At 39.0% G+C, this 484,307-nt stretch overlaps 2 protein-coding genes across 38 annotated transcripts; both read right to left on the bottom strand.

Annotated features, from left to right (window-relative positions):
• Positions 1-7,571: 7,571 nt before the first annotated feature.
• Positions 7,572-262,622, bottom strand: CNTN1 (contactin 1). The gene is made up of 24 exons (XM_064447942.1): positions 262,491-262,622; positions 187,007-187,052; positions 105,143-105,272; positions 89,820-89,949; positions 85,758-85,930; positions 81,821-81,916; positions 80,797-81,003; positions 80,024-80,120; positions 79,688-79,869; positions 78,383-78,507; positions 76,302-76,419; positions 74,538-74,688; positions 73,916-74,043; positions 71,124-71,299; positions 58,902-59,022; positions 54,117-54,275; positions 50,662-50,811; positions 47,031-47,101; positions 41,984-42,218; positions 38,289-38,392; positions 31,813-31,999; positions 30,323-30,435; positions 29,039-29,195; positions 7,572-10,258 (listed from the first exon to the last, which is right to left on the bottom strand). Exons 3-24 carry the CDS (start codon positions 105,252-105,254, stop codon positions 10,179-10,181), a joined length of 3,072 nt encoding a protein of 1,023 aa, XP_064304012.1. The 5' UTR covers positions 105,255-105,272; positions 187,007-187,052; positions 262,491-262,622; the 3' UTR covers positions 7,572-10,178.
• A 37,516-nt stretch (positions 262,623-300,138) lies between these two features.
• Positions 300,139-466,871, bottom strand: NRCAM (neuronal cell adhesion molecule). Of its 37 annotated transcripts, none has more exons than XM_064447819.1 (34): positions 416,086-416,292; positions 411,752-411,845; positions 375,462-375,650; positions 373,093-373,110; positions 371,023-371,128; positions 368,007-368,203; positions 367,028-367,150; positions 366,498-366,668; positions 365,991-366,047; positions 363,821-363,932; positions 361,939-362,123; positions 360,350-360,481; positions 349,706-349,849; positions 348,627-348,738; positions 348,130-348,296; positions 347,899-348,046; positions 347,245-347,369; positions 346,337-346,366; positions 341,420-341,521; positions 338,257-338,454; positions 338,073-338,143; positions 336,955-337,180; positions 336,537-336,652; positions 332,500-332,704; positions 332,182-332,304; positions 330,978-331,154; positions 329,845-329,880; positions 321,668-321,733; positions 321,033-321,158; positions 319,789-319,941; positions 315,375-315,506; positions 312,305-312,383; positions 303,114-303,171; positions 302,454-302,533 (listed from the first exon to the last, which is right to left on the bottom strand). In XM_064447819.1, exons 3-33 carry the CDS (start codon positions 375,550-375,552, stop codon positions 303,138-303,140), a joined length of 3,762 nt encoding a protein of 1,253 aa, XP_064303889.1. In that variant the 5' UTR covers positions 375,553-375,650; positions 411,752-411,845; positions 416,086-416,292; the 3' UTR covers positions 302,454-302,533; positions 303,114-303,137. The 37 variants fall into 37 exon arrangements, with proteins under 37 accessions (XP_064303857.1, XP_009509738.1, XP_064303981.1 ...); XM_064447646.1 differs by lacking the exons at positions 303,114-303,171; positions 416,086-416,292 and adding exons at positions 306,519-310,499; positions 466,769-466,871 and having other exon boundaries at positions 302,457-302,533; XM_064447638.1 differs by lacking the exon at positions 303,114-303,171 and adding an exon at positions 306,519-310,499 and having other exon boundaries at positions 302,457-302,533.
• Positions 466,872-484,307: the final 17,436 nt, after the last annotated feature.

Here is a 484,307-nt window from a genome sequence, read left to right as displayed (position 1 = left end):
TTCCAGCATTTTGACATCTTGCTGCAGAAAACCATATGTTGGCCACCGTTCTTAGGCCGCTAGCCTCCCCCAGCTTCCCTTTATACTTGCAGAAGGTAAGCAGCTATCCAGACAGATCCTACCTAGCTTCAGCAACGAGCACAGCTGTCCTAGGTGAGCTCTGCTCGTGATGAGCAGATGTGAGGGCGATCAGCCTGTCTCAGGGCTGAATGGCTCATTGAAGAGTGCCTGGCTGGCTTCCCATATGTGGTGTTGGTAATGGAGGTACCCAATATGGGGTGGAGTGAAGTTCACTATGGCAAATAAATCCTTCATTGATGAAAATACTCTGCCATCCAACATAAAACCAAATTTATGTATTTTTCCCCCGTTGTGCTATGCTGTACGTTGATAAAAATTCTGGCATCCAACAATCTAACAGTTACATTATGAAATTAGATGAGAAATTGTGTGTTAGTCACCAGGTAATGCAGAACACGTACATTTTTGCTTAACTTTCAGAGCACATGGCTGCAAATCCGTTAAGACATCCATGACTCTCATGCCAAGTAATTTTAAATCACTGGAATATATCCTTGATCCTCCAAATCTGATTCAGAGCTTTTGGAAGAAGCCTATGCAAGGCTTGACAAGAGAAAAAGTCATGCCCGGTTTTACCTCTGTCTTGTATCAGAAATGTGTGGGAAATCGAGTGCTTACAAAATCTCTTGAATACGCTAGTCCTTAAGGGACTTTGCTTTGCTTCAGAGGTTGTCCAGGGATGATATTCTTTGCTGATGGCTTTATATTACCAATGTCCAGGTTCCTAGTTCTGTTTTTGTTTTGAGAAAAGAAAGAGAAGAAGAGAGAAAGAGAAGCAAGAAAGAGAGAAAGGGGAGAAAGAGAGAAAGGGGAGAAAGAGAGAAAGGGGAGAAAGAGAGAAAGGGAAGGAAGGAAGGAAGGAAGGAAGGAAGGAAGGAAGGAAGGAAGGAAGGAAGGAAGGAAGGAAGGAAGGAAGGAAGGAAGGAAGGAAGGAAGGAAGGAAGGAAGGAAGGAAGGAAGGAAGGAAGGAAGGAAGGAAGGAAGGAAGGAAGGAAGGAAGGAAGGAAGGAAGGAAGGGAAAGAAAGAAAGAAAGAAAGAAAGAAAGAAAGAAAGAAAGAAAGAAAGAAAGAAAGAAAGAAAGAAAGAAAGAAAGAAAGAAAGAAAGAAAGAAAGAAAGAAAGAAAGAAAGAAAGAAAGAAAGAAAGAAAGAAAGAAGAAAGAAAGAAAGAAAGAAAGAAAGAAAGAAAGAAAGAAAGAAAGAAAGAAAGAAAGAAAGAAAGAAAGAAAGAAAGAAGAAAAAGAAAGAAAGAAAAGAAAGAAAGAAAGAAAGAAAGAAAGAAAGAAAGAAAGAAAGAAAGAAAGAAAGAAAGAAAGAAAGAAAGAAAGAAAGAAAGAAAGAAAGAAAGAAAGAAAGAAAGAAAAGAAAGAAAGAAAGAAAGAAAGAAAGAAAGAAAGAAAGAAAGAAAGAAAGAAGGAAAGAAAGAAGGAAAGAAAGAAGGAAAGAAAGAAGGAAAGAAAGAAGGAAAGAAAGAAAGAAAGAAAGAAAGAAAGAAAGAAAGAAAGAAAGAAAGAAAGAAAGAAAGAAAGAAAGAAAGAAAGAAAAGAAAGAAAGAAAGAAAGAAAGAAAGAAAGAAAGAAAGAAAGAAAGAAAGAAAGAAAGAAAGAAAGAAAGAAAGAAAGAAAGAAAAAGAGAAAGAAAGAAAGAAAGAAAGAAAGAAAGAAAGAAAGAAAGAAAGAAAGAAAGAAAGAAAGAAGAAAGAAAGAAAGAAAGAAAGAAAGAAAGAAGAAAGAAAGAAAGAAAAAGAGAAAAAGAGAGAAAGTGTGTTGATAACACACTGATGTTCTAGTTGTTGCTGAGCAGTGCTTACACTAAATCAAGGACTTTTCAGCTTCTCACCCTGCCTGCCAGCGAGGATGCTGGAGATGCCCAAGAAGCTGGGAGAGGGACACAGCCAGGGCAGCTGACCCCAACTGGCCAAAGGGGTTTTCCATACCGTACGATGTCATGCTGAACAAAAAAACCGGGGCGAGTTGGCCGGGGGGGGCATGGCCCATGGCCCCTGCTTGGGAACTGGCTGGGTGTCAGTTTCACCTGCTGGTGGTGAGCAATTGCATTGTGCATCACTTGTTTTGTTTATTCTTTTATCATTATTATTATTATCCCTTCCTTTTCTGTCCTATTAAACTGTTTTTATCTCAGCCCATGAGTTTTACCTTTTTTTCTGCTTCTTTCCCCCTTCCCACTGAGGACGAGTGAGGGAATGGCTGTGTGGTGTTTATTGCCTGCCGGGTTAAACCACCACACTATTTTAGTTTATGTTTGCTTGAGGGCTGAGTGCAGGGAGAGCACTAGCCAGAAGCCACCAGGTTATCACATCCCAGCAAAGATATTCTGGAAGAAGCAACACAGCGAAATCAACTGTGTTAACTAAGTTCATGCTCTCTGTGACCCCATGTTCCTGACAGAGAGAAGGCTTCTAGCTTGCTCAGTACTGATTAAAGAAAAAGACCAAGTCAGCAATTATGCTGTTTCTATATAAAAGAATCCTGTTTTCCTACATCGTGGAATCAGTAAACCCAAAGGAGCAGGTTATTGTGGTGTATAGCAACATGCAGTTACTATCAGTGAAAATTAATGCTGTTTTCTAGGTCATTTGTATTAGCATGTTTGGCTCAGTCTTGAGCATTTGAATTATTGATTCCTGCCTTGTTTAAACAGAATTATTTTTCCTCTTTTCTCCTGTACCACTGTCTAAATCCTCACATCCATAATATAACAGAAAGTCAGTGCTGTAGGTTAATGATAGAAAACTCTGCTGAGCAGAACCCAGTGGAATCGTTCTGCGTGCTCTTTCTTGGCTCTGGGAGCACAAAGTTTAAACTGTCTATATAAAAGCTGCCACAAAATCTGCAGAGCTCATCTGTTTCTGGGATTTTTTTTGCTTATGGTATTTTTTGTCAGATTCTGTTACAATCTCTATGCATGATACTTGTACAAGGCCCACTTATATAAACACACCCACCCCTTATAGACCCTTTTGTATTGCTCCATCACCTACTTTCTATTTGAGCTCAAATCAGGGACTGAAGATGGCTGAAGGGTCTTGGGATTTGATGCCAGAGTAGACATCATCTTGGCCTTGGCACGTGTGTCAGAGGCCTGCAGTGATACTGCGGGTCTCTGACAGGGCAAGCACAGAAAGGCTTTGTGGAAACCTGGCTGAGTTTTGATGGCTCTTTGAGCTACAGGTCGATCCATAGGAAGCCTGCTATGCATTGGAGTTAAATTAAGCTTAGTAATTAACTGCTTCAGAATGCTGCCATAGAGAAGCTCTGACTGATGTATGTGTGTCAGCATTTATAGCTAAAAACCTCCTGGGCTTGTCAAAAGAACAGAGAAAACGATACACAATTTTATGAATATTATTGGCTAAACAAGGACTCGCAAGACAAATGGCAGTGGTTTAATGATGAGGTATAAGAGGTGGATGAGCAAAGGCCTTGTCACACACAGCCTTGCCCTAAAGCCCTGTGCACGTCCCCGTCCCACTTTGAATTGTAGATACGGGTAAGTAAGTAGTAGGAACTGAGCAGAACCTACAGTAATCCTGAAGATTTTGAACAGAAACCTAAAAAACCTGTGCAGCTGGTAGTGCCAGCCCTGGGACACAGAAACCTCTGCTGCCAAGTGGCTGCAAGGGGCCCTGGCATGGCTTGGGGCTGCACTGTCCAAAAACCAGTCCTGGGAGAGGCGCCGGCTGGGGACAGTGCCTGATGGGCGGTTTGTATACAACAGCCCAGCTGTGGATTGTACGAGGTTTTAGCAGCATGGAAACCCCATTTGGCTTTACCAGTACGGATCCGCCGCTGCGCCCCATGAGTGCTAGCGTGCTGCAGGCACTGCAGAGCGGCTGCTCACAGGGAGCTGTCTGGACAGGATAAATCCCTTGAGCTGAGTGCCTCTGGGAACTTTGTGCTTTTATACCTTTCTCCCTGTGAGAATCAGAAATGAACGTCACCGCACAGCTAATCCGGTTACTGGCACGGGGGTCTGAGCTGCTGGCACTGCGTGCTCCCAAGGCCTGCTCGCTTCAGGGCTTGCCAGCGAGGGGAGAGCTGCCTCCTCAGCTCAGCTGCTGGGCACTGAAATCCTCCCTGTTCTCATGATGCGGACCTTAATCCAGGAAAATATTTGCTTCTCTCCTGTTGGGGTAGGAGGAGAATTCAGTGTCTTGTGCTGAATGCACCATTTCTGAGGCCAGAGCACCCTCCCCATGGCTGGCCAGCGGTTTGGTGCTCTGAGGACAACCACCCCGCTCACCTGTGTGTCCTCCACAGCCCTGGGGTATTTCCCCAAGCCTTAAACACCCACCTGCAGCCGGGTAATGACCCCGTGGTGCCGTCCACCCCTGCTGACTGCAGCACGTGCCGACCTGGATCCGCGTGCCCACTGGACCACCAGCGAGGATCTGAATTTGCCTGGAGCTGAGCAGACAGCGGAGAACAGGAGGGCTGGTGCTGGACTATCTCAATGCCACAGAACCACTTCACTGTGCGCTGCTCTCGGCAGGTGTCCAATAACCGAAGGATGGAGGTGATGCCATGACAGCCATTTGGAGGGGATGATGCCCAACAATATCTTTGTATTCTCTGTTTAGATGTGCCTTTTTACCAGCATCCGATCTTGCACGTTGTCATAACACAGCTGGGGTGGGACTTACCTTCTCCAGCATCAGATAGCTATCATTTAGAGCTATGCCTCTTTCATAGCCAGTGGGCAGGTACATTTACAGTAGTGATTTGTCTGTCCTATTTACTCATCTAATACAGGATGAGATTAAGTCTGCTATAAATGCTGCTGTTTCATGTGGCTGTAGAGAAGAGTTCCCTCTGAAAACCATTACCAGCGCTGTATGTGGAATAGGATGGGGAAGAGGGAGAAGTCAAGCAGGTCTTTAATTTTCTCCTTTCCGCACTCATCCATTAGTGATGTCCAGGGCAGGGTATACTCCAGGGCACGGGGATGGCTGCAGTTGGGGATGTGCACCTGTACCGTCCCTCCCAACGCTCTTGGGCTGTGCCTCCTGATGGGAACCAGCCTTCAGCACAGTGCCTCTGCTGCCAGGCTGTCGAACGCCTCCTCCTGGCAGATGCAGAGCCCGTGTGACAAGACATTTTTTGCCAGGGTAATTAGGCCACTTTCCCACGTAACACTAGCTAACCCTATGCCAGCATAACTGCATTTATGCCAGACGCTTTGCTGACCCAGCATTTTGGGCCAGGCAGTGTCTGATTCTTTTCTCTCCGAGATGACGCATGCCTCTGGCACAACTCCCTAGTGCTGACCAAGCTTAATATGATCATACAGAAGGGCTGTATTGCTATGCTGTGATCTGCTATGAGTGGGGGGCAGCAAGTAGGTTCAAAACCTTGGAAACAGATCACTCCAGGAATCAGAAGGCACTGTGCCTTTTCTGCTGCCTCCTTTGGGGGAGAAATAAACAATTTCATACCTTTTTGTGAAGCATAGTTAGTGGCTGTGACAACGCACTGAAGACCAAAGGCATCAGGTTTTAAAGAAACTATTAGAGTCTTTAAATACAGTCCAGTAAAATCCACCCATCAGTGATCACTGGGGGGTTGCCTGTGGAAGTTACCTGCTAAATCATGAGTTTTCTAAGTGTTTTGGGGAACTAAAATTGGCAATATTTCCAGTGTCATCCATATTAATCAAGTGGATAGACCACAGTCAAGATCAACTAAGGTGAAGGGAACACTTTTCATGTGTCTTTTCAAGACATCCTTTAGAGCAGACTTGGCTAATTGGCATCCAGGTAAAAGAAAAACATGTTATCCTGTCAAAAGAAAAGACAGCGCTACTTCTGTCTGAGATGTAAACATTGTTTGTTTCCCATTCAGGTGGACTTCCATGCTTTCTGTCCTTCTCTTTTTGGAAATAAGAAGGATGCTAAAATGACAAAACAAAAGGAACTAGTGGTAGAAAAGTGGATCATCTCTGGAAGAAATGGAGAGGGGCCATCTTCCTCTGCAAGACCTCGCTCCTCGGTGCAGAAGGTGGGTGGTTCCCTCATAGTGCCAATACCCTAACACTGTGAAAAGATTCTGCTGAATAACATGCAAGGATGGAGCATACACAAGTGCTAGAAGCTACAAAAATTTATTCTGCTGCCAAAGGAATATCCTTAGCCCATACTGTACTGTTGTAACCTGAAAGGCAGACATTTCCGTGATGTATTTAAATAAACAAAATCTCCAAATGATAGCATTTGGATCTATTTCAAGATCTGTACTGGAATGTATTTGGGTATTACCTGATGTCTGTTATTTTAATTTTAATTCCAATAGGAAATGTAGCTTAATGCAGTGCTGAGGCAGATCAAGACTGGAAGATCTGGTCTTCAGCCAAATATCTAATATTTAAAGCCGTATTTTTTATCATCTCTGTAGCTAGAGGCTCTGAAGCCTGGAAACAAAGAAACCTCACAAACAAAACCAAGTTGTTCTTTGAAGGGTGGAAATAATGAACCTTTTCTCCCATGGGTTTATGTTCTGTGCCCCATTCCTCCCCTCCTCGCTGTGTCACTGCAATGATGTCAGCTTCTGTCTCCTGCGATGCCACGTGCTCACGCCTCCCCCAGCTGATACTCATCCCATGCTGTCCAGCCCCTGGGTAAGGCAGGAACAAGGCGAGCCGTACCTGGCTTTGAGGTGTTTGCTGGTCGGGCACCCGCCACGGCAAACAGAACAGGTAAGACCAGTGACCATGCTGCAGCCGCCTTCGATGCAAATTCCTGATTTAAATCTCTACCTTCTACTCAGGCTATGATTTTCTTCAGTAAGACAGCTGCCGGATTTGTCTGCCACTGCCCAATAGTCTGAAATCATTAGCGGAGAACTGGCAGGCAGTGACTCTTATTTCTCTTCGAGACCAAGATAAAAATACAAAACGTAACGTACCTAACCAAAGTAGTGATCATCTCCTCCTTTCCGTGTCTGAGGCCTGCTCCGATTGACTAGACAGTCCTTCAGGTGCAGGGCACAAGGAACATATTCTTTCATTGACTCTTCACACTTGCTGTCTCTGAAGATAAACGAAACCAAGTTCTGCAATATGACCATCAGCTTCACCAACCTCTTATATGCCATATTTTGTGCGGTTTAGGGCCTGAATGTGACCCCTCAGAGGCAGGCAGTATCTCAGTCAGGTGTACTTGATGTCTCCTCTTGATATCATTGTGATCATGGAAAGCATTTAATCAGTACAAAGTTTTGCCATTTCAGCCACCTTTCTTTGTAATATATCTACTGGAGCAGGAAACATTACCTGAAAAAAATACTCTGCTTGGTTAACTCTTGCTTCCAAAAAATGGTGAAGAAGTCTCAGGAGACTCTCTGTCACTGACGTCAGGAAAATCTTTCTATCTGTATCACCTATAATCAAAGCAAAACAGCCACCCTTATCCCACAAAAGCTCTTTAACGCCAGCAGAACTCACAAGAAGGCAGGGCAGGGACACACAGGACCTCATTCCATCCATACCTTTACTGTCACAGATGACCACACCACTGTTATGAAATTAGAAAGCTCCAATTCAAAAGACAGTTATTATATTTTGATTAACATTAATACATTTATTTAATTGTAATTTACTTTTCATTCATAAAAAGGACAAAGCACGGTCCTGCTCTACTCATTTGAAAAAAAAAAGATAAAAAGTAACTAAAAAAACAGTTCAATATTCATCAGTATCAAATCATAGTAATATCAAGTTTCCTGAAATATAAAGAAACAACAAATATGTCTATCTATATAAACTTTAATTAAGAACCTTGCGTTTTAAAACAGATGATACATTAGTTTTTATTGACAACAATTTGAAACTGAAGGTCCCAGCCAAATTTACCCAATTATGTGAAACAGAAAAATCTCCCAACTATCTGATCAGTATTTGAGACCTACCTCATCTGTGTTGCTGATTTAAAAAAAGAAGTGGCTTTCCTTCCCAGGTCATTTCCATGCAAAAACTGAACAGATTTGCTTTTTACAGCATGTATTAGAAAAGTAAAAGGCAATCATGCATTTGGCAAAAGATTTAGCTGTGGTTGTAGATTATATAAAAATGAGTCGTACTGCAAAAGAATCAAACCAAATGAAACACAATAGAACACAATTTTTTTGTACAGAAGGCTTACAGCATATTAGTTACTTATGTATGAAGACAGCTCATTTCTCTTTCAAATAATTATACAATTTATGAAACTCAGTAGTGTTTGACACTTCGACATTCCTCTATAGGGAAGTTATCACTTTCACCTATTTAAAAAATTTTCATCTTGTAACAAATAGTTAAAATTAAACTAAAACAGTATTATTGATATCTCTTAATGAAGACTCTACACTTTTACATGTAAATATATAGTACAAAATTATACAAATAAAAGAAGGGGGTGTAAATTATTAATAGACCTATTCTTGCTTCATGTAAATATTATTATTACGGACCTCTACAGTATCACTTCTAAAAAGATAAAATCTATTTCTAAGTAGCTAGCAAGGTTGTGCTAATAAAATATGATTCAAAGCTTATAATTCTTGAAGCATCAGACATTGCACTATTACTTGAGCCAGCTGATTCAATATCACTGTGTTTCTTCAACATTCACACTCAGACTAATTCCCAGCACACCATGGAAAATGAAAGGAATGTGCATTTCTTTAACAACTTAAAAAAACCCAAACAAACCAACAAAAAACCCAACACTGAAACACTCTAGACACAGTCAGAACAAAAACATTCTCTATCTCTATTAGAGTGCCCATTTTGCAAAGGCCATAGTAAACACTGAGATTCGACTAATGGTTGGGATCTGACTTTCTTGCGACCTCGCTTTCATGTATGAACACGCAGTTGGATCACTCAGTACTCTGTCAAATAGGGAGACGGTCTCAGAACTCTAAACCTCTTATTTACAACACTACAAACATTAGAATAATATCAAGTTCTTGAAAAAGCATATAATTCTCCCAAATGTACCCCTTCACTACTGGAAGGTAACACCTGGCATCTGCAGCATAAAAATGTAAATATAATAAATTTTTTTACTGTGTTACTCTGTTTTTGCCATTTACTGTATATCTTTTTCTTTTTTTATATTTTAAATCTTTTAACTTTAAAAAATAACATACGTTTCCTACCATTTCATGGTCCACTTGGCTGATCTTAACATGGACTACATCTCCAAAATCTTAAATGTTATATTGCTACCTTAATAATAATAATATTAATATTAATAGTAATAATGCTAAATCAAAACCAATACATTACGCTGCTTCCCTGAAAGCTGACATTTCACTCCTAAAATCAGCAACAACGACCATAATAGGATTTTTCAACAGAATTGTTTTAAGAAAAGGATATGGTAAATCTTGTGTCAGTGAAATACAGGCAAATTCCTTTAAGCTGAGCATGCTATGCATGTTTCGGGTGTTCTGAACGTCTTTAAAATAAAAACTTCCTTGTCACTGACTTTTATTTCGAGTCCTTCAAATACTATCCAATAGCCTCAAGAAATATAGCTCTACAAAAATGAAATGTTTTTGCTTTGACTGTCTCTCTAAAACCCAGTAATCCCAATAAATGATGATGGGGCCATTCAAAAATATGCAGTACACAAAACATATAGGATAGTACAGACAGACGTAGTACTCTTACATTTACCACATACAATCAACATTTCAATCTCTATTATATTTCACAATTTGTTATTCAAGTTAAAGCACCTACGTATGGTGATTTTACTTTCACTGTACAGCCTATGTTATTGGGTTTTAACACTGTAACTTGCCCCATTGGACCGAGTCATGCAACTGTCACAGATCAGCATAAGTGTTTTATAAGGCATATTGGAACAAGTTAAAAATATTTCTTAGCCTTTCAAAAGTTGATTTACTTCATGAAGGAGTTCCTGGATGCCTCAGTCCTCTTAAAGTTCATAGGAAATCGGTAGGGTAATTTATTTTAAAGTGTAATTTATTTGGCTTAGGATGGTGCCACAGGAATCAAAAAGAGTCGTGGTCCTCATCTTCGAAGGGAATCCTTTGTGTTAGGTGGAGGACAAGGTAAATCCAGCTACATTCAGAATCCCGAGCAGGCGAGGACACCCAGGGTAGGCACCACCAAGACCAGGAGCAGAGTCGGTACTCCAGCAGTGGCACCTGCGCATCGAATAGATAACAACACGGTGTTGGTCTTACTTCAGTATTACTCGTGGCGGGGGGGAACAACCCTGGATGAGAGCGAGGACGAGGGGTACGAAGGCTGGAAAACCAGCTGGTGTATCTCAGCACAACCCCTACCTGTATGGATAATCTGAAACGGACAAAGAGACTTGCTACAGTACAGCGGAGGACTCGCTCTTTTGTTCTGCAAGAGCTGTTTATGCGGCGTGTTTATACAAGCAGCAAGGCCATTCAGAACGCATCAGTGTATTGTGATCTGGCGGGTCCGACAAGGCAAGAGGTTATACCAGGAGGTAAAAGGTCAAAATAAATATTTAAACACGTGAAAACAAAATTAATGGAGTCTTTGAAATGTGATGAAGGAAAGAGACACCTTTGGAAATGTTAATGTTCATATGATCAGCAATAATCTGAGAGATGTCAAAGAGCCGGGTCCGTTTGTTTACCTGCCAGATTACAAAGTCCAGATGGCTGACTTCTAGCAGTGTGGCATTTACACATTTACGTCTCTTAAAGTCACAAGGGTTTTTCTTAAACAAATAATATAAACAAATAAAGACAAAAAATATTAATTGACAGCTTACAAACTTCACATGACTTGCTCTGGTGAACAGGCATAAGAATTACTGTTACGTTAAATGGCTTGTGTTGCCACTGTGCTGCCCATTAAGAAGCATCAATGTGAGAAAATGACCCAGTCAAACTGACAGTGACTGTCAGCCTGGCTGTCAGCCTTGGAGATGGGCCAAAGGAGCTGGGGAACGGGCTGTTCTTTCATGGTATTGGGCTTGCCTAGGTCAGGTTGGTAGCGTATAGGTGGGCAGTGCGGGACCCAGCTTACTGCTCGCCTTGCTGTTGGATACAAACTAAGGCCAGAAGTGCTTGCAGCTGGTGGTGACAGTCCTGAGGAGCTGCTGGAACTGACCCACTGGACAGGTCTCCAGCAAATGTTCTTCTGAATGAGGAAAAACCAGACTGAAAAGGTAACACATGAACCAAACGGCACCGTTTTCAGCAGGGAGCACTGTTTTAGCTAATGACAGGCAAAGTATGACAAATTTCACTTATTCTTTCATAGAATTTAAGGTCCCAAAAGAGAATTCACATTCTCTCATCAGATGTCTTGCAAGGACAAGTCACATCATCTGGTCCAGCGCCATGCAGGCTCCTAGAAAGACAGATCTGTAGGTTTTACACGTCTGCCACAGAAGTTTATGCATCTTTCAGGATAAATAAATAACTTAATTCTTCATTTTGTGTCTGTCTCAAACCTCCTATTAATAAGGTGCTGTATTATTTATAAAGTAGCAAAACAAGATCCTGAGTGCCAAAAAAATGCTGGTTTGAAGGAAGAATTTGGCCAAATACATATTTGAAAGTTACCTTCAAGCATTTATTGCTTACAGTATTTCCTACCCACAATAATAAGGACAAAGTAAGGAAACTAGATGGAGATGAAAATGACTAATAATAAAAAATTTTTTTATAAAATTTGTGGATTAAGTCCAAATCAGAAAACTCCAGAGTTCACCAGCTCATCAGTTAGATCTGGATATATGGAAGTGATAGTATTTAGTCATTTGTGGTTCCTACATACATAATTGCGGAGATTTTTTCTGATGGGGTTTTCACAATATGTCTCAATACACTGTGGGCTTGACTTCCTTCTGATCAGCATCTTCTCTGATGTACCCTACACGTACTATTTATAATTCCGAGATGAAAGCTTTGTCCCCCAAACAAATTGTGCCTAAGGACGCTTCTCCTCTTTGCAGTCATTTAACTGAGCCTTCATCTGCAGTTGCCCATGTTCATAGCACTATCTCCTCTCCTCATTTGGCTTTAAAGAGCCCCACCCCAAACAACTGCAGTTTTCAGGCAGTTGTTCGGAAAGCCAGTTGGGAGCCTATCTCAAACTGGAGTGCTCAGTCTTCTTTCCTTGTAACTGGCTTATTACAATACTTCCCAACTAAATCCTGCGCATTGGTACGGTGGGAAAAATCACGTTCCACCAGATCTATAGTACATGTGTATCACTGGGGAGAGCTGGGTGTAAGACACCTTTCACCCAAGGTGTCTCTCCAGGGAAGGTGTTAGAGGAGCGTGTGCCTTCCCCATCCCAGAACAGGAATATGCTTATGAGGTGACCAAATACCACACAACGAGATGTGCCTACAGCTGTTCATATGCATGTATGTACAGCTTGTCACCTACCAAATCATTTAACAAAAAGCGGACCATAAGCCACTAGCAAATGGAAGGCCTGACTTGTTTACAGTTGGCCTTTAGTAGTGAATTTCAGTGCTACTAGAAACGCAGCTCTGAAAGGCAGTCTCCCCTGACCCATGGATGAAGCTCTCTCTACGCAGACCCCATCCGGGTTATATTCGGAAGACAGTCTCCAAGATGGAGACAACTATTTCCTCTCCTGTTTCTACCACGGAAAGTGGAATCAAGTATTTTTACATGATCCTGGTTTCTCCATTGTCCCACCAGGGAGAAATGCACAGCATCTGCCATGAAGCCAGAATGTTAGGGCTTTCCCCACAGAATTTATTTTAAATTTCAGCTGTATTCCTCTTGCTGTCCCCCTTCGTTCTAGGTCTACCACCCCACTCCTCCTGACTCTGGTCCTCACTCACATCAAGTCTTTCTGCTGCTCCACCCTCTTCCCTGTCCCTCATACTAAACTCTGCCCGTTTTCTCTTGCTTCTGACACCTCAAAACTCTTCTCTGCTCCCGTTCCCATCCTTTCGCCTGCTGCTGTCTGAAGTCAAGACTTCTTCCTAAGTCCTTTCTGATACCCAAGCACTTGGAAAATCAAGAGAAGAGACCTTCCAATCCTTCTTCATCAGCTCAATTCAGCTGTAAAAAGTACATGTCTATGAATAGTACATTTTTCCATACGAAGCAGTATATCCACCTCAGTGAAAGATAAAATGGAGGAAAATACTGGAAGATTGCTTTTTTAAGTATCCATAAACAGAGGAATTTTATGCTTAAGATGAACATGAATGTATGTTCATATATATTCTCAAACATAACAACTGCACATTTTGGCAACAGTGAAAGTAAAGGGGTGTATTTATCCGTACTTTTTAGTGATTTATGAGACACATTAATCTTTTCTGTAGTCTTTATGCCTAAATATTGAAGTAGTGGTTCTTAATGAATGAATAACAGCCATAGAAAAAAAATAATCCAGATTTCATATTTAAGAATATCCACAGAACACGTATTCTGCCTTTGTCAGACCAGAATAATGCAGTTGGAAAGACACAACTAAGCTCCTACTTTGAATGCTTCTAATGAAGTTAAATGATGAACAAGCATGAGGAAATTTTTATTTGCATGTAACTATTCTACAGGCAGAAAGGAATAATAAATCTTCCACTGAGATGTGCTTGCTGGCTCCGGAATTAATAGTTAGCTATTCACCCCATTACAGCAGTTTCTTACAAGGTTTAGGAACGGTTGCAGAGATATGTATAACAGCTCTTTGCAATGAAGCAAATCCTACCCTTAGACAGCACATTAACAGAACATTAGGAGGACAAATGCACATTAAACAGATCATCTCTTCCTTTTTCTCGTTAGATTACTGACCCATATGTCAGGAACTATATTTTACTTCAAACTCCAGTCACCAGTGCATGACAGCCAGTACACTCCTGCAGCTCATGAATGGAAATTAATATAAGTTTCTGCCTAAGTACATAATACAAGATTTAATTCTGTGCAGTAATGCAATGTGATCTGTCAGTTTTAACAATCTTTAAAAACTAGAGAAACACCAGATAAGGACTTAAATGAATGTGTACAAATAAACACGTGGATGTAAATTAAAACAGAAGGATTATTAAGCTCCTTCTGAAGTCTGGCCAGGTATGAGCTGGATATATTTAGCACCTAAAGATTCATTTTCTCCTCAGTATTAAAATGTGTGACCTCTCCTCTCAACCTGCATCTTGCGTATCCAGTGTGCGTGCAGCTGCAAACTACAGTCATCAAAGTCAAGGCCAAACCCAAGTCACTATCACATGACCTAACTACCACTGTAATACACCATGTGTGGACTTCATATCAAAAGTCCTCATTTCTTTCAAATAAACAATGAAACACACACCTTCAATTTGCCTTTTTTTCCCCCAACAGCCCCAAGCAAAAGAAGTTGTGAAATCTTGCCATATTCCCGTAGAGACCTTGCTACTGTCTGCTATAGAATTCCTGTAGTTGATATTTTTAAGCCTAGGACTAAAGCATCTACAGGAACATCTACTCAGAATGTAGCTTAAAATTGAATCCAATTTGCATGAGACGCATGCAGTTAACCTAACCTTTTTTCCTGCCTGCTGTTCTCAGCAGCCTTTCTCACAAGAGGTTGTTTATCTGAGTAAGTGAAGAGAACAACTGCTGGACCAGTTTTTCTTCAGCAAGATCGTTACATATTACAGGAACCCCTGGTAACAACCCACTAATCCACAGCTTTCCTTTCATATTTTAAATTCTGTGTTGCCATCTCAATCTCATGAAGTCTAGGATGAAATATTTTACACTTCTGAATAGAGATCCCCAATTTTACTGACACCATGAAGAGAATGCAACATTCTTCCAATTATATTCAGAAGTAATGAAATAAATTTAATGCCTAAAGGAAACAGGCATTAAAACAATTCAGACTTCGATATATTTCCCAAGCCTTTGTAACAATTTGTTATTAAAAATACGTCATTATTTTCTTTAAATGTTACTTATCTTTAAGATACGACATTTTTGGCGCTTTTCCCAACATCAGTATCTTTTTATACTGGATTGTAAAAAAAAAATCTAGAGGCCTGTTTAGAAATTTTACTTTCATCAGATCTGTGAACCAGGAAATTAGTTACTGGTCATCTGTGAAGCTGTCATACGTGAGTAACTTCTCTTTCTCAGTGGGAAAGTGTTTGCCCTGCCAACATACACAAACTTCAAGCTATTCCTTGGCTAATCATGGGCTGATCCTGTTGTGGCAAAACTCTTTCTCCGCTTTTGTTGTGAGGAAAGATTGTTCAAGAATTAATTTGTATTAAATGACATCAGTTTGCTTAGTTTCCAGGTACTGAACGTCGAGGGGTATGTCTACATGACTGTTCTAGTTTAAGGTGTGTGTTTTTAAATGAGTAACTCAGCTGCCTCCTTTATTTGGGTTTATTCTACACTGTGGAGCTGTTTTGGATACCCTGTGCAGGACCAGATTAGAGGTAGTCCAAAGTAAAACCTGACATGAGCATACGGTGTAGAGCTGTATCCTCAATGCCAGTTTCTCTCTAGAGATCCACTCCTCTTGTGCTGCACAAGTCGTTCAGGCTGCCTTTGTGTCTGTTTTGCAAAATAGATTTCTGTTTTCTGAAAGAACGGCCAAATTCCCATTTTCCTGAAAATAATATTCTCCTTTTGGTCCAGGACCCAAGCCTCATCTTCCATTAGGACTATCTGTTTTTATAGCTCTCCTTTTTATTTTAAGAAAGGTAAATGCAAAGTGTTCTCATATTCTGTTTCTCCCTGCTTCCAACTAAGCTCACTCGCTTCTCTGGGAAAAAATTGAGCCACCTGAAAAAATAGGTATTTTTGCCTGCCATGTCTTTTAGTTTCTTTAGCGTATACTAGGCTTCATTAATATCTCTTTCTTGAGTGTTTCCATATTTACCAGGTAGAAAAGAAAAGTAGGAAGGGAGAAAATATAAATTCTTCAGGTTAAACTAAACTGCATAAAATAAGTGGGTGGGTTTGTAGTTCTGTCAGCTGGCTTTTGAAAAGAAATTCCACTTATCCCAGCTGGAAATACTGTTTTCATGAAAAGCTATTGCAAAAGAAATGGGCTGTATCAGCTGACATGATTGAAATTCTGTTATCCCTATTCATGGTAAATGGAAAATAACTGAACTAATTAGAATATGCTTATCTTGCACCACTGGCATCATTGCTAAGTCATGGGTCCAACTTTCCCTTGTCTAGGAATACCTTTGCTTGGGCACGAGGAAATTTGCCTTTTGCCTGTGCCATAAATCTTTAAAGAAAGGTGCTATGGAGTAATTCATAACCCCCTGAATTACTGTTTTGCAGCAGAGTAGACGTATAGGATGGCAATAATGCTGTCTGTGCATCTGCCCATGCTTTGTGGCTTGGTAAGGTTTGCTGTGCACCAGCGGAACAGCTTTAAACCTATGGTACGAAAAAGAGACTGAACTTTAAATACGTATTTGAAGGGCTGCTGATGGTCTGGGCAGTTTGTCCACCCCATGATGTTAAGTCTGCCTTCTCCTACTTTAAAATCCATATGCCAGAGACAAGGAAATGCTTTGCTTTGTTCTGGCGATGGCATCTGGTGTGTTGGCAGGCAGGTGCAGGGGCTTCTTTGCCATTGACTCTGGCCCTGCTACAGACATGGGCTGCCAAAATGAAAAAATGCCTTGGACTCTGAGGAAAATGAGATAATTTTCAGTTGGTGGGCTACTATTTAACTACCAATAAAAGTTAATTATTTCTCAGCTACCTCTTCCCCATCACATATATTACTGTTCATTACATATTCTTTTGCACGGAGATTTAAGTAGAAGGCCACAGGTAATATTTTTTAAATGTACTCTTTTAAAGCAGGTATCATATATATCACAAATAATAGCAAAAACAATCTATGGGGGTCCTTCTGTGGTCCAGGCAACAGTTGTAGTTATATTTCACAGGTATTTTGTGAGTTTCAGGATTGCTTATATGACCTAAAGATCGTCATACCTCTCAGCATCTGCCCTGTCTCTCCAGTTGTGAGCTGCCACTCCAGACAAACTGGCTCACCAGCAGCACCAGGAGTACTGCCAGGCCAAGTAAGGCTGAATCACGCGCTCAGCTAGGACAAGGTGTTCACTGCTGGAAACTGCCTGCTGAAGCAGCAGGAGGAACTTGGAGTGAGTTTTGGTAGCTTGCCCCTGTAGAAAAGCTTATCTGTAATTACACTGATTGACTGTCTGGTGTGGCAAAACACATGGCTGTCAATGTTCCCACATAAATGTATTCTGCATTGCCTCAGAAATTATGGTTGACAGTCATTCAGAGGAATTTGATCATCCTCTGAGAGAGTCACTGACAGGTTTTTCACAAAAAAGGGATAATTTTTCAGGGAAAACACGGGAGGCCAAAAGAAAAAGTTTCATTGTAACCCTGAAAAGAAGAAAAAGGACAGTTCTTTGGCCACCTGGCGTGTCTGAGTGAGGCCAGCTGGGTTTCTGAGTGAGGAACTTGTTCCTCCTTGTTCAAGAAAATAGGGATTTGTGAATGTTTTTTACAAATAAATTCACCCCAAGCATACACCAGATACATCACTCCTTTTCACTGGCAAATAGTCCACATTTAAACAACCACATGGTACAATGGATGAACAGTAGAAACTCTTCAGGTGCAAAATGGTGGTGAATTAATGTGAAAAATATTGTAGTTTTGGAATTTCTCTGTTCTTGGGAACAAATGTGGCATGTATAAATACTGAGGTATGCTAAAAGCCTGTCTTCAAAATCTTCATCTTTCAGCCTGGAATCAGAAGATGAAGAAGGATGCCTTCAGCTTCTACAAGAGCAGAAGGGCCCAGTCTTAACAGGCTGGATAACAGTGCTTGCTTCATGGCAGGGAAAGGCCACCATCCCTCCATAGCACATGACAAGACTTGCACAGTGTGTGCAGTACAGCATGGGTCTCATGCTCATGAAACTGGCCATGTGCTACACAGACTTCACGTACAGGCAAGTCCCATCACCACGCAGCCCTTGAGGAAGAGGGAAGTGAAGGGCAGCCTCCCTCCCTCTGCTCCCTGAGCACAGCAAGCAGGGAGAGGAATAGGACTCACCCACGGTTGGGGAGCAACACGGCAAACTTGCAGTAGAATCAACTAGTGGACTGAGAAGGAGCAAAGAAAATAAGTTAGTCCAACAGGTCAGCTCAGCTTAAATTTGGCCTTGCTATTCAGCAAGGCAGAAAAAAATCTTAAATCAGGCATGGAAGTTAGTGCAGAAAGGAAGAGAAAGCAAACAGCTGGCCTAGCATGTGCCTCCCCAGAGTAAAATAATGTAATTTTTACTGATAAGGATATACTTTGAACAATTGGGTACCGTTAAACCAGAGAGGTCAATACAATTTTCCAAAGTAGCTGGGTAGCAGGATCTCTGGTAAAGAAGACAGATAGGAATAGGCAGGATAAATCATCTTAGAGGGCTGCATGGGCTGCATAAACCAGAGAAAAGGTACACTGGTTAATCGGAACCTTTACTGGGAATGCTCCAATTTGCCCAGTTCCAAAAAAAGCTACAATAACAGGAGGAACAGATGAAGGTAAAAACTAGCAAGAACAGACAAAAAACCAAGAGCAGGGAGTTAGTGTAGAAATTGTCCCTAGTTTGATACATTTGTTGGGAACTCCATCTGGCTTTCTAACAAAGTTATTTTCAGATTGTGGGGACTTTGCAGGTACGTGCATAAAAGGCTGTGACTAGTACCACATTCCCCTCCAGCTGAGCACATCATTTTACATTTTAGTGTCCTGATACAGAAGTACAAACAGCCATTGTAACTGAGTGCAAACACTTCCTTTAAAGCCAGATAAAGGTTTTTACTTCCATACTCTGTAATGTCAGAAAAAGATCTGAAACAACCATCACTGTGTTCTATTTTTATAGAAAATAATAACTTAGAAATTTATGAATTACTTATTTTAGGGAGAGAGAGACAAAATCTTCTCATGTGCAGGTAAATGAGGGAAACATTTTTTTACAGATAATATCTAAGTGAGCCAGCAGTGCCTAAACCTGGCTTTATTCAGCTGCTCATCTGTTCAGATGAGTGACTTATGCTGCCACATTAAATTCTACATTTCACTTATTTCTGCTCTGCAGTATTAGAAATTACAGAATTTAAGCACAGAAAGGATAGTTATGTTTTTTAATATATATCCTATATAATCTAAATATTGCCTCATATACGATACAATTGAGGTAGCCTTTTACTTAGTTTCTCCTGTACTGAGCCCAGGCAGATGGATTTTTCTACAACACACCTTCTAAAATGGCTCACAGCCTTGATTTAAAAACATCAGGAGTTGAAAAGCAAAAAATCAAGCAGGTTTTCCTGCTTCTGGAACAGAAAATGTCAAATTGTTCTTCTGTTAGAATTTCTCTCCTTAGGTAGTTTTTACTTCAGCCGCTCTAGTTCGAGCCGCAGCACCAAATTTGATACTCTGATACATTCATATGAACTTAGATAAAGGATCCTTCTGACATTTTCTACTTTGACAGAAGTAATATTCCTGCTTCGCTTCCTACTGGCTTAATATAATTGTGTTGAACAGACACAGAAGACAGACCACGTAGCACTCTTCCAATGCCTACTTCTAAGAGCTCTGTTGTCAAGTGTCCACCTATTGCTTCTATGAGCATGCTTTAGAAATATTGTAAAAGTAAAATATATGGTATTAATCTTTAAAGGCAAGAAAATTTTGACATTGACGTCCTTCAAGTATTCTGACAGAGGCACAGAGAATTTCAGTACGCACTATTTAACATATCTATATAAAGAAGGCAAAAATACACACAAGTATTTCTTATATGGTCACCGGCACTTAAAAGAGATGTTCAGTAGATCTGAAGCTCAGAAGTGATACAGTTCGCAGGAGCATTAAACACCTGGGTGTACCTCTGACCTCCCACTCATATCAGGACTGTCGCCAACACTAGATGTTGTCAGCTGCAATTTTGCCTGGCTGAGTCACAGAAATCTCCAAAGATGAAAGCTGTACAGCCTCTCTGGATAACCTGCTCCAGTGCTGCACTGCCCTCTGCGTGAAATTTTTCCTAATGTCCAGCCTGAACCTCCCAAATTGCAATTTCTGGCCACTGCCCTGTATTATGTCATCTGCCATTATCAAAACTTTGGATTCATCACCTTTGTAACTGCTTTTTATACAGTGCTGTACTTCTGTTAAATCACTCCTCTCCACCACACTAAACCCTGGTGTTTATTAAAGGAACTAGACTCTGTGATGCTTTCTTAATAGTAAACTAAAGATCGGTGCACCTTCCTTACTACCAAAGAGTGCTTCTCAAGTCTCTTGTACTTTGCCACTGAAGTACCAAGGGGATCAAGTGCACCCTCAGTAAGTTTGCAGATGACACCAAGTTGGGTGGGAGTGTTGATCTGCTTGAGGGTAGGAAGGCTCTGCAGGGGGATCTGGGCAGGAAGAATCAATGGGCCAAGGTCAATTGTACGAGGTTCAACAAGGCCAAGTGCCGGGTCTTGCACTTGGGTCACAACAACCCCACGCAACGCTACAGGCTTGGGCATGAGTGGCTAGAAAGCTGCCCGGCAGAGAAGGACCTGGGGGTGCTGGTTGACAGCTGGCTGAACATGAGCCAGCAGTGTGCCCGGGTGGCCAAGAAGGTCAACAGCATCCTGGCTGGTATCAGGAATAGTGTGGCCAGCAGGAGTAAGGAAATGATCATGCCCCTGTACTCGGCACTGGTGAGGCTGCACCTCAAATTCTGTGTTCGGTTTTGGGCCACTCACTACAAGAAAGACATTGAGTTGCTGGAGTGTGTCCAGAGAAGGGCAACGAAGTTGGTGAAGGGTCTGGAGAGCAGGCCTTATAAGGAGAGGCTGAGGGAACTGGGGTTGTTTAGTCTGGAGAAGAGGAGGCTGAGGGGAGACCTTATCACTCTCCACAACTACCTGAAAGGAGGCTGTAGTGAGGTGGGTGTTGGTCCCTTCTCCCAGGTTACAAGCGATAGAGTGAGAGGAAATGGCCTCAAGCTGTGTCAGGGGAGGTTTAGATTGGATATTAGGAAAAATTTCTTTACTGCAGGCACTGGAACAGGCTGCCCAGAGAGGTGGTGGTGTCACCATCCCTGGGGTTGCTCAAAAAACATGTAGATGTGGCACTTCAGAGCACGGTTTAGGAGACATGGTAGTGTTGGGTTGACAGTTGGACTTGATGATCCTAGAGGTCTTTTCCAACCTTAATAATTCTATGATTCTATGATTCTATAAGTAACTGGAAAACTAACACTGCTGCCTTCGTCAGAGAATCACTGGCTTGTGTTCTAAGAGAGATGTTTCATCAAAAGGTGTGTTAAAGCAGACGTCTAACCTAGGACTTCTGAATCACTCTCCTAGCTAAGACAAAAAGGAGTCTGGCTAGGTTAGGTGCACCCAAGGCACCCATAAAAAGTAAGATAGATTGTAACCGCTGAACTGAAAAATACCACAAGGATTTGAATAATGTAGTTCCACGGCTTGCTACTGAAAATGAGAACACCTAAGAATTGTCATGACTAGAAAGTATTCCCTTCTTCATTCCTTCACCCCTGTGATCACGTCTGCAATCCTGTCTAGATTATTAAGGGGAAAAAATTAATGAGATGAGTCTTCCAAAGATTACTTTAAATCACTCTAAACTCTACTTGGCTGCCTTTGATTTCTCAAAGCAATTAAAAACACTGTATAAATATAGTTCAATAGTTAAGTCCTACCAAGAGGTGAGAGCAGAATATGCATTTGTATTAAATTAAATCATTATGCATCAAAGGGATTACGCTATTAAAGCAAAATACTAACCTTGGCATTTACTCTATGAGCTATGTGATTTTTTTCTGTGATATTCTTTTTTGCTATGTTGCTACATAGCATAAGAGAGTTAAATAATTATCTTTTGGATTTTTTCCATCTTCTTCTAATAGTAGACTACAATGAATATAAAATAACAAGCACTTTGTTCCATAAAAATGAAGGAGTATAGTGTTCCTGTATTGGTGCAATAAAAACTGAAAGTACCTGTATGATATGCCTCAACAACTGGATAAATTAATGGAGAAGAATAGTTCAGCCAAACTGAATTTGAATGTCAGACCTTTAGTTCCTTGATGAATTGATGGTCCTACTGAAACAGTGGCAATCAAAACCTTGCTTAAAAAACATATTCCTAACTGCACAGTAAACTGAAAATTGTTTTTCTTCTTCTCCTTAAACATTTTAAAAGTTAGTCACTGTTTGGTGGGTAATATCCAAACTGTTGACGACAGTGAAGTATTTAAGGGTTTCAGAAGAACTAATCTTTTGTCCATCAACTAAATATTATTCAGGCATTTCATAGTACACTTTCCTGAAGCTGGGAGTATAAGGGCAGCTTTAGTGAGTGAGACCAAAGGCCTACCTAGCTCAGGATCCACTCCAACTCAGGATCCACCAATGGTCTGTAACAGATGCACTGAGAAGGTAAAAAAAAACCTCATGGCTTGCAGAATATGACTTTCCTCTTATATTGTTTCCTGCTTGTGTTGAAGTAGCTCCTGAACTACTTTGTAGCTTCTGTTCAGGAGCTCCTGAGTTAAAGCCTGACTATAGGACATAGTTTTAAATAAGGGCTGATAGATCAAGCCTCTGTAAGTAATCTTCCTACACTTAGCTCTTCCTGTTGTTCATGACTACCTTACTAGCCATCTTACTCTAGCTGAAGGCTCCTTGCCTCTCTCACACACCTCATCCATCGCTGCAGTACCCTCACTGATTTTCTCTATACTTCTACGGTATCTTTCTTTTATATCTTTCAATATCTTCAGTATCTTTACTTTCTGAGATCCAACAAGAATATATGTTTTCTGTGACAGTCACACCTTCCTATAGCATTCTTGCAAGCTTGGGGATAGCCAGTGAAATTTCCAATATGTAACAAGTTAAAACATGTAACAAGGTATATGAAGTTGCCATAAATTTCTTTTTTTGCTAATGTTTAAAGGCAGTGCAGAGTTCTCATGCCTTCATGTGACCAAGCAACAGCCCTCAGTGGGGATTTTGCAGGCAATTCCCAAGCTCACACAGACAGGCATGCAGCAACTCAGACTGAAGATGAAAGAAGGAGGAAGTTACATGGTCCTTTTCAAGACAGTGGCCACTTTTCCTGTTTTGTGATGTGCAGCAACTATGGGTTCCTGTCTTGTCAGTATTCTCTGATAATGAGTAACCTACTCATTATCATTGGGTGATATTGTTCTCTTAAACCTCTGTTGTTCTAAATCCATGTACACACACATCCAATTTCTAGCTATAAAGCCTGTCAACCACCACTGCACAGCTTAGTCACGAGCCTCATGGCTAAAAATGAAATCCTCTTCTATTCACACTTTGTGTGTATCCAGGTTTTCTCATATAAATAAACATAAATGACAAAATAAACAGCATTGAGATTATCATAGGATAATGCAGACTAAGAAAACATAACTAGATATGAAAACATTTCTGCAGTCAGACTTACTGTTGTGTTCAAATACAAGAAAAAGAGAAGAAATTGAAATTAAGGAGAATATGACTTTTCAAGAAAATGCTTGTTCTAGCACTGAATGCATTGTCACACATGGAATTGCCAAACCTTAGTTGTCAAAGTAAGGCTTGAAAGCAGGCAGTACCAATAAATTAGAACTCTGATGAAATGAAATGTGATGATGGAGGAAAATCAAGAGAAATACCAGAGAACCAAGTATGTTTTTTCAGCCAGATTTATGTACCAGGTTAGAGGGTATTCTGAGTGTTTTCTTCTTAATTTTTGAGCCATGAGACAAGAGCCAAATGCATTTTGAAAATTACATTTCTTGTAGAGGAGAGCTCTTTTGGAAATTTATTTTTAGTTTAGTAGAAGCTTTTTGTTACATTCTTGTCACAGATGCATAATAAGTTCCAAGATCAGTAATGGAGGACTGTCATGCCTGTTAGAGGACTGTTTTCATCAGCATTCCTTTTGATTTTTACCTGCGTTCTCCTCTTTTCTTATTACTACAACCATCTTTGCAACAGATGGACATTTTCGCATTATGATCAGAAGATTTTGATTACACCACAAGAAAAGTGAATGATCGCCTGGTTTACTTGGTACTAATATGTGCAATAAATATTAATGTCCCCTTTAAATAATAATAATAAAAGAAATTAAAATCTAAACCAAAATGTTTGTATGAGTTACAACGGGCAAAAAATTTGCATTTTCCTTTGAAAAAGCTATGCTTCAAAGTAAATACTTTTTCAGGATCCTAAAACATGCCTCTGGCAAATAGAATTCATATGTCTATGTATGTGTGTGGCGAATAGAGAAGCTGTAATTTTGTTCTCTTGCTATAAGCATATACAATGCAAAAATTGTTCTTTGTCCATGACACTATTTAAACTGAGACATTAACTCGATTTCATACTTGAAGGTGAAGGTATCTTCATTTTTTCACAATATTTTCCCAAATCAGAAGCTACCCTCCCCTGTCCCCCACCCTGGACGAAATTTTAAAATTTGAGAGCTTGATTCTATTTTTCCTTACTCTGGCATAAATTAATTGCACTGAGGCCAGAGAACTTATACAAGTGAAGTGAGAAAAGAAACAAGCACCATATGGTTTTAGTTCCTACTGATTGCACGCTTGCTTTGATTACATTAATATTAGCATTATGACAAAGCACTGCAATCCAAAAAGCATGCAAGAGACAAAAAAAAATCTTGGCATTTAATATATTTCAGAGAAAACAGATTATCCGGTTATTAGCCACTGGAACGAACTCCTTTGGTTAAACAAGTAGTTCCAACCTTCAACTGGTTTTTGTATCTCAAGAATGACTTTTAAATTGTGTAGCTCACTAATTTACTAAAATGGGGTTGAAAAATATCCCCAAACCCCTAACTGTGTAACAGGCACTGGCCAATAAAACACAACAGTTCATGACTGTATTTTACACTGATTATAGCTGTATGCTGAAATGCAGCTCAGCATATATACAGTGAGTGATTTTATGATAAGAACTTGCATTTCAAGGTGTTCACTAACAAGAAATGCACGTGAGATGGTTGTGTTTGGTAAACTTCCTTTATATCATTCTCAACTAAAGCACTGCATCCTGGAGGAAGCTGACTGGTTATATGAGTGCAAAGTTGCTGCAGCACGTTTGCCTCCTTCTGCAGCATGTCTGGGCTTTCTGTGAGAAGGAAAAGGAGGAGGAAAACATGAAAGAGAGTTTCTCCCTTAGACAAGGGGTTGAGCTAGAAATAACATCTATTCCTAGTTTCTTTTACATTTGACTTTCAAATGTAACTTTTGTTAGTTAAAATGTGCTGTATTTTTAATACCTAAGTTAAGATCGCAGGGCCAGTTAGGGTTCCTGAACTAGAGTTCTTGTACTTAAACCTAATTCAGACCTAATTCAGCAAGTGCTAAGAATTGGTCAGAGCACATCTCCTACAAGCTGACAACACAGTAGCCTATCACAGCAGCAGCAGACTCATAAATCAGGGAAATGGTTTTGGTTTGTACAAGGGTGTAACTCATATACCTCAAATATAGGCCAAAAGATGTCTTCTGGTGTCCTGTCTGCCCTTCAGTTGCTAATCCAGAAGACCTTAGGTCTCCTGTAGAACATGTCATGCTTGCCAGCATTGTGTGGATGTCCCTGGTAATGTGGGGCATCTCAAATGCTGCAGGCTTTGTTTAAGCTTCTGAATTACACCCTAGATGACAACTGATTATAATGGGAGCTTAGACACCTAACTCAGGTGAATTATGTAGATTACTTTGGATTTGATACACAATGAACAACAGGAAAATATCAATGTGGAAGACACGTAGGTTTTCTAGACATCCTTTCTCTTTGGTGCAGCCTTCCAGTTTGCTTAAGATTTGGTCATTCCTGGTCAGCATCCGGGCTATCTTGAACCCCTGCCCTAGTTGCTTAATTCTCCCCATTTGCTTATACAGGAAATTAATTTGGTTTGGAAATTCTAGAATCAGATGCCTAAAGGTCAAGTAAGGCAATGTCCCTCTCTGAATTTGATAAGATGCCTTGTATTTTGACTTAGCTATTGTTTACATCTCTCTGTAAATACCTTAGTTCCATTTTGGCCAGCCAATCACCAGAACACAGACTCCTGTCAAACTAGATCTCTTCTTTGCAACTCTCTGAGAAAAATCATCTTTACTTAGAGACTTCTCACCATTCTGTCACCCTTTCTGGGCAATTATTCTAAACCCCATCGTACCACTGGAAAATTTCCTTAAGAATAAAAATTAGCAGACATAATTTGCCATGCGTAGGTGTTAAAACTACACTTCATTCTGCTCTTTGGAAAAAGCATGGTTTAAGTCCAGAAATAGCCTGAAATGCTTGCCCAATCTCTATATACTGTGTATTCCAAGAAAATTACCCTGCCTTTTGTCTCCTTTTTGATGTCCTTTCCTAAACTGAGTCTAGGGAATGCTGCCTTTAACTAGGCCACCAGAGGCACAGTCCCTCTCTGTCTAGCTGGGGTATGGTAGCATTTGTGGCTGAAAATTTGGCTGCAGTTTGGAAAACGGAGCAATACAAATTTCTACAACTAGCACTTGTAGAGTGCAAACTCTCCTAGAGGTGCTAACTCTGTACGGGCACGCTTGGGGCAGGCCTCACCGGCAAGACTGATCAGCTTGCACTGACATGATGGTTCTGCTTCCTGTCTGGGAAATGATCTGCCTGCTGCTACCTAAAGGGTCTTTGCACCACACTGGTGACAGATGATAATATATGTATGATAGATACAAAGATGACCTAGGACATGTCCTAAAGATAGCAGTTGCTTCAACTTTTCTGCAACTCATAAAATATGTTAAAAGTGATTCACCCAGAGGGTGATGATATAATGCAATGTATTACAACTTTTGTAAAGCGGTTGACTTAGTACCCCAAGACATTCTCGTAGAAAATGATACACGCAGTTAACAGAGTGTATACTAAATGATTAAGTATTCGGTCACTGGCAGATTTCAAAACACAATTCTTGAAAAATGGTCATTGCATTTCTAGTGTAATTCCACAGTGAACAGTAACAGACTGAATGAAATCCAATAATTTTCATCAAAACCAGAAGTAAACAGCTAAGGATCTGTGTGCTTGAACCAAAATGGCAAAGCAGGAGAGAGTGATGATAACACATTCATACAGAAATCCAGACAGCATGGGAACTTCAGCCATTCAAACCAATGGTGCTTCGTCATGGCCACGTGCAAAATTATACGCTAAGGAAAAAAGAGACATGCCACACAGATCAGGATGAGGCATTGTATCTTGGGAAGCAAGGATTCCAGGAAGGAGTAAGAGCTGGTGTTGGACAAACAAGATGAACACCATTTTATAGCCCAGTGCAAAGAAATAAATGGCTAATGAAAGCCTTTCATAAATAGTGCTGGGAACAGTAAATGTAGGACGGCGAGACTACCTCTGCAGGCAGCAGACTTGAAACTGTGCATGTAGTTGTAGTGTCTACAGTCATAAAGGAATTCTCAGAAGTTGGAGAGGTGAAAAGAAGAGCTGTCGAAGTTATTTAAGACCTGAAGAAAATGTTATCACAGAGAAATTAAAAGAAATTCAATGTTCTCAGTCTGTCTAGCATTTGATCAGTCACTTGACTAATATGTATACATTTATTAATGGGGAGAACATACTGGGCACAAAAAGACTTTTTAATCTAGACAAAGGCTATAAAAGAAAACCATGGCCAGACCCCAAAACCAGATAAATACAGGCTAAAAATTAGGCAAAAAAAATCTTAACAGTCCAGGTGATTAATCATGAGAACAAAGTATTTGGCAAATGATGGATCCTCTACCTTTAGATAACATTTGATCAAGACTGTAACAGATGCTTCATACAAACAAAAATGGTGATACCCATGAGTTAACACTAGGTGATACAAACTGCACATATTATTGAAAACCAGCAGATCAGAGGTCCACCCCTTTAGGAATGCACAGCTTATCTCGGTGCACAGATAGTATAATATAGGCTTCTTTTAAAAGACACAATAAAGGTTGCACTGACTGTGACAAAATACTGTTGATGTTTAATCCTTACTATTCCCCAGGTTCATTTTTTAATCAAAAAGACAAGAATACAATGAAACTGTTTAAATAATAACCTTTCAAAGACACTATCCAAATCCTTGATGTTTGTTCGTATGTTCTACTTCATACACTGTGTGCTAAGACACTACTTAAATTAGAAAACTAACAAGAAAGAGATGTGCATACCATGTCTGAGCTTGTAGACAGAATTAACACTGAGCTGGAATTGAATCGGCCTAACGCATGCAAGCTCCCTTCCTCTCTTTACCAATCATCTGGACAACTCTAATGCTGAGACTGTTGCATTTCTCATTGCTTATTCACTGTATGTGTCACAGCTTCCCTTGTCTTCTGAAAAGTGGAGCTCCCTTAGCAATTGGTCTGTGGACCACTGTGGACCACCTACTTTTCTCAGTTACTTTCTCTCCTCTTAGTGGCAGGTGACAAAGGAATGAGATGCAGAGGCAACAGGTACTAGAAACTATAGGATTATTGCAAGCTGATGTCCTGAGCCTGAGGCCTGCACCATGTAGTTATGCTTGTAGGACATTACTAAAAGTTGTAGCCTAACTGGGAGCACCAGTAGAAACAGTGTGATTTTTGCAAGATTGGCAGTGCTTCTGGGATTGAGCTGGACTGCTGCTGAAGTGTCCTGCGTGCGTTACAAGTCTTCAGAAAGACTCTAAGATAAACCCTAATTCTCAATAGAGTCACTGCTGAAGAGCCACCACTCCAGTTTCAGATGGGAATGGTGTGCCCATCTCTGGGTAGTGTGCAAGAGGAAAATATTCAGTCCAAGCTTTCCGAGGAGTGTGGGAAAGAATTAAAAAAGTTATCTCCTCACCTGAAATTTTTATTTGAGCTACTTCTCCATCCCCTCCTTCACTGTGTGCTCGGACCTCAACAACATATTCACCATCACTGGGGACTGGGACTTCTATTGTGTGCTTTCCAGTTGAAAACAACTTGCCTTCATGTTGTCCATCTGGTCTATACAGTACCTAGAAAAGCCATAGTAAGATAGTTATTGAAACGCTACATTTCCATGAAAACACAGCTATTTATTATAGTGTGTAAATTAAAAAGTATTAGGTTTTCATTTATAGATGAAGCCTATATATACCAAAACTTAGCGGCAGATAATACTTTTTCCATTTTTACATAGGGTGAACCTAACCAGGTTGTTTCCTCATTGCTTTTCTGTTATAAATTTATACCACCTTTTGAAAAATAATTTCAGCCCCTACATTCAGAATAAGTAATGGAGGGTAATAATGCAGGGTGGCAATGAGCATAAAATAAAAATCTCAGAACTCAGCTGGGTCTTCCGACATAAGATTTATTACCATTTTCATAAATGAAACAACTATTAATTTTATTATTAACTCTCAGTGCTATTAAACTCTTGCAAATTCAATGGTATATGTCTTGTGCAACCTTTAGAAAAGATCTCCACGCTTTCTGGAATCACCTCTGTGAAACATTTGCAGCAATTCCCAGGAAGCAGTTCAACTCCTCAAGCAAAATTTGTACATGCAGAACACGACATTAATTTTCTTACTGACATGCAAACAGCAAAGTTAAACAGGAATTAATTTTTGAAGCTTTCTATAGGCCTGTAGTTAGTATATAAACATGCTCTAGTTATACAGTAATTCCATCTAATGAGGTTAAGTGTCGCTTCCCTTCCTCTAACTTCCCAGACTTTAAAGAACTTGTATTCCAGGAACTGTATCTCCCATGGAGATGGGAAAGGAAAGCTGGAACAATGCATACTGGTATAAGGAAAAACTATTAAAGTGTACATTTTTAAGCATTATTTTTAGCCAATAGACAGTAAGTGTAATCATATGGGAAATGAAGTTACTGCAGTCACTGATCTAAAGTTTCCCATAAAATGAATTTTATAGGAACCTCCCAAAACAATTTCAGTGCTCCAGTTTTCTCATCGACCAAGCCCCCTGGCTTTGCCCTAAGCCCACTGGATGCCTGTGATCTCTGAGCGTGATAACCTCATCTTTAGCATGCAACTATGTGTAAGTCTGAGTAGGTACCAAATTTCAACACTGTCTATAAAATATACCTCATGCAGCATACACAAAGATAAAAATATTTTCATAGATCATACTTTGTATCCTTCAACTGCAGACTCATTTGACATTGCCTTCACATGATCCCAGGTGATGATGTACCTTGAACCAGACCTTACAGAACTGATAATTCTTGGACGTTGGCTTGGAGCTGAAAAGCAACATATGTATAATGTGCGCATAAATGAGGTTTCATAAACATTCAATGTAATTTTTCTTAAGACACGTAAAAATGTAAAAAGGGAAATGATGGCTGATCTTTATAGGATTAAAGGATAGTCTCCTTCCTAGAATGAACTTTTACAGCTCCAGCCAGGCAATTTTGTACGGCTTGTCCAGTGGCTGCTTTGTGGGTTTGCCCTTCTGTGTTGCCAGAACAGAAGTGGCTGACACTACCCTTCACTATGCTGCTGACCATTTTGCACGCTGTGCTGGCATGCAGCTATAACTATCTTCAGAACCTCCCAGAAATGTGGCTTAAGTAATATTTATTCACTGAGATTAAATATTTAATTAACCATTTAAAGGCATTTCTACAGCATTTAAATTAGTAGAAATCAGTGTACCCCCTGCAGAAACTATTAATTATGTTTCACATAGTAAGCTTATAAAGATGGAGCCTTCTTAGTCAACTCAGATGAACCCTGCAGGTCCAAGTGTACAATAAATTATTTACTGTCAGAAATCCTCAGATTAGTTGTACATATTTATAGCCTATATAAGCATGTTTTAAATACATGTGTTTCTTAACTGAACATTTCTATGCATATGTTAGTGCTAGGTATCATCATTAAGTCAGGAGCTATATTCAGAAATGTATTTTGGAATGTAAATTCAAGGGGGTGATTTAGATCACCCACTTCTCAGGGCTGGCTGATCCTGGATGCCTCTACTGTTAATGAAAAAGGCAACTGGTGATGTTTTAATAGTCAGAATATAATAATTCTTGCTATTGATTAAACAGAAAGCCAGGGTATAGCTGCCTAAGTAATAGCTGGTCTGAATTGTTCATCACTCAGAATATCATGTCCAGCTCTGGGCCCGCCAGTACAAGAAAGACACGAGTCATCTGGAGTGAGTTCAGCAGAAGGACACCAACATGGTGGGGAGTTGAAGCACTTGCCCTGTGAAGGGAGGGTGAGAGAGCTGGGCTTGTTCACCCTGGAGAAGGGACTGCTTTGGAAGGGGACCAAGAACCAAAACCCTGAGCAACCTGGTCTGAGCTTGTAGCTGACCCTGCTTTGAGCAGAAGGTTGGACCTTCTGAGTCCTTTCCAGCCTGAATTATCCTATGAGCCTATAATCTGTGTCTCCTTACCATCTTTTGTAAGATATCCACATTGTACATGGCAACAGAAGTGAGCAAGGAGTGCCTTGGTAGAACTTTTCAGACTAAGAACCAATACAACATAAAGGGACAACATGGGCTATATGAATGAGAAGCCAAGTTTGAAGACATAATAGACAGGATGCAATATGCGATAATGAAGTACATGACATTTTCCATAACCTAATGCTCATTTACTTACGTGCTTTCCTGGTAATAATATCGATGGTTCTACTGGGAGGTCCATAGCCTGCACTGTTGAAGGCAGAAACATCTACATGGTAGCGAGTATTAGGCTTCAGGTTTTCCAGTTTGGTTGAATATTCTTGATTGCTCACTTGAACCCGTTGTGCAGCTGCTTCTTTATCATGAGCAGCCCAGTAACGAATCTGTAAGCAATCAAATTGGATTATTAAATTTAGCATATTTAGTCAAAAAGAAACTTTACTGAAAATTATGTATGCTGGGTATTTCTATACTACATATTCTGGGTAATAGCCGAGCTCAAAGAAATCTAACAGCAATAGCATGGAGTTTCTTCTACAGGCTGTGATTTCAACCAAGTTGTATACAGACATAAAGAAATAGAAACAAATTCAGGTTTTATCATGAAACGTTTTCTCACACTGGTTTAACTTGTTCTTAGCTAAGTCGTCAGAAGTCTGGGAGATGGATAATGCCTTCAGAGAACAAGACTGTTTTATTCTTCTTGCTGTTTTGTTTGAGCATTTTACACTGAATTTTAATATTGTTTTCCTACACTACAGTGAGACTAAACTCTGCTAATGTTTTCACAATATTTTGTTCAAAATGTCTTACAAATTTAATCGTTTTGTACTTCTATCTAGGGAATGAGAAGTATTCAGTCAAGTTACCCGTATGTGCAGGTCTAGGTACGTGTACCTGACCATTTTCTAAAGTTCTTTGACTAAATTAAATCGGATTTCATAGCTTCATGATGTTTGTCAAAGTAGATGAGAAAGAACCTGAAAAAGCTTGAACTATGGGAAAAGCATTAATGTAAGCTTGTAACATCATAAAATCCAAAGTCCAATTCACTGTACATAGAAATTCTGTGAGGGTTTTTTTCCCAAGAAATTGCTCCATTCTACTTTAATTCATTACACATTACAAAGCAGCACTTTAAAAGAGAGTAATTCCTATGGAGTGATGCCATTCGGTAGGTGTGTCACATACACAGGGTCCTATTCTGCATAGCCCTGTGAGATGCAAATGAAAGTAAAACACTGTCAGTCTCTGGGTTTTGTCTGGTTTATGACCATTTGCATAAGACCATATTACTGCACTAACCTGAAAGAGTGGAAAGCCATGCCTATTACATTTTGGTTTTGAGTGTTTTTACTCTCGGCGTTTCTGCTCAGCTTCTGCCTGTCTTCATAATGATTTCTGGGTATGCTACATGAGGATCTTTTAAAATCTTTTTAGGAAGAGGTTAATGTTGTCGGTAATGTCAAACTCTAGGAAAAATCTTGCTTTGTAAGATTTGACTGGTGACATCAGATATCCCGTTATCTCTTAAATAGCAACTGCTTTAATCTTCTGTTCTGCTGACATCAGTTTTCCTTGGGAACTTCATTTAAGGACTAGGTTAGAAAAGCAGATAGTTTGTCAAGGTGTTAATATCACAGTTCTCTTCACAAATTATGGGCACAAGCCTTGCCTCGCAAGGCCTTATTTTCTCCTGTTCAACTTTATACTAAAATGCTTAATAAAAACATTTGTTTTACCTCAGACCGTGTACTGTGTCTGAATGAGGAGAGATGCAGCAGAAGATTTCTCTTCACCTACTTCAAATGCCGAACAGTCCTCGCTACACAGAGGTTACCCTGATTTAAATACTAAAGTCTCTGTCAGAGTCCGTTGCCTCAGTCTTGCCCATCAGTGTTAGAGGTTACTTATAGTCTGGTTATTATAAATGTGACAATATCATAATGGCTTTTCTCATTCTTTCCTGGTGAAGAGAAAATCATATTGTATCTGCAGGCGAAATTGGCTCCCATTTTTAAATGCAGCATGCCTACCCGCCTTCCAGCAGGCATGAATAGGTAAATTTTAGTTATATAAATACATGTCCTGCACAGCGTTTTGGACTTTAATCCACTAGCATCCTAAACATCAGTTTACTGTAATTTAGGCACTCACACTCATGAAATTCCCACTTATCAAGGTGCCTATTTTACCGAGTCACCAGCCTTTGCTCCAAAATGAGTGAGGAACGTTCACCCAATCCATCCTGCAGGCTTCTCCAGCAAGGTGGTAACCTCTACTTGAATGGTTTCAAACTGCAGTGGATCTGAAACCGTCACAGTCATTTCAGCTGAAGGTCTGATTATGATCTTTAAGTCATATTATTTTTTATATGATTATAATTAACAAACTGTTGTAGACAAGCTGCTGTTGTTGGATGCAACTGGCTGTTTACCATAAGCTGCTAACTATGGGCGGCTGACTCAAGTCTGAGAGGGTGTGTACATTTGGAGCTGAAGGACGTCACGTCTATCTCTGTCCTGAAGTTCAAAGAAGTTTCTAGACTGCAGCAAAGTGACGTCTGTGAAGTTCTAGGTGGCCAAAAGTTTCTTACCTACAACAGGACCAATGGTAGCTTTGTTGTTGATATTAACTGGCCATTGAAGACTAATTAATTCATTTTTAGTATGTTCTATTATGTTAATTAAGTACCTGCTTTACCTAGAGATGGCAAACACACTTTACGGGAAGCTTTTGTTAATCATGGGGCATGTGCTGGAAGCCTTTGAATACCTCTGACTTGCAAAACTTTCTACAGTCCTACTAGTTCATTTGCACTACAGTAGTGCTAAGGGTGTAATATAACAAATAATATACAGCATCAGGCAAGACAACTGAGAACAATGAATGAAAATGTAAATTACTTCATTGAGAGCATACTACATTTCAGACAGATGTGACATAATTTAAAAAGCAAATTAAATTGAAATCCCAAATACTACTGTTCTTGGCAGCGATGTTGTGGACTTAACTAATCCTATAGCGTGTGAGGTGTGTGTCACACACTCAGAATGTTCTTCTTTATCTCTTCCTTTAATATGCAGTCACATCTACATGTTTGGATCATTGTAAATACTCTTGGAAAATAAAAAATTTGAAATAAGATGACTCCCTTGAGAGCTAAGAAAAAATACTGTCTTCTTTATGCTATTCCTACATTTCTCCTCTCACTTATTATTTAAGTCCTTTAAAAGTCTCTTGAAATAACTTGGAAAATTCTTTCACACTCTTGCCTCTGTGGAAGTGATACTAGAATTAATTGCTTCATTGCTTCAAGACGCCACATTTTCCCACTTTGCTCAGTAGCCCCTCTCTATTAAAGAGCTTGGATAATAATCCTGGACAGTCTGCTTCTTCCTGGCGCTCTGCATTCACCTTGTTAGGCATAACCCATAGGTAATGAATCCCCAGGGGACACAGGAGGGTATTTCACCCCAGCTCTAGAGTCTGTTGCAGGAGAAGAGCCAGCAGTGATCAGTGGGAAGGGAATGCCTTAGCCATCATGAATTAGTGCAGCCCTCCATGCTGAAATAAGGGAAAAACATTCTCTTTTGTGGCCCTCTCCTCTATTTAAATTTTAATATATAACAAAATACATCAGAAGTTGTTTCTTTAAGTATCATGGAACAACAGCTCTCATACTGATGAAAGTTTTGCATGTGAGAGACATAAAAGAGATACTTTACTCATATTAAGAAAGAATGCTAATAGCATATTTCAGTAAAGAAGGGACAATGGTGGTGAGTAGTGATAAATTTGTTTAATAAAATAAACATCTGTTGCATAGAAGCAGCAGGAAATACAGATAGTGTCTTTGGCATTGCATGCACTGAAGAGCTGTGGCTTTTAGCAGGCTATCGAAAGAACTCATAAATCTTAAATTCTCTACATGGATGGAGATAGTTTTCATACTTTTCTTTAAGTGTCAGTTGAGGATACTCCTCTGTAATGGCAAAATGTGTCAGCTCACACTCATCACCCTGAGGGCAGTCATCCTGACAGTATGCATTAGTGTCAAGAAAATCTGACTCCTCCTGGTGTGAAAAGTGTTTTGTCACAGGTGAAATACCTTCAGGTACTTTGCTCAGGGTACTCCCACCTCTTAAACTCCAGCATTTAAAAGGTCAATTATGCAATTTTCGGGTAATAATAAAAGACCAACATGAAACTCAGAAGGTGTTCTGGTGAATAAGCAATTTTGGTAACCTGTGTTACAGATGAGTAGTAATTAAAAAATAATTATTGGACTATTGCTTGATGCCTATGGAGATAGAGCCTTCCAGACATATTCATTGGAATTTTATAGTTTGAGTGTTTCCTCCCCCACAACTTGCATTGTAACTTCACAAAAGCTATCTACAGCCTTGACCTTCCAGAAGAGTCCTCTCTATTTTTGCCCTGTCCCATGGCTCCTTCAGGACTGATGGGAAATGTGATCTTCAGGTGCACAAGACTCTCTTTTTGCCCCCAGTGTAGAATCACAGCTTTGCCGTTTGCTGCTTTCCCTGCTACTAGTATGAGGCTGGTGATTGCTCTGGAGAAAAGGATCTCAGAATTAACACCTTACTGAGCTCCACTGGGCAGTAATTCATGCCTATCAGTCTGTTTATTGTATAGTCAGATGGGAACTCTTTTCTGCAGTCCTGATAAGTAGCTTACTTCAGAAAAAAAGAGAAAAAAAGAGAAGAAATTAATTCTAATGCCACTGCCTAATTTACATATTCAAGCCACCCAGTTCACACTGGATTTGTGGAAGTATAGTACCTCTCTAGGAATGAGTGCACGAAGTTACACTCCAGATATCAAAATAAGGCCACAACCCACACCTCTATATTTTGTGTAACACAGCTCTCCACCCATTCCCAGGGTATCCCACATTTCTTCAGAACAGCAGTTATTTATTAACTTTCCAGCCCAAAGGTCCTCCGTGCTTCTTTCCTTTTTTCTATTGACTGTTCCGTGCATCATGTTTTTTCCTGCTGAATCCTCTCCTTTCCCTTCCTTCCCTGATGTCCCCTGACAGCAAGTCATATGGCTTTATGTAAAATAAAGTAAAATTACAGAAATAGCCAAAAGTGGGCTGCCTATGGGAATGTTCTCTCACCATGTTCTTTCCCTATTCATCCTCACCCCTCTAGCCTTCCTACTCCCTTCCCTGTTACAACTCTCAGCATCCATTACCATGCTTTATTGCCACTGCAATCCCCACCTCTCCAGTACTCTCCTTGTTGCTGCTCTCTCCACACCCGCACAAGTCCCTGTGTGTGCCTGATGAGTGTCTGTTCTGGTTATTCAGGGTGAGTAGGCTTCGTGCCTAGTTTCTGTGCAGACTGTCCAGCCAAGGAGTGCAACACTGCTACATGGCTGGCTGGCTTGAGCTCACAGATCTGGGCACCCAGCTCTCAGTTATGACCATGAATTTGTCTGTCCTACCTAGCTGTACAATCCCTATGAAACACCAAACCAAACCAGTAGGCTGCTTTAGTAAATTAGGAGTTACTATTGATGTCGGTGTCTTAATTTCAAACCCCAGCGTCCTCTCCTTGTAATTGTAAAACTTTATGTGTGTATTGTGTAGAAACAATCTTTATACTGGATACTATGCTAGTTCTTATTGAGATCTTCACTATGGTCTCATTACAGCATCCCAAAAGTATTACATAAATCTCATGGAGACAGAAACAGAGATCAGGAAGTATGGAAACAAATACTACTAATTAAAAGAACATTTATTCATAGATTTCAGCCATAAAAATACATTCTGTGAGGTTACTCCACATTTGTATGTGCTCATTTTGGAACACAGAGGCTACCATCAGGCAGCCGACAACTTAAATCACAAAGCAAGTCACTAACAAACTAAGGCCCAAATCCCTATTTTGGAGTGCAGCCAAAGTAAGCCGGCTGTCCACTGCAGAGGCCGTAGGCATCCACTGTGCGTGGATGATGTTAAGACTTCCCTGCTGGAGTACTACGTGGCCGTTTCTGGTTGCACCCATCCTGTGGCTGTTGTCATGTTTGTACAAGGACAAGAACAATTTTTACCGGTAGCACCACTTAGTCTTGGACCAGATGAACATACCTTGAACATCTTTTTCATGTTTCATGAACATACCTTGAACCTCTTTTTCATGTGGAGGATGGAAACCATTGTTGTCTTGTACAACAGCACTGACTCTGTTATACCGGATTCTGGGCATTTGCAACCTGGTCCCACTTACTGTAGCATTTGTGGGTGAATTATATGAATAACTGCTGAGAATTTAAATGGGCTATGAGTTACTTAAAATTTCACGCCCGTGTTGACAATTACACCCAAAACTTAATATGTTTTGAGAAGGTAGAGATAGGCATTCAATTATGTAACATATAGAGACAAGATTCTTTTCTGAAATAATGATGCCTTTTTTTCAGTTGAATAGTGAGCACATACATTTGTTAATGTGTTTTAGTAATAATGTACATGGCACCAAAAATAATCTGTTTCTCAGGATGTGAAATCTGTACAGCAAATGACAACTAAAGAGAAGTGAACTTTAAGAGACAGAATGCTAGAGTAGGAATATTCCTTGCATTTAACTACTGAAATGAAATGAATGAGAAGATATGTAGTGTCACCTCTAAACTCACCTGATATCCTTCCACAGATTTATCAGAAACATGGTGCCAAGAAACAGACATTTCAGACGATGACAAAACTTTTACGCTCACATCTGTAGGTATTTCAGTTGGAGCTGGAAGACGAAACACATGTTAAACATCCAATCCCATCTACTGATATTGTTATACTTGCTTGTATTTCGTGTTATTTTCTTGGTATCAGGGGGCCAAGTGTGTTAGTCTTTAATCTGTTTTCACTTGAGCAAACTTTAAATTCAGCGATGATCTGTATGGGAAATGACTCTGTAAAAATGAAGCAATGATTCTATTACTTGACTCAGACTATGTATTTTTATGCTTTAACAGATTCCATGCTGAAACTGGTGTAAATTAAAAACAGGCTTTGATAAATAGAATGAAGCATCCAGTGATCTTTTACTAAATTGGACAGCAGCTCACAGATTATGTATATCAGATTTTTTAAACTAGCTACACATAAATATTCATGTATATGTCACTTAGTCATGATGATACAAAGTTTTTATGAGACCAGATATTAGATATAGAGCTGGCCAGTGGCACATATAAACTTGAACACAGGTAGGAAATAATCCAAGAGCACTCTTCTGTTAGGTATACATCACAAAGTTGCTTTTGTTTGTGTTCTTAGTACTGGACACCAGCCAATGCAGAATACAGACCATTATACTGTGGTATGCTTTTATTCAGGGCTTAGAATATTAAGGTCTAGTTTAATTATGAGAAGGTGTTAATTTCACTTCTATTTGCATTTTAAGTGAGGTAAGGAATTTAAAAAGGCATAAACTTAGCAATGTCTATGAAAGATAAAGTTTTCCAAGCTAAGAACAGTTCTCTGTCATGAATCTTTTGAAACAAGTTGCAACAGACAGGCATGGCAGCCTGAGCTGAGGAAAGCTTTCATATACTTAATCTTCCAACTGGGCATCCAGTCAACTATGCATCAAAACAGCCACTGTTAAGAAAAAAATCAGTTACATCTGTCATGAAAAGTATCCTAGGTAACAAAATAATCTTATATGCAAAGTTACCTTTTGTAATTGTCTTTCAATGACTGTTAATAATGCAAATGTATAATTAAAAAATGATACATTATTGCAACATTGTTTTCACAATGACAGGAATTTAGATAAGCAAGCAGCCTGTGCACTCATTACTAGCAATCATTACTCACTACTAGCAATGGCAGGTATGACTAGTAGTTGTCAGATATGGAACTTGGCTTAAAACATGTGGGAACATAGAAATTCAGTCACTAAAGTGAATAAAGATGCCCACAATTATAACTAGACACACATAGTTATATTACAAAATACACAACGTAGTGGAAATGCTGCCATTGTATTTATGTACGTATGGAATATTGTATGACCACATTGCTTTAAAGTCTCACTAATACCTTTGAGAAGTTGTGTTGTCTCATGGTAGTAATATCACTTGCTGATTCAGAGGTACAAAAGTACAGGTGGAATTGACGTGATCATCTAATCTATTCCCAAATCACTGTCAGACTCTTCTCCATTGCATCAATTACAGAATTTGCCAAAATGTTTAATATTGAAAAGTTCCAACTGCCAGGGGTTTTGCTGATACAATACTCTAAACAATATTTCATCTGCTTATGCTTGTTTATGAGCTCCAAATAACGTATATCTCTATTTGGCATTTATGTTCTATAAATATTTTGCAGTCTCTCTTGAGCCAGAAAATGACATCAGCTGCTTTTATCCAGACTTCTAATTCGGTAATTCTACCAATAAAAGAAGCAATCATGTGGGCCTTACAGTATGTTCTCTTCGCTCAAAACGTAGTGGTCATCGCCCAACTGTCTTCTAAGCGTAACTATACAAAGTTAAGGCTGGGAGCCAGTAAGCAGGCTACAAGGTACCAAGGTGACTTTGTGCAAGCCCAGATGCCAGCAGAAAACTCTGCGGAATGTTCTTTGGAAAAATTTTCATTACACCTATTCTAACCTGGCCTGAAGTTCCTGGATTTGATATAGTCAGTATTCAGGGTCACAGCTCTGCACAGGAGCTGTGAGCACTGCTGGTCAGGTTTGGAGCACCATGAATCTGACTGTTTTGGTGACTCTTGTGCTTGAAATCAAAGAAAAGAAGTGGTTCACTGAATTTCTATTCCTTTTGCTGCCTGGATCTGGCATCATTTAACCACAAGTGTTTCTATCAAGTGTCCCGACTTTGCTAAAGTCTGTGTTAGAACATCAGGAGCCACTGAAGTGACTTCTTATCTGGAAGCTGGCACTACTGCACATTTGCTTTTCTTCTGTCTTTTGGAGCTCTTAGGCTCTGCCATGTCTCTGAACTATTCAAGCACGCTCCCATCCTGACATGGTTAGTATAATCCTAACATAAACACATGGGAGCTTATCAGTCAGCTGTCGATAATGTCTCTGAGGAAGGATGGATACTGAAATGTTATTTCACAGATATGGCTTTTATTACACCATAGCTATTTACTAACTCATTTATACAGTTGCAAAAACTAGTTTTGTTGCTGTAGCGGCTGTTGAAGATTATATCCTAAGGTATGCTTTTCTGAGAAAAAGGAATAGTATTAACCTCTTCAGAGAGCTAAGTGTTGCTAGCTTAAATCCTGAATTATTGTAAGAAAGGATTATTTTATCTTTTCTCTGTGTGTGGCCGATTTGTGTGCAAAGTTCCCATTAGTGCCCATGGGAATCACAAACATAAATCTCCCTTAAAGTACACAGGGTGAAGAACAGAGCCAGAAGTGTGAGAATGTGGCCTTGTTATCATATCCCTCCTCTTGGCTCTTTGGTCTGGATCTGTTGACTTTGTGAAGGAGATTCTGCTGTATGGAAAGAAAAATACGAGCAATTCTTCTTTGGGTTTCTGGCAGAAATTAATAAACCTTTTTTTTTTTAAACAGACTTGAGTGATTATGTTGCAATTAGGATGTTGTATATATTTCTTCTGATTTAAGGTAAACTTTCTTCTAGTGCTTTCTCTCTCCTGCTAAGTTTGGAAATGTCATTTAAACTTGAACCCTAAAGAACACAGCATCTGAAATAATTCCATCAAGAACTAAGAAAAAGATTTTAGTGAAATGTCAAAGAGGTTTTTATTAAATTATTCACTTATTCACTTGATAGCTCTAACATTTAAACTAGAATAAAGGATGTGGCAGTGATAATTTATATTAGACTCTGAACATGCGTGAAATATAACTAGATACAACTAAACTATTGTTCCTTCACAAGTTTTGGGCTAAATTCTGATACTGATCTACTCAAATAATAGGCTTTAGTGTGGTCTGTCAAGAAGAAAAAACCCATACATACATCAAATCCATATATTAACATCACAGAGACATTGCTGGATAACGATGCAAATGTTTAGGTAACAAATATGAATTTCTTTTCTTTTTTAATTCTTAAATCTTTTAACAAGCTGTGAGAAAAATCATAAATACTTCTGGGTATTTCTCATTCAGACATCAAGCACAGCCAAGTGCTCTGCATCGCATCAGAAATAGAATTGTTTATTCAGAACAACTCCAAGTGTTTTGTGTGAGCAATATACACCCTCCTCCCTGGAGGTGTATGTTGCTATATTGATCAGTGTCAAGAACCAGGTTCTCTCTACTGGTGTTGGTAGCGCTGATCTGGGTTCTCAGTGTAAAAATTATCTGGAACCTTTACTCACCATCTTGTGCTGAATAAATGACAGCAGTGAGACTGAATGGTCCATCCCCTTTGTTGTTAAAAGCTTTCACTTTTACTTGATACTGGGTAGAAGGTGGCATTGATTCATCCTTGTGGACATACCGGCCAATTTCAGGATTAGTAACTGTAACTCTTCTCCATTCTTTCTCACCAAATGGCTTGAAAGCCACTATATAACCAAAGTTATTGCCATAGTGGTATTCTCTTGATAAAGGCTAAAGAGGCAAAAGATAAAACATTAATTTTTGTAGCCAACTAAATAAATGGATCTCTAAGGAAATACAAATAATACAGAAAACATTGATATGCTCATTGTAAAAACACTGAACTGAAGTTCCATTTACTCCTGTTTTGCTTCTACAGTTTGCTCTCCTCCCCCCAAAAAACTACACCATCTTCATAATGCAGATCTGCAGTAGCAGCACGTCTCCTACCAAAACGTTTTAAAATCTTGTTCCTCATCCAAACTCAGTGCAAGACACATCATGTTATCTCCTACAGAAAGAAAACAAGAATGGTTGTGTACTAAAACTGTTGTCAGCTGTTAAGGAGTAAGTGATAGTGGATATGTAACACAGACACACTATGCATACACTTACGAGTCCATTTGCACGTGTGGAGATAGATACTCTTGTGAAACAGAGAGAGAAGAGAAAATTTATGTGGCTTGCCTAAATTATAATCATTTACCTAAAGTTGATCACCTAGGCAACTTGCTCAGCTGATGATGAGAGATGGACACATTCAAAGAATGATTCGTCCTACCACTTTTCATTGATGACGAAGGGAGTCCAGTTGCTGGTTTAAACTACCTACCTAACTTCTAACCACGAAAAGTTTAAGTGAAATGACTGCCACTTTCAGCATGAGCATTAAAGCTACATACCCAAAATATTTCTTAAAGCTATAGTTGATTTCCTGCACCTAGGAATACTGGAAAATACAAAATTACAGAAGACCATCTGTTATAATGAATTTTGCTTAATTTATCAAAACTCTGCATTCAGTGATCCCTCCTCAGTCCACGAAGCCTTTACCACAGCTATTAGACGGCGCACCCAGTGGGTCAAAATCATGTCATTCATCAGTGCATCTGAAGGCTGACCAGAAGCATTCTTTGAAAATAAACTTCCTGCATCACCTTTTCCCATACTGTAAACCTCACAGAGATGAAATAGCTTATCTTGAGGCACAGGTCCCGGAGCAGTACAACAGAGAGTAATTATTCTTCTTAGGTGTTTGCCCATTACTCTAGCACTACAGCCAACATGTGTGGAGATATCCTGAGCAAAGGATTTATGAAATTTAGATGTTAATAGTGGAACAAGCAAAAAAACCCACTAGCTTACAAATTTTGGTGTTCACATTTGTTTGAAGCTAGAATGAAACTCCAAAGATTCTCTGAGAAAAAAAAATTCTGGCGAAAACACACTGAATTTTTAGAACAATAGAAACATTTAAATTTTGACTTCAGAAACATAACATATGAATTAGAACACTAGTATGCATAATTCAACAAGAAAAAATTAAGGCAAACACAGATGTCAGAACTCAAAATTTGAAAAATGTCTGATAAGGACACATGAGCAATGATGGAACTTCTTTTCGTCACGACAAAGCTTCCAAGAGAAATGTACAGAATCAGACCAAAGGCTGGGACTTCTGACTTCATTCAGCTAAGGCTAACTGACCCCTGTCATGGGTGTGCCAGCTATCAGATCCCACTGCATCCTGTTGTCTCTGTTGCTGCTGGAAAGATAGCCATCTACCTACAACATGACTTTTGAGAACACATGAATGACTTAAGTATAACTGGTAATTAATATGACTGCCAACAGATAAAATTCAAGAAACCCCTCATGCCAAAAAGGAGCTGGATGTTGGTTTCTAGTTGTGATACTAACCACAAGCCAGCAGGCGAAGAGTTTAAGTACAAATCAGCTATGAAAAAATCCCCAACTAAATAATCTATTTTATGTGCTTAATTTTTTGCGTGTCAGGCATATTCTGAGTGTATGTATTTGATGAGGTATAACTCATATCTTAGCTTGTTTTCTACCTCAGTACGGACTGGAGATCAGGTGAGAACTGCATACCTAATTTCCCAGAACAGCTAACGTACCTTCATGTACCTAAGTTTAGATTCATAGGCAACCTTGCAATTCAAAAAGTAGAAGATTTCATGGACTGGGACACCTTCGTTAGTTCATCTTCTGAATCTATCATTGTACATAGCTCCTTAAAATAAAGCAGAATCGTATCTCTCATGCCGATGTAAGCAGCCTGGATGTGGCCCTAGTCTCTAAATGATTTTCAGCCAGAGCAAAATTTAGAAAGCCAGACTGGTGATTAAAAACTATTTTCTGGGAAGTCTTAAATAAAATGTTGAAAGCAGCTTGAACTCCAATAGCTGCACAAAATAATTGGGTAAAAGTAGCTGAATAGTATGTAGTGTCCACTAAAAGTTTTGAAAAACAAAACAAAAAGGTGAAGACAAATGAGGAAAAATGAGGAAGAATAGGCATGCCACTCCTAGCTCTCCTTCTCAGTTCTTCTTTCAAAACAAAACTCAGAAGAGCTTTGATTGCATCTCTGGCTGTCTCATTCAACCTGGGCTTATGAATCATAGCAAAAGCTGAAAGGGGGTTGGCAGCAACATGTGAACCTGCCATACATTTTGTTCTTCTCTTCTTAATTAAGGACTATTTTGAGTAGCATATGCAAATGTCAGCACATTGGGTGAATCAATATACACCTTTAACTTAGCCTTACAGATAGATATATTGTTGTCTGTCAGACAGGCTACGTAAATCTAATGCCTCTATTCAAAAACACTTTCTAGACGTAGTATGGAAGATTCTTGGGAAGTAAATATTTGAAGCCATGCTTAATTTGTCTGACTAAATGAGCTACTCATTACAGAACAGATGTAAAAATCATAACATTAGGTAAGAGAAATAATTGGAATAGAAATCTATTTGAGTGTATAGGAAAGATTGAAATTCTCTTGTACTTCAGACCTTGCATTAGTCACTATTCTCCTGGTTATAATTTTCTTTTTTTAGTTTGGTCACAGCCAAGTTTTCACTGTATTGAAAATGCCACAAGTATGGGTCTTTGCACGCAATGCAAGAAGTAACTCTGTAGTTTGTAAAAGTCTTTATAAGACAGCACTTGTGAAGAAATAATAAAATAATGTAAGTCTTGTGCAACTGTCCATTGCATGTGTTCTTATTTGACTTTCACTCTTCAAAAATAAATAAAGATCAGAATCAAACCACTTACAATACATGTACTTCCTAACCTACTGTTAGTGGTCAATATATTTTAATGAAAGTGTGGATCTTCCTTTTTCAGAAACTTAGAAATTTTTTCTTTAGGTAAATTCATTGCTAAAATACTTAGGGAGGCTGAATAAATATTTTGAATTGAACTAAAAAATACAAAAGCAAACAAAACAGGAAAGCCCAAATCTGTTAGCCCAAACATATGGGTGGCTATTTCTGTGTCATACTTGAGAACTTTTCCAAAGAGGTACAATCAACTTTATGTATAAAAAGAAGGAAATATGCACATGGATTAAAATTTGTACATTCATAAGGATGAATGACAAAGCTGCTGTTGGAATTATGTCATCTTTATATTACTTCCCACAAGAAAAAGCACTCTTCATAGAGGTAAATCAGCTGCTCCATCTGAAACAAACTATTCCCCAAAAGACACAAATGGCATAATGTGCCTTAAGTGCCTCATAGCTGTATGAAGGTGAACAGAGAGGTCAATAGCAAGATATACTTGGTAATATTTTCAAGCATAGCTTTTAATCATCTTTCATTGCCAGAGGTAATGCTTCTGTAACTCTGTTTTTGCTGGGTACTGATAGGCTCTGACATGAATAAGACAGGGTTTTTTTTGCTTTATTCCTCCTCCCTAGCTTTCCCAAATACCCTTCAGAAGACTTCAGCTCTCTCTTCTACGCAACTTTTGCCTACACAAAACCTTTCTTATAAATCCTTATCCTCTCTTGTTCTGGGTTTTGCTTTCTTCCTATCTTCTTGTCTCTTTTCCCTTCATCCCTGTTTTCAGAAGCATTTTTTTCCCCCACATTATAGGTAAATTTAAAAAACCATTGCTTCAACACCAGAACGAAGACAGCATTTATATGTATAGCTATATACACAGGACTTTTAAAAGACAAAATATCATGGACTGAATACCTATGGTACATGAGAGAGATTAAATTTTCAAAAGACTTTGCTTACTAAAAAGATTTTTTGGCAACACTGTAATTTTTTTTAACTTTTCATTCCATTATTTTTGTGATTAACGTTTTATCTCTGTCCCTTTCCCCTTTTGAAATTTTGCTTAATACATATTCATTAAAGAAAAATTAATGGCTTGGAGGAAAAGAACATCATCAGTACGTGGATATCAATGAATGGCTAAATTGTGGTATGAGGCAACATTGTTCTGTGTTACCAGTCACATTAGCATAAAATAAAATTTATAAAAAGTCAATACAAGAATTTCCTTAAAACTCCAGTTAATAATTATGACAGGCTAGTTTACAGAATGGCAACGTATTTACTTTTTTTTTTTAATCAAACCTGTAAATCTGTGCACAGCATATTAAAGTCATAATTAAGACATACTTTTAGTTGTAGTAAGCAAATCTGCATGCTATTCAGATTGTAGCTTAAAAAATGCCTTGAAGAAGACACAACATGCAGAATTTTCAAATGCAGTTACACCAATGCCTTATCATAATCCATGTGTTTCAATCTCTTTGAAACATACTCAAGGAATGTTTTAGATCATATTTTAGAACTGTCAAATACATAAACACCTAAAATATAATCTTCCTCATTCCTTTTTAGGTATTTTTATGAGAAAAGACTGAAAACCTATATATTGTGTACAAATCCTGCTCTCACAGGAGCCAGTGACAAACCATCCATGGGTTTCAGGAGGAGCAAGAGCAGACACAAGGGAGTATAGGTTTTGTGCCATCTCTGTGCAATACCTACCATCCATGTTATTGTCAGCTCTCGATTGCTTCCACCCCCTCCTCCAACATCAGAAGGAGCCACATTAGGAGCTAGAGAAATAGAAGAGACAAGGAAAATGACTACAAAGTATGCAGTCAGTAAAAATATCACTATTTACTTTTTACCAGTAGGGCCAATGAGCACACGTGGCACACACAATTAAAATAATGATAGTCTGTAATAGCTGTGAGAGTCTGTGGTCTTGCCAAGACTAATGTATAGCTACTGCTGTGGGAAACATGCCAGTTCTAACCACAGCTAGCAATCAATCATTCTTCTTTTTAACCATATTCTCTACAAATATTTAATTGAATATTTAGAAACGGAACACTCCTCATAGGTCTTAAGAGAAGCACTGTGTATTGTTCTTGTGCTTCCTCAGATGCCGGTATGCCAAGGGCTCAAGCACCCAGGATGTGCACATGTATTTGCCTTTACAGACTGTGATCAGTTCCATCTACTTCAACGAATTTACTCACAATGTATAAAGTTAAACTCATGGATATATCTTTGAAGCATTGGCATACTAATCCTATTCTAGATTAGTGGCAGTCTTCTTGAATGGCATGTTCAGAATGGGTAGATGTTCAGAAGCAAAGCTGGCAGAGCACTTAGTAATTGACTAATTGCATTTTACACTGATATTCTGTGTAATGAAATAAAATCTGTTGATCTATCATTAGTGCACAGCTGAGTGGTAAAGCAGGATACTCTCAAGGACTCCATTACAAATCATTCCTGCATTCTCATTTCTGCAAGACTCTGCACTAAGTGTGATGACTCCATTGCTATCCTCTGTGTATCCTCTGCTAATAGGTTGTGTATTTATTTGCTGTCACTGAACACTGAGGACACACAAAGTACCACTGAAAACTCAGGAAATTATGGCCTATCTACAGGGCATTACATTTGCCCCAGGTGATCACGTGCTACATGCCCTATCTACATGAACATGTTCCTTGTGTTAAAAATTCTTATATGATCAGGCATGTTCTCCACTAATCAGTGAATGTCACAAGATAGTAAGGGGATAGTTCCTAAGTGCCCTCCCACTATTTAAGTAAAATATTTCCTGAGGCCTTCTCTGAGGGTCAGCTGAGGAGAAACACAGAACAGAAAGGATATCCTTTTCAGAAAGGATAAAAACGTGTAACAATAAATTTGAAAGAGAAATCAGCATTCAGTGCATGGTTTGCATTATTTATTTCTGGCCTTCCAGAAAACAAATTAGTGGAGAATGAGACTAAACATACATATCATGACAATTCAAGAGGAAGCTTGAACTTACTACTCAACCTTGTTATTGAAATACACAGTAGTGACACTACTATAAGCATGTAACATTAGTGCTAAGTTAAAAGCAGAGGTTTGCCAGAATGCTTAAGTAGTCAAAAAAGATACATGGGCTGCCAGAGAAGACAAAAAAAAATACTGTCTAATGCCTTACAAATCCCCCTTTTCAAAAGAATCTACCTCATTCTCTCAACCATTAAACCCAGGTTTCTCTCTCCATTAAGACAAGGTTACTAATTCAGACAGCCATACTTAGACAATTACCCTAAGGCATCCAGAAGCTAAAATACATAAAAGCAGTCTTTGATCCACTGAATTTCAAGAAATCACTATGAAATGTAAGTGTTATTGATGAAGCAAGCAGATTTCATTAAAAAGAAAAACCAGAGCACACATTCTTAGCATGCTAACAAAAATGTTAATGAAATTACAGTTATCTACAAGGAGACTTCAAAACTGAAAAAGAGACTGATAACATTTGAGCTTAACAGACATTATTTGTCACTCATACAGTACAACAAAGATGCAGCACTGCTTGTTGTTGTTTAACACAGAACAAATGTTAAAAATAACTACAATGCGTGGATATGGGTTGTTTGTGCAATAGAAGTATTTACCTTCTTCAGATTTACATGAAAATGCACCTGCAGTACTGGTTCTGTAGTACCCTGGAAGTTGACAGTGCAACCCAAATCCTACTGCTGGTGCTTATAGCAAATTCCAGCTCATGGCATAAAATGCACTTGGGCACAGAAGTTCACCTGCAAATTGTTACTGGTTTATACCCTCTTTTGACATGGCAGAAGTGCTGACTGATGCCTAGAAAGACTACATTCACATGTTGCTTTGTTTCATCAAAAATATCTCACAGTCTGCCAGAGATGACAATGGTGCTGTGCAAGGGGAATCATACAACAGACTAAACAGACTACCTCTTGCAAAAGCATTGCACCCTGTTACAAAACTGGAGGATATGCCATTTTTTGGGAGGTTACAACAAATACCATGCACGTGGCACACTGCAAACTGCAGGACACTACCACTATTCCACCTGCAAGCGTTATTTCCTCTCCCTTTCTGTCTCTTTTCTGACATTTCAAAAATGTCTATTGTGCACCAGGCACTCCAAGAAGGACACATAGATTTCTCATTTAGATTCCTGGGCCTTCAAATACAGCTGTTGAGTCATAAAACAGAAGATGCTAATAGTCAGTTTTATGGGCAGTAATTTCCTTTTACTTTGGTATTGAAGTTCTGTGGCTTTTCCTTCCCTGTCTAGATTAATTTAACCAATCTGTATTTCCTTTCTCCCTAAGTAACAAAATATTTGATGAACCAAATGTGTGCCTTTTTTAATGAATGTTTTGAAATTTGCAATGAAAATACATTTTGAAAATACTATCTAACGAAAGCAATGACCTAGCAGGAGTAACTGTGAAAATTAATTTTTACACTTTGGTTTTGCATTTTTAGTTTTAAATCTCAACCTATGGAACAATGCTTGTAAATATATCTAGGTTGCACATGGGTGCTCATATGTGTTAAGGAGGATATACTGGTATACAGGCTTTGTTGGATACAGCCTTTCTGCAGTGATACCTTACCTCCTAGAGCACTGCTGTTATCTCCTTTGTACAGTCAAACCAGAATGTATTATCTTGAATAATAACATCTAATTCCTCATTCTGAAGAATTTATTTTAAAAAGGATGTGCCTAAGCCTAAAGGATATCCTTAAATATGCTCTGAGATTTTAACACTGAGCAATTAGACTGATAAGGGCATATGTTGCATTGGATAATGTCACATCTTTGAGGTGGAATAAGACACAAGACCACACCTTCAATCACAGAAAAATGACATTATCCAGCATAGCACACATCCTGTTATGTATTCTTTAGTTAGGATACAAACCAAAGAGCAAATGGACATTTTCCTTGTTAAACACATGCATGTTTTTTCCTAAGTCCTGTACCCTAGTCCCAAGCATGTACATGTGTTCATACACACACAACCTGACTGAAAGATACAGCAGGGGATCTCTGAAATATACGGTATGAGCCTCTTTCAGCAATGGAGGCAAATTTGCCATTTGTATCACGACATTTCTTTCCTGTCTGCTTTGATGCTATCACATCTGGACAGTCTGGTATTTGTTTACTAAAATCTATAGTAGTGGGTGGCTGAAAAATATATTCTTTAGACTTGCATCTTATGAAGTGCTTTTTTCAAATAGAAACTGAAATAACAAAACTGATTAATAAAAATGTGAAAATTAAGAAGCACATTAAAAAGCTTGACATTTTGTGTTTACGTACGAGCGCCTTCAGTTCTAATTCTCTGTGATGGCATACTAGGTTCTCCTGTCCCCAAAGTGTTTGTTGCTATTATCCGGAACTCATACTCCATCCATGGAATTAAATCAATCACTGTAGCAGATTCCATATTTCCTTCAATATCTGATGGTTCTAAAAAAATAAGAAATTGTTTTAGAAAACAGCATTTTTACAATAAGGTCAGCCAACAATGTGGTTGTTCCAGCAAAACTACCTCTATTCTGCAACCACACGTAGCCAGCTGAAGGAAACTTGATGTTGTACATTAGGAATACCACATTTTACAAGGAGTACTCAACTCACAGCAGTGGCTGGGAATTTGGAAACCATGACACTATCTTGCATAAACCCTTATAGACTTGTAAGTTTTAACTGGGTGTGAACTAGCAAAAGAAGTACATGTGGTTATGAGGTATCCTACTAATTACATATTGTAGTTGTAGAATTTCATTTTACCTACAGACAAATGCAATGAGAAACAGTAAAATAAAACAGTAAAATAAAAATTTGTGATATAGGCAAGGGCTAGACAGGTGCAAATGTAGGGTTCGATCAATTGATAAAGAGTGGTTTATAAAATGTGGTCATAGTTTGGTGCACCTTATTAGTGAGCATGTTACAACTGGCTATCTAGTTCTGATCTAACAAAGGTAAGTGTTCTTGTAATTCCTGTGAAAAGACTTCTTATTGTCATGAGGATGAGCTTCTTTACTGTAAATAAAATGCGTAACTCATGACTCTCTGTCTACAGTTCACAGACAATAGGGGTTGTTTCTATAGCTGTCTGCAGTTATAGAAACACAGAGGATTTTCATCCATTGTGTGGGCCAAGAATGGTTTGTCAAATTAGAGTCTTGGGTTCAGAGGGAGCTGAGAAATGAGATATTCTGCACTGGGAAGGCAGATGGTTTGGAATTAAAATATGAATGCAATAGCTGCAAAAAACCCAAGTATGGAAGCGTAAGTGCTGAATGGTGACACAGCTTCCCTCTACCTAATGATCATCAAAGTTTCATCCCAAAGTGAGGCCTTGAAGGAGAAAGAAAACCACTTTCCATTCTTTCCACCTGCCCACCACCCTCCCTCATTCTTAGTCAAAAAATGTTTCTGTCCAGTCAGTAGAGCCATTGCAAACCTCCTAAGGCATCCAAGCCATGATATATAAATTTCTCATTTCTTTTCCTGAGCTACTTGCACTATCTTCATTTAATCTTACTGTGCCACACATTCCGAGAATAATTATGAATACTCAACACGATGAGAATCTGATGCCCTTAACTGGAAAGAGCAATACAAATGTAAACAACTTATTACATAACCCATTCATACATATTTCCATACTGCGAAGTAGAATGCACTTCTTTCATAAAACACACCGGATATTATGCAACCTGAGATGAATGATTTGGTTTAGGAATAATGGTAGTAGCAATAATAACAACAATATTTCCAAAGTGCAATGCCAAATAACATTTTTTTCCACACATTGAAAATTAGAAGCATTAAGTGATAACCTGAACACTGATGAGAGATCAATTTGGACTGTTCACCATGCTTCTTTCACATGAAAGAGAACACCAAGACAAACCGGGAGGAGCCCAGAAATTAAGTAAAAGCTTGCAGTGGTGCCAATGATGATTATTATGTTCTTTTTACCTATTTTTTGAGGAAATCATATATCAATCAAAATTACTCAGTGGGGTTCAAATGAAAAAGCAATGATTTTGAGAACACCAGAATAGGCCATTTCAGCATTTCAGAAATGAATAATTTATATCTTTCTTGCTAGCTCCATAAAAGAGGAATTTAACGATCTAGACGCCCCCACCCCCCGTCCCACTGAAGATGTGAATCCTACTCAGTGTGCTACAGTATAAGACTCAAAGTCTGACCGCATGTCTCATTAATTCTGTGAAGCAGAACTTCAGAGATGCAGAGAAGTGCATCCCATCATGCGTGTAACATTGCAAATAGGGAATCTTCCTGAGAAGTGAGAGAGATGGGTTCAGGTGTCTGCTCTGAACCAGACAGAATCTGAACCTGAATCCAACACTTGTATCTCCTACAAACATGCTTCCAGTTCCAGTAACACACAGCACAAAATAAAGCAGTATCAGAGCTGCTACCCCGTTATAAATTCTTCCTGTATCTTCCTATAACCTCCTTTCTTCCCAGTTCCTTTTTTTTTTAATTAAAAATTAAAAAGTGAATAGGAAATAAAATATAATTTCAATGATTTAAAATTAAAAAAGCAAAGGCTGGTCTAAAAGGATCCTACCTCCTGCGCATATTGTCACTAAAGCAAATCATCAGTTATTTGAACACCTCTAATTTCTACATTAATTATTTTTTTTAAGTGCAAAGAAATCTATTCTACAGAAACTATTAAACAAGATATAAGAGATAGGAAGGGACTGGGGATCCTTCTAGTTTCATCTTCCAAGCTACTTTAGCATAAGTCATATAATAGTGCTAGCTGTTGGAGGCAATTATATACAATAGCGCTACATATACTACTTATTCTAGAAAAGAAATATGATTTAAGGCAGTAGCCTAGTATTTTTAACTTTTTACTATAAAAATGTAATAGATTTTTCAGGTCAGTATGTTAAAGTCTATTTATTAGGCATCTCTCTGTAGTTTCAAAGAACAACTTAAATGAAAGACAATAGCTGAAACTATTAATATTCTTAGTACCTAGAAATGCTGAGTATGTGATGCCCTAATTCCACAGAAAAACACTTAAGTTATAATCTATTACAGTGGCATAATGAATCATATTAATAGGACAATTCTGTATAGCTTGTGGCAATCCTATCCTTCATAAAGCATTCAAAGATACTAGTAGTTTAAAAGTATTTTCGTAATTTATGCATTTATATTAAACCTTGCAAAGAAATATACATTAGCATGTCCTTTGTTCAGGTAGGTGTGTCCTCAACTGCAATTATGTGGCACAATGATGACATCCAGTGGTTAGAAGGATAATCTTAGCTATGTTTTCACTAGGGGTGCCAGTTTTAACACAACTGGAGTGTAGTCTGCTCCCAGGAAAAAGCAGAAAAATTTTAACCAACTTTCTTCATAACAAATACAGAAATGAAGACACCTGTTTGTCATCCAAACTAACCTGTAAAAAAATTTTTATGATTTAAGCAGCTGATGTGAGTGTTTCAATCAACAAGGAAAGACACAAACACCAGGTAAAAACTCTGGCCTGTTCTTTTCCATATTTCTTGATATTGAGTTCATGCCTTCCAAGTGCTGGGAACAAATGTGTTGACGGCACATGGACAGGACAGTACCTACTCCCAAACCCTGTAGCAGACTTTAATAGCAACCCTGGTTTCCCTTTACTGTGACTGCTTTCTGATTCGCCACACTTTCTAACAAACACTTTAAAACCTATTGACTTTATTACTTCTGGCATTAGTTACCTGTTTTGGCATCTTTCCACTCTTCAGACAGAAAGGTTTTTGACTGGATAGTGTATTTAGAAATAGGGCTATGATTGTCTGTTCCACGACTCCAGGTAAGTGCTACAGCAGTGTCTCTAATTTCTTCTACTCTTATACCTCCGGGAGGGCCTGGAGGACCTGAGGGAAAAAAAAAAGGTAATTCAATTAACAAATTAAATATTCTGAAGATGAAATTTCACTAACTTTCCTACTTGTATTTATCAGATACAAGGCTTTTGAGTCTCACTTTCTATTTAAGAACAGATTGAAAATGTATATATACATTTAATACTCCAAAGAGTGATTCAGAGGGTAAGTGCTCTTGCATCTAACAGCTACCAAGTGAAATTCCAGGGCTCCTGCTTAAGCAGTAATATTAAGATTTTCTTAAGTGAAAAAAATGATACTTTGAAGCTGTTGCTGCTCATTTTTCAAACAATGGTGAACTCAGAGTTGGAAAAAATACACAAAATCTTCCTTCCTAAATTCCACCTAATGAATACCTGATTGGTGGCCCACCTTTAACCTACACTTCTGCTTGTGCCATATTGGCTTTGCCTGTAATTTATATGGAAGATCTTGTAGCTAATATTGGATAAAAATCATACCTTAAAAGACATCTCTGTAGACCTCTTCACATTCCTTTTGGCCTTCACATTACCCCAATGTGGTAAACCCACCATCAGATTCAAACTTCCTACAGGCTAATATAACTTGAGTGAAAGCAGAAGTAGGCAATGTTTCTCTATGGTTCCACAAAAGCCTTCCCACAAGAATTGCAAAAATCCATGCCAAAATGTGCAAGCCACTATGCTCACTGAACTAAAAGCAGTCTTGAGAACTGCATGGGTGAAATCGAACAAACTCTGTGCACCAGAAAAACCCCACAAAGACCATCAACAAGGAACAGAAGCACTAAGCTGTCAAAGGGAAAACATTTTTCACAAAACAGCCATTCCACATTTGCCCTTTCAGTCTCGATCAAAAAGCACCTAAAAAATCATTCCTAAGAGTATTTTCTTTTTCTCCAAAAGGCAGATACTTGCAAAGATTAATTCCCAAATTCATAGGGCTAGTAAATACAAAAAGTAATGAACTAAACACAGATGTTGGCTTGCAGGCATGTTACTATGCTCCCAACACCCAGCTAAATCTTTACAGGTAGAAGTTGCGTGCCTTAAACTAGTTCATAGTCTCATCTCTATGCTTTTCAAGTATTAAATAGTATTTCTGCTCAATCCTCATTTGGATTTAAGTTTGTTAGTTGTACTTCAGACCTGAAGAGATAGGCCTCTGTTCCTAAAACCTGCTTGATTTTTCCAGGAGTATCACTAAAACTAATAAATGGTATTACATCTCTTCACCAAACCTCGTCTAGTTTATTTCTGAACAATAATAACAGACAATAACTGCTGAAGTGAATGCTTGCATTTTTCTAAATGCATTTTTTAAATTTAAATTTTTTTCTTCTAATTACTGCTACTCCCACACCTCTGCTTTGTGTGGGTAACTTTTTTATTGTTGCTGTGCTGTGCCTTGGTCCCAGAAGAGAGGCTAAAATGTGCAGATCAACAAGCACAGACTAAAAAGGTAAGAAAGAGTGACGCAGGTGCACACACATACGCAAGTATAGGAATCTTCATCTGTAAGACACCACAGTGTTCAGTAAGCTGTGCTAAAAGCCCTCAAACTTACAGTAATTCTGTAACCCAAAGCTTAGTACCTACTTAGAAACTTGGCCAAGAGATATTTTCAGATCATTCTTTTCACATTGGCTGTTCCATTTTTGCATTATGCTTCTGTTTTATATGATACACAGTTATGTGATATATAGTAACTATTGTGTAAGAACAGAGACAATGCTTAGAACTATTGAGAAGTATTTTCTGATTCCATATCAGAGATAATAACACGGCAGCATGATTCAGGTAATTATCCAACAATCTGATTGAACAAGTCCCAGAGCATATAAAAACCCAACAAGAAATAACAGGATATATTTCTCTGCTGTATTTACAGAGAAACCACAGAAAACCAAACCAAAACCAACTTAACAAAAAGAATGGAACGAGATTTCTACATCAGATCTAAACACTCCATGTGCCAAATGTACCATCAGCTCTTGACCTCCTTACGTTCTCCAAAAATCTGAGCAAAAGGAATTAAATGAATCAAACAAATATACTACCATATATTGTTCCTCAGTTTCAATTAATTTATCCTTCTAACGAGCAAGCAATTCCATTCCTGACTCCAAAAGTATTCAAATTTAGACTGGTTCCTCAAAGAATATATATGCCATTGCTTAAAAAGAAATAAGCGTGACCACTCTATGCAATCCATTGGGCTATGGCCTATGACTTTGACAATCAAATTCCTGCTTGTTTCTTCTCCTAAGATCCAAGAACGGTTCCCATTTAGTAACTTTGGGAAAATGTACATCACTTAACTACTGGATTGCTCATAACCAACTTCTATTAAAATTCAAATCTTCTCATTGAAAACTAATCTACTAATTACCTGTCCTCAGACCTCCCTTTCAAGGTAAGGACTAAATACATCACTACATGTGGAAACAGCTTCTTACTTTTCAGAGAGGATGCATGAAGTGGAAGCTGTTGCTAAGAGCTGATTTTTAAGATGAGGGTTGTTAGTCAACTCTCCACCCTGGTAACATGCATATTTGCTAGCCCAGGTCTAAGGACTAGGGTAAATAAGGTCTGAGAGAACCTTTCTCCTGCAAGACTGTTCACTTCAGAAGCCTTCAGGCTGGAAGGTATGGAAAGGTTCATCAGTTTCTGAAAGTTTCTGAAAATGGCATGTATCAGGAAACACCAAGGGCCAGCTGCTCCCTCAGGAAAGCTGAGCCAGGACCCATGAGTAACCCCGGGGTTGGCAGTTCCTTCAATAATGGGGCACAGTCCTGCAGGGTCTGAATATAGTGGGCGGAGCCAGGTGCTGATATGGCAGTCCTAGGTACTGCAAACAATGAATCAGGCGCATCCAGGTGACAAACTACTGCATATACCCAAGCGGTCCATCCAGGAGACAAGCGACCTACAGCATAGGTCTGAAGCCCATCCAGGAGGCAGTGCCAGAGACAGAGCTGGAAGCAGGCATGTCTGTAACATAGCTCCAGTCAGGGCTGAAGGTCCAGGGCTGAGCTTAACGGGGCTCCTGGACCTCTGGCCAGTTGCATGGGTGGGTGTCCTGGGTGAGGCTGGTCAGGAGCATTAAGGCCTGTTGGTGTGCTCAGGGGCCTGACAGTCTTCAGTGTCCTAATATCACTTGCAATTCTCCTGAACACAATGGCAATTTTAATACTCTAAGATCACACAGGACACTCCATATGAAATGTTAAATTGTTTTAGGGACAGACAAAGTATCTCCATGTGCCTGCATGAACAGTGGCTATCCTTTACTGCTTCATGGATGAGACACTCTGGAACCTAGCTCTGTGTTTTCATACTTTGCTGCTGCTGCCTCTTCCTACCAATGCAGTGAAACTATAATGCCATCTTTGTCATATCTCATCAGATATTTAACCTTGCTCCTGTAAGATGCTGAGTCTTCCACTGACAAAAATGGTAGTGAGAATTCCTCAGCACTAAGCAGAACTGTGTTCATCGTATTAAAACCTGAATGTTGAGCCTAAAATGAATGCTAATTTCTTCCACAACTTAACCTCAGAGCAATGATTCTAATTGTAATTGCTGGGTTGGAAGGAGAATCAGAAGCTTGATAAGGCACCTTGTCTCTCTTTTTATTTTTAAGAGGAATTGCTTACATAAGACTAAGGCATATGAACAAACCCTTCTCTTTTTCTTTGTGGATGTATTCTACAGTTTTACCACTTACATCGTATTTGCTTTGACATTTCATCCAAAACTAATGACATTTCACTGGCTGTTAATACCCAGCGAAAATTAAATCAGAAAGATTCAAGTCCACAACTTCCTCAGATGACAAAAATTCACAATCAAGGCACAAGCTATACTTCAGCTGCTATACAGCTCTATAGTATAACTGAAACGTGGGGCAAAACATGACAGCACTGCAGTTCCAAGTACAAGTTATGTCTGCTTTGAATTGTCAGCATGACAGAGTGCTAGCACTTCAGAATATGTTATACCTGGAGGCACAGAACAGGGTAAAATGCCCAAAGGACATGAATTAACTCACATTACTGAAACCACGCACTGTAACAGATCTTGTAGGATATGTACCATGTGGGCAAGCACAGAGTTTTGGTACTGCAGTGACACTTAATAGACATGAATTAGTTAACACTGGAGTGACAACCTTAGCTCCAAATATCCTGGTTTCTGCAATTTGAAAACTAAGAATCCTTTTAATGTAGGTCTAGTATTATACACAATAATTTAAACCATTAAACTTTATAAGAGAACAAAACTGGCTTCTTAAAACTGTTATACAGTAGATACATTGAAATGATATCTAAAATCTATTTTTAACAATGAACACAGAATTAAACTATCTAAAAATTACTTCAATATAACAAAAATGCCCATAATAAAAAAATCTTTATTGCTTTTCAGGAAGACACATGCTCAGTTAGATATCTAAATGTCTGGAATAGAATTAGTACCCTGAGCAAACTTAAAGGACTTTACATGCTTATGCACTTCTCATTTTAATTTCTGTCATTTCTTGATGAGAAACAAAGTAGTCTAAAGAACCAGAAACACTCTGCCTATCTAGGTGTAAACCAGCAGTGTTTCAGTTTTACCCGGAGACACTTACCTCTTACCACAAGGTCAGCTGAAGCCGAGGAGTTGTCCACGATCGTCTGAGCGGTGCATGTGTACCTTCCAGCGTGCCGCAGCTGAACGTTTTTAATGAGCAGCTCACCATTGGATTTAATCTGTCACAAAAATAGTACTTAGTGAAGCTGGTAAACATCCCTGTACAGCTATGTGATACCTGTCTACACATCCCTCCCAAATGATATACAGTGGTTGCTATTTCTGAAAAAAACCAAGTGCTTACTTTGAACATGGATCGTCTCAAAGATACATCTAATTTATATGACAGCTGTTGAAAGTGTCCTGTGTTTCCTGAGGAGCTGCTGCTCTTTACCAGACATGAAAAACCCAGATGTCTTAGTAAATGTTTGTTTTTTTTTTTTACAAGCCAACACCTCTCCTTTACTTTTTGAAGACCATATCTGAACATGACATTTACTCAAGAATTTTCTTCATAAATGTGCTTTTTTATGCATGTCTGTATGATAACTTATCATGCAGCCCTTCTAACAGAGCAGGATACTGTTTGGCTCTTCCTTTGCAAGCCTAAAGCAGTACAAATGTTTTTACTGCAGAGAGGCTACAATCACAGCCTAAATAAAGATGCACTAAAATGAAGTGCCTGTGAAGAAACAATAACATTCAACACGTACCACAGCTCCTTAAAGGAAAGGCCAGCCCCATTCTGCGCAATGGTGCTGGCGGCGGACAGGATGATGGCAGTGACCGTAACCCCTGTGGGGGAAGGTGGGCTGCTGGGGCTCCAGGATGGCTCTGAGGCAGCACAGCCCAGGGCAGCCCCTTCCTTCGGCAACCCGGGATGGGTGCACGCAGACAGCACTGCAGGGAGGCCCCAGCCAGCGCCGACCCCTGCCCCTGCTGCGGGAGCTGCTGCTGAGCTGGAACGCTGCCTTCCTGGCCCCGCCAGAGCTATAACTCCCATCAGGGCCCAGCCCAGCCTGGCCGCAGGCCCTGACGATCCTGACCTGCCGAGCCACCAGCTCACTTCCCAGCCCGACCGCGACCCGGCCTCCTCATGGTGGCCATGCCCGGCCACCCCTGGGCTGTGCCTGGTCCTGGCTGCAACCAGCAGACCTGCCCTGCTCCCTGCCCTCAGGTGCTGCCGGCCATGCTACCCCCCAGCTCAGCCCTCGCTGCTCCCTGGCAAGTGGCAGCAGGACCTCCAGGGAAGCAATCTACCGTTCAACGAGGCTCACACACTCATCATCACAGACCTAACCCTTGCTCAACACTCTTCACCACTGCAAGACTACTGGGAAAATATACAGCTATGCTTTCAGATGGCTATAAGGCCACTATCTACTGCTACCTGTGGTTGTACAGACCGGCAAACTGAATAGTGTTTTGTCCCACAACACTTCTGTGAACCCACTGAGTACCTAGATGTGCACCTGTAAAACAAGGAGTAGAACAGAGACCGCTATATACACAGCTATTCTTAATGAAAAACACATTTTATGTTAAGACATTTATGTAAATGTTTAAAAATAACACACTTGGAATATTTTGCTTATCTATCCTGCATTTTAATTGCAGGAAGATTACTAAGTTAAATCACAGGGTTATACATGTGTTAGTCCTAAAGGTATTTCAGCAAAAACCCAAATGTTCTGTCCAAAATATATCTGATTGCTTTCATGGAAGTAAAAATGTTACAAAAGATTAAGAGATGGATCTATACCACACTATACCAAAATGGGAAACATTCAGACTTCCTAATTCACTGCAGATTGTTCAGCAATACTATTAAAAGAAACCTAAACAAAGCAAACACTGAGGTAACTCACTGCAATCCTGAAACCTTCACATGCAGGAACAAAAAGAACTCAGATGCAAAATGGTATATAAAAAAGAAATTGCTAAATATTTCAGTGTAAGAACTAGTGCTATCTTCATGGAAGGTTCTAGGGAACAACAAAGACCTTCAATACAATCTCAGATATTATGGGCGGCCATTAGTGTCTCTGCATTTAGACATTCTGAAGAAATGAAATAAAGCTATGTCATCCAGTTTATGTATCCCGATTAAAAAGGAGGGGAAAAAAAAGTAAGGTTAAATCTTTTCCAAATGTTCTGAAACTAGAATGCCAGTTAGAGTCTATATTTAGGGGAGATTAAAATAGCCAGATAAAACTATCCTTTTCCTTTCCAAACTCCAGTGAGGATTTTGGATGCCAGCTTCAAATTCTTCTGGCATAAAATTTCAGCACAAACTGAAATCTGTTAACACCAATTTTTTTTTCGGTCCAACATAAGAATTCACATCTCTAAGAAATTACTGATGTAAACTGGTGATTGGATAAAAGGAGAATCAAGCACACATGAAAGAAGCTGCTTAATTCTGGCTAGCAATACTTCAGCTGATTGCCTCACAGGGTCAGAGAGAAATGCAGGTTACACTGTACTTTTTAATTTTTGGAGTGACACAAGTGCTGTTAGCAATGATCAAACAGATCAGTTGGATCAGTGAACAATCCAACATTCTTCCTATATTTCTGACCATTTCTCTTTTAATTTTTATTAAACTATGTCCATGTATATATATATATAAATACATATATTTTCACACTTTCCAATGAAGACTAATATGACAGGGCTTTTAATTTAATTTGCCAAAGTGGATGCAGGATACAGAGATGAGGTGAGTTGCGGACAGTGGCATCACTGTGCAGGTGCCCCCACCCAGTTTATTCATGAGAACTCCAGAGGAACAGCCTTCAAGGACAGCATCCTTTGAAAATCTGTGGGGATTACTGCAGAAGTGAATGCTGGCTGGCTGCCTGACTAGCCACATGTAAGCCTTTTTTTGTCTACATTGGGCTAAGCAATGCTGTCAACGGCTTTCAGGAAGAAAAATCAGTGGGAGTGTCAGTAATTCTATGGGAGCAGAGAGGGCAGCTACCTGCTCCTCTGCCCTCCAAAAAATTACAACAAAGAAGCTGAAGAAGTTCAAACTCCTTGAGGTTTCAGTTACTGTTTGGTTTTTTTTTTCTCCATTTTGTTCTTATTGGGTTTGGTTTTAATAAAAGAGACAAACAGTCCTCTATTTGAGTGCTGTGTATAAACCTTCAGTTTATTAACACCAAATGCCATCCTAGAAAGAAACACTGCCTGTGAATCTCTGATCATTGCTTGCACTTTGATCTGCAAATAAACATAAGCAAGGCTGGGCAAAGCAATAAGATTTAGAAAAACTGCATAAATTAGAATTCTCATAACTTCAATAACAAATGATTACAAATTCTTAATAGCCTTAGTACTCATTAATTCCTATGTTAGCACTTTAATAAAAATACTTTATTATACTTATTAACAATGTCCCCATATACTTACTCTAACATTAATTTCCCATATGGGAACTTGGTCTTAAAATCTAGATGACGAAAAACAGATGGGAAAATGTAACATAATTTTAAAATTAACAACCCATAGATATGGTAATGTGTCTTGTTGGTTAAGAAGCTCTCCTGGAGAAAGGTTTTATGGAGTTGGTGATGAAGCTTTCCATACCTCAGAAGAAGCCTAAGTTCTTGGTGGTAAAAGAAGAGCTTACACAGAAAAGCTTACAAAGCAAATAAAGAGCATGGGCATCAGCAAATTCTGTCCACAAATTAGATATGAATGCACTGCATGTTTTCATTCAAAAACCTCAGCTTGGCTAAGTTTAAAAATGCCTTCCTTAACTCAGAGAAAACTGAATCACAGACTGGAAACAGTGATAGCAGTACTCAGGGATGTTCCAAGGGTATCTGTGGTTCACCACTCAGTTATTTACCAAGTCTGAAGCAAAGACTTTCATCATATGAGCCCTATACTTATGCTTTAATAGTGATGTCAAAAATAGCATTGTATGACCTATTTCTGAGATTCACTATTCTTTTTTGACTATCACCTTTGTCAGTGCACTAAATTACTGAAAGCCATCAGAATGTGCCCCTGTGTGATCAAAAATCATTTACAGGGATCTAGTCTTTTGACTGAAAGCAGTATCCTCCTCTGTTGGGACCTCAGAATCAATAAAGGAACTTACGTTAGTATAAAGCTAATGAGCCGTTTGTAATTATAAAATGAACTTGGCAGAAATAGAAGAACCTAGTAAGCAGAGACAGAGGGTTTTTTTGTTTTGTGTTTTTGTTTTTTTTTTTTTTTTAATTCAGGTTTGAAAACTAGACATCTGAGCTTCGGAAGTGTTTAATACACAGCAGAGGTAAGATGATAAAAGAATCGATAAGAAGTAATGTGGAGGAGATGGGATTCTTAGTGATGAAATCAGCTTTTCCAAAGTTAGCAATAATTTAAAACATTTTTTTCTACTACCTGTACCTAAAATCATTAACTCTGAGTTCACGTGAATTCTTTTGTTCCTGTAGAGGATCTCCTATGTGGTAGATACAAGTAGAACACACAATCCAACAGGTGTTGACGAATGTTAATGTAAATATGATTATAGCTGCTTTCCTGATATTGAGTTCAGAGATGACACGGGGACAACACCTCCAGTGCAGCTCTATCGTCTCAGTCCTATTCACAGGAGAGCTTATCTCCCTTTCCTTTATAAGTAATGGCTGGCATGAAAGTTTTGGATAGATAAAAACCCAGCAGGAAAATGATGACAGAGTCATTCCCACTGGAGAACCTCTTCCTTCAGCGAACTGTATTTATATGTAAAGGAAGTACAGTGCTAATTCTACCCCTGAAATGTGGACTGGGAAATACTTCCAACAAATATATTATTCTTCCCCATTCCGCATACCACTGAGAATGCTTGAGGACACTGTGCTTTGTACCAGCATCCCTGTGGTAATATGCCCTGTTATTTCATTTCCAACAGCAGAAACAGCCTAGGTGCTTGTTCAGTTATACTCAAGGCTCACAACTTTACAGCTGATGATGAAAATTCACAATACACTGCAACTATATTTCTCTGAGTAGTGCTCACACCTGGCCTTCTCAGCTCCTGCTGCCTAGCTAGGAATGGTACATGGATTTTTGGTAGTTTGTGAAGTCTCACAAGCACATAAAATTACAGTCAGCTGATTTTGCAATGTATTTTTTTAATTCTAGCACAGAAGTTGGCATCTCTTGATCCTTTAAACAGACTACATTTCTTTGTGCTGGAAATAGCACTGTGGATTAATAATAGGTTTCCTCAAAGGCTTCTGTCAGAGCTAACTGCTCGTTGGCCTCACCCTCGCACTATGTCTTCTGCTTTCCTTTCCCTCCTTGCTCTTAACCACTGACTCCATCCATCTAATTCCATGCTCACTACATTACTATTAGGCCCTAGCCTCTAAATTTTACCCCAAACCTAGCCAAAATATTAGACTTCCAACTCACTCATGCCTCAAGCCTCCCCCTGATATATTAAGGCACTGAAAGCAATGTACTGAGACAGTGCCTTTGGAGAGTCCTGCAACTCTTTTTCAGAAAAAGCAGTAGCTCAACTGATTTGGTGAACAATCACCTCCCCCCTCTGTGTATTCAACAAATTGTACTGAAAGAGCTCACTATAATGCTGTCTGTAAGGTTTCGTTCCAACCCATACACAGCCTCTTCTTCCTTGTCAGTGGGCAACCGAGTTTTCCTATCTAAACATACTTCTCTGGTTCTGTTCTCCTCCTGAAGTGTCTGTTGATTTCCTGTCATACAGCTGTGGCTAGACTCCATACTCTGCAAGGAGGATTACCAGGGGAAGCAGTGAAGAAAAATTAAAATTAAAATTAAAATCTTTGTCTCTTTTCTGCTGTAGAAAACCGGAATGGGCAAGGTGAGATTGATACAATAAAACTATCAACTCAGTACTATGTTGAAGCAGGAGCGTGCAGTAAAATACCTTTTTCTACCATGTCCAGAGAAGGAATTACAAATTATCATAATTTACAAAAACCAAGCAGATATTAAGCTATATCCCTCTAATAGGATTTTTATAGTCCAACTTATTCTCCATGGTTTACAAAAACAGCTGTTTTGGGGAACTTTCCTTTTTGGAAAACGTTGCCTTCAATCTAGAATTCATTTCACCTAGTTTAGACATCTACAGAGTGGATTTTGGTAGCTGAACTAACCACCTTTTACATTCAGAGCAAAGAAATAGGTCCTTCCATGTGTGATTTACTGTAATGTAAAGTAACCGTCTGGCCATGCATCTCCAGACTATTATGTGGTCCTAGAACTGCAAAGCTTTCTGTACTTTGGGAAAGGATAAAGTAAGATGAATAATATTTGCATAAGGAAAAAAAAGCTTTTGAGAATACAGTGAAGTCCACACTATTCAAAGTTAACTGTATGATGGTTGCAGGGACACCAGAACAAGTTATACACAGACAGTTTGGATTCGGAAGCAACTTCAAAGCTGAATACAGCCTGAGCTACGAGACCTGCAAGTTCTGTGCTGAACATGTTTGGTTACATCTGTGCTGCGTCCCTGAAGCTATGAACACTGGAAAGCACACTGTGGATTCAGCAGGCTTTAATTCCTGCTCAGTAGCAGTCATGACACTGAGGTGTGTCAGCACCATCTTGAACAACACTCCTCATTCTGTGAGAGATTTTTAGTTGGGTGCAACGCTGTGCAATGTCCAGCGTCAGTAAGGATACCTTTATTGTCCTGTGAACTCCCCGGGAAAGATTCCCTACCAATTCTGTAAAAAAAATCCATTATTAAAGCAGCTGGTGAAGTAAATAATTCCCAAATGTTCAAATGAAATGATTTGCCAGTTCTCAGAATGTTAAAATTCCTGTTTTCAAGGAAATTGGAGAGAACAAAGAATAAAGTTTCATGACACACTTTCCAAAATGACCTAATTCTTGATAGTACCATGCTTTGGTCCAATACCTTAACTCCATATTTGAAACACTGGAGCTTCTGCTTGTGGTGAAATGTGCTGATATCCCATTAGACAAATAACTGTGCACGAGCATATGAATGTATTGGCTGAGCAAAATACTGCTGCCAATACTGCTTACACACTTCATTCGCCTATATTTTTTTACATTCTATTAAACCAGAATCACACAATAGCTGAAGTCAGAAGGGATCTCTGGATGCATCTTGTCCAACCTCCCTGATCAAAGCAGGGTTGACTGGAACGGGTTGCTCAGGGCCTTCTTCAGTCCAAATATTTTGAATAAGTTGATGGATGGAGACTCCATAGCCTCTCCAGGCAACCTGTTCCAATGTCTGACCACCTTCACAATGAAAATGTTTTCCTTATGTTTAATCGGAATTTCCTGTGTCTCAGTCGCTGCCCATCACCTCTTGCCCACTCACTGGGTGCTAATGAGAGGAGTCTGACTCCATCTTCCTTAGTTCCCTCTCACCAGGTATTTATACACATTGACAAGATCCTCCTGAGCTTTCTCTTCTGGAGGCTAAATAATTCCAGCTCCCTTGGGTTCTCCTCACATGTCAGATGCTTCAAACAATTAATCATCTTAATCCTATCACTGAGAAGTTCAGCAGAGGGTTTGAGGGCATGCATCTTTGATTCTTCTCCTTTTACAATAGGAACAGAATGATTGCTTTCTACTTTTTGATATTTTTTAAATGCAAGAGGTAAACTTCATAAGAAAACTCAAGTGCCAAACAATAGAAACCAAGCATCTCTGACATGCAAAAAAATTCTAACAGAATTCCAAAATTCTCACAATTTTTTTAAAAATATTTTTTATCTAAAAAAAATAAAGCAACAAGCCACAAGTTCTCTTATAAATAGTCTTGGCTGCTCCAATTTTGCACCTACCATTTTGGAATTCTGTTTTTTGCTGGCTTTATTTTGTTTTTGCAGAGAAGAGGGAAACTCAACATCTTGTGTGGGGCTCCATCAAACGCTTTTTTTGATAAATTAGGATCACAAAGGAAACTGAAGCCTTGAAGCTATCTTATGTAAAAATAAGGATAGTACCTTCTGTGGGATGCAAAATCCACACTAGGTGTCAAGAACAGAGCTTAGAAACCACTTCAGTAAGGTACTTCGAATGATCCAGACATTCCATGATAGGCCTGCATTTTGGTAGGTGTGAAAGGGTCTCAGGTACCTGAATACAGTTTTTCCTTACGTTCTTTTGATAATCTCACTGCTAATAGGAGAAAACATGAGCAAACAACAAGTAAATTGTCTCTAGGACAAAACTTATTCTCCACTCTTTCTGTATTTTTCCATCACCAGTTCCTCTTTCTTTTAATTCTTACAAAAGTAAGTTATTTGCAAGTAGGCCAAGCTCCTGAACACTTGTATGGCAATTTAATTTAAGTTATTAAAGATAAAATACTGAGAAAAAGATCACAGTTTCAGGTTCACTGAATTGTTTAAGACAACTAAAAACGTTGCAGCAAACACAGAAATATTGATGGTACGGAAAGTATTTTAAAATGTATGCATGCCTATATCTGACTAACACTCTACTAACTGACTAACACCTGACTAACAGCCTACATTTGGATTCTTCCTAAGTGTATGTACAAGTTTCTGACTTGAATCAGTTAAACTATGGAGTTCCTCTTTCTGACTCTCTGTACAAATGGACTAGTGTGGCTCCAAAAGTATTAAAAAAAATTGTTACACACCTTCACATACTGTAGATTTTTTTTTGTAACAAACTTAAAAGAATATACTTATTTTGATAGTGTATATTTTAAAATATATATTAAAAGTAAGCTTTTCAATCTTTAAATATACATGACAAAAAGCAGATCCATAAATAACAGATGACTGAATGTTACAGTTTTCCAGATGACTTGGAAAGCTATATCTCTGCAGGACTTGAAAAGGATGTGTTAATGTTTAGTTCCTCAATCAAATAACCAGAGGAACAACCATACATAAAATCAAGAGCAATCAATTTAATAGTGAGGTTTCAAAGACTCCATTTGACTCCCTGAATGCTAACCAATTAATATATATATTTTTCATTTAAAACATCACTGTCATAGGAAATCAAAAGAGCACTGACAAATGTTCTTTTGATAAATAAGTTTTAGCACTAATGTAATGCAAATTAGTTTTGACTTCAGCAAATGATGGAGATACCAAAGCTTCCAATTAAAGAAGGAAGACTTATGCAGGTATTTACTTGAATTTTATTAGCATCCCGTTATGTGTATGTGACAACAATATTAGTATTATTTTGAGAACTAAAATACTGTGGCTGTATCAATTTTCAGCATGTTGATCTGCATTGTCACATAAATTAATAGTGATACTATCAGGAAGACAGATGAGGATCCTTCATCAACAGGAAATTATAGCACAGAAAGCATGCATCACATATCCAGTAATTTTAATATTCATGATGGAATATTTTTTTTCTTTTATGTTTGTGAAGGGTTGGGTGGCAGCATGTGGCTCCACTGCTTAAAGCCCAGCAGTTAGGGCTGCTGCTGTCAAATGCGCAACAGCTCACCCCTTTGCATCTAGAAAGCCTGAGCAAACCTGCCACCCAGTGACTCGAGCTGAGAACTGCCAGAGATGGATGCAGTAGGCAGGAGAAAAAAAAACCAAACCTTAATGTAAGAATAAATTAATACATGACTGAAACAGAAATACTGGAAGTGCCTATTCCTCTTGTTCATGCCCTGTATAAACCTTTTTATTGGATTAGTTGAATTTGTTAAAAATTCTGCATTTGTTATTACTTAAGTGCTGAATCACTGAATAACTATAAATTGCAGACTTCAAATGCAATGCTACTGTCCCCCCTGTCCTGAGTGATGAAGACTGAGCTGCCCGTGGAAGAGCAACAAAGATTACCTGCATTTCCTTTGCATTTGAAAGCCTAGAAATAAGGTTTAGGAATGCATAACAAGAAGCTGCACCTGCTAAAATAATTCTACCAGTACTGATCAAGTGCAAAAGGAACACAACAAATGAAATAATACCCTTCAGGAAGATGGAGTTACACACTGACAAATAAATCAATTGATGTTTGGATCTAACCTACTTAACTTTAACTGTCTAAGTGAATTAAGAGTTAGTTACTTTCAGCTACTTCTGCACTGGATGGAGTATCCATCTCTATAATCTCTTGAAAAGGAACTCTTCCAGCACAAGATGCGACACCCACATGAAGCAAACCACCTGTTTCTCTCTCTCTCTTTGCAGACCATAGAAGGTCTGTACAGACCAAGCTAAATTGTTTTGAAAACAAAACACTTCAATAAAGTGTCTAAAATATTGTGGCGTTCATGAAAATTTGGGATAGGGAGATCCAGGACCACTGGCTATCTGGAAGATGAAACAGGTGGCTAGGAACCTAAATATTATGACAATCTTTACATAGAATTACACCTTACACACTTGCTGAGGCCCTTATTTGTCCCCAGATTTGTTCACTTGAAGTGCTTTGCTCGAAAATGCCCTAAAATTGGGATTACATTTCAGAATTAATTTCCTCTAAAAGAAACAAAATGTAATTTCCTTCTATTTTTATTAAGAGGAAAACCCAAAAGTGTATGTCAATGATATAAAAAATTTTGTTCAACATATGACCAACGGATGGAGAACAGGTTCCTTTCTCTTTCATTACACAGTCTTGCATTACGAAGTCATCTGGTAAAGGCATTTTTACCTTCCTTCTACACCAAAATCACTGATTCATCAACACTTTCAGCTGATTTTTTGCTCCATGGAACACAATTTCTTTTTGTGACTTCTGTCAGGTAGCTAAAAGCAAACAACTTAATGAGATTTGACAAAAACAGAATGGTTTTATTTGCTCTTTGACAAGGAATACATTTAATGGGGCTTTACTCTTCAAGCTCTTATTTTCACTGACACTCAGACTGATTCCAGCCTTTATCTAAGGACAAACTAATGCCATTAGCAGGTGATTCAAGCTTTTTCAAGGTACTCCTATGCACTGATTAGTACCGAAGTGTAAATATAAATCTAGCAAAAGAGTGGCTTAATAGCCACATCCAGGAAATGTTTTGAATGATGCCAGTGTACTAGTGTTGATCTACATATTTTTAAATTCCTGACGCAACATAAAAAACACAGCAAACTGCTTAGTACCCTGCTACTAAGTGTGGACATAGACTTTTGGGAGGTTTATGGCAGAAGGGGCTTGCTTTATGTCTTTGGGTTTCAAGGCTTTTGAGTTGATTTTAGCATACTTCTGGTTGGTTGGACAAGGACTTGTTCTGTCACTGAAAAAAGGCTGTGTGACTTCTTAGGGGCGTTTACAACTCAGCAGATGAGCAGGCTGAGTCAACTCTGACTCCTCAAAGGACTGCTTTGTTCCAAATCAGACTAGAATAGTTATGTTTGAAACAGACATTGGAAAAGAAAGAGAGGAAAAGAATCTCTTGGTCCATGGAAAATCAAAAAATATTGCCAGCTTAGGAGAAAGACTCTGCAGGAGGAACTGTTTTATGGTACATCATTTTGAACATGGAGCTGAAACTGAACATGGCCCCTGGTGTTCCCGGACACCATTAGCAGCCTTTTCTCGCCATATCCAAGTTCCTCTTGGGAGCACAAAACCCAAGTATTTACATTTGAGGATTTCTGTATCATTTAAACCCAGAACAACAGAATAAATATATAGACATGTGGGCAACCACTCTGAGGTTGTTGTTGAGTATTAAGTAAATTAGCACGTGATTAGACATAACCAGAAGGGATTTCTGCTTGAGGTATTAGTTTTGAATAAGCCACATAGAAGACTGTAAAAAGATAACCATAGATGCAAACACGAAAGATCTATGATTCCTCTTTCTATGTGCCAAAATGAGTGCCTTTGTATTAACTTGTTTAGCTTTCACACAAACTCTTCTTGCTCGGTGTTTACAGACTGTTTGACTCCTACCCACCATCTGGCCCAGTCTTGTGGCAAATCCCAATGTTGATTAGAAAAACATGGGTAAGTAAAAGGGAATGCATATGCACACCTTTTCAAGACAATTTGCACCCTGTTTATGATCAGGCTACCCACTTACCAGCTATATTCACTATTAATCAGAGTGGGATTTAACTGAGGTACCAAAATACTTACGTCAGTTTAGATATCTGATTTCAGGTATCTACTTGCAAGTGTCTACATGTCTGTAAGGTGTCTAAATTGTAATTTTATGTTATGTTCTTAGCATACTGCATTTTTCTAGACCTGAACCAACACAATAGAAAAACAGAAAACACAGCTTTTCACAATGAAGAAAACTAGGCTTTCACGTATTAAACAAGGATCTATAATATCTTACCATAACATTCCTTTCATAATGTTCATGCTCCTTCTCAAAATCTATTACAAAGCCATTTAGAGACCAAATAAATGTCAGGTCTAACGTGGGATCATGGGATGCAATACATTGCATGGTAGCATTCTCTCCAACGGTGACATCAACATTCAACGGAGCTAAAGTAATCCTTGTAGCTTCTGTGAAGTTAACAGCAAACATGGAAAATCCCAATAAATAAATGTTGATCCAAATGTAAGCTCAGCTCTGTAACTGTTTGAATATACATTAAACTGCTCCCTCAAGCTCTGGTTTACATGTTATTCATGCAGCTACATTTCAAAGGACCAAACTAAAGAGAACAAAGGAAACCTTCTACAACTGAAATGTCTAACTTCTATTTAGCTGTCCTTTGAACATGGCTATGTTTCAGTCTCTGAATCACATTACTGACTATGTAAAGCTATTTTTATTCACTGGCTATATCTCAGGTAGAAAGAAGACAGATGATGAATTGTAGGTGACTTGTGTTGCGTTTCTTGTTTTAATTGTAATATTTCTTATGCTTTAAAACCTGTCTCTTTACTGAATGGAAAGCTCTACTCAGTTGTCAGGCTGAGTCAGATTTCCATTAGAGCATTGCAGGGACTGAGATATTAATTTATCTACTGAGAAACAATGTAATGGATGGATAACAAACTATGCAAATAGCTACATGTGGAAAGGAAGCGAAAATAATACAACAAAAGGAAGAAAGCTATATAATCCTCAGTAATGCCTCTTATTATTACAAAATAAAAAAAGAAGGCAGAGATCTCATGATACTTGCTAAAGATCTTGGTACATGCATCAAACTTGTGGCAAATTTGCAACACTTCTGGAAGGGACTCACTGGATCACTGAGACCTGTTCCTTTTCTTTCAAATATTATCATAAAACAAAAAGCCATAGGGTGTCTTCCTCATGCCATGACAAATAATATCTTTCCCAACTATATGAGAGTGGGAGTACGTACCACAACCTGGAAGACAATAGCCATAAGAGCTATTGCTCCTAGTTAAGACCTAGGTTTGAGCATGCTCCAAGGAACACACTACACCCCACAATACACAGAACAGCAAAAAGTCCTCGACAGAGCCAACTTTTCTTGTCCATCTGCCTTGGAGAGAAACTTTCTCCCTACTCTAGTAATCTAAAACCTGCTTAATACTGAGACTATGAGAAGGCACAACTACTGGCTTTTGCAGAATGGAGTATCTCAGAGTGCACTGGAGCAACCCGTTAACATCTGATCTCTAAAGCCCTCGCTACAGCCACCCACTTAGGATACCTGCTCCATTCTAGCATTATGCCTGTATGTTCAGCATTTGGTTCTACCATCAGTGATTTTCTAAATGGCTACATAAAGTACTCTACCAGCTAAGAATTGCTGAAAGAGTGGTCCAGCGGCAGTGAACAAACAGTGTGTGGGAAAAACCATCAGACTTTGTAGAGCCTGGCAGCTTCAGATTTAACTGTTTTATTTCCTGTAGTCACGTGCAACGTCTGAGAAGTTTTGTGGGCCACACGGTGTGCTTGGGAATACCATTTTGAAAGTATTCTTTGCCAACCCTCATTATTGTCCACACTGTGAAAATGATTTTGAAATATGTCATCTGACCGTTCTGTTTCTGCTGTGGTGCAAGGGATATGTCTCCGTCTTCTGGTTTTCTGTTTCAGATGAATGAGAGCAGAATTCTCTAAAATTTTAAAACTCTTTACACCTAGTTGATAAGGTTTATAAACATATGGTTTAAGTGTTTCACTGTGTGAATTTAGTATGCAAATGTTCTTGCTGATTTTAGAAGGTATGATAGAACTATTAAGGGACTGGTTATTTACGTACATAACCTCTCAAAATAATGAAATGCCTAAGGGCAATATTAAGACATATAAAACTGCAGAAGGTGATAAAAAGTAACTTGCAAACATTAAACAAATCTGATTAACCAAAATAAAGTCTTACAATTCATTTGGTACAATAAATTTTATATAGATCAGCCAGAAAACTGCTTTCACATGATCTGATGATACAGATTAATTCCTACATTAGTACATCAATACTGTGGCATTGAGCTGTCACATCCAGCATAATTTCTGGAACAAACATTAAAAAATATATTTTATATATGACTCTTCTACTATCAGTGACACTTGACAGACACAGCTGTTCATGAATGTCATCTTTTCTGTCTGTATTCTACAGCTATTTATTTATTTGACATCAGATTTAAAATATACAATTAAAGATACAGTACTCTGTCAGTAAATACTAATACCCATAAAGGAAGGAAATCTAGTAGTGTAATCATATGGCCATATGCCCCTATCTCACAAATTTAATGCACATTTCTTTACCTGCAATGGTCTCTCAAACTTTCTTCCTCCACCAAAAAAAAAAAGAAAAGAAAACCTAAGGAAGGTCCCATTTCTCTGAGTCATGGCCCCAGAATCACACCTTAGATTGAGCAGTAAGCTACCAATTGAATGAATGCATTAAAATGTGTCAATTTAATAGTTCAGATTTAGTAATCTTTTATGGAAAAATCAACACTGAAAATTGAGATACAGTTTCAGAAGTGGTGCAAACATACCTGGTTTCTACTGAGCAATATACTTTAAAAGCATCTATTCATTGCTTAATGAGCAACTAAATGCTCATTTAATGAGAAAGATATAAAATGGCTTGCCAAAGTAGTGCAATCCTGGAACAAAAATTAGTGATTTTGAATTAAGGACTTCTACCTGAAACAAACTAATGTAATTTAAAGGTTTACCTGTCATTTCTAGAACACCAGTGCTATTGGCTTTTCCTCGGTTATTTTCTGCAAAACAGGTGTAGCGACCTTCATCCAGCTTTGTAATATTGATAATTTCCAGGCTCCCGTCATCCCAGATACGTATGCTATTGAAAGTGCAAAATATAAACCAAGAGAAATTAGGGTTTTATATTAGAAAGCAATAATTTCAGTAGAATTGTAGTAAGTGAAAGGACAAACCACAAACACCTCTTGGAAGCTTACATCTAACTACTGCATTTATAAACACTCCTATTGTAAAAAATATTTAAATAGACCGTGGCATGATTAGGCGCCTTACATTGCTGGAGCAAGCAAGTGTACTTTAATTTTCTTATAGTAATTCAAATATTTTCCTTACAGGTTTGTGATCCAATTCAATTCTGAAATACAACAGCACCAAACAGACTGGTTAAAGCTGGATACCCTGCTACCTATTTGGAGCCATGCTGCTAGTAACATTTTGGCATATAATTTTCCTGAAATTACACATTCTCCTGCCCCTGAAATCTGCAAAAGTGAGAACTAGCCTACAGGAGAGATAGAAACATTAAGGCAGAATTTTTAAGATTCACAGTGTCCGCTAACAGTCAATACTAACCGGCTCCCATTTACAAGCAATTCTGTTCCTTTGCTCCATGAGAATTTTGGCTTAGGAGCAGCTTTAGGCTTGCATTCAATGATGACACGGCCCCCTTTAGCTGCTAGGATTTTCTTCTTCATAGGGTTCAGTTCAAAAGTAGGAGGTGAAGCTGGAGCAAAAATTAACACAAGTGCTGCCATTAGTGATTGTTCTGCAGAACACAATTTGTTAGCAACATGAAGATAAATGCCAGAACTATTGAGTTGCATACAAGTGTCCTTTATTCAGACCAGTGAGGAAAATATTAACGATACAGGTGTATGGTGAGAAGTAGATGCTGACCTAAAAGAAACATAAAAAATCATTATGTAGTTCTATGTTGTGTTACTCCAGAGACTTCTGAACTTCCATCCAAGTTTAATCTAACAAGATCAAAGTGCCCAGAAATCAATAGAAAGTTCCTCCCTTTCGAAGGCCTTTTGAGGAGTCCTAATAAAATTTAGATTCCTAGAGCCCAACTTCTGTAAAAAGTGGCTCACTTGATCATACTTTCAAATAATAGTTGGGTTTACTTTTCAGTAGTTTTAACTCCCCTCTAGCAACTTTAAGGTTGTGCCCTTCCTCCTCTTTGTAGTTTTCTGTTTGGCCAACTGCCCTTAGGTGCAGATGTACAAGAGTAATGAGACATGACTGTAGCAAGCACCACACTTATGTGTCTGAGGTCAGACCTTTGCTTACTAATTTTCTCTTTATTTGTAACCAAACAAAAGAAAAAATGCTTTTAATTATTTTGCATTTCAGGGTACCATCGTTGCTAATCATGCCAGCAAGTATGTGCACAGCTTGAGGAAATAGGGTTATTACAGCAGTACAGAGAAAAACTCTGATAAACATCAACATCTTACCAACAATGAATTTTGAAAAAGTAAATGCAAAAAGTGCTTGTTTCTGGGCAGTCCAGGCTGGTAGTGAGTACATAGTAATGGAAGAACAGTGAAGGACGAAGTATTGTCATGCAATGGGTTGGGGATGTCAAGAAGAGTTTAGCTCTTGGGAAAGTCTGAAGGCAAGTGTGAGATGGAAAGAACCCAGGGTAGCTACTGCAGGGAAATCTCCTAGGAAAGCCATGTCATACAGCCAGTATTCCTGCTTCCATGACATCAGTAAAAATGTCAGAAATTGTTTTAAGCTTGAGCACTCTGGATCTGAAAGGCAAACTTTCAACAGGTGCTCCTCAGAAAAACACAAAGGATTAATATCTATATCCAGCTATCAAATGGAACAGCTACATTGCAGACAAACATTGCAGCTGGTCTGAATGGGTTGTAGAAGGCAAAAGCGAGGGGAGAGTGAAGAGGAAGAGCTTCAAAGGCCTGGTGACTGACAACATGGTTTCTAAATAAGCAGGGTTTGCCTCACAGGGGAGTGAGCATAGGTGATCAAAAAGACTAGACTTCTCAACCAGTTCTGAAAGCTTGAGAGGGTAGTCGGCAACTCTATACACTTCACATAATTTCTGCACTGGCAGTTCCTGTGGGGGGTAACAGCAGCAAGCAAACATCAGAAATAATACAGCAAACATTCCCCATAAATTAGTAACTTGATTCCTCAAGTTGTGGCCAAAACCCACCTAGGGAACTCAAATAAACCCCACCTCACCTAGACTCAGTGAGGGTTCTTAGCTTTATCCTCACAGGACTCTGTTACCAAACAATGCTTGCAAATACGACTGCTACCTTACTCAAACCTGGAATAGTAAATAGAGCAAATAATCCCACTGACCCACAATCTTCAGTTCAGCATTTGCATAAATAATTCCATGCGCGTTTTCTGCTATACATTGGTACATGCCGGCATCGTCAAAGCTCAGACTTTGCATTCTTAGTTCACCTTTCCGGAACTAAAACACAGAATCAATAAAACAACAAGATATTCATATAGACTACATATGCTGAAGAACTCACACCCGTCTACGTTTCTTGTTTGTTTTTTTTTTAGTGACAGTGTTCAGAAGACAGTCCCTCATACAACATTCAGACACTGACGAGATTTTATTTTATCCATATTACATTTCAGTCCTTGTGACAATGTGTTCACCCTTTTTTAAAAGAAAGATTTGTTGTCGATTGATATTTTTCTGGAAAATTCATAGCTGAGTGGCACTAGACACATCTACTCTTCAGTCCATTGTTACCACACCAATGCAAACACTACCGATTTAGAAATAAGAAACAAGAAATTAAGTTCATTTTATGCACATCAGCTTTGCTTCACCATGCACAGTTTTCAGTACGTGATATTATACGCACATTGTTTTACAACAGCAAAAGGTCAAAGCAAGTCCTAATGAGGTAGTTTTTCAGAAGATTCTTCTAGGAGGTAGCATAAACTATTTTCTATTACTTTGTTTTAATATCAAAAGAAAATTTGGTAAATCAAAATTAAGTACTCGATCTATTTCTAAAACACTGTGTATAAAAATGCAAAATGGTGTGAGATTTTGTAAATTACAAATAGATGTTGATCGGTTTTTGAAAGATCATGTTAATAAATTGTTTTTCAGGGAAAATGAATTTGAAAAGCTTTGAACTTTGAACATGAGACAACTGGAGTGCACAGAGTATTGGAAGATTAGAAGAATACTATTTATCTGAAAAAGGATAGATTAAATGAATCATATTCCCTGTACTGTTCTACTGAAAAACTTTGAACCGGATTTTCTACAAGGAATCTTCGTTTTGTGCTAAGTGAAATACCTTATACAAAATTATCTGATTTAGAAAGAAGCTATATTCTCAAGGCCATTTAAATGTTTTTGCTGTTTTCCATTTGGAAGTCATGTCATAATATTAACACACAGCTTAACCTTCTGGTGTACTACTGGAGACTTACGCACCGCTTTCTGCAATCCAGCGTGCAGATTTTGTCAGTGAAAGCCCAGTTCAGTGGGGACCATCAAGCAATTCACTTGCTAAATTACTTGTTTGTAGTAACTACAGAAGCTGGAAAACAGCATTGGTTTTTTCTGGTTTAAGCCATCTCCGTATGGCAGATGGTGATATTCCTGTTCTCTCTCCAAACTCCCACATTTTTCTTAAGATACGCAGCCAAAACAACGCTGCCTGATTGTCTTTTTTTGTTTGCATGCCAAGACCAGTGTCACCACAGCTCAACAGATGCAGCGTTACATTGTGCCCTCTTCTAGTCTCTTTGTTCTTTAACGGCTTAACGCACAGTATAAGCAATGGATGTTAACTACGTTGTTGAAATGCCTGGACAGAAAATCTACTCCGTTTAAACAAAATATCCAATGCAATAAACTTAAATTATCTAAACTTGATATCACTTAAAATAATGGAATTTTGCAATATCATGTGGCTAGAAAAAAAAGTGAAAAAGTACATGATATAGGAACACCATTGATAATTTAAAAATTTTCCTTTCTCTTGTCTCTACTGACTCAATTTTTTCTTACATTTTTAGACATACTCATGTTTAATGTGGTAAAAAGGATTATTTTTAGAGAGAAGCTGATAGATATTTTTTATCCAGGGAGAAGAACATACCATTTACTTACAAAGGCCTGGAGAAAAATGGATATCCACCTCCCAAACGTGGTAAAAAAGCAAGTTCATAACTCAGAGCTGAATAGTAAATAGCCTGAACAAATGCATTTCAAAACTGAAGAGAAGACTGAGATAAAACTTAAAAAAATATATTTTAATCTCTAATGCAAGTGAAATCAGCAAATATTTCTATCATTACAATTAATTTTCTTTTAACATTTTAATAACGCATGCTTCAAAAAATCACCTCCATCAGGTAAACAATCAATCCTGCGTTAATTATGGCAATATACTCACCGAGACACCATTCTTCAACCATCTAATTGTTGGAATAGGCTTGCCTGTAGCTACGCAAGGCCAGTACAGGTCACTGCCTATATCCTTCTCTGTGTCATTGATATGTTCTACCCACTCAGGAGAGGCTGAAGAATAAAAAATGTGATGCCTTGTAAATACAGCAGATAACATATTTAATTAGCATTAAAATATATTAATTCCACTGTTTTTCCCATGATACTTCAGAGGCCACACAAAGCAACAATGATAACCCAGGAACACACCAGCACAAGAAAGAATGAAGATATTTTTGTCTTACCCCATAGACGCAAAATAACTTCAAACTATTTTTTATGAGAAGAAAATATGGAATTGAAATAATGCTTCATGAATGTCCAAAGATATAAGATGCTACTACTTATACTGACCTGTGGAAATTATTCAGTAACACCATAAAAATGACAGTTAAATGACATGAAATTGTACAAAATCATCTATGTACTGAAAGCCTCCAAGGAAAATATTCTCTTGGTCCAGGGAAGATATTTAAGAAATTAATACTGAAAATGTCCCACCTTTTACTAAGCAAACAAATCTATTTATTAGCTTTACCTACAGCAACCTGTAACAACCTTCCCACACCAGTCTGGAATATATCCTGCTGAAGTTCAAGCACTTAACTGAGGGTCTGAACTCAGGAAACGTTCTGTACAGTCAATGGAAAGAGACAGAAACCTTCTGAACGTAATTCAGATGTTACGAATGATGTTTTCATGTCAGTTTTGTGGCATAAATCTCAGTCAAGGAGTCAGGTTACTTGGGATGATTCCGCTATGAGCAATAAGGTACAATTTTTTGGTTCCCTCATTTAACTACATGCATAAGGAGAAGGGACACAGGCTGAAGGAATAAAGAATTGACTGTAGCTAACAAAAGAGCTAAGCCAGTTAGAAAAGTCAAATGAAATGAGGAAACAAGACAGCGTAACAAATCTAATGGTCTCTTTTTCTTCCTGGATGTTTTTTTCACTTTAAATACTCTAAATGTATTTAATTTCCATTATGCATAATTATATTAATACTAACAGACGTTGCTGTTAAGGTGTATATACAGCTATCATAACCAGACAAATTGAGTAGTTGTCAATTAATATACAAATGTTATGCCTGGCATCCAGTGCACGAGCTTTCATTTTGCTGTTATCTTGAACAGCAGTGTGTCAGGATGATGCAATAAGTCAGTACTGACATCAGGTGTGAGAACACAGATACTTCCAGCATAAGTAAAAGCAACATAGATCATGAAGAATAAAACTGTTCTACCTACCTTGTACATAAATTCTTGCTTGATGTTTATCTTTTCCTTTATAGTTTTCAGCTTCACACTCATAAAGTCCTTCATCCTCATACTGAATATTGAAGATCTTAAGAACTGCACCAGACATGCTTATCTCAGCAGTGGCTGGCATGGGTTCAAGGTATTTACTCCATCTGAGTTCAGGAACCGGACTTGAAAAGGTACAGTAAAGAACAAATCAGCATGTTCAAGAACTGGCTGTTAAATTGCAGACTACAAAAAAGTGTTTGATGATGAAACATGTATTTTCATTCCCTGGAATATGAAAGCAAACAGTGCTCTACAATAACTTTAAAACATACTTACTTCCCAAGAGCAAAACACTCCAGTGTCACATTTTGCCCCAGGAGGGCATACGTGTCCTTGAACTTCACCTTGATATCAGCAGGATATACTTTTGCACCTAACATGAAAAAAGAGATTCTCAGAAAAGGCATGACAGGAGCAAATACAGCTATTAAAACTTCCACAGTTCAAGAAAACTGTTCTTAAAATTCCTGACGAAATTCTTTACGGTGAAGAAATAGCCTGGCCATTCACGAAGTCTGATTTTACTCAGCAACTAGTTATCTTTCTCTGGATGGTAACGGTTAACATTTTTTACCACACAATGCCTTAACATAAACTCATTTACTTGCATTTGAAGTGTGATGAGGTACTGTGCGTGTGGGTAGCCAAAAGCCTGAGTGTCCACGAATTCTTTTACTGGATGGAATATTTTGAATTATTCTGAATTTAAGCTCAATATTATCTTAGTAAGGGTATGAAGAGCTAGAGCCAGCAAATCTACAGCTTAATGAGGGCACAGGGATGCAAATGTCATCAAATCTACCTACTGGTGATCCCTGTGGGACTCCTGTTGCAATTCTTCTGGACGAAGATTTCAGTGTGAGCATTGGTGATGAAAAATTTGGACAAAGATCACTGATTTGTAATTACCCAAATTCAATAACACTGAGCAGTAGCCATTATAACTTGCCACATAATTCTCCTCACAGAGCTGAAAGTAGTTATGAATAAGCAAAATTAAAATACAAACAGAACACTGCATGTGCATAGTATTTCCAATAAGTACTTACGATCGGACTGTGGAATAAGCGGAATAAATTTACTGAATACACTCTTTGTTATTGATGGGCTGGACACAAAACACGAATAATTGCCCTTATCTGATGCTTCTACATTTGCAATGTAGAGGTTGCCGTTTGTCTGTGACACAAATCGTCGTTTGTCCAAAGAAATGAACACCGGGAACTCATTTAGAAGCCAGCGATAACTGAGATCATCTGGAGGAAAATATTTTCTAGTCAATATTAAAGGCCAATACTATCAGCTACTTCAGCCATGGAATACTGTCTGCAGATAAATCACTTCACTCTGATTCTTGGCTTATAGATCTTTTCTTCAGGAGGGGCAGCTATGCAAGAGAGAACATACGTCTCAGTAGCCAGCTAATACCTGTCTGAACTGAACATCAGGGTACTGCTGCCATGAGTGCAGATTACTGGGGCCCCAGCTACGGTGCGCACGGCTCCCCTTGGGCACAGCCTTCCCACAGGAACCGGAGTGGGGTGGGAGGAGATGGGCAGCTGGGTCTTGACCTCATGCAACTGAGAAGCTGGAAAGCCCTCACCAGTCTTGTGATTTAGACAAAACCTTGGAATATTTTAACTAGAAATATGTGTCAGTTCCTTGCAATACTTAAAGTATGAAAACTAAAATGTTATCCCATTTTCCAAGGTAGAAGAGATGCTAAGAGCCAAATTCACCCCTCACGATGTCCAAGGCCAGCAGAAAGTCTGAGATGACACAGTGACACGTACTCAGGTCTTTTGAATGGTAGGCCAAGTCTCCCCTCTATGAGCCAGATTCATCTGAGTAATTTTATTTGTAGTGTCAAAACCTCTTTGCAAATTTAACAATAACCTTTACAGATGGTCAACTACAAGCATATATTCAAAATAGAAACCTAACCTAAACGGTGATTCTCAAGCTGCATAAAAGTTACAGTTTAAGTAAACTTAAAGGAAACTTTTAGAAATAAATATTAATTTGTCACCTACTCTTAAGCAGTTGAAAATGAAGCACTTTGAACTTAATTACCTGGGTAGTGGTAAGGGGGCTCACAAAGAAGCACTGCTCCAACACCTTCTCGCACTTTAACCTCATAGCGTTCCTCAGGTGGAAAGGGATCCAGATCTAGTTTAAAGAAAGGTGGGGGACACACACTGGCGTTTTTCATTACATTTTAAAAATTATTTTCAGCCCTGTAGAGATTAATATAGAAATAGAACAATATATGGCAGATAGATAGATACCTGTGGACCTGTAATGCCAGTTTTGCTCATTTTAACTTTGCCATTACCAAGTGCAATGAATTTTTTTAGAATCTTTTAGGATCCAGTCTGAAATTAAACTGTAAGCATCTTGAGGCAGGGAATGTCTCCTGTGAAGCTTCTTCATGTCATCAAGCGCAGCGAGATTCTAGAGATCCTGACTGGAGTTCTGCTCTAAATGCCACTGAGGTGTAAACAGCACGTCAGTAATAGCCAAGTGCACAGCCTCTGAATGCAATATTCTACCAGAGAAACCACCTAAGCTAACCTCATTCAGATTACTTCAGCTTTCTTCAATGGGAGGCAGCTACCCAGTTCTACTAAATTTCCAAGGCTGGCTCTGAGATCTACCTAAAACTTAAGTTCAAGAGCAGACAGCAGAAACAATAAAAGAAAAATCAGGACAGAGATACACACCAAAAGAAATTAAGTAGAAAACAAAGACTATTCATTACTGTAAAATGCACTGTACAAGTTAGACAGATCCAGTAGACACTCTGCATTATCTAAAAAATAATTAATTCCTTAACTTTGTAAAAACTGCTATGTTTACTAAACATGGTACAGGTAAAGGATTCCTCCAAGTCCAACCACAGCTGTCAGACCTGAATGACTAGAAGAATCTAGGAAGAAAATGCCATTACACTTTGTCAAATGCTTGGGAAAAAACCTCTAGGAGGGTTACATCAGTGTCTAGGGAAAGACACGTCTCCCAGCTTCTGAAATACTCATCTTTTTTGCAGATTAGAATATAGATCTTTCCAGTGACCGACCGGATCTTTTCATTAGATGGTACATGGTAATCATTGCAATAGGCCATTCTTAGGACTTCTGATTATTATTTAATATAATTTTAGCCTGTGCCTTAGTACAATGAATGTATTCAGTTCTTCACAACTAGCTCCCAATTAATTTTGGATATTATTCTTTGATAAAAAAGAAATCAAGTATACCAGACTGACTTAGTAAGAATTAGCTATTTGACCAGACAGGTTTTGTAATCGAAGCCAAGGAAGATCTTCACACAGATTGGAATACCTCTATTCATGTAATCTCATTCTCTAATTCATAAAAAGTAGTTTGAGGATATTCCCATTCCATTTGTCAGCAGGGACCTAACTACACAACTACTTTCTATCTTCAAAATACTGACTGATCTATCCTGAAAACATCTGATTCCCTTGTTGCAGCCCTTTTGATCATTGTTTAAACTTGCCACGATTATTCACTTCTGCCTTCATTGGAACAGATTAGTGTTTAAAATCTGTTACAGAAATACAAAAGAATAAAAAATTAAAATCATTGGAACAAATCTGTTGTTAACTCGATACTGCTTTGCATATGGGCAGTTTGGGCTTGGTAAAAAGAAAACCTACCATTGGTTTTATGTTATTTTAGCTATTTCCAGTTTATCTCTTAAGTCTAGACATTTTGTTTATAGTGTTCTTGAATAATCTTTGAAACTCTAGTTCAGTCACCACAAATTTAAAGACATGGGATAGGACAGGCAATTTCTATACGTAAAAGATTATGCAAGTACTGAAATAGAATAGTCTGTGCCAGGTGCAGGGAAGTCACACAGTTATTGAGATGTAGTTGTATACCTTCTTCCCACTTAAGAAATGTTCTGTACTCTGATTGGGTCTTGATGTTTTCTTTGCGTAAGCACTACTTGGTTATTACTCAATAATTATAATAAGAATGATTCCATGAGTTCTTAATTGGAAGACATTCATTTTTAGCTAGAATGAAAGAATGAGCATAAACACTGCACTCCTATAAGCATACAGTTAACACTAGTGAGTCTTGAAATTTCTCTTCCTTGTCGTTCTTGCAGCCTCTCTGCTATGAAATTGCTGTGCTTTACTCTTCCGACACTGTTTCCCAACAAATAGAAAAAAATATCAGCTTCTGATTTTGCTCAGCGCACACCAAAAAGCCACTAAATATTCCCACAGGATAAAATTCCTTCCCTCAGGAGTATGCGTGTAACAGGTAAAAAAGATTTTAATGTGTTTTAAAGCACTGGATCTCAAAAGATTGAGCTGTACTTAAGACAGCGTTCTCAGACGGAATAACTGACATGAAGTTTATGAGACAGTGGTGACTTTTGTTCCATAATTTCAGCAAATTTTACAGTAAGAAAAAAAAAAAAAGTCTTGCTCATGTATAGCTGGTCAAGACTTTTTGAACTCTTCTAATGGTTTCTATATTAATTTTTTAGAAACAGATTGTGGAAGGCAATGTTTTTTATAGGTGATTATAAAAAGCAGAGGGGAGCAAACACAAGAGTGTAAAGAACAATGTCAATACAATTTTTTTAACAAGTATTTATCAGTTTCCAGATATCTTTTAACTTCTATTCCTTGTTCTTTACCCTATTTTCATTTAAATAGTTCAATATGACATATTAGGGTTCTGATCATTGTAACTGTCCAGTATACTAATTATCAACATTCAGCTCAAGCAATCTGTGAGCTGGTAGGCAGAAAACATGCCTTAGACTGTTTTGAGTCTACTTTTTTCATCTATTATGTGTATTGATTTCATTTTAAGTAGCTACAGCTACTGTCTCATAGCTTTTCTCCTATTGGTTGTTCAGGACTGGCACCACCGATGTCTGCTTTAGGTATAAATTAAGTATCCTGTAAACTGAATTTTGATGCCATCTCCATTAGAAGGAAATAACAACCTGGCCTTCTATTCATTCTAGAAAATACACCAGGTAAAATACAGACTAAGACTAGATCAACTATTACGCAATTCATCAGCTCCTTACAGCCGAGTAAAGATAACTCATTTCTTGAGATATGTGGTCCCACAATATTATAATCACCAGCAGAAACCCAAACTTTTCACTTAATCTCTGATCTTATACAGTGAGGGGTAAATTCTGCTCAGAGAGGCTGCTGAAAGACAAGAGGGGTACTGAGCACTTAATGTCAGAATTAAAGGGCACACAGGGCTTTGTGAATGGTCACCAGATAAGAGTGGATTCCCTTTTTTGTGGATTCCTTTTTTTGTCCTCTGATGAAAAAATATATCCAGGGCAAAAAGCATCTTAAGGCAAAACAAAATAAAAACCCCAAACTCTATCTTCAGCTGGTAAAAATTCTACATTACGCTTCATGTAGAATGTAAGTTCTTTACAACGCATGTATTTGTCGACACTGCAAGTCTGTGCATATGCACACGTTCACAAGACTAGTTCATGATTGTCAGAAGCTGACAGAAATGTCCTCCAGCAGGATCTTCACCGTAGCCTAGGAGTCAGGCGGCATGCTTTACTAGCGAGTGCCATGCCTTCCTCCTAAAGGCATCCCAGTTGTCTTTGCATGACAGCAGCACCTCATCACCATATGCCCCCACTTGCGTCTTTCTTCCGTGACTGTTTCCCCTTAGGTCCTACCACAATTTAAAAAGAGTCTGCACAACATTATCTCAAGATCTGGCTCCATGAGTCTCTTCAATTAATAATTTAATCATAATTCACTGAGCAGGTTGAAATATCAGCTGAACACTAAGAATGTATAATGCTTACAAATCTTATTTTTTGTTGATCTCAGCAGACTAAAGCACTTAAGATTGTTTTCACAGAGTAACAGAGCTATAGCATGTGTTAGCAGAAGACACTGCAGTGTAAAACACTGGGCATTCCATGCTAACCGTAACGTTTCTACGTTTTGACATAAACATCGGCTTACATCCAAAGCTCAGAGTGGCTTCACTGCTTCTGACTGTTCCAAAGATATTTGACACTACACAGACATATTTTCCAGCATCCCTTGATTTCTCTGGATTATTGATAACAAGTCTGCCTCCCACCATACTGTAGCGATCCTTTGTTAAATCAATATCCCAGTTGTTGAGTTTCCACCTATTAAAAAAGAAAAGCCAGATGTAAGATTTCATGCAAAAAAACAAACCTGGTAAGAAATATGATTTGAAAAATAACTCATAACAACTATACGGAAAGTTTTTAACATACTTATACTTAATATATATCTTTAAAGTTTTTCTTCAGCAAGAGCCACGGATTTGAACTCCACAGGTCTTTTAAACATGACAGCCTCAGTCTGCTTCAGCCTTCTCAGAGATGTGACATATATGTTAAAACCTGATTGCTGGCCATGCAGTAAAGAATGCTTGAGCTGGCCATGAGTGAGCTAGCTAGTGATTAAGCACTGGGATTATAAATAATAGCCTCAAATAGTTATCTAAGGCCAAACTGGCTAAGAAAATGCTCCCTCTGCACCTTTAAAGTATGGACTAAGGAAATTTTTAAGAGCTTTTTGCGAACTTGTTGTAGGGGATCAAAATGTTTCATAAAGCCTAATGTGCCAGTGAAGTCTGTGCAAAACCAGTGGCACACCTGAATTAAGGTCTACCTGCTACATTAAAAAAAATTGGTGGACTCTCCCACCTAATTACTGTAAAACCCTGCAGCCAGTTCACTGAGTCACAGTAGCCTTCACTTCAGGAACTACAAGAGGAGCCCAGTAGACCAGGTCTGGCCCTTACTAACTTCTACTGATTTCAACAGTTACAGAACAAGGAGTGGGAACCAATATTCATGATACATATCTGTATTTCTACCTAATCCTGTGCCCACAAGGGGGAGCCCAGAACCTTCTTTGAAAGGAACTGCACGTTTCCTGAGCACAAATAGGAAAGATGCAACTTAAATGCGTTTAAAGATTATACAATCCTTTCAGTGTAAATAATTTTTTGCCACAAGACAAAGATAGGCATTAGTGTTTGAAAATGAGAGCTCATACTCTATGTGCTCCTTCCTTACTGAAGACCTACCGAAATATACAGAATACTCATTTGGAAGCTGAAATTGCAACTGTCATAGAAAGAAACAATAACAAAAGTGGCATTAGCAAAAAATAAATTAAAAATAAATAATGAAATGGTAGGATTTTCAAGATGCCGTAAACAGCATTTAGGTTTTACAGGATTTTAGAGGTATCACTTCAGTCCTGTGAGATATACTACATGTCTGTATTACAAACAATAAATCCCCTGTTCAGAAATACCTAGGAATAACTGTCATGAGAACAGCTTATGCTGCAATGAAAGAGATAAGGAAAACATTGCACAAAATGTGTAACTGAGGAGCAAGAATTAAAAAAAACCCTGCCATTAAAACTGTTTTCTTCTGAATGTATTAATTAAAAAATCAAAACACAATCACATTTCTATGATACATCATTTTTTTTCTCTGACTACAGTATTATTTATACTCATTTGTAAAACAGAGTTACTCTGCAGTATAAAAAATTAACCTTAATGAAGATATTCAAGTGAGTGCACATCAGGCAGTCATGCGATCTGCCTGCCCAAACCTTGCCTCTTAAATGGCAGCTCCTCCGTTCCACAAAAGCTGTGTTTGTGAGCAACTTCATTCACATGGGCAGCTCTCATCAGGTTCACCTGGACTTCTCATATGTATGGTGTTTCTCATACATGAAAATGCAGAGTAAGATGCCTCATGACACCCAATCAGACGCACCAAATGTAAAAGAAGTTGTCTCTTCAGAGATGGGAACAAATCTTTGTATTTTTTTTTCCTACAAACTGCCTAGCAGATTGGGAAGGTGTATTAGTAAAATGTGTAGTTATCTATCTCTCTTCTCTTTTTCCAAGGCTGCTCTGAGTGTCTTCCAGCTGAGATGTAAAACTTCAGGAATATGCATATAAAGATATCTACAGATGAGTGAGGAACAATCCAAGAGGTTATATCTGAAGGGAGCCTACAGAAAGAGAAGGTGTTTGAAGAAAGCGTAGTAGAACCACCAAGAGACCTATGAAATCCCTGAAGGTGGCTGGAAGGCTAGAGAAAAAGATCACTGGTAATCACCAGTGTGTATTTGCATAAGAGGTCATTTTGGGAGAAACGACGCAGTAATCAGAGGTCCATGATTTGCAGACAGGACTGCAGACTAAAGGACTCATATCTTGACCCCGTGAAAACATGTTGCTCTTCATAGCAGTGTTGAAGGCTCCAGCAATGACTAGGAAAAAAATAGATTCCCAGACACTCAAATGAGTATTTGAATTCTAGCAAGGGTGAAGGACCATGAAATACAGAAGGGAGAGTGGACGAATACTTAACAAACAATGAAAATAAAGAACTTGTAAAAGAAGACTAAGAAGGTGAATGGTCAGAAAGAACAAAGTGGCAGGAAGGACTTCTCTGCCTCTGAAACAGGATAGTTTTGGTTCATGAACTGTTGGAGGGCTAAGAAATGAAGACAACAGATTGAGGTAGACTAAATAACGATGCCAGGACATAAGGAAAGTGGCCTTATCCTGTATCGCCATTATCATCACATCAGCTATCGGCAATAACTGTCAGATCTGTTCCTAGACAGAAGAGCTCTGGAGGTGCGAGGCAATTCTTCCACAGTGACTCTACTAGTTCAGATTTTTCAGAGCCCATGACAGGTGAAGAAGAATGCTAAAATTTATGTAGAGCCTTTAATCATTCTATTGATGTTATGTTTACACAGTCTTGCAGACAGGGTGGGGGACTCTCTGGACACACTGGAAGTGATGGGTAAGTATATCAGAAAGGTACCAAATCTAAGTGTATCTGATCTCTCCACACTTCCAGCCCTTTCCAAGCATGAGGAAAGCAAACAAGTGCAACAGCAAAATGCCACATAGAAAAACTTGTAAAGATACTAGAGGCAGGGATCATATTCAGAAGGGGTGTTCTAGTTTCCTCTCAAATCCTTTAATCACAGGTGGTTCTGTGTATGTAGACAACCTGTAAGCATATTTTTTAAAAAAAGGCAATGAAGTCTAGGGAAGCTGTTTTGGTGGAAGAATACCACAGTTGACCACAATATTGCAACAGATTTAAAAGAATGGCCAGCAGACTTAACTGCTTTTACTGTCTTAGAAGCCAAAGTTTAGGAAGATGCATAAGTGAATATCAGGGCAGATCATAGGATCATAGGATAATTTAATTAAATGGATCTCTTTTGCTGGCAAGAAATTTTGTCTGCCCTTAGTACGATGACAGTACTTTTCTGTCCATGACTGGGTTGTAAATTAGTCATGGTCTTAATAATGACAACCTTAAGTACATTCCTCTGTACACAATGAGTAAATAATAGCCAATAAACTCATATGGATGCCTCAAGTTCCCATGATGAAACAGAATTTCTCTGCTAATAACAGCACAATTATTGTGAAAGAGGTCACATGTGTGACTCTCTACTAAAACTAGTTGAAACATTTTCCCAGAAGAAAGTTTTTCATGTCTTCAGTAGCATAGCTGGTACATTCATGAGCATCTCTCTGTAATAGGTGGACACAAAAGCAACATAGGATGCAGAATATCCAGGTTAAACAGCCAGACCTTCTTCTTTCAGAGTAAAATAGGATAAAAAAGCTCTTCTCAATCAAGAAGAACAAGGAGCAGAACCTCAGTCATCCTAAACTAAGCAGAAAGTTAGTCTTTTAATAATCTTTTGAAGGTCACTTTTCTTGTTGTTGTTGTTTTGCATCTGGATCAGTATTCCTTTCAAAAGCTGAAAACTTTTAACACAACAGGAATGTACTATTTTCAACACTGTCTAGACATTTTGGCAGATTGAATCAACTCAAAAATTGCAAATCTCCCCATTTTTTCCTGCCCTGAAGACAGTGTATCAACCTGTTAAGACAGTCAATCATTTAATACTACAACAACCTGAAACACTCACTAAGTAAAAGACATAATACCTGAAAATCAAAGCAAGAGAGGTTACCTGTAAGTAGGAAAAGGAATTGCTCGAGCCCTGCAGTTCATTGAAACTTGTCCATCTGAAGATTCTTCTGGGTAGATGGTATCAATGGGTTGCTCCTCAAAAACGGGTCCATAACCTTTGTTTCCTTCCTCTGAAAAACATAGTTTGAAATCCATCACTTTTTAATTAGTAGGCAAACTGAAGATGAAATCTACATCGCACCTTCTGCATTCAAAAAGCGAAGGCTAGAAAGTGAGCCTTGCAAACTGAAGTTTTATATGAATCAACAAAACCAGAGCAGTATGGGAAATACAAGTGCTGGCCTTCCTTCACTGACTCCTGCTTCCTTCCTGCCCTGAGAACAAAAGTAATTTAAACTATGTTCCTGTAAAATTACCTTCTCTGCCTTCTCTGCTGACATCATCAATAATTTGATGAAGATAATTATGAATTGAAGATATGCCATTTAGGAATGCAGTGAAACCAACTTATTTCACAGAGACCAACAAATTCTCATCAAACAGGTCCAGATGCAAAACAACTATCTGAACATAAAGTGTTTCTTATCTCATAACCTAATCAGCTGCAACTGTTTTATGTATTTGGAAAGAATCTTGCATCAGACAAAGAAAAACTAATGTTGGAGATCACAGCTGAGAATTACATTGTTTCCAGAACCCATTTCTGTCCTTCCTTTCACACTTAGGTATATGTGTATGTTAACTCTCTCTCCTCTAAAATAAAATCTTAGAAAAGCCCCATATCAAAAATAATTTAAGTTTGTACAGGCAGGCACTTAAAGGTGAATAAATGTCAAGCAGGTTTCACAACAGACTATTTTTTATAATCTTTAGCCTCCATTTGCTGATGCTGTTGTAAAGGTTGCAGATTCCGCCTGCCCTGGCTGCATTTCCTTCTCCTTTATCTCCTCCAAGTGTACTGGACTGCTCTTTGGGGTTTGTAAAAGACTAGGAGCAAAGGTGGAACACTATGGGAAAATTCTGCTCAGCAAATCCAGGATGCAACTGGTTTTCTTCTGTGAAAATGGCAAATATGAACCCTAGGTACAGAATGGCACTGTCAGAAGATGGTGCATGCTCAGTGTAGCTAAAATTTTTAGTCATCAGAGCTGTCTAGTTCTCACAGGTCTCTACTGAGATGGAACTGACAGCATGGACACTTGTAAGTGAACTCAAGGCATAAGCAAAGTAGTACATGACTGCTATCAGGTTCACTTTCCAATCAATATTTTTAGCTTAAAGATTTCCAAAAGCAATGGTTAAGGATGGAAAAACCCTAACATTTTGCAACAGTATCTGTACTGCCCATAAAAGATCTGCTACGTGCCTTGTAATGCTACATTTAAAAAAATCTTCACAGATCGAGACATAAACTGGCAATGTAACAGATTAATGTCCCTAATCAAGCTACGCTTTTGTACTGATACCCTTAAAATTCTTGCCTTTGGTTTTAAAACGTTCTAGGCATGTTTTATAAAACCTAAGAGAACAGGAAGAAACTATCTATATAACTAAAGAATGTAAGTTACGTCAGCATTAAAATATCGTACCTATATATAAAACAATCCTACACAGATATCTTTTTTATTGTTCCTAAATCCATATTCATCGATAGACACTGGATTACAGCACTGGCAGAAAACTGGTTACAGATAAAAAATAAGCTCCTTTCCTAGTTCAAGTTTAGGAAGAAAATAAATCACTGTTTCCCTTATAGACAGGAGCAGGTCCAGAAGGCACTGTTACACTGCAACAAGTATGGTCAGGCAACTTCATTTTTAAAAACTAATTCACATAACGAGTAGAGAAGCCCTTCAAAGAAGCAAAGAGCAACTAGAAAGAAAGGCAAAACAGGTCTGCTTTCTTTGATATTTTACAGCACACCACTATGTAAAAATCTACATATTGCTAGATCAAAAGATGAAGTAATTTCAGACTGAAAAAGCAAGAATCATGTCTTTGCTCAGAGCCTGGAATGACTGAGCCACAAACCTGACGGCAGTTTCTGTGCAGTTCTTAAATATGAATTCAGAATAATAATGGCCTCTAGCAGTGAACAGCCATACCATATGCAGCTGACTCTTTCACCTTAGGACCCAAATGATGTTACGGACCACTTAGGCATTTCATGGCATGCATTTTTAATGCTGCCAGCACTATTCATTATAGTGGGTAAACGCCTGTTTCTCACACCTACTGAGTACGCTGTATAATGCCACTTCTGCTGCAATCTATTATGAATCTGGTTTCAGATGTCTGGCTGAGCAGAAAAAGATGAGCAGACTGCATGTCAGGGGTGGCAACCAATAAACCTTTCATTCTCAGTCGTAAGCTGAGTGTGGACCAGTGACAGGCAAACAGCATGGCGGAGAAAAGAGAAGAGAAAGGGTTTGTGAAAAGACTGACAAGAAACATTTACACTTTAAGTGAAGTACCATGCCTGTTTGACTAAGTTTGCAGAGTGAGGAAGGGCAGACTAAGAGTATAAGGAAAAAGATCAGTTGACTGAAGTTGTACCTACAAGAAAAAGGGAAGAAGAAAAAGTAGGGAAAGGAAGAACGAAATTGGATGCTTTAGATAAACTGGGTATGAGAAGAAAAGCACATTTCATCTGTTCTGGTCCTGCTTTAGACTAGAGGATGGACTTCGTGACTTCTCAAACAACCCTACTGCCCTGTTTTCTGGTACATTTCTTGTGATTTATATTTTTAATTGGAGCAAAAGCTATCATCTAATTCTGATTATTTAAGGCATTCTTCAGTGAATTCTGCAAGTGAGATTTGGACTTTTCAACAGTGCTAAAATGTATTAGGAAGTGTTTGCAAAGGTCAAGAGTATCTCTACACAGCTGATGAGATCGTGGCTTCTGTATAAGAACTGATGCTGCTGGAAGGTGGCCCTGTCACCCCTTCTCCAAGTGATTCTCTCCAACTGGGCAGTGTCATTCTCCCTCTAGGCATTTCTGCAACACCTCTCATGCTTGTCTGACTTCTTAGGTAGCTGCTAAAGCTAAAGAGAGTGGAAATCTATTCACCTCCAGCTTTCTTGGTTATACTGCTGCTGGTTTAGTGAGGTGAATTTGTTCACTGATGACAACCTGTGCCAGTGCAAAGGGTGGAATGGTAGCTGGGCTATAAGCTTCTGTCTTTTGGGTAGAAAAACATGTCTTATTAACTGAACCATGTGAAAGATAGACACTGACTAAGACAGATATATCTGAAAGCCTTGCCACTACTTGCAGATGAACTACAAAATTATATATATTTTTGGACCTTCATGTCCCTGCACAAGCCTGTGAGAGATCATAATATAAAATATCCAACACACTCAGCGAAAAGATACCAAAGGATGTCTGAAAATAACAATCAGAAACCACCTGAGGCAGTCATTTTCAAGTCATCTCAAGAAATGTCATCAGAAGAGGCAAATGAAAGGCACAATAAAAAGCTTTATTCAGTGCATCCTAACTCTCTATATATTTAATTCAGGAAATGTCCAACTTTTCCATATAATTTTTTTTTAACGAACTAGCTTAATTTTGCATGGTAAACACTATGGTAAGAAGGTAGAGACATCAGGTTTTCCAGCCTATACACACTCCTGTTAGGAGTTACTTAGGTCATAAAAAGGAAAATTAAAAACAAATCAGTAGCTGATCATCCTCCTATCAATCCTGCATGGATCTCCCTTCACTTCACATCTTTTCATGTCCTAACTACTTGCCCACTTAAATGGTCTTGCAGCCTCTATGCGCCCTCGTTCTGCCTCACATGTCCATCTCCTATTTGATAAAGAAATTCTGCTTATCTATAAATATAAAGGCAATGCAAAACTCTTCATTATAGTCACCATATAGGCCCACTTCTTGTGTCTTATTTCCAGAAGTCTAATAACTGCCTGTTATTATTAGACAGCACGTTTCATTACTTCAGTATTTATTTTCATAATATAATTCTATATAAATCTATTGATCCTATATATTATTGTAACTACCCCAACATTAATATATTCATGTCGGGTAAATTTGGAATAAATTTAACAACACAGAAGACAATTCTGACTTGATTTTTGAAAGATGAATGACTTTAGCAAGCCTGCCCTGGATGTAAGGCACCATAACATTGGTAGGAAGAAGGGAAGAGACTGATTTATGAAAGCCAAATGTAGTTATTGTACATTAAAAATACCCTAAATTAACTAAGTAATTTTCCAGCTTAGCTTACAGGTTTTTGTTCAGAAACATATTTAGGGAAACACTGTTCAAGACACTAGAAGGTTTTTTTAAATGTCTTTTACATGTGCTTGCTGCAGGTAGGAAAAAAGTTGAGTACGGTTGGAGAGAGTATGGTCGGAGAGAGTATGGTCACTTGGTCAGTGCGGGATCTGAGGATCAGGACTCTGAGACATGGAGAAGATACATGGTAAGATCACCCCAGGGATGAAGTCTGGGACACTGTGAAAAAGGGAGGATGCAGGTGTCACGCTATTTTGTGGGAATGGCAAAGTGATCTTGGGCTGCTTGGACATAATGATGAAAAGAACTAGATCTGTCTAGGGAAAGCTGATGGCATAATTAGAAAACTGCTTGGGATAAAACTGGTAAGGGAATCAGAGGAACTGAAACAGAGAAAAAGGAAACTTGATGTGGTATAAATGAAGTGGCAAGAAAATACTCTCCAGCGTAGACATCATAATACATAACCTTTTGGCAGAAATGTGGACAGGGTCAGAGGGAAAGTGAAGGAAATTCTCACCATCTAGGAAAGGCTGAGCAGCGTTTAGCTGCACATGAACATACATGCACAGAGCTCATCTTCTCTCCTCCCAACTTCTTTCCCATCCAGTCCTGCTAAACAATATTTGAAAAACCCTACTGTGAACAAATACGCTGTGTTTTAATATCTGAATGATTGTACTTGTTGTTCAGAAAATTCCTTATTAGCTGCATTTTCTTGCTTTGGTGTTATCCCTATTGTGACAACATGCTTTTGTGAAATTTCTAATTATCTAGACTTTTCATGTCCCAGTCCCAGCCTGTCCAAGACTTGATGCAACATGTACATACTCCTAATATTCAGGGCAACATGTCTTCCATTTTTTTGCTTTGGTTTTCCTGAATACATGAATTTTAATCCTTTTAAATACATGAAATTACCTGCTTTTTTTTTAATGTAAAAATCACTAAAAAAGGGTGACTGATTAGCTGATATTTCTCCCTACCTGATATTGGTAGATCTTACCAAATCATCTCAAAAGGTGTCTTTTTGACTGATTCTAAAAATCCTCCAATAAGAATTGCCCCTCTTCTCTGTTCTGGTGAGACCCCACCTGGAGGGCTGTGTCCAGCTCTGAAGCCCTCAGACAGGAAAGACATGGGCCTGTTGGAGCAGGTCCAGAGGAGGCCACAAAAACGATCCGAGGGATGGAGCACCTCTTCTACGAGGACAGGCTGAGAGAGTTGGGGTTGTTCAGCCTGGAGAAGAGAAGGCTCTGAGGAGGACTAATTACGGCCTTTCAGTACTTAAAGGGGGCTTTATCTTAAAGACAGGGACAGACTTTTTAGTAGGGCCTGTTGTGACAGGACAAGGGGTAATGGTTTTAAACTAAAGGAGGGTAGATTCAGACTAGATATAAGGCAGAAATTTTTTATGATGAGGGTGGTGAACCACTGGACCAGGTTGCCCAGAGAGGTGGTAGATGCCCCATCCCTAGAAAAATTCAAGGTCAGGTTGGACGGGGCTCTGAGCAACCTGATCTAGTTGAAGATGTCCCTGCTCACTGCAGTGGGGTTGGAACTAGATGACCTTTAAAGGTCCCTTCCAACCCAAACCATTCTATGGTTTTATGATTCTAAGACCTCATAATTTATTTTAGCAAATCTTTCCTAGTGTTTAACAATGCCTACAATTAAAAGAGTTTTATTTTTGACCTCTAAATTTTAATACCTAAAGATCTTAATCTTTTGGACCTTTTTGTTGAACTTTCTAATTTTGCTAAAAGTTCTCATATCAGATCTGAGCTTCATCTTGTGGTATTTTACCTGCCTCTTGGGTCTTTCCTCTTGTTAGTAAGAAATAATGAAGAAAAAATTGCACCAAGAGTATTTGCACACAACCACTCATCTTGCTCTTCATGTGCAATGGAAGTCTTTAAACATAAATAAAATATTTACATTCTACATAGTATTAAGCAACTGTGCCAACTTGTTACTACCATAGACAATATAAAATCTTGAATTCAAAACATCAATTTCAGAGGGTTAGAGTGCTGAGCAAATAATTCCTCTGTTGAGAGAAAGAAGGGTTAGTTTGCTTGTTTCAACACCAGTCATCCAAATCACTTTCAGACAAGTCAATTTATTTTATTATCAGCTAATTCAGTCCTTACATGCATCTAATTTATTTTGAAAATTGATTTTACTCACAGATTAAAAATAATGACATGAAGTAAAGCTGCTTATAATTATGGGAACTACTGTGTGTGTGAGCATAACCAGAAAGGGTATTCAAAAATACGTTGTTTATTAAAGACTCTGTGAATTTTTTTAGTTCATAGGAGAAAACAGTAGTTCTTATGCTTATTTTTTTCCAATATGGAAAATTAAACAAAACCTAATTGTTTATTTTTGTCTTACTCATTCTCAGCTGCAGACCGCACATATTGCAGATATTTTTAGGGGTTGTCTTATAGTATGTGTGGCAAATCATGGAACATAAAATGCTTTAAAAGGCTTTTCTTGTAGATAACATGGGCTTGCAGCACTCCAGTATCTCAAACCTTAACGAGATGACACAGAGGAGATGAAGTTCAATAAATGAAGTGATAGAAAGAATAGTAATTCCTTCTTTTTTCTTTCTTTTTACTAAGCCTACTCTCTTCGGTACTGTAAATTCGAAGTGAGACTCTTGATATTGTGTGCGATTTATCTCATGTGATTTTAAGTTAGGGATTTTGTCCAAACTAGTCATATGGGCTTTCTTTAGAGGGGTCAGACAAGCATTTCCAGCAGGTAATTTGGATATCCTATTTTCTCTTCATCAGCTACAGAGAAAGCTGAAACCTGTATTACATACTTAACCCTTAGGTGGTTATAATAAAGTGCACTGAATCTTCCTGTAAGAGAGTCTGGATTTACCTGACCATAGCTGTGCAACATGACCTGGAGTCTCTCAGCTGAACCCACTGGCCAAAGCCTACTCCTGGCACTGAACCCAGAACACAAGCCTCTTCCTGGAGCTGAACTTTCTCATGTAGCTGTAGCACCATCATGAGCAACGACAGGAACACTAATGGCAATCTATCTCCCACTTCTTCAAGTGCTAAGATTCAGGAGGGAGAGTAACATGATGACCCAGCCCACTCCCACAGCTGATGAGGGACCTGTTATTACACACTTGGTTTTATTCGTTTTGCAGCAGCGTCTAGAAAGCTCTGTGGAAGGTCAGGGAGCACATAGTCAGGCAGTACTAAGAAAACAATCCTTGTCCTAAAGGAGATACTATTTCAATCCAGTGCAGCACCAGAACTGCAACTACATTTTCTGCTTCTTACTTGTTCTGCAGGGCTCAGACACCCAAAGAACACGGAGAAGGTCAAGCATGAAGAGATACTGTTGTCCTTACACCCTCACATATCCAAAGATAACATTGTACCTCTTCCTTCTTAGCCAAAATTGAACATCCTCTAGTGGATGTCATAGAAATAGACATTTTTTTCCATGGACCTTATGCAGAAATGTATTGAAATAGTGATTTTATAGATATATATATAGGAACATAATTTCCATTATACCAGATATCTCATCAGGTCCTTTTCCAAACTTCCTAAATTTTTTTTTTGATGCAATAGCTCTACATATCATTTACTGTCAGATACTGCATTTGGATCTATAAATAATAAATCTCAAAGTGTGGGTTTAATCTATGAATTTCCTGGGAATAAAACTACTGTCTCTTTGGTTATCTCCCTTCATGGAACTGTAAAGTCCGGAGAGCTTTCCTAAACCCATTTATGAAGCAGAATTTAGCGCTCAGATTAAATGTGTCATTAGATATGACAAATGGGTATGTGTGAAGCTGAAGGCACCTCATGAGTTCTGCAATTTTCTGTTTTATAATAGAGCCAAGAAAATGGTAACCCAGGCAGCTGGCACATCATGGCTGAAGTAAGGCATCTTACGCATGCCGTAGTACTTTGTTTAAGAGAGTCACACTCATCACCATCACCACCAATTTTTAATGACTCTTTCTAGGTTCACTCACGATCTTCTCTTTTTTCTATCAGTTCTACACTGGGATAGCTTCAGAGAGGTAGGAATTTACTGTTTAGGTACAAACAAGGCGAGAATTGGCTGCCTAGAATTGGCTGCTGATGCATTGTTTTCCACGACACCAGGCTGAAGGAGCAAGTTGCAGCACAGCAAATGCAGAAGCTAATAATAATTACACATTACTTCACAGTTATTATTTAACAACTACCCTGAGCCAAATATATCTGTTGTCTTCTGCTCATGGACAGTTGCCGCACGTACACAGGGAGTTACTTTATACCTGATCTTAGATGTTAATATGTGGGGAACCTGAAATGGATCATTCCTGCAATTTATTTAAATTATTTGTACAGACCGCCACCTGTCTTTTCAATACACTCATTCTCAGTTTGCATAATCAATTCTCTATCTAATCTGAATACAGACAATTAGAAGAAAACAGAAAATTCCCAAAGGGAACAGTATACTGGAATTTTACTGTTAGTCTCCCATAACGATGTCTCTAGAAGACAGGTCACTGAACCATGTTAGGACACTTGTCCATCATTCTTTCTTCATATGGCTATAATATGCCATATGCCAAATAAGCAAAAGTTCTATAAATCAACATTTATTCTTAGTTTCTAATTTGATATACCAATTTCAAGCACGTCTTCATCTTCTACAGTCTTTACAAGATAGACTTTTTCATGTTGGCTTATAGGGTAGTTATAATCTATATTTCATGCAGGAGCTGTGGAATATTCCTCACTTAGGAGTAAAAATAATCTTTTAACTTATTTCTTATTTACAAAGTTAATGCTTTATTAATTTTTTAAAAAGCTATGTATTTCAAGTGATTCCTCAGAAGTGGTGGGTATACAGTTATGTAGCAATTCACTGGGAAAGTGGATTTAATGGGAAGTCAAATGTAAGATCAAGTCACTTCATTCAAAAGATTCACATACTGTGAATCATGTGCAAGCGATTTTTAATGGATGTCCATTTGTGTATTTGCCTTATTTGTTCTAAAGTGTCCTTAATCTCACTAAATCCTTAAATTAAAACACAAAAATATAGAGAAGTAGTTGAATGTTAATAGGGGAAACAGCTGATTAAACCAAATGGAGCACACATTCCCTTAACTGATACTTAGGGCACTCAAGCTTCTCGAAGGGCTCCCAGATCCAGCACCATTTAAAAGGTGCTTTGGTCAGGAGGAACAACTTGCACATGTCAAACAGAAAAACATTAGTGTGTAAGGCACCATATACAAAAGAAACTAGCAGAGGAGATGATGATGGATGTTACCAAAATGCAGTGAAGGGCTGGCAGTAAAACATGTGGGTCTATATATGCCTACAAATCCATATGTTCAGAAACTACAGTGGACGTAACCTAAGGCCCTAATCCTGCAAACCCTTCTGTACATGCATTCAATTCCACAGTAAAAAAATCCCAAACTCCAAGACCAGAAGACCAAACCTCCATATATGACAAGGCAGTGCTAAAAAATAAAGGGAGAAAAATCTGAATGCTCTTGAAGTCCCACAGATTGCCTATATTAACAAATTACCATTTTGCATTAAAAAAGAAAAGGCAAAACAGTAAGAATTTTCCTTTCAGAATGTCTGTGCATAAATCAATTCATTTTGAAGATAATTTTAAGAAGGTTAGCAGTAGTTTTTTGATGGATAAACGTCTAAATTCCACTGTAATGAAAATATATTTTCAACAAAAGATGGTAACAGTTTTACTGAGGGATGGATAAAAGAATATCTCCTGGAAATATAAAGATCTTTTAACTTCATATTTAAGAAGGGTAGAATGGTAATACTGTTCACTTAAAGGAAATAATGAGACAGCATGGATTTAAGTTCATTAAAGGCTTCTCATATTCTTTCAGGAACTCAATCCATCACAAAATTCAATCACGTAAGTTGAGCCAAATCAACAAGCTTACTTATGAATGCAATGTTAAGTATGTGTTCAAGTCCTCTGCTGACTAAAAATCAACTGGATTCTAAAACCACCACAAACTGTGATGTGAATATCAATAGCAAATCACAGTTAAGTTTTCCAAAGGTCAGTGTCACCTTCAAGACAGAAGCTAAAAAGATGGAAAACCTGAAGATCCCATCACTCCCACTGCACACCGATATATTATTTTAATTAGCATCTTTATTTTTCTAACAACCCATCTCCTTCTGTTTCTGTCCCTGCTTCCTGTACACCTCTCTGTTTCCCTGACATTTAACATTGCCAAAGGTAGCTTCTCAAGACAATCCTTTGGTATCACTCTCATCAGTATTGATCTGACATTGTTGTATCCTGTTACATATTTTCACAAGAGACGGGCAAAGATCTGTTGACATGGCACATGGCTAGATCAACCTTGAATGCTAATGGTAGTGAACAGAAGAGCCATGGACTCGTTCCTTATCATAACTATGACTAAGCTGTCAGGCTCCATATCAGCATTGCAAGCCTAGAAACCATTTGATATTTAGATCTTGTGCTGTTTTCAATATGTTGCAGAAATGAAGACCTACTAGTATCATGCTCAGAAGCAAAATGGTCTGGGAATGCGCCAAAATATCTCTACCGGGCTCACAGGAAGGTAAACAAGGCAATTCCAGGTTTCTGAGCATTATGTTCACAAAACACATTATGATTATTTATTTACAAATATCAGACACTCTGTAGCAGTGTGAAATGGTCTTCTAAGACCCAAGCAGAGACGTAGCAGACAAGGTAAACAAGTATTAAGTATATCCATCCACTTAATATCCGCTTAATATTTTAGAAGAAAATGCATATCTCTCTTCAGCAATCGTGAATAATGCCATATCATAGAATCATAGAATCATCGAATGGTTTGGGCTGGAAGGGACCTTAAAGATCATCTAGTTCCAACCCCATGCCATGGGCAGGGACACCTTCCACTAGACCAGGTTGCTCAAAGCCTCAGCCAACCTGGTCTTGAACAATTCCAGGCATGGGGCACCCACAGCTTCTCTGGGCAACCTGTTCCAGTGCCTCACCATCCTCATAGTGAAGAATGTCTTCCTTATACCTAATCTAAATCTACCCTCTTTCAGTTTAAAGCCATGACCCCTTGTCCTATCACCACATGCCCTTGTAAAAAGTCCCTCTGCAACTTTCTTTTAGGTCCCCTTGAAGTACTGCCAGGCTGCTATAAGGTCTCCCCAGATCCTTCTCTTCTCCAGGCTGAACAACCCTAACTATCTCAGCCTGTCATCATAGCAGAGGTGCTCCAGCCCTCTGATAATCTTTGTGGCCCTCCTCTGGACCTGTTCCAACAGGCCCATGTCTTTCTTGTGCCTCTGAGGGGGCCCCAGAGCTGGACGCAGCACTCCAGGTGGGGTCTCACAAGAGCAGAGTAGAAGGGGAAGATCACCTCCTTTGAGCCGCTGGTCACACTTCTTTTGTAAAAAGCTTTAAATAATGTAGATTCTGGCTGTCAGTTCATAACATTTATATTTGAACCTACTGTTCCAGAGAAAATCCAATCTATATATAATTTAAGGTTTGAGGGATGACTTTTTGTTTTTTTTTTTACTTCTCTCATACACAAGTGGGAAAAGTTGCACTTGGCATTCAGGGGAAGCTGTGCTGAAGCGGTAATGTGTTCATGTCCATAAAACTCATGATGCAGCATTTCTTGGTCTGTAAGGAAGATTCTGCCATCCTGATGGAGAAGAGGTACCCGTGTAAGTCAGCAGGACACTAAAGGGACATCAGTTTCCAAGAACCAGTCAGCACTCAAACAGAAAAAGTAACCACTCAAGCATTCCCACTTTGTATTACATGAAAGGGTTCGATTGTCTTTGGGAAGCCTGCCTCTTCTTTTCTGGACCAAAAAGAGGAGGAGAATTACTCCTATCTCACATGTGTCAGTGAAGCCCTTGAAGAGCTGCAAAGTTAACTATATTGTTTATCTTTTACAGCAAGCTTCAAACATGAAAAGCTCCAACCCTTGGCAGAGCAAGTTTCTCCACTTATGCCTAACAATGACAGGGTACAGTTAGCTTGTCTTCTCTGCCAAGAGGAATGACAACAAATACCTATTATAGTCCTTTTAAACATACCCACATCTCCCTATCAGATACTTAAATCACTTAAGTGAATCCTTCTTAAAAACACAAGTGTTACTTCAAAAGTGACTTAAGAGCCTAACATCTTGATTGTGTAGAAACGCCAGTGCTCCGCAATTAGGAGTGAAGGTCAAGTGCAGAAGCTACGCTGCACTGTCTCCCCACACAAGCCTTCCAAGCATATGAACTACCAGTAACATACTCAGAAATTCAGCATGCTGTTTAATCACATCCTCGTGTACACATCAAAATAATGTGCTGAGAAGCCCTCTGTATTACTGGCTTTCTGGCTTTACTAGCTTTCACTGGAGCTTGGGGTCCTAGTGATTTTTGAAATAAGGCATTAGGTTCCCTAAACAGCAGGAGTGCTTTTGACATTTTTAATCAAAAATGGACTATCAGATCATTTTGCACAAACCAGAACAGTCGCTAGAGTGACAAGCTGCCTTTTGAGGCCTGGCGTGACCCAAACTCAGGTACTGCCTGGCTCTGCGCTATGAAATCCCAAGGTAAAAAGTAGCACCATTTAATTAGAAATAAAATTTTGGAGGAACACGGTATTTTTTCTATTGATTCCTCTTATAGCCAAACGTAATCAAGTATTCATTAAGCACAATAAAATACAGGGCCTTTGCAGCTTTTAATTAGTCTTTTGGATGAAGAAACAAAACAAGCCTGCTGCTGAAACAGACTCTTAATTCTTTTGGTGCAAGATTATTCCAAGTGAAGATACAGTTTGGTTCACTGATTTATATGGGATGTGCTAGATGAAAGAAAAGTCTAAAATTTAGACTTAGCAATAGGTATGAATTTAACAGGAAGTCAAAGGCAACTTACAAGTATTTTGGCAAGAGCCCACATGTCAGGGGAAAGAGGAGATGAATCAAATATTACCAGTAATAGGCATGAAATAACTTTTTTGGCAGTGGACTGACAATCATCACAATGTTCCCTGAGGAGTGATTTGCTGCTCTCATTTGCCTTCAACTGTTCAAAGTGCACTCTGAGAAGCAACCCTTATTATAACTGTCTATTCTATCAGTAAGAGAAAGACCAAATTACTTATGGCTTTTTCATCAATTTGTATCTCCAAGACTAAATTTCAAGCACTAATCTACCGGGAAAATAAATATTGTTCCTGTCTCATTACAGAAGATGATCCCTGCATAAGCTTCCAATGCACTGATTCCTGTAATGTTTGCTTCCCTTGAGTCAAGTAAGTGCACATTCCTCACTGATGGGAAATGGCCAGTCACTGTACCAATTCTCAGCTTCTGCCTTTGATTACCACAAAACATAACTGGCTAAAAGTCAGAGGGTTTATTCCAAGGCAAACTCCAAATTTCTAAAAAATATGTATGCCAGTTTGAGAAAAAAAATATCTTTTTTATTTCCTGCAGCAGGAAAAAGATCTATGTGAAAAGAGGTAAAAATCCTTAGCTTACACAGTGTCACAATAACTGTCACCTTTTCAGGCCAAATTCTGAACATTTCAAGTCAGCGCAGCTTGCAGGTTGTCAGCTTCCTAGCTCCTTGTTTCCCAAACACTTCTAAGCAGGTAATTCTGGAAGCTCTCAAAGCTTAACCAAGAGCATGAATTCTCAATACCTTTAGGCTTCTTGGCTGATATCTTTGACCTTGGGACAGACCATATGGTGAGACATCTCAAAGGACATTGACCCTGGAACCTATCAGTTTCCTGGCTCCAGAGCAGTAAATATAGTAGGTCTGTTTAGGAGCCATGGATTGCAAAAACCTTGACTGGTGGCTCCAGAGTCACGAACTGATTTGCCCAAAGGCAACTTACATGATAGAACCACCTAGAACTGTGGGTCCAGCACCACAGAAGGCAAGGTGAGCCAAATATACTTCCAAAGAAACCCTATGTTTTGTTAAAAAGTGCTAAAGCAACTTTTAAATATTCTCCTTTCCACATCTGCTCCCAGCTAACTTGTCTCTTCACTCTGGTCCTTGGCCTGTCTTGTTACTGAAATGAGAACTCACGATCTTTACTCAAAAACTGTCCCAATTCCCACATTCTCCATTTCTGTTGACATTGCCAGCATTCCCCTTGATAGTATCATGTGTGCAAGAACACCTCCTAAAACTTGACGTGATCACTCTAATTGTGCTCCTTTTTCCCCACAGTATCTACCACTTTTTAACCATATTGTGAACGGTTCATGCAGTCTGTATATAAGCAAAATGTTTTCTTTCTTGAGAAGAGCTCACTTACGCTGGCAATCTAATTCTTGATGGCAGCCAAAAAACAGTATTCATTTAAACTGTCATGGAAGTCTGAAACAGACTTTAAAATCTCAAAGTTGTTCAGAACAGTTGGAACAGTAACTAGATTTTAATTCTGATTTTTTACTTTCCAGAGCTCCTTCCTTCACTTAGAACTGAAATAAAATTTCAGTTACAAACATCTCTTTAATTTCACGTATTAGAAATATGACTCCTGGAAGTTTTAATGTTCATGCTCCCATCTCTATTTATGAGAAGTTTTTCCAGTTGTAATTTTAAATTAAAGTCAGTATATGCAGTATTGCCTCCCTGTATTATGAAAAGTACCACTACATTGTGCTGGTAGGTTGTTTATTTTATGAATCTTAGATGGTGTCTATATAACATAATTTTGTGTTTAGTGCCTCTTCATGTGGGCATATTTTTGTTCTTCTCATCATGCTGATCATCTGTGCACAAATAGCTGGTTTATATTTTTATAATCTAGAGAAATAACTAGAATAGACAAAGCGAAGTTCAGAGTCTAGATCTGCATTTAAATTATGGCGTCCATTGTAGTAAGGATGTTTCCTTATAGCTTCGTTATTCACATTTAGTAATTCATTGTATCTGCACAAATAAATTAAAGCCTTACAAACAGCATAGTTGACCTTGAAATCCATAAAATTGACAACAGTTAGTTAAATGAATTAACACGGGAGCTCATCTTACCTGCCAGGCAGAAGACCAAACATGGTGTAATAAGATGATAGATGAAGAGCCACATGGTTATCTTCTGTTCAGCGATTATCTTAAAAGGAATTGTGCCTTGCAATGCCAGCATTCAGAGATCTAAAAATACCTGATTAGAGAGAAAGAAAAGGAGTGAATAATTCTGACATAAGGCTTTATCTCGTATCACATTTCACTTGCCATATTATCTGTCTAAACTGAATACTTAAGAGTTAATATAGGACAGAGGCTTTTGAATATTAAATGCATTATCAAATTTGCTGGATCAAATGCATGATCTCTTTTAGACAGAGAGCACACTGTTTTAAGAGCACACAGATCTTCCGGTGACAGTGAGTAATATGGTAAATGTTAATACTGAACATCCTCTTTTAGACTCGTCTTCCTAAACCAAAACTTCTTAAGCCAGATCCTCTCTCTGTGAACACTTACATTATTAAAAAAATTAATATATTACATATTTTGCAATAAAATAAGGAAAGACCAGATTCTATCCTCCTTCATCTCAGTAAATACTACATCAAATTAATTACTTCAATATCTGTAAAAAGAAAACTACAGTGAAACCCATGTACATACATCTCTTTCAAGATTCATTTGTTTTGTCTAGCATATCATTCCTTTTAAACTTTTAACATACAATTAATGATCCTCTGGAAAGGCAGTATTAATTTTTATGAGTTTCCTTTTAAATGTTGAATATCATCATTATTGCAATGTCGTATTTGAAGTTTCCTCTCTTCCCTATGGGAGAAGCTCTGCCTGTATATATACTAAAACCAAGCTAAAGTAACATGCAGCTTCTTTTGAATATTTTAAAATTTTAGATATAATTTTCCACAATACTTTAATTCTATAATATTTTATACTTCTTTCAATCAGAATACTTTGCTAGTTTTTCTTTCTGGCTGGTGGCTGCTATTTCTTTAGGGCAATGCATCATCATCATGCTTGCAGTGTGCAATTTCCCATTTTGTTTAATGGATTTCTTGCTATGAATGTGGAAATGCATCCTTTACATCCATCACATATTTTTCATACTTCTCGATTGGTTTCGCTGTAGCACTGGCTTAGTTAGACTTTCACACAAAGCAAGGCTTCCAGCTTATCACTGACAGAACACTGTTGTATCTCAGGCACATGCCGATATCATCCTTTCCTCTCAGTATATTCATTTTGTTAGTATTTCATCATAAAATATGCTTATACGTACTTGTATACCCTTCACTAACATGCACCATAGGACATGTTGCATGCTAATATGGCATTGTCACTTTTTGCAAGATATAATCTTGATGCTACTCTTTTCTAGCTTCCCATGCCAAGTACTGATGTCTCTGATAGCGGCTTCTACATTTTACTGAGAGTTTTGCTCTTTCCCAGTCAAAATTTTTACTAATTTTTTCTCTTTTTCCAACATCCAAATGTTTTAGATCTTGTTTTGAAACTGCTCTGCTTCCCACCTCCAACACCAAGAAACGGGAAGTTTTCCATTTCAAAGCGCATGTACAAACATACCTGTCTCCCTAAGTATGCTTGGGGTAAATCCTGCTCTGGTTTGAGTTGCTGCCAGACAGGCCTGCCTCGGTGTGCATGCCTCATGTCTCTCCTTGAGGTGGCTAGGAGCGTATCTTGGGCCCCCACTGGGCCTTACACTTGTCCCCTCCTCCTTAGAATAATGATATGAAGATGTTTATCTGAACATGACTCAGACAGTGAGCTTTCCTTAAAAGAGTTTCATGGGGTGTTTTACTAAACTCATAGTGTAGGGAAATGGCAACAAATATCACAAGAGAATCTTTGTGGCTCAGAAATTACAGGAGCTGTTGCACTTTACATCTACCTTTCTTTTATCAGATGAAATCTTCAACAAACAGGTCAAAACTGTATCAGTTGCCACAACGCTAAAATCATGGCTGTTACGTGAGAACAGCGCTCAGCAAAACACATGCAAGAGCCTAACAGTGATCTGCAGAACTGAGATTCATTTAGAAATATTCGCTGGAAAAATGTTCTTATGTGGGCAGCAAATGCATATGCTTACTGTAGCTGGATCCAAGGGGAAGAATTTACTAAACATCTTTACCCTCCTGCTTCTGTTGGCACGGAAGTTTCTTCAGCCTCTGTCACACAAAGGATATTCACAACTATTTCAGGCATCTACTTTAAATGACCAAGGCATGAACTATTGTGTCTATATGAGTCCTCCAAAAGACGTGGTAGGCTACATCAACAAATGACTTTGTACACTTTTCCAGGAACCATATCCTGGCTATGAAGTTTCTTGTGTTATGACACTTCCTTGCCTGGAACATTTATTTCCAAGTGATGTGAGTTAAATTGCATAGTTACGCTAAAATAATGCACATAATTAAACAGCAATGAAACATGAACTCTGTTGGGAACAACGGTAATTACACAGTAAGTCATGGTGATAATAACTGTGTTCAAATGTATTGATAGATGAAACTGTTAGGAGTAAACCTGTGTTCTCTCTCTGGCACCACAGGCACCACTGCAGACGGAAGATCCCTCCTCTCTTTCTTTTGCAGAATCCAGGTCTGATTTTGGAAAGTTACCTTGTCCTCTAGCTTTCCAAAAATTCCTTTCTGTTGGCTCAGGAAAAAATGGTTTGAACACAGGTTCAAAGTACAGTAAATAAAAGTTGTGTCAGTAAAATCTATAAATACCTCATTTTATTCAGTTACAAAAATATCCACCCTGCCAGGATTAAAAACCTTTCCTTGCTCTCACTTCTGTCGGCTGAGTGGGTTCTGTATATAGAGCACATCCATCCCTCCTGATTTATCTCAGCTGGTGGATGAGAAGTGAGGCTGTTTCACATTGCTCTGCTGAATTTTGGCAGAACTGCCTGCTATGAGATGAGACAGCACGCGGGTTATCATCTGCATGTCTGAAGTAGTATGGCTGTACATGATGTTACCACCCAGCTGCCCAAGGATGAGTCCAGGCTTATGTGAGGCAGCAGCACTCAGGCTGGAGGCAGCCCTGTGGGCTGCAATGCTCACGTGGCATTACCTACTGCCTCTTTTGCTTTACACCTCTCAACCTTTTCTCTTTGCAGAGTGAGAAGGATATTGCGGCCTAAGTAAAAAACATTCCCAAACAAAAGAACAGTCATTAGTACAACTCACTTTTCTCCCCTGTAAAAGCAGAGAGTGATTACATGCCTGGACATACTCCTTTTAGTCTGCACAGTACACTGTTCTCCTTTTCTCACAACAAAGCATCGTAATTTTAGCAAACGAGTAAGACATTTTTAAAATATGTAATAAAATATGTAGGCACTTAACTGCAACTGTGTCAAGTTTAATTACTATCTAATGCTCATTAACACATTTAGGTCCCTTTTGACCATTCGGTTTCCCAAAAGGGCCAGGCACCACTACAAGGCATTTCCTTGCTAGATTCAAGACAACTCCAGGTGAGCTGTCTGGAGTGCAATCCTCCCAAAGGAGGTGGGCAAAAACTGGAACAGTGGCTGCTGAATAGGAAGCACATTCAATTTTGAACACAGAGACCTCCCAGAACGCTTATGGAGGCTTGCACTGTCTCATGATGCTTCATTAGGATGAGAGGTGTTCCCAGGACACAAGGGAACACCCGCCTCTCCGTAGTACCATATCTTAAGGATTTTTTAATGTCTCAAAATGCACTTTAGGAAAATGTCTGTATTTTCTTCCATATGCTGTGTGGCTTTCCTCAGGTCTTCACCACACACTTTGGCCTTCATTAAGGAGAAAAAGGCTCTTGTTTTACAGCTATGAAAATAGCCAGTGTTTTACATCACTTCTCTACTTAATACAAGCACGCAGATGGCATCATCACTTTGCAAGAACATAAAACATTCATAATGCAGACACAGAAAGAAATTACAAACAGCAGGTAATGGCAGTCAGTGGAATAAAGATCATAAGATAAAAAGCAGTGCAAATAGGCTGCATAATCTACTAGATTTGAAATCAAGGAGTGGGAATAGACATGGGAAAACAGAGCAACAGTGGGGGATGTTAAAGGGGTGAAGAGGAAGCAAAGAAGCAGAACTCACAATTACAGAGGGGAAGGATGTCATGTGGGATATGTAAGTGATGTGTGGGAGGATGGAAGCAATAAACCAACCCAAAAGGGCAGTCAAAAAGAGAGGGAAAGTGATGGAGATGGAGGTGATGAAGGTGCTTGAGGATTAGTAGTCGCCCCTGCCTGTAAATATCAATGTTTACCATGGCAAGATCTTCCCTGAACCTCCCTTGCTGACGCTTTCAGCATGGGAGCAGCGTGATCACTGCATCCCCCCTGACATCTGCCCAGTGCTCCCATCATGAACACCAGGTACTGAACAGGCAGAGAGAGTGCAAAGGAAATCGTTTAAGAGCTCTGCCTTGGTATACTTAGCTAGGAGAGGTAAATCAAGATGCTTGTTATGATTCTCATTTCCTAGTATATTATGATAATTATACATATTCAAGTTTTAAAATTGGTAGAGATTCCATCCAGATTAGACTATAAATAGATACAACAATCTAGAAGAAATCTGTGGTTCCCCACCCTTTTTCAAACATGAATATATATAATTGCAATAATTCACTAGTAATTCACTAGTGGCAAGTTATAATCAAAGCCTTTTAGGAGCCACACAATACTTCAGCCTAATCGGTGTTTTGTATTTGTTTTTACTCCAGGCTTTTTTAGTAAACATCTAATTGCTTGTTATCTTGATTTTCTTAAAAGAGCTGGCATTTTTTGCTCTGATAACTAACTCCTCATAAATCTTATTAGTTGCTCTGTATTTAGAATTACAAGAAACATTTGAATTTAACAAAAATAATGGTGTACATTGCATATTTTTTTATTGTATCACCCTTTGTCCTTCTCTACTATTTTGGTCTTTACAATTTAATTTTATGGTCAATAAGTTTTGGCATTCTAGATTAGACTGTGCAATTAGAAGGGGCACTACATCTTACTTAAAAGTCTAGCTTCTCAACCATCACCCACAACCCCTTGATTTACTTCTGAAACCAATACCTTAGCCACTAGTGTTTACTAGTCCTCTCTATTACCAGAAAGGTAATGACAGACAAGTTCCATACCACTGCACAGATTTCTCTCATTACAGTGGTCTGGGATTACTGCAAGTAAACTTCCAAGCCAGCCCTGCTCTTATAGCACTGCTGCTTCTACGGAAGATTTTTGATGCTAGCTGGCCAGCACTTAGAGTCCAAAAGTGGCTTTAGTTCCCTTCACAAAGGCTTGTAGAAAGGCTTAATTTCCTTTTGACCATCTTTGATTTCTATAATTATACTCTTTGTTTTTGCCAGATTTGTTCAAGTGGAAACACAAGTTCAAATCCACTGCTCCCAGTACCACCCACTGGCCCAAACAGTCCATCACCAACAGTCATGCTTCTAGTATTTTCCACATCCTCCTATTTAAAGAATATAGCTGCTCTCTCCATTTCACATGAATGAAAGCCAGCTAAGAAGCCCATCAACTTGATGGCCCATAAAAAACACACTCTTCTTAAACATAATTTACACTTTCAAGGACAACATGCAATAACATAACAAACAACCACTAAGTTGGAGGAGAGAGCAATCTAATTCCTCCCCCAATTGCTCAAAACTTTTTTTCTACGGCTTAGAAGTGCTAAATAAATAAATAGCACCACACACACTCCCGGGTCAGTTCATTATTATATTTAGACAGACTAAACAAATAAGTGATTCTATCACTAGTGGACAATTCAACCAGCTCTGTTTTTTGATTAATAAACATTAACTTAGAAACACGAAGAACTCGGAGGCGATAAGGATTGCAGGGTTGTTACAGGGCTTGGCCCAAGTTTCAATGGGAAACCTTAACTTTAAAGTGCAATGCAAAACTTCAATCCTGTTACAAATATTTATAAATTTCCTCTTCTTGCCTTCTTTTCCTCTTAAATGGTCATGTCAGTAGGCTTAAATCAACTAATATCCTGGCACACTGATGATCCACAATATACTCTGGCTCAGAGTTACCCTTTTTCTCCCCTTCCTGCCCTGCTTCTTCAGAAGCTGTGACTTCTCTCCAAGAAGCGAGTACCAAAGAGATAATAAATTCCTTCTCTAGATGTGTTTTGAGCCATACCTTTTGCACTTGAAAGCAATAGCACCTATTCTACAAAGCAAGAAAACATAGTGCCTATAACAAGAAACTAAAACATCAAATATATTTGCAGAAGATTGTTATAAGATACAGAAGGTACCAGGCATCTGAATGGCAACCTTACTGTTACAAGATGTCTCTTTTTCCGTGGCAATCTTCTAACGCACGATTTTTCCAAGTAGGACAATGTGCTGGTAGTTAATCACACTGTGAATTTAACTCTCCTGCTTCCTTTATATTTACACATCAAAGAATTCAGACCTCGAGAATCAGTAACTTCTTCAGCCAGTTGCTCAGTGGGCACTTCTGCTTTTTTGTTAGGCAATTAAGAAGCCCTATGGGACTTTTCTTTGCTTGCCTGCTACATCATCCTTCCCATTTTCATTTTTTTCACTCTTTGTTTAGGTTTTCTGTTATTTTGCCCTCTCAGATAGTTCATGCAACTAATGAGATGTCTTATTTTTCTTATTTGCATCCACAGATTCATTATGAATCAACATTAATTCTTATCCCTACAAGGGTTTTACAGCGGTCACACCTCTCTTTCACCTTGCAGTTAATCAATGACTGTAATGAAGGGTCATTTAATATTGCTATTTTTAAAATATTTTTTTAGGAAGGTTAGCCATCTTCTAATCTGTAGTAAGATAACTCAGCTTTACTATTAATTATGAATACAGGTTGATTACTTTTCTTGAGTCATTGAGCTGCAAAAAGGTTTTGTTTTGAAATGCCTTCAGATAATGAAGTGTTGCTTAGCGGTACTTAAAGACTCTCTTTAATCACCATGTCAGCATCAAAGGGTCAGGCAGCCAGTCCTCCAAGTCCCTATTCACACCGTGTGCTCTATCAGCAACTGCCTGTTCTTTCTTCTAAGGCAATAAATAAGAAAAAGATCACTTACTGCTGCCGTAACTCACAAGCATTACTCACACTTTTCTGAAAGCATGCTGTAAGGGCTTTGCTGCCTAAAGATTGCCTGGTAAAAAAAAAGTGAGCAAACAAAAAATCAATAAATCTCCTGCCAAGCACCAAGCATCGTGCAGAACAACACGCTACTCTGCTCGTATACTTACAAGTAGCTTCTGTTTGTGTCTTAAAGCCTAATTAGTTTAACTTTGACCCCAAGATAACCAAACACACCCAAGGCTCTAAAACCAGCATGAAAAAAATCAGCCATGAATACAAATAAATACCCATTATTAAAACTGGGCATTATTTCATATGATAAAGAGGATTTTTTGGTTACTTTGGCCAAGAACTTTCAAGGGACAAGCCTATTAACTTCTCCAGTAGAATTAAGGGTATAATTGTTATCTTTGGGAGTTTCAGTTTTGTTAAAGTTTATAAAAGAAAAAAACAGACTACTCAGAACATCATCTTGAAATTAAATCTTTAACAGGTCCATTTCTAAGAAAAAATTCATTTGATGTTTCATAAAGATAAAACAAGGTTATATGAAAATCTTTACCACATTCTTGGCACTTTCCATCTGATTTTCACATTTTCTTGAACTTAGTAATACCTTGTTATTCATCAGTAAATGAAGATATGTGAATGATTCATGTGTATTCAATAAGTTCATAGCAGATGTATTTATACACATAAAAATTTAACAGTTTATCCATATAATCTGTAACTCAGGATACCCTATAACATACTTCTATTGTACAGCCAAATACAAGCTCAGTGGGAGATTTCATCTTCAAACTGCAGGTTTCCTAGCAACTCTCTTTAAATCAGAGTAGCTTTTTTTAAATTTACATCAATCACTTGGAACTGTTGAGAATGCTTAAAAACATCTCTTTCATCCTGTGAATAAACAGTTCGAATCAGACTAGCAGCTGCAAAAAGGAGAAAAAAGGAAAATCAATTAGATGTTTACTAGAATTTGCTGGTGGATTTTGGAATAATACGTTATTTGTGCCTTTTGGTTTTAAGCTTACATGTTTCAGAATAGCTATTGGTGAGATCCATGGGCATTTTTTACAGGTTTGAGCTGCCATCCACCATTTCAAAGATCCTCTGTGTTTTAGACTGCTTTTCTAGGATATTTACTCATGAGGTAGCCTTAGCTGTGTTCTGAAGATCTTAAAACACAAATTGTTATTACTGTTGGTTTCATTAACTACAACTAAAGCATTGTTTCTGTAGTCTTCAGATTTAAAAAAAAAAAAAAAAAGTTTTTTTGAAAGCTTAGTTTATTGCCTGCTAATCAATCGATACTTTTCATGCACGTATTCTCCATCAACCCCAGTATAGCCTCAGAGGTACACAGCATCTACAGAAAACTCTCTTAATGCTTAGTCAGCAAGGGGGGACACACGGACATGTACCGTCAGAAACAGCCTTCGGATGAATCCCTGTGTCAAAACTGATACACCTGAGAGACACGAGAAATCGCATCTTCCCATGCTGATCATAAAGAATATTCATGTCATGACTGTACTTAGATTAAATCAATGTGGATTGGGGAGGAACAAAGGTGGGAAAATGGACAGTTAAGGGGATAACAGGGCCCTGTTGCATATCGGCATTGGGTGCTCAGTACACTTGTCTTGCCTGATCACCAAAACATGTCCTGTTTTCTCAATAAATTCCATCTCTGACTAATTTCCTGGGCGAAAGGCTCCCTATTCTGTGTGCAGGTTTGTGTACGGAGGCGTAAGTGCCACCACTGGAGTGCGAACATGAACCCAAGGGACCCAGGTGTCCATGGTGGCAGCAACTGGAGAGACCTGAGTGTGTGAGGGGTCTGAGTGCGGGCAACTGGACAAGGGGCCACAGGTCGCCGGGGACCATGTATCCAGGGTGCCAGCCACTGCGGAAACTGGAGTAGATAAGTATGGTGTGGGTGCGTATACCAGCAATTAGGGTAAGAGGCTCGGGAGCAGGTACTGGAGCCGCTGCTGCCGGCAGCTGGGGACACCTGGGGATCCAGGGCCAGGATCCAGCCTGAGTGCCTAAGGCCAGCTACGGGACGGGTCCGCATTTATGTACAGACACATGCTCTGCACGAACAGGCGTTCATCCTGACCAGCCAGACAAGATGAGGCTGTTGGGGCTGCTCCTGTTTGCGGCTGCTGTTGCTCTCTGTTGATCTACGCAGCCGGCCACGGACAGATGTATGTATGCACTGTGCGAGCTGCTGAGCACTGCTGCTGGTCCCGGGCGCGGGGATTTGGCAACCCCCAACAAAAACAACCAAAAAGTTTGGTGAGATGCATCTCACCCTGAATTTCTACAATGACATGCGGGATTGGCTCCACAAGCATGTGAGTTTTTACCCTTGCAATGCAATACATCTGAAAATGCCAGTATTTTATCTTCGTAATACAATAATGTTTAGTCGTATAAAAAGTAGTATGAAGTATGAGAATTGCATTATAAAATGTATGACTAATCAGCTTAATGACTGAATCCAGAGAACCATTTAAGATCACGTCTAAGCAACTAATAAAGCCAAAAGAGAGAAACACTTGATTTTATACATCCAAATCTTCTGCTTTTCTTTTTATTCTTAAATATCAAGGACGAAAAAGTTAAATAAAAAAACCAAACAGGTACATGAGAGCCAAAGGCCTGATCTACTGAAGTGTCTGCAAATATTTAAGTATAGGATGAACACATACAGCAAAATCACAGGAAGCACTCATCAGTTTGCAGGACTGAAGCCTAGAAAACTGCATTTTAGAAATCTTGTTCCAAGTTTCATAGTGTTGTGACAAAAAATACATTTTGATATGTAGATAAATACAGCTTAGGCAAGTCATCCGCAAAAAAAGACATTCCTCTTTAGTTGTCAAAGTTGCATTAGTAATTCCATTTCAATAGACTAATTTCAAATAATTACATATGTTTTTGTTGATAACTATTCTGTTGAACGTAACATACGAATGTGTTCTTTCACAGATGCTATTTCAGTATGGTGATAAGCCAAGAAATCAAAGTAACCTTCTCATTTAGACGATGTTGATTGCAAAGTAATGCCATAACATCTTGCAGCGACTCCATGTTCTTCCAAGCAATAAAACAGAGTCCCTACAGACTGCGTTAAACAACTGCCTACAGGTCCTGCGCAGCTATTCTGTATTTACAGCTTTTGTGATACGGACCTGGAAGTGGTCACACCCAGGAACACATGGTCTCCAGCACAGGGGCTTTCCCTGTGCAGAGCTCCTGACAAAACAGGTATAATGAAAACTGCAGTAAAGTGTATCTGAAAGAAAGAATCCCCTCAAAACATCCATCCTCCCTGTTTTGATTAAATCTCTAATTTGAAAGTATGAGATGTAGTATGTAGCAGTGTTGGGGTGCGTGTGCTTACTACTCCTGTTACTCAGCACTAAAGAGAGTTCAAACATTACAATGTCCATTGTCTTTGCTTACTAAAACTTGAACAGACTTTGTGAAAATGTACCGAAATTTAGTATTTTCCCCTATTGTGTCCTAAAGTTTTCGTACTTTGGCCACAGAGTAATACTTCCTAATTCTTGATGCCCAACTTTTGGGTAAAAGAATACCATTATTATAATATTTTAATTTTTCAATTAATTTAGGTTTATTTGGGCGTTATGTATCACCAAGAGTACTCAACAAACAAGGTTGGTCATTTAAATTGTACTATTAAGTACACACACAATATTAACTGTTCTGATTTTTCACTGCCTGGCCCCACAATTGAAGGGTAACATACTCATCACATGAGGAAAGGGAAAGCACATCACCACCTGCAGCCATTATTCTACACAGTAAAAGCCAAGCAGTCAGAATATATTGTGATATGTTAGGTGACAGTGCATCTACAAGTTAGGAACATCCACACATTAACGTCTTTAAAGAAAATCAATTATAGATGCTTTAATCTATTAACTTCTACACTACTTTCTACAGTGCTTGCCTTCATCCTTCTTCCCTGACCTCTTCCCCAAAGTACTCAACTTTTCTTAATTGCCTCAAATATTCAATTGATTTAATTTAACTGGAGAGGCATGTAAGGTACCTTTCACATTCAATTTATCTGGAAAAAAAATTGGTAAAATTACCCCCCTGATGTACAGCTGAAATGACAAGAGAAGAAAAGACAGAATGTTACTCATAGTAACCAATATCAGAAATTGAAATAGCATAATTCAATTTCATGCCAATCTTCGCTGGGATCTCTGTGCTTTTATACTTACGGAGATACAATGGGAAAATAGTCCAGCATGCATTATTATTACATTTAAAAAGGCAATGTGAAAGATGCTGTTATTTATAACTACCAAAAACTGCTGCGTACCACATTCTGTGGTCTGCCAGTGCATCCCTCAAATGAATCACTACGGCAACACAAATCTGATCATTTGGCCTTTCTATACTACTAATATTTCTCAAAATATTAAAATTAATAGTTTTTAGAATGCACAACACTTGTACTGTAATATTAATTATGTTCTGATACATTCTGAGAACTTTGCGGGTCTCCTTTTGATAATAAAATTTTCTAATTCTCATTACAGTACCAACAATACGAAAAAATCTTCTAATGGGGGCAGTACCTGCAAAATATTTGATATACATAATTAAACTCACCAGGCATTTCGCAATGGAGTTTATATATCACCTTTTTCTTCTCATTAACACCGAGTAGCTCCAGGTCACAGCACAGACAGCTTCTGTACTGATGGTATAACTGAAAATTCCTTTTGTAAAATATTGAAATTTGACCACATCAGTATTATCTTAATGGAGAGATGGCATCTTACACTACTGCGTGATTTGGTAGTTTATTTTAAAGGTGCAACTGGGTTTTCTTTTATGGTAATCACAGAAATCCATGGGCATTTTGAAGAGCTAAAATTTCAGTCTTTGTAAGCTGTCACAGGATCCAAAGTCCAAACTTTTGCAGATCATTCTTTGGACTCTTAGGCAGCAACAAGATGACAGAGACAGACAGGAGCATACAGTCCTTTGTCAGTATGGGGGACTGAAGGATTTAAATACAAGCACAGTGGGACAAAGGTAATAATATGATGGTTTAGGACCTCAGGACCAAGAAATCAGGAATAATTTTTGTGTAAACATTTTGGTACGTGCATTTCAATGCTGTTACTTTTCAAACTTAACTCTGGCTTTATACTTTCTTATATTCAAAACATAATTAAGATCAGATACCAGGACATAAAAAATGTAGAAAGCTAAATATTTGAGAGGTGTGTTAGGTTTTCTATGGGAATAAAGTGTTATGTGATTTTCATGAAAAGATGAGCTTCAGAAGACATGCAGCAACCTTCACTCCAGGAGGCAACAGCTCTCCTAATAGGGCACATGCCAAAGACAGCTTTAAGACCTACCCTAACACTGAAGCTTCCTTCTTGCTTTTTTTTTCCTGTATTATAGTACTGCAGTGCATATTGGCTTGGTATGAGCAGACTACTCAACTGTTTATAAGCTGAACTCTATGGACATTTATCATGGACGGAAAAGAGCAAATGACAGTCCAAGCATCAGCAATAAAGTGATAAATAACATACACTAATTTACCTCTTTGATGTACATGAAAATTGAATAAACACTAAATTTCTCATTTGACATGGGCAAAACCCCCTTTGCCTGTAACTACTGTAACATGGTCAAGCATGGATTTATTAATATAGACAAAAAGGAAAACTCTCTTCATCTATGCTATCATATTTGACACTTGAGATTACAGTTGAGGAGATTATTCAAGGCACACTGCTATACTCTTCCAGTAGATTATGTGGAGAATCCACTTTGTACTTGCCAATATGTCCTATCAGAAGAAAAGCTATTAGACTGAGGAGAAAAAACAGAGTAAGCAGATTTTCCTTCCTTTGTTTACCATTGATCTTTCTCTGATCTTGATGTGTGTTTTCCAGTACACAGTTTGATGAAACCAGTTACTAATGTACAAGATTACTATTCATAAAATTATATAGTGCTATGTCTACAACATATAATGTGTTAGATTATTTCATTAATCGCTCATACTTTTTTTTACCACCACTCTTTTATGCTTCATGGCACATCTAAAGATTATTTGTTCTAACACATCATTAGTGTTTTTAATAAAAAGGCTTGCACTTAGCAATTTGTATTTATCTTGGAAAGAGTGTGAAGCTACGATGAAAACCAAATGCATTTGAATCATATACAGAGAGAAATGGTCAGGTGATAGTCCTAAGTGTCCAATACCAAAGCAGTCTGGATCTCTATTATGTTCCAAAAGAAATGTGATTCATCCTATGTCTCATAAATTTGATTTACAACATTTAGCTAAAATAAAATGCAAAAACCATAATAATCTACAGTTATTAATACTAAACTAAGAGCAAAGCAATATATATGCAAATCAAAGCTACATAAACAAGCTAGTGTCAAAATTAGACTTAAAATATCAAATCTGTTAAGTCTTCACATTGGCATCACATTATCAAGCAATCAATTCTTTATATCTAGAAGTGACTATCTGCTGTTGTAAAACAATTCAATTAGACTAAAATCTGTATCTATTTTGAAGATCTTTTTAATAACTTTGTATTCAAAATTGAATCTATATCTTGAAGATTGGTTCTACAAGGTTATTTGGTGTTTAAACCACAAACTTGTTACTGATTTTGCAGATTTCATTTTTCATTTTCTGTGTGGTACATAACCCACTACTCTTTCTAATTCCCAACAGACACCGGGTAGATCTTAAAAAAACACTCAGGTGGAAGTCTGACAGCTTTTGTTAGCCTCTTACAGCAGGCGGCATAAAAATTTCCTTCGATTCAAGACGACACTTTAAAGAGTATCTTTTTGAGACTATATTTGAGGGTCATTGTGATGCAGGAAACTTTCTTTCTGATGTCTTGCCTTTCAGAACTGTATTGATGTTTGTGCTACCAGGCAGACACACAACTGCATGCTACAACCAAAGCTCTGAAGTCTCCAGTATTTCCCATCTAGTAACGTCAAAAGGAGGGACATGGAAAAGGAAATTACATTTCACAGGAGGTTTTTGACTTGTTCAGCTTGACAATATTTGTTATTTGGAAGTAAATGTAAAATCACTCCTGCTATACGTGCAAATAAAAGAAGTCTGGTTAAAAAAACCCAAACAAACCACAATTAACAAGAAGAACAAAGCGGCCACAGTGTTCTTCAGTGCTTAGAAAACCACAGCATTCATTGCAGAAAGGAATAAATTACAGAGGTCATAAACCAGAATGGGTGCACTCTGGACAGCAGCAACTCTGAAAAGCATCTACGGGATACAGTGGACAAGCGATTTAACTGGGGTTTCCAGGACAATGCCATGGCTAAAAGAACTGCGTGACCCTTTGCGATTAAATGATTAAGAAGTACAGTTATCATGTGAATTTGCTTATTAGAAATAAGCAAATTTGCTTGGAACGAGCATGACTCAGTGGAACGGTATAAATAATTATGATGCTGGATCATATTTATTAAAAAAGACTGAGAAAATAAAAGAATGTGGAGAGGTGTAAATATATATACAAAAGGAGTAGAGAAAATGCCTTATGGCAAGAACTTTCCCTGTTCAACCTGTCTGGCATACCAAGGAGATAACTGAGGAATATCCTGGCTACAGGACATCAGTATGGGTTGAAAATACTGGAGACGAAAGGGTCCTTTAATCTATCAGAGGAAGGCAAAATAAAAACAGAAAGCTGGAAATGGATTCCAGAGTGATTTACACCAAATGCATGGTGAAATTTTAGCAAAGAATACAGTGACGTTCCCAGTTCTTGAGGTCTTCAGTAACTACTAAATATGTTCTTGCAAAGCATGAAGTACTGGACTAAGCACCGAGCCAGCTGGTTGAAACTTACTGACCTACCTCTGAAATCTCACAGTCTTTTAAGAATTTGAGCTGCAGAAAGAAGGCAGATTATGATGTTCTGGCACAATGTTTCCTCAGAGTGGGATCCTGTTTTCAGACCGGCAAGCCTTATTACCTGTTCCCAAAGCCAGAACCTTCAGTTCTACGCCATTTTATAGCACCTCCTTTTAGTGCTTTCAGGAAAGGCCACTGTGAGACCACAAATTAAATTGCTATGCTCCAGCGAGGTTCAAAGTAGATAATTTTTTAGTGAGCAGCAATTTTTATTGCTCCTAACAAGCAAAAAACCTCCAACCTACTTCATGTTCGAATACTACAAACAGCTGTGGAAACTGCAAAGCTGTGACCAAGAAATCAAAAATACAGAAAGAACTGATTGTAAAAAATCTTCTTGATAATGGCTACATCAATAACAAAAGGTCTTGAGATGATACTCGGTTATGAACTATCTTGAAAGACATTCCATTCCCATAGAAATAAACTACCTGCATGAAAAAGATCTTTATAACCAGCAGCCACTCAGCATTCCAGCAGCAGCAAGACTAAAAATAGATCTCGATGTATTATGGCTAGATGTCACTGATTCTCCCTTAAAAAACAAGCTTCATGGTACATTTTAAGTTTATGCAACAGACCATACATCAAAGAGTTTATTTTGAAAAATGTTCACCTTGATACTTCAAATGTTAAAGGTGAAGATTTTCAAGATTGGCTTTTAGATCTATTATAAAAATTTCCATTTTCAACTTTTATTTTGGACACGTCCTCCTTCCCTTTTTTGTATTTTACCAATTCCCACCAATGTATTTAGCACTGAGATTTTGAACCCCACTGCACTAGATGAAACGCTGCTCATTTTTACCTCTATTCAAGATGAGCACTCATTCCATTTCTTGCCTGAGTCTGTCTAGCACCAGGAACCAGTAGCATCAAGAACCAGTCTTGTTATACCTTTATTTACTAAACAGAAGCTTCCTCTTATAGCACTTTACCATTGCTTGTAAGTATTAGCTGAACCTTTGTAAGTTAAGTACTCCATGGAATGCACCCCTTACCATAAGGCATGATTTCTGATACTTTCATTATTCTCATGATATTTCTGTGAAGCCACTCAGATATTTTAAAATCTGCCTGCAAGCCATCTGCAGTGTTTTCCTCAATCTTATTTAGTGTTTCCTAGTTTATTATAATTGAACACCAGAGAAGGCATATTTACACATAGCACTAAGATACTGATTCTCTCTGAGACTCCCCATATCTTTTTTAAAGCCATTCATCTCACAGAGAAGATAAACTAATCCACAGCAATTACTGAATTGTACAGATATCTACCTGGGGGGGGGAAAGAACTGAAAAACCCAGGAACTGCAAGTCTGAATATCTTTCCATTCTGCTCTGCATTCTACCTATTCAGTATTAAGGAAGAAACTGTTCATTCCTTAAACCTGCTTCTAAAAATCCTGTGGCATGATTTTGGTTCTGTGAAATGCAGTTAATGAACTGTGCACAATGATTTTCTGTTAGATCTTGGCCTTCCCTATTATTTAATTGGCAATTAGTTCAACATACTGCATTGCATGCACTGCTGATGTTACCAGGTTACCAGGACACAAAGTACTTTTTCTGAAAGGAGTAAAAGCAAAGGAAAAGGATATATGAAATTCCATCACTGGAAAGTGTCTTTTAAAACTCATCACTACCAGCACTTGGCCAAGACTAAAGAAGGCTAAAGGATCGCAAAAACAGTCTCAATAGGGAGTATCCTGCCAAAGGTCAGTATGATGCTGTATAAAAAGAAGAGAATAAAAAAGCTTAAAAATGGCCACAGCATTCTTCAGATTTCTTGGCGATCAACTTAAGAATCTTACAGCTTTTATTTTCATTAGTTCTCCCTCCTTTTAATTAAAACTGAAACACAATGCAACCATTTATATTTGCAATGTTTCTGGCTGCAATATAACAAGTGGAGGACGAGGAAAGAGATGACCAATATGTTGGCTGCTGCTGCTTTTTCTGCATCAATATGACCATTATGGCTTCAAACTATAACCTGAATTCTTAGCCAAGTCAGCCTAAGTCAATCTCAGATTTTGAAAGTGTCTCGAGAAGCCGTCTAATTTACCACTGTGTTACTACACCTTCTGGGTAAGGTTATAGAACTTAAAAATTGAAGCAATGCAGCACTGAACTAGGACTATGTCTTAGCTGTACAATTTTCTGTTTGTTTTAAAATAATTTTTCAAGAAGGTTTTGCGGGATAATGTCATTTCAGGAGTTAAAAAAGACAGCAGCTGATGTTAAGCACTATGTGGACTCTTTTTTTTCCAGGTAGAGAATTAAAGGCAACAATCTGGCCTAATGTCTTGAAGCAGATAAAGAGTAAGTGATGTATATAACTATTGTGCATCCCTGCCGTGATGCAGCTGCTGCTTTTGTGTTACTAATGGATTCCTCTGTTGGCAGAAAAGGAATCTCCAGTCCTCTTTCAACAGGTGACAGGCAAAAATAAATTGCAAATCCTTCAGTTGGCCTGACAGGGAGCCAATTACCATTTCAGCTGACCAGCATCACTTGAAAAGAAAAGCAAGGAAGAAGAAACATTGACAGAAGATGACCCAAAACTGGAAGAAAAGGAAAAGTTATTTCAATGCTGAAAATGAGAAGCTTCAAAATAAAGTAGGATAGCCTCCTAGTAGCTGTGCTGTTTTCCTTTCTTTTCTTTTGTATTTGATGGGACTAAATGCAAAGACCAGGCCTCTGTGGACTTGGTCTACGGATCTTTTCTGGTATCTTAACAAAACACACTTTGCCTCTGGCAAGTTATCCCAGTTCATTATTTCAGTGATTTGGGTTTTAATGGAGTGCTGCATCTTATTCGGCAGTAAGTATTGGCATGAACTTGGAAGGCAGCACGAGTGGAAGAGGGGAGGGGATAGAGGAAAGGTTTACTGATCCCTCCAATTATAAAACCCTTCACCGCTTGCCCAGAGGAGGGAAGAGTACTGGCCTCAGGGACAAGGGTGCAAAGAAAAAAGGGATAAACATGGTGATTTGCCTTAATAATATGCTGCCTACTATATCCAACTGGATTAGATACAGTTCATTTCCTGCAAAGGTTTCCCAAGCTTTGCTTTACACTGTCCTGTGCCAAACGAGGGTGTTGCTTCCTGCTATCCCATAAACGTAGGTTTAGTAGAAGGATACAGCTTTAGTACAAAGCTGACTATCGCACTGTCCCAACTGTGGGCCTCAGTACGTGGCACCTCCTGCTCTGGAGCTTGCTTATAAACTGCCCCCAGTACCTCAGCTGGGTGAGAAATGACGGGCAGATGACAAAGATCTCTCCCACAGATGCAATTTCACCACATGTAACAGCTTAGAACAAACCAACTTACTGACTACATAGTGAGAGGCAGTCCTAACAAAATACCTACACGTTTCTTTCTTTCAGAGTTTGCAGAAAACATCCCAGTATCTGTGGTGTTGCTGGTTTTGTAATTCACAGCATAAGGTGTTTGATTTGATTTAATCTATATGTAAAAATGCAGTGGAGAGAAACATCACTGAAAATCACCGATTTTCTGTCAGCTGCTTATTTTCTGGTTGGGTATAAAATCTGAGTCCCTTGGGAAAGGAAACAAGTGGTGCCACTGGAGGCTAGCCTGGGCAAGGGTCGGATGATAGGCAGCTGAGATAACATATTCATCAGCTTTTCTGGATCCTGTTCTTCCTCCTGCACCACAACGAGTTTCCTGCCTTTACAGATGACAGTAAATAACAGCAGATTTGGGGGTTCATAATACAAATACCTTCTATCTTATATTACCCAGATTACACAGAAGCAGATCCTCAGGCAAACGGAAATGTTTGCAGCTCCCAAGATGTTTGGTACACTGCTTTCTACCACACAGAAACCTGCTGGCTTTTTTCAAAATATTACATTAGAAATAAAATACACTGTGCTCTACCAGATCTCAAAACACTTTTTAAAAGCTTCCCCTAAAACTCAATTTCAGGTAAAAAAAACCCCAAAGGTTATATCAGTATTCTTATTCTTTAGCACAGGAAACACAGGGCTGGCATTCACAAATTGTCACAAAATGGGGGGAAACAATAATACCCGAAGGTGTGCATCTGTCTGCCCTCCAGAACTGTTATACAGAAGGTTATTAGAGGTAAACATGAGCTTTTTCTGAACAAGCTCACCAAAAATATAAGTAATGAAAGCAAGCGGACCCCAATTCCAAGAGCTCATGAGACCTCCTGCCAGGAGAACAAGCCAAAAAAAAAAAAAAGAAAAGGGAGGAGAGAGAAAAGATTAGCTTGCTAACAGACTTCTGCCTGCCGGGCACCATGAAAATGCTTCCCATATGTATGCTTTCCATGAGGTCTCGGTACTTCCTCCTCACCATGCCACGTACAGTTAACGTAAAGCCCCAATCTCCTGTGCACGACAGACATCCTGAAGTGCTTGGTCAAGTTTCTTCCCTTTTTTGCTCTATGTTTCACATCTGTTCTCAGCCCACAGCAAATGCTGACCTGTTACACCAGCCTCTGGCTAGCACATCTGTCAAAAGCGAATGAATTGTTGCAGAAATACCTTCTTTTTAGACCAGCCTCCTACAGAAAGGAGCTGTGTGTTTGTCTGTCTGAGAGTGTCTTCCTCCTGAGTAACTCATATCTTCACTGAATGTGTTTCAACCAAATTTGTATTTCAACCAAAGCTGACAGAAGTCTGCTGAACATAAATAAGTTAATTTCCTAAAAGTGTCATGAAAATGTCTACCTGGGTGCAGGAGATGGGCCTGGTAAGCAGCACCCCTAAGGGAACGGCAGGGACGGCGTACAGCCATGGTTACAAAGCACCTGCACAACACGGTGGTCACGCCGGGGGGTCTCAGCCATGGGAGAAGCTTGTTGCAGGCTGGGATTTCACTCACCATGGATCAGATAATGCAAACGCAGTGTGCAGAGGCACAGCAAACCACGTTTCATAAATTCTGCTGCTCTCACAACTCTCTGTGTTCCAATCTCCATTTTACTTCAACAGATAATGACCTTGACAGTGAAATACTGCCCATGCTACTGGACTGGACTGCAAAACCACACAAGCAGCTATCTGGGAAAAATTTCATAGCTGAGAACTACCAGGCACAAGAGGTATCTCCGAAATTAAGACTACAGATGTTTTCTGCTCAGTCTAATGAGACAATTAGGAGAAGAACTCTAATTCCAGGACATTTAGGTGGAAGTATAAGAAATTATTTTTAATTTATCCCCAATATTAATTACATATGTACAATTTTTTCTCTACATTAATAGATTAACTTTTATTTAAATCCTAATTAATGATGTATACGTAGAACAACATTGGCCACATGGGTTTTCAGCAGAAAACTCTCTCTGCAAAGAATTTAGTTATTGCCTAATCAAAATTATATTTCTCACACCATTTTATATACTTAATGTGAACCTGTACAACAGGTTACCACATTAACAGATAACAGAAGGAATAATAAAGATTTTAAACATGTTATTTTCATATTTTGTTTATATGTTGAAGAAGAAACAATTATACTGCATGAAAGCCTATGAGGAACTAAGCCTACTATAAATCAACAATAACAAATTATCTAATAAATAAATAATATACTATCAAATCTGAAAATGGTCTTAAAAACATTAATTATGTTCTTATCATACGGCTGCAGGTTACTTGGAAAGAAGTCAACCACATATTAGTTTTATAAATGTGGTCTCTACAGGATATTCAGTACTCTAAAATTCGCCTGATTTCAGCAACAATATTAAGATGCAGATTTTGTTTTATCAATGTATCTCAAAGTTTAAAAGATTGTATTAATATTAATATCAAAGAAAACTAGAAATATACCCACTCTTAAACCTCAAAATTGATTTGACTGATAAAGTTTTACATTTATAAAATATTTACTGGGGCGTTGAGGACTCAATTGACTTCAGGAAATGTAGGTTTTGGTATATGACTACTGTGCCAAGTTCACCATTAAGAAGCTTAGGGAGAACTGCTCAGAGACACACAGAGTTAGTCTGATTCCTGCCACACTAAAAATCAATGCTTACTGCAATAGCGGGAATGCCCCTCATAAAAGTAACTTTTGCTGTTCTTAACCTGTATCTCTGTATTTTGCGCACATATTTGAACAGGGTTCATAGAGTTCATAACCCAGTTATGAGAAAGGGCTGTGAGAAGCCTTCCCTGGTGCCTCGACTCATGCATGCGCTGCTCCTTGGCTTGGCAGCTGTGCTGAGCTCAGGCCTTGCCTATGCAATGCTGCGGCACCTGTGCCCAGCCCTGACCCTACCTTGCAGACTTGACCATGGACTTGACTCATCACTGCAAACCTGTCTAGCAATCCGGACTCTTGCCTGACTCCCAGTTTCCATCACTGGACCTCCTCTGCTCTTCTTCTTCAGTTATAGACAGGGAGGTATATGTCTATGTACACATACATCTGAGCACGAGTATGGTTTAAGCGATAAGAAACAAATGGATTCGTATGTTTGCGTGTATGAAAGGTGAGTGGGGAAGGTTGTCATGGCAGGCTGTGTGTAAACAGGGACTGCAACGAGTTGATGCATGTGTGTCCAAGCTGGGGAAGTGGTCAGAACAAAGAGGGCTGGTGGTCTCGTTGAGGACACTGCTCCTACCTTGGGTCCTGGTGTACCTCCCCTGTGGAGCAGCCCGCTTTTGCAGGCCCTGAGGGACTGCATGATCTCCTTCTGAAGGCAAAGAGCTGAGCTTATACACAAGGGGGGAAAGCCTCAGAACAGGTAATTTTTATAGACCAAAACAATCTGCATCAGATATGATGAGGTCATGAAGAGCCATTCTGAACTTACTGATTCCAACAGTTTAGTACATTTAAGTTAAGATAGTGTTTTCTGAAGACAACTAGCTAATTTTCACATCAAGGAAACACTTCCATTCTGTGCATGTCTTCAGGAAACAAAATGAAATTAAGAGTCTAAAACTTTGCTGTGCTCTGTGTTAGTGTTCATCAAGAGGATTATTACTTTTTGTTGCCAGCCAAACTTCAAGTTATGTTTGCAGAGCCAGAGAAGAACTCCAGGACGATCACTGAGGCATTATCCATGCTTTTGTAGTCTAGTGGCAAGTTTCCTACGTCATGAAAGCAGCTGGGGACTGCTCAGTTCCAAATGCCCCAGTGCCAAGCCTGTTTGTCCCAGTTTCAGAAAGTTACAGCAAAATAAAGCTAACGCACACACTTTATTTCCTAGCTTTCTGCAGTGGGTTAATCTTCAATTGCCTGTGCTGACTCCCAACAATTTACAAGTGAAGATGAGTTTCATCATAAAGGTGGCTGTTCAAAAGTTGATTTCAGAGATATCCATTACTTAACCTTGCCTACTGCTAGTATATAAGCCATTCTACAATACCTCTAGTGTTGAACTGTCTGTAAAAGTATATATATAATGAGACAAAAGTATATATATATAATAAAAGACAGGAAAAATATGTTTTGCTTATTTAATGCCAATCTTGCTTGTAAATATTTCATTGTTGTATTTGACAAAGGAAGTGTTAAAAACATTCTATCTTTACTCATACAAACACGCAAATTTATTCTTGTTTTACAAGTTAAAAAAACTTAAGGGAAAACGATGGTGAGAAAAGTCTAGCCTATAAATACTCGTGGTACTTAGTTCAAGAAAAAATATGCATCCACAGTGACATTCATTCAGGTGCAGATGATTCATTTAGTGGTCCTGCCTCTTCTTGCTTCCAAAGCTAATGCCTTCTGTGTGGCTTAGGCTGGCTGAAAATCTACATACAGCTCTGTGCTGTATTTTGCTCCAAAATGTTATGTCACTTTAAAAATCCTGCTACAGTTTGTGTCCATTCAGGGATAACTAACAATTTAGCAGCCATGGTTTGTATCTCAAAGTTCTTTGTATTATTATCCTATGTATCACCATCAACATTATGTCCCTTTGGCATCATATCAGACCAGTTAAGCCTGAAGACCTGGCCAACTACTTTACCAGGAAAGTAACAACATTAACATGAACCTTTATTTAGTGGTAAGGTAATAAAAAGAAAACTATTTCTATATCGATAACTGTTACAAGGCCTTTTAGTTCCCTCTCGAGCCTCTAATTTTCCTTTGTCATTCAGTCTGTAGTGAAAGATTTCCCACGCGTGCTTCCTTTCAAATGTCTCAGAAAAGCAACTGCTTATTTTGCAAAAGCACAACAAAAAGGTCCATCTCTACAATTTAAAGTAAAATGCCATCACAAGATCAAATCAGAACTCTATCCATTTCATTAAGTGCACAAGGTCACATAACTCCCCAAAGATAAATTGCCTTAGGATATATATACTTTTCTTAAATGCAAGGAAAGATTCACACAAACCCACAGACTGTCTCACAAAAACAAGCTGTAATTTTTGCAGGGATAAATTAATATTCTGTTCATGATGATCATCTGCATTACAAATGCCAAAACAAACCCAAAACAAATAAGACAAAAAAAGACACTAGTGATGGAAGCTACATCCTACAGTCTGTTTTGTTCTGATCTCTGGCAATAACAGAGGAGAAATATTTCCTCAGCCCACCACCAGAAAAAGCTCCAGGGTGAAGTAACCAGACTTACCCTGTCATTGCTGCCAAGCCCTGACTGGCCTGTGCCTGCCTCAAATACTTAACGTCCAGGAGACCAGTTCTCACTGTTCTGCCAGGAATTGATTGCAGCAGTCCTGAGCCAAGGTAGGATGTTGTCATGAAAGAGAATTTTCTATAGGAAGAAAGCCCAGGAGGCTGGCCATCCGAGAGGGGACAAAAAATGCCTTATACACCTTTTGCTGTATAACCTACCTCTTCCCAAGGGGGAGATAGTTGTGATGCCTTTGCAGCCCACTTCTTTGATGTCACAGTACATCAGACGTGATGGTGATGGTCTTTTTGCAGGAACTTAAGGGTAAGATAATCAGGCAGTCCAGAAAAGTTCACACTTCTCCACACTGCTCTGTTGAGTTGTTCAGTGATGACAAAAGTCTGCCCATGTCCACCTACTGGGGTTTGGTGGACCTGCAGGCCACATTAGCAATGCTAATTGCAAGCAGATTTTGCTTTTAAACACACTGCAAGCACGAAGAGGAAACTTATGAAATGTAATAGACAGCACTAGAAACCAAGTCCTGAGTGAGTTAAAAACAGTAGAGGGAAAATACTGATGGCAATTCTGCCCTAATCCCCTCTTAATGTCTCCTGAAGAAAAGACCATTGGCAAAGTGGGCCATCTACTGTGGTCAACAACATCAGATAATTGCAATGGTGTTTTCTAGGATGGGACTACTTTCCATTTACATGATGTAGACTAATGTACTACTGTAAATGGTATTGAACTTCACTATGTAACTAACTGAAAGCCCTTCCAAACTTTCCATGCCTCAGCTTTATTCCCTTGAATTATTTATAGCTATTCACATTTGGACTTCTATTTTATTATCATTGGCACAGTTACACAAAATTGGCACCTTACAGTGATCCTTATGCATAATCATTTAGACTGACTTTGAACGCTGAGTCATAGCTAAATTGATCTGAACAGAGCTTTGTTCATTTAAGCTGGAGGATGAACAGTTCCAGGTGTGGAGCCTGGAGTCCATTTCTTTGATTACTTTAATTTTCAGTAACTGTATTAGCGCCATTTTTCAGCAGCATCCAATAACTCATTCGTCTATTCTTGTAAATAATTTTGATGCAAACAGTACTTTCAGCAGAGTGTAACTGTTGGGCAATTACCTCTTTTATGGAGAAGCATTTGCAAATATTTGAGACAGATGAGACTGAAGATTAGCAAAAGGTATTTTGATAACTATTATAAAATAGACATTTCCTTAAAGGTTTGTGTGGAAAAAATATGACACTATATGACCTATAGTGTACTGAACATTACTTAAGTGCCACAGGTTGCCTGTTAAATGTGTGTTACTTCTTGCTGAAGAAGCTTAAAGGTAAAGAGGAACAAACTGCAAATCACACGGCTTCTTCCTAAAGCTCTGGGAGAATGTGCACTCCTTACTCATGAAGACAGCAATATAGAATACAACCTTTCCTGACATTGCCTTAATCCAGAGTGGTGCTGGACTCCTGCTATTCCTACCAAACAGCAGCTTCCAGGGATGCTCATAATCTTGTGTTTCATTCCAACAGGTGTGAGAAGTAGTTACAGATGTTCGGCATGCTTTAAAATTAAGTCCTTTGTCACTGTAAATTTTTGATTGTTTTAATTTTAATGTGTCTGTCCATAACATGAGCTTTGGATGAATGAATGAAAATACAGAGTAAATGTTGTAATAAATGATACTTGTAAGGGATACATTTAATGACCTACGAGGTGGAAGGAAAGACAATTTCAAAGAGATTATCTTTGCTGGTGAGTCTGGTGCTTTAACTTTTCCTTAGAACTAAAATTTCTGTATGCAAATTTTGTTTTTAAATTTTACATCCCTTTTTTGAGAAAAAAAGTCTACCAGATTTCCAGAATGCATGAATAAATTCTTAATCTCTATCACATGCCCAGCAGCTCAGCATCTTTCTTCCCCTACTATATTCAAACACCATAGCTCTTATCGTGGCAACTCAGACAAAACCTATTTATTGCTAATAAAGTTAAGCCAGCTTGTCTTTGCGCTGCAGAGGAGCTGCCTGCATGTAAGGTTTGAATGTTTAGTAATTTTGAAACGGACAGAAGAACGTGGGACTGAAAAGAAGACCCACAGAATTAGAAATTCCTACAGTAAACATGTAGATTTTGTGCCCTTGCTGTGGAGAATGACTGTCTTCTCTCATTTAGATATTAGAGTACTAGTGCTTGCGATGCATTAACTTGTTAGGATTTGGAATATGTTTTAAGCAGAGGAAAACTTGGTAAGATTTCCTAACAAAACTTGCTTTTGGGTGGTTTTTTTCAATTTCATGTATTTCACCTTACATATGTTTCATATGTAATGAAACACTGTAAAATTTCATGTAACTGAGATAGATATACAAACTAAGTTACATTAAATCAAAGGAATATTGGTTCTCAGGTTTGCAGTGCAGTGATACATATAATATAAATAGCTAATAAATGTAAATTAGCACATCTGAAGATAAAGACATTTTAAAAATTGTTCGTTGGGACTTTTCCCCCAGGTGATGTTATGGTTAGTGCTGGTTAGTGCTCTTCTGCCGTGTTGGAACCGGGAACAGGAGAGAACTCGAGTGTTGTTATAAATGACTTATATTTCATCAGCAAAGACATTTAGCTTATTTTTGCTTTCATTTTTTTCCTGTGCCAACAGATTTCTCCACTAAATTGTTACTGTTAAGACAATTGCATCTAACAGAACTAACAGTGATAACAACACTAACAGTTTGACAAATAATTTAGACACCTACCTACATTGCTACAGGGTCCTAATTTGTGGGGTTTAAACCTAAAGTTCTCTTAGTCAGGGAGTGTTTGTTCTGCTTCATTAGAAAATATATAGGACACTGGTTATCACTATAATTGTGCTATAAACAATCAGCACAAACCCCAAGATTTGCTATAGAAGCTGTAATACCCTGTAGTTTATAGTAGCTATTTACATGCTTTATGGACTCAGCAGAAAAGAAAAACAAATGCTGCACTGTCTTGAAGTATCTATTCAAAAAAAGCATTCGTGGTTTGAAAATGTAATTAAAAAGAGCTAATGGTTTTAACCATGCTTTTCTTTTTTTTACAAACCAATCAAGCTAATGCTTGGGAAATCACATTTTAATGGGTGATTTTTCAAAAACATTTTTTTAAATGGTTGTATAATCTAGAAGCAAAGACCAATACTCTGAAGCACATCCTCGAGCCCTGATATGACAAACGTAAGAGCAGAGTCATTCAAGACACTGTCTGTAGTTGGAGGACAGAGATCTGCCCATCTAGAGAACATGTTGCCCTACTTATGATCTAAACCTCTTAGTAGGTACTGATCGTCTTCTCTCACTCGCCCCCTCCTAGAGGGGCAGAGCAGACTATACACCCAGCTCATGAACCTCACTTAGATGCATAAAGTTAGATGCGATGAGCCTGGTCACTAGATCTTAACGTTTTGCCATACTAAATCTGATAGGATCTGTATCTTCTATTCCTTTTAGGAGCAAATGTGCAAGGAGTAAGACAAAGAGCTTATAAAAAGCATAGTTCTTTTTCTGATTTAGTGACAGTGTTTGGTTTTCAGTTTCATCTTCTGTGATGTTTGGCACCTCTCTACATAGTCTCAGTTATGGTCCTCATCAGAAAAGAAGATGGCATTCAACAAAACAATGATGCTGAAAAATGGGAATAAAACACGACTTCTCACTTTGCAGGACTGGCCTCTTCATGAATATCTCAGAAAGACTGTGTCTTAGGGAAAAAGGCAAATAAAACCCCGTAAATTCTGTTTGAGCTGCTACTTTCAGGTTTTTTGATATGAAAAGCTCTACTAAAACCCAATATTCTCAGTTCTGCTGAAAGTACATGGACCCAACAACACTAAATTACTGAGAAAACAATCTAGCATTTAACTGAAATATTCTGCTCTCATTTACTTCTCCAACAGGAAAGAGCAACCTCACAAACTGCTAAAATTATTTTTGAAAACGTGTGCATTTAGTCAGTCCTTCTAATTCATATAATACATCTAGAAGGCAGTTGAATGCCAGACACATTATTGCCATGAAATTATCTTCTAGTAAGTGTAACAATTAAAATCCTAACTGCATTTGTCTTGTGCTAACGCTGAGTACCAAGATACAAAATTGAGCAAACCCGTTACAAACCTGAAGAAAAATTTAATACAGGAATAACAGTTTGTAACCAGCTGGGATTTAAGATTTCTATTACATATTATTTCCTACAAATCTCAGCTATTTTAACTTCCCAATAAAGTATTAAAAATGAAATAAAGTAGAAGGATACGTGGTTTCAGCTTCTATTGTCAACACTACAAATAAACATGAATTCATCCCTAATAAGCACTGCAGGAAGTCAACTATGCAAACTTAATGATCCTGCAGTCTTTTGCCAAAGTATATAGTTCATAATCTCAAGCAGATTCCAGAATACTCTGTCAATTAGGGTATCACGCAGAGCAACAAAAAAGGCAACACCAGCTAGAGGCATTCATTGAACCTCATTGTCAATGCAGCAATAAAAGAAATCCTGTTCTACCAAAATGAAAACAATAAAACAAAGATAAGATTAATTAGGTCAGGAAGTAAAACAGTCCTGAGTTGCCAACTTCAAATGGTTGAGTATTAAAGACCTTTGGACAATCTATGAGTTGACAGATTGGGGGGCTGTCTAACTGGATGGCACCACTGGATGTCACTGCGCTTCAGAGAAAAGCCACTGCACATGCATTTATCAGGCTGCACATCTTAGAAATGGTGGTACTGGGAGTTAGAAATACTCCCATGCTAAACCTTTTTTTTAGCTTGCTTTTCACTTCTATCATCTCTCCAACTTACTTTAGAAGTTGAAATTGTTCAGTAAGCCTCAATAACACCTAAAGAAGTGAAGGAAGAACATAATTTTTACAGCTAGTAACCATACCGCTACGATGATCCTACACCTAACATCATGCTGTGTTTTGGTTTAAAGTAGGTACACCACGCCTCCTGGAATATCATCTGTGGTATTTACTCTTGTGTCTACTCAACACAGACTTGAAAATTTCCTTATTGTACGCTAGCATCTTCATATGTTACCATACCATGGATTTTACTGGCCAGGTGAAATGGGATACACACCACAAATCTAAATAGCAAGTTTTTGCAATAGATGTGTCCCAGCAGCTAGGGGATCATCAAGCAGTTGGACTTGATGATCCTACAGGTCTTTTCCAACCATAATGATTCTGTGATTCTACGATTCTAAAGCTGGAAACCATCAAAATTCATGCATCTAATCTTGGTTCAGAATTCAGCCATGATACAGCCTTACTTTCATCTACATGGATATAGCTATAATGAAAATGGTATTTTTACACTCTTCAGATTCTTTGTTTTAGCCCAGTGGCAAACGTAGAAAGATAGGAAAAAAACAGCCTAGTCATATAAGCACTGTATGGAAGCACCCTTCTCTACTGACTCCGGCTCTGTGAAGAAACCAAACCTAGAAATTAGCAAAGCAACAGATACAGCCTGCATGCAGCCTCTACCCACAGCTCACAGGGCAGTTCCCTGGCAAATATTGTCTCCTCCCAGAATCTCTTTTTGTATATTAATAAGCATTAAAAGAAGAGAAACAAAGTGTAGGCATAATGAATTGGTTTTGACAATGGAACGAGGCTACCGAAGGGATCCCTCGGATATTTTGCTGTTCAACAGATCCATAAAGGAGAGGGAAAGGGGCAGAACACAGAGATGATGAAGACTGCTGAAGAAGACAACACTTTTCAAGGCAGTAAGATCTAAGCTATCTGTGAAGAATTACAGGAGATTATGATAACAAGTATCTGAAAGTAAATGGTAAAATAGCAGATGAAATTCAGTTCTGATAATAGAAAGTGAGGAACACTGGGAAAAATAACTGCACATACAGAAAAATAGAGTCTAAATCAGTCAGTACCACTCAAAACCCCTCACATTTCAGCATGAATAAGGTCTCTGAAAGTATCAGTCAAGTTCTCAGCAGTGGTCAAAAAGGGAACTAGATTTGGGAATATTACTGGCCATGTTGTAGCCGTAATGACTTCTAGATAAAGGCAATGGCAGCTTTGTAACCAGTGCTGTCTCATATGGGTGGAAAAACTAAAAAGCACTTAGACTTCCCGACACTTCTTCAGCTCTTAGCAGTAGCAGCAGCCTTCAAAAGCTTACTACAAGCTGAGAACAATAATTTTGAGTTCAACCTAACAGTGTCATGCGGTTACACCATGGTGAGCAGATAGAGGGTGTTAAGTATACTAACTTTAATGGGCAGCTATAAATGAGCTTTCCAAATCCTGTGTGTGAACTTGCTTTGATGGAGAAAGAAGCCTGACACTGTCATATATCCACAGATGCCACATCCAGCGTTCCCAGGGAAGCTATACAGAAAAATCATTTAAGAATGATAACCCACATGGAGAAATGATCTTACCTCATGTACTTTTTTTTCCAGAACATCTGCTCCTACTGCTCCAGCAATCCCTCAGCTTTGTTAAGCTCCTTGTTGGAAGCAGACTCTCCTCACACAAACATGCGCTGCCACTGGAACCAGCTCGTGCCAGGGCAGCAAACGCTTGGTGACCATCTCCACAACCAGCAAACAAAAGTGCCACTCCTAAAAGAACCATACGAACTCCTGTATCTGCACGGCCAGTGATACTTTTGATGCAACGTACCACATGCCCTTATTGCATGCGCCTATGTAGCTAACACTGAACAACCATTTTGCACCAGAACAAACTCCACCCTTGATAAAGGACAGAAACACCCCATCATCAGTGGGAAAACACATCTTACAAAGCAACAGCGTCTCCTCTGACATGTCAGTGTTGATGACCTGAGGAGATCTACCCAACGCCTTTAAAGATAAGCCTCAGAATAAAAGCCTACATACTAAATATCTTGGGCTCTGTAGGATTATTAGTTTTTTGAGCAATATCAAATTCACAGCTAGCTTCCAGCAAATGCTTCCACTTTCTTGAGGCAATAAATTGCTTCTCTTTCTCGTAACAACTAGTGATCTCATTCCTTTTCTGTAAGTACTCCCACCTTGCACCACAGGTTACAAACTTTTGCTGTCACAGCTAGTCTAACTGATTTAAACACTGAACTTGAACTCAAAACAACTGTTCTCAGCTTGCATTTAGCCTCTAAGATTGATGTTTCTAATATAGGAGAATAGAAAAAAATTATTATACTGCTCTGTAAGTCTGTGCTGTGCTCACCTTTTTTATCCAGCTGCCATTGTGGTCACTCATACTCAAAAGGAAAAAAGCAGAATTTGAGAAATTTCAGAGACTGGGAAGAAAGAGAACTAGGGGTATGGAACATCTTCCACAAAAGAGCTGCATAAACCTATATTCCTTGTTTCATAGAAGTGGTGACCAGTAACATTAGGAGGTCTATAATCTTGTCAATGAGGTAGAGAAAAGGAAGACAGTGGTTATTCACTATATCTTGAAATATAAACAGTGATATCATCAGTCACCAGATTTTAAAGGAACAGATAATTAAGGAACTTCTTGTCACTGAATACTGAGGAAGCCAAAAGTATAAATTGACTTTTAGACTTTTGGTGGTTATGGAAAGTGATGGTGCAGATGCAACCCCCAGCTCACAATGTCTTAAAACTGCTGCTTGCAGAAAGACGCCCAGGGAGGATCCATGCTGGGTATGCACCCCATTTCTGGCTGTCTGTCCTAACTTCCCTTCTCAAACCAGTGGAACTAAACAAGGCTCCATGTTCTTGATGGTCTGCAATTTGAAAAGGAGATTTTAAAGAGGACATATACTACCGTCTTGCTATTCCCAGAAACTCGAAAGAATGTGCCATATAAGATATGCAGGCAACCTCTCCCTACATCTAGTTCATACTCTTCTGGGTTTCCCTCTTTCAGAGTGACAACTGGCTACAAACAAAGACAAACACAGGGTGCACAGATATTGAGACTCTAGTGGCATTAGCTTCTGCTTCCTAATTTAGAAAACAGTCACTCCCATTCCTGTGAGCTCCACATTCTTTTGGATTTATGTTTTCTACTCCCCCAAGAAAGGAACAGCTAACTTTCATTGCAGCCACGGCAAGGTCACTTGCTGAGGACTAGGAAGGTAAAACTGGCTGCAATTACTGGATGTAAGCACAAGCACTCATTCTCCTCACATGAGAAACTGAGCTGTTGCTATCAATTACATGTATTTAGCTTTTCCCTGGCAAGCATAAATGCTTGCATACAGTAATTACAGCTGCTCCGATGTCCCCAGAAGGAAGAAGGGGAAGAAAAATAAATGATAATAATTTGGTTTTATTGCTTTTCACTTAAGTTTTATGTTTTTAATTACAATAATGTTACAATTAATAATTTAAAAGATTTTTATTTTTTAAAATTAGTTTTCTCTAGTATTTTGTAAACTTAGGCCATAAAACACTGTAGTTTTATAAAAGTTCCTCAAAATCTATTGCATTGCTTTTGGGCTTAAAATAAATAACTTGAGACTCACAATTAAGAATACTAATTGATTTGATACACCATAGTTCATTTATATGCATTCTGTCTAATAAATTTACCATAAAAAATGAATACAAATGCATTAAAATATATTCTTTTATACCGTAATATGTTTAGTAGACAAGGCACAGCTGAGACTTAGTAAGAGATACTTCTCTTTAACATTTCTTTGTGCACACTAAAAACTGCAGCATCTTTATACTCCTTATGTATTCTATATTCTTTTGCAGTCATTTATGCTACATGCTTAGTAACAGTAAATTAATTATTAGGAATTGAACACAGTATGCAGTAGTGCCATTTTTTGTTAAAGTTATTAAAGAAATTAAGGTATTTATGTATGTTATGAGAAAAAGCAGTAATTATTCTTTTAAAAATGAAATCTTCTATGGAATAGTAACTCAGAACTGTATATATATTGTTGTAATTTGTTAAGTGTGATATATCAATGAAGATTAGTTGGGCTTTATTAGCAGGAAAACACGCTTCCCAACTCTGCTGGAATTCTTTGAGGGAGTCAACAAGAAAGTCAACTCATTGCTCATTAGCAGTGAAAAAAAATTTGCTAAGTGTTACTAGTAAAGAAACACGAAACACACCAGAAAAATGTCACGATGCCATTCTATAGATGCCTGATGTCTCCAGCTTAGGTACTGCAAATAGTTCTGCTCTTTTCATTCTCCTCCTCTCCAGAACGCTGTAGGTGGAAAGGTACTGGTGACGGATAATGCGTCAACACCAGAGCCGTGAGGAGGAACTAGCACAGAGGACCTAGTACCCACACAATGAGCACTTTCAGTGTTTCACCTCTGCCTGCCTCTAGCGTGGGGCCAGGCCTGAACCCTTATTGCTGGCAGTTCCCCGCCCATGGACACAGCTGTCTCTGGGGCAAGACCCAGCTTAGCAGAGCCCAGCTGTGTGACTTTCACTCAGGTCTATTCATGAAAAGTGTTAGGAAAGTGTGAAATACTTTGTGACCTAAAATTTTGTGAGATAAGAGAAGGAAAAGCACAGGCAGCAGTGTAATTTCTGAGGAGGTAAAAGAGCAGCTCAGCGGTTCAAGAGGAAAAGTAAAGGCTTAGAATCATTAGGGTTTAAAGATTTAAAACCCCAAGAAAAAAAAAAACAAGAATCGGGAGATGGCAACTCAGCAACATCAAAGCTGATGCAAGGCACATCGGAGGCTCATTGTTTCCCCATGTGACTGATGCCCACTGTGGAACAGCAGGACATACAGAACACCTTTTTGAGAGTGGTAGCTGGTAGCTTTTTAGTCCTGTCTATTGCATATATTAAGCAATAAATTATGCTTCGTATACCAAAGCTGTGTACATCCTGCTTACAGAGTCTCCTGAGGAACAGGTTGATCATGCAAGGTGTCCCAGAGAGAGTCTTCATTTAAAATAAAGATGCATGTGGAGCATAAGTTCTACTTTAGTTTCATCAGAAGAAATTCAGTTTGTGTGCTCCCTGCAGCTTTACAGTGAAAGAGGAAAATTTGGCGATTGACATCAAAAGCTCACTCCATGGTAGCAACATGTGTCCTGTGGATCTCACCGCTAATTATGTAAGGATGTCAAAATTTTTTGAATTAATTCAAAAGCAATTACACAACCATGCAATACAGAAATCTCCAAAATAGGATTAAACCCAAAGATAGCAGCTGTGATTTGGGAATTCCCAAGTAACAAATTGCTGGGGACAGACAGAATATTGTAGGAGTATATTATGCAGTCTTTTCCCTCTTTTTATACTCTTTCCTCACTATATGTTATTTGAAACTCCTGGACAGAAAATACTAGGCCAGATGGAACACTTTTAGAATTTTATGCAGTTTCTGTTTGCATGCAGAATCTTGCTTACGTATATTCTCGCTACTCACAAACCAATAAATCTTATATGCATGTCCCTTTTGCATACAAAAGAAATAAGCAGGAGGTTTTTGTTACCATCTCCTTTCATCTTCCTGTTACAGAATATGAGCCTTTCTGGAGGCAGCTTCTTTGATTCTACTTTGTCATGTCGCACTGCCACGTTAATTAGCCAAACGGATTACTTTGCTCAAATACTTCATAAAAGTTAGGTACTATTATATATAGCTATTAAAAAAACCTGTTTATATACAGTAAAACACTCAAATGTCAGTGTCAGGCAAGGTCAGGATAACCAGGCCTCTTGATTTAGCCATAATCACACTAGAATATGTTTCTCCTCCCTGACAGCTCAAAGACTGTCTTCCAGAGACAATTTCAACATGACAAAAACAGCTGAACTCAGTCCACACTTGTATATTCACGATACGCTTAAACTTCTAGCACCATGACCAAATGTCGGCTGTGCAGCACACTGTCAGCTCTTGAGAGCTCAGTCCTGTTAAAATACCTGTGATTACATGGGCTCTCTGCAAAGGGAGAATCAAGCCAGGAAAAACAGGGCCACCGCCCCACCAGGGAACTCCGAGCACTTCTGCATTAACATAGGAATAAGGATGGCTGCATACAGTGTCTCAAATATTGCAACGCACTTTAAAGCAACTGTAATTATTCTTTGGCAGCATGAGGTTTATTTGAAGGTGTACCTATGCCCTTAATGAGGGGCATGCCTTTGGTACACAATTTACAGCCTGCAGTGCCCTAACAAGAGAGCTCATATGTGATCCGGTCTCAGGTATAACTTGTAGCTCATGTTTTTGTAAACCTGGGTTCTTAAAGGTAAGTTTAAAATTCACATATGGTCTTTTAAATAAAAATTACTTGCATTCAAACCTGTCATGTATCTACATATCCATCTGGAGTTGACTGGAATTAGCTCGTCAGCATTTTTGAAAGCTTGATCACATTTATTTCACTTACAGAGTTCAGAGGATAACTTTAGAGGCCCAGGAAAGTTTCTTGCTTCTTTTAGTTGCAAATGATACAAACTCAAGTACACTGTTCCAACCTCTAAAGGTCTAAAGGTGACACAGCAAATCCATTGACATTTACCTTGGAGATACCCATCACTGCAAGGCTTCCATTTTGCATTTAACACTTCCAGTTCTGTCAATTTGCTAATTACTAGTTTCATATTTTACTGTGCTTTTTTTGCCATTGTTGTTAGATTTGTGTGTAATACAGAAAATTAATATTTAATGTAATTGTAAAGTAGGGATAATTTTAAGTTATAAGTTATTGAAGTTCTCTAACATTTTTTTAATCCCCCAAAGCTTTAGTATGAAGAATCTATATAGATCAGTCTTATGAGCACTTTATAACTCATTCAAGCTGCAATCTTGGGAATAATATACTGATGCACTATGTAACTTGAGATCAGATGGGAAAACATCCTCATCTGAACATCCATTTGCATACGATCATCTGAGGCTCTGCAGTTTTAGGACGCAGCACCTCTGGACTCGAGCCTACACAGGCCTACACAGGGAACCTACACAGGCCGCAGCGAGGAAGAGCAGCGAGCGCCCTGCAGCGCGCTGTCCACACCAAGACAGGCACAAAGTCTGTCCACACCATATTGCCAGCTTACTTGGGTATACTGCTGTGTCATTTTGTGATATGTGGTATAGACATGCCCTAAATACTTTATGTCTGAGCACCAACTAATATTCGTAGAAAACAGATGGGTTGGAGGAGGTTCCAAATGCCTGAAGCTCATTTCTGGTCTGATCCTGCTCCTGCGCAGAGTACCTGGCAGCTGCACTCTAATGTTTTCACTTGTTTTGAATTAAACTTCTCTTTGCTCCTGCCCTACCCATTTCTTTCTTCATATTCTACTTGTGGCTCTGCACGTGTATACATCAATGAGTCCTCACCAAAAACTCTGCTTGAGTGATGCCAGCTAGATTTGGCCTATCTCAATATTTATCAGAGTGGTGCAGGGCAATTTTTTAAGCAGCACTTTCAAGTATAGGTTAATCTCTATTGCCTTGTTCTATACTAGGGTTTGCTGCAGAAATCCTCTTAAAGGTCTTCAAATTTTTTTTACCCATGATTTAAAATATTACAAAAGGTTTGGCGTTTTTTGTTTTTTGGCCTCTGAGTTTAGCTGATGTAGTTAAAAACACTTCTGTAAATTGCTCTGATTTGTCTAACATAAAATAATTCAACCCCTAATTATTTTATTCCTACATCTCAAGAGAATTTTATAGCTCTAGGAACTTCTTTAAAACAGTATAATTCATGAGTCTACTTCATTAAAAAGTAAGATACAAAATGAAGGCAAAGTCTCTAAACTCATGTGTGCGTGTGTGTATACATATATATATGTATACACCACACACTTCAGTATCACAAATCTAGAAGAGTAATATAAAATGTAAAAAGTGTTTCACCTGTTCTCTGATTCTGATTCATCATTTATTTATTATTTCAAGCCTGATCAGTATATTAGTTTGCTTCACTATCGTAAATGAGAACAACTAAAAAAGTTTAATTAGGCATAAACGTTACCACAGAAAAGCCTTTCTGACCACTGCAATTTAGGGTTGCTAGAACTAGCAACAAAAAGGAAATGTTTTAAAGATAAATGCATGCAATAAAAAGTATCTAAGTTAATTTTCAAGATTTTTCCCTTTTTTAAAAAAATGAAACGCAGAATAAGTTCCATCTATATGCTGTGGTTTACTCCCCAATGTCTTCCCTTACAACCTCTTCCAGTCCTCCCAGTTCAGATACTTCTTTCTCTGAATCATGAAAAACTGAAGTTGAACCACCTCCTGTCATATTCCTAATCTCTTATTCTAAGTAAACGCTAGTAAGAACTAATTTAAAGCTGAAAAGGAAATCCATTTCTTTCTCATTAGCTTTTTACAGCCTTCATCTGCTTGTACTAAAATACGAGGGTTGCTGCTGCAGCCACAACACGGTGCATTACTGCTGTGCTTGGCTACACCAGAAGTCCTGATAATCTGAGAAATCTTACTGAAGGGCCATGCCGATCTCATTGCCACGGGGCTCGGATGAAGAGCAGATTCTGCATCCTGCAGAAAAACAATCAAGAGGTTTCCTGCTGTCAGGTTTCCCCAACCCACTCTCATTTTACGCCTGCCCAGCTAAGGAGTTCGCTAGACCTGAGTTAACGCTATATAAATCTGGAACTGTTTTTTCTGAAGAAGGCAGTGCAGCAAAATCTAAATTTTTATAAGAAACTGGCTAGCCTCACTCAATAAGCAGTTCAACCAAAGGAGGGGATCCTTGATTTTCACACAGAACCGGGGTGGTGTTTGAATAAGGCAGGCACCAGGAAAGGACACCATTGTACTCACATTGGAGAGAAATCTTCAGAAGGCTGAAGGGAGCAAACTGAAAGTGGAAGTAAGACCCAGTACTGTGTCATTTCAGACTTTGGTAGAAACAAGATGGACACACTTGCTCAGTTCTGAAGGAATAAAACAAGAGTGACTTTATGACTGTCCTAGACTTTGAGCCTCCAGAGGCATCTGTAGCCCATGGGATTTTAAATCCCCTCTTAAGAAAGAGACTTAAAGAAACTCTCAGTCATCAAACTTGCCACCCAATCACCCGTAAGAGCACATCCAAACTGTGTGGATACTGCACGTGCGTATGGCAAAGCCACAGAAGAGCCTGAGGACAATGACACTATGTCTGAGAGACAGGGCAGAAGGAGAGACCTGGTTTGATGCCTAGGCATGCTGCCTTTTCATGTCTCTGATTTAATGTATAGTGGTAGTAAAAAAATCGAAGAGCAGCAAAATTTCCACTCTTGAGCATATGCTAAAAGGCAATGAAATGTGCACGAGCACTTGATGAGTACAGGGCTGGTTGCTAGAAGCCAGACTTCACAGATAACTTTTCTGAAAAGTATTTGATTCAGGGGTTAGTTTTATTAAAATAAATTGGCTTTGCCTGGAATGAAATTTATGCCATCAAGGGAGGAGGATTCCAGAACAACCTTCCAAAGAAGGATCAGGAGCCAACAACTGTTCTTAAAAATCGAGATCTTTATGAAAGGGGTTAAAGAACAATGCTTTCTGACAGCAGAAGGCCTTTCCTTGTTCTACAATCCTCTATTTTTAAATACATCTATTACTAATAAAGCATTAGAAAATAGCATGTTCAAAAAAATGAATTCAAAAGTAAACAGGTAATAATTTGAATACAGCAGTGTTTTATGTTTCTGGGCTTTGATTACCTTAAGCCCTTACACAGGTACCTGCAGTTTTCCAGATCACTGCATCAAACTCCATCCTTACCTGCTATTTGAGTAATTACATGGGGGTGTTCAACTTTAGATTAAGATCAGCTTGTCATGCATCAAAGGTTTGAGAGGCTTAAGGAAATTATTCATGTAATAATGAAATGTAATGCCATCATTCTTCAAATAATCATAATGAAAGATTAGCCATGAGAATCTGTCTGTGCCTTACCGCAGTAAAACTGGCAAATGGGAAACAGAGGACAAAGAAAAGTCTGCAAGGATCACCTCTGTGTCTTTTCATAGAGAATCTCGGTGCGGGGGGATCAGCTCAGGAAGCAGAAATCCTGGCTGCACAGCCCACACACAGCCACAGGACAAACTTTTGGCGTATGTTAATAAGGTGCAGCCATAAAGAAATATTATCTCAGAAAAATTCCCATGAGATTTAGCATAATCAAGATAACCAGTTTATAAAAATAATAGAGTGGTATAAACATCCTTACTTTCAGCTGAATATTTTGGGTTTCTGTCTCAATATACTGGTACAATATAAAGAACATGGACACAGCCAGTCTGTTGGAACATCTACTAAGGAATTAATTTATCTTAATTACATCAAGCAAATGGGACAACCCAACATACCGTCAGAAAATTTATCTATGTGACATACTAGGCCACTGCAAAGTAGTTAAATGATGGTGCATGAGGAGGATTTGCTAATTAATTGATCTAGAGCTATTCCTCTTCCAAAAAGTACATTTAAGAACTGAGAAAAAAACAATATTCATAGTTAACTGTTTCTCAGATAAAACAAGAAAAATAATTTTTCAGACTAAACCACATTTTTTTCTTGACTCTTAGACAAAACATTTAATTTTAATTTCAATATCTTAAATTTTTATTAAAAAGAGCTGAATTTATAATATAAATATCATTTCAAAATGAAGTGCTGGAGAGAGGATGTCTAAATGAAGCACTGTGCATAAATCCCATCCTTCACCCTTCTTCTGAAAAGAAGGAAGATAATTGCTTGCTGAATACAAAATCAGCCCAAGTTTTATTAACTATACATCAAAAGAAATTAACAGAGCACAAATTGTGATTCTCATGGTATAAGGCGTTAAAGATGTTCAGCATTTCATTCTCAGCCTCTTCATAAATAACTTATATAAATCAACAGACTATATTATTTTTACGTAGACTGACCAACATTGTATGGATGTTGCATATAGTAAGAATACCCTCTACAGAAATTAGCAGGAAAAACCTTAAAGCTACTCTTAAAGTTTTAAACTGAACTTACACCAAACTATCAAAGTGTTCATAATTTTAGAATTAACCCATTATCATCTAATTTGAACCATTTCTGAATTTTTACAGAAAAACCATTCATACATTTCTATTTTTCAGTCTGTTTTTACCTGTTATGAACACATATGAACGAACAAGAAAATCTGACTGGAACATAGGGGAAGGTCTTAGCTGAACCAGTTTGCCGCACACTTTCCTACAGAATTTGCCTATAAGCCATTTACTTTTAGAAATGACAGGGTCTCTACACCACACCACTCTCTACTCTGCTATCGAGAATTCCTAGAAGCATTTTCAAGGGAACATAAATCAAACAAACACAACTTGAACGTGAATTGTATTTTTCTTCACTCAAAAGTCACACCCAAGCATGTTATATGGTTTGATAATGAAGAGGATGTTAATGCCATTGCCTTTCAGATCCTCTGGCCATTCTGGACCCTGGTGGCATTCCCAGAGTCCCTCGCTCCAGCGATGGAGGGCACCACGGGCTACAGCTGTCTGCCTGCTGTGACCACATGGGACACCCAACTGAACTGGCAACAAGGAGAAGTGGCCCTATGGCTACTGGATGAAAATGAAGTGGCTCAGTACATTTTTTTTTCAAATCTAACTATTAACTATTTGTTCAGAACAGAAATTGAATCAATCAGCACAAATGTTCACACCCTGAAATTTAACCTTCACTTTCAAGCGTTCAGTACAGCCTAGAAATCCCTCGTCTCAGTCTATTGCCCCAAAGATATCGTCTCTTTCCGTCTTATTTTACTTACTAGTTATTTATAAGTGCTTATAAATAAGTAAATAAGTTATTTACTTATTCCTTGTTCTTTTGGCTTCCATGAACAACTTCACCTTAGACTGTGGTTTATAAACTCCATCAGGTACATGCCAGCACAGACATTACTGCAGAAATCTCTCTGAATAATTAGGCACAGTTATATCCAGCTGTTGCCAGCTGAGCTCCCTGCAGGCAGCAATACTAACAAAGATATACAGAATGCTCACAGAAAGACTTCTGACGTCTTCCAGTGCTGGAGAAAATCATTAAAATCAAGGACACTGTTATAATCTGTGCTACAGGAAAGTCTTAAGATTCCCAACCAAGGCTCAAAAGCTGCTGTTCTGTGCACAACAGAAATATAATCGAGTTCCCCATGAATTTTTGTTCCAAATAAACATGACAATAAACATGCGAAGAAGGAAACATTGCTATTCTCACATTAAACATGACGAACTTGGGTAAAACAAAATGCTTAGCCTTTTTGATTTGTCCTTCATTGCAATCTAATTGCAGAGCTAATTCCTTGTATTTACTCCAAACAACAAAGCCTCGCTCAGGAAGGAGCCATCGCGCTGCACAGCCACATGGCACCTACATCAAATGACTCAACTCACAGCATCAAGCCATTGGGCAGGCAATGGCTCTAGTTTCACAACTGATCACCTCGTGCAACCTTTCCTGTTGCAGTCTCATTTTGCCATTAGTTTGAGCACCACTGCTGTTAATTACTCAAGGTACCTGCTCCATCAGAAGTTATGACTGAAAATTCATTTAATCTAAGTGAAAGGTTTTGGATGTGCACAGGCTAAGGATAAAAGGGAAGTACAAATGGAAACCACTACATTTCCTTTTTCCTTTCACACCTGAAAAAAACAATTTCTACTATTTTTTTCTAAGCCGTCTTATCTTCCATAGTCTAACAGAATTTAATAAATGAATAATTAGTGCAAAATAGTAACAGTTATACAGGCCTCGACTGAGCATACTTCTATCAGGCTAAGAAAGAAATTAAACATGGCAAGTATAGAAATGAACAACACACATTTATTTCTCTTTTTCTTTTTCTCTGGACTCTGTTTTAAATAGCTGGTAGTACAAGGAAGTCTATAATTCATGACAAGATGCACACCAGAACCAAGAAAACAAAGTCACCTGCGAGGCCTCTGCAGGCACAGCAGAGATACAATAAAAAAACTCTTAAAAGAGTCACCTTGAAGAGTACTGAGACACAGCATTCATCTTCACCATGGGGAACAAAGAGGAAGCACATTACAGCATCCAAGACACGCTGTGGTAGTTAAGAGAATGAAGTTTCTCTGTGAAAGCACATATTTCTGTTTTTAAATTCTTTTATCCTCATAGTTTCCCTGTTTGAGAAAGTTTTGACACGATTGTCTAAACTCCCATCGGGCTGAAAACGAGAAGATATTACAAGCACAGAGAGTAGTGTCATGAAAACACTTTTGTGAGCGTTTGAAGAGATAAACTAGTTCCAAAAGAGATTAAACAAATCCCTGGTGGACGGGTTAATCAGCGGCTATTAAACACCCACCAGCTGGCTCCGGATCAGGGATTCTCTGAGCAGGTGAAGGCTGGAAGCTGGGGAGGTGGAGCAGGGGAAGTGTTTGCTGCTAGTGACCACTCAAGGCAGGATGCTGGACTAGGTCTGGTCCAGTGTGGCCTCCCTTATGGCCTTGCATTATGTCACCCAATGACTCTGCACTGTATCTGCTTTCACCCAAATTAGCACACGCAGTGGGCCGGTCCTGGGGCTCTCATAAAGGTACAGATGCACTGTAGGAAGCATGACAGCAAACTAACCCAATGTTATCAGTCCTCTGAATACCACTAAATGCTTGGACCCAGTCCTTGGAGAAGGTTCTTTACCAGCCTCTGCAAAATTATGGTTTTGTTTTTCCCAACAAAATCCCTTTAAAAAAATTCACTGTGGTCTGGATGGTTACCAGGCCACCAATAGAATTCTGGTTGCTGTAGCCCAGGCAGATCTTTCTAACACAAATAACAGGTAAAAGGGTTTTATACTTTATGCCAGATGGTACTCAACTGTCTGGCATCTCCTCTTTACTGTGTTAGCTCATTCTTGATTGCATTTCAGGTGAACATTAATGTAGGCTGTTTCATTTTTAAGTGTGTCCCAAATGGAGATTCACAGGAGCAAAGGTTGGGAGAGAGGGGAGAAGGGTGTTTCCATCTTCTTAGTATGCGATGCTAGATACAGCTTCACTATAGCTCCTATAATATATCTAAGTATTATACTTCCATGCACAAATGTGTGTGTGTCTGTTCCAGTCGGTACTGATTTATTTTAGCTGACTCAATGTATGAACACATGTCCATCTATTTTACAGAACATAAAAAGTCTAAAAGGATTCTTCATTACTAATTCTACAGCATTAGAGCAAACACAGCATTAAAAAAAAAAATCCCCAAAAGGCAAACCCCAAAACAATGAAGGTGAACCTGCATTGTAGTTCTACTAATAAGTGACAGAAGGTACAAATCCTCTGAAGAAACTATTACCAATGCCACGGATAGTAACCTCCTGATTCTGGGCTGCAGTCTTGGCTCATGGCATAACCCAGAAAGTCCTGAGGGGTCTGGCTGCATCCCAGCAGCCTGCAATCACCTGCATATGGACAGCTATACTGCCCAGAGCCTCCACAGCACCGCACATGGCAGCTTGTTTGGCTGCCAGCCACACCGCTGCCACAACACCTACCTAAAAATCTGAGATCAACCATGCAGGTTAAAAACATGGGGCATCTGACCTGGCAGTCCTGCCCCTGACACAGCCCCAGAGAATCCGGCCAGGATGCTCTAACTCTGCTACTTCCCAGAACACCCTCTGCTTCCAGAACTTTGGGATTTGGGGACTTCCCGAATCGGAGGTAGCACCTTTCTGCCTAAGAGCACTTGCTGGATTGCTCTTTGCCAATTTGTCTCATTGCTCAGGCGATGTGAGAAAATTTTGTGCCTATACACCCTGTAGCAATAACACCAACAGTTTAACCATTCCTTACATGAAAAAGACATTCTTTTGTTTATTCTGAACCTTTCCTCATTGCAGAATATGGGATATTTGAAACAAATCATTACAAGAAACAGTGACAGTGATTCCTATTCACCTGCTGCACACCCTTTGTAATGTTACAGAGCTCTCCTCACTCTACTCAGACATCTCTTTCCAAGGCTAAAGACTCTTACTTTCCATCTATGCTATTTCATGTTTTGAAGAGTCTGGATATTCCACTTCACAACAAATTTATTTCTGTTTCTTATTTCTTGTAATGTCACATCAGGCTGTCTCTTCTCAGCAATACCAAAGAACTAATCAGACTAGATATGAACAATTGGAATACAGAAAATTATACAGGATGAATCAAGCACACATTTCTTTTTGGTGCTTGCTGTAAGTAAGCAGATGGACACTGAAATAGTCTAAAAGTAAAATGAGAATGATTTGCTCTATACGGGTAAAATTCAGGAGGAAAGTGCTACAGTGCCCAAGAGCCAGAAACTTAGTACCCAGACAATGGACCTACTCAAGTACACCAGAAGTCCACTGAACTCATCTGGAGGACTTAAAGTACAACTGGAAAAGGCTGAATTCAGTGCATTGCATTCAGCAGTGAGTTGCTATTTCTGAGGCAGATCCTGCCCCCACCTCTGCAGGTATAGCTGACACCCTGCTCACAGAACTAGGTAAGTCCTGGGCATGGAAGGAAAAGTATCCTTCTCTTGGCAGTGAGAAATGTCTAGTCATGGAGTATTCCCAGGGCAGAAAAGTGCTGTATTTTCTTGCTTTTCTAGGATCATCAGAGGACTTGTGAACCTCCACAGAAAAACTTCCTTTACATGGATTTCCTCATAAATTAACTGGTCTCCATTTTGAAGCTGTGTTATGAGTTGCAGCCACTTATGCCACTGCCATCAGGCTGAAGGCACGAGCATTTTGGAAGAGTTTGCTTTGAAGTACTGCAGTACTGCATTTAGTGGCAATGATATGCAACAATATCCCTTCCAGCTCCTTTCCCATCAGGATGAGAACCTGTTCTCTTCTCCTGTATTTAGTGAAATAACCAATAAACTACAGTTTCGTATAGTACATGTGAAACTCTTGGGAGGCCAAAAATAGAATGAATGATAAATTTATCTTTCTGGATTTTTCCATGCTTCTTACCACTAAAATCATGAAGAGAAAATACACAGGAGAGCATCATACATCATTGGTGTCAAATTATTAATTAGCTAAATGTAACTTTTCCAATGGGAAGGCTACTAGTAGGTTTCAAAGTAGCTCTACAGGCTAGGAGGAAGGGAGGAGAGGAGGGGGTAACACACTTACCCAGTGTGTTGAAGCTGCCATATAAGAGGATGAAGTACTCAAGCTCAAGGGTTGAAATTTCTCGGCGAAAGTGGGGATGAAGTGCCACGGCCCAAGCCCTGATGTTTGGGGTGCTTTGGGGGCTGAGGTTAGTTATCACTACATGACCCCTGGAACAGGGGAGCAGAGGAGACAGAGCAGGAAGAGCAAGTTAACTCTAGGACTAGGACTTCAGAGAGGAAGAGGAAGGAAGAAAGAGAGAGAAACTCAGCAGGAACTGACGCGCGGCTTTTTCTTGGTGACGGAGCTCTGCTGGAGCATGTTTCCATGCCCACAGCAGGCTGTCCCAGCAGGTGAAATGGGATCAACCCATGCATGCCCCGCTGGAAAGCACCAAGGGCTTAGCTAGTAAAGGTGATGTAAAATGAGGGGGGGAAAACCAGGAGTTCACGCACCTCTTACATAAACACCTTGTTCCAAGGTGCTCTGGGAATGCAAATATTTAGCCACAAAGATAAGTAGTAACTCACAAGCATTTCTCTAACATTAGCAGCACACATGTCCTCTTTTCCTTCTTCAGACATTTCTCAACTGCAGGCCTCAAATCAGGTATGGGAACAGCAAGGAAAGAATAAAAAGAACAAGTTTGGAGCTCTAAAAGGTAGATAGTAGAGCATTCTTACTTCCATTGCAACACATGTTTCTGGTAAAAAACAAAGCATTTGAACCCAATCAGCAAAACTATTATTTTCTTTGGGAACAGTAGTGAAACTACATAACTGCTTCAAGCCGAGTATGAAACCAGCAATGAAACAAAGTACAGGAGTAATTCTACAAATGCAGCTCTGATTAATACAGTGCACTAATTACCATCACATATTTAGTAATGGGAATTCCCGAGCTCTTGTATTGTAAAAAACATATTCAAGAACCTGAAACACAAATTTGGAACTACTTGCATGTGGACACAACTCTGTGACACTGCAAACAGATGCAGAAATGGCAAAAAGATAAAAACTTAAGCATACTTGTTATGAATATAATAATGACTCGTAAGTTCAGAACATTTGTCCTTCTCCCTTTTTTTTTGCCATGAAGTGATTCAGAAGAGAAAAAAAGATGTCTTAAAAAGACAATTGGGGATTTCTTTGGGTCCTAAGATATAAAAAGCATTTATTTAGGCAAGGTAACATCAGAAATTATCTTTCTTTCCATGAAAAAACCTGCATAACTCCCAAAATATGGTATTACTGCAGGCAAAAAAAGAAATGAGCAGCTATAGCATTGGCAGTAGTAGCCAACGTGAAGATCCTGAGCTGTATGTAACTCATTAGCAATTCAGGTACATCTCCTATGCATGGCTTATGGCCTCTGCAGGCACTGTGGTTGCTGGGTTATCTGAAACCTTAGCTGTGGAAGGGAACAACCAGTATGTTGTGCTGAGGCTGCCATTGCCAGTTCATACTCAAACCCATGAATCCTGGTGCAGGGAAGCAGAGTTGTTTACATTTCTGTGCTCTGATATCTATTCATATTGAACTTCATTTTGAAGTGTCTAATTCATGTGAGATGTAATAAACATATAAGATATGATTGCTTGGGTTGCCTGGTGCAATCACAATTTGTATAACTGTGATTCTGCATAACCAAATATCTGATCAGCAGCATCAAATCCCAATCAATACTATCGGTAAACTCCTGTACTCCTAATTTGTGGTCTTAAAACACTACGAAAAGTTGGCAATGCTGTGACTAAATGGGTCTCACTATAACTAGGTAATGCATGACAAAAAGGCTCCTTACGAGAGCTTCAAACCCTATGTCAACCTAAATAATCCTGCAGACACTCCAAACAGACCACCCTTGGTTAGACAGGAGGGAGTCTGAAGCAGCTCTCGCTTTTCTTCTCAAGGGTTCCTCTTCTCCATCCCAAACCTTCTTCCTCCTGTAGCCCACTGAACGTCACTGCAGAAACAATGTCAGTGGAAGTTTCTGCTAGTTTCATTGCATTAAACTATGTGTGAATGTAGTAGAAAGGACTCAAGTCACTCTAAGAAACAGGTTTCCTAAAAGAAGTAAAAAAAGTAAAAATACTACTGATACTTCTGTCCCATTTGGCAGGAGAGAGCAGTCTGCCAGTTCCCAGCTCAAAGCCCTTGGCTGTTTCCAGGCTGAGACTTCTCCCCAGGGCTGTCTCTGAAGTTTTCTCATCAAAGAGCGCGAGAGAACAGCATGCTCTGCCCCAGGAGGAGGACAAAGAATGGCCAAATTTCTGACTGCTCTGTGGTTGTTCCCTGCAGCTATGAAATCCTGCTCATCCCCCACTAAGAACATTTTCAAAGGGGCCCAGTCTTCCAGACCTAGGAACTTAAATAAAGAGCATGTTTACGAAAAGTCTGGTTCTGGCCCTGTCACGAAAATCTATATACTTTGGTCCCTAAAAACAGTTGAACCTTCCTCACAGAGCATAAGCTAGAATTTGGCACAGGCTGGATACAAGTTACTGAAATTTGTAAAGTACTTTGTGGTGATGGTCTCTAACACGTACGCTCATTATTTTGCTGGTCTGATGAGTTAAAAGATTCAATTTATTCAGTTGACAGTGTTTTCCTATAAGGAAATATGACCTATGCTTTCCCAAAGTGAATGCTGGGATATTAAAGTGATCATCATTACCATAGCCAGATATGTACACTTATTAATACAGTTATTCATTTCTATCGGTTAATCCAATCAAATTTTGTATTTGATTTCTAGCACTATTTTCTAGTCAGTAACAACCAGTATGAAGCCTTGCGACACAAAAATGTCCAACTGCTGGCATTCATCTGATGTCAAAAGCACTAGTGAGACTTTTGGAGTCTGCTGGGCTTCTCCACACAGAAACAAACAGCCAGTCTGAGGATAACTTCATCCCGTAACAGAGCGTAATGGAAACAGCCTTTTATCTAATGGATAGAATCATCGTTCCCATCCCCTTTGAAGAAGGATTCAGGACAGGAGATCGGTTGCTGGATTTCAAGTGTTCATCACTGTGGTCAGGTTGGATTCCAGCATCTGGAGGAAAAGCCTGCATTTGAACACCCCATCCTGAAAGATGTGCAGATTTCTATGCCATTATCTTAAGGTAGTCTATTTGCTTCAAATGCTAAACCTTGAGGAACAAATTTTGCTGTCTACCACTGTTTTATTTTCTGCCACACTGTTCCACCAGTTAACATGCCCCTTGTGAATTGCTGCTGTAGGAGGAAGGAATACCTGTACCACCAGTTTCACGCTTTAAGACAGTAAACCCATTTTTAAAATAAGGCATGAGATGTAGTTCGAAAAGCTCAGCTGAAAAACTCTAAATAGTTTCACTGACCTACATTAATCAATGAATTTATAGCTTCCAGCTCAAAAGGCAAGTGAATAATTATTTTTGTAAAGTAATCTTTAGTGTGTCAGCCCTTTTTTTAGTAAAAATGCTACCAGTAGAAATCCTAAGACACTGGCACTTCTTACCAGTTTCTCCTAAGAGATTAAAGACCTTGTTTCCAACATACTGCAGTATTTCTGTACTGTGAATAATGTCTTCAGCAAACAGGATAAAGGAGTTTCAGTTCTCTTGCTGCTTAGCTAAGTCAAATGAGTTTTTGGTGCTATCAACGAGTGATGTTTAACAGAACTCACCTCCGTCATCCCTTCAGTGTTATTTACAGGGAAATGCTAACAGAAGGAAAACATGGCTATTCTTAGTTACTGCTGAAAAACTAGAGCTCGGGGAGCAGATCTGTTGAGTAAGCAGGTATTACATACAGACACACACATACTGACATATTTTTCTGTTAATAAGCACTGATGAAGTATTCATAGGTTACTTGCTTAAAATGATTCTATGCAATTACCAATTTTTAACTCTCTGAATATGTATTCAGTCAGCCATAAGCAATATCATTATTCTCAGTGATCTCTTCTGCACCGCAGTAGGATATGCAAAAATAAATAAATGACTAGTAACAGTGTATAACACAGTGAGTTACAGGAAAAAACACTTTTTACCATGTAATTAATGACTTAGAAGCATGCCCCTTTTAGTAAAGATATATGCCAGAGTATTTCTTTATTGCAAATCTACTATTTTGCCACTTTTGGAACAATTCCAACTGCATGATCATTTAATATGCATTAATTCCTGTTATTTATTCCGCTTTTTAATATGCATTAATTCTGCTTTCTCTTCCCAGTAACAAATGAAAACCAATATAGACCAGAAAAAAACCCCTTTCATTTATTTTAGAGGCATAACTCAAAAGTATGACAATGCCACTTTACTGCAACAGGGAGTGAGGACAGGTTTGTATTCATTCAAGTTCACATGACGCCCAAGCATCAGCTCTTGACGCTTCTGATTTTCCTACACAGTCACCCCTTCAGTTATTAACTGTACTGAATGGGTCTGCTCTGCAGCCCAGAGCAAGAGCAAAATCAATAAGATCTGGTAGCAGGCATCAATTCTCTGACTGCAAATGTATTTATTACAAGACAATTTTCCAGAATTAAGTCCAAGCTGGTTAAAATTCGCAAAGTCGTGATTTGAGAAAACCAAGTACTGTAATTAAATATTTGTCATTATAATGAGAATGAGAAAGAAAATATTCCAACAGGTTATTAATGGAGACTTCTGTCCACATTAAGCTGCTTTTTTTTCTAATGATATAACTTACTAATAAGATGCTTGCAGGACATTCCCTTCTTAACCCTTTTCTCTGTATAGTACCCTGGATTATTTCTTGGTATTTTAAATTATATAATTACCCAGTTATGTGAGGAGACTGGGAAGAAGAACAACAAACCCTGCTCTTCCTCTAATTACCTATATTAACAGCAAATAGTTGCTGGGCTGCCTTTGTCTTCCTTGCTTTTTATTCAAGCTGTTTTCTCTATAGTGTGTAAAATATTTATATATGCTCCTCTGAAAATCTCATCTGAAGAGACTAAAGATCAGTCTCTAGTGAATTTCAGTGGACCCTGGACATATCTCTCAAATGCCTTGGAAAATCCTAGCCATTATTTCTTACAGAAAATTAGTATTTCCACTTCTTTACCATTTAATAGTACATCTGTTTCCTCACAAAGCACAGGTAATTTAAGGACCTCAGTTTCAACGAGGGAAAAAATGAGGATGTTGTTATAAGATTAACATCTGTCCGTGTCACTGTGAGTGTAGCTATGATGCTCTTTATTTATGACAGTCAAAGAACCTAAGTGATGTTCGTGCACTGATACATCTGGAAATAGCAACAAAGCACTGAAAAACATGAGCCATATTTCAGTAAACCCCACATGGTCTGAATTTAGTATTCGAATGTGCAACCCTTAACCATATACACGTGTCATTCTCTCTCACACAAACAGGTTTCCATTATTTTACTTAGTTCCTGTGATACACAAAGTTAGGTATTCCCTGATTAATCAAATGAGAGGAGGTCATGAAATTCTGTTATCCTGTTAGTTGTTCTCTTTTTATGTCTGTTTTCATGGTTGAAAGCCTGCTCAATCTGCAAATTACGCATTTCAGGTGATATTTCATGGCAAAGGCGAGAAAATACAATCAATCCTCCACAGCAAATGAAGAATGATTAGCACATTTGCAAGCGGCCAGCTAACATATAAGTCTTTCTTGTTACTACTGTGTGAGCTCTTCACTGATGTCATTGCATCCCCCCGGGGTTCCCAGCCTGGAGTTCGCACGCCCAGAAGTGTGTTTGCACTCACCACACATGAGATGCAGTGTTTGCCAAGGAGGATTTTTAACCTCTCCCTCGCTTTTCCCCCTCTGGATGCTCCTCTTCCCTATACGTGCATTTTCCTTCCCCAGGCTTCATCTCCCTGCAAGAGCTGATGTGGCTACAGCCAGGGGGCCAGTGAGCACCTCCCAGACCTGCTCTGTGACTCAGCATCCAGCAGGCCTTCAGGATCCCAGAAACCGGCACCGCCTCTCCCCGCTGCTGGAAGATATTCCTCATCCCCGAGACACAGCCAGCTTCCCCCAGCGCGGGAAGGCAGGGTGATGAAAGGACGTACCCCTGGCAAGAGCAGGCGGGATGCGGCTTGCCAAGGCGGCAGGGCACCGGCTAACCTGCGGGGCTGTACAGCGAGGCGTGCGCTCCCACGCAGAACAGTGGGCTCAGAAACGCCACTTCAGCCCGATGATTGCTTGACATGTTCTTAGTCGAGCAATATTAACAATGCCTCATCTCCAGTACAGGATTTTTCCAGCTGATTATGAGGTAATTAACAACGAAACACACACTGTTCACTGAGGCAGGGGTCCATGTGTGTTTCTGTGGCACAAGGACTCAGGGATCCTAACAGGACCATCAGGTGTTATTAAATGTAAATGTAATGACGTAAACTCAAATGAAAGGCATTTACCCAAGGAATGGTAGCAGAAGGAACTGCTGTTGTGACTGCCTGTGGTGCTTACTGGCAATACCTTGCTCCTTCAGATCACACAGCAAACAGCTTTCAGGTCTACTAAACTAGCTGTTACTAAATACTCTGTGACAGTATGTCTCTTTAAAAATATGGGTACGTCTTCAAGTTACTGATCACAGAAACTAAAGTATTTGTACTGTATTTCCCAAAATACAGTGTTTCCCAAAATATGAAAATTTACAAATGCACAAAATAATTATGACATACATGTTTTTTAGCATTTATTGTGTTAAATCATGTAATAAGCAAGAATAATGTTATTTAACTTCTCTTCTTTTAAAAAGTGGTATCTTTGCTGTATATCTACATGATATATAGTAAACTTGAATACATCCTTGAATTGAATAACTTGAATATATCCTAAGTTGTCAAACGTTCAAATTAAAAGAATACAGAAAATCCCTAAAAATATCTTTTTTTTATTTCCAGCAAATTACAGAATTAGAAATAGCTGTCTTTGTATGTAAAATCTCCAACAGTACATAGTTTTTTGAAGGACAATAAGGACAGGCTTCTCTCTTCACTGAATGACAGCTCAGACTTTTATCCTAAATGTAACAGCTTGGTCATCTTAGTTATTTACAGGACAGTTAAGCGATAGATTCTGGGACTTGTTTGCCTGACACACATTTTACTATAGCTTGCAAATGTTACAGAAAATGTATAGAGAGAGGAAAACAAAGTCCATGAAATTTCATTGTCATTATTCAGTTAGGACCTCTAATGAAATAGATCACGTTATTATATTGATTATCTCAGTGAGTGTCCTGCCCCTCCCCACAATGCAGTCATCTATAGCAGATAAAAATGGATCAGGAAAGCACACTCTTGAACAAACTGCAGGATTCAAAAAGTATAACAGTATTTATTCTCAGTAGTATTTAAACAACCCTTTCAAAACAATCAGACTAGTAGGATCTGTGCAGCCGTACCCACCCAAGAATCCTGACTCTGCATGCCAGCGCAGATATCTGAGTCGATGTAACCACACTGCATCATCATAGTCCTGCCTCAGCATATTCCTCTTCTGCAATCACATCCACAAATAAAAAATACCCTTTTTTTACCTTAGATGGTGAATTCCTTCTTGTCCTTTTGTTCATAATAACTACTCCAAGTTTGTGTCTTTGAAAAATACAAGGATGGTTGCACCAATAAACTTCACAGATCCTCTCCTGCGGCAGAAAGCAAATTTAAAAAAAAAAAAAAAAAAAAGACTTCAAGCTGTGACCTCAGAGCAAAGCACAGCCGTTAGCATCGCTCAGCCAACCTTTGGTAGAAAGCAGGTTAGACAGCAGGAAAACCGGCTCTGTACATGGCTGCAATGCTTTCAAATCAAGCATTCTGCGCTGTAAGCTCGGGGATTTCTATCTTCTTAAATAGGCCGTCCCACTCAACGCTGCTTGTGTGCATGAAAATATGAAGCATTTCACTGCAGTCACTTTCTGCAAGAAACTACCCCAGTCATCTTTACAATCTCTGTCACTCTGCTCTGAGGCTAAAGAATGAGCACAGCATGTATAATTCATGCATTAAAATCTTCTGTGCACTTCCTGCAGCAACTGTTATATCCAGTAATGGGATATCGATCAGCTCATCACTAAAACAATCGGGGCTGGGCAATTGTTTTGCTGCAACAAACAATATTCCATCCAAAATGGGATGCAGGGACAGGCTTCCCCCCTGCAGCACTCAAGCGTAAGTCCAACATACATGGCGTGGCATTTACATATTGCAGAGTGTTTAATCTGGACTCCGCATTTCTTTGACCTTCGAAAAATGCTGCATTATCCAAGCCTTTTATTTGAAGACTGTATTCCCTGCAGTCTGCTTCTCCTTTTAACTCTACACAGCATGAGAAGCAAGTGTGCTTTCCTAACCCATGCTCAAAGCACAGTGAACCCCCAAAAGCAAAGAGCAGCTGTAAGAGCTTTCTACCCCATGACGCATTCTTTGCCCCATATACACCTGCCCCTTCTTTTTACCAGGGGATTAAACCACTTGCACTTGAATCCTTTTATGATGATGCATATATTATACTCAATCTGAATAGAGATGTGCATAGGTATCATTTTTGTCTAGCACAAGTCACATAATTTCTATCTGCCAGATCAATTAAAACAAGTCCCAAAGTTTCTACTTCTTCCCACAGATCTGAACATCTTCCAGCCTTTCCAGCACACTCCCTTTTCTCGCACCCCCATCATTTCAACAAGCCTCCTCAACAGTTTACCAGCCCCATCTTCAGCCCCTGCCTCCAGCAGCCTCTGGGCAACCCCACCTTTTGACTGCCACGTGTTTTTCCCTCCATCCACAGGGAAACCACAACTCCCACTGTTTCAGAAGAAAAAGATGAGAGAGGGAAGACAGACAAAAGGAAATTACTAGAGCCATGACTGAAGTGAAACTCCAAAGCAATATTAAAAAAAAAAAAAAACCAAAACCAAAACAAAACAATAATCTTTGGTTACCCTGGCGTTCACTAACAGCATGGTCACTGGAGTGTGAATCACACAGACCCGTAGTTTCCTGAAATCCATGGAGTTATTCCTTACTCTTGATGGGGTTTGGGTCTGAGTCTTACCTTTTATCACTAAAATACATTGTCATCACTAAAATAAAGAACTGTTATTGAGGTTTATTTGAAAATAAATTCAAGAGGCTAGTAAGACCTACAACAATTATTTCTTCCAGGGATTGAAGAAGGTACAACTGGCTGAAACAAAAAATCTTGATGGGACTGGAGCATGAATAGTGACACTCCACTTGTTGATGAAGACCTGAATCTGGGCTAAACTATCAACTCTCCTGCAATCGTATGCATTCAGAGCTCTCCCAAGCAAGTTAACGGAAACTTGTCTGGAGTAAGCAGGATTTGGCATACAGTCTGGAAACCAGAATGAACAGAGGCTTTCTCAGAGGAAAATCAGGAAGAAGTTTTGCTTGGTTTGTCTCTCACTAAAACAGTCACCTGTTAGTACAGCCAGTATCTACTGTTTTCCCTTATGCTAAGGCATGCCCATACATTTCAGTGAGGTGGCAAAGGTGTTGCCAAGGAATTACCATATGCCTTTCTGGTATGTCCTTTCTCAACAGCTACAACGGCTGTAATATAACAGCAGTTAACCTCTATTTTGTGATACATCAAAAACAGCAGTTTAGGTTGCCAAGTTCTTCACCCATTACTATACTCTGAGTGCTGGGTCATGATCACCTCCGACAAGCATTAAGCTAGAAGTTAGAAGCTGTATCAGAAAACGTGATGTTGTGAATCTGACTGCTTAATTAATCAGATTAGAATGGGAAGAAACCTCCCAGAGATGAGATTCATGCCCCAGGTCATACAATCCCCATGAGCTTGCTCTGATCTTACTCTAATCAGTTTTAAGTGGGAAGTTTACTGGGGTAAAAAAAAGCTCGTGTAGGCATTGCAGACTAGCTCATCCTACGCTTACCATTACAGTGGACATCTGCCACTTCTTGCTATGTTGGGATTGTGCTCCAGTTAAAGATGTCTAAATTTGGATAGCTAGCAGTGCATGCCTACACAGGAGGAAGATTCTTAGAAGCTGTTTGGCTGTCCACCTCCTGTGGTCTATTTAAGGGTGCTTTGAATCACTCCAGTCTCCATTGACTGATAAGACTAGGTTTCTGCCAATTATGATCAGGCTGCAGGCATGCAGGTCACATGTAGATACCAACACACAGACTGCTCAATTTAGACATCTCAATCTGGCACTTTATCCACCCTGCATGTGGTTTAACAGAATATTTCCCTGCCACAGGGCAGGAGACATGGTAATTTGGGGCACTTAGGTATACTTTGATATCTCCTACTCTGCCTGTTCAGGCTATGTCTGGGATTCTATAGGGCTTTTCAGCAATTACTTAAAACTGATTTCATATGTAAATGCCATAACACAAGTGCCATTTTGGATGGTTCTGTCCAGAATATGAATTTTGATCACTGATTCAGAATGAAACTAGATTTCTACATTTTATTAAGAGCTAAAGGTAAATTACACATCGGATTCAGAGTTGATATCCCCATTTGAAATCCCAAATGGAAAACATCTCCATGTGGAAGTCATTGGCATGGTAATAAATCAGTCTTGGATATTTTATGTAGGGAAAAAAGTTCTTAGAATTTCTGCAATCTTTGCATGGTATTTTGGAATTTCTATGTAACCTGATGGGTTCCTCAAAGCAAGACTAGAAGCTTTGGGGAATAAAGTAAGTCTTCCCTCCATCAGCAAACGTCCATAAGAAGCACAGACAATAAAAAGAGAAACTGGTGCCACTTTCTTTGGGAGGTCACAAAGATGAGAAGGGTTTCACCATTCAGATGGATAAGGTCTGACAACTGGACAAGGTAGTGCTTTGTTGAACTCACTGGTGTTAGCAAATACAAACACAAGTCTTTCTTATAGGTGCATTTTATTACACTGAAGTACTGCCTACGAATTCACTCTGTTCAGCAGGTATCCCAAAGAAATCTGACAAGCCACTAGCCTTCTCTGCATATTTATTTGTATTTTTTAGCATTTCCTGATTTACCAGTAATGAAAAACATGTAATGAAAATGCCCTCCTCTCCTTGCTTTATTACTCCAGTTCCACACTTCTAATATAAATTACAGTGTCAGGCATTCACATTCTTACTATGTCTAGGTAGAAATCAGAACCTTACAGGCATAAACACAAAGATTTATCCTTCCTCATGAGGACCAGTTTCCGCACACTACACGCAGCCTCACAGCCCTCCCAGCACATTACCCTTTCAAAGTATAAACTCCAGACTTGGGAATCTCCTACCCAGTTTGAAATGGGAAAGTGTTCATGGGTCTGGGAGGTTTTTAAATGTACTCTCAATCACAGGATCCCGTTTCTAGCAAGGTATATTCTAAGAGCACAAAGCCATTTCTTGCAGATCTCTTACAAATCTTCATTTTATTTCAGTAACTAGCTGTTCAAATCCCACTGTTTCATGCACCTCTTTATATTATTCTTTTGCTATTCTCCCTTACTGTAGTCTAACCCCTGCCTTGATTCATCATCAACACCTTCCTCTTCTGCTCCTCTTCTTACACTGACCAAAAGCTCTGTTCTTCCACAACAAATGAGTTCTGTTCTCCTTCACATCTTCTAGGTAGACAACTCTTATTCTACTGTTTATCACATCCACAATGACTGTCACCTCCTTGGCTCCAGTTCTCAAATCCTCCTGTCTCTACTTCTCTTTCCACATGACTATTTCTCCAGCAAAAATGTGACAAAACAGCAACATGATTTTTTCTTCCTTTGCTTTCCCTTTCTTTCCCTACCTCATTCTTGAAGCAAAGAAAATGGTTGTGCTGAGTCCTGCTATATATTCCGCCCTTAGAGCCACAGCCACCTCACATAGGTTCGTGATTTCCTTCAGAAATTCTCATTTCCCCATCTCTGCCTGCTTTCATCCTCCTCTCATTCTCACTGTTTTTTCCTTTCACAAAGAAAAAAACTCCCTAGTGTTTCCTGTAGCCTCATTTGCTTCTGCAGCCACCATTACATCTTCCTCCTTTCTTCCAGCTCTACACAGTTTTAAAACTACAACATAAAGTCCCTGTCTTCCTTTCCTGCTGAGTTTTACCTTCTCCATTCAAATGCAGCAACTCTTGAGATCTCTAACATCTGTAGTTATCCAGACCTCAGGAACTGCGCTCACTCTTCTTCAGATGTCAACTCACGTCAGACAGATGTCAGACAGTAAATGATGTATTTCATGGTTAGGAGACCTAAGGTTTTACTTTTGAAGGTTTGGTTTCCTTGACAAAGTCTTATCCTGATCTTTCTAACTGTTGCTCTGAATGTCATTCAAAGGAACAACTTCAGAGCATAGAAGAAAGCATGTGGAGAATTATTTGGTCTTTTTCCCTCTTAAAACTTCTCTGGTGCAATCTCATCTGCGACCACAGTGCCAACTACCATCTCCTCTTTGGATGCTGCCCCTCTACTTCAACATTACTACACCCTTTTCCAATGGGTATCTTGGCCAATATTTCTGATACTGTAAATTCAGGCATCAGCTTAAGTTCAACATAGCCAAATTAGGGTTTTTATTACCCATCCCCACAAATTTATCCTGCCAGATCCTTCCTGAATCACTGCGTACAGTAGCACCATCTAGCCCACTGTTTAAGTCAGCTCTATGAACATTATCTCCAACCCAGATCATCCTCAGCCTGTCAAATCCAGACCAAGTCTTCCAGAATCTTTCTGCATATTATTGCTCATGTAATCTTTTAATATGCACTTAATTAATATCCTTGTCCAGATCCTCATCATCTCAGGACTAGATTAGTACAAAATCTTTCCTCTGGCCTGGACAAACACAGCACCTAATCAGAGTGCTGCCGCAAAGACTATTCTTCTGGTGCATCACTCTGACTGTGTGACATCTTTCCTTGCATCCCTTCACACCTTTCTTTGGTATCTCAAATACAAGCAACTTCATCTTCCTTTCTATGGACCGCTCTCATTATTATTCTCACTCAGTACTGAACAGCCAACTTACAATTAGTCTGTAAGTTATTTTTCATTAGCCCCTCGTTAAATTTTCAGTCAAGCATTTCTGTGCTTCCTCCCATTATACTTCATGCTTTGGAAGAACTCTCTGCAACACCTGCAAAGTCACTGCATTGCCCTCCTTCAAATCCTTTCTTAAATCTTGTTTGCTATGATAATTACAAAAAAACCTGACAGCATGTAGGCTGCTCAGGAAAGCTGAGACCACTATCTATCCTCATGGCTGATTTTCTTTACTGTTTCTTTGCAATTCCCCATCTGTCTTTGCCTTTTATGTTATACTTCCACTCATAATTACTTATGAGTAATTCCCACTGGAGAGAAACAGACTTTTTATTTTGCTTGTTCAAAGGGGTCTCTGGTTGATGACTGTGGCTTTTCAGTACTACAGTAATCAACAGGACCAGAGGGCATAGGAGACTGGGAATCTAATGGGCTTATCTAACAGAGCTCAGGAAGTCAGGAGCAGAATTCATCCGGCCCACAGTTCCTACGGAGAAGTCATACCAGGCTGAACGAAATCAAGGATGCCAGTTCAGTCATTTAAGCTGAAGACATGATTTTGTTCCCCTGTGGACCGCTTTGCTACCAATACTTAAACATGTTCCCCAAAAAAACAATGGCTTGTTCTGCTTTACTGTTTAAGCCAGTGTTCTGAGATATCAAAGATACTAAATAATTATATGAAAATGCTTTCTTTAATCATTGTTCTGAAACAATCAAAATATTTAATTACATAAATTGGAAGTCAGTATAATTGTCCCTACTACATGTATTATACTGTATACTATTATATAGCACAGGTTTAAAATATTGTACTACATATAATATCGTTATAATATAAAATAAAATAATAACTAGTTATTACAATAGACCAAAGACTACTATATATATAATCTGCTGTATTTCAGGTGTAAAAGAGATTCCTTATACTGAGAAAAATACCACTCTCTATCACATGTTCTATATGAAGTATAAGCCTTTCTTCTCCTTCTGTGGAGGTCCCCAATATGAGGCAGTTGTTACTCAAAACGTTATTTGACTTTCAAGAGCCAGCCACACATACTGAGCTGGAGAGAGGACTGCTTTCATGTTCTCCTAGGCCTTTGGTTTCAAACAGCTACAAAGCCTGTATGCAAGATAACACACAAACCGTCCCTTCAAACGCTTTCCCACAGTTACAGAGGAATTTACTTCAAATCTCTGCTGCTCCAAAGCTAGCATGAAGTGCAGCATGACTTGTTGCAGTTTATCCCTCTAGAGACTATCCATAACATTGATGAGAAAATTCTGTTCTTCAGGTCTTCTCTTCACCCGTTTTTCTGGTCACACCATTCTCCTTGGGCCGATTAGCCTAAGCCCACTACAGCACTGAACCTCTGCATACATTCTGAGCACTTGTGCTTAGCAAAAAATCTGATATGATCTTTCCCTATATCCTCATTACTGATGGTTTTGCACTCCACTGTGCATGCTTCCTCTATGAAGTTTCTGACCTCTGAATTGATTTTTCTATCCATCATCAGTTGAGAACTCTCTTCGTTCAGTTTATCGGTTCTCATTCATCACGCTAACAACTTACATCACTGGTTAAACAAAGCAAGCTCTTATACTTGACGCAGCACCAATTCCCTGTTGGGTTCCCTGACTTTAAAATCAGACCCTTCCGATATCCTTATCAAAAGACCCACAAAAAATCAGGGAACACCACAGGAGTCAACTGAATTATGTATTTTGGTGAAAAGTGGAAAGAGCCAACTATCCATTACCATGAGCAGAAATTCAAGGCCACTGGCTGTGCAGAGCACAGCAACAAGTTCACAGCTGCCAGCTCTTTAAGCGTGCAGTTCAAGCCAGTGAATGTTTCCAGTTGACTGAAATGCTTTAACTACAAGCTGTTTACCATACAAACAAGAGAAACTACTGCATCTGAAGATCTGTTTGGGGTTGCTCTGAAAAGGGTTGTGCGGGAGGGGGTTGCTGGCTGAGGGCAGGGGCACGGGCAGCCCCTCACGCCAGGGGCACAAACCCATGGCTTTTGAACAAGCAGCATGGGGCTGGTCTGACTGCAACTGGAGCAGCCATGGGTCAGGATCACCAGACAAGGCCATTGCAATGTGGCAGGTCTGAGGTCCTGCCAAGATGGGGCAGGGGCAGCAAGGTGCTTGGCAGACATAAGCGCAGCTGAAACACCGCTCAGGCCAAGGTCCCAGACAAGGCCAGCCCTAAAAGCAGCTCCTAGAGGAAAGCAGAAGACTTCTCACAGCTTTCCTACAAATCTGATCCCAGGCAACACAGCTCCACCATTTCAGAGTTGGGTTGAACACTGGGAGCTAACTGCTTGGAGGTGGAAGGAGCTGCAGAGCCTGTTGGTGCACTTGGGATCCTGACATCTGCTACGAGCAGGAATGAAAAATGATAAGGTTTTCCATGAAGACTGTGAGAAGGGAAGGCAATAAAAAGAAATATGCAAAAGAGATGTAAGGTTTGGTCTAAAGCTATGGGAACAGAAGCTATGGAAACGGTGTGAAATTGAAAAGCCAACCAAAACATCAACATCATCAGCAAAATGGTGAGAGGAAGCCACTGTACAGGCAAAGACAAGCTGGGCAGCGCAAACACTGGGAGGAAGGTGTGATAAAACTGGGTGGAGGTGAACAACGGGGGAGACTCAATGGCAGCCTGAAGGTAGCTCAATGGACAGAGAGCCAACAGGGTGGTCAAGGCTAAAAGCAAGGAGCAAGAAAGGATTCAACCGTCTCACAGTTTATTTTCTTTGCCTCTTGTTTTCAGGCGATCAGGGTGGTGATTTTTGATACCCTTAAAATGCTCTTGACATTCCCAGACCATAGCACGTACCAGAAGGGAGAGACTGAAATCATGAGCGGTGCCGGCATGCCCACGCTGCCCCTCTGCAGCCAGCAGCTCTGCAGAGGTGTGGCCCCTGTGCCCAGCCAACTCCAGAAATCTGGGGAATAGCCTCATCCCCATCCAGCAATATCTTATGGCCACAGGTACTAACCCTGTGCCCTGAAATAGTGTTTCAGATGCCAAACCACGAAAATACCAACTTACATTGCCTACAGCAAATTAATATTTATAACAAAGTACACAATAGTCAGAAAAGTGTTTCTCCTGCTAGCTTTGTAATCTGCACGTTTGGATTTTTATCAGTTTTCTACTCAGTCTGCAGACTGCTCAGAGAGGGCATATTGCATAGCTACTGTTCAGAGTGGACCACCGTCCTTCCCATCACACCAAGAGAGGAAAAGAGGGCACCTTCTCCCACAGTGACCCACTGAACGCTAGAAGAAATACATTATTTGCTTGCTTGATTTTACTCCATTCCCTGCTAGCTCTGCGTATCACAGTACACTTCTGAATGAAGAAAATGTCAGTGTGTTCCCTGATACGCAGCATGGGATTGCATTTGGCTGCATGCAAATCACAGGAAAAGTGAGGTGGGAGGCCAGCAGTTAATTTTCATCCTCATGTCAAACATACTTGCCAGTCAGTACCACCCAGTGTTTTCAAACGCAGGTCAACTTAGATAAGTAGCTTGCCAGTAAAGAAGCAGAAGTGACATAAAATAAACAGAAAGCTTCCTATATTGCTGCCACCAACAGCCTGCGCTGTCAGTGACGATCATCCTCTGCTACTCACCACCGGCACACAGCCCTCTCTCCTCTTTGCCAAAGCATGGCTTTCGACTCTGTCATCGCCATTTGCTCACAGTTCTCTGAATCAACAGATGTTCCACCATGCAACACACACTGTTAGTCCTACCTGACCAGACAATAAACTTACAAATACAAACAGCAAAAGCAGGTTTTTTAGCTTGTGAACAACTGCATTCCTCCAAATAAAAAACCGAATCAGACATTTAGGTTCTTCCAGGAAGGATCTTCCCCTGCAGCAATATTCACTCTCAAGTCCAAGAGCAATCATATTTTTAATCTTCCACTCTCTTCTTAGAAATTACTAACCGCAAACACACAGATAATACAAGATGAGCAGTGTTAAATATGCATCATAGCTTGCAGGGGGAAGAGCCTAGCCATTAATGGAAGAAGAAAACTCTGAGTTGTCAGTGAGACGTTAGTGGGAAATCAACTAAACCTGTAAATTTCTCCACTTTGGGGGAAAACCCCAAACTAAGCCAAACCAGGATTATCAGTTCCTTAAAATTTAAAATTAGAAGCTCCCTTTCTTCTAACTCTTATTTTCTAACCTATACCAATGTAATCAGCTTACAGGGCTTTAAGGATTACCCCCTCCTCCCCAAACTGTAACCTGCATAAACTTTTTGGTTTTTAATGGGATCTTTTTTCCAGCAAAAGGCAGATTTCACCAACATATAGAGAAAAGGATATTTCCATTGAGTGATGCTGGAACCTGAATGAACAGAATAACGTCTAAAACTTTCTCTGAACTCGTATGTTGAGAAACTCAACATATGAACTACAAAACATGAAGAGCTGCAAACATTACACAGGCTATACAAGCTGTTTTGCTTGTTTTAAAAGAAATAAAAACAATGTTACTGAAACCAAATTCCTAACTGGGACAAAAAATAGTTGTCTTTGAGGAAGTAGAAGCTCAATTTCAAGTCCCAAAGTGAAATGTTGTCACGTAAGGGATATACTGTGGGACTATGGTCTTGGAATGAGTAAACATTAAATATGTGAATAACTAATGAAGGAAACCTTTGAATGGGTGTCATCTATTTCTGAAAGAAACATACTTTTTGGTCAAATGACTAACACTGCACAGTTTATTTGATTTAAAAAAAAACAAACAAAAGAATAAATCTGAATGATAGTATCATACATACATCTTATGTACAGAGATATAAATGTTCACCAACTGTTTTTAATACACAAAAAATAAGCTAAAAAATTCACAGATATAGATACATATATAAAATAAAAAACCCTAAGCAATTTAATGTAAATTAAGTATTTCAAGTAATTGGCTAATTCTTTTTTCTGCCATAGTTCCAAGACCAAACTGTTTTTTAGGCAGGTGATGGGATGGCCTAAGGACTGCAATGTTCTCCCACTGCTTGCACAGACACTCATATAGCTTCACTGCAAGGGGATGGTGCTATGAAGAGTAATTGAAGAAAACTCCCAGAAAGCTCTTCTTTGAATTACTGAGATCTGCAAAAACTAACAGTAGCTCCTTGACAAATATGGGAAATATGTTCCATATAAACTATAAGACTAAATACTGTGCCTTATGGGATGCATCAGCTGAAAGACAGCAAAAAGCAGCAGCTTCAGTACTGCCTTTTGATAGCTCTCCATCTAACTAGTCAGGTAAATAATTGAAAATCAACTGTTTGGGCCTTTGAGTTTATAGAAGTTAACCTTTATTTATTGATTTTACCATTGAAGTATTAACAGGCAGCAGAGACTAGTTCTTTGACAGAAAAACACAAAACGTGTTTCAAAGGAAAGGAAGGTGCAGAGTCTGTCAAAAACAAACCCTCCCATAACTCTCTGATGACTGAGGTTTCACTGTCTCCTCTATCTCCACCTCTAGTTCGTCAGTGATATATGTGTACCTTGAAGGACAGATAGTACAACGTTTTAATTTGTATGTTTTCAGTGAAAATAATGTGCATGGTATATTTTGTACAGGAGGGCAGGTGGTAGTCAGGTCAGCTGCCTGTGCTGTGCTGGCACGTGGAGTCTGGGACTGAAAACCTTCAGAGGGAGGGAAAGAGTGTGACTTCTCCGCAGGCTTTGCTCCCCAAGCTGGGCAAGCTCACACAGTGTCCTCTGCCTTGCCAGGGGAGTCTCTCACCCAAGATGCCACCCACACAGAAGTGGCCTGCCATGCAGTGGGGGGTTAGTTGCTGGGGGGGCACAGCAAGCTGGGACCCTTTAGACCAACACAAGCAGGAAATCCCTGAGGATCAGGGACCTCCCTGCAGTAAGGAGCGGATCTGCAGCCAACCCTCAGTGGTTACAAAAACAGGAGCAACAGGAGGGGGACTGCATACTGTTTGCTCCACCTTACTGGAGGAAAAAGCCAGCTCTGCAAGGACGCAGAGGGAGTGACTGGTTTTCAAAGCCTTTTATTTTTATGTGTTTTACCTGCAGTTTTTCCTATTTAATGAGGTACTTGTTCCACTTTATTAATTTGTGTCCTAATGAAACCTATATTATAAATCCCATTTGGTGTATTGGAGTAGGTTGTCAGATAGGAAAAACACAAACCTCTGTTACCTCTGTTCTCCAAACACAAGCTCATCACATACATGGATTACAAAAAAGGCCTCTGACTTCTCAGTTCATCTTTTTGTTACCAGGGAACGCTTCTCAAGACGTAAGTACACTTGATGGCTCGTTTAGTTCAATATATAGTCTCATCCAAGAAAAGAAGCATGAAACTGGTATTAGAGGAAACCAATAAACAGTATCAAGTGTGCTGCAGTGTTGGACAACATGAGGAAGACCAGGGACCAAAAGTACCAAAGACGAACTGGAGAAAATACATGACTTCTATGACCCTCTTTGTAGTGCTACAAGGTATCTGGAAAGTACCTACGCTAATAATTTTAAAAGAATACTTTAAAAATCTGTCTGGATATACAGCTGTAAAAATAGTTGGAACATTGCTCTGTGGTGGACTTTGCCCTTCAACCAAACCAGGTCATTTTCCTGGGTTTTCCTTTAAGAATTCAGAATCCTGCCATTCTTATCCAAAGAAAGGAAATAAATCTCTGACTTCTGTGGTTCCCTATTTGCCAGCCAATTCAGTCTATGCATAGAGCTACAACACATGCCATTTACTTCACATGTGACTCCAGTCACGTTTTCCATGCCCTTCCTGGCTTCCCTTCAGCCATGGCCTCAAGCTTCTCCTCTGGGACACCAATCAGCCCTGCACTGGGAGCAGTGCTGGCACAGGAAGCTAAGGGGTAGGGTTTGTGATGAGGCTGGTGGAAAGCACAGACACAGCAGGCACTCAAGCCTTGGGCCTTATCAGAAGCTGCTGCTAGGAGAAAGGGCTTCAGCTTCGTGTCACCCAACTGGATGAGGAAAAGGGATGAGTTGTCCTGGGTCCCAACATGCATAAGTTTCACTGCAATTCTCCTAATACTGAGTTTATTAAAATAAATTTTTTAAAAAAACAACAAACTACCAAATAGCATTTCATTACATATATATATATATATGCAGCTGTACACAAGCAGAACAAGAACTGGACTCCTTCAGCATTCAAAATCACCACTGACAGCAATGGACACCTGCAGTACCTCCGCTGAGGATTCTCCCCAGCACGTTCATCACAATGGAGATGCAAGAATCAACAATGCGTAAGTCAACTTTCACCTGTAAGAGCTGTAAAAGTACTTGCAGAAAAGGTAGAAAAGCTTGGCAAAATGGCCAGGCCTTGGTTTTGTCACTTAATAAAGTAATTCCTATTCTCAAATTCTCATTTTTACCAAAACAAAGACCTAGATCTGTGGTCCTTAGTTAGGCCCCTAAGTTCTCAGTCTCTGCTGCTTTTCCTTCTAGATATGAAAAGGAAGAGATTTTACCTTCTCAAAGGGTAATTTTAAAAAATCAACTCAGACACTCTTGTTTTCCTCAACAGGGACAGTTTTGAAGATATATTATCTAATCCCATGTGATCAAAAAAGTCCACCTCCAAATCACAAAGGATGTCATGTTACCAGAAATAGTAATAAATGTATTATCAGTAGGCAAGAAAGTAAGTAAATTGCATTAAGATTGCTAAGGCACATTTATGAAATACTGGAACTGAGGCTCTAATTCCTGTATGCAGCTAGATTCACAGGGGAATTTACAAAGTAATACTATTCATTAATAATTATTGTTATAATTCCATTATTATGATGATCAAGGAAGCTTTAAAACACTCATTTGAAAGATGTAACAATCATCTGGGCCCTGATCCAGCTAAGCACTTAGAAATGTTAGTTTTCAGCATGAAAATAACCAACTGGATTTGAACAGGACTGACACACTTAGGTTAAGATAATCTTGGCTTTGTTAAGCCAATAATGGGAAAATCAAGTAGAAGCATTATAAAAGTAAGCCATGAAATCCTGCCAGAACTTTGCCTCAGTATTACACCATTATCATATATTCTCCAAGGAGCTACTTTCTTCCAGGACACTTACCAAGTAAAATGAAGAACTTTTATAGGAAGTAGTTTGGGGTAGAAAAAAATCCACTGAGGACCCACGCACGCTTGAACCAATACATAACAAATAGATGGTCACAAAATCTGTATCTGATATGTAAGGACATGATTCACGTGTCTGACCTAAATCCAACACGTTTTGAAACATGTTTTCTTCTTTACTCACATTCTTCGATAAGTAGTTGCACAAGCTCCTTCTGAGACAAAGACTTGGACTAGGTATCTGGATGTTGAGTTGCAATTTGTAGAAGAAAAGGAAGAAACGCAGGAAAGCATTTTATTACACATCTTGGTGACGTTTGCCTTTGGAGAGGGTAGGAGCTGATCACAGTAGTTATGGACAAACAAACCAAACAAACTGCCAAGCCTCCATAATCCTTCTGGAAGGGATCCTGCCTGCATCCGGCTCCAGTCCCTTTTATCTTAAGCAATGCAGAGAGGCCGCCTCCAAGGCTGGGAGCTCGTCACAGTTTGTCAAGACTCCTGAAAGCTATCTACCCATCTGCTTAAAAGAAGCAGTGAGCCTCTTCAGAGTCCCCTATGGAAATTTGTTCTCTTTTGACCAAAGACTTTCTTCAGCACACTGAAAATTGAAAAAAACAATCATGGTATTCAGCCTGAAATGTAGACAAGGCTTTGGAAGCATGTATCCCCCTTTTTTTTTTCCCCACCAACCATGAAAACAGTAGTGGTCAAGGAAGAGTGTCTTTTAATTTCTGTAATATAATTTAAACTGGATTTAGCTGCAGCAGAATGAATTCCGAAGAACCCAAATAAATTTATCTTCAGCAGCTTTTGAGAACAACATGAATCATTTACTGACTTTTTATTCTACATCATCTGAACATGCTTTCCTTTTACTTCTTTATTTTTGATCTTATTTCAGACCAATACATTTAAAGTATTTCATTTATGCATAGAGTCCAATAAAATCATCACCATTATCTGATAATAAAACCTCTGCCTACACCTCTTGGCTGCCACTTGCCCTATGCTAGACAGACATTTCGCCTTCTAAACTAATTCAGCCCAATGATGATAAGATGAGGAGTTTCACATAAAATCACATTTCAAATCCTCTGTCCACATTCCAGACACTTCTGTAATGTAACCTACCAAATTCTCAGTGTGGGTTCCTATTCCTCCTCTCCCTGAGCAGCCAGTGGAGACTAGGTTCTACAGCAGTGCACAGAGCATTCAGAGAACCCCATTTCCCATCTCTCCATCCACTGCTTGTTCATATAAACACACATTTTTAACTAGCCTTCACAACTACCTTTATGCTTAGATTATTAGTGTTCCTGAAGCAATGTCTATGGGTTTCAACATTACATACTTACAACCTTTAATCTCAAATCATACCACCTCCCTCTGCCTACATGAAGCATGCAAAACAACCACAACAAAAGGGCATCATATTCAGGAGTCAGAAACTAGGAAAATATGTAAAGTCCATTTTATCATTTTCACATTGCATGATGTTTCAACTCTATAAAATATAGCTCATCACCAGAAAATATGATTGCATATATCATTAACTGTATTAAAACTAATCATATCTGAGTTACTGAAAAGACAGTGCGCTGCTGGTGGAACGTAAATGAATTGCCTCACTCAATCAAGCTGAATGTTAATCCTAGAGGTTTCAGAAATCAAATGGAATAAGAAGCAAAAAATCCCCACACCACCACTGAAGAACTTTTCATTAATTATAGACCCTTCTACATAGCTCCCAAACTTGAGGCAAATGTTTTACAAAGAAAAAGAGGGTGATGGTCTAGATTATAAAATGTATCTCTATGCCATGCGGTGCAGGATTGTGTGGAGATATTCAGCTAACCTGGAAGCAGCAGTAGAGCTGTGCCAGTCTGCTGGGAAAGCAGTACCTGATATGTATAATTGTGGTGCAGGAATCACAACAGCCCTTCCCACATCTGCGCTGGTGGCACAAACATATCAGACATCTCTAACATGCCGTGGCACTGTATAGGCTGGCTCATACAATACAAGTTATAAATTAACCGAGTAGGATAGCAAGAACTGAGGACAGAATGGATGTTATGAAAGACAAGCATCGCAACAGTTAGATCACACATAGGTTTTTCCATATTTCATTACCATGCGGCCATTATCTGCCACACTCCAGCTATGTCCTGATTTGAGATGAGACCTGTGGGATAACTCCTCCTTTTCTTCTCCCCCTCTCCTCTCGAGATGCACCAGTCTCCTTTCAAATGAAGGCTGGAAAGAAGCTGTGTTGTATTTAAGGAGATCCGCTAACATAAAAGGCTAGCAGATGAGGGCTGTTGGAGTGTGCATGCATCCCAAGGATTTTAGATTTTAGGATCCCAGGATTTTAGGGTGTAGCACTGATGGCACACATACTGCAGGCATCCAGAGCTTCGCTTCATCTACTCCAATACCCTATTCAAGAGCAGCAAGTAGGAAACTAAGGAGAAAAATGTTTGCATTTCCTTAATGAACACCTTTGTCCTCAACCTTTTCTAAGCTTTGCCCTTAAACACAAAGAAATGTATCCCTCTTACCCTCTCTCAGGGAATAATCATCGACCGTTCTTTGCGATTTTATTAACGTCTTTAGATATAATATACTGTGGTAATGACTTCAATAAATGATTAAGTAAAATATGTTTCCTTTTGTTTATTTTAAATTACTTTTTTATAATTCTGTTACTATGACACTTCTTTTTTAGTATTATTTGAAATAGTAAGTGGAACTTTATACACATATGGTCAACTACTGTTTTCCATATTATAGTTCTCCTTGTTACTTTTTTTTTGTGGGTTTTTTTATTATTATGATATGCTATACTTGTTGTATAACAAGGAAAGTTATACCTACCTTGGAAGTATTTCACCTGCAAAATGAACTGTCCTAATCAACTAATTACTCTGTAAAATAATTATCCTATGTGTCAGAAAATTTCTCTAAATTGTCTACCTGTTCATATTTTTGAAGAACTAAACATATTCAAGCAAGAAGGTATTGTCTAACCAGTTCCATTCTTTGACTCAAATGTTTATTTTTTATTATATATTGAACAAATATTTTTCCTGAGTTGTCTAACATGATCTCCAGCTCTCTGCAATGATTGCTGCCGAAAGAATTCACACTAGTATTCAAATTAATCTTCCCATTGTATCCTTCCACTTCACAATGCTGAAATTTAACTGCCTTCATGCTGCCAAATCATTTGCCTTTGCTTTTGCTCCTAGGTTGTCTTCTTTGCTCTAGTTCTTTAATAAAACTAGTACCAGTTCAGGTGCAATACCAGTTGCTCTGTGCCCCACACCTTACCAAAAGCCGTCTGCTGAGCTGTCTGGCACACCAGTGACTGAAGGAGGACAAGAGCAGGCCAGTGGTAGTCATGTCTCCCCACGTTGGGAACCTGTATCTCTGACTGCCTGTCAGAAGTCAAACTTAACAAATCGTACAGCACTCTGAAAGGCTCTTTCATAGAATCAAAGAACTGCTTAGGTTGGAAAAGACTCTTTTATATAATCAAAGAACTGTTTAGGTTGGAAAAGACCTTTAAGGTCATCAAGTCCAACCATTAATCTAGCACTGCCAAGTCTACCACCCCAAGCACCACATCTACATGTCTTTTAAATACCTCCAGGGATCATGACACCTCTCTGGGCAGCCTGTTCCAATGCCTGACCACTCCTTCAGTAAAGAAATTTTTCCTAATATCCAATCTAAATCTCCCCTGGCACAACTTGAGGCCTTTTCCTTTTGTCCTATTACTTGTTAACTTGGGAGAAGAGACTGACACCCACCTCTCTACAGCCTCCTTTCAGGTAGTTGTGGAGAGCAATAAGGTCTCCCCTCAGCTTCCTCTTCTCCAGACTAAACTCCAGTTCCCTCAGTGGCTCCTCATAAGACACCAGCTTTGTTGCCCTTCTCTGGACACACTCCAGCAACTCTTGTACTGAGGGGCCCAAAACTGAACACAGTACTCAAGGTGCAGCCTCACCAGTGCCGAGTACAGGGGCATGATCACCTCCCTGCCCCTGCTGGCCACACTATTCCTGATACAAGCCAGGATGCTGTAGGCCTTCTTGGCCACCTGAGCACGCTGATGGCTCATATTCAGCCGGCTGTCAACCAACACCTGCAGGTCCTTCTCCTTCAGGCAGCTTTCCAGCCACTCTTCCTCAAGCCTGTAGCGTTGCATGGGGTTGTTGTGACCCAAGTGCAGGACCCAGCACTTGGCCTTGTTAAACCTCATACAATTGATCTCGGCCCATCGATCCATCATGTCCAGATCCCTCTGTAGAGCTTTCCTACCCTCGAGCAGATCAACACTCCGCCTAGCTTGGTGTCATCTGCAAACTTACTGAGGCTGCACTTGATCCCCTCGTCCAGATCATTGATAAAGATATTAAACAAAACTGGCCCCAATACTGAGCCCTGGGGAACACCGCTTGTGACCGGATGCCAACTGGATTTAATTCCATTCACCACAACTCTCTGGGCCTGGCCATCCAGCCAGTTTTTTGCCCAGCAAAGACTCCGCCCATCCAAGCCATGAGCCTCCAGCTTCTCTAGGAGGATGCTGTGGGAGACAGTGTCAAAGGCTTTACTAAAGTCTAGGTAGGCAACACGCACGGCCTTTCCCTCATCCACTAAGTGGGTCACCTTGTCATAGAAGGAGATCAGGTTGGTCAGGCAGGACCTGTTTTTCATAAACCCATACTGGCTAGGCCTGATCACCTGGTTGTCCTGTATGTGCTGTGTGATGGCACTCAAGATGAGTGGCTCCATAATCTTCCCTGGCACCAAGGTCAGACTGACAGACCTGTAATTTCCCGGATCGTCCGTCCAGTCCTTCTTGTAGATGGGCATCACATTTGCTTGCTTTCAGTCAACTGGGACCTCCCCAGTTAGCTGATCCATGATTGAAAGTGTCTTGGAAGCACTTCCATCAGCTCCCTCAAGTATCCTTGGGTGAATCCCATTGGCCCATAGATTTGTGTGTGTCTAAGTGGTGTAGCAGGTTGCTAACTATTTCCCCTCAGATTTTGGGGGCTTCATTCTGCTCCCCATCCCTGTCTTCCAGCTCAGGGGCCTGGCTACCCAGAGAACAGCTGGTCTTACTATTAAAGGCTGAGGCAAGGAAGGCATTAAGAACCTCAGCCTTTTCCTCATCCTCATTTTGTTCACTCAGCCTGCAGAAGGCACATGATTTGATTTTTGTTTTCCACTTTTCTTCGTTCTGGTTAGTTTGATGCCCAAGGACACTTAAGGCTTTATAAAAGCAAGACTTCTGATCTAACTTTACGCTTTGTTTTTAGAAATTATTTATAGTACTCAAATCCTTTTGTCAATACAATACAGTAAGTAAAGATACTGATATTAATGAAAGTAAAAACCATAAATTACTAGCTCTCAAAGGAATACAAATTAACTAAGTATTCAAATTCACTATGACTCCATGCTGAAATCTGATTTTTTTTTAAATGGTCTTCTAGAGTTACATGCTTATCATATTTTAGTGCGCACTAATGCAAATCTCTTCAAAGACCAGCAAAAAAGATTTCTGAAGCTGCAAGTCAGACTAGTGTCAGAGAACAAAACCAAAAAATGGCTCATAGCTAATAATTCTAAAGATAAAGTATGAAGCAAAATAGCTTTAGCTGCGTTAAGCATAATGTGCAAAGACTCTCAATTTCCCATTTATTCTCATCTCAGAGGCATCTTATCTCTAAAACTGCCTATTTGGTGAAGTCAGTAATTACATTACTTGAAAACTGAAATATGAATGGTGACACGAAAAAAAATATGTAATGAGTTTTTCTGTGACCAACAGATGTAGTGAAACACAATTTCCTACAGACTTGAGTCCTACTTCTCTCACACCCCTTAACCAAAATAATTTCAGCTCCTCCCCCACCACACGTACCTTCTGACATCTCTTCTGGGCAGGAGACAGCACCTGCTGTGCTTAGCCTGTAGGTATGTATATGTTGATTGCTGCCAAGGAGAATATATAACAGCTTTTCACTCAGTAGGGTACTGATTTGAGTTTTTCCTCTTTACTGAGCCATGGCCATCATGAAACTTGTAAGAACTTAATTATCTTAAAGGCTCGCAGAAGACTTCCTTCCCATGTTGCAGGAGCTAGATCAGCAGTTCAAAACCTGACGCAGAGGACTGACAGACAGAAAGTGATTGCACTATCTTTGTTTCCTCAGGAAACAGTAAAATGTTACACCACATTAAAGTTCCATTAGTGGTGCTGGCAACACAAGCTCTATGAAAATTTCAGCAGCTTATTAAATTTACTGAGGTATGTAACATATACATTAAAAGTATATTTTTAAATGTATATTTGAATTTCTTATATACCCTACACACTATGGTTTTTACATATAATGTGTATATGTGTATATAACTAGATATAAAGTATAAAATAAAATCCAAAAAATATTTGAATTGTAGTGATTTTTAGGTTTTTTAACTGTAGGCCCTCATCAAAATAGAAACCAGTCTAAATGGGTGATGAGATACTTCTGATCCTTGCACACCTCTGAGGCTGGGCAGTTTGAGTACGAACTGACAGCAGTCTCTACCACAGCTACATCTGAACACAGCCCCAGGACTCTGCCTAAACAAGACAGAGCAAAGAGCTGGAGTGGCTGACAAGCCAGCTGCAAGAGCTGTGCTAATGCCACTTGGTAATGAGTCTCTTCACGGGTTTTACTTCTTTCTTAAATTTTATCACAAATATAAACAAGCTTTAGTTTTACTCTGTATTGAAAGAAAAGGCCAAACAGGATTCTTGCCTCACCCACCCTGTTGCTGTCTCTTTCATGCCCTCCCCAACGGTCAGCTGAATCCGAAGCCCTGAAATCCCACTCTTTAAGACCCAGAGGTGCTTACATGTTTTCTTCCTAAAACTCACATGACTGTTTATTCCTTTCTAATTAGTCCAGGCTTTGGTTTGAGCACTTTGGACAGACAACTCTTCTTGTTTGCTTTACTTGGCTTCCAGTCACAGAAAACCTCTGAAAAACCCTCTGACACCCTTCTAGTCCCTGCTCTCCTCGTGGGGAATTTCCACGTTCCCCGTCCCAGCCCCGCTCCTTCAGAGTAGAGCAGTATTGCTGGCAACCAGCTGCTTGTTTTACCTGTAAAGCCATCCACAGTGTGATTGCTCCTGTCACAATTTCCTAGCTGCAGTTTGGCTATTACATGCAAATGTCTCTTATGAAATGAATATACAAAGCTAAATGAAAGCCCCCTGTCAAAACAGAGGTTGTGATAAAGATGCTTCTCACAGAACCGACACCGAATTCACACAGACATATTCCCATCCTGCACAAACATCACTCGCTTTGAAAAGTCTGGTTTTTCCATTGTTCTTTAAAACAATGGGAATAGAGCTCAGAAATACACAGGTGGCTTCCCACACCTTAAATATAATCCTCAAAACAATGTCTGTGAGAGTTGGTTATCAGGAGGGAAGTAACTGACAGCAAGCTAACGCAGCTCAGTAACATACTCTTTAATAACTCACACGTGGTCTAATAAACCACCTATGTCGATGTGTTACTTTAATACTTGAATTTTTTTTAACAATAGGCCTGAAATCTCAATACCATACATACTATTCTTCAAGGACTTTTCCATATGAGAATGCGATCAGTTGGTACAATACTGCTCAGCCAAATTTCACTACAAAAACTGATAAAAGGGATTTTGTAAAGTAGTGCTGCAGGCACAAAAGAGCATACACACACACACATACCCAGAATGTACATAAGACACGCACACAGCCACAAAAGGGAGCAGAGTTCAATAGCTCAAGCAAGATGTAGAATTCAAATGTAAGCCACAGCTTTCCCCTGAGTTTGAACTTCAAAATATATTTGAAGACAAGTAAAGCTGAATCTCCTTAACCACCATAAAATGAAACATACACCATTGTTGCGGTTTTCTATTACTTTTTAATAAAGATTAAATTCTTTATTAACTCCAACACATGTTGTGGCTATAGAAGTATATTTTCATTTAGAAGAATATTTTCATCTTCAAGCTCTGTCATGAAAATATTCCTTTTTCTGTTTCAAGATGCAATCTGGTCTGTGGCCATAAAGCAATGTGCTGGCATCTGCTGCCATTTTCTTTTTTTCCCCTGTGCTGACCTGGTGGAGAGATGAGGTAGCTGGTGGGCTTGTCACCATCGGTGCTTCGTGCCCATCATTTTTTTACACAGGAAAATTACTCACTGCTTTTAGAGTCATAGAGTCATAGAATGGTTTAGGTTGGAAGGGACCTTTAGAGGACATCTAGGCCAACCCCCCTGCAATGAGCAGGGACATCTTCAACTAGATCAAGTTGCTCAGAGCCCCGTCCAACCTGACCTTGAATGTTTCCAGGGATGGGGCATCCACAGCCTCTCTGGGCAACCTGGCCCAGTAGGCTGCCTGCATGAGGCAGTTTTTTGTTACGGTTATGAACAGGCTGGTAGGAGCCCATAAGAACTGTAAGGGGCAGATGTGGTGAAAGAGCTCACACCTGCAGTCGTCTTTGCTTTCTTTAGGCAAGCCTAAGGGAACAACTGCTGGCAGGAAGGACAAGAAAGATCCTGCCTAAAATCCTGTTTCTAACATCAGGTTAATGAGCACTGGATTTCAGTAGAAGAAATTACTCCAGAAGGAAGGAAACAGTGAGAGAGAAAGAAAAACAAGCTAAGAAAAATGGGGTATTATGGAAAGGAGGAGAATGAAACAAAATATCCCAACAGAAAAATAGAGATAGGAAACACTTGCACCATCTAGATCAGTTTGTATCTCATTGCAATATATATATATCATCTTGCACAATTTCATACTTCAAATATCTATTTTTGACAGAGGTCTGGAAATAAATTTACATTTCAAAATGAAGTTATCTCTAGTGAAAACAAACAGTTCCTGCAGGCCACTACCCTTCATGCTTCTGCAGAGAAAAGACCACTTCTAACAACACTTCTCTAGCCAAGCAGATTTCCTTTACCACTATTCAGATAAAAAATGTGCCCAGCTCTCCAGAAATGCTCTGCAGTTAGTCTCTGATGACAGCAGACTCAAGTCTATCAAGAACATCAGATGATTCAGATAACACAAGTCTCACCTACAGCTGTGGCAGCCACCTTTCTGATCCATTAAGTACCCCATAGCTGATCTCCTGGAAATCAGGCTGCTGCCAAAACAGACTCACTTTCCAAGAGCTAATGCTTTCCCATCAGCTGCCAACACAGTTCTTCTCACCAGGAGAACAGTGCACAGTAGACAGCAGATGGCCTCTCTCCTGTCCATACCTGATGGGGATCCAGAAGCTGAACTCATAACACCATTATTCAAACTAATATTAGATTTTTCTATGTTACTTCCGCAGCAGCACAGTGATTCCTAATCTAATTTGCAGAAGTCATCACTGAAATCTTAATGTTGTTTTGGCATTTGCAATGCTCTGCAGCTGAAGGGACATGCTGATAAGTTTTTGAGAAACTTTCAAAGGTAGAACAGTAGCCAACATACACTGCACGTTAGGCAGATACTTTACAGGAGATTACTGAGAATCTCTGAAGTTTATTTTGGACAGAAGAAAATAAAATCATCAAACTTATTGTATCCACTAGAGTAAATAAAACGGGTATCACTCAGAAGAGACCAATATAATTAAAATGTACCTTCCTCATGTATATGCATGAATATATGTATGTGTAGACATGTAGATGTATGCGGATGACAGAAGAAAAGAGAAAAGGAACAGTTAGGAACACTGCTGTTTAAGTTACTGTGATTCTGGATTAGCAGAGTACATGTAACTCAGCAACTTGTTACACCATGTGTAAAATCATGTAGGCACTAGTGAATCACTTATAATTCATATTGGATCAAATTTTTATCCAGCTCTCAGTTACGAAGAAATATGTTTCTGACGTCCTTTTTTCAATTTTAGAATGGTATTATTTGAAAGAATTAGCATGAAATTTATAAATGGAGAGCTGTATCCCAAAAAGCTCTGAAGCAAACTCAGCAAGGGCCAGGAAACCAGCTGAACATGCACTTCTGTTGTGAAGTTTTAGCTATTCCTGAAGATATAAGCAGGACAATTATATACTGATACATAATAATCCTTAGAATTAATACATAAATTATGCTTTTGTATTTGGTATAATTAGGACCAGTACATGTTAGCAAAGTCATTACTAAATTGTGCATTTAGCCCTTGAATCAACACCTCAAAAAGATGTTTAAGACTAAAGAAAAATTTCTAGAGAAGTTATATAGTCACATTCATGAAACTTGCTTCAGGCAAGACCTGAAGAACTTCAGGCTATATGGTTTATCCAAAAGCTAAGATGAAATAGCACATTCCACAAATGCTGGCAGACAATAACTGATTTTATACTATCTATAATGTTTTCATGTTTAATTAATTTTATTTTTAAAGATATTTTAATTTAGGATGGGATTCATCAAGCTTATAGTTTAAAAAGTCTGTTGTGTAAACATTAATCTCTGATCTCTTCATCTAGAGTCCCTTTAGAGTTCGTGAGCATTTTTAATAGTGCAAGCATCAACAACTGAAGCATCTTACTGAGATGTCTTTAAAAAAAAAAACCCATGCGGTTCAAATTAATGTCTGCACTGGGGAAAGGTTCTGGAGTTTGCATTGTCTAGGGATTGCTTTTATGTCTTAAAATCTATGAATAACTACAGCTTTGCATAATTCTTGGAAGTACCAGTAAGCAATTTTTTGCAGAGTTAGTCTCTTTTTAATGAAAAACATAGCCTGCTCTTGATGCAAGCTGAAAAGTCACATATCCAAGATGTCAGAGTCCTGCAAGACCATTTGGTACATTCTGTTTTCAGCCTTATGAATCTCTTCTTATTTACTTGTGAAAGCCAGCAGTATATAATAAGGGCCTTAGTATCTTGCCGTGATTCAAATAGCTTTCAGCACACCTGCAATGTAAGTGCCTGACACAGACCCTTCCTTCCTCAAAAGAGGCGATATCCATGACTGACCCCAGCATCGATACCAGCAGTTGGCTGAACAAACATCTGGATAACCTTCCTCCTGCTGGCCCTGCCTAGAGAGTGCAGAGTGCTGACAGGTGGCCAAGGGAAACGTTCTGAGCACCTGCAGGGATCCCGCTCCTAATCTGCCATAAATTATGTTGTTCACGCAACAAATAGTTCTTCTGAGCAAAATACCAGCTTCATTTCCCTTCTCAAATGAAGGGCTATGGGTTATTTTGGGGACTTGTACACACAGTCTCTGACACTCCAGTTACTGTGTTTCCTCCAAGGCTGCCGGCTTTCGTGACCCAGTCTAGCAAAGACCCCCAATTAGGAAATGTTTGTGTTTGACCCTCAGTATTTGCTGCTGATTTGATAATGATCCTGCTCAATGCTTCGCAATAGCTACGTATATACTTCAATATTGTTCCTACCAAAATCAAAGTGTTTTATCGCCAGTGCCAGCAGCACTCCGGTGGTGCCTTTCAGTAGCATGCCAGTCACATTTTAACCCCAAGGGGGCTATAACAGTACAGAGGCATGTTAAGGAACTGCAGTGGTAACAACATTAAAACATGTACATAGCTGCAAACACAAACTTTAAAAGGAAAGATTAATTGTTGAAGGCACACAGTGCTACCTACTTCACAGTATAATGAGTTGAAGACACAAATACGCTTGAACCAGGTCTCCTTAGCTGGACATACCTTGTCTTTTCAGAGGCCCTGTTGTGTCAACCACCAGAGGAAGTTACAACCTTGAACAAAATTTTCTGAACAGAAAAATGGCAAGATAAATTACCTGGGCTGTCACAATGTATTAATATCAATCAATAACGCAGTGTCTGCAAACTTGCAACAGTTTTAATAGATACTGCTGTGCTTAGTGCAATTGTTTGAAAAAAATCTGTTGGTTTTCTTTAAAAAAAAAAATCTCAAAAGCACAATTAACTGCACTGTTTGGAAAGCTGGTGCATATCCAAAACAGCTCACAGGTGAAGACCTTTTATAAGGACAATGCTATACATTTATATTTTTGCCAGTTACACTGGCTGCTCCGTGAAGAGGAGCAGACCACTCCAACAATACAGCTCAAGGATAAGAATGTGGAGCAGCAGGAGCCAAGGCAGATGAGTAATTCATCTCTCTTGAGAGGAATAAGATATGATTGCACTCTCTGTACTGGCTGGCACAAACTCTTCAACAACAATCTACTATGTGGAAAACAGACTGGCCTTTGTACTTTGTTTATGCCTTTACCAAGAGCATCACTCTTAAAATACTTCAGTAATTCAAAAATAATGCCTCCGATATAAAAGGCAGCTGCATAGTTATAGAAATTAATGTATAATAAGCATGAATGCCTTTCCAGGGAAATGTTGATTTGAACTGCTTCTGCTCATTCAAACATATTCAAATTGAATTCTGCAAGATTGCTGAGAAGTATTTAGTCTGAAGCAATACTTATATCCAAACACAGATCTAACTCTTTCATGCTTTGGGTCACTGCAATGCTTAATTTTAATGGGAAGAGACTGCATTGCATCGTAGAAATACAACAATATATGCAAAGCATTACTTTTGAATGTCTGGATATTTAATTAGCTTATAGCATACTTCAAAGAGCTTTGTTAGATGAGGTGATACAACTTACCCAATAATTAACACAGCACAACACCATTACTCCTGCTGAATATCTACTGGATACCATACTTGCTTCTCAACTTTCTCTCCTAATAGATGACAGCTGTCATGCCTGGTCATATCACAGAATCATGTGTTTGAATCAGACCGTGGGAGAGGCACACAACGGGCACCTTGTGCCACTTGCCTGCAGCCAAAGGGTGTCCTCCTACGTGCTAAGTCCTACCAGAGAGCACTCCTCTGCTGCAGCTCAGCACGGCTCAGCATCTCTCCCAGACCTGAACCAGACACGAATGACTGGCAGATCCTACACGAGGCTGTCTAATCCCATAAGGTCAGAGAGAAAAGGGAGGCTGCAATGTTGCATTACAGCTGAGCTCCCCTCCTCCCAGCCTGTCGTTCTACATGACAAGCATCGTCAAAAGATGGTGATCAGAGCTATATGCTTAGCATGTGGCCTGCTCCCTCTCCACGTCCTAGGAGCTCAGGAGAGAGCCATGCAGGAGACAGGTGGCTTACTCCCAGCTGCTTGCTTCCCCGGGGAAAAGTACTGCATGGGGAATTGCACATTAGACATTACACCTGACCTGCGGGCTTGCTGCAGCTGCACAGACCCACAGTACTACCTGATGGACTCGCAGGCAGGTGCCCTCTCCCAGCAGCAGAATAAGCAATGCTCTCTGCCACTGCAGGGAAGTGCAGACTCCTGCACTTCCACCTCCCACTCTTCCATAAAGACCTTCGTCCTTCATTTTGCCTTTTTTTTCAGCCAAAGAATAGAAGTAATATTCATCTTTACTGATGGCAGTTATAAATTAGAAACAGCAGGAGTCTGTGGCCATTCTGAATGAAGACAAAAATTCAGGCATATCCAGCTGCTCCTGGGATCACAAGCTCATTCGTACATAACAATAAGCAGGGGAACGGTCGTTCTCTAATAGGAGAGTAACAGCATGTGCCATGCCGATTATGGAATTATTGGTAAGGAAAGTATGATGAAGTGTACACAGAAAATTGAGTGTGAGGAACAGTGTAACAGAGGTGGATAAAATCTTTCTCAACTAGAAAAGGTGCATGAGAGCAATTTGATGGACTTCATCTCAGATACAAAACAGGTTTCAGTTCCGTCTCATGAACATCTGTCCCAACAAGAAAAGATATAAGATGTATTTATAAGCACAGAGGACAGATCCACTACGAAAGTCTGCTTGCAGCAGTGTGCATTGCTACAGGTTTGAGAAGCACACTCTCTTCCCGCATCGCCACACAAGGCCAGCTACTAGCTCTGGCAGATCTGGCTGATAAGAAGCTTCACTTACACCTGTAAATCAAAATAAGAGCCTACGCCCAGTTTCTGTAAGGACCAGAACTATTACCGTCTGGTGTGACACTAAGCACAGTGCAACAGTATCCCATACTCACTCAGGTGTAAGTGAGCTTCACCCCGCACACTCGTCATCCAAATGGAAAGACACCCACTGACTTCTAGGAACTCTGATCAGGCAACTGGAATCATAAATAACTATTAATAAACTGCACTTATGCCTTTGTTAGTGTAGAAATCAGCTTTCTAGAACATAAATAAAAACAGCGGAACAGAAGAGTTAGCTCTCTCCAGAGATGAAATAATAAATCAAGGTCCAAAGACATTATGTGAAAGACAGTATTTCTAAGGGTAGAAAATATTTGAACTGAAATCATTCCCACAACATATGCCATTTCACTATCACTGAACAATACAGTATATAAAAAGTCATGTCACTATTATCTGGAAACAAACAAAACAGCCAAACAAATATTTGACTCTGTAAGAATGCATTAAACAGTAAAAACGAGATTTTGGGCTATTTTTCAGACAGGTTAACTAACAATGACTACAAAATTAAGTCTGATCTACATTAATTTGTTCATTAAATTAAAATTAACTGAGGCAGTATGTACAATAGAAATGCAAGGAGGTATTTTACACAAAAATAAAGCACCACCACAACGCACAAGAAGAATTACTGTTATTTGCTTATGTTGCACAGATCCCTTGGGTTCAGTACTACATAAATATTTAGCAAAACAGTTTATCAGTGAACAACACTAAGGTTGAGACTCCTGGCAGGATTTGGGCTCAAGGTAGAGACCTACAGGATTCACAATAGCGCTACTCTGAGCTGGTACCTTCCTTGTCCAGCAGCAGCAAATTATTGAAGTTATAGAAGGTAAATGACACAGAAGTTAAACCTGTCAGTGCCATATAACTTTAAGGCAAGGAACCATGTTTTGCCATTAGAAGCCATGACTTCCTCTGGTCCTGTTCTACAACAGAATAGTGGATTTCATTTCAAGTATTTCACACCATATACTGAAAACTGTTTCCAAAATTGTATTGAAACATCTCTTTGTTTATGTTCTTACTTGAATTATAGTCTTAGAAATATACATTAACTTAATGCAATCTTTAAGTGATCAGTCTTTAAGTGATACAGTCACCACTGAGCTATGGGCTTCCGATTGCCCAGCAACATGTATATACAGAGCCAGGCCAGGAAGGGCGTTAGCCTGCTCTAACCTGATCACCAGGTACCACCTTACATGTTTCAAAGATACATACACATTGTAGAACCCAGTAGGTCATTTCTGAAGAGTCAAGGAAAATACAGATCAGGTCCTATGCTTCTGTATTACATACACAAAAGGCTGATTTGGCATGGCTTTCATGGCAGATGCCGTCTCAGAAGTACAGACTACTCCAACCTTCAGATCGGAACTGATCAATACACATTCCAAAATATCAGTTCAAACCAGAGAAATATTTGAATCAAAAAACCTTGCCAGTACACCTAATGCTAAAATGTTATATTTCAATATAGCTAACACTTAAAAACTAACTACACTCAGGAGATCAAAAGCACAAGATTGCTTCTGTGCATTAGCTCAGCATAAACTTCTGAATTAACGATGTTTTTACCACTTTTTCCACTGCACTGGGACTAATCATTTGCTAATAAGAAACTCATATCTTTCACTTCATTACTTAAACATGGCAATCAATAATTATTTTAAAACTGGATGTAAGAACTGGAAAAAGAAAAGTCACCAACCTCTAATACTGTGGAGTCCTTTTCAGTGCCGATCCAGAGGCAGTATCTAGAATTGAATAAAGACAGGATTCAGTTGTTTGCTCAACTCTATTTTTCAATTACCAGTTCTGCTAGAATTTGTCACGCATACTTTCATAACTGTCTCTTATAATCAGCTTTTCCCAGATGTTTCCTGCAATTCATAAACATGTGGGCTTCCAGTTAGTCACTTTTTAATAAAAACCTACCAAAATTAAAACTTAAAAGCAGAGTCAGCTTGTGTGGTTTTAATTTTCCTGATTACTTGATATACAAGCTATTACAGACTTCCTTTAAAAATAAGCTTGGGTGCACATTTAGCTATTTTTTAAGTCATTAATACCTTATCACAAAGGCTTGATCCTAGAGCTCCATCCTACAGTAAATTACACTGAGATGCCCGCTCAGATACATGCTGATATACCATCACCAAACTCCTGCTTTCTCTAACACATTTCATTCTTTCCTTTATAGTATCTCTTCTGATCTCTCCCTATATTTGCCTACATCCAGCAAATTTTGGCACATCCTTCCAGATGCAAATCCTTCCAGATTCAAAATTCTTTACTCAAATTCTGCTTTGATTTCTTCTTCCCAAACCTTCTCTGATTATCAGCTGTAGATACTGTCAAACTACTTCCAAATCTTCATTTCCTCTCTTAGCAGTTTGTGTGTAATATCCACGTCTGGATCAGTGGATCCAAGGTAGGAACTACACTGTTAGCACTACTTGCAATTTTTCAAATGCTACCAAGATCTAGTGCAACCCAAACATCATATAATACAGAGTACTCACTTCAGATGTTGGCTACACAAACCAACAGATTTCCAGCTGACTCCTATGCCTGTATTTTCTTTTGTAACTGCAGTTCATCCCTATTATACCAAAGATTTTTAAGTTGTCTTGATAGCCAAATGGACAATGATTTAAGTATGTGAATGTGAGGTAAAGAATTTTTTAGAAATATAAGGTCCAATGCTAATTCCATAGGTGACATAGAAGACCCAAGCACTCAGGCTCCAACGTTTTGTAGGCAGCTTAGTCAATGTGTGCTTACTACTCTGTTTCTCTTGTGCTCCGATTTACTACAATGTAAAATCAGGTCTGCCTTCAGTGATTTGATGACCATTTGCAAGATCAGAAATGTAATGATTTCTCATAAGGCTTCATTAAGTTGTATAATTCTACTTCCTTCCACATGCTGCACATCTATGTAAAGAGACACAACTTTATTGTGGCACCTTCTCTCTAGAATTTTAATGTCACAATCATTTCACTGTGCTGAGAGAAGAAAGATGACGACTGTACTTACAGGCTTATCCTTTCTCCCTCTTACAAACTAAGTAAGTGTACATGCTAAGACACTGGGGTTTAATCCTTCTGCTGCTGCTGCTGACCTGGACAGAATATCCCCATCTATAAATAATATTTCTATTACGTTTAGATGGTCATAAGTCTTAGTGACTCTGAGAACTGGTTGTCAAGCAACACATTCATCTCCAGTAGGAAGTTCTTGATGTAACAAGTTATTGAGTACATCATCAGGATAATGAAATATATTCTATCATTCTTCCAACACTTAATATGAAGGTTTATACATTTGCCCCATAATTTAATAGCCGGGATGGAAAATAAACTAGAACACAGAAAAAACAATCTCAAGGTTCTGAACAGTTTTCTGAAATGACAAGCATTTAAAGAATGCCAATTTCTCATGAAAGTTCCCTCAGGTAACAATATATTTTTCTAAAGTAAAGGTTTGAGAACTATTCCGTACCTTATTCAGAAACACCCTAACAGTAATGGCCAATAGTCTTTCTGTAACTTTTTATATATCATTTTCCAAGATCCACTTGTGTTACACCAAACTCTGCGCTTCTTGTTAACAGCTTTACATTCACTTTTTTCAACTGAACCTTACAATTGTTGTGCAATATAAGAAATAAAGAAATGTTAAAGAAATCAACAGACATTAATTTCCTCCTTAACACCTTCCTTCCCTTTCATGAGTAGCTCTGGATATTGTTATGCCATCATTTGTGAGTTATCTCACTTCTGGAAATTTGAACTTTACCTTTAGTTATTGTGACGGATACACTCCTCTCTGAACTAACTGAACTTTGGTCCAGACAGAAGCTCAGCAAGTAGGCCTAACCAAAGTTAATCCTGTTGTGTGAGGCTACCCATGAGAACTGAGCAACAAACACCCCCCACCCAAAAAAAAAACCAAACCAGTTCAGCTGGAGACTGGGCTGATAAGTGGCCAAAACTGTATTAACACAGGAGAAAACCTGACTACAAATCAACCACTTCATGCTATAAATATCTACAGCCACCAGGGTCCGTTAAGCACCTGGCTGCGTGGCGGTGACCTCCCCTTGAGCAGGGACACCTCTCACAGTTACCCCTTGAGGCTGAGAGATCCCTTACCTGACACCAGACATCGATGGCTTGGTAAGTGACATCCTCTGCATGCATCTAATGTTTAAGATACGTATAACATGCTTAAGCAATTATCTTTGTATCCCATACTAACCTGAAGTGTATTGACCGCCAATCCATCTGTACTTATTAAATATTTTACATACCTAAATTTACTGATTAAAACTCAATAAATTACCTACCAGATCAGATCTGTCTGAGCGATATCTGACTCTTCTCCTGCAACACTAATCTGTGTTTTATGGAAAAGCCTGTCAAACCGAGGCAGCTGCTAAAATAAAAAGACAGACTATGGATATTAAGGAACTCAAAATGCATTTTCCAGGTGTGAAATGCAAAGGGGCCACAGAAAAACTACGGGACACAGAACGAGTCATTTTGATTTAAAACAAAACATGGAGTATCTAGAATGGTGCTGTTACTGGGGGAAAAGATGAAATATCCAGGAATAGTCTGGGAAACTGCAAATTAAAAATGTTTATCCTTGCAAGTTTAGAACAGAATATAAATCTTTCTTGTTTATACAGTTAGCGTAGGACCATCATAATTTTTAAACTAATCTGCTGAAGAATAGCATACACACAGACACAGGGTGAGAGGAAGGGTCCTTCTAGCTCTGTGTATTGACGGACAGAACATAGGAAACAGGATGAAGGATTCTTGCTCTGCTGTGCTCTACATGACTTAAGAGAGAAAAAAACACCACCAGTAAAACCAAATGCAGATTCAGAGAGGTCTAAAAGTGAGAGAGTTTTGTAGGCTGCAGCCCACAACAAGAAGGGAGATAGGCCTATGAACTTGAGTATTTTTCTGCCTTTTATCCTCCAGAAAGCGAATTTGTTGACACCTATTAGAAACCCCTTTCAACAAACCAGGCAAGTACTGGCAGTGTGAACGTGCCCAGGCACTACCCAGGCCTGGAGCTCAGTGGCGTCCTGGGGGATGTCCCGCCTGGCTCCTGGGTGGCATGTCATGCTGCTCGGGTGACTCAGCACCTCCCTGCTTGTCACAGGCACAGCGATGGAGAGATATGCTCCAGCGGGATTCAATCCTGGTGACATAATAAGCCACCTTCCACAGACAACTCTGGGAATCTTCACAGTATACTCCTCCCTCATATTTAAGCAATGACACTGGAGATATCATTTGTATCTGTCGGTAACTGAACTGAGTCACCGAGTCAGCTGGGAAAGTGGTGGCAATTCCACCTGATTTTTTCATTTTACGAGGACAGACAGAGAACATTGCATCAAGTGTTATGAAAACGTGATCTAATTATTGCAGCTCATAACATAATGAAGACAGGCAGAAAATTTTTTCTCAATTTTATCCCACTTTTCCTATTCACAGTGGGCTGTAAAAGATAATGAAGTAATTTGCTTGAATCTCCATACATGAAAATTTATACAAAACCACACAGAATTTTAGATCATGTTTGCAGATCTAAATTCACTTCTTCAGCCTCAATGACAGTGCAAGGCAAGAGAAAGCTGTGATGGAGGAAGATTACTGCTGAACGCAGTAGTACCTAAGCCACCATGAGTAGCTATTGAAAAAGCCACTTTCAGTCTTTGCTCATCAGAAGGACCCATCAGTTCAGCATCAGGCATTGGACGTGCACAGCAATGGCAAAAAAGGGTCATAAATTAACCTCCACTCAGAGAAAAGCTTTTTTGAAATACTTATTATATATTAATTCATTGCAGAGAACACTACAGGAGTATGTTGTATAAAACATCACCCATGGAAAAGAAAGATGGGGAAAACAAGAACTTTATCAAACTGAAAGATGATTAATTTGTTTATATCAGAAAGATACTTATATATCTATTATCTACTCAGGCATCCTGGTTTTGGCTGGGATAGAGTTAATTTTCTTTGTAGTAGCTAGTATGGGGCTATGTTTTGGGTTTGTGCTAAAACCAGTGCTGATAACGTGGAGGTGTTTTAGTTGTTGCTGGGTAGTGCTTACATTAGTCAAGAACTTTTTCAGCTCCCCATGCTCTGCTGGATGCACAAGAAGCTGGGAGGGGACACAGCCGGGAAAGCTGACCCGAAGTGACCAACGGGATATTCCATACCAGATGACACTATGCTCAGCATAAAAGCTGGGGGAAGAAGAAGGAAGGGGGGATGTTCAGAGTGATTTGTCTTCCCAAGTAACCGTTATGTGCAATGGAGCCCTGCTTTCCTGGAGGTGGTTGAACACCTGCCTGCCAATGGGAAGGAGTGAATTAATTCCTTGTTTTGCTTTGCTTGCACGCACAGTTTTTGCTTTACCTATTAAACTGTCCTTATCTCAACGCATGAGTTTTCTCACTCTTACTCAGAATTCTAATTCTCTCCCCCATCCCACCATGGGTGAGCGGGCGAGTGGCTGTGTGGGGCTTAGTTGCTGGCTGGGGTTAAACCACAACATCAGGAAAGGCTTCTAGATGAGACTACAGTATTCAGAGTTCTGTATAAATACAAAATGCAGTGCTTTTTGTGCATGTCAAGGAGCATAGATTTTCCAAGCTCCAAAGAGATACAAAGCTCTTATCTATCTCGAGATACAAAGGTTCAATTGAAAATCAATATGCTAGTTTGTCACACTAAAAAAAAAAGACCTTAGTACAAACCATAAGATGGAGCATTTCTAAAGGCATAAATTGCACTCAGATTTAAGTTGACTCAGAACAGTAAGGAATTCTAACATTTTTCAGTAGCTTTTGTCAAAGCTGTTAGTGATAATTTGCTTCCTTTCCATAAAGCCTTCCTCTACATTTTCATCTAATCCTTTTAAGTATCTGTTTTCATGTTCCTACACATACGGCCTTTCCCACAAGTCCTTCACAAAAAAAACCCCGCTTGAAAACTGCAAAAAAGATTATGTAGCTTAGCTCTTTTTGTAGCCTGTTATCATAATAGCTAGAAAGTTCAACTTGCTCTTACCACTTATGACAGAAAATTAAGCTAACAAAAAGCTCAAAAATTACAGTGAATAAGAAGCTGCATTCAAAAATGTATAAAGGTTCTTCCATATCTTTCAAACAAAAGGTAAAGGAAATTCCTGCCCTGTCTAGGCATTATTAAAGAACAGAATCCAGAATGAGTATTCCTTGACCTACCAATGAGCAAGAACATCATTTCATAGTGTCACCAAGAATATAGCTCCAGTACAATACAGAGGGTACGACCACCACAAAAATGGTACAAAACACTAGATGAGAGATGCAGCTTTGTGGCTTGAGAAGAGAAACAGAGCAGTATTTAAGAAATCTTCCAGTTTTGTCCTCCAAGTTACAGTTTGGGTAGTAATGTATACCTGAAAATTCATAGATGCCACACGAAAAAGACACCAGTCAAAAGCACATATAAATTCATCTCACACTGTTGGAAAATTATAAATTAAATGGTTCGTTTAGACACTAATTGAATTTTACATCAGCTGTCTAACTTTAGTTCCCACACTTTAAGCAATTTGTAATGCATGCTCAGAGCTTATTCCTTTCTTATTCTTTCTTTTCCTACTCTTTTTTTTTTTTTAGATTTGAATGTTAGGAAGCTGCTTTAGCAAATGCTTTCCTCATATAAAAGAAAAAAGATTACAAAATATAGAACACACAGATTCCTACTGTCTATGATCTTTCCAGGAATGCTACAGAGGTAGCACTGGAAAACCCAAAGTAGGTTTCCCCATCAGACTGCGAGCCTGCGAGCCCATCAGTGCGCTCTCCCAGTCCAACACCAGCTCCAGAAGCAGGACAGACAGGCAGCAGTCCGGAAGCACTGGGGCCGAGGACACAACAACCCAATGAGGCCCACCTTGCCTAAACCATCACCCAAAGCACTGGGCCACCTCCCCTCTCCTCCATCCCCAGCTTCTTTGACTTTCCAGGGGAAGGAGGCACAGCTCCTGCAGAGGAGCAGAGCCCCAGCTCGAGAACATTTCTGTCTACTCACTCTCACTGCACGGGCAACCACAATGAAAGCTTTCTAATTCCTAAGTGCCTTGCTTTGCTGCCTAAATTACCTTCTTCTAACATAGTATTTTGCATGTAATTTATGACGTTAATTTTTTCTACCTGAATTTAGGTTTTTTAGTGAATTTATAACTGTAATACACCCACCTGTCATAAAACATCAAAGCAAACTTTTGTGTCTTAAAGAGCCGTTTTAGAATTTGCAGAACAACAGGAACATGAAAAGAGTCTCTTGGCCCTGGCAAAGGAAATCAGCTTGCAAATTATTTCACTGATGGCACGATTTCTGGTATGGAGTTTGTGTTTGTAACAGGCAAGCAGTGATTCTCCCAGAAAAACAGGCAAGTTGGAGAGGTCAGCAAAGATGGAAATTTAACCAAAGGCCTCACTCAGCTTTTCCAGGAAGTTCTAGAAACGTCTGTTTCTTAGACAATCCTCTCTTCAACCTTTAAATACCCACATGATCACCTAAAATTTCTGAAATAGCATTTTGATAACCTATTTAATATGCACACAAGTCTGACTTATGCAATCCCTTGTACTGAATCCCCCATTTACAGTAAACGTGTGCTTGTAAACTGACTATTGCCATCAGCTAAAAAAAAAAAAGACAGAAAAAGACTTCATTAATTCAGACGATTTTTCCTGAAAGTTTCAAAAATCAGTTCCTCAAACTTAACAGTTGCTTAAGAGGTTATGGCATAATTTGCTAATGTGCTTGATTAAAGGTTGTATTATTTCAAATCAGAAATTCTGAAGCTGCTAGAAGTCATTCCCTTACATACAGATTTTTGCTAATGTAGCCACAGTGCTATCAGGGTTTCTTTACTCTGAAAAGGGACAGAAGGTCCAAGAGATGCAAAATTTTTATCAAGAAAAAGAAACCAGTTGGTCAAGTGGTATATACAATTCTGAGAATATGGAAATTATTTCCATTTCACCAATCGTCATTTCAAATAACAGTATTTCTTTAAGAAACTTTAAGTAGAGCTATAAATATTGTTTGGTGAAGTATGCTGACCCAACCTTCTTTTACTGGGTGCAATTTTAAATTTTTGTGCAATTACTACTAAAGAGAAGCTTTAAGAATCAGCATCCAGAATGTAAAAATAGAAAGAAAAGAAAAAATGGAAAACCACAAAATACTGCAAGGATGAGATTACCAAATCTAGAAATATGACCTGACATACAAAACTTGATTTATTAAATCTGTTGCTCATGTAAATCATCACAGAGCTTATTTTACAAAGACAATTTTAGAAGGGTGATCACTGAAGTTTTAATGTATACTTTTTTATATGACTGGGGAAAACTTGCATAAGCAAAGGAATAGACTGCTCGCCTCAGTAAGCACTTTCCAGCTACCATCCGTATAGTTTCCATCTCTAACAAGCAAGGGTATTTTGACTAAAATGATCAGCAAAAAATGTGCACAACTGTGACATTTAAGCTGTCATCTTTCAATTCTGGAAACCAGGTGGTCACTTTTACTCTTTACTCTGGAAAGAGCTTTTCATCAGTGTCACAAACCAACAAGAAAAACCAATATATAAGTTCAATTTCTTCCACCCAAGGTTTGTGATGCCGACACAGAGGCGAGGGCACTCCCCTCGCCTTCCCCCAGGCAACCTGTGCTCCTCTCAGAGCACCCATTTGATTTGAATATATTTACCACGGACGTGCCCTGGTTTGGATGGATCGTTAAGATGACAGAGAAGACTGGGTATTGGCTCCCTGTCAGCTAATGTAAAACACAGGCCATCACCAGGAGAGACTCCTGAAACTCGTGTGGTGCCTTCACCTTTCCTGGCTCTGCAGTCTGTGACAGCTGCATGGAGCAGAAGGTAGTTGGTTCAAAATCCTCTTAGAAAAATTATTTTAGTAAGCCTGCTGGGCAGAAGACCTCACCATCAAGTCTCCTTCAGGCTGGAGCTATTGTAAAAGTCACACCAGCTTTCCTTAAGCTGTGATGTTATCCTAACTAAGCTCAGGTGCTGGAAGCCAGGCTTAGATTAATTTTAAAAAAAGGTGCATTCACAGGAAAGTCTGCATAAAGTCTAGTAATAAAAAATTTCAGTTAATCAGATGCAAGCTCAATATTCCGAAAGCTCTTTCATTCCAAATTTCTTTCCCAATTCCAAGGGTTATAGAAAAAAACCCTGAACTTTTGTGTAAACTATTAACTGTAGGATCATGGAAAAATCACAAAACTATCTACAACCCTAGAATAAAACCAAAGTGTAGTACAGCACAGGCACAGGAAAATACCAGAGGCATCAGTCTGCAAATACAAATCAGAGTGTAAAGGAGTGAGTCAGGTAGAACCAGTTTTAGTGGTAGCAAACAGAAAAACAAGTATAATGTGGAACTGGAAATCAATGAAGAAAGTGCATGTAAGCCAACTGTGCTAGAAAACTTGCACAAATACCTCCAAGTGGATTTCTGAGGAGGCAGTAAGGGACTCCCCCACTGCTAGCATGAAACTCGTCCTAGCACCAGCGTGCTCATGAGTCATCATAACCTCACTCCACTGCCCCTCCAGTTCTCCTTGAGAAGTATCGACGCCACCAGCCTGCAGACCCAGAGGATGCTGAAAGGGTGAGCATAACACCAGAGATGGGCACAGGTACTCAAAAGTCCGTGTCCTCACTGTATTATTAACCATAACAAGGGAGCTGGAGTAACAGAACAGCTGTATTTTGATTAGAACATTAAGACTAAAAATAGGCTAAAAATAAGCTCTTAGCCCCCCGTATCACTCACTCCCTCCCTCTAAGAGCAGCACAACACCTGCAGCCCTGGGCTGAGCACCAGAGCCCTGCACTGATCAGAGCTAGTGCCACAGAGGGAAAAAACTACACTTCCAGCTGCCATCGCTGAGTTATGAGGTTAAGCAATTTTTAAAATTGCTTTGGTTGATCACGTCAACACCTCATCATTTTCTACCAGCTACATACTGTTTCATTAGATATTGAGGTCTGCAAGCAAGGGGAATTAGATCTGCGAGCAGTGGAGATCCAAGCTCTTACCTTTCTACATGGGAGTCCATTGCAAACCTAGGCTGTAAACAAGGCAACTTCACAGCACAAGAGACAACACTATCAACATGCTCCCCATTTATTCTGAATTTGGCTCATGGAAAAACTCCTACCGGTCAGAGCTGGAGTCACTGCTTTTGCAAGGGATTAAAATTGAGTGTTATTAGTTATGCATTCATACCGGAGGTAAATCACAAAGCAGAAAGAAAGATACGACTCCTGCCCTAGAAATTACAAAGGCTCTTATGCTGAAAAGATCTACACATAAGGAACTCTATTCACAGAAATAATCCTGCAGGACTGGGATTTTATTTAGTCTTTCTTCAGAAACTGAGCCTATACGAGCAGCACATAGATAATGCCTCCACTTCCAATAGCAAGTCAATCATTTTATATCAATGTTCTACCACTCATTTAGCTCAGCATTGCTAAGAGGATTTCCAATATATTAAAATATTATCATTATTAAAATAATATACACAATTTGCATTTGAACAGCATATTGTCTAGTTCAAAAGACACAGCAGGAGATACTCTCCATGTATTAGGAAATCTCTAACATACCTCTGTGAGGCAATGGTGTTACTCAGCGGATAGTGTGAAATTCTATTCAAAATCTCCTTCTACAACTGAAACCATTCCTGATGTGAGAGGTAAATCGATTCTGGCAAGGCCAAAAAGATCTGCCTGTGGCAAGCGAAGTATACATGTCAATTTCTGTTGCTATAAATGTAAAAAAAAAAAAAAAAGGTTAAAAAAAGGAAAAACAAAGATGCTTGCTATTCTACAAACACATATAGAAATAGTTTCTTCTTTTTGGTTAAACCACCTTTTGTCCTACAGAATCTTCAAGTTGGTTTTGCTAGTGTTGTTCTGGAAACCATGAGATAAAAGAAATTATAGCCATGCAAGTCATCATCCTAACACTAAGTATAGCACTAGAAAACGTAAAAAGTCTCTTAACAGCCTTTGTGTGCGAGATGATGTATTCCAGCAAATGTCTTAACAGGCAATGGGTTAGCAGCACTCTGAACTGCAACGCCCTCATTTCTACATTACTTTAATGCTGACCAAACATCAGAACACTACGAAAATCACCTATTTCAGAGCTACTGCCACCACCCACACACCATTAATTGCAAGTTGGGCAATTAAATAAGCTTCTCTAAAAAGATGGGGATATTTAAGTGGTAACCAATATTTGAAGGAATTAGAAAATTTTATTCCACACTCAACATCAAGAAGTTCCCTGTATGGCATTTATTACTAAAGTGATTTTTTCAAGCTCTGACTTCACTGATAATGTGCATCTTTAAACTGTTCACTGAAGGACAAAACTAGATCATCAGTTACTGGATTTCAGTGATCCAGGGAACATGTCTGGACTGCACACAGATTTCACCTACACACTATACTTCAAGCGTTAAATGTAGCTGATTGTGTGGGGTGTCCCTGTCCTAGCTGCAGCTGGGTTTGGTCCCTATGCCAAATGACACAGACTTGTGTGAAAATGTGGATTTCACTACCATTAGCAGTAACAGCCAGACAAGTGAGAACAACTTTTTTACTAGGTTATTATAAGTGTACATCAACAAAGAATTAGGTGGTAGTTCAGTGAAGTATCCGTATTGCAGCTCAGGGTGATACTTAGACTATTCATGACAAAGGATGCTCTTCACCATTAACCAGAGCAATTGCTAGCTCATATCAAAGGCTAGATATGAAAGTGCTTTCCTATTTCAGACAAAACATGTCAGGAAGTGGAAAAATCTAATGTTTACTGACTCCCTCATTCTCATGTATTATAGCACTACTATATTTGCTCAGAAAGATAATTTGACAGCTTGAAAAAAATGGTTACAATAGAAGCATTTGCTGAAACAAAAAGCATCAAATCAAAAAGGTCTGCCAGATTGGACCAAGCTCAAACAATTTATCAAGGGCCTCCAAGTTTAGGTTTGTCAAAGACCTGTAAAATATTTTGGTTAGTAGAAGAAAAAAATAATCTTTTGCCCTCGAGAATAATGTTAGCAAAGCGTATTCAACCAGCTCAGGCAGAGTTATGAGAAAACCCCGTTCACCTCTGGACATGGAGACCTTCAATCCATCACTGCAGAATTTGATAAAAATGTTCCGAGAACTGCCAACAGGTTCAGATTTAATTATCAGTGGAATCAATAGAAAGAAAGATTGCAGAAAATTACAAGTTCTACATCATTTAAGTTGTCTGATTGCTGACTTCTGGGCTTCAGAGGCAGCCTGTATTACCTTCTAAACTCTAATTCATCTGGTCTAGAAAGAGCAATTCATTTCTCCTCCAGAGAACATAAAACTGTCACCACTTCAAAGTATGTTCCACAGGCCTGGATTTACTGGGAAGAGCAAGGAGCTGCATCTGCCCTTGTTTCTATCATGCAGAACACCAATTAAATGAATTATGTATTTCTTCATTACAAGAAATGAATCGGTGCATGCTCAAGAACTAAAGAGAGAACCAGATTTAGCTCTACTTATGAAACAAGAAAGCACACTACATCTGCTCCTTGGGAGCAACCAAACAATTTTTAGTCATGCCTTGGATATAAATGGAATGGGATTGCCTTAAACTCTCTGCCAGGTAGCAGGAAGATAAATAACTTGGTCTGAGAACTCAAACTGGGAGATGAAAAGTAAAATCACTAATAATTCTGTAATCCTCAAGGTGCTAATTCGTTTCTCTGACAAAATCAGATGTGATATTCAAAATACCACTACAACAAGTATCAGGCCCCAAGAGTAAACGTAGTACTCTCTAAATGGTATGCAATAAAATAACTTTAAAAAAAAAAAAAGTATTTGGATATTAGCCTTTATTCATTGTGCATAGAAGAGAACAGAACCTCTAAAAGCATGATACATTAACGGCACTTCATTCTTACTTGTGAAATACTGCTAAGACATCTACCATCTTTATTAAGAAAAAGTACCTGTAAAAAAAGGACAAGAAAAATGGATACTTACGCCTGTACTAGCAAGTAAATACCCTTTTTTACATCTGACTTGTGTTTTCATATCGTGTAACAATTCAACTGTGCATAATAAAACAGAAAATACTTGGCAAATTTTAATTTGTGTTTCTTTATGTGCCTGCAGAGCAACGTAAGTTGCTGCACGAGTAGATGACTGAAGAAGCCTTACATCCTTGTGTTCTAGAACTTCATCTGCCCACACTGCCTCAGTAGGAAGTCCAGCTCCTTCCCCTGCCCTACAGGATCATACACCATCCCACGGCACCGACAACTGATCTGTAAGTTGCCCTCCACCTGGACTGACCCCATAACCTGCCATGTATCTTGCTTAAGATCTCGACAAGGTGTAGCCAGGTCTGCAGCTGTGTGTGCTCCTGGCAGAACAGGTAACCACTGAGGTAACCCTCCTCCTTAGGGGGGCCAGTTGCAGTCCTTCTGGAAAATTCCAGCCCTTCAAGTTTGAATTAGAAATTGCACAATAGGTTCAAAAGTTACCAGAGATACACCAGTAAGCACACAATACAATGGCCTAAGTCTTGTTTCCTTAGAAACAGGCTAAACAATATGCAGGATTATTTTCTTCATTAAATACTTGTCTGGAAAACCAGACACTGATGAAACTCTTAGCATGTCATGGGCTTTCTTTGCTATGCTAATGTAAATATCACATTTATATATAACCTGGGTAAATCAGTTTCCCTTGGGTTAATAAGGCCAATTTACCACATTTTTTTCAGTTCTCTGAAATGAATCAAAAAGTGAAAATATTATTTTACATAAAATTAGTCCATTGAGAACCGAATTAATCAGCAATTCCTGTTACATGAACTACCATCTCTAAATGTCAAATATTCATCCTGGTAAGATACTGATCACTTGGGTTGGATTCAATATGATGTAAAATTAAAACCATTTTTGTCCCATTATACGCTCCCTGATCAAATTGCCCTTCCACAGAGGCAAGTTTTGATGTTAAAAAGAAGCACGGAACAAAGAATGTTTCCTTTAAGCCTAAAATGTCATAAATAATAAACACATTTTCTTTCCTTACTGCCCAATTTCTGAGATACCAGCTCACATTACACATTGAATGTTTTAATTATTTTATGTTAGTGCTTAGTGAACCAAAGTCTCCGCTGTAAAACCAGTATGGATCACTTCGCTGGTTTGGCAGAATCGGCATTTGAGACTCAGCATGCTAACTCTGTTTACCACAGCATCCCTAACAGTCCATTTCCTCATTCTTCTATTAAGCCTCCCTCCTGGTCTTAAAACCTGAAAGTTATAAGAAAGCTACCCCTATATTAGGCATGCAGCCAGATCAGACCTACGCAGCCCTCTGACTTCTTGGATCCATTAGAGGGTGTGTTATACTACCAGGGAGGCATCTCCCTTCTAAAGCAATACGGTAAAAGCACCAAAGTATGTATCTTAACGTTATGGTACGTAGATGTGGACTTACAATTAGCTTCATAATAAAAACGTAAGATCCTGAATAATTCTCTGCTGAAGACACTGACCTGTGCCCCAGGATAAACTCGATAGCACTAACTACACACCTTTAGACCTGCCTACCTCAAAGGCAGGCAACGCTTTAGTGGGCATAGATGGAAATGGAAACTCCAAGGTGATAGAAGACACCTTTTCTTTTTCTGCAGACCTCACAGCCACTGTCAAAATTTCCTCAAACTGGAGGGGAAGGAGAAGGATGGCAATGTAAGTATTAATAACTTAACTATAGGACTGTAAATGTGGGAGGCTAACTGTGCTGAAGTTCTGATCATCTGTTTCGCATTTCTGTGACTCATAATAAATGGTTTCTCCATTGGCAAAAATAAATAAAGCACTGAATTTTAGTGTTTTGGATTACCTCAATTGTCAGGGAAGAAAAGCAAAATAATCTTTCAGGGATATAAATGGGCCCATGTCATGGAAAATGAGATTAGGATTGTTAGGAAAACACTACGAGAACCTCCTGATTAACATGTACACTGTTTCAGATCACAGAGAGCCCAATGAGACCGGGGCTCCATTGAGCTCTCTGCCAGTGCATGACAGGAGGTGAGGTGCCTCCTCCTGTCCAGACTTGGGCTAATACAGCTCCACCGCTGCAGCTACCACCAAGTCACGAAAGTTGGATCCGGCACAGCCTGAGCCATTTCAAAGTGCAGAGCTCAGTTGCCTCAGATTTCATAGTCTGATGAAACCAAGACAGGCAAATGATAGGTAGGAAGGAATGAAGGTGCAGAGTAGCACGGGAGCTTGTTTGTGTGCATACAACATATAAAGTGCCTGTTATTCTGATAACAATAAAATTGATATTTTCTAGCCTGTGAATCACAAAATATTAAGAAAATTCTTACAAAGCAAATGAGAGAATAGCTGGCTTCTAGCTCGCTCTCATCCCTCACAAGGGAGGTATCTTCTGACTGTTTTCAGAATCAAGTTTATGAATTATACCAATTAACCACAATTAATTACCAATCTGTTTTTGTCCTCTGTCTCATCTGTTTTACTTTGTTGACAGCCGTTCACAGCCATTACTTTGTTGACACCACCATGGGCACCTGCATGAGGGAAGAAAGCCATTTTAAACCCCAGAGAACTCCCTGACCATCTACCAGGTTAAGAAACAGTATTCACATTTGCTTTGTTTTCCATCCTTTCTCCTCTTAGTAAGGAGTAAGGGTAAGAGAATACAAAATGAGAAGGAGCAAGCAATAAATCACTATGGAATATTAATTTTATTTTCTGATTTAAAAAAACCAAAACAGCACATTTACACCAGAAGAAAGGAGGGAAGACAGGCAAGTCTACAGCAGATTGCAGCCCCCCATTTAAGAGAGGACACGTTTGCTGCTGTGGAGCATCCTCAGAGCCATCCTAGTCACTACTGCTGTCGACTGCATGGGTTCTGCAGTACCTGCCCAGACAGAGTGCTGTATTTTGGTCTGGCTGGCTCAGACTCCTCCTGGGCCAAGGACCCTCCTTCACCTCCACCTTAGCAGAACACCAGACTCAGTAAATGCACCTTGTCTTCTGCAGAGAAGATTGTTGAGGCAGTCCCTTTTACTGCACCAATTCCCTCCTACCTCTGAGGATGTCAGATCTTACTTATTCTCCTTGACAGGGAGAAAGCAAAATTCCTGGCCCCTCTTCCAGTCTTTGCATTCAAGTGCCTTTCTATGCCTCTAACAAGTCTCAAAGAGTCTTCTGGTGCTTAAATCTCAACAAAAATAAGAATTAGGGAAAATAAATGTTGGTTTCATTATGTGATGCTATTTGTAAGTTACAAGGTTCTCTCTTACTTGCCTAGTTATTTCTAGGAAGTTATGCCAATAAAAAGATAATTTCTTCCATCTGGGCTCTGATCAAAGCATGCAAAATAATAGCCATATTCTGCTCTGACTGGTCACTATTAAAATCTCCACCGAACAAACTGGAAACAGCATCCTGTACTAACTGTACTGCTGACCTCTGACTTCAACAGCGACCACGTTCTCCTAGGTTTCCCCTTATTTTATGAACCTGGAGAAGGTCACTCATCTTTCTGTACCACAAAAGTACTATGAGAACCAACGCACTATGCTTTGGAAAATCTTGCTCTCTCAAGCGTGGTGCTGTGAACCTTGCTCTCCCCAGCATGGTCCCTTGAAAGCAGAGAGCGTATGTCTGTTTTGTGTTGCAAAGCTGATGGATTATATGATGTGCAGCATCTCAGTTTGATTTATCGTTTGGTGGACACCATTTTTTGCATTTGTCCTCTCAGGAGCACAAATACATCAGCCATATGGTTACATATTAAGGCTAAGCTTCAAAATCAGAGGTTATATAAGATACAGCGACTTTAAAGGAAAGGTATCATTTCACTTTCAACACCACTAAAAGACAACATATCTCTATTTACACCACTGTCAAATTCCAATTCTGTTTGTGTCAAGGCTGACTTATGCCTCACAGCTGGCTGAACCATGCCTGATAAACTTTCCCGCCTCCAGTTTGGGCCTGGCCTAACTGGAAAGCTTATGAAATCCTGCAACACTGCCCAAGGTACTAAAGTAAAAGCCAAAAACAGCCTTAGGAAAGAAAATTATAAATGGTCCATATTCTAGAGATTGATGGACTTTGATACATGCTTATACTTCCCCAAAATTAAGTGAATTGCTTCAGTGTTTAAAGTGTTACTAAACACCACTCACACTGAAGCCTCTTTGCACAACTGATACGCTGGAAGAAGTCTTCTCCACAGCCAGGATATAATTTTTACTGCAAATAAGAACTGGTTCCTCCATTCTATTTCAGATCCCTCATTGCTAGGCTAGAAATTAATTTCTCACATTTTTTGTTTACATGGTAATTCTTCAAAATAAATCAGGTGATGAAAAAAACAAATGGCACAAATTTTGCAATGTTTTGTTTCATTGCCCTTATCAAGTCAGCACTTGCCTATGAGTTACAATGAAATTTAGCACCAAACACACTGCAAAAATATAAATTTTCCACTTGGAGAATGAGTTTCAAGATGTAAAAACTTTTTAACAGTCAGTAAATTAAAGCTTTATGAAGGGCATTTTCCCTGTATGCTACACATTCACTGTATCAACTACTCCACAGAGTACCCTAAACAAGTAATTTCCGGTAATAAAAATGTAACCATCTGCAGCAGGGGAATAAACCACTAATGAAGATGATGAGGATTTTATGCGGATGAGATTTTCTAGAAGACCAAAATGGTTTACAAAATATTAAGGAAGTGCCTGCTAAAGGACTGACACAGCAAGATTTGTACAGGCTCTTAACGTGCCTTTGCTTACTTATTTTTACAGTTGCTTAAGATTATTTTTTTGTTTTCTTTCCTGGTCTACTTCCTGTGAAGATGTATTTTTGATGAAAAAAAAGAGGTTGAGTATACTTTTTAAGGGTTTATATTTCAATTCATTAACAAAGATTACAGAGAAGTCTGGTCTAGTCCCCAAAAAGGCTGGTTTCTGTTTGCTTGAGTCATCCAATCTGCTTGTTCTTTCATTTTTTATTTATCTTTTTATTAAGTAAACCTCAACAATCAAACCCAGCAGGCCATGTTTTTCTCAAATCTAATTTCTGCTGTGCTTTTTGTTTTTTAAAGCTTGGAAAATTAAGGAGGGAAATAACTCCCCAACTCCCATGACTATCCAGTATGGTTTTAAGAGAATCCTGACCAGAAACTCATTTTGCTAGACCACAGTGTTCCCTAGCAAGCAAACTACGGTTCTGTAATTCACATAGATAATCGCCAAGAAAGCTATGCTTAGCAGAAAACAAACAGGAGAAAAAACTTGCTGTGATTCAGATGGACATGGTGACAGATCCACTGCTAAAAGTAGGGCATATTGAAACTGGGAATGCTTTTAATACATTTTTTTCTCAGTTAAGTCTATTCAAATAAGTGAGACTCTGAGACAGCTGGGAACCAGCAAAAATACAGCAAGAGACTAAATGCTACATTCAGTTTTAATTGACACATCCCAAAATCTGGAGCTGAGTTCTGTATATGCAATGTCATCCAAGAAAAATATTAGTATTTCATGAATTCTCACTCTTTTAAGGTTAGAATCTTATTGTGATTGGCTCTGCTGCTTCTGCATCCTTACGATGGAAATCCCAAACTTTTGACCTTCTTTGTCATACTGTATTTAACATTATTGCTGCTTTGGGTCTGAAGTTTAATCTTTCAAAACCAAAGCTATTTTAAAATTATGATGTTACTTTGAGATTAGGAAATCCACTAAGCAGTCTGTTACCTGGATAGGGAACTGATATTCAAAAGTTGGATATTTTATCTCTCTCTGATGCTTTACATGAGCTCAAGTAGCATACAAGGTCCAATATTCCAGGCAATCTACTGCCTAAAGCTGTAAAACAGAGCTGCAAAAGCACAGCTGCTTTTGCATAGTCCTAGGAAAAGGAAAGACGAATATCAGGAAATTAAACAGGCCAAGTACATGCTGATTTCCTAAGTCAAGGCATGCATCTCACCAACAAATCAGGATGTGCCTCCTCTGAACTGTACAGAGACATCCAAGTGGTTATGCCAGTTAGCCTTATTAGTCTAGCAGGGCCAGTGGTGACTCAAAGCTAATTAGTCCTGATACACCACAGCTGCCTTTGATAGTTACATTCCAGCCTGCCCATCCACTTAAAAATAATTAGGGGTCTCCATTACATGGATCATTTCCTTTTCTGCTCCCCTAGAAAACAATCAGTTGCCTACAAAGTTGTTTTACTCTCAAGAAATCTTCTTCACTTACTTTTTCCTCACCTCAAACACTGCTTATACCAAAGTCTGTCTTGAAAATTCCCCTTGAGAGGTCATAGCTGGAGCTGGGAGCTGAACTGTACTGCGTTCTTGTCAGATCTAGCTAAACATCTGAAAGCATCCCTTAACACTGAGAAACACTATAAAGCTTTGCAGCAGTGTCTTCTTGGATGCTCTAACCACAGAGTGTTTAGCTTAGCTGCCAATTTGAACCTTCAAAGAATTGTATATAAAGTCTATAAATTTCTATAAAATACAGGAGACATTGCTCTTACGGAGTTTCCCAATACATGCTAAATTTTTTCTCACACCTTTTAATTGTGATCTCTTGGCCATACAAGAGATGCATAATAGTCTGCATTTTAACTCCTCCCCAAGTTTAAATACATACAAATAGAACTGTTTCAGCTCCAAGAATTTGAATTAAATAAAAAATAAAATCTACTTTTCTTCAGTGAAAAGAGAATCAGAAGATAAAGCAGATGAGTCTTGGTTAAAAATATTTCAGTATTTATTTTCTTTTTTCATCCTGAAAAAAAAAAATAATGAAAAAACGTCCCTTTCAGTGATTTGGTTTGGTTTGATTTTGCTACTACTTACTTTGCAAGAAAAATCTTCTACTATGTGTCTTCCAGCTGAAGGACAGGAAACTATTATGCCATTTTTGTCGGTTACTAACCATGGGACTTTCCCTGAATATTTTCCAGAGATGCTAAGAGAAGCTATTTCTTTTCTGAGTAGAAGAAGAGACAATACCAACATAAAGTCAATACAAATTACTTGTAACTGTAACTTCTACTTACTCTATGGATCCTCATGTGCTTTCACATCATTTTGTGATACGTTTGGCTGTATGCTTTGCTTGTGTTTGTGCAGGCCTTTGAAATAAACTGGTTTATGCAGCACCACTGAATGCCATGAATCTAGGAGGAAGCTCACCAGTACTTTTCAACATCATTTTTATTAAAGGAGCAGCAATGTCTCCCATCACCTTGTAATGTCTCTTAATGCAAAGGAAAAAACAGATGCTTATTTGTCACTAGAGACCAAGAATGTAATTTGCCCTCAGTATTTTCTACAGGAATGATTGTTCTACATCTTTGCTCCATCAGTTTGTAGATTACTGAAGAAAAGCCTCCTACTTTAGACCACACGTTACCTTGCAAAAAAAATCCCATGAATGCTGGGAATAAATAGTAATGAGAACACAGCCAGCATAGCACCACAGTAATTGTTAAAAAGAACTGTTGATATTCTAAATGAGAATGCACCAGCCATCTCCGAATTTTGACAGACAAGAGTTGAAAATTGTGTATTTCTGATGTAGAAAAAAATGCTAAAGTTTAATTTAGTTTCTTGTTCAACAGCTGCTTTTCCAAACCCTCCCCAGTTGAAGCACTCCCAGGGCTCTGGCATAAATCACAGAGCCCAGCTTGCAGCAGATGCTGACAGCATAATATCTCCCCTCACATAAAGACTTTTATTTACATAGAAGCTCAATAATTCAATAACAACTTGTGCGTTCAGTAAATGAACTAATAGGAATGAACTTACGACACGGCAAGAATGGCTTATAAACATGCCGGAGCAGCCATCACATTTCTAAACCCTTTCTAGTACATGGGAAGGAAGAAGGGCCCACGATACCAGGAGGCACAGCAGAAGCTGTACGTGACACTGCACACTGGAGAAAGGCAGCACAGGTACCTCCCCAGAGGGAGGATTACACTGACTTTTGCAGGCTCTGGCAGCCAGCCAGCCCTACTAACGGAGCGACATACACACCCACAACACCTGAGTCCCAAATCATGCTAAACAAAGGATGCAGTGATGTTGAATCACACTTGAGGGATAAAGGTCCTTCCACCGCTTCCCTTTCATCTCAAAGTAGGGCCAAACTCTTTGGCATTTGAACTATTTTTGATTGCTCTCTAGAGTAAGCAAGTGCTACTCCAGCACTCCTACAGTTATCTTGTGCTTCTCCAACAACAGGGTTTTTTATAGCACAACATTTGATAGCATTGCCCAAACTACCCCTGACAAAACATACATTATGCACGCCGACAGGCTGAATCGCAGGCTGGTTCTGGCAGTTGCACGACAGTTTTATTACAGTACAACTGCACCAGAGCCTACAGGAATGAAAATGTGAGCAAGAGAAGATTTACTTTTCCTCCATTGATGTTAAATACTTCAAAATTACATGATGAAAATGATGCTGTCACTGCAGATGAATGCACACATAAAAATGAAATCCACTGGACCACCCTGTCATTTTTTCAAAGCACAACAAGTTCAGGAGAAGCAAGGAGGAAAGAAAGAATCATTGGCTTATTGTGCTTCACCCCATCAGTTCCTCACCTCTAATGACCTGTACAACCTGCTGGAATCCACAGGCTGCCCGTGGCTCTAGGATTTACCTTCATATGCTCTTTAACAGCAAAAATAATTTAAGCAACTGTCCTGTGTACACACTCTCATCTTGAGATGGAGGAAAATATATTTCCACTATTTTTGTTTTTATTCTCCTCTACTAGAGGAAAGGTAGAGGAAGCCTACATAGCTTTAAAAAGCTAAGCTATGTTTTAATATCTGTCTCTGTTTCCATATCTTTTCATTCAAATCTGCAATGTACAATTTATCTGAAGACACACTTTCCTGTAATGAGGTTCTATACAATAATGTGACGGTTATCAGCCACCTCTGCCAAAAATACCCTAGGCCGAGGGGGACGGCGTTGGGGGGAGAACACATCAGACCTGCATCACTCTTGTTATTTATTAATATGCTTTTACTTCTGATTGTTCATCAAAGTAAATACTAAGCATTCTGACAACGTAATCTGAAAATACTACCTGTCAGTTTGGTTATAAAAGGACTTTTTTAAAGGAAAAACAAAGACAGTGAACTGAATGTATGTGAAGACTAACTGAAGGGAAGTCTGCCAAGAAGAAACTTCATTTTTTGTTAAGCTCCTTACTAAAGCAGAATCTTTAATTAATGCAAGCTCTAAGAAATATCTGTTATAACCATCTATTTTCCTACAAGGCTCCAGTATCTTGTGTCACTGTGTCTAGAGAAGAGCATCCTACTCGTAAGAGCTAGACAGCTGAGGCAATGTAGTAGCTCCCACTCAAACCAAGATGCCTCCAAGAATGCCCCTGTTGCACATTACCTGCACTAGTTATGCACAACTATACACCGCTGGTGGAGTCTACTAAGGCCAGAGCACTGACAGGGGCACAGTGCATATGAGATACTCTAAGTATCATCAGCACCAAAGAGTGAGCAGCCGCTGCCAACTGAATTTGTGGATTCTGAAAAACCACAGCAAAATGCTGGTTTGCCCATTTTTACAAAAACTATTTTGTTTTCAGGCCTGCCCAGCATTGAAGTTCACCTGCCAGGACTGTGAAGACGGGATGGAAATCATAGCTCGTGCTTCTCATCTTCACCATGGCCAGAACAAGGTGCAGCATGATTGCAGGGTAAGATCGGTTATGTGATTTAATTCCAGACAAAGATCACTGTGGACCGCTGCATATGGTAAAAAATATTTGTTTACACAAGAACACATATATTTCTAATGTATTGTGCCTAATAAACTCACAGTCATTTTTAGGCTGCAAGTTTCTGACAGAGTTGTCAGCATTCTGACTCATGGAAAATACTTATACCTTATTGACTTGGCAGTGTAGAAATGGTCTTTTTTAAAAGATTGCTGAGCTATTTGACATTACTACAGGTACATAATGCAGATGAAAACGTCTGCTTTATTTTATATCTTCTAGACAGACTTTTGAAATATATCCATCTCCTACCTACTAACAGACTTACTCAGATTTTTGTACTCATCTCCTACATTATCAGCTGCATTTATTAAAAATGTATCTCAAGGAATGAGTGATCCCGGCCCTCATCAGGTGCAGTAGTGAGTGCATATTGATATGAGTACACCCTTTTAAAAATCTGTATTTTCTTTAAATTCATTCTGTAGACTGCAAACTTGAAGGACAAGTAAAATGTTGATCCATATGTGATTAATTTTGTATTGTATTGAACAAAAATGAAGTAGCAAAAAAAGAGACAGGCAGCATAAATCAAGACTGTTTTTACAACTATTCCTTCTCTGCTACAAGCACCATCTTCTCTAGATTCCTTGGTCTTCCACTGTTCAGTTAAATTCCCTTCCCTACAGATTTATTTCCCCTCCCTTTCTTTTTATACCTTTAAGGTGCACTTACATCGTCTCCTTTGGACACGTAGCCTACAGGAAGATCTGGCATCACATTTGCCAGCTCACACCCTGCCCCTTCCACCTCCATTGCTACCACCCTGTTGCACCGTAAAACCAGCAGGGCAGGGATCATTTTCATGTCTCCTGCCATGTAGAGTCTACTACAAGGCATAGTTCAGATGACTGACAGATCACTTAGACAGCACAGTATCCAAGCTCCTTTATCATATTGCAACAAAGAAGAGTGGTTGTGCCATCCAGATTAGGTATGTACGCTAAGTGGACTGCCTAACACAGGGAGCCTAACTCAACCATTTCTTCACATATGAACGAGGATCCAACAATGCCTCAAGAGTAAATGAAAATGTCAGGATGCAGCACATTGTGCTAGTCCTGCTGCTCTCCACAGGCTACTACAGCTCTGTGACACTTCTGTCAACAGTGACTAGCGATGCCCTAATGTACATCAGTTGTATTACAAGATTGATATTAAAATGGTCTTCATGTTGCTTTTATTAAAAGAAATTTAAAAAAGAAGAAAACTATATAAAACAGCAGAAAAAACATGTAATCTCTCTTAGTGAGAAAGGCTATTGGTATGATGTTAAACCTTTCAGGATTGTAGCTGCTTCTACTTTTCCTACCTTCTCATATGACACTGCTGCAAAGCTTTTATTATTTAGTATTATCTATCATTTATATTTTAGTCTTGCTTTGGTTTTGGTAGTTTCTATTGCATTTTAGGAAAAAAAAAAAGAAGCTCATTTAAAATACCATCTATGTAACAGTTTTCAGAATACCATTTATTCTACTTATGCCTTTAAATGGGCAATTTCTCTCTCACTGCATGACAGGCTATATTTTCCATATAGAGAGTTTGGCCTATATTTGATATTTCATTCTTCTTCCTGAGTGCACTGAAGAAAGGGGTGGGAACCACGAAAAACCAAAGAATAAGCACAAAAACATGTTGGTGGGCATTTCTGCAAACCATGCTCTTCCTTGAAAAGCAACTAGATGTCAGGTCCTTGAACAAGGCTACCACACGCATGCTGAAAAATTCAAAATAGGAAAGAAATACTTGGACAATGCAGCCTGCAAATATAAATGACAACCATGCTATCTCACATGGCTTTAACGTGTCAGACTGAAATGAAAAGAGAAATATGACAAGAAAAAAAAAAAAAAAATCAGTCAAATTATACATAGCAGCCCAGCACTGTTCAGCTGTGTGAATCTTGCGATTGTAGTGCTGCACTATTTGAATTATACGCAGCATTCGCATATTTCTGTAGCCCGCGTAACACACCGAAGGCTATGTTTCCAAAGGAAAGAAACCCCCTACGAACTGTATGATGATCAGTCATCACTAAGCATGCTGAACATGAAAGTACATATATACACACAGATCATCGTTTAAAATCAAAGCCATTTCTGTGTTTCAAATGTATTTCTCCTATTCATACAAGGCTTTACAAGTGATATTTGGTTATTGCCTGCCAAAAGAAAATCCAGTGAACCTTAGCTGAAGCATTCCTTAAGCTCTTTGAGAATTCATGTCTCAGACCTTCTTTTCAGTCCTGTTTCAATCTCCTCTATGTGGTGGGAGTATTTGATTATTTACTAGTCTTAGCATTCACAAAAGCCACAGTCTGGAACATGACTTGCAGCCAAACATACTCTTTGACAACACCTGTAAGCATAAAGCCCAATGACTTAGTTGGCTCGACAGAAAAATAAAGATCCTCTTACTTTTTAATATGTTCCAACAGGTCCTTTCAATAACCTCTTTATTATTTAGGTCTCCTCTGGAGACCTAAAGGAAGTGTAAATGATAATTTGTGATTAAAAGATACATTTTTTCTTTCTTTTTCTAGATAGCCAAGGCCTTTCATTCAGTAGGTTTTCCTTTATAACTGCTGGTGCAGTCATTTCTTTGTTGATAAAGAACTGAATGGTATTCAGCCAATGCCAGAATTACCAGGTTTTACTTTGTAGACAGTTGAACACGGGCACTGATTGCAGGCCCTGGAGCATGCTTCCCCCACCGCCAGAGCTGGTGCTTCTCGCCTGAGAAACGACTTGGGGAAGCCAGTAGGCTTTAGAATGGACTGTTAAAGCCTCTCGTATTTTATGAGCAGCATATTTAAAACATTTGATCAGACATAGTTTATTATTGAAAATTACGAATTCTTCAGAGATTTGTACACAGGAGACAGATTATTTCCTTAGATGGCATAGATAAGGCAAGCAAATACTTAGACCTAAGCACACATAAAGCCTTACCAAGGACAGCAGAGCATGCTTGAGTTTCACTCCAGAGCAACATCAGAACGGCAGATTCTAAGATATCTAAGGCAGATTTTTTTTTTTTTTTTTTAATAAAAGCCGATTATCTCTGTCTGTGTTGTTTCTCTTATGAGGAAGGAAAGGACACGGGGTCTTGTGAAGTTTTCCATGGCAGCTCTCAGTCCCCAGTTCCAGTGCTGCCCTCACAGCTGGGGCAGAGCTAGCTGGGGGCAAAGCCCAAGTGTTGCGAAACAGGTGTACTTTCAGCCTCAAACACTGAATCTTAGACTTTTGGGGCATCTGTTTTCTTATGATCCCAAAACAAAAACTGGCTAAATAAAAGGTAGAAATAGTAAACCATGCAGCTGACTCCTAAGAACAAAATAATAACGACAGTGAGCTTTTCCCCTTGGTCTTGAAGAGGCTGAGCAAAACCTATCGTGAATCTGAAACTGATCTGTATTTTTACTGTGCAAAGAGAATTGACCAGCAACATAAAAATAGGACAGCAAAACAGTAATTTCTTCTCCATTATGGGAATTTTATCACCCAAAATAAACAACTTCTTCATATCCACCAGCTGCATGTAAGAATTATTTCCAAGGCTGACAACTGCCTGCACTATTCATGTAATTTAGAAGTCTGAAGTATTTATGCTATTAAAATCCAGCATATGGTAGAGATCTGGTTTTATCTGAACAGGTCCAAGACATAGGCTAGACCAAGATGATTTTTTTTTTTTCCCCCTACTGTCAAGGGAGAAACATTAGTTTATGGGATTTCTAGCAAGTAATTGTTTTACCGAAAATAATTCCAGAAGCAAGAGAAGTCTTTCAAAATAAATTTAAACACTGTAAATTTCTTACTTTATCTGACCTTATTTAGTCACCTGTCATTCTTATGCTTCTGTGTACCTTTTTATGCATGTACTGCATTTATTTTCAACCCAAAACACGCCAATAAAATTAATGAAATGTCATATTCTAACTGAATTTAACTGTAGATTATCTAAATAAGGATATTATCAGTTTCATATTCAGAGGCACACATTTTTGCAACCTCCTCCATAGCTTAGTTATTTTTTATTTAAAAAAATACACCAAAAAAAACCCCCAAAACCCAACCAAACAGAATTGCAGTATTGCTATTTTATATATTCTATATAAAACACAAGAGTGATATAGTATTTTGCAATGAAAGTTTAAACTACTGTTGTGCCAGAAAATACTACATCTTTATTATTTACTTTTCTGTATGATCCTATCAAACTTTCTGCCAACCCTCCCTTTTTCCAAATCTAACCATGTCTCTAGCAACTTTGCAGGAATGGAGAACATCAAGAGAGGTGATAAATCTTCTCATTTCCTCATCTAGTTTGCTGTCTAATCTCACTGTCTATAGAGAACTTATCCTTATTTTCTACAGTTCACAAAAAGGGGGTAAACTGTCAATCTGTAAATCCAACACAAAACATCTGTGGTTTTGCCTAGCATCCAAAGTGAATTTTAATTTTTAACTAGAGTTTTGCCCTCTGGCTTCAAGAAGTTAGGTTACAAGATGCATCTCCAAAGCTGGGGTGGAGATACGTGCAGATAGATATATATATAGATATATGCACATATACACATAATACACAACTAAACTCTCAAATCATTTAGAGATTCTGATACAGTGTTTGGGACCAGCAGTTTCATTATTTCCATGGGAAACACCTCTTAAGACACTCCTTCGAAACCGAAGAAACTTTGATAGGCTTGGAAGACACAGGGAAAAATTAGCTACGGCATACAATTTACAAAATAACAAGGAACATCTCCATTGGTAGGTACCAATCATTACCTCAAAATCATTAACTCAACCACCTGTATTTTGATTCTATGTGTTTAGAAATAAAGCTTAAATTCAGTCCAGTGACCAGTCTTATTTCAAACTAGTGAGCCACACACTGTCCTCATTTAAACATAAGAAAGCTCAACATGTCTGAAATGGTTTCATGTATGGACATGCAAATTATTAAAACGTGTATAAGATTAAATGTCAATGGTTCCATGGTTAATTGACACACATTATCTAAAATTTATTTCTATAATTTCATTTCCCTCTAGTCTCCACTCATTTTGCATTCTGAAGGAGAGAAGGGCAGTTTTTCAGCTGACCTAATGAAAACACTGCCACGACAAATGAGAAACCAACCTGTGTGCAGTGGAGTCCAGCTGGAGAGAATGCTAATTCTCTGCCTCAGTACTGCCTTCAAAGAGATTATTCAAGCCTCTCTCTGACATGGAACACAGTGATCAGCCAGCAAATGCTAGAGATGAAAATAACCTTTATCTGTTTTAACAAAAAGGTGAACTAAAATAAGCAGTCAGTCATGCCCTGAATGTTTACTATTAGCAATGAACAAAGTGACTTTATTTAGTGCTCATTCAATAACTTTCATTGATAGGTTTGTTACTGTAGATTCTGGAGTTATTAAATCAGTATAATTTATCTATATGAGGTAAAAGGAGGGATAAAATAAGCAATAGGAACCTGACTTTTAAGGAAGAAAAAAAAAACTGTTACTGAGATCTACCAAATGCCTAAGAAATCTGGAAAAAGATTTTAGCTACAATTTTGCATATAAAAACTACACACACTAAAGCTCTGAACTTCCTGTCCTTGTAAAGTGGGAGGAGTGGTTTACAGAAATCAAGTATCAAATAACCCCAAAACATGAGGACAACTCAGTCAAAAAAAAAAAAAAAAAGGTGGCACAGCACCAATCTATTAAAGACACATGAATGAACCGATGTCAGTAAATTAATCAAAAGACTAAACATAATTAAAACCTTGTTAAGGTGACAAAATATACCAGTGGAGAAATGACCTAAGAATCCTGACTTTTCACCTGCAGAAAAAGAAAGTATCGAAGTAATGCACAATAAGTAGCCCACGCTACCATGAATGCACCTAACTCATTAACAAACACTAACTTTTGCTCATGAACAGTACTGTATTTTAAACTTACAGTAATTAATGACACAGAGAAGTCAATGTATTGTGTCTTAGTCTAATTAAATTTAAAAATATCTTAATAAAAGCAGGCTGGTATCATCTGCTATAGAAATATTTACAAATAAAATCATGACTACAGCGTCCACTGAGTGAAGCCGAATATCACCCAGTAATAATCAAACCTGGCAGTACCTTCCATGATGTATGAGTACATAGTGATATGAATATCAAGCTTCCATATAGTGCTTTCCATCAGCAATATCAAAGCACTTTAGAAAAAGAGAAGCATCAGTATTTCCATTTTACATATTGGGAAGTCAGACACAAAAATGATCTGACAGAGTTAACATCAAGAAAAGATGAATGCCACCTCTATGTGCTGAAGATTTTCTGTAGAAACAGGAAATTATTTATCAGATTTTATAAGAATTTGATCACTCGTTAGAAAACAAAAAGACAAGACTAATTCAAAAAACAAAATCCGAACCATTTAACAGCGTGGACAATCTTATCAGCAAATTTAAACCTGCATCAGCATCTGAAAGCAAGATTTTTTTTAAATTATACTTGCCTTTCTTTGGTTTCTTCCAACTTTTAGTTTTTCCTGAGATTCTCACCAGGAGCTTCCCCAAAATGTCACAAGTCCTAGTTTAAATATTTGAACAGTGTCAAGTGCTTACCCTTTTCTGAAAAATATAAACTGACTGTCAGAAACAAAATCTTGCATAAACAAAGACACGGATCTAATTTTTTCTGCTTGTCCACTACTGCAAGAATCTCCTTCAAATTCAAGGTTTTTACCTTAAGAGACGCTTCTAGAAGACATTTTCTTACTAATCTGTTAAAAAGAACTAGAATTTCCAAGGCGGCTGCTCTTATTTCACTCCATAAGGTACACTCTGCACAGAGATCTTTAAGGCAAGCCAGTGCTGCTTTGCCATAATGACATTAATATTTATAATCAAAGTTGAACATACCCAAGTATTTATATTCCTGTAACCAAATTTCAAAGTTAGTATTCAGAATATCTGGACAATGATTAATAAAATGTCTATGTGACCAGTTGTATCAGTGGCAACTTGTGTGCCACTGGCCATATGCCGCATATCATGTGGCATAACATTTACAGTGCTGGTTGGCTCTGACACAGTCCTTGAGTTGTTAAGCAGTAACCATCACCCCATTGGAAGGGGCTTGGAGAACTTCTGGAGGGCTTTAACAGTGCATTCCACTCTGTAAATATTGTTGCAGTCAGCACTGGGGAAAGCAGAAGTGCACACGATGCAACTAAGAAGTTAGATCAACTCAAATCACTTCTTAGGGAAATCATACTATTTTTCAATACAGTATGCTGGAAATATTATTTTTTATATACACAAATATATACGTATTTCCTGAACAGGTGCACTGTAGTGTCCTTAAGAAGGAAAAAAAATAAGTCTCAAAGACACTTAGCCTGGAAAGGAGATAGGGGAAGAAAGAAAACCAAATACAGAGCTTCACTAATTTGTGACTTGTAAATTAAAAAAAGTCAAACCTTTCCAAACCTTTCTATCAATAAGCAATTACTAAAATTTCATTTTGATTAACAGAAAAGATTCACATGCAGCAAATTCTAAAAAAGAAAACCTATTTATAGAAAGAAGCACCAAGCAATGGTAGAGCAGAATAGAAAGCAACTGGAGAGCTGGGCAGTCACCAACCATATGAAGTTTAACAAGGGCAAGTTCCGAATTTTACACCTGGGGCACGGCAGCGCTGGATGTACATACAGACTGGGGAACGAGAGGCTGGAGAGCAGCCCCATGGAGAGGGACCTGGGGGTTCTGGTCGATGGCAAGTTGAACATGAACCAACAGGGTGCCCTGGCAGCCAAGAGGGCCAACTGTGTCCTGGGGTGCATCAAGCCCTGCATTGCAGCCGCTCGAGGGAGGTGATTGTCCCGCTCTGCTCTGTGCTGGTGTGGCCTCACCTTGAGTACTGTGGGCAGTTTGGGGCACCACAGTATATTAAGGATACAAAGCTACTAGCGAGTGTCCTGAGAAGGGTCACGAAGTTTGTGAAGGGTTCAGAGGGGAAACTGTATGAGGAGCGGCTAAAGTCACTTGGTTTGTTCAGTCTGGAGGAGAATAGGTCACTGAGTAGAGACCTCATCGAGGTCTACAGCTTCCTCACAAGGGGAGCAGGAGGGGCAGGCGCTGATCTCTTCTCTCTGGACACCAATGACAGGACCCGATGGAATGGCAGGAAGATGTGCCAGGGGAGGTTTAGGTTGGATATTAGGAAAAGGTTCTTCCCCCAGAGGGTGGTGGAGCACTGGAACAGGCTCCCCAGGGAGGCAGTCACGGCACCAAGCCTGACGATATTCAAGAAGCACTTGGACAACGCCCTCAGAGACATGGTCTGAATTTGGCGTTGTCCTGTGCAGGGACAGGAGTTGGACTTGATGATCCTTGCAAGTTCCTTCCAACTCAGGACATTCTATGACTCTATAATTCTGCATCATCTTCCTTCAGTATCATTACCCAAACAAGACGAATCTGGAAAGGTCTCCTGAAAGTCATCATACTAACTGCTGGTGAAAAATGGAGACTGCAGCGTTTGGAGACATGCACACAGGGGTTTCCAATGTGTAGTAAATGCTGGAAGTTTTCTCCCACAGGTAATTTGTTCTATTTAAACAGCTTACATCTTTTGGTCCTTGGTCTGTATTTGAGAAATTTCCTGTGTGATTTTTAGTTCACTATAACGAAGCAGGAAGACCACCTAGCTGTACTCTTCTCTGTACACTACAGCGAGCAGGTTTGCTAAATCATTTTTCATCAAACAAGCATTACAAATACGTTGTTGGAGCTGCAAATTTAAGCCAGTGTCTGCCCCTTCTGAGAACTTAATCTTAAAGCAGGACACTCCTGTGACAATCCTACTAGAAAGAATAGATTTTTAAATGTCTAAAATTGCTGAAGTCATCTAAGTATCTGACAGGAAAAGACCACATTGCCAGCTTTGCACAGGACACGTTTCAAGGGCAGAACTGAAAACAACATTTCTGGATTGTGCAGATACAGCAGTCCCAAAAAAAATGTTGATGAAGTCTTACTACCTATAGCAAAGGACCTGGAAAACCTGCATAGCCCACCTTATTCTTAAATGTATTATATTACACTCCAGAAACTACATGATTTTTCTTACAGTCTCGGAAACAAGGTGTATCAAATGGTTTAGGAGATTGCGAACCTCTCTCATCAGCCAGATACAGATGGTGAACTCCATAACTCAGTTGTATTTAATGTCCTTTCCTCAGGGCACACAATTCTTGATGCTGCTATAGGTATTAGAAAAACACTGAAACAATTCATCCAGCATCCACTGTTAACTGTCCCCTAAAATGCTCCTCTGACAGAGAGAGAGAGGACATAATGCTTCACCTGTGGTTCCTCAGGATAGACTCCCTACCTCGAGGCATCCTGCCATGTCATATGGTATGTGTCTGCTTCTGTACATTTCTGGAGTTTATTTCTCCAGACCATTCCTATGCTCTGTCATCCTAAAAATGATTACCATATGTGATGGGGCTGTGGTCCAAGCTGACTGATTTCACATTCTGTATTACAATGAGCAGTAGACAAAGCCTTTAAAATCCCTTAAGTGGGCAACTGTTTACTGATGCATTCCCAGGAATTATTTTCCAATCCAAGACCATTATTAGCTAACCAATGCCAGAGTTCTTCAATAATTCCATCCTCCGTATCTTCAGCCTGACAGTCATAAATGTCAGACAGCATTACTAGTCATTATTTATCACTCATTATTTTTTCCCTCAGTGGTATTTGTGTCACTTAGTTCTGCCAGTTTATTGTGCACCCGTTTCAAAGGTGATAATTTTTAATCAAGATTTTTAGTTTGATGATTTGTAGTTTCCTACAACTATTCTTTCTAGTACAGTTATGAGAAGCAAGAGGTAAAAGCACTACTGTTTCTATTGCTATTTGTTATATTTATAGCTTTACATCAGCATTATATGATCTCTGTCTTGCCTAAATAGTCTGAAGAGGTATTGAACCAAGCGCTCTGATATCTACTAAATGCTCTTTTTACATTATTTATGGGTAATTGTCAAAGCATCAATAGAGAGCTAGTAAACCTTCCTGCACCTATACAAAAAACTGAAAGCTACAAGACACAGCACAGTGGGATGGTGAAAAGTGTTTTCTAGGTAGAACATTTACATTTTGGATGCGCCGACCTGGATGTACAGCATGTTCCTACGATGATGTGGAATGCTGCCCCCGGAGTCCTGCTGGCTTGCTCCCCCCACAGCAGTTTTGGTGTTAGCCATGACAGACATAGCACTGAAGAGTCATCTGAACCATCCCATGAGCTGCATGTGGTTGAAAAGCTATCGGTTGGCCAATTTTACAGTAACAGAAAGAGCGGATGCAGTGGAGTGGGGAGGCCTGTTTTCGGTTACAGGTAAAGCAACACAAAGGCATCTTGGTAGGAAAATGTCATTTTCATGTCAACAAAACCCAAAAAAAGATCCTAAAATGTCATCCCAGTTCATTCACAAAACACACTGGAACACAGGTTATACAAAAAAATCCCTCCTCTTCCAACCATCTATACCTTGCAGAAACAACCAACAAAGGTAATTAGCCTACAAAGGCCCATCCCACCCTGCTTCCCCCTCATTTACCTTCTCAGCTCTTTACAACCAGAAATTGCTCATCGCTTCTGTCTTAGGCCACAGTAAAATTGACAGTAACACCTCCTTACTCATGTATTTTATACAAGGAAACACTGCAGCAACACTATGTCACGGACAGGTCCCTTCCTCTCTTGATACTTTCAGTGACTGGAAAACTCACCTGTTTTCATAAACAACTTGGCTCTGCTGTGAACAATCACCTTCAAACACATGAAAGGATAGCACTGCCAACCCTGTGCTCCGGAGCAGACATTTTTTCTGCAGGAGGCAGCAAGGAAATTTAGTATGGGGTACAGCACCAGACCAAAATGACTTGGCCCTAGGTTTAAGAAGCAGACTGTAAGACTGATCACAGAAAGCAGAGGTGGGGCAAAAGCATTAGTTTTACTTTCTAATAAGACACTTGGTCAATCAGGCAGGAGAGGAGACAGAAAACCAACCAGCATATTTTGAGAAGGGAGGTAATTTTCACTTGATGGAAGGGAAGAAGTGTAGGAGGTGGCACGAAAACACCCACTAAGTCCAAAGTTGCTTTGGGCAGGGCTGGCCTGGATCCCCCCAAAGGGATCACAGGGGAGCGCTCAGTCTCACTAGAAACACTCAAAAGCAGCGATGTACTAAAATCTTGTTTTCCTTATTATTGCCTGTATTATTTGCAGTATCTGACTGAAGAGCAGTCACAACAGTTACCACACCCACAATCTCAGTGTCTGCTAATTATGCATGTGGATCTTTCCCATGGTGTACATCAGCCTTCACCAGTAATTTAGCACATTATCTGTTTTCCTCCCAACACTTAAATATGAATGAGGCCATAGAGATGAATCATTCACATGATTTCTTAGGATCTACATTATCCAACTGATGACATTTAAACATTTGAGCTAAATGTCTAAATTTAGACATGTAAGTGTCTTTGTCAGGCTACAATTTCCATTTGGGCTGTAGTAGGTGAAACAGCTCCACCACACCAAACTGCGACACAGAAAATCAGTGATCCAGCTCTGTCTGCATGGCTTTCCATCTGACGTTCTGCTGTAGAGTACGCTTGTAATTCACAACGTGCACAAATTTGATTCTACAGAAAACAAGAGTTAAGGGCATCAAAAGTGCTCAGAGCGTTGCCAGCAAGCCTGTGAAGATTACAGCAACTCCATAGAAATTTACCATTTCTTTCTGTGTAATACAGTGTTTGTACTATTCTGAAAGCCTGTCACAAAGCATGAATTACTAACTGACTTCTTGACTCCTGGCTGAGAGCAAGGGCTATTTCTCTTAAATCACATTGTGATTGTAAGAAAGAGGTAAGAAATAAAACCAGGATTAAATGTTCAAAAGCCAGTCACCCTGTCATCTCTATAATTTAGGTTACAGATCTGAACCTACTCTCAAGACAGAATTCACTTGCTTAACAGCCAGACTCCTCACACTTCTTACTCCATCCTGTTTAAGTGTGAAATTTGCTATGGGAACTTAACGGTATTACCTAGAAATTCATTTGCATTGCCACACTGCAGCGCTACATATTCTCATATAAGAAATGCATAAAGTCATCATTTGAGAAGACAGCAAGGCCTCACATACTCTCTTAAAAGGGCTATTTTTGACACAATGCCATGCCTTCAAAACTGGGAGTCACACACACACTCCCACAATTTAGCTTACACCATAGCAGGTAGGGAAGTCCTCTGAGAGGCAGAAAAAAATCAATTCCGTTGGGCTTAAAGTCAGGTCTTCCAGTTCTTGGGTGAGTGCTCTACAGAAAAAGGCAGGTACCCCATCCTCTGTATCTTAAAAAGAAAAAACAGCCAAGACCATTTTGCCACAGGTCTGCTCTTAGACTGATGGATGAGATGTTTGTTTTCTAAACACATGCAGGAGACTAAACTCTGCAGAGGATTTAGGTGAAGCAATACTTAAACCAAGATTCATCCCATCTAATTACAGAATTTCACGGAGTTCCAAGTTACAAGGACAACCACTCCGTGCAGGCTCATTACGTGAAGAGTGGAGAGAGACAGGCACCTTCAGGCTGTGATTCACATGTTAAGTATGTATCTGGCTGCTAAGAATGGGAATGTTTGAAGATGGAACAAAATCAGTGTAGGAACCTGGGGAATGAGTACTCAAACAGAGAAAATGCCCACTGTACTAGGAACCTGCAATAAAAATGGTCAATGCCAGCAGTTCTCTGAGGGTTTGGACTTGGGTACCTAAGGTTAGCCCAAATCCTATTTTAGGCAAAGCTCTCATTTGGGTCTGTTCTTTTGCTGCCTTCTTAAGGCAATTTAAAAGAATAAGAAATAAAATAACATTAAAATCAACCAGTTTATTACCTGGATTTGCAGCTAAGCATGTAGTAAGTACCCAGTGCTTGAGCTCTCTATTAATTCCTACCACTGTGCTAAGCCTTTGAAGTTTTAAGGACAAATATTAAAATTGAAACATCTTATTCTGCCTGTTATATGTTATTTCTTTACTGCTAAATTAATATTTATTTTTCCACAAAGACAGCTGCAAAATGCAACCACCTATTTTAAATTTTTCTTTAGGAGTTATGGATAATGACAGGTACAAAATACACTAATAACTTATGGTCAAAAGCCATTAAGGTGGAATCACAGTATTTAAGAGAATAATTGTAAGATATAGTAAAACTTTAACAACGTATCAGTTAGGATTTCAAATTATAAAATAACTGTTTTCTGGATACCTGTATCTTCCTCAAATCTTCCTGCACCAACTTTCTTTCAACAAGCTATTATGTATTTAAATAAATCTTGGCAAAATATGCTCTTATGCAACTATAAAATAGTAACTTCCTCTGCACTGAACAATATATGCACCACTGAGAAATGATGACTGTCTCAAAGATTCCAGAGCAGGAATCCATGAAGAGCTCCTATGCATGAATTATTAATCCTTTTTTTTTCCAGTTCATAAATCACACTGATGCATACTTGTGGACTGAAATAGCAGAATGCATACTCTGCAGTAGTTCCTTATTTTTTTCTCAAAATCTGATATATAAGTACCTAGTACTGACATCTAGGTAGTCACTAATCAAAATAGTAATTCTAATTAGCTCAGTTAGGATGCAGTTTTATTCAGGCAAGAAAACCACACTGTTTTTACAAAATTATCTCTAGAAGAGAATGATATCTCAATAAGCAGAACTTATCTTCTCCTCTAAACTGTTTCTCTGAGAGGTTGTTAACAAATTTCCTTTTCCTGTCACTTGCTGATCAGTTGAATGAGTTATAGATTTATAAAGTCAAAATTAGAATTACTCAAAAAATAAAGTATTAAAACTATGCAAAGATCAGGACGGAAAGGGTGAGACACAACACGGCTCTCATCTAAATGCTGCTGCCTGAAAGCGCTACATGTCAGGTTAGTCATCCAAGTTAGTCATCTGCACTGTTGAACATTTGGAGGAATGTCTCCTCTTTGGGGGAGCCTCCTTCTCACTGCTGACTACAGAGAAAGCACAGATCACTAGTTTAACTGGATACACACCTTTAGGTGACTAAGATTACCTTGAACGTCTAGATGAGTCACTGCCACCAGTGTTTTGGGCTTTTTCTGATCCATTTTTTCTAACTTCACCAGTTCAATGATCCAGACCATTGTGAGGGCTTCCAAACACTGATAGCAACATGAGCCAGAGGACAAGAAGACCCAGCTCAGGATAAAGATGCCAGACCTTCTCTTCTGATGGCTGGGCAGATTTAGAGCAGAATAAAGAAAATTGTCTCTCTCAGTACAAAGGATGCCATTATTCTCTCAGTGTGTTTTTGGAGCAGAAATCCTTTTTGCCTGTTCAAGTAGAGAGTTCACCAAGTAATGTTTCCACTTAGAAGTATAAAATTATTATTATTCTTAGAGTGATTGCTAGTTGTTAACTTTTTTGATGTTTACGTTAGCTAATTAACTAACAGTACAGAACAGTATTTCATGCCAAAATTATACCCAGCCAACGCCCATGATTTTCCTTGATTGTGACCAGTGATCTATAAATACTTACATTCTCTACAGTATTACTATTCTCAAGGCAAAAAGAAGTTCTCAACTATACAGTTCTAGAAAACAAACTTTATTACAGTTCCAGAAATTACCACTATCAGATACAGGAATCACCATTATCGGAGGGTGGAACATCTTTCTTGGAGCTTTAAGCAGGCAAATCTACTAAAACAACACTGAAGAACATACGGGAGCTTGGGACACTGAAGAAATAGCCCCAATGAATACACAACCTTATACAGTTACAGTCGATCAACTAGAACAGGTACAATGAAATTCTACAAGGTTGTTTCTCTGTAATTTCAGAAATAAAAGCCAATATATGATTTGAAATATTTAATGATATGCTGAAGAAATTATGAAATCTGAAATGCTTGTGAATAGTAACACTATACCTAGTGGTCCAAACAACAACTGGCACAGGACTAATAGTAACACAATGGAGGCGAAAGCTGACAACAGTAAGACCACTCACAAACTGCAGCTGAACAGGAACTGGCAACATCCCAGCCTGAAGTGCAGTCCCTGTCCCTGCTTTGAGGAGGGGCTTCTACCAGCATCCCAGATGTTGACTGCTCATGGGCCACAGGGAAAGGAGAGGTGGTAGGGGAAGCTGGCAACAGGTCAAGCAGTGCTATGAGGCTTGAAAAGCAAGCTGTGCAACTGCTACAACAAGCTTAACTGATAAATACTACGTAGTTGGCTAGTAAACAGGGTGTCTTAAAGGCAGTCAAAGACTAAAAATTTTATAACAGACTGTCCAAATGTGCCACTGACAGACAGACATCCTCAGCTGAAAATACTGTTGCTTACACCTATATACTTATTTTATGGGAAAAGTTGAAAAAGTTGAAAAAGCACAGTACTCAAGACACCAACTGGAAGGTGGAGCACGACGCAGAACGTGAAGAACAGATCCAAACGTAGCTAAAGGAGAAATGTAATTCAGACATAGGCTGCCAGACAGCTAGGCCCCACCGAGCAGCTCTTCTGCTGTGGGGACATAACGTTACACGATCAACTTGTCCTAGATAAAGAAGCTTTTCTGACAAATCCCATGACAAACCTGGTTACATTTCTGGCCAAAGCTGAACAAGCTTAGTCCCAGGATGATAGGGGACCGCTGACTGCAGCTAGTAAAGTGCAGCACGCCGGAGCACCAGCAGCAGAGCACGGCCCCAGCACGGCCCGTAGCAGCCAGCAGGACCAGTTGGAATGACAGCCTCTGGAAGGCACAGCTGGGACAACAGTGCTCTAGACTCTGCAAACAAGCTCAGCTCCACCAACAGCCAGTGCCAAAACTAGATGCTAAACTGCAGATGGGAGATACAGCTGACTCCTGAACCCCTCAGTTTGGGCAGACTCTGTTGTTAGTCTTTACAAACTGGGGAAACGTAGCTCCCTCCAAAGTCCACATACTCCAAGCAGTAAAATGAGGATAAAGACTTTGCTGGATCTGCACAGTGAACATTCTTCTTTCTTTGAGAAGCAGAAAAACAGAGAAAAAGGATGACAAAGACAGCAATGGAATCAACCTCCCCCGAAAGGTTGCTAAGGAAGCTTTGCAGATTTAGTTTCAGATGCTTAGCAAGCATGATGGCATCAGTTACACCTAGTTCACATGTTAAAATACTGAGAGCCTACAGAACAAGTAGCTTTGTGGGAATGGCATTCTACGTAATACACTGCACAGCAAGGCAATTTCTTCAAGAAATTGATCTCTCTCCAAAGACAATCCAAAACAAGACACTCCAGCCTCAGTATCCTGACCCTTCAGCAACAAGTAGCAAGCAATAAACACAGGGTAGTTTCCTCAGCCTAATAAGATAGCTGAATAAAACATGTACAGGTGCTGCCACTGGCATAAACCTCCGGTTTCTCAATTACTGCACTTAATTCTCTATCTCTTCTGGTCTCCATTTGATTCAAAAGCTTCCCAGGCGAGAACGCCAAGGAAAGCATCACCCCCTCTTCCCAGGAATGCAGCCTCCCCTCCACAGCCCTCAGTTCCTTTCATATAGAAATACAACTACCGACCTCATCCTCAGTGACCAAAAAAAGTCACGTGTCAGCCCTGCCCCTATAAACCCCACACCACCTTCCATTGTTAGAACCTGGGTTTATCTATTCAGCTCAATAAAATGATTTATTGCCTTCCTGCATCAACAAATTAAAGAGTATATTCACCCTATTGCAAAGTGCCAAAGGGCAACCAAGAGTGCCCAGGGAGCCAAGAGACATCACACCCTGTCTTAGCAAGCGACGATACATCAGGGGTGATGATCCTGCAGAGATGCTACTTTTCATCCACACTAGGGCATTTAACTTTCTCAGTTTCACTTCTGAGGCTTCCCTTAATTAATGCTTTTCTTAAATTCACAGACTGTGCTATTTTTCATATAAGTGGGAAAATGTAGGGTAGCAAAGAACCTGGTTCCACATAATCTATTTCCTGAGGAGAAAGGTCATTACACAAAGCCCTTATACCACTAAAAAAAGCATACTCCATTTGCACCATTTGGTAACACTGCAAATGCATTCAATTAATAATATATGAAAAAGCACTGACTAATTTTCACAACAATTAATTCTAAAAATGTCTACAGTGATTGAGTATACAATCTCTGCAGCATCTGCTGTACTTAAACAATAGCAATGGAGTATGTTCCCCTCACCATCAGCTGAGCGGTGCTGAGCTGGAAGTTTAATTAGTTAAATAGTAAGTTACCTATTTTAGCATTTACTTCAGAGCAGATAAGATACATATGAATGATTTTTCCAGTCCTGTGCATGCTACCAAAATAAAAGTAAATGCAATTTGGGAAGTCTGTATCCTTTTCGTATCCTTTAACGAGCACCGAGGCATGTACCACAAATAAACAGGGTTAAAAAATTATTTTGTTTTAATTCATTATGACCTCATATTTAGTGAAGTCAATATACTAGGCTGGTTTTAGACAGTCATTGGTTCTAAATAAAACCTAACAGCCTTACTGAACATAAAGTAATGATATTATCTCTTCAGATCACAAATTGAATTGTGAAGATTAGCACAGCTACCTAATAATTTCTTTGAGCAAGCACATCTGAGAAAGCATGTTATTCTACCATTAACTTTTTTATTACATGAGCAAAAATAGATGATAGCAGCTCATATTAAATAAAAGAACAAAAAATAGATGCTGTATTTATCTCAGTGCTGTGTTTTAGCTTGTTAGTAAACAAAAATGCACACACACTTGCACAGGTTTTTCATGTGTTTATGCTGTACATAATATTTGATCTGAGGCATCTGACATTTACCTCAGTTAGGTGGGTGCCTTTTGTCCATTCAACACAAGAAACTGACGAGGACAACAAATGTATTATTCTGTTATAAGCAACTTCTTACAGCATTGTCCATCTACTATTTAAAAAATTCCTACTCTTGAACAGCTTTACCAGGTAGCACACAGACTTAGTTACATTCTTAAACAAATCAACCCTCAATCATTGCTATTTGACCTAATTTATTTCAGATTTCAAATGGAAAATTCCAAAAAGCACAGTAAGAAAAAATTCTAGAAGAGGTAAGACTACTGCTAAAATAACGTTCTAACTTTAAGCTTTTCACAGCAAAATTCTATATAATTAAAAATTCAAATCAAATCTCAAAGAACTTTAATTAAATTTTCTGAATTATCTGAATTTCTTGAAGAAGTGGTTCTTCAGTTGCCTGAAACTTTGGATCATCAATGCACTAAGATGAACAACTAGAATTTAAATGCTAATAACATCACATAAAAGGATAAACAGCAGATTTAAAAAAAAAAAGATAAAAAGCAAACAGTTTAAGGGTTCTGAAAAGACTGTTTAATACCTAATTCTTCCTAATTTTTCCTTTAAAATGTCAATTAATTACTGACAAAGTATTTCTAATAAAACATATTTTTACACATACTGAATTTCTTGTAATATCTAAGTATGTTTATCTACTTACACATTGTAGCACTACATCACTGCATTTTCAACATGCAATTTATTTCCAGGAACTCCAGAGAAATAACTAGTTAAAAGCTCTTGCACGAAAACTAGCAAAGTTTTGCCATGTGAAGAAATGACTAGAAGAATTTTACCATGTAGATCTCTCTTCACCTTATACTTAAAAAAAAAGAAGTATGAAGTGCATCCAAAACGGTACCTTAAATGCAAGCACCAGCAGCCTCATCTACACACAGAAAAGTGATGAGGAAATGTTTTAACAGGTCACACAGAAAAAAATTCTGATCGTCTCTTTTTGTCAAATCACATTTCAAACCTCAATAACCACACAACGTAAAGAAAGCTAATGAGCAAAGATCATGGCAAAGTGGGAGTATTTCTTACTGCTAACACCACTAGTCATATGTCATTTGGCATTAACTGGAATCTTCAGTCAAAAAAACAGGAGGAAAGCCAGCGAGAAGGGCAGCAATGAAGCTGCGGATTGCAGTGAACAGTAAAAGAATGTGCAATGTCACAATGCCAGATCTCCCAAACCAGGGAACACTCCTGAAATAGCAAGGCAAGGCGATTGGAAACACTACACAAAGCAGTACAAAAATAAAACATTTAGCATGCTCAGGCTTAAAGATCAGAAGTTGCATTTTTCTGAGCTCTCTGCAAAGTGAGTCAAAGGCAGCTCCCGTCCATGAGCAGAAGTCTCTCCTTTATACCGTGCTGCTCTGAAACAGCAGAGTAAATTCAGGACAAGCTACACAGCACGAAAGCATGGACTAATCAACCTAAAACAAAGCCAGAGCTGGCACCAGCAGCTCATCATTTACAAACATGTGACTAAAATGAACATAGTAATATCTTTGTTCTCATTTTGAAGCAGTTATCAAAGAAGATTCAATACAGAAAACTGACATAAAAGCACGTGCAAGTAGAAAACTTCATGGGGTTTAGCTGAACAGAGACTTCAAAGATGGGAGTTTCTCATTAGGGACTTTGTAGCAGTATCAAAAAGAATAAAGTTCAAACTGCTACACTGCTCTGAATCCCTGGAACAGCACTGAACTTGCTTTGAAAGGCATGAAATAGAAATACACATTCATTTGACTTTATAATAATATCAATTTAGGAAATAGGAAAAGTGTGAATGCACGCTTACACTGTTATGATGTTAACCATTTCAGGAAGACAATTTAAGATTGGCTTTTATTTGGGAAATAAGTTTAAACTCTGAAACGAAAAAAATCAGCAGAAGCTGACTGTGACATCACAGTATCAAAACATCACATCACTCCCCTGCTTTGCTAATCTCTAAGGCTCACTTAGAAAGAAAGCATCACCCACCTGTAACTCAGCTCATTATTTCAGAAGGAAGACTACTTCAGTGGTCTAGTGAAAGCTGTTCTTCACACATCCATAAGAAGAGAGCAGCCCAATGAACTGCACTCTGCCACCAGACCCCAGGAATATGGAACCGTGGACAGTTACACACCTCATTACACAAACAGCTCTACAGCTGACTTGCTACAGTTGTCAATGATGGCCATGATGAAAACAGGACCCAGGTTTGCCTCCCACCTGCTGAACTTGTTTAATAGTGTTAGAGTTCATCAGATGTTGGTATCAGGCTATTCAAGTTGGCATATATTCTGGAATGCTTACCAAATAAGTACACTGCCCTAAAAAAGGATCAATAATAATAATAATAATAATAGAAAATTGAGTGGGAGGTACAATCTATGCAGAGATCTTTTTCCCTCCCTTACACTCTCAGGAATTTTAAAAAATATTTCTGCCAACATATTGTTTTGTGTCAAATACAAACTGAGGATATCGTCTTTGGTGTTTATGCCTCATGGTTATAAAATTAGCCTCAGATTCACTATTCTGAATAGAAAAAGATTTACATTTTTAAACCTAAAGTGAAAAGCGTGCATCTAATGCTTGGAGCTGTGTTTTACCTGTGAAACATTTTGCATCCTGTTTGTGCCCTAGGAATTGAATTTTATTATTTTCAACAGAATTAACATAATTTGAAAGAGGGGGGGAGAAGATAGCCTATATTAAATTTTAATGCTGAAATAGATCTGGTAAGCAATATCAGTATGTAAGAATCTATACTCTATTTGCACTTATTTTCAGCATACCATTCCAGAAACACTTTTACAAACGTCACACTATTGAAGTTTGTTTTTCATTTAATACATCCATATTGAATGATTCCTGGATGTTTAAAGTAAACAAGTAAACTAAACATATTTATTTTTCTGTACTTACAATTGTGATTTTCATTGTGCTGCAGCAGGCATTCAAAAAAAAATATGGATTTTTTTTTTTTTTTAATGGGCCGGGGGTGGAATTTAGGAACAAATACAGCATTACTTTTGCAAGTGAAAATCTAATGCACTCCCCTACAGAGTTAAGAGCACAACCAAATCTGTCTAAAGGTTCCTCCCAGACAGGCACAATCTTGGAATGATCTTGCAAATACGTACAACAGCCACGTATCAAGCAACACGTATTTTCAGCTTTCCAAGCGTACCCTCTCTGCTGCATGCCGCACTTCGCACTGCACAACTGTCACTCCAAAGGGCTTTCTGCATGCTTTCAGCCTAACAAAAAGTCTGAATAAACTGAACAGATTAAGTAATACATTGGAATATTTAAGCACATTTATCACCTACTATCACCAACTTCTTTCTTTAAGCACCTCTCTTTTGGAGAAAGGCTGTTTCCAGTTCAGTTTCTTGTTCTAAATGACACTCTGGCCTAGTCCCTGTCTCCCTTTTGACAACAGCGGGGAGTGAAGAGTATCACCCTGGTAACTTTGATGGCAAACCTGGGCTAAACTGAGGAAATGTTAATACTGTTATCACACGTCTCCACTTTGTGTAGTTTGAGAGAGATTATATCAAAATGTAAGGTTAAAAAACAGGTTTGAATTCCCCATACCTAATCTTTGATGTTTATTTTTTAAATACCTGGGTCGGACTCAGGCACCTAGACTCCCTTCACATTCAGATAGAACTAGGTTAAACGAATTTTTATGTAAATATGTCTACTTCTCCTCCTGAGTGATTAACTTGGACAAAAAGATCTACCTTTCAGATGCCTAAATTGGGTTAGATGAATGTCACCAAAACATTCAAGGAAGCATTCTGAGGGATCATTAAAACGTCCCAGACTTCCCCGCACCTCCCAAGGCCTGAGCGTGGAACTGCAGGGGAACGGGGCTGCCACGAGCAAGAGAAAGCTAGCAGTAATGGCTCCGTACCACAGGCAACATCCAGATTTTCTCAGCTCCTACCAAAAAGAAAATCCTTTGCATTTGAGATTCAGCTGATATAACTCTTTTGTCTGTCAGAGGAAAATGAAATCAGCTAAGTGAACTAATAATGGAAAGGAATTGCTATGTAATTATTGAAGCAACCTTTTCTCACTTTCCCAGTTAGACACAGTAAAAATACTTTACAACATTTCCAAGGAATTAACACAACTTGTTTCCAAACCGTTTACAGAATATTATTCTCGAGATTACATTTAATGAGCAAGGCTATGTCTAAAAGGAAAGGGAATACAGATAAAAGGAAAACAAGCAAGCTCTTCTACATGTTCTGAAGGTACTTGACAGTGCAGCTCTCCAGCAATCAAGCATATGAAAAGATTTAATAGGCATGGAAAGCTGGAGGTCAGCGAACACTGGAGAAGGCATTTTTATTCAGTCAAGTGAAATCATAACAGTGCAACATAAGAGTAACTTGATTGGGATTCATGTAGCTTATTTAATAATTATTACAGCACAAACGCTTTTCCTTGCTCATTAGATAACTGAATTAGGTACTTCAACTCTAAAGGAGTCTAATGTTCCTCTAAGAACTCAAGTGAAACTTATGAATTCACCTGATTCTATTTTGAAAACTTCTCAAGAGCTGCTACAACTAGTTGTTAAATGCAACTTCATGCCATGAACACCACTTAAAAGAACATGGGTTAGAGACTTCATGAAACAATCTACTTTTATTCTGGTATTTGCTGGGTCATACTAATTGTACTATCCTGAGGATGTTGCATACTGTCACTGTTTGTTTAACTACTGGAAAGTTGCCAATAGAAAGAAAAATGGGAAATTGTTTTAATGAAGTAGCTTTCTGAACAATCTTGGAGGAAAAAATCTCTTTCCATATGACTCTTGAGCAGCACCTCTATCTAACACTTCATCTGTACACTTCTGTAGTCTCTTACATCTAAGGATCTCAGAGCTTTTTGCCAATATTTGTTACACTTCATGGCAATCTTGTAAGGAAAGAAAACAACCATATCACCCTGTGATAAACAAACAATGGAAATCTTGAAAACGAAGACAACATTATAATGGATTTAAAAATACGCCAGTTAAAAAATCAAAATCTAGGTTCTTTGGTGTTAGGGTTTTTTCCCATATAGTAGGGATTACATTAATTCTTTTATATATAGTTTTATGCTTTTGAGAAATTAAAAGTTTTCCAAACCTGATTTTCTATTTGGACTAACACTACCACCATTCTAAGTTTAGTTCTTTTGTCTGTATTTCTCATCTACTAGGCAACAGGCTACTACTTTCATTTTCTCTGCTAATATACTCCTATAACACATTATGGGAAGCCACATATGCCAGGGCCAGAGAGACAGATTTTTGGTGATACAGAATGCTGTTAACTCTTAAGGACACTAAACCACAAATTATACTTTTAGCTTCCTGCAACAGCAAAACAAAGCAATGGCAGTACCTCTAGGACATGCACTTGAAAAACATTCTGTGACCAAAAAGGCCATAGTAATAGTTTAGCCTGATCTGCTGTATAATACATGTCACAAACCATCATCAGCAATTCATGCATCAGGTCCAGTAACTTGTGATAACACTAAAACACAGCTTTTATAAAATAGTCTATCTTGGTTAAGGTTAATCTAAAAGTAAATAATCCTCATCTTTAAAACAAGTTTTTTACTGTATTTTTACTGCACTTTTTTGCATTTGCAAATTCTGGCTTAATGGTCCTGCTGTATCTTTGTTAAAGGGCTCTCTAGCAGTAGTTATCTCTTCCCAGTGCAGGTACTCACAATCTTTGATCAAGTCACCTCTGAACTCCTCTTCATAAACTAATAAATTGAGCTCCTTAAGTCTGTCACAGCAAGGTATATTTGCTAGACCATGAGGCATTCTTATAATGAGCTCTGTGCCTTAAGTTCTTTCACAGTTGTGAAAAAAGGGAAGAAACTGCAAACCATTGGTCTTTCCAAACTCTATTTCCTTTGCTTTTGAATATATGTGAAAGAACTAAAACAAAATACCCACATAATTTTCTAATAAAATTAACATTTATTATTTCATATGATAGATAAATTAAATCAGAGACTTCTCATACGGATATATGTTACAGAAGTATCACATCAGTCAATACATACAATTCATGTTACCACAGAAAAATCCGATTCTTGTAGACAAAAACATTACTCCAAAACAAATTTCCCAGCTGTCATGCTTATTTAAGGGCTAGGAAAACCACAGTGCAATTATATCTATCTCCTTCCAGTAGCCATTACATTCTCTCATTTCTGAATGAACTTCCTGATTCTTTATGTTTAATTTCTGAAATTATTCAGGAGCCAGATACAGACAGAAGATGTATTTCAAAATTCCCCGTTACGTTTTAAAGCAAAGACCAAGAGACTACCAAAAAACGTAAGCAAAACTTACAGTACTTACAACACCCATGATGTAGAAAGTAAAGCATTAACTAAGACACAATCAGTAAATACCTGACAAGCTGTAACTTCAAGTGCCTATGTGAGAAATGAATTAGAGGCAAAATATTCAATCAAAATAAAAGGGTCACCTGCCAGCTGATCAAAGGACATTTATATGCAAAAAGATTTAAGATTTTGATCTTAGTAAATATTTACTCAGAATATACAGGGAGATCATTTTAAAATAAATTTTTTTAAAAAATGAAAATCCAAAAGACACAGTAAGCAAAACTCGGGACTTGTATTCGCAATTTTTTACCCCAAGAAAACATTATTTTATATTAGAATAAACTTCCTGAGGGTTGCAGGATTTTAGCAATAATTATGGCTATTACTTCTGCTGGCAATTTTTTTAAACATATACTAAAATGAATCACTGCTTAGAAGCAAATACCAATATTCTTCATCTTCTGCTTCTTGGTAATTTCTGCCATTACTGTTGCTGACAACAACCCAAACAACTTTTGACTCTGAGGAAAAAAAAAGAAAACCGCTAAGATGCAAAACACATCTCTGACCTGGGTGAGACAGGATTATTCAGTTACTAGCAGCAGTAATCAATCCCAGCAACAAGAAAAAAAATTACTCGGATGTGCATCATGGTGGGGTTTTCTTCACCCATCTGGGTGGCACTGACATCAAAATTAGCATGTTTGTTTTAGAGGCTAATTCCTATATAACTAAACTAGACAGAGAGCAATGGAAATGAATGGAGAGTATTTCCAATGCAGAATGTCTCACTGCTTCTACTGAGCTGCAAATCTCATGTTAATAACAGTCTGCTACCAGCTCATTAAACAACCACGTGGAAATCCAGCCATCTCGATTACATGGAGCTACGTGATTCTTGTCAAAGGGGCAGGATATGCATGGAATAGCCATTCATGAAACGCCCAGCTTCAATGGGAATATTTTCACTTAAGCTGTCTTCCCCCTATTCTCTGTTCTAGCATTGAACAAACTTCACCTCCACTGCATAACAAATAATTTTAGGACAGTTTTAAATACTGTTAAAACTTCCAAAGGAATGGTCAGCACACTTTAATTGAACTTGAAAAAGAATACTGATGGAATACCTTTTCGAATTACCGATCAAAGGAGCTCAAACAGTAGCATAAGCCTCTAAATTATACTTACCCAATGAGAGCATACAAACTCCACGCATCTATCTGCTTAACCAGACCATAAAAACTTGTTAAGGTGAAATAATTGACTAGTAAGCATGTAACTGGCTAAATCCCATCAGTATTATAGGCAACCTAATGATTTCAAAAAGGAACCACCAACCTGTGAAAATTCTTCTCTGCTTTTGGCAATTATTAAGTGCCTCAGCAAACTTCCATCTTTTTTCCCCTGTTTGTAAAACATACTGTGAATTATTTATTCAAGTTCTGATCAAAAGAGAATAGAACCCAGGTGAAAGGAGAATATCAGGGGATTGTTCACAGCCTCCATCAGGAGCTTGTATACACAGAATCGAAGGAGGAAAATCTAGAATCATAGAATCCTAGAATCATTTAAGTTGGAAAAGACCCTTAAGATGAAGTCCAACCATAAACCTAACACTGCCAACTCCACCACTAAACCATGTCCCTTCCTGCCATATCTACACACCTTTTAAATACCTCCAGGGATGGGGACTCAACTACTTCCCTGGACAGCCTGCTCCAATGCCTGACAACCTTCTCAGTGAAGAAATTTTTCCTAGTATCCAATCCTAACCTCCCCTGGTTCAACTTGAGGCTGTTTCCTCTCATCCTATTGCTTGTTACTTGGGAGAAGAGACCAACACCCACCTTGGTGCAACCTCCTTTCAGGTAGCTGTAGAGAGCGGTAAAGTCTCCCTCCTTTCCAACTTGAAGCCTTACAGGTTACTCTGCTTTCATGTCTAAATATTTTGTAAAAAAAACAATTTGGCTTCAAGTTACACTAAATGAATCATTTTACACACACACAGAAAATCTGTATTTTAAAATCAAATTATTTTATTACTTTTGACAAACAAAAAAAATCACATTGTCCGTCTGATTTTCTGGGGCTTAACCTTCAACACCAAGTACTTACACTTAATTCAAAAAATGTCAAACCCTGTGACATTTCAATCAACATCACCTGAATATACTCCCACAGACGCACACACACTCCTCCTGTTTAACAGTGCCCATACAATGATTTAACTTTCATAATAACTTTAGGATTGCTGCTATTTAAGTAATAATTAATTACATTTCAACACACAACATATCGTATTTCTTCTCTGTCAAGGAAATCCTAAGGCTCTTTCATTTAACAGATTTATGGAGTATTAAATGCCATTAATGGAGCTCTCTTTAGTTGAGGAAAAAGAATCACATTTCCACAGGATTAGCAAACTTTAAATTGTATTAAATCAACAAAAGCATTAGTCATGTTCATTTACCTATATCTTATTCTTTTCTAATGTCGTTTGTCATGTGATGGAATTCCTTATTCACCATTCATTTCCAAAAGAAACATGAATTACACTTTTGTGGGCACAGTAAGTCATCATAATATTTACTTTATAAACATTGCTTTACTAATAAGCACTTAGCTGTATGCTTGTACGGAGCCAAAATTAAATCATTTTTGCAGCTGTCAATGTGCCACACAATTCTACAGCACCAGATAAATTCATAATCGCTTTGCTAATTGTCAGCAAACCTACAATGGACAGTATTATCACTGCTGGCAAACAAACGTCACAGAGTCCTCCGAGAGTCATGCTGTGCCATGACTGTTGCATGCAACACACTGGCAAACCATATTTCTAGAAGGGTTAACTACTACTCCCATGCCTGTCATTCTATAAAGTATCCTACTAAAGACTGAAGGCCACATTAAAAAATGAGATAATTGGCAATTAAAGTGTTGGGAGATTGTAAGTGGTTCAGTCATTACTGGGCTTTATCCAAGTCTGAAAGAAATCACTGAAAGACTCCCCCTGATGATGCAGGCTGTAAATAAAGCTCTTAAAATAAATCCCCTTCAAGTATAGGCCTGAAGTTGTGTTCTGTATTTTACACATTTATAACTACGAAGAACAGTGAATTGCAACCACTTATCAGTCTTATTTTTAGCACATATTCCTCTGAAATAATTAGGTAATCTAATGTTCCACTTTACTATGACATTTAGCTCTGCAGAGACATCAATAAATGGTACACAAATTAAATGCATAGCAAGACTCAAGTATTTTATGACACTTCTGGATTCAGAAGACACAATAAACATCAACCAGTTCACAAAATACTGAAATATTGACACACCAACAATAAAGCAGTGCATCTAATAAAACTAGTGATGAAATTAACGGGAAATAATACACAAAAAAAGTCCATCATTGCTGCCTGTGTGTTTTCTTATCCTCTTTGTCTTTCCCATCCTTTTCTTTCTACTTCCAATACCTGTTGAGAACAAACGTGTTATCTTAGGGGTCAGGAGGGATTCTCCATGAGCATACCTGATGTTTTACCTGTTTTAAACTCCAGTGCTTTCACTTAGAGTAACTGCTACATTCTGGAACAGTTTACCCAGGACCAGACAGGATTTTTTTTTTTCATTAGTACCAGTTACATTAGGCTTTCCCAAATAGTCTTTGTTCAAACACATGCTTCAAGGTCATTGCTTTAGAGAATCTTTTTACCGTAAGAAAGTGGAGAAGTTATGTGACCTACTTTACAATACTTGTATGCTGACACTGCTTTCAAATGAACTTCTAATTCATAAGATTAATGACACAGCTGAACAGTTTAATGGGATATGGGAATTATTTACCCTGAACTGAATGGGGGAAAAAACCCAAACCACCCCACGCCCCACAGATACACGAAGGAGACGTGTGTTACTGGGTAAGGGAGGTGAGGTATACATGAAGTAATGACAAAGCCTGGGACCCTGTTATTCCAAAATATTCATTTGTAGCTTCCCTGTAATTTTTTTGCGGCATAATTCTGCAGACTAACGGGATTTACTTCCTCCTTAGTATTAGTGTATGCCACAAGATCCCTGTGTGGCCGTAAGGTTACTACACTTCTTATCCTGAACTGAAGATAAAGACAAAACAAAACCATTAGTTTACAGCAAAACCAACACCAATCTGCTTTGGCTGAAAGACATCCTTTCGTAACAAACCAACCCTTCAGTCTTATGGTACCACTTCTAAAACTACTTATGTGATTTATGTAAAATTATAATTGCAGCACATTTACACTAGCTGGGTCCTGTGTTGGCAGTAACATCAGTGAGGCAGCATGCGAGAAACTGTTGGTTAATTGCTCAAGAATTTGCCCAGAAGCCCAGGCACACTTTGCAGCTATTGTTGAGCACCATTCTCCTGGACCGCCTCCTCAGCAATTAACCCAATTATGTGAGTTTAAAGTTAGCTCATGCATGTTTACAAGTGCTATTAATAACATTTCTGATGGGGGAATAGGCACTTGCTCTTATGCACCTATATTGCCCTAAGTTTCAGTGGAATTTAGTTTGTTTTAAAATTTTTCCCCAAAAATTAGGATGACAACGTCCTAAATCAAGAGGATCGCCACCTGTAGCTCTCTAGGAGCTATACATTTCCAGGATAGTAAGCCCTAGGGAATGAATGACTGACTTTGAAATAAATTACTGAATTAGGGAACCAGGTGGGGAGGAAAAAAAAAAAAAGAACAAGAAACTGAAGTGGAATTAAATGACCAAGTGCAACCCTATTTTATCCACAAATATATGCATAAATCTTACAACCAGCATGTAGGCAATGAGCTACGCTCCATTTCAGTTGGAGAACATTACAGATGCTTGATGCAGTCTACGGCTGTGCTGAGAAAAGCAATATGGTCTGTACAGATCAGAAGTCGGTCATTCCTTTTTCCTAAAAGCTTGGGATGTGCCATTTTGCCTTCATTACAAAGTGTATGCTTGGCCATCAATCTCACTGAATCTAAACACCAAAAGTAATATGATCAGTATAGTTATATCTACCCATATGTACGCTCCCCTGTTTGTCCTTGAATACAGCCTCTTAAATCAACTATCACACCTTTTTCTTATAAAGGACTGCTCTTGACGTCTTCCCTTGTTGTACGCACTGCAGTTCCCAGGTATTGTAACTCTACCGCTCATCTCAATTTGTCAACATGACCGTTTGTGTGACCTGGATTTTGAGTTTGCTGCACGCTTTGATACCACACTTCATTATGTGGCATGACTCCGTAAATCAGTTTGGCAGTGCCACTAAGGAATTAAAAATGTGGTTAGGAGTTACTACAGGTAAAACTCAAAAACCTTCTTCCTCAAAACCCTTCTTCCTCCTGAATCAGAAACAGAGTTCCGCTATTCACAGGAGGATCTGCCTTGGGAATGGTGAAGCACTGGCATAGAGTCAATCCATAGTCAGTCACTACAACTTTCTTCAGCTTCAGGACAAAGTCCCACACAGAAACATGATTAGCAGGTTTCCACACTTACCTGGGCTCAGGCATTTTGTCTGGAATCAGAGCAAGTAATGCTCTGCCTCAGCCCGTAACTTGGAGAACCCCAGGTGGCTAACAAAGCAAAATTAATGCCTTTCGTAGAATAATATAGGAGGTGGTTACTGATAAAATTTTTCCAGAGTCTAAGACAAGAAACACTAAAATAACATATTGTCAGAGGGGAGGGAGAGGAACATCGATAAAGTAAGATTTTTTCCAGACCTTCAAATACGTGTATCACTTTACCTAGATCAACAAAATATTCAGCAGTTTTTAACCTTGATGTGTCTTTCCCATTACTCTACATTATTGTAGCTATGTCTACACTAGGAAATTAAAGATGTCCTGAACCATATTACCTGACATAGAGTTCAACTGCTGTTGAATAGCCCATATCCACACTACTGCAATCCTTTATACGGCAGAGCCGAGCAGCCACAAACTCTCTCCCGGGAAGTGGTTTGGGACCATATTAACCCCTGAACTATGCTCGTGATTGTTTCTTTGTGTCCCAGCAAGAAACGCTTCTAACAAGTTAGCAGAATAGGCAACTGAGTTCCCATGCACAAGAATATTCCCTGTCACTCTTTGACCAGCATAGTACAGACACAATGCAAGTGGTCCATAAGATCAGCTCCAATAGGTATGAAGATTGAATATTATTCCTACACACTTACATGATGGGCAGAACAGCTATTTCAAAAATCATGCAATTAGTAGCTTCTGATTCTAACTGAGCATTGATAGTACCTAGAGTTTAAATATCTAGGCGCTACTTGTGAATAATGTATTTTTTTACCATTTAAAAACACACCTTTGGTTACTCAGATCTTTGTCTAATCTCATTTGTAATACTGAAATACTCATCTTGCTGTGCTCATCAGAGGAACGGCACACACAATTTCAGATTCACAGCAAGTGTAACAACAGAATTCAAGATGTTCCTCTTGACCTATAAAGCCCATTATAATTTTGAACATTATCTCGCCGATGTGATCTCAGCGTATAGATGCTGAGTTTGTGCGATATCCACCTTGCCTCAGTACAGTCAGTACACTTGAAAAGGAAGATGTTCTTGCTGACAGTGCTGAGATTGCCTTAAAACTATACAGCATCTGGAAAGAATATAAACATCTAAGTTTCATACAACAAGCACACAATGGCAATATGAATTCTTAGCTCTTATGAAAAAGAAGCTAACAATTGAAATATTAACTGCAATGGCTTTATAAATAAAGATATTATCAACTAAGAATACATCTGGACCCCACACCAAAGTCACTATGCTCTGTGTTCACTCCATTTTTGTATGTATTGTTCTCAAGGTACAACCAGAAAAGTCATTCTCTGGTTCCAGACTACCTTCTCTATTGACATTAACTTCCATCCACAGTCACATCTTTCCAAGAGAATACATTTTTAATTACGAATGTCACTTCAAACAGAACAGCCCTTTTGGCCCCTCTGAGGCAAAAAAACAAAAATGGTATGAGTGTTAGAAAGGAGGATCACTTAGAAGTGTACTAGGACTCAAGCTACGCTTTCAGTTACCAGAAAAGCAAAATAAACTAATGTTTTGAGATAATTCTCGAAGTACTCTCCTTCAACTTTAACCTGACTTATGCACCCAACCATGAAGACTAACTCACTACACTCTTGCTGGAGAAGGGTGCATAGGCTAATAAGAGCTGGCACGTCCAATACAAACACTGCAATCTTCAAGGTAAATCCAGACAGCACTTAAATAAATCCAAATATAAAACAAAACTTAGATATGACAAATAAGAATAGAGTAAGTTTGGTTTTTGCTGTGATTTTTTTCTTTTAGTGTATGAGTGCATTTACACTGCTGTTGAACAAAGTGGAAAGCCCTGCATCAGAATGAATTAAAAATACAGCGTTAGAACCTTGTTTTACATAGAAATTAATCGAACTAGAAGTATCTTTAGAAGGTAACATTTCATGTTAGTTACCCCGCAGAAATGGGGAACGACATTCAAAAGATCTGTATTATGCTGTCAGTGTCATGAAGTTACACCACATTACAAAAATATTATTAAATTTAGTACAATACTTGCTTTTAACAAAATAAACCAGTTGACAGTAAGTCAAGTTTAACATTGTTTTTTCTCCCCCAAAAAAGTTTAATTCTCTCTTGGATGGAGGAATATGACTTTCCAACACTGCACCGTGACTCATCTACCTGACCAGAATGCACCAGAATGATTTGCCTCCACATGTAACAAGCAGCATATTGAGGCAATTATGATCAATTCAGCTGTATCTCCTGTCTTACAGCTCTTCTGGAATGTCCTCCTTGAGTAGTCTTTCTTACTAGAAATGTCACAGGGGCAATGCAACGGGAAAAAAAAAGCAGTAATATTCCCTGGATAGCGGTCCAGTATTTGAAGCACTGATTACATGAAATTAGACTACAAAATGCGCCTTATGCAACAACAACAGAAAAACAACCTTGCCCGCTTAAACCTTCAACAGCCAGCTGAACTCTATGAAACGAAACCACTTATTTAAATAGATAGCTTTTTTCCTACATTAAAGGTTTGGCCCAAATCTTAGATATAATGGAACTGAAAGCACTAATGGCCCAGTGGTTACAGCATCAATGTTTCTCCTAAATGATACGGCAGAAAAGGTTGCAGAACATTTACATGTAACATTTACATATTAATCTCTATAATCACTCAGTTCTCCATTTCCATGGCAACCATTAGAGAATAATTTTCACCCTGAAGGAATTTTTCTTTCACAGTATTACTCGAAATCTGCCATTGGAACAGTGCTGGTTATTTGTTGCCTGGAGCACAGGAAATTCAAGGACAGGTATAACAACAACACTCTAGCCTCAAGAGAGGTCAAGTCCACCGAGGCCAGAGGGGTAAGTTAGGCAGATCCACATAGCCTGGAGCATCTAACCCCACATCCCCTTTCACTTCCCCTCTCCCCAAAACTCCCACAGGTGGAAACAGGTCCACACAGCTTAGATTCATTTCACATGAATGAGACTATCATAATGAAGAGGAAACAAATTTGAAAAAAACCAGAAGTGATTCCATATGAGAAACACATGGTATCATCTAACAGGAGACTACAGCCCCTCACTCAGAGCGAGCCAGAGGAGACCCCTGAGACGAGAGCGCTGCTGCGGGCGGGCTGCAGCTGCCCAGCCCCACGGGGGGTTCCTGAGCATCGCACCAGCCCTCGGGCTGCTCAGGGAACCCAGGTGCTGTGCAACTTGAGGTCCGGCCAGCCAGCCTGAGGACTGAATAGCCTGAATACTATATTTATGATACTACAAAATACAGTAGGCCATCATTTCTTGTTTGGGGTAGTTTGGGGTTATTTTTAGTAATCACTGTACGCAGAAGCTGACAAAAATAAGACAGCTTATGAAACAGAAAATTTACAAGGCATAAAGTTTACTTGGCACTACTTGGGAATTACCTAAACAGCATACTATGCACCCATAGGGTATTTAAAAAAATAAACAACTGTTTTTGTAAATACATACTTTTGGTGCATTTGAAGGAGTCGAGACTTACACAAATATTAAAGATCTGTACTTCCAGGAAGAAAAACTGTCATTTAATATAAGATTATTTTAAAGTAGACAAGCTGTTCCTAGGAAGTTTCCAAGGAATATGCCCTATGCTCTACTATAGCAAAATGTAGATCCGACAGGTGTCTTCCTTAAGGACAACCCCATCCCATCACCCCTTCTCCTAAAACACCTCCCAGATTCCATTCAATCTCTTGGAAGCTTCCCCATGGTCTCCCATAGCCTGAAGTACCAGCGGGGCAAGATGTAGGTCCATGCTACTGACTGATTCCTGCCAGCAGATCAAACAGAACATGTAACTATTTTCTTTTCTTGATCTCAGGTTAAACATTTCCCAAAGAAAACATGAAAAAAAAGGCTCACCAGAAACTCTACAAGAAATGCCATCAGACAGGGCTACTTATTAAAGCCAACTGTGATATTTGCATATGGCAGAGCAGGAGTCCGCATTGTTCCACTTCTTGAGGCAGATCAGCAGCTTTCATTATGAAACAGAAAGCATAACTACAAATCATAACTATTCTCAGACTGAAGAGGAAACGAACATGTCAGTAACATGAGCTGTTAACCTGTAATCCTATTATTCTATCAGAAAAGGAAAGTAAGCTATATTATTAAGGTATCGTTTTCCACAACTATCCAGAACAGCAGGACAGCTCCAAGCAAGGTACACTATCATTCTGACATGCTCAGAGTTTCATGAGGAAGCAGGTGTATTTTAATTCCTTGCCATTTATGTGTGATAAAAAATACCAAATTTCAGTCCATTAGTGTGCTGTAACCAGTACACTACTACTACAATGGGATTTTTAGTAATTGATACAACTTCTAGCTTAACAATATGACAAAATAATTTTAAAACAAGCATTAAGTGATAACTCAGATACACACTTACATTTAAACATGGTTATTGGCAATCAATAAATACTAGCACTACTTATTATAGGTACTTAATAATGTAATCATAAAAATCTCTTGTTATGCAGTTCACCTGGTTGTGACGGTCAGCATCTCTGGCAGTTGCATCCACAGCAGTAAAAAAAAAAAATCCAAACAAAACCAAAAAAGTGTAAACCAACTGCAAGAATACAAAACAACATTGCTTCCCCATTGCCTTAGATTGGTTTAGAACAGGCAAATTAAGCTACCTGTGCTTGTTTGCTCTCCACGCCAGAATACAGGATTAGCAGTAGGCAGAAGTAATCTTTTTTTAAAAAAAAAAATGCAAAAAATCCTTTTTTTTTTTCCCCTACTTGAACAAGCTTCTGTTATTGTCTTTTTGATTCTAAGATCACTTTGGATGATCAGATAGAAAATCAGCTGATATCACTGTGTGTTTAGTAAATTCTTTTGTTGGTAGGTGACAATATACTTTGGTGAAAATACATGTGTGTGTTTGATGTGACTGCTACCTGCAACAGCAGATGGAGAATGTCAAATCAAAATACTTATTCCAGTTTTTATAATTGAGAACTACTGACTAAAAATTTAAAATCTTCAATAACATATATTCACATTTATCTCAGACAAGCAGGTATACGATTAGTATCTTTTGTTCACCTACAAATTAAGTACGTGTATGACAAAGATGGGAATAATTCATTATTTTTTCAGTCAACTAATTTTTATGGCTGTTTTATTTTATAATTTTATGGTACTTCTTGCTAAATCCCACAGGAAGCCACAAACAATGTCTGTAAACAGAATTTCTCAGCACTCAGTAGGACAGAAATCTATTTCTGAGGAGCTGAAATAATGTCACGCCTATTACCTTCCCTTTTATTAAAAAACACAGGTTGAATAAATTTCAAAATCTTCCACGCAAATACTTAATAGAAATGTAAAATTTGAAGTAAAATATTTTAATAACACTATTATGCATCCATTTTGATTCACTGGGACATGTTTTGTGCCTCAGGACTTGTAGACTCTTGGTTTTTCAGATGGCTCAGTCAAACTAATTTGTATCAACAAAAATAATTTAAGCACTCCAGGAGGGGGTTACTGTTTGTTGTAAGAGATACCTAACTGAGAAGTAAAAGGATATTTTTGATTAAAAGACATAGTAAGTTTTAAAGTGATTTCTAATGCGTTCTTGCTAGAATTTACCAAGTCATTAAAAAAGTGATCTCTTTTAAAAAGTAAATTTTTCAGAGACAAATAAAATAATTCCACATCTACACAGAAAAAAAGTCAAGGGCAAACCCCACTTCTGTTTGACTAGAATCATACACAAGTTGAAGCTGAAACATCATTATCACCTCTTTTCTCATGAAATCCAATCATGCAAATATTTAATCAGTGACCTGTCAAACTCCACCTCATGACAGTATCAACACCAGCAAATGATGCCCTGAGGTTTCAATATGTACTTTTCTATTACTCCATTTAGGGATAAACTCAAAAACAGAACATAAAACATGACCTACTTCCTCCATCTTACATTTTTCATTTACTGCCTCTAGTGATAACCAGACTATTCTCCAGGGGCCACAACAGCGTCAGAATCAGGGAGGGAAAATGAACATAATCCCCAACTCTCAACAGCCAAAGCTGAAATTCAGTCCCTAAGAAAAGGACACCCTTGCACATATTGTACAGGACAACCATCTGTCCGAATGTGTCGATAGAGAATGCTCGTTTGAACAGTTACCAAAATCCCGTAACAGAGCATAAAACTTATGCAAAAAATAAACATAATGACTACTCTAAAACTACCAAGCTATTGCATTATGCAAAAAAAAACCACCCTCCCCAAAACAAAAAGCCCAGCATTACTTTTTAATTAAAACTGAAATAGGTCTTCCCATTGTCAAGCAATGAAATTCCACAGAGTTCTTCCTCCTTTGCATCTATGATAATTATTAAAACTTTGTTCTATTTTTTGACTGAGCTTACACCTTTCAATAGCTTTAAGTACTGGAAAAAAAAGAAAAACTTAGGACCTAAAATACAGTACATCAACAAAAATAGCAGGCTCACAATCCTCCATCCAAACATATAGGGTGTTACTTGGTATAATCACTCACACGCGGACCAGAAAGCCATATCAAATGGGTTCACAGGAGATAAAACACTGTGCCCAGAAAGATAACAAATACAATCACTGTCTTTTGGGGATTATCTGGTGAGACGCTGTGCGTGCTGTGAGCTAAACTAAGCTACAGGAGCCGCTGAAAGGAGATAAATGACACTGGCAAATAGTTTAAGGGAACTTGCTTTTAAAGGACCATTGAGATTTGCACTGTTCAGACAGTAATTGTGGGGTCAGTGTGTCCTTCCCGATTCTCCTGAAAGTGTTTTCTTTATTCCAGCCAAGGACTCAAGAGTTTTTTCCAAATTAAAATGTGCAATCAGGCACTTCCATTAACATATGGGAAAAAAAAAACAAACCCTGAACTGCAAAGAGGTTGGCATTTTGAGAAAAAGGGGTAGGCATGGTCAAGTCTTTTTAAATTAAAAAATTTTAAAATTAGGCATTCAAAAGCAGGGAAAAAATAGCGCCTTTCAGGGTGACACTTAAAAGCTATTTTTTGTCACCTTTCTCTTCTGCTGCTCCTTATATGAAGTATTACATTGAATAACTGATCACTACAGGAGTTTTAGAAATCCTGTCCTAACCCACCACTATTCAATAAAACCAAGATATAGTAAGGTGATTATTTGACATTTTAAGTGGGAGACAACAAATTTTAAGTTTTTCAGGAGCTTATCCACTAAAAATGCATATAATTACTCTGCTTTTTCTCAAAATAAATATATTGCCTCTGTGGCAAGCAACAGGTGACATCGCCTGGGATATCATTAACTTCCTGCATCTATTAATGTATTTCAGTATTCAAACTAACTCAGAGTCATGAAATAGGTATTCAAACTGGTGTTGAAAATACTTTTTCCACCCCAAACCCTACTTATTTATAAACAACATATTCAATTCTATTCCAAATTAACAAATAATTGAAGTATGCAATTTGAAAATAAGGCACTATATCTCTTCATAAATTCAATTTCTGTATCTTTATGATAGCAAAAACCAGAACAAAAATCTTTACGATTAATAACGGTACTGATATGAAAAGAGTCAGAAGACAACAGAATGACCACTCTAAAATTAAGAACTACATTCAGTGGTTAGTGAAGCTCAAATATACGGCAAAACTATCCAAAAATTAAATGCTGTCTTCTCTCCCCACTCGCAAATATTCAGCACTATGTTTACGCATCAGTCAACAAAGTTTAGGGGAACACAGGTACTGTATGGTATCTGACAGCCACTACTTTTTTCCTTAAGTGTCATTAAGCAATAACAATTTAAAAATGGTTTAAATACTTTAAATCTTGGTCGTTAGTCACTCTGTTTTAAATCAGTGTTAATTTTAACTGTTTGGGGAGCCAAGAACTGTTACATACAAAGTAGCTGTCACAAAACAACAATAGCCCTTTTTTTCCCTTTAATGTCACAGTAGCCTTCGTTAACATTGTTTACATGGCCTTTTGGTAGGCTATAAAATCATAAACTAATTTTTTACTTACTACAAACTGCAGTATTAAAATATTTACAAACTGAAGTATTCAAATATTTATACACAACATGTCAGTATTACCAGCGGTGAAAAATTCAAATTGTTTAGTTAAATTACCATAATCATTCAGAACAAAAATGCATACAAAAGAAAACAGACATAGATATTAATTACCTTTGAGAAAACAGGGTTTAGTTAATTTTAATTAAAACTAATTGTCTAATTTACTTGCAGGTTCTTAGAAAATTATCTCAAGTTCTAAATATGCTATTTAAAAATACAGTTTAGTGGTTCCTAAAGAACCTGAAATATCTTTTTTCTAAGAATGAGTGGAATTCAGAATTGACTGTAGAGTTACAAAGTATGGAATGCCTCCATAATTACTGAGCTATTCGTCACATAAAATTGACAACCCCATAGAGGGAAACCATCAAGTGAACCCTCTGCAGCCAATATGCTCGAAGGTACGTATCAGAGCCAAATGAAATGTTCAGGTAATTAAGAGTCTCAAAACGCAATTAAAACATTGCTCTATGTTGCAATCTATATCTAAAATATATATGAAATGCTAAGCACCCACAGACACCAAAAAAGCAGACAAATAAACTACCCTACTTATAGAATGGTAAATCCAACTAGTTTGGTCTAATGCCAACACTCAAAAGAGATTCCATTTTTTTCAGAGGTGAAAAGCACAACCTAAATTTATTCACATGCTGAAGCATTCAAGCTGCCTTTAGCAAGCATCAAAACTGAAATGTATTAGATCAGAAGCAGCATTTTAAATGTCTTCTTCAAACATATTGTTATTGCATTTGCAGCTAAGTCAATATACAAAACAGAACTAGTGAAATTACTTTTGTGAAGCAGTAGTTAAACTTAATTTGCATCCTTGTTCTAAGTGTCTATCCATGGAAAGCAATATGGTCTTACATGATAAAATTCAGAGATCATCTAATGGGATATGGCCATTACAAGTTCTTTATAACACAATGCCAACATGGCCTGAGAATCTACACAGGTACCTAGGGTGACCTTCAAGCAGCCAAGATAATAGGATGTAAGGGGATCCTCTTAGGAGAGGGTTCAGATATTGTTCAGGCACATAGAAATTTAATATATGAAAAGAATTTTATGTATTAGAAATGGCTGATAGAACAGTATTGAATAGTCTTGACAGAACAGTAATTGTGCTCTTAGGTTTCGAGGCCTGATCTATTACTTGCAATGAACAAACAGCACTTTGAGAGCTGTCCAATTAATAGCAGCTAAAAAGCTGAATTAATCTACTCTTTTGTGGACAAAATAAGATGTTATGTAAATTACTTCTCAACTTCAAAGTTGTCTGCAGATAAGGCTCATTAAAATCAGTTTTATGTCAGTGCCACTCCCTTGACGTCAGCTAAATTATTCCCAATGCATATTTCCACATGTGTGATTAATGTCAAACCTAATAATCAGCTAATCACAGTGGAAATCCATAATGCCTTCTCCTATTTCCTTCTGGGAATTACAAGACCTGCAGAGGGTGCAGTGTACCTTAAAGTTTTGGCAAACCACTAGATTTACCTTTTTTCCATTACAGCATCAGCTGGGAAGTTTCACAGTAACACAAGCTTCAAGAGCAGAAATGTTAATTATAAAATCTTTGGTAAAATCAAACAAAATCGATTAATATTTGTGATTTGAGAAAGGGGAAGGACAATCTTGAAATAAAGATGACTACTTCTATAGAAATAGTTCACAAAGTTATAATAAATATATTTGCTATTGCCATTAAAACTGCATGAACAGATTTAGAGAAAATTGTCATGAAACTCATTTGATATAACAAGTTCTTCATTACTATTTTTATAAGAATTGGAAAATGGGATTGATCCTGGCCCCAATGGGACAAATAATGAAATCCCTCTAGAAGGACATCAGAAAATAAAAAGGAAATTTAAAATTCAAACTGATTACAGTTCAAGTCCAAAAGCAAAATTAAGATTGAAAGAAGGCTGATAAAAATGTTTAACAGGTCAGTGACTTCCCATTGCACTTTCACGCTGAAGTACCAGTTGTCCAAGAGTTGCGCTGTCATAAAAACCCTGTCACTGGGAGCTTCTGTAGATGGATGCTACGGGCATGGGTAAGTAACCAGAGAACAGCACGCTGGGAGTAGCAAACGTACATGCTGAGAAGAAGGGTGTAAAAGTCTACCACACAGGAACAATCTCTGGAGATTTGTCATCCTGTTGCATCTTCAAGAAGTGAAAGAAGACCCCGAGTCTGCCGAGCACGTAAAAGGCCACCAGGCCACGCTGGCACTAACGAAGGGCTGTGGAACTCGGACCACGTCCGAGGCGGCAGTGGCAGCTGGGCTGCTCAGAGGCACCAGGGCTGCCTGGGCCGCTCAGGAAACAAGGCACCCCATGAGGGACCCTCTGCACACCTGCATGGAAGCCACTGTCACGCCACCGCAGATCTCTCCTGTGATTAAACAGCTGGGCTGGCCCCCACCCGGGTGACTGTGAGTGACTGCGTGTGCGGCGGTGTCTGTGTGACAGTGTGCTCCTGCGGGTGTGAGAACAGTGGGAGGGAATAAGCAAATGTACCCTGTGAGTAACAACCTGCTTTTAATAACAGCCTGATTCTATTCATAAGAAAAGTTTTATTAATAAAAGTTGTTCTAATAAATTTTAATCAGATCTGCCTCTCCCTGACTTGCTCCCCTATGAGGGTAAGAATTTACAAGCGTTTTTGGAAGCTCTAAATCAGATCAGGACCCAATCTCCTATGCACCCTGACATGCATTACAATACCTGCAGAATAACGTAATTTTTTCAACATGTCATTTTGTCCTTCATACAATTTAAGTTGTGTCTGAAAATATGCTCAAAGAAATGTTTTATTAAGACTTAGAAGAAAAGGTGCTACAGACTCCAAGACATTATCAGCTCAGATCTTGTATCTGATACATGAAGGGATTCCTCTAGGCTCATGGAATGCCGGATTTCATGAATTCTGTAATTCTGCCTTGAACTGCACTGCAATTTGTACCCATACACACAGCCAAAATCTTCAATAACTGTTAGAAGTGAAATACACTTTTAAATGTCTTTCAGCAGTAATATCCTGCGAAACAATACACCATTTACTGAACTGTTGCTCCATTTAAAAAAAAAACAAAATGAAAGAAAAACCCAAGTGTAACTCATATTACATAAGCCTCTGTGCTAAATCATCTGTGAAGTCTGAACTGGCAATACTCCTAAAAAAAAGTATTGTATTGACAAATACAATTCTTATGTAATTAACAAGCTTCAAGTGATATTAAAATACAACTGCACTATACAAGTATATTTACATAGCTAGTTATATAACACATAGAAAAATAAGTTGTGTAATTGCTGTATCAATGTTTTATTACTAAGGGGGTGGGGGGCATTCTTCTTCCAGATAAGTAAGACTATGATTCTGTGACCCAGAGTAGCAACAGTAATGTAAGCTTAAGAAGAGGTAATAAAGTACTGACACCGAAGGTGTATAAAGTTAGAACACAAGACTCAAGAGAGCGTGACAAAGAGAATAGCATTTGTTGAAACCACTGTCAAGACAAATCCTTTACAGTCAGCAACATGCGTAACTACATTGTTTAAAACAAAACAAAAAAAAAAACCATAAAGAGAGAAGTTGTATTTCATTAGAAATTCCTAAATGGTTTCAAATATAAGTATGATACAAAAAAGAGTTATTAATCTGTCCTAAGAATCTTGTATTTCTTGAAAGAAAATTCCTGGTGACCATGAATTTAAAGGAGGAGCTGAAGTGTTCAGTGAAGAAGAAACCAAGATATTCCTATGCTTTCCACACATTCCTTAATGTTTTCAACTGTACCATTCTCACTTTCTAGTCTTTCATCAGGTTTCTATACCTACGTAATGGACCTTATTATTGCTATTCATACAAAGTATGTACAGCAGCCTGATTCGGAGTGACACACAGAAGTAACTGCTGCTTCAATGAAAATCACTTTATAAGCATATTCCTAAAGAACTATCTTAATGATAGAAATAACTTGCAATAGAATCTCAGAATATTTTCTCCTCTAATTTGGAGAAAGAGAACTTTTCTTCCTCACTTTCCAGTAAGTGGTAAGAAAAAAGGAGCAAAGAATCATATTTTCAGATGCACGGTATAGAACTTTTATTTTTAATGGAGGGGAAAAGGGAGCCATTATTTGTATAACTGCAAACTGACAGCTTTATTTTCCCTTGTACAGAGTTATCTTTTGCCACTCACTTTACACAGGTACCCCTAAAGTTTTTCCCAACTGGCACCCACTTTAACTTTCAAACATTTTTAGACTAGTTTTCAAAAATCTTGGCAAGACCGAGCTGTCAACTCTCAGCTGGTTCAGCAAAACACAAGACATTCTGAGGACAACTGCTTCTTCCTCATGCTGCCTACATGTATGCACTCTTTCTTTGAAAAAACTGAATAATCGCTGATTTTCTCTGGAAAAGGAAAAGAAAAAGAACTTGTCTTAAAAAGACTATATTGTGGCATAAGAGAAGGAGGCAATTTCCTTACCCAACTTCTATGCCAATTACCAAGCTGTGCAGCTTACAACTCTCGCTTATTGGAAGCTAGCACCTGCCAACTGTCACTAGACCAACAGAGAAAAAAGAGAAGCAGTAATGTTTATGAACATTTCTGCAGTCAGAATTAACTGAAAAACCCCAATATTTGCAACTGCCTGTAAATCCATAAGAGAATATTTCTAAAAGCCTGAAACAAATATTTCTGCTTTTATATCACATTGAACTGAGAAAACATTTAAACCCAGAGCTCTGGATGAGCAATTTAAGAAACTGATTTATAAAGGATTCCTTCATTGCTTTCAGCTGCCTTCTAAGGCAGACTTCTAGCTTTGACCAACTGAAAAACAAGAATACAGATGTTTCTACTTATCTGCATGCAATAATGCAAAACTTTGCAACTAAAAGCTCATCCTTTTAAGTGTCCCTATCTCCCTACAAACTAGCTGAAATATAAATTGGCAGCCTACAATTCCTCTCTCAGAAGCGGTCCAATTATATACAATAAGTCACAAATGCATGCAAAATGTGTGCAGCATGCCAAACAGCAAAGATTATCTTTATTTGGAAACATTTATAATGCAGAAGTATAGGAAGAGCAATACAATTACTTAAAATATAACAGCAACAACTGAACTACTAAGAAAACAAGGTGTTCTGTGCATGCAAAAGCAAAAGGTTTTAGCAAAAAACAGTCCAGAGTTCCAGTATATTCAATCATCAAGCAGTTTCTTGAATTGCTTGGCTTGAATTCAAGGTTCAGATTTTTTTCTATTAAATCTTCACATCATGATTAAAATGAATAATCCTGCTATACTAATTTGCATCTTTGATTTGATTATATGCTCCTGTACTTAATACAGGAAAATCTGTCCTTATCTGGTATTACAGTCCTCTTCATCTTTATTTTTTTAGGTATTTTGAGAGATGGCAGGCTCACAGTTCAAATTATGAATTAGGTATCAGGTTTCCATATTACATCCTGGGATCAGTTGAAGCCCATAATCTTGGCCTGCCAAGCCTTCTAAGATGCTGCTGTTCTGGCACTACCATTCAACTAACAGCAAACACGTTCACAGACCAAGTCAGGACCTTCAGTTCCTGAGTGCCTCTCATGAGAACAAAGTCTGAAAGACAACTACCTCTAAGCTGACTGATAACTTCACAGGTAATTATGCTCCAAATTGGAAGAATCTTGAAGGGCCTGACATGACAACTGCAGGAACATAAGAACTGGCTTCCCTCCTACTAGTTGAAATCTGTCTCAGATGACTCATTTTTTGAGACAATAAACTTATGAGAGGTCCTAACCCAGACTAGGGCAAAGTAATAACACAACAGTAAATTCTTACCTGTTCTTGTTGGTTTACGCAGTATATTAGAATGTTTTTGACAGTGGCCAAAAAGGCACTTTCTGTATTTTTCTTTCTTTTCTTGTCACACCAGTACCAGTAAACATTAGTATAGATGTGGAAAAAGTGTGTTTGGTGTTTAAAACAAACAAAAAACCAAACCCACACACATGGGAAACCTTGGCGACTCTTTGCAGGCTTTATCTAATCACTGTCAGTTTAAATACTGTCAGCAACATTGCCAAGCATAAGATCAACTAAAAAATATTCAGTAGGCCACAAAAGCTTCCTACATGAATGTAAATAAAACTGAGGTAATACATAAGTATATGGTAATACACTAAAGTATGGTTCTTTCAGAGTTGTCCTAGTTTAAAAAAAAAACAAAAACAAACAAACAAAAAACCATCTTAAACCTCTGTGCTTCCTTCCATTATATGCATATGCAAGGCCTGAAGCTGCTGTAACTTCACATACAAACGTCACACTGGAGCAGAGTTAATCACTCTGAAGAAAAAAAGTCTTTGTATCTTTTGAACACTTCAAAAAAGATCTCATAGAAATGAGACAAAACAGGTTTTATGGTTCAGCCACATTTAAGACTGGGTCAGCTGGTCTGTACAGAACCCACAGAACGTATTACAATGAAAGAATGTGAGCGGAAATGGGAACAGCTGTGCTTTATTACAAACCTGGCGCTGTTTTAACGACAAAACTTTCTTTATGCCTTTAGGTTTTTGTAGGATCCTCTTCCATTCTGAGCAGCAGATTCAAAACTCCCATTTCCACAACAACATAATACTTGGTTTAGTGAGATTTGTCTTTTTCTGTATCTTACCTATATAGTTAAGTGCAAATTAAACTTTCTTCTCAGACATACCGCTTTCCTCCATGCCCCAAAATCACATTTCGTAACCGTGCAGCCTAATAATAAATGAACCGGCAAATTGTCCGTAATGGAAGTGCAATCAAGTATTTTTCATTCAAAAACCTTAGCTAATAAAACACAAATCACCATCCCATTAAAAACAAAAAGCTATTTAAGATTTTTAAAACAATTATCCACTCCAATATCCCAGGGGGAGAGTTTATACTGGTTTTGCTCCTGATTCATGTTCAGTATGATTTTTCCAAGAAGAAACAGGGAGAAACACTTCAGGTCAAGAAAATCCCTCAAGTAATGACTCATTTATTGCAGATATTGGCAGAAGGTCCCCAGAAGAATAAAAAGTGTCCATTACCAAGTAAAAGTACACTTCATTTTTCCTGTTAATTTCATTAATACGATGCAAGTACCTCAAATTACTGTTTACACTGACATTTTAATAATGCAGTTAGTAACTTCTGAACTAATTTCTTAAAAATCATCCTACTTGAGATTATCTGCTTCTTTTTCCTTCTGTTATTTTTGGGGTATTTTTTAAGATAACCTTCTTCAGCCCACTATCTTCAGACAACTAGAAGTGCATTGGGGAAAACAAAAAAAAAGACCATGCATATAGATATGTTTGTGTATGTATACAAATATATGTTAATGTGACGGTGACTGGATGAGGCCAGATCAATGTGTCAGACAAGACAGTTATGTATTTTTTCCATTATGCAATTTTTAATAATTTTAATTAGGTTTTGTCAATGCTTTCCAGGTTCTTATTTTGTAAATACTGGCTTCTTAAAAGGAAATTCATTCTTCATCTAAACTGCTAATACTATGCTTACACTGATAAACTGTTTATAAAAAGACAAGAATTTTGATATAAATTGGTTGTAATAGGAATTATTCACGATATACTGTTTTAATATAATTTAATTGTTAATGCATCAGTAAATTTTGCAAAAATCTACTTTTCAATGGGGCAGACCAACATCAAGAAATGAAAGAGGCAGTGAACTATGATGATAAGCCAAAGAACCGAGAAACAAACCGAAAACCCTCCAAAACCGAAGTATCCATCTGACAAGGCCTAATGCAAAATTGAAAGGGGAGATGTTTAAACAACAAAGTGTAACTGAGCCATCACCCCAGTTGTTTAGAATAGAAGGCAGCATTGGCACTATTCCACTAGTCATGCTTTAGTGGTTTGGGTTTTGGTTTTTTTGCAATAGCTGGCACAGTTATTATGTGTTATATAAAGTCAAGAAGGAAATGAAAGCAATCAAAAAGAAATTCATACATAATTTTTTAAGCTCAGATAATGCTGAACTTTCACATTTATCAGTCTTTAGTTTGTGACTTTCAAAAACAACCTACTGCAGTCAAGCTGTAGACTAATTTTGCCACTGTGATGGCCTCATTATGCCTTTTCCAGGGATTTCATTGCTATGCCTAGTGTAAGTGGCAGAACTGGATACTTTTTCAAAACACTAATATGTTAAAATTTTCAAAAAATTACAGGGCCAGGAAAAGTCAGAGGAGAAAAGGTATCATAAAAATCAAGAGCAAAGAGAGTTCAGGAAGTGACAAGAAAAAAGGGGAAAAGGAACATTTCAGAATGCCTGGCTTCCCAAGATCTATTTCAACAGCAGCTGGTGTCCCTTGGAGCTCCTTTATAATGAAAATCTGAAGTGGAAACTGTTCAATATTCCAAAGTTCATTTTTATAAAAGAACTAAACTGTAGACAGCTGATGAAAGGAGAGCTGGGCTTCTGGCAGTAGTACAAAACAGTGATGGCCTTATTCTTCACAAGAAGGAATACAGAAAACAAAAATTGTGTATTTCTAGCTGCTCTTTCTCATTTTGCTTAATCCTTATTATTTTCATTTCGCTTTGCTCAAAAACGTGCATAGTGAAAAAATCCAACACTTCAACTAAAAATACTACTAGCAACAGCAGCAACTCCTCTAACTTCTAGAAACAGCAAGCTTTGTCAACAGGTAAGTTATCCTACCACACACCTTTAGAAGTTCACTAACAATGGTTGGTGAAGGAAGATACAGGTTTGATCTTCAACGTATCAAGACACTTAATTTCTTTTCAACTTTATTTTAGGTCTTACCAGCAAGTAGTTGGCAAAACAACTCACCGCCTTTATCAAAACAAAGTCAGCTTTATTTCAAGTTTCAAAGAAAGCATACTAGTTGGAAATCCCGTTATCCAGAAGAAGTCTTCATTAAGAAATCTTCAGGATATAAGGCTGCTTCTCTTCTCACGCAAGTAACAAAATTAATTTTATTTCTCCTAAACTGTGATTAGTCTTCAACATGAAAATCCTGAACAGACATAGTGAAAAACAAAGCTACATGTGAAAGTTAAATTTATTATATTCATAAAATCAAAACAGTTTTCAAAAAAATGATGTATCACTGCATCACATATTACTTGAACTATAAGCAGGCACTCCAAAAAATCACTGGGTTTACAGAACACAGAAATTTAAAATGACATGGACTTCTTTCCCAATTGTGGTAAATCCAAAAATCCCTTTCTCGCTGCAGCTGATGTGCTACAACCAGTCACTCGTCTGTTGTCCCATCCCTCTGCTTGAGGCACCTAGTCATCTCCCTCATTCAGCAAGCACTCATCATTTCCAAAAAGATTATAACCTTAACTAGGCACAACACTGAGACAACATTAACAGCCTGTTCCACTTACCAACATCCAGTGTTTGTTTTAAATATTTACATTCAGATTAAGTGTGTGATATTTTGTTTGAAAAATATGTTTCATAATGTAAAACAGCTGTATTAATAAAAGGGATCCTTTCTTCCGGTGAAACTGAAGAAGTACCATTAAGCACTACAACTCATTACAACATAACAGTGTTCACTGACCAAGCTACTGTATCCTATTATTATCTCTCATAAAACAGACCTATAACGTCAAGCCTACCCAATGAACACAGCAAATCTAGCAGTGCATTTAAATACAATTACCAATGAAAACTAAACAGGGAACAGAGTCTGTAACATTAAATATTTCATTCAGACATTAAATATTTTGCCTGTTGGCACGGCTATCCTTCCCCTTTCAGAAAGCACTGTTCAGACTGTATATTGATGTTCCCCCCTTATAAAGAATGACAGTATGATGTCATAGGATAATTCATGTTGTAAGGGAGGTCAGGAGGTTTCTAGCCCAACCTCCTGCTCAAAGCAGGGTCAGCTACGACATTAAATCAGGTTGCTGGGAGCTTTACGCACTGAGTCTTGAAAACTTCCAAGGAGGGAAACTGCACAACTTCTGCAAGTATCTGATCCAATGCTTGGCTGAATATATCAACACCTTTCCTTGACTTTTACAAAACAAAAAAAAAAATTCAGCAGTTGTTAAGCTGATGTGCTTTATTCATATTTTATGATTAAGAAAAACAATTTCATGTAGAAACTAATACAGCAGTAAATTCAAGTACATGCCTAACGTCCCTGAGTACTGGCTTGACCAGGAATCAGTAACTTCCAGTTACACCTTTGTTCAACTCTTTCGCTAAACTGGAGAAAACTGAATTATCTATGGTAAAGCAGGATGTTTCCAATAAACCTATAAAAAGAACACCCACCTCATGATTAAATCATGATCTCTATGCTACCAGCTAACTCCTCTGCATGGGAACAACACATAATCAAGCTGCTGTGGGTCAATTATAAAAGCATTATGTAAATACAAGCAAAGAACTTGTCAAATATGTATATTTATATTTCTTCATTTCAACACTGCACTGCTCTTAAAAGGTCTTAAGAAGATTCCACGGGTATGAAAATGTTTTAAAATATTGTCTTATATTAGTTATAACATTCAGTCTGGGTGCAAACCATAAATCACCCACGCCCCCATCTCAGACACAAGAGCTACTAAGTTATTGCAAATAGTATTTTTATCACATCAAAAGGACTACCTTATGTAAACAAAACACTATAGTGCCGTGGTAACTCCACCAGTCAGTTTTATTCAGATCTCAATTCAGTGAGAAGCTTACATCTTATTTTTGTAAATATTTCTCTCAAGTAGCTGTAACAAAAGCTTAACATAAACGGGGGGGGGAAGCATAAACCCAAACCAAACCCAAATCATCAGTTATTTAATTTGTCAGGCCAGAAACCCCCAAAACTTAGTAGAGTTAAGCAAAAATATAGTATGTGCTCCAGACAGAATTGCTGATGTCTGTTTATAATTAGGACTATTTAAGTTGCTCAGCATTTCTAATGTTTACTGCTACTTACAACTTGGCAAAGTAAGTGTCCTGTCTGTCCTTGCTTTCTGCCAATGCATATATGGAAACACATACTGCAGGCCTCGTTGAAAAATTTGTTCAAGAGTTCAAGTTTTAAAAGGAACAATGGAGGAAAACACACCACGTTTTTCCTTATTTCAGCAAAAGCATCTTGCACTTCAAAAAAATATTAACGACTATGGTTTGAAGCCATCAACATAGGCAAGCTTTGAGTTACTGCTACGTTCTTTCCTGTACCTTTAAAAATGTACGAAAACCTAACCAATTTCAAGAAGAAAGTGCTGTGTTGTTTCAGTGCAAAAGAACGAAACTCACTTTATGGTCTACAAAGAGGAGTAAAAATTGACACCAATGTCAGGTAAAAGCACAGAAAAAGTGACTGGAGACTGAGGAGACTAGACTGGACCGACATAGCAAATCAAGAAGAGGAAGCTCTGAGGAATAAAGAGAAGTAAACAGAAGGAATGCTGATAGGGAAAAAGCAGGGAGAGACAGGACTGGCTGAAACAATAAACTGAAGGCAAATTTGGAATGGTCAAGACCGGTAACACCTAAAATATGAAGACTGAGACTGGATACAGGAGGATAAGACTGTCATTAGGACACGTATAAAGGATGAAGTGAAAAGGACTGTGCTTGCAGAAGACTGGCACAAGAGCCCTCAGCCACCATGACACATTCTAAAGCCTAGAACAGAAAGGACTCCAGTCTTTCACCGCTTTTCCACTACTAGAAGTACCTGTGCAAATGCACTCTAAATGATGCCATTCTGCTTTATCACTGGTGTATATAAAAGGGACCGCACTCTCATAATGCTATCAGTCAAAACACTAGAACTTCAAGAGCTTTTGCAAAAGATGCAGCTTTTCCAATCCTGTTGATAACCACTGTGGGTCCAATACAGTAACACAAGATAACATTTACTTCGAGAGGTGAAAATTTTCTGCATTTCCTTGGTTTGTTTGTTAGGTTTTGTTCTTTTTTTTTTAAAAAAAAAAAAAAAAATTGGATTTTAATTTTCTAGGTTTTAAGAAAGCATATGGGACATGCATGAATGTTTCACCCCACAAACAACACAAAAAAAATACTATTAAAGTTACTAAATCAACATCTCAAATGTTATAAAATGACAAACATTGTTGGCTGTGCAACCATAATTCACTTCCCTTGAGCGTGTAGATTTTAATACAGTATTTAAATAAACATGTACTGCTTCTTCAAAGTCACCTTGCCTCATTCAGTGCACTGCACGAACATGCACAGAAGACGACACAGAACCCAATGCAGGTAGGGCTCTTGTCTTACCTACTGAATAGGAATATGCATAGTGGATGAGGCAGGGCTTGCAGAAATAAAAAGGGACCAGGGCTCTGTAATATGCCACAAAGGTTTTAACTATTAAGTCCTCCCTTTTGTAGCTTCCTCCATTCCTCTTACCGTCATGCACACCATCTAACCCACAATTTCCTTAGTTTGTAATTAACTGTGAATTCCTCTTTCTCCCATCTACTCTGCAGACACATTCACAGATGCATGGAGCACTCAGGACTGTTACTAACAGCAGTGGCAGTTGTAACTTGAGCAAACATATTTACAAGAATTGTAGAAATTTCAAATTGGACACCAAAAATGAGTTAATACTTTTCATCTAACCCTCTTTGTGGCTCTGTTCACCATCTGTAAAAGTCTTGTCTCATCTTCAGTAGTGTTTGATAAACTAATAATTATTTGTGCAGCATTCTGATCACAAAACAACAAGCACTTTAGCAAAGCCCATACAGATGTTATCGGTTCTGTCTTCAAAGCAGAGTTGAGTAATGTGGAATAAATAAATCATGGGCTCACATAGTGATCAATGAAAAATACTGAATTGTGTTAAGTGAGCTCCATCCATCCCGTGCACTGACTGAGGCAGGGTTCCTGTAAAAAAAGATAGTATGCGATCATGTAGGTAAGTCTGTATGAGAAAGACAGGCTCAAAAAGGCACTTCTAAGCTCTTTGTTCCATAACCTTAAAAACGTAGGATTTCTTCTACAGAAGGTGTTTAAGATACTTAAGATTCTACAAAATCAAGGAAGTTCTTGCATTATCATGCAGCTCTGTTGAGGATGCATTACTTTTTGGTGTCTGGAACAAGTAAAACTGGAAATCTCTTCTTGGTTTAGAACAGCATTGTGGGTAATACAAACACAGACAAGGACAGAAGTGTTTTGCTTAGCTTCTTGTTTTTACTTTTCGCAAAATCTAGGGATGGATAAGGTATATTATGATGCAACGTCAACTATCACTAAACACAAATACAAAAACAAAGACAAAGCAACGGATGCTGGTAATACACATCCAAATGCAAACAAACAAAAGCTCCATACCACCAACAGGGCCCTGCAACATTAAGGAAAGTTCTTATTAAAGACATTTTGGTCGATTATTATTATTTATACAACATGGCCAAAGATCATCCTTCCATAGGGATTTGTACAATATTTGCACTGCAAAAAGATATTTAAGTAGTAAAGAGAAAAACTGAGAATTCTTATAACTTCAGGTTATTTCAGAAAACTTTCCCCTGCTCTTATGCAATTTCAAGTCCTGCATTCATTATTTTTACTGGTTTACAAGTAGTTTTATACAAAGGACTGATACTAAGTGTATTTGTCAGTGCCTCCTTTGATACAGCCACCTCTACACAGGTGCCTGCATTTTTAGGCAATTTTTTTGATAAGTGGTACACACCAGTAACCACATAATGGTTTATTTTTTAAACCTTGAAGAACCCTTTAAATATTTTTACTGTGCTTTAATATAATAACCACTGAAAACATTCTTGGCCCAGGGGTCATAGTTTACTTTCATTATTAAATGGAGCGTAGTTGATTAACTGCATAGATAATCTCTGGTAGGTTTTATAAGCAGAATTAAATAGCCTTTCATAGGGCAGATGGAATTCTTAAAGAGCCCCTCACTCAGTCTGCAGCTAAGGCACAGCATCACGGGCGTGCTCAGCCCCTTCAGGTGACTTTTAGCAGAGCTCAGCAATGGCAACGTCCGCAAGTGGTATTTCTGTTCTCACCAGCAGGTGTTACTACAGTCAGTCTGAATTACTGCCATTTACGGAAAAGTGACACAGAAAAGAAGCGTAATTAGCATTTTACAAGGGGGAAGCAAAGTGAAACGCTATTCTTTTTACTGCAAGAAGGTGCAATTAAAAAAAAAAAAATCCGTTTTTAGCTGACCACCATTAAATGCAGCCAAGACGCAAACAAGGAGAGCCGGCGCAAGGCTGCCCCTGGGCGGGCGCGCAGGAAGGCAGCCCGCGCAGCGGCTGCGCTGCGCCATGAGGACGCCGTAGGGACCCCTCGTTCCGCAGGCTGCCGAAAGCCATAGGTCCGCCCGTGAGAACGGGCGAGGGGCCCGGGCAGCAGGCTCCCCCCGGGGAGCAGGCTCCCCTCCCGCGGCGGGCGCTGCGGGGATGCGCGGCCGCTCGCGAGCCCCCCCCCCCCACCGCCCGCCAGGGGACAGCATTCCCGGCAGGGTCACCCGGGGAGGCGCCCCGCTTTCCCCAGCCCGGGGGTCGAGCGATGCCGTCCCCGGCGACCAGTCGCCCTGGGAGGGGTCGGCTCCCCCCCCCACCCCACCCCACCCCACACACACACACCCGCACCGCGCTGTGTAACGCCCGCCGCCCCCGGCCGCCCCACAGGAGCGGGCCCCGACGCCCAGGCCTGGGCTCCGGTACCGCCCACGGCGGAGCTCAGGGCTCTCCCGGCGCAGGGCGAGGCGCCGCGGCCGCCCCGCACCTGCCCCAGCTCCTCCGGCCGCAGCGGGAAAGTTGACTCGCACCCCCTCCCCGGGACCACCCGCCGCCGGGGGCTGCCCGCTCCCCTCACGGGAGGCAGCGGCGCGCCGGCTCTTCCCCGCGTCTCTGTAAGCGGGACCCGCTGCGCAAAGTGGGCGCGGGGACACACGCACACCCCGCCGCAGCCGCTGCGGAGCGAGCCGTGCCCTACCTGCGCAGTGCCGCCGCACAGCCGGGCTGTCACCCCGCGGCCTCCCCGTCTCAGCAGCGCACACCTGGGAGGGCTCGGCTCGGCTCGGCTCGGCTCGGCACAGCCCGCCGCCCGCGAGCCCCCCCCTCCCGCCTCCCCGCCGCCGCGCGCGGGGCCGCCGGGGCCGAGCGGGGCGCGGGGAGCGGCGGCGGCTGATTGGACAGGGGTGATGTCACTCGTGCGCGCGCGCGAGGGAGGGAGCGCGGCGGCGAGGGGGAGACATGAGAGGGAGCGGGGGCGGGCGAAGGTGGGGTGCCGCGGGGCGGCGGCGGGAGAGAGCAGCGGTGAGCCCGGCGAGGTGAGGGGCGCGGGGCCGTGCCAGCCGGCAGCCCCGGCGGGCGTGGGTGCGCGGTGCCGGGGATAGGAGCGGGATGAGGGGCAGCGGGAGGCTCGCTGCTTCAGCCCAGGAGGGGCGAGGGTGAGCGGTGCCGGGGCCGCGGAGGGTTTTCGGCATCCCCTCCCTCCCTGCCGCCGTCCGCCCCTGTCCCGCTCGCTGTGACACAGGGCTGCAGGTGGAGCAGCGCTCCGCGCTGACCAGTGAGCATGTGCAGCACCCAGTGCCCTCACACAGACAGACAGACAGACAGACAGATGGACGGGCGTGCGCTCTGCACTTGCCCAGAGCGAGGGTGAAGACCAAAGGAAGCCGCTGCCCGTACCCGGGCCGCGCCCCGCACCCGCTGACAGCAGAAGAGGCCGGGGACGAGAAGGACCTGAGGGCACAGCTGGGCGAGAGGCATCGCACTCAGGATCCTCTAGAGATGTGCCCAGTAATGCCAGGACCAAACTTTAAGTGTATACCCTCCTCCCAAGTTAGGAGAATAATTTTGCAATAACACGATTTTTCTTAAGCCTCAATTTATTTCCTGGACTTTGCATCTTCTACGCAGGATCATATTTCTATATTCTTCATTACCACAAGGGCTAGGTATTTATTTTTAAAGCCTCCACCTCTCCCTTCAGCCCAATTCCTGTGGTATTTTCCACTTTGTAAATTGCTACATAAATCAAAACTCCCAGAGGGGTAGAAAAAAGGCAAAAGGCCTGTGTGAATACACAGGCAGGAAGGTGCCCTGTCCCAAAATAAGTATGGGACTTGCATACCTGCTTGGAGGAAAGCAAGGAGAGCCAGGGTAGAGAAATGATCCACTGATGAGCCACGAGCTGCCAAAGTTGTGATGGCTGCTGCAGGAAGGGCTCACGAGGGATGGAACATGGAACCTGCAGAACTACAAGACACGAGTTCCCACTGTACATGAACTGCAACTTTTGGAGGGGGAGCAGGGGCTGCAACCATAACGCTTTACAGAGAGTGCAGGTAACACACTGTCACTAGCTGGCAGAGCACAAATAACGCTTGACTAGGTTGTGCCACCTGCACGGCAATAAGAACCAGAGTGGAAAACTTCAGCTAGTCCGAGGCCCTCATCCTGACAGTCTGAGGCCCCCTGTTGCTCCATGATAAATCCTTTACGTTGGGAGTAACACCAAAGCGCAGACATTTACCCTTATGAGAAATCAGGTCTCTGCAGTAGAGAGGGTTCTGGAGAACTTTTTTTTCAGCAGCTTGAGGTAAGGAGGGGCAGGAGGAGGTAGGTCAGGACTGGTTCACTTGTAGCCATCATCTCGGGTAATTCCTACATGTCTGAAAGGATTTGACCTCGCTCCTCTAAAACACAAGATACCCCTGACCTTGCGGCTTTACAGTCTGCAGATTGCAGCAAATACTGTTATGTCAATTACAGTGAGATCATACTCTCACAACCATATGGGTCAGGAGCTGCTTGTTCAAGGATAAAAAAGATAGTTCATAAAAAAAAAAAAACCACACAAAACAAAACCCTAATAGATTCTCATTTAATCATTCTGGAGTTGGAGATTTAGGTCTTTAATTCCTGGGTCGTAATCCAATACTGAGCATTGTATGCATACACAAACACGCAGAAGAGGAGCAGAGCTGTTGCTGTGGGTGAGCTTTCAGAGCAACAGGGACAGAGGTTGCATGTAAGGGAGAAAATGGCAGGGTGCCAAAGGTGCAGAAAAAATGGGAAATAGACTGAATAGCAGAGTATATTAGGATAAACAGGTTAGATTATACATATTGCCAAACAGTAGATAGTAACAGAACAGAAGGCGTTTGAAATATTAGTGAGGTTTGGAACTCTGGCACAGACTTCATCTGAATGGCAGTTTTTAGACACCTTAACTGCTTTCTTACAGTGAGGACCATAAAACTGTTTCAGCCCCTGACAGGGTTTAGAGCAGTCTGAGGACGGCTCCGAATGGCATTCGGTTCCAAAACTGCCTCAGGCTGCATTTTGCAGCTAGAAGCACTAAAACACGAAAGTCATCTTTAGGATGATTTGCTGAAGGGAGTGCTAGGCTGCTTGGTGTGTCCCTGCAGATGTGCAGCACAGGCAGCTATATAGTGCCACAGTGTACTTAATGTTTAGGGTACTCTCCAAAGGATGTTATCCCCTAACATTCAGTAATTTCAGTTTCCAATTTCATTGCCAGAAGTTAAGATGGCTGTCATACACATTTTGAGGCAGGGTAATTTTTTGCTTAAATATACCAGCGGGTGTCTCTGCACTGCACAGAACATCCCTGTCTCTCCCTTTGCTTGATTCAAACATCCTTTGCCTGAGCCAGGGACTCAGCAAAGCAAAACAGGAACAGAAAACACACAAAAAGCAGAAACAGAGTGTGTTCAGCACCCTGTGTGTTTGTAATCATCAGCTGCCCGTTATTCCGTAACACACTCTTCCTACGATCAGTTTGCATGTGTAGCTCATACACATACCTACATCCCTGGGTAGGTGATTCCTGTGAGGAATATGCTCCCTGGAAAGAGGCACAGGTCATTTAGGATCTGACCATAAGGACGAAAGAGACATAGCTGCAGCCTGCAGCACTCGGGGAGGAAAAGCAATCACTGACCTCGCTTCATGTTTCCTACAACAACCTTTCATAGCATCCATGGCAGGAAGGGGGGCGGGGGAATATGAAGCAGGGACAGCAGCTTTATGTTATTATAATAAAATGGAGACACAGGCCAGCGTGAGCTTTATATAGCCCTACCCAGTCTCAGCAATCTTCTAGAGGATTAATAAGATTAGAAGCCCCTATTGTTTTGCTAATGGTTGTTTATTTGAAAAATGCCTTTTCTTGTAAACATACAGAACTGACCATATGTTACTCCACACTCCAGCACTGCCTTGGACTACTACTAAAAGCAAAGAATGAAAATCATGGTCCAATTGCAAATTTTACAAAAAAAGAAACAATTTGCCCTTCAGCTCTGCTGCTGTGGAGTCTTACCTGGTTGAGGCTAATGCATCAAAATAGCTTCAGAGTACTCTTTCTTTGAAAAATCTTGTTGCAGCTTATGCTGCTGTAAGAAGGTTAACAATGCTAACCATCCATTTAAAAATCCATGGTTATTTGCATTCCAGATGTATATTTGCAGGGATAATTTGAACTCTGACTATATCCGAGCCTATCATCCATAAAGTTGACACACGCAAGTTCCTTTTCATTGCTCTCAAATGATGCAAAATACTTGCCATGATATCTTCCCAAATTTTCAAATGAAAGAGTGGTAGAATCAGACACCACCGAGCTGAACACTGCTCTTGTTGAATCCCAAACTCTCCAAAGTGAGTGAAACATGTCAGAAAGGTAATTTTAATTATAGAGCTTCAAATAGAGCATATGGCAAGATTTAAGGTTGAAATTAGCTTCTGTATCTTACAAGTCTATTTTCAATAACATGTAGTTTAATCATTGAGGCTATCATTTCCTATGCTTGATCTCTTTCATGACTCAAATATTTCTGGAAAATGATTCAGATGTTTTTTGAGGATGCAAAATTAGGTACTTTTAATGAGAACTTTTCTAACCATTCTTTGAATGGGAATACTGTCCCTATATGCCTCCACAGGAGGGAGTAGGAACTTGAGAACTGGAAAAAAGGTAGCCTGGAGCTCAGACAGATTTTTCTGTACAAACACAAATATTCGTATCTGACAGAGAACCAGAGGAGGGGAGAAAGATGACGTGAGAGTGTGTTAACACTCTGTTGAGCACTGACTGGTACTGTGAGCTCCAGATGCCAGTCCAGAGCTTGTACCTTTGGACATCAGGTTACTCTAAGTTACACCGGTTTTTGTTTGGGAAGCAGTCACATCAGATCATGGGCAGGGTGAATAGAAAATTAGCTGTTCATCTCAGTAAGCAGATCTCAACTTCCCTGTGAATCTGCCCCCACAAATTAAAATGTTTAACTTTCCCGTGAAATTGTTTTCTCTATAAGCTATCACCAGGATATCAGGTTGGCCCACAAGACAGGTGATTTGAGTGTCACTTCAGAGAAGCAGAAGTTGTCCAGATTCTCCCCTGAGTCAAAAATACAATCTCTCACCAGTCCAGTCCATATTCTGTGGATGCATATAGCTGGATGCATATAGCTGCTTAAACTCACATAGCCACAGCCTTCCCATAGCAAAACAAAGGAGAAAACCAAAATAAATAACGTATTTAGAAATCAAATTTTGTGGTCCAATAGTGGCTGTCTCTCACACGATAATAACTGATGATGCCCAGAGTTACTCATTTGGCCTAAGTGAGAGGTGATCATGTCGTGAACACAAAATTCCTCAGTTCACTGACAGTTCTACACATTGGGAAGAAATTTCAGTTTTCCTTAAGTATATAAGAAAATCATCATAAACACCATGCAAAAAAGGGTGCTGGTACTTACTGCAGTTGCAAGTCTTCAAGAATTATTGTGTTACCTTAGTTTTGTCACCCTACTCTTACACCTTATGTGAACCGTTGCACGAACTCTGGTTTTTTCCTATGAATTCCTGTCTCATTCAGTGTAAAAGGTGAATATATATGATACAGCATCTCTACAACATTTAATTATATTCTTACCAACCAATTGATTCAGGTGTAATTTACTGCTAAATGGTGCTAAGTAAAAACTGTTGTTTTTTTCATTGTGCTGATGCTTGCAGTTCCCACAGGTTCTCCAAGGTTCCTGGCTTTGAAACTGTTTTTCCAAAAACACAGGTGGGAAAACATTGTAGTCTCTTTATTGCAGTATATGCAACAGAGATACAAAATGGCATGTGGAAATTCCTAAATAAATTGCAAATATCTCAGCAACTAGATGTCCAACTCAAAATATTAATAGTCTGGTTTTTTTCAGAAATGCAAAACATTTTCTGTATTCCTTGCAGGCAAATGTGGAGATAGAAAAGATTCCCCAAAATCAGGCCTGAGGCTGGCACTTCAGGCTGGTTGAATGGAGATAAAGAACATGTGCCTACTGCCTGTGAAAAGAAAACAAAACAAAAACTACTGAAGTGGCTTGCACAGTAACACATAGTTTGTGAAAGATACGGAGCTTAGTTCTCCTGTCTTGCTAACTTGTTTTAAGCACTTTCTGGTATTGAAATCATGCAGTGTAAGGCTTTCGCAAGAAAACACACAGATTTCAAAGAAAATATCTTCATTCAAACCTCGGTAATAATGCATATATAATCTTTACGTTGGCCTTTGGATTTTGCTGTTCTTTTGGCATCATTTTTGGAGGGAAATATATAATGCATATTTGTACATTACTTTTTATTGGCTTTTTAAAATAAAATAAAATATCTGTCAGATACAAACAAACGTATTAATTTACTTCAAAGGAGAAGAATCACTGTGCAGTAGGGTTCAGCATATCTATAGAGGCTACAATATGCTGCAGATTTCTGAAGATTATTGAACTATTCTTCAATTATATTTTCAGAAGCTCTTTTAAAAGAAGCATTTCTGATGGAAGACTCTCAGTCACAGGAGGTATTTGGGTATTAGGAACTTAGCATTAGCTATTGGATACTTTCCACTAAGGTGTGACAGATGCCTTGGACCTGTAGCACATTTATTTTTACACTCACTAACCTGCTAGTCATCACATTATTAGAAATATGGGATTTAACCACTAGTGTTTCCTAAATCTTATCTGAAATCAGCCTGACAGGCCAAGGTGCAGAAGCCGATACAGCCACTTTCTGATTGTAGGAGGAAATGGGAGAAAGAGCTTGGTGCTAAAAATTGCATGGCTACTGTCGTCTGCGCTGTTAGTTGCCATCATGGTCAGTAATGGGTGGTATCCTTGTTACTGCTGTTGTCTTCAGCTGGGGAATATTGACATGTCTGTGCTGAGGCTGGAGTGCTGCAGTGCTTGCAAAGCCACTGTGAGATCTCACCATTCACATTTAAACGAATCAACCACAATACCAGCGTGGTGGTAATGGCAAAGCCAAGTTTTCCACTTGCCAGCACAACCCTAACACATTTGCCTGACGATTGTCAGTACAGGAGAGGTGTATCAAAATGATGTACTGGCAGTAAGGAATTTGGAACAGCATCAAAATACCTCCGCAATGACTACCACCAACATCACAGTTTTAATTCTTATTTCATGAGCAGGACAACCCTGCCTAAGCTTCCCATTCTCTCTGTATCTTTGTTTTCTTAATATTCTGTCTTAGGTGGCCTAACCCCAGCTTTATCGGGTTCATCAGTTGTACTACATTTAGTACAGTTTTTCTTTCCCTCTGTCCTGATAAGATTGTGCAGTGCGTGAATGCTGTGACGAGCTTTTATGCGAGCAATGTACATTCTCCAAAGCATGCTCGAGTCCTACAGCTACAACGTAAGTGACATGGGAATTTGTCGCATATAGCTACTAGTGCTAATGACAAGGCTAAAACCCCGAAACCGCCATAGCTGAAACCTGTTTGTTCATCTTGCCTTGACTGCATGTGCATATAGGTAGATACAGATACAGATGGATACACATATAGATGATATAGACAGATGTAGTTATAAATATAGATGAAATAGATACATACATGTGTGCATATCCCTATGTACAGATGAATTTACAAGAGTTTTCATCAGGAAGAAAATAATAAAAAGGACTATGTCCTAATTTTCATCCAATACATTATTTTCCTTTAGAGCTCCAAAAAGTCTTTAATCTTCTCAGCAATGTATGGCTAAACTTGATTTAAAGAAATCTCATGGGACTGACACAAATTGGTTGCTCAGCAGTCAAGATCTAATAAAAGGCTAATCTTTAAACTACAAAGACCAGGAACTTCCACTTCAAAAGATTATACTTTGTTCACTCATGCTTTTTCAAGGAAGGTGTTTTCCTTCTAAAAGGACACAAAAGTAAAGAAATAAAGAAAGGGAGGTGTAACAAAATGCATACTTTAAAAGATTAATGTATTTTAAAGAAATATTTTTAATACCTTTTACAATCAGTTTTACCAAATTCATTTTAATGAATGTTAGGTGTGGATTAGAAGAGATTATCAATGGGAAAGTTACTGAAAAAAAAACCCACATTCTTAAATGTTTGGTTATGTAAAAGTTTAACTGACATTCATAATGTTCTTTGCAAAACTAGTCATAATTCTTGTGGTGTATTTTGCATAATGTGTTCCAAATGGTCAAGTTTCAAATGTTTTAATGTTAGGAAATGTGTTAAAATATTTTCCTATTTCCAGTGGTAGAGGATGGAGCTGTCAGGATTTCCGCCAGGAAACGTGACACAACTGTCAGTGGCCAGCAGTGTGCGCTTGCAGCAAAGAGGGCCAACAGCATCTGGGGCTGCATTAGGAAGAGCATTGCCAGCAGGCTGATCCTTCCCCTCTCCTCAGCGCTGGTGGGATACATCTGGAGTGCTGGGCCCAGTGCGGAGCTCTCCAGTACAAGAAAGACACGGACATACTCGAGCAAGTCTAGTGAAGGACCACAAAGACGATTAAAGGACTGAAGCATCTGACCTATGAGAGGGATTGCTGCTCTATCTAGCTCCAAGGGCTGGGATGTTTTAGCCTGGAGAAGAGAAGGCTCAGGTGAGTCTTATAAATATAAATACCTGATGGGGGCTGAGTAAGGAAGACAGAGCCAGGCTCTTCTCAGTGGTGCCCAGTGACAGGATGAGAAGCAATGGGCACACATTGAAACACAAGTAATTCCATTTAAGCATTAGAAAACCTTTTTACTGTGGGGTTGGTAAAGCACTGGGACAGGTTGTCTGGAGAAGCTCTGAAGGCTCCATCCTTGGAGATACTTAAGAACTGCCAGGACATGTCCTTCAGCAACCTTCCATAGCTGACCCTCCTTAAGCGTGACAGTTGGACCAGGTGATTTTCAGAAATCCTTTCCAACCTCACCGGTTCTGTGATTCTGCAATCAGCATATTGTTCTGTATGTGTTTTTATGCAGAAAATTCCAGTTTTTAAATTACAATGAAGACAATTTTGCAGTCTCTACGTATTCAGGACATGAGAATTTCCATGTAATTTCAAGATGTGGTTCATATAGTACATTCAACTTAAGAAGTTTTTATTAATGCAGTGACATTTTAAAATAAATATATGCACGTGTACATATATGTATATGTATAACGTAATGAACCATCAAAGACATTCCTTATTTTTAAAAAGGAACAAAGATTTTATATAGGTTAAATACATCCAGGAATATTTGCAGAACTGAGGATTTTAAGTTCTTTTTAGGTATTATAATGCATTCATTACAGATACCGTAATATTTCTACAGATTGCATTACTTAATCCTTCTCTGAAATACACCCTCTTTTCTGAGTGGAATATGTCATGACAAGCAACTCTAAGCTGTAAAAACCGCACAATTAATTTCAGAAGCAAGCAGAAAAAGAATATATTTATGCACACAACCACACACACTATTTCAAGTGCCTAGACATTAGTCATGTTCTTGATCTTCCCCTTTCTTTTTGCAGAGTACATGATGCTTGAATCTTTTCATTGTTCGCTGAATATATATATTAGGAAGTGTTTTGTGGTTTGCTGCAAATGGTGGCATGATTGGATGCTATATGGACCATTTCAAAGTAGACATAAACTTTCTAGTTTTCTGCCATTCAAAGGAGTGGTGCTGATCCGTGTGCTCCCTTACAGTCTCATGTTCCTTCTAAAAGTCTTTTCTCTTTGCTAACATGGTATTTGCTAAATGTAAAATCCATCTGAGTCTCACCTTCTGAATACACGGGTTAATGATCTCATAAAGTTAGGTAACATGGATTAGAGGCACATCAGGTTTTTAGTGTGGTGGTTTCGTAACCTCCACTCTTTATGATTCAGAGTAAAAGTCAATATTTATAATTTTTAAACTGGCAGAATTTCTTTCCTTAAGGTAAAACCTTCCAGGGGCTGGAAGAATGACAGTGTCAGCTCTGTTGACCTACCTCTCAACTACTTAATAATTTTTGATAGAATGGATGTTTTATACTTACACTGGCCAAATTTGAAGTAGTGAAGTATCAGAGCTAAATTTGTACATGTTTAGTGAAGGCAGGGCAGAGTAGAAATACTTTGTATATGTCTTGATTTAAGGAAAAGCCGCATTCTATTAAAGATCTGCAAGAGACATGGCATCCCTATAGAAGTCCCAAATTCAAGATAAACTGCTCCGAGGATAACCCGTTAAATTTATCTGCAAGAAAAATCTGTCTCCATTGCTGTAGGGTTAGTGCAGTATTAACTCAAGACTGAGATCTTTTCATAGAGTAAAACACAGGGAAACAGCCTAGTTTTAGAGAGTCCAGTCTGCTTGGTACATAAACCATACTGAATTAGTGTCTGAGATATGCTCCTCCACTACCTGATTTTGCGCTTACACAATGTTTCTGGCATGCTTTTCTTCTTGATTAACAGTTAACTGTGACTGACGAAAACCAATAAACACAACAGAAATAAAAAAATCTAAGAGAAATGTAGTATTATCCATATAACATCTAATTTAATGTCAACAAGGCTATAAAAATAAGTGAAGTCAGAAATTACAGCTCCAGTGAGGTTAGTATTTGTTTGTTGGTGGTTTGGTGCTTTTTACGTTTAGCAGATGCTATACCTCAGGGGAAAAAATACCCCAACAATTACAGTTTACAATTAATGTCTCTGTAGTTCCTAACATTTTAGTGACTAATCACAACAAGCTGCATCATTACACTGCAGTACACGCAATTCCTTTGTTAACAGGGTAGTTTAGAAAGAGAAATTTAAGTTCAGCCTAACATCCATCTGGTTTTTTTCATCCAGTGGCATTACAGAAACTCTTCTAAACAGCAACCAGAACTTGAAGCTCTCTGACCTGGATGAATGATGTAATTTCTTCTTCATATCTCTCCCATTAAATCTTCATTTATTTTCCACACAGCTTCAGTTAGAGACTCTTAAACCTGCTGGGATTTAATAACTAAATGTTACTGGGGTGCAGACTGCATTTGGGAAAAGACACACTTCCTAGAGGAAACGTAAAAGCCGGGGAATTTAGATTATTAGAAGCTATAAGTTTTGAGGATATGGGTCTTAGATATCTGAAATGACAGTTAGGTGGCACTTAAGTCCTTTTGTTAACCTGCCTGTCTGCGTCTCTGCAGATACGTCAAGACCAAATTGTATCAGACCAGTCTAATCTCCTCCTCCAACACCCTACTGATCTTGTGGACAGATAAAAGGCTGTAGACGTCAATTACTAGGAACTTTTTAAGGTTCCTTGTAACAGACTGAGCAAATTGGGGAAGATGTTTTAGGTAAAAATGCTATTGCCTGGCTACAGAACCAGTTGGAAAAGCATATTCAGAGTAATTAGAACTCAGTCAGAGTCAAAATGGAGAGGTGTGCTGAGAGGTGTTTGTCAAGGGCCTGTCCTGGCATGTATTGTTTAATATTTGCACTATTGAGAGCAGTGATAGAAGAGACAACATGGCTTCCTAAATTCAAAGAGGTCTAGATGGAAGGGAGCTCCCTTACCAGAGGACAGGTTTGAGTTCAAAGTGGAGTCTTGACAAGTGGAGATTCAATCTGAAAAATGTAGTGCACTGTAGGAAAGGATCTGTGCATTATCTGATATGATTTCCAAGCACAGGCAAACAAACAGGATCGTACTGCTGCAAGAAAATCAAACATCAGACTGGGACATATAAACAGCAACAGGAAGCTGCAGAGTGCATGAGCCAGTCCTTCTACCTTACTCAGGTCTGGCAAGGCCTTATTACGGTACCATGTCTAGTTTTGGACGCAACAGCAAATGGATGTGGAGCAGTTGGGCAGAACTGAGACATGCTGAGAAGAGGCACTGTGCTGTATAGAAAAATTGGACAAAACGAGACTGTTTAGCTGAGAGAACAGGGACTAGGTGGTGACGCGACATCGGTCTATTAAGTAAAAGGTGGAAGAGGAGGAGGTTCGCCTATTCAAGCCCATGGTAGAGAAAACAAGAAGTAATGGCTGTAAATTACAACAAGAAAGCATCAACTTAGATACTAGTGGTCTGAAGTCTCCCAACTTGAGAGCTTCGTAAAAGCAGTAATAATCTCACTGAAGGTGATCTTGTTTCAGGAATTTGGCTGCACTAGGTGATCTCGTTAAAGCTCCTTCAGCCCTGTGATTGTCTTCTTGATGTCTAAATTTCAACTGGCATTGATGTCTAAATCTCAGCTGGACTGCTTTCCTGTAGCAAAAGCCTCAAGCAATAGCAAAACTGAGTCCTGAATATCTTCAGTACCTTTTTTAGTTATCCAGACTGTAGCAATATTGTATTCTGAAGCTGTAAAAGATTATTTTGCCAGTATTACTGTGTATTAACTGAATGATGATGGGAACACCTGCTGCTTTTTGTCAGAAGATATTGCAACGTAGGCAGTGGTTACTTCATTTATTGCCCCACCTGGGACCCGCTCAGCCATAGCATAACCTGTCAATTACAAAACAGCGAGAACTGCTGAAAATGCCAGGGCAGTGGGCAGATTCATCTCACCTATCCTCCTATGTCTACAGTATGAACATCTACAACTGTACCACTCATGCTAATCTCCATTCATGGTGAACAGACAAAATTAGGCAATTTTAGGATGCAATTCATTTCACTTATTTTGGATGTCTATAATAGGGTGAGATGAACAGAAGTGCTTATTTTTCTCCATTGACTAGACGCAGATGAGATGAATAGCTCAGATGGGGAAATCTGCATGGCAAATATCCTCATTTTCTAAGATAAATTCTATCTGGTGTGTTGATTTCAGAGTCCAACAGTATCCATGTAACAATATTAGATACACAACAGTGCTGACTAGCAGCTGTTTGAAAGAGAAGGTAACAGAGAGAAGACCTCAGTCCACCTCTCAATTAACTCCTACAGCTGTTAACAGCAGATAAAGCTAGGAAGTAGAGATTATAAATAAAGTTGAAATGACTGACCCCATGAGAAAGGAGTATCATCATGCAAATTATATTAAAACAAGGGAATTAATATGTAAAATCATGGCCAATATCTTTCAGCTGAAGAGTCTATTGATTAAAACTGCTGTGTACATGACTGCAGTGCACTGGATTTTGTTTTGAATTAAAACTACCACTTATATTGAAAAGCATAGTATGTCTCCCCTTGGGCGCTCCAGACACGTGTTATGATCAGGTTCATCCTAAGTCTGAAGTTATATATTCATTATCAGATTATTATATTTTTAACCATTTAAAAAAAAAATATTTCCAAGGGAGGAGCACTTCACCTCACTTCTAGCCCTAAGAGTTTTGCTGGAAAATGGTAGCCTTTCCTATTTCAGTATCTTCAGTAAAACATTATTTTATAATTGAGAAAAGAGCAGACTGCACTCAGTCTTTGGGTCCTTAACTCTGCTTTCCTCTACAAGATCAGATATTCTTTTCCTCTGGACTCAACAACTGTGTTAAATAAAATAAAATTTAAATCTTACCAAATATACACTTTATTACCAGTGCCTCCTTTGAAAGACCAGGCATCCTGACTGGTTTCATAATCCTTGGCTCTTCGACCTCGCCCTTCTCCCCTCTTCTCCCCTCCTTCCTTCTCCTCCCTGTTCAGCATTTGCCCCAGTATATTTCTCTCTCTTTATATTTATTACAGTGTTCTGCTCTTGTATTCCCTATGACAGTCAGGCGTGCACTCAATTAGCAGAAGCATTTAATTGCTGAGTTCTATTCTGAATGTTGCTTCGCACAATGCTGGAGTCATTCTCAGACAGTCACTTGCAGGAGAAAAATAGAAGAAAACTGTTAGCTCTGGGGCTACTAGAGGCAACGTTTTCTCAAGTGCATGGAGGATTAATTGTTTGATTGCTTGAGGATCCAGAATACAGAAGAAAATCAAGACGGACAAAGACCACCCTCTAGACATGTTCCTCATGGACTCCTGCAAATACACGCAGCATCAGACTGTATTTCTTTAAGCCTTCTAAAAAAGAATCCATCAAGTTTTGCAGGAAATAATTTCCATATGAAACAGAATAAGTGCCCTGATGAAATAACTAGGGATAGCAAGAAAATTTCTGAGAATTCAGTGTATATTACTCAGATACATTGGAGCCCTGAAAAGTCAAGCTGAAGAACCGTTCTCTGAACCACAGCAGGTTATGCAGCAGTCCCTAGGGCTTCGTTGTGAACATGTTTTTAGATAGCTCCTTGGGACTGGTGTTGAGTTGGAAGAAGACTGTGTGGAGAAAGAGTTACTAGTTAATTCCACTCCTTTGTAACAGCTACTGTTCTTGACCATGAAATTTGGAACTCAACAAAAGTTTTCGTGGATCTTTCAAGGTAAACCCCCATAACAGTGCTCAAGGGGGGGGGGGAAATCAAACTATTATGCCTTGTAAAAAATAATAAAAATTTTTGCACTGTCGAGTGTTTGTAAATATAGCATGCAACACTTGCATTTTGACTCGACTCTTACATGCCTGTATTCACTAAACCTCAATAGCTTAAACAGCAACACTTCCAAAGTGGCTTCACTGAAATGCATCACAAATAAAACTGTTATGTTTCCCTAACATAACAGTGCTAAGCACTGAAATTCAGACATTCCTAGAGAAGTTTATTGATTTCTAAATCATTTTCATGTCACTGTCACACACAAAGATTGAAAAAACCCTCACACACAAAGGCTGTCATTGCTGATGAGGTCAGTGAAACTACCTACAGGATGAAGCTTGCTGGATCAAACTCTTAATTTCCTGCTTAGCATTTTAAATACCATAGGAAAAATGATTCATCCATATTTTATGTGCATATTTACTTATTTTCCAGTGACCTCCAGGTAACTGGTATGTTCCAGACTGCAGGCACTGAAATTGCATTATAAATAAACAATATAGACATGAAAAACCAAACACACAGGTGGGTAAATAAGCAGATTCCAGAATGCCACATAGTTATCGCTCTCTGGAGTTAACAGTGAGACCGACGATGCATCCCCTTACTGTGATTTAAACTGTCTTCTAAAAAGAAGCAGGTGCTCTAAGCTGGAGAACCCAAATACCAGTGAGATATTCCATAATGCAATAGAAATACAAACCAAACAAACAAAAGATAAGAGAATAGATTGAGTGCAAATCAGAAGGGAGTGTGAAAGCCACTGCTTATACACCCGGTGTCTGGCTTAGGTTAGAGCAACATGCAAATTGTTCGTGTGTGGGTAAGCAAGGACTGCCTTGGAAGCAGATGCTGAAGATGGCCTCTGGCTGTGGCCAGGCTGCTCCCGGTCTGGCCTTTGGCAGCAGTACCAGTGGTGGAGACCTCTACTGGCCCTAAAGCAGCCACAGATCAGGGCCACGGCTGACAAGTGAGATCACATGTCATTTTTCCATCCAGTTTCTGTTTTCAAGCAGAAGCTGAAAATCAGCTGTCCAATAAAGTTCAACTGCATTAAGGGCTTTTAAAAGCATGACGATAGGTTTCAGACGTCAGCAGTGACACCGTCTTGCTGTTAAGTGATACTTTATGACAGGTGTACACCAGAAAGCCTCCTGTGTACAAACCTGACATCAGTAAACCAAAAAAGATGGAATTGCCAGCAATGACTGCATAGCAAATGAGAATTTTTAAAGCCATATATAAGGAAAGCAAAAAGCCAAGACCAGAAAAAGCCACTGATAGGTAATTAAAAAAAAAAAAAAGAATCCAACAAGCTAGCAGTCTGGCAGCAGTCTTTTTTGATCTCTATACTGATTTTCAGCTCACAGCTGCTAAACGCCAGCTGCGCACACCTTATGTGGCAGCCCACATGCTATGCCTGCAGCTTTCCAAAGGCCACACTTGGTGAGACGACATTTAAGAGAGATACTGGGGAAGGAATGCGGTGTTTCCTGCTTGACCAAGAGGAAGGTAAAATTGCTGAAAATTGTTTAAGGATTTAAAGTATCCCAAACAGCAATAACTAGCCAGCAGTCTGCTGGAGAGAACAGACAGTCTGATTGCACCACAGGTTAAACGTCACCAACGCTGATGAGCTCTCTGCTTAGATTTACAGAAAAGTAAATCTAAGCTCTGCAGCATTACTGCTCCTTGTGCAAAGGAGCTTTCTACAGGTGTCGCCAATGGAGTGACTTTATGATCAATGCCTCCTTACGCTTTGCATTAGGAAATTTTTTTCAACTTGCATATAGTTTTTCCAAACTAGGTTGTTTTTTTTTTTTCAGGCATATGACTTGACATTTTCCATCCCCAAATACCCAGAATATAGTCTTTAGTGAATTCCTAAGATGCTGATATTTCTCTTTAGGAAACCCTAGGACTTTATCCTTTGGGCAAGGACTTGTCATTTGACAGGGAGGTAGCTTTTGTACTGTTACGTCTGTAATTTTGGCTCAAACTCAGGCAAACTGACTGCCCAAGTGAGTGAAGACTGCTGCTGTTTTACAGGTTAAAGGTGTAATGAGTCAGGATGCAATAAGCATGGCTGAGACTCTCAGAGTATATTCAGGTGAAAACAATTAAATGTGCCTGATCTCTGGTGCAGAGACCAGCTGGCCTGGCATTGCCCACAGCATCGTTAGGTTCTCCTTCTCCTTACAGCAGGGGGGCCTCATTGCCACTGCCTGCTGGGAAAGGTCCCTGGCTGTGCTAATTTCCGAGTGGTGCCAGTGAATTTTTATTGGAGTACTTGTTGGCCCAGGTCCAGACTGTGCCATCACCTGAGAGTACAGACAGGTGAGTGTCAGTCCCTTGAGACTGTTTAATTTACTAGTACAGCTTTGACCTTGGAGTTCCTGATCCCATGTGTCATCCTCATATACAAACATGCTTCACACTCGCCCTGTTCCTAAACAAGCTTGAGTTGCATGAGCAGCATACAGAGCATATATGTTGGCCCAGAATTACCAGTAGCAAGCCAAACTTTCCTTGAAACGGCTTCTTTTGCCTAACCTTAGGAAACCTTTCTCCTCACACTGGGGTCCTGGCATTGTGCTAGAAGCAACCTGACTTGATACCCGCTAGGTTTGGTGTGCTGAGCAAGGGGGTACTGGACCAGGTGAAGCAAAAGGAGACATTGGAGAACTACCACTTAGAGCTGCTGGAGTTACTGGGAGTGCCTTGGCAGGGGAAACAGCACCAGGTGGACACAACTGGTCGAGGCCCTGTGAGCAGCATTCCCTATCGAGTAGTGCCAGCCCTGCCCCAGAGTAGGTCCGTGATGCTACTCTGCATGCCACGCAGCGTATGCTTGCTGAGACACCATCTTGGTGGAGGAAATAATCTGTGGTCATATTGTCAAAGATTATTAAAATCCGTGCATTAAAATGGCAAATTAAGCTTGAATGGAAAAGTTTCATTTTACCACCTCGTACCTTTTTAGTGTTTGTCTTTCCAACAGTAATAATGTACTTTTAAAACAGATTTTCTGGCTTATTTGTCATTTAAGATAAAACACATTAATATGTATTTACCCTTTCTCAGTACAGGGGTGCCATGAGCATCCTGGGTACTATGGCTAAGCCAAAACACTCCAGGAAATATGCTTTAGAAATCGAAAATTTACCTAACAATACTTGCAGTTAAATATAAATAGTTTAAGCACTTTTGCTTGCTTGTTTCAGATAAAAGTGCCATAGGCCTTCTTCCAAGCAGGCCTGCCTCTGGGAGGATGGCACCGCATTGTTTGTACTTGCAAATGTTACCAACTTCTAGCTGTAGCAATGCGCCACTGAACAGCATATTGCTTTAATATTGGAAAAGTGAGTTTAGAAAAAAGACAGGCTATAGTTAATTGCAAACACACCCATTGCCCACAGCTGAGAGCTCTCCAGTAGGAATCAGAGCAGATATTCTATATTTGGTACCAGACATAGTGGAGGAATTTGATGAACTGCCTGTCTGATGGTAACATTAAGGACTCATTGGTTCTATGGGGTGCTTCGAGTTGTAATGAATTACCTTCACGTAGGTTACCTGAACTCTTGCGTTGACTTATGTATCAACATCTGTACAATTTCAAGACTGAGAAAGTCAGGGTTGGTTTTCTCCACAAAACAGACCATCCTCCAAGAGCCTTTTCTGCTTTTTTTTGGTAGGGAAGCTGTGTCAAATTAGTTCAAAACTCCATGAAATTTTAGATATGGAAATACAAGTGATGACCTCTAATGTGCTCAGAAAATGCCAATGAGATTTGGACCTTTTAAAAATATTAATTAAATCAGATGTACTATAAACTAATTAATATAATCTAGCCTTTGCTTTGCAGTAGGAACATATGAGATATTCACAGATAATAGGTCAGACGAGGAGACTTAAAAGGAGACAACCTTTTAATACAGAGCTTACATTAAATTTAATTTATTCATAAGATCCCTTATTGGAGTTATGAGATTTGGAGGCAGAATATGTACTCATTCTGTCATGATGGTACAAAACCCCCTTATTGTTCAGCATCAGCTGTAAGGGTGTATTAAATAAAAAGCTAACACAAGATTAAAAACAGGGTCAAAATCAGGATGATTACATTTTTTGTCACATCTGGCATTCGGTAATTATTTCAGTGTCTTAAAATGCAAGCGACCAATTCCATAAGAAATGAATTATCCACGCACGTATCATGAGGTAAATCCAGACACTTCCCTCATAATAAAAAAAATATTCCCTTATCTCCCAGGAACACACTGTGGATTCTCCACGACTCCACATACTTGTCGGAGTCAGATGCAGTGATGAAATCGCAGCGCCACTGTGAGGACGCAGGTTTACATCACTAGCAGACACGACCAGCCTCTCCTGACCTTTATTTCCCTTGAACCTTTCGGACAGGTTGGTCAGTATGTGACTGAAACACTCGGCAGGCTGCTCTGGGTTTGGCTGGCAGCCAAAGAGCATGTGATGCTTGGGTTCAGCCATTGCAAGTGCTGGCCTTGGGGAAGTACGCTTGTTTCAAGGATGGAAAAATATGGCCACATTTAAGATTAAAATTCAAAATGGGCTGTGACTACATGCTCGTTAAAGGGGACAATTAGATAAGCTGTGTGGTTTTGCATGACTGTTTGTTTGTGAGAAGTGCTCCCAGTAAATATCAGATATTAGTAATGCAACTGATAACCATTCAAACAAATTGTAGCTACATTAAAAAGGGATTTTTTTTTTCAAAGTGTCTGTCCAATATTAAAAACAGACCTTTTTTATTCTCCAAAGTGTCTGTACTTTTTTAAAGGAGATGATTGATTTTTCAACTGCACAAGGCCAGGTGCTATTTGCCACCTTCATGTCCCAACTCTCCATGTCCTCTTAGATGTGGACTGCGCCATATGTAGCTGTTTATGTGCATTGCTAAGCACTTCAATGCCTCTTAAAATCCAGGCCCTAACCTCTTATGTGTCTATTCTTTTTGCCAAAATGAATGTGGAAAGTCTCTGCAGGTGCAGATTGATGGGAGGTCAGAGGGTTAATACTAACTGCATGTTCTGGGTTGTACGAGGATGGGGAGAAACTGCATCTCTGATTTCAGGTTGCTTACAAGGACAAGCTGAGTGTGCACTGGGGCATCTTGGAGGCAGTCCAGACTCCACGCTCTCTTGGGTCCAGATAGCTCAGCTAAACATAGACAGGATGATGGGGTCACGGTGAATTCACAGCTTTTATGAAAGGGAGCAGATATTCTCAGCAACAGGCCCTGTCTCTCACCATCTGCACCATTGTACAGTATTGCAATATTTTTAAGTCCAAAAAAGAGAATAATTTTAGGCTCTAGTTTTCTTTGTTTCTGCACAAAGAGACAACAACAAAGAAATAACTGGAAATAGAGCAGTTCCCAACATTCTCCTTGGTTCCTTCTGAAGTTGTGTAGGAAGGTCGATAGCCATGAAGTATTCATGAGCAGCTCTGCAGGTCTGTAAAGGGGAGACAAAACTGGCTGAAAAACAGGTCAAAAAAGGTGTCTGCACATAGAACTGAATCCCATGTAATTCAAGGATCTGATGAATGGTGTTCTCGCTTTTCTTATGAGAGAAGCCTTCCATTAGAGTAATATTTTGTCCAGCACAACATATTCCCTTTATCTGGGGAGCTGGCAAGGGAGAGGACAGAAGCTCTTCAGGCTATAGAAGTTGAATTTAATAGGATTCACAGAAGAGATTTAAGGAGCTAATCATCCTTATAGCTGCTCAAGTCCAATTTTTATTCCCCAAAGCTACTAAATTTTTTAAGCATGTATTTCTGGCAGTGCTCTCTAGCAAATATCCCCCCTAGGAGCACGTTGAATTGTGTAGGCTGTATTACATAAATGAGCTGCTTTGCCATCTCTGTAACCCCTAAATGCTAGTGAGAAGTATAACTAGGTATCCCCTTATCTCACTAGGCTGACCTAGTCTTAGCCTTCCACTTAACAAAGCCAGAAAAGGACAGACATTTGACACAGGGCTTGGGACATTGTGGCAAGCAGCACTACAGTGCCTAGATGCCAGGACCCAGAGTCAGAACTGGCTGTAGTTGGTGCCCAAAAAAGCCCTATCCTAATATGAGGGAGGCTCAGGTGTCTCCACTGGGATTCAAAGCAACTGGTTCTCTCACCCGCTGCCAACCAAAGGAAATACCATAGATGGCAGTATGTTTGATATTCCATACATATATCTGTATACATATATGTTTCCATATGGAGTAAAAAGGGTGGGGAAATGCAAACCAAGCCAAGGATTCATTTGCCTAAGTTTATCCCTCCCTGGGTTGCCCTTTCATGGGTTCAGCGTCATTTAAATGAGTGGAATATTGTCCATGATTTGGAAGGAATTATTTGGGCCACCCCTTATGTCCCATAGACCCCTCATAGTCATCGGCACAATGCTCATCCAGAGGGCTGCCAAGTGCCTTTAACAGGCAGTAAACAGGTAGGAAAGTGAAATAACTGTGGGTTTTGAGGTTTTTATCAGCTTGCTACAGATGGGAGAGATACGCAGCTCTGCTTTCCTCAAGCTCCCAAAATTCCTCTCTTTAAAGAAACACCCTTCTCATACAAGTCTACTATCTCTATAGCACATTCTCCTTAAAACATGAGAGCATTATCTTATGAGGGCATTATCTTAGCTTACTAAATGCAAAGACACATGGTTTGATTACTGTCCTTTCTGAGAAACTGTGAATGTCTCACTTCACAGCAGTTCCCTTCAAAAGAGCACGTGTCTTGCGCCTATATGGCAGAAGAGGTTCATTCATCGGGGGCTGGGCTCACAGCCCTGCACTGGGAGACAGCCAAGCCTGGTCTGAGCTACTGGCTGCTGGGGGAAGGCAGACTCGTTGAGATTCTCTCATCATTTGATGTTTCTGCAGCACACTGGAAAAAGGTTAGGGCTGAAATTGGCAGATCTGGAAGGGTTGAGCTGCCACCACCATTTTCACCAAGTCCAACAAAGCTGAGGGCAGCCCACATGCAGATGTTAAATTCCTTTCATTGGCTCTGCTTCCACCTCCAAGGCTTTCAGAGGCAAAACTCCCTAGTGGCTCCTGGGCCCAGGAGGGCACAACGCACTCTGAAAACACTTGAGAGAAAAGTTAAGTCAAGTAAGCAAATGGCCATGTGGTGTTAGGCTGCCTGCCGGGATAAACCACAACATTCTGCTAACCTCAAGTTCCAGCCTGAGGCTGCTGCATGAAAAAATAAATACTAGGGTTTTAACTACTTCAGTTTTCAGAATTAGTGTGCAACACATACAACGAGCCTCCCAAAGAACTGTCATGTTCTGCAAGCCTTCCTCTGGGTCCTTACAATTTTCCAGCCACCAAGCGCTTGGCAACACATTGTCAAACTTTTTCTGTATTCCCTGGCTAGAAGCAGTTTGAGTCTTGTAGAGTAAGTGCTGGGTCAAGTCTGCTAAGGTTGACAGTGACTGTGAAGACACAGCAAAGAACTGGAAAGTATTGAGATATAGTACAAGACTTAGAGCGATTATGGAAAGGCCAACGTTAAAGAGGAGACTTAATGAAGATGAGGAACTATGGCTGTGCTGAGCCAGGCAGCAAGAGCCAGAAACCTCATCAGATGAATAAAGACTGTGAATTAAATGCTACAGTGAGTACCTGGATCTTTTTGGATGTACTTTAACCATCTAATTAGTCCCGACACTGAAAAGTGCACAGCCATGCTTCAGCTTTTATCTCTTTTCTACCTAGGTAGAGTAGTCACACCTTCAGCTCAAGAAAAGCAGGTCAGTTCTGGTGTATATCGCTTACACTATCTGAAAATAATATATATATTGTTTCTGGCGAATTTCTCATCCTGAAGCCCTTGCTGTTACACTTGAAGAGAAAGACATGTAAATTGAGATTGCCAAGGTTGTCTGTGGACTTGGATGATGAATTTGTACTCATTCCTGTAGAATTTAGGAAATGGGATATTTCATAGCAATTTTGAATGAGATTATTTTAAAGGTTTTTGATTTATGTTCTTTGTGGAGCCATGCTGATAACATGAAAGAGATGCAATATCACATACAATAACAGCAGAAGACATAATTACACCAGTGGACTACTAAGGCCTTACTAACATGCTAGATTAGAATATCTGATCGTGTTTATCAGATGAATGTCAAAACCCCGTAATCATACAGTCACTGGGAGCTACTTCTGCACTCCCACAAAAGCTGCACTCATTTACTTTTGAACTTGTGGCTACGAGCCAGTGTAAATGGGCAGCCTAAAATTGTTAAACAAGGAACTGCTTCTTCAGTTGTGAGAATCTCTCTGGCTACAGACTTTCGGTAACTCCTGGGCTGTTAAACCAAAAGCCTGCTGCAATTCCCAGCTTTGTGGGGGAACTTGCTCAGGCGCGCTTCGTTTCTGACTTGACCAGGGCTGAGCTTTCAAACCTGCACAACTTCTACAATATTTGTGACCTGCTGGTGGTACAGAACTGTGTTCCTCAGACATCATTTTGCATTCTAGTGAGAAAAATTAGCATAAGCATATTTCTATGATTGCCGTTAAAAGCTCTGCTTTCTCATGGTGCTAAAACATATTTTTAATTGGATTCACAAACTGAATTCATTGTATATAATCGCCTTGGGTGCTGTCTTCAACTGTTAAAATCATTATCCCGGCTGGTCCCTAGCAGTCTTTCTCCACATCTGACCAACCAGTCCTGAATACAGACATGCGTGAAAGGCTGCCTCGGGCTTCAGGGGATTCTGGAAATATGGGAAGCTATCAATAGCCAGCTCAGGCTAATGAAAGCACATCTCTCAGGGGCTGAGCAAGCTGATGATTGGTCGTTAATTATATGGGGCAAGTTCAATTGCATTTCCCTGGAATAGGTTATGTCTGTGATATCTACTCAGTTTATATATTCATTTAATTACATTTCAAAATGCAGAAATTCATACTAAGCAAATAATTCAGAAATATATTGGCTATCTCATTTTTAAATGGTTTTTGCCAGTATTATCATATTAACTTATAAAGAATTTTCATTGTAAATGTATGCAATAGAAATACCGAGGTATAAATACCATTTTGGTATCTAATTTTTCTGTTCCAAAAGAGCAGTTCTCAGCCTGCTCCATGTATCTCCCCTTTTTATCCTTACCTATACATTTTTACCAAATGAGCTGTCTATGGCTGCTGCATAGAGCTCATCTGCCCAGCATTTTCTTTGCTTCCATTGGGATTGATTCACCCTGCACAGAACTTTTACAGCATTTTTGGAGGAAGACATATTGTGTCATCCAACTCAATGTCTCTTCTGCTTTCAACACAGCAGCCAGCATATTTTTTTCTTGATATGTCATTTTATGTGAGTTTTGTCTGACCCCTCTCCTTGGTGAGGAGACCTCCTACTCCTTGGTGACTCATCCGCCTTTCTCCTACACATCAATTCTGTTTTCTGCCTGTGCCTACTTAGTTTATCTAGTTAGCTGGAGTCAGTCTGAGCTTCCAGCCTGACGTCTTCCAGATCTAACCCTTTGCTTGTTGCCTCCCTCTCTTTAGATTTGCATCTCAGCCTGTCTCTCTCTGTCTGGGACACAGTTCCAGCTACAGACCTTCCGGCATCTCTAGCATCTTTCCAAACTCTCCCCACGATCTCCTTTCCTTGGCACAATTCAAAACTTTACTGTACTCTATCTTTTCCATTGTTTGGCAGTCATATTTCATTTTCTGTTGTATTTTCTTCTCTGTCCAAATATTAGTGGTTCTTCTGTCAAATCTCTCAAACTGTCTGGGTCTCTCTCTTTCTGTATCTTGGGAAAGGAAAGTTATCTTTGTTACAATAACTGGAGTTCTTTTGAGGTGTTTTGTCCATATAGTTTCCACACTTGGTAATGTAGAACTCATGAAATGGGAAAGGGACTATTCTGGACCAGCAAGGGCGTTAAGGGATCCTTTGCCACTGCAGAGTCCAGATTTGTTTAGTTTCCGAAGCAGAGGAAAAGAGTGCCAGTCATGGAGTAAAAGATGTGTACGCTTTGAAGTTAGAGCCACCAGAAGCACCTTTGCCTATGAGACATGGTCTGAACCCAGCCGCTCCAATAAACAGTGAGAAATGGTCGAGCTGCAGGTCCACCTTCTTAGAAGTCATTTCATATATTGCTGTGAAAACATTCCAGCTAAGTACTCAGCCGTGTTATCATAGCACCAAGCTCTGACCCTTGAGGTTATGTAGGATCTGCTCAGAACTAGAGTCTCAGTAATGTTTTTTTCCCACTCTTCTCAGACCTTTTTACAGCTTCCAAATCTGAATCACAGTAGCTGTATTCAGTGCCTGGAAAAACAGTTCCTATTCATTATCATCCCTCCTCGGTCTTTTCAGTACTCCTTAGGTTGCCAAATTGCCATCAGTGCTTTTACTCTTAGTTTGCATTTATCTTCATGGCTCCCTGGCTCACTTTCTTTTTGTTCTCTGTGTTCTTTTAGGAATGATAATTAAAAAATGTATCATGCATTTGTTTGAAATAATACCTTTTTTAAGTGGCATGTCCAGCTGCAGGCTAGGGTGCTTACTTGCTCATATTCTACAGCCATTCATCAAAGTACAACACTATGAGATCATATAACTAATAGCTACGGACCCAGTGTGGGAGAGGGCTGTGGGGCCTCACCTCTTAGGGGCATCAAAGCACAACAGAACTGGGCTCCAAGGGAGCCAAAGGGTCAGGATTCAGCTTTTTGATTCGCAGTTGCATGGGCAAAACTAGAAGTTTTACGACATGTTATTTGTTGTCCCTAATTAATTGATTGTGGATGGGACCTAGGGGTTCACACCTGACAACTAAAATACTAGGGTGGAGGAATATCACTATGAATATAATCTTCCAAATTTTTGTATTATACCCAGGTGTGTTTGTAGCCATTTTATCTTCTTGGGCGTACCATCAGGCTATTTTTCAGGTACATAGGATGATTTATGCCCTTTTCCTTAGAGTGAAACTTATTTCACTGGAGTAATCGGGGTTTCCGGTCTATCTTTTATCAATGACATCAACTCACTCACCAGCCCAATGCTCCATTATCCCAGGAACATCACGTTGTTGTGGTATTACCATTCCCTGGAGGAGGATGAATTGCTTTTATTACTTCCTGCTTGAACAACCGCTAATCTCTTTTCTGGAGTTCTTCCAACAGGATGACTATAGCTCTGACACGACTGATTCAAATTGCCCTTGCCAGGATTTAACAGACTGAAATATCTGTCTCACTTTCTTCAAGGACAGAGATTTGATTTCCTATAGAACCTGTGATTTAAAAACAAGTGTCATTTTTTGTGCAGTTTCCCATTTATCCTCCCTTTTTGATGAACTTGCCTGCATTCTGAGCTACCCGATGGCAAATTGCTAATTATTGGTACCTACAGCCAGACTCTACAAGGGTTTACAACCCATAAATCCCATTGACGTCTGCTCCTATTCAAAATATAAACTACCCAGAATTTGTTGTTGAATTCCTGTTTTCCTGCATTAATTTTCCCGACCGTGACTTCTTAGGCTGCTAACCTGAGCTGCTAAATCATCTGCTTAATTTTAAATCTAATGTCCAGTGTAGAATAAGTTTTGTTAAACCAGTTCCTGACCTTTACTGAGGTACAAAGTTAGATCTTCTAGGGCCAAAATTTTAACAGCAGCCACAGGACAAATACATACTGCACCCAGCCTTCACCATCACTGTGCTCAAACTAACTGACGGGGCACTCCCTTTTCTAAACTAGCAAATTAAGTTCCCCTGTGATTAAGCGGCAAAACTGCAGCAATGAACTAGTATTCAAAAAGCTTTCAGCTTTACCATTGAATGCAATGCCCACAACAGGGCTCAGGACTTCCTGGGGTTGGGGAAGGAGTAGAGTCTGAGGAAGGTGGCAGAAGAAAATGAGAGCCTTTCCCATGACCACCAAAATCCTCCCACCACCCCGCTTTTCCACCACCCCACTGCGGCCCCACGGGCAGCTCCTGCAGTGGCAGCTATATTGCTGTGTCAGCTTGCTCAGGGGTCTATAAACAGTATTACTGAAGCAAGTTGTGTACCTTAACTTCTGCTTTTAGCTGGAGGTGAGTATTTTTAATATAAAACTCTGTCCCTTGAGCAACACCCTTTCAGTTCTTGGGGAAGTTTAGAAAAAAGTGAAGCCAGTTCCTCCTGCTGAGAGGGGCTGATCAGACTAAACATCTCAGACAAGTAAGTGGATAGCTGCAAATCACACAGGTCCCCCTGTGTCTCTGTTTCCTCTCCCAGTCTGTAATGTGCGCTTTTTCTCTTGGCAGAAGGATTTAAGAGATGGGCCTGAGACTAATGGTTGGCTGCCACTCAAGAGAATTGACAAAGGGGAACGGCTTATCAGTGTCTCTTGTGAGAGGATAAAGATGAACTTAAAGACTACACCTAAGCTGGTTTTTAAGCAACTTAAATTAGGTGGGATGGGCCCGATCTCATTTTTGTATCACGTAACACATTGGGATCTCCAAAAGCCTCCTTGTGCTGTTGTAACATAAATAACAACAACCACAACAACGGATTCCTTCTGGTGATGGATCTGATCTCACGGAAGGAAATCACAGATGTGAAAGAGTTGGAAGAGTTGCCTGGATTCCGACAGTCCAGGTGTCTCATTTTAACAAAGTGTTTAGACCTGGCTATTTCAAACCAGTTTAGTCCTGCTCAGCTTGGTGGGAGCAGGTTGATACGGACTAGCTGAAGATCAAGTTTGTTCTCTCTCACTACTGGAAGGGTACAGGCACAACAGTAGAAAGTTGAACCCACTGGAAAAAAAAATCAGCAAGGTATATGGTAAGAACAGCAAAAAATCTGATCTTCTCTCCATTAACTTCATTGCCACATAAATTTCAATTCCTGATTAAGATTATTAACCGCAGGAAGTTACTCGTGCTGAAGGTAGCGTACGTGTCTATGGTATACCACCTGCAATTTGACTATCCAAAACATAAGCAGAATATTCTCAGCTTCTTTGGTGCTCAGAGCTGTTTTCAGAGCAGTGTGGGCCCCCAAAGGGACTGTGCTTTTAACTGTGCCCATGTCTGGATTCAGTGACAAAACTGCGCGCTCAGATATTAGGTCCATTAACAATGACCGCATTTTTAAATGGAGAGTGTGACTTATTTGATTATCCATTTAGTCAGAACATGATTGCTGAATACCCTTTAGAATAAAGTATTTAAATCAACCCAATTCTCCCCGGATGTCTTATTAACTACTATTCAATAAAAGAGTGGCAATTACTTGGCTCTAAAATTGTTTTTTTCCCTCCAACAAAAACATTTTGAGGCATCGCACAAGCGTACATGTGGCAGTGGGCAGGAAGTCTCCTTTTACATTTGGGCAATCAGCCATTCATCTCTCCTTTTTGTTTCCTCAAGGTTAAGCCTTTTTTTCATCATGTTTTTGTGGCAATGAAGTTTTGTCTTGATGGATTATTTGTAGAAACCTGATATGAAGATCTTAGACATTCATTTCTTTCAAAGCTTTAGAAGTAAATATGTCTGTGGTAGAAAAGTCCTGTCTTGGTACCTTACACTTTCTTTATCTCTGCCTTTTTTCTCTGATCTGTTGCTTACCTTTTTACCCACCGGCCTCGTTCCGTCTGTGCCTTCTTCTTTGGCACTTACCTCTGAATTCTGTTGAAGCATTAGTGCTTAAATGAATGCGTACATGAACCATACCTTACATCTGGTACACCTTCATCATATATACCAGCCACCCTATGTGCATGCAATACATTCATGTCCTCTGACCTATGCACTTCTTTCTGTTGATTGCTGGGTTAGTTCGTGTCTTTAAAAATTGAAGTATTTTGTTTACCTGGAATATCCATTCTCAGCACCTTTGCACAGACGTTCACGATCTCCTTGAAAAGCACACTTTAAATATACATACTTAATAGTGGTGATTTCTTGTCTCAAGCAAGTAAAAGAATTTAACTGTATATTGGCTTCAGAAATAGGTCATGCCATACGAGAGAGAGAGGAAGAAAGCAGTCTCTGTCAAGCTAACCTGAGGTAAAACTCATTTGTAATCAGAACCAGAGCAGAAGCTGAGCACAGCAGTAGGGCACACCAGCCACCTGAGATCAATTAATGCCATTAGGGCCTCCCTGTACCCGTCTTTAGCTGGGGAGAGTCTCCAACACCTCAGAGAAAAGGGAAACATTCTCCCTGGTCACCGCTTGTGATTTTGTCTCACACTGGGGTGAACTCTGTGGGATCTCCCATCTTGCTCTCTGGTGGGCATGGTCGCCTCTCCACTTGCAATAAGAAACACGCAGAGATGGGTTTGCTAAACCAACTATTTTCTCAACATGGGCAGAAAATACGATTGGGTCACTTTGGCCTATTTTATTTAAAGAAATTATTGTTTGAGGGGTCCCGTATCTCTCTTCCCTCCTCCCTTTTCAGGGTGGCACCGGGTCAGAGACAGTCAATGACCAGTACCACAGCAGTGCAGTTACATGCACGACCTCAAATAAATGAGGGTGTAGGATGAGTTAGTGGCCCAAGGCCAAGGAGCACAGACCAGTTTGTGACTTCCCTGCAGAGACCCTACTCTGCAGGGGATGAGCTGACCCTTCTCCCTCCACAGGTCTAAAGCTGTGGTAGTGGTATGGGAGCCTGCTCTTCCCTACGGCATGAATGTGGTGTAGCCTGGCTGTTCACCATATGAAGCGTGCTGAGATGGTGCTGAAGGGAGCCAGAGCTCATGCTGTCCCATCCCCAGGCGAGTACCTCCAAGGCCCTACAGAGACCTCACAGAGCCCTTCAAAACAGAGCCCATTAATGAGCTAACGGCGATGCTGTGGGGCTGGTCGGCACTCCAGCGGTGAGCCTGGCCCAGGGATGCCTCGAATTAACAGTGGAGACAAACCTGCCAAGGCCAGTCCAGAGACAACAACGCTCCAAACGTGTTTGCATTAGGACTCAGCTTCAGTTGTTTGCCCAAACAGAGAGTGAGGCAAACCAACACGTTTCAAAGTTACATTGAGCCTTAGACAGGAACCATGGAGAGGCTTTGGCACTTGCTTGAGGTTTATGAGAGATTATGACTGAAAATACCTGGGTATATGTTAGTGGAAATATTATATACATTCTGGATGTAGTTTGAGTGCACCTGTTGAAAAGGTAGGGGTGCAACTGGTAATTACAATATCACATTACTATCACTTGGTCGCATGCAGCTAGGCTATGTGCCATTTGTTTTAATCAGTTTATATTTCAATTTTATCTGTGGTTCAGCCCTCAAATATGATTTGGGCTATCACTTCAAGGTTAGGCATGTATGCAGCTTATTAGGATCTTAGAAGGTGAAAAAATCAGTAGTGTATAGATTAATGGATTTGACAACCCTTCCTGCAAGGATGATGCATGGACCCATACCAAAACTGAAGCAGAATGCCTGGGGCTATTCAATCTGGACAATAACCTTTCAACCAACATATTTATCCAGCCAAACTGTATAAAAACCATCCCAGTTTTAGAAGAGTTGTAACAATGCATTTTCAGGTTGTTGCCTGTTGTTAGGAGCAATGAAACACGGAAAGCTTTACAGCTCACCGATCCTGAGCCGCACTGTGATTCACGGCACATGGCTGTGGCCAACCTGCAGCACCTCAGGAACATACTTGTTTTGATTTACACAAGCTTTCTCAAGATTTAGCTCTGTGAGTGTTTTATGCAGTGAGGACAAAACAATCCCACATGCTTTTTTGTTTCATATAACAGTGTGCTCGTTTCTGAAGGGTGTTTTGCAGGTGAAGATACACTGTAATGTTAACTTGGTTAGGAAATCCGTGCTGATGTCTAGATTTCTCCTCCTTCATATATATCTCAAGTGTCTCTATGAGAATTAAAAAAGCCTAAAGTCAACAGAATAGTTCTGTTTAAGCGTGCTGCTGACCAGCATGTGAGGTAACAGCACAACAACCTAACGCATTGTAAAATCATCTATTTATCAGGTCAGTAATGAGTATGAATAGACAGTAGCACAATATGCTCAGGGGTTCGTTTGCAGTAGTCGTTTTGATTGTCTGACCTACCAACAGCTGCCGTATCAAGCCTTGATTACACACAACATGAATTAACAGAAAAACACAGTATCTAGTGATTTGACTTTTAGATAAGTCAGAGCTTATTTGAGGGGTCAACCACTAAGGCAATGCAAAAGAGATCCTGAGAATGACCCAAGGCTCTACCCACCAGAGCATGTCCTGCCTAGGCAGCCAAGGGGCCATGGGTGCCTCTGTCACCCTCCTTTGTGATTAGCACGGTTCATTTGTGATCAATCATTCCAGGCAAGGAGTAATTCCATAGAGGTTTAGGCACGTAGCTCTAGGTAAGTCCTGCTTTGGCCATCTTTTTTGCTCTGGACCAGAGTGACTGGACGCTTGCTGTAGTGAAAGCTTGATCGCCAGCACCAGCATCACACTGGTCCGGAAGGACCTGGACACTTGGTGCTGCTGGTTCCCTCTTTTCTCTGATCAGGCAGGCTTTTCCCATGATGGCAAAGGAAAAACATCAGCTAATTCCTTGGAAATAAATGCAGCACTTCCTTTGAGTGTGTGAAAGTGGTTGTGTGGGGCCATTCCTGTGATGAGGAGCCTCATGACAGTGGGCAAACTGGTCTCTCCTCACCTTGGTAAATACTTTTGTCTGTGTTGATGTGAATCTCTGCCCTGTGTAGGGAAAGGGGGTGATTCTGCTGACTTAGGTGGGCATCTTCACTTCTTTGACCTGCTGTCAAGTAACACACTGGTCTATTTGTATTTGCTGGCTGGAGTAAAAGGTGCACGGACCCTTGGTTTATTCTCCATTCCTTCACCTCTTTGTAGAAAAAACTCCAGATGAGTCAGTTCTTTGTAAAGCTCTCCAATGATTCAAAACATGCAATGAAATATTTGTTAAGACAAAGTTAAATCAAGTGGCCGCAGTGGCCTTGTTTGTAGGAACCATTTCCAATGGGTGCCTGGTTAGGGTGCGAGAGGTTCACCTCGCACTTTGAAGGGGTGGAAATCCAAAAATCCTTTAAGCACTTACCTTCCTTTAGTGGCCTTTGCCCCCTGAACTCTTCCTCTTTGGAGTGGTGGTGGGATCTGCTTCTGATGAGACCGTGGTGCTGCGGAGGGCCCTGCAGCGCCGGGGAGCCTCAGAGCAGAGCCAGCTCCTCAAGGCTGCGCACGAAGAGGAAACATAACCCTTTTTGTGAGGCTAAGACATAAATTAATGACAACATTTTTAACAAGGTTACCATTTCTGCTCCTATAGGTTTCACTTTACATTATCTTCAACAGAAACCAATCTCCCAGAGTTTACCGTCTTTTAATTTGTCTTGAACTAGAGCAATCCATTTGTTTCGTACATTAGCTTTATTATGTCAGCTGAAGTAGCTGAACTTTTCAGATTCAATATCTATATTTTTATATCAATTCAAGTCTCACATGGAAAGCTTGTTTGAAATTAAAATCAAAGTTGCAGGGGAAGATTACTGCTAAATGCAGGACTAGGCTGCATGGATCGTCATATCTGATTTTTGACAGATGTTGTCTTACGGTTTACAGCAATTTTTCTCTGACCGTCTTACTGAAAACCTCATCATCCAGTGATGAATGGATGTAAATCACTCTTGAAACCTATCCTACTAGATGTATTAATAAAAAATAAATGCCTGACAGGCAACCAAGACCAGAACCAAAGCTGCAGACACGCTCAGGAAGAGTGGCAGGCAAATTCATCTTATTCCTTCTGTTATCTTTTACATGGAACATCAAATTCCAGCCATTAAAAACAGAAAAATGTATCTCCAATTAAGAAGGATGTTGCAATGATTCTCCCAAGCTTTTGTGTGTAGAATGAAAATGTACAGTTTGCGAGCAAGCCTCTTAAATACACAGACTATGCCTCTGCAATCGTCCTTTCACATTATTTTTATTATTACAACCCTTTAGTGAACAACTGATGAGCAATAATCTCATCGAAATTAGCTTCATCATTAAAGTGTTTTTCTTTTTTGACGTTTGTAGTGGAATGTTTTTCAGTTGCAGCCTGAAATATATGATTTAGAAAAGAAAGACTGCAGTTCTGCCACGAGGCCGTCTCCAGCACGTAAACTGGCTGCGGCTGTGCTGTCCCCGCTGGAGGCTGCTGTCATTAGCGGAGAAACCTTGACACTCTATTAGACAGTTATTCACTAAAAAAATATTCATTATGCAAACCTCTGCCTGAAGACCTGCCTAAAATGCCACAAGCAGAAGTCTCAGCTTTGACATAAATGAACGCAGCTTCAATGGCTTTGGCAGGGCAGTGACTGCCTGCTCCATCCGAAACATCTGGCCCGGGTTCCAGTTCTCAGCATCTCTGCTCTCATCACCAGCTAGAAGAAAGAATTATTTGCCAATTTTTCTCCATTGTTAATCATTGACCCGCGACCGTGTTTCCATCTCTAACCTCAAACATCTTGTACCTGTGTGTTTTGTATGATGCTGAAACATGATGATTTTTCTATCCTGTTTGATTTGGGGCTTTAAGTAGTATTTTGAAAACTTCCGTTCTTTTCTTAACACCCTGGGTTTTCTTGTTTTATTCTACTGCCTCGATCCATGCAACAAGTCTCCTGCTACAAAGCCGTGCGCACCCTGCAGAGCTCTTCTCCTTCCACCCCTTGTTGCTACTGCAGGGATGATGTGATGCTAATCCTGAAGGGCAGAGCCTCTCTCCTCCTCACAAGAATGGCCCTGACGTGCTGAGACGGTTCCTGCAGGCAGAGGCCCTCTGAAGGTGATGCCGTCTGACAACGCGAATCAACTCGGCGTTTCTTCGTTCTCATTTCAGAGCAGCGGGGCTTCTGGTGGTGCGATACTGAAAACGTGCCGCGTGTTGCCTGTCCTGATCGAAAGGGTTAATAGTGGTCACCCTCCTGGACACAGGTTAAAAGGAGCGACTTACAGGGCGCCGGGGCAGGCAGAGCAGGCACAGCGCCGAGCTCTGCGCCCGCTGCTGCGACACCCGCCCCGCCTGAGCGCGAGCTGCTGTGTGACAAGCTATTCCCATCCTCACGTGTCAAGACCTTGAGCCTTTCTTCTTTGACACAGAGATTAAGGGCAATCCTGCCAAATTCCAAACCAGATCAAGTACGGTACTTTGGCGAGATGAACTACTGGCCTACAAACTACCCGGCGCAGGCTGGACCCCGGGGCTTCTCACGGGGAATTTGTTCCCTCCAATTTTGCAGGCTCAGCTGTGGGCACCACGTTGCCCTTTTCTGAACTTATTCTGAGCCTTTACGTGAACTACAAATGCTGAGGTAATTGGCTGCAAACTAACCAAACCAACACCATTTTTTTAAACTTTTATTTTTTTCATAGCTGCCAAGCACAGGTACCCACAAACACTGATCTGGGAGCTGACGAACCAGCGAGGCATTTGGCTGGTGTCTGATTCTGCTTCCATAAAGCGCTATTTCCGTGCGCCTTTAGGACCAGGCTGGCTGCTGAATTTCAGACCAAGCATCCCCGTCCCATAGTTCATACCAATTTACTTTTCCAATTCTGCCCAAAACGCCCCTGAAATTTATGATCATGACGACAAATGGGTAAATTAGAATAAGGTCATTAATATTATAGCTTACACAAATAGCAGTATTGCTTTTTGCAAAACAAGGAAATCATTATGAACTTGTATCTTATTCTAATTAGTCACTATTTTATATATACCTTTTTGTATATATAGAAAAGTATGTATAAAACATATCTATACATGCACTCCCATGGGACGTGAACTTAGATGCCTTGCTTTGGGTAGCAGTTTTCCCCAGGCTTCTGCCAACCAACACCTGTGACTTCCCCCTAGTGGCCAACTGTTATTTTTAAACGCTGATGATTAAAGACTGGGCTGGCTCTCGCATTAAAAAAAAAATCAGTTTGTTTTAGAAAAATATATACGACCTTCCCTTTTGATAAAGTTTATGATGATTGCCTAATTTTAATAGAACAGCAGCGGCTGGTTTCTTTTTAAAGCGAAAATTGTGAAGCAAGCATTTGTTGGGAGAAAGCCAGGAAGAAAAAATGGTTTCAGCTAAATAAAAGTTCTTACTGGCTAATTGCCTCAATTGTTCACGTTCTATAATTACATCTACGAACTGCGGCTTGTGGACCACTACAAAATTAAAGCTAGAGTAGTGTAACCAGTTTTCTAGTGCTTCCGCATGTGGTGTTTGTCTCTAGAGACCATCAGATGGCCGAGCAAAGGACATTTTTCCTCTCCTTACTGGAAATCAAACCATTCTAGCCCATGTCAGCTCTTTTCCCATTCATCTGTCTTCTGGCTTGGCCAGAAATTGTTTCAGTTAGCTGCCTTTTTTTTTTTCCTCCCCCCTCAGGTTTATTTTTTTATGAAGAAGCTCTTCAGAAGCATTGATTTTAGTATTCCAGGTTTGGAGTCCTCATCCCGTAGGTTCTCGATTCACTGAACAGTTTGTATGACTCCCTTGTATCTGCCTTATCTCAACAGCTTGGAAAATGCCCATTTTCCTCAAATTATGGCAACAACACTGGTCAAGCTCCCAAGCAAAGGGAAAAGGGTCTCTTGAGCTGGCCTTGCCCTGTACTTACAGAAAGCAGTTGCTTCCCAGGTGGCAGTTTTAGCTTGCTTCAAAAAGTAAGGAAATGAAAGCAATTGCCTCGTGTGTTTGCTTGTCCACCTGAGTACTTCCCTCTCCCCAAAACTGCAAACTCATTGGCAATTTTCAATTAAATTTGACAGAAGCCTCAAAAGATTAGCAAGTCCTCATCAATCTCCTGAAACAACAGTTGGATAAATAGAAAAAAAACCCCAAAACATAGAATTCCCTGGAAGGAGATGATGTACCATTACTCCATTATATGCTGGTGTCAACAACGGACAGTCTGGTCTACACCTGGCGGGTTGTGCTGCTGGAGGCTGGCAAGGGCTCCTGCTGCCTCTGCCTTGTGGGCACAGCAGCCTCTGGGATGGAATCTCAGGGTTCTGCCCTCAGGCCAGCCATCTAAAGAGCTGTTTCTCACACCTTTAAAGGAAATCTCAAATATTATACCTTTCTTCTTTCATTTCTCTGTCCCAACAATTTCATTTTCGCTTCCTCTTCTTCCTACAGTGCCAGACAGGCTAACTTCCCACACTGGCATGCCGTAAGGCCTCCCTCGCTACAGCACATAAATTGCAGACCATCTACTTGGAATATATTCTGAATAGTACCATTACAAAACTTCATTCGTCCCCTTAGTCCTATGAAGTTTGGAAGCCCTCTAGACCTTTGCAAACACAAGGCAGAGCAATGTATGGAGTGGGCGGCTATCATCTGGAGAGAAGACGCCGTGTGTCAAGACCAAAGCATCCCTCCTCAGAGGCCTGTGGCCTGCGAAGCAGGGCAGCACCCTCTGGGAGATACACATCAAATGCAGTTTATTATCAGAGGTAAATGTAGTTCACTCCTTAATGCTGCGCGAGACCTAGCAATTTTTAAGAAGTTAGGCACCCGAGTTAGACTGTCTAAATTTCCCCATTTCCTGGACACGTGTATTTGTACAACATGGCAGGCCGGGGACTGCGGCATTTTCCTCCTCTCCACTTATATCCAAAATGAAGTAGAAAACCAGGCAGAACTAAATCCAATTTACGGTAGCGGCTTAGATTTTGACATGATGCCATGTGTTTTTTTTCAGCTGAGAGGGGAACCATGCTATCTTCTGAACTTCTTTATTCTACCGGAGCACCTCAGGGTAAGGGAGAACAGGACGCAAGGCTGGCCGCGTCCCGGTGACAGGACCTGCCTCCTGCCCTGCCTCACTCTCCAGCTTGGAACAGATGCAGACCCATTACTTGCAAGCCGGCTTCAATTTTATCCCGCAGGGCTTCCCCAGGGGACAAAGCAAACGCTGCCAAATTCACATTTGGGCAAACTTCTCCAACCCCAAATGAGGGATCTATCCTTCGGTTATTAAACATGATCAAATTTTTTATCTGCTCATCTATACATGCGCACAAGGAACTTTGCGTGTATTTTTGTTGTCAAAAGTTGTGAAATCGCAAGGATCACAATGTTCCTCCTCGCTTACAGTCACGATGGATCACATCTACTGTCTGTCAAAGTCCTGTTGACGTGTATTTATCTTGACAGTTTGGTCTAAAGTTTCCACTTCATGTGTACAAAGAGCAGCAAGAGATCCCTTCAGAGATTAAAAAATAATGGCCTGTTGGATTTGCACCCCAGGGAGCATCATTTGGGGGTAGATTCCTACAAGCAGCACATTCAGTTATGTCCATCTTCTTGTGATACCAGTTGCTGCTTCTGCCAGCCCTTTGAAACGTTCTTTCCTAAGGTAGTAGGAGGGGGAAGCCTGAGAGAGGGAGGGAGACAGACAAACACACAACAAAGGAAAATTACTCTTCAGAAATTATTGAAATCTCATTGTCTTCCTGCTTTTCTCCCTAATTCTTCTTTCAGAGAAGAAAACACTTCCATACTGGAGACAATATTTCTTTGTACATTATTTCTCTAGCTTCTGTCTCAAAATGGGCCAGACAGCATACGAAGAGAATTTGGTTCCCAAATCTTTTGCCCCTTTGCTACGTGGAGCCACAAGGAACCCGCGTTCTCCCAGGAACAATACGAGAATAGAAGATTACGAGAAAAATTACTGCTAGGGTATCCTCTTTCATTCCCTCCGGATTTATACAATCATCACTTCGGTGAGAATAAAACCAAAAGCAAAGGTGTATCAGTAAAAGGAAAGTGTAGCAACTATACGTATAGTACACTTTGGGCAACATGCACAAAGAACCTACGTGTGCCTCCAAAAGTGGTTATTGTATGAAATCTTTTGCCCCAACAAAGCCTAGGGAACTCAGACCCCTCTTTTTAGGAATCATTCTTTAATCAAAACAGAAACCGCTCTGTATTTCACATCTCCCAGTCAATGCATATTGCTGGAAAAATCAAGAGATACCCGTACAGTACAACAGGCAGCCCAGCATCTGAAGGTGCCAGAACTGAGGCTGTGCAGAGAGAAGCTGGAATAGCCAGGGATTTCCAGTACACAGAGGTGGCTCAGAAGGCTGACAGAATGGCTTCTGAGTCAGCGATAAAATCCCTCTTTCAAGCACCAAGGCCAAACATCAACCTTCTGGCATATCTCCCGAAGCACCGGCGTCTCTCGGAATCCACGGCTCTCCTGCAGTCCTCCCCGCAGAGCAGCTGCCCTCCTGCCCAGTCTGTTTCCATTCGTACACCGAATAGACATGATATGAAAAGAGCATTGCAGTGGATTTTGTGTACTGTAAAACATGGTATTTAAAATTCCCTCCCTTTGTGTACGGTTTAAAACAAGCGCCCTAATCTTGTATGTCAGCTAATTCCTTCAGGACACAAAATCCTGATTTGGGATCCTACCTGTGGCCTCTTAATTTCGGATGAGCATTCTTATTTTCTCTTATTCACTCTTGCAGGTATGCAACACAACTATTTTGGATTTTTTTCTTTGCAGAAATATGACTAAATAAAGCGTCCATGGGAGTGAAATGAAATAGCAGGGAATTTCAATAGGAAACAGTCAGACAAATTCACATTCTTTCAGACGGTAGCACGTAAAGATATGCAACTTTCTGTAAACACTTTGGTTGCAGTACATAAAGTCCTGCAACATCATGGCAACAACTTCCACCAGAGTTGTTTCATCCTTTTCCCACTTTGAGTTCCTGATTACGTGGCGAATCAGATGTGATTTTTAGTGCTTGTGTAAACAGAACAAACGGTGAAATTTTAAAACCACATTTATTTTTAATACAAAATCTGTTGCACTATTACAGAAGTGAGCCTGTACGTTTACCCCCACATGCACAGATAATTCAGCATCTACAATTAAATAAGAGCAAAATCATATTTCTCTTTTAACAAAACCATTGGCAAATCTTATTAAGAAATGTTCTCTTTGTGCTTTGTCATCAGTGTTTGCAGAATTCGTTTCTTATTTCGGTTCCCGTTAAGAAAACTGAACAATGGAAAGCTCAAAGGTGCGAAAGAAGCTTATTACAGCTACCCGACGTTCGTGATTACTTCGGTTGTGCTTTACCTACAATATATACATGAAAGCTGTGAGGAGTACTATGGTCTAATGTAATGCGCTGGCAAAAGCTCTGACTGGTTCAATTCGGAATCGGCAGTAAATAACCAGAGCAGCTCACTATTCTGTTTTCACAGCAAAAAAAAAATAAAATATGTATTTAAGTAGATGCTTTAAAATACCATGCACACCATTGGCTATAGTACTTCTTACACAGTACAACATAAGCTGTCTTGTTTTATTTGTCTGTAACACCTAGAAGCATATAGCGTCTACGCTTTAAGTGTATTTACAAATTCAACAAAATATCTACATATAAAAAGCTTACTTAAAATTAAACTTGATGCAAGTTATGAAAAACCAATTTATTGGCAAATGAAACTGAGCATTCCTTCAACCATAGGTTGTTATAAAAAATTTATATTTGGAGGTAAACATTTGATTGATATAGTATGCGAGAAAACAATTTTGTAACCGATAATGGTAATCCTTTACCACTAAACCGTATTAGCACTTGTCAGACCGAACGCTGAGGTTCCGAGCGGTCACCCCCACGCTGGGTGGGGGTGTCGATCAGGGTGTCGATCGCTACAAAGCTGCCGCGCTGGCCGGGCCGGGACAGAGGGAAACGCGCTCTCGCTGGTGCAGTCGGCTGGTTTGGGGTTCTGACGATTTATTTACCAAGAGCTTATACCTTGCTGTGTTAGTAAATAATTTAATTCCGGCTGTGTTTTGATGGTTTTTTTTTTTTAATCTTCTAATGCCATGAAGACACGTTGTGCTGTAACTGTCTAGAAAGCACTTACGTTATTTTTAAAGGAAAATAAAAACCACACTCCTCTTTGTGGAATTTAAAATATTTAAAGCCTTCCATTTTTAGCACAACACTTTCATAACAATTTTTTTCCTTCACATTTTTACTTTATTTGGCAAAGATAGTAGTCCGCTAATCAGAGTTGACTGCACCAACTGATTTAGTAGTACAGCGCATTATGGAATGCATATTGTATAAAGGCACTGAATGTATTTTGCCCTGTGTTTTCTGGAATATTTTCTCTCATTTTAAAGTTTTTCTTTCAGTGACTGTACAAATTCCAAAATGCATTGCAATGCGTATCTTTTATGCCCTAAAATCAATCCAATGCGTTTTGATGTAAAAATAGAACACTGTACTGCTGTAATACTTGATAGATTAAAAAGGCTATAAAGTAATAGGAGCAAAGAGCAGATAATAGGGTCTCATTAAGCATCAGCAAATGCAAGTGTCATACTTAAATCATTTAGCAATTATAGACTGTACATACTGTTCCTAACTGTCTTGCAAAAAGACGTATGATAGCTAGACATTAAGTCACCAATTTCACAACAATGTCCACAAAGACATTGAAGTTCTATATAATACTACTATAACACTCCGACAATGAAAACAGAATTCATACCCAGGGATTCGGCTGAGGACTGCATAACAAATTGTCAAACCATGGTTTTCTAGTGTACACGAGATTATCTGTGAATTGTGTAGCTTTTCTTTTTTTTTTTTCCCCCATGCATTATACTGTATTTTCAACAGGAAACAGAATTATAAGTCGATGCTATTGTTTGTGTCAGTTCCTTCTAAAAAAAGTAAAAAGAGCCAAGTTCTGAACAAAAATTTGAATTTCGTGTTTTGATTCACACTAACATACCACTTAATGTGTCGTTACGCTGTATAATTGTATTGACCTGCGTATTCTCATAGCATAAACGTCTTGTGGTGAGGAGCTCCGCTACCTGCGTGTTCATAGTATGAGAAGGAGGATGTACAAGTGCTTTAAACGAACTGAAGATACAAGGGGATCGAGTTCTGTGGTTACACAAATGAATTCATGGCATTTACAGGAGAAGGAGCCTCAGAGCTTTCATTTCCTTCGGCAGGTTCTTTCTCTTTTTTACCACTATACTGTCCAATAAAGGAGCCATCCTCATTGAACTGACCATTTACACCTTCTCCATAGTCAACTAAACTATCATCACTGTCTTCTTTTTTCACAGTTCTGTCTGAAGGTGTCCGGCTTCCTTTTTTTAGAGGTTTGTGGTCCTCTGCATCACTGGAGACACAAACAAACAAACAAACGAAAGGAATTAACCGATGCATTATATATTAAGACAACATCAGCCACGCATGCAGAGTTTATAAAAAAGCATGTGTGCAGCCCTGTAATCCTTTAGTAAACCCACATCACATTGTCGAGACAGAGCAATATGATGCAGTTGACATGAATACATGGTGTAGGAATGGTTTAAACAGGGAATGTCTTCAGTGGAGGGAGGGGGTTTTGCAGTTTAGGGGTTCCCCCCTCCCCGCCCCAATCGTGCATGACACCTCAAATGATAAGACCTGTGCCCTTGGCTTGGAAGCAATTTAGATGCTACTGCAAGCATTAAGAAGTGTGTTGTGAAGTTATAAAAAAATAATTTATTTGTTCTCCACAGTAACAAGCTTATGATGTGCCGTGAAGTTAGTCTGTTAAACTTCTTAATTTCTTTGGCTCCTTGAACATGAATGAAGAATGAATTTGGTTAAATGAAATATACTGATTTTCTTTACTAGTATAAAGAAAATAAAAGTGCTGCATTTCAAATAATTTGTTACATAATGCAGGCCAGACTTGCAATTGACAACCTTACCTTTCAAGAGACCTACATATTCCATTAAAAGGGTGCAGAAGAAACAAATGAAAATAGCCTAAGAAGAAAAGCAAAGTCCATATCCTGATAGTGATCAGTATTTTATCAATAATAACTTGCTCTTAAAATTGCTAAAACATTTACTGTATACAGGCAAAGTGACAGTTTAGCTTACAGTAGCTACAGCTGAGCAGTTAAGAGCATGCTTCGTTTTTTTCATTACTTATCAGATCAACCTCCTTATCCTAGTCCGTAACTGATAACGTGTTCTGACAATGATGATGGTGGTTTGGAGGACAACAGAAAAAGGAAAGCAAAGAAAGGCGGGGAGGGAGGGGTCCCTGTAGCAAAGTGCTGTGGTCTCTCCCTCGTCAGTGGAAAAGCTGCAGCACCATCAGCATCCCCAAATAAATGTGCAGCTGTGGTAAGCTTGTATTTCATGAAATACACGTAGTTGGGCTCTCTTCAGAATCCTTTACGCCGCTCTTCAGTTTCAGGATGAAGATTTCGGCAGCAGCTCTAAAGCATTTCCAGTTAAAAACCGCTATTGCCAGCTGCGCTTCTGCGTGCAATTATTTACCTTGTCTTAAACAGAACATGTGACTTTATTTGCATATAGGGTACAAACGAGTAAGTGATTTTTGATTTTTTTATTTAAAGACTCCCAGCTTATGGAAAATATAAAGAAACATGCATAGAATGTCAACAAAAATACATTTACAATGTCCACAATATATATATATTCAGCAAATTATTTTAACTGTGTAATTCCTAAAAACAAATCCCTTAGTTCTTCCAATAATTATATTTTCTATTTTTTTTTCTAATGAATATCTTTGAACACCCAGAGGAACCATATATATATATATAGCACATACAAGGTCACACAGATTATATTGTTAGCTCACAAATGCCCTGTTCAGAAACGTTTCACTATTGCTAGAAAACCATGACAGCAATGTTCCTTGAAGCTGCTTCTCCTCATCTCATCATCTTTTTTGGAAAACTCCAAGTTATCATGCTCTAAAAGAAGTACACCTCTAATATGCATATACTGACAGGCAAAGCATACCAAGAGACTTTACCCTTCTATGCATACACAGGAAAGAAGTGGTAGGAATATCTGTCTTATTAACGTGTAAGAAAACTTTCACGTTTAAAACACACAAAGGCAAAAACTCTGAACTTGACTGTACCAGTCGTGACATTGTTTTTATTTATTGCCGTGTACATGGCAAGAGGATAAATATCGTGTTGTTGATCTCCTGTGCTCACTGATATCACAGACATACAGGCTAGTAACATTTAAAATAATGCTACTCCAGAACGTCAAGCATCCAGCAGCAAAGTGCAAACGCTTATAACGCTGCAAACACAAGCAGATTACAGAGACGTGACTGAAGAGGGTTCATTCTGGAAGGACCCTGTATTTGAAAGGTTGAAGATAGAAATGAGTATTTCACAGTCACTTGCAATGCAGTTTCCCCACTGCCCTCAGCGGGGGGCATCAGAGTCACTGTAATGGGTTACACAACGCAACTGAAGACCAGGCCCTCACTCTGAGCTAGTACCACGTCCTGCTCCCAAAGAAGAATGACCTGCAGCGTTTAATGTCTTCTGGGTAACAGCCTTTAGTAAAGAACATTGCACATATGGTCTGCTGTTTAATTTTAGATGAGTAGCTTCATAATTGCTTACACTGTAATACGTAGGAATGAAATTAAAATTGCCTTTGTACCATATTCCAACTGGTCAGGAAACTCTGTGCGAATATTCTCATGTGTGACCCTACCCAGTGTAATTCACTAGGCTGGAATATACACTAAATAAATAATACACCATCAGGGTTTAAAATATCCAAATTTTTCTGTTTAATCCAATATAAAGCTTGATTTTAGCTTATAACTTAGATAAATCTGGGTACAGGAACTTCTGCTCTTAGGGTTTTTGTGTTTGCATTTTTGAAAACAAAGTTTATTTATAAACTAAGCAATGAAGAAATACTTAGAAAGTGGGTTGCATTGTGCCTGGGATTTTTCTGTATTTTAGTAAGGATGCAGATTCTACTGTCTGTATAATTGAAAACCAACCAACAAACCTGCAGATTTACCCAGGAGTGTACCTGCACAGAAGTGGGCACTGGTGTAAGAGCATGGTTACAGCAGATGCAAAAAATCTAATCTGAATCTGGGGTGTCTCTCCCTTTTTGTACTATAAAAGTCCAGAGAGAAGTTCTGCCAAGGCTCTGGCAGAAAAGATGTGGGACTATCCAGGGTGCTTTCCACTCTTGGTTCAGGAAAAGGAAATATATGCTATGGTACCATTTATTCTTTATCAAACTGGATTATGACCGTTGTATTAGATGAATACAATGTTTTGGATGGAAGGGAAAAAAACTGAGGAATAAAAAGCAAAACAACAAGCAGGAAAGAGGGGAAAAAAGTGAGGACACCAATGTTTTGGACAGCACTTTTGTAACCCTGGGGGTGCAAAACAGAAAAGGGACCCTGGTACTCGGGGGAAATTAATGTATTTCATTTGCCTCCAAGAAGCAAACTGCAAAAGCCACTGGATTGCATTATGAATATGGATGCCCAAAGAACTACAGAATACTTTAGGCTGTAGAACATATAATACTATATTGCAAAAACATGTTAAAGCCATAAAATTTGATACGGTATCTGCAAAATTTGCTAATCTTGCTTACAATTGTTCATAAAACTCTTCCAAAGTACAACCAGGACAGATCGTAATATAGTTTTTGTTTGTGATTTTGCTTGCTGTCTTTTATACTAACCTACTGTAATATCTTGAAATTAAAAAGTACAAATTGGGTTGATTAAAATCATAGTGGAACACTGAAGAAGTTTTTGAAATATGTCATGTACACAATGCATACAATTAATAGTAAGAGAATAAGTACTGGGAGGAAACAAAACAAGAGGTGAGAATGGGTATGAATTTTATATTTAGATAGGACAGCCACGAAAGTTAAGTCTAGGGATACCTTTACTATTTGTTGTCTTACAAATAAATTCCATATTACTATTTTTTTAGGGATGAAAGTTGCTCCGTGAAGACCAATTTGTACCAGTCATTTTGGTAAGTACTGAGATGCACCACACGCGTTTCTTGCCCTTTTAGCAAGAATAGTGTTTTAATATTAGAGTATTAAAGCATACTCTAAAAGCATGATTTAAATATTTTTCATAAACAACTGTGAATATATGAACACGTTTCTTTTTCTTAGTTTAATGAAATATACAGCAAACTTGCAGCTAATGAAGACATACGAAGAAGAATGGTGGTGACAACATGTGTAAGTGCAATGTACAAACTTTTTTTCTTTTTTTTAAAAAGTACTTCCATTTCACAAGCTCATCAGTTATTGAAAGAAATATGTACCTTGAAATCTCCTTTCTTCTTTCAACTTTTCAATTTTTCTTCCTTAGATATGGGTACATGCAGCAACCAGTCAGAATGGGGAAGACAGTTTTACGATGCCTCTGCAGTCCAGCAGGCAACTAGTTCCCACTAAACTTTGCCACATTCATGGACATGCAAAAAGACTCAATATATGGTTAGCAATATACTACTTTTCCTTATAACACAACTGTCAGATGAAAGGCAACATAAAACAAACAAAATGGATAAAGCATTCTGGGCTATTGGACGCAGAAAGAGGATGCAGAAGATGAAAACCGTTGGCAGTAAATTCCTTCTTCTGTGCCCTCGGGTCAACAGCCCAGAAATGCTTGAGTATAATCGGTCACGCAAAGCCACAGAAGTACCGTACACTATGGCTTCCCTGCACGCTCCAGAACAACCTCTGCCCCTGTTAGATTAGAAACCTAACAGGTTTCTGCTCACGCTCCTGAATTGATAGGACTGTGCAGATGAAAAATGCTCTCCCTAGACGCTTCTGCACCTGTATCAATCCAGGCTTCACAAAATGTTACTATTTGTAATCTAGCTAAGATATAAGCACATCTGTATTAGTTTTCTGAGTAGTTTTTCTTTAGCATCTCTGTCTGTAATATTCAATCTTCAATCCTGGCAGAAGCTGCAAACACTGGGAGACTAAGCTCTGACTTTAAATGGTTGAAATGGGTTGAAAAAGTTGCTGTTAGTCAAAGAACCTGACTCACTCCTCGTGAAAATTTTGAAGAAAAATCTGCTTCGGAGAAATTCAACCAACTGTCCACCTTTGCTATTTCTGGTGGAAAATTATACAAAGCGAAATCAAAGCACTGATTTCAAAAGTAGTGACACAGATGTTCAAGAATTAAAATAAGAACCGCCACAGAAAGCACGTGTGCATAAATGAGGACATAATAAGACCACTGCCAAATCCAATCTTAATAAGAGACAAGAATTCTTCAGGCAGTCCACTGACACCATCTCTTGCGCCAGAAGGGACCACGCTTAGAATTATGGTGCTGAGGCACAAATCATTGCTAGGTCCCCCTGGAAACACACCTAAGCTGCAATAAAACACTACTGTAGTTACAAACTATATTCTCATTGTTAATCAACCCAGAAGAAGAAGGAAGAGTAATATCTAGTGATCTCAGAACTCTTCCTCAGCTATTTCCAGGAAGTCTCTCATAGCACATCCAAGTGTCAAAATGTTGACGAGAGGCAAAATAATTCAACAAAATGTGCGAACATCCTGCGTTACCGCACTACCAGTCCTACTACTGTAGTTGACTTGTCCTGTTTGATCTTCCTAAGAACATTTTGCAGACTGCAATGAGACACTAGACTTTCATACTTCCTGTGAAGTTAACTAAGAAATGCATACTTGCAGTCTCACCCCACCCATGAATCCACAGGTCTGTAGATGCCATAACTTCTTAATTTCTCTTGATTTATGGCCCAGGATGGGAATTTAGGCTGATTTATACACCCACGCTGACCTGAACAATTTGAATTTAAGCAAACATGCATTTGTGAGACTTCTTGTATTTCTTGCAGTTTCTTAGCGTAAGCATTGACTGTCCACAATTTACTATCTCAGTCTTCTACAACTCAGGAAACCACTGGGATTGTAGTGCAGTTCGCTACAGAGGCACTGTTTTCCCTTATTATGTAAAAGTGCAGGTACGTCTCCAGCCACAGGAACAGAGTGTACCCAGTCATTCTGTGGTTCCTGAAACACTTGTGTTTCCTAAAGCATTATTTCCTTCATTAGGTCGACAAGGTAGGAAAATCTGATGTTGGCTGGTTCTGCAGAAAGTATGCTCTTTGATGAAGCCGAAGAGTGCAAAACTTCGAACAAGTCCAAGCCGTCCCAAGAATACTGGGAAGCCTAGAAATTGAATGTGACAAAAACCTCCCCTAAAATTGAGAGCTATGACTTCTCTAGAATATATTAATTAATCATTAAGATTGAAGTAATTTAATAATTTAAATCTTATTTTGAAACAACTAATTTTGTAAGCATTGAGCTTACTTGTCCAGAAATATTGACGTCTATCCGGTATAAATTTCCAAGTCTTTCAGTCTTCCCAGTTCCTGAGAAAGGAGAAACCAAGTCTATGTCCTTAGAAAGTTCCTCTTGATGGTCTGGTGTCTCTCTGAAAGTGAGATGTCCTTTCGTACTTGCCATGAAATGATTGTGAGACCTTATACTTTCCCCTCCCTCCTTTAAACTTTGGAGGAGAACGAAAGGAGCTCAGACACTTGTGAGGATAAGAAAATGACGACCTTCCAACAGAGCTCTTTTTTTTCAGCTGATGCGAGGCATGCTTGTGTTCTGAGAAATCCTTCATGATCTGGACCAAGGATTCACCAAATAGCTTGCCGCCTGTGTATGGTAAAGACAGCAGTTTACATTTTAGATCTAGTGATGAGGTCCAAGGACGTAGCCATATAGCTCTCCGGGCTACGGTGAGGCATGCCATGTTTTTAACGGTGAGTCTAAGAGAATCCTCAGCTGCATCGTGGATAAAATTAGCTGCAATTTTACATAGCCTGTGTTTCCTCTGCATGGCACCAGATGGGACCCATTTCTTTTTGAATCTGGCTCGTTCTTCCTCCAACCATATTAGTAACGCTCTAGAAGCATAAGTGCAGTAGATAGATACTCCAAGCTGGGCTGCAACTAGCTTAAAAGATCTTTTAATTGCTTCCTCAACCTTTCTATCAGTAGGATCTTTAGGGAGAGCATCCATATTAGCAGGCACTGATAGTACAGAATCACCAGTAACCAATGCTCTGTCTACCTGAGGCAAGGTCCCCCACAGAGCAGCTTTATCCACTGGAAAAGGATAGAGCTTATGTAGAACTGCTGGGGCTTCATGCTTTGCCTCAGGATTTCCCCAAATCCTACGGACAAGATCTTCCACTGCTGAATGGATAGGAAGTGCATTATCTACCTCACCTTCCTCAGAGGGGATAAGCAATTCTTCTGAAGCACATTCAGATTTGGAAGATTTTAACATTAACACTCTCTTTATGTGCTCGAACAGATAATTCTGATTCTTCATGTCAAACTTACGCAGAGCATCCGGTCCTTCTTGGTCTTCTGTAGGGGACTCAGATGACACATCCCCATCTTCTGGGGATGACTCAACCTCCAAGGCTTTGTCAGCATCAGATTTCTCCTTCCCAGAAGCTGTCTGATCTTTTAAGTTGTCCATATGGTCAGACTCAAAAGTTTGGGAACTGCTCCCAGTTGCTTCCAGAGGAACCACTGGAACTTCCGTAATTGGCACCCTAGGATGCTTTACTGAATGGGACCTAGCCTGTGCCACAGAAGTTATACTTTGTCTGGCTGCTGTCAAAGCATCCTTTAAGACAGTAGCTAGCTCAGGCAAAATTACAGATTTCATTAATGAATTCTTTTCAGATTCAGAGAAGTGAGTAGTAGTAGAAGGTCTTACCTTCCTGTGGTAGGAGCTCTGATTGTCTTCTGAATCTGAGCTGTAGTCTGGGGTCTGACTGAACCAGCGCTGGAGAGAAGAATGTTGCCTTGCCAGTGAGCCATGAATTGAGTTGCTGAGGGGTTGCTGGAAAGGGGATGGCTGTCCTGCCTGAGAATCTGAGCCCTCCTCCGACCCCATTAGCTGTTGCTGAGAAGCATGATGTCTAGAGCCATGCCTGTACTTCCATTCGTCTGACCTCTTTTCCTCTCGGCAGAGGGAGGCAGAAACAGAACTAACCCTTGTAAGCTCTGAAGACTGCCTAGCCCTCCTCCTGGTGTAGGAGGTCTCTGCTCTGGTGCTGTAGTATTGATCCCCTGACCTTCTGAAGAAGTTGGATTTGTCAGATCTCACAGACTTTGCTTTGGTAAAGACAGGGTCTGCTTCAGGAGAATTGGCACAGCTACCTTTTGTTTCCTTTTCCTTGTCCAGTTTCTTTCCTGTCCAAGCAGACATGGACCTGAAGTGATGAAAAAAGTTCAAAATACTCGAATTCCCAGATCTTTCAAAAATTACCTTTTTTTTTTTTTTTTCTCCCAAGGGAAACCCTATACCCTTTTTCCTCAAAGAAGCACTGGATCATGACCAGTGCCATGTGAGGCAGACAGACTGGGAACTGAGTGACTGCAGTGATGCTGGGCTGCAGAGAGGGTGCCAAGATATCTTCTGTAATCTGACTGGTTGCTGCTGCTGCCCTGTCTCTAAGGAAAAAAAGAGGAAAGCCCAATATAGACTAATTATACAGAAATACCTTTTAGAAAGGAGTTTTTGCATGGTAAATAGGATGAGCTCTTTCATGCAAACAAGTCTGAAAGCTTGGCATGCATCTGTCCATATTCACCAGACATGAGGTGGATAAATGCATTATAAAATAATTTAATGAAGTGCTAGATGATTGTATAGATTAACTCAAGCCACTTAAATGCGGAGGCATAAATTCAAACCTTGCTACAGGTCACACATGAAAGCAGACTTGAACAGTCTTATTCTAGGCCTGAGAAAACATGTATTGAGGTCGTATGATTTCAACAAATCTGTGTGAAGGTCAGTTTCTGCTGATGGAAGTTCCAAGTATCGAAAAACAGAGGAGCAATAAAGGAGAATGCAAACTGGACTGCCTCGGAGAACTTGCACAGTACTTTTTAGCTCTGCTTCCAAACATTGCTTCACACTTCCCTTTTGATCAGCTGAATTTAATTAATCCATATGCACTTAATGCTGTAATAAAATTTTACTCTGAACTCATTACCAGAGTATTGTATTTTTTAAAATCAAGGAAGAATAAACAGAAACTGCTCTTTGGCATTCAGAACTATAAATCTATTCCAGTCAGATCAAGATGCACATTTCCCTTATGTGAAAGAAGCTATGGCAACAGAGTAGATCCTTCTTGAAAAAACTGTTTTTTCTATGTACATTTGTAAATGTCAGATCTTCAAAATAATAATAATGCTTTTGACACAGGAATGCACTAAAAATTCTATTATAACACCCGTGTAAAATATAATGGTATTGACATATTTAGGAAAATAATGTTATTTCCTGTACTAATAAAAGAAACCCAACAAATAAAATGCTGCTTGTTTAATAAGCTATACTCATAATTGTTACATGAACAGACTTGCCAAGGCATGCTTTTTGTAATGCCGGGAGACTCAGCTAGACTACATTTATAATAAAGGAAGAGAATCAGGAATGAGAGCTCTCTTGCATACTTTGAAGCTGCTTGCTATGTATCTTGTACGGAAATACATGAAAGGCAGATTTGTTTGTTCTTGTAGGACATTCCTTCACCTCTGTGTATAACATCACTTCCTTGTTATTGGATTAGGTGTTAGTACTGGCAGCCATTTTAAACGCATTTGTTTTCCGCTCAGTGTAACACAAGATTGTCTTTATTAGGCTCCAATTAGAAATGTATATTCAAAAACCACAATGCTAAATGTGCCCTAACTGAAAAGACACTATATCTGGTATTTTAACAACCTGAAAGATGGGTTTGTAAATAAAGATTCCTCACTTTGAGACAACTGTGTTTAAATCTGGATTTCACCCTGCATTAGCAAATGGCTTATTCTAGGCTTGGATGTTTAATTGGTTTTCTAATGGTGTGGTTGAAATGCTGTCTATAGATCTACACAACAATGGATACAGAATCTTTGTCAACATGGAAAAAAAGTTAGTTTTGAATTAATAAGTGTGATATTATATACAGTACGCGTGTGGTATGAACAGTGAACATGACAAACCACATCAGTTGCTCACCTGTATTCACCAAATGTTCCATCATCTTCCTTCATAGGCTGTATTTCTGGATCAGCATGTGCATCCTCCTTTTCCTTCACTAAAATATTTGAAATAGTAATTTTTATCACGAAACTGCAAGATGTGAAACCTTAAGACCTTAATTTCTCAAACTGATCATATTTGAAAGGAACGTGGTTTGAACAAATTTTTTTTTTTCAACTGGGGCCTTAGGCTGTTTTATTTTTTCTTTTGAACGAAAAGATCTGTTAATTAGTTATAGAATGTTATTTTCATTCAAGTACAAAATACTGTATGTCATTCTGCATTAGTAAAACTTTTTCTTTTATTTCTAGCGGTGAAGAGAAAGTTTTGTTAAAAAACCTATTAAAATCTTTCGTTACTTATGTTATTAATAGAGCTATTATTTACTGGAATCTGAATAGTTTTACTTATCCATGCTCTGTATTCCCTCTTAATATTCCTCTCATACTGACTGATAAAACTGAATCAGCTTCACTTGTGTTCACTGTCAGTTTGTATACTTTCTGCTTTCATTTAATGCATTAAGACTCCAGGGAATTTTAAGAATTATTAGTATTGGAAAAAATAGGCATAGTCTGTTAATTTCTTCTTTTCTATAACATGATCAAAAGCAAAGCAAAACCCCCCACACTAGAACCCAATTTTAACACAATTGCCTCTTGCACATCCTTGTTACAGGTTTAGTCATCATTCACTAGTGGGAGCAAATCCATGCATGCAACTTGTCCCTATAAAAAAGCTATGCAGCTGTGTCAAAGCTGTGTCCTTTGACACAGAAACCTGCTAGCACTGGAGAAGACAGATGTTTACAGAAGACACATATTCCTGTGAGTTAAGATTGTTGATAGAGTAAAATAATAGACTGACTTCTGGACTTATCTTTATGGTCCTTCCCTTTTGCCTTTTCATTTCTGCTTTTCTGGCTACCACTCAAACCTTTCCCTTGTTTAGCAGATACAGTTATATAATCCAACTTGCAATCTCTTATCTTTTACTCTGGTAATTTCCACACTTAACTTGTGCATCATTAGTTTATATGCTGCTATTTAAGATGATATGAATCATTCCTGACAGTATTTCCTAAGTCTATAATTACAATAATGCATAAGACTTTGAAGTGTACCTGGCTGCTATAATTTCATACTGAAATAATTTATTACTTTTTTCCAGACCATAAGCAATCTTGTGACAACATGCTAAAATTATAACAAAAAAGAGTTAATAACTTCGTGCTTTGCATTTGTGACTATCTGTGGAACAGCACATTTGCAATGACACAAGAATACAGTCAGCTCTAGAGTCACTGCTATAAACAAGATTACATACTGAATCTAGAAATTTTATACACAGTCAAGGTCTACCTTTATATATGTTCGTGTATACACCTACCTACGTTTGCATTAAAAAATGGATCCCTTACACCTAGTAATTCTGCAGACACAAAGGAAAAAGGTCGTAGCAGGGATCTCCACAAACTAATGATAACCTTAGCATCCAACTGCCTTCTATGCTTTTTACTCAAACTGTGTTTTACCCTCTTCTAGGTGATGGCTCACTCCAAGTCCTCCCTAGCCTTTTCAGTGTCATCCCTTCACCTGTTTCACCCTCCCAATTTTCCTTCTCTTTTCTCAATTCTCTCCACTAAAAGTCACTTTTCTATAACCTCCATAATCTCATTTTCTTTTTGAAAACTCCAAATATTAGGAAAAAACCTAAGATGGTGTCTTCAGCCTGTAGTTCAACTCGTATACAACACTGTATTCCTTAATCATCTGTCTTTTCTCCATGGGCATAGGCAGTTGGGACAGAAGCTTCTCTTAGTAATTTTTGCTGTCACTGCAAATCTTTGCTCTCTCCATAAAACAATTAAACCATTAGACTGAACAGAGTAGGTGTTTTTATCTTCTTACAAAAATAATCTGCTATGCTAAGTATAGCTGTAGAAGATTTGCTTATGAAGAGGAGAAGGTTTAAGTGTTCACTGACACTAGTTCTCAGAAGTGCACTGGTCAAAACAAGTAGGAGAAATTAAAACAGAGTATGGTTTTTTTTTTCTTCTTTTACTTCTGTAAGTGCACCCATCTTTTTCATGTCCAGATTAACAATATGAACATCAAGAAGCATGAATTGACTTTAAATAAGCATTCTAGAGACTGGACATTACATCATTTCCAGACCTTTGGAGCCTGTAATATTGAACAGAATTTTTTCCTGAAATCAAGATTTTATTTGAAATTTAGCTATTGCACTTTCTATTGTAGGTAGGAGAGGAAAAAGAAAAATGGAATTATCTTTCGATGCCCAGTTGAAGTCCATTCATATTCACTACTCATACTTCATGGCCTATCAGGCAGTACTACTATTCTATGTAAACTGTCCTTTTCAAATGAGCTTCAGTCTACGATCTACTCCATAAATACAAATATAAGACTGGGGAAAGACACATATATATATATAAAAGACACATATACACACATATACATACACAGGCACATATATGCCTTTTATAATACGTACGCCCAGAGAAATCAGAGTTTTGATAGAAGATGTACATGTATAGTTCCAATTTTAATTACGAATTATAAAATATATGTGGCCATTCCTAGGCCTAATACTAAAAAAAAACCCCAAAACACAAAACCCAAAACTAAAATGGAAAACTCTTATAAAGAAAAAATGATAGAAGAAAAAACAGCCTGACTGAAGGATGTTAACTTCAAATTTGGCTGCAAAAATGCAGAGGCTGAAGATGACACAGATTCTGAGGAGGAGGGTAACATATTTGCAACAAAATAATGTATGAAGGGAGTTGTTGTATGAAAAGCATTCCCAGTACATTAAAGTAACACAGCAGCTATGATCTGGTATATGTTTCCACACTTTCTGACCAATTAAATTCTAACTCAGCTATTTTAGTGGGTTAAACCCATCTGGATTAGACAACGTAAATGTAAATCAGCAAATGTAATTTCCCCGGTAAATCTGAGATCTGCCTTAATGGATTATCAGTAGAACACTTTTTTCCCCTCACTGTTTTATATCATACCTGGATATTTGCCACCCTTATTCCTCCTTATGAAGCAAACAATCAGCAAAATCAAGATCAGAAGAGCAACAGCGCACATAAGACCAATGAACCATCCTTGAGTAGCGATGTCTACCTGCCGACTTGCCATTGCTAGAGAATAAAAGAAAAATGAGATGTTTTGTTGCATTTAAATGCTGTACTAATTCAAATAAATAATAGCCAGTATACATTGCTCATTAATTAAGGAATAACATTCACTGTGAAAATTAGCATTAAAAAAACAGGAGATACTGTATTTTGTGAATAATTTCATTATTTAAAATGTTTCCAAGTACACGTGCATATAACTTAACTTTTGAGTATATAGAAATTCTGCCAACATTTAAGCTTAGCAACTACTTTGCAACACCTGTGCGCATACTGCATTGCTTTCCACAAACCTCAAAACTATTCTCAACCGTTTCACATTAATTAAACTACTGAAATAAAATTGCAAATTATAATTCACACAAACATGTCGATTGCATTCTCAAAATGAAGAAAAAGCCAATCCTCTTAGCTAAGGCACTCCCATTAGTCTGAAATGGGGAAACGGATGGGTCATTCAAGACCCTAACATTCAATTTCAACTAAAAATGAACAATGAAGCATCCTTTAAAGCCTTATTAAGCATCATGTTTTCTTCCTCTCCTCAAACCCGTACCTCATCGTACAGTTTATCATGATTGCTGTGATGTAGCATTAGTGAGAACTTAATGCAATTGGGAAGCCTTTCCTTGGCACTGTTTCTCTCCAAATGCTGACTCTAGCTGGAATATAATGTAAATGATAGGCAAACTACACAGGAAACACTACAGTCACCAATAAGAACAGGAATTATCTGTGTGGTCTGGGGGCTGGACCCCTCCTACTGGTCTCCAACACAGGAGGAGGATTTTCCTGATGAAGCTTATTTTCTAGTCCCCTGTTTGGAAACACACTACAGGCTAGGATTTGCTGTTGGGAGAAGTGGGAAGGGTGAGAGGAGTTAGGGACACGTGCTACAGACAGAAGACATCATGAACTGGAGGAAGATGGACATCCACCCAAACCTATCTTGTTCATTCTTCACCTTGTCCTCCAGCCCCAAACCCCAAGAGTTCCCCAATAGACCTCTCTCTCTTTGGGAAATAGAGACAAAGATCACCTTCCCACATGAATAAGGAAAGTCACATGCAAACTTCCTATGCATAACTCGTATGGCATTTTGGTTCAGCGTTTGTTTTTTCTGGCTTCATGAGATAAGGTATTGGATTATTCACAGCCAGTACATCATCAGGATTTTAGTAAGGATCAATAGTACTTCAGATCTCAGCTTAGTAGACATTTTGCACTAGGATCAGATTATATTTGAGACTTTCAGTCAGTGTCTTTGTTTGGATGCTGTGAGTACGTCAGCTCTCACGGCACAATATGTTCCATCCGTATCTGCTAGGGAAGGTCCATAGACTTGCTTCCACTGAAGTGGAGGACACAATGCACAAATAGCTTTACACACAGAATTGCAAAAGTCCCAGAGCCCCATAAAGATTTCCACCTCTCCTTAGAGAAGACAGGCTTTTAAGGGAAGGCTCCTAAGAACACATCAGAGAGAAGCTGTTTTCAATGGAGCATTTTTCTAGCTACAATTCCAGGTGATACAGCATAAAGTCGTCTCCCTACAAAACATGTTGGATGACAACTGGGAACAGTCCTGTGCTGGTGCTGGGCGCTGTCCCTTGAAAAATACCTAAGCCTTGCTTGGCAGGCAGCTAGCTGACAAGAGACTGCACTGGGCTGGCAAGCACACTAACAATAAAAACGTAACAACATTCAATTATAGGCCAGAATTCAAGCCCGTGTCTCAGTGTTATTTATTAGTTAGGGCAGAGGCTGGGGCAGATAACTTGGAAATATCAACTGTCAATGAACCCAGATTCCTGAGGGTTTTCCATGGACTGTGTGAAAACTCAAAGTACCTCTGATGTCTGGAGACAGTATCTATCCTCCATTCCATAGAGAGGACCAATGTGTATTCCACTTTAGAAGTACCAGGATAAAATTAACTCATTTTGCTGTCTCTTTTTTGGTCTTACTTTTTGGGCACAGTTATGACTTGATTTTCATTTAAGTAGGTCAATGAATTAATATGCCTGATTATGGTGGGGTTACAATTAGGAGATTTCCCAGCCTTTGTTTAAGAATATGCTTTCTGATATTTTAGAAACAGACTCTTATATGCACAATAGTTTAAACTATTTTTGCATAAAAATGTCTACAAGTTACATAAATATAAATCTTATATACATATTTATACTTTATATACCATATATAAATATATATAAGCGGCAGTCTTAAAAAAACAAAACACACAGACAAGCTTCCTCTGAATTATAAATCAAATCGAAATAAAATTGTTTCCACATTAAGGTTAAAATTATTTTGAGTTTGGCACATATGCATTCATAATAAGGCATTAAAGGTTGTTTAATACATACTGTGACAAAATGCAAAAGCACATTTAACATTCAAATGTAGTAAGAAATAGCATCAAGCAAAATAACTCATGCATAAAAATATGCAAGGTAGATGGGAAAGAGTAAAGATGAAAACTTACTTATGCAGCTTCCTGTATTCTTTAACTTATTGCATATCCAGTAGGAAAGGGTTTCTAGATCTCAGTGCAACTTTAAAAATGACACATTTCCTGCTTACGCTAAGCAAATTATCTGCTTCACGCAGAAAGACATTTACTCTTGATGAACTGCTAATGCAGGAGTCAATGCAATACACTGTACTGGTACGCTACAAAAGATAAACCCGCACACTATGAAGATACTCTATAGGAATGCTTGTCAAAGAAAAAATTGTGGCAAAACCTCATATACCAAATATGGCAGTTTCACTCCTAATTAAGGACACATTCCATATTCCGATATTTTCGTCTTTGTCCTCCCTTCATTTTTTTTGCAGTGTTTAAAAGCTTTGATCTAGGCTGAAGACAGTGTGACACATTTTTCTATACAAAATACTCTATGTATATCATTTAATGCTGGACACTGAACCTTTCCATTTTCAAGAAGCAGAAAAGAGTGTCTTTAAATTCCCTTCCTCCTTAGCTACTCAGGGATACGAGCCAAGGTGGCTGGTTAATTCATGGGTACGTACAGGATGCCTTATCTACTGGCTCAGTATTCTTTGCGCAGAAAGGTGCTTTTGGGAAGGTTTCTATTCAACTTGTTTTGAATTACACTATACTCTCGATCCTTGCTTTGCTGCTGCTTTAGGCTTTGGATGTGTATTTGCATAAAATTTTACATTGCTGCTTTTATACTACTAGCTGTCTCTGGCACAAATAACCTCTGTGTTTAGCTTGGCACTGTTATTCAGCACCGTGTTTTCAAAGCTTTCCTGCAACACGATAAACTGTGAACAGAAATGGAACAAAACAAAGCAAAAAATTATGATTTTAGAAAGTGCTCATTTTCAAACTGGCATATTCATTATTTACTTCATTGTCTGACAATTATTACATATTTTTCAAGCATATTTTCATATTTAAACTACTTTCTTAAATCATAACATTCTGGAGTTGGTGAGACTACTGCTAAGTTACTATGTACTGACCGAAATGCTTGGAATGAGCAGAAGTGGCTAGCAAATACACAACAAATAACAGCTGACCAAGAACATGCTGTGATGGCAACGACATATTCAGTGTAACATCAAAAAACTTCCCATAAAGCCCTTTCTCTGAGTTAAAGGAACAGGCATTACTGATTTGCTTATGAAGAAATATGACTGAAATATCTACATAAGGACCTTAAGCAGCCTTACTGATTAACAGGGTATAGTTGTGACATCATAATCTATATAAAACCAGTATATGACAGGAAAAGAAACATTTACAAGTAGGAATCTCTTAACAATGGTTTAAATAGATTACATGAGACATCAAATTGAATCTGCACTTCTGATTATGCAAACATTTTAGCTCAGATGTTTTTGTATTAAAACCAATCATATACAGATTGTTAGCTTTAAAAATATATACTTGGCTCTATGGAAGTACACGTTATTTAAATATAGTCATCTAATTATATTAATTAGAAATAAATTAAATAGGTCATCTTCAGTGCGCAGCACACAGATGGAGTGTGAGCAGTGAGTATCCTGCCCCTAATATAAACAACAGACAAACAGAGTGAATCGAAAGGATGAAAACATTCATAATCTACATAATAAATATGCTGGCATTAATTTAGGAGTTTATAAAATAATTAAACATTGCTCTAAAAAAAGAACATGCAAAGATGCTAGCTACAAGATCTCTTAGCTAGAAGCAGTTCAATGTTTCAGCGCTTGGTCTACCGCAATTCTGACCACGATACAGAATTGGTATGGTGTGCCTCACCTGGACCTGTCTCAAACACATCCTCTGAACTCCTAAAACCAGACAGGCCCTCAGCACCAACCCGGACTTTATATGCTGTTCCTGGTGTTAAACCCTTTAACACAAAGAAGCTTCGAGAACCATTTACAATTTCTTTTTTCCAATCTTCTTTGCCTACAAAAATTTCAGGAAAACAACATATTGGAATTTTAATTTTCTCTGTATTACTGAAAGGTTCTAGACAGAATACTATGAACAGTTACTTGACTAAGCTATGGATTGCCTGAAAAAAATAACTATTCTCTCAAAAAACAATAAATTAATATAAAATTATGACTTCAAATAATATATTGCATGCAATATATCGAAGAAGACATCGTACATGAATTATGAAACAATTTTAAGCATTTGTTCCATTGTACTGGAGAAATACTATTTTCATTTATTTTTAAAACGGCTTATTGAACTTGCAATTATAAAATACATTAAAATAGATTTTAATAATTAAATTTTAATTCTGTAGTTTTCAGTCAATATTTACTTGAGAAGTTCTACTCCGAAATCTGAACCTATTGCATTTCCTGATCGTTCTCTCACATCTTTTCCCAATAGTCTCAGCTGCTTCTTTGACCATTATCCAGAAAAATGCATTTATATTCCAATTTTCAGATTGGCCATCTTTAGTTATAACTTTAGAAGGATAGAGTATTTGAATAGCAGTACCTTAGTTTTATTAGCTGTGTTTTAATTATTACTGGTATTATCAAAGATTAAAACCTGGTTTTATGCCAATAAACGTGCATAAGTTGGTTGATACCTTATTTTAAGGCTTAATTTAACAAAGAATATTGGTTTTGTTGGCTCTCTTGTTTAATTCTTTTTTTTTCCCCCTGCATTGGACATGATTTAGGCAAACCGTTATATCCTATTTTAATGCAAGTAATCATAATTTTTACACATGTAATCACTGCATGATAAACAACTTCATGCAAACTACATTTTTAGAAGTTCATATTCAGAAGAATTTATAAAATACTACAAAGGAACAAAGGCTGATATTCTATCTAAGCATCAAATACCTGCTACACATTGAGGTTCATTAAAATGAAAATTATTTGATCTTCATGATCAAAGTAAAAAAATAATTCTTCTAGACATTTCAGAGCTATCATTAACACTGGGTCAATTTAGGACCACATTTATTATAAAAATCTTTGAAAATAGATCTGAATACTTTAATAAAATTTAATGAAATGACTTCTTACTGCCTGCCACACCATATTCAACATAAAAGTTCGCATGATCTGGTCCCTCATACTCCCAACTGATATTGGCATAGGTCTCAGCGGCAGCTGTTGTAACATTTCTGATCCTTGGATAAAGTGGTTGCACTGAATACACAATAGAAAAACAAAGCAGAATACGAAATTTGACTTCATACATTAAAAAAAATATTTTAAGAATTTACTATGTTAATTTAGACCATATATAGGGAAAGTATAGTACATTTGTCATGGTTTCCATTGGAAATTAGTGACTAAAGTAGCGTATTTGGAATTGAATCCTAGACAGTTACTACACTATGAAATTATAAAGTAAAATATATGTACTCTACTGAGCATGCCCTGTATCACAAAAACCGCCAAATACTTAAAAATAACTAATTGCCAAAATTCTGGAAAACATTATTTCTACTCATCTATAAGTAAAATGCAGAGAGCTGGAAAGTGAGAACATTGTCAGGGTAACGGGAAATGGTAGGAGAGAACAGAGTAACGAAGGTGGTGCACACCTCCCTTTACACCAGGTGTCACTGAACGGACTGAAAATGCCTCAGCTGCAAGCCCTTATAGGATTTTGTCTCTATTGCATTGATAATGATAAAAAAGGAAGACAATACCCTTATAGAATGTTGGACGGACAGTGTGCATGACTGGGGAGGTTGCAAAAAGGGTTTCTGAATATCCTTCACCACCAGAGATAGTAGGAAAGAAAAAATAAAGAGTAAAAACACTTTGCATCAAAAAGTAACATTTAAATAGAACAGTAAAACCTTACCTGTTAAATGAATAACACATGCACACTCTAAGGTCATGCAGGATTCAATTAGTTTTACTTGTTAAGATATGAAACAGCTAACTGATACACATGTATTTGAAAATAAACTGCAGTATGTGTGTACTGACACCTTTACTTTCACAGAACATTTCTGAAATCAGCTTCATTAACTTTATGGTTTCACGGCACCTTTAGACATTGGAACATTAGACATCAGATATTGAAAAGCCAATATCAAAATACTCTGGTGTGAAGGACACAAATCACTGGAATGGAAGAAGCTGTTCATTTTAAGGTACTGTGTCTTACTGTTGACATTCTCATTAGACAACAGTACTTTTCACAGATATGCATAATGCCCACACCTATGAAAAGAAGTGCTTCTCTCTCTGGCATCCTGTAATTAGGCACCACTTTGCTCATTTCTTAATTTTTTGTTCTCCAATTATACTTGTTACAAAGGGACATATATTTCAGTATTTTTGTTTTCCTAATATTAATTAAAAGTAGATTTTAATAGTTCTAACACTGAGATAGTGCAGACAAAAAGAGGATGTTCCTCAAAGGCATGAAATTCGTTTTCAATGAAAATGCCTCACTCGGTTTGCCACTGACATTTCTATCCTGCTAAAAATATCTTTTCTGTTGGAAACGACATCAAAAATACATCCCAAAGGACCATCAAACACCAGAGGTAAAACCCCAGTCTCAGTAAAGACAAACAGAAGAATTCCAGTGGCTTCACCTACACCAGAAAATCAAAAGGGCAAAAGCCTGTTCTCAAGGCAAGAGGTGCTGCACAGACTTTATCTATGTACTTTAACTATTTTCCCCTTAAACCAGGATAGCCCTGTCCGTATGGCTGACTGGATGAGGTTCCAAATTAGATTAGAAGAGAAAATGGCTTTCTATGGCACAGTAAAATAAATAAATCTGTATACAAGGCCCTAACACAGACTAAATAATATGAGTACCATGTCTAGAAAACTAGTTTGAGTCTTTTAAAAAAAAACAAAATTATGCAAATTCCATCAATTCTCCTGAAAATGTACTCTCAAGATTACAAATTTTCACAATATCTGACTTTTTATCCCCATACTTGCATTAAATTTTTCTTCTTAACTCTGTTCCAGCAGTACACATTCAACTCTTCAATCTTTATTCACTAATTACTTCCACATTTGATGTCTTTGTAGGTAAGTTGTGCTTATATATTTTGTACATAATATCCTTCACCAACCAAAAATAGTATGGAGTATATTATTTAAATAATAAATAATATTTTTACTTCTTGGCTAAAACCACCTAAACAAAATCAAATAGAAAGCACCAGATTTAAAAGAAAAGCCATCTAGGTTACTAAATCAACAACAAAACCCCTATGAAATACCAGAGCCAGGGCCGCCTATGGGAAAACCAGCGTGTAACCATATAGGCTATGGTAATGCGGAGGGATTTGATTCCGCTTCTCTGTGCCACATGAAGTTGGCAAGAGGAAAGAATAGCAGGCTCCAAATTTAGAAGGGTGCAGAACCTGAGATTGCAGACAGGATATATCCACTTCCTTCCTCATTTGTGCATAGGAACGGGTGTTTGTTACAGTCGGCATCTAAGCATTTGTTCTGTGCCAAGAAAAAAACTGGTTTGTATACTACGTGTGACTCTGGTTTTTTTTATTAAATGGTATTTTCTCAACCCCATATTTTCCTGGATTTTCCTCTTCCATGAAAGATGTCTGGTTACCAGTCTGATTACTGTATGACTGATATTTGTCACCAGTGTTACAGATAGAAGAAACTATTAGCAATGATCTGTTTCAAACTCTTGCAAACAGATGCCAAAGAATGCCACCTAACTTGTCCCTCCTCACGCCTGAGCACTTGGGGATGAAGGTAACTGTCTCAGCTTGTGTGAAAGACTCCACATGACAGACAGCTTCGGTAACACTAAGCAAATTTGGTAATCGCCTTCCCTGTAAAACCTCCATCTCATCTTGTGTTTTGGGGTTTTTTTCCATCTCCAATTTCCAGTTTCTCCTCTGATTAAAGAGTTGCCTGCTAGATTAAAGACTTGGTATCTAGTCTTTCTGTTCATATGATTTATATAACAATTAACATGGCTCTGAAAATTACCTTAATTTCCTTGGTGTCTTAGCTTCTAAATCCTCTCAAGTGACTGATTTGTGCTTACATTTGTCAGATGTACTCTTATCTGATTCTTTCCAATAGCCGTTTGAGTAGATTCATCCATATGTAGAATTTGGTCAGATTTAAATTCTGGTTTTTTTTTTCCTACTGAATACCGTGTACCAAGAAATTTGTTCAGGAGCACATTTATTTTCAAAATAATTACTTTTGTAGTTCTTCCCCTTTTTCACTATTGCTTGATCTAATTTTCCAGCAGGCCTGGAAAAGTTTTAGTTAAGTCTGTTAAATGTGTCATATTTGCAACGTGAATACACAGATAAGAATGATAAAAGATGGCTGATGGATCCTCAGGAGATGAAAGCCTAGAGTCGAAGTGGTTACAACATATAAAGCTTGTCTCCAATCTACCCAGACTCTTGTCTTCTCAATCAGCACACCTCTAATTATAATTAGCCTCTCAGTTCTTCAATATGTTTCCCAGCACTGTTCACAAATGCAAAATGTGTAACTGTCAGCTGGCAGAAGCTCTCAGCATGTGCAAGCACCAGTTGGTTAAAAGGGGGGGCAGAAAGCTTTGTCTCCGTGAGCATGGCTTTTTCAGTAGCGGAGCACTGTGCTCTCTTGATCTGTAATCATGCACGACGCTGTGCAGCAGCGCTGGCAAAAGTGTCATTCTAAAACTGATGGGAATGGATTGTTAATAAGTTACAGTTTTTATACCAATAAACTCTGACTCAGCTACCTCCAGTAAATTAAGCTCTTTCATCCACACTATGATACAATGCAAAATTTAGCTGGCACCTCTGAGTATGGTTTCACACCTGTAGTGAGACATGGTGCAAAAAGCCAGTTGTTGAGAAAGGAGCCTAGGCTCAAAGTAAAATTTTCCTCTCTTTTAAAATTAACTCCTGTGCTTTTTTTAGTGGATTTTTTCTTTTGTAGAGTTGTATTTAATCTTCCAGCCTTTCAGGAACACAGTTCCTCCAAATAACATAGTTACACTTGGGCTGCAGATTCAATACAATTTAATAAGACATGGCATGAGATATGAACAGATTTTAATAACAGAATAGGTACTCTCTCCGAAGATTTAGTTCAGCAGAATAATAAATTAAATAATCTCCAAAGTGACTAAACTTCAGGAATTTTCATGGGTTTCACCTGATCTCCCAGAAAAAATGGCATGTAAGCGACAAGCACGCATTTGAAGATTGGTGTCAAACGGAAAAGCCTGCAAAGCACTATATCATAGGCAATTAGGTAAAATGCATACATAGAGAGAAAAATAAATTGAAATAAAAAAACCCCACACATAAGAAGAGGTGAAGGAAAAAGTAAATAGATTTTGCGAGGGCCTGTAGGACACAGGGAACGGTTCTGCTTTTGCTTGCTTTTTAACCTACAACTTTTACAGTATGAAATTCAAGCCTCAGTGTAACAGTAGGGGTGAATTCCATTTCTGGCAGTGAAAGATGGGCATTAGTCACTTCTAAGATTATTTATGCCACTGCAAGAGCATTCCTGTAGTGCAATAAATACAGAAGACAAAGAAGAAATGCAAGAAATCATTTCACCAATAAGCACCTAGCGTGGCACGGATTTTGCATGATGTCTATGAAGTAAAAGGTATTTGCAGGAGTTTTTGCATTGCAATAATCATAATTTTCTCTAGTCTAGCATGCAAAGCATCATCAACATTGTTCCCAGTAGACTTAAAAGAGGACAAAACAGTGGCTCTGCATAGCAGGCTGTACTGAAAGAATCACACAGATATATCATGGAAAAGTCCACAGGGAGAGAGTGGCGGAAGGAGCAGTACAAAAATACTATAACCAACTTGAAAAAGCAGCTTGAACTTGTTAGCAAAAAATATGGAGACGTTATGTGAAATGATTCAAAGAAGGAGGGAAAACAGATGGTGGGCAGGGAAAATGATTTAAAGAACAGCATTCTGTACAGAACAAAAAAATTGAGATGATCCTGTCTCTACAAAGAGATCAGAGATATGAACTCAGCGGAGAATGATTTCTAGCCTACAGTGAAGAGCTACATATTGGAGATTCAGTCAGAAAAAAAAGAATAGTTTCCAACGCAGAGGCTAGTCTACTTGTTTTTCTCCCTTGCGGTAAAAGCATTTCTGTCAATAATAGTTGAGATGTGAAGTTCACGTGAAGAAGGCAGACCAGACTGAGTACCGCACTGACAGGAAATGTTAGCTTCAGTTAAAGGTAACTGTGATCTCACAACCTATTTTAACTGTAGTTCAGGACTGCCAGTTACCAGTGGCTGCATGCATGCGGACTACAAGACCTTGCTTTCAAATAAAGACGTTGACTAAATAAAAACGAAACTGAAGTGAAACAAGAAGGCTTGTGAAATGTAGAGACTGACATGGCACGGCATGACTCCCTACACTTCAGCTTACCACAAACACAACAAGCAGCCCCTGGGACTGTTTATCTTAAACAGCAACTTTCATTTCTACCACTGGTCAAATCTGTATTCTCTTCCTTCCTCTACAGTCTGGTTATTTAAAACTTATAATGAAAAAGGGTAGGAAAGGCTTGACTCCAGTGTTTGCCTGAATCGCTTTCCAACTGCTACTATAATTTTTTTTATATGTAATCAGGTTCTTATTCCCCAATTTTTCTCACACCTGTTACCTCATGCCTGCCGTTAGATGTCAATATGTAAATGGCAATATCAATGCATACTGCTTATCTAATACTGGGTATAACACATTACGTTTTACATGTGCAGTTTTCAGACACATTTAGAATACAGGTTGCTAAGAAGAAAAATAATTATTCTTTTCTTTGTAGTGACATCATTTAATCAAATTTAATTCATTCATAACATCACAGTATTAGAAAGGAGAAAAGATAGTGCAAGTCAAATAGGAGTATCAACTATAAAAGGATAGCATGCCCATCTAGTAAAATAATGCGTCTCATGATTTACTCCTGCAGGCATGTGAGAGAACGACATGGATCTCCTCTGCCAAGTTTCACTTAGAGAAGAAAAAAACCCCTCAATTCTTGTAATTTGCCAAGATCTTTTGCATTTCTGCTATTTGATGCAATGGCACTGTTTGTCCAAAGAACTTTTTTATTAGATGGTGCCCATATGACAGGAAGGCAATAATTTCCTCCTTATATTGCCCCCCATTTGAATAGAGCTTCCAAGTTTTATTCAAGCTACAGAAAAAAAAAAATTCCTGTATCTAAATTCCTTAGCCTTGACCTAATTTTTCATGTTTTCATCTAAAATATTTATTTTACCCTATCGGAAAAATGCACAAACTTGCTTCTCTACTTATCCGTCTGGAATATACTGGGTATCTTAACAGCTATACAGTCATAATCATACAAACTCAGTTGGGACAAATACTAAAAGTGTCAAGCATAGCAGTACTCAGACTGTGCTTATTTTCATTGTTTTTAAAGTAATAAAACTTTAGACATGCCTGTCTAAAAAGATGACAAAAGACACATGGTGCCAAAAGACAGGGAGTGTATTTCAGGACTACAATAAAAATGTGGAGACACTCTAAGATCCTTAGATTTACTACAGCAATATTTCTGCCTCCACTTTAATGTATAGTTTTACTCTGGGAAGTGAAATATGCCCCAAGTGTCACAGCTCGCCCAGGTTTAAATGATTTGAATTCCTCCAGGACCTTGTGTCTCATGCTTCTGACTGGCCAAGCTGCAGTTCTTCAGGGGCAGCTAGCCAGCAGAAAACACCAAGTACAGAAATTTCAGCGCAGTTTAGGCTGGCTGAATCTGGGACCTATCGTCATCTTAACTTCCAAGATGAGTGTGCTCAAATTGAAAGAGAAAGGATAATTACATTTTTTCTGGTAAGTTCTGCCCTTCAAAACAAAGAACTGAGAAGTTTTTGATAGATCACAAAAAGGTCGGGACTATCTAAATTTCACCTCCTCCTTGGTTTGGCCTTGGGTCCACATTAGTAACAACTGTATATACATATAGTCCCTCCTGCACTTAATGGAGGAGTAAAAATTCACTGCTGGGTATAGCTTCTTCTTGAGCAGGCTAAGTATTTCCATCTTCCATATCCACCCACTCATGAGACCAAATAATTGTCACATGATCTTGATAATACGATCCTCCTTTTCCTTCCTCATAGTCCCTGGTCAGCAGTGAAACAGTTAACACATTAATGGAAGTAACCACTGAGAACATTCATCTCAGACCTGCAGCAACTCAGATGTCCTAACAGATGTCACGGCTTTAGTTCCACCCTGATTGCAGTTCCAAAGTTCTTTGCAATTGTAAAAGCTAGATGCTACAGGAATATGTGAAAACTTTGAAACCGTAAACGGCATGGAACCAAACGAAGACATCTGCTTAGTTTTCAGAGAATCTGAGATGACAGCTCTGAAATGTGAGCTGGTCCAGCTGATCTTACAAATAAGATGCTTTCTGCTAGCCACAGACTGTGATACAGCTATAACTAGACCTCAGTTTCATACAGAGAATCCATTTTTCCTTGCATTAGTTTTTATAGTCATAAATAATGAGAACTTAATTTACATTTCTGCTGTTAATGTCCAGGACTACAAGCCACTTTTGTTCCAATCTGTGCTGACTTCTCAGCTACAACTAGACTAAAAAACAGCAAGAAAAGACTTGTCATTAAAATAAATCCACAACTCCATACACTTACCAGAAATGCAAATGTTATGAGAATATACTTATCTGTACACACATATATATATTATATATGCACAAATGCATGCATACATACCTATATAGAGAGTCTGATTTATACTAGACTGACTGAAGTTCTTTTTAATGGCTATTATAATCCAAAACACCTGAATGTCAAGTGGAAAGAATATACATCTAACACTATTTATGCTACCTCTTCCAGCTTTGTAAAAAATGTTGGGTATTTCTTGTACAGTTTGATTAGGGATGCTTATGGTCTGAGAATCTGAAGCACAGATGTTCATTAGCGTCAGTGACACCTCTGTGATAAAATAACACACACATATAGAGACACCTTTCGGACTTACAGCTACCTAACAGTCCTCAGGACAGTCTTTGCTTCTGACAGTAAAGGTATCAAAATTCATAAAAACTGTGTGCAAAGATGTGAAGAACACCTTGTTCAACAGAAGAACTGCATCATAAAGAACTAAATATTACTGAATTCAAGAGAAAGGAAGATGGTATGTTCCCCTCACTGAAATATCCCTCAAGTGCTCCTTCACAAGTGCGAACCTAAGACAGCGGGAAACCATTTGCCTTTATATTCAGTATTTATCAGTATATATCAGATGACACTCGAACTGAGACGTATACAGAGGCTATTGTCAGTCATCTGTCTCCTAGGCACAGCTGGCTTGCAAATGAAATAGATGTGACCAAACGGGTAGCATTAATCAGCAGTGAGAACAAGGACGCACCTACTTTTAAAACAAAAAATGCACATGGCAGAGGCATTAAAAAAAAATCTCCCTTGCAAAAGTGTTGTTTTTTCTACTCCAGCTAATCAGTGCTAGTGCACCTGGATCCTGAATATTTATAACAGTGACATACATCTGTTAAATGTTCAGAAATAATTAGACTTTGCTGAAGCAAAGCTAATGAATTCCCCTGGAACTCTGTGGCAAAATAAACAGATGAAAGGTATTAATAAGCATTCTGGATTTCTTCTTAAAAAAAAACAAAAATAAAAAAAACCCCAAACCCAACAAAACCCACAAATGTTTTCTTCCAGCACTGATTAATACTTTGTATAGCAATGTATAGTCCAGGATTTTCTGTCCTTACCACTGCAATTTCCCCATTTGCAACACTGCAAAATCCACACATTAATAAATCATGCAGTTTCATTTTACCTTTGCCTGCACCTACAGCAGGACGGAGAATACCAGCTTTAATGGAAGAAAACAAGAACAGGAACACTATATAATTAGATACAACACCAAAGGGAACATACATATATAATTTCATTATAAACCATGAAAGCATGCAGACTAGATAAAAGGTATTAATTCAAATAAATTAGAAACAATCCACTTATGCTGAACACAGACAGACTATTACAAGACAAAAATTAATACACATGCATTTACAAAATTTTATTGCTCATGCTTGTTAAGATTCATGATTTAAAATTAATGTAATTCATATGCAACCTTAATACTCTATTAAAGAAATTGCATTGCATACCAACTCATCTATGACAACTCCATTAAACTATAATTTTGCTAAGCATAAAAATACGTGAAAAGATGGTATCAAAATAGACTTTTAATGTTAAGATGTGCAGAATCATAAGAGGCATTCCCCCCAAAATTTCCCTTTTGCTTTAAATTACTCTTATTTTATTAAGCTTTCATATTTAAATAAATAACATCTTCAACAAAAGAACTACCAAAATCAGAGATCTAGAATGGCTTTAAATGTAAAAATCAATAGTGGCAGGTAGAACAACATACTTAAGAGTATCTAAATATTAGACAATGTCAGCAGTTACCTGGGGACATAGATGACGTTTATTTCTGCAGTTTTTTTGAAGTTACAATTTTTGCCAGCTCTGTGAAAAAAGTTTAGACTTCACAGAAGCCATTGCATACTTCAAAAGTGAAATTCCTCTAGCCATGAAGTGGCATCATTTCAGTACGGTTCTCTGTGACCAGAGAAGGTCAATGAAGCAGAATTGGTGAATGTAAAGTTATGTGAAGCTCTGAAGCCCAGAAAAGCCAAAGTCTTAGATCTTGTAAGTTTATATCAAAAAGAGGGGCTTTACACCTCTTTTGGCGATTCCACTACAGTAGATGTACCTTTGCACATATTTTATTAAAAACTATTTAAAATATTTTATTAGTGTACGATACGGTTAAGCAAGCTCTAGAAAAATTTTACTAGGGCCTAGTTCCTTAATGGAAGGAAGGAGTAATAATATTTTTAATAAAATTTGTTGTGGTTTTTAAACTCAACAGGTTTTCTTTATACATACCCATCTTACCTTCATCCATAATTGTTACTGCTTCCTCAGTTATCTGACTTCCTGATCCAACTGAAGTTTGTGCATTAAAGTAAAACTTGTACCGTGTGCTGTAATTTAAATTTTTTAATATCAAGCTGCTCTCGTTGGCAGGAATCCTTATCTCTACCAAGGGACCTAATTCATGTGTGTTGTTAACTGTTGTTACAAGAAGAAAAAAAAAAAGAGTGAGTTAGGAAAATTGCCTACATTATCACTGTGTTGAAACAGGCTTTTTTTGTTTGTATTTATTTTTTTTGTTCGCTGTGTGTTCATTTCAGGTTATACGAATGATAATCTATAGTTTCAAAAAAAAGTCACCTTTGTATAAAAAGGATCTATGCGAGGGGCTAAAATTCAACAGGGAGATAGGAAACACCTACAATGTTTTTTATCTTCAAGTTCGATTCTCCTAAGTATCTGAATCTGAGGCAACTGAGCCCACATCAGATCACCTGAATTATGCACATTTGAAACACCGATCATTAAAAAATTCTGAAACTCTGCTAGCTGCTTCATAATAAATTCAGTATGCTTAGGAAAAAAGAGAAACCAAACCAGAAGTGACTTGTTTCTAATCCCAAGGAACAGTGTAAGTTGGTTAAGTGGAAGAAAACTAACTTCCTTAACCTGTTCCATGCGTACCAATCTCTTAATTTCCACTGTCACTGCTGACAAACTTCTGGGCAAGTAAGCAGCAGCATGGGGATCCTAAGGAAGTGATTTATATCTCTGATATAAGTAAATGGCACATTTGTGAATTCTTCATTTTAAAACTAAGATACCACGAAAACTGAAGAAAGAAGCAGACAACAATATAATTGGATGTGTTCTGACCTACTTCTAATGACATTTTCTCCTCAATTAGAATACAGGATTTCTAAGTGGTAGTATCTTGCTTCTAACTTGCCTGTCAATGATATGTAGGACTTCACCTCCATTTTTCTGTGAAGCATGGTTTGAAGAAATAAAAGTAATGGAAAAATGCTAACCTTGTACTTGAGCAAGTGAAGTTTTCCAGACAGAGTCATCTATATTGTCAAAATACATTAATGTTTTTCAAACTTGACATCTACAATGCAATCATATCTTTTGTACATTATAAATTTAACATATTTTTTTCCTTAATAAAGGGATTGCTATTCGGTAGATGTATTGTCTAGTCATATATTCATAGTTAACTTACTTGGCTGAAACTTCAGTACATATGATGTCAAAACACCATTTGGATGCGTAGGTGAACCCCACTCCAGAGTCAGAGAGTCCAACGTTGGGTTAGTAATCTTCAAAAAGGAGGGTGAGCTAGGAACTTTTAAGAAGAATATACAGTAAATACAAAGTATATTAACTTAAAACAGCTCATGAGTTATTAATTCTTAAGAAAAATACTGTATTGAGCCAATTATCTTATGATGTCCAAGATGCAAATTCAGCAATTACACCCTTAGTGTTCTATTTCTGAATATACCATATTTAGTTTATTCTCTAGCTTCTCATTTCATACCTCCTTCAGGGGTCTTAAATACTTTGTCTGGGCTTGCTGGTCCTTCTCCTTTACCATTAACAACTCTAACATTCAGCTTGTAAGAACTATAGGGCTCCAGCCCTGGCAACATTCCAAAAGTCTTGTTTCCCCTGAAAGTCAAGATCTTTTTTTCTACATGCCGCCTACTCCTTCTGGATAGACTCTGTACTTTCCAGTAGTAAACCTAAAGACAAAAGAAAATCTACAGTGAGTGTTTAGGTGTTCTGACTTTATAAACTCGTAAGCTTTTCCGTGAGTACCCATGAATTATAGGTAGGAATAACTGTCATTTTATTAAGCTTGGGAGAGACACAGCATAGAGCTTTCCTGCTCCAGAAATAGACCTTGTCCAGAAACAGTCGTGTCTACACACCTGCATGAAGACTATCACCTGCCAGTTCTGCTAATGCTCAAAGTAAGTTTGACGCAAGTTCTGGTTTGGAATTGCATTAATATGTGATGGTTCTCATGTTAGCAAGTCCATCTGAGAGGCAGGACTCATTCAGACCATCCATTCTTCCAGTAAGATGTCTACACAGCTTCCAAAGCAGACTTGCACTTTGCCACCTTGTTATGTCACACACATGACCATGCTGTTCCCTCTGATGTGGAAGCCAAGCACGTATTTTTAAATGGCAAAGAAACAGAAAGATTTGTCTGGGCTGGAAAAACACACAAGTTCTGAAAGGACTCTGAGGTTACAGTCATGGAATGATCTCCACCTAGGGACAGAAAGACTATTTCTCCACTTATGTGACAATTAGATCAGATCACAAAGCTGATTTTGGTGTCCATTTTGCTGATTTTCTAAGAAACTACAGATGAGCCTCAGAGGTAATTACCTTGACTGCAGTCTCTTTACTACACAGTCGCCTCTTTACCGTGATATCTGGAAAGATATTAACAGTTGCCTCTACAAAGACTTGCGTTTCTCCTAGGATTGTCACCTTCAAATACATCAATGTTCATTGTTCACAGCATAATTTTCATGCATCTATGATCACACTCTAAAACTGATTAAACTATGTAAATGGGTAAAATCCTGGTTCCATTTAGGCCAACTGCAAAACACATCTTTAATTAAAGAAGCTGGGATTTCACTTATGAATTTAAAAAAGCGGAACTGTTAAGGCTTACAAAGCCCAACTAGATAACTTGTAAAGCCATGTTACAATGACAGCAGCTTTCTATTGCTAACATCACATCATTTCACTCTAATCACTGCTAAGTGCCACTGTGTTTTACATGGCTTGAGTTAATGTTTTTCAACACTGCCAGCTGTCATCCTGTAGCTCTCATCCTACCAGCTACTGTAGAAAGCCACTTTAAAGCTAACAAAAGCTTGAAGCGTTGGTACTATTGGTATTGAAACTCATCTGGTATGGTTCATGGTATTTCAAGAATTGTTAGCCAGTAACTTTTCACAAAACACATTATTATAATTGGGTCATCACTTGTCACCAGCCAGGCTGAAATTAAAAGACAGCTTTAATAAGCTGGGTTTGATAAGCAATGATTTCAAAGAGGAATGACAGTAAGAGAGACTGCATCACATTTTTCACATACTGTATTGAATAACCACCGAATTCATAAGAATAACAGGAAAAAATGGCAGCAGTAACAGTGAAAAGAATTCCTTTTAAAATTTCTTCTTAGGTTTGAAATTCTTTATAGTACCACAGCATATCAAGTAACAGTTAGATCAATGTAAGAGTAAAATACGAGTGATGCTCTGTAGACTGCTGTTAGTTAGATGTCTTCCTGCTTTGTTCATACATTTGCCTTCATGACACGATTCTTTAGAGAAAAACCCCGCTATTAATAAACACATCCCTAGTGCAACACTTCACATAGGGCTACCGTCTGAAATAATTTTATTAATTAGGAAAGCCTGAGTTTCCTAGCAGGATTTTGCTGATGTGTTTAAAAAGAGATAGTCACGTGCTTTGTAATCTATGTCAATAACTAAAACACTTAAAGTGTACTTGGCATCCATGAGAAGTTTTCAGCTTGAATTCAGAGAAAGCGTAATAACAATAACTATCCACCAGGTCTCAGGCCTTGTTATGCCTTGTCTAGTTTTTAACCTCATTCAGCTTGATTTAGCTGTATCTGCAAAAATTAATGAAGAAACTTTTGCTCCATCTGCAACTTATTCAAGGATATACCATTGTCTTGTTTGCCCTAGTCCTAACAGCAAAACTACTCATGCTCAGGTCTGTTGTCAACCCTGTAGTCTTGAGCTTGTTTTATTTATGATTATTGACTACCTTATTTTAGCTTCAGTTTTGCTTAGCTTTGTGTAATGATGTCATTCTCCTCCACACAGAAAAAAATCATACTGTATACAGAGAAAGACTAATACACTAAGTAGAAGTAATCATGGCATGACTAACCCCTTAGGAGCAACTGGAGAGGAAAGCGTGCAACCCATTAACAAATACAGGACAGAAAATAACCCTCAAGAGACTCCAAGTCTGAGGAAAAAGAAACCTCCATCTAAGCTTGGGATGATGACAACTCACTGTAGCCAGGCCTTTGACAGGTAAGAACTTAACACGTGATGTATGGGCAGACATTTGTGTCTATGGCATTTTTTGTATTATTAATGATCTTTAACAGAAATTTGGTGATTAACTTCACTAAATTCTAACTCTCTAATCCTCACATAACGGATGTGTTCTTTTGGTTACCCACTTGTGCTTGAAATACCAGGTTGATATGAGACTGTCATCTAACAGATGAACATCTAACAGACTAGTAAGTCCTGTTTCTTGGCTGACTTTATTATCCAGGGCAAAGCATCACACTAACTACAAACACTTACGCTAGCTCATACAGAACTAGCTTAAGTCTCTCTGGACAGTAGCATTTTGTGCAGGATAAGTGATATCCACATACTAGGAACTCACATTCATGCACTGAAGTTTGGTTTTAATGCTCTTGAATGCTAGTTCTCCATTTTATAAGTATGATGTATATTTATTCTCCTCCGTATATTCTTCACTCTCTTAATTTTTCAAATATTTCTTTTTCCTCCTTTCATTTAAACAGAAGTAGTTTAAATTAGTCTGTCTTACAAAGTAACCTAGTTCAGGCTGTGTAATTAGTCTGTCTGGTTAGAACATATTTATTAGTATACTTGCAGAGGAGCAAAGCAGTAATTTTTAAATTTTTTTTCTGTTGTTGCATAGGAAGTCAGTATATCCTCTCATTCCTTGGTTCCCTTCACAACCAGTCGACTGTGCTTCTGCAGTTTCCATTCTTGAGTTTCTTCTGATAGGCTTCTAGTGCAACCCCTGAACCAACTTTTGCCATCAAATTTTCCCTGTCCTTCAGGGACACCAGTTCCTCCAGTTTCTAACTTTGAAGTCCTTCTGTCTCCCATTCTCTGTTAATAGCAGTCTTTTGTCTCCAACACAGCCTTCTCAGTTATCATCAAAGCCAGCACATTATCTTACACTAAGCTTCCTTCAATTATATGTACACTCCAATTCTTCTGCCATTTCCTATTGCCTTAAACCAAGCTTTAAAGTGAGCTTTTTCCTGGCCCTCCAAAAGACAGCACCCAGTATAAGCTAGTAAGTGGCCAGTTACTCAGAATTAAAGAGGTGATTAATCATATTATGGCAGACAATAAGTAATCTTAGCATTAGACCTGGAAGAGACTCCTACAGAAACTGTCTCTCCTCATTCTCTAAATATCCTTTTGGAGTAAGATCTGTAAAACTATTACCGTTTTTTTTAACCTATATAATGTGTGCAAACTGAATTGCAAACACATCCCATTTTTCTTCAAGAACAATGTCACAGGAGGCTAGTGCTACAAGGCTGGAACATTGCTGAACTTTAAATGAATTGTACCAATGCTGCTGTTCTTGTCAGCAAAACTTGAGAACTCACTGAAAAGCAGGAGTCCACTTGCATGTCTGTTACTTCAATCTGGATACAGTCTCATATAGGAAGAGTGATCTATTTTAATAAATGAGGAACAGAAAGCTTTTGACGGTACTTACTTTGTAGCCTTGAAGGTGTCCTCGGACAGTTTTTAGTGGAACTGGGTCCCAATGCACCTTTGCTAACGTGCTGTTAATAACATGAACCTGCACATTGCCTGGAGCAACCATTGGCACTGTGTGGAAAGGATTCAAAAAGTACCTAGTTAGAATAAGACACCACACAAACATACTTGTTCAGAATAAGTCTTTGCGCTGCACACAAGGAGCAGGTTAAAATGCCCCTATGTTAAAAAGCTGACTTTAGGATTAATACTACAGAGTATTATGAAGCCTTATTATCTCCAAATCACTTCATTTTAATTAAAAAAATGTAACTAATATCCCCTTTTTAACAATATTTTAGTATTTTAAATCCCCTTTTAGGTTACACGTTTAGTTGCTTCTAGTACAGTTGAGTCAAAACTACAAAACTTACAGTCCTCCCCTGAATGTCCAATCACCTCTGATGGCTCTGGTGCATACCCCAGGTCATTTAAAGCTTGTACTTTTATTTCATAGGGAACAAAAGTTGGTGTACCAGACACAATGTATTTAGATACATTTGCAACTATGACAGATGTCCATTCATCATCAACATCTTTCTGACGCCAACTGACTTTGTACTGAAGTCCTGGTCCATTAGACTGAAAACCTTTTAAAGGCTGAAAAGAAAAGAAATATTTTTTTAAATATTTTGAAGCATCTGAAAAATCCAAAGTCACAAGGAAATATACTGATTCTTCTTTAGAATTTTTTTTTAAATTTACCACTGTGTTCTGTGTCAGAGAAGCACTGCTGAAATTTCCAATCTATGCGATTTAGCTTTTACAGGAGGTCAGTTCAGTTGCTTTTCATTCATTAGTAAAAAAAAAAACAAACAAAAAAAAACCCACACTGAATGGCGATCCTGGCTAATTCTCATGCAACCTTACATTGTGATTTCTGTATACTTATTTTGTTTTCTAACATGTTTTAAGAAGCAGTAGAGGGAAAAAGAGAATTACACCAAGTCCCTATAAACAGTGTTCCCTACACAGCGTTTCTTGCCTGGGATGGGAAATTGGTTTTACATGGCTCTCCTTGAGCTCCTGTTGCAATGGTAAGGGCACGCTTGAGAAAACTTTTCCACAGAGTGGAAGAGTGCACAATAACTTGGTTTATCACAAAAGTTGAGTGTAGAATTATTATTCACTTTAGAATGAATTCTAAAAATAAGGCTATACTTGAGATAAAGCACCATTTACATATTGAAGTTTTCCTAAATTGGCAGCAAAACATCCTGTATTACCAAATTAATGGCTTATCTTGAGAAATCACTCAAGGAAAATACAGCACTTTTTTTAAAAATCATTTTTTCCATAACGCATGCAGCTTTTCCCTGAAAATCAGGACAGGGAAATGCCTGGATTTTACTCTTTCAAGCATGTTTTAAGCAAGGAACACACTGGGTATTCTCATGCTGTGTTCACAGTCAGATCATTATTATTCCTCTGAAAAAAATGCTACTCACAGACCTGAAAACAAATAAATGAAACCTCCAAAAAATAAACTTACCTCCCATGTTATTACCAAATTATCAGGTTCTGAGCCTATCCCTTGTACATTAGAAGGATTTTCATCAGGGTCTAAAAATAAAACATTTACACATGAACAAGAATGATTGCTGCTTGCATTCCAAGCAAACTCAACGCCATTCGTAGTATAAATCAACAACTGGTAAGCGGGGATAGTTATTTACTTGCAGATTTTGTCAGGTACTGCTCAGATGGTTCACTCGGCTGACTTCTGCCAATCTCATTGACAGCTATCACACGGAATGAGTAGTTGACGTACGGAGACAACTTCAACTGTACTGTTGTCTGAGTTCCAGGAACTTCCGTCTGGTAATGCCATACCCCTGGTTCATGCAGCCCATCTTCATATTCAATCACAAAGCCTGTAAAGAGAAATTGAATCCAAATTTATGTCAAAACTTGCAACACCTTCGTAGATCACTGCAGGCTTTTCTGAATAAGCTAACCAGAAGGGAGTGATCCAATCAATGTTTTGAAAAATGGAAATTGAAATATGAGTACATAAATGAGAACAAAAATCTATAATGTGGATCTCAAAAGTACTGCCTAGGTAGAAATATAATAGAAACAGTCTTACTTTCGTTATTCTCACTAATGCAGCTACCTGTCAGGTAACACGTTATTACAAGAGCTCTCTCTCAGGTACTGGATTTTAATGTAACAGGAACCCTTGAACTGTCACAGCAAGGAAGTGGGACAAGATTGGAATTTTGATGTAAAAGTAATATTCAGCTGACAAATATATTGGTCTTCGTTGTATCAAGCTGACAGTAAGTAGTACCTGTACAATATTAAAACTGAGTATTCCATTTTCCCCAATGAGACTGGCTTAGTGAAGAACTATTTAAAGTCAAGAACCAGTACTTGAGAAAGGTTTTTGAGAGCACTTTTCAGTATCTTCAAATTAAGTCAAGGAATGTATGTTCAGAAGTTAAATTTCTTGAGAGTTCTCTGTGTGAACATTATGATGATTACTGTTAAGAGCCAACACAGTATACAACCTCAGGGATAAATGGGTTTGTAGAACTCCAAAAATAAAATCATATTCATTATCAAAGACAAAACGACATTTTTTTTTTCAGCTGTGAAACAGCCAGAAAAAGCTTCCTGCTCTCAGGTGTGAGATATAAATTTTGAAATGCTTAAGAGGAATTGTCAGTACAGAGTAAATAAATGGGAGAAGAATGCATGGTCTGAGTATTTTCCACGGAACCTTAAGTTTAGATATATGAAATCTACATGAGCATTGGAAGTTTGTGTGTTGCCATAACAAAAATTTTGCCCTATCTCATGTATAGCTGGGGACAAGAAGCCAGAATATGACTCAGAATACATCCTGTTTGCCCTATTAAAGAAGTTCTGAGGGGCATCTAGAAACTGCTTTTAGAAGAATACTTACAGGACCACACAGAAATAATCCACAACAGTTTGGGGAGCCAGGATGTTCAAGAAGTAAAATAGATAAGTAGTACTAATCATGGCCTTCTGGACTTAAGGCTTGCAGATTTTATCCTGACCTGAGTAGTAAGAAAGAGGGAGAACTGGCCCCAAATCACTGCCTGAGTTATAGCTGGTGTTGTGTGCTCAGCAACAAAGGCCTTGGGATAGGATGTTTTCTGGACCGAAGTCTTTGCTGAAAAGATGAGAATATCACATGCTAAAAAAAATACAGCACTCACAAAGTTTGCACTACTGCATTTTCCTGTGCTAGAAACTAGCATTCTGCCTGCATGCCTGCAGCTCTAGTAGAACAATTTACAGGAGACTTCAAGGGAAAAAAAAAAAAATCTATTTGAGCTTTCAGAGAGATTCTAGCATGTCAATCATATTACTTGTGTGAAGGGATCACTCATAATGATTGCTCTCCTAAGTCTTGATCTGCACTTCGAAGAGATAGCAGCAGCAGCAGCAACAATAGGCTTACTTATGAAACAAATGCCTTACTTCATGGGCTCTCAGTGGACCACACAGCAATACAAACTGTATCATAATTAAAACCAGCATTATTTAGTCAGAAGACTTCAATTTCCAATATCAGAGTGCATGCAATATCTCGCTTGTAGAACAACTCTGACATGAGCCAACACCACCTAGTATCATCTCTTGTGAAACAGTGTGATCTCATTCCTACAGAAAGGCAAGACTTATGTCTTCTGGTCTGGAAAAAATGAAAATACTGATATGGGAGTATATGAATAAGTCCTAACTTAAATACAATTCAACCCTTTAAATTAAATTTCTATATACTATATTTTTTAAAGTATATTGCTAGCTGATACACATTAGACAAATCTGAAAGTGTAAAACTTAAGCAAAATCCCCTGGTGCTTCATTAAAATGCAATCAAAACCTTTGATGTGTTCTGAAATTTGTGAAATTCTGCTTTTACAAAACTTCTTTCCACGTGCCTGATCCGTACGGTTTGTTTCCAGTATTGATACTGACCAGCATCAGACCCTGGAGAGCAACACTCAGTCAGCCTAATTCATTCATTCCAAATACAATGTGTACACTGGTCTTGGTAACTTGCGGTAGTTATTAACTCAAAATACACTGCATAAATAATTAAATAATGACATTAAGTTGCTCACATTGAAAAAGTTGTCCCGACAAATCTTTCTGATCCTATTATTTTTTGGAAAACAAACAGTAACATCATTCTTCCTTCCTCCTACATTCCCCCTCCATCCTCTCTGCTCAATATAAGCACGAGTATTTTTCATCATGTTCTACTGGGAGGAACAACAGCATTTAAGATCAATTTGCTGTCTCAAAAGTTTATACAAGTTTATTTTCTCTGTCTTATGGATATATTTTATTCCTTCAACTGTCTGGACTAGAAAAAAAAAAACAGAGAAACTATCTGCCTTATATTGTCATGAAGAATAAACTTCTGTATCAGCAGTGATGGATAATCCCTAAAGATATAGGTACTGATGCTATTTCAAATTCATGGGAATTACAAAAGAGTTAATGCAAGATGTTAACAGCTCTCTCCTTTAGAAGCATACAACTAATGAACAAATCTACTCTCTACATATTCATAAGTCTGGACCTTGTCAGAGAGAGCTCGTATCAACCTCTATGTTAACTAGCACAGGTTTTTGGATCAAAAGCCCTGCTCTTTAGGGCAGTAAGTGAGTGTTTCTCCTTGGCTGGACAGTAGAGGACTTATAGTAAATTTGTTATGTAAATAAATGGCAACTGTAGTGAACGAATTTACCACTCTTCCACGCTGCACACAAAATTTATCTCAGAACTCTTTGGAATCTTACAACAGTTAATGTAATGCTGTTAAGGTAATGTAATTGGTATAAACAAACATACTTGTAATGGGACTGTTATTTTCGTCTCCTGGTATCCATGAGAGTTCGACACTTCTTTCTAGCTGACCTGTCAATTCCAAGTCAAAGGGTGGATTTGGCCGAGCTGTAAATCAAACGAACACGATGTAAATAAGCCCACCAGAATATGTAGTTTCATCTTTGAAAAAAATCCTTACATTCCAGTCAAAAGACTTCCACAAATACAGTAGGGCAGATCTACTCACTGATGTAAGCATGACAACGACCATTAGCATGCAATTGTTACAAAACAGAGATAAAATGGAGAACTGATGTATCTGGAAACTTCCATACATTAACAAGAAACTGTATTTGATTTTATGTATGTCTGACTGCACTGTGATACAAAAATGTAATGAGAGGCGAAGAATTATGAAATGCATGTTTAGTTTATCTTTGAATGATTATGGGTGGTAATCTATTGTAGCTAGAAATGTTTAATAAAACATGGAAAATGAAGCATTCACATCAAAGCAGCTTTTCTAGAATCACTACAAATATTTTGCATGTGAATTCAAAACAAGTATAGTTCAAATAGAAACTAATTGCAAGTTACTAATTAATTTGTTTTTTGCTGTACTTTTAAAAAATCTTGAAATACCATACAGGCTGTTAACATACATCCTTATAATGCATAAAGATGTAATTGTCCATTCCAAATTGCCAAAAATAATTCATTACTGATTTGTAACACAAAAACCAAGATTCATGGGTAGGTTCACTTAAGAATACATAAGCATTTTCACTGAATGTGATAGGATTTACATAAAAGTGCTTAAGATGCTCATACTTAAAAGTGTTTTAGGCATATTACATTGCATTTTAAAACCCAAATTCAGAAAAAAATGCTACCAAATTAAAGGCCGGATAAAATACTGTCAAATTCAAGACTGCACCTGACTGACAGATTTTTGGGGGAATTTCAGCTTTAATTTTAAAATCCTTATTAGCAATTTCATCAATCATAAACGAAACTGGTCAGTATGGTCTATCCATTTTGTGAATGAAGTAAAATGAAGACGAACTATGAAATAAAGTACACCAGGCTGTACTGTCATCAAAGCTGTCATCAAGCTGTGACTCCCTTCTGAGGGGAACGGAGGGTCCGATATGCTGACTGGACCCAACCCACAGGGAAGTCTTCTGCCTCCCTGGGGCAAGGGTAAGAGATGTCACTAGGAAGCTTCCTAGTCTGGTAAGGTCCTCAGACTATTACCCGCTATTGGTTCTTCGTGTCAACAGAGAAGTAGCAGCAAAGAGAAGTCCAAAAGCAGTCAAAAGGGATTTCAGAGCCTTGGGGAGGTTGGTTGAAGGTTCAGGTGCTCAGGTAGTATTTTATTCTACCCTTTCAGAAGCAGGGAAGAATACTGAATGGAACAGGCAGACCCAGCTGATCAACACATGGCTCCAAGGCTGGTGCCATTGGCATAATTCTGGGTTTTTCAGTCATGGGACAGTCTATTCATCACCAGGTCTACTGACATCCAATGGGATGCACCTTTCTCAAAAGGGGAAAGGGTTTTTGGTAAGGAGCTAGTAGGGCTGATTGATAGAGCTTTAAACTAGATTGGAAGGGGGAAAAGGACAATACCAGGCTAGTCACTGGTGAGCAATAGGATGGCACACCGAAGTTCAAGGAGCCGTGTGCTAGTAAGATTCTTCAGACTGCTCCACATGGCGATGGGCACAATAAACCACCATTGATGAATTTGTTTCTACACAAACGCACACAGCAAGGAACAAGCAAGAGGAGCTAGAAGCCTTGGCCCAGTCCCAGAGATATGACATCACTGGCACAAATGAAACCTGGTGGCATGAGTCCTGTGACTGGTGTGCCATGATGGATGGTTACAGGCTCTTCAGGAGGGATAAGCAGGGCAGGAAAGGCGGGGTGAGGGCATCGTATGTAGTGGAGAAGTTGGAATGCATGGAGCTTGCAGTTGGTGATGGCACAGTTGAGAACCTCTGGTAAGGAATAAGAGACAGACAAATAAAGCAGATGATGTTGTGGGAGTCTACTACAGGCCACCCAGCCAGGATGATGACACTGATGACCTATTCTTCAAGGAACTAAGGGATGCCTCTAAGGCATCTGCCCATGTCCGTATGGGGGACTTCAACTTGCCAGATGTCAACAGGGAATATCACACAGCTGGTACAAAGAGGTCCAGAAGATTCCTAAACCATCTGAACAATAACTTCTTGGTACAGTTACTAAGGGAACCGACCAGGAAGAGTGCCTTCCTCGATTTGTTGCTCATTAACAGAGAGGGTCTTGTGGGTGAAGTGGTGATTGGTGGCTGCCTTGGCCACAGCGACCATGAAGCAGTCAAGTTTACAATCTATGGTGACAGGAGGAAAGCTGCCAGCAAGACCTCAACTCTTGATATGAGAAGAGCAGAATTCGGGTTGCTCAGGGGACTACTTGGTAAGGTCCCCTGGGGAAAGGCTTTTGAAGGCGCTGGGGTCCATCAGTCCTGGTCACTTTTTAAGCACCACCTCCTAAGAGCATAGAAGCAGGCAATTCCAAAGTGTAGGAAGTCAAGCAGGAGAGGCAAAAGGCCAGCTTGGCTGACCAGGGATGTTCTTCTACAAATATGGGGAAAAAAAAAAAAAGTATACGGCCAGTGGAAGCAAGGTCAGGCAACATGGGAGGACTATAAACTACAGAGATGCTGTTCGCCACTGTAGGGAGGACATTCACACAGTCAATGCACCATTGGAGTTGAAGCTGGCCAGTACTGTGAGGGACAATAAAAAGGGCTTTTAAAAATAGGTTAATGGCAAAAGGCAGGCCGGAAATAACATTGGCCCATTACTTGATGAGCATGATCACTTCACAAATCAGGATATAGACAAAGCACAGACATTTAATACTTTCTTCGCCTCAGTCTTCAACACCGATGATGGCTGGAGAACCATGACTGTGGGACTTGCTGCTCCAGCTTGATCTCTATAAGTTGATGGGCCCTGATGAGGTTCATCCAAGGGTACTTGGAAGAGCTGGCTGATGTCATAGTAAGACCTCTCTCAATTATTTTTCAATGATCTTGGGAATCTGGAGAGGTCCCAGTTGACTGGAAGCTGGCAAACGTTGTCCCAGTCTTCAAAAAGGGCAACAGGGATGACCCCAGTAACTACAGGTCTGTCAGTCTCACTTCTGTGCATGGAAAACTTTGGAGAAGATTATTCTGGGAGTTATTGAAAAACACCTGAAAGACCATGCACTCATTGGTTCCAGACAGTACAGGTTCACGAGGGGAAAGTCCTGCTTAACAAACTTAATTTCTTTCTATGACAAGGATACCCACCTAGCTGACCATGGGAAGCCAGTTGATGTGATCTTTTTGGATTTCAGTAAATCTTTTGATACTGCCTCTCACAGTATCCTCCTGGGCAAAATGTCCATCATACAGCTGGATAAACATGTAATGTAATGGGTAAGCAATTGACTGATGGGTCGGGCACAAAGGGTCATAGTAAATCAGGTTACATCGGGCTGATGGCCAGTCACCAGCGGGATTCCGCAGGTGACTGGCCTTAGGACCAGTAATGTTTAATATCTTCATAAATGACTTTAATCCAGGACTGGAAGGAATACTAATTAAGTTTGCTGATGACACAAAATTGGGAGAAGCTCTTGACACTCTCAAGGACAGAGGAGCCCTGCAGAGGGACCTAGACAAATTTGAGAGCTGGGCAGTCACCAACCATATGAAGTTTAACAAGGGCAAGTACTGATTTTACACCTGGGGCACGGCAGCGCTGGATGTACATACAGACTGGGGAATGAGAGGCTGGAGAGCAGCCCCATGGAGAGGGACCTGGGGGTTCTGGTCGATGGCAAGTTGAACATGAACCAACAGGGTGCCCTGGCAGCCAAGAGGGCCAACTGTGTCCTGGGGTGCATCAAGCCCTGCATTGCAGCCGCTCGAGGGAGGTGATTGTCCCGCTCTGCTCTGTGCTGGTGCGGCCTCACCTTGAGTACTGTGGGCAGTTTGGGGCACCACAGTATATTAAGGATACAAAGCTACTAGCGAGTGTCCTGAGAAGGGTCATGAAGTTTGTGAAGGGTTCAGAGGGGAAACTGTATGAGGAGCGGCTAAAGTCACTTGGTTTGCTCAGTCTGGAGGAGCCTGAGCAGAGACCTCATCACGGTCTACAGCTTCCTCACAAGGGGAGGAGGAGGGGCAGGCGCTGATCTCTTCTCTCTGATGACCAACGATAGGACCCGAGGGAATGGCAGGAAGATGTGCCAGGGGAGGTTTAGGTTGGATATTAGGAAAAGGTTCTTCCCCCAGAGGGTGGTGGAGCACTGGAACAGGCTCCCCAGGGAGGCAGTCACGGCACCAAGCCTGACGCTATTCAAGAAGCACTTGGACAACACCCTCAGAGCCATGGTGTGAATTTGGGGTTGTCTTGTGCAGGGACAGAAGTTGGACTCGATGATCCTTGTGGGTTCCTTCCAACTCAGGACATTCTATGGTTCTATGAAAAGCAATGTAAAAACATATAATTTGGTTGGTGGAAGTTCTTTGACAGTGAATTAGCTTTGAAGGAACACTTGGGTTTACCATTTAGATTTTTCATTTATTAGATTACTAATTCGCATTACAGTGTTCGCTACGAGAAAAACATTATTGCACTGTAACCAACCTTAACTAAAAATAATTTGTATCTGAAAATCATTTACTCCCTAAAATACACAGTAGCCTGCACTGTAAAATTCCAAAGTCCAGTACTCCAGTAACGAAGAAGTTGGTCAAATGGGATGAAACCACACACACAAACACACAAACATGGGAAAAGGGAAACAAAGAAAAGATGCTGCACTTTGCAATAGGCAAATGAGAAATATATCTGGGAGATGATGTAGAAAGAGAACTTCATATTAGTTTACCGTAAATGATAGCTGGAGTTGGGGGAGCAGCTGAAAAGAACATTAATATAAAGGATTTAATCAGTTAGTAGCCAAAGAAATAGAATACTGTAGGTAGTTAAAGAGTATAATTATTAAAGGCAAAGAAAAGTTAACTTATTTAGAGTAAATGGTTGATTTTAAATAATCCATTGATAATTTATCACTGAAAATTTATAAAAGTATTCTTGAATATTTTATCAATTTTTAATAAGGCTAGATCAAGAAAATTAAGTACAGAATCTTATAAAAACTTTTAAATAAGTACTAGATGTTTGGCGTATGTCATTCCTTGATAGGCATAAGATCACAACACAATTTTAAAAGAGAAGAGTACTTGACTCTGAATCTCAGCTTGAACTCATGTAAGAATCATTCAGGACATCTACTTAAAATGTTCTTACAAATTGGGAGAAGGGGCAAAGTAACATATTTAGAACAATCTGCAATCACAGAAGCTTAACAGAGAGAACTAATTTAAAAACAAAATCCTTGAGAAGTCATACAACCAAGCACGCTTAGTCTTTCTGAAGCATAATTTAGTTGTAAAAGAGATTCTTGAGTTAACATGTTTATGTTCAAATATTCTGCAATATGTCATGTACTGTGTTAGCTCAGATGTGATCCAAATAAAAACCTACACAGCATGAAACTGAATGTACCCTGTAGCTACTGGACCCTTTTGTAAGTAGCTGATTTAAAGGCAAACTTTAGGGTAAGACTATATTTTTAAACACCTGAAACACATTTACAAATAGGTGACATTTCTTTTGTCCTGGCCTAGAAACCAAAAGTATGTTTGTACTTCTCATTTTAAGTCAAATGCTGTTTTCATACTTAACAGTAATTAAACACCGTTCTGCTATCATAAAGTTTGAGAGTATTCTTACCAACAACAGTAAGCACAGCACTTGCTGAAACACTGTCCAGAGTAGTATTAACTATGCAAGTGTATGTTCCATCATCTTTATCAGTTACATTCATAATGGTCAAGTTGTCTTTACCAACTAGAAACCTGTAAATACAATAGATTCAGCCACTGAGTTTTCAATAACTGGTACTGTTATAAGAAACTTGCATAAGACATTATCAAATCCCATATACTTGTCTATTTCAGCAAATACCTAGCAATGTAAGCTATGGGGCTATGTCAGCCTTTTCCACACTGCTCTTGACCATCTTTCCACAGTAACTGTCTATCCTAATGTGCTTTTATCTCCAAATGAAACAACTTTTAATTATCTGTGACCTAGAGCAAAATAGTCTTCTATTATTGCTTTGGCTTCTCATGCCAATTACTTTCTCCTTACAATTGATGTACATGGTCAATGTGCACAATTAAAATGTTTTACATCGCATTTTGAGTTATATCTTAATATTTTCACCACACTAGGTAAGTCCTTTAGCTACCACATATAGCGTAGTGATGATATTTATCAGTCTTTTTTGGAAAATGTCAATAGGTCAATATGTTCCTTTCAAAGATCAGGAAAAGGAGCAGACAAGCTAGTAAATTAAAAATAGGAAAACTACTTTGTGCATACCTTTCATCATCTGGCAGTTCATCATTGTCCTTCAACCATGTAACTGTTGCTAATAAGGTAGAATCATGTTTTATTATACACTCAAATGAAACTTGGCCATATCTCTGGATCACTTTGTATTCTGGCTGTTTAATTATCATTGTTGGATCTGAAATTTAAAATTATTATTAGGTATTTAGGAAGTTAAAAATTTTATACTAACCTGTGATGAAAGACTGATTAATTTCTTACCTTTAACTTCCAATTGTACCTCATTTTGTATCTTTCCTAATTCATTCCTTGCTACACATGTGTATGTACCAGTACTATCCTTCTGAGCCACAGGAATTTCCAAGGTTCCATTATCATGGAAAACATATTCATTTCCACGCAAGATGCTACCTTTCACTCCCTTAAACCTTTATACAAAAAGTAATATCATTATCAAACAGCATAGTTCAATTCTGTTGTATTTTATTATCAGAAAACGCAAACTTGGGACTGACACATCAGAAAATACAAACAGAATCACATAATGAAATTTAAACTTGACTCTGTAGGGGCAACTTAACTGTTGATTTTTAAGTAGATGTAATATTGTATTAGCGTGTTGTAATCAGCATATATTTAAAAATACACTATTTTAAAATTGTAAATAGAGTAAAAATAATTTTTAAACTTTAAGTGCTTGTTTCCATAGATATAACTGGCTCTTTTTACATAACTTAAGCAAAACAGCTATAGCTTACCATTCAATTTCAGGCTTAGGTGAACCAAAATAAGCACAGTCTAGCAATGCAGGACTATCTGCGATGACTTGATACAATTTATTAGCAGGAGTCAGAATTCTTGGTGGCTCAGCTGAAAAGACAAAGATATCTGGATATAGATACAAAGATGCAAATACAAAACACTAAGACATCAAGAATGGCCTAAAGAATTATATACCAACATCCTTCTCAAGTTATTTCTGGTCTCAGTCCAAATACATTCTACTGCCAGTAGCCTGAGGAAACGTTCATGTAGGAGAATTATCTTGTGATAAACAAATGCTTCTTTCCTGTTTACAAGTTATGGGGATGGGCACCAAAGGCAATGATTTCATTTGGAAAATTTAAATCAGAATATACTTCAAGAATAGAAACTCCTGGGAACAGACTGAACTACATAATTCCAAAAAAACCTGCAGGCAGAAAGAAGCTAAGATATATTTTTGGTGAAACACCTACATTTTTGAAGGGAACCACAGACCCAAGGTGAGTTCTTTCATTTAAAAAACAGTGTCTCTCAAAAGATCTGCTAGTTCCTGCAGGAGAGTCTTTAGAGGGTGTTCTGCCTAGGATTTTGCTACTGGCTTCGTTAAATCCAGCAAGAAGAATTAGAGAGGCCACAATATCTCAAAACTAGAAACACATCCTTGGGAGGCCTTCAAGACAAATGCATAATCATGCCCCCTTGCAATAGCAGGTTAGGAATCATCTGTTTAACTGATCTATAATAATAAAAGTATACTGAAATATCCTGACTTAAGGAATATTAATTCCTGCCTTATTTGTTATGCTTCCATTTATTTGATTTACATAAACAAACAAAAGATAAAATTTCTTCCACGTTTTCCTCAGCCTTCACCCTTATTAGGAACGGTGAAGGTAAAATTTAGGAATACCCTATGAAAAAGCAAGCTATTGCTTGCTTGCCTTTTACAGTGCTGAGGAAATATGTCCATTCCCACTGAAGACCTCAAGCAAGGCTTGAGCACGCAATCTGTGTCACAGGAGAAGACAACTGAATATGCAAGAAAACTGGAAAATATAAAAATGTTTCTTACCCAGAACATTCACAAATGCATTTGCTAGCAAATATCCGTATTCATTGGAAGCATTGCACTGATAGACAGCACTCGACCTTTCTTGCACGTGTGAGAAAATAATGGTATCACCATCCACCTTTCTGCTAGGATCTTCTGGGGCAACTGTTGGTGTAAAGAAAAGAATTGTTTTCCTAAACTGTTGTTGACTGATATGTTTCGTACTTCAGAAAAAAAGAAACTATTTGAAAGACCAATATGCCCTTTCTTCTATTTTCCCGAGTGACTGTTCACTAGTTAAAATGTGAATTTCAATATGATTCAGGAATTTTTTCCAATTCTACAAATATTTAACTGAGGATGGTAGAGTTCTCGTTTTTTGAGGTTTTCTGGTTGTTTGTTTTTCAAAGTGGTGAAGATCATGAGAGATCATATTTTGCATGTGTTACAGTGGAAAAATACTGATATGACAAGATTCAGGCAAATACAGACAATATCTAGAAAAAATAAGGAAATATTTCCAAGTGTCAAAACAAAATTCTGTTAGAATGACAATAGAACTCTACAAACCTCTGTGACTTAAAGGTTTCGGCTTTTCAAATCAGTTGTTATACCATAAGTAATTATCCAAGTATAAAAATAGCCTTACTCAGTTGAAAAATATCTCAGAGTAAAACAAAAGTGATTCACACAAAATCAAATCTTCGCAAGAGCAGTGGTATTAATTCAGTAGGTGGCGCTCTTTCCCTTTTATAAGATTTATACAATGCCATTTTCTGAACTGTTCCGTAGTAGCCTGAGCTGTCAAACTGCTCTTGCATCCCAGAATAATCGAGAATATAACTGAAAATAAAATTCTGTGATATTACTGAAGAATAATAGCTGGCAGTTATGATACAACTGGATGGAGCTAGAGAGAAAAATGCACAAACTCTAGTTTAATATTTTAAGTAAATATTAAATCAAAACACATCAATATATTATTAATATTGAAACTTAATGGTGACATTATTTATATATTAATATTAAAAATAAATGCATCATCAAAATTGACACCCTAATATATTATTGGACCTTGAGAAAATAAGTATATTTATGGAAGATATTTTCATATAAAATAAATTCATTTCTTTAGAATCATAGACAAGGTCAATTAACTAAGTTAACATCAGTTTTTTTAAGTGGCAAAGCCTCTTGATTCAGACAATATCTCAGTACTGCTCTGTAAAGAAAAATGAGAAATTTCTCCCATATTTTCTTAAATCTACTGAAGTATCTGTTACTGAATTCTCTAAAACAGAAGAATGAAAGGGAACAGATGAAGGGGACCACAGTTCTGTGCTCCTGCTTAAAGGTATTTCCATCTTGGGTGAACTCTAAGGCCATTTTTCATTTTTCTAAGGCCAATTTCCAAACAGATGCCTCAGGAACAGTTTTTTACTCCATTTTTAACTCTTATCTTCCATCACTCTGAGTTAAAATCAAAATCACAAATTCAAAAGTTTTAGAAAGGAAGAAGAAGGTACTATTGGAATTTTAAATGCTTGTTCTCTGGTCTTCTGGATTGCTGGCACTTATTTTTCTCCTATTGCTTTGCTTCCTATTGTGTTCCATGTTCCACGTTGCTTCTTAGTCTATGTAAATGCCATTTTCATTAAAAGATTCATGGGCTGAAAATAGAAGAGCAGGTGAGTAGCCCAGCAGGCAGGCCAGTCAGCTGTGAGAAGTGGTCTGTTTCTGCATATAAATCACTGTTAAATGGACAATATGCACAACCACCCTCCTGGGAGGGAGATCAGCCCACAGCCGTTTCAATCATGGCTACTTTCTGCCCCGGGCTCTGGACTTCCCTCCACTCATGCCCTCTGAATTCTGCAGCATTTTCTGCACAGAGACAGAGCTTTAATGGGTGCACAGACTGCCCCCCGACATACACTCTCATACGTAATACCTTACATGCTGACGGTAGGGCCCCTTCAGAGAGATGGAAGTCATTAGTTCAGTCCTCTGTGAGTGAATAACTGGATCTTAAAAGAATGATCTAACCATGAAATTATCTTATAAAAAGAAGGGTAGCATCTTCCCTTCCCACTGCTGTATTTAAGGGAAAAAAGAGAGATATCCCTCTTCAGTTGTTTGAAGGAAAGGAGGTAGGTGCCTGCTCTCAGAAAGGGCTTCAAGCTGTGGGTCCCAAGAGGGGAAAAAAAACAGAGGAAAGTGTCCGGTTAGTCAGGGCTTCCTTTTGACTGGCCTAGCCATTTGCATGCTGAAGGGCACTGATTTTAGAAAGCTCCCTGTTGAGAATGGCATCTATTCAAGTCTGTCTTCTGACATACCTCATCCTCCGACGCAAAACCTACACGTCTTTGCCCATATACTACACTGTGTATTGCAGGGCCAGGCCCTGAAAATTAGATGCTGTATCATCCAGCTGCTTTAATAATCTTAAGCATGCACTGCTGCACTCACACACACAGAATGGTTGAGGCTGGAAAGGACCCCTGGAGGTCACCTGGTCCAATCCCCTGATCAATCAGGACCACCTAGAGCCAGTTGCCCAGGACTGTGTCCAGGTGGAGGAATATCACTTCCCTCTATCTGCTGGCAATACTTTTGTCTCGTAGCCCAGGATAACATTAGCCTCTTTATCACAGGGCACATTGCTGGCTCACGGTCAGCTTGGTGTCCACCAGGACGCCCAAGTCCTTTTCTGCTAAGCTACTTTCCAGCTTTGTGGCCCCCAGCATGTACTGGTGCCTGGGGTTGGTTCCTCCCACAGTGCAGGACTTCGCACTTGTCCTTGTTGAACTTCATGACCTTCTTGTCAGTCCATTTCTCCAACCTGTTGAGATCCCTCTGGACGGTAGCATGACCCTCTGGTGTACCAGACAATCCTCCCAGTTTTGTGCCATCAGCAAACTTGCTGACGGTACACTCTGCCCCATCATCCAGACCATTAATGAAGATGTTAAACAGGTCTGACCCCTGAGGTACACTGCTAGTTACTGGCCTCCAACTGGACTCTGTGCCACTGATCATGATTTGCTGGACCTGGCTATTCTTCTATCCACCTCACTCTCTGCTTATGCAGCCCATACATCAACAGCTTGTCTATGAGGATTTTATGGGAGACAGTGTCAAAGGCCTCACTGAAGTCTAGGTATACAATATCCACACCCTTTCCCTCATCTACTAGGCCAGCCTTTTCATCATAGAAATGTATTAAGTTGCTCAAGCATGACTTCCCACTCCCTCATGGTAGAAGCCATGCTAACTACTCCTGATGGTTTTCTTGTTCTTAAGATGCGTGGAAATGGTTTCCAGTATTAGCTGCTCCATCACCTTCCCAAGCATCAAGGTGAGGCTGACCAGCTTGTCGTTCCCGGGGTTCTCCTTGCTCTTCTTGAAGATAGAAGTAACATCTGCTTTCCACCAGTCTTTGGGCACTTCTCCTAGTTACCACGGTGAATCAAAGATTATCGAGAGTGGCCTTGCAATGACACCTGCCAGCTCCCTCAGCACATGTGGGTGCATCCCATCAGGGCCCATGGACTTACATATGTCCAGTTTGCTTAAGTACTCCCTGACCTGATCCTCTTCCACCAAGGATACATCTTGTTCCAGCCTTTTCCCCTGGTCTCTGGGACCTGGGATTCCTGAAGGCCAGTCTTCCTAGTAAAGGCTGAGGCAAAGAACACATGCAGTACTTCAGCCCTTTCCATGTCCTTTTTTTTCTTTTTCTGGGGGAAGAAAGTGATGGTAGGGCACTCAAACACTGCTTGCTTGCCTTTACGATTCTGGTGATGTTACAGGATAGCTGCATGAAAAGGAGAAAATGCTTTTGACGCGTTTGACAAATTTGAATTTGGCACTGATAGGCAAAACAGCAAATAATTACAGAGTACTTGAAATGGTTTTGTACAACTGGGATAATGAATGATGATGATTTGCTATAGGAGATCTGCTGCTGTAACAGACAATTGAACATGTGCCCTGTAATAACCAACATTTACTCCCAATAACATCAAGTCTCAGCTTATAAATGTGTTTATGTCCTTTCTGGACAAAGACCTGATTGCCAGGTTTCACCTAAATTTTCCATCTCTTTGTATAATCAGACAGCTTCTTGACTCTACAGCCCCGTACACCGTGTTCCTGTACAGAGGAGGTATAGCCTCCATCAGATACTTTTGTCATTGTTAGTCATCAGCACCCTGAGTATCTTCTGCTCATCTGAATGCATACTTCCATCCATTTCTTAAATTTCAGACAGCCCAAGCAATTGCTGTTGTTAGTATGCTTAAATAACCACTGTGGCACCATTATTACTTTTTTCCTGGAGAAAAAAAGACAGAATGAAATGTGCTCTCTGAACAGAAGCAGTTAAAACACATTATGATACTTAAAACTGGAAGGAAAAAAAATCTCATATTTTGTTGAGATGTTTTACCCTTTTCTGGTGAAGTATTTGATTTTCCTGATCAATTTTAATTGCTGGTCAATGTGGGTTTATGCATGTTCAGGAAGCTAAACACAATGACAAACAGAACAACTGCCAACTGATGATGCAGTATATAATATAATGTTATCAGTCCAAATAAATGATACAGCCTGATCTGTAAGAAAGATACGTATTTTGGGCAGAAAATTATTAAGACATTAAATTGGTCTACTGAGTTTAGGTTCTTTAGCTCAGATATTTAAGCTGTGTGTGAGGTTGAGGAAAAAAAAATCCATTGCTTGGAGTTGTGGGGTTTTCTTCAAACTTAAACATAAAAGCTTTTTATTGTGAGGGTGGTCAGACCCTGAAACAGGATGACCAAGGAGGTGATAGAGTTTCTGTCCTTGGAGATAATAAAAGTCTGTCGGGATACAGTCCTGACCAACCAGATGCAGATAACAGCTTGCTTCGAGCAGGCAGGTTGGACTAGATGTTCCTTTCACCCTCAACTATGCTGTGATACTGTGGTTTTAAAATAACCTAACAAGTAATGTAGATTGAAAATAATTAACTGGGAAGGAGGTATAAAACTTCGATTGTGATTCTGTACTTTGCTACTGTTTAAAAAAGCTAATAATGTGAAAATTATCACTCAAAACCAGAGCTCCTTATATTGCTACCACATTCTGAAATACAAGAAAGTGAGTGTGAGATCCAGCTGACATCAGAAGTTCTCAGCTCTGCTCACTGATACTCCAGGTCCCAAAGGGCACAGAACTATGGTGGTTTTTGTTGCCCGAGAAGTATGATGTAACCTAAGGTAGTATATGTTTTTTCCAGAAGCATGCTGTGCATTGTAATCATACTTTGTAGGATATGTGAGTACTAACTGTTTCTATTCTACAGTGAAAATGCTTATGTCATCCTCAGATGTTGTACCAGGATTCCCTCTGGCTGAAAACAAGCTGGAAGAGAAAGGGATAAAATGACTTGTCTGCTTTCCCGTGTCACTGCGAACACGTACATCTTTGGCATGTGTAAGAGCTAAACTTACCTAGATCAGCAAAAAGTCACAGAAAAAAACAGTGAAAGCAGAGAATAATTTCTCTTTAGAAAAAAGCAGAAATATTCATTACTGTCTTTCAATGCCTGAATCTTCGTTCACAAATCAAAGTCGTGAATCAATAGTAATCCGTCCTGCTATGCATTCACAGTGACCATATATGATTGATGGAAAAAGAATGTAATAACACAAAGTCTGTTGTTTAAGTATTACAGTGCTTAGTCACTCATTTCTTTAGTAAAGCTGAGCCATCATTTTGCATCAATAACAGAATATTAGTTTCTCAGAGAAGCTGAGACAACTATTTGATTTAGATTTTTATACTAAACATTTGTTGTTGTAGTTCTACTATTACTATAATTCTGTCCTTAAGTTTATGCACAAAGATTTGGGAATGTAAATGAGAGCCTGAGATGAGTACTGGCTCTTAAGCCATGATTTTCAACAACTCTAACTTCAGAGTTAGCTTTGAAGACCTTGTTGTTGTGGAAATATATCAAGAAAGCAAAGACCTGAGGTTAGGTGCTTTTTTTCTGATAGGAACGTAGAAACATATGGTCCTTGAACAGTGATGCTCATGTATGCTTTTCGACATTTGACGGGATCACAGGATCATTTGTATTACAGTAACTTCTGCTAGAAGTATCCTGTCATTCATATTGACCTGCTTATTCTTCCAAAAACTCACATTCATAAGTAATTTATGAATGTAGTAACCATTTTCAAAACTAGAAAAGTCTTTCTGTGGTTAAAACTAACTACAGATGAAAGACTGAAACAGGATTTTTTTAAGAATTATTTGTATAATTTTGGACATCTCTTCAGATAGATTCACTACGACAAGAGAACATGACTGAACCAGGACTTAACATTATTAGTCAACCAGCCAAGAAAACGGGAACATGTAGCGTGTAGTCATCAAGGTGACTTGATAAGAAGATATGTACCTTACGGAGGGACCTCCTGGTTTTCTGTGGATCATAAACCATGCGGTCTGTGAATGAGCACCCAGTTAACACTTCTCTGGCTGTAGCTGACTTTCCTCATAACATTGGAAAGCCCAAATCAGGGGCAAGACAGACCTGTTCTTTCACATCTCTGATCATATTCCTTAAATATCATATTAAGTATTTAGAGAATGTTATGCGACTAGAGTCCTTTTTTCTTCTTTTTTGGTGGGGGGAGGGCTGGAAGCTATGCTTTTGGGGATGAACACAAAACTGGTAGTGAAATAGCAAGAGTGGGCAATATAGTGCATCAGACATTGGGGAACCTATAGGGTCAAACCAAAACTGAACCTAAGCAAGAAAAACAAGAAACGAGTAGTCCAGTTTTGCCTTACTCTAGCCCTTACAGTGAACTGACAAAGACTTAATTCTGGAAGAGATGGGACATGGAAGAAGATGCCCTTTTCCTTTTCTTACCAATCTCACTTGCTGCTCAGCAAAATATTTTCCTGTGATAACTGAAATGCTTGTTTCCAAGTTTCTGACTCTGACAGTACTATAACCTCCAAAGGGACAGCGGGTTATTACCTGCACTAACCACAACCATCCTTTGACTATCTTGGGCAGAATAAAAAAAACCCTGATTATCAAAGGTTTTCACATCTGCTGCAGTTCCTAGGCCAGATGCACAGTTCCAACACAACGACAGCAGAAGCAGTGGATAAGTGTCTGCCCTGGCAGTCCTCTCCTCTCCGAGGCTGAACTCAGGGCATCAGAGCCCAGATTTCTCCCCACCCTCCCATGGTTGTGGTGAACAGCTTGTGTGTGTACTCACAGAGAACACAACTGATGACGAACCTCTGAGCCAGGGATTATCAAGGCCTTTCATGAAGAAAATCTAAGAGCTAATGTTTCTCCCTTAAATTCAATGTGATTACTAATGGAGACTAAAACCTAAGATTCAATGTGAAATGTGATATAAACAAGTGGAGAACATGTTGAAAGAAGATAAACAGTGCCTTTCAGTGCTCTACTTTGTATAAATCTAAGTGTGTGTATTTAATATTTAATAGTTCATCATGAACTATAAACCACTGAACCAATAAATTAGTCTTTTGTGCCGTTTGCAACGCCTTTCTGAAGTCCAATTCTGAAAGCGCTTCCCCTTCCCAATTAATCTGGGTTGTTACTCTCTTAAAAGTTGAGATACTTTATGCATGGTTTCCCTTTTGTAAAACCATGCTGAATATCTAAGCAGTAGAACACAACAGATTATGCAGTGGTATAAATAATGCAGATCTTGAATGTTAATTAAAGCACAAGGCAAGACAGAGTCATGGCCTGGACTTTCAGTTGCTACTTGCCAGAGTAATTCTAATTGACCTCAACGGGACTGTGTATGCGAGTTCAAATTACTCCTGTGAGTAAACATTAGGAGGCTAGGTCCTTATCACGCCAGTATATCTAAAGCAGCTTTCTTTTCAGACATGCTGGAGTTTCTCTTTTAAGTGTTACTGTTGAAGAAAATTAATTAAAATATTTCAAAGAAACCTAAAATCCTCCTTTAAAAATATCTTTTTACTCTGATTAATATAATCTGGAACAAAATTTACACCATTGCCATTTTTTTTTTCATAGGTGCTTAAGACACACTACATTCTTTATTCTTCCCTTTTCCCTTTTGGTATTTAAGCCTCACCCTCTGACTGAGATATGGACGAATGGTTCTTTCTTCAACATTCCCCCTTCCTTGTCTGACTCTATTATGGAAAAACAAAACCGGAAGAATTAAGCATCTCCCAGTTGTGCTTTCCAATAGAAAATTAAAGTATTGCAAACAGATTACTGGGCCACAGGAGGCACATTGTGGGATATACGATGACAGCAGGGCTTTGAAATTCAAATGTAGCTCTTTTTCTCTGAAATCCTGCCATGGGCGTAGCTCTCTCAGCACTGCCCTGAAGCTGAAACAGCTGCTTTAGTTTCCTTTTACAGTGATTTACTAATCATTCAGTTGGAAGAAGAGGGGCTCAATTCTATAATTCAGTAACAAGTGAACAAAAAGGCACATTGTACTTGGTAGTGTCCAGACCAGCTTTTGATAACACAGAATAATACAAAATCTCAAGAATCTTAAGAACTGCACTTTCTGTGATAGCGATGCTTCTCTTTCTTAGATGCCCTGACAGACTCAGTGTATTGCAGCATCCAATCAACTTGTGCTCAAATATTTAAGGTGGATAAAACTTCAGCTCTTCTCAGCAGTGAAAGTGACCTTTAACATAAGGTTGAGCTACCCAGTTATTTATTTCCCAAGATCTTCACTTTTTTTTTCCCCACTGAGATTGAATGGGTAATTTAATTAAAGTCTCTTAATTTTTACTGAGTTCCCTTCAATAAGAGTCTGTGTACTGATTCCTCAAGGCCAGCCAGCCAATACACGCTGCTCTCATTTTTGGAAATTCAGTGCAATCCTGCAGCTTCTTCTGAAATTTCTGTTTCTTAATGTTTTTCTGCTACCCTGTAAGAATGCAGAACACATCATTGCTTTTCTGGAAACTGCACTTGTCTGTCATTTGAACAGCATGTCCTACAGCTTCAACAAGGAAGCAGTGCAAGGCAATGGTGAAACTCATAGCCAGGTGAAAAAGATTTTACTAGTCAGGGGGTGTGAAAAGAGGAGTTAAACTATCAGGACAGCAAAATAAAAATCTCCTCAAAACAAGCCAAAAAAGTAACTATATAGAAAATAGTATGGAAGATGACACCAATGAACACCCAGAAAGGAAAGAGCAGGACTGGTACCAAACTTTGATTATAAGGCAAGCGTTATGATATATTTACATACAATATAAAATTACATTGCTATTTTCCTGTTTTCCTGTAATACCATTGTTTGACGAGGTGGTTAATGTCAGCTTATGTGACTTTTTTAAACAATGGAAACTTCTAATTTTAAATCTCAGGCTAGAGATCTCACCTTACATTTAATTAGGAATCCTGAAACAGGTTCCTTGCTAAATATTTGTCTGTTTCAATATATACCTTTACTTCTCCCCGCAAAGTTGCATATTTTTCCCTCCAGTTCAGTTTGGTCTCTCTTGTATCCCAAATATTTTGAATATATCTAATGAGGGCTCTCATCTACCCATTGCTGTTTTCTAGAGAATCCTCCTTCATATCCCAAACTCCGTGACATCTACTTCATCAACAGACTTAAACAGCTCCTGAAACTCCTGAAAGTTACACTGTTATACCTCCAATAGATCAGCACAGACCAATATTTCAGAGCGCATTCTCTCTCATGAGTCAACACTGTAGATTGTCAGTTTTTATACGATTGTTCTGTGAAAGAAGGATAAAGGTAGAAGAACCAAGTATCATTTTACAGTACAGGCCAAGCCGAGTGCAAACCCAGCTGACAACACACTGCAGTGTCCTCCAGCAAGTTCTTCCCGAGCAAAAGAGGTGCTATATATAGCAGCTATCTTGCATCTGTCATACAGTGTTGCCAGTCGTAACACTGCAACAATTAAGTGACTCGATCACCAATGCAGGGTTGCTTTTCTTATGCATGCACACAGAAACAGCTGTTTCACTGCCTTAGGGGTCCCTTTTCTTTGACACCTACTCGGCACAAGCTGTTTGCCAGGCACTTGCTGACGCGTTCAGTCAGTTTTGCTGCTGCTGCTGCTTTTTAGTGCTGAAGCCTGAAAGGCTCAAACATACTCAAAGCTGCAAATCCTGCAGAAGTGCTCTGTACATCCACAGATGTGAGGACTTGACTTTTTATATCACGTTTACAATTCCTAGATAAAATTAGGGTTGCGGTGGGGCAGCAAAGGAGAGGTCCAGCAAACATGACTGCCGCAGTAAAACAATGGTAAAAATTACACCCCAGCAAAAGTCCTGTAAAAGGGGCATGGCGTGGCTTTTACTACGGCCCCATCTCCACAAGGATGCTACCAGCAGAACACCAGAGAATAACCAGGAGCACAGTCACAAATTTTAGTGCTCTCGAGCACGTTAGAGGCACATTTTGTTGTTCCACTTTTATGAACCACAGTATTTTTACCACCTCATTTATAATTTAGTACTACCTGTCAGGCAAAAACTACTCAAACACACGATCTTCATTTGTATTTGAAAAAAACCACCCTGATATTCCTCATATTCTCTTCCTCATCCTCCAGTAAGGTAGTTAAAAATCTTACTTGCTATAGGAACGCCATTTGCTAACCAGCTTATATTAGGCTTTGGGTTGCCGTTAGCTCTGCAGATCAATGTGCCATCTTCTCCAGGAGACAAGACCAAGTTTCTGGGTGCTGTTATCCAGTATGGGGCAGCTGGGGTTAGAAAGAAAAACACAGCAATTGGTTTCCAAAGTTATGTACGGAAAATCATACGGCACAGTCATGGTAACCAGAAGATAATTCAAACAAGGTATGTACAGATACAGATTTACACTTACACTGTTACTTTTTTTTTTAATATATGTGTGTGCATATATATGTGATATTCAATGATTAACCGGTAGCCTGTACTTTGGCTACTGAGCTATATGGAGCTTTTGGCTACCCGTTGCATTAAAATTCTGAGATAAGCAACAAGAGGTTCTTTGTTTCATTTAGGGTTGCCTGCTTTGAATCTAATTTGCCCTTCCTAAAGAAAGCAAAATTTATCCGAGTGAGGCATCTGCAGAGACTAGAGTGGTCTTTTGATTAATTTCAGAGATATCCATGCTCACAGTAGTTATGGTTTAGAAATTAATTTAGGCTTGATTACATAAAAATATTGCATGTCAAGGGTGAAATTTAGAAATGGCAAAATCCTCAGTCCCGCTGAATTCAATGGGTGATTGCAGTGGGGCCAGATGTTTACCCGAGACAGCTGAAAACACACAGAGATCAAAATGGATGGAACACTGTCCTTCCCAAAAGACATTAATCTACGTCTCCATCTCTTTTACAATAATCAACCACAAATAGCATATGTTATCACATCTTGCAATTAAATTTCAGATTTTGGATTGATGGACAGATGTGAACAGAAAATTAAACTTGCTCTCAAAGAGGAGGCTGAATGCGATCATAAAATGATGCTGGTCTACAATAAAGCAAATGGCTATTTAGCATGCTAAGTAAGCAATACAGTTGATTATTTCAATGACTAATTAGCTGTCATTCCAGGTTTTTTGTTTCATGGTATTGAAAACATACTTAAAATTCCTATTTAGACAAACATACTGTAAGTGTCTTTAGAACTAGTAAGGCATAATCTTGGGTAAAAAACATGAAGACAGAAAACCAGAAATGTCAATTAAGAGAGAAAAAGAAAGAAAAATATAAGACCATAAGACAAATAGTAAAATAGAGAAGAGAAAGAATCTGGGCTATATGAATGGAGAGCAGAAAAGATGGAGAAAATAAGAGGGAGTGAAGAAGAGAGATGGGGAGGAAGATACAAAAGCAAGGGAAAGAAGCAGTCTAAGGACAGCTAATCAAAGAATCTAAAATAAATGTAGCACAGGTACAAGCAAATAAATTATTTTACTACTGTTACAGTACAGCCTCAATTTAGCCTGTAGCTTTATAAAATAACATTTAAAAAAAATTAGAGATAGTGAAGCCCTTCCAGTGGCAGAAATCAGTCAGTTTAATGATCATTTCCTCAGTGTGTGTTTTGTTTTCTGTTTTTTACCATTAACATTCATCCCTTCAGCTATATTTTATCCTAGAAAGCTTACTTCAACCTTGCATTCCGGACACTAACGATATCACATTAAGGATTATTTTAGTATTACCTTTCACAGTTACTGAAATGACATGATAAGCAGAACCTAATATATTTCTTGCTATACATTTGTAGTTCCCAGAGTCAGCTTCAGAAACATCTATAATCTTGAGAGTTTTCTTAAAGTTTTCAAAAAATGTTCTGTTGGCTGGCAGTTCCCCACCCTCTTTAATCCAGTGGATTCCCGGTGTGGGTCTGGAGAAGCAAAAGCACAGGTCAAATTTAGGGACGGAAGAAAAGGAAGACAAGAGTTCAATACATTATTTTTTTAACATATATTTTACAAATAATTATTTTAAGAGCCTTTACCGAGATTTTGGGGCATGTCCAGCAAATGTGCAAAATATGCCAGCATTTGTTTCTAGGAAATGACAAGCCTCACTAACACTGTCAATGGCCATCTGTTCATAGGCTTAATAATTATAGACTACATTTGTCTGCTGATTAATCTAAAAACCCTGACGGTTCAGGAATGAATACAAGTGTATTTTAAATCTTATTGCATTTATACTATTAAATTGATGATCATGGTGCTTTAAAAGGTAGTTTCTAGATAATGACAAGTTTATAATTGGCCTTAATTTGAGCAATACCCTAATGCTTCATAAACATCATAAATTTTACAGCAGAACTGTAAGGACACAGAAATATTTCCTATGAGAAAACAAGAAAAAAAAAACATCAGTGCTGAGTCAAGGATAGCTACTTGTCACTGCACCGCATCTAAAACCTGGCTATGCCCCATGTTCCACTGAAGTTGAAAGTTGTTCAAACACCTGGAGATACACTTTTAATATTATAAGGAATTACAATGCGTTGCTTACTGAGTAGAATGTCCTGTCTCAAATAGTAATGACTCAAGGCAAATATTCCCCTAGCAGTCTAGTACCACATATTTTGTAACAGAGACACTTAGCCAAGTTGACTTTTAATTACAGTAACAGTAATTAGGAATAGTTGTTTTAAACAAAACCTGAATCTGGTCCTTTACGGACAACTACACTGCACTGATGCTTGTGTCAAGCTGTGTCAAGCTGTGCATGAGCATGCCCTATGGAGCTTATGCAAGTGAATACATGTGCCTGATGCTGTGCTGCATCATTTGCAGTTATTGGCTTTCCTCATGGCTACCTCAGAGCACTCTGCATTATATGCTTTTGTGCACCGTAAACATGTTTACAGCTCCTGAAATAGGTACTAAAGGTTTTCCACTTCTGCACTAACCAATCTGTTCTCAGGTTTCTTCCTGAGAATGAAATTGATTTAAGATTGAAGTAGTTCATGAAGTTAAATTGCTCTTTAGCAATTTTCTACTTGCACAATAACCAGCAGAAGAAAACTTGCATTAAATCAAAGAAACAGCTACCAATTAAACTCTATTACACTGAGAAATTGGATGTAAGGAGCTGAAGGTATGTTCTAACTCCCACCTAGCTGATCTACTAAGTAATTATTAGCGTATGTGAGCAGCTTTTTCAGATTTGACCAGCAGATTCTTATCTATTTTTATATAATTTGAGAGCCTGGTTGTAAACTTAGGGAAAAAACAGAGACTTGATTCCCGAGTCCAATTCTGCAGATGTTCATCCAAGGTTACCCTAGGGCATTTCTTGTCTCCTTTAAAAAAACACAATGGGACAACCTGAATGCTGTGCATAGTGTTTGGGGATATGAGAAGGCAGAGGCCATAATATTTATGTTCACAGTCAGTTTAAAAGCTGCTGATGCCCAAGCAAATGGTGAACTTCCTTGAAAGAGCTCTTTTCATTTTACATTTCTGTTTCTTTGAAATACCTAAGCTTATACAGTGGTAATATTTTAAGCATCTCTGAAATGTTTCCCTCTGTTTCCATATTTTTATTTAGAAAAACACTAACTAAAAAGTAACTCACAATCCCGCTGCAATGCACTCCAGCAAAAGCACACTTCCTCTGAGTTCCACTTTGGTACTTGTGCTACCTGTTGGTGTTAGAAGAATTGGTTGCTTCTCTGTAACTGGCTTGGCTGGAAGAAGAAAGTAAAATTAATTTCTAAACCTTATTTTAGTATTTATCTATTTAAATATTGTTCAAATGCATACATCCATTCTCACATTGTGGACAGTGATTTTGCTGCACTTTGGCCATTTAATTCAAAATACTTGTGTTACACAACTACACATTTCAACAAATTAGGTTTTTGACAGACAACAATCATATCTCAACATGTTAAATGCTATAATTTTGAACACATACATGACAAATGTTGTTACTGAAGACAGGAGCAACTGATACATAGTTTTTACATAGGCAGCTATGCAGCCTGGTGGATGGATGCGGAGCCTTAATCCTAAGCAGCCCCTATTCACGTCAGCAGAACTATTACAGGGGGTAAGAGGTCACTGATGTGAGTCATAGTGCAAGACTGAAAGTTACCAAAATTTCCATAAAAACACAGATACAGCAAAGTTATCGTATTCAGACAAAAGGTACACTCTGTTTTGCAATATGCTTTGTTCAGTATTTTCCAGACAACATGAGGCATCTTTTCAGAAGCTAAGCCTCATATTCTCCTCTTACTATATATTTAACTTTCATTCAAGCTGTTCCCCAATCTGGTGATAAAGGACCATTGATTAATCCACAAGAAATAACCACAGCAAACAGACAGCTATAAATATAAGACCCATTTCTGACATTATACTCTGTTGGCTTTGAAGTATTATGGTATTTCATCTGCGTTCATGGAAGTCAGAATAAGAGTGCTTCCTGTAAATACTCTAATGTTCTTCTATAGTAATTTGAAAATACAGGATTAAATTGCTCTAAAGTGCAGTAGCAGTCAGAATTATTATTTTTTTAAAAAAATGTGAGCAGAAACATAATAACCTTGTTTATTAGGGTACAGGATTTACTGATAGTTTAATATAAATAGAACACTTCATTCTAATACAGTTTGTGCTATGAATTCCTTAAAAACAAGTACATTAACAACTTAAAGTTGAGAGAAAAGGGTGGGCTAGAAGAATGCAGTTGATAGTCACAGGCTATTACTAATCTCCCCAGTTTCAGCACTGTTAAGGGCCACTAACTCATTTTGCAGGACTACGAAAATTCAGAATTACCTCTGGTATTTCTGAGTTGTGAGTCAACAAAATGGTGTTTTCCTCACTAATTGCAGCTAATATATAATTCTGTGTTCAGATACATATTTCTTGTTTGTTCCTGAATGACATCTTATTTTTATGCAGAGAATTAAAATATTCTGCGCCCCTGTTTTATTTTAGATTCCTGTAAGTTATAGTTTAATATGTACAAAGCTTCATTTGACAAGGAAAAAGACAGAAATAAAAGAAATATTGTGTATTATCTATCTCACACAATATCAAGTGGAGAGTTTAGAAACTCAAGCGTTACGGTATCAGCGTTGCTCCAAAGTCAGCCTTGCTAAACACACATACACCTGTTCGGGAGGATTTAATTCACAATATACAAAAGACCATTCAACGCAGATTAATGTAAAGATCAGCTTAAACACCAGACAAACAAAACTCATCTTTCCCCTACGAAGTTACTAGTACAGATAGTATTAAAATGTTTAGATTTTACACTCATGAAATATGTTAAAAATGAATGGTACATTCAATAAATTATTAAACATGAAGTGCATCTGTTAAATGCTTAATTGTTGTTATTTATTATGCAGCATGTGATATTGAATAGTCCTAGTGATAATGAACATATCAAACTACTCGTTAAATCGGAGGGAAAAAATATTAAAAAGCAACACAGTGTAGAAGCAATCAGTCAATTTTAAAAATCTGCCCCAGTGTGAAAGGACTCATTTATTATAAGAGTTTGTATTTTTAATGAGCCATATGGTACAATAACATTGAAACATGAAATATTTGAAAGGATCACACTGTGCAGTCCCTTTCTAAAGCATGTATTATCACCAGCACTAATAGATACCTTTAGCAGAAACTGAAAAGGGAGCAAAAGGTTAAGCAGCCATGGAGGTGAAGTTAGTTCACTAAATGCTACTGTGAAACAGGGAGTATCAGTGGGGACCAGTGTAACTCACCACCATAAATATCAGTGTCACTCAAATTAGCAGCTATAGTGTCATTCAATGAGTCCACTGAAATAAACAGAATATCATGAAGAATGCATACCAGAGGGATAAATCAAAATACTGGGAATCAAAAAGTGATGATATGGCCGCGGTGAGTTAATCAAATGATTGATTAATTTGTTTCAACAGTTACGATAATCATAACTTGATATTCTTGGACATGAAAACCATTTGAGAACTAGTATGTTTTACACTGTATTTTTTCAATATTTCAAATCTTACAAAACATTTTTTCAAAAGACAAAGCCTGATAAAGGCAAAAAATGACAGCTTTTCGAATTATACGTCAGGAACACTGGAGACGACATTTTAAGTTTATACAGTAATGTAATTTCATATTCAAAATTAAAATGACAAAATTCCCTAGCATAACACTACTTAATTTTGGCAAATAATGCCAAAGAGAATTCTGGATAAATACTACGTAAGTATGTAATTAGGTAATGCAATACCTACTTGAAAAGACTTTTACAGAAATGGGTTGTTTCTGCTGTATAGTTTGTGTATGATTAAATCTTGCATAGCAGATATAGTCCTCCCGGGTGTCTTCTGGTTGAACATTAGAAAAATAAAGGTCTCCATTTAGACCCTGGGAAACTCTTTCACTTTGAGGCAGCCTTTGGAAAGCTAAGGGAAAACAAGAACACATTTATCTCAACTATAATACACACCACATTATTATGATCTGCAGACGCCACATTTGTTTGATTACACTGTTTGTTGGTTTGCAAATATATAGATCTTTCTAACTTTCCTCTCGAGCTCCCTTGCCTTCCCATTCTTCCCCAGTGTATTGATCTCCAGCTGCTTTTGGCTTCATGCTTTTGGGCTGCATGTCTGCTTTTTCTTCATTTCTACAGAAATGGAAATTCTTTGAATTTTACCTTAGAGGGAAACTCCACCATCTGTGGTCTTGGTAAGCAATGATTAAGCACGTGAAAAACCCACAAAAAGTAAACTAATTTTGCATAAAAAAACAAACTCACCATTATCCATCCAAAATATTATAGGTGGTGGTAAGCCAACAGGAGGTCTGCAGTGTAGTACTAGTGAATCACCTTCTCGAACCTGATGGGGTTCTAGTTTTTCTTTTGTCCACAAAGGGGATCCTGTAGAGTGTAATTTTAACGCACATACAAACTATGGATTTACAAAAATTCCAGAATTTAAGGAAGAAATGCACATAATACTCCAGAAAAAAATAACTACATGCATCAGAATGTCCTATCAGGTTTACTAAAGATTTCTGTTCTTTTTCATGTTTCCTTGGGAGAAAAGTAGGTTTTCTTCAAAACATTTTTTACAGCAATCATTTGCTGAAAGTATAATGAACTGATTCAGATTATTTTGGTTATTCACTAAAGCAGTTCTATAACAGCATCTTGGAAAGTTTTAACTATGATAATGAGGGGGGAAAAAAAGACAGTTTTATTAAAACATGCGAGAACAGCACATTGTAAGCTGAGAAACTTGAAAAACTGATCTGAGATAAGAATCACATAAAAAGCTGTAGAAAGAGTCTACCATTAATCAAAATTTTGTAGCTTTATCAACTTTTTGGTGCCGGTCTGTTCTCTATTAAAGCTACTATAAAAATTATGGAATACATGCATCAGAAAGAGAATAAAAATTGTCCTCATCAATGATGTGCATTAAGGATTTAAACACTTTATTCTAATTGTAGCATCATATATACAACCCAATTTTAAATATGATAGGTCATCCAGGCGTACCCAAAAAAAAAAAAAAAATCAGGAAAGGGTTTGGGTTATTAAATTTTCTAAGGAATATTGGAGGCAACATGCAACACATTATTAAATCTGAATATCAGAAACTATATAATACCTTCTAACTTGATCACTTTGACTACTAAGTTTCTAAGATGGGGAAAAAAGGGAAACATTCATAAGAAAATCAGCAAACTGAAGTGTTTTACATTTTATGAACATTAAGAGCTTGACTTACTAGAAGGCCTTATAACAATATTGTTGGAAATGGCTGCTCCTCTCTCATTCCTTGCTGTACACTGGTATATTCCTTCATATGCTTCTGCCTTCCCACCATTCATAATATTTATGACAAGGGTCCCTGAATTTGGTTTCATTGTTACCTGTGCATCTTTATCTATATCAAAATGAGTTCCATTGCGTGTCCAGGAGAAGCTAAAATAATAAAAACAAAAAGAAAAGTTTCTTCTTCAGTTGCCTTTTGTAGATTGTATGGAGAGAAAGAAGAGAAATGCAATTTTCAATAATACATGGTATTTTTTCTTTAGCAGATAAGTAAGGCTTGCTCCCAAACTAAATTAACTAATAAAGTAATAGAGCTTGGCTGAACTCGTTAACAGGAGCCATTTCAAAGTCAGTATTTGGAAAAAAAAAATTACATTAAAAGATTCTGAAGTTAATCGCATACGGAAAAGAATTTATTTTCTTTCTACTAAAGATGATACAGTAACATCTGCAAGAACTGATATTGCTAAAGCTGCATTAGCATTTCCATTATAAAACCTATTGTTGAAAGGGTTTATAAACCTGCCTTTAAAAACTTGCTCTGGGCTGAAATGTGTCATCTCAGGTCCCAGCAGGACACCATTTCTTTTAATTGGTTTGACCATTTTGAAGTTATACACGTGGATTAAACACTGTGATGAGTTTGATTTCTTTTCACCACTCTAACACAAACAAACATGGTTCTTTAAATGAAATTTTGCAATCTGATAGCCCGTAATTAATCTAGTAAATTTATACTGGTGTTATTCAAAGCAGATGATGTTTTCAAAAGTTGTCACTAAAAATGAAGACTATTAAAACTCATTTTAAAAAAGTAAAAAAGCAGAGATTCACAATCTGCAATTTATACTACCATAATTCCTAATTTCTTTCTTATGCCTTGTTAACGGCCAGAAGTACAGTTACAGAGAGCGTGACCAACACCTGTGAAGCCCTGGGCACTCACAGGTACAAACGTTAACAGCGGTTTTCCTGCTTCTTACATTTCAGCTTCATAACAAACACTACACATACTTACTGTTCAGACTGCTTCCTAAAAGTATAAACATATACAGTATTAGAAAAGCTCAAATTTTAAGTGACTCAACTTGCGTGCTGACCTTCTGCAGTAGGAGGGCCAGACTGGACACACTATTTGCACTTCGTGGTGGGGGAGAGAAGAACTGGACCTGGCCAGCAGCACGGCACCACACTGCAGTGTTTTGGGGAGGACTAGTGTGCATAGTGAACCAATAGTGAACCTGTTCCTTACAACCTTGCAAGTGAGGTTCCTGCAATCCTCTGCTACCGTTAACACTGAAGGATACAGGGAACTGTAGTGCAGCTTCAAATGGGAGATGACAAATATGGTACAAAACCCTGAATTTGAGATACAGGAAAGTCAGAATCTTTGCTGCTCCAGCTATAGGTAGCAGAACATCCATAAACCTTTATGCCAGCTGCTCTTACCAATAAGAAGTTACCCTGTTTTAACAAACAATTCACACTCCGGGCAGAGAAAGTTAATCTCCAGAGCTTTGAAGGAACTCAAGGTCCAATATGCATTTGCAGGTCATCAAGACTGATGGACCAGACTCATTACTGAAATAAATTATTTGGATGTCGTATCTTTAAAGATAAGCAAAACTAAGCACAAGCTTATGAAACTCATTAGAAAATTCTGCACTTAAATCCTGTCACTGTAGCAGGGGAACAAAGTGAGAAACAGGTTTGATGGGAAAGGTGAGGCTGTAGAGCAGAGTGTCCTGGCACATGACTCAGATACGTCAGTCTCGTGGATGGTGCTCTTAGCTGCTCAGTTAAATCTAACCCAAAAAAGGCCTTCAAGAGAAACATCTGCAGAAGCAGTACAGTTGTCCCAAAGCACACAATAATCATCTGATCCTCAAGGTCAACACCCAGACTCCTGAGAATGGCATTGTGCCTGCTAAATTAAAATGCTGGTAAACACAGCAACTTTATAGCACTCCTACCGTTAACAGACCACTAAAAAGGGTGACAGTATCACAGATTATTTCCATCTTCTCCAATCTGCTACCCAGCATGATAATGACCATGATCCCAGCCAACCAGAAGGAATAATGTAGAAAAACCCCTGGTTATTCAGAAGCAGTACATTTAATGAGCTCTCAGTGTGTCTGAATAAGCAATTATAGACTGACCTTGCAAGTAAGTTGTAGCATAACACTACTGAGAACAGAGAGGTGCGCATTTCTTTTTATAGTCTGAAATCAGAAGCAATTACTAGCAATGCCAGAATGCTCTATGGCCACTGCTGTTCCCCACTGCAGGTACTCAGTATCTTGAAATGAGTAGCTTCCAAATATTTCAAGATACTGAAACAGAGCCTTAAAATGGACGATGATCAGGAATCTGATCTATACATAGCGTTACCATTTCTGCCAAAACCAAAACTTCAGGCTATTAAATACACTTGGTAAATCAAGGCTACTGATGATTAAAACTGATACGCATCACATAACTTCTGACAGAATGCTTATGTATTTCAAGATGAGCCTCATAAACTGGAATGATTTACAAAACATTGAATTTGTATTTATTAGTGTTACTCTGTATTTATTCAACATCCATTCTTCTTAGACACGAAGCCTAAATATGGACTGTGATGCAGTTACTACTGTGTCATGCCTTTCAGTGCCTTCCATGGGCATTTATCTATCTGCTCTTGTAATAATCGAGTCTTATTTTGTTGTTAGAGCTTTGAGGAGTAAGAAAATACGACAGTTCTTTGATGACTATTGAAAAGTTTAAATATCAAGTATAAGAGTAGTCAAGTTTATGGCACTATCTGGTAGGTGTTTAAATTACAAAGGTAGGAGTGTGTGCATGTTTCTGCATGTGCAAGCACATACATACGCATATACTTGTTAATTTACAGAAGTTATGTTATTTTCTCCTGGTTTTCCTATGCTGTTAGCCCAACAAAAGCAAAACAAAATGCTACTAACCTAGGAGGTGGCTTTCCTTTTGCTTCACACTGTATTACAATATTCTCTCGAGGGTCAACAATGTAATCTTTTGGAGATTGCTGAGTTATCGTAGGAGGTTGCGACACTTCATTATGGAATATAAGAAACAGAGAGCAATTCAGCAATATATTCAAAGTATCAGCGAGACAGTTTTGTAAGCAGAGGAAGCAGAATTGCAATTAGCAACCAAATCATCGACAGAAGAGTGGGGTTAAAATATCTTTTGTATTAGGAGGCTGAAGCCCTCTACTCTTGTAAATCAGTGTAGCTAAACTAATTTCCAACTGAGCTATGCTGATTTACAGCGGATGAAGATCTTGGCCAAAAAGTTTAATGAATATCATTTCTATATGTCAGATTTCAACAGATTTTCAAAAAACCAGAAGACACTTGAATTTTAAGTCCTGAATGAAGAGCTGTCAGGCATACACCCCCACAAAATTTTTTTACCACACAGAAGGAAAAAAATACATTGCTTTGTATTTCTAAATATTTTATGTATTTCCAAATTCTCTATGGGTGTAAACTTTTCACACATTTGTGCTCAACATATTGAATTAATCTACAAAGCATGCTTTTAGGAGCTACTTTTCAGGAGTAAAAGATGTGTTCTAAGTAAAAGACACTGTAAAAAAATGACAGAAATAGTAACTAGTTTCCAAATAGAGTAAACGTAGGAAAAGTCTAGGACTGATTCTCCTTTAAAAACCCAACATAAATGTAGTCAAACTTGTGAATTGCCCCAGAAGAAACATTTAACATTTATGCTTTATCAAGTAGTCTAGAATGAGTAGCACAAAACAGAACTTATTCACCTGATGAAGTAGCTGCTTCCTACCTATTTAAAGTAATTTATAATTTGATGCCATTATTTATGTCCATTTTTGCATTAAAAACATCCTGTTCATGATATTAAGATAGTGAGAAAGGTATCTTTCTCAACATTATTAATCTCTTTATAGTTTAGAGTCATCAAAAGGAACCAGTTTAATAACAAGCCTGTGAACATCCCTGTCTAAATGTTGTCTGTCCGTCCAGAAATACGCTTTGCTAGTACTTTGGGGTCACTTGCAGCCACTTTAGCAAAATACTTCAATCATTAGACTTAGCTGTGTTCTCATGCCTCACTCTAGCCAGTTAAAAATCATAAAGCTGGGATTTTTATTTTAAGTCTTCCCTACCATTATACATTAAGTACTCTGTTGCACAGAAAGAGGTACTCTGTAAAGCCCTATGCACAAGAAATAGCCAGGAAAAAAAATTAGATCACGGAATCATGATGAGAGAGAGCAGCTAAGCAGAACAGAACAGGCCATGCAGAGCTGAGTTTTGCTTCTCTTCCTCACTGCCGAGAGGAGAGCGCTTAAAAGAAGAAGGTGGCACTTTTACACTGTAACTTTTTGTGTATTTCTTTAGAGAGGCACTTTGAAGACAGTCCTTTTCCCTCTCAGAAGTGGTTCTCGGGGTCGCTACATCTCAGATGCTTACTTGGGAAAAACAAGCACACTCTGAAAAGGGACACGACATGAACACTGCAGGATATTCCATCTGATGTACAAAGACCTAAAGTCTTCACTCCTGTGCTATGCACTGTACTTAAAACTTATTAAATTAACCATGACACTAGAGCTGAGTTAGGAGATCCCATAAAAGATGAGGTCTACTTAAATTATCCATACTTAAAGTATCTCCAACTCAGACATGTGAAATAGTATATAAGTAGATATATGGCAATGAATTCATTTTTCATCAAATATATTTACTCCTGAAAGTAGTAATAAAACATTGCTCATGCTGATACTGAGTAAAGATTTTAACGTTCAGATAGCACACAAAAGTCACACAATTAATCCGTTCAACATATCAGAACACTGATTTATGCACAGTAGTATTTTCTGAACACTGCATGCACAAAACATCTAGCTACAGCAAACCAAATTATCAACAAAATGTCAGAATCACACATTTTTGGACTGCAAGTTCTATTTGCAACACAATCAGTATTAATTTTCAGCAGCACACAGCCTAGATTTGTGGACAGGAACTTACATTCTTCTAGAAGTTTTGCTTTTATTCCCCCATCAGAATCAGCAGTTGAACGGACAAATGGAGATTAAAGAGAAACATTTGTTAGTTAAAAGAAAATTAGCATTTTTGAGAGGGAAGATAAGTATCTCTGAAAAGTACATTGGTCACCTTTAAAAAGAAAACATTCAAAACCTTTAGCACTGTAACCCATGCAGCGATGCCTGAAATTCCAGCCACGATTTCCATTGTGTCTGGTATTACTACATTTATCTCAAAGTTCATGGCATGAGAAACTTTTCTGAAGTGTTGACTTTTTAAGGGCAACCATGGTATGTGATTTTGGCCTTGCAAGGATACAAAACACTGATACTGCGGAGACAGCAAATCAGAATTAATGGAGTGCACTGCCCTATGCTGCAGTCAAGATCAATCCACCCATATGATCATATGGAGGAACAAAGAGAATGCTTCAGGCTAAAATTACTCTCACAAGACGGAAGCACCTAATTCTACTCAACCGATGTGCAATCCTTTTTGGTTTGAAAAATAACTAAACAAAAAAAATCATCTGAGTTGTCACATCTTTATTGCTTGCTTCAAATAATTTGCATACACGTCTCCTCATCAATAATGTTTTAGAGCAAGTAAAACTGCTTTTGGTCAGCTATGTTGTAAGTCATCCCTTAGCTACTTTGAGACACTGATGAGCATAGGAACTGCTAACCTGCATGAAACCTAAAGGTTCAACTCATCAAGTAAGTTCTCACCACCGTCTCTGTGGTGGGTATATAGGAAAGACCCACAGAAAATATAAGTCTTTCCCTTGAGGTGCTCTCCCAGAGCCCATTCTAATCATTATTTATGAAAGCAGTAACATCATCATAGATGTAATTTTGGTTAACATGGTTTGTGGCTAAAAATTCAAGTATGTGACTTTATCAGACCTAACAAAGTCATGTAGTAGGGAACTTAAATACCATGTAATAGGGAACTAGTTAATTGAGAGTTAATGTGATACATTTGAAAGGGCTATTCATTTTTGTCTATCAATGCATTTCTGGCTAATTTAACCTGAAGTATTGCTCTATACAAAAGATATTAGAGTGGTGCACAATTTTCTTTAGTTCCTAAACTACAAGGTGGGTTTTATAACACTATTTCTAGCCTGCAAAAATATGTAGGGAGAAAAAATAAGTTTAGAAAATAACACATTGATTCATCAAAATTCTAAAGCCCTCTTTAAGCTGCCGTTTATTGCTCTAAAGGCACTCCCAGCACAACAAGTCTCACGTGATTCATATATATTGATCTATTACAGAAATAAAGGTCATTGGTTTGAGAGGCTTGTAAATATACATGGGGGAAAAAACACCAAAGCAGTTGCAATTTATGTCAATGATTATTAAAGAAAAACATGCATTTATGGAAGGTAAGAAGGTATCAAAAACATGGGGGTAAAGAAAAGCCATGCTGATTAGAATCATAGGCAAATTTACTGATGTATTAATCCATCAATTTAACACCAACCCTAATGTTCTCTTGTCTGGTAATTAGTTTAACAAATGAATAGTCATTGTGAGGTGCAACATGGTTCACTGAATTCTGAAAATGTGATCTTGCTTATCTTAAGAAGAAAATAACAACCTGAAGCGTGAATAGTTTCATGAAATTAGCTATTAGGGCTATAAAACACAGCAGCTACCATTGCTTCTTTTTCAGCATGGAGTGCTACCTTCAACTCTTATATTAGACAAGAATTTCCAATCTTCAGATTTCCCCTCTTCTAGGTGTTTCCTCACTGGTTAATGCTAGACTTCCCTGCTCAGCACACATGCTTTCAACTTAAAGTTAGGTACTCAGCTATTTTCAGGCACTGCTTAGGAAATCTAAGAGCCTAACTTACTCTTCTGGATCAAAAAGTAAGATGCTTCCAGTGTCTGCATTTTAGGTATTTGAATCTTTTACTAGATCTCAAATCAGCTCCTGGAAACCTCTTCCATGGAGATAAGGATGACTGTTCACAGCAACTAGGAACTGTCCTGGGTTTTCAGCAAATTGTCAATCTGATCTTAATTTCACATATAATTAGCACTTAACTGGGCTTCTCTGCTTTTCTTCATTTTCATCATTAAAGTGTTGAATAAAGGCACACTGAAGTGTAAGCATTTGTGAGAATCCTATATTAACCCTTCTCAAGTGAATAATGTAAGTCATTTTATATGCACAGTTTTTTAAATCTTCAGTAAATTAGTGCAAATATTCATAATCATAATGTCCTGACTGAAGTGAGCAAACACTCCATGTTTAGCTCCATGTTATCTTCTTCCTATACAGAAATTGTTTAACTAATCTCCCATTATTCTGCACTTATTTAGCAGGTTAATACTTACAGTCAAGAGGTACATCCAATGCAGAAATCATTTGGCACAGAAAAAGGACCAAGGAAGCTTTGCTTGCAGATAGTCTCTTCTTTTTCATCATGATTTTAGACAGTATTGAGTAAATCACTCTTGAAGAATGAAGTTCAATTTCATCAGACTAGGTAGCTTGGAATAGTTATGTAAATATAGAAAAAAAACCTGGTAAATAAAAATAAGAGAATAACAATCTACAGATACTACGGAGAGCTGAATGATCACATCTTAATAGTATTATGAAATACCAGCAGTATACATACTATATCCAGGGATAATAATTACACCATGTGCTCTAATGAAATCCAAGCAGAGATCCAGAAGTTCTTAGGACACCTAGATCATAGCACTTTCCTAAGGAAGCTAATGAACAACAACTATAACCTGTTGAAAGGAAATACAAATGCCTCTCCTAAGAAGGATAAAGCAGCAGTCCAGCTAGTTAAAAAAGAGTATATACTAAAGGTAATAGTCCTCTGAAGTAGATTTAGGAGATTAAAATTCTGAATGCCCACCTAGTCTCTCTTTCAAACACCCTGCACAATTCTTGGAAAGAATTATTTTAGGTATCTACTCCAATGGAAACATGTCTGGCCACAAATTTGCAAAGTAAACTGTGGGATCTTCCTGCAGCTTTGAGTTGGGCATCTTAGCTTCTCCCCATTTTGGAACTCTTCCTAACAGACAGCTGTAGACTGAATACGTAAGACTTCATGGATTGCCACGCTGAAGTCCTAGCTTAGGTACTGTATCGGAACGTAGGCTCCTATTCCTGGATTTCTGATTCCCCACAAAATACATAACATTGAAATACTTTGTCATTTCTGGCCTGAAACCAAAATCTAATTAACTAGCAGCACACTATGAAACTCTCTTCTCCTCCTTTCCTATATGAAGAGGTGTCAGAAATGAAACTTAAGGGAAATCTGTTCTTTGAAATGTGCTAGTTTTTCCCCCTCACCCAAGCATGAGAGATATATTAGCCACAGCAGAATTATTCTGGCTCCCTCTTTATTTTTACTGCATTCAGGACTGAGCTCTAACTTAGAAGAATGTTGAAAGAGTAAAAACTAGCTGCCTGCAAACCCCATCATCATCACTGGTGACCTACAAAGAGCTATTAAGAATACAGCCTCAGAAATCCAAATGGTGCTTACAAAATGCAGTCTCAGTAAATGGACATCAGCTGAGAAAGTACTTCCCAGATATCAGACTGATAAAGAAGATCAGTGATCAGCATGAATTTACCTTGAAGAGACCACTTCCTCAGCTATGCCTACAGATATGAAACACAACACTATCAAGTACACAAGGAGTTAAAGTTGCAAAGAAGCAGCTGCCTTACAAATGTTAAATAAAGAATTATTTGTACTTCCTGAGTTCTTTAAACCAGTCTATGCTAAGAATTTCCCTCCATTTTCAGGTTACAGAAGAAATAATGTCTCTGCTGCTGTAAATCGTCTTTCTCTTCGATTAGTGTTCTGAGCAGAGACTGGAACTGGAAACCAGAACTGAGGTGTAGAGCTCAACCTCTCATCCTAACCTAGCACATCAAACTCCCTGATTCTTACTGTCACTATCCACAACACAAATGTTTGTTTCAAAATCAAAATATCCCAGCAGGTTAAACTCCTAGAGACATACTGCTCCTTGGAGGTCTTGGGGACTGCTGACCGGGGGGCACCGTATGAGAGGGCAAATTGCTTATTCACATTCAAAACTATCTACAGTACTGCACACCACAAAAAAAAACAACTAAGTATTTGTCACGGCAGATTAGAAAGATTACAAAACTCATCAGAAGAGAGAATACCTGAGTTCTAGCTTTTGCATAATTATTTATACAAACTGGAACTGCAGAAGTAGACAAGGTGGCAAGCCTAACTCCAAAATACCCAGAAAGTGGTTAAGGCACAGCAGGGAAGCATGACAAGTACTCAGACTTTCCTAGAAAATAAACTGACCTTTCCCACATTTTAAATAAGCTCCCTAAAGCACGGCAGGTTCAGCTAGGAAAGGGGAGAGGTGTTCCTTCCATCCCACTTTTGCACATATTGTTTCCTATGCTCCCACTGCAGTGAGCTAGGGGAAGGAGAAAGGCTTCTCTTGGGAGTGCTTGAGAGCACTCCAGTGTGCTTCCTGCAATGAAGTGCTCTCCAGAAGAGCTGATTTTGTTCCACTGAGTACAGCTGCCTGCTCTTCTCCAGCTAAACTAGGTTCTCACACACTGTTCTCCTGATCTTTATGTCATCTCTTCCTTACCGCATCACTGCAATTAACAAGGTGCCCTCTCTGTACAATGTGTTTGACCCAGGATTTACAGATACTCTTCGAAGTATTCCGCAGGTGAACCTTGACTTTTACTGTTTCTTCTCCAAGCAAAATTTCAGTTTTCCTCATGAAATACTAAGAACCCAATTATCCACTTTATTGTCTTGTTCTTTTACCATGTAAAATGAGTATTGCAGTGATTTGAGAGTATTTTAAAATTAAATTACACTCCCTTTGAACAAGTACAAATGAATACGCAAGCAGTGGTGAATCAGGCATGTGTAATTAAAATGATTGTGAAAGTAATACCCTTGAGAAAATGCCTCACATTGTCTACCCCTGCTACTGCGATGTTCCAGTAGGATACCTATTGAGTCTACTGCTGGGATGTTTGGAGATAATATGGGAATTCAACAGGCAGCGGGGATTATAAAGCTGAGCTTGCACACTGACTTTTGTTCAGTCCTCTCTATAATTCGTCAGAGAAGCAATGTGCCCAAATGGTTTGTGATAGAACATATTTAACTGAAAATGAATTTAGGTTTGTCAGCACAACTGGGTGCTCTTGTTGAATATATTCAAGATTAAATCTGACATAATTTAGTATGAATACAACAGCTGTGGAGCAGAACTAAACATTGCTTTGACATAATATTATCTGCTACAAAATACGGCCAGGCCTCTAAGTGCAGATCAACATAAAGGTTTCCATTTCAAAACCTGAAATATTTATATAGCAGATTGCCTTTTCCTCGTGATAATTTATTTAAGATCTCTCATAACTTCGACATTTTGTCCTATCCTTTTCATAGAAAGTCACATATATTTTGACAGGTCATTCAGGAATCTATTCACTGCTTTGTACAAAATAAGATTCTCTATACCTACATACCGCTTATGTACATAACAAAACATCACTTGTTATATCCTCTGTGTTTCTTGCTGAGATGCTGATTGCGAGTAAAAACATAGACTAAAAGTTGAAACTATGGTGTAGCAAACAGGAATCAAGGTAAATATGAATGGGTAAGCAAAGTATAATAATATTTTATCACCAAGTGCGACATTAGATTTCAACGGGAGGGCTTTTATGCATGACAAAAGAACAAGCTGAGCTACAGAAAGACATGACTGGAAGAATTAAAGCACCAGTGAGCCTGAGGTAGAATATCTGGCAGGAGCACAAAACGCAGTCTGGTGCTAGTGATCTCTTCCCTGTGACTCACATGTTTGGACACTTTTGGTCATAAACAACAAAAATGGACAACTTGAAAACACTGAAGGAGCTAGGAAAAACAGCATGAATATGGAAGGGATCATTTGGGAGGCCGAATCCAAGATTCCTCTTCATACTATAAATCAGATGGGACAGGGACCTCTCCTTGATTTTAACAGCTTAAGAGCAAATGAATCATATAATCATTTAGGTTGGAAAAGACCCTTAAGATTGAGTCTAACCATAAACCTAACACTGCCAAGCCCACCACTAAACTGTGTCCCTAAACGTCGCATCTATGTGTCTTTTAAATACCTCCAGGGATGGAGACTCAACTACTTCCCTGGGCAGCCTCTTCCAACGATTGACAACCCTTTCAGCGAAGAGATTTTTCCTAATATCCAATCTGAACCTCCCCTGCTGCAACCCATGGTCATTTCCTCTCATCCTATCACTTGCTGGCTGGGAGAAGAAACTGACACAGCATAGCTTACATCCTTTCCCTCTGAAGGAAGTCTCCATACTACCTATGCACTGTGCTGCTCCCTGAAACATGTCCAGGCATTGTCTGGGAGAGTGATGGTTGGCTCAGGTCAAAACCTGCCAGGGAGAGTGTTAACAATTGAACAGTATACAGATTGCAGAATGCACACAGTATGGTGCATTTTACTATACCATACTAGTACTGAGAATCACTAATTCCTATTTGGGATATTAATACAGACAGACACATTCTCAATTTCAAAGTTTAATCAAATAAGGCTCCAGTTGACAGAAGGAACACGCTTTTCCTCTATCTTCAACATAAGCACATGGCATCTTTGTGACTTCCTTATAAGTGCAGCTACAATATCCCTTTAATAGGATGTAAGAGCTGTAAGGGAGTGTGTTTACTGAAATTCACCCTACCGCAAAGTTAAAGTATTTTCTAAACATAATATTGTTCCACAGAGTTTTGATGCATCAACAGATTATCCATTTCTACTCAATTACATTATATTAAGACAAAAGGGTGTCTGTGAATATGAGTTGAAACCAAGGGCAATGTTAGAAATGTGAAAGTGCTATAAAACTGCAAGAATGAACAACTGGAATATTTCACGCACATTAGGGAAAGAAAGCATTCTGTTCTATATAGTAATGATTAAATTAATGGGGAACAATTTAGACACTGCAAATGAGAGGAAAATTACTACCGAGCAAAAAACTTCCTCTGCTTCATTTGTTTAATACCTGCATTTTTTCTCACAGCAAAAGACAGATATAATTAGAATATAGGAAAAATAAAGAGTTTTTAAGGAAATCGTTTCAAAGCAATCTTATATAAAGCTCCATAGAAACATGAAAAGCAATTTCAAATGAGGTAAATGGATTTAATGACTTGTACATAAAAAAGAATGCTGATAATATGCACGATTTTATATTTTTAATAAATAAAAAGCACAAAATGCTCACTTTTGAGGACAACTGCAATACCCTTATCACTTAATTGCAGATCTTTATAGGGCTTATGTATTTTATACAACTATGCTATCTGTGCAAGTACCAATAAGATGATTTAAAGTGTTTTTGAACAACTGGTTTCAAATATCACACTTCTTTTTAGCTTATCTAGCACTTACAGCAACAGGCAATATTAAAAACTCTGGTTGGAAACAATTATTTAATTTAAAATCTTTCAAATGGAAACAGATAACAATGCACTTCGCACTATACTACCAAAGTGGCACGGACACAGTACCAACAGAAATAAAAAATCCATTTACATATTGGCTTTATTCTAGCTATTCTGACAGAGGTAGCGTGACTTAATAGACCAAACACCCAAGTACGTGTCAACAGACCTGAATCCTATTCCAAATCCTGCTCTTCAATAATAATGTAGTCAATTCAACCCCCACTGGTCTGCTTTCCCCACCCATCTCTTACCTGTTAGATGTCAATTGTCCAAGGTACGGTCTATTTACAGGTAGGTGGTCTTACTCACCACAGGACACATAGCTCTGGGGTGGCTGAATACATGTGTATATAAACAGAAATTGTTTTCAAAACTTTCCAAAATACACCAAATTAGAACTATTTCTAATCCTCTAGAACTCTGGAAAACACCACACTGCTTTCCTCCAAATTATTCATTTGTCACAGTCTACTATAGATATATCATTTAAAGCCATCAGGGAGTACTAAATCATCTTCTCTGACATCCTGTTTATGAAGCTTAAGCCCATTGCTTTGGTTTTGGCTACATCGATGTGCTATGGGGACTTCCATGTAAAGAAAACTGGATCAAGAATAAACTATGCAGACAGAACTCCTGAATTAACAGAACAACTCAGCACTAACTCAGATGCTGCAGGTACTTATTAGTGTAAGATGGTTATATGTTTTTTAAGCTTTTTTGACAAAGGCAGATGGCAAAGCTGTGTGCCGCACTCTGAATGTTCTTAGCAGTTCTATATACAGCAAAAAATCATCAGCCTGGTCACGCTCCTGGACTCCCCCTACACACAGCACTACTCTTTTGGCTCTGAGACCATCCTTCAGCATTCACACAGGCCTCTTTCCTTCCCACCACTCAGACACAGTTTCCAGTCTCTCTACTCTTCACCTTCTGTTTTCCAAAACGGGAAAACCACTCAGTCCTTGAACTCCTTTGTTAACAGTCCTGTATTAAGACCGACTAGCTGCTTTGTTATTCATTAAAAACTGGTTTGTTTCATTATATAGTTCAGTTTGTTTTTATTAATTGGTTTCACATGGCAATAAGTCAAATGCTTTTCAAAGCCTATTACATTGACAGCATCATCTTACCATACTTGTAATTTTATCAAATATTAAAAGATTAAAAAAAATTTTTGTCAATCATTTGTTTTACAAGGCCTACTTTCCGTAAAACTATGCTGACTAGAATTAATTTTACTCATGGCCTTTAATTCCCTATCAGCTGAATCCCCAATCAGCTTTTTCCATATGTTCACTGTGATTTGTATCAGGCTATATTTACCCTGCTCAATCTGCTTGTCTACTTGGAATCTGGGCAGAACACCAGCTTTCTTCCAGTCTTAAGGAACATATTAAAATGAAAACCCATGAACCAGAGATCTCCCCCATCGGCTCCTCCAGAACTCACAGGTAGACCCATCGCATCTAGACCTGCTGACTAAAATTATGTATCTTTGACACGTATTAGTTAATATTTATTAACGGCTACTTTGACTAAAAAAGCTCTCCATCCTAACATGATGCATCATGCTTTTTCTTCCAATTCATCACGTTACTTGCAAAAATAAATCAACAGCAAGAGAAGAAAATGATTGTGAAGTAGCTCCCAAAACAGTGCTAACCCTGTTTCTGTTCTTAAGGCTTGGTCCTATAAAATTAAGCCAAATATTTGTCTGCTTGTCTCCTCTATGGCAATGGCCAACACATCTGCCGTGAGAACAGCAGCTCTTTCACACAAGTATCAGCACTGACTGTGCATCTGCACAGCCCCAGCACAATGAGATCCAATTGCTTCTAGCATAACTTCAGTATCGGCTACTGAACTGGCACCGTAGAACAGCTTCATAATCCACCCATTTTTGCGTCGCTACTGAACTGCACTTGTACCGGGTCATCTGACACCCACCCAGCTGATGCAGCCTCGCACGAGATTGACCCCTTTGGTCCAGCCAGGACTAAAGAGGGTCCTACAAGGGCACGAATGCTCAGGGTCTACCTAAGCACAGTCAACACCAGATCAGTCCTTTAACAGCATTTTATACGGGCATATCTCTGTTTGGATAACTCTGTAAGTCATCCTCCCTCCAGCAGCCACTCACCCATTGAACGGGAGACAGGAGGAAACTGCTGGGTTACAGGTTAGCTTTGATCTTTTCCACATCGATAAGGTATGGGCAATCGGCATCTTTTCTTGTTTGTTTGTAATTTTTTGTGTGTGGGTTTTTTTTTGTTTGGTTGTGGATTTTGTTTGGGTTTTTTAAATTTTCTTCTCTCCAAATATTTTTCCCTTTTTCTTTTGGGAGTCTCTAGTGTTGTTTTGCCCTGAACACTATAAAATTCTATAACTGCTAACTGAAGCTCATTGGTAAATCACTATGAGGAATGGGATACAGCTAAAAAAGCAGGGTCCTTAAAAATTCCACTCAGCAAACTCTTACTTCAGCTGTCTGCTCTGGAAGTATAAGTGCCACGTCCTAGGTGTGCCAGGGTAAGAAAAAATCAAACACCAAACCAACCACTACAAAAACCAACAAAAGAACCCAAAACAAACCATCACCACCACCCACCCCCCCAAGCACAGAGTTCAAATGTCTAATGAAGGGCCGCAGGTATGCCTGTAGACTGTGATGATCCACAGACTTGAATCTCCTCTTGAGAGCAGCCATTTAGAGTTGATTTTTAAGACAGGAGCAGGGTTGATCTTTTATAGCTGTCTTACATACTCCTTGAGGACCTATACTGGATTTGGCCTTTCCAAAGATTTAAACAGAGGAGCATTTACTTTCTAGATCCTGCTCAGATTAAATTATAAACTACTTTGGCTGGGATGATGACATACATTGCAGAGCAAAGCTGTGGACAGCCCTCAAACTGAGGGGTAAGCCTAGTAAGCCTGGCAAGTTTAGATGCCCCCAGACTCAAAGCAGCAGCTGAACAGCATTTTTGGATTGCAAATTTAAACTCAGACATCTCAGTCTTGCTTGGGTGCTTTCTGGTGTCCTAAATTCTTGACTGGATTCAGAATTTTTGCACCTTTTTTACCTCCTCACTTACAACAGAAGATGGAATGGAGCATAAAAGTAATGGTTTAGTCCCATTTATTTCAGTAGTCCTTTACAGCCATTACAGCCTGAACAAATATGCTTCATCTCTTATGCATTTATGCATACTTTGCTGTCTTTCAAAGACTTGGTTGAAGTGCTTGAATTGAGTGCAACTTTGCAAACCTGCTGAAGTCCATAGGTTTGCACAGGAGGGAATAAAAACATAACTTGCATAGGTTTAGAGACAGACAGTTTGGCTTGAAGTGAATCACTAAATATGGTGATCAAGGAAGGTAAAGAATTCAGCTTGATTATTAAATTTCTCAGTGAGTTAGAAATCATATAGCAAGTGAGAGGGAAAAAAAAAGAAAACACATTTTTACAGCACCTGGGTGTTAAAAACAGGTACCCACATGATCCACATGATGGTATCATTAGGACAGCTTTTCAGGCTATGCTTTGATATTTTTAGAAGCATGCAAATGATCTAGTTGCTCATTAAGTCCACTTTCAGAAGATCTAATTCAGACTGAACTTCAATAAGACAAAGGTTTAAGAAGCTCATCTCTTTCCCTCTGAAAGGTTTTGCAAGAGAGCAAAACAGCACTTATGAGGAAAAAAAATATATGAATCATCAGACAGCCATACCATACTGTGCAAACAGAACCAGAAGGAAAACTGCAGAGTGGGCAGGAGGAAAATGCACCATCATTCTGAGTGAAGATTCCCAATTCAATGACTACAGTTGGTTCCTTGTATATATGCAAAAAGGATGCTCAGCTGAAATGCTCCCTGAAATGTTAATGTCTTTACCCAGGAGATATGATGAAAGGGATTTTTTTCCTCTTTTTTTCCTTATTTTTTTTAACCCAATACAATTCAGAGCAGGGGCTTCAGAGAGCTCACTTAGGAGAAGGTAATGCATTCTGTATTACTCTGGTTAATTACCTTCTTTGCAACCCTACAGCTAACCCCAAAAGCACTGTCTGTCCAGAAGTATTCCTGCAACCCTGGAGATATTCTTGTGAAAAGCATACTGTGCAAAAGAGCAGAATCTGATTCAAAGACAGGGAAACTCCTCCCTTTGGGAAGTAGAGCAGAAACCACTAATATTAGCATGAAATGCCAGAATAGTTATGCTAGGGAGGAGGTCACTCAAAATAGGGACAGTGCCAGAAACTGAGGACTAAGGCATTCTGTCAGATACAAAACCCTAACAAGTACATGAACAAAGGAGGGTAAACAGTGCTGAGGGAACAAACTGTACAAACTCCAGCTAGATGCCTTGGGTAGATTTTTTTGGAGAGATGGGGGCTGGGGACTGGCCACCTATGTGTAACATCTATTTAACAGGCAAAAGGTAGCATGTTTGCCAGTTTAATTTTCATTAATTCTGTTAAAGGAGTTACATCTGTTAGCTTGGAATCTCTGTCCACCATTAAAAACTGAAATCAACCGAAAGCTCAGATACAAACACTTCCACACTTCAGAAATACCCCTGCCTTTCTCTTTAAATGTGCTGATAGTGTTCATGATGATTATAGCTGTGCAGATCAGGTCTGTCCCTGCTTTAAACAACACTAATTATGCTGCCACTGTTCCCAACAGAATGATGTGAGACTTTTAAGGAAACGAATCAACTCCTTAAAATTTAACTCCTTAAAATTTGTTTGCAGGTATCACTAGTGTTGTGCTACATCTTGTAACCGGGTCACCGTGCTCAGGTATGCTACTGAGTATCATACATGCAAGGATGACTACTGCCCTAACAACGGTCAGAAAGAACTTGCCAACGTTAAGATTTTCTGACCATCGCTTCTCTAAACGAGCCCCTCCAGTTCCCCCTCACTCTCAAATAATTTGTAACAACACACAAAGTGCTAATGAGCTTTGTCACCTTCATAAAACCTGCCAGCTGCAGCTGGCCACCTCAACTCTATAGGTAAAGTAAGGCAGGGAAGGTTGGCATTCAAGTTTCCTTTTTTCCCCTGCTGCCTTTGATTTTCTTTGTTTTCTTTTTTTCTTCTTCTTTTTTTCTTTTTTTTCTTAATATTAACTTGTAGAGCTTCCAGCTATCTGAATATATAGGCTCTTGTGGACATTGTGGAAGCTTTAAATGGGAGTCTGCAAGAGGGCAAGGCATGAGAGGACGTGCACTGCGCCTGCGCAACGCCGCGCTGTGAACAATGACACAACCTCCCTGCCTGTCGCCGTCGTCAAGAGCGGACTTACTTAGTCGGCGCTTGAGAAAGCAAAGGAGACTTGGTGTTTGCCCTCAAGAGCTCACCACCACAACATGGGTAAATTCTGCCAGGGTTTCTTCCATTGTCAATAAGCAGGGAGGGCACAGGGCAGTCTGGATGCACTGCCTTCTGCCTACAAATATTAACAATAATGTCAGTCCTCCATTAGGTGGCAGATTGACCCAGAGAGAGGATGGGGCAGGCGCTTCTCTGAGCTTGGAGCTGAGGAGAGATGAGGCTGAAGGAGTGGGGCAGGCAACTGTTGAAGCAAAACACTGTGATGGGATTGAGAAGATACCAGAAATAGCACCTGTGGGGTTTTGTTAGATGGAGAGGGAAGGCAAGAAGGAAAGAAAGTGCGCACGTATTTAAAGGCATTAAGGTTAGAATTTACACGTTAGAATTTTATATCCGTAAAGTCAGATGTAGAGAAACTAGAAGTATTCAACATGTTATTAACATAAAAACAGAAGAATAATTTTCCAGCAGTGTTGAAAGACACAATCTGGAAGATGACGGGAAAAAAACAGACCCTGTAACAGCCTAGTGGTTTGCAGATGAGTATTTGCTACAGCTCTTTCCCCTTCTAGTGAATTCCCAGTGGTGGATTATTTCAGTGTAGATTTCACCTTTACACAAGGAAGAAACAAGACAAATGTGAGAAAACAAGGTTGCTGTAATTAGGGAATATTTAAAACCACTAAGGCCTGAAGGCTTCAGACACACTGTGAATCCACTGCAGACCCATTCATACGGCAAACTCCAGAAAATCTGAAGCGTACAGAGATTTCAGCACAGACCGCTGTGACTGTCACCACCCCAACCTCTGACTCTGAAGTACAAATAATGGGTATCCTCCTCCTCCTCATACAGCTTTTACAGTAGTCAATTCTAATTGCCAGCTGGACATAAAACTGAAGGTTTTTAGTTCAGAGCAGGAAAAGCACCTTGGATGAAACCTCCAGAAGCAAAGATGACATTTTGGATGAACCAGAACTTCACCTGTCATTGCTTCCCCCTGGAGTCTACTGTTACCCACAACTACTGCGTTCATGCCCTTTATTATTGTATTTTCCTTCTTTTTTCAAACAAACTATTGACTTTAGCTGGTTTTACTACCATTGACTGTTAAACGTCATCTGTCTAAATCCACAAATGGACAGACCTAATGTTATGTTATTTTAGTGTGACAACTTCAGATAACAGATAAAATGTACTAAAATTCATCTTTTTAGGATTAGTTCATCATTTTGCTGGCGCTATTCAACCAAATCTGCCACCGGCTTCATCTGAACTTGGCTTGATTAAAACTCTTAAGATTTGTTCTATAATCTTTATTGCAGATGATTCTATTAAATCTCTGTTCCCCAGCCGTTTCCTTGTATCTGCATTATCAAAGACCAAAAAAAAAGTAATTCAAAAATATAAATGAAGCACTTATTTTTATGCGTTTCACATTTATGTAAATGTGGAAAATTTCTCCGCTATTATAATGTTAAGGATTAATATGGCTTTTTCATTTAATGTATTTTTTATTTTAATGTATCAAAAATAAAACCCTGCAGCTTAATTCTCACAATAAATCTTGCACTTCTAATAGAGTTTTAAAACACCATTATCAAACTGAAACCTTCTAAGTGAGATGTGGTAACCTACATTTCCATGCTCTTTCCCTTTTATTTGAAATATATTTTATATATTAAGAATATTTTCAATTTTCCATTTAAAAGAATCAGAGAAGGCACTTAACACCACTAAAATAAGATAATTTTAGGTGCAATTTAAGCAAGCAGCAATAGGACAAAGCCAGTAACTCAAGCCTGAGTGAGCTTTTTTATACAAATCATTAATTCAAACCTTTAGGGTAAAAAAGCTCATTTATTCATCAAGAAGTTAATCCAGTTTGTTCCCTAACTGGGAAATAGCTTTCCCTACATTTTTTTTATGTGTATGCTATTCATTAATGAAACAAAAAAATCCTACCCAGGACTTCATATCTATTATGTAAGCAAACATTACACTTTGATGTAAAAATTTACATTGTTCACAGACTCATTTGAATTTCACATTCACATTACCACCGAGGAGATAAAAGAATTTTCTTTCATACTGCCACGTTTACTACTGTTTTCTTTGGCTTGTTACAACTAATTTATCCTTTAAATCAAGTTCTCAAATGCAAACAGCACTCATTGCAAGAATAGTAATTTCTTTTTGCTCTTTAAATTAAGCTCAGTGCCGTTCTGCACAGCTGCACCAACGGATGAGGGAAAACTTCTTCCCATTCAATGTACCCTTTCAAACAGTCTTTTTTCTCGTCATATGAATACTGTTCTAAGTACACATGATATCCTCCCACAAAATCAATAAAAAGTATTGAATTAAAGATTCTTCAAGGTAAAGGAAAAAACAGCATTGTAAGAGGAAAACATATTACAACATCCCAACATAACTAGAAAAAACCCCTTTCTGAAATTCTGCTGATAGTACTGCAAAAGCACTTCGCTACAGAACTTGTAATCCAGACTGTATGCTGGTACTAGCAGACTGATAAGCATGTTATTTCATCCACACTAGAGAATGACTACATTTAATCATTCAAAAACAAAAATAGCTTAATAACATATATACATATATGATATTTGTATCACACAATGAGGCATCCAAAGAAACATCTGCTTTTTATGACATCTAGGCTCACAGAAGAGGCAGCATGATTTCACCCCACAACTGAATTCTTATTCCCATGAGAAAACACTATTTTATAATTATGCATCCGTTCTATTTCCAAACTACCTTTTTTTTTTTTTAACTTAAGGCAGGTTATTAGCTAAATATCTGGTCACGCACAAAAAATTAAAACAAATCTTTTCTCCAATACTACGAGTACACTCAACAGTAATTTCTTAAGGCACAATTGTTAGAAAATACTTCAGTAATTTTTGCCAGTTCTATTTTTTGCGTAGTTGTAACATCTAATGCATATTTTTAATGCAAATGCAGCATAAAATATGAACGTTTCAGAAGGAAAAACTCCAAGAAACTATAAAAAGGAAGGCAAGACATTTAAAAACTGAAAATAAGTAATATTCCTCATTAGCTTTGATTACTTCAAACACTTGGCTATACTTTACTGTTTTTGTAAGTTATCTTACTCTCTGAGGCAATTTTCAGTCTATCTAGTCATAGTTAGAATAACAGTGTATCAAGGCACCTTGTCAGTCAGACCCCTCACCTTTGCACATCTTGAAATATTGATCCTTCAAAGAAAATAGAAAGAACTGCTCACTCAACTCTCAACACCTGCAGGTGATACAGCCGTATTAGCATAATACCGTTCCAGATTTCAACATGTAAAGAATGCAAAATTACTATAAATCAACATTAAGGGCTAAAATTTTTTCAGCCATGCTAATTTGAATTGAGAGATGCTGTTGTCCAAGGATTTTTAATTTTACATTAAATTGCCTTACTGCTTATACACCAGAGAAACCATAATATAACTAAGACCAGAAAGTACTCTTTAATCTTTAATATAAAATTAAATTTTGCTGGTTTTTCAATTTATCCAGAGACTTAGTACCATTTAAAACTGTGCTTTGTTGTATTCATTTTAATCAAATGTTATTTTAATTGGGTCTGTAAGGACATGTAGAAACTACTGCACCATTGGGAAGAAACTAATTTTTGATCTCCTGTTCTTACATCTCTCAAATCAGCCTGGTTTTCAGTCTCACCTTTAACTTCCCCTCAGGCATTATTCCCTACACTACCACAGCATCAATTCCCAGTTCAGATTTGTTCAGAAGAATAATGTATCTCAAAGCAGTACTTCTGGAAAGCAAGACTTGGGGAAATGGGGACATCTTACCAAATTTTCCATACAGTCTATGAGAAGAAGTTGAAGCCTAAAATAGGGCTCCTGGGAAACGTTTCACCAGGCACATAAAGCAAAAGGAAAAGGCAACTCTACCCAGCATGTAGTTTCATGATGTTTATGAGGGTTGCCACGGTGCACGTACACTATAAAATTAGAGTGCCTCCTTACAAAAAGGAGCAAGAAATTAAGGCCGGACCTTAGACAAACATCCTTCCCTCCCTGACCCTGATCACTCCTACGCATCCTTCCTTCTTGAAGACAGACAGATGCTGCCTTTTCTTCCTTCCTAAACCCTGTAAGGTAGCCAGGCACCACCAGAATGACAGAAGAGCTGTTCTGCACACTGCTGAGAGAGTAGCCACCTATGAAGGAGGGCGATGGGAAATAAAGTCCATCGTGGCGGGGGGGGAATCATTCAGACTTTGAATAAGAACAATCTACCTCATACTGAGGTAGAGGCTTGGAGATATGGATTTTCTTATTGTCAGAACAATAAAATGCTAAATATAATAAAATACCCTCTCAGAGAGGGCACTTACAATAGCTGAGATTGACTGATAATACCAGGTGCCAAAATTAGGGTAGCCCTCTCCCAGCCCTGAGTCCTTCCTTGCTTAGCAGGAACTTGACTCAAGCTGTTTGACTACAAAGATTCGGTAGGTAGTTCACCATTTTCTAGCCTAAACTACAAGTTAAATTCATAACTATATTCGACACTTCAGTTAGGTTCAGTTTGTCCAGACACCATTTGAACTGAAACTAACAGCTTCACTCCCCTTCAGAATAACATTTAAAGTAGCAGATCAACTTTCAACTAAGTGCATAAAAACAAGGCTTTTAATATCAAGACAGATATTAAAAGTCTCAAGGATGGGCGGGGGAGGTGTTTGTCAGGTTGTTTTTTAGATTTTGTGGGTCTGTTTTTTGTTTTCTGTCATCTGAGATCCTGGAGCAAACTTTTGCACTATATTTTAGATGGAATTAGATCAAGGTCATGAAAGGGGCTAAGTCACATTGGTTGCCTGTGCAGCAGTCACCAGACAACCATGGCCAAGGAAATGCTTGCAAGCTTCCTCTTCCAGAAGGGAAAACATAAAACAAGCATCAACATATTTAGAGCTTGTCAGTAGGGTCCTTTAAGATTCACATCTTAAGGGTTTTTTTTGTTTTAGTTTGGTTGGGAGTTTTTTTTTTGTTTGGTTTTTTTTACACATTTGGACCAGGAGTAGAACAGAAAGCGTTTGCATCCCTTACAATTACTCTTTCTAAAATGTTACAGGTTTTCACAGTGCATCATAGGGTTCTCCAAATTCACGCTCATGTCTCTTTCTTAACTCCATAACACGTTCTGTAGGATCAGCGCGTTGCTGTAAAAAGAAGCTGCCTGGAAGCATACTCCACGAAACTGCGGAGGAGGTAAAGGTGAAGTAAGACCTTTTCTCACTCTTCTTTAATCTTGATAGTGTGTTCCCAGCATTAGGCTAGGTCCAACAAATGACATGCATTTCAACATATAACACTTGTTGTTGGGTAGCTGCCAGGTAAGATAATAAAATTTCTGCTTAATTAAACCACATTATTTTCTTCCACAACGGTTGACAATCTTGGCTATTTTTAACATCACAAGATGTAGTCACATCAGTATATGCTGGGAAAAATGCGATATACTTTGTTTAATATTAAAAAAACCAGAATTTCCAGATATAAAGCCAAGAGTAGGCATGACTGAGACTCTCTGAACTTCACTTATGCTTTCTCACATGTTTAATCAGAGAAAGTTTACCTAAGTCACTGCACTGGTTTAGCAGAGGTATTGAAAGTCTTGGGAAAAACAGAAAGAGGAAGGAAAGATTCAAAGATTTTAAAAGGACAGAGGGATACTTAAAATATTGTTTTAAACAAAATGAACCACTTCTTATGTATTTGGGTCAAGGCACCTGCACCAAAAAAGGCACCCAGTGAAATGTGAGTTGAGAAAACAAATACCATTAAACCTGAACTAACTTGACTGTTGAGTAAAAGCAAAGTTAGCCACAGAATTGCCTTTGCTACTATAAAAGCATTAAGGGCCAGGTTAAAAAAGTGGTATCCTTGTGCCAGCAATCACTGTAGTCTCTTGATCGTCAAAGTACATTATTAGCAGGTACATTTCAGTACTTAATCTTCCATATACCCTAAACAACTGTAGGTACTGAAAAGGAGGCGCATGGGGACTAGAACAACCACTTTTCTTCTTTGGTCACAGAATTACGTAGCTAACTAATTTCCACAAACTAAAATAGAACCTGGCCAAGTGGGGGTGGAATAAGGGCTCTCCATCCACTGGCCATACTCCCTCTTATGCAAGAGCAGTCCCTTACAGTTCTCCCCAACACTGCCTTTCACTTGAGCGAAGAAGTTGGTGAATTTTCACACTAGGCTTGCTCTGATCTAATGACAAGTAGCTGTTAAGAAGATATGGAAAGGTCCTGAGCTCTTCTGTTCCTCACTCCAAGTTCCTGCCCTCTCTCCTGGCATTTAAGAATTGTAGTATCCCCAGTGAGCTACATCAGCTCATTGATCCAAGAGAAAACAAACCTATGCGAGAAAAGATTAGGTTCTGACATGACAAGAGACTTCCCAAAAGGAACTCCCTCTTCTGGATGACAGCCTGCAATTAAACAAAGGGAAGCATTATGTGAAACTATCCCCCAGCCTAAGTCTTTATGGATCTGAGCTGGGTCACTGCCAGACTAAAGTATTCCCATCACTCTAAGTTGATTCTGTTCCTCTCTCCTGAAGCACTGGTGAGGAATACTCTGCAAAGCCAAGGAAAGTGACTTCAGAGTGGAGTAAAATATCTGAAAACAGGTATTTATGCACAGTTGTTTTTCTTCTAAAAATAAATTTAAAAAAATAAAAGAAATATTTCTGTCTTACTCCATTTGACTCAATGAATGGAAAGTCAACAGCATCCATCATGATTTTTCAAATCTCTGTGAAGTCTGTAAAAGTTAAACTACATGTTTCACTACATGTTATTCAAAGACAGACTCCCAAATAGGCTTTCCCTTCACCTGCTTTTCTATGGGAAAGAATTAACTTCTCAGAATTGCAGACTCACTGCATGTCCCAAGGAATTCTATCCTGCTGCTGACACAGTCTTCATATTTCACTTATATTTAGTTCTTTCATTCAGATTAATCACTTATTCAATATGACCATTCTTTTGCATGGCCTTCAGCTAGGACCCAGTTTCTTCGTGTCCCTGTGATTCATATCCATACTTTCTTTTTAAACTGCTTTTTGCCCTCGCACCCCATTTGCTGACTTTTACAGAATCTTATACCATTCAATCAATTAATGCTTATAGTTATGGAAAAACAAGAGATGCATTTTATTTCGAAGTAACTTGTTGGAATACTTATCATGTTCAGCAACTTTAAAATACACAGACAGCACAGACTAACGTTTTTTCACATGTTCAGGAAAAGATATTGGATAGAACATGACACAGGGGTAGATTACTTGTGCTTTAGGTACACATACCAATGCCATAGCAGGCTACCAACAGATTAACTTAACAACGGGAAGGGATGCTGAACTTCTCCCTATTTGCTGGACATGTAATTAGGTCCAGAATAGGCTTTGATAGCTTCAGATCATGTAAATAATAATTCAGAATTGGTCTACTTCATCTTAAACCTAATTTCATCTTTGAATTCCTCTTGCCTTCTTTCATGAACAGCAATAGATATGTGGCCCTAACATTCACACAATCACAGAATGGTAGGGATTGGAAGGGACCTCTGGAGATCATCCAGATCTTGTCCAACACCCCTCCTTGAGCAGGGACACCTAGGGCAGGGGGCACAGGAATGTCTCCAGGGAAGGAGACTCCACAGCCTCCCTGGGCAGCCTGTTCCACTGCTCTGTCAGCCTCACAGGAAAGAAGTTTTTTCTCATATTGAGGTGGAACTTGCTGTGTTCTAACTCGTGCCCATTGTCCCTTGTCCTGTCATTGGGCACTATTGAAAAGAGTCTGGTCCCATCATCCTGACACCCTCCTTTAGATATTTCTAGCTGTTGATGAAATCCCCCCATGGTCTTCTCTTCTCCAAGCTCAATAAATCCAAACCTCTCAGCCTTTCCTCATAAGGGAGATGTTCCAGTCCCCTGATCATCTTGGTAGGTCTCCACTGGAGACCTTGGGACTGTTCCTCCCTTTCATTCAAAAAGGGAAGCTCTTAGGACATATCCCATTTCCTTCTACATGTTAACACTTTCAGGTTTAAATGTTTATTGCATCCTGCTGTTGAATATAATCGACCCTATAGTCTTCCTACCATTAAAAATACTGCACTAAAATTTCTACCTCATAGAAAAATTACTGCAGAGTTAACAATCCAGCTAACAAGAACTAACAAGAACACTAACTTGAACTGCATTCTACTTTATTTACATCACTTCACATGCATAGAACTGCGCTAACCTCTGTGGAATTACTCCTGACGCACATGAGGAAGAACAGAACAGAACTGGGTCTCTCGCCCTCCTATGCTTTCCTGTGACATGTCTGTATCACAACAGCACAGCAGCCTGTAAAGGCCATATTGACTCTTCTTTTACCATGTCTCAGACACATTTCACAAGATGACAGACGCATTCATAAATTTCACTGCACATTGCCATTAAAAACTAGCATTGACATTTAATTTTTGCTATCTTTATGATTCAAAACACGTCCTTGTATTTCTTCTTAATGAGTTGCAGCATTGCTCCTAGCATAGTCTGTCAGATATTTGAATTTTTAATTCTGAAGAGAAGCACTATATTCTGCACATTCTGTAAGTCATGTAAAAAGGTATGTCAAACCTTTATTGGATTTCCGTTACTGAGTTTTATATCCACCAGCCTTTTAAACTAATTTATTCAAATAACATTTATTTCATTTTTGGGGAATAAAATAGTTCAAAAACTGTAGGCAACTACCATATATACCTTCATATACATATTTACCCAGATGCATTTTACAAATAGTGTAAATTCTGTATTTGAAGTCTTTTATTTCTAAAGATAGGAAAATTAGTTGTATACATAAGTCATACAATGACTTAAATTATGTAGAGTTAGCAATATATGAGTGTATATACATACACGTATGAAAACAATAGTCTGTCCTGTGACAAATTAGAACTGTATTTCTCAACTTACTCAGAACCTGTTACTTTGATGAGTGCTCTTCCTTTAAAAAAAAAAGCACCCTGACTGTACAGCTCCTGTGCTCACTTGGATCTCAAATACATCTGCCACAACAGCTTTTCTGTTCCCACAGCAGTTTGCAAATGATACAGAAATCATTAAGTTATCCAAAAGTCAAAGCAGCTATGAAAAAGGAAACTGAAAAGTCACATTTAAGGTATTTACGGAAAATGGATGTAGAGACAGGTACTTGACAGAACATCGGTTAGGTTAATATAATACTCTGGAATGTGACAGAGGGAGAATTAACCCAAGACTCTCCATCAAAACTCTTGAGCTATATCAGAATTTTAAATATATTTTTGCTAAATAATCAGTTAAACCATGTACCATGTTAAAGAAAAACTCATAGGGGAATAAAGATTTGAGATTCTGGCTACTAATTTCATTTCAACTGTTGGCATACTTTTAGAAAGGGAAAAAAAAGATCTCAAAGTACTGTAAATATAGTGAAATAAGAGAAATGGTGCTTGTGACATGAATGCTGGCCAAGAGGCATCTTGGTGTGGGAGTTATTCCAAAAAGGAGGTTTTAAAAATGCATTTCATTCATCTACGACAGTCTAACATGACACTCTTCAATGGATTTCATTCGTTCCTGTGTGAGTGAGCACACATGTGCTAACTATCCTTTTTTTCAAATCTGGAGGAATCCTTTATTTGTTTAGGGTTTTCTGAGCAGAAAGATGTTTTTGAGTGGAAAGGCATTTAGCTCTGTTAGCTTTGTCACAACAAACACTTTTCTACTAAACTAATTGTAGTTTTAAAGATGCTCTACTCAAAAATTCATGATTAATTTACATACAATTTTCTGAATACAAAATCCAATGAAAAACACATTAACTTTTCTTGATGAAAGGAAGTATACTTTTTGAACAGAGGTGAATGCACTCCTCTGGTAGTGACAGTGGGTAGAGGCTTTTCTTTTGCCACTTGACTGAGACTGAGTGCTACAGTAGGCAGACATAAAAAGGGACTTTCTGCTGTTCCCAGAGAGCCTGTCCATCCTTTTTCCAGGCTGTCATGACTTGCTTTAAAAGGAACTACAAAACAAGGCAGGGGTAAAAGTATTTTGTGAATAATACACAGATTCAGTTTTTATTGTATTTGCCAGGCAGAATATTTGACGACTTCTGTCATTTTACCACTAGATTAGGTCAGTAATTTACTTACAAAACTATAGTACAAAGGTTAACACAAGGATTTATTTTATTTCAAAACAACTTTTTCCTTTTTAATTCATGGTGGCTTTGGTGGCATTTCAAAAGCTCATGAATATACTGACAGATGACTGGATGACAGGTTTCAAAGAAATGTTTTTGCTTTCTGTGGCTAAACATTTGACAATTTTCTTGCAGAAATGCGTTTCCTGAATAACACTTTATAGAAATTCAACAAAAAGGATTTATACTCTGAAGTTGTAAAAGCCAAAACCACATGAACTGTAATTATTTTATAAACTAAGTGGCCATCAACATTTGTACATCCAGTCTTTGTTGTTTTGTTCTAGCACTGTACACTATCATTATCCGTTCTTTCAGCAGTATTAAAAGGCTTTACAAACTGCTGATACTCAGTCATTTACTGTTTAGTGAAGCCAGAGAGCTTTACAACATTACCGGACCACGTCACATATCAAAAGACACTTAGCTACTGCAAAAGAGGGCTCCTGATGCCAGACAGATGACATTATTGAGCCATTATAGTACTCACATCTGCTAATTTTTGGAAGACCCATGAGAGTTCATGAATCCCCCAAAAAACCCCAAAGCCTCTGTGGAATAAATATGAGATTACGTATTCTTCAGCATACGTTATTTAACGATGTTTCTGCTTTGGATTCCACAAATCCTATACAGATTAATCATTTAATAAAAAGCTTGAAAATATTGATGCTCCATAGATGCTTTTCCAAATATAATAGTTTCTTCATTTCACAAAGGACTTACAAGGGTTGCAAAAAGGCATAAGTGGAAAATTTCATAGCACAAGTTTTAGATTTCACCTTTTGCAACAGAGGGAATGCAATCCCTGGTGTTTAATTAGAAGCCTGAAATCACCTGCTACATTTTACTATTCTAATACCAATCCCAACTGAATGCAAAGTGATATTGTAAGCATTTCCCCCCCTCTGATGACAGCACTCACACAGCCCAATCTAGTACTTTTCTGATCACACTGTAGGGTCAGTGAGATTTAACTCAGCTCCATTCAAAACTGAGGTTATTCTTCCTGCCTCTGCCTAGGAAGTTTAGGGCCAAAAGTTTTAGTTGTCTATCCTAAGACTTATACATGCTAGACTAGGTTCCATAGATCCACCTGACAAAACCAGAGCCACTAAGCTTAACTCTGCATCAACTTATACTGGCTTCTGCCCTATATACTATATATATATACACACACAGAGTATATATCTACACTATAGGCCTGTGGTCAATTTAATTTCATCCCTAGCATACTACAGGTTCTGTAAGGTTATGGACAAATGTCCTCTTCCTGCTGGCTCAATTAACACAGGAATTAAGAAACTTTAAACAGCAAAAACATCAAATGAGTGATTTAGCTGGGTTTCATAGGAAGGCAATACTCATTAGCAGGGAGAAAGTCAGGCAGGCTGACAGGCTGTGAGATCTTTTGCTGGTTCAGCTGTTTGAAGAACACCCATCTGCCTACACGCCACGTTGAGAAGTCACCATGTTAGAAAGCAAATGACATTGACACATGATGGTGTGCTCCTTCTGCCATTTTCTATTGTGAATGAATGGTGAAGAGTTATGGTACCATAAAAAGCAATGGCTTCGTAACTGCTGCTTAGTGGTAATGTCCAAATAAGGGCCAAGAGTATTTACTGTATGTAATGTCACATACTGTGTCACAGAAAGTTTTTATATCCTGTCATGGCCACTGTCATTTCAAATTAATAACGTTGAAAAAAGCATAGACATCTTTGAATGGATCCTCCTACCTATGTGGACTAGTAGAGATGGAAAGAGCTTGACAAAAATCAACTAGAAGAGTAAATTAAATAATCTGAACCTAATTCAATCAGTTTTCATATACCACTATGAATGTCATCACAGACACCCAATGATAACGAATTATATCCTAATTTAGTAATGTCAATAGGAATTAGACACAATTGCATTCAAACATGTTCCTCAAATCAAATAAGGTTATTATCTGGCTGAGTACAAGTACCAAGGGAGCTACAGACCCTGGTACAAAGTGGTGCCTCCTGGAAATGAAGTGAAGGTTACACTGAACTACTGTGCTTTGAATTCAGGAGAGGAGTAGAGGTCAAGTAATCTGCTTTGCTGAGGTCTGTGAGAAGAGAGCAGGGTGCAACAGAGTGCCTGGGAGCAAAGGTGCTGTGCAAACCACATCTCGCCGGCTCCACACAGAAGCTACTGTCAGACACAACATGTCACAGGCAGTTATTGTACTAAACAGACAAGGAAGGTAACTGCATGCATAACAGATAAGTGCTGACATCTGTCAAGGTACAAATGCACATACTACTTATTGCCTTTACAGTCTGTTTGTGTCCTAAGCCTGTGTTCTCTGTAACCGTTCTCTCATATGCTCACTTCTCTGCGCAACATCTCTTCTTGAAGGTTCCCTGCAGCCCTGAAGGCAAGATCTAGAGCCTAAGCAGAGACCTCCACTGAACTACATGTGTAGGAGGAGAGTTGAAGCTTTGTAAGAATAGGAGCTGCAGCTGCAAGAAGAATCACAGGTGCAGGAACGTTTGCTGTTACAATCTGCAACTCAGCATTTTGTAGTATTTGTTTTTCCAGCGAAGAAAACCGTGTTCTTGACTGGTTAGATCATTCACCACTGGACACTATGCAACTCGGAAATATTCAACAGCTTGACAATGAAAAATCTAAAAATATAAAATGCTGTACACACAAGCCACAAGATCCTACTTGAACACCTTGGACCAAAATCAGAAATGACACAGGCCTCTCAGCACTGAACACCATAAGGACATAAGCACATAACTCCAGAGAAGAATTCACATCGCTGATTTTGTCATCTATGTTCCCTAATACATTGAACAGAAAAAAGACAGATGGTTGTACATAGTATTCAAGACAACTAGCAATCTCAGTGAGGAAGTGTCTACCACAGCCAACAGAAACAACACAAATTTTAAATTCTGTCTTTCTCCTGAGAGTTCAAAGTACTGTTATATCAGCATGGAACCAGAATCAGAGCTGAAACCTGTTGTGCAGTCATGAGACCATACCATGACGTCAAGTACAGAAGAAGGATGCAGCAATGCTTTGCACAGTAGCGTGGTAATGTAACTATGGAGTAGGAGGAAACTTACATGCTAGGCTTTTTCCAGTTCAGGTCTAAACTAGCAAAAGGCCGTAATCATGAGCCTCTCAGGAGTTTGTATTTCTCCTGAAGTTGAGCCATTGTGCAGTCAAGAAGACATAAGTAATTGCTTCTATGGAGTATATACAGCAAAGAAGTAATAGCAGTACACTATCTGCCACGATCTAGGTATCTTCTTGTGTAGGGCTGCCCTCAACAGGAACCCAGTGTTGTGATACACTATTTCCTGTTTTGTGGAAGCTACTTCTGATCCTTCAGAGTGCTCAGTCCCACTTGGTAAAGAGTAGACCCTGCTACAGTGTGTTTGTGAGAAGTATAAGACTAAGCATCCTCCTTGGACCTTTAAGTTAAAACAACAGTAACACCAATAAAAAATATCTTTGTTCAGTTTGATATGGCACAACAAACATTCGTCTTTTTTGTGGCTCTTCCCCTTTTAAGCACTAAAGTAAAGCTCTTCATATCAAAATGCAATTACTTAAATCCTCTCCAACTTCACTATTCCTCACAGCTCCTCCAAAGACATGGCTTTAAATTAGTAAATGGATCTCATTTCCGTTTCAAAATGCATTATCTAAGTGTTGCAGTAATGCTGGGAAAACAGAAGGATGTGATGTTTCAGTCACTATAATAAACCATTTGTTTATGGTAAGCCTTTAATATGATTGTTGCAATAGAATATATGGGTCAAACACTCAGTAAACCCACTCAGTAAAACCCAGTTTTACTTCCTACTTATCAGTACTCCTGCAGCTTCACACAGGCTACCCGCATGATTTTTGCGACAGCAGCATGAACAATCAAGCTCTCAAAAATCCTTCTCGTAACTTACTTTTGGGACACGAGTGAACAAGCAAACACCTTGAAAGGACTACTTCAGTTTTAAAAAGAACAGGTGTGGATCCAGTTTTCTTATAATTTAAGTGTAATTTACTAATCACTTTTCTGCGTCAGTGCCAAAAAAAAAAAAAGAGTCAAACAAAATGCCCCATCAGCTTTTCTAAACTTGTGGTAATTTTCAACTGACTAAACAAAGCATGCTTCTGTAGTGAGCAAACTGATTTTACAAAAGCTTCAGCTTAAAAAGCTTACTTATAAAGTTAAAACCTGATAGCAGCATACATGTGAAAACACTGGGAATCACAATTGTTTTTCACAGGTTCAATTGCTAACGTAGAAAAGTAACTCTTTTATGGTTCCCATTAAAGCTCACAACCACTTTTAACATCTGCAGGATGCAAGAATATTTTGTGTCTTTCCGGTGTTTTGTATCAACTACTTGAATTCATCAACATTTCACTAACCGAAGACCCAAAGTGCTGCATCTAAAATGCTTACACTTTTCCACATTCCTCAACCATCTCATTACCCTGGTAAATATCCCAAAGTCCCAAAGGATCAAAATACTGTCTTTACTTTTTCAACAGCAAATACTGTGTTAGCTGAATCAATGAGATATGGAAAAGTAAAGTGGAAAAATGTTAAAATACACTGATAGAAAACTTAATCCATTTACTTTGCATGAACTGAAGTTGTCTGATTCTCCAGGGCTCTGCAAACAGTCCAAGGCAACTAATGCTATCCTATAAATACAGGACTAGTTTCAAAGAACGGTTATGGTATGTTATCCTATATCACCATTCAAGATACGGCTCAACCTCATGAATTTTAGAACTGCTATGAAAGAAGTTGACGGTGGAAGCACACTGTCCGTCCGCAGTCTGCTTGTTCTAGATGTGAAGGAGCTGTGATACCTTCAAAGCCTGTGAGGCCTAAGAGCTACCATTTCACATAGAGGACTGGAGAAACTTGTCTCAACAAACTTAAACTAGTAGAAAGGTATGACAGTCAGTGGTAGGTTATTTAAAAAATACCTACAGGGTTTAAATCTTCCTTGCAACGTTCTTCTCTGGCTGGCAGGAATGGATGTTTTCCAGCCAGAGAAAAAACATCCATTTTCCTTTGAAGTACTTCCTGAGAATTTAATTGCCCAGTAAATTGCCAACAAAACTTTCAAGCCGTAGACCAGCCCTGAGAGACTCCAGAGGGAACAGCCTGTAATAATTCATCTTCCCACAGCCAGATGGAGGGCAGAGTTGCTCTACAAGCCTCCAGCCATAAAAATCAATTTTTGACTGGACGAAGTTCACTGAGATAAATACAGCCACAAATACAGAAGGCAGGAGTTCTCACCAAACACAAGCTGAAGTTATGCTGGAGCAACACTTTTGACAACTGGGATATTTATTCAGATAATTAGTGGATCTAGCTACACAAGCACTACAACTCGAACTTGAAAGTGTTTCATATTTGAAAATGAGTTTCTTAGACAATTTAAACTTCTACTGTTATTTAGAGTCTCTTACACAGTTGTTCTATTCTCGGCAGGTCCTCCAAATTGACAAGGTTCAAATGATTACACAATGTAAGAAATACAGTGGAGGGGAACCTTAAGTTACTAATTTTAGAAACTGAAACAATTTTAGATTCTCAATTTCAAACCTTCTCAAAATAATTAATTTCCTAAAATAAAGCAAAGACTCAAAATTCTTGCAAGTCAGGAAATACAAAGATTAAAATAGAGTAACTTCTTCAAAAGAAAATGCTAAATAACTAGTAAAAATACTGAAAGTGCTGACATAATTTTACAATACTGGAAACAATATACCTCACAGAGTTCTGGAAAATCTGTTAACTGTCAGGAAAACAAACTGAGGTAACACTGAATTGCAGTAAAGCCTAGGTTGGTAAGAATAATCTATTTATTTTTTGTTGTGTGGAAACAAATTTTTAAAAATGTTTATGCTTAAATACAGGCTGTTAATCAAGCATCACACATTTTATTGTGAATAGTGAATATTTTTTAAATTGTCAGTTCAGAAAAATCAAGATTTGTAAACACTAGATTCTCAGGCCTGTTAAGGGTGTTGGAACACATTATCGTGAAGGGCTAACCTTAACTGCATTATTTCATTTTTAATTAAAGATAAGCTTTTTGCATGCAAATCCATAGAAAAGATATTACTTCAATAGCTCAACTATTATTTCTTGTATTTTATTTCAGGATCTTCATACAATTTATTTTCTACTGCTTTTCCCGCTTCACTGAGAAGATTCTCCCATTCAGTGCTTTATAACCTTTCCATCTACTTGAGCATGTCTAGCAGCACAGCAGCTAGAAAAGAACAGGAAAAAAAAAGAGCAGCAGATGAGCATAGACATTAAAAGATTTGTAAAGAGCGTACATTATTTAGAAGAAACAACGGAAATCAAAAATATTTTGGAAGCTTCAATCTGTTTACCTCTGTCTTCCCCAGATCTTTGTATTTGAATTCTCTGTCATTTTTTAAAATACTAAAATATATGTATACTTGCAGGAAAAAGAGAGAGAACAGAGATCAAGAAGGGGTCTCTTCAGTCATAGCCTGAAAAACAGCATCACTTACCTTAAAAGTTATGACACTATTAAAAGCTGCATTAAAAAACAATTTGGATTTAACTGTACTTTAACTTTGATATTAATATTCAAATTGTTACCAGATTCTCACCTAGTCTCCTAGTCTTCCACCCGGAACTAATGTAATAGTTACACAACCTGATGGCTCATTAGGGCCATTTAATCCACTTTTAATCCTGGGGTTCTGTACAGTGTCTGCTTGGGTTTCTGAGAGTAAAACTAAGCAATACAACTTAAGTTTGGAAGTCATGGTTTTTCATTACCTTCCAGGATGTGTTAGTTTAAAGAATCAGTTTTCTTATCTGGTTTCTGTATTTTAACCTCAGTTAATATCTCTACTAAAAACAAACAAACAAACCCACCCAACATTCTTTGTGCAGAAGAATATAGCCCCTTCCTTCATTACCATAATTGGCCTTTCCTGTCTTTAAATTTATCTCTGTACCTCTCAATTTTCTAACATAGCATGTACTTTTTTTTTTTAAGGCACTAGCCAGGTATTTTCTGGACACCATGAATACCTCAATGCCAGAGTCACAGTATTGCATACAAAGTTGGAGAGCTCTCTTGTGTCCTGTTGAACCAGCCTGAAAGAAACTCTTGAGTAATACAGATACAAAATATTAGGGGTGAGAGGGTGGAAGCTTTGGTAAGGTTCTGATCATGTCTGATGATGTGAAATGAAAGAGATTTGGAAGTATAGAATTAAGAAATGGATCAGAGATGGGCTCATTTTAGGAACAGGACAGGCTGATATCCGCTGAGAATTACCAAACATGTACAGCATGCGTTGACCCAAAGGACACTTTGTAGACCTACAAAAGCAAGAAGCACCTCTTATGTCTGGTAAAGACAGTCAGGAAGGAAAAGAGACAGCAACAGAGACAGAGAAAGAACATAGAAGTCACGGAGGTCCTCTGATCCATTACTGATTATGTTTTCAATCCTCCCCTGGTACCGAGAAGAGAGAAACTATCTTATATTCACAGAAATCTTGTGGTTTCAAGATTACATCTCTCTCTTTCTCACACACACACAGTGAAATGTGTGCTGTTCACAGCAAAGAGATTTAATAAACTGAAACTTTTCTTGCTGGAAAAACCTTTGGCATCTATCCCTCCCTTGCAGGCAGAAGGTTCATTAAGAAGAATCGCTGTGTTAGATTTGTCTTGAATGGAAAGCAGTCTTCTGCTAGACTTATTTTTAATCTTAATCTTCATTTGATAAGCACCTCTGAGTAGTTCCCTTCCCTATATATCCTTAGATTCTTGCATTATCGTATACAGCACCATGGGGTAGCAAGAGATAAAAAGCCCCAAGAATATCTTGAGCCAGGCTTCAAATGAGGGAAAGGAAATTACTGCAAAGAATGCAGATACTTGACAGACTGTACAAGGCAAGAGAGAAAGGAACCCTTGCTAGTAAAAAAATTATATAAAAATCTGGAAATAGAAAAACCAGCTTTCTACTGAAGAAGAGACCAAGAAAAGGCTCAGGATTACTGGCCACAGGAGACAGAAGTACAAAACAATGTCTGAACAGCTCCCCTACCTCACTGCAGCAAAAAGCTGAACATTAGTTATCTGTCCCGCCTTCCACCCACAGACAGAAATTAAGTCCCAGCAACACAGATACTCATTCTGTTTTGCAAATCATATTTCAGAAAGTAGAGTAAGTTACAAGAACCCTAATGAAGCTACATTGTTATGTTAAAGTTTGATCTGACCTATTGTAGAGGCACATGTGATGCAGGAGGAGTTAGTGTACACCAGGGGCGCTCCCTTTGATCAAAAAAGGAGCAAAAGATAAAGCTGCTTCTCGTCTGATCCTACTGAGCCTCTTAATTGTAAACAGGCCAGATTCCTTACTGAAGAAAAGAGCCAAATGGACAACTGTCCTGAGATAAGGCACCAACCTCATCTTCCTCTGAAGACAACAGGGGTAGGAGAGGAGTTAATTCTGGGTGATGTACATCATGGTGGAAGCCGTGCAGGGCATGAGAAATTAATACAGCTTCCACCTTGTTACTCTTAACAAGTTTCAGCAGATTATCTGCAGTTAGGAGATAGGAGCAACTGAGGCAACCTCAGGAGCAACTGAGGCTCAGAAAACATAAGCGATTCAGACCCTGGTGAATAGACTGATAGCACAACAAAAAAATAGTTCAGGATTTGAAGACTGCAGCAAAGTAATGATTAAAGCCCATTCAATGGAGCAATTAGTATTATTTTCAGCAGTAAATGACCTACCCATTCTGTGCCTTTCCCTGGTGTTACCATATGCTTCTGATGCAGGGGAACTAACTGACATAGGTATTTCTGGGGAGAAAGACAGAAGGGGGAAGTTAGTTACAACCCACTACTTGCCTTTATCCTTTCTCTCTTAAGCACATATCTAGATTTGTTAGCCCATTACTTCCCCAGCTTCTCAGAAATAAATCCATACATTCCAGATACAAATTGGTAGTACATGAAGAGGTAAAACTGATAACATGAACATCTTTGAGCTACGTTTGTCTCTGAAACATCAATAATGTAAAAATGACCCTGCAGTCTTAAAGCTTTCAGAATATGACTTCCTTGAAATAAATAGTAGAAAATTAAAATGAAATGTTACACTGTATCAGTCACTTAGGCATTTATATGCATTTAGACATAATACAATCCTGTTGCAAAACACTAGAAAAATATTCAGATAGATAAGGGTTATCTATACTCCTCTGCAAAAGGACATTGGCCTTCAAAGGCTGAAGCCCTCCAGATATTAAAATGCACCACGTTTGCTGCCTTTATTACATCTATTACATTTTATTGATGCGTAAATCTGTCTAGATCACCAGTAATATTATGTCTGTTCATTATATTTACTAACTCTTCTATAAATTTATATTAAAGCCAAGAGACTGCATCTACTTTTCTTCTATTATTATATACAGTAATAATAGTGATTTAAAAACAGTTTACCTCCTCTCCACGTTGAACTATTATCCTTTGTCCTTTATATACTGCTGTAATCTATTCCAGTGGTCTTTTCTTAACTGATTTTGTAAGCTCATCTTTTGCGTCATACGGTATCACAAGTTTTTCTGAAATCTTGATTATGTCCTTTGTTTCAGCTTCATTGTTTATTACTACACACTATTAAAACATAAGCATGACCTTACATGCTGGCAAACCATTCTATAAAAAATTCAGCAATTCCAAGCCTTCCACATGACAGACCCAGGGAAAAGATGTATTCTGGGATTTCGTCACAAACGGTCTTGGTACAATGCTGCAGTCTTTTTCAGTACTATGTTTGTTTGGCTATTTCTCATGTTAACATGCTCCATCAAATATTTAGTAAGATTAGACTTTAGACTTTAAAAGTCTCAATAATTTATAAAATATTGAGTCAGGGTGGTGCTAAGGCTTTTGTACATTCCCAATACCAATTCCTAAAGTCACAGTGGAAGAGGGGTTGCACAAAACACACAGCCAGACTTCAAGATGCACTACAAAAAGTCAAGAGGCAGCAGTCACAAGTTTCCATCCTTGGAGATATTCAAAACCATGTGGACACGGTCCTGGGCAACCGGCTCTAGGTGGTCATGCCTCAGCAGGGGAGTTGGACCAGATGACCTCCAGAGGTCCCTTCCAACGTTAACCCTTCTGTGATCCTGTAACCATGTATTTTGTTACAAGATTCAAAACATTTGGAAATAACTGAAAAGCTATTTTAATGGTGCATATAAAGACCTTATTCTGTTAAAAGAATCCTGTATGGTAATGGCAAGGATGTTAACTTGATTTTTCTAATACCTTTACTGAGAGTTTTAGCTTTTCTCAATAGTTTCAATATCAAGAAGAAACAGTAACAAAATATTTCTCCTACAGCTGTCCACTTTATACTAGCAACAGTATATTTTAAAATGCACAAAAATAGCAAGATGGGCGCAACAACATTTTCAAAGGTGGAATAATTCTAACTTTATTACGAGAATTGGGGGGGCGGGGAGGCGGAAACACGACACACACCAACCTAAAAAACAGCTGACAGAAGCAGGGGAAGTCACAGGTTGACATTCCACAACCAAACGTTGTGCAGCAGCTCAATGACGTCCTCTTCCCCCTTATTTCTACTCACTACCACCTTCCCTGCTCCTTGTTAGCACTTACACACCAACTCTTTTTTGTGCTTTGCACACATTTGAGTGGACATACAGGTAGGCAGATAAGGTAAATAAAATGAGAATTAAAACTGCCTCTCAAAAATGTGTTTCTCTTTGATTGGATCAATTCCCATTGATTAAACCACCATGCTGTTAATTTAACTGAGGTATCCAAGCACCTAAAATGAGGTAGAATAAATCCATGTCTTAATATTTGTGGTTGCTGCCTTCTGTGTTTCACAGTCAGTGGGATATTAGTGAGCACATATGCAGCAGCAGAAAATATGGCACTCAAATATATTCAAGATCTTTCACCATTGCCTCTCTCGCAGGAAGTTGAAAGCTCAGAAAGCTTTCAAAGACACAGAAAAAATTAGAACAAAAAGTGGTTTAATGTTTCCTTTCCTTTTTTTTCTTTAAACCCCTCCCTTCTAAAATATTTATTTACTGCATCTGTGGTTGTTTTCATGATTCCTGCAGGAATCGACTCAAATTTGCAATAATCCATGTAGCATAAAAGTGACACTCTTAAGTCATCATCAAAAGTTCTTGTGAAAAGACTCTATGCATCAGTAACTGATGATTATGTATTTTTCTTACATGCTGTCCTTTTTTAGCATATGGAAAAAAATGTTGCAAAAGAGCTAAAAAAGGAACATCTGAAGAATTTAACCAGTTTATATATGAGGAAAAAAAAAGCTGGGCAAAACCAAACGTTTTATATGAACACTACAATTATCCTAGAAACCATACACTTACTACATTTGGGCAGGCTTTAGTAGAACTAGAGCGGCTGTGATCCCTAAATAAGTTAAAACTACTGCTGTTTAAAACTCTGTTTAGCTGTAAATGAATTTAGGAAACACATCCGTTTATTATCACTAAATAAAAGCTTTGGGAGGTATTGCTAACAAATAAATTCATGCTTTTCCACAAAAGAAATTAGCAGTGTTCCCTTCCTACAGCCTTCCATTTTCCAACCCATTAAAAAGTCTACAATTTCTAGAGGGAATTTCTGTCACTTAAAAATACTTGCATTTACCTTCCTGAATAAGTAACCCTTTTCATTGTCTTTGCTGATGTTAAGAAACTATATATTACTGAAATATGCTTCTCTTTTCCAGATGATTTTTCCTACCAAGTTTCCTAAATTTAATTAAATGACATGCCAGTCCTGTTAGAATGAGGACATTTTTCACAATACAAGTTTTACAAGTAATAATGTAAATTTGAAAACTGTACTTCTGGTATTCTTCTTATTATAATAAATTCCTCTGATTCCCACCAATTAAAACTTTCCTTTCTTCAGTCTGTTTATCTTATCGCAAACAGCTGTCAGACACTGTGTCAAACCTTTTTTTGTCTTTATTTTTTGCCTTTGTCAGCAGGTCTTTCTATTAGTAAGGACAGCAAGATAGGAACATGAACAGTTGCTACATAAACAATGTTGACAATAGCTATGTCACTGACTTCACACCACTTAGAATACTTTCAAACTTGACGATGTTTAAATGGCAACCCTTCACACTTTTAAATATACACCATTAAAAAAAAAAAGCATTATTTTAGCAACACACATGCAAGTTGGCCAAAGCAAAACTGACAATATTGTTTTAAACAAACCTTGAACTGGGGAGACAGTGATTTCATGGAGCAACCCTGCCAGCAGCATCAGCTGGGACTGAGACACACAGACCAGCTAATGGCAGCAGATGTTGTTTATCCTGACTTTTGCAAGGCATTTGACAACTGTCTCCCATAAAATCCCCATAGACAAACTGATGAAGTACAGACTAGACCAATGGACAGTGAGATGGGCTGAAATCTGGCTGAACTGCTGGGCTCAAAGGGTAGTGATCAACATGAAGACAAGCTAGAGAAAAGTCACTGCTGGTGTACCCCAGGGATCAATACTGGGGCTGGTACTGTTTAACCACTTCATTAATGACCTGGATGATGGGACAGAGTGCATCCTCAGCAAGTTTGCTGATGACACAAACTGGGAGGAGTGGCTGATACACCAGCTGGTTGCACTGGCATTCAGAGGGACTTTGAAAAGCTGAGTAATAAGCCAACAGGAATCTCACAAAGTTCAACAAAAGGAAACACAAAGTCCTGCACCTAGGGAAGAATAACCCCAGGCACCAGTACAGGATGGGGGATGACCAGCTGGGAAGCAGCTCTGCAGAGAAGCACATAAGGGTCCTGGTGGACTCCCAGGTAGGCCATGAGCCTTGCAGCAAGGAAGGCCAATAGCATCTTGGGCGGCATTACGAACTATGTTGCCAGCAGGTCAAGCAAGATGATCCTTCTCCTCTACTCAGCACTGGTGAGACACATCTGGAGTGCTGTGTCCACTCATGGGCTCCCCAGTACAAGCAAAACATAAGCATCCTAGAGTGAGTCCAGTCAAGAACTGCAAAGATGGTTAAGAGATTGGAACATCTGACATACATGGTGAGACTGAAAGAGCTGGGACTCTAGCCTGGAGAAGAGAAGGCTCAGGAAGACCTTATCGTTGTCTATAAATACCTGAGGGGGGCAGGGGTAAACAACACTTGGTGGTGCCCTGCAACGGGGCAAGAGGCAATGGGCACAAATTACCGCAGATGAAATTCCATCTGAACAAAAGAAAGCACTTTTCTGCCATAAGGGTGGTCAAGCACCTGAAACAGCTGTCCAATCAGCAAGCTGCTCTAGGCGACCCTGCTTTGAGCAGGGGGAGCGTTAGACTAGATCTCCAGAAACCCTTTCACACCACAGGTATTCTATAGTGTTTTGAGAAAGAAAAAAAGAGGCGATCAACTACATCTGAGTAATATGGTCTATGGACTTAATGACAGTTGTTTTCTCTGCACAGAGCAAGCCTTCAGTAAGATAAATCAGTTCCCTTGCACATCAATTTTCTGTATCCGACTGCATTCTATGAAGGCAAGTTGCTTATTAGACTTAGGAAAAGCCTCACTGTGCAGCTACAACAAAACAAGTTACTTTTATCTCCCATACATTTCCTGATGCCCAAGCCTCTAGGTCTAACCAGTATGAGAACTACGTAACACAGAGATTAAGAAAATGTATTTGTTTTCACCAGTCAAATAAATCACTTTGTCTATTACAATGTCCATTTCTATCAGCAAACATCCGTCACTTTAATGGATTTCTTTGCCTCCCCTCCAGTCAGTACTCAAGCGGTAAAGCTAGTTTAACCGAAACAGGCTAATGGGAAATCATCCTTCTCCTTTCATAATACCTGTTCCCTCACATCGATGTATTAACAATTTTGTTTTACAACTGTAGAAAAAGTGAGAGGAAGCAAGAGAACATCACAGAGAAAAGCCAGAACATCTCATTCATGAGGAGCAGGCACCTGTGCTCTGACCCAATTAGACATTCAAACACTTGTCACTTTGGAGCTGGCTGGCTGTCACTCATCCAAGTAGCCCCAGGGGACCTATTGTATGGCGGCATTCCCTGACAGGAGAACTGGAGCTATGGAGGCAACGAGCGCACAGGGGTAGGGTGCCAGGATCCTGGTGAGCAAGAGCAGCCAGCAGCAAAGCCAAAGAACTTCAGAGCTTCCTTAACTTGGTTACCATCCAAAAAGCCTTTCAGAGTCTTCAATGGTTATCTTTTTTTCAGAGCAGTCTAGTTTAAAAACCTTACAGTAACAGGCCTCTTTATCCAAAGCTACATTTAACTCTTGAGTGACTAACACAAGAACTGTTTCAGAAGAGATCCCTGAAAGATGTTAAAAAAACCCAAAAACTTAATTGCAGAGAGAGGATGCACTAAATGTTACTTTTAGTAACACCATCAGTACATAATTCAAAAGTCAAAACATCGCAGTGCCCAGCTCCTCCCTTCTCCATTTTAAACATATTATTGATGCTTTCAAATGCTGTCTGCTTGAACATATAAGTAAGGAATAAAACACTGTGCAGCTATCCACGCCTACGCACTAGAAAAGATAGAAAAGGTCTGTTCTAGTAGACTGTATACAGTACTGTATTCAAGACCCCCAAATCAGATTTTTCATTCAAAAAAACCCCCAGATATTAAAACACAGATGACTATTCAACAGCTAGTACCAACTTCAAGTAAGGCTATCTCTTTTCTAATGCTGAAAGATTTATGCAATTCAAATACAAGAGCAGGGAGAGGTTGGAGGAGGATTGAAGAAATAAAAATCAAAGCTTATTTCAAAACTTCCAAACCAGGCATTTTAACTTTCAGACCTAACCATGAGAATGAAGAATTCGAATGTCCACATCACCAGATCTGTGATCTATGCTAGAAGAAAAACACTTCTACGTTTTTGGTACAAAAATATCTCCAGTTCCTTCTAAGTCTATTTCTCCAGACTCACTTTTTTACTAGTTGACTTGTCCCAACACCTGTTGTCTCCAGTAAGGAGCAGAGATGATTAAATCTACCTTCAATTATGTAAAGAGATGACATACTTGTAGCTGCTTTTCTGGTTAACATTTGATATGAGCCCTTCAGTTAAAAGCTGAGCTGACATCTTAAAAATTATATTCATCACAAACTGTTAACTCAAACATGGTAAACACAGAACACATTGTATGACTACCCAGGCAGTACTTAATAGAAACTGAACAGAAAGACAGAAACTTAGCTTTTCTTTTTTCCCGTTAGCACGGAAAATTAAAATTTAGATGGAATTAAGATATCTTACCTTTGTACAAACAGCTTCAGAGCAAGCTGGTCTATCTCTTTACTTTTTCTTCTTTCTTATCCCCGTATGACAGGTCTTTATGTTACTGCCTTGCCTAAAAAAATAATATACAACCTGAAATATTTATAGAGGCCAATAATTACATTCACTGTTAAATTACAACAAATACATCATATATGTCCTTGGTAACTGGGTTCAGCACTGCAGCTATAAGTCAAGTGGAATGGTATTTTAATAGGAATTAATTTATATATGTTGGTCTGAAGGAAAAATAAGAAGCATTACGAACAAAAGAAGCTCCCTAGGTTTCAAAATCATGCTTTGCATTTAGCTCTCCAAAATAGCATAGCTGGACACATCAAATCAGACCAGACCACCCACATAGTTATCCAGGTTTGCTGTATCATCAGTGGAAAACAGTCAGTGCTGTGCAAAGCTTGAACAAGTCAATAAGAAAGCCTAATTATGTCTTTCTAATGTTCAGTAACCTAACTTAAGGCCCACCAGGTACCTCTATCTCCTCAGAATCAAACAGAAGTGCTCTTTGGGATATAGATGCCCAAGCTTCTAAAAAGACATCTGCTGGAAGAGGCGACAGCAGCTGACAGCAAGCCTCTACTGCAGGAAAGCATTTGGTCACAGCACTTGCCCAGAGAGAGCGAGCTCCGGGCTTATAGTCAATTTGTAAACTGGCTGATCTCCCAGTTTCTAGGAGAGCATCCCAAATTCTAGTTGACGGATGGGACGGACAACCACCTCCCTCCACCCAACACCCCAGATTGAAAGACAATATAAAGAAAGAGGAGACAGCAGGAGAGGTTTTGTTTTCAATTCAGCTGCTACCTTCTTCATTTATTCACAAGAATTATCCACCTAGCTCATCTCTTCTTTTTCTTTGTTACTTCAACCCCCTATTTCAAACAGATTTGAGGTTTTGTTGAGAAGAAGGTTGCTTATTTTTCCATGGCAATGCACGTGTGGAATTGAACTTCCAAGCACGCAAGCTTCGAGTAGGATCATGAATTTTGAAAGTCAGCTTCAAAAAATTTCTGAGGATTCCCCTTATAGTCTTTTAATTTTACAGCACATGCTGCTTATCTGTAAGCTCAGCTATGCTTGCCACTACATGTAGTCCTTATTTCAGTGAACTAGCGATGAAGTGAAGCTAATGGCAATAGATTAGCATCACTGCAGCACCCATTATTTTATATGCTGTACATAAAAATATACATTTTATCTGTAAGAAAGTAATTAAAGTTCATTGTTTACTCATAACTGCAGATTAGCGCTGTTTTGTAAGATAAAACAGGTGAGACTGCAAAATCGAATTTACAGTGATACAGTAAGATTAGTTTAATTTCCCATCAAATTGATAACACAATCATATGATTTTTTTCAGTATACTTTTAAGAGCCTTTTTATTGTTAAATTGGCCTGCCCATTGGCAAAACCCTAACTGTTGACCAGAACTCCCTCGTAGCTGTTTCTCCCAGCCACAAACAGCACTTCTCATAAGTTGTTCTTTATCATGCTCTTTCAAATCAACTTGTTGCTCTTACATAATAAAGCACTAGAAATCATTCATTATCAGTGTAACTTTGGCATATGTAATTTCATTGGGGTGAAATTCACTTCGGTAATTCACTTCATTGCCTTCATCTTTATTCAGGCACTCAAATCCCTTCCTACCCCCTGCCTCTATATTCAGCTGGAACAGCTGCCTGCAAACCAACAAGACCTTGATGAGCCAAAGTCAACACAGAACTTGGATTCAGAACTGCTGCATGCATGCAACTCCTAATTGACCAAAACATTCAAGTATGACAATGATGATCACACGTATTCTATTATATAAAGTTAATGGCTACATCTACCCTGCCATTCATGCTGCTTCCTGGCTGGCTCAGTCTGCCAGCTGACTGTCTCCAAAACAAAACCAGAGCACGCTTTAGGGAACACTCCAGCCCCAGGGACCCTTCCAAAGGGCAGTACAGGTAAGACTGCATAAGTTTTGATTCTCTGCTTTAGACAGTCCCGCAATTCTCTCCTGCAAGGCACTGCATCCTCAGCTGCACACTCCACCTGCCTCCATGCCACACTGCAGAGTGCAAGCCGTGGACTTACAGTATTAGGCTGCAAAATCATAATTTTGATGGGCTGCAATACAGTACTTGCTATTTCAGACACTCTGAACTAAAAACACTAGCTGTGTAGTAGGGCTGCAGGAACATCACAGTACTCAGATGAAACTCAGGTTATGGCCAGCCTGTTTGTAAGAGACTAATTTTCTAAAATGTAGAGGCAGACCAGCCCTCGTCAACTACTCTGCCTTGATATTTATCCCTGTCTTGCTGATATTACCAGGAAAGAACAGCTGTAGCCTCAAGGGCTAAGTTTAAGAGTTAGGCATGATGTTAAAAACCCAGGGATAGCTTTTGTAAGACCTCACATACAGCAGAAAATCATAGCGCTGTTGACACTACAGGTAATCTTTTCCAGACTTCAAACATTCATTGAAAGAAGAGAAAAAACCTCATCACTCTGTTCCTCCCCTTACTCTCTTGAAGTAAATATGGTTATGTAACAGTATATATGTTTTGGGACATACTGTAATGAATTACAATTTTCAGTGTTTTATTGAGAGAAAAGAAACTGTACTACAGTCAAACTGTTTTCAGTTGCTGGGTGAGAAATGGTCAGGATATCAGTCTCTTTGGACTCCTGCACTACACACATGCTGCTCCAAAAGTAAATATTTGCTATAGTTCTTCTTGACATCTGCAGCTTTAACCTATTTACAGCCCATGATCAGATTCTTTTGCTGTGACGTTATTTATTTTCTCTGATAGTCTCTTAGGTCGAAGCTTAACAAAAGTTGGAAACTCCAAGGAAATCACACCCATGAGGAGTTCTGTAAAACACGTACAGAAGAGCACCTAAACATCCAAAAATCAGCTCAGATGGAATGAAGAAATAGAGAAGCAATCTCAGATTTTTTTTTTTTCTTCTCTGACAGCTGACATAAAATTTTTCATTCTTACCCACAAAGCTAAGGGCATGAAGAGAATACTTGGAATGGCTTGGTGGCATGATCTTACACAAGTTAACAGGTGAAGTCCCATATATTTCATTCTAGCTAGGAACCCCTTGTGTACAAACATGTAAATTAATAACCAGATGTCTGGTTTCCAAAGTGAAAGGAGCATTTGTACCCTTACAGGAAAATTGCAAGTGAGATAGCATGGATTAAAAAATTTACACAGTATTGTCACTTTATAAGCTTCTCTACTAATAGTGTTGATAGACTTCAGGGAAGTAAAATTTAGAATGAAAAACACATGTATTGTAACACATAGCTATGCAAAAAGTTCAAATGTAAAAAATACAAAATACAAAAATTCCACTTTAATTTTATCATCTGATTGGCCAAATGGCTTTATATAAAGTGTATTCAAATTATTCATTAAAAGGTTAACACACGTTAATATTCTTAATGTAACCTTAAAAAGCAGTAGAATGAGACAACATGCAGCTTTCTCCTAATATTAATATCTATATACACACACATATATATAAATCAGTTTCCTTTAACTTTACCATACTGCAGAAAGTTATCTAATACATAATATTTTCAGGGGACCTGGAAAAATATTTGCTTTGTGACAAAGAATTTATTTAGTGTATTTAAGCACAGTTTTATGCAATCCAGTACTGCAGAGCTCCATTATTCACCCTAACGTCATTTCTTCTTTCAGAACTAAGGAATAATGAGGACCCCTCAGAAAAGGAGAAACTACCCTGTTGGTTGATGAGGGCAGTGATCCATCTTTCTGTCATATCTATCTTACTTCTGGTAGTGCTCATCCCCAGATGATTCTGACAGAGTAATAATAGAAAAAAAAAATCCTGGAAATACACCCAAAATAACTGTTCGGTTTTTCATTTCTCATACACACATCCTCATGAAGACATTTCCTAGGGCAAGTAGTCCAGCCTAGATTATATTAACGACCGTAAGAACAGTGCCTTAATTTTACACATATTATAATAATTAAAATGAATATAAATGTCATCTGATCTTTAACATGTTGCAAAGTCATGCCCTTCCTCCATGGATACAAATTATAACTGCACTGATTTCAATTCCTAGACTGTTAACCAAAGTCAACTGCTTCAGTAAGTTACATAGAATAGGTTTAATTCTCCTGTTCAGAGCTACAAACTGCATTTCTTCATGCTACTTCATTCCAATAAATCTAATACTAAGGTACACAAATCTCAACTACGTAAGTGACTGAGAAGAATCAGAACAGAAAAGGGAAATCAGCCATTACCTGTGCATATAGCTAAATGGTCCTCTTCCCTTTTTGGTGCCTTTTTTTCCCTCCTTTTTGTTAGTGAGAGGTAAGAATTTGTACCATGCTCCCCTTCGTGTTGTAATCTTGACAAAACTCTGCTGTTAAGCTCTGCTGTTGCTGGACTATGTGCAGAAGCACGTACAAGAGGAGCCGTTTCCAGCAGCCCGTCGCTTTGTCCTCAGCCCTCCCAAGCTTCTGTGTGATCAGCACAGGCTTTGTGGCCATACAATAGGGGTTAAACATTTCCCTGTATTTATTTAAAAGCAGAGCTAAATCTGCTTAGCTGCATGAACCTTTTAGTAAAATGATGCTCACTCTATTAGGGTATTTTTCCATTTGTTTGTTTAAGAGCAATTGGCTTCTATCAACAAAAAGGAAAATAAAAAATTATAGTTCCTTCTCATTATACACAGTGCATAAACAATGCAGCCAGGAAAATCAAAGATTTTTATCCAGACCTTGCTGTATCCACAACTTCCCCCAAAGCAACTACCTGTGACTTGCCTCTTAAAGTTCTACTTTCATTTTTCCTTTTATGTTCATTCTACTCGATTTGCCAGTGGGGCAATCCGCTGGTCTCCAACAACAGTGCCTTGAGAAGCAGATGACTGCAAAAGCTACTATTTGCGCTGAGGGGTGAAATTCCAGTACAAGAAATAAAATTTAAATGTACTGAGAAATAAAGGAGAACATTTTAGGGGAGTTGAATATGCTTGCCCACAGTATTAAAGCCACCGATTTCACACACCACATGAATCTCTGGACCACCTTTGCTTTCCAAGGAACTACCTTGAAGCAACACTGGTACGGACCAGTGGCTTTTTTCCCAGCTCGTAAAGAAAGAAACCCTATTTACAACTTTTCATTTCTGTTTTGCAACAAATCTAGATTGTCTTAATTTAAGTTTCTTTTTAAAATCCAGTTAAAACATTTCTAACTTTAGGGGGTTTCCATATTTTTATAGGTAGCAGTAAGAATTTTGTCAGCATTTATTAGCACCAGCATTAGTTCAGAACAATAAGCTGATCTGCTCCTTTGAAACCTATCCTCTTCTCAAGGCTTATTAGAACAATGCTTTCCTTCACAAAAGCACAATCTCTACTTAAGAATCTACTTCAAAGCAGATTGCCAGTGAGGTTCAGTAATGCCTGTATCCACCTAACCTCTTAAACTTGCCAAAATAGAAACAGGAGTATCTTAACTGAGCTCCCACTTCACATATGCACCACACTTCTGGAGCTGCAACTGACTTAACTAAGCAAGCTAAAAATCTTAGAAAAATATAAGTTACAGGCGATCTATTTTTGATGGGAACATTTATCATCAGATTAGGCAAATTGTTGATTAGGCAAAATCTCTGCCATTCAAAGTTATTGCTCTTTAATTGCACATTAACAACTATATATTCTAATGACAACAGCTGACATGAAACTGTAAATAAGGAGCTACTTACTGTGCCACAAACGTGGCACAATATTAATCTAGTATTGGTATTTAGTAACATTTAATTCTTGTAAAAGCTCAATCCTCAAGATTGCTATTTTCATGGTTTTGATCATTCATTCTGAAATGAAGTCCCAGATGAAAAAGGCAATTTTGCCGAAACAGTAGCTTAACTATTTGCTCCCCTCTGCCTTTGACAACATCTTATATCAAGAAATTGGCTAAAATATAATCTATTGAACAGATTTTTTATGTTTAACTGGGTTTAAGCAGAAATCATCCTCTGAATTTCAGAGCTGAAGGATGGAGGGGCAGGGCTCATTTTGTCATCTGATTGACCAAGCCTAATCAGAATTATTTCTGCACACTGCTTCACTACAGCTGTAGATCCATTAAACAGTAAATGCTCCAGAGGCCCGTTCCCCTTCAGCTTCCCATTGTGACTCCTACTTTTCAGCCGGTAGCTACTCAGTGGGCTACTTGAAACATTCAAAAAATGGAGGTGCTATATTTAATGGGCAGCTCAAAACCCATAGCAAAATCTGTCACTTGACTGTCAGGACGGCAGCTATCATAATAAAACAGACTCTTTGTGACGGAGACTTAAAAAGAAGCCTTTGAACTGGTTCTCTTGCCTCCCAATACATTTTTTTTAAGAGAAGGTTTTCAGTCATAGGAGCTACTTTTTCCTTCAACAGAAATAATCATGTCTGCCTCTGATAATGTTTACTGAGATATGCACAGTTTTTTGTAATCATAATATTACCAGTGGCATCTTGTTTTACATCTTATTACCATTTTAGCCTCAGGAAGCCATTAAACTAATACAACCATTAGGAATGTCTTACTGCACTATTTACATATTAACAAAACTACTTTTTAGCCTATTGAACTGTTTAAGCTGAAAATAACTGATGTGCACATATAGCACACAATTCCTTATTTTGAGATCTGCTCATTAGAAGAGATGAAAAACAGATTCTGAAAAGTATCTAGCAGTTGCCTGATGATACTGATTATTCATCCATCTCTTCATGCATTTTTGCCTTTCTTTTCCAAATGTCCTCAACTCTTTCCAGACATACTATAATACTCAAGAAGAGCCACAAATCGTTTATGCTTTCTAAGGTCACAGTCATATTCCCATCAAAATTTAGCTAGTGTAGTGTACCTCATTGTAGAGTTTAACCCCAGACCCTGGCCTCTGATCATGGTAGGTTGGACTACGCAAACAGGTATAGGCTCCATAACTCTCAAAAGACAGCGTTGTTTGCAACCACCCAGGGATGAGGCACAGGAAGACCCAACATAAAAGATGCTTGTGCAGTTAGGCCAGCACAGTGAAGACGACAGAAGGCTCACAATCATACCACTGTAACAAAATGGGTTGGTTGTTTCACCTGTTATTTTGGACACTGAATTTTTTAAAAGCTGCTGTATGTCTAAACTACAACTGAAGTCACGTAAGTATTATTCTTTTTAGAGTAAAGACTTAAATATTGAGAGGTATGCTTGGGTATATCATTACCTCCGTTAAGTCTTCTGGCACGTCCACCTGACCAGAACAGTATTTCATTTTGATGATCACACAAGGGCCAAGAGTAGGCGTCTGGGGGCAGGTTTATTATTACCTACTACTACTGTTTGTTTGAAAAGCAAGAGGGGAACATACTTCCATTTCCTATATGGGACTTCAGGGAATGTATAGCCTTCATTTAGCTTTGTTCCTTGCATGTGATTTGATAGAGCCATCATTATTTTTCACATTTTTGCATATTCAAATTGAATTTTTTCCTTTTAATTTTCCAGCTTTGGTTTCCTTTACTTCACCAGTAAAATTTTCCATGACCATAATTTTGTGTACAAAAGTAAAATCCATATAGATTCCAGTTTCTTTATGAAAAATGCCTTTAGGATTAAAAAGTCTGAAAAGACTTTAAAGTGCAGATGATATTCAAAAACATAGCTTCACAGGCATATAAGGATATACAAGATGACCATTCACTGTCACCCATGGATCCTCTTCTGAAAGTCATTCCAAATATTTGGGTTGGAAGGTGAATTTTAAAGACTCTCGTAAATTAAGTGCTATTATGAAGTGAAAATTGTGAGGATTGAGATCCTCTGAGGATTTAGAAAAATGTATTTATTTACTTTAAAACATCCTCATAACCACTTCTACTAGTTTTAGCTGTTACCACTGAAATTTCATAGACTCACTTGAATTAAACCTACTGCTGTCACTTTCTCAGTAAGAATTAATTCCTTTTGGTTTTTTTCCTATAAACATACCTAAGGATGTTCCATACCAGAACATAGCCAGTTACTCCTTACTAGTCACCAACAGTTTATGACAGGCAAAGCAGGTTAAGTAATTTTAAACTAGACTTGAATAACCTATTATTTTTGTTCCAGAAATCATTATAGCATCCATGCCATGATTATCAATCAGACTTCTCTGTCTGCTTTCTGCATTTTCTTGATGTTCATTGTACCAGCCAAAGCTGGCTATCCCCCAGCTACAGAAAAATCACTTCTCAAACACTTTGGGATGCAGACTCATACGGGTTTAATTTCTCTGAATCTCTTAGAGGGAGAGACTTTGTTCCCACACATAAGGCATATAAGCTGTTTATCACACAGAGAAGTTGTCAAGGAGAGTGAGGTTTCCCAGAAGTGACTCTAGCACGGCAGACTGAAAAGAGTCCTCTTCAAATAACTCAAGGTTCATTCACTTTATTATTTTACCAGCTATAGCACATACAGCTTAGTATTGCTATAGATTCAAGTACGTGAGCTTTCTTTTCTGCTTTCGTGTTACTTTTTGATTAGGATGTTACATAATAAAATCCACAGAATTAACTTTAATTATACTAAGATTTTCTCTGGTCCTGTTCTCTGTCCTTTCTCATAAAGGAACAAATGCTTTGCCCTTCTTCTTTGTGCACAATGAGTGTCCTTGACTGCTGGATGCCTAAAGAGGTTTAAATACATGGGTCACAGAGACTCAGTGTACGTGTAGACAAATGCATGCTTCCTAACCTCAGGATGAGGAGATTTATCAGCAGCTACAAAACCAATGGAAGCTTGAGGAACAAAACAGATTCACTGATGCTGCACTGCCTGTAGATAACTAGGGAAGAAGTTACTGAAACTAAAACCCTCCTAAACACATCTAGTAAATAGCATAAATGAATTTCCATCAATTACACACACACAAAACAAAACAAAAAACCCAGAATCAAGCCTGAGGGAAAAAGGGAAGGGGATCAAAAGAAGATGATGACAGCCACAAAGGGGTTAGGATCTTGATTCTGGTAAAACACCAAAACCAACCAAACAGGAAAATAAAACCAAAACCACCAACCGTGCAAACAAGCAAACAAAAAAGCCAAACCCACAGAATCAAGATTCTGGAATATGCAGTTTTCAATACATGCTCAAGGGGGAGGGGAGAATACAGTGACTCTTCTTTAGATGCAGGAATCTTTCTGGGATGCCTCAGATGCCCAAGAATTTTTTCTTAGTAAGGCACATGTTTGAACTTCTGTCTGTGATATACGCTCTATACCTGAGGCTGCACTACCCAAAGAGGATCTGCCTGCAATAGGGCCTCATTCCACTCCTGCTGTTCCTCTGTCCAACCTCATCTGCCATCACACCTAGAAGCACGCAAATTCATCAGTCTCTTAAACTTTACTTGAAGGCTGTCTAGCTATCTACCATTCTTTTTCTGTAACAGTTTGAAAGAATTTAGCAGATCTTTGCTTGAATTGTGCCACTATCTTTACTGACAACTTGAAACTAAGTTTAGCCACCTGAAACTCCTAAAGGGCTGTTTTCAGTAGGTACACACAGAGCACACCCAGCACACAAAAGGATTCCCCAAAGCACCGGCACAGGTGTGATCTTCTTCAAAACAGCCGCCAGAGAAAAGTGCTGTATGGCAGCGCCTTCTCCTTTACACAGAGCAGGACTGGTTGAGGCTCACCCAGTGTTCAGCACTTCGCCCCTAGTGGCACTTGCTTCTGCAGACAGAGAAAACAATAATTTCCCCCTGCAGATCACATCTGAGGAGCATATTCAAGTTAAAAAAATACTCTTTTTTCTGCCCCTTTGTCCTTGCTGTCCAAAGATCCTAAACATGATGAATAGGGATTTTCCTCAGAGATAAAAGATGTGGGCTTGAATCTACTTTGAAAAAGAAAGCATTTTATCTCAAGTCTGTCTTCCAGCAAGTATTGCAATGTCATGGCTGTTTGTCAGAAAAGGCACAAATCTGTATTAATCCTCCCAACAAGTTTCAAACTTAAGAGCTTCACTTAAAAAAACAGCACCTAGCAGTAAAGCAGAGTCTGACTAGAAAAGCAGATGGAGACACCTCCTGATTCTGTCCCAGTCTTCCTATGGCTCAGCTCCTCACAGCCGCCGGCTGCTGGCCCCACAGCAGGGCCCCCCAGGCAACAGCTACATCAGCAACCGGTGCAGTACAAAGTGGGAAAGGGGGGTGTTATAAACTGAGCGGCTACATGTGGTACCTGTGCACACACACGCACACCCAGACCTGGCACAGTTGCTGTGATGTAGAAACTCCTCATTTTTGCTGTTTCGATTTATTTGTTCATTTTTAAAGGGAAAAGTTGCACGTTGCACATAAATGCATTTCTGGGCATCATCTTCCCCGAACTTTCACTTGAAACCTGGTTTCTATTTTGAGGCTAAACCATGAACGCCTATGCTCACCACACACAAAACTGCCTTCAGGTCTAAGTTCTTAAAGCATTGCAAGTTTTCCACTATGGCAGAGCCCTTTCATAATGTATGATTAAGACTTTAAGGCCTGAATTTTAAAAAGTCTTTTTGTCAGTCATCTCATAGGTAAATTAATTTTCATGACTACTGATCTGCTCAGCTGTTGACCTGCAGATGAAAAAAAAATTCAGACACTTTAAACCACTCATTCCTGCAGCCTAGTCAGAAATGTATTTAAAATCAAATGCATTTGAATAATTTGGTATTACTTATGGAAAGAGGACATTTGATATTTTCCTTTGTAATTATACTCCCGATTTCAAAGCATTGTCTCTCAATGTGCCATTCATATCTGCACAAAGACTACATTATTAATATTTTGAAAGTTGCCACATGTAGTGTAGCAACTAACTTGTCTGAACTTTTACTTGCTCTATTCATACAACACTTCATTTTTAGGATAGCCACTGAGAGTTAAGCAGTAGCCACACGAGCATAATGGCTTCTTCACCTCTGCAACAACAGAAAATAGAACCACCTGTATTTTCTTTAAAGACAGTAAAAGTCTATGGCCATAGAGGTAAACTGAACAATAAAATCACACACTCAAAAGATAGTTTCAGCAAGAAAATACAGTATGCAAATACTAGCAGTGGAGGAAATAAAGCAGTAGGCTGTATAAGGTATACAAAAAGACCAAAAAGGAGGGTATGATTCATGTAGAGATAAAGTAATTATTAAAATATTTTAATACAGAATTTTTATTAAATTAACATCAGATTCATTATAGCCAAATTCCCACACATCCAAACTCACAGCTGGCTCAGTTTGATTTGCATGCACTGCATGATTTTGTGTTCTGTAGAGATTAAATATTCACACACATACAAAAATGGGCTTTATCATTGTTTAGAAACCCCAGAGAAGTTGTTCCCTTTATAGTTTTTTGCTTACTTCACACATTTGTCAAGTGAATTCCTATGGGCTTAAGAAAAACCAAAACCAAGCAAACAAAAACAAAAAAACCACACCACCAAAACTTCACCTTTGCAGAGGCCTGTTTCACTGGTACCAAAGAGCCTGATGAGTAGCAGATGCCCTACTCCTCTTTCCTAGCAGCTTGAAGAGAAAGGTGTTTGGAATCATTTCTGCACCTAGGGAGGTTGGAGTTGCCAACCGTCCAGTGCAGTTATTTACTATTTGCCTTGTGTACAGCAAATCTGGTTTGGATCAGCCTCAGCTAGAACTGCTGCACAGACAAAGCTGGAGCAGCTGGAAAAATGGCACGGCCGTAACTGTGTGACACCAACAGGTACAGCTTGTTGGATTCACTCCTGAGGCCAGGTGGTCCCTCTGCAACAACACAGTCTCCTCCTTTCATTAGAAGCATATGGCACAAGTCCAAAGGTATGATTGTGGGAGACTCAAATTATTTTACTATTCAATTGGAGTAGGAGGAATATAAGCTACATGTGATTTCTATATTTAAATATAATCCATTTCAAGCACTTGAAAATGGAATTGTAAAACAGTAACCTGTTTTACAAACTCGGTGTTGATCTCCATCCCTAGGATAGGTTTTTCTTGTACAAGAGCCTGCAGCACTGGATTCCAAATGGCTATTGCCCAGGAAAATAATGTGTTTCCAGCAGGTGGCTGATGTAGCAGAAGTGTGCTGAGTTCCCCTCCAAAGGTGCAGATAACAAATGCAGCCTCAAGGCTCAAACTTCAATGAGTTTACAACATACATGGTAATCAAATGTGATCTTAGAAAGTGAGGGGTTTGCTTTTGAGGGAATTCCAAGGATATGACTAAAATTGATGATGTTTTATTCAATATACTAGTATCAGTCACTGTTTTGACACACAAAGAAAATCATGGTATAGAAGGGATCTGGGAATACCCTGTTAAAGCTTTAACATCCACTCATCACATAGCCCCCTAATTTACTTGTCCATCTGTACTGAACACCTCTCCACATGAATAAACACCCCCACCCCCCGTTTCAATGAGTTACACTTGCCCTTCTTCTCAACAACCTTCATATATTTCTCTAACTCCATTATTTACCGGAGATGTCAGTTTTGGAAATTTAATCAAAGCTATTTATTTTAGTTATACTGTTATGGTCTGTGGATATCAATGTACACAATTCATCTTTCCTGAAAGCATACCCTGATGTTACCCCATTATCAGACCAGGTTCAGGAGCTGTGATGGGTGAAATGCCCAGTTATGACAATCCCAAGTCTTACTGGAATTCTGCAAAAGGTATTTGGAAACTACCTTAGCAAATATAGCCTATGACAAATAATGAATTCACCTCAAAAAAACTGAAAACATTTTCTACCTTAAACAAGACGTTACTCAGGTAGGCCACCTTTTGTCTTGGTAAAGAAGATTTTAATAATTCTTTTCTACATATACAGAAATAAAGATCTGTTTTCACTTTGCTAAGCTTTAGGGGTTTTGGTTGAAAATATACTTAAATCTAAAACTAACCAGTTGAAATATTAATTATTTTAGCTACTATGTAATTTTTCCTTAAAGAACAGTAAAGTTTATTACAAAGAACATAAAAACAATAAATACCTAAAGGATGATTTTGTAAAAGCAAAGACTGGGGACGTGAAGACATACTATAGTAATCCAGTAAATAAAATCAAAAGTATATTTCATTCCAATGTTGCTGTGGAACTGTTTTCCAAGTGCAAATCAGATTGATTTTTTTTTTTTTCTACCGTTGCCACGGTGTTGTGGTCTGCCTAGGGTAATTCATCAGCACAGACAATGTTGGTATGCGTGCGCAGTTCTCCCTTATCAGAAAACCAATAATACTTGGGCAAGGACCACAAGTAGCAAACAATTTTAAAAACATACTTTTACTCTCAAAAATGCTACAAACAGCAAGAGATGAAGCATATGCTATTGACAAAGCCAAATTCAATATGGGAACTGGCATTCAAACAGTTGAAAGGAAAAAAAAAAAATAGCATAAGAAAAAAACCAGCCACTGCAGGTTCCTTGAAATGATTTATAGGCATATATCAGTTAACAATGAGTGCTACCAACTCACTTTGAAGTACCGAGATAGCTTTTAAAACACACAGCAAGTTAAAGCTGTGGCATTATTAATGTTTAATGTTATTTTGACTTTAAACACTGACAACATGTCTATTTCATCAAAATAAAAAAAAAACTTCAAAGAACATCTGAACTTTTTTGAGATAGACATTCAAGTTTAAAGCACACAGTGCAAAACTTTCAGTTTCCAGTTTCTGCGGACATTTGAAGAATTGTGCCTTCATGACAGTTACAACACTACCAACTCAATGAAGTTATCTGCGTTACCTGCATAAAGTTGTGATTTTTACTTGCATGTTTTGTAAAAGCAATCTTGAGAAAATAATGACACCTTTGGATAATTTAAAAATGTCGTTCTGGTTTCATGTTTAAACTGAAACCTCACACTAAGGGCAGTTCTGTTGAAATAGCTCACGCTGTTCTGCCAGCCTTACCAAGGCCTGACCTCCTCAATGTAACCAGATAAATGATGCTGAACTTGGATTAATTTAGGTGACATCAAACAGCAGAGTAACAGCATCTGTCAGTTGAAGAAAGACTATGTTCTCTCATCCCTCCTGTGTTAATATGCAAGTTGATAAAATTCAGATGTGCACATAAGGTGAAGTCCAAGTATCTTCATTTATTTGGAAAATGAAAATCTAAAAAATCTTTAACACAGATTTAAATATAAGACCATTTTAGAGAGTATTCTACAAGCTTCAAACCACGCCCACAGTAGAGTCAAACAGCAGCTCTTATTTTACACATCCTACTGAGAGCTGAAATGACTTAGGGCTACGGAGCAGCAGCAGCAGATATACTCCAGGATGACAATTATACAAGCTTCAAAAGAAAAAAACTCAGGCAGTGACAAGATCATGGTAAGAGATACTAATCCTTCACTCTGTTATGCATGGTCCTGCCAGACTTATCTGGTTCTGCTTTCTGTCTCCCTCTCACTCTGCAGCTACCAGGACCCTGCACCCCATCCCCAGCCCAATTCTTCTGACCCCAGTTCCCAATCCACTGTTCAAACCAGGCAACTATTTTCAAATACCAGCAGTGGACAGAATCTCCATGTATAAGCCATGCCCCTTTTTTAACAAAAACTGCAAGGTACCTCTGTTAGATATGTTGAGCAGAAAGCAATCCTGACAGTCTAAATCAGCCTCCCATTCAAATAAACTCTGTTGCATTGCCCGAAATCACTGCGTAGTATATCCTTCCCGTTTCTACATATCAGAGGTAAGCAACCAATGCATCTGGATGTATGGAGCCACCTCAGGCACCTGGGTATTGAAACACTGGAAAAAGAGCTAGACTGACTAACTGATAACAACACAGTCTGCAGTATTGTCTGTGTAAAATGACAGCAAGATATTTCCATTTTGCATCGTCATATATTGATAACACCTGTCAAAGTTACAAGCATCAAACTGATTTTTGCCACCTGTTGAGAAGGTAAGCAGTCCACAGAAACCACCTGACTTCTCTAATAAGCAGCAAAACATAAGGTAATGAAGAATATAAAACCATATTTCTTCCCTCACAATGCCTAGGGATTGCTTTTGCCCCAAGAGGAGGGGGCGAGGAACACTAACAAAACCAAACTTCCACTAGAGATTATTTTGATCATGGCTACAAGGCTGGAAAACCCAACATGTTTTTGTTAACTGGCAGGTGATTAAAGCTGCCACGCTCTGTGCTCTACTGAAGGGGAGTGGGAATGGGTGTTTTGTGTGCTGCAAACCCCCACTGACTGGCAGGAAAAGAGCTGGCAGAGGATCCACCAGTGCCACAATGACGATGCTGTCACTAAGCCTGGAAGCTGGGGGTTCAGCGATGCTGCAAACACTAACTCTGGAAAATGAGAGTGAGAAAAAGACCCATAAGGCTATCAGTAGGTATCTCAAAACAGAAAAGTCAAGTCACCCATGTTAGAAACTATACAGAATTCAGTCCTAGGGAACGGGGGGGGGGTTCTGCGATGTGTTTCTCCAGAAGGTTTTGATATTTAGCACTCCAGGAGTGCCTGTTGGTTCCTTCTACGTGCGCTTCCTCCACCATCACATTCTATATATATATTTCATAAATAGCATATGGCAGCATGAACTGTTATCTTTAAGCTGATCTCTATACTCATACCAATAATGAAACAAAAATTTCCAGCAGCGATTTCAACCCTGCCCCTTATATAAGCAGATGATTTATTACATCAAATTCAGCACGCCTTAACATGTAATGATTATAATGCACATGTATTATGAGACTAAAGCTCTAGCACATTTGCTAATTTATTCTAATGTTTCTATGGAGTGCTTGATTTTGGAGGTTTACTGATCTCTTTCAACAAAACCTTCATACCTGATTTTCAGAGATAGATATTCTATCAGATGGCATCATTATAAATAATGACATTACTTAAAAGCAGAGTTGCGAACTTTAGGTCTGTTAGAAGCGATGTAAACACTGACCTTACCTCTGCACAAGTGATCTAAAGAGAAGAAACATCAAAAACTGAACTTCACTTTGCAAAACAATACCTGTGGAAGAGACAACTTATGCTTTTGCAGGGAATTACATAGCAGTAGAAAGATGACCCCAAAATTTTGGAGTCAACCTTTGAAGCTGTGTAATGGATCCTGTTCAGAAGCACATTTCAGCCTAGATGAATTTTTTGTACACCTCTGTCCCATCTCTTCTTATACTGCTACTCCTTAACCTTGTCTCATGCTAATCAAGCTTCAGCTTTTCCAGTTCCTCCGGGTTTCTCCTAGTATCTCTTTTCTTCCCAGCTCTTACTTTTATCTACTCCACTCATCCCTTCTGTCCTCCAAATCCACATGCATAAACAAGCTTCCAGACCTTTGGACCAATCCTTTTTTCCTCATCCCTCAACTTCACCCGCCTAATCTCTTTGCCAAATGAGTCATGTTGAACATATGCGTATTGCTCACAAAAAAAAGGTATGTGCAGGAGTTTAAGCACTGAGCTGCTTGACCATCCATACTGTTTGGTGCCTTCAGCTAGCTTTCTAAAATATTGCCTCACTTGGGGGCTGTTGGCAATGTTCAGCATTCATAAGACAGCGTTACTTTGAGTTCATTCAGCAGTGCCCCAACATCACCCTAGGCAGCTCCTGACACACATACACTTTTATGCTCCCCAGGACACTCAACATATATAAACAAGTCCATACTATAAAAAAAAAAAAAGAACATCGTGCTGAGCTGCAGCAGAGTTCTTACATTATACCAGACACTTTGAACTGAACCTTCCAAAATTATCAGTTGATTTAAAGCACAGGATTACCATGTGGGAATGACTTGGAGGAGACCCAGCACCAAATGCCTCACGGTGTGGAAGCAGCCAGGCTGCAATTGGATGAAGCCCTTACCAGTGCTGAGTCAGCCACTTTATGCTGATTGCCAACCAGGCAAGGATCCCCTTCTTACCTAGCAATTCCCAGTCCCAGCTTCATCAGCTCCACAGCTCCTCACAGACTCTGGGCCTATCCATTCACCCTCTTGCTCCTCCACATTACCAGCTATTCATCCCTCTAAATTACTGACAAGCAACATTACTAACCAAAGAGAAAACTTCCTTTCCCCCAAAAACCACCAGTTTGTTCGCCAAGCCCCAGACTTGGCCAACCCCCAACAGCTTATTACTATAGTTACAAAGAAAAAGCCTTTTCAGACATCTGCAGGTATGCTCTGGGATGCACTCAGTGTAGATACAGTATTTATTACAGCTTATGTGTTGGTACTGAAAATGGACAAGCTCAAATTTATTGAAGGCTCTTTAACTCAGGTATAATAAACAAGTCTCCACAGATATGGCAAAAATACTACTCTTTGATAGAAAGGGAAAGGTTTCTAAATAAAAGGGTTTTTTTTTTTAATAACTTCTACTCTGTCACCATTTTCAGAAGTGACTGAATTTTCAAACAAATTTAGCTTGCAGCAAACACTACTGTCAAACAGCTTTAAAAACAGATAGTATTAACAATTCTTTCTTTAATAATAAAGGGTGAGACATGATCAGCTGTTACAAGTTATATTTATTTCATGCAATTTGGTATCACTGTGCCTGTAAATAACTCAAAACAGGAATGAACACACAAGAACTAATCTCCAGGTTTGAACAGAGCCCTAAGTTTAGCTCAGCATTGTGTAACAGTTTGTTCAGGTGTAATTTTTCTTCAAAGTGTTGAAGTATGAAAGCTGTTCTCAACTACTTTTAAAAACCAGTGGAGGGAAGGCTGCATACAGAACCGGTGTGGCACAAAGCTTGCTCAGATTGCTCAGCAGTGTCTGTTCTGCTCAGAGCAAGTAATACTTGACGGTCAGCTCAGTGTTCCCACATGCTTATCCATCCTACTTTGGATTCAGGACTGCAGCAAGCATAAGCATCAAGCAGCAGATTATCCTTTACTATATACAGACATGTCATCCACTAAGATGCCTGGGGAAGCAGCTGGGATCCTTAGAGCCTGAACTTAGAAGCCACTAACCGCACCCCCAGGTTGGGCAGCCTGGGCTGCAAGGCGCAGACCCTTGCGAGAAGCCCAAGGAGCAACCCTGAGCAGCTAAAGATGATCTCCTTTCCTGTCTGTAACATAACAGTGCCAGTAAGAAGAGATTTGAATTCAAAAGCAGCACACTGGAAGTAAAATTAGCTCAAAGCGCTGGATCGTGACTTGGCATCTAATCACTGCACCATCCTACATGATTCACCAAATCAAGAACTCCCAAGCGGCTGACCTTAACAAAAGCAAACCTCCACCATATACCTACAGTGTAATGTTTTTAAGGATACAGAACTCTGCAAAACACACTGTTCAGCACAACCATACAAGTCAGGCTGTTGTGCACATGCTGTTTGCACTCATTTTACATTAAAAGAAAAAAGATCAATAATTAGAAACAAAAGTATATGATTCTCTCAATTATGCAATAAGCATTCAAAAAAGGCACTTGAATATTTGACAGTTTAAGCATGGTGGGTGGAGACTTCTATTTTAAATAAGTGTTGCTAAATTCCTCCTCCCCAGCTCAATTTCTGGTTTTGATCACATTTCAAGAAAAATCTACATAAACTTTTTAACCCAGCTGGAGCAGTTTATGGTTAGAGAAACTAAACACAGTAGGAAATTTCCAATGTGGGGGGGGCTAAGAACCCACTCTAGATAAAGAAGCATCTCAATCCAAACAAGAACTATTTTTCCATTTTAAACCATTAATCCCCTAAAAGAGAACACTAAAGTGACCAGATGCTTTAAAACTGATGATTCAAGCTTTCCTGTAGAGCATACAGAAGGTTTTTCACATTAAGAAGCCAAAAAACTAAAATTAGAAAAAAAAAAGCTTTAAGTGTGAGAACAAGACACATTTGAATCAGCAGATTCAAATTCTCTCATTTAGGTGCATGAAGAGTTTTTAAAAAAATCACATGTCCAGTCCCCACACAGACCCTCCCATTTTCTTTGTTTTGCTTTCTAATCCTCCTGCCAGCTTGCCTTCACTGCAGAGATACATTCCTGCACCCGTTCATGGGCCACGCTGTCACCAACTCCTTGTGTAAAGGGTTGGATTCAAACAGAGTGACTGCAGGAAGGAAGTCTTCCAGGGATTTCCTATGGCCACTTTCCTCCATCAGTCGCCTGCAGGTGACCTACCAGGACAGACTATATAACAGAATTTGACTAAGTCATACAAAGTTAGTCGCTGCCTGTGCAAATACATTCCACGTAATACATTGCTACAACTAATTGTTTCATCAGTGTAACAAGCACACGGGATTAAAATACTCTTAATGTTATACTTTTAAAAGGCCTGTATATACCATTTTCACCAAGTATAGAGTTGGAGTTTCGGTCATTTTTTGTAGCTCTCAAATACCACTGACAGATGCTAAACTTGTAAATGCACAAACAATATATTAAAGAAGCATTTGATCATATTTGTTTCTATAATAATTGGCAATAATTGTCTTTTTCCTCACCATGAAGAGATTATGAAGACTTCGAGTGCACTAAAAAAAAAAATTAGTGAACTCTCTTTGGTGATGAAAGTCACGCTGTTGACAGCTCAAAAATAGTATGGAAGAGACCCCTCAAAATTAATGGAATTAGCAGGATAAAGCCATATAGGCCTCTAATCCAATCATTAGGGAGATACTCTGAGGAAGCCTCAAAGCATTAAATACTGAAATCAGTCAAGGTTTTGGAGGTTTTTACGGCCTATTTAAAAACTACTGTTAGGCAAATCCTTGCATTGAATTACCCACCCTCCTACCAGGTTTCACAAATTATCTGCTGACATGAAGATATTTACTTTAAGAATGTTTAGTAATTAGAAAAAAAATATTTATTTATTGACATTTAAACAATCAAACTGAAAAGCAATATGGAAATGTGGAGAACAGGTGACAGTAATCTGCTTTCCTTTAGAATCTGCACTTTCAGAAGTGTAAATATTGTAATTCACATATTGGCCATTTGAGAAATAGCTTCTCAGTCAACTATTAGTGGTTTGAACAGGAAGATGGCCTTTACATAAAATTCCCACCTACATCACTTCTTGAATTTTTCACTTTTCTATATTATAATTTTCTAGTGACGTCTGAAGAATACCAGTGCAAATTCATCCTAAGAAAAATGTGAAAAAGCATAATATTTTCTCCAGTAAAAATTCTACAAGTATTACATTTTAAAAAGAAACTGAGTATCCTTCCCCTTACACCTTGCCTGAATTCTTCTTTTCACTCTGCTCAAAAAATTATTTATGCTAGAAGGCAACACAGCTTCAAAGCTCCTTGAGAGGTCATCTGGGGAAATTTATTTAGGGTTTGTCAAACAACATCTGACAATTGACTAGATACTACTGATTGCTAGGAAGTATAACAAACTGAATTACAATCCTGTTGCAGACAGAAAGAATATAATTGAAGATACAGACAGCCAATGAGGAAAAAGAGGCCTTCCAAAGGAAGACAAGCGAGGAGGGCATAGAGAGATCAAGTAAAATTTAACAGCTATTAAATTGATAGAAAATTACATCAGGAAAGCATGGAATTTTTAATACAGCACATTCTCACAAATAATGATTAACCGGGAATCTATCTGAAATAGGGACTATGGTCATCATTCTTCTTCACACTGAAAATGCTGAAATCAGTACTCATTCCATGGGTGGTTTTCTTCCCTGCCTCAGGAAGGAGGGGAAATTACAGCCTTTCACATTACATCACTTAGCAGAATACAGCAAGAAAAACATATACTTAGGCTCCAACAATGATGCAAGTCTACTGAAATCCTGCCAGTTAAAAATATCAACCTTTATGTGCAGGTTTCACTAAGACAGATACCAAAGACGTTCCCAAGGCTGTATTTATGCCTTGCATCACCTGTCTGGCGATACACAAAAGTCTTTTCCAAAGTCTTTATTGTTCGGGCCAGGAAGTTAAATCAGGCAATGCACTTACCAAGAGACGGGAAAGCAGAGAAACTCAAAGACTGTCTCAAGATGGTTTAATATTTTAAATGAAATATACATCATAAATATTTCACGTGTTCTTACACCAGTGTTTGTACTTGCAGAAAACACTTTCTCTGCATTCTGAAATTAAACTTAAAGCCTCACCTGAAATCATTCCGTTTCAGTACTCTGAATCACCCCATATTCACCCTTGCTCTTTACAGCCCACTCACTGCCCTACCACACTGATGTGACATCCTTAGTATTACAAGGGATGCTCCAAGACAGATCACCCTTTGCTTTCTATAAATCACCTTGAACCTCATGGATTATTTTCACAAAGGTAGTTCAGATATACGTGCATATTTGGCTGTGTTGGACAGAGAAGAGGAATCTGAAGCAATGACAGTATATTTTCCGAATTCAATGCAGGATAACAATGACAACTTATTGTAATAGGCTAAAAAGGACAAAGTTATTTAGATTCCCCTAACAATTAGCATATGAAATGCAGCAGAGGAAAAAAGAAAAGGATGTATTTTTAGTCACTCATGATTATTTACTTCAGAAATTAGGATGCCTATCAAGCACACTAACCATGGCCCAACATGCTGAGGTTATATGGAAGCATAGCAATATATTTCTCTCAATTTAGGAGAGACTAAGCAGGAGGGAAACATGAAAGAAAGGCATAAGAATCCCTGCTGAGCCTGACACCCAGGTTCTGCTTTCCATATCTTTCCATACTTCAATAAGCATGAAATGAAAGTTTTAAATTTAAATTGCTCTAAGGCAAAAAAGCCCACCCTGAAACACCACACCTTTTTCTCTAATTTAGAAGTCTTCCACTGTTCAACTTTCATCTACAAATGCATATTCTGAAGTTTTCTACCACACGTTCCAACTTCTTTTCTCCACCTTTCCTTCTTGGAGCTTTTAGTATCTTAGACCTGGTAGCTTGAACAAAAAAAGAACCATTACATTGCAACTACTGCTCTTAAAGCTGAGTAGAATGGGTAAAGCTACACAAACTTCTCCTTTGGTTAACTGCTAAAAGCAAATGGGTTTTCTCTCCATCCCTATTTCATCTAGGCAAACATTTAACCAGGACTTCTGACTTGACTGAAATTTAAAACCCTAAATTCCAAAAAGCAGTCCAGAGAAAAAGTTTCTATCCTAGGTTTCAGGTAACTAGTTCCCTAGGAGGGGAAGAGTCTTCCTACTTTGCATACCTAGCTGAGTTGGCGTTGGACAATGGGATGGCAAGTAGTCATTTGGGATCCAAACACGGCGGAGACTGCGATTATCTTATGCATATTAACACCACCACATTCCTGGTTCGACACCCACTCCTCCCTGACAGAGCATAACCCACCCTGTGTCCATACCCCAGGCACTGGCCTAAGCTGCAGGAAGCTGTTACTCTCTGTGGGTACTTTCAATTCCTCTTGCTGTGGCTGGGTCACTGCAGGCTCTAGCAAGCAAAAATTCAGTAGTACAGCAGGCGACAGATACTCCTCTGTAGGGCATTCAGCAGGTCCAGAGGTGTAATTTATTCCTGCCTAGGACATTGGGCTGGGCTAAGATATTTCTCCTGGAGGACAGACCACACAGTTTAGCCCCTGAATCATTTCTATCAAACTAAACAGGAAAGATGCAGAAACAGTCCCAGGAAAGACACAGAAATGGTCCAGGTTTCACAACCTGGAAACCTCACTACTCCCATCTTCTCCTCCCTTGCTAGATAAACTTCTCTCTCTCATAAGCAAAGACATATTTTTGACACTTTTTTCTGTTTTCTCATATTTCTTATCACCCACCCCCATTCATTACAAGCTATCTGTACTCCCTTTTGTTCTTAATATTAAAGCTGAGGCAGTGTTCAGCCTCAGATTGCCTCAAATTATGTTTTTATCTCTGGCGGTGTGTCTCTATAGCCAGCATGGAACAGCATAGCTATACTTGAAGCAGCTCAGGTGCTAAAAACCTCCATCTCTAGGCCAGCATGGGATCAGGTATTGACTCCCACAGTGACAAGAGAGATAAGCTGGCCTCTTCTGAGACCAGCGATGCTGCTCCTGAGGCAGGGTGGTACAGGTGTGTCCAGCATCATTACGGCCAAGTAAAGCAGGTCTGTATGAAAATTTCTGTACAACCAGCCTTTCAGATAACATGAGGAACAGCACGCCTACTCAGGTTTTCTGTGATGGACTTGGGATAGTAAATCTTGCCAGGCCTGGGAAGACTGTGAGCAGTGAGACTATGTCTCTGAACCTCATGCTGGGATCTCAGGCTGCTTACTGGAAAGAGTTTAGATGCACCCAGCACCCTGAACTTCAAGACAGCTTGTTAGCTTGCACATTTAATGCATGAATGTGTACAGCTGGCTTGGATCTAATACTGAACTTATGCCAAACTCCTCCTGACACCTGCTGAGGATTGCAGAGCAGAAACATCCCACATGGAGCCAGGAGAAACCAGCTTGGTTCCAGGCAGTGCTGAGCTCTGGTCTTACAAACAAACAAAAACAGCCCCAGTGTGAAAGGTTTTCAGGCAGTAGCAAACTCTGGTCATTATGGGGTGTTAAGGTTTTACCATACAAGAACAGATAGATAATTTATTTTTACATTGTGAATGACAACAGAGCAGGTTATCCCAGTAAAATACTAGGAGCAGTAAAAATATTTCCCAGTAGTTAGCACCTTCCTAGACAAAAATTTTTTTTCCCTAAATTAATGATTAATTAAGCAAAAAGCTTAAAAATAGCCATTCAGTTTTATTTTGAAACACGGTATTAAAAGAGCAGAATTGAGTCTCCCTAAAATTAAGCCTCATTTAACAAGCCACAAAAGCATATGGCAATATGTTCATAACTCCTTGAACTACTTTCTTACTCCCAAACCATCATCACCATTGTGGGACAGTAGATTTCCATATGAAATGTCAAGGCAGAACAATATTAATAAGAGTATATACTGATAATAAATATTTTCAGTACCTAACTGAAATAAATTTTCTGGTGAAGTAAATAGTAAGTAAATTCCCACTCAGTGCAAATAACAGCATGAAATCTAACACACACACATCCACGGATCTAGAAGCAAGTTTTCAGAGTTTCAGAATCCAGCGGATCACAGGCAGGTATAGATCTTAGACAGTATAACTGTCAGTTATCTTTATTCCAGCCAAACTGCCTTTTTTAATGTAGATTAGTAATACCCTCAAAACCAAATAAAACTCAAATTACTAACTGAACATTAAATTCATCTTAATCAAGAGCGTAACAACAGACTTCTATAAACTTACTGTTGTTCTTGGCATTTCAGTCAAGACTGTAGACTCTCTGGAAGCAGGAATTTCATACAAACATTAAGATTGCTAATGGATTAAGTATGAATGGAAGTGTCTTTATATGCAAGCACCTGGAAACATACACAAAAATCTTGTTGCTGGTGAGTATGTGCATAAGGAGAGAATAAGTGACTGAAATACAAGGGAATTAGTGAGAATGATTAAACTCAGGTTAAAATAAATATCACCTTTCCCTTCTGCGAGCTCCACCAGGCTTTGCTGGATTCCCATGTAAACGTTTCTGTGCATTCAGGGCTCCATTTTCAGTACCAAGAATAAAGTCTCTGACTCCCTTCAGGGACATGAATTTAGTTCTTAATACAGTCAAAAGAACAAATACAAAAGTACAAATAATAACACACCGGTCCAAAAAGAAATTACAAATAAACCTAGGAGGAATTAGCAAGCAGGCAGAGAAGAGACAAAGCCACTACCCAAGCTTGAAAAGTTTTCAGTATTGTCAAAGCAGTTTAAAAAAAAAACCCTAAACAATAAGTAAAAGAAAAGGCAGATATCCATGTAAGAGATTGGAGGGAAACCCCCCAAAAAATAAAGACTAAAACAAATCAGTTAATTTTCACACTGCGAAAGGTCAGAGAGACCATGCCAGACCTCCCAGAGATAAGGATGCTTGGACATCACCCGAAACAAGGAGGACAAGGTAGATGGAGATGAGACACAGGGCTGGGGATACTGCTCAGGGTCACAGGGGCAAGGACCCACTGTGGGTAACTGCAGGCCAGCTCTAAGACTGACCCCCCGGGTGATGCAAGAGTAAACGAAATTCAGTGCAGGAAGACCACAGTAACGTACACTGGGACATGCCCCACAGACAGATTCAGTAACAAATTCCAGGGGACTGTTACCAAAAAGATGATTTTGGCAGCGTAACAGTTAGCTCTGCCACAAAGTCAGTTCAACCCCCAAGCAATCAAAAAAAAAAAAAAAGCACCATAAATTAGGAACTGGTAGGAATCTAGAAAGGGGGATGGGGGAAATACTCCATTACTCCACAGTATATTCCAGAGTATGCCTGTATCCCAAGTGACGCACACTATTCCCACCTGCCCAGCTCAGAACAAGGTAACTGAACTGTTCAGAAGTGATCATCAGGAATGATTATGACCACTAAATTATTTCCCAAAACAGCCATTTGCACTTAATTTTCTAGTGACCATTTCGATGGCCTGAGTAGTAGGGACTGTAAGAAGTAAAATAAGAGGTGGCATAAAATGGTTGAGTAAGAATTGACTTTGTAAATTTTTTTTTTAGTACAGGATATAGTGAACATTAAATGGAATTTATGCAATAGGCTTAGACACAAATCTGTAACAAAGTCTACAAACAAGTGACTCACCACATAAAGTCTAAGTAGGCCAGGACAAAGGATGCTGTAAACAACATAAGTTTGCACAGGTTCAAAGCAATAAGACAAATTAAGTGAAGAAAGGTATTAAAGGATATTTAAAAAAAAAAAAAAAAAAAAACACACCACCACACACACACAAAAAAAACCCAAACCAACAAACAACCAATGCAAACCAACTCCAATTCAGAAAGCTACCAAGACGAAAAACTGCTGGAGTGTATTACATATTCTTGCCAGCTCTCAATTATGTTCTCTCAGACATCCACCTTCCGACCCCGGACACTGCGGTAATAGGACCTTTGGTCTGACCCAGCATGCTGGCTCTTACCCTATCAACAGAAGCAGGCCTAAATTCTGGGGGTAGATATCTGCACTAGTGCAGAAAACCTTTGGCAGAGAGGTTTACCTCCATGTTCTTCACACCTACATTGAAATTAATTAGTACTAAGCAGGCACTACCATAAAAGTGTTTGGTCTAAAAAGCTCACTTTAACTAAAAATTAATAGTCCAGTAAGCAGAAGTCAGTGAAGACAGGTAGGTATCTGACCAGGAAAGGAACAGAGAAGAGCTTGTTTGCTTGGTAGACTCATGGAGTTAAGCATTAGATCTACACAAGAATGGTGGTTCGTGTTCTCCGTCTGGAGTCCAGGTGGCTCGCTGCCCATCCCACAGGAGCTCTGCTGCCTTCCGCCACAGGCCAAGCCACATCTGAGCAGGTCAAGCAGAGGGAACGGGGCCCTGTGCAGTTGCAGAACAAGCGAGAGTTTGTGAGGAGTTTTTATTCTAGCTTGCTTCTTTCGCAGTAGGCACGACAACTGCTCACAGATGGCGAATTACGGCTCTGTCTGGTAAAATACATCTTTTCTGACCTGAATTTGTGATGTAACACAAGATGTAGGTGAGAGCCCATAGAGCATAGGAAAGTGATAAAGGGGAAGGGCCACAAGCCTGTTTTCTGGGAACCAAAAGAAAAATGTCATTTCCTCATGCCCAAACTTGTGCATCTCCAGGCAGGACAGCCTCAGTTCCTTGACAGAGTTCCACACCCATCCATCTCACACATTTATAATTTTTTGGAGCTAACTGGTATAAAAAGTTAACCCCCTGATGAACACATAAGCCCATTTCAGTCAATCAACACAAAAATTTACTATTACTGCAAGAGTATGAGATTGACCTTAAAGATAAACTGTAGATTCAACGTTATTTCTAACTGCACCCAGATGTCTCAGTTCAGAAGATGAGCATTACACACAGTCTGACTTAAAAAAAAAAAAAGTAAAAATTCTGGCTTTAGCAGACATAAATCAACTACAAATATTAAGTTTTTTCTACCTTCAAAAACATAAGATTTAAAAAGCCCTATTTTTTTTTTAAGAAATCAAGATTTAGTTGGAACAGACAATTGCTCCCAAATACAAAAGAAAAAATTATAATGATCAAATAACACCTAGGGGTAACGTGAATTTAATAGTTCATCTTCTAATCAAGTTTGTCTTATAAGTTTTGTTTATTTCATTTTAATGCTGTTTTAATGAGATTTGCAATACAGCCCAGTAAGACTGAAATAGGTTACTGTGCTGAGATGAACTGCCTCAGGGAAAGTGGGGAAAAAAGACCCAGGACAGACTCCTCTTCAGCAGTGCATCACGCTGCCTTCATCTGTCAGCTCTATTCTCTACCAGCATGTCTGTGATCACAGAGATGGTGCTACAACAGCCTGTTACACCTTTAATGAATCCAGCCCAGGAGAAGAATATGGGAGGACTTCCTTTGTTTTCATTGCATATTTCTTTGATAAGAAAAAGACTGAGAGAAAACCTCTCACACATGAGGCTATTGCCCTAGAGACAGTGTGAAATCTTTACATTTCCTTGCAAAGTATATAAACATAAGCCTGAGAGCAACAGTGCAGCACTAGATAATTTAAAAACAAATGAATACACAAATGTATATCAGACAGATAATTTTTTATCCACAGTAACTCATATTTTCCTCCCAGCTTCATACAAACCTCCTGTTGATATTAACTAGAATAAAAATCAGAAAGCACAGCAATAATAAGCATGTTTTCTATATTTATAAGGGCATGATTGCCTAATTTAAAAGCTGCCCCGCCATTAAATAATGCAATTAAAAGATACTACCAGTGCTAGCTTCATAAAAAATGGAAAAAGGAGCTGAACAAATGGGTCTGGTACAGATAGAAGAGATGAGGTATCAGGAACCAACAGATAAACAATTAGCACCCTTAATTTGCAGGAAAATACATATGGATACAGCCTTCTCCTCTCTCTTCATCCACAAAGGCAATTTTAGTCTCAACTAGCAAGGACTGATGCTTTTCTACAACTTGTGCATGAACAATGTGATCCCAACCTCTGTCAGACAACAGGCTCTTGGGAGGACCGTGCCCACACCTGGAATTTTAAGCACAGGTTGAAGTCTTTGACTTAACAGGGACAATTAACATTTTAGGAGAAGCTGAGGGTGCCCAGCGTTGCCTCGGCCTGGAATCAGGTTCTCCAGGTTAGTTTTGCCCACTGGTTTAAGTTCTTCTCCATCACCTGTCCCCAACCCAGCTGGGGAACCAAGCTCATGCACACCCAACTCCACAAAGTAATTGGGGGTGTGGGGTGGGTGGGGTGTCAATGAGAAATCTGGCTGGATCCCTGAGGCCATCTTTGCCTCTGCAGTTCACCACAGTGGCTCAGATCTCAAACGTGTCTAGAGCACTAACGCTATCAGTAAAAATATTGGCTGCCCTGGTTAATAAGAAAATTGCACTAACAGAGGGGTGAGAACAAGCAGGGCATCTGTTGGTAAGAGTAGATTAATTGAGATACAGTATTATATAAAGCCTTAGAGCAAACAAGTGAGGAAAAAAAGGAAAGCTGTATCTAAAAACAAACAAAAAAAAAACTTTTCAGACAAAATATGCTACCTAAAGCAATATCCAATCTCTTTGCCTTATCCATTTACCCATTATCTCCAACACCATTTCTCAGAAATATGAATTCTCTCTGCAAACCAGCCCAACCCCAGTACCCACATTTCCCCAGCCTTTTCCCAGAGGGTGCTGACAAGATCATTTTTATTCAAGCTTTGGGCAATGTTTGAGCATCTTTTCATGTCGTTCAGATGTCTAACTGCACTAAAACAACTGCTTCCTATTCTACTGCCCACCTCTTCTTAAATATAAGCTACCCTTGACCTTTCTAATCTTAACTCCAGATATAGCAAAACTAAAACTCTCCTCCACCTACTACACTTTGATTACACTTTGTTTCTCCTTATACATTCAGATATACGTTAGTCTGTAATAAAAAAAAAAAACCAAAAGAATTGAAACTGCCATTTGAGCCTGTCTTTCCATAAAGAAAGCATTTATACATTCAAGAGTCCACTCAGACAATAAGGAATATAACACAGCTGTTACACACAACATGCTGGTCCCAAAGGTGATGTTCAATCCAATGATCATTTATGTGAAAGCCTATGTTATCAGATAAATATATTGAAAGCTTAAAGGTATTTTCTTGTTCTCATTTTAAATTTTGTCCTTAAGACAACCCAATTCGCTCCCTGTGGGTTTCCTCTCATGTTTTCCATAGTTTTCTAGTCTGCAGACTATCTTCTCTTAATACAGCTAAAGACATTTTAGTTCTCTGCTTCTTCCACACAACTTTCTGAAAGAAATGTTTTGTTATCTTGCCATTACCGGTCACTTAGCATCCCTTGAGAGCTCAGGTTTCATTTTCTGATCACTTCCAACTGTCTGCTGTTTCTTACATCCCTGCCCAGTGAATCACTTAGTCAATGTAAGTCTAAGAAAAGGAGGGGACAAATAAATAACAAAGATGCCTATTTGCAATTTACTGGAAACTTGAATCATAAGGGGAAAAAAATATAAACCCAAAAGATGACACTATAGCAAAGAATTACTACCAGTCCAACTCGGCACATAACCAACACACTGCAAAACCAGAAGAGCCTGTACATGCAGCTAAAGAGAAGCCTGAATCAGTCAGCAATCTTCACATGACTACACAGAAAGGCAAAGTTGTCAGGCTGCCCTGATGTTACAGTTATTTTCATATAAGAAAAGGTTGGAAATTTATTTAAAAGTCAAGCATGGTAACTGAGAGCACCGAATCAAAACATCCTTTCCTGGAAGGGGGCTCTGCCCCATACCCTGAGCCGCCGCTTTCCCCACCTCCACAGACCAGTTGTGGGACCCGGTAGCTGTTCACACATCCAAAAGGATGCACCATCACTCCACAGACACCTTACCATTTTGCATATTTGACACATTTTATTTTTTCTACTTTTATGATGCAAAGGCAAGTAACAGTTGCTAAAAGAATGAGCACAGAATGATCTCATCTTCAATTATTGGCATATATTAAATCGAACCACCAAAGTGGAACAAGCATCTGTGTAAAAGAACTCTACAAAAATGTGACTATCATTAAACGATTACGTCTCTGGGGGACAGAAATCACATGCTTTTGAATCGTACATTTATGCCATAAGTAATTAAAACAATAATTTTAAGTCAGTCTGGGTATGCATTTCCATGTAATAACAAGGTTGTTTTAAAACATGAATCAAGCACTAAAGATGCTTTGCTATCAAAGATGGACAAACCAGCTATCAGACTTTCAATTGCTTTATTATCAATAATTTTAAAATTCTAACTTATATTGTTAGACCTTGAAAAGAAGACATTGATTTGTACACAGCTATGAACTTCCTCCCAAGTATTTCCAACAAGAAAACACATAGAACAGATGGCACCTGTGTCATTCCTTACACACTATTCTCCCTGTTCCCCCTTCCAAGTTTCAGTACCTTAGACTTGTTGGTGTTTAACTGCTGTAGCCTGCATTTTAGGACACCAAAGCAAGCTAAAACGACAGCAACCAGGAGACAGAGAAAGTATCCAACAGCAGTTATTGCTACCTAACACTGGTTGATAAATGCAGACTAGGCATTAAGTAATGGAGAGGAAAAAGTACGGGGTTGGACCCTTCATTACTGATTCTGTTTTTTATGAAAGGTGTAGCTTTAAGACTCTAACTAGTAATCATGTCATACAGGGAAAGGAGGCTGGGCTGTCCCGAGTCCTGCAGGGATCCATGCTCAAACTTACGCTGTTCAATGTATTCAGAAATGACCTGGAAAAGGAGCAAACTCTGAGCCTCCTAGTGTTCCCAAGTTGTTCTGACCATAAAGACAAGGTCTGACCGCAAGTAGCTGCAGAAGGGCCTTGCAGTATGAAGTCAGCAGACAATAAAATAGCATAAGAAAGTCAAACAAAAAATTAGCTATGCAATAAATTCTGAATTCATTGTTAAAAAAAAATATCTGGAATGAAATACTGGGTTTATGATTAGTGTTTCTAAGAAAGGTCAGTGCAACCCTCATCACTGTGTGAAAAACACACCAAACCAAGTACTGGGAAAGCAACAGAGAAAAATAACATGGTTTTTTATGTATGCTGTATATACATATATGATATTTATAGTATAAACACATAATACAGATGGATCTGCAGTTGTGTAATTTTTGCCTTCCCTCAAAAACCTCTTTTCTCCCTCACATCTCAGCAAAAAAAACCTACAGTCACACTGGAAAATATTTTCGAAAACAATTTTCCCCATCTTGTCTTTTCTGTCATGTATAGAAATTGCTCTCTTATTAGGAATAAGATGGTATAATCTTAATAGATTACTTTCTTAATAGACAAAGGTCTGCAAAACTGGCTTTAGGATACAGATACTTTCTTGCTAAGACTCACCAAAAGACATGATTAACTAATAGTGTCCAACTTCTGTTTTCTCAAATTGATTATGGAAGAAATCATATTAAAGACACCCCTTGCTACTAAAAAAAAAAGATCTGCGAAATATTCCCCCTCTTGCAATATGTTTAGCACTTCTATTATGCAGAGGTACTAGTTTTTCCTCACATCTCTGACAAAGGCACTGGAGTAAACAGTGATCTGCAAATTAATTTATAGTAGCTTGTTACTGGCCATTAACAAGCTCCAACATAAAGACAGCTAAACATGCTTGTGCAGAGACTTCCTAAATACAAGAGGGGCCAACATCAGCTAGACACACACTTACCATTTCAGAATGACCATAGCAGTAGCTCTACTAATCACGGAGATGAAAGGATATGCAGTCTGTCAGAAAAGGGAACAAAGACCTGTGGCTACAGGAGAAAAGCTCCCTGCTCACTGGGTTCGGATGCTTCATTTGCATTATTCGAAGCAAAACAGCTCTTGTCAGGAGGTTTTTTGACCACCCATTCTCTTTCATTTCAGAGTGGAATTAGGTGATATCATCTATAGTTAATTGTTTGAATTCTTAGAACAGGCTGAGTAAGCAGTAACGTAGGCTGGGCCACAGTGGTTTAATACAGCTTTGGAAAACAGAAGGCTAAATCATCACCATACTCATATCCGCAGTGTACAACAAACCCATGACCTTTTGGTCAGAGAGCAGCGTCAGCCTCTTCAAGGCAAGACTGCATCCAGAAAGATGAAACTTATCTTCTCCTAAGTCATCTTCTACTCCATTTTACCAGTTGGAGAAAAATGGGCAGTCAATAATAGACAAATAATACAAATCAACTCTTCGCTATCTGGCTGGTGCCGTCACAAAAGTTTTGGTTTTTAGGACAATGGGACTTTCCCCAGGAACCATAGCCTGCTAGGGAGGGACAGAATCCACCTCTTTAGAAGGAGCAAGGGAATCTTTGGCAGCAGGCTGGGCAACTTGGTAAGGCAGGCTTTAAACTGAAGGACTTGAGGGGTGAGGGCCAAAGTGGCAACGCTAATACTGTCACATCCAACAGGGGGATAAGCCAGGCTAACCAGAGCAGCCACAAAGGTGCCTTAGCTGCCTCACGAGATGACAATAAGACGACCAACCACGTCAAGATTGCGTATAGCTACAGTGGATCCTCGCACATCCCTCCAGGGAAACCTGCATGCTCAGTTGCCTCTCTGAAACACCTGCACACAAATGCACACAGCATGAGGAGAATGGAGATCTGTGTGCGGTCGCATGGCCACAATCTGACTGCAGTTACAGGGACATGGTGGGATAGCTCACATGACTGGAATGCTGTCATGGATGGCTACAGGCTTTTTAGGAAAGATAGGCCAGCAAGGCAAGGTGGGGAGTTGCTCTTTATGTGAGGGAGCAACTGAAATGTGTTGAGCTCTACCTAGGAGTGGAGGAAAAATGAGTTGAGAACTTATGGATAAAAATTAAGGGGATGGCAAAAATGGGTGACACTGTTGTGGGTGTTTGATATAGGCGACCTGATTAGGAAGAGGGACTCGACAAGGCCTTCTACAGGCAGCTGGGAGTAGCCTCCCAATCACAGGCCCTGGTTCTCTTGGGGGACTTCAACCATCCTAATATTTGCTGAAAAAGCAACATGGTGAGGCACATGCAATCCAGGAGGTTCCTGCAGAGCACTGAGGATAACTGACACAGGTGGTGGAGATGCCAACGAGGTGAGATGTGCTGCTGGACCTATACCAACAAAGACGACCTGGTTGAGGATGTGAGGGCTGGGGGTAGCCTTGGCTGCAGTGACCATGAGATGGTGGAGTTCAGGATACTGCACGGTAGAAGCAGGGCAAGAAGTAGGATTACAACCCTGGAATTCAGGAGAGCTAACTTTGGCCTCTTCAAACACCTGCTTCGAGGAATCCCATGGGCTAGGGCTCTGGAAGGCAGAGACATCCAAGAGAGCTGGTGAATACTCAAGTACCACTTCCTCCAAGCTCAAGATTGGTGCATCCCTATGAAGAAGTCAAGCAGAGGAGCCAGGAGACCCACATGGATGAGCAAAGAGCTTCTAGTGAAACTCAAATGGAAGACAGAAGTTTACAGGATGTGGAAAAAGGGACTGGTCACTTGGGAGGAATATAGGAATGTTGTCAGGGTATGCAGAGACGCAATGAGGAAGGCCAAGGCCCACTTGGAACTAAATCTGGCAAGGGATGTCAAAGATAACAAGAAGGGCTTCTTCAAATACATTGGTAGTAAAAGACAGACTGGGGAAACTGTGGGCCCACTGCTGAACAAGGTAATTGTGACATTGCTGAAGCAAACGTCACTCCAATCTTCAAAAAGGGCAAGAAGGAGGACCTGGGAAACTATAGGCCAGTCAGCCTCACCTCCATCCCTGGAAAGGTGACGGAGCAGTTCATCCTGGAGGTCATCTCCAGGCATGTAGAGGAAAAAGAGGTTATCAGAAGTAGTCAACGTGGATTCACCAAGGGAAGATCATGCTTCACCAACCTGATAGCCTTCTATGATGGCAGGACTGGCTGGGTAGATGAAGGAAGAGCAGTGGATGTTGTTTACCTTGACTTCAGCAAGGCTTTTGACACTGTCTCCAATAACATCCTCATAAGTAAGCTTAGGAAGTGTGGGTTAGATGAGCAGACAGTGAGGTGGATTGAGAACTGACTGAACAGCAGAGCTCAAAGTCACAATCAAGGGGGCAGAGTCTGGTTGGAGGGGTCTGTGCTGGGTCCAGTCCTGTTCAACATATTCATCGATGACCTGGACAAAGGGACAGAGCATACCCTCAGCCAGTTTGCTGATTATACCAAGCTGGGAGGAGTGGCTGATACACCAGAAGGCTGTGCTGCCATCCAACAAGACCTGGGCAGGCTGGAGAGCTGGGCCGAGGGGGACCACATGAAGTTCAGCAAGAGCAAGTGCAAGGTCATGCACCTGGAGAAGAACAACTCCATGCACCAGTACAGACTGGGGGCTGAACTACTGGAAGGCAGCTCTGCTGAGAAGGACCTGGGAGTGATGGTGGACAACAGGTTGACCAGGAGCCAGCACTGTGCCCTTGTGGCCAAGGTGGCCAATAGTATCCTGGGCTGCATTAAAAAGAGTGTGGCCAGCAGGTTGAGAGAGGTTATCCTCCCCCTGTATCCTCCTCTGCCCTAGTGAGACCACATTTGGAGTTCTGCATCCAGTTCTGGGCTCCCCACTTCAAGAAAAGACAGGGAACTGCTTGAGCAAGTCCAGCAGAGAACTACCAAGATGATCAGGGGACTGGAGCACCTCTCATGAGGAAAGACTAAGAGGCCTGGGCTTGTTCAGCCTGGAGAAGACTGAGGGGGGATCTTACCAATGCTTATAAATATCTAAAGGATGGGTGTCAAGAGGATGGGGCCAGACTCTTTTCAGTGGTTCCCAAGAACAGGGCAAGGGGCACAAACTGGAACAGACGAAGTTTCACCTGAATATGAGGAAAAACTCCTTCCCTGCGAGGGTGACAGAGCAGTAGAACAGGCTGCCCAGAAAGGTTGTGGAGTCTCCTTCTCCAGAAATATTCAAAACCTACCTGGACATGTTCCTGTGCCCCTTGCTCTAGGTGTACCTGGTCAAGCAGGGGGTTGGACAAGATGATCTCCAGAGGTCCCTTCCAACACCTACCATTCTGTGATTCTGTGAAACTCAGCATAAGGACTTAACCTTTCTAGAGCTGCCATACCAGTGGTTCTACCTTACCCAGGTGGGCAGGCACCCTTCTGCTCTCGGAGGAAAAAACAGCTTCAATTTATGGAATGGTGTGAGATGGAGGTGGTGAAGAACCTGCTAGACATTTGCTATATTTACCTCAGCGCTACTAACTCACTACTAAACAATGCAGTGCCAATGTCTGGCTTATTTGTACCAATGAGAAGAGCTGTCACATGCTTCAAGCTTCACAGAGGCACCATTCCTCTAGCTTGTTTAAATAAGCTGGTAGGGTCAAGACATGGAGGAAGCTCTGCAGTCATATCTATTACACATCCATATGTTTACCTCCTCCCTGTATCAGTCCAAAGAAAAGGAGATAATTTCTGACTTGAGGAAGTCAAACCCTCCCTTGCTTCATACTAGACATGCCTGCAGCACATGCACTCTCCAGATTGCTCAGCTGGGCTGAAAGGCAGCACAGAGGGTTACAAGGAGTTGTACAAAAGAACAAGACTGCAGCCAACAGCTGTAGCTCTATAAGTCTGCAGGTAATAGAGGAAGGGGCCATTTCTTCCAGCAGCACACTCACGCTGGGAAACATTCACTGCTTTCCTTCTACTGTCCCATCACGGCACTGTTTCACACCCTTTCACCTCATACACTTTTCAGGGTACACACTGGAAAAGCCAGGAACCGGCAATGGTAGTCAAGGGCTACGTCATCTCAGATCCTTGGTTTTGTCAAGATGTTTTGCACTTAGAGGCAAGAAGGGGAGAGATGTGTTTAGTTTTGGAGCAGGAGGTACTCATAAAAGGTTTTGGGCTGTGTTATGCCAATAGACTGTTTATTCTGAGAACGAGACAGTCCCATTCATTCATCAGGATTACCCAGACACTAACACCAACAGGATTTCTTAAACAATAAAAGAAGTTATATGAATGACAGGGGAAAAAATTAAAGAATTAATTCTAAAGATAAATCAGTTTACTAATAAATGCCAAATTTGACAATGGATGAAAGCACTCAAACCAAGACACATTGAGCTATATGTGCAAATACTAAATATATCTTTATGTGCCAACTACTGTAGTCTTTGCTACAATAGCTAGAAAAAACTCTTTACGCAAAAGACTTCACTTGAATCTCATATCCCATAGGAAAAATGTATGCATGTAAATGAATAATAGAAAAATTTTAGAGTTATAATTAGTTCATTAAGAAAGAGGTTACAAACCCACAAGAATATCAGCTTCTTATATCAAACTATAGAAAGGTTTAATTCAGAATCAAGGTAAATGGTAGTTTTAACTAGTCTTATAGCAAGGCCTAAAACAACACTGGACATTGCAGACTACATTTCCTAATTTTATAGACTGATGTTGAACTGAAGTTTTTATTTCAGCTGCAGTAAAAATGTTATTTCTAAATAGATGCATATAGAAGGGCAAGATTCATAGACCTTGTTCTGGAAATGAAAAGTCAAAGGAAGTATTGCAGAAGTGTCGTTCAGTGTTCTAAAGATGTCGTTGCTACACATACTTTTTGTAGAAAATGAGAAGTCAGCTTTCATAAGATAGAAGTGGTGAGTTATACTCCCTCTTGCCCTACTATCATTTTTTATAACTGTATAAAAAAAGCATAGATTTTCAGTCATTCTCTACAACTAAAGGCCAAGGCAGATACATAAGTTTTGTGTATGAAATGAAGTGATAGATATTTCAGTGTCCACAAGCATTCAACACCTATCACTTCACCTTTTACAAATTGAGTATGTTTGGCACAGAAAACATTTGGCATGAGCTGCATAAACCACCTCAGAAAGCTAACTTTTTTCCTCCTTGTGCCCATTCAGAGCCAGCTGAGGCGGCAGTGGGAAGAGGGGAAGAACATAGAAAAGGAGTTGCATTGTGTTTGCTCCCACTTCACCTTCTCCCATGCATTATTTACCACAGGAGGCAACTTCATTCATCAAGTTTATCAAGTACACTGATATTAACCCAGCAATGAGGAGAACTTGTGTCCATATCACAGAGCTATAGGCTTTCTCAGCTGCTTGCTTGGTATTTAAGGAACACAAAACTTCATACCCCATTGTATTTTTCTCTTTAATATAAATTGTATGTTATCACTTAAAAAGGAGCTTTTCTTAAGGTACCTTCCAGCCAATTTTTACCATAAATTATCACCATCAAAAAATTTTCAAAGTCAGTATCCCACTTCTCAGGTCTCTCAAAAATCGTTATGATCCCCCTCAGAGCACATCAGTATCCATCTGAATGTTACCTAAAAATGGCAGATTGATAATACTACAGGAATTTATCTTCTAAAAGGATAGGCTCTGATTATCTCCATAACATTCAAACTCCTTATGGCCTGTAGCATTTGGGAGCTGTATTTTGGTACTCACATAACAGAGCTCTGCAGAAATGAAAACTAAGCTGATGGGAAAACTATATAGTTGCAATAAGAGATATGACCACAAGTCACAGAACGCAAGAAAACCTTTATTCTTTAAAATAGGAGGAAGAAGGTATACAAATGCAAGCTATAGATTGGGATATTTTTTTGTTAGTATTGCACATAAATATGCAAGCATCTCACAAGTGCTTAAATCCCCTTTTTCTCTTAAGTTTCTACTTTTTCTTCCTTGCCTGTATATACTAAATGTACCTTGTAATGTGGGAAATGCTGCCAAATGTTTCCCTGAGAATCCCAGGGTAATAAAGGTTTGGAAGTAATCTGGTGCTCCAACTAGATGTCAACATATTTGAAAGAAACTGGGCATAAGCCACAGTGAAATACAAAAACAAACTAGTTTGGGCGTACAAAAAGCATGTTTCCAGTTAAGTCTGTCAGTAGGGAACCCTGGCTGCTGACTACATCAAAGATTTTAGCTCTGCAAAAGCTTTTTAGCTTTTCCAAAAGGAAACATTACCTTTGTAAGAGACTTTCTTTCTCATGTCTGTCTAATAGGGAGTGGCACATTTCAGGCATTCAGAGCATAATGCAATGACAACAATGCAGAGTCACATGAAGCTGTTCCGTGCCAGCTGTGCAACCTTCCCGAAATTTCATTCACTAAAAGGTCAAGAACTTGTGTTACTGTACGTATGAGGCCTTTCAGAAATGTTTTGGAGTTCAACTGCCTTGTAGTTTACTACAAAGCTAACATTTCACCAATTTGCTTCGTAATGTGACATGTCATCCACATACGTTCTACTGGGCAGGAAATGCATTTGGTCTTTTGTGTTGTTTTTGGAACCATGTGGCTGTCTGCCTTCAGAAGAAAAGTTATAGGGGGTATGATGGACAACAGCAATTTCCAATTTTACCTATGTAAATCAGATCGTTTGTTGTTATACTAAACAAAGAAGCTATTCACCTTGAAAGTATTTAAGAATTATGAATCTAAAATCTGAACTGTGATTATTTCAAGTTTAAAAAAATGAAGTAATTTAACCTGAAAATATCAAAGATTTGGAAAATGGTATTCTGCTGAGCCTAATCCTAATGTGCTTGGTTATAAACAAACATATATAACCCAGCAAAATGTAGCCTCTGGCTTAAAAACAATCCTGTATTAAAGCCATAGGTAATCTGTCTTACATAATGCTATTTGCATTTTGTAATCCTGTTAAAAATACTTGTGACATCAAATCAATGTCTTCTATTCACAAATGCAACACCCAAACCAGGAGCTGCGCTCATGTAGTAAGACTGCTTTTGGGCTTTTTCTTTATTTTACGAGTAGTCCTTTGGTAGCATTTGTGGTATACATAAACATCACAGGGGTATGAACTGAAGTTTAATCTTTTAGTAAAAATACAAATTAAATTAAAGAACTATCACCACTTGTCCTCAGAAACTGAACTACAGCCTGATGTTCCAGTTTGTTGAATTATTCATGTCTGTGCGGGGTGGGATGGTAACACAAAGTTTTGCCATTAATATAGCTGACCATAACTTTAGGGTGGGAAGTTAAAATGAAACCTTATGCTAGCCCACCTTATCCCACTTCAATTCTGAACAGCAATTCAGTTTGTAGCATCAAAAAGTCCCAGGATGTAGGCAGACACCCAAATACACTATACAAGTCCCAGATGAGCCTTAGAATTTCCTAGAGAGCTGACTTCCTTCATACCCCTGTGCACAGAAGCATATATTCTGGGTAAACACTTATCATCTGTGCATCACTCTACAGGTCTCTCAGAAGATGTAATTAAGCACCTGAAATCTACAAGAGTTCTCCAGGAGAACTGGGAAAGGTTGTGTTTAGATTGTGGAGTCTCCTTCCCTAGACACATTCAAAATGTGCCTGGATGCATTCCTGTGCCACCTGCTCTAGGTGTCTCTGCTCAAGCAGGGGGTTGGACAAGATGATCTCCAGAGGTCCCTTCCAACCTCTACCATTCTGCGATCCTGTGCAAGTCAGATGTGATGGGGACCACAGCTACCTCTGAGAAGCAGAATCAGTAGTACTCCTGCCCACTTTCTAACCACCTGGCTGAGAAAAACACATACCCGAGGATGGGAGATCCAACTTGGAAGCCCTATGTAAGAAGAGCTGGTGATGATTTACTACAGAACAAAGGCTCATCAGAGAACGTGACCTGGCACACCAGCTCTCCCAGCCGTTCCCTCTTGCACAGGGGCTCAGAGCAGATGGAGGCTTTCACAAGCACACCCTGGGTGCCAGCAGGTACGACAGAGAACAGAAGTGACCGAGTCTCCATAAAGACCAGCAAAAAAACCAGAACGAAGATATCCCACTTCTGTGCCCTGATCACTGGAAAAAGAGCGTTATTCCCTCCTATACTCCTGAAATGTCCACCTGCAGAAGAACTATAGACAGACTTATTCTGAAGTGGAGAGAGGACATCTCAGAATTAGAGTAGTTAAGGTCGGAACAGACTTCCGGAAGCCACCAGGTTTAAACATTTGCCTCCCGCCCTGTTCAGCACAAGAACAAATTCAAAGTTAGATATGATATCCTAATGATTCCTTAATGCTTTTAATGAAAGGAAGACAAGCACTTAATTGGACTGGTTTTCAAAGAGTTCTTATTTCTCATGAGGCAAAATGATAAAAACAAAGTTGTATTGGTCAGGCTGGCTTGCTACCCTATACCAAATAGTTCAAATTCTGGTACAGATGGGTTTAAGTTAGAAGACAGGATTTCACTCTTAGTAAACACACACACACAGCACTACAGTTACAGATATATTCAATTATTACACTGACATTTCTCAGAAAAATATCCTAGAGAGTCCAGTAGATTTCCAAGCCCTGAGATGGTTTAGTTTTAAATCTGATATTCTCTTTAAATTTGCAAATACAAGTGCTGCATGTCCTACCAAGTCTGGCATTCACTTAGCATAATAACAAAGATCCATCTAGCCCAGGGTCTCATCTCTGACAGCAGCTAAAAGCAGATGCCCAAGGGAGAAGGATACATTTGTGGCAATACTCTCACAGCCTCCATCAACTGAAAGCTCAGAAGCTTGCTGCAATTTCCCATTGCTCAACTCTACTGCTATAGTGCCTTGATGAACTACTAACATTTTTACACCATTGCTGTAATCAGAACAAAGATCTCCAATTTCAGAAGCTATAGTATGCTATTTGAAACATTACATGCTGTTTGTGGCAATGGCTGTAAAGTCAGCAATAGATACTAGCATAGAAACTACACTTAAGACTCGCTGTGCTTCCATAAAAAAGGCAAAATACCACAAATGTTTTCCAGAAGCTTTTTCAAGTGTGCATCAGTTCCTTTATCTTGATTTTACTATCAGATTATGGTCTAAAACAATATACTGTATATTGTGGCAAGGTCTATAGAATTTATAATATGGGGGGGGGGGGCAGGGGAAGACGACAGACATTCAAGTGTGTCCTATAGCTAAAGTATCAGGACCCTGTCTGTGTGCATACCCAGTGTACTTATTCACCATCTCCCAGCACGGTCGAGGAACCGTTTGGCTGAAATATCTCAAATCGGCCCCTTGTGTCCCCTGTGCGGCACAGTGACTGAGCAAGCTCCCACCTGCCTTTACAACAAGGCAGCCGGTAAACAGGACCTCTCCAGATGGAAATTGTGGACAGTCCCTGCAGTTTCCCCAGGCAGCTCCTGCTGTGCATAGGCCAACCGATGGGAGTTGCTTGTATGCTTAAATGCATGAATAGCATCCCTGGTCAAGAATCTGACATTCACAGAGGCTCCCCAAGACAGCTGAAACTGTTCCTGGTTATGCAGCAGTCTCCTGTATATATGCAAGACAGCCAGGAAATGTTTCGTACAGAGCTTAATGTAACCAAGAGAAATAGATTGTGCATAAAGAGCAGAAAATATTTTGTGGAGTCTCGTCTAATCCAGCTGAAGAGACACCCATCACCATCCAGTAAAGGACCATCAGACCCTGAGAGATTAGATTCCCCAGATGAGCATTACCCAATGCAACAGAAAACAGTCAATTACTTTTCCCATCCATCCTTTAAACAAACAGCTGTCTGACTGTGCAAAAATATTGGGAAAGTTACTTGGAGACAAAGGATTCCATTGTCTTTTTCAAGGAATACACTACAGTCGCTTCCCAGCATTTGCCTTCACATTAAGCCTACTTCATCTGCATCTGTACTGCTTCCTTAATGGTTGCCAGATTAAAGTTTTTGGCATAATACCTACAAATATTTGTTTTATCAAAGTTGCACTGAACTAAATAATGGAAAGTCATCAAATGACCAATTCAAGCTTCAGATTAATCTTAGAAGCATTACTCCCATTTTACATAGACAGCAGACCAGAAAAAGCCCTTAAGACTGAGACATTTTCATGTAATCTTAATGACACCAGATGGAAAAAATAAAACCCCACGCATTTCTCACACATTTTTCTCAAATACTTGAAGTAAATTCACTGTATCACCAATGTTCCTGCAAGTACTTAAAAACATTACCCAGACAGGATTAGAGTAGTGCTTCCCAGGTGAAGGTTGCATCTACCACTTACATTACAGGTTCTCAGATCAGTCCAAGTGTAATCAGCTTCACAACTGTGGCTTCTCAAAAAAATCCAACCACAACACCCACTGCTGAATGGTTCCAGCAGTTTTCCTTAGGTGGGACCTTTATACTGCAACCGTCTTGAACTGCTAGTGGTGGGTGGAAGTACACCTTACATACAGGTTACACCTTAGGAGTAGCTGGGAACTGGTGCTGATGTGCAATACAGTCATCACCTCATAAGCTATCATCCCCACCTTCATTTCTTCCCCCCCCAACCTTAAACAGCACAGTTAATTTTCAATTATCCAAAGCAGTAAAGGGGTCAGATAATCAAGAAAAGAAAACCCACAGGGATAATACATGTGTACATGTATTAAGTTACAGAAGAACACCCAACAGCGTAACCAATGCCAAAGAGGTTAGTTACACTATTGACTATGAATGGGCACAAATCTCTTGACTAATACTGACCTCAGCTCAGACAGCACTGCACAGAAGCAACTCTCCTGCCCTGACCTAAGCTTGCTCACAGGAAGCCAATTTGGGGCTTCCACATTTATAGTACAGTTAATACATAACCTGAAAAATAAATACACATAAATTAACCTTAGCAGAAACCACAACTTGGAGAATAAACAGAGATACATATAATGGAAAGCTTTTTACTTAAAGCTACTGTATGATGATATTGCTAATGATTACAAATTGCCAGAGTCACATTATCAATCCTCAGGACAGTTGGCGGGATGTGTAAGGGAAGCCCCACCTCCCCCCACCCCCTGCTTCCTCTGCTTCAAAATGTAACGAAGCAAAGTCTCAAAACTCATCACCTTTCTGTCATCGAGTTTTGTTTTTGTTAATCTAATTAATAATTTGATTACAACAGAATATCATGCATTCATGATACACAGCTGAAGATCATGTCAGTGAGGATAACCTGGCCATGTTGGTTCACCAAACTCTAGAATAGTGCCAGCTCCCTCAGCCATCTCCAGGATACTGTATTTTCTTTACAATATAGTTGTTAGCCTTCCAGTACTGAAGCACTATTCAGAATTAAACTAGTTGGATATAAATCCAAGTTTTTCTTTCTACATCCCCAATAAGATCAATGACCTCAAAACCAGCTTTGTTAACAGCAAAGAAAACTTTTGATGAGTGAGGTATGCTACACGAAATGCTTCTGAAAGTGGAATACTTACACTGAACATTTCCTTGCACACGCAGTTTTTAAACTGTGGTACTGAACAGTAAAGCAATAATATTTTTTCTGACCAATTTGAATATATTTAGTGGAGCAAGCTTTAATACTCTTTAAAAATATAAGTGCTAAAAAACTGTACTGCATAATACCCATTAATTGTGTCCAGGAGCTGTAATCATAAATTACAGTCTCTTTAGGACTGGTATTGTATGGACAGATAGCCACAGCCTCCAAGACGACACAGAAGTTTGCAAAGTAATTCTATATAAAAACTCAGAAGTCCTTACACAACAAACAAAGGTTTTAAGATTCTCACTTCAAAGTCCATCTAATCATATTTAAGTATGTAAGCCTTCTTAAAGAGAATCTTTAAATTTTGTTTTACAGTTCTGTGCCTACTATTACAAAATTGCACTCAGAGTAAGATTTACATACTAATTACATGCCTGTGCCTGAATGCCAGGTATTTGAAGTCTGTCATAGGATGGTAGAAACAGCAATGAAGGGAGAAACACAATGAGGGAAATAGAAAATGTCGCTTTTCTGGGTCCTGCTTACAGACTTTCAAGTGTTTCATTTTGGACTCTGTGCAAGTCTTTGAGGACTAGTGTTCAGAAATTGAATTGCATTACCAAGGTTGAGTTATACTTTGTCTTCTATCAGAAAAGTGATGGGTTGTTTTTTCCAGCAATATTTAGTGTTAAAAATTATCAATAGCTGTATTTTTAAGAGGTAAAATTTAATGTTGAACAGCAATATATTTAAAAGTACATAAAATGTTTTATATTCCGAGTCATATTTCAAGGCAATGCCAACACAATATCAATTTAGTTTCTTTTTTTGTTAATTATAAAACTACTTTAATATTGAAACTGGAGGAAAGTAATCAAATAATTCATTATGAAATTCAAATTCATAATTCCACTAATTTGAGTTCTGCTTTTGAAAAATATCAAATATTAGTCAAAGTAGTGCATTAGCTCACCATAGTGAATTCTAAATTATTTCCCACAACCACAGATAAAACCTCCCACTAATGAAAGCAAATATTCAACTATTTTTACAGACACGCTTTCAGAAACAGATGTCTCACTCCATCCTTTACTATCCAGCGTAAGTCAGGCACTCAGCTTTAGGGATCAGCATTATTCTGCATCTTCAGAGAAATAAGGGCTTGTACTAACCTGCAATTTTGTTTCAGCATTGTATCACAATTCAGGTCTTTTACATATATATATTCTAGTGTGTAGAATAATCACTGGAGCCTACATCAAGACACTATCACTGAAAGGTCATTTTTCTACTTGTGAGCAGCAAGACAAGGAACAGATGTGCAGCCTTTATGAGAAGAACCTTACAACTGATTCTTTTCTGCACTCTTTTTAACTTAATTCTTTGCAAATTCAGACAATACTTCAGTTATGAGCATCATTCACTAAAGCGATAGCTTGAGGTTTTGTTTTAGTAAACAAGAGAACATAGCTCTGTTAGTAGCTATTTGCATGTAATTAAATAGACCTCTTCTCTTTGCTTTGTCTCCCCTTTCTTTATCCTCCACACTTCCTTACTCCTATCTCTTCCATTCCAATTAATAGGTCTTTTTATTAACAGTCAGACCAGGAAGCTACATATTAGTTGTAATTTGAACTTTCCCATCTATAATAATAAAAATAATTCGCTTGCTGTGTGAACCTTGTTTGTCATGAGTACGGTTAGTAACTGTTGGTGTGTCTTTAAATATCATCTCAGTTCAACTAGGTGGGGGGAGGAAACACAGGAATCTTTGACTCTTAGGACAGCTTTACCTCAGGAGAGAAAATACACATAAGTGTCTATATAACATAATGAACATGAAGGCTAATCCTCCTACTAATGCTAACTTTTGCATTAGCCCTGGCACCAATCTAACTTCCAACAAATTACAACTATTGCACGCGTTCTCAGGAATAGTGTTTCTGTCACTGTATTTAAGGGACAGAATTCAGCCCTTGTAAAAGGTTGTCAAGTCTCATAACTTTAACTGAATTTTTCAAAAACCCAGATGCAAAAATCAACCAATTATTAACAGTAACTCAGGTTTATTTTTAGATGTTTCTAGGCTTCTAGACATGGAGAAAATGAAGCTAGGACACATCAGCCAAGTAAACTATGAACGGTACAAGTCTTAATAAATCATTAATTCCTATGATAATCTTGAGTGTCTGATGCTGTCAGTTCTGCTAGTACATTTCCCAGGATGTGATGAGAAACCTACTCTCACATTTCAATGCCAAGAGGGTAGGAAGGTTGTGAAGTAGTACATAAAACTTTATCTGGAGGAATTTCTCCAAGTTACTCCTAAAGTTTTGATGATGATATCTGCAAATCATCTTACACAGAACCTCTCCAGAAATCCTGCTGTTAAGGGATCTGTGCCTACTGGAAATGACACTGGGGAAATTGGAAATCTGGGGCAGCATTTAAGGCTACTTCAGTGTTTCTCTCCAGCACAGCTGGTAGAATTGAGACTCCAAGAGAGCAACCAAAGCTTTTAAGACTTGCCTCTGAAGAATACTGTGACTTTGAAACAAGGGGATAAAGACTTTGCTTTCCTTACAAAGACTGTCTAGGTTTTACAGGAAAATAATTCAAAGACAAGACACTACCACTGTAACTTGAGATGGTGCATAAGCAATAAAAGCCAACACATGACATGCTTTAATTAAGCACCTGCAGTCCTAGCAAGAAAGCTAAATAAAAATTACTGAACATCGTCTTTCACTAAAAACTACAGTACAGCATTCCTAAAAAGGCTTCTTTATGGAAGTATTTAATTTTAGACCCATAACGTTAAATATTTTCCATGATACTCTGAAGAAGAAAATTACATGCTTTAAAGAACATAGATGTTATTAATAACAAAAAGGAAAAGAATATGCAAATGCTGGGGGATCTTTGTGAAAAAATGAACTTTAATTCAGACAGAATTAAATTATTCTTTAACTACATGAGAGAAACTATTGAGAAAGGAGTCCATTTTTCATTTTAAAATTAAGGCAAACACAGTCCTGGAAACATGCTTGAATTAAAATTACTGGACTCAATATAAATGTAAATGGGTTAAGTTTAACAACTCATTATTTACAGGTCAAACTACATGATCTGATGAACTGTTCTGACTTCCATCGCAGGAATACTAAACCACAGGTTAGTTCTACACAGATATTTACTTTCATCTTACACTGATAATATATAATACTATTTGATGTTTATGAAATTCTATGCATCTATACTGTATTATTTACTTAGTCATTACCTCACAGTATTTTTACAGGCATAGGCAGTCTCTTTTCTAAGGATTTTGGTTTGGAGTCGTTAAACAATGTGTCTGCCCTCTGGTGGTCACACTCACCTTTATATGTTCCCACACTTTTATAATTTTTAAGTTAAAAACACACTTTATGCCACTACCACCTACACGGTCTGACAGATAATTTAGCTTTTATCCACCCTGGGCTGGCTTGCTTCCCTGTTATGTAACTGCTTATATTTCAACCTTACCATGCAGAAATAGCCTGCACATAATTTAAGATGTTCCTCATTTTGTCTGTATCTAGAACAAAGTTTAGACACCAGTTTTTAAAGAGCTCAAGCTACAGGAAAGCAGAAAGCTTGCAAAAATTACCCAGAATAACACCTGAAGTTTCAATTTATATTGAGATTATAAGTTTGGCATTGTCTGGGAGATGTTACACATTGCAATACAATGAAGCGTTGAGTACTAGACTCAAAGGTCCATAGATACATGAAATGCTTCTGAGGGAAAACATGGATATTTAAAACTGTTTGCACATTAATGGTGTCAGATTTGTACTATGTAGAAACTTTTATGAGTTTTTATATCATGCAAGATTGATATAGACAAAAACATTCAATAAGGACGGACCAGGGTCTGTAGTCCCAGTTACTAGCACTGCTCCTCTGACAGTCACGTGTTAGCTCATGTGATGGGGGAGCAGTCATGCAGCTTCCTTACTTACTTTGTATAATATATCCAGGAAAAAGTTAGAGAAAACTGTTTCCCAGCTCTAAGCCTTCATTGTCAGGGAAGCAGTAGGTGGAATCCTCTCTCCCTTGTTATCTGATGCTTTTAAGGACATTAGATGATGTCAAAAACACACAGACAAACTTCAGGGGGATTCAAAATACCCTTGGCGTGTAGAACACTGACATCAGGTTTGTTGGTTGTTTTAGATGTCTAACTGAAAACCAGCTCACGAGCAGGCAAAAGCAAGCCAAACTATACATAAGGTACATATAGCTCCAATATGAAGGGTGGGTTCCTTCACACCCCCACAGATGCCCCAAACACCCTTGTAGTATTACTTGGGACTGGGTTGCAGTAATAGTGATAAGAGTTCTCATCTGCCCCTATGTCCTAATCAAACCTATGCCTAGGGAAGAATAATGATACCTGCAACAGGAAGAAGAGCTCCGAAGACTATGGATTCTCTGCAACAGCTTCAAGAACCTATGTTCCCCCTTTCACCTCCACTGCCAAGATCTTTGGGTGTCTCTGAACTTCACTATAAACAAACACGATGGTAAATGAAAGCAGGAATCTTTTACATCCAGTGAAAAAGACCATACCCTGTCCACCATCTCTAGTGACAAGGGCTCTTGTCTTCATAACTTACAGACTTGATCACTGCAATACTGAAAAGATTTCCCCATGCTCCAGCAAAAGCAGTGACTTCCTGAAAACCTGACAGGACTCTGCAACATGCAGACTCTATCTTTCAGTGTTACTCAGAACTCAGTTCACGATGTGGAAAATGGGTTGCCATTATATCTTGGACTGATTGAACAACAACAAAACCTAATCACTTTGGAACCATTAAATTGCTCACAACCAGAAACACTCACCATCCATGGAGAACACAACTCTTCACAGCAGCCAGACCCAGAACGCAAAACCTACTGCTTCAAGACTCAAGAATGACTAGAGGCCTCAGTTTATCCAACATTACATGCAAAAACTCCATTTCTGTTCTTTATTCTTTTAATGAGGAGCTCCCTGTTGTAAATTTACTCAATTCCTGTACAACTTTGAAAGGACGGGAAAGGAAAAGGAATGTATCTCCCTTTTTCTAAGCATCACTAAGAAATACCTAGTCAGAACAGATTAAAAACCAGTAAAATGTCTAGCACAGCCTATTAACATCTCATCCAAAGCATGAACCAGATTTTGATTATATGTGGCTATCTAACAAAACTACTAAATTCAGCTGAGCTGACAATTAAAAGATACTTTCCATTTTCAAGAAAAGAGCAGCAACTCAAGGGCATTAAAATCCCTATTTTATAGTTAGTTTCTCTGGACACCACAGCATTGGTCTACAGGTGGAAATGCTTAGTGGAGGGACCCACAGATTCCACCTTACTCAAAGTGGCAGTAACCAAGTCACTAAACCTGTTTATCCCACCCAAAGAATAGCCATGGCCAAGCTTACCTCTTCTTAATATCGCTAAAAAATTGTAATGAGGAAGGCATATCAAGCACCTCCTGCATTTTGCTTCCCCTAGAGATATGAACTGCAGCAGTCCTTTGAAACACTGGAGAAGTAGTGAAGAGGACCATCTATCCTGTTACGAAGGGTAACTTGTGGTGTACAAGCCTACTGATGAACAACACTAGTTTCTTAAATACTCTTGAAAACCCCTTTAAATGACAGGGAACATGCCATGAAGATAACAGGGGTATGTGATCTTTTCCTTCAAATTGCTTGATTTGATAATGCCTAGCAAAAACAAACAATAAAAAAACCCAACCCTTCACCAACAAATTCTTGTTTTTCTTCTTCTGTTCCCCCTCAAGTCACTCATTTCTCTGCTTTTGACGTGCCTTTCGAAATTCCTTCCTCCCTCAGGGCTGGTTGCACTTCCCACCTCACACCGAGGAGCTATCCCCTGCTTCATCCCACACACTCTTATGCATGATTTGTACATACATTCTCTCTCGATCTATTACATTCAGGGTTCCCAAGACTGTTGCTTTTCCCTTTAAGTTTTCCACTGAATTTTATTCCCAACTCCCTCATTTCTACCACTTCTTTCTAATGCAAAAGTCAATAATACATTTTGTTCTTAATCATTCTCCTCATACAGTAGTCCTCCTCCTGGATATTTTTTTTTCATAATTCATTATCTTCAGTCTTTCTTTGAATTTTGTTCACTTCTACTACCCTGCCCGTGCTACAACATTCAGCAGGAAGATTTCCCTTGGCCAGTGCCTATGCACTGGTCAGTTGACTCCCTGGCACTGTTCTCCACCAGCAGAACTGTTCCCTTACTCCAAATGATGTACAACAGCTGGCTTTTGTACTGATTAATTATATACAATTCCTTTGCATACCCACAGAGCCCTGCAGTGTTGTAACATTGTAAAAGCAACTCCTTTAGATGCAACCTCAGAATCAAGTTGGACAAATGCAGCAATGCTGAAAAAAGGGAAAAGGGGAAGTCAGAAGTGAGAGGCACAGTTCAGAATCACAAATAAAATCCATACTCGTGTATAAACACTGTCAGCTCCTCACTTAGGTCACAGTCTAAAGGAAAACAGTGTGTTAATATTTTGGGTGGCTATCCAGAAAAGCCTAATTAATGGCCAGTGACTAACTCATACAACCAGGATGTTATGGATCAACTTTTATTTTCCTCAGACAAGCTGTTAAACAATTATACACTTTAAACCAGAGAAAATTAAAAGGTCATATATGCCTAATGGTGCAAAGTATTAGGATAGCTATATTCCCACTGGGATGATGCATCCAAATTCAGCACTCTTACATGAGTATTTACAGAATTTAGAGAGACTATATTCATAATGATTCCGTCTGATTTAACTGACAATTTAGACAGCTAGTTCCTTTCTAATGTGGCTGTTTTTTAAAGCTGTCACGTCCTCATAAGTTGAACCGGCCTTTTTTTCCTCACTTGGCTATTTTTGTGCATCTGAGATGCTCTGCATGAAATGCTGCTTTTTAAATAAAGTTTGGTTGCTTAAAGTAGAATGGGGGTACTGTCAGCTCTTACAGAAACATTTTATAATTCAAGCTGTTATGCTTCCATGCTAAAAAGTTAACAAGGGGAAAGCTGTAATCACATTATGAATTGAGCTATTTCAAAACCGAAACAGTGTAGGAAAACAGTGTATTCACAAAATGAATACTAAGATACGTTTATCCTGATTCATACAGGAAAACAAAAAAAAATTGAAAGCTTCTTACAACAGTTAATAGAGGATCCAGATGAACATTTCTGTACTTATTCAACATTTACTAGAAGGGAGAAGCTAAAGAGCAATCCAGAAGAGTATTTGCAATGCAATTAGGCTAGACAAGTAAGTCTGAATGTATGCCAGCTGCAGGGGCCTGCCCTTAATTCACACAATCAAATGTCTAGTGTGTCGCACAGTGTCTAGCATCAGTATCTCCAGTATTAAGTCTCATCAGATATGTACTTGTTTACTGAGCATCTTCATCAGGGTCTGAACACATATCTAGCTGTACCTTCTAGCAGTCTATATGCCAGTCCATCACCATCTGTCAGTTAAAGCCTCCACAGATAGAAAAAAAAATCAATTCAAACAAATGTGTTCAGCTCTCAAACTAAGCTATCATTCACATTTCAATATAAGACTTGAATTCCTTTTCAGTGTTCTTCAACTTTGACCCAGCTCTACCCCCTCCTTCACTGAAAAGGGCAAAGACAACAGCCCAGCAAGTGGGACAGGCAAAACAGACCTCCTTTGTTCACTTTTTCCCTTTCAGTTTTCTATTGAGGTAAATAACTGAGAGCTCAGCCAGCCTCCAGGAGCTCAGAAGAAAGCAATATAGCTAGCTCGCAACTATCCTTTCCTGGTTAACAAGGAGTAGGACAAAACTTATGGTGCATTGTGTTAATCTTATTATTGGAGATTAACTCTTTACAAATTCCCTTAGTATTATATTTCTAAGACGCTATTCATAAATGCATAAGTTACAATATCTTTAATACTAAATTGAATAGGCAATACACAGCCTTACCAATTTAAAATGCAACAAATTATCACTGCGGAGAAAGTATAACTGAATTTTTTGAATACTATCAGCCCACTCAGGAAGGCAAAACGAAATTCATTGCATATTGCCCAGCAGACAGCCTCCTACATTATTCCCTCAGCTTAACATTACCAAGATATACTTTTTATGTATGGCTTCCCATTTTATCAGCTTGGTTCATAAAACATAACAAAATAACGGATCCAGTGAAAACTGAAGCGCAGAGCTTTTCTGTACTATTCCAATATAATGGAAGGTAAGTAATTGCAATTCAAAGTGATTTGGGACAAATGAGTAAAACTACAGACTAACAGCAATTCCACAGCCGCAGGCAAAACAGATTTAATTTTTAGTCTGATTGAGCTATTTGAGCTGTGCAATAAGTTATTAACAAAAACCCAAACCCTTGGTGTATTCAGTACGTTTTATGTCCAGATACCATGGACAGTCATTTCCCTACAGCAGGAAGAATGGGCAGACTAGCATTACCTTTTCCTGACTTGAAATCAGAATCCTCAAGCCAATAAAATCTGCCAGTTAGAGAGACATCTCATTAACCCCAAGGAACTCCGACCTGGTTACTAAAGCTTCTGCCATCACCTTTTTCAGCACCAGAGAGAAACACCAAAGCAGAACAAGCTAACAGGAGGTAACAGTACGCATCCTCTGGATTTGTTATTTCATTTCCTGAAAATAGAGACTATTTTAAAAAGCCAAATTTTCTTATTACCACCCTTCTTATCAAACAAGCTGTTCTATGTGTGATAAACATCATGCTTTCTGCAAGAAGGTAAGAAATAACTAAGTGATCTCATTCACCTTGAACATTATTACTTTTGAGTATTTTTATGGTTGACAGTTAGATTAATTACAGAACTAAGATACAAGTAGGAGTATGATTGTGGATTTATTCTGCAAGTTGAGAAGAGGGTTTTCGCTCCATCATTAATACCAGCTGGTACACAATACCCCATCACCCAATGCTGTCATAAAGCCGGACAGTTTTCCTTTAGCTACAATGCCTTTGCACAATCCAGAATGTGAATTCATTCAATGGATCCTGAGTTCAACATCGAGCAGCTTTCTGGTTTTGCTTCTTTACATTCAATATTCTCAGAATACAACATTTTCCCACTTCTGTGTTGATATAGTCTGACAGCTAATTTTAGACATCCAAGAGAATTTCACAGTACTTTGAAATTCAAATAAGTAACTTTCACAGACTTCAGCACCAAACTCTTTAGCAACTCTGGTCACCTGCTTTGCAATTTCTATTCAAAACTAAGGACAGCCAACAACTAAACAAATGCCTGAGGCGTATTCCTACTGTCATGGTTTAACCCCAGCCGGCAACTACGTACCACACAGCCGCTCCCTCACCCTCCCACTCGCCCCCACCAGTGGGATGAGGGAGAGAATTGGACAAAAAAAAAAAAAAAGTAAAACTCATGGGTTGAGATAAAGATAGTTTAATAGGGCAGCAAAGGAAGAGAAAATAATAATAACAAAAGAACATACAAAACAAGTGATGCACAAATGCAACCGCTCACCACCTGCCGACTGATGCCCAGCCAGGCCCCGAGCAGCGATTGCTGCCCCCCGGCCAACTTCCCTCAGTTTATATACTGACCATGACATTATATGGTAAGGCATATCATTTTGGCCAGGTTGGGTCAGCTGTCCTGGCTGTGCCCCCTCCAGCTTCTTGTGCACCTGGCAGAGCATGGGAAGCTGAGAAGTCCTTGACTTAGTGTAAATACTACTTAGCAATAACTAAAACATCAGTGCATTATCAACATTATTCTCAAATTAAATCCAAAACACAGCACTATACCAGCTACTAGGAAGAAAATTAACTCTATCCCAGCTGAAACCAGGACACATGCAAATGGTAATATCAAACAGATTAGACAAATGTTAAAAATATGCCACACCTGCAAGTCAGTTTTCTGACTTCTGGGTCCTTTGAGCCAGTACGCGACACTATAGTATCCTTCTCTTTCCAGACTATATCCTTTGCCAAAGAATACCTGCAAGATGTGTACCTTGGCATATATGCTGCTCTCAAACTCAAAATGAAGTCCAGATGCCTTCTGACGTTGTACAGTGACCTAGTCTATGCACAGCCCCATATAATTACTATCCATAAGTTATCACATCAATTATGTTAAATTGTGGAAGAAGTTGTAATTATTAATAGTGCACCTGTTAGATGCAATGAAGTTTTCTGTTTTCATCTACCTTTTCCGTAACATACTAAAGAATCAAAATGTGTTTTAATACTCAGAAACAGTGAAAGAAATATGCAAAGCCAGGGAACATTAGAAAAAAGGAACCCAGGTGGCTAAATACTGCCTTCTTGACTCAGTAGGAGGCTGTTTTGAACAAACAGTGAAAAACTAGACCTTTATGGATATAAGGACATCTTATCATGATCTATAGGTTCCCCTGTAGAATTAAATATCACATTTTCCATTGTTTTATCTAACTATATGGACAGCTAAGAAATAGTATTCCGTTCACAGAGTACTTGGCAAGATGGAATGGCCTTATTGACTGGGCTGAAGCACGCTATGATCTTAAATATTTAAACAGCTTGGCATTATTAATCAGGTACTGTTTACACTTAGACTCCGAAGCCTTGGTTTAAACACATTTCAGACTTCAAAACTAACACATCTATGCTGAAGAGCTCAGCAGTAGCTGAAGGTTTAGTTAATTATTACTTTTTAACCAAAGAGCAAGTGTATTTGCTGCTCAGACTTCACTGTGATTTTCTGCATTAAGCGCCATCAAGAAAGAAGCAAAAAGAAAGCAAATAGGAAGAGCCCGGCATCCAGCCTGATTTTAGCTGTTTTATACCTAAATAAAACTGGCGGTGCTACTCGCTGCAAAAAGCGAAGCGCGGAAGCGGGGGGGTGGGGTGGGGGGGGGTGGGGGGGGGGGGGGAAAGCTGACAAATAAACGTGTAAAAGCCGAAACCCGCATCCCGGCACTTCAGCACAGACAGCTCCTTCCCCCGCACCCGCCGCCCGCCCCCGCCCCCGCCGGGCCCTCGCCCCCGCCGGCCGGCGCACGAAATGGCGACCAACCCGCCCGGGGACGGGGGCGCGTCGCAGCCGCGGAGCGTCTCCGCCCGGCCCGAACGGCTCCGCGGCTGCGACGCACCGGCCACCGCAACAAAGCCTCCGCAGCGGCCGCCGCGGCACCGGGCGCCTCCTCACAGCCCGCTGTCGGGGCCGCCCTCGCAAGGTCTCCGCGCCTGGCGCCGCCGCCCGCTCGCCCGTCCCCTCAGAGGAGCCCCGGGACGGCGCAAGCTGGCGGGCGCGGCAGCCCCCGCAGCCCCTAAGGCGTGGCGCGGTGACAGGGACGGGCCATGGCCGGTACTCACGGGAAGCTGCGGACCCTCCGCCTGGGGGAAGAGGGTCGAGGCGGGGACCCGCGGCCGCGCCGCTGCTCCGCTCCTCCCGCCCGCTCGGCAGCCCGGCGAGAAGAGCCGAGGCAGGCGCGCTCCCGCGCCTATCACCTCCCCGGCACCCCCGCCCCCGCCGTACCGCGGGGCGCGCTCCCGCGCGGCTGCGCGAGCTGCGGCGCGGCGGGGCGGGGCTGGCGGCGGTCCCTCGCACCTGAGGGGGCGCGGGGTGGCCGCCTCCATCTTGGCCGCCCGACAGAGGGTCGCTGGGGCTGGCGACCCCCCCCCCCCCCCCCCCCAACCCGGGTGGAAATCAGAGTAACGTGGTCGTCGTCGCGCTTTGTGAGCGGACCTGCAGGCAGTGACAGGTCTCCGCTCCCCCCCGCCCCGCCGAACCACCGGCTCCTCTGGGGCTCTGGAAGGGAACCGACCCGGCCGCCGCCCCGGCCGGAGCCTCCTCAGCCCTTGTGTCCGCTCCCGGCCCTCCCCAGGTCGGGGAAAGCCGAACGCTCCGGTGGGGCAACCCCACACCCACCCCCCTCAGCCGTGCGGGCCCCGGCAAAGGCGGCGTTTTAAATAGGCACATTATTTTCGCCCGGCAGTGTCCCTCTAAATAGATGGTTTCAGCTAGTTCCCAAGCTGGGGACAAGGATATTATTTTACACTCGAGAATAGTCCTATTGAACTCGGAGGCGCTGCTCGCATGTGTGTAGTTAAACACGGGTGTTCGCAGGATTGGAGCCAATAATTTCGGCCGTGGTGGGTACAACAATACAGTAAATTAAACCGACTTTGGAAAGACAGAGGGTTGCATTGCCGGCTTCTTCTGGGGGGCGGTGGAATCCTCCGCGGCACGCCGGTTGTCCTGGGGACTGCCGCAAATAGCGGAGCCAGTGGCCTGCCCACAGCTCGTACCAGCGCATTCATCACCAGTCAGACTAAAATTGAATTAGGTTAAATTTCCAGTTCACAAGTTCAGGAAGTCAGACACTTAGACGCGATCACTTAAAGAGAAGCTGTGGGTGAGACCGTTCGGAGAAGGGTCTCAGATGAGGGTCATTTCAAGCAAACCTTTCTGCTGAGCGTGCCTCTCAGTCGAGAAGCGCTGGCAGCGCTCACCTTCCCTTTCACATCTGGCAGTTCATTTAATGCGCAATGTCAGAAAGCACTTTAATATCGTTTTGAAACTTCTATGGGCTATGCTCAATATTGCTCGAAATTATTCCAAGTCTACGTATAACGTAGTAAATGTGATTATCTGCTGCTGCTGAAATTGCTTTTGGATCAGCCATTTTAGGAATAGCCCTTTGTCCATTGCAAGGTGGCAACTTTTATAGTGGTTAACTCTATATTATACGTTTCAGGAAACAGCTTTCAAGGTGAACTCTACAGTGATAACTTAATAGTACAAAACACAATGCTCAAGATGAGCAAAAAGCCCTTACCCTGCAACTCTGCAGAAACCCATTACGACTCTGGCAAGTTAAATCTGAACAGCTGACCTACTGAAAAACAACACTCTAGACGAATAACAGTTTCTATAAATGTTATAGTGCATGCATATAAATATCCAAGGGTTAAACAATAAGTCAGACACTACTGCTTCAGACTTTGGAGACATTCAAGCTCCTATCAATCTGAGGCCAGAATATTATTGTTTGAGACCTGAATATGCAAAGAAGTTTAGATGGATGTGAAGAAAATCCTTTTTATAGAGAGAAGTAAGCACTTGAATTTATGGTGTACCCCTAAAAGTTCTTTACGTTTGTTTGCTTGCTTATATTTTTTCTTGCTATACAACTCCCATGTTCCCAACTAATTTATTTCATCTTAAATACAAAAACACTACAGTGTGAGTAAACATTCAGCAATGTGTAAACAGGGAGCCTAAAACATTAGAATATTGCCTGACTTTGCTTCCAAGGTACTGTGTTCCATAAGAAGAATATGTAGCCGCTCCTGCCTTTGAGAAAATATGGGTATAAAATGCTTAGAGAAGCATTATTTCTCGCACAACTATCTTTTTGCATCCTTGCCAGATTACCAAGGGAACATGGTGAGCCAAAACTTCAGGAGGTGGTCTGAAGAACTTCAGCACACTTCAGAGGAAAGACTTGAGTCGTAAGTTTAACTTTCTTAAAATGTAGGAGCAAAGATCTGGTTAGTATTTGGGTGGCAAATGCACCAAATTTTAGAAGCACAAACAATGGGCTGTGACAAACCACCTGGTGCGAGTTAGACCAGGGCAACCAAATAAATGAAGAGATTTCACTGCAGGGAAGGTGTAATAAACAACTCTATACTGATGTATGATTAGGCTGAAATGTTGCAGCTGGTATGATTATACCCTTATGATTCCCCTAAAATTTAAACTCTGTATTCCTTGTGTTACTGTGATAAACAAATACAGGCATCCGGTAGCACAAAGCAGAACTGTCAAAATGGTGGCGCGCATACAATTGTCGTAAACAAGTAAATTCAAAGGCTTATATAACCTCCTACAGAGCTAGGAGCTACTTCTGCTGTTGATGGCATCCACTATTGTGGACGAGTGCCATCCATGCTGGCAGCAGGATGGTGGCACCAAGCAAAAAGAAACAGGTGGGCTTGTTGGCATGAACAACAACAGCCATTAGATAAGCGGAAGTTGTATGGCTGAAGGAATAGTAGTTTTCAGAGTTCTTCTCTGCTGCCTCATGTCTTTTCTATAGTCATCTATTTGTAGCATTTCTCCTCATTTTGCCTGCTGCAATTATTTCCATGGATGGGCAGTACCAAACTGTAGTGGTTTAGTCTTCAGGTTGCTTTAATATCAACCTTGATTCACTTAGCTATCTACCACTTTCCTCTATATTAATCTCTCAGGTTCTTCTATAGTCTTTGCTTAGGGAAGCGCTGATCAGGTACATGACACATTCATTTGACTGATACACAAAACTGATACACATAGACATAATCACGGTATTGTGACACAGGAAATCTATCAAAAACTTGTCTGTGATGGGTATCAGTCATGATCCAAACATTTGCAAAGTGTTTTTAGGAATAGGTTACCAAATAATTCAGAGGGCTGATACATTGGAAGTGACTAGTATTAGTGAAAAGAATTCTGTGACATTTTGTTCCGAGACCAGGCGTTTTTAAGAGATATGGAAAGACATCTTGGGTTGTTCATCTCACCTAACTTTAGATGTCTACTATGTGAACGTCTGCATCTGAGCTAGTCACTCTCTCCACTGAGTATAAAGGGAACCAGAAATAGGCAGTTTTAATGTATGATTCATCTAACCTATTTTAGATGTCTATGTTAGCATAAGCTGCGTTGCATCCTAGAAATGCCTGTTTCTCTCCATTGACTGTAACAGGACCAGCGGGTGTCTCGTTCAGCTGTAAATGCCTACACTGTACAAGTCTGCATTTACTCAGCTGAATGCCACCCGTGTGATTTTAACATGAGTTATCCCACTATCCCACTGTTCCACTTGTTTTGAGGTCTTACAGTTGTGAAGCTTCAGGAGCACAGTGTAGCATGCAAAGTACTTTACACAAATTAGAAGGGTGAGCAATACCTCACTGAATATATTGAAAGTCAATAAAATTTAGACTGACCGTATTCATTAGATTATGGGGCCCTCCCAATCAAAAACTTAACAAATTTTCAGGTGAATTTTAATCTAATTTATTTGGGGGCATTTCAGGCTACTTTTGGAGGATCTTCTGATACCATAATAGTAAATGCGCTTACTGCTGGACTAAAACTTTTTGAAGCTAGTGTTTATTTACCATAACAGCATACAATATGAATATTTCTAAGCAGAAAAAAAGGCCAAAGACAAGATCAAAAGCTTTAAGCAATAAAGAGCTGCACTGCTTGGTATACAGTAACAGAATCATCTTTCACGGAGAACGAAGCAGAGGATGTGTTTTGATGTAAAATATTTTGAAAACTAGGCTAGCTAGAGAATCGTACAGGAAAGACACTGCACAGAAGTGTTCTGATGTGCTGTCAAGAATTGAAAAATAATACTTAATTTAAGGCTTCAGAACTATTTTCTCAAAAGACAATTTGTGACTACAGTTAGGTACTGCCGTGCCTGATACATAAGCTATCACCTAGGCTTCCCTTACAAGAAATCAGAGTTGTTCTAAGCACCCTAAGAAGGGTGCTAGGGAAAGAGCCAGTGAGTGACAGCCATGCAGAAATGCTGTGGGTTCAATCACATCTTTTAGGACTTTAGATATTCCAAGCTGCTGGGAGACACTGCCAGAGATTCACAGGGCTGAAACTTCCTTCAGAAATTAGATGCTTGAATGCAAAATGGACAGAGAGGATCCTGTTCTTCAAGGAGCGGATGGAGAGGAGGAGCTGCTGGTACAGTCACCTGTCTCATCTTCCATTAGCTTATCATTAGAGTGCTGAGAAAGGAAGTAGGAGGTCTGGGTTCAGATGTTTCCTTTGCTTAATGAACTTTAACTTCTCAGGGCACAAAACTTACAATAGTGTCTAGGAGAATCTAGGGTGAAGGCAGAGTTTTCAATCCACCCTAGTGATGCTCTTCCACCTTGTACAGGACAGTTAAACACTGAGAGAAAGTGAGACTACACACATAAAATACTTCTCACACACACACAAATTCTGTAGTTGATATATTTGCCTACGTGTAAGGAAACTTGGGTTCTAACCCTATACCTGCACATATTTCACTGCTTTTTTTCTGTCTTTTTGTTTTATTACATTTGTAACTGACCTCCCTTCTCCCCAATAGCTTGACCATCTAGACTAATGATTAGAGCATTCTTTTCTGTGCCTATGAGTATTTAATAATTCCATGCAAAGTAAAATGCCTTTGAAAGGAGAGATTTACTTTGGAATACTCCATCCTTTAGCTGCTAGGTAGCCAAGGCTGAAAAAGGAGTTAAACACACATCTCACACACCCTGGACAATTCTAATCACAAGAAGTTATTGCCATCAGCTTGATTTTGTGTTGATGTCAGAAGGATGTGCTCTGGGAGTGCTTAAGAGATCAAGTTTTTCAGGTTAAAGAGACAAGTGAACTTTTTAAAATATCCACAGATACCAAAGTATGCAGACCACAGTACTTCTGCCCATGCTTAGAAGCTGATCTCAAGGAACATAAGGGGCTGTTAGAACTTCCCAGAAACTTGAGAGAGAAAGGATTATATAAAATATATCTAATTGGATCCATGGCATATTACAGAAACTACATCCATTTTTGACAGCTGTATTCAACATGGTGAAATAGCTCAAGTCAATGGAAATTTGATACTGACTTCAACAGGGCCAGTGTTATATCTGCTATATAAATAACGGAAGGAAATCATTCACACACAGAGGATTAAACTGTCTGCAAAGACCAAACACGTTTTGTGTGCATGATTAGAGTTCACATTTTTCCATTAGAAGAAATTGGCTGATACATCTCTTGCAAGCATAATTCGTGGTTCAAGGTTCTTGAAAAACTGCTCCATGAAGATCAAAATTCTGCAGACACACAACAGTTTATCCAAGGGACTTCTAAAGTGCTGAATACCAAGCAGCTCCATTTTCAAAACTGGAGCTTAAAGTCAAGCTTGACATTATGATTTAACCTGTTACACCTTACAGCTAAGTGTCTCAAAGGTAACAGTTTGTGTTCAGTGGGGAGTTTTCCATTATAGAAATGAGCTAGGAAGCAACTCCAAGATTCTGGAAAAAGCCTAATAGCTACCAGCACAATACCTCTTGCTTTAGTGAAACTTTATTCCAGTCCACCAAATGTTCATGTACTTGCTTATTGTGCATATACATAATGTGAATGAACTTAATAATTCACAAAAAAGCCAAGCATGTAGTTAAAATCTTTTCAGATAATAGAGAAAAAGACCAAAGCTGGTGAAAGAGTAAGGTCTGCTCTCTTTCCCAGAACATGGATATGAATTTTGTTCACATGTAGTAAGGCATAGAATGAGGGAAAGGTTTTGCCTGTGAAACTGAGAAGGAGAGGAAATCTTTGGTGAAAAATTACATCAATTAAGTCCTTTTGAAGTTATCCTCTAGTCTTGAACAAGAAAAATGCCCAAAGAGCTTTTCTAGTCTGCTTGCTTAAGATACACCTTGTTCTGTAAATCTGTTGGACCTTCAAAGGATTAGTTTTAAATTATAAACACATGATTGCCCTAATGGTTTATGTTTTGATTTCTTGAAGCAGTTTAAGTGAGAAAATTTCAGGATAAATTGACTGGCTGTACTAGGTTCCCAGAGGAGAGATATAAATTCATGGTCCTTGTAGGTTTCTGAAGTGGATGACAGTGAACAATCAGCTTCATTTTTTTCTGCATAACCAAACATATTTCCGAGATTCTCCTATATTGGTCACCATATCAGGATAATTATGGATTTCTAAATGTCCAGAAAACTACAATTACTTTAAGTGAAATATTTTGCACTTCATGGGTTTTTTTATGTTAGTCCAAAATACCAAAGAAAAAATTATTTCTGACCCTGAAAATGTAAAATTCACACAGGCAAAACACCCGGGAGGAAAAGCAATACCTGCGCAGCCCATCACCTCAATAACAATGCATAATGCAGTTTCTCAGCTTTAACCGACAGCAAGGTTAGTTAATAATTCATAGGGTCTGTCATAGACCAAGCACCAAATGGCGTTTAAAGGATGTGATTGATGATCACCGCAATAGCTAATCGCTAGCCCTTGGGGAAGCCTGGAAGAGGAGCTGAGATCCCCCTGGGAATGTTCTAGTTGTGATGACCTCTAGGTATGAATTGGGAATTTAGAAGAGTTCAAGAAATCTGCCCCAGATTAATCAAATAATTCAAAGGACTCAGAAGAAAAATTTACTGAAAACATTTAATGTGGAATACAACAAATGAATTAAAACCAATGCATTCATGCATCACAAGAAATGTAATATATACACATTTAACAAAGGAAATTAATTTTAAAAAGAAAAGATGCTGAGATGTTCCAAATGCTGACAGGATTCATCCTGTTGGAAATAATTCTCCCCATGCTTTTGAGATTAAATTGAGGTGCAGCGGATTTGCAAAGGTCCTGGTGCACGTGCAGGTGGGAGCCTCAGCATAAACAGAAGGAATATGTTTCTTTTATCCTCTCATTCCTAACAGAAAGTTCTACTGATACATAAACAGCAAGCAGATCTATTTAGTCTTACCATTTTGTCTCTAGCAGATGAACTTCTGCCTATGTTTTTCTATCCGCTTTGATCATTTTCAATTCATGGTATACCGGCATAGCACTTCTGAGTACAGCAACCGAATGCTTCGCTATGTCCTCTTCTGCTTGATCTCCCCTAACCCCCTGCCCTTTGCTTCATAGTCCCTGAGCTTCGTTATTTTTCCATTCTTTTCTGGCAAGAGCACATAATTTTCCTTTCACAAACTGAAGGAAAGTGACACAATTTCTGAGAAGAATACTGCAAATGAGTCTTCTCTGTCTCATTATTTACACCCTGCTGGAAGAGCCAGTATCATATACAGCAATTATCGTGAAGTTTGGGCATCTTCCATCTATGTGCTGTATCTCACTAAAATAAATGAAAAACCTTGGTTAATGATGTATGATCCCTGCTGTTCACACTTCCCTCTCACTGGAAGTGAGCCCTTTCCCAGTTCGCATTTAAGATTGTCAGTCTTTTATTCTGTAACTACCCATGGTCCTTCCAAAGTGCTGAGGCAGGGCTCATGTTTAACAGATAATCACTTGCCCCTCCAGTCCTGGAACCCACTTCCCTGCTTGCTGTGGCGCTGACTGCTACAAGAGTCCAGCTCAGGAATTCCCTTGAATATTTTGAAAACTTGCAGAAGAAGGATAATATAGTTACTAGCTATATGCCCTCAGACCAGATGGCTGAAGTGACAGGGCACAGACTATGTGATATTTTGTTAGCAACAGTGGGGCAAAGAAGTTTTCCTGTTTACTCAAACTGACTAATACTGAGTTTTTAATTTCTGTAATAATAATGGCAGAGTGCAAGCAAGCCTAAAAAGGTAAAGCATGCAGTTTTGTTGCTCCTTGGTGCTGTAAATCCCAACCAGCAACAAGGAATGTGGTTTGTAGGCTGGCGCTAGCCCTCACAGGTATAGCTGTGCTCACAGCTGGAGGCAAGATGGGTCAACCAACTTTAGGAGAGGTGGCAGAAACCTCTGGATCTATGGGACTGTTACCCTGACTTTTTAATGTAATACAGTCCCTAAAACAGATCCAGGAAAATGCCTGTACTCCTTACAGGGAACTTTTAACTAGCTGTGGATACATCCAGGTTTTTTTCTGTATGTGTGCACACACCTGTTCACTATTTTCCACTACCAGGGATCACAGAAACAGCTTTAAGTCTGAGTTCCCTCACGTATTTAAATATGCTAAATAACCATTTTGTTTAACACATTCAATAATAATTTGCATATTTGATATATGAATATCTGTAATCAATACACAAATGAAGTTGTGGCTTACTGTTTCAGTCTGTGCCTTCAAGCCAAATAGATTCATCTGTCATCTAGATTTCTCTTCAAAAACATGGTATATACATTACCTTTGACATCAAACTTTGTTTTTTTCTGCTAACCTCCACTTATTTTCTGAAGTTATTTTTTGTTGTTGTGATTAGTGAGAAACCTTCCACTGAACCCAAAAATCAATCCCTTGGCACCATCTATGATCTTCTGTTGTTTTAGCTATGTAATGATGATTTTCTCATTTCTCCAATCATCTGTTGTTCTGAGAAACATTTGTGCTCCGCTCAAAGGTTTCGAAATGCTGTAACACTGACATTTTTGAGCAGAAGAGACAAGGCTATTGCTTTTTGTTTTGCTGTAACACTTTTATCATTCTTTGTTCTATGGCACAAATTCAAGAAGTAACACGAAAAGAACTATATTAGGCAAGTACACCCTTGTCCAGAAATAAACAGAGAAATAGATGAGCACAAAGACTGTTCTATAAGCCATTTAACAATTGTTTATAACAGCAGCATTAGGTTTCAAAATTAGGCATGTGATCATTAAAGACAGTACTTTAAAACACAGCAGTAGAGGTACAGGGGCGTCAGAGGTCAAACCAGACATAGACAAGGCCACAGGGCAGAGCTAAAAAAAATAAGAGTTCTTCAGAATGTGGAAAAACAACATAGAAAAAAAAAGATCTTTTCTGGGAAAGGGAAGATCTTGAAGCAATACTCAGGTAGGAACTCATATATAAATACTGTCATACCTTTTGTCCGTAGGGAAGTAAACCTAGACCTTGATTCTCAACAGCTATTGTCGTAGACCTTGAAGACAAGATGAGAATAAGGCAAGATGACTTGTCTGAGCAAAACTATGAAATCCTAGACATCTTCGCGGAGGTGTGGAAGAGTAGATGCAGCTGAGGGCACAGCTGACTACTTGCCACCATCCACTGTGACATCTTGTTTTAGTAACGGTAGATACATATGCGTAGAGATTAGAGATACACAGCTCTGACACATACACCCGAATAAAAGCTCAAAGATATAAGATACTAACACTGAGCCTTCTGTGATCTGATTTGTTGACCTTCACGGTAGGTGACTGCAGACAAGAGGCTAACACTGAAATACAGACTAGCTGCAGCAGCTTTGTTTAATTCAAGCTAAATGCAGGCTGCAGTGCTATATCTCTATAAAGCTATTTGAGTGTGTCTGCATCAGATTATAAAATCAGCTACATTCAATCATTTTCTAATCAGCTGTTTACTCTTGTGGAGAAGGGGTTTATGAGATGCAATGTGTTTGTTTTCACAAATACAGTCTGACAAGGTGACTTACATTCTGAAGAAGCTCTTTATTCTTGTTTCTTTTACGTACCTAGGAAAGAAAAGCTGTCCAGGAACTGTCATGATAAAAAGAGTGCATACTTCTGAGCACCTAATTAGAATGTCTATTTGCTCCCTCCGGCAGCACCCATAGTGCTTTGGGGCTCTGCAGAAAGACCCAGCTGATGTCCAGGGGCCACGTTCCTTAAGGAGCGGGACTCTTACACTACCGGTCAGATCACCTCCTCATGTGGTCTGCAGTGAGTCTGCCAGCACACACTCCATGCCACCTCCATGGTGTGTGCTTTTGTCCACACAGGTGGCACCTCTCTGTGAAAGCATGGCAGCACAAGGACATATTGGGACCAGTTATGTTTTTCCACCACCAACAGGAGTGTGCCCTCTCACGTGATACAAAACTTGACATTTGGAATAGCAGCCTGCCTATCCCCATGTCACCCCATAATGACAACCAAAAGTCATACAAGTGGCTTACAGGGTGGGCAAAGCAGCACCCATGCTTAGTCTTTGGCTTGCACAGGAAACATGCTCCCTTCCTCACACACCTGAAAACCTGCTCTAACACCCCTTGGCCCAACACTGAATCTAGCTTGGGGACATTGTTGTCTCATTATACAGTAGATTTCTCTGGGACAGAAGGTTGGCATGGGAGTCTTCTTTCGAGGAACTTTCCTGGAGAGAAAGGAGAAGGCTTGGCACCAGCTCGCTGCTAAGAATAACTCTCTGCCCATTTTACAAACATCCCTATATGTCAGCTGGGCACTTGATACCACGTCTGTCAGGGATGGTCTTGATAGAAGAGGTTATCAGAACAAGGTACCTGCTGTCAGTTGCAGTTCCTTTGTTCTGGGGTACCCACACCTCTGAAGTGCTTTTGCGATGGGGAACTTACCATGGGGACCTTCTGCAGAGGGACCTCTTGACACTGCTGGTCTTTCACAATGCCTTTAGGGTTTGGCAGTCTAAGCCCAGCTGGAAATCAGACATTTCAAGGTTTTTTAGGGACCTGAGAAATAGTCCTTTCCAGTGTCTTTGAGCTGACTGTGGACTATTGTAACCATGCAGTATTGTTTTCTGAGGCCTGGCTGCAAGAGCTTCTTCTTTACAAGTAGCTATTGTGTGGGAAGAAAGCAAAGGCATTGTGTCCTGGGCAGTAATAATGATCTAAGTCATCTTCCTCATTATCTCCAGAAGGAAGGAGAAGTGTCTTTTTCTGTGTGGTTTGATTTTGTAAAAGCCTGACTCGTCAGAGCAACTACTAATATGAAGTGCCTACAACTCTAAGGTGAAAGAAGAGAATATCTGCTGAATAACCGATTGCTGCCTGTGTACGGCTGCCGCAGCCTCCCACGCCAGCAGGGGCCACATGCAGAGTGACCGAGTGACCACGCAGCAGAAACTGCATGGAGGTAATGCTGCTTTCTGCGCCACAGTGACAGTACCTTCCAACCAGCTCATACCAGTTATTGACAAAAGCAGCCCCTCAGTTTTGATCTAACGCGTGCTGGATATATTCGGTTCTGGAAATGAGTCTTTTGTCTAATAGTATTTGTTTTAATATGAAGCACCTGCTGTAAATGTATTGATTTGAAAAGAGATGATGTTTACCTGAGAGGCTACAGTGTGCTGAGCCCTGCATAATAGATGAGAAGAAGCTTTCCTTTTCTCAAAGACAGTCTAAAGTGAATGTGCTCTACAGGCCAGACATAAAATACATAGGGACAGCATCATGCTGGAAATACTTTGTCTTGTTTTTTTCTTTACTATCTCTAATATATACAACCATTTATATATATATGAACCCACACAATAAACAGCTGTCCAGAGCACACTTGCTTCCTGACAATCTCATCTAAGCTTTCGTTACTGATCTGTAGCGTTTCCCAAGGATTTATGACATATCTAGGGCAAATTATTTAAAACTCAGTCTGCTATAGAAATATTATTGTCTTTCCTGCTGTATTCATACCCACATTTGTCTAAGTATTGTTCAGACTACTTGGTGATAGCTTTAAATATAATATTTAGCAAGAAATAAACTAGCTAGGATGGACCCAATGCTGAGTTTTGAAGTTATGACATGCTTATGTCTTAGTAGACTCTGTAAAATAATGCCTTGAATTCAGATTTAGGAGTGCCAATGGTTTTGTCCTTGACTCCACATTTTAAGCAGCACCTGAGATATCTGCCTTTCCTTGTAGGATAGAAATATTCCTTACTCAGCTTTTAAACTCTCAAATATTCCTGCTTTTTTTCTCCACAATATATGTCTTGTCATTTAATTGTTAGAAGTGTTCCATGACTGCCTGACTTGCCTGCCTGAAGATGTATCCAAATGGGGTGTACAAAAGGACAGGACAGGACAGGACCATATTTCCGATTTCTACAGAGCAGCCAGTGAGGAAGCATGGAACAGCAGTTTTGCTGTAATTATGCCCCAAAGTGGACACAGACCAGGTTTTTAAGAAATTAATCCTGGGAGTTTGCTATCAAAATTCTGAGACATTCAGGAAGACTATTTCCCTCTATTACTTGCTGTGATGGTTATTATCTCACTCGATTATAAAATAATGGTGTGAGAACAAAAAGCTGTCCCTTTCTCAGTTTACAAGGTTTTGAAAATGAAAAAAAGCTTTTAAATGCTGAAATCATAAGTTTGCTGAACTGAGCACTGCACTTTTATGGTCTTTGTAATCTGTCTAGGTTGTGTCTGTGGTTTTACATGAAAATACTATATTACAGCTTCTTCCTGAAAGGTAAAGATTTCAGAATGCTACTTTGTATTTTTTAATGCAATTGCAACTATATGGTAAAGTAGCCGTAGATTATATTGTTATGAGAAACTGATAAATGAAATTGCAAATAAAAAGCAAAATTGCATTGCTGCTAAAGATTAAACAAGCATTACTGGGGATATAAGTACTGGAGTGTTTCAGTACTCGTTTCATTTTTATATTATGCTGAGAATTGCTAATGGTTTCTCCTTACTGAAGTCTGCCAATTTTATTAAATAATAGAATTGTCCTTGTTAAATCTTGATGAAAGAACAATTAAAAAATTGTTTTTATTATGTAAGTACCTGCAAAGAGTGAAGGACATCAGCAAAGCATTGACCCAGGTGGCACACTGGAATTAACTGGTACGTGCCAGGGGCATACCTGACTGCAGGTGTGGAAATAAGGAGTCTGAGCTGTGAACAGGGGAGCTGGGGGCAGCAGCCGCCTGAGCTCACTCCTCAGTGATGAGGAGCTGGAGCAAGGAAAAAGCCTACTCCTCTTGTTCCTACAGAGTTTGAGGAAGAGGGGCTTGGCATGCTTATTTTTCTTTGTAAATGAATATGATTGCGCTAAGAATATACCTTACTTTTAGCACCGAACTATACCTCAAATGGAACAGTTCTGTAAGGTCTGAAAATTTTACTCACTTTTTAGGCAACCATGAAAAAAAACCCACAAGTGGTTTTGCCTTCTTGCCTTATGCAGTTGAGTGTAAAAGACAATGTGTTTATAGCTCGGCTGTGGCTGGGAGTGCAGTCCTTAAGCAGAAACAGGAAGCCTTAACACAGACTCTCCTGCAAAAGATTATGTCTGCATTTAATAACTGTGATTTTGAGAACAGTCTTTTAATGAAAGAAAATCAGCACTATTTGTTGACCCAGCATCATGTAAGTATTTTAATCTCTGATGAAAAATTAATGGCGCCAATGAGCAGTAAGCACGTGCCAGACTTTTCCTTCACCTGTCATGTGTCTTGTATTACTTCAGCCACTGTCAGCTCCCTGTACCAGCTAGGCAAGGAAAGCAAAGTAAATTAAATGCTCTGTAAGTGATGGATCAAAGGCAAGACATAATCGTTATCTAGCAGGCCAAATGAGGAGGAGCTTTTAGAAGCTTCCGTAAGCCTATGGATTCTTTTCTATATAAGGGGTTAACGAGTTCTTACCTGCCACATAGGTTAGAAGGGATTCAGCTGGCCATGGAGACTGTAGCCATTCTCATAGTGCCTTATAGAACCCCCTTCATGAGCTGCTTCTAAACCTTATAAGGAAACAGGTTCTTTTGTACTTTCAATTCTCTGTATAGCTTTCTGTAATATTGCTCCTTGGAGCTTGAGCACATTTTTATTTTCTGGCTACATTTATTTCTGGTCAATTTGAGCACCTTTGGTTTTAGGCAAGTGTTGTCCTTTGGCTTAATAGCTTTTCCTTCTTGAAGTATTTTTGAACAGCAGCATGTACCCTCCTTCCAGCCCTTGTTTTGTTACATGAAACAAACCATGCTCTCTTAAATCTTCCCTTTGGCAGCCCTTCTTTGCATCTGTTCTAGTCTGAATATCTCTTTCCCTAATAGCAGTAACCAAAACTATAATTATGTTCCACTGCTGCTGCCTGCACCTTGTGCAATAGAGTCAGTACCTTCATATCACTGCTGGAATGGTCACTGACAGGAAATATACTAAAATCAGTGATCACACTTCAACATTTTCTTTCTTTTGGTAATGAAACCTCCTTCAACTAAGATCTCCTTCTGCATAGATAATTAGAAACTAAGAGATGACCTAGATGCTTATTCTCTTTCTGACTTTGCATAAAGGGAGATTATTTTATGTTGATACCTTTTCAATTTCCTGGTCTGGACTCTTCCTGCCTTTCAAAATCAGAGCAAGGACATTATGTCAATTTTGCAAGGATTTGACATTATCACTTTATTGGGACTGGCTGACATGGAGTTAATTATCCCCATAGCAACCCTTACAGTTCTGCACTCTGTATCAGTAGCTAGAAAGGTGTTGATAACCCACCAGCGTGTTGGCTACTGCTGAGCAGTGCTCATGCAGCACCAAGGTTGTCTCTCCAACATTCCTCCCTCACCAGCAGGCTGGGGGGGGGGGCAAGATCTGGGGAGGGGGACGTACCCAGGACAGCTGACCCAAACTGACCAAAGGGATATTCCATACCAGCAATAAAAGCTAAGAGGAAGGAGGAGGTGGGGTGGCATTCGTTATTTACATTTGTCTTCTGGAACAACCACATACTGAAGCCGTGCTTTCTGGGAAGTGGCTGGACATCACCTGCTGATGGGAAGATAACCTGTGGGATTCCACATCTATAGTCTCAATAAACTTCCCGGAAATAGTTTTACTTTGCACACAGTGCTGTAGGAACACATCCACGATAGCTGGGATTCCTTGCAAACTACTAGCATTTTTTTTGAAGTAACTATAATTAAAGCTAGAGTGATGAAACTGTTGCACCTGCACATTTTAAAGTTGTTTAGAGGGGAGAGCAAACTCCTAATTAGTGCCTGATAGACAGTGCAGCACTTGCAACACTGAGGATCAAAGAATGCCATTTGAAAGGATTCAATACGTGCAACTTGTGAATTTATAAGCACAGTAGGCTAAAACAGTCTGAATTAATTACTCTATAGATCAACTCAAAAAAGCTGTACCTAAGAAAAAATAGTTACAGCAATAAAGAAGAGGAAAACGGGTGAATGAAAATAGTAGTTTCCAGCAAAAACAGTGCAATCACAAATCCAGAGCTTGTTCCAACTAAAATAAACTCCTCCTTCCCTCTCCTCAAGACAGCAGTATGTAAAAAAATTAGCAATACACGTAAACTGAATCAGAATCTTTTCATAGGATGAACTGATTTAAATACAGCCTTTTCTTCTTGCTCTTTATATGTAGCCTTGACCTAATCCGTTTAAGAGACATGATTTTTTTTATCCTCTGTAGTCACAAGAGTGATCTGGTGTTTCATGAGAAATTTACCTGGTATTGTTGATACAACTTATCTTTACACGTGTGCTCTATCTCAAATATTACTATTTTGTAACTCGGAACCAAATTTCCATGAGTGCAAACCAAAGATTAGAACCAAGCTTTACAGAGGTCTACCATGAAACCCATGCACTTCTCATGTCCTAGCTTGTGGGCTGAAGCAACACACTGGGATTTTGCAGAGAGAAAGCAACTAGCTGTAAGGACCATTTTGCAAGTACCCTTTTGAAGGTAAAACAACACTTGCCTTCACTCCTGTGAGCTCATTAAATGCATTTATGTACATCCACTTGGAAAGGCCACCGCCACCAGCAGGGAAGCAACGTAGACATCTTTGCAAGCATATTGTAATTCTTCAATATGGGATCTAAAAAGTCCGCCAAATAGCTGTACTCATCAGCCTAGACTATGTTTAATGTAGCCTTCTGGAAGGCGGATTAGAAAAGCCAAGGCTCTATACAAAATGACTGTTTTTTCAACAAAGCTATAGTGGAAGCTTTGTAGGCAGCTCATAAAGAACTAGAAAAAACCCTGATATTTAAATAAAGCTAAGTTGAGATAATCTGTACTCATTCAAAAGACGAGTGGCTTTCTTGGTTTACATTCTCCAACCAACTCCTAGTATAATGTTAAATTTATCCATGAGAAGTACAGAGTACTTGGAGAACTTCTCAATGACGAAAAATTATTGAATTATGGCAAACAGAAATGACATACCACCTGCAAAGCGCAGTTCAGTATATGCACTTACCCACTGTCTGAACATTAGTAACTCACAGGTTTTGTTTGTATAAAAATTCATTGGAAATGCTAACACTTTGTCCACGACAGGTAAGCATTGTCTTAAATAAACACTGGAAACTTATGAATTCAGAATAATTCCTTTGATAGCCTTATGGATGATGCTTACGTATGTTGTTTCAGGAGACTATCCTATATCATCTATTTTGATTTAGGATGCTGGCAACACAGCTTAACTCTATACAAGGTGCCTTGATCAGAATAATGTTGACATTTCTTTTTTATATGCTTAAACTCTCTCACACCAGTGGGAAAGGCTTGAGGGACCTCATGGCAGTCTACAGCTTCCTCACAAGGGGAGGAGGAGGGGCAGGCGCTGATCTCTTCTCCCTGGTGACCAATGACAGGACCCGAGGGAATGGCAGGAAGATGTGCCAGGGGAGGTTTAGGTTGGCTATTAGGAAAAGGTTCTTCCCCCAGAGGGTGGTGGAGCACTGGAACAGGCTCCCCAGGGAGGCAGTCACGGCACCAAGCCTGATGATATTCAAGAAGCACTTGCACAATGCCCTCAGAGCCATGGTGTGAATTTGGGGTTGTCCTGTGCAGGGACAGGGGTTGGACTCGATGATCCTTGTGGGTCTCTTCCAACTTAGGACAATTCTATGATTCTGTGATCTCCTGCTATTCTTTTACTCAGTTCTTAGTAATTGGAATGAAAGTACAGTTGCACAAGATCATAAAACTTTCCTTTTTAGTATTTTTATTGCCCTATTCAAGGAACTACTTTTGGTGTTCATGGTTTAAAAAAACGGGGTGTGTGTGTGTGTGTGTGGAATAAGCAACATACATTCTTTCACTTCTTTTCTTTAAGTTGCTGTAGCTTTTTAACTTTTCTTTCTCTCTGTTTCTCCATTTTTCCCTTCCTCACATACTGAATGACAAAAGCTTCTTTAGTCCTTATGCACCTAGAATTTGTTTGTGCTGGAAACAACTGAAAAAATGTGAAGGCTACAGCTTATGCACTAATGACACTTACTAGCTCCACTGGCAAAAACAAGCCAGAGAACTGAGGGCGCACCAAAAAGTATGGATACCTGAGCAAAATGACACAGGTAAAAATAAAAATGTCAGATTAAAAAACAGAACAGCCCAAATCAA

The sequence above is a fragment of the Phalacrocorax carbo genome, chromosome 1, assembly GCF_963921805.1.
Source record: "Phalacrocorax carbo chromosome 1, bPhaCar2.1, whole genome shotgun sequence".
Taxonomy (NCBI): domain Eukaryota; kingdom Metazoa; phylum Chordata; class Aves; order Suliformes; family Phalacrocoracidae; genus Phalacrocorax; species Phalacrocorax carbo.
Note: the sequence above shows the minus strand (reverse complement) of the source record. Positions and strands in the feature narration are given on the sequence as shown.

Excerpts from the sequence above, each read along its gene's own strand:
- CNTN1 (XM_064447942.1), bottom strand. The coding sequence starts at position 105,254 with ATGCTGGCATTGCAAGGCACAATTCCTTTTAAGATAATCGCTGAACAG. Across the intron at positions 81,004-81,820 it reads GCCCCCTTACCACTACCCAG|ATGATCTCAGTTATCGCTGG; the intron begins GTAATTAAGTTC and ends ATTTTCCTCCAG. Across the intron at positions 78,508-79,687 it reads AGCAAGAATTTATGTACAAG|CCTCTCCTGAGTGGGTAGAA; the intron begins GTAGGTAGAACA and ends TTTATTCTTCAG.
- NRCAM (XM_064447646.1), bottom strand. The coding sequence starts at position 375,552 with ATGATGAAAAAGAAGAGACTATCTGCAAGCAAAGCTTCCTTGGTCCTT. Across the intron at positions 367,151-368,006 it reads TATTGTTATAAGGCCTTCTA|GATCCCCTTTGTGGACAAAA; the intron begins GTAAGTCAAGCT and ends TACACTCTACAG. Across the intron at positions 315,507-319,788 it reads TGTGTTTGAGACAGGTCCAG|CAATGGCAAGTCGGCAGGTA; the intron begins GTGAGGCACACC and ends TTTATTCTCTAG.